This window comes from Dermacentor andersoni, chromosome 7, assembly GCF_023375885.2.
Source record: "Dermacentor andersoni chromosome 7, qqDerAnde1_hic_scaffold, whole genome shotgun sequence".
In the NCBI taxonomy this organism is placed as follows: domain Eukaryota; kingdom Metazoa; phylum Arthropoda; class Arachnida; order Ixodida; family Ixodidae; genus Dermacentor; species Dermacentor andersoni.
The window spans coordinates 21945251-22521966 of record NC_092820.1 but is presented as its reverse complement, the minus strand read 5'-3'; the positions used below and the strand labels follow the sequence as shown (position 1 = coordinate 22521966).

At 48.0% G+C, this 576716-nt stretch overlaps 2 protein-coding genes and 2 pseudogenes across 4 annotated transcripts; 3 read left to right on the top strand and 1 right to left on the bottom strand.

Moving 5' to 3' along the window:
- The first annotated feature begins 147454 nt into the window (after nucleotides 1-147454).
- On the top strand, nucleotides 147455-528618 carry LOC126535619 (uncharacterized). Of its 3 annotated transcripts, XM_055073168.2 has the most exons (15): nucleotides 147455-148339; nucleotides 242094-242292; nucleotides 254846-254970; nucleotides 293324-293755; nucleotides 298131-298318; nucleotides 305211-305407; nucleotides 337132-337256; nucleotides 346682-346942; nucleotides 356910-356970; nucleotides 406010-406179; nucleotides 418269-418314; nucleotides 435976-436046; nucleotides 505128-505194; nucleotides 513129-513184; nucleotides 528196-528286. In XM_055073168.2, exons 2-14 carry the CDS (start codon nucleotides 242185-242187, stop codon nucleotides 513150-513152), a joined length of 1875 nt encoding a protein of 624 aa, XP_054929143.2. In that variant the 5' UTR covers nucleotides 147455-148339; nucleotides 242094-242184; the 3' UTR covers nucleotides 513153-513184; nucleotides 528196-528286. The 3 variants fall into 3 exon arrangements, with proteins under 3 accessions (XP_054929143.2, XP_054929141.2, XP_054929140.2); XM_055073166.2 differs by lacking the exon at nucleotides 513129-513184 and having other exon boundaries at nucleotides 346733-346942; nucleotides 528196-528618; XM_055073165.2 differs by lacking the exon at nucleotides 513129-513184 and having other exon boundaries at nucleotides 528196-528618.
- Nucleotides 175095-182401, bottom strand: LOC129385983 (uncharacterized). The gene is made up of 3 exons (XM_055073152.2): nucleotides 182213-182401; nucleotides 176291-176460; nucleotides 175095-175524 (listed from the first exon to the last, which is right to left on the bottom strand). The coding sequence occupies exons 1-3, from the start codon at nucleotides 182399-182401 to the stop codon at nucleotides 175095-175097; spliced, it is 789 nt and encodes a 262-aa protein (XP_054929127.2).
- Nucleotides 243395-244661, top strand: LOC140219454 (uncharacterized; annotated as a pseudogene).
- Nucleotides 383161-387946, top strand: LOC140219453 (uncharacterized; annotated as a pseudogene).
- Nucleotides 528619-576716: the final 48098 nt, after the last annotated feature.

The window sequence follows — 576716 nt, the reverse complement described above, 5'->3', positions numbered from 1 at the left end:
TCCTATGAATCAATATACGTCCTAAAGATATACCGCCGGCCTGCGGACTGACACCATACGTTTGCGCACGTCATCCGCAAGGCCAAATCTATGGTAGCACGAGCTCCTCGATAGTGGTGAGCGACTTCAAGGTCAAACATGTGAACTGGGGCTACGTCATTGCCGACATCAAAAGGCAAGGCGTAAATTACATGCCCTGATGGTGCTTGGAGGGCTCACGCTACTCCCGGACGCGGACCATCCCACGCGGCTTGGCAACAGCGTATCACTAGGCACGTGTCCGGATCTCACCACGACTCTTAATATTTGCAACCAAAATAGCTAAACTCCCAGAAAGCGCTGGGCAGCGATCACATCATCCACGCCATCATAATATATGGTTGGCATAAAATCCGCAATAAATCGATACGACTGGTTGATTGGCAAGCCTTTCGCAAAACGGAAAACTATCCGTTTCACCAACCGCGCCATTCTTATTACGAATGCGCACGTACCCTTATACAACTCAGGCGGGAATTTGCCAAAACAATCGAAACTGACCAAGAAACACCAGCAATCGATCAGCAGCTGCTCCATCTTTGGGACGCAAGGCATCAACTGACCAGATTAAGGAAGCACCTGATGCTCAACCCGAAGCTCTGAGTGCGCATCGCGGAGGTCACGGCACAAGCAGAGGAATATGCCGTAGAACTCGCAAAAGAAAATTGGTTCGCCAGGTTTGACGCACTTACGGGTGCTTTACACACTAAGGCAGCCTGGCACCTACTCAGGTATCCAATAGACCGGGATCAATCACGTGGAGCCACCCGTCACACTATTCGGCGGGGAATCCATGCTAATGCAGGGGACATGGCTCAACTATTTCGACATTTGGAGGACAAACACATCAATATCTCCGTGAGCGTCAACCACATTTTGGAATGCTACGGAACCGCAAACCCGGAAATGGACTGAGACTTCATGACTGTGGAGGTCAGGGCGGCTATTGACAAGATCCATCGTGAAACGGCTCCGGTCTAGACCAAATTACTATCACCTCTATGTCCGACTTAAGTGAGGACATGCTTAAACTCTTTACTGACCCAATTAATAAGTATTGGAAAGAAGGCATCCTTCCTCACGAGCGGAAGTCGGCCGAAATTGTCTTTATTCCCAAACCCAGAAAGACCATCAATATTGACATCCTTTGTCCCATTTACTTCACCTCCTGTGCCGGCAAGGTCTTGGAGAAGGCACTCCAAATGAGGCTCAGTGAATACATGGAAGCTAACCACCTCTTCCCAAATACAATGTTTGGCTTTACAGCTCATTTATCGGCACATGTTCTATTGCAACAAAAGTACGACATAATCGCTCCAGCGTTGCCCCGCAACAGGAGCGCACCATTCTGGCGATATACTTTTGGGAGCCTTTTATAATGTACGGCACTCAGTCATCATGGCAAGTTGGCTAGAATCGGAATCGGACATACGACTACGTGCGCGACTTCATGAGCAACCGCCACCTGACCTTACCAGCTGGTGTCGCGAAATGCAAGGGGCAGTACCCTCGCCATTACTGTGCAATATAGCACCGCTGGACCTTCCTAGGGCACTCACCGAAATACCCGAAATCAAGCACGCTCTATACGCAGATGATATTACTTTATGGACTATCACCAGCAGCATGGGACAGACGGAAGAAGCACTCCAATAGGCAGTGGATACTGTAGAGCGCATCGGCCGCATTTGCGGACTTCGCTGCTCCCCTGCTAAATCAGAAGTCGTATTTAGGAAACGTGGCAACCAAATTCCTTTGAATATCTAGCTCGATCAATCCCCTGTCAAGGTAGTTGACACCATCCGCGTCCTGGGGGAACACATTAGTAATCAGGGCAAGATTCGCGAGACCAATGTCTCGCGAATGATATCCAGAGTTGCCAATCGACACCGTGGCATTAAAGAAGCGGACATACTGCGTCTCGTGCAGGCCTTTGTGATCAGTCGTGCCACTTACAGCTTGCCGTGCATGCGCATTATCAAAAGCGATGAACTAAAACTGGATCGCTTACTCCGCCTTACATACCAGAAAACCCTGAATCTGCCACCATGGGCCATGAATGACAGGCTGCTTGGGATGGGCATCTAAAATACAGCGTCAGGGCTCTTCCAGTCTTATTACCTGAACGAAGTAGTTCGGCTCACACGCACCAAAATAGGTTGCGCCACGCTAGAAGCAGTGGGCACCAATACACCCACGCAGGTCGTCAGCAAACGATCACTGCCACCAGAATGGCAAAATGAAGTCATCACCCGCCGGTTACCACGCGATATACACCTCCTCCACCATGAAAACAGGAGAGCTGCCAGAGTCAAAGCCTACAACATCTATTCGGATTAAGCAGGCGCCTTCTTTGTAGATGCCGCCGTGCCCATGCACAACGGCTCCACGGCAGCCATTGTACACAGGGCACAGGTGGTAGACTGCGTCTCGGCCACTGGAATACACAGCCATGAAAAGACCGATAAAGCCTTAGCCTTGCGTAACACAAGAGTCACATTTCTCCTCACGGATACCCAGACGGCCTATCGTAACTTCGCATGAGGTCAATTCGGCCTCCTCGCACATTCAATACTGCAAGAGGCTGCGGCCAGTCGTCAAGAGGGCCGGTGGAGACAGCTCATATGGGTACCAGGGCACGTGGGAGTTCAAGGCAATGAGATTGCTCAAGCATCCACCCGAGAACCTTTGCGCCGCGACTCCACCGATTCGTCAAAAGAGCAACTCCTTGCTGACCAGGACACCCCCAGCCCCTCCTTTCATATTTTGAGATCCTGCAACAAATCTGGCTGAGTAGGCGCACTCTACCACCGCCTTATCCCAAATTAGAGGCGGCAACTCAAGTAGCACGGGGACGACTACAAACATTTTTCTTTCCTAATCCTTATGTTGTGTTAAGATAGATCGTACGGCGTAAAATCCCTAGTGTAAATTCCGTCTCCAGACGGCCACGTTATACCACATGGTCTGGGCGTGCCAACAGACTAACAATATCGGCCAAACATCATCAGACGATAGTCTAGTGGGAGGCGACACTGTCCAGTTCGGACGCAGAACCGCAACAAACCCTAGTCAGCCGATCCCGGACTGCGATAAAAGCCAATGGCCTTCCGGACTAGGAAGTCCAACATCAAAAACGACTCTTAAGTTTTGACTAATAAATGTCAAACTCTTCTTTTCTCTCTTCGTCTGGTGTAAAAATTAGGCCACAATTCGCAAGTCAATTCGAAAGAATATACCAGGACTTCGTAGACACCTCATTTTCAGGTGGAACACTCCAGTTTCCTGTGCTACGAACATTTTTGTGAATCGCCCACGTCACCGCCGCGTGTGCACGCCAGGTGCACCGGCTGCGTGGCGCGCACTCGCGCGAGCTCCGTATCGCCGATCAAGTTTTCTGCCCCTGCAACGAGCATGGCTCTCGAATTGACCGCCGAGATGGGCTGGCGAACAACTCCCTTTCGCCAACCGGCGAAGCTGAGTGACGACTCTTCACTCCAAACTGACTCCACCCAAACATCAAGCACTCGTTCTCGCTCCAAGACCAGGCCACCAGTCAAAGCACAAGTTCTAAAGGCTCGACGCATGACTCCGCTACCTTCCAACCAAATCAAGACTATCAGTCGCCCCAGGGGAGCCCTCAACATCACGAAAATTGGTAGTCCTACCCTGACTACAGCCGTATTCTAAGCCGCACAGCTCATCTCAGCAGATATTAAACAAGACACCGTGTGCCGCAACAGCCAACGAAGCATTGTCGTTGTGAGTACGCCAACTCTGGAGGACGCCGACCGGTGGTCTGCATAAAATCCATTCAAGTCAATGGGGTTACGCACAATATTAACGCGTATGAGACGGCCGCCGAAAACACCACGAAGGGAGTTATCCGCGGAATCCCCCTCTCTGATACTCCAAATCAAATCAATGCCAATATCGTCAATACCCGCAACTTCGTCGCACTAGCCGCGAAACACATTGGAATGGCAACCACCGTTGTTATCGCCTTCAGCGGCCCCGACGTGCGATATCTGGTCCGTTACGGAGCCACCTTAATCCTATGCTTATTATACCGTTATACCGCAAGCAAATAGAAATTTGCTACCAATGCGGCCACCTCGGACACTGCATGGATGTCTGCCCTTTTCCCAATAACAAGGTCTGCCTAGGTTGCGGAGTCCCAATCCACCTCCCTATCACACGGGTTATACGTGTTCGCGATCCCGATTACACGTGCACCGTTCCCGATTCGGATCCACCTCTACTCCACGCGCCAAGTCTCCTACTAACAAGGTGAGCTTCGCAGGAGCACTTACGGGCGCTTCGCGAGCGGGTTGCAATACACCTTCCCCACAGCCCACGAACACCAATGATGACGCAGAAATAGCTCACCTCAAAAACGAAAATGCCATTATGCTCGACCTAATTCACACGCTCTCGCAAGAGGTTCGCGATCTGAAACACACACGCTCCTACACCACCCGCCGAAGCGTCCCCCTCCTCTAGCCACGACGCTCCGCTGACACCGGCCGCCAAAAAGCGAGCCCTCAAGAGGGAGCCGCGGGCCAAGTGCGCTCAGAGGTTAAGGACATACTAGTCTGACTTCAAAGCACGATGGACACACTCCAGAACGCAGTCGAAACCATACAACACGCCCTTCTCGCCTGGCACAGCGCGTCACAAACATTGAAACCCACCTACAAACTCTCCCCATGCCCGCTCCTTTTGCTCACGAAACCCCGGCACTGCCCATGATGGCATCCCCTAATCCCCATCATGGCCCACACTAACAGCGATACACTTATCTGGCAGAGGAACTGTCGAGGCTATCTCCACAAACAACCAGTCATCCACCAACACCATCGTAACCTCACCCGGCAACCGGACGTCATCATGATTCAGGAAACCCATATCGATTCGGTCACGCTCCCAGGTCACCAACCTTTCATTCGGCCACATGCTTCTCGCAGCCTCTGCACCTTCGTCCGCAAGCGAATCTCCGCCATTTAACACAATCTCCACGACCGAAACATCGAACACCTTCTCGTTGAACTTATACCCACCAGGAAACCTAAGGAAAGTATTTTTCTCCTTAACGTGTACAGCCATCCCTCTGCGAAAGTTCGAAGCCGTTTTCTCACCCTCTACAAGAAGGCCCTTAAGGTAGCTGGCTCCAACCCCCTCGTTATCAATTGAGACTTCAACCTCCCCCACACGCTATGGGGATATGGCTACTCGACGATGGCGGCTCAAAACCTCTGGAAAGACTCACAGGACCTCGACCTCACTTTCATTACAGACCCTACGTTTTCCACACGCTTCGGTAACTCCCCTTTCCGCGACACGACTCCCGACCTGACCTGCTGACCAACACAGTGTTGGTCAGCAGAAGAACGAAAGAGATGTTAACCCATATCACACCAGACGCAAGACGCTTTATTCATGCGAGCACTCATATATATCCGGGCAACAGTGGTGCCATCTCTTTATGGGCTTTGATAGTTACGCAACTAAGGGCACCTACTGTCGCCCTACGATACTACATCTACCCTTTCCTTATTACAGACATATTCACAAGCAAGTCAATGTTTATCTCCAAGCACATAGTCCTGAAACCTTGCCGGTGGTCTTCTGCCTCTTGTGGACCGACGAAACGCTGGCGGCTCGCCAGCAGTTTCGATGACAACGGAAGCACTGTGACCATCTTCTGAAGCAAGGCTTGCATGTACTGGACCCTGTGGCTGTGAAAGATCTGAAGATATTGACGGGGATAGCTCCAACTGCCCAGAGGTTCTGCCACTTGGCAGCGAAGAGGCTTGTGCTCGTAGTTGGCGTAGTTTTCAAATTCAAAATTCAAATTCAAAATCACTTTATTTCAGGGTATTTCCTGCGGAGACAAACACTAAAGGCTGAAATAGCCTGACTGGGCCCCTGCCCCCGTTCAGTTCATACAGCATTTATGCGTACAATAACATATAGACGCGTGTACTTATCTTTATCGGGCGACCACGCTTCGCCGCCTAACAAATCTAATGGCACAGCGCGGGATGCGCCTGCATGTATCCGAAGTTTCTGGAAAGTTATCGATGCTTCTATCCGGCGGTCTGTTGCCGCCGAACCCTGTTTTATCTGATTTGATCGCGTGACGCGAATGGTGTAGAACTTTGTGGAAGGCACGCGGGTCCGAATGATTAGTCTGGAACATTCGACGACTGCAGTATAAAAGCCGACGCGCTTGACCCGCTGATCAGATTTTCGACGATCGCCGACTGTGTTCGCCGCTATCGTTGTGCTTCAAGTGTAGCCGGTTTTGTGGGCACAGGTTCGCCCAATAAAAGCTAGTTTTGTCTTTCACAGTACTGCTACTGTGTTCTTTAATGTCACTACCACGTGACATCTGGTGGAGGTGCTTTTGGTCCATGTACCGGACGCCCCCGACAAGCCGTGATCCAAGCCCGGACCGTAAAGAGAGCACCAACGTAGTCACAGGCCATCGAGTAAGCCGTCGTCTACCACAGCTGCCCCCGGAGCACAGACTTCTACCTGAGAAGACTAAGAAGATTGTTGCCAAGGCAACCACCATGGCTGCCCCAGACTCACCCATCGCACTTCAACAACCCAGAGAGCCCCCTACCTTCCGAGGAGCTACGTCGGAAGATCCCGAAACCTGTCTCGAAACCTTCGAAAGGATCTCGACCTTCAATAACTGGACCTCTGAAGATAAGCTACGACACGTGTACTTCTCTTTGGAAGATGCCGCGAGGACTTGGTTCGAGAACTGGGAGTCCACCCTAGCAACATGGGACCTGCTCCGCAGTAACTTCCTGAGGACGTTCACGAGCGTTGTCCGAAAAGAAAGGGCCGAAGTTCTGCTGGAAACCCGAGGCCAACCACCCAATGATACCATCGCTATCTTCACAGAAGAGATGACCAGTTTTTTCCGGCACGCCGACCCGGAAATGTCCGAAGAGAAAAAAGTGCGTTTCTTGATGCGAGGCGTAAAGCAAGAACTTTTCGCAGGACTAATCCGAAACCCACCGAAGACCGTAGCTGAGTTCCTGACAGAGGCTACGACGATTGAGAAAACGTTAGAAATGCTACTAGGCAATATAACCGCCAAGTGCTCACGCCTCAGTGCGCCATCTAAGCGCTGGGCTCCGTTGATCTCCAAGAGACCATAGGGGCCGTTGTGCGCGAAGAACTCCGCAAGGTCTTGAATTCGTCGCAATCTCAAGTAGCCTCGATCGCTGACATCGCGAAAGATGAGGTTCAGCGATCGCTGGGAGCTCCTGAGGTGCAAGCTCAATTACCGCAGCCCCAGCCAGAAGCGATGACCTACGCCGCCGTCGCACGCCGTCAAGGTCCCCCGCCGCGACCGCGCCAAGGCCCTGTCACGCCGCAGTTCCGTCGTCCGCCGCCGCCGCCGCCAGCACGACCACCCGTCGCCCAGCGCACCTACGCGAGGAAGACGAACATTTGGCGCACCCCCGACCACCGCCCGCTCTGCTACCACTGCTGCGAAGCCGGCCACGTCTACCGACGATGCCCATACCGGGAGATGGGACCGCGAGGTTTCGCCGTCAACGCTCCGCGCCCGCAGCAAGGTGAACGCCCTCGCGATATCGCCGACTACCTCGCCGCTACTCAGTGGAGCTCTCGACGACCATCGCGTTCACCATCACCAGGCCGCTACCTGTCGCCGCAGCGCCGAGCATACACTGGCCCAGCACGGGGCTGATCCGTGAGTCCATATCCGGAAAACTAAAAGCAGCAACCGATGGAGGTGCGGTTGCTGTTCGTCGAACTGACGAAGATCCTCCGCCGCCGACGAAGACGCCGAAGAAACTACCTCGACGACATACCGACACGCCGCAGTCCCGACGAAGTGTGAAAGCAAAGAATACGACGACAAAAGACGACCTGACGACGTCCCATACCAGCCACAGGTCAACGCGACACAGCCGTGATCCGACGCCACGACCTAACTGTAACGCAAGACAAAGAACCACCGACCTCGACGTGCTTCTCGACGGCCACGCAGTGACAGCCTTAGTGGACGCAGGGGCTGATTACTCCGTCATGAGTGGACACATTGCCGCCCAGTTGAAGAAGGTTAAGACTGCATGGGAAGGCCCTCAAATTCGGACCGCTGGAGGACACCTGATTACGCCGACTGGAATCTGCACGGCAAGAATTACCGTTCATGACCTGACTTACCCTGCCACCTTCGTTATCCTCCAACAGTGTTCACGCGACGTCATTCTCGGCATGGACTTCCTAAACCAACACGGCGTAGTCATCGACCTGAAGTCGAAGTCGATAACCCTGTCTGAAGATCAAGCGATACCGCCGGAGAGCTCTCGTAGTCATCATGCCTTAAGCGCGCTCGAAAGTCAAGTCAGCATCGCTCAGTCAGTTATCGCTCCCAGTATTCTCATTTCCGTCGGCACAAAAACACCTGCCGACGTAGAAGGCGTCATCGAGGGTGACCAACGTCTACTGCTACACCGTGAAATTTGCGTCGCAAGAGGGATCGCTCGACTCCACGGAGGGAAAACGGAAGTGATGCTAACCAACTTCAGCCAAGAGTTCAAGCACATCAGCAAGGGCACGACAATCGCGTACATCGAGGAAATTGTGGAAACGAGCAATGCCTTAGTCCTCTCAGATTCTGCCGCATCTACCCCATCCGACCATAGTCCTCGAACCAGACTTCGACGTAAATCCAAGTCTCCCCATAAGCAAGCAGCAAGAGCTCAGAAGTCTTCTCCGACGATACAAGGACTGCTTTTCGACTTCATCGAAGATTCGACAAACACCAGTTGCAAAGCATCGCATAATAACCGAAGAGTGCGCTCATCCACTCCGCCAGAGCCCTTACCGAGTTTCGACGCGAGAACGTGAAGCTATTATGCAACAAGTCAACGAAATGCTCCGCGACGACATCATCCAGCCGTCGAAAAGCCCGTGGGCATCTCCTGCTGTCCTGGTGAAGAAAAAAAAGGACGGAACCTTACGTTTCTGCGTCGATTATCGTCGTCTGAACAAGATCACGAAGAAGGACGTATACCCCGTCCCACGAATAGACAACGCATTGGATCGGCTCTGCAACGCTAAATACTTCTCGTCGATGGACCTCAAGTCTGGCTACTGGCAAATAGAAGTTGACTAAAGAGATCGCGAAAAGACCGCCTTCATCACCCCAGACGGCCTCTACGAGTTCAAGGCTATGCCATTCGGACTGTGCTCGGCGTCTGAAACGTTCCTTCGCGTCATGGACACGGTTTTAGCAGGATTGAAGTGGCAGACCTGTCTCGTTTACTTGGATGACCTCGTCGTCTTCGCCGGAAATTTCGACGATCACCTTAGGCGGCTTGCAACAGTACTAGAGGCCATCAAATCATCACGGCTCACTCTGAAGCCAGAAAAGTGCCGCTTCGCTTACGACGAGCTTCTGTTCCTAGGCCACGTCATCAGCAAATCCGGAGTACGCCCCGACCCGCAGAAAACAGTTGCCATCGCAAAGTTCCCGCAGCCCATCGACAAGAAGGCAGTGCGTAGATTCCTTGACATGTGTGCCTACTACAGGCGCTTTGTCAAGGACTTTTCACGCATCGCTGAGCCGCTAACGCATCAAACCAAATCTGATGAGTTCGAATGGCAAATGCCGGAGGCCGACGCATTTCAAGAACTAAAACGACGCATGCAGTCACCGCCGGTACTCGCACATTTCGACGAAGACGCCGATACCGAAATCCACACTGACGCCAGTAGCCTAGGCCTCGGTGCCATCCTAGTCCAGAAGAAAGACGGACATGAACGGGTGATATCTTATGCTAGCCGGGAGCTGTCAAAAGCGGAAGGCAATTATTCTACGACTGAAAAGGAATGCCTCGCCATCATTTGGGCTACAGCAAAATTCCGCCCTTACCTATATGGCAGGCCATTCAAAGTCGTCAGCGATCATCACGCGTTGTGTTGGCTAGCTAACTTAAAGGACCCTTCAGGACCGCTCTCGAGGTGGAGCCTCAGACTGCAAGAATATGACGTCACGGTGATCTACAAGGCCGGACGAAAACACTCAGACGCCGACTGCCTATCACGCGCCCCCATCGATCCCCCGCCGGAAGAAGACGAGGATGACGACGCCTTCCTCGGAATAATAAGCGCAGAAGACTTCACTAAACAGCAACGAGCAGACCCGGAGCTAAAAGGCCTCGTCGAGTATTTGGAAGGGAACACCGACGTAGTGCCAAGGGCATTTAAGCGCGGATTGTCTTCGTTCACATTACAAAACAACTTGCTCGTAAAGAAGAACTTCTCACCAGTCGGCGCCAGCTACCTTCTTGTTGTTCCGTCAGCGCTGCGTCCAGAAGTACTGTACGTTCTACATGATGATCCAACCGCTGGGCACCTCGGATTCTCCCGAACGCTGTCGAGGATACAGGAAAGGTTTTACTGGCCGCGTCTGACCGCCGACGTCGCTCGTTACGTCAAGACATGTCGAGACTGTCAGCGACGCAAGACACCACCGACAAGGCCAGCAGGATTACCACAGCCGATCAAACCTCCTTACCGACCATTTCAGCAGATCGGGATGGATTTGTTGGGACCGTTTCAGGCGTCAACATCCGGAAATAAGTGGATCGTCGTGGCGACGGACTATCTCACCCGCTTTGCTGAAACCAAAGCTCTACTGAAGGGCAGCACTGCCGAAGTGGCGAAATTTTTCGTCGAGAACATTCTGCTGCGACATGGTGCCCCAGAAGTCCTCATCACCGACAGAGGAACAGCGTTTACAGCAGAGCTCACCCAAGCAATTCTGCAGTACAGCCATACAAGCCACAGGAGGACAACTGCCTATCACCCGCAGACGAATGGTCTCACGGAGCGCCTGAACAAGACCCTAGCCGACATGCTAGCAATGTACGTCGACGTCGAGCACAAGACGTGGGACGCGGTCCTGGCGTACGTAACCTTTGCTTACAACACGGCGGTGCAAGAGACAACACAGATCACGCCGTTTAAGCTGGTTTACGGCAGGAACCCGACGACGACGCTCGACGCCATGCTGCCGCATGTCACCGACGAAGAGAATCTTGACGTCGCGACCTTCCTCCAGCACGCCGAAGCCCGACAACTCGCCCGCCTACGGATCAAGAACCAGCAGCGTACCGACAGCCGACACTACAACCTCCGACGACGCTTCGTCGAGTACCAGCCCGGTGACCGTGTTTGGGTTTAACCCCTATACGCCGACGAGGACTGAGCGAGAAGCTTTTGCGTCGCTATTTCAGACCGTACAAGATCATCCGACGTGTTGGGGCCCTGGACAATGAGGTCGTGCCAGACGGCATTTCGCTATTACAGCGGCGCCGCTCACGACGTGAAATAGTCCACGTTGTGCGACTCAAGCCGTACTACCAGTGATAATGAACTTTGGGACTTCGCGTAACTGACCTTTGGACTTTGTTTCTTTTCGTTGTTTTTTTACTTATGTTTAATAAGTGTCCTCTTGTGTTTCGCTCTTATATTTGTAGCATCGGGACAATGCTTTTTAAGAGGGGGGTATTGACGCGTGTACTTATCTTTATCGGGCGACCACGTTTCGCCGCCTAACAAATGTAATCGCAGAGGGCGGGATGCGCCTGCATGTATCCGAAGTTTCTGGAAAGTTATCGATGCTTCTATCCGCTGTCTGTTGTCGCCGAGACTTGTTATCTGATTTCATCACCTGACGCGAATGGTGTAGAACTTTGTGGAAGGCACGCGGGTCCGAACGATTAGTCTGGAACATTCGACGACTGCAGTATAAAAGCCGACGCGCTTGACCCGCTGATCAGATTTTCGACGATCGCCGACTGTGTTCGCCGCTATCGTTGTGCTTTAAGTGTAGCCTGTTTTGTGGGCACAGCTTCGCCCAATAAAAGCTAGTTTTGTCTTTCACAGTACTGCTACTGTGTTCTTTAACGTCACTACCACGTGACAATATACAGTAAGGTGCACATTATATTAAAATTACAGTTGCACTCAATGTACAGCCGATGAAGGAAAGAAAGTTACTTCTAATACATCAGATAAGAAGTATGAAATGCATACATGTGTACATAGATCACGCAGATATACATATAGAAAAGGTCACACAGGATTCATGTGTTAGATAGCTAGTAGACCCTTTACCACGTTACAGATATGTAGAGAACGATTATGTACCAGTACATTGTGCTTACAAAACAGAAGAAAAAGAAAATCAGGAATGTCATGGACATAGTAGAAAGTAATGTAAAACAGTCTACAATACAGATGCTGTTCTGACAAGGAACGTTTTGTACATTCTTTTAAGTTTACCACGGCTGTCTGCCCAATTTATTATGTCTTTCTGTTTATTTAGAATCTGTATAGCTTGATACGTTACCGATTGTTTCCCGTAATTTGTTCTAATCTTCGGAAGTGTCCTCCTATGCTGCCTAAACCCGCACCTATGTTCAACTGCCATATCACTTTGTATATGTTTGTGGTGTGCATATGTTGCACTAATTTATAGAAATAAATTTGATTGGCCATAAGCATGTTGTGTTTCAGAAATAACTCCCTGGCAGGTGAGTCACGCACATCTCCTGCATCATTTTCAAAAATACGTAGCACGCGCTTTTGTAGTACCGTTAATCTATTATAGTTGCGCTGAGTGGTGGTGCCCCATACTACCGAACAGTAGGCAATCTTAGAATATACTAGAGTGTAATAAAGAGTTTTTTTCAGCCGAAGAGGTATTAATGTAGAAATATTTCTAATACATCCTATTGATCGAGCTTTATCTACTACCAAATGGTCGACGTGACATGACCATACCAAAGACTCTTGGAACCAAACGCCTAGGAATTTTCGCTCAGGTGTTTGCTGAATAATCTCGGTTCTATACGCAATATGCATGTCATGTTGGTCGCGTTTATTTGGAGGAGAAAAAATGATGTATTTAGTTTTAGTCATTTAATTGTAGACAATTATCATTTAGCCATTTGGATAGGTTTTGTAGATAATGATTAGTCTTTTCTTGAAGTTCACGTTTCGTCCGTGAAGCAAAAAATACGTTAGCATCGCCCGCAAACATTGCTATATCAAGGGTGTTGTCAATCTGAGTTATGTCATTAATGTATAACAAAAACAGGGTAGGACCTAATACTGATCCTTGGGGTACTCCATTTGTTACATTTAACGACGTCGAGGAATAATTATTAACATCTGTAAATTGGAAGCGTTTCTCAAGGTAGCTGGTTATTAATTTCAATGACATGGCACGTATTCCATAACACTGCAGTTTTAGAAGCAGAATATCATGATTCACCGAATCAAATGCTTTCTGCAAATCTAGAAAGAGACCTAAAGTGAAATCCTTATTTTCAATACCTTGAATAATTTTCTCCTTTGCACGAAGTAGTGCCTGTTTAGTTGACTTGTGTTTTTGAAATCCGAATTGCGAACTAGATATGATATTATATTTCTCTAAGAACTTTGTTATGCGATCATTAATCGCCCACTCAAAGACTTTTGATAAAACAGGTAATACCGATATTGGCCGATAATTTGTAAGGGCGTTTTTCTCTCCGGATTTGTGTATCGGAACAACCCTTGCTATTTTCAGTTGGTCAGGGAAGATACCAGTATCGAACATTAAGTTAATAATATAGGTGAGAACGTTTTTTAGTAACTTGGCAACATACTTTACTGGCTCAGCCCTAAATTTGTCATAACCAGCGGCGACATTCTTTATTCTATTAAGTAACTATTCAGTCTCTTGCGGGGAGACGTGATACAAAACAAACGAATTTGGTAAAGAACTGATGTGTCTTGTTGGTTGTTTATTGCCTACAATTGCGCTATCTGCCTTTCGAGACTGTATAAAGTACCCATTGAATGTGTTAGCCAAACACTGGCCTGTTATCGCATTTCCATTGATCTCAATCTCTTGTACGCTGGTTATGGCATTGTTTCTGCTTGTCAATCTGTTTACTGTTTCCCATATCTTTTTTACATTAGTTTGATGGCGAAGAAACAAACTTTCATTATAATTTTCTTTTGGTTTTTTTAGATCTGAAGTTAGTTTATTTCGAAGCTTCTTGAACTCTTTAAATTGGTTTACTTCGCGCGTACTATTAAAAGTGTGATACATCTTGTTTTTTTTCTCTTATTCTTCTGTATAGTGCAGGGTTAATCCAAGGTTTTCTTATTGCTTTTTTATTCTTTCGGCCACACTGTAAAGGAAACGCATCATCATAAGTTACTTTTAACTTCTTGTAAAATTCCTTGTAAGCATCATTAGGATCACTGCAGTCATACACGCTAGTCCAATTTATGGCCTCCACTAACGAAAAAAATTTTTCTAGCGATTTGTTATTTATCACTCGATATTTGCTTACTTCAATATGTCTGCATATGAAGTGATCAGTAACGCAAAACACGGGTAGATGATCACTTATATCGCTAACTATCACTCCACCTATTAGTTCTGATACACTGATATTCGTAACACAGATGTCTATGGCTGTAGCTGTTTTAGGGCCAATGCGTGTGGGAACCGAAATCAAATTTTGACATCCGTATGACATAATCAGGCTTTTGTAATTCATCGCGTACTGGTCATTACTAACTGTATATATATTTATGTCACCAACAACAAGAAAGGTAAATTGTTTGTCTGAAAAACCTGCATCAATTGCTCAAGAAAATCTAAGAACTCGCGTTTAGAACCAGCTGGTTGCCTATATATGGCAGCAAGCTGAAATTGAGATGTTTTTACAACTAAGCATTCAACATTTGCATTTGTAATTGTTGTCTCCTCAATAATGGTGTAAGCATAGCTATGACTGATATATACCGCCACACCCCCTCCTCTCTTCCCTACGCGGTCCAAGCGTATGCAGGTGTAATTATTAGAGAGTTTTAGCAGAGCGTTTATGGTCCGCTCCGCTCAGACCGGCCTATCACAACAATTGGCACGCAGCCGCTCAGCAAAACGCTACTGGGAACGCTGACGCGCGTGCGCACAGCACACATAGCGGCAGCGGAACGTGGGACGCTGACCACGTTCCGCTAGGAACCTGATTTAGCGGCGCGTCAGGGAGCGTGTAGTTGCTTTCGTAATCGTTTTACCGCCAAGCTCAGAGCACGTCAGTGGCATCTCTGGGAGACGCGCTTGTTAGATAAGCGAAATCAATGCATTCTGTGCAGCCACCGGTGCGCGTGATACGTGTGCGGAGCGGGGCGCAAGCAAACGCTCTGCTAAAACTGTCTATTAATGACAGGTGTATCATCGGTAATCGTCAGCCAAGTCTCCGTAAGAACAATGACTTCAAATCTCAGAACGAGAGACTCCAAAAAAATTTGTAGGCTGTCAAGCTTGTTTTTTATGCTTCTAATGTTGAAATGAATCAGAGAGAAGTTACTTTGCTTGGTCTTAAATGCGTTGTTAAATACTTCTGCTGTGTAGACATCACACGTGCTCATCTACAGTAAAAAGAAAGCAAGCTTATAATTAGCTGATACAACCTTTAGTTCATTTTGGCAAGGTCATCGGAAGAAGTGATTCGCAGGACAGGACTATCTTCGTCTTTCCTTGCTAGGATCTTGCCACCTGCTGTCCACACAAACTTCCATTTGAGCTCTTTCTTCTTTGCCACTGTTGCTCCAAGCAACTGCTTGTTGTGGCGTGTCAAATGTTCATTGACAAAAATCGCATTGTTAACACCAACCAGGCCAACGTCTTTTGCGTGAATTCTCATTTTCTTAGCCTTGGCTAATATCGAGTCTCTCTTAGCACGCCTCACAAAACGAACAACAATGTTCTTGGTTGTTGAGTTCGCAGTTGGAACTCTATGGCATATATCAATGTCCCTTTTGTCGACTGCCTCTCTGACTATTTCACAGATTTTTCAAACGGCTACTAAAGAGTCGCACTCGTCCGGAACACCCTTTATCTCAAGGTTGTTACTTCTTTGATATTGTTCCAACTCGTGTAATTTCAGAGTTAATTGCTTGTTTTCAGTTTTTAGTTCTCGATTCTCAGATACCAAGCTCTTTAATTCATCTCTTAGCGCCTTTAGATCCCGGGTCACGTCTTTGACATCGTCACACGTGTCACTGCAGTGCTGAACAGACTTTCTCAGGTCCCCGAGTTCAGCACGCATTTCCCGCTTAAATTCTGCAAACAAGGCTGCTACATCACTTTCCCCCTCTTTCCCTTTCCCCGGCTTCATTGTACGATAGCACAGGTATCAATCCAATCACTTTCATACAAAAAAAAATCGACAACGACAACAGGCGTGTTCGGCAGCAGCGCAGAGTTGCAAAGACGATTTCAAAGCAAATCGAGACTATTTCTCACCTGCAAAGGATGCAGAATTGTCTTTAGCGTGTGCACACTTCAATGCGCTGCCGCCGAACTGCGCGCCTGGGCTCAGGGGGACCGTGTTTAAGCCGTCCGCCGTCGGGAAGGTCCAGCGACGCCCCCAGCTATCTTCGTCACGTGGTAGAGCCTTGACGGTCGCAGATCTTGCCTGTAGCGCTGATTATCTCCGCTGCTTCTTGAGACGGCTGCAAAGGATGTAGAATTGTCTTTAGCGTGTGCACATTTCAATGCGCTGCCGCCGAACCGGACGCCTGGGCTCAGGGGGACCGTATGTAAGCCGTCCGCCGTCGGGAAGGTACAGCGACGCCCCCAGCCGTCATCCCACCGGTAGTCGTCATCCCACCGTACCGCATGTTGAGGCGATGCTCCCTTTGGGACAGCAGTCAGCTGTGAGGCATTCCAAGTTCGACCGTCTTCCAGGCAGAAGGACCAACGCTCGATGCGCGTAAGGATCTTCATTGGAGGTCCAAAGCTGGGAGCACCTTTCGGACCAGGAATTGGTTTCTTAACGCGCACATACTTCCCAACATGGAACTGGGGTACTCGGATTGCTCTTCGTCGGTCAGCGTACACTTTGTTTTTGCGCTGGTGCTTTTTCACCCTCTTCCGAAGTGAGGACATCTCCGGAGCGGGGTCCGTGAAGAAGTTAGAGGTGGGATGTCCGATGACGTCCAAGGATGTCCTGATGTGCCGGCCATGCAGAAGCACTGCAGGAGAAAGGCCAGTGGTACTGTGAGGAGTAACTCTGAAGATCCCCCAAGTACTCTGTAACCGTGTTCTTCACTGGTCGCTGCTCTAGCAAGGCCAACTGAATATAAGATTTGAGCACACGGTTGAACCTTTCCACCTGTCCATTTGCCTGTGGGTGATACACAGCGGAGGAGCTTTGCTTGATACCCCTGTCTTGAAGAAAGGTCTCGAATTCTCGGGATGTAAATTGCGGTCCATGATCTGAGACCAGTTCGTCGAGGTAGCCTTCCCGTGCAAATATCGACAGGAGGAAGTCCACCACTTTAGTGGAAGACACATCCCTACAGAAAGCAACTTCTGGCCATATGGAAAAATAATCAACAACCGATATAAGGAAACAGCAGTCTACTGGTGCACGCTCAAATGAGCCCACAATATCAACAGCTATCTTGCTCCAAGGTTTATCTGGAAGGGCCACTGGCTGTAGTGGAGTGGGATAGCTCTTAGCACTTTTGTCTGCCGACTGACAGACCGTGCAGCTTCGGATGGCAGTCTCTACTTGTTTGTCCAGACCTGGCCACCAGTATTTTTCATGAAGACGTTGCTTGGTCTTCGCAATTCCCGGGTGCGATTCATGGGCAAGCTGAATAAACGTAGCAGTGAGCTTGGCTGGAACCACAATACGCTTCGAGCGCATAAGCAGACCATCTGCTACTGATAATTCCTCCCGGACCTCATAATAAGAAGTCAGTTCAGCTGTCACACATTTCTTCGCTGGCCATGATGTCTGAACAAAATGAGCAACCTTCTGGAGTTTGCAATCCTCGGCTGTAGCAAGTCGAAGGTCATTGACATGAACTGAAGATGTGACCAGAGACACAACTTCCTCTTCAATCTGGAGGCCATCTTCTGTGTCTGGAACAGGTAGCCGGGACAAAGCGTCTGCTACTTTGTTGTATTCTCTACGTCTGTACTGAACTGTGAAATTGTAACGAAGCAAACGAGCGGTACACCTTGTGATGCGAAGTGGTCGCTGTCCTGTGCTTTGTGTAGAAAGTAGAGATGCTAGGGCCTGATCGTCCGTTACCAACGTGAATGGTCGTCCCCAGAGATAAATGTGCAATTTCTCGCACGCCCGCAGACACGCCAGGGCCTCCCGCCCTCCTGCTGAGTACTTCCGCTCCGTTTCTGTCAGAGTTCGGGATGCGAATGCAACAGTCCGAGTGTGTGGGCCGTGAGCCTGTTTTAGTACTGCTCTCAGGCCATAAGCACACGCATCTGTGGCCACAATACCAGGGAGCGTCGGGTCGAACATTTGCAATATCTTCTGCGATGCTAGGAGCTTCTTTACCCTTGCAAAGCTCTTTTCGGCAGCATCATCCCATTCAAAATGTACATTCTTACGAAGCAACCTACGCATAGGTTCTACCTCTTCAGCAAGGTGCGGAATAAAGTTAGCATAGTACTCAACCAAGCCCAAAAATGAACCCAGCATGATTCTGTCTGTGGGGGTGGCAGCGTGAACAATGGCATCAACCTTGGCTTGAAGGGAAGCTATTCCTTCCGAGCTGACGCGATGCCCAAGAAATGGTAACTCCGATGCAATAAACAGGCATTTCTCATTTCTCAGTTCAGCTTCAGAGATTTGTTGAAGAACTTGCTCCAGATTTCTCAAGTGCTCTTTTTCAGTCCTGCCAAAGATAATGACGTCGTCTAGGTAGCACAGTACCCCTTTGCAGCCTCGCAGGACCGTTGTCATGAGATGTGGAAACGTAGCTGGGGCTGATGCCAGTCCGACGCACAGCCTTTTGAAACGAAAAAGGCCATCGTGCGTAGTGAAAGCAGTGAGGTCTCTGCTATCTGGGTGAAGCAGCACCTGGTAATAAGCAGAAGCTAAATCGAGCTTTGAAAAGTGGCGTGCTCCATTCGGAGAGTGTAGCAGCTCTTCCGTATGGGGCAAGGGAAAGCTGTCAACTACAATCGCTTTGTTAGGCTGTTTTAAGTCAACGCAGAGGCGGATACTGTCGTCCTTCTTGCGGACTACAACGATAGGAGAAACCCACTCGGAAGCGTTAACCCTTTCAATGACATCATCAGAAATAAGACGCTCAAGCTGGTCGCTAACCGGCTTGCGCAGAGAAAGTGGCAAACGTCTGAACTTCTGCACGACTGGAGAGGCTGACCACATTATCTTGACCTTGTGCTGAATGCCCTTGGCAAGTCCAAGGCCTGGCGAGAACAAATGGCAAAATTTTGCCCAAAGCAAAGCTGGCATACCGAACTTTGGTAAACTTAGCGGACTGTGCTGTTCCTGTGCCGTTTTAGCTGCTCCTTCCAGCATGGCATCTGAACCTTCTTCGGCAGCCGTTTGCAGGCAACGCAGCTGCGCACCCACAATATGTAGTTCTAGAGCTTGCACAGCGTCCAGACCAAGAAGAAAAGTCCCTCCGGGTGCGACACGAATTGCTATAACGGTCGTTTTTTCCTTGTACGAGATTCCGGCTTTAAATCGTCCCAGCACAGGAATCTTCCGGAGTTGGAAGTCCAACAAAGTAAGTTTAGAGCTGGTCAATTGTATGCTGTCTTCGAACACGCTTCGGAATTCTTGTTCCCGTATAATTGACACAGTGGATCCAGTGTCGACCGAGAACTTCACAACGCGCGGTTGCGATTTGGAGTTGATTGGCGTGACTGCCACTTCAATGCAGACACCTGTGGGCTTATCTTCGTGAACAGTGACAATGCTGATGAGTCCGACGTGTCCTGTTCAGAAACTACTTCGCGGACGCGAGCCGGGCGTCGTCCTCATGCGCTGCGGCCGCTACGGCAGACTTACATGAAGTGACCTCGGCGGCCACATGCGAAGCAGGTCTTACCGCGAGCGGGGCACCCAGACGGCTCGCAACCTACTCTGCCGCAATTACCGCAGACACCTGAAATTCCGCTGTACGGAATAACGGCGGTGGCCATGTCTGAAGTTGGCGGAAGAGCATGACGAACGCGGGCTTGACTAAGGACGCGCGTGTCATTGTCGCTGAAACGCCGGTTATCTTGCCTAATCATTCCGAAGGCGTCACGTTGGCGTGGCTGTTGTATGACGCGCTGAATGGGGTTAGCAAAGGCTTCAGACTGGAGCTGAGCTCGCTCACGAAGTGGCGCAATTTTGACGGCACGGTCGAAAGTCAGTGCGTCTCCTTCCAGTAACAACCGTGAACGTAACTGCGGAGATGCAACGCCAGTGATGAACTGTTCGCACCCGCCGTGGTTGCTCAGTGGCTATGGTGTTAGGCTGCTGAGCACGAGGTCGCGGGATCGAATCCCGGCCACGGCGGCCGCATTTCGATGGGGGCGAAATGCGAAAACACCCGTGTACTTAGATTTAGGTGCACGTTAAAGAACCCCAGGTGGTCAAAATTTCCGGAGTCCTCCACTACGGCGTGCCTCATAATCAGAAAGTGGTTTTTGCACGTAAAACCCCATAATTTAAAAACTGTTCGCACATGTTTTCGTTTGCTTGCTCGCCGAAATTGCAAGAGGCAGCCAGTTCTCGCAGCGCGAGGGCGAAGTCAGAGATAGACCCACCGTGTAGCTGACGGAAGTGGTTGCGTTCCAGCCGAACGTTGCGCGTGTCGGCCAAATGTCGAGCCAGCGTCTCGCGAGCCACGTCGTATGCGTCTGGGGAACTCGTCGCTGTGGCTTCTTGCTCGGAGAGCGCGGTTGAAGCAGCTTCGTTCGGCGCAGTTGGCGATGGGAGTGCATCGAAAATGCGTTGTCCTTCCGGCCCCAAGCAGTGTAGCAAAAGAGCTCGGCGGCGGGGCGCAGGCAGGTCGGCAGCTCCAGACGCGAGAAGAAAATCTCGAAGAGGCGTATCCAGCGGCGCCATGGAATGGCTGGAGTGCCCGGGGTGGCGAGGAATAGCGGCGGCGGCGAAAGTGCAGCGGATCCCATCCTCGTCGCCAAATTGTAGTGTTGGTCAGCAGAAGAACGAGACAGATGTTAACCCATATCACACCAGACGCAAGACGCTTTATTAGTGCGAGCACTCATATATATCCGGGCAATAGTGGTGCCATGTCTTTATGGGATTTGATAGTTATGCAACTAAGGGCACCTAGTGTCGCCCTACGACACTACAGTCACCAATGCCCAATGGAGCAACACACATGACCTCAGTAGTAACCATTCCATGATTGCCATACTTTTCCCTCGGATAGCTGCAGTTACTGCCAAACCCCGTGAGTTCACCTGGATTGACTGGGATGGATTTCGTAAGCATCGATCCGCTTACCAGCACGCGGAACGCATAGCGGACATTGATGCGTGGGCCCGAAATCTCCACTCCGATACCAAAGCATCCACGCATCCCGTTACCACCAATGCCACCGTCGAGCGCATGGACAGCAGACTGGCCCATCTTCTCGCGGCTAACACATCCATCCTATCTCGATGGAAAGGAGAACGCCTCAACAGGCGCCTCCGTGCTAAAATATCCCTCCTCAACAAGGAAATCAAAGCCCACTGCCACACTCGGAGCCGTCAATAGTGGACTGAACTTTGCAATACTACTGACGGACCGATCAACTGTCCCTCTTCCTGGAAGCTTCTCAAACACCTCCTCGATAGTCAAATCTATCTTGTTGGGAAGAGCGGGTCTCTTGCTAACAAGATCGCCCCACTAAACTTCTCTATACAGAAACGAAGAAACAGGGCCGCGCCCAAGTCTTAGACTACCTCAATAAAGTATCTCCCCGTGGACCGAGTGCAACCTCACGGCTCCTACACCGGGACGCCCAACGCTCCACTGGACGAAGACTTCAGAGTCGCCGAGATCCAAGCCACCCTGCATAAATTAAAGAGGCGCTCTGCCCCTGGCCCCGATGGGGTCACTAACAAAGCGCTCCAAAAACCTCGATGATGCCTCCTACACCCACCTCACAGATAATATCAATGACTGCTGGTGTAATGGTGCCATTCCCCCGGCCTGGAAAACAGCAAAGGTCACCCTTACTCCCAAACCTGGCAAACCTTCTAGCCTCGATCACCCTCACCCCATCTCACTAGCCTATTGTGTGGGAAAGGTTATGGAGCACGCCTTCCTCACCCGAATCAACACCCTTCTCGAAGACACTGCAGCGTATCCTCACCCTGTCATTGGCTTCCGGGCACACCTGTCGACCCAAGACATCATGCTACAACTTAAGCACCATATACTAGAAGGTAGAACATGTACTACTAAAGCTATACGCAGCCTCGACCTCAAAAAAAGGCTTTGGCAGCATAGCCCATTCCATCATTCTTCGCCGCATCTCACGCCTTAATCTCGGTGCGCGCGCTTATAGTTACGTCACAGATGTTCTCTCTAATCGCACGGCCTTCCTTCCGGTGGGGGAACTCCGCTCCGACGCCCAGACTCTGGGCAGCGCGGGAACCTTCCAAGGCTCCGTTATCTCCCTAATGGTTTTTAATATCGTCATGATCGATCTTGCCAAGGAGTTACAGCAAGTCGACGGTGCAAGGAATCTGCAATTTGCAAGGAATATGGCTGTAAGATCAATTGGGAGAAAACTGTAGGTTTCTGGCATGGAGAGTAGAGCGATGAGCCTGAAATATTCGCTGGTATCCAATGGACAGCAATGCGAACAACGTACTTAGGTGTCCCATTACAATGTTATGAAGACACCGAACGATATTGGAACAAGGAAATAGAACGCTTGAAAGAGAAGATACAGGGATGGCAAGGTCGAAATTTGTCAATGTTTGCCCGTGCAACTACTTGCAATCTATTCTTAGTTGCCAAGTTAAGGTATGTTATGCGAGTATTGCTCATGTCGCGTACTAACCTACAAAAAATTCATAGAGTCATTGCAGTGTTTATTTGGGGAGGAACTTGGGAGCGAACTAGTCGAACTAACCTGTTTTTGTCCGTCAGAAAAGGTGGTCTTGGTTTGTCGCAATTGTTTATCAGAGAAATTGTGTCGCGTTTTATATTTTTAAGAGATCAGTGTGACCCATTATTGCGTACAGTTATGCAAGCTTATTTACACAATGCACTACCAGAATTCATCGTTTCTACAAGTAAGACTGCGATGCATCGTATAAAAGGTTATTGGTTCGAGGTTGTTGTCGCCTTTCGCATGCTTAAGGTAAGATTTTCGTTAGAATACTTGAGTACGGTAAAAAAGAAACAAGCACTACAAGGATTTACTTGTAAGGCTTTACTTGTAGGGCGATGGTGTGGGTGACACCCACACCATCGCAGCGTATATTGTGTTGGTGTCACCCACACCATATACGCTGCGATCTAACAATCTGGGCCCACCAAGGTAGTGAAGTCGAGACCTCTCCCAGGCACGGGGCTTCGCTCGCTGCTCCCCTGCGAAGTCTGAACTTCGCCTCTACAGGCCTACTCTCCGTGGCGGCCTTGCGAAATATTCCACCGCTAAAAACCATTACGATGACATCACGCTTCATCTCGCGGATGGCAGCCCCACACCCCTCGTCACCAATATCCGTGTGATCGGCATGCTAATAGAGGCGAACGGAGCGAATGGCATGGCCCTCGCCAAAACAAGCTGAATAAATAAGCCAACATCATGATACTTTTGAAGCGGGTCTCCATCCACCATTTGGGTATGAAAGAGGAGCATCTCCGATTAATCCAGTCATTCGTAATTTGTCACATAACCTAGGTTGCTGCCTATCTAAACTAGTACGAGGCTGCACAAACCAAGGTCAACATCCTCCTACGCGCCGTCTATAAACAACCCCTTGGCCTCCCCGGTTGCACGAGCACTGACCTCCTGCTTCCACTAGACGTCCATAACACACTGGACGAGCTCATCGAGGCCCAACGCCGCTCTAAGCTGGAAAGACTCGACGGCCCGGCCCACCAGACTCGACGGTCCGGCCCGGCACAGCGACGGCCCGCCATATCCTCACCTCCCTCGGTATCACTTACCACCATCAACACGGCCATAAACACCGGATCCCCTCCACCATACGAGCCTGGATTCACGCCGACCCTATCCCCAGAACATGCCCCCCGAATACAACCGTGCACGCCGCACAGCACGTGCCACGCCTCTCACCAAATCCCTTGCTCGCTACGAGGGTGTGAGTTTTGTCGGCGCCGCCAAATATGCCACGGTACCCGCTTTGCAGCCGTCACCACTCGTGAAGGCTCTCTCCACCATGCTACCAGCCTAGTTACCCCATACGCTGAGGAAGCTGAAGAAGGAGCCATCGCGCTAGCCACACTAGACCTAACATGCCATACCATCGCCTCTGAGTCCCGCTCCGCCGTTACCGTACAACGGCCGTATTTCACACCAGGCCTTGCGCATCTTGCAATAAGCACCCCGCTTAACCGACCATCAGGTTACACTCGTCTGGTTCCCAGCTCATGTAGGTACCTTCCACCGGCACCTCCCCAACCTCAACGAGGTTACCCACTCCCTAGCATGAGGCCTAGTTAACCGCGCGGGAGACGGGGATGCCACCCCACCGGTAGTAATCGCCTGACACACTACAATGATCTTGTGAAGTCCTTCTACTTAGAGCGTCGAACGTTCCCCGGCCCACACAGCAAGCTATCCCGAGCGTAGCTACAACTGTCCACCTGCTACAAACCAATACTTACCCCTCGTCACAACGTTACAACAAGATCTACCCAGACATTTACCCCAATCCCACGTGCCATATCTGCAAGACACAGCCAGCCACACTTCCACACATGCTTTGGGACTGTACACAACAATACCCCGACACTAACCCACGACCCTCTCGTCGAGATGGCACGCTGCCCTGCGTAGCACCAGCCTTGACGACCTACTCTGGGCGACCCAGCAAGCCTGAGAGGCGGAGAAAAGCAACACCCCGACGTCCCCACGTGGGAGGCCTAGGCCCAACCACCACCTCTTGCTGGTTTCAATAATGTTTATTCAGTCAGCCAGTTCTCTCTTCGTTTATGTATACGCCGAAGTATTTATACTGCTTGACTACACGTACGATTTTCTGCTGCATTGACACCACGTAATTACTCGTCTTTTCACTAAAGATAATTCCCAATTCCTCTGTGCTAAATTTAAGGCCTAGGTCGGTCGCTCTATTGCGACAGATATTTGTAAGTATCTGTAAGTCGCTTGTATATTTTGCTGGTAGCACTATGTTCTCCGCATACATCAGTCCGGGGACTTTCTGTTGCGTCATTTGGCCATTACACATGCAGAATAAATTAAACACTTAATGTTTTCTAGATACATTTTCTATGCCCTTAAGATAAAGCATGATCAACGATGGAAATAGACGAAGATGGGCAGAACGAGAATAAGGTGAAATTAGGAGCCAACGTTTCGACAAGTGGACTTCTGTTCTTGAAGGGGCAGTAACCTTGCCACTACTGTTTAATATAGCCACTAAGTCCACTTGTCGAAACGTTGGCTCCGGCTTTCACCTTGCTCTCGTTTTGCTCATCGTCTTGAACTTCCATCTCCCGCCTTCCCGTTGTTTTCAATGGAAATAAAGGACATTCTTGCTTCAGTCCTTGGTGAATTTTCACCAGTCCATTGGGTGTTCTGCCTACCCAGACAATGTGCATTCGGTTGTCTCAATATATATCCTTCAGCAGCTTCACGAAATTGTTATCTATGCCTTCGTGCGTGAGAATACCCATTACAATTCCCAGTCTACGTGGACATAGGCACGTTCAATAACTAGGAATGCTATCTATAAAGGTCTATTCGGAGCTAGCAAATTTTCTATGCACTGAATTTTTAAAAACGTAGTGTGTGTTCCAATTCTGCCCAGCATCGGATACAGTCTACGTAGACAGCTAAGGAGACAGCCGAGACAGCTTCGAGGCCGTGTAATGGAAGGCTTTTCTAGTCGTCTGGACGACGTGCGGAAGACGCTTCTGCGATGTGACGGCCCCTCAAGGCGACAAGAAAAAGTTCAGAAATACCCCCATAATATTTTAGATATTTGCCCCTGTAAACCAATGAAAAACACGATATAGCTGACATCAAAGGCGTATGATAGCGTGTCGACGTTTTCTTGCACGCAGATAACCTTCCTGTCGGATTTCCAAGCCTCCGGCTTAGCCACCATCTTGTTCGGACAGAAAAGTAGCCTGCTTCGTTTTTAATTTCGATGCTGTCTTCGCGAAACTGTCTACTTTGACGTCTTCATGAGAATCGGAACGACACTTAAGACGGCCGCTGTCCGCATAGCCGTCTACTTTGCCGTCTACGGCGAGTATTGTAACACAGCCATATTATCCTATAATCTTCGGCCAGATCTCAACCACCTGTGTAGTTGCCCGATTACATAATACCTGCTGTTACGAAGAGTTGCGAAGAAACTGTTTTATTTACAGGAGAATTGGACGATGATCGTAGCGTGATCGTAGCGCAGCCCGGCCTCTCTAACTCCTCGTTCTCTTCGTCTTCTATTCTCTCTTCTTGTCCGCGCCTTTCGTATCCGTTACATTTCCCCGCAAGCAGACGAAGCCCGTGGGGCGAGTCAGGATGTACAAGCAGGGTAGAAAGGCTTCAGGCGAGCAATATGAGTCAGCTGAGTTCTGCTTGATCGCCGACCATTGCACAGGAGGCGAGCTATGACGTAAGAGAGTTCGCTCAGGTGGTCCACAACTACAAATGGGCCTGAATATTGTGACAAGAACTTTTGGCACAATCCACGCTTGCATTGCGATGTCCAAAAAAGAACCAAGTCACCTTTTTCCAACGATACTTGTACGTGACGGTCGTCGTATCGCTCTTTCGAACGACTTTGCGAGGTCAGAGTACGAAGACGAGCTATTCGACGGGCTTCTTCGGCGAGACACAAAGTCTTCGATACAGAATCGTCACTGTGCAGAACAAAGGGTAAGAAAGTGTCGAGAGGGCTTCGCGGTAACCTTGCATACAGGAGATAAAATGGGCTGTAGTTCGTGGTTTCGTGTTTCGCCGTGCTGTAGGCGTAAGTGATGAACGGAAGCACGTCATCCCAGTTCTTATGATTGGAGCAGACGTACATGGCAAGCATGTTGGTCAGCGTTCTGTTCGTCCTTTCAACGAGGCCATTGGTCTGTGGATGATACGGCGTGGAATGACGGAACTGTGAAGTGCACAAACGAAGTAACTCTTCAATGACATCAGCAGTGAACTGGCTACCACGGCACCTGATGATGACACGTGGTGGGCCATGACGAAGGACCACGGAACGCAGCAGGAAGACCACCACGCATGCAGCGGTGGAAGACGGTATGGCTGCAGTTTCTGCATACCGTGTAAGATGGTCCACGCAGACAATTATCCAACGGTTCTCGTTGTTAGATAACGGGAATGGACCCAAAAGTTCAATGCTTACTTGCTCGAACGGCGTACTGGGCGGTGTCAATGGCCGAAGGGGACCCGGCGCTGCAGTGGTTGGTCTCTTGTGACGTTGGCATATTTCACAACTAGCGACATAGCGTTTGGTTGTTTCCTACATCTTGGGCCAGTAAAAGCGTTCCTGCGTGCGGTGCAGCGTTCGTACGAAGCCGAAATAGCCAGATGTCACATCGTCATGCATAGCACGTAGGACGTCGGAGCGGAGACTCTCGGGGACAACAAGCAGAAAACGCGCTCCATGCCCGGAGTAATTAGTTTTGTAGAGCAATTTATCACGGGCAGTAAAGCGACCGCTGCCTTTAGAAGTACGGGCGGTGACAAAAAGCGGATCGAGGGTAACATCATTCCGTTGTTCTCGCTGAAAGTCTGCCGCGTCAGGGAACGCAGAAGTAACAGCAGCGAGACAGTCGTCAAAATTCTCAGCATCGCAGTCGGTAGTCGCAAGAGGAATCCGAGAGAGGCAGTCTGCGTCAGCATGACGACGGCCACTCTTGTACGAGACCAGAAAGTCGTATTCCTGGAGCCGTCATCCTGGCCTGAGTTCCAGCGCAAGCTCCTGGAGACTTACTCCAGTCCCGATCGCCGAGAAAAAGCGGAACGGGCCCTTCAATCACGCGTCCAAAAGCCCAACGAGAGCGTCATGATGTACGTGGAGGACATGACGCGTCTCTTGCAGCGTGCCGATCCGAGCATGTCGGAAGAGAAGAAGGTGCGTCATCTGATGAGAGGCGTAAAGGAGCAGCTCTTTGGTGGTCTTGTTCGGAATACGCCCAAGACTGTTGCCGAGTTCCTCACCGAAGCCACCGCGATGGAGAAGACCCTTCAGCAACGGTCGAAGTTGTACAACCGACAAGTAAATTCCGCCTGCACTCCGGGTACGCCGGTAGGCTCAGGGTGCGACGTCGCCTTGCTTTGCGAGCTGATTCGCTCAGTGGTTCGCGAGGAGCTGCAGAAGCACCACGGCACGTCGCCACCTCCAGTCAGCTCCCTCACCAGCGTCGTACGCAACGAAGTACAGCAGGCACTGCAGGCATCTCTTTCGAGCATTGAAGCACCACCTCTGCCAAGCGAATCCCGGCGCAAGACGCACGCAGAAACATTACTGAGCCCCGTCCAAGCTTTCGCACCTACTTATGTGGCGCCGCCAGTCGCGTTGCAATCAGCGAAAGCCGCTCCGACAACTCCGCCACCGTATTTCGACGATCGCCGAACACCCGCGAGGAAATCAGAGGTTTGGCGAGCACCCGATCGACGACCGCTGTGTTACCACTGCGGCGAAGCTGGTCATGTGTATCGGGAGTGCCCCTACCGACGACTCGGGCTGCGGGGTTTTTCTATCGATTCACCACAACCTAGGTTCGGCCAAATGCCACCCCACATCGCAGAATTCCTCGTACAGCAGCGCAGACCGGGCCCATCGCAGCGGCAGTCACTCTCACCTTCACCGCGGCGATATTTCACTGCTCGCGATACCACCTCGAGGACGACGCAAGGGCGATCACCAAGTCCACGCCGGGAAAACTGACGTCAGCGACCTTCCGAGGCGGGGCCGCTGATACTCGATGCGCTCAAAACCTCGTATCGTGCCGACCGCAGAATAACGAAAACACGATGACGCCAGAACCAGTTTCCGCGAACAAGATTTCACTGGACATACCTGTGTTGATCGACGGCAAAACAGTGAGTGCACTTGTGGATACCGGCGCCAATTACTCTATTCTTAGTGGAAAACTGGCGAGCGTTCTGAAAAAAGTTACGTTGCCCTGGAACGGGGCACCAGTTCGTACGGCAGGTGGCCACGTCATCACACCGCTTGGCCTATGCACGGCCAGAGTAGAAATTCGCGGTGCTGCTTTTCTCGCCAGTTGTCTGGTTCTACGCGAGTGTTCCCGCGATTTAATCCTTGGGATGGACTTTCTCCGGGAATATGGCGCCATTATTGACTTCCGCGAGCGCTGCATCACTTTGTCGACACAAAGGGCAACACAGACCGACGCCATTGGACACAGATCCGCACTTCGCGTTTCGGACGAAAGCATCACGATACCGCCGCGTACGAGTGTTATGGTTCCGGTCAAGTCCGATTAACTACAAGACCGTGAAGTCATTGTCGAAGGCAACATTTCTATGTTGCTGGCACAAGGTATTTGTGTAGCGCGAAGCCTTGTGGAACTTCGTCAAAGCCAGACAACGGTCCTCGTTACCAACTTTACCTTTGAGCATCGGCACATTTTTCGTGGCACTGCCATTGCCTACGCTGAACCATCAACGGACATCGTCGAGTGCTTTGCTTCTGAAGTGGACACAGACGACGGTTGGCTCAGAGACATCGATGTAAGCTCCGAGCTTACGGACGACCAAAAGAGCGCACTGCAGGAACTCTTGAACGAATTCAGCGCGTGCTTACCTCGGGCTACTAAGGTGGGCCAAACGCCAATCACGACGCACCGAATAACTATATCCGCCGACGCACGTCCCAACAAACAACAGCCTTATCGTGTCTCGCCGAAAGATCGTGAGGCAATTCAAGCCCAAGTCAAGGAGATGCTAGATGATGGTGTCATTCAGCCTTCGCACAGTCCGTGGTCCTCCCCGGTCGTTCCAGTCAAGAAAAAAGACGGAACGCTTCGTTTCTGTGTTGATTATCGACGCCTCAACGATGTTACCAAGAAGGACGTGTACCCACTACCACGTATCGATGACTCTTTAGACAGGTTGCGGCGAGCTAAGTATTTTTTGTACCTCGATCTAAAGAGCGGTTACTGAGAAATTGAGGTCGATGAACGAGACCGCGAAAAAACTGCTTTCGTCACTCCAGATGGCCTTTACGAATTCAGAGTACTTCCTTTCGGTCTCTATTCGGCACCAGCAACTTTCCAGCGAATGATGGACACCGTTCTCGCTGGTCTGAAGTGGCCAAGCTGCCTCGTCTACCTTGACGACGTGATTGTTTTTTTTTGGCGACATTTGACGACCACCTGAAACGAGTGCGGCAAGTTTTCGAAGCCATCCGATCAGCTAACCTCTCCCTTAAGCCTCAGAAGTGTCATTTCGGCTACAAGGAGCTGATGTTTCTCGGACACGTGGTCAGCGCGAAAGGCGTTAGCACCGATCCCGCGAAAACTGCCGCTGTAGCCTCGTTTCCAACACCTACCGACAAGAAAGGTGTCCGACGCTTCCTGGGCCTTTGCGCATACTACCGGCGTGTCATCGAACATTTTTCGAAGATTGTGGAGCCGCTGACTCGCCTCACGAGGGACGATGTATCGTTCGTCTGGTCCTCAGAGCAAGAGACTGCTTTCACTGAGCTTAGACAGCGTCTGGTGTCAGCCCCAGTTTTGGCCCACTTTGACGAGGAGGCGGACACGGAAGTTCATACAGACGCCAGTAATGTTGGTCTTGGGGTGGTACTTGTACAACGGCAAGAAGGTATTGAAAGTGATCGCCTACGCAAGTCGTACACTATCGCGTGCAGAGACCAACTACACCACCACGGAGAAAGAATGTCTTGCCGTCGTATGGGCGCTGGCCAAATTTCGACCTTACCTTTACGGCCGCCCATTCAAAGTTGTAACTGATCACCACTCGTTATGCTGGCTTGCAAATCTCCGGGACCCTTCTGGACGATTGGCACGGTGGAGTCTACGTTTGCAGGAGTACGACGTGATCATCGTTTACAAGTCAGGCCGCATACACGAAGATGCTAACGCACTCTCGCGCGCCCCTATCGACACTACCGACCACGACATTGAGGACGACGGCGCTTTCCTTGGGGCCGTAAGCGTTACTGATTTGTCCACACGGCAGCGCGCAGACGACGCACTACGGCCTATATTCGAACATCTGGAAGGACGAAACCCAACCATACCCCGGCATATCGCTCGAGGATTGTCGTCTTTTTGTTTACGACATGGCGTCTTATACAAGAAGAACTCCGCTGCCACTAACAAGACCTACCTTTTGGTCGTTCCAGCAGACCTCCGTGCCGAAGTTTTGTTCGCCTGTCATGACGAGCCTCCGTCTGGCCATTTGCGTTTTACGCGAACGCTTGATAGAGTGCGCAAATCCTACTACTGGCCAAGACTTGCCGAGTTTGTTAAGCGGTACGTCCAAGCCTGCCGTGAATGCCAGCGCCGAAAGTCGCCAGCTGTGAAGCCTGCGGGATTGCTGAATCCGATTGACCCACCTGGCAAACCTTTCGACCAGGTCGGCATGGACCTTCTGGGCCCGTTTCCATTGTCATCTTCTGGCAACAGGTGGATAATCGTCGCCACGGACTATTTAACGCGATATGCTGAGACAAAGGCGCTGCCTCGAGGCACCGCTTCCGAGGTTGCCCAGTTTTTCATACAGAGCATCGTCCTACGTCATGGCGCCCCTTCGCACGTCATCACAGACCGAGGCAAAGCCTTTACAGCACAGCTCATTGAAGACGTTTTTAAACTCAGCTGCACGACCCATAGAAGGACAACTGCCTATCATCCGCAGACAAATGGCTTGACCGAACGAAGGAACAAAACGATGACTGACATGCTGTCTATGTACGTAGACGTACAGCACAAGACGTGGGACGAGATACTCTCTTACGTAACGTTTGCCTATAATACTGCTACGCAAGAAACAACACGCTTCACGCCGTTTTACCTCGTTTACGGCCGTGAAGTGCAGACTATGTTAGAAGCAATGCTGCCGTGCGACAACATCGATCATCTCGACCTCGCCCAAGATGCCGAACTTTTCGTGCAACGCGCGGAAGAAGCCCTTCAGCTTGCCCGAGTGCACATGAAGCAACAACAGAGCATCCATGCGCACCGTTACAATCTCCGCCATCGACATGTTGAGTTGCAACCTGGTGATCAAGTTTTCGTCTGGACTCCCGTGCGCCGCAAAGGACTACCCGAGAAGCTTTTGAGTCGCTACTTCGGACCTTACAGAGTGTTGCAGCGAATTAGTGACGTGAACTACGAAGTTATTCCTCACGGAAGTCAGCCTCCCCGACGTCGACAACCGCAATCTGAGATTGTGCACGTTGTGCGATTGAAACCGTACTATAGCCCCTAACACTGGACGTTTTCAGCCGCTTCGGTTAGTTTTGTGGTTGCTCGTCCATCAGTGCCTTGTGACTATATCGCACACCGCAGTGATTGTGACTATAGCCTATGTGTTCCTCCTAGACCATCTGGGCGCTCTCAGGTCAAGCCTATGCATGCTTTCCTTTTTTATCTTTTTTTGAAGAGGGGGTAATGCCACATGGTGTGGCGCAAAAAGAGACAGAAGAGGAGAACGAGGTTCGTCTCGGCATTGTGCGTCGCCGCTTGCTTTTTCGTAAAGTGCAACCGCCTGTCTCATCATTCAGCTCGTATACTCCAGCAGGGCATACGCGACAATATCTCCCACTTTAGACCACGTAGTACTGTGTCCATGAATCTTTCAAAGGTGACAGCAGCATTGCAAAGGCCAAAAGGCATAACATTAAATTCGAATAGGCCATCTGGAGTCACGAAAGCAGTCTTTTCCTTGTCGGCAGGGTCCATAGGTATTTGCCAATACTCCGATCGCAAATCAAGTGTTGAGAAATAAGAAGCAGCGCGGAAGCAATCAATGACGTCATCGATTCGCGGTAGTGGATAGACATCCTTCTTCGTAACTGCGTTTATATGTCTGTAATCCACGCAGAATCTCCAGGAGCCATCTTTTTTTCGGACCAGGATTACTGGGGCTGCCCATGGACTAGACGACTCTTGAACGACACCTTTGTTCATCATCTCCTTGACTTGCTCTGCAATAACTTTGCGCTCGGACGATGACACTTGGTAGGGCTTCTGGTGCATGGGGTGTGCTGAGCCGGTATCTATTCTGTGACGAGCGCGGGACGACGGTAAATGAAGGGGTGCATCTCCATGCGTGAAGTCAAATGCAGTCTCATGCCTGGCAAGGACCTGTACTAGTGCTTGCCGTTCCGATGTACCGAGAGCCTTGCTGATCATGCCAAGCATTAGCTCTTCAGAATGGCGATTATCGCAAGGAGAGCAAGCTTTAGAGACGTCCGTAGTTAGTGCCGCTATTGAACTACATGCGGCGTTATCGAAGAGAGCGATTTTCATACCGCAAGGAAGGACAACCGGCGTGGCGGAACAGTTCACCGCCCACAATGTGGCGACTCCTTTCGTCACGCACACGACAGAGCAGGGCACAAGTATATCTTTTTTTGCACAGTTTATGCGGAGAGGTCTAACTACAAGGTCAACACAATCAGCATCAACAGTAGTTGCCGAAACACGAACAGGCGTCACGCACCACGATGGTGCAATCACTTCATCAAGAACACTGAGTGTGTCTGTGTCCCTGTCTTCACCACCCGAGCTTCGTTCAGAATGTGCTGATATTAATAACTTGTTCAATAATATTTCGCCACAACCACAGTCCACGGAAGCGCCACACTGTTTAAGAAAATCGATACGAAGAATAACATCGTGCGAACAACGAGAAAGAACAAGGGATTCCGACACAAACACTTTCCCAGCCAACAAAACACTCACAGCACAAACACCAAGGGGATGAAGCCACTCGCTGCCTACTCCATGAAAGGTAATACCGTCGTTCCAAGAAAACATAACTTTGTGGCCTAGACGGTTTTTGAAAGCGAGGCTCATCACCGACACAGTCGCCCCAGTATCAACTAACGCTATGGTCGGTATTTCGTCAATCGAGACATTTACTTTGTTTATGTACAGCACAACAGGCAGACGTATTTCTTGCAAAGAACGTCCGGCGACCACACCTCCATTGGCCGCGGATGCTAGTTTCCCGGCGGCGGTGAGGAAGAACGGCGCCGAGGGGACGGAGAGCGACGGGGACGTCTATTTGGTGGCGTCAAACTCCGCTCAGATGCTGGCGAATCGCTGCGTCTGGTCTCGTGTGAGAAGTGATCCCTTGGAAGCAAATCGGTCGTCCGCAGGTCATATGAAGTACGGGTTCTGGGTGGCGAGAACATCGATGGTGTCCTACGTAATTGACGGGCTTGGCGACAATACCGAGCTATATGGCCTGTGGAACCGCAACTGTAGCACATGGGAGGGTCGTGGTTCACAGCGTCTTCCTCGAAACGAATGGTACACGGCTGCGGGCGGCGAGAAAGTTCGTTGTCATGTGGATCACGTGTCTCTGCTGGTTGCTGAAATCCGTTATATCTTTCATAAGTCGCGTCGTGGTAGTAGGGTCAGTGCTGTTCTTGTCGCGGCCTGACAGAAGTCGCAGGACCTCGGCGGTAAAAACGCGGCTGCTCTCATTGTGGCCGAGCGTCATAAGCAGGGCGTCTGTCGTAGAGACGTGGCTGCTGTCGGGGCGCGAGTTCATAATCCTCAGTGCCTCTCGCCGCAGGATACGGGGAGAAGGATGCCACGTTTGGCTCAAAATCTGGTGGTAGGCGGAAGCTATGAGTGCCTGGATGTGTCACTTGCGCCTGCAGGCTGAGCTCTTACCGAACTATTTGTCGGATCGTTGATGCAAGATCAAGGGGCTGGTTGCTGTCCACGCTTGCAACTGTCGTCACATTGGCTAGCCTGCCAAACGTCGGCGTTATGCGCCTCGTCTTTAGTTGCTCGAAAGTGCGACATTGCCGAATGATGTCAGCGACGGAAGCCAGGCTGTCTTTTGCGATGAGGAAATTGTAAACATCCTCGGCAATTGCTTTTAGGATGTGCCCGACTTTGTCTTCCTCGGACATTCCAGAGTCCACCATCATACACAGTTTTATTACTGCCTCGATGTAGGTCGTGCAGGTTTCGCCTGGTGCTTGCGCACGTTGCAGTAGCGTCTGTTCTGCCCTTTTCTTTTTCGTCGCGGAGTCGCCGAATCGCTCTTTGATTTCCGAAACAAATCTTCCCAATGTTGTGAACGTTTCCTAGTGGTTGTCGAACCACAACAACGCAGTATCCGTTAGAAGGAACACGACGTTAGAAAGCTGAGAAGCGCTGTTCCACCTGTTGGCGGCACTCACCCGGTGATAATGGATGAGCCATTCCTTGACGTCTTCGTCCGATCTTCCGGCGAAGGGACGCACATCTCTCAGTTGCAGAACAGAACTTGTCGGGGTAGCAGTTGGAATGGGCCGTTGTTCGTCTGCGTCGTGGGACATGTTCAGCTCTGGTGAATTCGGTGGGAGTCCAGCAAGGCGACGGCTCCGTCGAAGAACTTGTGGTTCAGCCTCCGTCTTCGGGTGTCGATTACCTCGCACCTTCCACCACAACTGTTACAAAGAGATGCGAAGAAATGGTTTTATTTACAGGAGAATTGGACGATGATCGTAGCGTGATCGTAGCGCAGTCGGCCTCTCTAACTCCTCGTTCTCTTCGTCTTCTCTCTTCTTGTCCGCGCCTTTCGTATCCGTTACACCTTCCACCCACTTCAACAGTTTTGATTTCATGGCTTGCGTTGTCATTGTATATACAGGTTGTCACACATAACTTGAGACAAAGTTTTAAAAATGAAAGACGTTCCGGACATGAGTTGAACCGAATGCATAATGTTGGCACTGGCCTAGAGTTCCTCAAGCTATTTTTTTTTTATTTTCCCCTTAACTAATGGATTAGTTATGTTTAATTAATCAACTTTTTTAAGCATTGGCTGCAGAACCGAAGTGTGATACACAGCGTTGTAGAGCAGCGTGAGGAACCTCCCAATAAATTGTTTCCAACACGATATATCTCACGTGAACATTTTCCGCGTTCCAAGGAACCCCTGGAAATATAAAAAAAAAATACCACGTGAGGGGGCGATTGCACACTCTTATTGTGCTGCTCTCAAGCATGCGATGGATGAACAAGGTCGGCTGCAGTGAGACTGGACCGCGACAGGGCGTTATGCCTGGTGTAGGTATCTCGGCATGCGGCTCTTATCACATGATGGTGCAAATGCTTGCTGCTGGCTGAGCGTTGCTGAAGCGATAAAGCGTCCAAGGCCACGAAAAACAAAAGACGCAACCAGCATTTTGATTCTGCTTGAATGAAGCGAAGCGCGAAGCGCGTGGGAACGATGGGAGGTGATGACGGCTGCTGCAGTTTTGCCTTTGTATACAAATTACCCTGTAGTAGTTCTCGAATGGAACGATGATGCTGCAACTTTAAACCTTAGGGCTCGAATAACGGCGTATAAACCAAACGGGGACAAAACTAATTAATGTTAAAAATACTTTGGCTATATTTGAGGAAGATTACACATGTCTTCTTCAGACGATTACTCTTTGCGCACTGGCCCCATCTGCTCTCCTTCTCACACTTACTGTCTACCGGACGTTCTTTTTTGATCTCACACCCCGCACGTGCAAATCACTTCGTGGTCGCAGTATCGGGTGGCCGCGTATGGCTTCACACTTCTGTACCGTGGCTGGCGCGTCAGTCCCTGAGAGAATGCGCCCACAGGCTGTTCCAGTTTACCAGTTGTAGATCATACGTTATGTACCTTGTTTGAAGCAATCCCACCAAACTGCAACATATCCAGTGCTCCTCAGGCGCCCGTATCCCTGTGTGTTCTCCACAGCAACGCTATTTGGCTGTGGCCAACGTTGAGCAGCAGAGATGATTTACTCTAATGAGGAAACAGCGAATATGGTTTTGGCTCTAGGTGCGTCAAGTGGACATAGAAGGCGCGCAGTGGAGCTATTTCAGTGCTGGCATCCAGGTACACGTCCGAGCTCAATGATGATTGCGCGTGCATATGAAACGCTGAGACAGATTGGGACTTTTACGAAGAAACGACACAAATCTTCAATACTGGGCGAGGATGTGGCGACATATATTCTGTCAAAATTTTCTTCAGAACCCCTTGCAAGTGTTCGTAGTGTGGGTGCCGAAGCTGGAGTGTCCAAGTCTCTAGTGTAGAGAGTACTTAAGAAGAGGCAACTTCATCCGTACCACGTCCTGTTGCACCATAAGTTGAAGCCCCGCGATTTCCAAAATCGAAAGGACTTTGCAAACTGGATTATAATCAAGACGGAAGGGGACCCAGGCTTTGTCAACAAACTACTGTGGACCGTTGAAGCTACATTCTCACGTAATGCCCAAGTGAATATCCGCAACACTCGCTATTGGAGCGACGAAAAGCCTCACTCGGTTTTCATGACACAGACCAATATCAGTGGTCGGTTAATGTGTGGCGTGGAATTTATGATGGCACTATCATTGGCCCGGTGGTTTTTGATAACACGCTTACAGGAGGAAGATACATCAACGACATCCTTGATGGGGCGCTTGAGGATTTTCTTTGCGAAATTCCATTGGTTAGGATCAACGATATTTGGTATCAGCATGATGGCGCTCCGGCGCGCGGCCACAGCAGAGCTTGCAAATGGATTCATGAAGTATTCCCGCAGCAGTGGATTGTAAGGCATGGGCCCATTCTTTGGCCGGCCGGGTCGCCAGGTTTAACTACCCTCGATTTCTTTCTCTCGGGCTACGTCAAGGATCAAGTATACCGGACACCATACACAACGTCAGAGAACCTAAAACAAACAAAAAATAAAACAATTCTGCAATTCCATCCCTAATAGCATGATCAAGAACACCTCGGGAAATGTGCCTATGAGATGACAAATGTGCACTGCAGCAGAAGGTGACCTCTTCGAACACGCCTTATAATCAAAGGGCGCTTTTTAGATTGAAGGTCACTGAAAATCATTCCGGCCCTAACGCCGCCTCCCAACCCAACCTCATTACACTCGGTCGGCAAGCTGCTTACCCATTTCAAGCATAAAAAATAAAGCTATGGTCTTGTTCTCTTTCGTCTCCTCAGACGCTTTAGCGTTTCAGCACCGCTCGGCCAGCAGCACGCATTTGCCCCGTCATGCAATAAAAGCCGCATGACCAGATACCTAAACCAGACATAACGCCCTGTCGCGGGCCAGTCTCACTGCAGCCAACCTTGTTCATCCATCGCATGCTTGAGAGCAGCAAAATAACAGTGCGGAATCGCCCCGTCAAGGGGTACTTTTCATATTTCGCGGGCTTTCTACGGAACACAGAAAAAGGATCACGTCTGATATATCGTATTCGAAACAATTTCTTTAGAGGTTTCTCAAAGTTCTCTGCAACTTTGCGTATCACACTTGAGGTCTGCAGCCAATTCATAAAAAGTGGCATAATTAAACATAAGTAATCCGTTGTTTAGGGGAAAATTTAAAAAAAAAAATTGGCACTGGCCTGAGTGACTCTAGGCCAGTGCCAACATTATTCATTCGGTTCAGCTCTCGTACGGAGTGCCTTTCATTTTTAAAACTTTTGCTCAAGTTATGTGGGACAATCTCCATAACCGACGGTACCGTATTGGGCTTGAACGAGTTCGTCTGATTCTCTATGGCATTAACCAGCAGTGTCTTGCACTTTGGTCCGAGGTTTTTGATTAACTGTATTGGGATTTCATCGGATGCTGATGCCGTGTTATTAGGGACATTTCCTTCTGCTTTCTTTCACGCGGAAGTTTTCTGTGCTAAATTTTATTCGTTCAGGCTTCTCTGTTGCTGCTGGATCTGTTTGAATCTGATCTACGCTTTCTTTTGTGCCGAAGTTGTCCACAAACATGTCTATGTTATCCCACAGCCCACCGTCTCGTTCGAAGATGTTACCGTCGTCATGGCATATAGCCATTTGCGAATTTTTAGTTGGAGCTCCGAGTGCTCTTATATGGTTCCAGACACTTTTTCGTGTGCCTTTGTCTCTTTTGCGAAAGTTATGCACCCAATGGTTCACTTGTCCGAATAATTTTCTCTTGTGCGAGCTCGCTCGCCACCCTTTGCTCGATATGTGTTACATCTAAACAGGAGCTCTTCGTGTAATCCCTACTTTTTGGTTTCTCGATGATCCCTTGACGCCTCCTTGTGCTCTTCTCTAGCTTGCTTTATTTTCTTGTTCCACTCTTTTCATGGTTTTATATTGGTTGAAGTTTTGGATCAGAATTTCTTCCAAATATTAACGTTAAACGTGTGTGATCGCTAGCCAGGCTATTCCATGTTCCATTTGTCTGAGGGTGATACGGGGCGCGTGGCGAAACTGGAAAGCACAGAGACGCAACAGCTCTTCAACTACGTCGGCCACAAACTCGCGACCACGACCGCTCAAAATAATACGAGGGAGTCTATGACGTAGTATAACGGAGGAGAGGAGGAAGCTCGAAATGTCGATAGCTGTGGCGGTTGGCATCGCTGTGGATCCAGCATAACGCGTCATGCTGAACGGTTGTCGTCTGTTGAGCGCGGGCATGGGTCGAGAAGATCTACTGCAACCATTTCGAAGGGAGATGATGGTGGTGTCACAGGGTGAATGAGTCTCACTGTAGTAGTATTAAGACGCTTGAATTGCTGGCACTTGTCACAACTGGCCACATACGCTTCTATATTCCATCGCATACTAGGCCAGTAGAATTGGCCCTCGATGTGGTAGCAAGACCTTGTGAAACCCATCTGCCCAGCGGTCGCGTCATTGTGCATAACACGGAGCAGGTGGTTTCTCAAATTCTTAGGGACCACTAAGAGAGGCGGGTGCCATGAGTCGTGTAATTCATTTTGTGAAGAGGGAATCCAGGTAGCGGTCATTGCGGTGTTCATCCCGGAAGGTGGCCAGGTGGGGAGAAAGAATGTCTTCGGGGGTAGCCAGATACTCATCGAAATTGTCGGCATCACATGTTGTTGGTAGAGGGAGTCTCGAAAGACAGTCCGCGTCCGCATGATGGCGGCCACTCTTTCAGCCCATTGGAACGTCAAATTTTTTAAACGTGGAGCCCGTTGACCAAGGCGGTCAGACGGGTGGCAGAGATGATGATGATGATATGTAGCGTCTAATGGCGCAAGAGCCGGGTGGCGGAGACTAACCAACCAACATAGTAAACGGTGATGAGTAATGATCGTAAAGCGGTGACCGTAAATATATGGGCGGTACGTATAGACTGCAAAAATCAAAGCCAGGCACTCTTACTCAGTGATGGTGTAGTTCTGTCCTGCATTGCTCAATTAACGGCTGGCGTAGGCAGTGACCGAAACGCGTGGCGAGGACGGCGCCGAGGCCAATTCAACTCGCATCGGTATGCAATTCTGTCGTGGCAGAGGTGTCAAAATGGCGAAGTGTGGGTCCAGAAGAAAGCAGGAATTTCAGTTGACGAAACGAGGAATCGCAGTCTGCTTCCCTGGTCAAATGCTGCCCTGGTGCAGCAATGAAATCAGAGGATTATCGGCAAAGTTGGGCACTAAATCTCCGAAGCACAGCCAATGACCGAAGAAAATTCTCCGGTCGCGTTGTCAATGCGGTTGTTTAAAGCCACTAAGTGCAGTGACCTTTTATGGGTCTGGTGGCACACCGTGCTTGTACGCTAGATTCCCTGCGGCAGAGACGTGAGAAGTCGTACCAGTGATGTAGACCAGCGCTGGCGCGAAGGCAGCGATTTCAAGCTCGATATGGATATCCGGGAGGTCGCACGTGCGGCGCATCGGCTCCGCCGATTATCGACAGGAACGTCGGATCAACACACTGCACGCCAAAAATTTGGATTTCATCCGACGCCGAACATTGAAAGGATCCTGCAGACACCGACCTGAGGCAGGTGGGCCAATTTTCGCCACTCTAACGCTAATCTGAAGCCCTTGCCATTCCGCGGTCGAGCTAACCCTACACTCTAAAAAAAAAAGAGAGTAAATAGTGGGTCACGGCAACTTGACTCTCTTTTTTCTTCCGAAGACCCACTTTTGCGCGAGTAGAGTCCGAAAACAAGAGTCAACATTTGCGCATGGGTCGTTTGACTCTCAATAGCGCGCGAAGAGTCGTGGTGGAAGATCGCGATTCCTCTGATATTCGAGATGAGTCTGGCGAGAGAAAGATTTTAATGCAGGAGAAAAAATGCCAGATAACCTCTTCTGTGTTAGGCAGGCCCTGGGGTTTTTCTCTTGGTTGTTATGCGGTGTATCATTCTTTCATCCTTGTCATGTTCTGCAATTACTTCGAACTCTATATATTGATTTTCTTTGACCATGTTTGTTGATACCTCACAGGCTTAGGCGATAGCTGGTTTCCTATGCTAAGGAAGACCTGGATTTGTTACACTGGATTCTGACAATAAGTAAATCTAAAAAAAAGTATTGGCTACTAAAGAGAGCACAACACCGAGATAAGTTCAGTAGGCGCACTCAACAGTGTCGACTGTAAATGTAATTCCGTGACTTAAAATTAAATTTTGAAGATTTAAGTTCCAAAATCAAGATCTTGTTATGAGGCGCACGGTAATGGAAAGCTGCAGATTTATTTTCAGCAGCTTGGGTTATTTAACGTGTACGGAATGCACGGTATACGCACGTTTTCGCATTCTGACCCCGTTGGAATGCGACTGCCGCGGTTCTGATTGAACCCGTCACCTCGAGCTCAGCAGCGCAACACCAAAGCCATTGGGCTACCGCAGTGCGTTGCGTTCCGGGACCAGAAACAAATATTAGCGTATGCAACACTGCTTTTGAACCCCCTAGAAATATAAAAACAAAAATATAGCAGTTTCACCCCAATGCTGCATGAACCACTGCACGAACTATTGCACGAACCAAGGTTCGTAGTTTCATCGGCTGAATAAACTGCAGTAAACATTCGCTTACTCCTTAAATTACCAAGCAGTGGGTCACGCGCGCACGTGCAAACATCAACAGATCTCGCACAATGACCGCGAACACTGGCTGTCACAGCGTCGGCGTGATGAAGGGCGCGAACAGAGCGGACCGAACGCTTCTGCTGCCTCTTCCTGCAAAGCATCTCCGAAAAATTGCGCTAGATTATTCAGTAACGCTAGATTATTCAGTGCACTAGATTATTCAGTAACGTCAGCGGCTTTGTAGTTCTACCCTACATCAGAGCAAACTGCACTCGACAGAGATCAAGGGCAGCCGCACCGTTATAGCTAAGCAAATTAAGCACAATTACGCCACGTCTTCCCACTTCAAGTTTGCTCCGACAGCCCAACGATAGATATTTTAAACGTAACTACACTCGGACGAGCAAATTTTGCTTCTGCGAAGTGAACGTAGCGGGTATTTCGAGACGCGTGTTAAATTCATGGCTGTTTCATTCGTGAAAATTACTTACGTGACGTAAGATTATCAGTGAGCAAAACAATTTTTATTTCAACGCGAGGAAAGAAAACCGAAACTAGCGCAACTGTTTTGCTCAGTTGTGCGGATACAAATGATCCAAAGCCGAAGCCGTCAATAGCATGACGCCATTTTGCAGTTGCGTTGCATCTCGCGCGAGTACGTTGTCGTCGAGTGGTGGTTCTTTATTCTATGGAGTGGTTCTGAAAGCGTTGCGTTAGGGGCGACTACAACCAGGCGTTGCGGCAAGTTACGGGGGGAACTTCTTTCCGTGCTGTGTGATTGTGACGAGGAGGACCACCGCCAGCAGTGGCGTGTCGCCGATTTCGTCTTTGCCGACATCGAGCAAGTGCAGCTCGCCGGACCGTCACAAGCGCCGGAAGTGTTGCGTTTTGCACTGCGTTTTCCTTGTGATATGGGAGATCGCAACGCAGAGACAACCAGATGCGTACGAAAGACTACCAGCGGAGAGTGGCCTGTGCCACATTTCTCTTAACGTCTCAGGTAAGCATATCAGCTTTTGTTCCGAGTTTACAAACGGCGCGTATTCGGCCCTTCCGGTACGGCTACATTTTGCGCCACGTTTCTCATGGCAGTTCACAGACGTTTCATAGGCATGCGTGCGCGTATGTATGCGAAAATACTACTGGCAGACGGAAGCCTGAGGAGAGCACCTGAAATTATAGCAAAGCTGTACTGCCATAGATAAACACCGTTCTTAACGACTCCAATGACGAGTGGCCTGTCGCATCGAAAAATCCGTAGAATACCAAGTACTGCGTAACTTGAAGTGTAGATACAATACTAGCACCAGTGTGAATTTCGCTGGCGAAGACAGGTTGTCGAAAAAAGAGCTTGTGTATTCTGAAGATTTACTAGCGCTTTAGGTATATTACCGCGAATAATAAAAACACTACAACACTGTATGGCAGTGTCGGGCGATGTGGCAGCACAGATATTTTCGTACCGGTAAGGCGACTGCACGCACGAGCGAACAGACAGAACGCTTTAAAAGCGCTGAAACAGATCAAATTTAATGTGCATTTGGCTGCAAGTCGGAAACACGTTGGCTCACAATATAAGCCGATGTATAATGTTATTATTTTTTATGTAATCTTTATCTTCACGGTTGTAATTATGTAAAAGCATGAATTTGCTGCAACCTTTATATAGTAAATCCTGCTAGGCTAACAAAACCTGGCTGTGTTATGTAGAGAACTTGTGGTATTCCTACTGGATTTTCTATTTTGAGTCCGTTGTTTTATGAAAAAGAGGGTCTTTTTATTTGTAGTCTTATGTTAGTGCAGATATTTGGCAAGCCGAAATGAGTTGATTGCAAAGTTGTACCTCCCGGTGAGCTGCATATGAACCCAAGTTTATCCTGCCTTGGCTATTGTAATGTGCATATAACAATTTTAAGTATATTTTACTGGATAATTTTACTGTTTTCATGCAGAAATACCTTTTTTTCTTCTACCAAGAAACGTTCACAGCATTGAATGAAATGAAGTGTAGCGTATTTTTCTACTAATCTAATAAAGGAAATTTCGTCTGCGGTGTATCAGAGATTAGTTTACTTTCTTTTACTAAACAATGCGTTATCTCCTCTGCTACTACTGTTGTTCTGTGTATTTTTGTAATTTTGAAATGTACTTTATTTTACGTATTCATGAAATGGCAACATCCAGAAGAAGACGCCATCTTATCCAGCATGTTATGGGTGAGACAGATCGTAGCAGGTAGTACTTTCGCATATCTCATTAGCATATGATGCTATTTGTTGTAATTTTCGTGTCCACTTTCCTGGCCTTTATTCATTTCAGCATTATTGTGCAAAGGGTAATACTTTTACATCGAGATAAAGTAATTGTCCAAAGGAGAGACATCGCTGGAGGAGCCGACACACATAAGCCTCCTTTGTCCGTATCTCAATGTTGCACAGTTACTCTGTCGTTATCTAGCAACAAGCCCAAGTTCTTCATCAGCTACATCTACTAATTCTCCGTTATTACAATTTCATTGATACGACATTGAAAGTACAGCGGTACACAGGAAGACAGAGACTTGAAATGATGAAGAGCCGTAGAACAAGGAGCATCGCTGGAGCCAATGTTTCGACAAAGAGAAGGAGATAAGTTTTCTTGTCAAAACATTGGCTCCAGTAAAATTTCTTGTTCCATCACTATTTACGATTAAAAGACAGCATTATTGCTCTTGCTGAAGAATTATGCATTATGGAATAAAAATTAGCAGGGTAAAATGTCAGGAATGTGAAATTGCTTGTGTATTTTAATGCTACAGCGAAAGCCAGAAAAACAAGATGTAGAGAACCACATTGTTATTTGTCACTACCCAGTTTGGCCAGCTTCACTCAGAGCTTGCACTTTGTTGTATTAACGACCACTGGAATTCATTCATTGAATTGCTTCGTGATTTACTTACTTTTAGAGATGTTGAACTTGCTTTAATGCATCTTAACATATTGCGTGTAAGAAATATACAATGAGATTTTAAGAGGCTTGTGGTTGACTAGCAGATCACTTGATGGTATGAGCTCAGGTTTCCACTGAGCTTCCATGTACAAATCGGATGCACATTCTTTTTTTTTCATTGCATGGATTTTCATAAACATAAGTACTATTTCTTCTTTGTCGACGTTCTAGTTGTGTTGTAGGACCTAACTGTTTACATTTATTTGTATTGGTATCCATGTTACACAGACAGCTGAATTTTTCTTGTAAATTGTGACATGGTAGGACTAAGAGCATTTGTGCAAATTTACTGCATTCTGGTGGCTCCCGCCCCTGCATCCCACCACCACCGTGTCCTGACTACGTCCACTAGGGAGTTGGCAGCCTTCGTAATGATGCCAAGCAGGCTGGAAGCTGCCAGAAAGATTAAGGTAAATACATGTAATTAAGTGGCAACTTTTTGAGTGAAGTGGCTTGTAGCCACTCAGCAATGAAAGAATTAACTTCAAAACAGTTTAGACTCCCTGCTATCGGTGCAGGAATGCTCAAGTCCATGCATATTGCCTTAGCCGCCAAGAGGCTATGTGGATTAGACGAAACGCGATGCAAATTTTGAAACTAGTAGGAAACCACTTGTACAATTTTTTTTCTTGCTTAACGCAAAACTGCTTTGATAAAGCTTTAGCAATTTAAAAACAATACAGTGTACTCTCATACATGGTATTGGGCATAAATTTACTAGGACTGCCTCAATAGTAAGTATGCCGATAAACTTACACCAAAACTGACTTTTTTTTGCTAGTTCCTCCTCATCTCGGTGCACTGCTGCATAATTTATCGTCCTGAAACCAGTTTTTGCATGCAGCACAAGTTCTAAATATCTGGATTACATAAATTTGCAGCTTTTGCTGTAAGCCAGTTCTATGAAAATAAACTTAATGGGCCATTTTGTCCATTTTTAATGACACATAATGAACTGAGCAGTGGCTAATAAGCAGTTCAATTTTTGGTGCAAGGCCTCTTTATTGTCCTGAAAAATTTGGCCCCCTTAATGAAGGAACCAATTTTTGGTTATGCCTTTTATGATGCAGTTTGGTGCGTTACACAAAATCTCACTTAGTGCTTGCGCCAGTAAAAGACTTTTTAAGTTAAGTATTTCTTGAAATTAACATTTGTCCTTTGGTAGAACACACTGACAGCCACTCATTAAGGGGAAATACTCTTCGAAACAACTTTTTTATATATTTGTACTAGAGATTTGAATATACTGTTATTCATAAAGTGTTTTATTAGATTTGAATTTTCATTGATTTTTGTGTAGCTGCTGCTTTTTAGTTATGTCCTACACAGTGGCAAAATATTTTTGTGGGCACTTTCATGTGTATAAAATTTTCAGAAATAGCTTCATGCTGTATTTTATTTAGCTAGTTGTATACTGCAAAGTGGTGATACCGATCCAAACGGCTTGTACAATTACTGGACCTATGCAAAAAAATATTAGGCCACTTTAGGTAATTTTATAGATTGCAATTTCAATTAGATATCAGCATTCTGCATATCTTGAAGAGTATGTATGCCAAATTCTGTTAATATAGGACAATTATAAGTGCATAAGGTTATTCTCACGCTATTGTGAGAAAAAGGTTTTGAAGTATATTCAATATTTTTCACAATAGCATGAGAAGTATGCAAGATTAGTAGGCAGGCCTGTCTGCCTGCCTACTAATCTTGACATAGGGCACGGCAGCTGGCCGCAGGGGCACATGGATAACTCTTTTGTATTCATCGTGCAGATAGCCGCAACCCTGCTGCTGATAGCCGCAGGTCATGGCCCCGATGAAACACCAAGCCTCCAGATGGACAACACGCCGGCTGCGCATCCGCTTCTCGACCGCTACACCACCGAGCCAGTCCCGCTGGCATTGCACAGCAACAGCCCGCACTATCAACATACTTCTTCGACCACTCCGAGCGCCAATCCAGGGTTCAACTCGACGTTGGTGGCGCATCAATCGCTTCGTGCTATAAGAAGGGACGACACATTTCCGCGGGCCATAGGGCACGGCAACTGGCCCCAGGGGCACATGGATAACCCTTTTGTAATCATCGTGCAGGTAAGAAAGCACTTTAAAGATTGCATGCATTCGAACGAGCTTTGTTTACTTGTGCTGCCGTGCCCTGGGCTGCTGTGTGAACTAATCTTTGACATAGTGGATCTCGTCAAATTATTGCTACTAGCTGGAGATATAGAAACAAACCCGGGTCCTGATACACCCGATATATCGCGGCAACTACAACAAATCCTGAAGGATTTAAAAGAAATTAAGGAACAGCGTTTAACCGCAATAGACAAGAAACTAGAGCAACTCACAACCCTGGACAAAAAGATTTCGTCTTGCGCGGAGAAGGTAACTAAACTAGAGAAAGTCGTTTCAACGCTGGAACTAAGACTAGACGACCTTGAAAACCGCTCCAGACGATCCAATCTAATTGTGTATGGTGTGCCAGACGAGGACAAGGAAAATGAAGACACATTACAACTTACAGTATATGAAAAAAATTGTCAAAGATGTCCAGAAACTCGAAGCTGTAAGTATCGAACGTATTCATAGATTAAGCAGGCCGGATACCACTAAAACAAGACCAATAATTTTTAAACTTCTCGGCTTTAGAGACAAAACTAAAATCTTGAGAAATGGTTTCAAGCTAAAGGGGTCAAGTTTTTTGATCTCCGAAGATTTTTCGCCTCGCGTACGAGACTTACAAAGGAAGTTATGGAATGCTGCCAAACCAAGGAAAGAATCCGGAGATAAAATTAATCTAATTTATGACAAATTACGAATCAATGGCGAAATGTTCTACTGGGACGAAGAAAATAATAATGTAGCTCCTTTGAAACCAGGTTCCGTCAATCCTGATCCAAAAAACCAGCAACACGGCCCTCGAAGCTTACGTTCACGCCGAACTTGATATCCGAGTTATCCTTCTTGAACATAAATGCCCGCAGCATATTAAAAAAAACGGATTCCCTTGAAGCCTTGATTCTTGCATATGAACTTGACTTTCTAACACTAACAGAAACCTGGCTAACAGCTGATATTAAAGATGTTGAGATAGCCCCTGCCAACTAGGCTATCATCCTGAAAGACCGGACAACACGAGGCGGTGGCGTGGCCATTCTAGTAAAGAAAGAAATCCCGTTTTTAATGTTACCAGATGTTGCGGGCGTTGAGGCTATCTTTTGTAAACTGCGCTTCGCATCTTACAATGTTGTCGTAGGCTGCGTCTATCGCAGTCCTTCTTCCGGCCTCGACAATGTGCGCCGATTGCATGAATATACTGAGCAATATGCATCAGGGTCCATATGAATAATCGCAGGTGATTTTAACGTTCCTGAAGTGAATAGGGAAACAATGCAGCATCATTCACCCTGTGCGGATGTGTTACTTGACTTTATGTTATCGTTCAACCTTACACAAATTGTAACTGAACCTACACGTGTACAGGGATCCAGCTGTTCCATACTAGATCGAATATTCCTCAGCAATCACTTCATAAATGACGAAACAAGATTAGGCCTACTAGATGGTATTTCGAATCACAAAATTACCCATTGCACTATACCCCTTCATGACAGCATTACCCCTCAGCAAATCATCGCTTACCTCGACTATAGTAAAGCTAACGACACTAGTATACTTGATTACCTGATTAATGAATACCACACGTTTTTGCAACTTTCCCATAACAGCACTACAGACATCGATACATTGTGGCTCGCATTTTCCGTCATTATATCTCATTGTATAACCAATTACATACCAACTAGAAAAAAGAAACTTACTAGGCGTAATCGATGCATAACGCGTGACGTTATACATGCGAAACGTGAAGTAAACCGAATGCGAAAATCGCTAAATACTAACCCATTAAAATTTACGCATGAAATTCTCAGCGCAGCTATCCAACTTATGAAATCAAAAATTAAGACAGCCAAACAGTTCTACTTTACTAATACACTCACAAACGTTTTGAAAACTGCTCCCACAAAGTTCTGGAGCTACATTAACCAAAAGAATCGTAACGCCAACGAAGCCTCAAATGAAGATAACAGGAACTCTGCTAACTTGCTTAACGACTACTTCTGCTCGGTTTTCATTGAGGACAACAGCACACTACCACAAGCACGCTTCTCTAGAAATAAGCCACTAGAGCCGCTCACACTAACCGAAACAGGCATACTTAACCTACTGCTTAACTTAGACCCAAGGAAATCACCAGGATCTGATAATATTCCAAATGCATTCCTTCGCAGACACGCTGAGTGGATGGCCAAGTACTTATTAATAATTTTTAACAAATCAATCTCCTCAGGTACCCTCCCTAAGGATTGGAAAACAGCTAAAGTGAAACCAATTCATAAATCGGGAAGTAAAACAGAACCCGCTAATTACAGACCAATCTCACTAACATGCACTGTTTGTAAACTACTAGAGCACATTATCTTAAAGCACATAACCAAACACCTTGAACAGGAAGAAATACTAACGGATTGTCAGCATGGTTTTCGCAAAAGAGTTTCCACAGTCACACAACTAATTGAGCTTGTGCACGATGTATCATTAAGTATTGACCAACAGAAACAAGTCGATCTAATCTTCCTAGATTTTTCAAAAGCTTTCGATCGCGTAGCACATAAGAAATTAATTTATAAACTCGTACTTACCTTGGGAAAGGGCCCTATTCTGAACTGGATCAAAGACTACCCTAGTAACCGCACTCAATTTGTGGAAGTTAACCAGCAATATTCCATGAAATCTAGCGTAAGATCCGGAGTTCCACAAGGAAGTGTTCTGGCTCCAGTTTTATTTCTCATATACATTAATGATCTGCCTTCTAGTATTCCAGTCAATGTTAGACTTTTTGCTGACGATTGTGTTCTGTATCAGGTAATCAATTCTTATAATGACCATATGGCCTTGAACGACGCTTAGTCACTTGTGTACAAATGGTGTAACGAATGGCAAATGACTTTAAATATTAAAAAATCTGCTATTGTATCAATTACTAGAAAAAGCTCGCATCAGAATTTAACTACACTATAAATAACGCCACACTTAACAAAGTGAAGGAGTACAAGTACCTTGGCTTAACATTAACACACGATTTCAGATGGGAGCGCCATGTTAACAACGTTGCCTCGACCGTACAAAAAAAATTGTTTTTCCTGAACAGACGTCTTAAACACAAAGCTACTAGCATATAACACATTTGTCAGATCTGTATTAGAGTATGCTAAAGTTGTTTGGTTTCCTTTCACCGAAGAACTCATTAACAAACTAGAAGCAATTCAAAGGAAGGCACTAAGATATATTTACAACAAACATAGGTTAACAGACTCACTCACAGAATTGCTAAAACAGGCCGGTATACTGACCTTACAAAAACGAGCCAAGCTTGCACGATTAAAATTTATGTATCAACTTATTCATAATGAATTGAAAATAGACAGTTCCAAATACTTATCTTTAGCACAAACACGACTCACCCGACATAAACATTCACTTTCATTAAACGAACACCCATTTCATGCGGAAAGCCATAAGCATTCGTTTTTCCTTTTAATGACACGTGAATGGAATAAGCTGGACCCTAGTATTACAGACAGCCCATCGTTAACTACTTTTTTGACATTAGCCGAAAATGAATTGCGTGCTTCACAATTATGATGTACCTGTGTCACCATCTATTTTTGTGCCATTTTATTTCATTAGATTGTGTACATAATCACAATTTCTTTAACGACACCTTAAACGTATCTTATGGATTACTACCTCTTGTGTATACCTCACTTTTATAACTTGTATTACTTGCCATTACTGAGTACTATTGTTTATTTATGCAAATTGTTTACTTCTTTTCCTGTTGTAATTATTGCTTACCACCATTGATATTTGACAGACTACCTCATTACCCCTTGTTACTCTTAAATTTAATGCTATGTATTTTTGTATAATTTATGCCTACCATTTTGTTCACCTTTGTAAATTTTCTACCTTTGATTACCTGATGTTATTTTTTTTCTCGTAACATTATTACAGTCTGTAACGTTACTTTTCTGCCTACTACATTGTCTGCCTCTGCTAACTGCATGTCTAATATGTCTAATCTTATTATTGCGCTAATTATTATTGTTACACTGCAAGATAACCATGTATGCCCTTCCCGTTATGATCCCTGATGGGATCGACAGTATGAATAAATAAAATAAATAAATAATCTTGCATACTTCTAGTAACTTGACATGCTGTTTGAATAGATATCGGCACTTTGCAGTCTACAAAGAGCTGAGTTAGCTACAGCACACTGCTTTTTGTGAAAATTTAGTACACAAGAAAGTGCCCGCAAAGATCACTGTATTTTCCCATTGTGTAGGACATAACTCAAGAAGCAGCTAAAAAAATACTAATGACATATCTGAAATCTGCATGAAGAACTCTACAATTTGCTCTCTTTTCAAACCTCTAGTACAAATAATAAAACTGTTTTCAGTAATATTCAATCAGCAAAACATGCCCCTTGCTATAGTGACCTACAACATAGCGACGCAAATTGAAGGCAAGTCCTTTTGTCGAAGCGACTCTGGGCTGTCTTCCCAAGGGCTTCTGTTAAACACTGAAATTTCATGCATGTGCCAGAAGTGCAATACGAAAATGTTTGTGAATGTGCAATTGGTATTGGCACACTAACAGAAAAAAGGCAGTTCTGTGAAATGCAGAATCGACTATAAGTTTGTTCGACATCTACATTTTGACTCCATATCTTTGTTTTGTGTTTTGTACTGAGTGTTTCAGCAGTGACTGCCGCTAAAAATTGAACATAACTGCTTCATGACAATGCGGCAATTTTCGCTAACAGAAATTTATAACAGTGGCAGGCATTATAATTACAGTACTCAATAACGTCTAGTTTGTAAGAACTCAGACTAGCACCAGTTCTGAGATACACAACCCAAAAAGACATGATCAAATAGGTTTATCTTCTACAGAGAATTGTCCCACAAGGCTTACAAAATGTTTTGTGGCAAAGTAATATCTGCAACAGCAAAGCATGTTCCACCAAGTATGGCGATAAATATTTCAGAGCTGTTAGTCTGAGGACTCCTACAAACTAACAATACCTTCAGCACTAACTAGCCTCAAAAATGGGATGTCAGCCATTTTGCTGCAATTAGTAAAACTTCAATTATTGTGATCTTGTTTAAGAAGAAATTTGCCATTATAATGCAGTTCTAGTCTATGTCACTTTTGTAGATATTTTCCAAATATTTTTTCAGACTACAGTTTTTGGTAATAGAGGTATTCATTGCAGAAAGAGCTAGTACATGGTATTTAATAATAAAGGTACTGGTCATTGTAATTTTCTGTCTTCAGCATCTCTCCTGTTGCACAGCTGTTTCTTGAAATCTGAAATGATGTACCCATCTCTTTGTTAGCGATAAACAGGGAAATCTCTCAGTACGTTTTGTTTAAAATACAGCTGATCAAACCAATAGATAGGCTGCTTGCTCATTATAAGTTATAATGATAATAGTGCAGGACCATAAAAACAGAGTGATGCTGACTCACAACTATGCCCAGCTACATATACGCAGCTGTGCCATACAATGTGCATGTGTTCAGAAGAGCCAAATGCCCCAGAGAGAAAGCAACAGTAACTCATTGTTCGTAATCTTGTACAAGCAGATTATGCGCTAGGTGCAGTTAATGCTCAGTAAATACATAAATAAATCATGTCAGGTGTCTTACTTTAGGTTGCAAGTTCGAAGTTTCTGTAATCTTGCTTGTTTTTATTTTGTTTCCTTTGTGAGCATGAGTGACTTGGTCGCCTTCGCACATATTCTCAAAACTGTTTCATCATTGGGAATCACGAAATTTAATTTACATATAAAATTCCCAGTTACTAATATGGTAGGTTTCGCGCTTAATTCTCTTATCTTTTATATGTTTATCTACCAAGTAGTCTTCTCGTTCATTGAAACATATCCACGCAATGCAGAGTGGGCACTCAAATTATAAATATCTCTTCTTGCTTTCTACCCTGCTCTGGTGTTTTCAAAACATAGCATCGGTGCGATGGCCTGTCTGCACCTGCAGAAAAGTAGTTAAGTGGCTAAAGTTAAAGGTGAACAACATAATTAGGATACAAAGCAAAAATATAAGTTTGCAATTGTCCCCCATAACCAGAGTTTCGCTTAGAATTAAAAAAAATTGACATCCTGCTGTGGTGTCAGAGTTGCTTTGGACACCAAGGGGACTGACTACGTAGCACCTGTGCTAGTGTACACAACAAAGCAAAAAAAATATCACTCCAGATTGGAGTGGCAGTGGAAAGTTAAGCACAGATGTCTTATTTGACGTACCATTAATGTGGCTTATCATCTGCTCCTGTTGTATGGGAACGTATACATTGGGAAGACAATCCTTTGCGCCATTGTTACCTTAGCGGGACACCAGAGAAAGGTGGAAATCGAGAACAGGTATTCACACTTGGTTGCCCACAGTGTATTATCTGGATGTTTTTCACTCTACAAAAGGCCACTGTGGTAGATAATCATAATGACAAAGACAAAAGAATTAAAAGAGGTATGTGTCAGTAATCCGTACGTGACCTCCAGTGTTTATAGAAACACTTCTTTCTGTATATGTGCTAAGCCGTAGGGAGGCTTTACGTAACTCAGTCATGCTTGCTAAGTTAAAGATTGGAATAAGGAAAATCAAAAGAACATTGTATGAGTGATTTGTGAATGTGGCACCTAATGTAACTTATTCATGTATGGGCTGAGGATAGATTACAGTCAGTGCATAATGTGCTCTTACAGGATGACTTGTGAGGAGTAAAAGAAGCCTTCCTCACATCTTCCTCTTTGTTTCTTTTGGATCTTTCTGCACTATGTGTATTGTTACAGCTGCGTGCATGCAGCTGCGTATAGTTTGTTTGTGTTCTGCTTCCTCCCTTGTCCTCATCATTCGTGCGCTATCTTTGCCGTAACAAAATACAGCTACCTGTGCTACTTGTTTTGTCAACGTGTTTGCATTATGGAAAGTTTTGTATTCGCGGTTATTTCTACCTGTGAAATTGTCTGTGTCAGCTATTGTACTTAGTCTTGCAAAAGTATGTTTCTCAACCTAAATAAATGATCAGTATAAATGTTGCTGTATTTATTTTTGTAATTTTGTCAGTTATGAAGTTTTTATACACTGTTGCATGTTGTATGACAGAATAAAATTGATGCACAACTTTTTAATGTGGTGTTTTTCAGATCAATTTTCATCTCACGCTAACATGCACAAATTGTGTGGGAAAAAGTGCCAACAAGAGTACCATAAGGTAAGACAGCTGCTTTTACTGTTAGATCAGATTATCAATTGCCAACCAGTTGTTTTCAGCAAGCATAATATAATGCATAGATAGTGTAATTTAAGTTGGAATATTATTTTTGTGCACTTCATTATATGGGTCTCCTTTGTACATAAGTGCTGCCTTTCTTATTTGTTATGTGTAGCTTACTTGCTTAGAATGTTAAGTCGTAAGTTAAGTCTTGTAGAACAGGGAAATAGGTTGAACTTATAAATCTTTTGATATATTATAAGAGACTTGTGCGGTGGTGAATTGAACTTCTACATGAGTTACATATTATTTTGGGGTCTCAATATGGTTCTGAGTGGCATTGCAGTGTCATGCATATGCAGCTGCAGGCTACATATTGGATATTTATTTAAGACTGCTTTGCTTGGTTGGCTATTGATTCCAGTTTAATAGTAATGAGAACGGTCTTGGTTTCATAGTGATTCTGTGCTGATTGATACATTTGAATTTTCCAGAAGATAATAACAAAGATTGATGAAATATTAACTTTTTCTTGCTAACCTGCCATGTGCTTTTTGGCAAGTTTACTGTGGATTCTTTGTTATGCTATGTTGTATTTTCACAGTAGTCTTCTTGAGAACTAGCCGTAGTCGTGTGTACTTACAGCAAGAGTTGTTGACACATATGGCATAAAGCGGCTCGACACTGCCTTCCAAGAGTGAAACGACTTACATGGATTAGTTACTTTACTTTATTTGCAAGAGACCGGCACCGCGCACTAAGGGTAACTTGACACACACTGCTGGAGTCATCAGACTGATCTAGAATAGTTACCTGAATCATTCTTGCAGTGTTCATGTGACGCTTTATCTTGAGTCGTCTGACTCGTATAGAATTGTTAACGGACTCCCTCAGCACTAGTCTTGTAACCCTTTTGAGAGGGTATAGGCGACTACTACAACAGAGTATGCATGACTATTGTGTGCGGAGTCATGTAAACACCTTGTATTGAGCACAGATAGTCTCGGGACTCTCTACCAAAAGAGAGTCCGGGTGTCTCCCACAAAGTGTGCCGTATACGTGACGAGCCCAGACTCTTCGAAAAGAGTAAGGGATACTCTTTTTTTCTTAGTGTGTATATAACGAGGGCTAAGCTCGGCGCAGCCCGCGTCGGCAATTCACTGAACATGCCGAAGCAGAAGATCACGGGGTACGAATCGACTCGGCCGAACTGATTTTCGCTAACTCCGTGACAAGGCCGGGGGCGGCAGTGTGTCTCAAAATATTCCAAAAAGTACCCACAATATTTTATATAAGGGTGGCCACAGAACGAGCGCCAGAAACTTGACTTGTTAAAACTGAGTACTCGCGAGACTAATTACACCAGGTGGTCGAGCTGCTTTTCGTTAACTGCGTCAAAAAGCCCAGTGCAAAGACAACGTGCCTCAAGAGTACCACAAAAAGTACTAACATTACTTTATATAATGATCGCCGTCAGAAAAAGCACCACAAACTTGTGTTAGATTCAGTAAACGCGTAAAAAACTGCACTCCATGGCCGAGCTACTTTTCTGCAACTACGTCACATTGTCGCGTGCGGACAACGTGCTTGAAAAGTACCCCTTAAGTACAAACATTATTTTATGCATTGATGGCCGTGAGGAAAAAAGCCCCACAATCTGATTTTGGTCAGGTTACTGCGCGACTCGGACGAACTACTTTTCGCTAAGTGCATCAAAAAGCCGCGTGCCGATAACGTGCCCCAAAATAATCGCAAAAGTACACAAATTATTTTTGTAATGACAACCGCCAGAAAAAGCGCCACAAGCTTGTCTTGGCAAGACTCAGGACACGCGAGACTGAGCGCGCCATATGGCCAAGCTGCTCTTTCGCTAGCTGCTTCAAAAAGTCGGGTGCGGACAACGCGCTTAAAAAGTACCCCCAAAAGTACCAAAATTTATTTTTAATTCTTGAGGTTCATCAGAAAAAGCACCACATGGTTGTGTTGGTAAGATTTAGTACACGCAAAACTAACTGCGCCACTCGGCCGAGCAGCTTTTCGCTAACTCCATGGCAAGGCCTGGTGCGGCAATGTGCCTCAAAATGCTCCAAAAAGTACCGACAATATTTTACATAATAATGGCCATAGAACCAGCGCCAGAAACTTGTCTTGGTAAGATTAAATACGCACAAGACTAACTGCACCAGACGGCCAAGCTGCTTTTCGCTAACTGCGTCACAAGGGCGGATGTGAACAATGTGCTTCAATAGTATCCCAAAAAGTACTGAAATTGTTTTTCAATTCTTGAGGGCCGTCAGAAGAAGCGCCACAAGCTTGTGTTGGTAAGATTCAGTGCACGCGAAACTAATTGTGCCACTAGGCCGAGCTGCTTTTCGCTAACTGCGTGAAAAAGCTGCATGCAGACATCTTCCCCAAAAGTATCGCAAGAAGCGCCGCAATTATTTTCTATAATGATGGGCGTCAAAAATGCGCCACAATCTTGTCTTGGTAAGTTTGAGTACACACGAAATTAACTGCGCTACTAGGCCGAACTGCTTTCCGCTAACTCCGCCAAAAAGTCTGGTGCGGACAACATGCCCCAAAAATATCGCAAAAGTGCCGACATTATTTTCTGTAATGAGCACCGACAGAAAAATCAGCGCAAACTTGTCTTGGTAAGGTTCAGTGTACGCGAGACTAACTTTACTAGACAGACGAGCTGCTTTTCGCTAACTGCGTCACAAGGCGGGTTTGGACAGTGTGCTTCAAAAGTACCGAAATTAGGTGTCAATAACGATGGCCGTCAGAAAAGCGCTACAAACTTGTCTTGGTAAGATTCAGTGAATGCGAAATTAACTACGCCAGACGGCAGAGCTCTTTTTGATAACTGCATCACAACGCCGGTTGCGCACAACGTGCCTTATGATTACCCCAAAATGTACCGACATTACTTTATATAACGATGGCCGTCAGAAAAAGCCCCACAAACTAGTCTTGGTAAAATTCAGTAAACGCGAACCTAACTGCACCAGACGACATATCTATTTTCGCTAACTGCGTCAAAAGGCAGGGTGAGGACAACGTGCTTCAAAAGTGCCACAATAAGTCCCAAAATATTGTTACGTGAAGCTGAAGCCGAATACTATTTACAATTTATTTACAGGGAAGCTCACGGAGGCCAAAATGGCGACGCTATATCAAGCCGGCACACAAGTCGTCTTCGTCCTTCTCAGTGCAGCCACACTGTGGCGGCTGTTCCGAAGCATCACCCCCGGCTGTAGAAGCACCGTCCCGGTGCTTAATCTACACATCCGCGGTGAAAGGTGTGTAGTATGGTTTTAGTCTTGCCACGTGAACGATCTCACTTGCAGCTGATGATGACGCTGAGAGATCGGCGGGGATGATTTCATACGTGACATCGGTCACTTGTTGTACTACACGGTAAGGGCCAGTGTAGCGCGATAGCAGCTTTTCGGAAAGGCCCACACGTCGAACGGGTGACCAGAGAAGCACCAGAGAACCCGGAGAAAAGTGCACGTCACGATGGTGGCAATCATAGAGGCATCTCTGATGCTCCTGTGAGGCCTCGAGATGGGTGCGGGCGAGCTGGCGCGCGTGGTCGGCGTGTGCGATCGCGTCGCGGGCGTATTCAGTGGCGGAACGTGTGGCCGAGGGCAGCAAAGTGTCCAACGGCAACATGGGTTCTCGGCCATATAGCAGATAGAATGGTGAATAGCCGGCGGTGTCGTGACGCGATGAATTATACGCGTACGTTGTGGGCACCCATTTCCAGCAGCTTCTGCGTTGACGAGTAGACTGGGATGCCCATGGCGAGTTTGACTGCTTTCCTTATCGTCGTATTCAGCGTCTCGCGGTTCACCTTCGCAAGCTGGAGGTACGGGGCGGAGTACGTTACGCGTGACACGACGAATGCCTGCACCAGGCGCAGTGCATCTTCTTTGATTCCTCTGTTCCGGTTGGTGACTCTCCGGATCATGCTCAGGACTTGCTCTGATGTGGTCTTGATTTTGTTGACGGCTGCGTGCGCCTTGCCGTCGCTGCGCAACAGCAGGCCCAGTATCCGGATCTCCTGCGTTGGCTTGATCTCTGTGCCGTCGATGGTGATGATTATGTTCGGTGGAAGAGAGCGTGGTGATCAGTGATGACACAGAAGGAGCGTCCGTACAAGTATGGACGAAATTTAGCAACAGCCCACACAAGAGCGAGGCACTCGCACTCTGTGATTGAATAATTGCGCTCAGCGGGTGATAGAAGTCGGCTGTCATAGGCTATAACGCGATCCATGTCCCCGCTGGCGCTGTGCTAACACTGCTCCTATGCCGCGACCACTGGCATCAGTTCGAACTTCCGTTGAGGTAGACGGGTTAAAGTGGGCCAAAATGGGAGGCGTGGTAAGGGGAGTAGTCAGCTGCGAAAAAGATGCGGCATGATCGGGACCCCAAGAAAAAGGGGCGTCTTTCTTCAAGAGGTCGGTAAGGGGACGTGCGATGGTCGCAAAATCCTTCACAAAGCGTCCGAAATAAGAGCACAGCCCTACGAAACTACGAACGTCCTTCGTAGACTTCGGAACAGGAAAATTCGTAACGGCGCGAATTTTGCCCGGATCGGGTTGCACGCCTCAGGCGTTTACGAGGTGTCCAAGGACGGCGATTTGGCGGCGAGCGAAATGACATTTTGACGAGTTCAACTGGAGACCGGCGTGGCGGAGCACGTCAAGAATCGCTGAAAGACGGTCTAGGTGCGTGTCGAATGTGGGCGAATAAATGATAACGTCGTCCAGATAGCATAAAAAGGTGGACCACTTGAACCCCTGAAGCAAAGAGTCCATCATTCGTTCGAAGGTGGCGGGCGCGTTACAGAGACCGAAAGGCATCACCTTGAACTGATAAAGGCCGTCAGGGGTAAGAAATGCAGTCTCCTCTCGGTCCATGTCATCGACGGATATCTGCCAGTAGCCGGACCGTAAGTCGATAGAAGAAAAATAAGTGGCACCGTACAGGCAGTCCAGAGCGTCATCAATACGTGGCAAAGGGTACACGTCCTTTTTTGTGATTTTGTTCAGGTGGCGATAATCTACACAACAGCGCCACGTTCCATCCTTCTTTTTGACAAGTGCGACGGGAGATGCCCAGGGACTACAGGAAGGCTCGAAAATGTCCTTTGCAAGCATCTTTTTGACTTCCTGTTGGATAACAGCTCGTTCCGACGCAGAAACACGATATGGACGTCGGTGAATTGGGTTCGCATCGCCAGTATTTATGCGATGGGTCACGACGGGCGTTTGACCTAAGGGTCTATTGTCAAACTCAACACTGTCGCGATAGACTTCAAGAACGCGGCAAAAAGCTTCAGCTTGAGCAGGTGTAAGGTCAGAGGAAACCATCTTCTTAATGTCGACGTCAGTACCGTGCGATGACGTCACGGTATGGGCTGAGCTGTAACGATCTTCCACTGTGAATGTCTCGACCTCATCATCCTGCAAAGCGCTAATTATAGCCAAGGAGAACCCCTCAGGCAGAACTTGCGCGGTTAGCGCGAAATTGACAAGTGGACGGCAGGTGCGGCTGCCAGTAATTTTCAGCACAGTGTGTCGCACGGTAACACCATGTGTAAGCATAACGGCCGCAATTGGTGCGGCCACGTAATTGCCGTCAGGTACAGCTGGTGAGGACAACAAGTCGACGTGTGTCACAGAGTGAGGCAGTAGGCGACTAAAATCCATGCAGCTCAGATGGCTGGGAGGCGGGTCCACAGGGTCGGCAAGAAGAGGCAAGTCAAGGCGAAGTGAGCCGGCCGGACAGTCAATGAGAGCAGAATGATGGGCAAGAAAATCCAGACCGAGAATGAGTTCGTGAGGGCAATGCTCGATGACGGTGAAGAGAACGACGGTGTGTCTCTCAGCAATAGTGATTCGGGCAGAACACATGCCAACAATAGCGACAGTCCCTCCGTCGGCGATTTGTACAACTCGGTTCGGGGCAGGCGTAAGAACTTTCTTGGGCCGACGGCGAAGAGCAGTACTCATAATGGACATATGCGCCCCGGTGTCAATCAACGCGCACACAGGAACATTGTCGACGAGAACGTCCAAAAGATTCTTGTTCGTGGGTAAGGTGAAGCGAGGATTTCGTGCCAATGTCGTCAATGCAGCTTCACCTCCAGAAGCTGCACTGTCTAGTTTTCCGGTCGGGGGTGCGGCGAGTAGGTCGGAGAAGGAGCACGGCGTGACGGGGGCGAGCGAGATTGGCGGCGGGAGGGAGAAGGCCAGCGGGAGTAGCGGGGTCGTGTCAAAGGTGTCGCAGGCTCAGATGATGGAGCGGGCAGAGAACGGGCGAAGGAAAAGGTTGCGCTAGAGGGGCGAGGGGGGTAATCAGGATAATAGCGCGTCAGAGAAGTCCAGCGGCTGCGGCAGTGGTGAGCGACATGTCCAATGCGTCGGCAGTTAAAACAGATCGGCTTCTCGTCCACGGTTCGCCATTCGAGGGGTTGCGCTGTCCATAAGAGGAGCAAGAAGAGCGCGGTGGGGACGTGCGTGGAGACAAAGTTTCCGAGCGTACGGAACGAATGGATTGCAGGCCGACGTTGGACAACTCTTGACGGACGACGGCCTGGATCAAGGAGATTGTCACCGGAGAATGATCAGGTAACGAGAATGAAGGGGCCGCCGGTTGTGCCGCTTCGACATCACGACGAATGATGCGGGTCAAGTTGTCACATCGCGACGGCTGGTGGAAGAGGTCGTCACAGGATGACGTAGCAGCTGTGTTGGGAAGTCGCGTGATGTGCCGGCATACCCGGCGGCTTTTAGCATGCTCGAGACGGCGGCACTCCTTGAGTATGGTATCGATGCTGGTGATGTTCGTAAACACCAGTAAATTGAAGGCGTCGTCAGCAATGCCTTTGAGGACGTGATTAACCTTATCGTCCTCAGTCATGTTCGGGTCAGCCTTGGCACAAAGGGCCAAGACGTCGAGAATGTACGATACGTAGGACTCGGTCGACGTCTGCACACGTGTGGCAGGGGCTTTCTTGGCATTGACTTGTCGACCAAACGGATTGCCAAAAAGGTCGCGTAGCTTGTCTTTGAAGAGATCCCAGCTCGACATCTTCTCTTCGTGAGTCTGGAACCACGCCAATGGAGCTCCGTTGAGGTAGAAAAGTACGTTGGCAAGCATAATAGTCGGATCCCACCTGTGACTGGTGCTGACAGGTTCGTATAAGCGGAGCCAGTCGTCAACATCAGGACTGCCGACTCCGTTGAAAACACCAGGATCCCGAGGTGGGGAAACGGTGACGTAGGTCGGGGCTGCAGGCGGAGACGCTTGCGTAGATGAAGTGCCGCCAGCAGGAGACGAAGTTGCATTGTCGCCAATGCGACCGCTGCGAAGCTCCATGACGGGCACGGGGAACGTCCACCTCCACCAAATTAATGTTACGTGAAGCTGAAGCCGAATACTATTTACAATTTTTTCACAGGGAAGATCACGCAGGCCTAATTCGCGACGCTATATCAAGCCGGCACACACGTCGTCCTCCTCAGTGCAGCCACACTGTGGCGGCTGTTCCGTAGCAATATTTTCAATAAAGATGGCCGTCATTTTTAAAAGCACCACAAACTTCTCTTGCTAAGATTCAGTAAACGCGAACCTAACTGCACCAGACGACAGAGCTCTTTTCGCTAACTGCATCACAAGGCCGGGTGTAAAGAACGTGCCTCAAAATTACTCCAACATGTGTCGACATTATATAGTCATTGACGTCACAAAAAGCGCCACAATGTTGTGTTGCTAAGTTTGAGTACACACGACATAACTGCGCCCCTCGGCCGAACTACTTTTCGCCAACTGCGTCAGAAAGCCGGGTGTGGACAACGTGCTTCAAAAGTACCTAAAAAGTACTGAAAAAAATTTTCAACAATGACGGCCGTCAGAAAAAGCGCCACTAAGTTGTCTTGGTAATATTCAGTACACACGAGACTAACTGCACTAGATGGCAGAGCTGCTTTTCACTAACTGCGTCCGAAAGCCAGGTGTAGAGAACGTGCCTCAAACGTATCACCAAAAAAGTACCGACATTATTTTATATAATGATCGCCGTCTGAAAAACCGCCACAAACTTGTCTTGGCAATAATCAGTACACGCGAAACTAACTGCGTCACACGCCCAAGTTGCTCTTCGCTATCCGCGTCACAAGTCTCAGATCAGTGCCTTAAGCCTTAATTGCTTGGAATGCGAAGCAGACTGTGAAACTAAAGTTCGCACCTTGCTATGAGTCAGGATATGCCAAACGTGCAGCGGTGCAGTGTCCAATAGCAAAACGAGTGCAAGAATACACCGGGAGCCAAACAAAGCAGGCTACATCTAAAAAGGACAGACGGGTCGCCGAACAGGCGACCGCCCACACGCGCAGCCAGCCGCGCTAGCCTTGGTGGCGTGTCTGGCTCATGCATCCGTCGTTTCATTGGCCTGTCACTAGGTAACGCAGGAAAAATATATAGGCAAGGCTTTTCAGTTCTCGCGGCAAAGAATGAAAAATATTTATGGGCCATTCTGCTTTGTTTTGGTGGTTTACTAGCTAAGCTGTTTCGCGCACGACGCGGAGCTGACATATAATTTGGAACACAGGTGCGAACTAATTTATTGTCTTGATGGGGGTCATCGTGACGAAAGGTCCGCACACTGGTTTGTTATTTGATCTGTGCTCATTATTTTACTCACAAGTGCAGCCACATTGTTTGATAATGTGAAATCGATGCACCTACGCTTCTGGGTGGTCGGTTGGGCTGGATCACTGTGGCACCGCAATGGATATGTCTTCAACACCGAAAGCACAAACTGCTCCCTTCTCTGTACCGACACATCCATATTAAATCACCGTCATTGACAACCGGGGTAGTGTCATCGTAGCTAATTCACGCAAAGTGAGTAGCCATGAACCTTACAGCCAATGATCAGTGGCGTAGCCAGGAGGGGAGGGGGGTTCATGACAGCTCAGCCTCCTCCTTAAAAAAATTGTCGAGGAATGAAATACATGAATAACTGCACTGCCACTGCCAAAGATGCTGCAAACGAATTCTTGAACGCTGCACACTGTCAAGACAAGTAAAATCTGTATTTTCTCATAAAAGAATACATTCGTATATTCCAAAAATTGTGCCCGAAATATTTTATTTCAGTGGTTTCATGCTGTTTGTCTATTTAATATCTGTAGGAAGTATCACACCAGCTTTACAACCATATTAGTTCGAAACCAGCAAAGCAGTGTATGCCGCTGATATGAAAAATGTGCCCACCGTGGTTGCTCAGTGTTGATGGTGTTGCGCTGCTAAGCACGAGGCTGTGGGATCGAATCCCGGCTACGGCGGCCGCATTTTAATGGGGGGCGAAATGCGAACGCACCCGCGTACTTAGATTTAGGTGCACGTTAAAGAACCCCAGGTGGTCCAAATTTCCGGAGACCCCTACTACGGCGTGCCTCATAATCAAAAATTGGTTTTATCACGGTAAAAAACGAAATAAGTAAAGGCCATGAAATGAACTAGTTGAGGACGGATATATTAATGAAATGTCATTCAAGAACTTTGTTTACATATTTCTACATATACAACGGCCAGAAAAAATTCTGAGTGACGCTGTCCTTTGTTTCAATGTATTGTGCAGAAGTAGCTGTCAACGGTCGTGCATTGTGAGTAATCGCACTGAAATTATAGTCGCAACAGAGAGGCCTGCAAAATATATGAGGGCGAGTCAAATGAAAGTGAGAAAAAGCGAATATACGACAAACGGTGTGCTTTACTTAGAAGCAGTCTCCAATGGCATTTAGACATTTGTCTCAGTTACTTATAAGTCGCGCGATTCCCGTCTCATAAACCTTCTTGGGTTGCTGCTTCGAAGAGTGGGTAACTGACTCTTTCACGTCATCGTCCGACACGAACCTGGTTCCCTAGGCCTGGTTATTCAATTGCCCCAAAATGTGGAAGTCGCAAGGCAACAGGCCCAGGCTGTATGACGGATGTAGCAGCGTTTCCCACCTCAAGTTTGCCAGTTTAGTTAACCACATTTGCCAGTTAACCAGTTTGCCAGTTAACCACATCAGCCACGTGGGGACGGGCATTGTCATGTGGCACGATGACCCCATTCGTCTATTTTCCGCGCCGTTTGTTTTTGATTGCGACACGCAGCCGATCCGGCATTTCACAATATCGGAAGCGATTAATAGTCTCTCCAGGTTTAGCAAAATCGATCAGTAATGGCCCATGACGATTTTTAAAAAATTAACACTTTTCCGGCAGGAATGACTGACTTTGCTCTTTTGGGGGGTGGGGAGTTTGAATGTTTTCACTGTGCGCATTGCCGCCATGTTTCAGGCTCATAATGATGGCACCATCATTCGTCCGCGCTGACAATGGAGACAAAAACTCGTCACCCTCCTTGTGACACCGGATCAGATGAGTCAAGGCAGAGCTGAACCGGCGGTTGTTTCTATTATCTTTGCACCCAATGCGCACACAAGAGCCGATAATCGAGTTGTTCATGAATTATGACGCTCACACGCTCTGCCATTTCATTGATGCTTATCCTCCCTTCTTGTCTAATCAGCTCATCAACCTTTGCAATTGTGTTGGGGTGATTGCACGGAGACCTTGGCCCGGTCTTGGATCGTCTTTGCAACTTTCACGTCCTTCTTTGAACCGTTTGCTCCAACGCTTCACAGTGGCCAATGAAATGCAATGTTCAACGTACATGGCAGGGAAACTCCTTTAGCAGTGGCACACCTCACAACACCATGCTGTTCAACTTTTGGAGTGTCCATTACTTCACGCAACCATGTTCAACCCAGTGTATGAGAGCATTAAGAAACCTTCATCCTCACACCTGCGCGTCACTTTTGCGAATGATAGATGCATGTGCACTACGCGCATGCCTCGCACATAATGAACCAAGCCATTATTGCGCAATGTGGGTAGGCTCGCCTTCATTTAACTCGCCCTCATACATGCGAAGATACAATGGAATATAGAAGTGCGAAGATACAGCTTGACAAAGGGCAAAAAAAAGTGCCACTGGAAACAAAGTTCACTGCACGTATACACAAAACCTCGCAACAAGATATTTAAATATACGTATGTTTCCATGAAATCTACGTATGTAAGGAAAACTCACCGCATATAATGCGCCAAACAAGGCAAATAAACATGTTGCGCAATCAAAGATTCACACACCAGAGAATCCTCAGCCCCCCCCCCCCCCCCCCTTCATTCACTTCCCCTAATGTATCGCGCGCGACCGAAGGCAGCGCGCTTCCACCCAACTTTTCTCCCTTGCGCACACAAGACTGAGCCACCGTCGTCGGTTCACGCATAACCACGCGCATACTGCTCGGTATCCTACACCAGCGAGACAAGACTTTCCGGAGGGGTTGCGCTCATGCGAACACGTTGCAATCCGTCGAGTCTGCACAGTGATGGCAGCGAGTGACCATTGTTTCTTTTTCTCGTCTGCTAGTCAGAAAACGTCCAAAACTCTGCCAGGCGAAAATCCTCTCAGCCGGAGAAAAACGAACGCGCCCTCAAGTCAGCCACGGGGTGGTCGAAGCAACACGAGAAAGATGCATGCGAGAAAAACGCAAGCTGGCTCTGGCAGCCGCGGGTAGCGAGGACAAGAAAATTCAAGAGGCTAAATGTGTCCTCGCGAACAAAGGTCAAAGTAGGAAAATAAATAAGAACGTAGTTACCTTCGCTGACTTTACTGTCTTAAAATGGATGCTTTGGCGCAGGTGAAAAAGATGTCGATATTCCTTTCTGTGACACGACGGCACAAATGAACCACCAGAACGTTTCGTCTCATCGGACTTTGCTGCATGCTTTGTGAACTTGTCTGATAGCGTGCTGATTTGGCTTGTCTCGTTGTATGGTGCGATGTACGACTGTAGAAAAAGTCAATGCACCTTTGGCGTCAAATGTTTATTAGAACATTAAACCCTAAAAATTCAAGAATTGAAAATCCAAATCATGGAAATTTCAATGCACATTTCGCATCATAAGTTTATGAGAAGTTTCTGCCGTATGGTTTCCGAATTGAAATCCATGCGCTCCGTAGGTTCCGCGGCCTCCGCGAGATGCCGCAACAAGCTCGCTCGCCATCAAAAGACTCTTGAAACTTTGCGCTCGGATGAGGCTCCTTGCGTTATGTGACTCCCAGTGTATTGGCGTCGCCGCAAAATCCAGCCCGAGTTCGCAATGTTCGTTCCGAAATGTCTGTTCGAGCGCATTCTAAACAAAATCCAGAATGATTTCCGGCGCCGGAGGTTGTTTGGGTCGGCGGTACATAACAACACGCAAATATTTCGGTGAGGGGGGGGGGGGCTGAAGCCCCATAAACCCACCACCTGGCTACGCCCCTGCCATTGACGACAGTTTTCGACATGCTGTTCTGTATTTTGTGTGCGTGATTAGAAATAATTTAGGCACTTTGCTTCCCTTTGCTCAGTGCTTGTAGCCTCTGCCTTACGGGGCTATCAGCCATTGCGTTTTTTGCTTGCTTATGGGGGTATGAATGCTTACGGGGGTATGAGCCAACGATGATAATACGTTTTGTTCACGGAGAACGAAAATACAGGGAACCCTATCCATATACAGCTTCTCAGTGAAAATAAACAATGAGTGTTAACTGCATTTCCCATTCTTCTTTTTTCCTATGCTGGCGACAGCTAACGGACGGCATTAATGCTGTTGTGACGTATTTCTTGTTGCCAGTTTTCGCTGAGTCTGCCCTCTTGTGGAATTTTTCGCTATATGCACGGGGATCTTCCGGTGATTCACTTGGCTGCCGCCATCCGGTGTACATCAGTCCCGACACGGGACTGGTGTAGTTAAACATGTTAGTTAAAGTGGCTATATCAGTCTGGCAAGCCTCGCATATTTGTCGGGTATGTACTGAGGTGGAGTCTGTGGTATTATCCCGGGGTAAAATAATTATGGGGTTTACGTGCTAAAACAACTTTCCCATTATGAGGCACGCCGTAGTGGAAGACTCCGGAAATTTCGACCACCTGGGGTTTTTCAACGTGCACCTAAATCTAAGTAAACGGGTGTTTTCGCATTTCGCCCCCATCTAAATGCGGCCGCCGTGGCCGGGATTCGATCCCACGACCTATTGCTCAGCAGCCCAACACCATAGCCACTGAGGAACTACGGCGGGTGATATGCCGTGCTAGGGTACGAGAACGTCGTGCATCAAATTTACCTCATTAACACCATTGAAGCAGTCCAAAGCAGCACACACGATTTATATGTTTTATTTTGGCTACAAGCTCAGCATCAGTAAAATAAAGAACTCCACCAGTCTCTCTTTTCTAGCATACCGACGTCGAATTGCGCTACTCTGTTTATTTCACAGAATATGCTAGACATTTCCGCATTTACATGGAACGCTCCTTCTCCCGCCGATCCGCACTTCTCTTCGTCTTTTCAATTCGTTCAGCGTTTAGGGTTTTCACGGTTGTAGTGACGCCTTCAACGATTCGTTCTTACCTACTGCTTAAACAGAATGGAATAAGCTTCCCGAATCGATCGTCCTCGAACGTGATCATGTAAAATTTCATGATTTATTATCCACGCAACCTATGTAATCTTTGTATAACTACAATAAGTTTTCATTTTCATTTGTTTCGATCACGATTTTGTTTTTCAGTTTTGGTTCTCTGTAGCAAGCGTTCTTGAAATGTCTTTCACTCCGCCGTTTTATACTGTGTAATACTGGGCCACTTCAGGTCTTTGTGGAGCTCACCTCACAAGCCATGTGTGACTAAGGGTCTCAAAAGAAACCAAGCCACTTTACTGCTCCGCATTCGCGCGGGCTCTGCTCGTACCCCTTCGTCGATGTGTGAGACTGGCCTGGCGTTGTCTCCATTATGTTCAACGTGTGGTGTGTGCGGTGACATAGAACATTACCTTATGTGCTGTACTCTGTATAACGCGGAAAGAAGTGTGTTATTCGGGTCCCTCAAGAAGGCAGGAATTCCCCACAGTTCTCTTCAGGACATTGTTTTCCCGCGCGGGAACCAGTTAGATAGGAAGAAGGTTTCTCGCCTTCTTTTAAATTACCTGCAGGACACGGATTTGGCCTCCACATTGTGACCTTAGGAGTGACTATGTGTAGTTGTGAGGTCTGTGTCTGATTTATATGATTAATGTATTTTAAATGTCGCTACGGTGGAGCAATTGCCGGCAGCTACTGCAAGGCTAATCCCACCAGTAGCCTACAACCACAAAACTCAACTCAACTGTGTAATATTCTTTTCCTAGTATGTCTTAGCGATGCCTGTTCGACCATGTGTAGCCTCTTCTTGTTTGACTGATTTTTATTCAATCAATGACCTTTCAAGTTTTTCCCCACTTTTTATGACTGACCAATTTTACTGTATTCTGCAAATGTACTGTTCCCCCCCCCCCCCCCCCCCGTTATGTAATACCTCAAGCAGGGTCTCTTAAGAGAGTAATAACTGTTGACGATGGTAGTCTCAGAAGTGGGATTGTGATGATCGTGATACCGGACAAGCGGCCTCGCTATTGGGATTAGGCAGCGCTCAAGTGTCGGGAGGCTAAAGCTTTGGTCGCTGCCCCGAAACATGGAGAGGCACCAACGCTACCACGGTATTACACGGTAAAACGCAACCACTCCGCCATATTCGGCCGGGCCCACGCTGCTTCGTCCACCGCCCCCCTTCGACACTGAAAACCCGGTATCCTGGCCATCGTGGCATCTGCAGTATGAAGACTATAGGGGACTCTAGTGTCTGGGGATTATGTGCCGCGGAACAGCAGGTGCAGATGCGTCTTACACTCTATTGCACGGGCGCTCAAACAAGAGTTGAACGGGCGTCAACATCACATGGAGACGCCGCTCTTCAGGACTTGTCAGCTCTAAACAATTGGCTACGGCTTGCCTCAGCTAACCCTGCATATGCAAAGCGTAAACTTGGTTTAGTCTGGTTAAGTCTTGGTTTTACTTGGTTAGCCTTTGATTTTGCTGTAATTATTATACTTAGGTATGCAATCATCGTTAACACAGGTATGACGGCTGTGTCTAGGTCGGTGTCTAGACTTGACTGGGATTAGGCTTAGACACGCTTCGGGATTAGACACGCATTGTTCGACAGTGCCACGCCTCTTGCGCCACAGGGAAAGCGCAAGTGCGAGACATGCAAAGAGACGCCACGAACACGCGAACCGTCGAAGCACAAACAGACAGGGCGCGAACGCGGCCGCTACATTGATCCCAATGGTGCCACGCCTGTTGAATTCCGGACCCTCTCCAGTGAAGCAGCTACCCGAGCAATATCAGCGGGGTAGTGAGACGGCGCTTGGCGACGATGGCTCGAAGCCTCCCGTTCCCGCGCAACGCTCAAGGATGCCTCGCTCGCATCCATGGCCAAGCTCGCACTGACGAGGCGAGCTTCGGGCGACACACGGTCCGATCTGGCGTCCAACGCGCCGGAACGGCAGCTGGAATCGAGGTGTTTTGCCGTGCCGCAACGCCGGATCGGACGTCCGGCCTGCGACAAACCGGGCAGATTTTCATCCTCCGACGCGTCTGACAACCGCACCGTCGTTTGGCCGCAGCCAATGACAGCGTGGCTGGCATGTGATGTTCTCTGACGTTCCCTCCACGGAGGCGGCGCTAGTTGGCCGGTTTCTTGCAGTCTTTCTTTTTTTCCTTGCCTGCTGCAGTTTGTTTCTGACACGAAATAGTTACCAGTGCAGTAAAGTTATCTCGAACGCGTGCCTGTTATGTAAAGCAGCGCCTAGTACACTAGCACCAAGCTACTGGCGAGATCGGGTGCTGCGACACGAGGGCATTTCGCGGGCAGACAGCACGCATCGACCGTCTGAGTGAGGCTGCTCGCTTCGCTTGCACGTTTGCCCTTCGCAACGACTGCGTCGAGTAAACCAATTGTATTGAATTACGGGCGACCTAAGTGTACAGTGTTAATTGTTTTGGCAAAAATAAGCGCTCTTTCACGAGCTCGCGTTGGATCGCCAGCGCCGTCGGCCGCAGCGTCCGCCAAGCTAGGCCTACCGGCCCTATCACTGGTTGTTGGCGGAGCCGTCAGTGGACAACGCGCCGTCGTGAAGTGTTCCGTCACTCTCAGGGGCATAATTTTATTGACAGTGTTCGCGTAAAGCGAAACAGTGTTGTGCAGAGTTGTTTCCATTGCGTTTCTCGACGTGGATATGAAGTCAAGCTGGGGGGCTGTATCTGGGCGGAGCTTACGCGCCATTCGATCTATCGGATGCACGCACCGTGTGCCCTGAATCGTCGTATGCCGCATGCCGGAGCATTCGGCACCGCACGTCGGATCAGACGCCGAATCGTACCGTGTGTCTCCTCCTTTAGCCAGGCGCGCGGCAAGTCGCGTGGTCAGGCGGCGGCCCACCTGCGGAAAGCGCATGCGCCCAGCCGGCGGCGGAACTAGGTTATGGTGCTGCGAGTCACGGGATGCGTTGCGAAGGCAACAGCACAGCTACGGTCAAATGAAGGTCAACTTGCTTTTAACGGGGAAACTCGGCTCTACGCGGTTAGTAAACGTTTCGCACGAAAAGGCCTTCGATGACCACTTCGTTCATCCGCCTAACGAACTTTATCAATCTGCATGGTACCATCACCGCATTCAAGAGCCCGGTGAGTCGGTCAACGTCTTTTTTTTAGGCGCTCTACGTACTGCGGTAAGATGCTGCAATTACAGCTCAAGTGGAGTGGAAGAAATGCTTCTTGGTGTCCGTGTTATTGTCAGTCTGTGAAATCGGAAGCTATCGAACCAGCTTTGCCACAACCCGAAGCTGCATAAAGCGCTTACTCAAGCTCGCCAAGACGAACACACCGAGAAGGGACGCGAAAGGCGTATGAGGAAAGGCGCACCTCAGCTGGCCCTTCACGCCGCGCGCGTTCAGTGATGCAACAGCAACAAGGCAGAACAATACCTGTGATTTTCGCGGTCACACTTCACACCCGCGTTCCGATTGTCCGGCTCGTCGGGCAATTTGCAATTACTGTCGCAAATGCGGTCAGTACGAATTTGTTTCTCAGAAGAAGAGACAACTCGTCGGCAGGTAGGAGTGGCAGCCCTGTGCCAGTTGCATCCAACTTCATGTCGTCCCTTAAACGCGCCCGAACGCCAAGTTCGTCGATGGGCTTGTGAATCGGCGGAAATGGTGTGGATGTCAGGGGCTTGAGGGAACTGAATAAACCGGAGACACACGGGAGTTCACCGGTGCGATTCGACTGATGATTCCACCGATGAGGAACTGGTACACCTACTCAGTGATCCCTTTTAGAAGATGGCCAACTTTGTCGTCTTTATCATGTGAGAATCCAAGGCCTTGCACAACTTGAGTACTTCCTCCATGTACAGCCGTCAGCACGCTTAACACAAACGCTCCGCAGCGTGGCCCGTAGAATAAAGAACAACTTTAGAGAAGGGAAACTGTACCTTCCGCAGTGGTTCGAAAATAAGCAGCGGCAGCGCATGGAACTTACTTTGGTGGACGCCAGATGGCGCTGCTAAAACAGGAAGCGGAAATGCGAACTTTTTTTTTAGCATTATCCAATATGGCCGCTTTTCACCGGTCGTGTACGCTTGTATCCGCTCGCACGCGCCGTACTCGCCCTGCCGGCTATGCGGCATGCCTCGATGCCTCGGCTGGCGCGTAGCCGGTGCGTTCTAATTGCCAGGAGACCAAAGAGCCTCTACTGACGCCCATACAAACAAGCCACAAGTGAGTGAACAGAATGTGCGACTTTATTGGCAGAAGACAAGGAGTGTACATTCTCGTGCGATAGCAGAAATAAAATTTGTATGTCGGAGATACGCTGGAATCTTTGACGCGAGCTCGTAAACGGCTCACCGTCGTCGTCGCACATGGCGGTCTAGTAACGAGCGACAACCAGCGGCGCAAGCAGATTGGACAGAGTGTCCCCCCTGTTTGCAGCGGCAGTCGCCGTTAAAGATGAGCAACTTGCATTGCGAAGCAATCGGGTGAACCAGGCCTCTGCTGCCGCAGCCAACACAGCGACATGGACTACCCGGCATTTTAGCGTTTACTCCTTTGCAACCTGCATGTTCCTTTTCTTTCGGGGGCCGCTAATGTGTGGTTCGCACTGTGTGTCCCACATTGTCAATATGGACAAGTAGCTTTCGTGGGCATCACCTTCATCAGGCACTTTTGCGGGCCTTTGCACCCAACTTCACCCACGTCGGACCATGTAAGCACGTGTGCCGTTCTCCGTTCGTGCTTAATTGCGGCCGAGAAAGGCAACAGGCACAATTTGCCCATGGCTGCAGCAGGAAAGGCTGAACGGGGAGCACGAATCACGGTGTGTAAATTGGGAGTCTATGTCGCTGTGCAGATTGAAGGAGCAAATGCTTGCTTCGAGAGACTGCTTTCCAGTGCAACTGACGAGGCCGCCACATCCGATAAGCATAACACGGCGACCGTAACCAAGTGAGATAACAGCAAAAATAAACGGCAATCATTCACCACATAGTGCTCAGACAATACATTATACATTGGCTACGAACCATATTGCAACAGTGAGCCTTCACATACACGGGTCTCTTAGGATACATTCAGCCGCCTACTTACATGCATAATGCTTGCCTTCGTCGCATGTGGTGCAGTGGCGTAGCCAGAAATTTCTTTTGGGGGGGGGGGGGGGGGCTCACATGCAGCTTGGCCTCCTCCTTAGAGGAAGCTTCAGCTCGGGTGCTCCTATCCAAATACATGTAGAAGGTGAATTCGTTTTTCTCGGCAACCATTGCACAAAATTTGACGAGGTTTGTTCACTTAAAAGAAAAACCTAAATTGTAGTGACTGTTTGTTCCGAATTTTTCAGTTCGGTTGTCAATTCTTTATTAAAAATTGGCAATAATTTCACATTTCCAGAAAGCGAAACTATGAAGTTTAAAACTCTAATTCAACAATAAAAAATGATACCACAAATCTGTGAGGTGCATCTAATAGTGCATCTACAGCGGACAAAATTGATATGTTGCAAATGAATATAAAAAAAATTAGTATTATGGAAATACGGCTTTCGCAGAACCCGTGTACACAACGTAGCCAATTCACGTAAGATATAAACTGACATACCAAATTTGTCCGCTTTGACTGTTATAGTAGATGCCGTTTACATAACGGCGATATCTGTTCTTGATGCAAACCTATTAGTTTGTAAACATCGTGCTTCTATCTTTTCAAACTTTAGAATTTTTCAAAATATTTTAAGCAAAATTCAGGCTCTAAATCGAAATTCCGCTTCCAACGTGCACTAGAATTGAACTTTCTCTCTCAAATGCAAAAAAATTTCATTAGAAGCGATCCAGGGGTTATATCAGAAAAGCGTTTCTGCGTTTTACAGGTATCTGGAAAGATTGCGTCGAAGTTGGGCCCGAGCTAAAGCTTCCTCTTGAACAATTTGTCGAAGGATCAAATACATTAATAATAATTGCATTGCCATTTCCAAAGATGCTGCAAACGATTTCTTGAACACTACGCACTGTCAAAACAAGTAATATATGTATTTTTTTCATAAAAAGTTATACTCGTATGTGCCAAAAATTGTGCCCAAAGTAACTGATATCAATGCTTCCATGTTTTTGCCTATTTAATAAGTAAAGAAAATATCACCCAATCTTTAGAACTATATCAGTTCGAAACAAGCAAAGCAGTTCATGCTGCTGATATGAAAAACATAAAGGTCATGAAATGAACAAGTTGAGGACAAATATGTTAATGAAACTTTCAAGAACATTGTTTCAAGCCTTGATTCAAGAACCTTGTTTACATTTTTGTACACATGCAACGGCCAGGGAAAAATCTCTATGACGCTGTCATTTATTCCAATGTATTACGCAGTAGCAGCTGCCACCGGTCATGTATCGTGAGTAATTGCATCGAAATTATTGTTCCAACAAAGAGCGCGTATATAAAGCCGTTCTGCAACATATACGAGGGCGAGTCAAATGAAAGTAAGCCAACGCGAATATATGACAAACGGGGTACCTTATTTAAAAGTAGTCTCCATGAGCATTGAGACATTTGTCCCATTCACTAACGAGTCGGGTGATTCCCGTCTCATAAAACTCCTTAGGTTGCTGCTTCAAAAACTCTGCAACTGACTCTTTCACGGCATCGTTTGACACGAATCTGTTTCGCTTGAGTTGTTTTTCATTTGTGCCAAAATGTGGAAGTCGCAAGGTGACAGGTCTCAGCTGTATGGGGCATGTTGCAGCGTTTCCCACTTGAACTTTGCCAGTTTTGTATTAACCACATCAGCGACGTGGGGACAAGCATTGCAGTGAAACAATTAAAAATTAATTATGGGGTTTTACGTGCCAAAACAACTTTTTGATTATGAGGCACGCCGTAGTGGAGGACTCCGGAAATTTCGACCACATGGGGTTCTTTAACGTGCACCTAAATCTAAGTACACGGGTGTTTTCGCCTTTCGCCCCCATCGAAATCCAGCCGCCATGGCCGGGATTCGATTCCGCGACCTCGTGCTCAACAGCCCAACACCATAGCGACTGTGCAACCACAGCGGGTAGTGCTTATCATCAAGATGACCCCATTCGACTCTTTTCAACGTCGTTTGTTCTTGATTGCGACACGCAGGAGATCCAGCGTTTCATAATATCGGAAACGATTGATAGTCTCTCCGGCTTCAGCAAATTGTATCAGTAATGGCCCCTGACGATCGAAAAAAAAAGAAAGTCAACAACACCTTTCCGGCGCAAATGACAGTTTTGCTTTCTTTGGAGCTGGTGAATTCGAATATTTCCACTGTAAGCTTTGCCATCGTGTTTCGGGCTCGTAGTAGTGACACTATGGTTCATCCCCGATCCCAATTGCATATAAGAGCTCGTCACCCTCATTGTGATACCGGATCAGATGAGTCAAGGCAGCGCACAACCTTCTTCTGGTGGTGGTTCAAAATCTTGGGCATCCATTGCGCACACTAGAGCCGATAACCGAGATGTTCATGAATTGTGGTGTGAGCAGAAGCGTAGCTGATGTACGCTCTGCCAGTTCACCGATGCTTATCATCCGTTCTTGTCTAATCAGCTCATCAACCTTTGCGATTGTGTTGGGGGTGATTGCACGGTGGCTTTGGCCCGGTCGTGGATCGTCTTTGCAACTTTCACGTTCTTTGTTGAACCGTTTGCTCCAATGCTTCACAGTGGCCAATGAAATGCAATGTTCAACGTACACAGCAGCCCTACGGCAACTAATTTCTTTTAAGGAAACACCTTCAGCTGTCAAAAACCTTACAGCACCACTCTTCTCAACTTCTGCAGCGTTCATTACGTCACACAACCATGTTCAACCAAGTGTATGAGAGCATTAAAGAACAATTATCCTCACACCTGCATGTCGCTTTTGTAGATGAGAGATGCTTGTGTGCTTCGCGCATCGCTCGCAGATAATCCACCGAATCATTATTGCGCGAGGTGGGTTGGCTCACTTTCATTTGACTCGCCCTCGTACATTAGAAATGTGAAGATACAATGGAATATACAAATGCGAAGATATAGCTTGATAAAGGGCAAAAAAGTGTCACTGGAAACAAAGCTCACTGCACGTATACACAAAACCTCGCAACAAGATATTTAAATATACGTATAAGTATCCAATAAATCTACGTATCTAAGCAAAAAGCCGCTGTTATAATGTGTCAAACAAGGCAAATAAACATGTTGCGCAATCACAGATTCACAGATCACAGAATCCTAAGGCCTGCTCACCCTTCTTCCACTTCCCCCGATGTATAGCGCGCGACGGAAGGCGGCGCGCTTGTTCCCCGCTTTTCTCTTTTGCGCACATAAGAGTGAGCCAACATCGTCGGCCCACCCATTCCAACCCCCCCCCCCCCCCCCCCACACGCTTTCCCTCGCAGATACACCATGTGGTGCGATGTCACGATATTATCCCCGTTGGACTTTATCCGAAACATGAGAGCGACGGCGACGGCAGAAATGCGCCTGGATTGTCCATATAATTAATTGTTATCGCAATAATATAAGAGTATCCGGCAACTGAAGCGTCCCGTGGCCCATTACTTTCCGCAAAAGAAGAAGTAACAAAATCGAACTTTCACCATGCGACAATGCGCTGCGCCGCAACAATGTGTTTTTTTTTCCTTTTGAGGGGCGGGGCCACCGAAATGAACAAACGCATAGTATGTTGGCCACAATCGAATGCCTACTTTGTGCACCTAATGTGGCTACCTTGGGAATATCGAAGAAAACGTGAAATGCTTGGTCCACCGAGAGCCCATACGCATACTTCTCGGTATCCTACACCGGCGAGACAGGACTTTCCGGAGAGGTTGCGCTCAAGCGAACGCAGTACAATCCGTCGAGTACCCACAGTGATGGCGGCGAGCGACCATTGTTTCTTTTTCTAGTCTGCTAGCCAGAAAGCCTTCAAAACTCTGGAAAGCCAAAATCCACTCGGCCAGAGAAAACCGAACGCGCACCGAAGTGCGCCGCGGAGTGGCCGGGCAACACCAGAAAAACGCTTGCGCTCTGGCTGGCTCTGGCAGCCCGCGCGGGTAGGGTTGCGAGAACACAAAAAAAAAAGAAATTTGAAGAAGCTCAATGTGTCCTCGCAAATAAAAGTCAAAGTAGAAAAAATAAATAATAATGTAGTTACCTTGGCTGGCTTTAGTGTCTTGACATGGATGCTTTGGCGTAGGTGAAAAAAAAGGATTTTTTATTACATGACATGACGGCACAAATGAACCACCACAACGTTTTGTTTCATTGAACCTCGCTGCGTGCTTTGTCAACTTGTCTGATAGTGGGCTCATTTGCCTTGTCTCGTTGCATGTTCCGATGTAAGATTTTAGAAAGGTCAATGAACCTTTGCTGTCAAATGTTTAAAACAACATTAAACCCACAAAGTTCCGCAATTGAATATCTAAAGCCCAACTTTGGAAATGTCAATGCACCTTTCACATTAAAAGTTTATGACGGCATATCACGGCATATCGCGGCCTCCGCGATATGCCGTGACGAGCCTGCTCGCCATCAAAACGCCCTTGAAACTTTGTGCTCGGATGGGAATGTTTGTGTTATGTTACTCCTGGTGCATGGGCGTTGCCGCGAAATCCAGCCCGAGTTCGCAATGTTTGCGGTGAAATGTCTTTTCGAGAGTGAAAAAGACACTCTAGACAAAATCCAGAATGATTTCCGGCGCCGGGGGTTGCTTTGGTCGGCGGGGCATGGACAGCACGAAAAAATTTCGGGGGGGGGGTGCTGAAGCCCCATAAGCACCCCCCCCCCTGGCTATGCCCCTGATGTGGTGGTCTGGTAACGAGCGACAACCAGCAGTACAAACAGATTGGACAGAGCGTCGCAACTGAGCCGTCAGTTGCCGTTGAAGATGTGCAACTTCCATTGCGAAGCAATGAGGTGACGCAGGCATCTGCTGCCGCAACCAACACAGCGAAATGGACTATCCGGCATTTTAGCGCTCACTCCTTATCAACCTGCACGTTTCTTTTCTTTCGGAGGCCGCTAATGTGTGGCTCATACTTGGTGTCCCACATTGTCTCAATATGGACAAGTCGCTTTCGCGGGCATCACCTTCATCAGCCACTTTTGCGGGCTTCTCCACCCAACTTCATACACATCGGACCATGTATACACTCTAAGAAAAATCCCGGGGAAAACGGGAGTAACTGGGCCGTTAGTCCTAAAAAGGGCGCTTTCGTGCCTCAAAGGACTAACTGCATGAATGTGCGTGCCGTGTGAAAATTTCGGAGAGTAAATGTTTAGTACCTGGTCTCAAAGAGAGCAACGGGAGGACGAACGACAACAGTTACTCCCACTGCACGTCCATGTTTCCCTCCACATCATCGAGTGAAGCGACGCGGAAACGCAAACCTAAATAATTTGAAGTATATATGCCTGGTATGTTGAACTACATACCTTGGAAGCACTATATATAGGCCTATTCGTGACAAAATTCCGCGATATTAATAGGCGGCATATATATGACGAGCCATGTATTGAAATAAATGAACGATATCCATTAAACGCGCAAGTAATTACTCGACTGGCAGAACTCTTTGTCCGTGGTGCCTAAGACAACGCTGGAGTACCATCATGTACCATCATGTACAGCAAAGCTTGCAAACACAAACCCACTCACCCTGTAAATTGCTTCTCAGGAAAAAAGAAAAAAAAACTCCGATTGCATTTGTACGCACAACGCATGCTGTGCTCTATCTGGTGCTCCATTCTGGAGATGTCAGTGACGTGCGCTGACACACACGCACATGCGGCATACGGCGTGTCACCGTACAGAGGATGGGATCGGGAACCATTTGTGCAGCAGCCGTAGAGCAACGTGGCCAATCAGTTTTCGAGTCACGATGACAACGCCGGCGCTGATCGGCGGCGCCGATATCGTGGCTAAGCCTTCTCCGGTTCACTTCATAGCCAATAACGGCACTTCTACGCTCACAAGCCGCAATATTTTGCTGCCGTTATTGTCGCTCCTCGAAATACGCTGTAGCGGCGCCGTCGGCTGCGATGCGAGCACAGCTGATCCGGTTGTTCGCCGGCGGTATAGACGCGTGCACTGCAGCTGAGCTCGACAACTATCGGAGCTTTCGCTTGTGTTTGTTGTTCTTTTTTTCTCTTTAAGACGTATTATGACGCTCCCTTTATGGCGCCGATCTACATGCACCAGATGTAAGCCAGCGCCTTTGCTGTGCAGGGACATACGCTAAGTACGTAGGCTGATTGCAAGCACGTAAATTCCAACGCAAAGCAACATACAGAAAGTGAAAAATACAAAAAATGGCACTGAAAATAAACGGACTCCATCTCGTCTCGTGCGGCGTAGCCAAGACGTACTGCGGGGAGGCGCGGTGGGGAGAGTGTATACGCACAGCCGACCAATGTCTCCTCCCCCTTTCTGAAATTTTGGTGTACCAGCACACCTGGCATAAAACGGCCTGCCGCAACACCCGCCTCCGCGGTCTACTCTGCCGTTGAATGCATACCCCCCCCCCCCCCGCACCCCACTTTTTCCTTTAAAAAAATATTCCGTGCAATGCCACTGACTCTGCATGGTTACACGCCGTTTTCACTGCTCCTGAGCGGTGGAGACCTGTGGTGGTGTGAGCTGGTGGAGCTCCACATTTTGGTGCAGCGAGGGAAGCGCGAGGAGCGGACAATATTTGTTTGTGTGCCTGAAACGACTGTCATATAGCACATCTACGTTAACCTGTACTTCTAAATTATTAAATAGAGCAAAGAGGAAAACAATAAATGGACATGTATCAATCACCGCACAACAATTTAATAGCATCACAACCAGGGCTGGGTGAAGATACTTTGCATTTGCATACTAATACGATACAAGATACTCGGGCCACAAGTATTTAAGTATAGATACAAAATACTACTGCAATTACTGTATCTTGAGGTACTTCGATGCATTCGCAAATTTCTTATTATAGATCTATATAATTTAGCAGCAAACATCTATGCTCATCAATGTTTGCTTGGAAATTTCTTAACTTCGACAAACCTTGTTTCATTTGAACGAAATGTCTGTTAGTATCTCAAAAGTTTTGTCTTTCTTGCTCAAAGTATAATATCTTCATTCCGAAACAGTTTATTGGGGTTGCTTTAGCTGCTTAACATGAAAGCTCTTATACGCTGCGCTCTCAGGTTTTGGTTGTTGCTTTTGTGATGCTTGCCGACCAGCTTGCGGGTCACCATTTAATTAAAAGAATGCCAATGAGAAGCCTCTGCACGATGGCACAAATACCGCTCTGGAGTTTTACCTTGTCCGTAAACATATTACTGTTACCGTTTACGTAATACCGGATGATCGGACAGGTGTACAGCAGCAACAGCGCTAGATCCAAGGCAACACCATTCTTGCATTCTTCAGACTTCATAACAAAACCTCATCCAAGAGAAACTTTGATAACGACACTATAGAGGCATAACAATTTGTATGAGAGATGCCGCATGCATTGGCGTAGGCAGCACCGTACGGTGGCCACAAGCAAATGTCATAGCACCGACCCAACTAAAAACCAGAAACCAAGAAAACAAAAAGTAGGCTATTCGCTTGTTTTTGTTGAGACGGCACGAGCGCCGCCACATGTCTGCTCCACGAATAGGGACACGCATACCTCATTGCCGGCCTTCACTGGAGAGCCCTGGCGGAAAGATAAAGGAATGTCACTGCCTTACCCAAACTGACTGACTGACTTACCCAAATAACGCACATGATAAAGCGCATTACAAACCGCCGACAAGGACTGAAAGAAAAAGACGTACTCCGAATTGTGCAAGCCCTCATAATTTGCCGATTAACCTACCACCTCCCGTATCATAATCTGACTCAGACTGAGATGCACCAGATGGACACCCTCCTCCGTACGGCACCAAAGGCAGCGCTGGGACTACCCCAACATGCGTCTACGCAGCTCCTACTACGACTGGGGGTGCACAACACCATCCGCGAACTAGTTGAAGGTCATTTTAACAGCCAATTGCAACGTCTGCAACGAACAATGCAAGGGTGCCACATTCTATCCCGACTAGGATACCAAACACCAAGAAAACCACAACAGGAAAACCGCACACTTCTTCCACTTAGTATTCGCAAAAAAATTCACGTGGCCCCAATTCCCCGGAATATGCACCCTGACCGTCATAAAGGTCGAAGAAAGGCAAGAGCACAAGCCCGGGCTCGACTCTTTGGCGATGACACATCAAACACCAGTCCTATACACCGACGTGGCCCGCTACTCACAGAAACGTGCCCTATGTCTAGTTGTACTAGATAGTGCAGACATACTGAGGGCTTCGGCCACGCTCAACACTGTGGACAGTGGCACGGCAGAAGAGGCTGCTATCACCCTAGAGATCGTACACGCTTCAACCATGCCGGCACCGGATGGACCTATCCAGTGGTCACTGATTCTCAGACCGCCTGCAGGACTTTGGCACAAGGGACGGTGACACCCGACACACACCGCATCCTTACATCATTACACCCCACAGCGTTACACAGGGTGCCTATCGTCTGGACACCTGGACACGCCTCTCTCCGTGGTAATGAACGCGCTAATGCGGTAGCCCGAGAGCTCGCTAACCGGGCGCCATTGGTAGAGATGTCTAACCCATGCCGACGCACCGACAGAACCACTGAACTACACTGAAACAACAATATTACAGAGATACCAGGAGACACTTCCCTCCACCACATAATTCCCTTAATCGAGAGAAGATGCTGTCGCATGGCGACAGCTTCAAACTAATTCATTTCCCTGCCTCTTTTATCTTCACCTCTTCCACCCCACACAATATCCCTCATACTGTATCTATTGTGGACCAATGCCCACAGTATGTCATTGCACCTGGGAGTGCCCACACCCTCCGGGCTACTCCCCCATTCCCTCACCTTCACCTTCCTCCTGGCAGACTGCGCTGACCAGCTCAGACCCGCAAGAGCAGCGACGGCTGATTCGGCGGGCATGCAGAGTGGCGCGAGCCAATGGGGCCCTGAACTAAGGGCTCCACCCTGCGAGGAAGTCGCCCAATCTCATGACAAATAAATGTTCTCTCTCTCTCTCTTCAGTTTTATTCAGGTGACTCAGTGGCAGCAGCATCAGTTTGAGAAGTGCAATTAAACCAACGTTTATAGTTTCATGCAGTGATCTTGCGATAGCCAGTATCTTGTATTTTAATATACACAATACATTCTTTCATGTATTGGAAATACAGATATAGATATCGGCACTTTTCCACATCTTTATGCAGTGTGTCACACTGTCAACATCGCCACCTTGTTCTTGTTTCTTGTTTTTAGTTGTGTCGGTTCCATGACATTTGCTCGTACCCACCATACGGCGCTGCCTATGTCAATGCGTGCGCCACTCTCGCACAAATTCTTATGCCTCTATAGGGTCGTTATCGAACTTTCTCTTGCATGGTGTCATCTACATTTTCGATGGCTTGGATGTCAAGCAAACATTCCTGCATAAAACATTGCCAGGGTCTGCAACCACCGTGATTCTCCTGCAGACGAAATTGCGGGTAGAGATAGAAGGCATGAAGAAAAAATGCGACATGCTTTCCTTGGTCTAGCTTGTTCTGCTTCAACATCACTAGAAGATTTCAGGCAGGAAAAAGATATTCACACATGGAGCCTATATGCGGTATTTCTCAGTGTGCCCCACTGTCATTCCAGCCTTGGATGAACAGCATCTATTTAGACTATTCTCGCTTGACATCCAGCACAGCAGATTTATGTGCCACACTAGAAGCAGCAAAGTTCATTGCCAGAAGTGATGCACCTGAAAACTGGATGGTCTTCTTGTACTCAAAGCTGGCATTAGAGCTCCTATATATGTATAACATCCACGCGAAATCATCATACAATGAGGTGACTGTTTCAGCTATGGAACATACACATAGCCCAGCATGTTGTGGACATGCATGGTGCTACATTTCAGTGAGTGCCCAGTCACACTGAATTATCCAGGAATGACCAGACAGGCAAAATGGGCCCGTGAATATGGTGACACATGTATTATTGCGCTCTTCAGCCTTGGCATAGAAGACGCATTGTGAACAGCGCTTCCATAGAATAGCCTTTGACAACATGGTTCGACAATACAGTGAAAAGACCTGTTCTGTATGCAGTAAACTCTGAAGTTCACTTTCTGGAAACTGTTGCAACTTTGCTATGTGTGGCCTTTACCAACTGCCTTCCACATGAAATAGGCTGTGCTGAATAATCATCATGTGCCTCGTGGTAAACCAGATACCTCGCATGTGCTGCTAACTTATCCATTAAAAAAATAAGGTAATGCTAGGCAAGATGGTATGTTATAACGAATTGGCAGCAAATTACAGTGCATGTGATATTTGTCACTACTTTCCTTGTCTCTTGATTGGATTGTCATGATGCTGATTCTTTGTAAGTTGCTTGTTTTGTGCCGAGCCGAGGTGATAACTCTGTATCAAGCTTAGAGGAACAAGGGAACAGACATTCTCTTTAGCGATTCCTCTCAAACCGTGGCCTTCTCCAGTTATTGTGAGAAGGACATTATGTGCTGCGCAGTTTTTCCTTTTGTGGAACCTAGCCCAAAATTACTGACAGCGTGCATTTCTTAAAGCTATTCTATTTTCAACCTTGTGTTTAAGTATAATATAATGTTCCCCACTATTTATTATTTATTCTTTTACCAATTTTTACATGTCAATCAGCATTTCTTCTTAAAGTAATTTTGGTCCCTTCTTTTATAGCACCTTAGCCAAAACAATATTAAGTCAAAAGTCTGTCTTTATGCCAACGACTGCGTCCTATACCAGGTAATTTCTTCTCCTAGTGATCACGCCTTACTTCACGGTTCCTTCAACCTATTTTGCGCCTAGTGTATGGACTGGCAGATGCGCATTAACTTTCAAAAAACCGTAGTAGTGTCATTTACAAACAGCTATTTTCCTTCACAGCATGCGTACGTTTTCAATAACACAATAGTTTCCCAGGCACAGGTGTACAAATACCTTGGAGTTATCTTGATGCACAACATGAAGTGGTTCCAGCATATTGATCACATTACATCTATAGCACGAAGAAAATTAGGTTACATGAGACGAAAACTATGCAAATTGCCAAAGCACACTAAATTATTAATGTATAAAACACTCATTCGTCCTGTATTAGAGAACGCTTCATGCGTCTGGAACCTGTATAAAGTGTGCGACATAAACAAAGTTGAATCTGTACAAAGGAAGGCTGTTCATTTCATTTGCCATCGCTATGATCGTGATTTGTCGGCCTTATCCACATTGAATTCCTTGATTTTATCTCTTCTATGCACGAGGTGGCAGATAGATTCCATGAAGCTATCACATTCAATTATTGACTCATGTTGTCGGCTATCCGCTGATGATTACATCGTGTATGCCAGTGCTCTTTCAACTAGACGTTGTCGTATCCTCTACCTAAAGCCTTTCTTTGCATGCACTAACATGTTCAAACACAGTTATTTTCTGAGAGTTGCTGATTGCTGGAGCGAGTTACCCGGTTCTCTGCGTGAATTGGCACTGTCTGATTTTCTCGAAGCACTAATGTGATAAGACTTCTGTCCTTTTTTTTATTTATCTATTATGTTCAACTGCCTTTTTTCTGTTTCTTGTGTTTGTTGTACCTGCACTCCTGCAATAGCCCTGAATAGGGCTGCAATATTTGAAAATAAAAAATAAATAGATGAGTGGAATAGAATAGCCGTAATGTCTCAGAATAAAGCAGCAAGCTCTCCACTTAATCCCTCATCTATATCCAATCTAGTCTAAGAAAATTACGAGACATTTTTGGGCTTTAATCCAAAACTTTAGACCATTCTCCAGCTCATCCCACAATCACAACTTTTATCCGTGTCGTGTCACTGTATTCTTTTCTCCAGAACCGTACAGGAATCACTGCTTAAATGTGTTAATGTATGTGTGCTTGTTCATGCACACAATGACACAAATCCTGATGTGTACATATATATGCACATCCCTACAGGTGCTGAGGATCAGAACTCCTCTCATATATGTCTCATATACTTAACACCTCATTTTATGTATTGCCCTGGGAGGCACCTTTCAGGTGACCACAAATAATGCCATGATTGACTTGACAGGCCATATTTGCACCACAGCTTTGTCTCCATCGCCTCCGAGTCTGTCATGCCTTCATTATCCATCATGCTCAGATCCTTGTGTTGATAACTGCTGCTCAATATGTGTCACTGAACACTGGTATGGTCCCCCATCTGCCTGGTGTCTAGTGTGCACCCCCCTGGCTACATCCCCGGCGATAATCTAACCTGAATATCAAGCTATTTAGTTATATTATATAGTGATCTAAGAATGAAAAAAAAATAACTCATTGTATCAGCCTGCACACATGCCCTTACCAAAGTGAGTCTGTGTACAGCTTCATGAAGAAGAAAATAAAGTTAGCCTTGCACTGAGCTCCATTGTTCACCATGCAGACATTGTAACTTTCGCTGCATTGTACATTTTTCGACGTTTGTAAGTTACCGAAGATGATTGTTCTCATTCAGTCGATCCTTATCATTGAAAGGGCAACACATGTCAGTGATTGATATCATTCACGCACACCTTATTCGCTGTTCTCAGAAGTTAAAGCAACTAAAATGCCATAAGTAATTTTGGGGATAGCATAATGATTTACAGAGACTTTCACCAGCATATGTTGAAATGGGGTTGATTAGTAATGGGACAGAAGGGAGCTTTTTTGCAGCATGCAAATGAGAGAGAGGGTATGAAAGGACATGACAGAGTGCTAACCAACTGCCAGCTGAAATTTATCACTTAGAATAACAATATGGAGAGACAAGAAAGTAAAATGCTGCATATTTATATTATTACAGGATAACAGAAAGGGGCTTTCACAGCATTTTCTGATCAGCATTTATCAGGCCCTTCAGCTGTCATATCTAAATACAATCTTGCATTTTCAAACATACATGTTCATGTGCGTTGGTATTCAACAGCACTTTGTTCTATCCATTGTTTAGACACAGTGAAAAATTTCCCTACCTTCGGTGTTTAGTTATTCTCTGTAAAGTCTGCAGGCCAAGGCTGGCATTGTGTAAATAAATTTTGGATTGCCCGCAGAGTTGGATACAACAAGCTCTTTCTCTCGCCCTCTCGCTATGTGTGTGTGTGCCCTCAGTGTTACAGAGCATTACAGAGGAAGGAGGCAATACACAACATCATATTAGATGTACAAAGAATACAGTGCTTGAGTCCTAATTGCTGTTATGCAACAAAACTGTTTCTAATTATACAATATATGCTACAATATGCTTAGAAATTGCACCTACATAAAAAAAAGTCATGTGCTACATGTGCACCGATTATCTACTTCGGCTGCACTTGCTACTGAACGTAGAAGACTATGTAGAAATTCTGTGATATTGCTGCTAGACCAGCAGAATTGCAAAAATGGGCTCCTATTTGACATCTTTGCTGCTGGTTAAGCTTATGTGCAAAAGCAAAACAAACTCATTTTAATTATGTGACATCATGTCATGACAGTTTTAAAACTGGCTCTCGAAGTCATTTTTTTTCATTTATTTCAGCATTCTTTTTTTACAGCAGAAAAAGAACACTAGGGCAAGAACAAAAAGCTGCAAAGCAGCAGCTTGACTAGGTCCTTGCCCCTTTTCTTGGCAACAGGCATAGATTGATACATACATTCAGAGTACATATATGCATATACACACACTCATACCAAAAAACTTCCTGTTAATTTGTCAATAAGAGAGAGAGAGAGAGAGAAAAAGAATGAAGTGCGCACATATTCACCAATAAAAAAAAAGACAAGTACATTTATAGCATTTTCTTGAAACATTGTTCTTTAAACATTGTTACAACATTGATTTTTCGAAAACATGCCATTGTAACTCATACAGCCACTTATAAGGGTATAATTTAGTACAGCATCATGCTTTCGTACAACGGATACTCAAGAAATATAAGCAAAATATCGTTATATAAGTCATGTGAATCATTACTCAACCGTTTGCGTCACCGGTTCCACGCAAATGCGCCGTATTCTGAAAGTTGTGCTGTCAACGTTCGCCTAGAAATATCATTTAGGGTTATATCAACACTCTGTAAGGCGTTTAGTAACTTCGGTACGCGATATTCTAATCTAGTAAAGCCATAATTTGTTCTTGAAAATGGCAGTAGCCAAGCATTCTTTTGCCTCATATTGTACGGTACATGTGTGGGGAAAGTTAATTTGCATATATCTAAGAAAAATGTGTTGTTGTATAGAAGACTCTTTTGCACTTTAAAACAAGGTTTGTTTCGTACGAGTGCTGTACGGGAATCAGATTAAGGAAGCGAAATATTGCAGCTGTATTAGCATCGTAAGAGGCATTCACAATATTGCGAACGGCTTTTTTCTGCAGGACTAGTAGTCTCTGAAGATTCGTTTGGGAAGTGGTTTCCCATACGAGATTGCAATAATTTATATGAGGAGCAAGAAGGCTGTTGTAGATTAAAAGTTTAATTTTAGGGGGTAAAACATGTCTGAATTTGCATAGTATGCCACAAGTCCTGGCCAAAGACGTTGAAACTCGGGCGACGTGATCATCCCACAATAAATGCTCATTAAAAACTACTCCTAGAGTCTTTACTGTTTTTACAAGCTCTATCCTTTCCGCACCAAGCATTAACATTATGTTTCTATAAATTTTTTTCTGTGGTGGAGCAAACAGAATAGCTTTTGTTTTCGTACTGTTTATTTCCAACGAGTTAGTTTTACTCCAATTAAGTAAACAACTCAGGGTGTTATTTGCCAGGTTCGAAAGGTCAGCCAGACTAGTTGACTGGAAAAACAAGCTGCTGTCGTCGGCATAAATTATGAAGTGTGTTTTTTTGCTTATATGAACGATGTCATTTATGTAGATGTTGAACAATGTTGGCCCAAGAACGCTGCCTTGCGGAACTCCTTGCAAAATTTTTTGAAGTGTTGATTGGTGGGATTTAATTGAGGCGCACTGCTTTGTATGTCTTAAATAGGACTGTATAAGTGCTAATGGAGTGCCGCGAAACCCATAATGTCGTAATTTATCAAATAAAATTAAATGATTAATCCGGTCGAACGCTTATAAAAACTCCTATTGTTGTCTTTTTATCTTCAAAACCGTTAAGAATGAATTTTTTGTTACAGTAAAGCAAGCTCTGTCGACATTCCTTTTCGAAAACCAAATTGTTGCTGGGATATGATAGAATGTTTTTCGCAAAATGATGTAACCCTTTTACAGACAATTTTTTCTAATGCTTTTGAAATTACAGGTAATACTGAAACTGGTCTGTAATTTGAAAATTCGTTTTTGTTCCCAGATTTAAACAGTACAGTAACTTTGGCATGTTGCATTGCTTCGGGAAAGACTCCAGTAGATAAGGCAATATTGAATATATGAGTGAGGACAGGTGACAGAAGATCGAGCACAAATTTAATGGGTGTTATTTGCAGCCCATCAATATCGCGCGCTTTGCTGTTTTTCAGGGACATGAAAACTAAGAAAACATCTTCCGGAGACGTTGGCTCAAAAAAGGCTGAATGTTTATTGGGTAGTACACCTAAAAACTCAATTGCTGTTGTGTTGTAATTGCTTGAGGCTAGAGAAGTAAAGTAGTCATTAAAGCTGTTTGCTAGCTCTTCGTCCCTTAACGATTTGCCACCCACAGTAACTTCCAACTCATCGTCATGGTCTGGTCTTAAAAGCTTGTTAAGTTCACGCCAGACTGTTTCGCTTCGACCATTTGCTTAATTAAACCGATGTTCAAAGTATGCACGTTTTTGTCTAAGCGCAATTCAGCAGCATATTAAAGCTGATTGGATAAGAATATGGCTCTGATAGCAAGATTGCTATCTGAATGTAGGTTGACTTTTATTTCTGCAATACTGGATTTGAATTTCAACAAGAGGAATTGTGCATGTTTCTTCATCCCATCACCTAATCAAAGACCATGGGCTGAAACGTGATGCAATAGTTTAAAGCTGTAGTAAGCTTAAAAAATTTGAAATTAAATTATGCAGCATCAATAAGTAAACACCATTTATTAGTCGAACAGCTATTAGAGTAAGCAATGCATCAGCGGTGCGTAAGAGAGTTTGCATGCCAGTGACTTCTCAACTCCCTTCTTTGTCGGCCGTGGGGACAAGGTCAAGAAGACGCACATCATCTTGCTATTTATAGATTACCTGCTTGCCCTAAAGCATTACAGCATATTTATAGCTTCATTGCATTTTATCAGTCGATGCTTAGCTCTCATAATCAGACAAGTTATCATATTTAAGTATGTGCTGCATGCTAATAGCATGCGATATTGAGGCCAGTTGGTGTAGCAAAACCCTGATCAAACATGTGAAGTGCAAACTCGCAACAATCGCTTTAATTATTTTATCCTTCTGCCTTATCTTCGTTAACAGTTGGCTACTGCTCAAATAGCATTGCACTTAGCCACATGCTGTGCCATATGGCACATTGTGTCTTACGTTCTTACATTACCTTCTACATACGGCAACCACAAAGATGAGATGAAAAAATAATGTGGCTGTGCACGTGCCACATTTTTTGTGTGTCTCATCCTTGTGTGCACTGTACATGAAGATTAGGGACCACCAACTCATCCAAGCCTTCACCCAAGCAAGCTGGGCCTTGTGCGATAGCCTGGTATCCTGTAGTCAGGAGAGTTCGTGTTAAATCGTGCAGGGAAATGCTCTTGTTTATGTTTACCTGCTTTCCCCGGTTGATATGCTAGCTTGTTTGTTTGCTAAGAGCTGTTGTTTTCATTTTCGACTTGGAGTTATGTCAATGCATATGTGAGAGGAATCACCCTGGATGTCTAAAAAATACTTTCGTACAAGCCATACAAACATTTCATGTTTGAAGGAATGTTACAGATGCATTAATGACACAACTTCTTGTTAGGTGTGTCAAAACATTTTTTTCATATAGGAACAGCAACTGTGCATTGTCTTCCATGGACAGCAGTGAGGCTATCAAGATCTCCTACAAATGATTTTAGGAGTTGTTTGCTATATGTACAATGGACCTGACACGCTGGAGTTTTGAACATACCATGCTGCAACGTGGTGGTGAACAACAAGGTAGGCTTGGTAGTAGAAGTCACAGTTCTCTGCATTGGGTTGCGCTATCACCGGGCTGTACAGCCGCTCTCGCTTGCTTTGTTCGCGTGTTCAGGCTGCATTTCTTGGTTTATTCGGAAGTTCAGGTACCAGAAAAGGCACCTGCATTCCCTGAGAGGCCTTTGTCTCATCTTGTGAAGAGAGCACCCCATTTTTCGCTTACCCTTGCAAAAAGCTGGTGCAAAAATGTAGTCGAGCCTTTCTAAAACTGTGGGTGTTGTCTAATTTAAAAGCAGCCATGCACAGAAATTTACAAGATTTAAGGGGTCTTCTGATGGTAAAATGGCCCACATAAGTAAGCGAAAGTTCATAGAGTGGTAGAAACTAATGCAGAACACATTGCAGAGAAGAGAGGCAAAAAAAAGATCAGTCAACTGATGTGGTAGAGACAGCCACTTATAGCATGAAGCTAGGGAGCTGTAGATAAGAAGTGTTTAAACATCCGTTTTCACATTTTGCATTGCTGTAAACAAATTATTCCCAACAAATGAAATTACTACTGACAAATCGTTACTTCTATAAAAGCAAAATTACTGCGCATCAATGCAAAGGCTCCAGGCACTCAGTCACGCTATTTACCGATAGTCATGTCTGGAAATGTGCTTTTGCTGCATAATAATATTCTTGGTGGGCACTCTCACTGTAAACACGTACCAGAACTGCTGAAGCTCAGCCATAATGCTAATGCCATCAGCTCATTTACTCTTTTATTTGTTTGATTAGTTCATTACATTATTGTTCTGAGGCCATGCTTCAGAGTGGATGCCTGTTAAGCGAGTAGACACACAGTGCAACACCCTACCGTAGCAGCTCAACATTGTGCAACTTCAGTACATATGGACCAAAGCAGCAGTGCAGTAAAACTGTCTACAACTTCTGGCATGCAGTGTATGCATATGGCATAACACTTTGCTTCCTTGGCGAAGGAAGGCATGCTATGTACAAAGCCTCGCATGCACAAAATTATGCACAATTCCCGTCGTGGCATAGCTCAGACGAGCAGATACTTTTGTTCACCAGCAGGGCATCACATTTCGTACTGCCCGAAATCAATAAGCACAGCATGGAAAGCTCTACTGATGGCATTTCTGCAGCATCGCCTCGGCTGCGCATCACGCCCATGATTCAGTACTTCTCAGCTAATGCGGCATTTTTCTTTTTTCAATTTCGCCTGGGTTGCCATGTGCATGCCTGCCACGTTTCCCACTTTGTGACTTATTCAGCCATTTCAATGCAAGTCCAGCAGATAATGTTCAAACAGATTTTGCTAGTAGTCTGACTTGCAGACACAGAAGCAATAGCTATGCCAGTCAAAGTACTCTACCACCAATGATAAAGAATTTCAGAATCTCTATGGTACTTGGCACAGTAGCAAGAGTGTAATCTTTATGTTTGCTGCACAGTTGTGATTGTGATTCCTTCATAGTTTCAACTCACCCATTTTTGTTTGTATATTTGTTAACATTCCTTACCAGAAAAAATTGGTTGCGAGTGGAGCACATGTCCTGCCCTCACTTTCATCAGTCCTTGTTCGAGTAGCGCTGTTGTTATACAATGAAATTGTGAGCCTTCACTACCCCTCCCATCACTCCCCTGGTCATCTTGCATCACGGCAAGTATTATGCAGGGCAATTCACCGTAAGCACATGTTTTCTTATGCAACACTGAACACTTGTCCTGCCGATATTTTTTTATTTGTGCACATGTTGTTCGCACAAACTAGCATTTCCCATAGTTTCCATTGAATTCACATTATTTCAACACCACTAATGTTTAGGACCGACAGCTAGCAAAATTACATTGCCTTCTTTTTGGCATTAAGGCTTTGAACATTTCTATATTGGGTTATGTTGTGGAAGAGCATGCCATAGCTATGAATAATGTGATATAGTCACACAAACATTTTTTTTGTGGGAGAAGCAAATAAGGCAGGACAAGCAAATTTATTAGACATATTGGCGGCACTGTCTTAAGTTGTAAGCATTAAAAATATAAAGCATTTAAAAAATTAATACAATGCAAAACAGGAACACTTCCTGTGCACACCACTCATAGGTAATAGAAATATGCATTGTTGCATATGCATTTCACCAAGTTTCCCATCGAGGAACTAGTCTAGAACCTTGATACAAGTCCAGCAGGTTGTGTTCGAACTTTTCATCTGGCTGGTATATCTTCTGATCACTTGATCTCTTGACGCAATAGCAATACTTGTGACGGTCAAAGCATTCCACTAGTAAAGTTCTTGTGAGGAGGTAGAGCCTTCCACTTGCTACAATTAACGACTCAATGAAACTCAGGGCCTTCCTCCGAAGTCGCAACAAGAACACTCCCACACCTGTATGACCGTTGATCAAGCGTTGCACTGTTTACTTCATAGACCCTCAGTGGCAAGACTTCCTTGGCACAGCCTGGAAGTGTGTTCCAATCGACAGGCTTACTTCTAGATGTTTGAAGCCCCTGGTAAAGTTGAAATGTATGCAGTTGGTAACACTGTTTCAGCTGGTGTCGATTTGCTAGTGTATACGTCAAATTTCTGAAATTCTTGATTGTTCTTGCCAGTTTCTTGAAGTTTTGGTGCTTTGCTTCAAATCTCATTGACCAAAAATGTCTCAGAGGGCCAACTTCACGTACAAACCTTGCATAATGCACCATGTAGTGCAGTTTGGGGATGAGTGCAAGAGGGCCATATCTGCCTGCAAATTCAATTAAGAAGGTCTGCACAATTACATACAAATAAGAAAGGCGTGCAGATGAGATTCCAGATGCAAATGTGATGTCTAAAATTTCACGGAACTTCAAAAAGATCTCCCAATCTTCATTTCCTTCTGGAACTTTCGATCCTAGTATCAATGGAAAATCCTAAAGAAACACCATTTGTTTGATGCAGTGCCTGCCAAGACAGAGTGGCTGTCTAAAAATGCCATGCTTAACGGTGGGGGTTTGTTCTTTGCATCACTCGGACCATAGTCATATGATGACACTGCTTCAAGGTCTTTTTTTGAGATCAAGTGACTAGATATTAGAGATTTTAGAACATGCCGCAGAACACATTCTCCTCCCCCTTCCAAGATGTCGTGCATTAGATCTGGAGGCAACTGCCGGGTCACATCAAAATACTGCAACTGCAGAAGAGGCGATACCTCATTCACGCCATACAAGGACTTGTTGACTGCGCTCACTGCAACTGCTTGAAGATGCAACTGGTGCCTATTTAACGTACGGGCCTTGCACATCGTTTCACTAGTTTTTACGGCCAAATGCTTTACTGATACCATGCAGTACCTGCAAACTCGTCCTTTGCTGAAACAACAAGAAAATCCACCCAAGCGGTTTAGGGAAAGATTATCACCGCAAAAGGCAAGCACAACAACAGTGGCACATATCTTCTCTCCCCTGATTCTAATGGTGAGGCCGTCCTTGTACATGTGCTCTAAGTCGTCCAGCATTGATCGCAATATTTTGTCTAAACGATGAGTCTTCACATCGGCATAGCGCACGAGCATGACTAAATAGATGTTGTCAACCTGTGACCTGTGCTTGGCGTGAAGGTTTAACAAGGCACAGTACACAGCAAGGAGCTTGTGCTTGCCTCGTTTGGCACCCAATGGATTTACCACTTCAATCTCATCAGTATAGAACAAAGTGATGATGGTGTGTGTGCTACCCTCAGAGATTAGAGCTCGAAGGTGTTCCCTGTACACAAGACCATCAGTGTAGTCTCTGTACATACTGGGTGCATGATTCACAATGTCAGGCGTCAATGAGCGGCAATGTCAGGAATTTCACAAACTGCAGTGAGAAGCTTGGGCAATGGAATGTAGTGGTACCTTGCAGCCTGGCCCAAATACTGTTCATCGGGTGCTACGAAACGAAACATTTTCACAGCATATTCATCTCACTGATGTTTGCTGTCAAGACCACGGAAAAGCTCAGGCACAAATGAGCAGTCGAGCAGACGTTGTACATCAGGAGTTGTTGCCGATGTTTTCATGGCATCTGCAATCTCATTTTTGTAAGCCTTTAGCACTAATTCGAACATCACATGCAATTCAGCAAACACATTCACAGCTGCTGTATGTGGCAGACAATGTTTCTGTGTGACACAGAAAAAGAAATTCCATACAGTTGACTTTGCCTGCTTGAGAAAGCACTCGAAGCGATCAAGTGGAGCCGTTGTAGGCTCTGACGACAAATCATCTGTGGAAGGTCGTTCACTGGAAACGTTCGCGCTGGCGTCAGTACAGTCCATTGCTTGTGGAAACTGTTCGCCGTCCTGCACATCTGAATTTCCTCCACCAGCAGGCTGTTCAGTGTGTCGCTGTTGCAAAGTGCTGCTGTTTTCTTCAAGTAAGTTACGATGCCGACGATACAGATGCGATCTGTATGAAGAGAAATTTGTATACGTGCTCGCACAGCCTTCGATGCCACAGTATACACTGAAGTTGGGCTCCGCACTGTGCACTAGGCCTATGTGCGTGACGACTCGTGTAAATTGGCATGAGTTGAATGGGCACCTTGGACAATACTTCACATTCATTGTTAGTGTCACAAGTCACCAAAGTCTCAGAAGTACGCTAGTTCATTTTCTAACCGTTCCGGAAACGAAATGTTCACATTTCAGGAGTATCGCGGACTTGCCAATGACACGCACGACAGATCGCACACGCACCAAAACGACACAACTTTCACTCAACCAGTTCGCGCGCGCAAACGTCGCTGGCACAGTATACTAGCATGTACTGTCTTCTAGTTCGTACCACTATACGGACTATACCATTTGCGCGTAGCGAAGCATAGACGAAACGCGCGGAGTGATACATTTTGGTGACCGTACTTCTCGCGTAGATGATAAGAAAGTGAACGCTGCGAGCCGCTATCAACCATGCTAGTTCAATGAACGCATGTGACGTCTGACTATAGAGTTCTATAGCCACTGCATAGCATATATATAGACTGTAGCCTGACATCCATCCTGTCGGAGCCGAAGCCGCATTGTCAGCGACAGCATTCGAAGAGTCGCGCCATTGCACGGGCCCGTCAAACTGCCATCGCTGTTTTTTTCTATCTATCCCGTATTGTGCAATATTTGGTGTTTGCCTAGTCGAGGGTTCCGTGATTGCGGTCGGCGCATCTTTTCGTGAGCGATGGCATCGAAGTGCCTGGTTATGTACGGCGACAGTAATGTCGTCGTGACTTTCGACGAGCCTTGCAGCCTGCAGGACCTCCTGAGTCAACTTTCAAAGAATGGAATGTTCAAGGATGTCGACGTCTGCGCCCTTGGATTAACGGTGGGTGTTCTTGAATTAGCCTCATAATTGTTGCACTCTAAACCGGCTTTTTTTTTTCTCCTTTGTGTTAGTCATGCGTGTGTTAATCATGCGTGTGTTGCAGTAGCGGTGCAGGCATGGTTAGCGTTTAGAGAAGTTAATATCAACGTAGCTTGGCGTTTGTCTTCTCTTACTCCAGCATTGCGTTTTAATGCACGAACCTAAGTATTCGTACGATAACTTTTGCATTCGGCACTATGAACCAAACTTCTGCTGTCGTGCTTTCACTGCACACGTGCACTGAAAATCGCGTACGTGCTTTGTGATGGCTTCACAGGCAGATGTGTAAGTGAATATCGGGCGTTTTGCATTCAGAAAGCGGTGGACAAGTGAATAGCCAGCGGTAAAATAATTGATAGTGAACGCGGTATCTTGTGCAGATCGTACACTGTGCACACTGCGCACAGAGGGCTGCGCAATGCTGATTTGTGCCTCATGACGGAAAAGCAGGGTGAGAATACGGAAAAACAAAAGACAGTGTGCTGTCCTGGATTTGTGCATTGGATAAATTTATTATAGGGGGGGATCAGTAAAACGCATTATAATTTAACTGTTTGTGTATTCATTCCTGACCCCCCCCTCTTTTTTTATTAGGCCTAAGTCTTAATTGGAAGGTTCGCTAACCGGCTGAATAGTTTTCGTTTCATGTAGCGTATATTCTGGCAGCTCAACTTGCTCTTCGGCGCCTGTTGACAATATGCCACAGAAGCACAGCTTTTTTTACTCTTGGACCCTGGGATCTAATACCGACCATGCCGAGGTGTGAACATTTCCTTTGTTGTCATGAGGCACATTGGAGGTAGCAGTGTTCCTTGTAAAACTGCTGACTGAGCAGTAATTTAAACATCGGTTTTCCAAAAGCCAGACACACTACCAACTGTGCCTAAGGTATGACCAAGGAATACCAGTCTGTTTGCTTTAGTTGAAATGTGCTCAGAAACTTAGCGCAGCACTGAGGCCAAACTTCCTCATCGACCCTAAAGCAGTCATTTTAACCTGATGACATTTTCGCAGATCTTTGACGAGGACTTTGACACCTTTGTTGAAATAACAGAGGACTCTGCTATCCACAATAAGGCTAGAATTAAAGTCAAGGAGACGAACCAAGTAAGGTGAGTGTTGCATCAATGCAGATATTTGGTATTTAAGTCTTCATTTTAGATTGTGTCAAAGAAGCTTTTTATTTCATTCGGTTGTCACATATAAAATTTAGAAAGTTATCCAAAAGCACTGCACAATGTCTTTCCTTTTTTCTCCCATCAACTGTACTGCAGGATAGCAGATGTCCTCGAAAAAGGCCCACCACAACAGGCACGCCCCGGTCATGTATACATGCTGCCAACTGTGCCACAAGATATAGCCATGAGCATTGAGAGACAGAGGGCTGGGCTGTACTTCAAAAACAGGCGGCGGGTGCTACAATGGTTATACCACGATTTGTGTCTGCAAACAATGTAAGTCATTAACACAAACTTTTAGAAACCAACTTCGACACATCTTGGCTTGTGGCTGTCTTGCTGAGCTATGTTGAAAGGAGCCTGCCATTAAAGCCATGTTGACTAAATCAGCTTATTGTGGAAGATTTCAGGTGCTAGAAGCAAAACATAATAATTATTGTATTGACTAGCAATTTTCCCCCTGGACGTTATTTCCAAAGCTGCTCTGATTTAATATGTAACTACAGTGATTTCATTATCTGAAGTATCAATTAGGTATGTAAAGAATTGTATTCCTTCAGCACAAACCACCTTTACAGCATTAAATGTCTGGCAGAAATCTTATAGCATTGCCATTTTTAAACTTAGTTATGTAATCTGACTTCTTTTGGCTTCTAGTTTCCTCTTTGTTGCTTTTATTAGGGGTGTGCAAATAGTAATTTTTACAATAGAATCGCATACGGTCGAACCCACTTATAACAATATTCAAGTGCCACGAAAATTCCATTGTTACAACCAATAATTGTTATAACCGAGTTGCATGAAAAAATAAAAAAGGGGGATGGCAGAGCCTGATATGAGAAAACTATATAGGCGGGGAGGCCAGTGCCCCTCCGCACCACCTTCCTCCGCCCGGCTGCTGATTGTATTCACTCGTTTAACTGCTTCCTGGACGCTCTGATTGCGTGTATAAGCTGCGGCTGTCGGCGTTAAACAGTAGTACTGCTTTAACAACTGCAAAGAAGTGTCACAGGTGGCAAGCGATGTGTGAGCACCGCCTCTAGTTTTTACGTTCCCTCTGTACTTTAACATTTCTCCAATATGGTCCAAAAAAAACTGACATATTTAGTTTATTTTGTACCTATTGCTTCATTGCAATGGTAGTTCGAATTTGTAAGCAGCTGTTAGCCTCGTAAATCAACAGGCACTGCTTTTTCACCTCGCCCTAATTACCCAGGTTGCTGTTTGGATTAGCCAAAAATGTTCCAAAGTGTAGCACTTCAGTACTGTTGGCAAATTACTGCCTACCTCTGTTTCCTTAGTATTACTGCTTGAAGATCAATTTTTCATCATGCCACCTAAGTTCTTTTCCTCTCTAAATCTGCTAGGTATTCTGGGAAACTGTATGCAGAGGCAGCCCAAGCCCTCATAGCCAAGTTTCCAAACTTGGCTGACAGTACAGGGACTGGCTATGTAAGTTTTTCATTGTTTTGTTTGCAAACTGTACCAAGGTGTGGCTTCAGTTGGTTTTCAACCTTCTGATAAGGTGACTCGTTATCTTTAAGGTGAAATGGCAGAATCGTAGTCCAGGTTGGTGTAGCTGTAGCCTTTGCAGGCTTCACTGCCTTACTAGGAAGACCAAAGATTCCAAAGGGTAGAAAAAGAGTGCCAGGTTGAAATGTGTTAAGGGTAGTTTTAGTTTACTTTGAATTTGTGTGCATAAGCATTTCCGCAGGCATCTATATATAAACCGTGGCATGTTTGTTATGACATGTTTGACGATGCAGCGGTGACATAGAGGTAGAGTATCTGCCTTGCGTGCAAGAGGACCGCGGTTCAAATCCCGGTGCCGTGTAATTTTCTACCGGATTTTTAAAGAAAAACTGCGTCTTGATAAAATTGCATAAACAGGCCTGGAGTGCGGCCTGTGATCCCGGTGACCAGAACCGGTAACGCACTCCCTCACCAGAGCAGGATTGACCACCCTAGTGCAGTACTTGGCCACAACCTCCTATATGAATACAACAATCAAACCCTGGCCCTCAGTCCCCAGCAGCTGCGAAGCAACTGACCACGGCGGCTGTCAGACCTGTGACGCAGCAGAGGGTGCTAAGAATACCTGGGCCACCATTACAGGCCGCCATTAGAATCTGAATCTGACAACGTCTAACGCTAGAACGTTATCTACTGAGGCGAGTCTAGCAGTGCTATTGGAGGAATTAGCGGGCAATAAATGGGATATAATAGGGATCAGTGAGGTTAAGAGGACAAGTGAAGCCGATACAGTGCTAAAAAACGGGCACGTCCTGTGCTACCAGGGCTTAGCAGAGAGATGAGAACTAGGAGTCGGATTCCTAATTAATAAGGATATAGCTGGCAACCTACAGGAATTCTATAGCTTACGAAAAGGGTTCTACTTAAATCGAGGAGGATGCAAGGAGCTATGGAAAGAAGAATGATGGGTGTAACATTAAAAGGATAAGAAAAGAGAGGGTTGGGTGTGCGAACAAACGCGAGTTAATGACATCTTAGTTGAAATCAAGAAAAAGAAATGGCATGTTCAGGACAGGTTATGAAGAGGGAAGATAACCAATGGTCATTAAGGGTTACGGACTGGATTCCAAGGGGAGTGAAGCGTAGCAAGGGTCAGAAAGTTAGGTGTGTGGATTAATTAGTACATGACCAGCGTGGTTGAAGTATGGGAAAGGCCTTTGCCCTGCAGTAGGCGTAACCAGGCTGATGATGATGATGTTTGCCATTCTGTGACATGCATATGTATATTACATACTGGATTTTTCATGTAACGTGAACCAAACCTGAAAAATAAGTAGTGCATGTAAGTGAATGAGACAGTGAGAGGTAGTCATCTTAAAGGAAACGTTAAACTATTGTGACAAATGTCCATAAACTGAGTCATTAGGGTAGGCTCTCTGATCATTGACACATTTGATTGATTGATTCTTTATTGGTTTATCATAATAAATGTGATGGGAGGTGAATGGAAAAGCCATTTAAGGATAGCTTGAGAGGGTCCTCTGCCCCCATATACTTTTTTAAGAGCTCCACGTAAAGTGTGTAGTTTATTACAGGGCTATGAATATGTGCATCGCTACCGACTGCAGTGTTGCTGCTCCCCCGAGTTTTCAGCCGCCCTTTCATCTGCTACATAGCAAGTGCGCGCTAAAGCCCCTCCATATAATTATGTTTTCGCCGACCAGGTTAAGTACCGCAACCTACCCTCCTCCTCCGCGCTTCTCCCCCTCAGCTTCCGGCAGCAAGCGGAACTTGTCCAGCTTCTGGTTTTAGGCAGAAACGACGTCACTGCTGTATTGAGGTGCGAGCGTGCAACAAGCAAAAATTCAGAAACCGGAAATCCCGGAAGCAGAATGACTAGAAACTGAAATTGCGGAAGCGGAACTGGTATGAGCGACGAATCGGAGAACAGCGGCACGCATCAAAGGTTGGCGCTACTTAGCCCAAGCGGTGCTGGCGCATGGATTTAGGGGCTTTAGTGCAATCGATGTCAGTCGGGTAAGCTATCTGATTAGCTACCCATGTTGCATCCTCGGGAATTCTTGAAACATGCTGCTGCATTAAGCCTAGCTTTAATAACATACATATGCATAGCAATTTCTCTACACAAATGTAATAAATGTAGACTTTTCTTTAAACCACTGGCCCCCATCCATCTGAGAATGGGGATTGTCTGCTACTGCTCTGGACTGAGGCAGCTGATGGGATGCGGAGTAGTTGCATGAAAATAAAGGCAGCAATGTATGCATGTAGGTAGCAGTGTATGCATGCTTGATTGTTTCGCCTCGACTTCACAGGTTCGTGCACAGTTTCCCCTATCTATATATTGGTATTAATTTAGTTCATAATTTAGTGCCACTGCTGCTGCTGCTTCCGGTGTTATCATTTAACCATGCCAACTGTCGCCGAACTGTCCAAACGCGTGGAAGAGCTAGAAAATACCTTTAAAGAGAGACTTGATAACCTCCTTGACAAGATAACGACAACTGTAGTATCCAAGCAAGATTCCCAGCCTTCCTTGATCATTAAAGGCCTAAAGGACCAGATAGAGGGACTAACAAGCAGTCTTGATTTTCTGAACAGAACTGTTGAATCCCTCAAATCAGAAAAGGCAGATCTAACTGCAATGAACAAATCCCTGATTGCGCATAACCAATCTTTGGAAAGACGAATTGGTGATCTGGAACAATACTCGCGAAAAAACAACTTGGAAATCAAAGGCGTTCCGGTTACCCAGGGTGAAGACTGCATGACGATTCTTCAAACTATTGCCTCTAAAATAGAATGCCCTATCTCTGTTAAAGATATTGACGTCATTCATCGTGTTCCGTCCGCTTCTGAGACAAAGCACTTGCTTGTCCGATTCCACTCTCGAGCCTTTAAAACCGAGTTCATCAGCAAAGCGCAAAAGGCACGCCTTAACACTAGTGACATTGGATTCGGCAAAGCACGAGGTAAAGCTTTTTTCGTAAATGACCACCTCACTCCACAGAATAAGCAATTATTCAGCAAGGCCTTGCAACTGAAGAAAGAAAAAAAGTGGCTTTTTTGTGGACCGATGACTGCGTCATCAAGGCGAGGCAATCTACTGACAGCAAAGTGTTTCGCATAAGGACTGACGCGGACCTTGCGATATTCAGTTAAACTGACAAAGCTTTTTCTTTTTTTTCTCGATTCCTCTTATCCTGATCTGATTGCATGTCGTACATTCCGGTTAGCGATATTCAATCCTATTTTTCGGATAACTATCATTCAGCGATCCATTTTAATTCACGTAGTCTTCGCAAACATTTCTGCGATTTTCAGAGTCTATTGTCTTCTTGTCTTCATTCTTTCTCAATTATATGTGTTTCTGAGGCATGGCTGAGTGATTTTGACAAAAATCTTTATGGTTTTCCATCATACAATTCAGAATATTGCAATCGCATTTCATCACAACATGGTGGCTCAGCTATGTTTATTCGGTCCGACATTAGATACAAGCGTAGGCTTGAACTTCACTTAAATATCTGTGATTGTGAGTCCGCGTGGATTGAGGTTGATCATTCTGTAATAGGCAGTGATAGTCTAATTGTCTTTGGTACCATCTATCGATCACCACATTCGCCGATTCCTGCTTTTTGTGAAGCACTTGACACTATTCTTGACATTCGTTCAAAAGAAAAAAAGTCCGTTGTCATCTTGGGTGACATTAACAATTATTTACTTGATGCTTCCTCCTCTTATCTAACTCAGTATATCAGCTGTTTCCAAGGTTATGGTCTTGATTCTCTACTCTCCCTTCCCACCCGTTGCATTAATAATGGTTTAGGAACACTTATTGATCATGCTCTTTCAAACCTTCCTCATCCTCCCTCCGCATTCATTCTTCAATGCAATATTACAGATCATTTCCCAGTTGCACTTTTCTTTGAGAACAGACCTCGCACAAATAGTGTAAGCTTTGTTAAAAATAAGTTTGATCGCGACAAATTCATAGAAATGGTATCTAATTCTGATTGGTCTTGTGTCACTTCAATGAATAATGTTGAATCAGCATACACCGCTTTCATTTCTACAATATCCAATTGCGTGTCTTCATCGACAACATGTGTAAAGTGCCATAAACGGTATTCTTCCCCTAAAAACCCATGGTTAACAGAGGGATTACTTAATAGCCTGCGTAAGAAAGGTAATCGATATAAAAAAACAAAGAGACAGCCATTTAATGTGCATCTACTTGACCGTTACAAGTAATATTGCAACACACTTAATACTCTAATGAAGAATGCCAAAAAGCGCTATTATCAAAACGAAATTAATTGTACTGGTTCAGATATAAAAAAACAATGGCGCTTGATCAATTCCTATCTCAATAAAACCATTAACCCGCCTATAGCCAACATTCATCATGAAGGATCTGTTATATCTAACCCACTAGATATCGCCAATGCATTTAGTGACTACTACTCCTCTCCCATAGCCGTTCCAGCCAGTACGCATGACGAGCTTGATCATTGTGGTCACTAATTTTTTCTTTTTCCTGTTACCCCCGGATGAGGTAAGAAGAACAATTATTAGTATAAAGTCTTCTAGCGCAGGTATCGATAATATTTCTGCTAACCACGTGAAAATGATTGTTGATCATATTGCGGATGTGCTCACCTACATAATCAATCTAATTTTTGAAACCGGCGTATTTCCTCATGAGTTAAAGATGAGTAGGGTTATCCCGGTATTTAAAAAAGGTGACCGATACTTAATTTCTAATTATAGGCCGATATCAGTTCTCCCCTTTTTTAGCAAAGTAATTGAAAAAATAATAAATGTTCGCCTGTCTAGCTACCTGACGAAATTTAACCTACTTCATCCGAAACAATTTGGGTTTAGACAAGGGTATTCGACTAACCTAGCCCTCATTTACTTCACAGAAAAATGTAAACTAGAAATTGACAATGGTAACTTCGTTGGTTCTGTTTTTCTAGATTTTACTAAAGCTTTTGATACACTAGATCATGACATTCTTCTTTCTAAACTTGCATCTTATGGCATTGTTGGCAACTCTCTCAATCTTTTCCGTAGTTACTTATCTGATCGTGAGCAATTAGTATCCATCTCCGGTATCTATTCCACTAAAAAAAATATTAACATCGGCGTTCCGCAAGGCTCAATTCTAGGCCCGCTTTTATTTCTACTATTCATTAATGACCTTCCACTGTGTCTAACCACACTACCAGAATGCATCTTATATGCTGACGACACGCCTGTCTTATGTTCGAGTAATTCTCTAAGCAACATTTCAACAACCCTTAACGCTGAACTTATTAATGTTAGCGCATGGTGTGCTAGAAATAAGCTTTTGATAAATCCTTCGAAAAGTAAGTTCTTAATTTTCTATTCCAGGTCAATAAATAACGCGCAAGTTAGGCCCCTCTTTATAAACACACATCCTATTCATCTATCAGATCAATCTTCGTTCCTTGGTATCAAACTTGATTCCCGCTTAAAATTTAATTCGCATATTAATGAGCTACAGCGGAAAGCTTCCTATGGTATTAGGGTATTACTAAAAGCTAGATGTTACTTTGACTTGACTACTTTGGTCACCTTATATTATGCATTCATTCACAGTCATCTAAATTATTGTGTTGCTTCCAGGGGTCAAACATATAATTGCCACCTTTCTTCCCTCCAACATGTACAGAATCAAGCCATTCTCACCTGGAGCAACCGACGTTCACATGTTACTGATATGTACCGGGAACTGCACATACTGAATATTGACAATCTAACCAAATTTAATATCTGCACATTTGCTTACCAAGCAGTTAAAGACCATAACCTTCTCAAATTTGTTCTTATCCGACACCTTACTAACTCAAATATTACGCGCTTTTCCTCCAATAACAATTTTATACTCCCTAAGGTACGAACTAACTATGGTTCACAAAGAGTAGCATTTGTTTTAATCAAACTTTGGAATTCACTGCCTTTTAACATTAAATGTGCCTTTTCTATATCTTCATTCAAGCATCAGCTTCGCAATTTCATGTTTAACCTATAGCTCCATTGATTGAATATGTCTTTTAAAACACAACTTCAGTTCTGTCGTTTCTAATACTGTTTGCCTCGTTTCTTACTTCTGCTTAAGCCTTATCCCTACCGTTTTATATTTTCCATTGTATTATTCTTTTGCATCATTTTGTATTTGCATTTGTATTTGCATTTTCGTATATTTTTAACTCGCTGCCTTTTTGTTGTCAAGTAGTATTAGTTTTTTTAACATTATAAAAGGTCCCCCTACAATGTTTACACTATGGGACCTTTTTCTGTACTAAATATCAATATTTTTGTATCTGCACTAAGTATTCAATAAACTTCAAACTTCAACTTCAACTTCAAAACATGAATGCTGGACTTGGTAAACAAGCGGTCGCCTGCAGTTCCGAAAAGAAGGGGGCTTTGCAGCAGTTGCCACCAGTTCTGCATTTGTCAAAGTGAAAAAATTTATGTAATATTTCCAGAATAGCAGAAAGTTATCCTAACAAGCCGAGATCCAGGAAGAAAAGCATTGCGAAGGAAATTGAACGTGCTTTACAACATGTCATATGTCCGTCATAACACCACCAGCATATTTGTGCTCAAGTATGCAGAACTTAAAATAATTGTTTTAGGACTTAAGTTTTACGTGAAGAGTTGCAGAGCATGCTCAAACCCCAAATTAAGTTGTTTCTGTAAAATTTTTGTGGTTCTTTCCTTTTGCAAGCTGTGAAAAAACCCAGGAAATATTGAAAAATTATCCCTCCTATCTCTTAGGACTGGCAGATTTCAATCTCCATATTAAAGGTGCTGACGTACCCTGGATGCTGTGTCCGATTCATTTTTTTTCTTTGGCAATAAGCATGCAGGCTTTCTCCTTTCAAAGCGCGCTAGAGAGCTGTGACAACTTTGGGTTTGTATATCGTAGAGCCCAGAAAAGATAACCATATAAGAGATACTGCCATTCAAAGAACTTCATTTGGTGGTTCTGAGCATGCTCTAAAACTTTTCGAATATTTCTTATGCTCTAAAACAGTATTTTACACATATAGATGTTACCTATTACGTAACTCATCAAACCTTATGAATATCCGACAACTTTGAGCTATTTGTGTCATTCGTCTTAAGTGTACCACTCTATTTTGAGACTCTGGTTCAAGCTATGTAAACACTGGCTGTAGGGTGCCCCAGTTAAATTTAGCCAAGATTTTTAACATATCACTTCTAATCTTTTAAGCATCATCACTTCTAATCCTCAATCCCCTTGGTATAACTCTTATATAAAGCGCCTATCTAACAGAAAAAAACGTCTCTATCGCTTAGCTAAATCATCTGCAAGTAAAACAACTTGGAAAACCTATAACGTTGCCAATCATCTGTGCCTAACTGCACTAAAAAATGCTAAAGACAATTACTTATCCCATACATTACTTGACGTGCTTACGACAGATATCCGAATGTTTTGGCGCGTCATTAACACATCTTCTGATAGCTCGATCACCTTGAAAGATGAGTCTGGTGAAGTTATTCCAAGTGAAGCTTGCGCAAACATTCTCTGTTAATCATTTGCAAATAATTTTTCCACTTCATCGAACATTGATCTACCACACACAGAACACTACAACTATCTCATTATGCAACCCATAGCTCTTGACTTTGCAGGTATTGCTAGGCTGATTGATGATTTGCCTTTAAACTCAGCTCCCGGTTATGATACCATTAATAGTAAATTTTTGAGAAACACTAACACATACTGTTCTGCAATACTTGCTAATATTTTCCAGCAATCAATAAACACTTGTACTCTGCCTGCTCAATGGAAAATAGGGAAGGTGGTTCCGTTGCATAAGTCTGGTAACAAAAGCTCACCCCTGAATTACCGCCCGATTTCGCTTGCCAGCACCTGTTGCAAACTTCTTGAACATGTTATATTTACTAATCTCGTTAACTTTCTTGACTCGAACACATTTTTCACCTCTGCTCAACATGGTTTTCGCAAAACATTCTCATGTGAAACCCAACTAATATCTTTCACTCATAGATTACAATGTATTTTAGACCGCGCCTCCTGTGCCGACTGTATATTTTTAGACTTTAGCAAAGCATTCGACAAGGTTTGCCACAAACTGCTCCTATTCAAGCTGAGTCTTTTAAACCTTGACAGTAACCTGCTGAAATGCATTGAGTGTTTTCTTACTAACCGTCATCAATTTGTTACTGCGAATAATGATGATTCATCATTGACTGAGGTTCATTCTGGTGTGCCTCAGGGATCAGTACTAGGGCCCCTACTTTTCCTGATTTATATTAATGACCTACTTTCTTCATTGACATCTCCATTCACTTGCTTGCTGACGATTGCGTGATATATCGTGAAATAATTACGAACGACGACACAAATGCTCTTCAGTCTGACTTGGACTATGTGATTGATTGGTGTAACACTTGGCTCAAGGAACTTAATATTAATAAATGTAAAGTTATGCGCGTGCAGAGGAACACCAGTACTTTTCCTACTTACTATCTAAATAATATTCCTCTAGAACCCGTTAACTCATAGAAATACTTAGGAGTTCATATAACAGCAAAACTAACCTGGAACATTCACACTCAGTACATAATAAGTAAAGCTAATAGCATGCTCGGTTACTTGCGCCACAAGTTTTCCAAGGCTCCATCATCCTTAAAATTACTACTTTACCAGTCATTAGTGCGTCCTAAATCAGAATACGCTGCAGCTGTGTGGGACCCATACCATGAAAACCTTATTTCTTCACTCAAGCTTGTCCAAAATAACTCAGTCCGATTCATGTTTTCAAATTATAACCGTACCGCTAGCGTAACATCAATGAAGGACAATCTATCTCTTCCATCACTTGCATCTCGTAGAACAATAGCACGTTTGACACTGTTTCACAAATTTTATTACCATTCCTCCCTTCACAGTAACTTCATTTCTCAGCCTCATTACCTATCGAGCCGCATCGATCATCACCATAAGGTCGGACTTCAAACAGGCAACACTAACACTTTCAGTCAATCTGTCTTTCCCAGATCATCACGGCATGGAACCACCTTCCCTGTGAAATTGTATCTATTGTCGACAACAAACTGTTTCGTAAGGCTTTAGCTAACATTGTATAATTAGGAATTATTAACATGTTATTTCATTTACTTGCCGTACTTACAAGCGACTAAGGACGACACTGGTTAACATTGTAATAACAGGAATTATCAAGATGCTACTTTGTTTACATTGTCTGTCGTACTTACAAATTTTGGGCAAGATATTACATAGTATTGTATAATTAGTAATTACTAACACACTGCATTGTTTATTTTCCGTACTTTATTGTTATACTTCCCGTTTTCCCACTCCCCTCTTTAATGCCTTCAGGCCTTGAGGGTACCATAAATAAATAAATAAATATGCTGATGCGTTATATGAGGGTGCAACTTGATGTTAATTGCTCAGTGGAGCATGTTGCACTTATTCTTCTATTCCTTCAGTTTCATAATTAGACAAGATAATCCTCTATGCAAGTTTTAGAGGAATACATTAACTGCACAGTTATAGCGCGGGATTAAAGACCACATTTGTAACTATCACACAACTATTTTCTGTGTTGTACAGCCTACAGAATACGAAGATTCACCTAAGTAGCTGTTGGCAAGCTGTGTTTGCAGTGCTATTAAAGGTGCTATGCATTAATGAATAGTGTTTTTAAAGAAACCTAGTGTGATGCTTGCAGAGTGACAGTAGCCACAATATCATGTTCCATCTCTTTACTGCTGTAATCAACTCCCGTACTTGTTCGTTTTGGCTGTGCAAGTAAAACCAATTGCTGCATTAATTTTGAAGCGTACTGCATCAAGGCTGTATCACTGTATGTTAGCGACAGCATGCTCTGCTCTTTTTCACGCCTAGTAGGCAACACTATGAAATCAACTAAAATTATGCACTTATACATGTCTCACTCTTTCCATTTTGCAGTGCAGTTGTTAGGGATGTGCAATTTTTACAGAATAACCACTTCTTATTGTACATCTCTAGTTTGTGGTTGTGAGTTAAAGGAGGGATATGGGGTTGACAAAAAATATTGGTCGTTGACTATAGAAATTTGAAATTTTCAACAAATATTCAATTTTAATAAAGGGAAAATCAGGCATCCACCCGTTTCGTAGCAATTGCTATAAAGGAAACCCATACGAGGAACCCGTATGGGTTTCCTTTGTAGCAATTGCTACGAAACGGGTGGATGTCTGATTTTCCCTTTATTAATTGCTTCTCTTTACCTTGCAGGTTTCCGCAGAACTACTACGTCAAATATTCAATCTTGTTGCCGATTCATCATCATCATCATCATCATCAGCCTGATTACGCCCACTGCAGGGCAAAGGCCTCTCCCATACTTCTCCAACTACCCCGGTCATGTACTAATTGTGGCCATGTTGACCCTCCAAACTTCCTAATCTCATCTGCCCACCTAACTTTCTGTCGCCCCCTGCTACGCTTCCCTTCCCTCGGAATCCAGTCCGTAACCCTTAATGACCATCGGTTATCTTCCCTCCTCATTACATGTCCTGCCCATGCCCATTTCTTTTTCTTGATTTCAACTAAGATGTCATTAACGCGCGTTTGTTCCCTCACCCAATCTGCTCTTTTCTTATCCCTTAACGTTACACCTATCATTTTTCTTTCCATAGCTCGTTGCGTCGTCCTCAATTTAAGTAGAACCCTTTTCGTAAGCCTCCAGGTTTCTGCCCCGTACGTGAGTACTGGTAAGACACAGCTGTTATACACTTTTCTCTTGAGGGATAATGGCAACCTGCTGTTCATGATCTGCGAATGCCTGCCAAACGCACCCCAGCCCATTCTTATTCTTCTGATTATTTCACTCTCATGATCTGGATCAGCAGTCACTACCTGTCCTAAGTAGATGTATTCTCTTACCACTTCCAGTGCCTCGCTACCTATCGTAAACTGCTGTTCCCTTCCGAGACTGTTAAACATTACTTTAGTTTTCTGCAGATTCATTTTTAGTCCCACCCTTCTGCTCTGCCTCTCCAGATCAGTGAGCATGCATTGCAGTTGGTCCCCTGAGTTACTAAGCAAGGCAATATCATCAGCGAAGCGCAAGTTACTAAGGTATTCTCCATTTACTCTTATCCCCAATTCTTCCCAATCCAGGTCTCTGAATACCTCCATATGCAATTTGTTCTTTTTTTTGCTAAGTAAAGAAAAAACTTTTCCATGTTTAAATTGGGTCTTAAGCTTCAAAAAATGTGCTTTGGCAAGAGAGCTAAAATTAATCCAGTATGTTGTTAAATGTCAAGGAGTGAAAGTTCGTATTGTAATGTTTGTATCTATAGTTCAGGCAAAGTTGCGAAATTCTAAATTTGCAACATTGCCAGTGTGAACTGATTTCTATATTTCAACATGCTTCCATGTACTAAAACACTGTCACAGTGGTTCTGCACTGCATGTATCTCTAGCATATAGGCAAAAAAGGATTGAGTAGCAAAGAGACAGTATCACTTCCAAAGTTTTTGACTTGCAAAAAGTGTGTAAGGAAAACAGACAAAAAAAAACTAAGAGAGCAAAATGTGCCTTTCATGCTAGGCTCGTTCTGGCAGGATAGCAAGCCGAAAAGGTGCTCATTCTAATAAGACCAAGATGGCTTGGCTATTAAGCGGCTTTGCAATGGCAAAAACACAAGAAGGGTCATTTTCAGTGCTTTTATGGGCATACTGAACATTTTGTAATACTAATACAGTGTTTTTTCTTTCTCAGCTACACGTTGTTTTGAGCTCGTTTCTTGCCACCAGGTGTGGAATGTACGCAGATTTGAAAAAATAGGACAATCTATGTTTTAGTGTGTGTGTGTGTGTGTGTGTGTATACACAAACACATACACACACAGACCCTAAAGACCTATACTCCTTTAAGCGAAATCACTTAGTTTCGTCGAGAGCACAAAGAGTTGGCTGCAGTTGCTGGTTGCGAGAAATGTGCTGCTCCAATGGTTCAAATCAGTACCCTCCTGGTAATGTTTGCAGCATTTATGATGTAAAACTATGAGACAAATTTACATGTAATTGCATGATGCATGTATATACCTCTCTTTAATATGTGGTGTGCTATCCTTTGGTTACAAATGAGAGCAGCAACAGAAGTCTCTTGAACCCTCACCGCATTGGAGTGTAGATTTAAAGCACTGCATTCGTGCGTGGCACAAGTGAGAGCACTGCAGTCACGGAGCCTACCCCCCTCCTTATTTCAAAGGGCGTTCTTCATAATGCAAGATACAATATTGCCCCATCAGAAAGTGGTGATATTGAAGCTTCCTAGCACATTCTACAACTTTCTCATTCAAAATTACCTATGAAGTGTTTTCCAATTGCAGAATAAGGCTTGTGAAGTTGAATAATTACCAACCTTTGCTAGTTATACTAGAACATTGAAAGCATTGTCTTGGTTTGTAAAGCGGCCACACATGGCTTTAGTTGTATCGTGTGGCATCTCTCTAAAACCTTGGCTTACAGTTGCCTGTGTACACATGGGCTTTGTACACCAAGAGAAGGTAATGTAATGCAAACTGATGATGACCTAATTTACCCTCATTAACCTCATTTGCAGCATTGGCTACCGGTTGACACCCAGGTTTTGTTCAGCTTTTATCCTTAGTTAACTGCAATGTATGATACTTTTGACTGTTAATGCTGAAAAAGTAGATGCATTAAAATTGCCTAGTTATAGCCAGTTCATGTATATACATAAAAACATAACATTGAGATCGGTGAGCACTTAGCAGAAGCATTGGGCAGTGTGCCAAAAACTCCTGCCAGTCAGCTGTGTCCTTCTTGAGTAAGATAGTTATTGCGTTCGCTGGCAGAGTGGCATCTTCCTCTCACAATAAGCACTGATCACAACTGGTTGAAGGTGCTCCAAAAATGCAGTGGTGGTTACCATGGATCGCATGCCAACCAAAGCAGACAATGAAGCGAACGACGCTCAGAGAACTGTATTGATGTATGACATATCTAATGCATCAGTTTTGTAAAAGCTGAAGTTTGCATGTATGAAGAACTGATAAGGTTGCTATCATCAGGCTTCTGTGCCAGGGGACATAGTTTCAAAACCCACCATCAGGCACGATTTAAAAAATAATGGAGGCTGCATTTGAAGCTATCTGGTTTGATGTATGAAGAAAACTTATGGATCAGTGATAGTATTGCATTGTAATAAAAAGTTTAGCATGTTGCGCTCCTGTAACACATGAAGGCAAAAGCTTGCTGCACACATAGTAATGCATTAATTTGTACAATCAGAGGCGTCAGACTTCTTGCATGACATGACGAGCTGAAGTGTGATGTAAACGTATGGCGCTGTAGGTCGACCTCCTCGACGACACGTGCCAGCACCTAATGTACTACCTAACCGTTCTTTCATTCTTTCTTGAGTATCTTGATTCATATTCAGCCATTCCTGATGATGATATTTTTTGCATCACCAGACCTAGACTACGCTTTTTGCAGGTATAAGCCATAGCAACGAGCCACTTAAGGCTTTTTCTTTTTCCTTTGTCCCTTTGTTCATTCCTCCTTTCATTTCTTCATTCATATTCAGCCATTGCATCTTTGCTTGCTTGTGGGGGTATAAGCCATTCCTGATGATATTTTTTGCACCACTGGATGTGACACCGCTTGTTTTTTTGTATGAGCCATTGCAACGAGCCACTCAAGGCTTTCGTCTTAGAATAGAATCTGCCACAGGCTATTCATGATATAGTTTTGCTGAACTGGGTATTTGGCTCTAGGACAGCTGTACTAGTGAATATAGACCAGCGCTACTAGCGTTGTATACATTTATGTGACCTGTGCAATATTGTAGTTGCTGTTTATTGCTATCGGGCATGCGACAAATTTTACTTTTGTTTGCCATCGTATATGGGTTTGCTTCACCTAGTAATAGTTTGTGATGCTTTTTACCTAGGACTCGTGGCGAGAAGCTTTAAGGTTTAAAGCTAAATATGAGCGAAGAAAGCTCAGACTGCAAGAAGACACAGATGATGGCCCACCACCTAAAAGATCAGTAGTTGTCAACAATGACAGTCTTGCCTCCAAAAGGATCACAAGACCATTTTTAGTATGTACAATAATTTTAGTGTAAATCTACAAGTTGCCAGCCTACTATAGTGGTAAATGATTAACATGGTTTCTTTTCAGGCTGCTGCCATGGAAGATGGAGAGGACGATGAAACCATTGATGCTCATGTTGTAGCCATGGCTAAAGAAGTGTCAAAGGCCCGGCCTGATGTCGCTTACATTTCTGACTGCATGGCAAGAACATTTGCTATTAGAAGAAAATGGATTGGCGAAAACCCATCAGTGGGAGACATCGTGAAGATGTATCCCGCTTTTTCCCTGAGCACAATGGTAAGTTCTTGAAGGAAAAGTATTTGGCTATCACTGAACCCAGGAAAATGCATAGGCAAACTTTTTGTTGCAATATGCCAGAAAAAGACCTTGTGTATTTTCTTGTTTTCACTTATTGCAGTCCTTTGCTTGCAATTGTCATTCAAAAGGACCAATTGGGCTCAAGCCGATTTTTCTGAATTTCATTTGGGATGCTAAACTTGGAAATTATCAGGTTTTACCCTGAAAACTAATTACCTGTGTGCACATGAGTGAGTGCATGTGTTGTGCACACATTGATGCATTCTAAATGCGCTGTACTGATGCATATAAAGAAACATTCACGTGGCCAATGCCACTAATGGTTCAAGAAAGCTTTACCTTGGGGCCAACTCTCATCTCCACACAAACACATGTGAAACACAGAAATGCTCTCATTAGACTACTACTGAAACGACTTGTATGAACATTATTCCACATAAGAGAGAAACTGGAATTCTACCATCTTTAAGGAGCACTTTTGAATTAAGGCCTCGAATTCATTAGTAAATCTTCTGAAAATTGGTAAATGGGGGAGCACAAAGGTTTACTAATCTGTAACTTTCTACCAAATACAGTTATTGTTTAGTAAAGTGCCTCTATTAGAGCATCTGAAGTAGAGAAATATGCACATATGTATTTAGCTTACATATTATTGTTAAAATAGTTGTGAGGCTTTTGCGAAATTCCTATTTACAAATTAGTTTGCCTATTTCAGTTTCACTTTCCCTTTTTGTCACAAGTATTCATTTAACACTCATTTGGAACAAACGAAAATGTTACAAAGGAAAACGAAAGCAAGGCAAACCAGGGATTAAAGGTGTTTATCTGCACCTGACTAGGTCATTGTCCTGAATATACCAGGTGTTTCAGCAAACACTTCCAAAAATTTTCAAAGGTTGCCTGTGGCAGATTGCACAATTCTACACTCTTGAGCAAATTACACCGTTTTGCCACGCAATAATAGTAATCTGTCTTGTCCGCATTCCATTTCTTTAACGCTGCAAGCCCCATACTTCCCAATAACGAACAGCATGCTCGTTGTCAGCATGACATAGCATTCCTGACAGGAAAGTAGCAGGTGCGGCGCTTTTGAGAAAGGAAACGCGAGCAAGGCAGATGACGATTGTTGTGTGGCAGATATACATTCCAAAGGGTGTACCTTTGTCTAAGGCTGTATAGTTCAGGAGCCGGTCTACTCGAAGAGGCGGAAGAGTAGACGAATTACCATATGGCCCATTGAGATTTACAAATTTTATCCATGGAGTTCGCAACGTACATCCATTTGGAACAGATTCTCAGGATGACTCCAGTTTCTAGATGTTAATGGCAAAGAAATGTATTGGTGTTCCTGTTTCAAAATGTTTGAGTGTTTGCTGAAACACCCTGTAATGTGCACTCAAGCCACAGTGGTAACATCTCAATGAGCCACAGATTGAGAAAGAAAAAGCACAGAAAGGAAGAGGAATTTTGATGCCTATTGAAAATGAACCTAAAGGTCTCGGCAACAAGTATTTACACAAATGAAAAATGCCTTTACCCAGACATCTCATAACTAAAAAGCGTTCTACAAGCAATTAGGCAAAGAACACCCACTATCTATTTTTGGGTAAAATAAGTAAAATAGAGATTGACATTAAAATGAAAAAACCGCTGGGCCAAGTGTTGTATTACCTAAGTCTTCAGACAAAGAATTAACAGGAGGAGGCTTGGTCCATTAAGGTTTCTGTAAACTAGCTTTCTGTAGTTTTTTGGGGACATTGCCTTGGTAATTTCACCTTCAATACATTTGTGTGTAACACATCAATGTTCTCTGCTTTAGATGTTTCAATAGGTTAGATTTACAGAATTGCTGTCTTTTTGTCTGTTTTTTATTATTGCACAGTTAATTGTCTTCAGATTTTATAATGTTCTGATTGCATGAATTTTTCTTAAAATTTCAACCTCCTTAAAGGGAAGCTGAAGAGTCTGTCGAATTCAATAAGATGCTCATATACGGATGCGGGATCTTTATAAACCATGCACGTAAAATTTTGGGCGGGATTTTTCACTTAGGAACGACGTAATCGCCGGTTAAAAGTGCGCTGTCGCTCTGCCCCCCCCCCGTCGAGTGCCGCGCGCTGCTGCTGACGATGCGAGCGGAGACCGGAAACCGCGGCGTAGTGCCATCAGCAGTGGTGTTCCGCTCCTTCAGTCTCCGCGACCGTGGCTGACTGCGTTTGGTTCTGCGTGCGTGCCATCATAATCAGCCTCACTCGAGTCTGCATCCCTTTGTTTGTGTGTATGTAGAGTGGTAGTTGACGTGCGCAGCATCAATTGAAGTGGTGGGCCGATCATGCCGGCATTCTGTGCAGCCTACGGTTGCACGAACACCAGCGGCCGCCACGTTGTTCCATTACTCCTCGCAAGACAAGAAGCTTGCAGCTAAGTGGGAGGCTGATGTGAATCGAAAGAATTTCAAGCACTCAAGAACAACAGTGCTGTGCTCTAACCACTTCCGTGACGACGATTACTACCAGAGTTTATCAATAAGGCGTGAATGAGTGAGAGTACGACTTCCTGCTAGCAGGCTTTCTAAACGCAGCGTGAAAAGGTCGGGGCACCGAACGCAGAAAGGCGGGATGGGTGCGGGCGGACGGCTGGTTACTGGTCTTGGAAGACCTTATGAATACACGAACTCGTCCAAACCTGGATTTTGATTAATTGCTAGCTCCTTCGTATTAGCACGCTAAACGGAAGGTACATGTTCATCTCCCACCCTTAACGCAGCTTTGGTCGCAAACCGCCGTTAATTTCCTATTCGCAGGTGTGTTGTCAAACAGCCAACATGCAGCTACCATAATGTAGTGCAAGTGTAAAGTTTTCATGTGTCTGAAAGCCGGCGTATGCCAGGACGCTGCACTCCCCCTCGCGCACAGACAGAAACCGGATGTCTCATGTAGCCGATGGAATTCGCCGCCTTTACGGCTCCGGTTACAGTTAGCGTGCGGATGGCGCGCTGATGAAGGCTACTACACGTGCTACAAAAGCCGGAAAACTTTTCCCCCATGTAAACCGTCTGTGTGGATTGCCGACAACTTTGGGGCAGCGCACAAATGCCGACGATTGCATCCCTCCTTACGTTGCATGAGGAGGCATGCAGGAACATAACAGTATAGTTGTTTGCCCGGAAACGAACTCACTGGATCGCTGAATACAGCTTTGCAAAAAACATAGTCACCAAAGAACATTTCTAACACGAGGAGATGCTAACACATCGCTTTCGTTCGCGTCGAAAGTACTGCTTGCTACCAGCATCTTTTGCTTCTTGGAGAGGCCGGCTACATATTCATGTAGGGAGCAAAGCCGAACTCCTCAGAGAAACGCAAGCTCTCGAAATTTACCATTACCGTCTCACCAAACCACCTTGCACCGTGCTTCATGTGTGGCGGCAGCGGCCGGTCCGGACGATCACCAATGTTGACCTCACGAGGCGCCCGACCGATCACAGGCGGAAACAAGGTGCGCAAGCTGCTCGAGTCTACTGCTGCGCTTTGCGTCGAAATAAAATCTGTTTGCGCTTTCTTGCGCTCAATTTCAATGCGATATTCGGATTCGAAGGGTTGAAAACCATTACGTACAGCTCTTCACTCATTTTTTTCTGGAAAACTCTTCAGCTTCCCTTTAAAGGGCCCTTCACCAGGCCATGTGGCGAGTTTTAATTATATGCTGGAAGCTGTTACGTGTTCTTAGGGAGCACCGTTCTACCGCCACAATGTTCAAGTTGGTTCCTCAATAGATAGAAAAATTTGTGAGTGCTCCAAACCGATCATTTCAGGAGATGAGCATCACAGCCAACATAGACGCTCTCTCCACTTGCTCTGTCTAGCCTCCCCAAGCGAAATTCCATCCCTGTGTTCTCCCCTACTCCAGCTGAAGATCGCATGATGCATGCGTCACGGGCCCTGCCTTTCTTTTTTTTTTTGCTCACATCACTACTGCACAGCGCTCTTCCGCTGACAGTCCTGCGTGTGAGCACTTGCACTTGTCTTCCTTTGCACAGCAAACAATTTGCATGCTTAACAAGTGGTATAAGTCAGTGCAACACAAATGCTGCGGCAGACGCAAGTGGATCACAGAGCATGATCGTGCGCTAGTACATGGTAGACAATGACAGTGTCAATCTGCGCATGCGAGTGTATGACCTGGGTACAAGCAGATGAAATGAAAGTACATCTCTCTTGCTATACGGTACGAAGTAAAACAGACATGTGGACATTCTGTTTGTAGGTTTTATAATTTCTCTAAACTTTAATTTGTCTATTGCAGCAAAAGGTCAAATAGCTTGTTGCCTTGAATAATTCTCAAATTCACATGCCACTTTGAATGACATTGCAGCCCTGGCATGCATGTAGTGCACTTATGCGATATATGTCGACCCTCCGGCTGGGAGTGCGGCCCCCGCAAGGAGAAGGGCAAACAGCGTCTCCTTTGACATTTAACTTGTTTTTTTCGGTGCGTAGGGATGCAATACTTGGCAGACATGGTCACTAGCTGCATTGTATGCACTACACTTGTCAGCTCAAGATGGCCAGACCTGGTGAAGGGGCCCTCTAAAAACGGTGCTTTCTACAGTTGGTACATATAATCTGTTACTTTAAATGCAACAAACCTAATCAAAATTAGTGCCTTGTATTTCGAGAAAAAGTTTCTATAAAATGTACTACACATTGCGTGTTGCAATGCCTAAAATGCTGTGAAAAGCTTTTTAATCTGCACTTTCCTTGTTTTAACAAGTACCGGCGAGAACGTATATTTTTTGGGGGGACCTTGGTTCCACTTTTGCAGTGCAGGAGATGGAAGGAATGCAAGAATGAAAGCTGATGCCATGAGCATGATTTTGCGTTCTTTTGTCCTTTATTTTTCATGTGTGCCAACCAACTATCCAATTAACATGTGTGCAGCTAATTTAATGCGTCCATCAATATGACAAAGCATAACTCGGAGCTGCTGTTAGCCAATGCTGTTGCTTAACAACTTCAATCTGGCCAAAACCTGTGATGTGATCTGCCTTGTTATTCATTTTCTTTAGGCTCGCTGGAGTTTCAGCGAATGACAACAGTTGCAGTTATGGATAAATTGGAAGAAATTCTAGGAAAAGCTGCACAAAAAATCATTATGGCATCTAAGAACAAGCGACACCTTCAGAGCTTCCTCTAAAGATACGAGGAAACCATGAGCGGCATCTCAGAGGCCTCACACTATGGTACTTATCACGATATCAGCGAGCCACAACTAATATTTTATCATGTGAAAGTCTCTCCATAAACTATATGGGAGTGAACACCTTGTGATTGGAAAGGGTACACTGCAATAAGTTCTTTAGCATAAATAGTAACAATAATTATAAATGGGCAGTCAACCAGAGCAGTGGGCGGCATTTCCCCCGCCACCCATTGTGGGGAGTTTGGTTTGGCAGTAGGGTTCTCCTGACATCCCATTTGCATGTAATTGGACATGCGAGATAGTATTTTCTAGGGTAATTTTTAACGTGCTCTTTACTCAGTATGCTTCAGTGCAGCTTAGACCCTGCCCTCAACTAGAAGACCACTGTTTGCTGGCAGTTGTGAGGAATTTAGTCCATGGTCGGTACTCTCTTGTGAAAACTATTTTACTCGCTTTGCTTTTATATGGGGCTGATATGTTGCAGGATGCCTTGGCTATGTTAGCACTAGCACATTCAAGAGTATGTAGGACACAATTTCTGTTATAGTGACTCACTTCAAGGGCTCCATGACGAACACGGAGTCGTCTGCACATTAGAAAATTCCTTAGGTGCAGTATACTACTACCGAGTTTCCTACATAGTTTCACGTAGCATTTACTGCAGCATATGATGGCTAAGTGTTGAGTCTGAATTTATGATGATCCAGTAAACCATTCCTGCGCAAGTATAGAGCTACTTTTGCTGCCCCACATAGGCCCATTATCTATGATTCCCAATCGAGGCCTTTCAAAATGACGCATGCAAACGAAAGTGAGCAAACTTGATGTGTGGTGAAGCAGTGTGTCTAATGCTCCTGCATAACTTTTTCAGAGATGACACTTACAGCAGCAATTTGCCTTCTGCCCAGCATGGTGAAGGAGCGAATGGAAACGTTCATTTGCTTTTCTGTAAGTAATTCCCTTTTCAGAAGTTTTTGGAAATCGCAGACTGCTTTGCATCTGGCTGCAATGTTGAGTTTATGTATTTCAGTTATAAATGCTTAGAAAGTATTGTACATAATATTGTGGGCAAATAAAACAAACAGGAAAGCATTAAGTAAAAAACGCCTGACCTGTAGGCAACAACTGTCAAAATCACTGTGTATGCTGCTGCAAAAATTGTGCGGGTCCCGAGGCAAGTGTACAAGCCTAAATGATGCTGAGATCACATGGAGGGACAAATGTAGAAGCAAAAGAATGCATTCTAGTCAGCCCTAGTTTCCTGTTCGTTTGCACCATTGTAGACATCTGCGAACTATGTATTCTTAAAATCTAGGCAGCTACTTTTGGCCACGAGAGTGGCTTAAAAGGTAGAGATCGGCAAGTTGTTGATATGAAACCTGCAAACTGACGAGGACCAAGGCAAAAGGTGATAGAACAAATGCTGGGCTCACAATTGTTACTTTTCTCTGAGGTAACTAACGTATGAAAGCACCACATCACTGTAAATATGCCTTAAAGTTCGGCCATTGCTTTTGATCACCGAGAATGACACAGTTCACTCGCACCATATTCCTGCAATTTTTTAAAAAGTAAGATATGCTTCTGCGAAGTTGCATCACATGTTTTCTCACCATTCACACATAATTACACATTTACAACATGAGAGGGTAATTGGCCATTTACGGTTCTGGATGATGTGTCAGAGCGCTGTCCTGATATGCTCATTGATGAAAATTGCAGTTATGAGGAGCAGGCCTGAATGCTAATAGAAAGCTTCAGCATAAGGGCTGATATAGTTGCACTGGTCTGGTGCATGCATAAAATGTTAGCTTGTGGTATCTTTTGAATAAACCGAAAAATGAAAGTCCGGCATCTGTCCTATTTCCATGTTTGTCTCTGTTCTCATCTCTTTCGGCTAGTTTCATATATTCATGGCTTATCATTTTGGAAGCACTGCAGTCACCGTCCCAACTAAAATTCTTGCGCTAGTGTGTCGCTTTGTGGCACCCTGCTGTAGACTTAATATTGGCTGATGATGGTGTAGCTTGGTAATATGAAATCATAGATATAATTCTTACATATTTGTTTCCTGAGTTCTTGTATTGTCAGTGCAAATATTCTTTTATTGCAGGTAGCATTCTTGGTATTGTCATACCAGTTTTCTTTCCATGTGTCTGCGCATTTTCGTGAAGCACCGAGATGGAAGTGGCGATGCTCTAGCAAAACTGCGTACTGATATCTAAGTGCTGAAGAAATTTTAAATAAGGGATACATACATAAAAATTACTCGTATTATTTGGATTAAATAACTTCATTTATATATAGGTCATAAATGATTTACGTAAGAAAAACTGCTAACCAAGTGATAGTATGAGGGCTCCCTCGAGCGCAGTTCCACTGTGTGTGGGTTGCTTCCAGAATGCTATAAAGATGCACATTCTACACGCTCTGCCCTAGGCAGTTGAGGATTTTTAAAAATGTGCGTCGTTCTCATGGTTATATGCTCTTGGAACCAGTAGGTATGTGCTTATTTTATGTTTCAGGTATATTTCCTTACAGAGTATGTTGCAAAGTATTAGCAATAGAATACTGTTTGAAAACAATGTAGGTCTCTTTAACGCCATACCGTAATGTCCTTTCTTTAAATTATAATTTGCATTGAATTTCTTGCAGGACTCCACAGTGGTGCACTATGTGCCCACTGTTACATATGAAGGTGATCTGTTGGAAGCAAGATCATTTGCTGTGTGCCTTGAAGGGCTGAAAATTGCAGAAGGAAGTTTGCTGGCTGCAGTAGCCACGCTGCTGGCTCTGTACAGGGCTTTTAATATTGTGTTCATGAAAAAAGGCCAGAAGACACTAGATTTATTGTGCCGCTTAATTCAAGTGGATAGTGATGTCCCAGCGACACCACTCGTCCGTGTATCACACAGTATTTTGGTGCAATAAATAGTTCCAGTGAAACGCTTGTGGTTTTGTACAACCCCATAAAGGCGCTAACAGATCCACTGCCATGGCTGAGTTGTCCCAAGTCTGTTGAAAGCTTGTCAAAAGTGAGCCTAAAGGACAAGTGGAGCAACGGTTAATCTCCTGGATGAAACACTATTGGATGAACATTTGTGGCAAGTGGAGAACTTGTGGGGTTCAAAAGTTTGCCTTTGTGGCAGCATTGGAAGGAGAATCCGTTAGACCCTTCAGGAGTACCTGAAAAGATTAATAGTTACGCCTTTTGGGAGCATCTGTTAGGCCCTTTGGGAGTAGCATGAAGGATAAACTATTACTCCATTTAGGTCCATTCGTTCGGCCCTTCAGGAGTATCTGAAAAGATTAAATGTTAGTCCTTTTGGTCCCCTTGGGAGTAACATAAAGGATGAAGTGGTAGTCTCTTTAGGTGCATCCGTTGGTCTCTCTGGAAGTAACTCACAGGATGAACGGTTGGGCCCTTCGGGTGCATCCTTTACACCCTTTGGGAGTAACTGAAAGGACGAACTGTTGGGCCCTTTGGGTGCATCCGTTAGTCTCTCTGGGAGTAACTGAAAGGATGAGCTGTTGGGCCCTTCGGGTGCATCCTTTAGGCCCTTTGGGAGTAACTGAAAAGATGAACTGTTGGGCCCTTCGGGAGTAACTGGAAGGATAAACTGTTAGTCCCATGAAGACTAAATGCAAGGGGACTAACAGTTCATCCCATGTCAGTTAGTCCATGTGTCTGGATTAATGGACTAACCAAAAGACCATTAGACCCAAAAGCACTAATGGTTGTGGCAAATCAGTTAGTCCACAAAAGGACTAACCTCTCTACCCCTTTTAGTCCTTTTTTTTTCTTGAGTGTAAGCACGTGTGCTGGTCTCCGTTCGTGCTTAATCGCAGCCGGGAAAGGCCACAGGCACATTTTGTCATTGGCTGCAGCAGGAAAGGCTGAACGGGGAGCACGAATCACGGTGTGTGTAAATTGGGAGCCACTGTCGCTGTGTAGACTGGAGGAGCAAATGCTTACTTCGAGAGACTGCTTCCCAATGCAACTGCCGTGGCCGTCATATTCGAAAAACATAACACGGCGACCGTAACCAAGTAAATAACAGCGAAATTAAACCGCAATCAATCAATGCATGAGGTTCAGACAATACATTAAACACTGACTACGAACCATGTGGCAACAGTGAGCATTCACATACACGGGTCTCTTACGATACATTCAGCCGCCTACTTACAGGCATAATGCTTGCCGTCGTCGCATGTGGTGGTCTGGTAACGAGCGACAATCAGCAGTACAAACAGATTGGACAGAGCGTCGCACCTGTTTCAAACGACAGTTGCCGTTGAAGAGGAGGAACTTCCATTGCGAAGCAATCAGGTGACGCAGGCATCTGCTGCCGCAACCAACACAGCGAAATGGACTATCACACATTTTAGCGTTAACTCCTTTCCAACCTGCACGTTTTTTTTTCTGTCGAGGGCCGGTAATGCGTGGCTCACATTTGGTGTCCCGCTTTGTCTCAATATGGACAAGACGATTTCGTGGGCATCACCTTCGGCAGCCATTTTTGCGGGCCTTTCCACCCATGTGGCTATCAACTTCAAACACTTCGGACCATGTAAGCACGTGTGCCGGTTTCCGTTCGTGCTTAATTGCGGCCGAGAAAGGCAACCGGCACAATTTGCCCATGGCTGCAGCAGGAAAGGCTGAACGGGGAGCACGAATCACGGTGTGTAAATTGGGAGTCTATATCGCTGTGCGGACTGCAGGAGCAAATGCTTACCTCGAGAGACTGCTTACCAATGCAACTGACCAGGCCCCCACATCCAAGAAACCTAACACGGCGACCACAAACAAGTGCGGCAGCAAAACCAGATTCTGCAATCAATCATTTAGTGTAGCTTGCGCAAAGACCCAGGCTATCGAGGAAGAAGAGCAATCATCAACAAGACTAGGAATATGGAAAATGAGAAAGCTTGCATTCAAGAGAGAAGCCACTCTGCTCTGCAAGCATTGAAGGCCAAGAACATCAAGAAAAGTAAAATGGTGCATAGCAAACGGTGCTTAGGTTAATGCAAGACACATGTCGATGTTGCATCAGCTATTTCAGGAGAGGAATTGTGCATGACAACATACACTAAAAGGTACTGCTACAGATATGTTATGCTACTAGACAGTGACTGGTATTAAGTATCAGCGAAGGATCGGTTGACCTTTATGTTTGGATGAGGATGAATGATCTCTAACGAGTCTGGGCAATGGAAAAGCTTGCATTTATAGAAGAAAAATTATACTTGGCACAAATGGAACTGACATGGCCGGGAAGCTGATTAAGGGCAAACTGATGGAACTCTTTTGGCCAGCGTCGTCCGTGCTTTATGAGAAGTTGCAGATGCATCTGAAGACGAAGAATTTCTATAAAGTCCTTCTTGAGTTACCTGGATGACTCAGCCAATTTGTCCGTGCTGGTGGAATGGTGGCTGAAGCTCTTTTCAGTCTTGACACAGTGCTCTGCAGATTTGATATCTCATGCAAATTCTGCATGCGCTTCTTTCTTCGTGGTGTAAAAGCCTTGCAAATTCGGCTCCATGCCCCTTTCTGTTGGTGTGGATAGGGGCTCCTGTGATGACCAAGATTTGCTTGGCATGGACTCTGCCGGGGCAGAACGGTGACACATGAGATACAGCACAGATTAGCCAAATTCATGTGTGTTTTCTTTTACGTTCGAACCATTTATACTGAACCATCAACATGAACAAACATTCATTTCTGCTGCAAACAAATGACATGTATCTCAAGACTAGCAAGCCAATAGAGCATATATGAGGCAAATTTATTTCTGAACCACATGTTGTTTACCTTGTAGTAGCAGCCAATGTCCACACAAGGGCCTTGTTGTAGCAGGCAGCAGCTTCTGTTTAGTGTGTGGAGTGTGTTGCTTTATACTGGTGCCATCCTCATTACTGCATATCTGCAACAGAAATTTTGACTGAATCAGAAATTGGAAAAGCACAATTTTGCAATATGAAATGCAAAAAGGTGTGACATATATATTGTAATGGTTTGCGACTACAGGGCACATGCAAATGTACCCTGTCTGTTGTACGGTGCTTAAGCAGCACGTAAATAAATATTGCTTTTGTCCATAAATTTTTGTCTGCCTAACTATACAATGCATGTAAACAGCTTAAGTATTATTAAGATCACAAATGAGAACATATGTGCGTTCATTTATACACTGGAAGAGATCACATTGCTGGTTCCACAAGCAAATGCATGAAAGTCATGAAGCTATTAGAACTGATGCATTATTTTTCTGCACGAACGTGATGCACTGCTTAACTAATGCAAAAATAAATGCCCTACGGTAAACCAAACTGAACAAGCAAGAACAATTCGAACCAACAAATACAAGATATGAGTGAATTATCACGCTTGCAACTGTTTAATACATTAAATTCTGTACTTTCACTTCATTTTACCAAAGGATTATTCGGTTTTGGGGACGAAAGAAGTTGCCGGCGGACTCGAAAAAAAAGTTTTATATGTATATTGTTAAGGCTACCCAGTCACCTATGGCCGCGGCTACAATGAGATGAAAAATGCGACGCGCGTTCCGATATCACTCTCTCTTTCTTTCCTGATTGTGTGTGTATAACGACAGCCTCGCAAGTAACTGTTTATTTAGGAAACAGCAACGGAGGATCCCGACTGCCATATGTTGTGCAGGATTTAGTTCGTTAACTTGTCTCCGCCCGTAAGCTAATGAGACGAATATTATATAAAGATTGAAGCAGCGGTGTTAAACGACTCACCGTTATTGCCGTTGTCAGCCGCACCAGAATCCAGCTCCCGTTTCGATGCAGACGTGTTCCAAATGGCTCACTACCGATGCCCAACTTTCGGGCTTACATGTCCGCTTGCAAACACGTCACTTCACCCCACGTTAAATAGCGCGACATCGAATCGCAATAAACTAGTTTTAGCAAAAAAGAAGCAACCAGTCTGAGTGCACTAACGAATGAATCCGTGCCGCCATGCACTCGAATCCGTGCCGCCATGCACTCGGTGGGCACGCCACCGCAACGACAGTGGTCACAAAAATCCCCTTCTTGACGCAGGTTCTCGTCCTGTGGTTCGTATTGTCGCTTCGGCTGAGCTTCCACGGCAACAACACGTTTCTGGCTTATCACCGAAGCGCACCCGCCCAGATGCTACCCATGGCCCTGAACGATTCTTCGCAAGTCACCTCACACAGGCCGTTCCTTGCCACAGTCCGGTTTTTCGTCTGGCAACATCGAGCAACTATGCACGAGGGACAGCCGCATCGACTACATATTGCACCACCGGACTGGGGCCAGTTGGGGCACGCCACCGCAACGACAGTGGTCACAAAAATCCCCTTCTTGACGCAGGTTCTCGTCTTGTGGTTCGTATTGTCGCTTCGGCTGAGCTTCCACGGCAACAACACGTTTCTGGCTTATCACCGAAGCGCACCCGCCCAGATGCTACCCATGGCCCTGAACGATTCTTCGCAAGTCACCTCACACAGGCCGTTCCTTGCCACAGTCTGGTTTTTCGTCTGGCAACATCGAGCAACTATGCACGAGGGACAGCCGTATCGACTACATATTGCACCACCGGACTGGGGCCAGTTGGGGCACGCCACCGCAACGACAGTGGTCACAAAAATCCCCTTCTTGACGCAGGTCAGTTACCTTCCGAACGCGGCTTGTGTCCGCTCTGGAAATCGCTGTTTTCTTGCGGTGTCGTGCCCCCCTTGTGTTATTGGAACTTTTTGTGGGCTGTTGTGTGAAATGTTATCTCTATATATCAATGCTAACACAATTACTCTGCTCCTGTTGCTGTCGGGCGACGTAGAATTAAACCCAGGACCAAATGACGTTTCACCGCCGTCCATTGAAACTATTGCAAAGGCCATATCTCGCATAGAAACATCACAAAGCTCTGTTCTGTCCGAACTTTCTCTCCTCCGAGCACCACAGAATAGCATCGAGACCCTCGTGAACAGCCTTTCGGCTCGCGTTGATGCCCTGGAGAAAATTGTCCAGTCGACTCAGTCAAACGAAATAGGTTTAAAGGCGGACGTGAATGGTAGCCTTGCAAAACTTTCCACTGAAATCAAAGTTCTTACCGAAAAATGCGATGATGTAGAAAATCGCCTGCGTCGTTCAAACTTACTTTTTTGTGGAATTCAAGACGCAAAGGGTGAGACTTGGCTTGAGTCTCAGACAAAAATAGTATCATTCTGCTCCGAGCAACTCAGTTTATCCGTTAGTACAGACGACCTAGAGCGTGCACACCGACTTGGTCGTTACCAGCAAGACAAAACTAGGCCTATTATTGTAAAATGTGCAAGATTTAAAGAAAAATCACGAATTCTCGCAGTGGCTTCTAAGCTCAAGGGCACGAATTATTCGATTCGCGAGGACTACTCAGCCAGAGTTCGACAGGCGCGAAGGAAACTTTATCTTCATGGACAACAGAGCGGCAGATCATTTAAACTTCGCTTTGACAAGCTGCTGCTGATGGCAAACAATTCACGTACAACGCTGAATCTGATTGTATAGTTGAACTGAGGGCATAGCGGTCACTGCGTCTCTCCAGGCATGCGCGTCCCTCTTTTCCCCCCCAGACCTGCCTCGCCTCGATTACTGTCCCCGTTTATCAGAATATGTCGGTCTTGCTCGCAAACATGCGTAGTTACCTGCCTAAGAAAGACGCCTTAGAATCTATCTTGAAAGACAACAATACTGACCTTGCCATACTTACGGAATCTTGGCTGCATCCAAATATTGCTGACCACGAGCTACTAAATGATAGCCAAACATACGCTGTTCATAGGCTTGACAGGTTGGGGCGCAGGGGAGGCGGCATTTTGATTTTTGTGAAAGAAAGTGTTCCTTCATATGTCACCAAACTGAACTGTCAACATGAAATATTGTGTGTAAATATATCACTTCGGTCAAGTATGACTGTGATTATTGCTTGTTATCGCGCTCCTGACTGTGATCTTTCTTTCAACCATGAACTAAATTCTGTACTAGCGAATCTTTACTCACGCTTCCCGTCTGCGAATTTTATGCTCTGTGGCGATTTTAATTTTCCGGACATTAACTGGGCAAATCTAGACGCACATAACCGGCAATCCAAAGATTTTCTTGACACAATCCTTACATTCAACTTTACTCAGATGGTTAATGTGGCAACCCGTGGGGAGGACATTCTAGACATTGTCCTTGTTTCTAACCCCAAAATAATAACATCGCTATCATCCGTAGCTGGTCTAAGCGACCATAATTTACTGCTATTTAATCTTTGCATCCCAGTTCCTTTCAGACAGCCCTCGACAAAATACATTAGGGACTACAACAAAGCAGATTTTATCAAAATTAACACTGAACTGAACACTTTTTCAATTTTTTTTCGTGAGACTGCTCCTTCTCGTACAGTAGATGAAAACTGGTTGTTATTTAAGAATAAATTATTATGGCTTGTTGAGAGGCATGTACCTCTCGTTCGCATTCGCGGTGGTTTAGGAAAACTCTGGTTTTCTAACACACTTCGGAGGCTGTCGGGAAGGAAAAAACGTCTGTTGCGTGATGCGAAATGCTCTAAATCTTGTTCAAAGTGGGACAAGTACTTCAAATGACTGCGCAAATATACTAGCACTTTGAGACAATCCAAAAAGAAGTTCTTCCACCACGATTTGTCTAACATCATGCGTGTCAACCCCAAAAAATTTTGGAATATTCTGAAACCAAACAATAGCTCCAATAACATTTCCTTGACCTATCCTGACCGTTCAAACGTGCCGCATGATCAGCGGTCAGACGTAATGAACTCATATTTTTCTTCTGTTTTCACTCGTGAGCCTGCACTGAAGGACTTTGATTTGCCCAGCCACAGTTTTCCCCTCATGTTTCCCATTACAATTACTTCTCAAGGCATTATGAAACTTATTGATAACCTAAAGATTTCTAGTGCCCCCGGGCAAGATAACATCACTGCTAAGATACTAAAAGGTACGAAAGCAATTTCCAGTCTAATATTACAAATAATTTTTACCCAGTCCATTACTGATAGTTCACTTCCAAATGACTGGAAGATTAGTAAAGTGGTACCGGTATATAAGTCAGGCAGCCACTCTGATCCTTCCAACTATCGCCCCATTTCCCTAACGAGTATTCCCTGTAAACTCCTAGAACATATAATATATTCGCAAATAGCATGTCACCTGGGTGATCATTCCTTCTTTTTTCACAATCAGCATGGTTTCCGGCCTGGTTTGTCATGCGATACACAGCTTTTTGAATTTATTACTGAACTTCACCTGAATTTAGACTCATCACTTCAAACTGACGTCATATATCTAGACTTCGCCAAAGCATTTGACTGTGTTCCCCATCAGCGGCTTTTGGCCAAACTTTCATGCCTCGGTCTCGACCCTCCCGCACTGTCATGGATCCGTTGCTTTCTTACTAATCGATTACAGTACACAGCTATCGGAAATCATTGCTCAACCACTGCTAGCGTCATCTCCGGAGTACCACAGGGGTCCGTCCTCGGCCCCCTACTCTTTCTCATCTTCATAAACGACCTTCCCAACGGCATATCATCCAATATCCGACTTTTTGCAGATAACTGCGTAATCTACCGTCGCATTACAGACCCAGCCGACCATGCAACGCTCCAAAAAGACTTACATTCGTTAGAAACCTGGTGTTCCAACTCTTTAATGAAACTTAACATCTCCAAATGTAAAGTTATGCAGGTATCCCGTAAACACTCTAACAAGAATCACTCGTACTTTTTAAACTCTACAGCCCTATCCACCGTTGAATCGTATCGTTATCTCGGTATTACTATTAATAGCAAGTTGACCTGGTCCGACCATATAACAAAATTGGCTACTGACACTAATAAATCACTTGGTTACGTCAGACGTACCCTTGCGCTGTGTCCCTCATCCACAAGAAAACTAGCTTATGAAACTTTTATTCGAAGTAAACTTGAATACGCCTCAGCTATTTGGAGCCCGCACCAAGCTTACTTAATTAATATGTTAGAATCAATACAAAATCGTGCCGCTAGATTCATCACTTCCAGGTACAGCCGTGAAGAAAGTGTCAGTGCGATTAAATCATCTCTAGGACTCGAACCATTGGTGTTGCGTCGGAAAATTGCGAAACTGTGCCTTTTGCAGCGACTTTATTATAACTTCCCCGAACTGCATGGAAGGCTTCTAATCCCACCAACCCGTACATCTCGTCGCCTTTTTAACTCTTGCAGCATCCAGCGCTTGCATGGTTCAACATTTTCCTTTAATCAATCGTTTTTGCCTAGCGCCATTATAGAGTGGAACAATTTACCAGATAGAGTTGTCAATGAGCGCAACCCCATTATCTTCAAGCAGCTGCTTACTGATCACCTTGAACCCTAACCTTATAATGACCGTACTGTGCCTTCATTCTTTTGCGATTGCCGTCTCGCATTGTGACTGTTTTGCTGATTTGCTCTTGCATTCTATTCAGTGTGCCTCTTGGCTTTTTTGCTGTTGTTTGTTTGTTTTAATGTGAATCCACAGGCTGAATCTTGTAAGAAATTGTAACCATATCTTTGTTTCTATCCTTATCTTCTGTAACCCCCCCTTATGTAATACCCCGACAGGGGTCCTTAAGGAAAATAAATTATGATGATGAAAATACCAGTAAAAATTTTAAATCCAGGCCAGAGGTCACGTGAAAGATCGATGATGCTGAACGCTATTTGCGTTTATAGTGACAAGGAAACAATAAATTTACTTCGAAAGAGTAAAATATCTAATTAGCAATGATAATTTCGCCCTCTTTTTTATGTAATAAAAATTCTTCGGTTATTGTAAGAGAAAGTTTGTAAGATAAAATTGCGCTTATTACGGCGCCTCTAGCGGAAAATGTTGAAACCAACGTAAGCATCCCGAAGTGATTCTACTAAGCTGGTTTTGTTAGCAGCAGCGCGCGGTCGATTTTTTTGCCCTCTGTGGCCATTTGTTGAACTTGAGAGTATGCGGGGCCTGGCGTGGCCTGCGCCAGCTCGGACTGACGCCAGCGCCGCGAAGTGTTGTGCTCTGCTATCTCGGTATGTTTGCGGTGGCTTACGATAGCTGGAGCGCAGCTGGATTGGGCTGCTCGTCTTGTCTTTCACTTGTGCTCGACCGGCGGGGAGAGTGCGCTCACTCGACATGTCCGTTCCGCCACGTTTCGCTCGTGGCTGCAGTCTCACGAACGTCCAGAAAACACGTTGTAGGTTGCTTATATCGGCAAAGCGAAATGGCGGGTGACAGCTCGCACGCCTTTCGGGTTTGGCCTCAAAGCTGGCCTTCTAAGGAAATGATAAATAGGAAAAGGAGAGCAAATGCCGGTTTGTGGCTTTTGTAAAGGTTGGACAATACATAAATCTGCAAATCCAGTGGCATAGTTGTTCATGTTCTTGATTTCTTATATTTTCTGACAACGCGCATGGGAGTGTTCTCGCAGGTTAGTGTCTGGCTTCCTGTTTAGTCCACGATGCATTGAAGATCCATGGTCGGGCCGTAAGAGCTGCGCGTGCCCTGAGAAAGAAAAACGCGTGGATGCGATTCAAACTAAGCTTTTAATGTCAAAGTTATTGGCGAAAAGCGCCAAGCAGCATCTTGTCGGATAAGAACCTGGCTTTTTAGGTAACTAGAAATACTCGGGCCATAGATGCAATGTATTGAAAGGTAGCATCTTATAGCTTATAAGTGCACATAAGGTAACTTGACGCCCCCGTCTCATCTTGGTGACTTACACAGCGAGTTCCCTATCCTATTCACAGTGTCATGCTTGACACTTTGCAATGCGCGTTTCCTGTATGGTTTTTCGCTAGTTTTCAATGAGGCAAACTGCAGTTCATATTTTAAATGGCTGTATGTTCCTATGGAAAAAGATTCGGCAGAGACACTCAAGGCTACCTACGTATAGGAATGCGAAAACATGTCATTTAGGGAAGACATAGAGGTTTGGTTGCGCTTTGCGAATTGAGTTTATTAAATGCGATGCATTTCTTGGCGAAAATTTGCCGCTTTGACATTATCTATATATCTATCTAGCCGCCTACATCTTGGTGCTCTCACGGTCGTTTCGTAAACTTGGTAGGGTCCCCGCGCACTATGTCGCATAACATCGATTCCCATGGGGCATGGGATATGCCTGCATTTTCAGGCGGTCAGTCTTTACTTTTTCGAATCTTAGGCACTACGCACACACACAGACACGCGTGTATGACATCACCCGGAATGTTGTACGACGAACGGTTGCGTCACAATATTGGTGCGAATGGCACCTGCGAGAGCACTCCGCGAGAGCATCCGATGCGCGCTGTCAGAGAATATAAGAAATGAAGAACATGGACTATGCCACTGGATTAGCAGATTTATTTATGGTCGAACTTTTACAACGCCACAAACCGGCATTTGCTCTCCTTTTTCTATTTATAATTTCCTTAAAAGGCCAGCTTTGAGGCCAAACCCGAAAGGAGCGCGAGCTGTCGCCCGCCATTTCGCTTTGCCGATATAAGCAAACCATAACGTGTTTTCTGGACGCGCCTGAGACGACCGCAGCCACGAGCGAAACGTGGCGGAACGGACATGTCGAGTGAGCGCACTCTCCCCGCTGGTCGGGCACAAGTGAAAGACGAGCAGCCAAATCGAGCTGCGCTCCGGCTATCGTAAGCCGCCGCAAACATGCCGAGATAACAGAGCAGAACACTTCGTGGCGCTGGTGTCAGTGCAAGCCGGTCTAGGCCACGCTGAAGTTTCGCCGTAAGCATTGCATGAGTTTCCTCGGCACACTTATTTTTGGCTGTGGGATCATCGAAGCACTGCTTTATTACATCTACGAACTTCTCCCACATTGTCAAGCTTTTTCCATGGTTTTCAAGCCACATAGACGCGCTTCCCTTGAAGAAGAAGACAACGTTGTTAAGCTTGGCGGTGGCATTCCAGCAATTGAACCGATTTTCTCGTCGGTAGAAGCTGAGCCATCCGTTCGTCTTCCCCGGTTTTTCGGGCGAAGGCTCATGGCTCGATGTAGTGCTGCCATTGTGTGCTGAAAGAAGTTGGCGGGTTGTCGCCGTCGGAAGTCATCTCTGAGGGCAGACCGGCAATTCGGTGATTTCGGCGAAGCACCACGAATTGCGCCTTTGTGGTCGGTTCGTCGTTGTTCTTCAGGGGCGCCGTTGTTTTGCCCACCACTTCCACCAAAACTTGTGATGGGAGGCATTTATTTAGATGAATCGAAGAAAAGGGGAGAAGGGTTGCCGCACAGACACCGAGCCGCTCCAAGGACAAGCACTCTTCTTCCTGCTCTTCCATCCTTGTGACGTTTCGTTGCTAACAACTTTATTTAAAGTCCTTCGGAGCTTCCGCCGATGGGGCCTAAGATCTCCCACGTGGGAACGGGGGGATGTTGCCTCGCCGCTGACTTCGCCGGCCTGCTGGACAGCCCAGAATTGGTCGCCGAGGATGCGGCTGGGCAAGGCAGCGGCCACCCGCGGTGCAAGAGTTCCGTAGTTAGCACCGTGCGGGTTTTCGTTAGAATCCCCCAGCATGTTAGTTAATATGGCTATATCAGTGTGGCAGACCTTGTATATATTTGTCGGCTATGTACAATGGTAGAGTCTATGGTACTGTGCCGGGTTAGGGTACGTGAGCGTCTGCAGTTGTCTGAGGGCCGCCGCCTGCGCCCTGTCCAGCCTGTCGCTGGGCGGAGGGAAGGTTCGGCGGGCCAGGTAGAGGGCCTTGGTAATTTAGTTGTAGCTCGCCAAGAAGCCTTTGGTGCTGTCCCATAGACGATGGTCGCCGGCGTGGTTCGCGAGCTCGCGCGACTTGGCCTGTGCCGTCTCGTTTTGGTTGCGATGTGTATCCGATACTTCTCCCATGCGGGCGCGTTTGGTGTAACAATATCATAAGCAACAGCTAATAGCCATGCTCGCCCTGCACTACTCCTTTCTGATACATGTTCCAAGCAACCAGAATATAGATGTCCTCGGCGGAAAAGAAAGAAGCTGTTAAAAAACACTGGCCCGTATTCACTCTGGTAAACCACATCGTATATATAGCTGCTACAGACGATGTTAGGCTAAGACCTCGTACTTAAATCAATTTCTGATTGAACCAACTAGCAACAGTTGTACATTCGCGAAGCCACGCATAAAATCGATCCAAAAGCATGACGTGCTTGACAGCTGATGCAATCACTCACGGAGCCGCATAGAAGCAACAAATCCAGTGCTTGCAAGTCGCAGCAACTTTAAGCACAGAATGATGTAATCATCCAGTCGTGCACCCTAGCTAGAGCATCCCGTCAAACATGCGCAAACGGTGCAAGAGGTAAGAGGCATTCAGAACCCAAGCGAAATGTATTTAACCCGCACGCTGCACTGCGTACAAACCAAACCGAAATATGTGTAGGCCATCATCATCTCATCCTTTATCCATGTAAACATCATCGAGTGCAACAAACACCCAGATGACAGATACAGCACGTGCGAACAAGTTTCCCGCCAAATGGCGGCGACCCATTGCTGCAGTTGCTCCCGCTCATAACATCGTGCGGAGAATGAGAATCGTGTCGGCGGCAAGTTTTTGTAAGTGTTTGAGCACCCCACGAAAAAGCAATGGTTCTATGCCATCTATTGAAGCTTCATCCCACTTGCCGTGGTGCCGTAGTAGTTTTGGTGTTGCACTGCTAAGAGTCAGTTTGTGGGATCAAATACTAGCAGCCGCAACCAAATTTTAATGAAGTTAAATGTGAAAGCGCCCGCGTACCGTGCATTTGGTGCACGTTAAGGAAACCCGGGTGGTCAAAATTAATTGATAGTCCCCCACTACGGCGTGCCTCATAATCAGATCAGGGTTCTGGCACGTAAAACCTCGGAAGCTTCGGCCTCCATACACATATCACGGGTGTTGCGTATTCCACTCTGTGTCTCAATCTAGCCATTTTCACGCCAACTTGGGCCAACGGGAAGTCTGGTCTAATGGGTAGAGCATGGTGATGCTGTATGAAGGAAACGGGGCTCGAAACCAATCACTGAACAATCATGGATGGCTAGCTATGTGACACGGGGTAAGTGCCGCCAATCAGTCAATCCGTTACTGGGCACGTTGCACGGACTATGGGCCGATGGCCTTCTTCAATGGCCTTCTTTGCTGCCAACTTGGGTCACTCGGTACGTAGCGCTTTTGAGTGTACCCGTTTGACGCCAACTTGGCACATTATGTGCCACTTAGTATGCAACCTTTTTCAATGGCAGAAAAAAAAAATATTTATGATTTCTCCCGTGCTTGGGTGGAATTGAACCCGCGTCATTTAAATTCAGATAAACTTCTTGGAATATATATTTGCACAACCACCAAGCGCGGACGTCGCGGTGGCGCCGCTGATTGACCCAGCGTCTCCAGAGGAAAGCGCTAGAGTGGAGCCCGGCTCCACTCTCTCTGTGTCTTGTGCCTGCCGTAAAGTGAGAACAAGGTAAAAGCGGCAGCCAATGTTTCGACAATTAGACTTCTCTTTTTCAAGACGACATATGCTTTCTTCGGCACAGTATATATAGGGAGGGTTCTTCTAAAGGGGAGAGGGGGTAAGGCATGTGGGTGAGGTAACGGCCGAGGCTGTGTTAGCGAGAGTGTAGAACTGAAAAGAAAAATGTGCCATTCGACTACGGTGTAGAAATACGCGGTAGCGCCATGTGTCAGCTGTTTTACGTGTCACTGTGGGTTCCTTTGTTTCGTGGAAGGGGCCTGGACTTCGGAGCAGGGGTGGGGAGATTATCTGCTCCGCTCGAGTTCAGTGAACTATCGTCTCTCTGCACGAGAGAATAAAAAAAGCGCCAGAAAATGGTGCTCGTGGAAGAGAAATAATGAAGTGGAATAAATATACAAATAAAAGAAATAATGAGAGGGATGAAAAGAAAGAACCAATACACTAAGCAGCCCAAGAAAAATAGCGAAGTTCTGTTGAATATAACTTGAAATTTAGCCTAGAAAATTGATTCTATAGCTCCCTTTGAAGCTTTTAGGCCTCTTGGTTGCCCTCTCTTGAACTTATGGGTGAGGTAGATTGTCTGTATTTTCTGTCTCGTGCAGAACGGCAACTTCGCGGTAGAATGTAGATTTTAAGTTCGTCACATTTATGGCCTTATTGGTTAAAATGCTCGGCGACGGCTTTCCGAAGCTCTTTAGCTGTGTTCGCAAATGTCCGTTTAACCTGACGTTCACTGATTGTCTCGTTTAACCGATATATTGCATCTTGAATTTCCATCTCCCGCCTTCCCCGTCTTTTCCATGTATACCTCTGGTATTAGGCACAAAGACGCCTCATAGGTAACGCGTCTCTATGGTAACAAACAGCGTGTCGATACCTTTCTTCTTTGCCAACGACTTTATTATCGACCTTCATCGTGAGATAGGTTCCCACGCATTTTTGTTTTCTAAAACTAGCCCTACGCATCATCTATTTTAATACTCTTCCTTGCACGTTCTTTACTGACCTATTCTGCTGTAGCACTTTTACTCAGTGATATATTAGGCCATGTAAGATATAGCCATAAGTAAACAAATAAGTAGGCGAACAAATATCAGTGAGGTGGCGCTTTGCGGACGTAGCCGGATTATACGGGTGGCAGTAAATTATGTTCAGTTTGCAACGGGAGTTGAACCTATTTTGTCGACGTTAGGTTCAAACGTTAATTTCATTGCTTTGTTTGTTTAGTGAGCCTGCGATTATTGCTTACCGGTCATTTCTATTGATAAATACTGCTTGAAAGGTTTTTAACTGGAGGGGTCATAGTCCTAGAGCTCGGTCATAAGAATGATACGAAATCAATAACAGGGGTTTTGAAGCCACAATCTTTAAGATTTTATAAAAGGTAGAAGATGTCGATTTATGATCAGCTCTGCAATTTCCTTAGCTGCTAGAGGAACATGCTATATCTAGAATCTTCCAAGCATCGGAAAATCAAAATCAAAGGACAAACAAATAAAAGCAAGTCCTCACGTTCATGAGCAGATCCTGAGAGCTTTTCTTCTTCTTTCTTCTCTCAAGAAGCAACGGAGCACATAGGGTTGATTAAAACCTGAGAAGGCGCGCATCATGTATGAATTCACAAAACTACGTGGTAATAAGCAATTATTATATGACTGAAACATAAATCATGTCTACTGCCTTAGACGAACACAACGCACTAACGCAGCAGAAAAGGGGACGTGGTAAAAGGAATCATGCAGGCAGCTCGTAGTGTTAGAATCAACGTAAGCGAAGCATTCGTGAGCCGGCGAGACGGAACGGGGTGTCCGTTTCAGTGACGCGCAGCGGATTTCGGAGATGGACGGCGTCCCGACATCAGCCACGGTGGTGGACACGCGCCACGGTGAGCACACAAACACTGAAGGTAAGTTTAAAGTTGAGCTAAATAACGTATTTGGCTTCACTAATGACGAATTCGTCATTTGTTGCAAGAACAGACCTTTTCCAAGCGAGGAAATGAGAAAAATACTGAATCGGAGCGTCCCCTCCATTTATTTATTGATTTATTTATCGATTTATTTATTTATTTATTTATGGTACCCTCAAGGCCCGAAGGCATTACAGAGGGGAGTGGGAAAACGGGAAGTATAACAATAAAGTACGGAAAATAAACAATGCAGCCTGTTAGTAATTCCTAATTATACAATACTATGTAATATCTTGCTCAATATTTGTAAGTACGACAGACAATGTAAACAAAGTAGCATCTTGATGATTCCTGTTAGTACAATGTTAACCAGTGTCGTCTTTAGTCGCTTGTAAGTACGGCAAGTAAATGAAATAACATGTTAATAATTCCTAATTATACGATGTTAGCTCATGCCTTACGAAACAGATTGTTGTCGACAATAGATACAATTTCACCGGGAAGGTGGTTCCACTACCGTGATGATCTGGGAAAAAAAGATAGACTGAAAGTGTTAGTGTTGCCTGTTTGAAGTACGACATTATGGTGATGATCGACGCGGCTCGATAGGTAATGAGGCTGAGAAATGAAGTTACTGTGAAGGGAGGAATGGTAATAAAAGATGTGAAACAGTGTCAAACGTGCTATTGTTCTACGAGATGCAAGTGATGGAAGAGATAGATTGTCCTTCATTGATGTTACGCTAGTGGTACGGTTGTAATTTGAACCTGGACTAGAGCTATGAGGTCTATGGGCTATTGTACTTCTCGTGTGACGTCACCAACGGCTGATTCACAAAAAGCACCACATAAGGAAATTAAGTGACGACTACGCCAACTCGTCCAGTCTCATCCAAATTGAGCAGCAGTAGTGGGACCATAAGCGGCAATTTTTTTCCCAAGAAAGTGACATATTGCCACACAGAAAACATTGGTAGACTGCTCAACGAATATTCTATCGCGCTAGCTCGACTGCAAATTGATCTAACGTCCCATTCCATTGTGTAAACCCCCGCAGTCGCACAGAAAGCACAGGTAAGAAGATGACCTTTCAAGCGCAGCCTGATGGAGTCGCAGGGCAGCTTCCACTTCGCCTACTTGTACTACGGCCGGACTTCTACTTCAGGCGTAGAACATATCTTGATTGTCAGCTAGAAGAGCGCTTGCTCAACGGACGGATTCCGGAATGTGGAGGCTCGGGGGTGCCTTCTCTCCTCCGTCCTCGTAGAGGCATCCATTAACAAATTAAGCACTTCTCCACAACTAGCGAGGAAAGAAACGTTCGATGAACCCGTCGCAATGAGACCGTCTAAATAAACCTAAGTTAAGGGATTGAATTCTTTCTTCTCAAAACAAGTTAAAAACTACTGGTGTCTCGGTAAGCGAATATTTTTGTAGGGCAACTGTAGCTGCTAGAACTAAACTGTACGAACTTGGCAAGGAAAACGGTCAACGTTTGACTCTAAGGTACAACAACCTCTATATCAACCGAAATGTTATGTACATGCCCCTGATACCGACAGTGTCTGTGAAGTGCAATTGTGCAATATGTCCTGTACTGCTGAATTATCGTCTGCCTCTACAGAGAGAGAGAGAGAGAGAGAGTAAACACTTTTGTTTAAAAAAGAGTAAGAGTGTGGGAGGGACCCCTAGTCCGGAGTCCCTAGAACGATCTCAGCAACAGCACGGGCCCGTTGAACTAGAGCCCGGCCGACATCGGGAAGCCCGTAGCCGAGGAAATCTTCCCACAGCTCTTTGGTGCGGATGGCGTGCAGGATAACTGGCAGTGGAGGGAATAATTTTGCGGCACACTCCACCGTGACATGGAACACCGTTGGGGAGCTGCCACAGCCCGGGCAATAGTCTGCGTAGCGGTTAGGGTAATATTTATGTAGGGAGAGGAGGTTCGGAAATGTGTTTGGAGTTGGCGGAGTGCCACCGCTTCCTCTCGCGAGAACGACAGCGGCAGCGGGCCCATGTTGCGTCTAGCTCGTGTGCAGTATCTTAATATGTCTCTGTGTGACTAGAGGGCCCACCTGGTCTGCACTCCCTTTTTCGCCGTGCCGGCCATCTCGGAGGGTAATTTTTTGAGCAACCGCGTGTGCGTGGTCATTACCCGACACTGAGGCATGGCTAGGTGTCCAGACCAAGTGAATGCGTCGCGGGGCAGATGTTTCTGTGTTTGGTGACTGGTTCAGGATCTGGAGAGCCGCCTTGGAGAAGCGGCTTCCCGACAAAAAGGCGCGGCAAGCTAGCTGGGAATCGGTTAGGATATACACCTCACCAGGAATGCGGACAGCGTGTCGCACAGCAAGTGGTACTCCAAGGAGTTCTCCGTGTGTAGGTTTAGAACCGCGCAAGGAGGCGGCCGTAAGAAATGTTTCAGCGCCATCCAATACTACCGCGGAATACCCGTTGCGGCACCGAGTGGCATCCGTATATAGGGTCTGAGGGATATCACCGAGCATGCGCAGCAAGTATCGTACACGGGCGCGTCGTCGTCGCGCATAATGTTCAGGATGCATGTTTCGTGGTAGTGGGTGCGCCTCTCAGGCTGTATGGACCCAAGTTGGAAGAGTGATGGCGATGTCATCATGGCCATTATAGGGAACGGGGTATCTCGAGAGCACGTGCCGCACAGTGGGTGTGAGCAAAAGATGTTGTCTTTGACTGGCCCAATGAGCTTCCAACAACTCGTCGGGAGTGTTATGCGTCCCAAGGGCTAGCAGACGTTTCGTGGCGGCGTAGTGTGGGAGGCCGTGGGCAAGCTTGGTCGCCTTTTGCAGCATCGCGTCGACCCGTACCTTCTCCGACTTGGCAAGTCTGTGGATGGGAAGGTGGTAAGTAATGCGACTGATCATGCAGGCCTGCACCAGGTGCAGTAGGTTCCGTTAGACCTGAGCACCTCTTGGAGACTCGCCGAATGATGGCCAGAGTATGTTCGGTCTGTCGGGACAAGAGAGAGGCAGTGTAGTTCGTCTTCCCGGTCACTTGAGCGTGTAGTCCAAGAATGCTAGCACGGTGCACCAGGGGCACAGGAACGCCATCCACGTACACCGTGATCTCGAGTGGAGGTGTGATGCTACACGCGTATGACAACAAGCTCGGACTTTTGTAGAGCTCAAGACAAGCTGCCCTGCCGTAGGTAAACGGTGACGATGTGGACGGCCTGTTGCAGCCGATCCTGAATGGCGCCGTCTGACCCTCGGGTCGCCCAGATCGTGATGTCGTCGGCGTAAATCGCATGTGCACCATTGGGGATCTTGTTGAGCTGGTCAGGTAGTCTTGCGAGGGCAATATTAAATAGAGTGAGGGACAGAACTGATCCTTGTGAGATGCCGCGAGCTGTGAGACGAATCGTGTCTGACCTGTGTGGCCCTATACCAATGGTGGATGTTGTGTAGCGCAGAGAGGAACGAATGTAATAATACATACGGCCACTGCAATGTGATTAAGCAAGATATCGAAGAATGAAATCGTGTGCCACGTTATCAAATGCACATTTTGTATGAGGGGCCAGGATGGCCCTCGTATGGGCATGGGACGGGGGTCCGACAACCTCTTCGTTGAGCTGTAGAAGCACGTCCTGAGTGGAGAGATGTTCCCGAAAGCCCAACTGTGAGTGCGATGACTGTCGTTCGAGGAAAGATTCTAGACGCCGCATAAGCAAGTATTTCACTAGCTTTACGATGCACCAAGTAAGGATTATCGGCCGTAAGTTTTCTGTCTATGGGCTTGCCTGGTTTGGGTATTAGCGAAATGTCAGCATGACGCCATGCCTGTGCGATCATGCCTTGATGCCAATTATCATTGAATAGGTTTGTAGATGATATAGATCTGAATCACTGAGGTTTCTATGGGTGGAAAATCTGATATAATCTGCCCCTGAGCCCGAGCTTCGCATGGTACTTCTCCGTGGAGATCGACGGAGAAGTACCACGCTAACCTCGTCGATTGGGATGTCCGCGTTGAGCTCCTCGTTAGGTTCTTCTGCGTACGGTTATGGGGATACCGTGGTGGTGGGCCGGTAGGGATGAAACGTTTTTCTACCTCTTTAGCAAGAGCAGACGGATCGTCTCGGTACTTATGTATTCAGCTGTGTAGGCGTTGAAATGTTTGTGCTTTTTTGGAGTGCATGGATTCATGAGTGCGCGAAGAATCGACCATGTTTGCGCAGTGTTCAGGGTGCCTGAGAGACGCTCGTAGAAACTTGTCCAGGTGTTCTGTACGAGAGTCTGAGCATATTCTTGTGCCTCCAGCGAAATTTGGTCGATACGCCGGCGAAGCTTGCGATTGAGGCGTTGACATTTGCAGCGCCGCGTGTGCCTCCTACGTGCCTCCCACAGATGCAGTAGGTGCGGGTCCACGTCCGGGGTCGCAGGTGTGGTTAGCATTGTGCGCGCACACACGTCTAGGTCAGTAGAAAGGGACTCGAGCTGTTGCTCGTATACTACTTCTTGAGGTGTCTATCAACGCTCCCTGAGCCGCGTCCAGTCCTTGACCCGCACCTTGTGCTCTGGACAGTGTGCATTGTGTACTGGTAGGGTAGTTGCCACTATGTAATGGTCATTGCCTAGATGTTCGTCGAGAGGACAATGTGATATCACTGGTCCTGTATTTTTGGAAAATGTAAGGTCAGGGCATGCGTCACGTGAGACGCTGTTACCTAAACGTGTTGGATGCCCTGGGTCTGTATGCAAGGTGTATCTCAAGTTACATATGTCATGCTCGAGCCGAGTTCCTTTGGTTTCATATTTGCGGTACCCCCAAAGTAAACGCTTAGCGTTGAAGTCACCGCACACGAAAAGGCTGTGCTCAAGGCGTCCAAATTCTATTAAGAGGCGATGAAATTAGTGTGTGCGTGAGCGCGGAGAACTGTCTACATTGAGTATGTAGAGACTGTGACTGTCCTTGCCCTGTGTATTGATTTCGAGAATTTGGTATGGGATGCCAATGTTTATAAGTATGGGAGTTGCACGTCAACGTTTTACAGCGAAGCAGTATACCTCTTTCGTCCAAGGAAATTTTCGTCTCACTGTAAGCAAAAAAACTCCCCATACGCGGGCCGATTCCTGAGATGGTGGAATACCGGATTGACTATCAGCGGAGGAAGCAGGCGTTAAGCACTCCCCGCACGTGTGCCGAACCATCATCATCAACATCAACAACATCAGCCTATATTATGTCCACTGCAGGGCGAAGGCATCTCCCTGCTATCTCCAATTACCCCTGTCCTGCGCCAACCTATTCTAACTAGCACCAGCAAACTTCCTAATATTGTCGCACCGCCTAGTCTTCTGCGGTCCTCTACTGCGCTTCCCTTCTCTTGGTAAACGTTCTGTCACCCTAACCATCCAACGGTTATCTAATCTACGCATTAGATGACCTGCCCAGCTCTATTTCTTTCTCCTAATGTCTTTTAGAATATCGTCTATACCCGTTTGCTCTCTGATCCAAACCGCTCTCTTCTTGTCACTGAAGGTTATGCCTAGCATTCTTCCTTCCATCGCTCTTTGAGCTGTCCTTAACTTCTTCTCAAGCTTCTTCGTGAATATCCAAGTCTCTGCCGCATATATCAGTACCAGTAAAATGTACTGATTGTATACCTTCCTTTATAATGATAACGGTAAGCTCCCAGTCAGGAGCTCATGATGTCTGACGTATGCAATCCAACCCATTTTTATTCTCCTCTGAATTTCCTTCTCATGGTCAGGGTTCCCTGTGATTAGTTGACCAAGATAAACGTACTTCTTCACAGACGCTAGAGGCTGGCTTTTGATCTTGAACTCTTCTCCCCTTGCCCGGTTATTTATCATTATCTTTGTCTTGTGCATATTAATCTTCATCCCAACCCTTACATTCTCACTGTTAAAGTCCTCAATCATTTCTTGTAGCTCGTCCGCAGTGTTGCTGAATAGAACAATGTCATCGGCAAACCGAAGGTTGCTGAGGTATTAACCGTCGATCCTTACTCCTAAGCCTTCCCACTTTAATAGCTTGAATACTTCTTCCAAGCACGCAGTGAATAGCATTGGAGAGATTGTGTGTCCTTGTCTGATCCCTTTCTTTATAGGTATCTTCCTACCTTACTTGTGTAGAATAGAGGTAGCTGTGAAATCTCTGTAGATAATTTGCAGGTTATTTACGCAAGCCGTCTGTACTCCTTGATTGCGTAATGCGTCTATGACTGCTGGTATCTCTACTGAATCAAATGCTTTTTCGTAATCTATGAAATCAATTACAGAGGCTTATTGTACTCAGTGGATTTCTCGATAACCTGATTAATCACATTCATATGATCCATTCTAGAGTATCGCTTCCTGAAGCCAGCCTGTTCCCTTGGTTGATTAATGTCTAGTGTTACCCTTATTCTATTGGAGATATTTTGGTAAATATTTTATATAATACTGATAGTAAGCTAATCGGCTGATAATTTTTCAGTTCTTTGACGGCTACCTTTTTGTGGATTAGTATAATGTTTGCATTCTTCCAGTTGTCTGGGACCCTTGCAGTCGATGTACATTTCGTATACAGAGCCGTCAGTTTTCCTAGTATTATGTCTCCTCCATCCTTGATTAAATCGACTGTTATTCCATCCTCTCCTGCCGCTTTACCCAGTTTCATCCCTTGCAAGGCCCTTCTGACCTCATCTCCAGTTATAGGAGGAGTTTCTGTGTACTGTTCATTATTGTTTCGAATAGAATACTCCCGAGTACTCTGGGTACTGTACAGGTCAGTATAGAATTCTTCCGCTGCTTTCATTATACCTTCGAGATTGCTGATGATATTACCCTGCTTATCTTTCAGTGCATACATCTTGGTTTGTCCTATACCAAGTTTCCTTCTCAATGATTTCCGGCTGCGTCCATTTTTTACGGCTTCTTCAGGCTTTCTGACGTTATAATCCCTAATATCGTCGGGCCGGTATTGCACGATCCCTAAGATCGTGCAATACCGGCCCGACCCGCGGCGGAGGTGAAGCAGGCGTTAAGCACTCCCCATACGTGGACCGATCCCGAAGACAGTGCAATGTCGGGCCGACCCGCGGAGGAGGTGTTGCAGGCGTTAACCCTCCTTATACGTGGGCCGATTCCGAAGACAGTGCAATGTCGGGCCGACCCGCGGAGGAGGTGATGCAGGCGTTAAGCGCTCACCATACATGGGCCGATACCGAAGGCAGTGCAATGGCGGGCCGACCCGCGGTGGAGGTGATGCAGGCGTTAAGCACTCCCCATACGTGGACCGATCCCGAAGACAGTGCAATGTCGGGCCGACCCGCGGAGGAGGTGTTGCAGGCGTTAACCCTCCTTATACGTGGGCCGATTCCGAAGACAGTGCAATGTCGGGCCGACCCGCGGAGGAGGTGATGCAGGCGTTAACCCTCCTTATACGTGGGCCGATTCCGAAGACAGTGCAATGTCGGGCCGACCCGCGGAGGAGGTGTTGCAGGCGTTAAGAGCGCTCACCATACATGGGCCGATACCGAAAGCAGTGCAATGGCGGGCCGACCCGCGGTGGAGGTGATGCAGGCGTTAAGCACTCCCCATACGTGGACCGATCCCGAAGACAGTGCAATGTCGGGCCGACCCGCGGAGGAGGTGTTGCAGGCGTTAACCCTCCTTATACGTGGGCCGATTCCGAAGACAGTGCAATGTCGGGCCGACCCGCGGAGGAGGTGATGCAGGCGTTAAGCGCTCACCATACATGGGCCGATACCGAAGGCAGTGCAATGGCGGGCCGACCCGCGGTGGAGGTGATGCAGGCGTTAAGCACTCCCCATACGTGGACCGATCCCGAAGACAGTGCAATGTCGGGCCGACCCGCGGAGGAGGTGTTGCAGGCGTTAACCCTCCTTATACGTGGGCCGATTCCGAAGACAGTGCAATGTCGGGCCGACCCGCGGAGGAGGTGATGCAGGCGTTAACCCTCCTTATACGTGGGCTGATTCCGAAGACAGTGCAATGTCGGGCCGACCCGCGGAGGAGGTGATGCAGGCGTTAAGCGCTCACCATACATGGGCCGATACCGAAGGCAGTGCAATGGCGGGCCGACCCGCGGTGGAGGTGAAGCAGGCGTTAAGCACTCCCCATACGTGGACCGATCCCGAAGACAGTGCAATGTCGGGCCGACCCGCGGAGGAGATGTTGCAGGCGTTAACCCTCCTTATACGTGGGCCGATTCCGAAGACAGTGCAATGTCGGGCCGACCCGCGGAGGAGGTGATGCAGGCGTTAACCACTCCCCATACGTGGGCCGATCCCGGAGATAGTGCAATGCCGGCTCACCCGCGGCGGAAGTGAAGCAGGCGTTAACCACTCCCCATACGTGGGCCGATCCCGGAGATTGCGCAATGCCGGCTCACCCGCGGCGGAAGTGAAGCAGGCGTTAACCACTCCCCATACGTGGGCCGATCCCGGAGATAGTGCAATGCCGGCTCACCCGCGGCGGAATTGAAGCAGGCGTTAACCACTCCCCATAGGTGGGCCGATCCCGAAGATAGCGCAATGCCGGCTTACCCGCGGCGGAAGTGAAGCAGGCGTTAACCACTCCCCATACGTGGGCAGATCCCGGAGATAGTGCAATGCCGGCTCACCCGCGGCGGAAGTGAAGCAGGCGTTGAGCACTCCCCATACGTGGGCCGATCCCGAATATACGCAATGCCGGCTCACCCACGGCGGAAGTGAAGCAGGCGTTAACCACTCCCCATAGGTGGGCCGATCCCGAAGATAGCGCAATGCCGGCTCACCCGCGGCGGAAGTGAAGCAGGCGTTAACCACTCCCCATACGTGGGCCGATCCCGGAGATAGTGCAGTGCCGGCTCACCCGCGGCGGAAGTGAAGCAGGCGTTGAGCACTCCCCATACGTGGGCCGATCCCGAAGATACGCAATGCCGGCTCACCCACGGCGGAAGTGAAGCAGGCGTTAACCACTCCCCATACGTGGGCCGATCCCGGAGATTGCGCAATGCCGGCTCACCCGCGGCGGAAGTGAAGCAGGCGTTAACCACTCCCCATACGTGGGCCGATCCCGGAGATAGTGCAATGCCGGCTCACCCGCGGCGGAATTGAAGCAGGCGTTAACCACTCCCCATAGGTGGGCCGATCCCGAAGATAGCGCAATGCCGGCTCACCCGCGGCGGAAGTGAAGCAGGCGTTAACCACTCCCCATACGTGGGCAGATCCCGGAGATAGTGCAATGCCGGCTCACCCGCGGCGGAAGTGAAGCAGGCGTTAACCACTCCCCATACGTGGGCCGATCCCGGAGATTGCGCAATGCCGGCTCACCCGCGGCGGAAGTGAAGCAGGCGTTGAGCACTCCACATACGTGACCCGATCTCGAAGACAGTGCAATGTCGGGCAGACCCGCGGCGGAGGTGCAGTTCGCCATTAAGAGGCCCACTTACACAGTTTCGCTGGTCATCCTTATTCACAGAGTGGAAGAGCACCGAGTTTTTTATCCTAACATTTTGTTTAGATCTCCTGAACATTTTTTTTTTCTTTTCTGAAAGCTTCTTATCCACCGTGCACCATTACCTATTCCTGTAACGGAACCGGTCGTATGAAAATTTCCCTACTATTTTCCCACCAATTCTATAAACGGCTGTTGCTGATCTCACTGCTGACCGGTTTATGCTTTCACTCATTTTCAATCCCAGCGCTTTCACTTCATTTGATTTTATTTCATTTTATTACCTTCAAGACCCCTTGATAGGGGTATTACATAATGGGTGGGAATACATTAGTACATAATTTGCATAATACATAACTAACAACGCAAACAACAACAAAAGACTGCATGTGCTAAAGTGTTACATACGTCAGCGTAAATACATAGATCTAAGTAACACAAACTAAAGTTGCAGGAGCATATAAGTCTGGTAACACAAGTAATTTTCATTGTAAAAAGTGCGCAGTGACACTCTCCATGAACGTAGAAGGGCAAATGATAGCAGAGATTTGGTGGGGCAGATCGTTCCAATCTGTAGCGGCATGGCACAAGAATGAGGCGGAAAAGGTAACAGTGCGCATGCGAGGGCGGCCCACTTGAAAAGTGTGGCGTGTACGATGAGATGTTCGAGCTGCGGGGAGGATGTAGGGTGGTTGATTAAGCGAGCTGTGATAAAACTTATGGAAAAGTGAAAAGGTTCCAGTGCGCCGGCGCGTACAAAGGGGAAGTAAATTCAATTCTTTCTTTAAGTAAGATATGCTCACGTCATATGAATAATTACAATGGATGAACCGTGCGGCGCGGTTTTGAACGGCTTCGAGTGCGTTAATGAGATATGTTTGGTGCGGATTCCATATGGCGGATGCATATTCCAGTTTCGGTCGGACTATTGACTGGTAGGCCAGTAGTTTAACAGATTTGGGGGCGCGTTTTAAATGACGCTCGAGAAAACCCAGCGATTTGTTGGCAGATGAAATGATGTTACTGACGTGTGTTCGCCAGGATAAGTCGTTAGATATAGTAACACCTAGGTACTTGTAAGACTGCGCAGCACACACGGGAATGTTATTAATTGTGTATTGGTAAGGAAATGGGTCGCGCCGACGAGAAAATACCATCAAGTTGCGTTGGAAAGTGTGCTTTACCTACGGGTCCCACTAGGGGAATGCCTTCGCATTCCATTTAAGTGTGCTGATATTTCTCTAGCTTTTTGATGAAACACACATATGCCTTACCATGTTGCGAATATTTCCCGCAGTATGTTTTTCTCATTAGGCAACCAGCTAGAGCCTGAAATAACAATGCACTGCCCTTTGTGTTATCGTACAGGCTTTGGTTTTCTCATTTCTTTCTTGCCATTCTTCTAAATTTTCATGGGTTTTTTGTTTAAATTCTTTGCACCAAATTCGTTGTCTGTGTCTCTCTCAGTTGCTTTTCAATGAGCTTTGGTTGTTTGCTTACAGTTTCAATTACTCGCTACTTGGTTGCCAACTGCGCGACTGGGACGTGCCAGGAGGCGCGCGCTCATAGGCGCCGTGGTCGGTAACCGGGCACTGATCTCCACAGCCCACAGTTGCTCCTGCTTTCACGAGGACCGCAAGCATGCCTCGATCAAAGAAAGTGAGCTCGATTTTATGTCATACGTCAGAACAGTCAGGGATAGGCCGCGCTACCGCGATTTATGGGGAAGAAGCAGAACGTTTAGCTCGCGCGTGCGTAAATAAGGAGCCACTACACGGGGTGCCTCAGCTAACTTGAGCCAAATTAAAGATATGCGAATGCCACGTAGCTGGACAGAACCAAGCTAATGTTATTTGCCGTCGCTTGGAGATAATCCGATTACATCTTTCATTCCGCCTATTTAGATAATTATTCTCAATTAATTAATCAACTTCATCAATAGCAAGAAACGCTCGGCAAGACCGAGGAGGCACAAAACAACACACGGGTGGTGACGCCGCCTTGGACTCCCCCACCAGCGTGAGGGCACAGATTTGCGGAAGCTAGGAAAGGAACCAAGGCAGAAACAAAAAAAAAAAAACGCGCGAACAAGCGAAGAGCGCAGCCTCCGTATCGTCCGTTGAAAACGCTGGCCCGTTACGCGGCTCGTCGTTCATTTCAAGTGTGACGCGAGTCACAGCGAGCGCGAGTAAGCGCGACGCACGCCCGGGTCTTCCCCACCGGCGAGAGGTTTCCTTACTAGGCTTGAGCGTCCGCGTGCAAGACGGAAGCCAGTGGAACGCCGAGAGCGACAACGGTCGCGGAAGCGAGTGTTGACGCGTCGTCCGCACTCTGTGGTTTTCTACTTTGCGAGCCATTCGGTGCGTTTCTGCTCTTTCTGCTCCCGTCGCGCCAGCCCCTCTGGGTCAAGGCCGACAGCAGCACACTTCACAACGCCGTCCGCCACGATTGGGCTCTGCTCATTGCTCGTCTCGTCGCTGAAGGTAAGTCTTGCTCGTTCACGCTGAATTTGAAAGCAGTACCACTATTAACGCGGGCGCAGTAGGCCTCGCAACGTTATTTCCGCAACGTTATCACCGAGTGCCCTTAGTGGAAGGTTAGTTGCGCAACTGAGGCTGTTGCTCCCGGTCTCATGACGGGGTCTCGAGTGGCTACTTGTGAGGTTCGTTTGATTGAACGGTGTAGGTGACGCGCTGTGGCAACGCTGAACCCTTGCATAAAACAGCCCTCCGTATTCTGTACTACGCAAAGCGCCTTGACATTCTTGAGAGGCGTAGAAAAGTACAGTGTGCCGCGACAAACGCGAACTTGGCGACTTCATCAGCCGCGATCATCAGTGATCGAATAAGGCCCGTCTCTAACTGTTGTACTGCAGAAGAACAATGCCCTAGTAGAACTGTTGGCTCTCGTACGACATTACGTGATCGTCCGTTGTGGATCACTTCGTCTCCATCTCACTGTGATCGTCTGTCTTGTTATCTAGCGACATCATTTTAGTCGGCACAACACGAAGGCGCTACGGTGTTTCTCGGCGTTTGATGGATGCAATTTAAGTAATAACGCTTAACATCTTGATTATATGAGCCCTCCTTAACATGTCGGCATCCTGCAAACGTAATGGCAACCCCGCAGCCGACTCTTGGATCGCTGTGGCGGCGACTGGGAAAACAATTTTTTTTTTTTTGCCTTTCGTTCAAGCGAAGCTTACACAGCGAACCCTCCCACGCTTTGCTGACCGAGTGGCTGCTGCTGCTGATGCTGCTGTGTTGCCGAATCGCGCATGCACGGGACAGCACTCGTAGAACGAATAGGTTTATATTTAGCCCCGTTTGTCCTGCCACTCACAGATGTGCCGGTGGCCGGCTCCGTCTTATGCGGAGTTGCGCAATTCAACGACAAACGGCACCCAAATATCCTCACTCCAACGTATATGAGGGGCGAGCTCCGCCACTGGAAAAGCTGGCGCCGCCGTCGGCCTGACGTGGACCGAGGAATCACGTGCACACAGCGGCCGCGTCGGCTGCTTCAGAAGCGCCAAAGTGAACTGACAACGAAAGTTTTAAGTCCCACCTGCGCTGCGGTTCTCATTAAGTGGTAATCTTTTCCCGCCTTGGTCTTCTGCTTAAAAAATTAAATTATGGGGCTTCACGTGCCAAAACGACTTTCTGATTATGGGGCACGCCGTAGTGGAGGACTCCGGAAATTTTGACCACCTGGGGTTCTTTGACGTGCGCCTAAATCTAAGTACACGGGCGTTTTCGCATTTCGCCCCCATCGAAACGCGGCCGCCGTGGCCGGGATTCCATCCCGCGACTTCGTGCTCAGCAGCCCAACACCACAGCCACTGAGCAACCGCGGCGGGTAAAGGCTATCTGCTTGACAGCATTTGAAAACACTAGAATAAGTAGTGGCTGCTTTTGGAGGCGTGCAGCATGGTAGGTGACGCTCGGTGCCGCAGTGCCGGACGTACGCAACGGAGCCTGGTGTCAGCCTTATTCACACGTAGCCGCAGGACAAGAAGCTGCGTGATGCTTTGCTCGCGAAGCCTAATACCGGGAAACAGCCATCGACTACATCTCTGGTATGCAGCAAGCACAGACGCAAGGAAGATTTCTGCTACGGCGTAGCAACTGTGATGTTCGGTGACAGCAGGAAAGGCGCACTGAGACGCTCGCCCGCGCCCGCTGCCCAGTTAATTTTATGACGCTTCATTTGGTCTATAACCTTGTTGATGCTAGATTCTCGCAAGATCACTGCAATGGAAAGGGAGTGGTAAAAAGCACATTTAAAAAAAGGCATGGCAATGGTCAAGTATGCATTAAATGTACTACGAAAAAGAAGCAACAGCAAATCGCAGGCTGACAAAACCGATAACCATACAGTGCGGTGCAACTTAAGAAGTAATATTGAAACGTCCAAGAATCTAGAAGAAAAAAAGTTTGCATCGTCGCGACGGCACATCACGGTCGAAGTAGGCATCGAAGTCTCTATAACGAAATTCTTTTGGAACAGCTCTCATAGCGTCCACGCAACAATGGCTGCTCGTGTACGGTCAGATGCTCATATGCTGCCGCTTAAAGCTCATGGCATGGTGCGCAAACGCACGCAGCGAGATCGAAACATTGTGCGCGGATGTACATTCAGAGGCGTCGGTCGCGGCGAACCCGTGCGATCGCTGCATTGAGGTTCCATTCCATTCGCCTACTATAACATATTTCACACAGTTTGCTCTCAGCGTTTGCCTACCTTTCACGCAAGAAGCGCGTTCGAGAGGCTCCATCGCGGCGACCGCGCGCAGTGGCGTTCACTGTACGTATTCGGTAAAAATATACCGTTTGTAAACGATTCTGTGTTTTCAGTTTGCCCAAGATTATTATTTCGACTGTAAGAAACTTCTCTCGTTTTGAGAGTACTTAAAGGAATGTCCAGGAGGGCTTCCGCGTGGTATTTTAATTAAGCGTTGTAAGCCAAACCTATGAGGAGCGTTCCGCGTGATCCCCCACACTACGCAAGGGAGGCGCTTTCGAAAGATGGCGACTCCTTAAGTCCTCACCCCAATACGCCTTCACGTGCATTGAGTGCTTTACTACAGGAAAAGCTTCGACGCTTTTCCCTGGCTTTGGCGTGACTGCTCGGTCGGTTTCTCGCTGAGCTGAAGTGAGCCGATCCTGAGAATTGTGTAATAATAACATAGGATGGCCCTTCGCACAAGTTTAATCCACCGTCGTGTGGGTCACGTGGCGTGGGTCCACGTACTGCCATCTTGCTTGGCAGGCACGTAATCTTTATGGTGCAGAACACTGTGCAGAAGATTAGTAGTTGCAAAGCACTGAATAACTACCTCGCGGAAGCTTCGCTTCACTTAGCTTCTAGTGTGCGTATTCCATCTGTATAGATAGGTTGTTTTACGAAATGTCGCAGAAGGACACACCCGTTTTGCCACGAGAATGCAAAACCAATTTGGGTTTGATTTTTCGTTACTTATTTATTAGAGTATAGGTCGAACTTTCTTATGTAAGGAAATGCTACCTAAAAGGAGCTATATCGACTGATATTCGTGAAGAAAGGTAGCAAAAGTACTGAGCTTACGGAGTTCATCTGCAGCCGGGCCCCGCCGCTAAATTATGGGGTTTTACCTACGAAAAATACGATCTGATGTGGGAAACACCGCAGTGGGGGACTCTGGAAAATTGGACCACCTAGACCACCTTTAACATGCACCTAAATGCAAATAAACGGGTGTTTTCGCATTTCGCCCCCATCGAAATGCGGTCGTCGTGGCCGGGATTCGATTCCGCAACCTCGTGCTTAGCAGCCCAACTGGTACCATATATAGCCACTAAGCAACCACGGCGGGTCGCCCCCGCCGCTCTTCAAGCAGTACGGGTGCCGGCTTCACATAGTACTGTACATATGTGGTAAATAAACACGCAAAGAAAAAGTAAAAGAAAATACCATTAGGAAAACTAAAACAACATCACTTGGGGACCACCGTTCGGATACGAGCAAAGTCCCGACGGGGGTTAAGGATGCGTGGGAGGACATGCCAGTGAAGATTATCCAGCGTGGCTCAACAAAAAAAAATTCTGCACATCCAACGCACTCGACGACACTCAGCACGACGTCGTTCTGAGTGCCGAGGACCCCATCTGACGAAGATGATTACTCTCGGATGACGAGGATGCAGCTTGTGGCACCGACGAGGGAGAAATAGTAGCCGAGCGTGTGCTAAAGTGTGTCGTGCTGAAAGCATTCGTTTTTTTTTTTCTTAGCAGATATTGATGGACTTATATTTGAATTGTACTGTAACGTCGAACAGCCCGTTCCCGCACGGCGCTCTCAGCCGAACGACACAATCATCTGACGTTGTGCCCTTTCTCGTCCTCTTTCTCCAGAATCACGTGGCAGTCAGTCCGCCCTTTTCAAAGGGCGCTACTTGACCCGCTACATTCGCCACCTACCTTTCCCCTAAAGTGTGCGGTTCGTTGCCAAGAGAAGTCAACGTCGAAACCACGAGGGACGTAGTTTCAGTTGGCTCGCGTGAGCGGGAAAAACACGGTCTTTTGGCGCCAAGGTCGGGTATAGACGCCAGACGGAAGGTAACAGGGCCTAGAGCACATACTATGTGAAATGGACCGGCAAACCGGGGCAACAACGTGTGGCAACGTCGCGGTACACGCTGGACGCGTCGAATCAGTGCTAGGTCTCCTGGTTGAAATGAGCTGCTTTGCTGGGAAGATGAACGCAGTTTTGCCTGTTGGTGCACTGTGTCAAGACCGAGCTTTGAAGCGAGTCTTTCGAGGGAGTTTGGAGGCGCTGGCGCCAGCTCGACGGTGTAGCAGCGTTGCGTCCCAACCAGAGCAACTTTCTTTCCGAAGCGTCGGCCTCCTTCCATAGAGGAGCTTGAATAGCGATTCCAGTGTGATCTCTTGCTAGGACGTATTCAGTGCGAACACTGCGGTGGCGAAGGATTCGTCCGACTCGTTACGAGTTGGACTCACGCATGACGACAAGATGCCCTTAATGGTGCGGCTTGTACGCTACACCAGTTCGTTCGTTTGTGGATGCTGAGGGGTCGCTGCGGCATGACGAATTCCTTGTTCACCTAATGGGTTTTTAAATGCGCGCAACATGAATCCGTGCCGCGATCGGTGATGTGCAAGCGTGCCGTGGCAATAAACGACGCACTCGTTAAGGAAAGTGAGGGCGCGATGTGCCGAAAAGTCTAGGACGGCTTTGACTTCGGTCCACTTTGTCAGGTAGTCTGCGGCCACGATTCGGAACCTGTTGCCGCGCGGCGTACGTGGAAACGGTCCCAAGCGATCGAGTCCCACGACTTCAAAATGAGTTTCAGGAGGAGAGATAGGTTGCGTGGAGTCGGTGACGGATTTGTTAAGGTCTTTCGTGCGCGGCAGACCGTGCACGACGAAACGTAGAGGGAGACATCAGTGTGCACCTCTGGCCACTGCGTCTCCGGCAGGTGCGTGCTTGCCAACAATTTCTACGTCTTGTAGCTGTGTTGCACGTAAATCAAGGACTGCCAGGGCTGGTGAGGTGTCGCTTAGAGCCGCCGAGTTACGAGAGAGATAGTCGGCTTCTCGGTGTTGAGTGGCGCTGCGATGGAGTATTACAAAGTTGTAATCTTGCCACTTGCGAGCCCACCTGGCGAACTTAGCGTTGTGATCTTTTTTGTTTGAAGCCAGCGAAGGGCGATATTGTCGGTAACCACAGTGAACCTTTTACCATAAAGGTACGGGCGAAACTTTCCGGCCGCCCAGACTCCCGCCAAGCAGTCAAGTTCGGAAGGCATGGTACCTACTCTCCGATTCGCTGAGTCGGCGGCTAGCATAAGCGACCACCCTCTCCTGTCCGTCCGAGCTGAATCGTAGAACGACGGCACCGAGGCCACTTGCGCCGGTGGGAATCAGTCGTCATTCTTGTCGTAGTGTGCGAGCGTCGGTCGTGTCTCTAGGGAAGTCCTGACGTCACGGAAGGCAAAGTCTTGGTCAGGACCCCATTTCCAGCGGACGTCTTTTTTTAGTAGCCGGTTGAGAGGTGTTGCGCGAGAAGCAAATTCAGTTTTAGTTATTTTTATTTATTACAAATACCTACAGCGCCCGAGTTGGGCATTATCGTAGGGGGGTAATTACAAACATAGGCCCTTCAGCCTTTATAGCCTTCAGTTATAAAGTGGCGGAAATAGGAAGCTGTGAAACAGAAAGGCTAGGAAAGGAATGACAAGCCACGTCTTTCGGATTAATTCCGGAGCTGATCTGAAGATATTTGACGTGCGAAGGCTATTGTAAGGTTGATATATAAATTACCATATCGACCATGGACGTTATTTCACCGAGTGAACTTGCTAATGGCTTACCTAATCATGACAATTTTTCCGCCGTTCTCTTTGATGCACGCAGCCTTAAAAATAATTGTGATGAAATTGACGCACTTCTTCATTAAGCATCATCTATCCATTTTATGTTTTTCTGAGACGTGAATTTCCACTGACGATCGGAATTTATACAATTTCCATGATTACCATTGTGAACTCGCTTACCGCACCAGCAACGCTCATGGAGGCTCTGCAAACTTCGTATCAAAACTCTCATACACCAGGCACAACATTGTAATCAATGTTGCGATATGCGAATCCGTTTGGATTAAACTTGAGCCGGTCAGTTGTACTAATAACACGAAATCCATATTTCCCTCCATTTACTGTTCCCCGTCTTCTGACGCCGCTGATTTTTTGTAACGCTTATGATGGGGTGCTTGATAAATTAACCTTCGAGAACAAGAACATATTTATGATGGCCGGTATTTATATTAACCTACTTTACACTTCAAACCACGTATGTATTGATTATATCAGCTGTTTTTGTAGCTTTCGTTTGCAGTCTTTAATAAATGAGCCTGCTCGCTGCGTTAACGATTCGATTTCGATTTTGTTACTTGATCACCCACCCTCAAATTTCAATCAATATGTCTATTCTGGTGCACCCGATTGCGACATCAGCGATCACCTAGCAGTGTCTTTATCTGACTGAATCTGCAGCTCCCGTTCATCTGCCTCACCTTCGTACATACTTGGATAGTGATTAATTTGTTCGTATAATTTCGAACACTAACTTGACATATTTCCTTAACTGCACAGATACTGAGGCTGCGTTGTCTGAATTTTATTCTGTCATTACTGATGCGATACAGAGCTGTACAAGAACTATACTTTCCAATAGACAACTTCGGTCTCCACGCGCCCCTTGGATTACTAAATGTCTTCTTTCTTCTTCACTGAAGGAGGATAATTTATAAAAAAAAACGACAGCCATTCAACTGCAACGTGAGATCACCTATAAAAAGTATTCAGCTTTATTATTTAGGAAGCGAAGTGGTACTATTAGACAGCAGCTTGCGGATGGTGGAAATAACTTCAAAAGAAAATGGAGACTGCTTAATAAATTTTCCATCAAAGCAAAACCACGTAAGCAAGTGACTTAGGTTGTTCAGGATAGCTTATGTTTTACTGATGCTTCAGTTATTGCAAATGATTTTTCTAAACACTTCTCGTCTGCCTGCTTCGATACTTTTGCCTGTCCTTACTCCTGTACTATTGCCCCTTATCATCATTCTTTCTTTGACATCATACTTTCCCTGATAAAGCGCAATCGCTTATTACCAGTTTTCGTGCCCCAGGTTCAGGTTTAGATAACATTAATGGTGCGATCATAAAATTAACCGATCCTTCAATCGCTCCTGTGCTTTCACACATCTTTAACTTGTTATTTAAGACTGGAGTGTTTCCGCAACACTTCAAAGAGGCAAAGGTGTTGCCTTTCTTTAAAAAAGGTGACTGTAAGTCTGTCGAAAATTACAGGCCAATTTCCGTGCTTCCTTTCCTAGACAAGGTTTTAGAAAAAACTAATTGAAATACGCCTTAGCAAATATCTCACAATGTTTCGTTTTCTCCTCAATTGTCAGTTTGGTTATCGTGAGTGGCTTTGCACGAATATCGCTATTGCAAACTTCACTCACTGTCATAATTAAAAGATGTATTGATAATGTATCTTATGCTGGAACTCTTTTTGTTGACTTTGCAAGAACTTTTGACTGTATTGACGGCAACATACTTCTTATAAAACTGGAGCGTTACGGCATAACTGGACCACCCACAAACTTCTTACGGAGTTTTCTTAAGAATAGGAAACAGCGCATCTCTAACAATGGTGTTTGCTCGAATCCTATTATTATGAAACGTCGTGTTCTTCAAGGCTCTATCTTGAGCCCCATTCTCTACTTCACCTTCATTTATGACCTCCTCACGTGTTTAGCTTCTTCGCAATGCATATTATATGCGGATGATATCACAATTATTTTGTCCCATACCGACCTTGACCATCTAATGTTTAACATTCAAACAGATTTAAGCTCTCTTAAGAATTAGTCCACTATAAATAAGCTAAAATTTACGTAAACACGTACTTTATAATTATCACGTCTCCTCAGAAAAAAAAATTTCATTTCTCGTTCTCTATACATTAAAGCTTAAGAAATTAAAACTGCCTCGTAATTCCAATTGTAACCTTTCAATTTTAAACCTCAATGCTAGGAGCATAACTAACAAGTTCGGAGACTTTTTGTCTTTAACTTCTGCACACTCCCCTCATGTGGTTGGTATCACAGAAACTTGGCTGCATGATGACATACTAGACTCCGAGTTCACTCCTCCTGGCTACGTTGCGGTTCGCGCAGATCGGCGACATTCTAAAGGTGGCGGCGTTGCGCTGCTTTTTCGGTCGGATCTTAAGTTTTCACGATTGTCACCACCAGGTGACATAGAATCCGTCTGGTGTAAACTTTATCTAGACAAAGCACATGTCGTGATAGGTGTCGTTTACCGTCCACCAAGTTCCTCTGTCGACCACATTCTAACTCTTAGTCGCTATATTAACGAGCAGCAGCTATCTACGGGTAACCTCATTTGCATGGGTGATTTTAATGCCCCCGGCATTCATTGGCCTACTTCAACACTTGTGAATGAGACTGCCATAAATAGAGAACTAGTTGCTTTTTCTCTTTTATTCGACCTTGTCCAGATTACCGATAAACCTACACGATGCGGTGCTCTGCTCGACTTGGTTTTCGTTAGTTCTAACATTGTTGCAAAGGGTTACAGAAGTGATGTCATCAAGGGAATTTCTGATCACCAGGCCGTTCTTGTCTCTCCAAACTTCTCGGTCACTAAGCAAAATTTTGTTTTCTCTACATTTCCTGATTTTAATCGCGCTGATGATGTTTCAATAATAGTCTGATAGTTTTGAAGAATTTGCTGCACTGAGTACTACTTGTGATGTTAACGCATTGGTCACTTATTTCGAATGCTTGGTTAAAAAAAGTATTCAGCGTTTTATTCCTTTCAAAACAAAGAAGAAAAATGTGAAAATTCCCTGGATGACGCGAGATATATTACATCTGACACGTCGTGTAAATAGACTAAGGTGTAAGAGGCGCTTTACCAATCAGGCAGCCATGACGAGTTTCATTAAAGCAAAAGAGGAGCTTAGGCTGAAAATTAACTGCGCTAAAGATTTCTTCTTCGGTGTGCAGCTGCAGGGCCTACTAAAAACCAACCCGCGTAAATTTTGGTCGTCTGTTTTGCCACGTGATTCGACGGCTACTTTTATGGTGATTAACAATGATTCTACCAATGATCCAGTTCATATCACAAACGCATTTAATGACTATTTCAAGTCCGTTTTCACTCGCGACAACAACGTCATCCTTCCAGACATCATTGCTCGTAGTGACGTACCCATCAATGACATTAACATTACCGAAGAAGGTGTGTTGAACTTAATATTGAAACTCGATACCAAGAAGTCTGCTGGGCCAGATGGCATTCCGAACTTGTTTTTGGTACGGTACTCATTATGGACCTGTCGCTACCTCACTGTCATATTTCGTAAGTCGCTGGCATCCTCTACAGTACCCTCATCCTGGAAAATGGCTCAAGTTCTTCCTTTATTCAAGGCCGGTGACAAACACGTCTTATCTAATTATCGACCAATTTCTATAACCTCTCATTCGTGTAAAATGTTAGAGCATATTATTTACAAACACATTATGGAATACCTCGAGTCACATAAATTACTAATTTCCAGCACGGCTTCAGACGTGGGTTCAGCACACTAACACAGTTAAGTGAATTTACACATGACATTTGTATTAACCTCGACACGGGCAACCAAATTGACGCAATCTTCATTGACTTTTCAAAGGCATTTGATACAGTGATTCATTCGAAATTAATGTATAAACTTGACGCCATCCTTAATAATCGCCACATTCTCAGCTGGATTTCTAGTTTTCTTTCCGATCGATCTCAATTTGTGTCCTTTAACGGAGCTAATTCCAGGTTGACAGAGGTGCCTTCAGGAGTACCACAAGGTTCCGTGCTGGGTCCGTTGCTTTTCTTGATCTTTATAAACGATTTGCCTCATCACATAACCTCAAATATACGTTTGTATGCTGATGACTGTGTATTGTATCATAAAATTTCCTCCTTTGATGACCATTTACAGCTTCAAGAATCATTTTCTAATTTTAGCTCTTGGTGCGATACCTGGCAAATGACAATTAACGTCCGTAAAACCGTTGTTATGACTTTCACTAATAAAACGACCCCTTCCGCTTTTACTTACAAAGTTAATAATACTCCAATTCAGAGCATTAATGAATATAAATACCTTGGTCTTGTTTTCACACCTAGTATGTGTTGGTCGAAGCACATTGATTTAATAACCTCAAAAACACTGAAAAAGTTAGGCTATCTGCGCCGCACATTGACCACAGCCTCAAGAGATACTAAACTACTCATGTATAAATCGCTAATCCGGCCTATACTCGATTATGCTTCTCCCGTCTGGAATCCACACAAACAGTGCCACATTAATCAAATTGAGGCCATCCAAAAGAAAGCGATCCGCTTCATATGCCATAGGTACGATAGGGATTTTTCGCCGTATACAGCGCTTTCATCCCTAGGGTTAGAACCGCTCTCAGATCGCCGACGCACGGAATCATTGAAGTTCTTGCATTGCGTTATTAACTCTTCTTGCCGGATATCTTCGGAGAACTACCTAACTCCTGCGAAACCATCTAATACTAGAAGTCACCATCACCTAAACATCGCACCTTATTTCGCCCGTACGGACACATTTAAATACAGTTTATTTCCCCGTGTAATCGAGCACTGGAATTCTTTGCCTGGTGCTACTCGTTCTCTTCCTTTAAACTTATTCTTGGCGGCCATTGAATAGTTTTGACTTGTGTTTATTTGTATTTTTCGTATTGGCCTGTATTACTTACTATTCTTATTTCTCTGCCTTTCACACCCACTCCTGCAATAGCCCGATCGGGCTGCAGTATGTACAAATAAAAATAAAATAAATAAAAATAAAACAGTAGCATTAACTTTTCAGGTGTTGTTATTGACACGAAGCTCAAATTCCGCGACTATATTTTGTCGGTTATTAGGAAAATCGCACCAGGACTTCGGGAACTCATTCGCGCTCGAGCTTTTTTTGGTATCACAATACTTGTCACTTTATATTACGCATTTATTCACAGTCATATCAATTATTGTATTTAATCTTGGGGCACCACTTATAATATCCATCTATCACCTCTCCTAACCCTTCAAAAACAAGCAATTCGCATTATTTATTTTGCCCATCGACAATCGCACTCACTCCCATTCTTTATTAACAATGGTGTACTGCCTTTACCCAATCTTGTTGCTATAATCTTGGTCAATTATTTTCAAAGTCTTTCATCGCTTTCTCTACCTTGGTATAATTCCATCATACATATTGGTCAACGCTAACTGCACCCGTTTCTCTGTTAAGGGTAATCTTCTTTTGCCTAAGGTACATATTTCTTATGGAAAACAAACTATTCTTTCTTCTGCTCTATCACTATGGAATTCCCTGCCTACCGGCTTAACACAATTTAATTGCCTTTGCATCTTTGAATCTCTATTAAAGTCTATTTGAATAAATAAATGTGTGTACTAATAAATTTGCATAGTCTTCGATTGCCCCCCTTCGCCTACTTAGTTAAATTTATTTTGAAGACATCTTATACCAATGTATTAGTTTCTTTTTTGTTTTCTGTCGGTTTTCTTTTGTATTTCTTGTACTCCTTTTACTTTTGTATCTTCGTTTATTATATGATTATGCATCACAGCAGTGTGCTTATTTCGTCTTTCATCTGCTTATTAATTGTTCGCCTATGCATTGTTAGTTTCGCTTTATTTCTCGATTTAAAATTCATGGTAACGGGTCGCACCTGCAGTTTTTACTTTGGATACATGATTACTTACATACATACTTTGGATCGGCATACAAAATGATTTTTATTAATTTACTTGTAAATAAAACTGAAATTGATTTGAATTGAAATCCCAGAAAGCTTTTAAGCTGATTTGCCGTGATGGGAGTTGGAGTATAAATAATGGCTTGAAGCGTTATAGGATTGGAGTTGACGCATCTAGCACTGACCCCGTGACCCGAGTAGATGACTTTGGAGAAACCGAAGAAACACATGGAAGGATCATTGCGGAAGTGGGCGTCTTGGGGAGCCGTCAAGACTATCTCCAAGAGTCTGACGTGTTCAGGAAAAGTAGGGGCATAGGCAGTAATGCCGCACAAGTAGGCCAAAACCATTGTCCATTTCAGATGTGCAATTACGGGGTCCATTAGTCACTGAACTGTAGCAGGAGCGTCGGAGAGACCAAGTGGCAAACGGTTAAACTGGTATGGTCCGTTATATGCAGTTTTTTCTGCGTCATTTGGCTCTAGTTGTACTTGCCATAACCAGAACGAAGATCCAGCATCGCGAAAAAACGGCCCCCACATGCGGGCGGTCAAGGGCGCCATCAAGACGAAGCAGCGGATATGCGTCAGGTTTTGCCACACAGGCGTCGATCGTCAACGCAGACGCGGCTCGTGCCGCCCTTCTTCTTCGCGAGGACCGCGGGCTCAACGAGCGGGATATAACGCCCCGCTTAAGCATGTCTTGACTGGCGATGCCTGCGCGTTCGGAGGCAGATGTTCGACTCGGGTGGTGCCGTACTTGAGAGCCGCTATCGATCCTGTGCCTCCGAACACAAATGTAACCAAGTTCATTCGGCGCCGTGGCCACACAGTCACGGTATTTTCAAAGCAGCGCTTGAATCTCGGACTTCTGTGACAGAGTTAAGTCGGCACCGAAGTTCAATTCGTTCCAGTCTAGCACTTTGCGCCGAAAGGGCTGCAGGCTGCACTAGTGCTACGAAAGACGGCTTCTCTAAATACAAGTGCTGCAAAGGTGCTGCCTGAAGAGCGAAGCAAGGCATGTGGCATTGCAAATTCTCGTCCTAGTTTGGAACAAATCACGCTTTCAACAAGAATGTCTGCGATGGATATTGATGCTATGCCGCAGTGCACGCACACGCGAGTAGCAGATGCAAAAGATATCGTATTTGTGGATGCCGTAGTCAAAGGTTGCAAAAATGAGGAGAATTCTCCAACTTCAGGTCGGGCCGGCGTGTTTCGTTTAGCGCACAAGGCTGGCTGGCAAGCTTGACGCACATACCCTCGTTGTTAGCATGCCAAATTACGAAGAAAATTTCATCGATAAGGCTTTGAACCTGTGGTACTTGTTAGGCACCATAGCCCGCACCAAGCTGAAAGCCCTGGAGATAAACTCACGCACTTGCGTGTACGACAACCAAACGTGAGCTTTATTGGAAGCGTTGGCGATGGCAGGAGACGGTGTCGAAGTGGAAGAGGAGAGCTCAATGGCGCAATCAGCTTAGCTAAAGTCCATACGGACCCCAAACGCGGTGCACCAATCACATGCTAAAATCACTGGCACACACAGATTTCGGAAGACAAGGAACCGCTCCTTAGCTGTTTTCCCGAACGCACCTATATTTAGCCAGATTTTGCCGAGGCTTTGTATAGAGCCGTCCCATCACACAGGACGAGGTGGGGTCGGTCGATTGGAACAGGCTTGAACGAAACTCTGCCAGGCAACATACTCAACGCGAGGAAGCTGAAAGGCGCTCCTGCGTCCACAAGTGCTTCTACCTGCTGAGGCGCCTCCCCATGCTTCACCGGCACAGTTGGCATCTCTGCGAAGGGGCCTAGTGAAAGGAAAAGAGCTTCAGACGTTACCTGGGGTCCTGCCCTCGACGGCCCGCACTGTAGTTTCCCGAGGGAAATTCTGGAGCCGTAGCCAAGTTTGTCGGAGGCTCGAACGTTCGTGGGGAGTCCCGAGCGAAATGTTGGGCGCCGTCGCATTGGTAGCGCCTGAAAACTGGCGAAACCTGGCGGAGCCGTCCAGGAGGAGCATTATGTCGGGCCATTGACGCCGGTTCCATGAAGGCTTGTCTGCATACCCGGTCAGATGATTGCGAGTGCTCTACTGTCTCCACCGTAAGGGCAATGGCAAGAGCTGATGACACATCTGTCGGGCGAGCAAGTAGAGCAAACCGCTGGACGTGGTTGTCACCGATGGCGTCAGCAAAGTCGTTAGCGGCAATAAGGACCATGAGGGTGGTAGGGCAGCCTGACAGTACCTTTCGCAAAGTTCTGTCGACGTAAGCCACGAGCCCTTGAAGGTCAGGTTGAAGTTGTCGGGCGTGTTTCAGCTGTGAGAGGTAGAGCGGATGAAGGTGGTGGTCGCCATATCTAGTTCCGAGCGTCGAGACCAAAGCTTCATAGTTGGAACGGGTGACTCGCCGGATGCATTCGAGGTATTCAGTCGCGGCGCCGCAGAGTTGTGCCACAAGTACGCGAGCCTCGTCTCCAACTGTCCAGGCATTAAGAGCAGTAACGGACTCGAATTGCACACGAAATACTCCCCATGACGAGGTGCCATCAAATGTAGGTGGATTAAGTTGCGCTCCAAGGAAGTGAGACTGAGATGAAGTGGAAACTTCTTGGACGGCTGAGGGCGACACAGAAGGCTGAGGACTCGACTGTATCTCAATGACAGATATTCGAACAGCGAGGTCTGCGACGACGTCATCAGCAGTCGACGTACGTTGAGGGAACGCGGTCTCGAGGAAGAGCAGGTGGGTCGCAAAGCGAGTGAAAATCTTGCATAAGCACTCTGCGGTCAGCTACAGGTAATAAACCAAGTGCGTGGAGGGAGTCGGTCAGTGGCGGTGGCTCATCGGTAATTGTTTGATAAGGTGGAGTGGGCGCAGGCTCGACAGAAGGCTGCGGTTGAGGTAGGTCGTAAGGCACGTTTGGCGTGTTTGCAGCTGCAGGAACTGCGGCGGCTTCTGCTATGGATTCCACCGTTGCAAGGACGGGAGGCTCAAGGAGTGTCGGCGACGCGTCACCCTCTACCGCCTGAGCCTGTAGGCCGTCCGCTGGGCGTCAAGGGCCCCCGGGAGCGCACGCGTGCCACGACTCCGTAAAACCAACGCTGCCGCTTTAGTAAATCATCAACTAGTGTCATCACTCTTGCCGTACAGCTACCGGCAGGTGCGTGGAGGCTACTCTGCAGGTTTGGTCAGCCTATTGCCGAGCAAACGCGACTTACGAGCCAGAGAAGGCCGACACGCCGTACAGGCCGCGCCAAGCGAGGTGCGAAACCTGTATCACGACAAAACACCGGGAGCCCAGAATGATGGAAGTAGAAGTCGAAGGAACTACCCTCCACGAAGAGGACTACAACCCAGTAGACTGTACCACTTTCATCGGAACCTATCAAGGCAAGGCCCAATCGAAATACCCAAGGGAGGAAATGAACGACGTACGCGGAAGATAGAACGCCTATGAGGAACGCACTTTTTTCTGACTGTACAAGGCATGTGAACTTGCGTATCTTCGGACAGACATAGCTGAGATTTATGCTACCTATTTGTTTTTACGTATGATAAGTGTACTTATAGGCGCGTATATATATATATTTATATATATATATATATATATATATATATATATATATATATATATATATTGTTATGGGAAGGAAGAAGCTTGCGTCTATTTACAGATGGCTTTTAATACCTGAGCCAGCAAGCGTAGAGCAGCGGTTATGCTACATTCTTCTTCGTCGTCTCCAAGACCACCATCATCGCCCTCCTTTTCCCACATTACAGACTGTGACATCACCCCCGTCGGAAGAAGCACCTTATTGGTGTGGCTAGTCGGTCTCAGAAAGGTAGGATTTGAGGCGGCTGACGTCGATGATGTCAGAGAGAGGTGAAGGCACCGTGGCATCCAGCGGAGACACTTCATATGTCACAGGGGTCACATGGCGAAGGATGCGGTAAAGGCCATAGTACCGCGAGAGGAATTTCTCCGAAAGACCAACATGCTGAGTTGGATACCAAACTGGTACAAGAGAACCTGGTTCGCAGTGCAAGTCGTGATGGCGCTGGTCGTAACGGCACTACTGGCGTGTCTGTGAAGCAGAAAGACAAATGTGGGCAATTTGGCGTGCTTGGGTCGCTGTGACTATAACATCCCGAGTGTACTCTGTCGGCAAGTCGAGTGTGGTCGAAAGGAGAGTATCGAAAGGCAAAGTCGGCTCACGGCCGAAGAGGAAATAGAAGGGTGAATATCCAGCTGTGTCGTGGCGCGAGGAATTGTAGGCGAACGTGACAAATGGTAGTGCAATGTCCCAGTCGCGATGATCGGAGGAAACATACACTGCTAACATTTCAGTTAATGTGCGATTCAGGCGTTCGGTAAGACTGTTAGTTTCAGGATGGTAAGCGGTAGTAAGTATGGGTTTAGTAGCCCATGATTGAAGTAGGTCGTCTATGACTTTGGCAAGAAAGTGTCTGCCGCGATCGGTGAGAAGTTGACGAGGTGCACCGTGGTACAAGATAACGTCGTGAAGCAAGAAATCAGCGACGTCTGCGTCACAGCTGGTTGGTAGGGCTCTAGTAATGGCATAGCGAGTTGTATAGTCCGTAGCGACGGCAATCCACCTATTTCCGTCATTAGATATAGGGAATGGTCCGAGAAGACTAACGCCAACGCAAAAGAAAGGGTCGGCCGGTATATCCAAAGGCTGCAGCAGTCCGGCGGAAGGCACAGCTGGTGTTTTCCGGCGTTGACACGACTCACACGCGGCAACATAGCGCCGGACGGAGCGGTTGAGACGGGGCCAGAAAAAACGTCGCCGAATTCGGTCATAGGTCCGCGTGACGCCAAGGTGTCCAGCGGTGGGAACGTCGTGCAGTTGCTGCAGTACAATCTGTCGCAGATGAGACAGAATGACGGTTAGGAGCTCGGGCCCGTCGTGGCGCGTGTTGCGGCGATACAGGATGCCACTTAGTAGCACGAACATGTGAAGGGAATGGTCAGACGGATCACAAAGCAGGCGTTCGATAATGGGGCGTAACAACTCATCGCGTCGTTGTTCAGCGCCAATGTCTTGCAAGGCAGAGAGCGAAAGAACTAGATCGGTGCTACATCCAATAAGCCGTCTGGTACATCGACGGGATGACGACACAGGCAGTCGGCGTCCTGATGTAGACGACCCGACTTGTAGACCACAGTGTATATGTATTCCTGTAGCCGTAGGGCCCAGCGACCGAGGCGTCAGGTGGGACCCTTGAGGGAGCAAAGCCAACAAAAGGCCTGGTGGTCGGTTGTAACTGTAAATGGTCGACCATATATGTAGGGTCGGAACTTGCCCACCGCCCAAATGAGGGCGAGACACTCGCGCTCAGTAATCGAGTAATTGCGCTCTGCGGGAGAGAGGAGGCGGTTGGCGTAGGCGATGACGTGGTCGTGCCCACGTTGGCGTTGAGCTAAAACTGCGCCGATGCTGTAGCCACTGGCGTCAGTGCGGATTTCTGTCGAAGCGGAGGCGTCAAAATGGGCGAGAACAGGAGGTGTGGTGAGCAGCATGATGAGCTGCGAGAAAGTAGACGCCTGTTCAGAGCCCCAACAAAAAGGAACGCCTTTCTTCAGGAGGTCAGTCAGGGGACGGGCAACATGGGGGAAATTTTCCACAAACCTGCGGAAGTACGAGCAAAGGCCAATAAAGTTGCGAACATCTTTGGCACAAGTTGGTACGGGGAAATTCTGCACAGCATGAACTTTAGCGGGGTCGGGGCGAATGCCTGATGAATCGACGAGGTGTCCGAGCATGGTTATTTGGCGGTGACCGCAGTGGCACTTGGACGAGTTGAGCTGTAAGCCAGCGGTGCGAAAAACAGACACAACAGATGAAAGTCTTTCATGATGCGTCGCAACAGTTGAAGAGAATACAATGACGTCATCCAAGTAGCACAAACAGATGGACCATTTCAAACCACATAAGAGCATGTCCACCATCCGTTCAGAGGTAGCCGGGCCATTCCACAAGAGAAAAAGGCATTACCCGGAACTGATATAGGTCGTCTGGTGTGACGAATGCGGTCTTTCCACGGTTCATTTCATCCACAGCAATTTGTCAATGTCCAGAGCGAAGGTCTATAGATGAAAAATATGTGGCACCGTGGAGACAATCCAGAGCATCGTCAATGCGGGGAAGTAGATACACATCTTTCTTGGTAATCGTGTTTAGATGACGATAGTCAACGCAGAATCGCCAGCTGTTATCCTTATTTTTGACGAGAACAACAGGGAACGCCCACGGGCTGGAAGAGTGTTCAATAATCCCTTTGGCAAGCATCTTGTCAACCTTGCTCTGGATAACTTGTCGCTCAGAAGGCGACACCCGGTATGGGCGTCGGCGAACAGGTGCTGCATCGCCGGTATTTATACGATGCTTCACGACCGTAATTTGACACAACGGGCGATCGTTCAGGTCGAAAATGTCGGAGTAGGACTCGAGGAGGCCACGGAGCTCTGCGGGCTGTTTGGTTGAGAGGTCCGGTGCAATCATCTTTGTAAAGTCGTCGGTCGGAGCTGATGCAGAAGGCGCAGAATCAGCATTGGTCGAAGACGGCGCAACAGATAGAGCGGAAATGTGGCACTCGTGCGTCGGTGACCACGTGGCTAGACACATGCCTCGAGGAAGTACTTGTGGGCACTGTCCGAAATTTAGGATGGGAAGACATGCCTGATTGTCCGCAACAGAAACGATAGTGTGCGGGAAGGAGACATTGTGAGAAAGCAGGACTGAAATCGCGGGAGTAAGGACATAGTCTCCGTCAGGTACCGGTGGGCAGGCTAAGACAGGGATACAGGTTGCTGCAAGAGATGACAGGCGTATAAAATCTGCGGAACAAAGCTGAGTTGGAGCTTGAGCAGGAAAGTCAATGGAAACAGGTAGGGGTAGGTCAAGTTGTACAACGCCGGCGGAACAGTCAATCACAACAGAATGGGCGGCCAAAAAGTCGAGTCCAAGGATAACATTGTGAGGGCAACGTTCGAGCACACTAAACAAAACGGACGTGTGGCGACCGGCGACACTGACACGAGCAGTACACATTACAAGCACAGCCGGAGCCCCACCGTAGGCGACCTGGAGCAGTGGATTCGGAGCAGGAGTCAGTACTTTCTTCAAGCGCGTTCGAGCTCCGCACACATGATGGAAATTTGGGCTCCAGTGTCGATGAGTGCGGTAACGGACAAACCATCCACGTCAACGTCCAGAAGGTTCCGATTAGTAGGCAGGGTCAGGAGAGGAACTTCAGGCCGGGGTTCTAGAGCAGCGTCACCTCCAGGAGCTGCCCCAGTTAGTTTCCCGTCGGAGAGCGGCGACGGTAAGCTGGGGATGGAGAGCGACGCAGCTGGGGCGAACGGGAGCGGCGACTATGTGGTGAGGGCGTTGTCAGGAGCGTCTTCAACCTCGGTGGACAGTGATGGCGGGCGAGGATTCTGTGGGGCGCGGCGGTAGGCGGGAAAGCTTGGTCGAGAGTGGGATGGCCAGGAACTTCGACAGTGGCGAGAGATGTGGCCCACACGTCCACAGTAAAAGCAGATGGGTCTATCGTCATGTGCGCGCCATTCGGCCGGGTTGCGATAGCTCGCATATGGACCGTATTGGCTACAGTGAACAGGGACAGAGGCAGCAGACGAAGCAAAGTCAGGACGGCTGGCGGAGCAGATGGACTTAAGACCCGCATTGGCCAGTTCTTGGCGAATTACCGACTGAATGAGAGACACAAGCGGTCTGGAATCATCAAAGCTCCGCGTCACTGGCGTGGCAGGAGACGCTGCTTCGAGTTCTCGCCGAACGATACGTACGACGTTCTCGCAGGAGGTGGGCTCACACGGTGGACAAACGTCTTCGCACGTCGATGAAGCTGCGGTATTAGGTGGACGCGTAAACTGTTGAACTATGCGGCGACTTTACGCGTCTTCAAAGCGGCGACATTCGTTAATAATTTCATTGACCGTTGTTACGTTCTTGAAAACAATCAGGTTGAACGCGTCGTCCGCGATGCCTTTTAAAACGTGGCTGAACGTGTCTGCCTCTGGCATATTGTTATCCACTTTACGGCAAAGGGCGAGGACGTCCTGGATATACGCCACGTAAGACTCTGTGAACGTCTGTACACGGGTCCCAAGGTCCTTCTTTGAAGCACGTTGGCGGCCGACGGGCTTGCCGAACAAATCTGTACGCTTCTGCTTGCACTGGTCCCAACTCGTAATCTCTTCGTCGTGTGTTTCGAACCATACCCGTGCCGTTTTCTTGAGGTAGAATATTATACTGGCCAGCATAAGCGTGTTATCCCACCTGTTGTGTGCGCTGACCCGTTCATAATTCTGCAACCAGTCAGCGACGTCAACGTTGTCGATCCCGGAAAACACGCCAGGGTCGCGAGGCTGGGCCAGGATGACCGTCGGTGGCGACGACGGGGCCGTGGTAGAACTCTCTCCTTCGGATGACATGGCGGCCAGGTTACGTCCGCTGCGGAGCTCCGTCTTGCGCAAGTGATTACCCCGCACGTCCACCAAAGATGTTACGGGAAGGAGGAAGCGTGCGTCTGTTTACAAATGGCTTTTAATGGCTGAGCCAGCAAGCGTAAAGCAGCGATAATGCTACACTCGTCTTCCTCGTCACCAAGGCCACCATCATCGTCCTCCTTTTTCCACATTCCCGACCGTGACAATATATATATATATATATATATATATATATATATATATATATATATATATATATATGAATGTATATGTTCTTTTGTCTCTTTCGGATGCTTCTTTATTCTCTAGCTGACCTGTGCATATTTGTTGTATATTGCACTGAGCTAGCCACTAGCCATTTTAGGGTATCAGTCTAAATATTCTTTGTAACTGTATTTTCTGATGTTCTTGAAACATAAAGTTCCAGTTTCAGTAAAAAAAAAAACGCTCGCCGCGTCGACGTGGCGTCCGAGGCACCGTCCGGATCGGGCGTAGATGCGTGTAACGTACCAAGTCACGTGAAGAAATCAGGCAATGGCTCCTCTGCTACAGCATGCGTTTAAGGTAGTTTTCCGCTCGCAGGGAGGCCTCTTCTTACCCAAGATACAGCCGCATCTCTGCTCCACTGCCTCTGCGAAAAAGCAAAGATACCGGTAGGAGCAGAAGTGCAACTACGTGTGCACCCAAGAAACAACACGTGCACCGTGTCCACCAATAACCAGGAAGTAGCCCTTAACCTGTTTAAAATCAGTAGCATTATCCTAAACACAAAAGCATACGGGGTGGCAGCGTACATAGTCCCTGCAGCGGACACAGTATGAGGCGTGATATTTAATGCTTTTTGGGATGAAACGGGATATGTTCTACAACATCTGGAGGCGAGAAATCCAGATGCAGGCATCCTACTAGCAAAGCGCATGGGCAAGTCTAAGCCCATCCTTATAACTATTGCTGAGAGACCCATTCGCCGTAGAATTATTTACTATGGGGGAGTGCACCTGTGTACGCCTATAGGGCGCGACCATAACCTGCACGAACTGTCACACCCCAGGACAGAGACATGATGTGTGCCCACATGAGAAAATACCGAGATGTCTGAGAGGCGGCGAAGATCATGGCGAAGACAGAAGACGTCAGTGCATGCCCCCTGTGCGGTGGGGAGCACCTCACAGGAACAGGATGGTGCAAAGGTGCACAGCGACAACAAACAACGAAGCCTTCAGTTAACAAGGGCATAACCGGAAGACCCACCGGCAGCTACACCCAGCAGATTTCTCAAAGTGGAATTCATCGGCCCCTTTGAAGACCCCCGAGGAGCTCACATGGGCAGAACGAATCACCCGCACTTCAGACCCCCGGGACGACGAGTTGGCCCGCCTTCTAGAGGACGTAAGAGGCTTGCGAGAGGCCATCACCCAACCCAAACGCTCACCCATCACCCAAACCATCACCCAGCGCTCACATCCACTTCCTGGTCACCCTGTACCGCTAGACACTCAGAATTCATGTCCCGCATAAATCTCAACGTCCACCCCACCTACAAAAAGGAAAAGAAGTTCTCCGTTGTCACACAAAACAGATGAGCATGAACCATAAGACAAAACAGCTGAGATGGAGGCTCAGTTTGAAGCCCAACTTTAGACACAATAGACAGCAAAACTAGCAGACAACTAACAGCAGACGCGCGATCACTTTCAGCAATTCCTAGCAAATCGTCTCCAGACACTCGAGGCTCGGTTTCCAACACTCAAAACTGGCATCGACTGCCTCGTTGACGAACACTTCAAAGATTTAGAGAACAAATTAGATACCTTCTGTACCCAGCTCCGCACACAAATGAGCCTAATGGTGGCGGAGGCAACCAACCATAAGGCGACGCCCCTACCCCGAATCACCCACCCTCCTCCACTTCCAAAACTTCTGGCCAGCAAAATGGCAGGTAATTCATCTTAATCGAAGACAACTCCTCCCCTTTTAAAACTCTGGCATTGGAACTGTCGCAGCATACGTCGTAAACGAGAAGCGCTAATCCAACTCATACTAAATGAGGAACACCCACAAGACGTAATTCTGCTACAGGACCCTAAATTAAGTATATCGCTCCCAGGATATATTGCTTATCACTCACCAAATTATAGTGTTCCAGTTGTGCCCTCCTTTATCAAGCGATTCATAAGGCGCACACAACTTGCATTCCCACACAAAGTCCAAGACGTAGTACTTGAATTTATGCCAGTCGACATTCAACAGCATTCCTTACTCATCGCCAATATCTATATTTCCAGCGAATATGCCAGCAACGCGTTACGCTAACGTAATAGCGCAAATAACCGCAGCGGCAAGTAAAACACGAATCACAGTTGCCGGAGGCTTCAACTGCGCACGCATCGACTGGGGATACCAGCAAATTTCCGGCAGAAAGGAGGTTCTTATGACACAACCTCAACAGTCTCAGCTCATGGTGTACACTGATTTTGATTGCCCCACACGACAAGGTGCAACAACAGGAATGATGGACACAAGTCCGGGTCTCACGATGGGCAGACGAATCAACAATCTGGATTGCAATAGAACAACACATACTTTAGGCAGTGAGCATTATATTGTCGAAGTTCAAGTCTCAGGTACTCAAGCGTTTCAAACGAGAATAAAGCATAACCTAATCAACTGGGATAAATTTACCAAAAAACAGGAAATAAACCAACAAAGTGGGCCGGTGGATGCGCGAACCGGGACAGCACAGGTTCTTGAGGACCAAGCGGCTTGTACTAAGGAATATAGCCCAGAACAACAAGTTCCATTTATGGACTCGAAATCGGCCCAAATGATAGAAGCACATGAAAGTCTCATGAAACGATATGATAAGCAAAAATGCAATAAGAAGCTCCAACAAAATATATCTGGGACCCTATAACGTAAAACTATACCAATATGTTTTTATTCCAATCTCCTGTCGTCAAATTTGCGTAACCGCCGACGCAACCATCGGGCGGGGACCCGCGGAGTTGTCTGAATAGGCCAATCAAATGCTCTCCTCGTTTATAGGAGGTCACATTTGTTTGCTTTAAGAGCGGATACCATTGCCTACAGTGAGCGGCTTGTCTTATCTTCAAGGGGAGTACGGTAGCGCGATTAAAAAAACAGGACGAAAGAAGACACATAGGGACACACACAGCGCTGTGTGTGTCCCTATGTGTCTTCTTTTGTCCCGTCTTTTAATCGCGCTACCGTACTCCCCTTGAAGATGCATTACCAACACGCCCACATTGCAACCCTCGTTGTCTTATCTAATTGGCTGACAAGAGGCAAGGAGCACGCTCAAGTGGCGAGGGATTCGATGAGACCGAGCCACTGCACTGAAAGTCGATAACCGATCAAGAGGATGGTGCTGGCATCTGCGATTGGTACCCTTTCCCTCCCTTAGCTTGCGGTGGCTGGTCGAAAATCACGGCGGTATGCAACAGAAGCTTAAGAATGACGCTGAAACGGATCCTCAGCAAACAGGAGTTCGCAGAACGAGGTCGTAAATGTGCCTAAAGTGTTCGTTCGAAAACGTTACACGGCCACGCAAGAAGTTTTATTATACGCAACTAAAGCCATGCTCTCCGGCAGGTGCGAGTCGCCAGTGCCTCAGCGATTGGCGGCAGCCATCTTTTATTCCCTTCAGAACGGGGCAGTCTGCAGCTATTCAGAAGAAAGTTCAGTTTTGTTCGGCATATTAATGCAACTTTAACGGGTACACGTCACTTTGACGCGGTGAGTTCTTGCGGTTTTGTGAGGCCGCGTGACAGGCAGGAGAAGTGGGTGCAGCCCAAAAACTTTTGACCAATAGGCGAGGGCGAATGGTGAAAAGGGGTCGAATCAGAAATAACTATTTTTCTTTTGTTCGGTCAAATCATGTATGACAAATGAAGTGGGAGTAGTCCAAAAAAGTTTTGAACGAGTCACAGAGGGCTGATTGCAGAATCGGAATGGAAAAGTAGAAAAAGAAATACAGCGATAGAAAAGGAATATAACCAATAACTGTGTAGGCAGAATTGGAAGCATATATGCGAAGGTCTCAGAGGCAATCTCAGTACCGCTCGAGCATGGCGTCTTCTAGAACATCTAAGTGATCCTATGAAAAGTAAACAACATACTAGAAATATCGTCGCTCGACTAGCACACAACCATAAATACGACACGCAGACGCTACTGCAGACACTCAAGAGCTTCCACAGCTTGCCGGGCCCTTCAAATCCCTTACCGGAGTACGCCAACCCACCAAATACTGAGCTGGACAGGGACATAACTATACAAGAAATCCAAGCCGCACATCATAGACTCCGCAACACCATGCCAAGCGAAGATCGCATAACAAACGCCGCTATTAGGAACCTCGATTGCGATTGCCTGCGTGATTTAACCAGTATCTACAACAAGCATTGGCAGAGCCAACTTCTTGATCTCATCTATCCACCTTACTTTCTGTCGCCCCCTGCTACGCTTCCATTCTCTTGGAATCCAGTCAATAATCCTCAATGACCGCCCGTTATCTTCTATCCTCATTATATGCCCTGCCCATATGCCCCAATTCGTTTTCTTGATTTCAACTAAGATATCATTAACTCGCGTTTGTTCCCTCACCAAATCTGATCTCTTCTTATCCTTTAACGTTACACCTATCATTCTTCTTTCCATAGCTCGTTACGTCGTCCTCAATTTAAGCAGAACCATTTTCGTAAGCCTCCAGGTTTCTGTCCCGTAGGTGAGTACCGCTAAGACATAGCTGTTACACACTTTTCTCTTGAGGAATAATAAAAACCTGCTGTTCATGATCCGAGAATGCCTCCCAAATGCACCCCAGCCCATTCTTATTCTTCTGATTATTTGAGTCTCATGATCCGGATCCGCGGCCACTACCAGTCCTAAGTAGATGTATTTATTACCTTACCACTTCCAGTGCCCCGCTACCTATCGTAAACTGCTGCTCTCTTCCGAGGCTGTTAAACATTGCTTTAGTTTTCTGAAGATTAATTTTTAGACCCACCCTTCTGCTTTGCCTGTCCAGGTCAGTAAGCATGCATTGCAATTGGTCCCCTGAGTTACTAAGCAAGGCAATATCATCAGCGAATCGCAAGTTAATAAGGTATTCTCTATTAACTCTTATTCCCAATTCTTCCCATTCTAGGTGCCTGAATACATCCCGTAAACACGCTGTGAATAGCATCGGAGAGATCGTATCTCCCTGTCGGACGCCTTTTTTTAGTGGGATTTTGTTGCTTTCTTTAAGGAGGACTACTGCGGCTGTGGAGCCGCTATAGATATCTGTCAATATTTTTATATACGGCTCGTCTACACCATGATTCCGTAATGCCTGCATGACTGCTGAACTTTCGACACAATCAAACGCTTTCTCGTAGTCAATGAAAGCTATATTTAAGGGTTGGTTATATTCCACACATTTCACTATCACCTGATTGATAATGTGAATATGGTCTCTTGCTGAGTAGCCTTTACGGAATCCTGCCTGGTCCTTTGGTTGACAGAAGTCTAAGGTGTTCCTGATTATAATTGCGATTACGTTAGTAAATATTTTGCAGGCAACGGACAGTAAGCTGGTCGGTCTATAATTTTTCAAGTCTTTGGCGTCCCCCTTCTTATGGATTAAGATTATGTTGGCGTTCTTCCAAGAATCCGGCACGCTCGAGGTCATGAGGCATTGCGTATACAGGGTGGCCAGTTCTAGAACAATCTGCCCACCATCCTTGAACAAATATGCTGTAACCTGATCCTCCCCAGCTGCGTTCTCCCTTCGCATAACTCCCAAGGCTTTCTTTACTTCTTCCGGCGTTACTTGTGGGATGTCAAATTCGTACAGACTATTCTTACTTCCATTATCCTCGCGGGTGCCACTGGTACCATATAAATCTATAGAACTCCTCAGCGACTTGAACAATCTTATCCATTTTAGTTATGCCGGCTTTGTCTCTTAACGCATACATCTGATTCTTGCCTATTCCTCATTTCTTCTTCACTGCTTTCCTGAGAGCATGCTTCCTACCCTCCGTTCCTGAGAACATGCTCAATTCTATTCATATTATACTTCCTTATATCAGCTATGTTACGCTTGTTGATTAACTTGGAAAGTTCTGCCACTTATATCCTAGCTGTAGAGTTAGAGGCTTTCATACTGAAGTGACCAGGTACTCCCAAGAAGATCAACCGAGCAAAGAACGTTTATCACGGGTATCGCGTGCTATATATATCACACAGCAAGAAAGAGGGGAAGGGACAAATAGAGAGTAAGGGAAGAAAGTGATTACAGCAGATGCGCCCAGCTTTATAGGCACGTGCGGTGCCATGACGATACAACAGTCTCCTCTTATGGAGAGAACCTGTCAGGGGGACGTCTCGAACGCGTCGACCTTCGTAGTTCCAGGGTTGTGGTCTCATCCGTCGTATTCACACTAGCGGTCTTGTCGACGACTCTGTCGCCTCTGGCTGAGAGACGTGGCTGCACGTGCTCCGAGTCCTGCACCACCACACGCGGTTGCACTTGGTCCAAGTGTCGTCGCATTAGTTCACCCTCCGGTCCCTCGGCAGTCACCATACAAGACCCCTCTGTTGTTTGGACACGTGCTTCACTCCATAGGTCTCCGAGGCAACCGTAGTTTCGCACCCAAATTGGTTTATCCTTCTGCAAGAAATCACTGGCAAAAGGGTAACTGTAACGCTCTGTTTCTGACGGCAACAAGTTATCTAAGCGGGAGCGTAGCTCACGCACCATCAGGAGTATAGCCGGCGTTTGTCCGCCCGACAGCGGCATTCGTCGGTAGTTGTGCAAGATGCTGGCCAGCTGCGTTTGCATTGATCCTTGCCTGTTTTTCTGCAGGCTTTGTTTTATCGTACGCACCGCTCGTTCCGCCAACCCAATCGATTGAGGGTGATATGGTGCATTGCGCATGTGTTTTATTCCATTCACCGTAGTGAAAGTCTGGAATTCCCGGCTTGCAAACTGCGGCCCATTATCTGTGATGATTGTGTGCGGCAACCCAAAAGTGCTAAAGAGGGTGCGCAGGGCATCTACGTTTGTCCCAGTTGTGGAAGTTCGCAAAGGCACCGCTTCCGTCCGGCTGCCTGGTTTCCGGCCACGGGGCTGGTACCTGGCGTGGAGGCATCGGTGCAGCTTGAACACATATGTGGCACGTGTTACCGAGCTGCTCAATCTGTTTATCAATGCCGGGATACCAAAGCAGCCAGCTAGCTAGTCTCTTCATCGCGGTGATTCCTTGATGTGTCTCATGAATCAGCTGCAACACTGCGTTCCTGGCTGCTTTAGGCACGACGACTCGGTGTCCCCAGAACACCAGGCCTTCTCTCACAGTTAGCTCGTCCCTCCGGACTAGGTACGGCTTCAGAGTGATTTGCTTCGCGTCTAAATGCCGAGGCCTGCCTTCCTGCACCCACTTCCGCACCACAAGTAACTCCTCATCTTCGGCAGTATAGCAGGCCAATTGTTTGGCTGACAGCACTCTACTGTCCAAACAGGCTGTGAGAAGTACGTACTCACAGTCATCAGCGCCGTCCTCGTCTCCGGACACTTCCTCGGAAGGCGCTGCCCGTGGCAGGCGGCTGAGTGCATCAGCCGGAACATTCGCCTTGGCGTCCTTGAACTTCACGATGTAGGAGTAGGTGCTCAACTGGAGGGCCCACCGTTGTATGCGGGCGGCAGCCATGGCTGGAACTGGCTTATCTGGATCGAAAATACTGACTAATGGCTTATGGCCAGTCAGAAGTGAATTTCCTACCCAACAAATATCAGAATTCATCATGTAACCGCACAAAAACAAGGGAAAAAGAAGGAACACTCAAGACAGGCGCGGACCTTCAACTAACATTTACTCCGGGAAATCCCACATTTATACATGTATCATAAACACACTTGCTAATCATCAGACAACCATCACTCGACGTTGGCATGCGGGCGTGAGTGCCACAAATTTGCATGTAAATATTTGAACTCTTTATCGCTCAATGACACTGAAGAGCTGCTTACGCAGCTGCCAGATTGCATTTTTATACAGTAAGCTTCATAGATTTCTCGGCTCAGTTGCGACGCTAACATCTTCAAGACTTCAGTGTCGCGGAACTTAGGCGTACAATTGCGACAGTGGCGACAATGGTCAGCCAGTTTGCCACCCTCCCGCCAATCCTACTCCTGCGCGGTGCTCCTGCAGTCTGACGTTTAGACACCGTCCCGTCTGCCCTATGTAGCTGTTGCCACAAGCGAGAGGTATCTGGTACACTACCCCTATTCTGCATGGGACGAACCTGTCGACGCGCTTGATACCACATTCATTTTTTTGTTCTTTCCTTGCACCATGTTGCACATGCCCGCCAGATTTTTTGACGCCGTGAAAACCACCGGTACTTCACATTTTTCAGCCACCTTTTTGAGGCGGTGGGAGATTTGGTGGTACCACGGGATGGCAACAGGTCTACGACGTTGCGGCTCTACCCTTGGGCGGAGCTCTGATGGGCCCCGCGCTTCCTTGTCAAGGGTTTCTAGCACCGAGGTGACCATCTCATACTGAAATCCTGCGCTGTGCAGTCTTTGCAACTGTAAGAACACGCTATGTTGCATTTCATGCTGGCAGGACTTATCAAGAGCAGCACGCAGGCAGTTTTTCGCAATTCCCCTTTTTACAAGCTTCGAATGAGCAGACTGGTAGTTTAAAATACCTTTTTTTGATCGAGGCTGATACCTCCAGCACGCATGGGATCCAGCAATAATAATGAAAATGTCTAGGAACTGCAGGCATCCATGTGAAGGCAACTCAAAGGTGAAACTCAACCCAAACGCGCTCTCTCGGAAAATTTCAAGAACACGATTTACTGCACTTGAACCGCCTTCCTCCCCAACCCCTTTAAAAAAAATGGCATAATCGTCAACACATCTAAAAATCTTAGCCGAGTAGGCTGTGTCAAGGCGTTCAGCAATTGGCTTGTCACAATAAGATAAATATATGTCAATTAATAAAGGGGCAATACAGGAGCCAATGCACACTCCGCGCTTTCGGACGAAGTTCTTTCCTTCGAAATTAACGATGGTCGATGCCAGATAAAAATGAAGAATTTCTAAAAAGTCGTCCACACTTACGCCACATGCGTTCGGAAAGGCCACTGGGGCGTAGTCATCAATGGAATCTTTAATGGCGCATAGCAATTTATCTTGTGGAATGGAATAAAATAGGTCAATGACATCAGTGGAAAACGAAAACAACGGTTCCCTCGAGCCTTCATGATCACGAAGAAATGCGATAAGCTCCTCAGAATTCCTAATCATGAACGGGTCCTCAAATCTGAGCAAGCGCAAGTGTTTCTGCAGAAACTTAGAGACCATCCCCTGCCACGTGTTCTGTTCCGATACGATGGCTCGGAAAGGAATGCCTTCTTTATGCGTTTGCACGCAGAATAAAATGCTGAGCGCTCCGCTCTTCGCACTCTTGATAACCAAACAAAGATTTTTCAGGTTACACCTATAACGGAGACCCAACGCTAGCTTTTTTAGCTTAGCGACAGTGCACGTCTTGATGGAAAAATTTTTTGCGACAGCTTCCCTCGCTTTCTCACGAAATAACGAATTAGGTAGAACGGTAAGACTACCTTCTTTATCAGAAATCATTAAAGCCAGATCATTCTGCTTGAGGTACTCGACAGTTCGCTTAACATCTCGCTGCTGGTTCTGCTTGGACCGCTTCACCACTAGCGATTTTACCCCTACTGAAATACACAAGCCTTTTTCATCCTCGGGCGCGCGTCTTGCAATGTTCTTGACAATGGATAGCAGATCGACCAGGGACTCTTGGGGTTGAATACAGAACTTAGGTCCTTTAGATAAGACCGAATCAACACTTTTTTGCACATCGCAGTGTCCAATATAGGAAACCTTTCCTGGTGACACATTTACCGTTTTTCGAAACCTTGCCCAATCGAGGTGCGCTGGAAGGCACAGGGAAAGAACTTCGTCCAAAAGCGCGGAGTGCGCATTGGTTCCTGTATTGCCCCTTTATTAAGTGACGTATATTTATCATATTGTGACAAGCGAATTGCTGAACGCCTTGACACAGCCCACTCGGCTAAGATTTTTAGATGTGTTGACGATTATGCAATTTTTTTGAAAGGAGTTGGGGAGGGAGGCGGTTCAAGTGCAGTAAATCGTGTTCTTGAAATTTTCTGAGAGCGCGCGTCTGGGTTGAGTTTCACCTTTGAGTTGCCTTCACACGGATGCCAGCAGTTCCTGGACATTTGCATTATTATTGCTGGATCGCATGCGTGCTGGAGGTATCAGCCTCGATCAGAAAAAGGTATTTTAAACTACCAGTCTGCTCATTCGAAGCTTGTAAAAAGGGGAATTGAGAAAAACTGCCTGCGTGCTGCTCTTGATAAGTCCTGCCAGCAGGAAATGCAACATAGCGCGTTCTTACAGTTGCAAAGACTGCACAGCGCAGGATTTCAGTATGAGATGGTCACCTCGGTGCTAGAAACCCTTGACAAGGAAGCGCGGGGCCCATCAGAGCTCCGCCCAAGCGTAGAGCCGCCACGTCGTAGACCTGTTGCCATCCCGTGCTACCACCAAATCTCCCACCGCCTCAAAAAGGTGCCTGAAAAATGTGAAGTACCGGTGGTTTTCGCAGCGCCCAAAAAACTGGCGGGCATGTGCAACATGGCGCAGGGAAAGAACAAAAGAACTGAATGTGGTATCAAGCTCGTCGACAGGTTCGCCCCATCCAGAATAGGGGTAGTGTACCAGATACCTCTCTCTTGTGGCAACAGCTACATAGGGCAGACGTCAGACTGCAGAAGCACCGCGCAGGAGTAGAAGGATTGGCGGGGGGTGGCAAACTGGCTGACCATTGTCGCCACTGTCATGATTTACGCCTAGGTTCCGCGACACTAAAGTCTTGAAGATGTTAGCGTCACAACTGAGCCGAGAAATCTATGAAGCTTACTGTATAAAAATGCAATCTGGCAGTTGCGTAAGCAGCTCTTCAGTGTCATTGAGCGATAAAGAGCTCAAATATTTACATGCAAATTTGTGGCACTCACGCCCGCATGCCAACGTCGAGTGATGGTTGTCTGATGATTAGCAAGTGTGATTAGGATTCATGTATAAATGTGGGATTTCCCGGAGTAAATATTAGTTGAAGTTCCGCACCTGTCTTGTGTGTTGCTTCTTTGTCCCTTGTTTTTGTGCGGTTACATGATGCATTCCAACATCGATGACCAGCTTGCCCGCCTATTCCTGTTAAAGAAACCAACAAATATGGCCGGAATTTCGCCACTCCAAACACTAATGCCAGGGCTTCCTTTTCAAGCTGCGAATACTTCCGCTCTGCTTCTGTGAGTATGCGGGAGCCAATGGGTTGCCTTATCCCCTCAGCTGTGCCGTGAGAAAGGACGACTCCAATGCCGACTGATGAAGCGTCACATTCTAGTACCAACGGTTTGTCCGGGTCGTAATGGGCAAGAAATTTTGCTTTACTTATCTGTGCTTTGACCTCTTGGAACGCCTGCTGCTGAGCAATGCCCCACTTCCACTCCGTCCTGGTGCGCAATAGTTCGTACAGAGGTGCAAGGATCGCGGCTGCCTGCGGTAGAAACTTTTGGTAATACGTGACCAGACCCAAAAATGACCTTAACTCGGGCACACCCGTGGGTGTGCCGACGTGCAGAATAGCCTCAAGATTTTCCCTTTTAGCATGCACGCACTTATCGTTGATTTTGTAAGCCAAAAAATCAACCTCATTCTTTCGAAATCTTGACTTCTCCCGATTCAGCCGCACCCCGAACTCGCGGAACCTTCCCAGAACTCGGCGTAAGGTGGCGGCGTCATTCCGATTTTCTGCAATGATTACGTCGTCCAAATAGACCTGTACTCCGGGCAGTCTATGCAAAATTTTTCCATGCGTTACTAAAATTGCGCTGGCGCAGAGGCTACTCCGAACGGAAGGCGTGTGAAGCAAAAAAGGCCGTTCTGTGTATTCACCGTCGTGAGCAGTTGCGATTCTTCGTTTAACGCAATTTGATTGTAGGCGTCCCGGAGATCGATAGTTGTAAAAACTTCACCGCCGTTTAACGTCGCCATGGTGTCCTCTATGTACGGGAGAGGATACTGGATCGTATGGCAGGCTTGGGTGACAGTAGTTTTGAAATCGCCGCATAAGCGAATGTTTCCGTTACGCTTTACCACCGCCACCACGGGTGCCGCCCACTCCGAGTGTGCGACCGGGGCAAGAATTCCATTTTCAACTAACTGATCAATTTCGGCCTCCACTTTTGAGCGCAACGCGTACGGCACACACAGAACCGAGGAACAGCATCATCCCGCAATGGCAAACGGGCGGGCGGTCCCTTTATGAGCCCTAACTCGGGTCGAAACACGCCGGAAAATTCTTCTAACAAGACTTGAACGCCATTGGCAACTTCACGAATCGCTGCACTCTCCCCTTCCCTAGTTGCGCTGAGCACCGGCTCCCTAAGAAGGTCCAGCGCTGTCATGACGTCTCGGCCACACAGGTTCGGCCCGGAACAACTCAGCGCCGCTACTGTGGCTTTCGTAGTCTTTGAACCCAAGGAAACGTCGAGCTGTAACTGGCCACGTGCCAGCAGTGGTCGAAGGCAGCATGACAACTTGAGCGGCGATTCTTGCAGTTTCGGCCAGGCATCTTGATGCTGTACGTATGTGGGCCAAGTGATGATAGAAACCGCGGACCCTGTGTCCAGCTGCATTTTGATCGCTATTCCATTCCAAAGTAGAGTGCACATTATTGCCTTTACGGTGTGAATGTTTCCAACGAAATTATCTGCCGTTTCAACGAGGAACAGAGCTTCTGATCCCGGATCGTAGCAGTTTCCTGCTGACGGATACACGGCATTAATTTGCTGGTGTGGCCACGTGAATGGTTCCCTTGTTCTTTTGTCGGCTTGTCCGGGACACATCTTCCGAACATGACCGCGCTGCTGGCACCGGTAGCACTTTGCCGAGCGGAACCGGCAGGTTCTGGGGTCGTGCCCTGTTTTTCCACACCTGAAGCATGGTGGCCGACTTTCACGTCGTGCATAGATGTTTCTTAACATGTGTGCGCCTTCGTCCTCAGGCGCAGTCTTCAACGTCTTCACGTTTTTTTCCGCCATTTTCACTGCTAAGGCGGTTTCCTCTGCTTCGCTTCTTGTTAAGGATGCCTTCGAAAGCAGCTGACGACGTACCGAGTTGTCTTGCAAGCCACAAACTATACGGTGCCGGAGCATCCTGTCAAGTGAAGTACCGAAGTTGCAGGTATCCGCCAATTGCCGAATGGCTACAAGAAAATCCCTGACTGGCTCTCCTGGCATCTGGTTGCGTGAGAAAAATTTGTAGGATTCGGCTATTTCATTCGGGCTGGGCGAAAAATGCTTCTGCGGTATGTCGAGGGCTTCATTGTACGACAGCTCGTTCACCTTTGTTGGCGCGTAGCGTCCACTAACGACGGCCACTGTGTGAGTGCTCAGCCCTGCTACGAGCAATGCTCGCTTCTTTTTTTCTTCCGTGGTGCCGTTGCCTTCGAACAAAGCTTCTAGCCCCACTAGATATGCCGGCCAGTGGTCCGTAGCTTCCTCGAACTGCGGTGGGCTTGCGTATCCGGTCATGGCTACCGGGATGTTGCTGGTGGGGCGGCAGGCTCATCCCACCCTCGTCGCCACTGAAGTAACCACGTACTCCCAAGACGATCAACCGTGCAAAGAACGTTTATTACGGGTATCGCGTGCAATATATATCACACAGCAAGAAAGAGGGGAAGGGACAAATAGAGAGTAAGGGAAGAAAGTGATTACAGCAGGTGCGCCCAGCTTCATAGGCACGTGCGGTGCCATGGCGATACAACACATACATTGGCGTTTCTTAATCAGTTCTTTCGTCTCCTGTGATAGCTTACCGGTATCCTGTCTAACGAAGTTACCACCGACTTCTATTGCACATACCTTAGTGATGCCCGTAAGATTGTCGTTCAATGCTTCAACACTAAGGTCCTCTTCTGGAGTTAAAGCCGAATACCTGTTCTGTGGGTTCATCCGTAATTCCTCTATTTTCCCTCTTACCGCTAACTCATTGATCGGCTTCTTATGTACCAGTTTCTTCCGTTCCCTCCTCAAGTTTAGGCTAATAAAGATCTTACCATCCTGTGGTCACTGCAGCGCACCTAGCCGAGAACGTCCACATCTTGTATGATGCCAGGGTTAGCGCAGAGTATGAAGTCTATTTCATTTCTAGTCTGGTCATTCGGGCTCCTCCACGTCCACTTTCGGTTCGCTTGCGGAAGAAGGTAATCATTATGGGAACATTATTCAGTTCTGCAAACTCAACTAATAACTCTCCCCTGCTATTCTTATTACCTATGTCATATTCCCCCACTGACTTGTCTCCAGCCTGCTTTTTGCCTACCCTGGCATTGAAGTCGCCCATCAGTATATCAGCATAGTGTAATCTGTTTTGACTTTACCCATCGCCGATTACACGTCTTCATATAAGCTTTCGACTTCCTGGGTCATCATAACTGGATGTCGGGGCGTGGATCTGTACGACCTTCAGTTCGTACCTCTTAATAAGTTTCACAACAAGACCTGCCACCCTCTTATTAATGCTATAGAATTCCTGTCTATTACCAGCTATATTCTTATTAATCAGGAATGCGACTCCTTGTTCTCGTCTCTCCGCTACGCCCCGGTAGTACAGGACATACCCGCTTTTTAGCACTGTATATGCTTCTTTTGTCCTCCTAACCTCACTGAGCCCTATTATTATTAGCCTACATTATCTGGCGTCCACGACAGGAATAAACTCTCGTAACACCTTTGATAGTCTCAATTTGTTCACGCGTGGTGGTTAAGGATGGATGCCGTAAAACTGATAGGCATCGGTAAAGAGTTGTGACTCACAGGAAAGGTACTGCAGCAGTGGATGGATGAGGAGCGTAGCAGAGAAAGTGTGTGCCGCGCACAACAGCGTGAGGCTGCCAGAGGATCATGCACGAGAGTGGGAGCGGCAAGCCTGGTGAACGCTAGTTGTTAGAACTATGGGTGTGCGTGCGAGAATTGCAACAGCCAAGTAAAGCAGATGTAGCCGAGTCAATTAGTGATCAAGAAATATGTAATCAAGGTTTCCGAAGCCCCCACAAGCTCGGTGTGAGCTGAACGCATATATTCAGAGGTACGAGCGAGTGCCCATAGTTCAAGGGTGTCGTAGCGATAAGTGGGCCCTGTCTAAAAGTTTTTGTTTACCAGGGGAGGCTATCACTGTCGTAGGACGTATGTCCGCTGAAGACACAACGAACTTTGCAAAGCTTCAGACAACACTGCTCCACAGGTTCCCGTATACTGAAGATGGCTATCGAATCAAGTTTCGAAAGGCTAAGCCTGGCATTCGCGAACCAGGCCGCCAGTTTGTAGGCAGGCTGCAGCAGAAAGCCCCAAAAATTTGGATCGATACTTGGCCCAACTGCTATTAGCATAAAGAGAAGTTGCACAGACAAGCTTGGGCTTCTTGCCTTTCGATCTTTTACGCACAATTTCCCTCACCGATGCATCAGGTGAAACTATCTGTGAATCCGAATGCGCCAACATTTTTAACCCAGCTTTCTCATGCGTGTTTACTAATGAAACCGATCCCGCTGTTTCTCCAAACCCCGCAATTATTCAGGAGACAGTGCCTTCTCTTGTATTTTCTTCAGAAGGGATTTTGACCCTAATAGAAAACTTAAAGCTTTCATCCTCTGCTGGCATTGACAACATCAACGCTAAGATACTGCAGAACACCAAAGATACATGTTCATCTCTGTTGTGCTTGTTATTCGCTCAGTCACTCCTCACAGGCCAACTGCCCAAACATTGGAAACAAGGGAAGGTCATTCCAGTCCACAAATCAGGTAACAAGAACTCGCCTTTAAATTATCGTCCCATTTCTCTAACTAGTATTTCCTGTAAAATCATGGAACATGTCATCTATACTCACATCATGGCATTTCTCGACTCGAATAACTTTTTCAATCCTGCCCAGCATGTGTTTCGCCGTGGTTACTTCTGCGAGACTCAGCTTGCCGCTTTCTTACACGATCTGCACTCTAACCTTGATTGTAATCTTTAGTCTGACGTAATATTTTTAGATTTTGCTAAAGCCTTTGATAAAGTGCCCCATAAACGGCTTTTCCGCTTAAATTTTGACCCTAATATACTGAAGTGGATTGAAGAATTCTTGACTAATCGTTCACAAATCGTCACCATTATTAATAGGAATTCTAATTCAGTCTCTGTAACATCAGGCGGCCCGCAGGGATCCGTGCTCGTCCCGCTACTTTTCCTAATATACATAAATGATTTACCATTAAACGCAACATCTAGCGTACCAATGTTCGCGGACGATTGTGTGATAAATCATGCTATTACTTCCACTGCTGACCAATCTTCTCTTCAAAGTGATCCTAATGCTGCCCAGGACTGGTTTAACGAGTGGCCAATGGAACTCAACCTGCGTAAGTGCAAATATTTGTCCATTCACCGTCGCCGTAATTCTCTCGTATTTCCTTACGTAATCTCTGAAGTTCCGGCAGAACTAGTTCATTCGAACAAGTATTTAGGAGTAACACTTTCGAGCGATCTTTCCTGGAATTCTCATGTTACAAACCTAATACGTTCCGCGAACAGGACGTTAGGATTTCTAAAACGCCATATACATCATGCTCCTCAACATGTAAAATTGTTAGCCTACAAATCATTTGTCAGGTCAAAACTAGAATTTGGATCGCCTATTTGGAATCCTCATCAGGCATATCTAATTAATGATCTTGAATCTACAAAATCGCGCCGCTCGTTTCATCCACTCGTCATATTCCTTTGACATCAGCGTTTCCTCCTTAAAAACTGCATCCGCCTTATCCCCTTTATCGTTCCGTCGTCGCCTTGCCAGCCTGTCTTTATTTCACAAATTCTTTCATAGCCCTATGCGCATCGCACCTTACATCCTTCCTCCTACACGCATATCTCACCGCACCAGCCATCAGCTACAGGTTGCTCGCCCACGCTCACGCACTGTCGCGTTTTCAAATTCCTTTTTTCCTCGCACAGCTGCAGACTGGAACGGCCTTGCTAACGACGTTGCTGTCATTATGTGCCCATTGAAGTTCATCGAAAATGTAAAAAAGTACCGGTTATTGTGACTATGTATTTTTATTCTTGCCACCCCTTATGTTTATTGGAGCCTTTAAGGTAATAAAATGAAATGAAAAATGAAATGGCCGTTACATACGTGGACCTGTGACCATCCTCAAGGAGCTTTGGTGAAGGAAACCTCTGGACGAAGGGACCAAAACAATGTACGGCTACGTAGTAGAGCTGCACGAACGGCTGTAACAGACATGTCAACTCGCCCACGAGGAGCTTCGAAAAGCGAAAGTTACACAAGAACAATATTGTTATCGCAAAACAAAGGCGCGCCACATTGCCGTTAGAGACAAAGTATTACTGTTGCTACCATCCGAGAACAACAAGTTAACTCTAACGTGGAAGGGACTATTCACCCTCCTTGAAGAAAGAAGCGACCTTGATTATGTCGTTGACTTGGGCACGCGAATAAGTGCTTTTCATATAAACTCGCTTAAAAAATGTAAGGAAAGACGTCCCTTTCCGTTGACTGATCACCAAGCCGCTGCAGCTGTTAACAGCCGTGAAGATGAAGGGAACGACCCGCCATTTATTCTACTGAAGCAGAAAGAAACTTTTCAGGACGTAAAAATTGCCACTTAATCGCTGTGCCAGCCTGAGAAGCAAAGGAAACATTGTCTACGTTCCACGACATATTCTCGGACGTACCTGGAAAAACCCACCTCGTAGAATGTCACTTAAGAGTGACAACGGACACGCCGGTGCATATGCGGCAATATCCGGTAGCATTTGCAGTCGAAAATGCTGTCGAAGATGAAGTGCAAGAAATGCTAAAGCAAGGGATCATTGACCCGTAGAACACTGCCCACCATCGCCGGTGGTGGCAGTGAAGGGAAAACACGGCAATATGTGCTTGTGCATTGATTTTAGACAACTAAATCGAGCGGTCATAATGGACAACGAACCAATACTACGACTAGACATGATGTTCGCCAATCTGGGCAAGAGTGGGTGCTTTTCTAAGTTTTACTTCACGAAAGGGTAAGGGCAAATACCAATGCATTCCGATCGCAAGCACATGACAGCCTTTCAATCTTTGTCGGAGCTCTGTCAGTTCCGATTTATGCCATTTAGTATTAAGGCAGCCCCAGCTGTTTTCACAAGGCTTAGGAGAAGAGTAGTGCACGGTATCCCCAATATCTACCACTACTTCTACCACTATCTACCACTACCACTACCACTACGACGTCTTTATTGTCACCGAAACATGGGAACAACATGTTCACACTCTTCGGCGTTTCTTTCAGCAAGTCAAAAACGCATGTCTAACCATCAAGCCTTCCAAAAGTGAAGTTCGCTTTACCTTCGTGAAATTTTTAGGGCATATTGTAGGCCACACTGCCCTGCGCCTGCAGATCGAAACCCTTGAGAAAATCGAAGCTGCGAATCACCCAGCTACTAAATAGAAGTTCGTTAATTTTTGGGCCTTGCTGGATACTACCGAGACTTCTTGCATTATTCAAAAGTATCAGTGTCCCTCAGAGAACTGACCTGCAAGCGTGCGCCCAATAAACTAGTCTGGGAGCCACTTCACCAGGAAGCCTTCGACAAATTACGGCGCTTACTCTCTGATCAACCTATTCTACGTTCTCCAGATTTAGAACAGCCGCTTGTCCTACATACAGATGAGTCATCGACAAGTCTCGGACCTGCCGTTTACAACACCAGGGTGGTGTTCTGCACCCGGTTGCGTACCCAAGTAGGATATAGCTGCCTAGAGAAGCACGTTACTCTACCATAGAACGGTAAGGTCTCGCCCTTGTCTGGGCCACCGAAAAGCTTCATGTTTTTTACTATGGACCGTAAACCACTCTCATACATTACCTCCACCAAACATGTAAACAACCCAGTCTTGCGCTGGAGTTTATTGATTATAATATTGCTACGGCATGAGCCGGGCGAGCAGAAGAGAAAGAAGACGTTAGCTGGTGCAGCCTTGGGACGCCATCTTGACTTCACCATCAATCTCGTCCCTTAAATAAAGCCGGTTTAACATTAACCGTAACAGTTTTGTGGTGGAGGTGCTAGGTACTTCGACCAAGACGACGGAGCTGCTGCAGCAAGTGCCACGCCGGAGCCGACGCCTCGCTCGACTGCCTCCAACACCACTTGAGATCCCGATGTCCCACAGCGGCGACCAACAGCGTTCTCTCGCTACTCCAGTGCGAACCACCGGCCCCTGGATGCGTCAAATGGAGCCCCGCCCTTTCTCAGGAAAATTCGGCGAGGACGTGGAGGAATGGCTAACCCACTACAAGCGTGTGAGCAAGTACAACGGCTGGAACTCCACGGCTCAGCTCGACAATGTGGTTCTGTTCCTCACAGACACTGCGCTAGTGCGATTCGAGAACCGTGAAGATACCTGCACAACGTGGGACAGCTTCATTACTCACCTCACAGAGTGCTTCGGCGATTCCACCACGAAAAGGAAGCGGGCGGAGCAGACATTGCTGCAGCGCGCTCAAGTCCCAGGTGAGACCTGTACTACGTACATAGAGGCAATCCTGAAGCTTTGCAGAACGGTCAATCCTCGAATGTCCGAAAGAGGACAAGGTTGGACACCTTCTCAAAGGCATAGCCGAGGATGTTTACAATTATTTAATCGGAAAGGAGAGTCTCGCCTCGGTCGCCGACCTCATCAAGCATTGCCACACAATTGAGGCCTTGAAGCTGCGCCGTATCACGCCAAAGTTCGGCAGGTTAGCAAATGTCACAACGGTGGCAAGCGTTGACGAAAATGACCACTACAGTTTTCACTTTGACCTTGCGGCAATTATAAGGCAAATTGTCCGCGAAGAACTTGAACGACACACCAAAGGGGCGGATGTCGAACGGCTTGGCTGCGCGTCCAACCAACCTCAAGAACGTGCATCTGCTGTGTCCGCATTGTCTGCCATGCCAGGCGTTGCAGAGTGTCGAGTCGATCAGCTGCGACAGCACCGACGTACCTTTCCCGGGGACATGACGCACGATCAACGAACTCATCGAGCTACCACCACGAATCTGAATTCGGAAGATCGCGTTTCTTATTCGCAGCGTCCCAGGGTTGACCCCGAGGCTTACAACGTCGGTCGCGCATCGCCTGTGTGTTACAGCTGTGGCGCCTTCAGGACACATTGCCCGTTTTGTCGCCGGCGCCGACAGACGACAACATATGGCCCACCACCAACTTGGCCTAATTCTGAACGTGACAGTTATGACGACCGTTGGCCGACAGATCCTGATACCGCAAACACCACAGGCGCGCCACCCCGGAATACCTTCCGTCAATATAGTAGAAGGAGTGGCGCGCCAGCTTCAGACCGCAGCCTGACGCCCCCAACCAGTCGCCAACGCCATTCACCGTCACAACGGCGACGTGCTACGTCACCACCTCCGTCGGGAAACTAGCCGGCGCGGCCGATGGAGGTAAGTTCGACGGACAGTCTGCGCCTCTGCGAAATACTCCTCTGCCTATTATGACGGTGAAGAACAAAGTGCGTGTGTTAATTGATAGTATACCTGCAACAGCATTAGTGGATACTAGTGCTACCGTTTCCGTCATGAGTGTGACTTTCAAAGAGAGGCTGGGTCGGAAAGTTATGTTCCCGTGGAATGGTGATGTGACGTTTCGTGGTGTCAGTGGAGAGTGCCTAGTTCCCCTTGGTATTTGTGTTGCAAGTGTTTTGTTCGGAGGAGAAGATCATAAAACAGAATTTCTCGTACTACCGCCGTGCACTCATGATGTGATTCTCGGGATTGACTTTCTTCAGGATTGTGGTGCATCCGTTAATTGTGGCACAGGCGAAATTACTTTGAATAGCGCGCTTCTCGCCACCCTTGCTGACACATCCTTACCAGTGAAAAACTATTGTGTTGTTTCGAGCGATTTGCTGCTACCGCCTTGGTCGCTGTCACGTATCCCTGTCAACGTCGCTGCTGCCGACCTTTCATCGTTGGACGCGAAAGTCCAGCCGCTTACGTCGAGCTGCTCAAAGAAAGATGTACTTGTACCGCGCTCTGTCGTGAGAGTAGTGAATGGCGCCTCAAATTTGTGGGCTTTCAATTGTTCTTGCGTCCCTGCTGTTCTTCCGCGTGATATGAAGCTGGCTGAATTTGACGAGATTACTTACAGCTCCATTACAGTTCTAAGCGAGGAGGAGCAGTCTCATACTAGCGATCCTTACCAAAGCACTTCTGAAGAGCAGATCCTATGGATGATCAACAAGGCGCTGCCCTCACATGAGCACCACGCTCTCGCACAAGTTTTGTGGGCACATCTTTCCGTATTCGATTTCACACAAGGCGACAAGCAGGCTTCACTTCCGCGTTCTCGTGCTCGACACAGAATTTACACCGGATCTGCGCACCCCATTCGGCAAAAGCCTTACCGCGTTTCTTCAACAGAGAGGACAGTTATTGCTGAACAGGTGAAGACATGCTGCGGAAAAGTGTTGTTCAAGAGTCCTCTAGTCCGTGGGCAGCACCAGTGATCTTAGTAAAGAAAAAGGATGGATCATGGCGGTTATGCGTTCATTACTGGAAACTGAATGCGGTCACCAAAAAGGATGTGTAGCCACTTCCTAGAATTGATGATGTCATCGATTGTTTACACTCCGCTGCCGAATTTTCATTACTAGGTTTGCGATCAGGGTATTGGCAGATGCCCATGCACCCAGACGATAAGGAGAAAACGGCCTCCGTGACACCAGACGGTCTTTATGAATTTAACGTTGTGCCGTTCGACCTTTGTAACGCGCCAGCAACATTCGAACGATTCATGGATACTATCCTCTGAGGACTTAAATGGGAAATTTGTTTGTGCTACCTCGACGATGTGGTGATTTTTGGCAGCACATTGAGAGAGCATAACAGCCGTCTTAGCCTTGTTCTGGATTGTGTCAAACAAGCTGGCTTGATCCTAAATTCCAAGAAATGTCGTTTCGGGGAAACCGAGACGTTAGTACTTGGGCATCTCGTCGACAAAAATGGTGTGAGGCCAGAACCACGGAAGATTGAGGCAGTCAGCTCCTTCGAAGCACCGAATTCAGTGCGGGAGTTTCTTGGGCCTGTGCTCGTATTTTCCTCGCTTCGTCCCAAGATTCGCCGACGTGGTGTACCCCCAACATGTCTTCTCCAAAAAGCCGTCCCTTTCAACTGGACATCGGCTTGCGACGAGGCGTTCCGCCAGCTAATGTTTCTGCTGACGTCAGGGCCCATATTGCGTCCCTTCGATGCATCCGCACCTACGGAAGTGCACGCTGATGCCAGTGGCATCGGTGCCGTACTAGTGCAACGTCATCAAGGAGCTGAACACGTTGTGGCTTATGCTAGTCGCTCTTTGACTAAGGCGGAACGCAATTACACTCTGACCGAGCAAGAATGCTTGGAAGCTGTTTTCGGTGTCCACAAAATTCGGCCCTATATGTAGGAAGGCCGTTCACTATCGTTACTGACCACCACGCGTTATGCTGGTTAATGAATCTCCGTGACCCAGGTGGACGACTGGCACGTTGGGCTCTTCGACTGCAGGAGTACGACTTGGTTATTTACTACAAGTCCGGGCGTCGCCACGCAGATGTGGACTGTCTCTCCCGCCTTCCTCTGACGACGACGGAGTGTGACGAAGACAGTTTTGATGACTGTTTTGCTTCCATTTCTTCTACATTCCCAGACTCGATGACTTTCAAAGCAGAGCAGGAAAATGTTATTAGTTTGGAACCTCTATTTGTAGCCGCATGGCGTCCTGGAGCCACCGGTCGATTTTGTGTCCGTGACGGCCTGCTTTACAAGACCAATTATTCGGCTAAAGGCGCACGCTTCTTTCAGGTGGTGCCGCGGAGTCTGCGAACGGACATACTGAGAGCCATGCACGACGATGTGACCTCTGGCCATCTAGGATTCAGCAGAACTTTGAACCGGACACAGGAGCGTTTTTACTGGCCCAGAATGCGAGACGCAGTCAAGCACTACGTCGCCAATTGCGAACAATGTCAACGCTACAAGGGCCCTACGACCGCTCCGCCAGGTCTTCTCCAACCTCTGCCGCCGCCTCGCCTGCCAGTTGAACAAGTGGGTCCCGATCTTCTGGGCCCATTTCCCCGATCATCTAACGACAACCGATGGGTGATCGTATGTGTCGACCATTGTAGCAAGTATGTGACGCCCCCTCGGACATGGTCTTGGTTAGCCCGCCAAGCTCGGTGGCCTGCTAAAGCTCGGCAGGCAACAGTGGTCACCCGCACCACAATAAACACCGACGAGCACGGCAGCTCGCCGGTCAGTAATCTTTCAGCACCACCACGCTGAGAAGCCCTCCCTTGTTCACGACCCGGGGTGGATTGTGACACTGGCGACGAAGATGGGATCCTCGTGACTCTGGCGAAGAAGCTGGCGACAAGTACCTACGGAGCGTCCCACGCCGCCGCGAGCGGCGAAACACCGCCCCCCGTTGCTGTCGCCATGCCGCTGTACGGAAGGCTCGAGCCGTTCGAGGGAGATGGGTCCGCCTGGCAAATTTACGAGGAGCAAGTCCACGTGTTCTTCCGGGCAAACGACACACCCGAGGCCAAACAGCGGGACATTTTCCTGGCCAGCTGCGGGACCCGCGTCTTCAGCCTCTTGCTCGACCTTCTGAAGCCAGCCACGCCGCACGTTAAGACGCTGGGTGAGCTGCTTGCCATACTGCGCTCGCATTTTAACCCAGCACCGTCCACGCTAATGGAGCGTTTCCGCTTCAACAACCGGAGCCGCCGGGAAGGAGAGACCCTCGGGCAATTCGTTGCTGAGCTACGAGGGTTAGCGAGTGCCTGCGCCTTCGGGGACCAACTGGACTCGCTGCTCCGGGACCGTTTCGTCTGCGGTATCAACAACCCCGCCATGCAGACGCGACTCCTGGAGCTTCCCGACCCGTCGCTGGACGACGCCGTGAAGGCAGCGCTGGCAATGGAAGCTGCCGCCAAGGACGCCGGCGAGATTTCCCGTGCGACTGGCTCACCGTCGGCGGAAGCGGCGGTCAACAAGTTTGCGACAAAGGGCAGTACCTGCGGTCGCTGTGGTGGTGCCCACTCCCTTTCACAGTGCCAGTTCTCTCAAGCACAATGCTTTACGTGCGGGAAAACTGGGCACCTGGCACGTGTATGCCGAAGTGGGAGGACGAACAGCAAGCAGCAGCCGCATTCAAGCCCAGGTACAACACAAGCCCGCGGCCAGGGTAGCCGTCGCAGGGGTACGCGGCGGAGGCATGCGGCAGCAAGCTCAAGCTCTTCCGCGGCCAGGCTCCACGTCGTGGCCGAGGACCCGCCGATTTTCGACATGTGGCACACAGGCTTTGTACCGTCGTCTGTGCCGCCATACATGCTGACCGTCGAAATCTGCGGGCACCCCATTTCCATGGAGCTGGACACGGGGGCCAGCGTGTCTGTAATGGCCGGGAAGCTCTTCAAGCGGACTTTCCCCGGCGTGTCCGTCGAGGCTTCGGGCGTGATGCTGCGCAGCTCCTCCGGGCAACTCTCCCAGGTCCAGGGTCAGGCACAGGTCAGCGTTCGTTTTGGCGACAGGGAGGCAACCCTTCCCCTTTACTTAACGAAGGGGTCGTCGCCGACGCTGCTGGGCCGAAACTGGATTCATGTACTGGGCATTCGTCTGCCAGAGTACCCGGAAGCCAGCTTGCATGTGATGCAGAGCTGCCAAATCTGCCAGGAGCATCAGCGAGCCTCGTGTAATGTGGAAAGCACCCCCTCGCCGTTCCCACAGAGACCCTGGTCCCGCCTACATGTGGATTTTGGGGGCTGTGGCGGTGGTCGCGGAGCAGCCTCCCTGCGCTTGGAGGACCTGCAGAGCCAGCTCGAGGAACAGCGGGAGCTGGCATCGGCACGGCTGCTGGAGCTGGAGCAGCTTCAGCTTGACCACAAGGAGGCCCTGAAGACGGTGGAGAGGCTGCGGATAGAGCTGCGGTCGCTGCCCGAGAGCCTGGTGGTGAGCACGGCAGAGTGCAAGTGCCTGCAGAGCCAGTTCTCCGTGCTGTACAACGAGAGCATGCAACTCAAGACTCAGCTGGACGAGTGTCGCTCCTTGCTGTCGACAGCCAAAAACTCGCACCTTCGCCACATTGAGCTCTTGGAAAGCGAGGAGCTGGTTGTCCAGAAGAAGCTTCGCTCGGAGGTCATCCGCCTCGAGGACAACATCGCGCAGGTTCGTCGAGAGTACGAGAATCTACGCACTGAGTTTGAGGCGTCGTCGGTGTCCAGCGAGCAGGCTCAGCCGATCAACCGGGAGATGCGGCACATAATAACGAGCCTGCAGAGCCGCAACAGGCAGCTCAAGAGCGAGGTCTCCCGCAGCAAGCGCAAGCTGCACAAGGCTCAATCAGAGACGCAGAAGCTGAAGCAGAAGCTGGCTGCTGACCAAGGGTGCCGTCCCGGGCATTTGCCAGAGCCGGGAGCTCCAGTTGTCGCCAGGAACTTCCGTCCTGGCCCACCCTGGTCTGCCGGACAGGTGGTGTCTCCTGCCAGCGCCTCATCGCTGCTTGTCCGCATGCCAGATGGGGCCATGTGGCACAGACACGCCCACCATATCAGACCTCGCCTCGGGACCTGGCCAGCACCCTCGACTGCCACTGAGTTCCAGCCCGCAGGAGGACTAGCGGCAGCACCAGTCGCTTCTAGCGGAGTACCACCTACCTCGGAGGCGGCAACCGTAGCCAGTGGTGCGGCACGCGTTGGACCGGTGTCGAGCTCGGCACCACTCACGAGGCCGACCACTACGGACCCCCCGGATGGAGCGGGGCTGGCCCAGGCAGCACCCGGCGTTGCCACACCCGACCCGACCCGCCGACACCGGTGCCCAGGCGGAGTACTCGACGGCGGAGGCCACCAGACCGTTACTCGCCTGGGTAGCAGGCACCGTCGACCCAGCTAGGGTGGAGGCAGAGCCTCGTAGTGTGAACTTGGACGTTTGTTTTTTATTTAACAAACAAACTGGGGGTGAGGGGTTGTAGCAAGTATGTGACGCCCCCTCGGACATGGTCTTGGTTAGCCCGCCAAGCTCGGTGGCCTGCTAAAGCTCGGCAGGCAACAGTGGTCACCCGCACCACAATAAACACCGACGAGCACGGCAGCTCGCCGGTCAGTAATCTTTCAGCACCACCACGCTGAGAAGCCCTCCCTTGTTCACGACCCGGGGTGGATTGTGACAACCATGTGACCCGTTACGCGAAAATGGCGGCCGTACCATCTTCAACAGCTGCGTCTGTTGCGACGTTTTTGCTTCGATTCATTATTCTTCGACATGGTCCCCCCCCCCCCCCCCCCCGTGTCATGATTAGCGATCGCGGTCTTCAGTTCGTTGCGGACACCGTAGAAGAACTGCTTCGTCTCTGTAGTTCGCAGTTCCGTCATTCAACGCCTTACCACCCTCAGACAAATGGGCTTGTAGAACGTACGAACAGAACTCTAACTAACATGCTGGCCATGTACGTATCTTCCGATCACAAGGACTGGGATGACGTACTCCCCTTCATCACCTATGCTTATAATACTCCAAAGCATGAGACGACCGATTATAGTCCTTTTTATTTCCTTTACATGCGTTCACCGCTAAGCTGCATTGACACTATACTACCGTTTGACTTTCACAGCGAGTACTCTGTTGCCAAGACGCTTTGTCTTGCCGAAGAAGCGCGGCGTATCGCTCGTCTTCGTAATGTGGCATCGTAAAACCGATCGAAAGAGCGCTATGACAGCCGACACCAGTCTGTCTCGTACGCTAAAGGAGACTGTGTGGTTGTGGACTCCGGAACGTAAACGTGGCTCATGCGAAAAGTTTTTACCCAAGTACACGGGCCCATTCGTAATTGTAGATCGCTTGAGTGACTTGAGTGACGCAATGCCTCATGACCTCGAGCGTACCGGAATCTTGGAAAAACGGTAGCATAATCCTAATCCATAAGAAAGGGGACGCCAAAGATTTGAAAAATTATAGACCGATCAGCTTACTGTCCGTTGCGTACAAAGTATTTACTAAGGTAATCGCAATTATAATCAGGAACACCTCAGACTTCCGTCAACCAAAGGACCAGGCAGGATTTCGTAAAAACTACTCAACAAAAGACCATCCTCACACTATCAATTAGGTGATAGAAAAATGTGCGGAATATAACCAACCTTTATATATAGCTGTCATTGATTACGAGAAAGCGTTTGATTCAGTCGAAACCTCTGCAGTCACGGAGGCAATGCGCAATCAGGGTGTAGACGAGCGGTATGTAAAAATACTGAAAGATATCTATAGCGGCTCCACAGCCACCGTAGTCCTCCATAAAAAAAGCAACAAAATCCCAATAAAGAAAGGCGTCAGGCAGGGAGATACGATCTCTCCAATGCTATTCACAGCGTGTTTACAGGAGGTAGTCAGAGACCTGGATTGGGAAGAATTGGGGATAAGAGTTAATGGAGAATACCTTAGTAACTTGCGATTCGCTGATGATATTCCCTTGCTTAGTAACTCAGGGGACCAACTGCAATGCATGCTCACTGACCTGGAGAGGCAAAGCCGGAGGGTAGGTCTAAAAATTAATCTGCAGAAAACTAAAGTAATGTTTAACAGTCTCGGAAGAGAACAGCAGTTTACGATAGGTAGTAAGGCACTGGAAGTGGTAAGGGAATACATCTACTTAGGACAGGTAGTGACCGCGGATCCGGATCATGATACTGAAATCATCAGAAGAATAAGAATGGGCTGGGGTGCGTTTGGCAGGCATTCTCAGATCATGAACAGCAGGTTACCATTATCCCTCAAGAGAAGTTTATAACAGCTGTGTCTTACCAGTACTCACCTACGGAGCAGAAACTTGAAGGCTTACGAAAACGGTTCTACTTAAATTGCGGACGACGCAACGAGCTATCGGAAGAAGAATGATGGGTGTAACATTAAGGGATAAGAAAAGAGCAGATTGGGTGAGGGAACAAACGCGAGTTAATGATATCTTAGTTGAAATCAAGAAAAAGAAATGGGCATGGGTAGGACACGTAATGAGGAGGGAAGATAACCGATGGTCATTAAGAGTTACGGAATGGATTCCAAGGGAAGGAAAGCGTAGCAGAGGGCGGCAGAAAGTTAGGTGGGCGGATGAGATTAAGAAGTTTGCAGGGACAACATGGCCACAATTAGTGCATGACCGGGGTAGTTGGAGAAGTATGGGAGAAGCCTTTGCCCTGCAGTGGGCGTAACCAGGCTGATGATGATGATGATGATTATGATGATGAATGACTTGACGTACGTGGTGGCACGCTTGACGTCCGCTGGTCGTCGGTCTAGCCGGACCCAGTTAGTACATGTTGTCCGTCTTAAGCGGTTTCACCCTACGCTTTCCGAGTGATTTGGACTTGCCCAGCGGGCTTCGTCTGGCAACCGGGGATTGCTACGGCATGAGCCGGGCGAGCAGAAGAGAACAAAGACGTTAGCTGGTGCAGCCTAGGGACGCCATCTTAACTTCACCATAAATCTCGTCCCTTAAATAGAGCCGGTTTAACATTAACCGTAACGATATATGACTTGACTGCTGAATACATCAAAGACAGTGACAATATTAGGGCAGACTACCTAAGCAGAGTCTCTTAGTTCTTCAAACTAATGTGTGTGTGTACCTATCCTTTGTTACTGCATATGTACAAATGCGTGTTTTTCTGTTTCTTACCGCGTGAACTGTGTGTGGAGTGTGAACTGCCTACTGGGAACCTATGAACTGTGTGCGTTATGCGTCAGTGCAACAAGTCCTCCTCCTGCAAGCTCACTCAGCATGGCAAAGTTGTTTAAACTGAAACAACTTTCTTCTGTGAGGGCTAATGTGGTGAAAGATGACGACGGCAGACGCGGCGCGACGCTAAAAATAAGAGAGCAGGCTCGAGGGTTGGCGGAAGAGAAAGAGGAAGCGGACGACACGAAGAATCTCTCCAGTGGCGCCAATTCCCCTCGTGGGTACCAGCCATGTTTTGGGGCAACAAGAAGAAGCTGCGGGGACGAAGGCGGATCAAACGAGCCCAGGATGTTCGAGCAACGAGTCCCGAGAGGGCAACCGGGGTATGCTGCTTGGCAGCCACGTGACGGGCCATCGAGCCACGGTCCTGCCGTGTCCTGTGCCTGGCCGGTTCCGGTGCTCTTAGGGTTCCTGTGTGCTCGGAGCTCCGGCACTACGAGGGATCCTGATCCACTACCTCAGCGACTTGTCGCCGTGTCACCGTCACCACCTACACAACCCAAGCGTATCCGCCGCCTGCGGCGGGCCAGCGACGAGTACAAGCACACGTTAGAGAACTCAGTGGACGGTATGCCGCGACGCCCGGACTTCGCGCGTGAGCGGGCGAAGTACGGGAACTGTACAGTGTGCCGTGTCGTGGTAGCCCGCGCCGTATTAGAAAAGTCTTAATTCGTGCTACGTTTTGTAGCTTTTTGTCAGTGCAGTGTTGTTAACAGTATGTCCACCTGTGCAACCTGTCCGACTATCACCTTCGTGTCCTTCCTCACCGCACCTCACGTCAACAAACGTGACGGCCCATAGTGTTACCCTATAGTGATGTTACAGTTGTGCTGTCAACACGTCGCCTATCCAAAGAGCTTGCACTAGCACACAGCCTTGTTGACTTCACCAAGGGTACGGCCACTTTGGCTGGCCTGAACGCAACCAGTGAGCCCGTACTGCTTCCCAGAGCCAGTTTTCTCACGTGCGTCGTCGACACTCAGCCTGCCTTAAATACTAAAGTTGGACAACCACCTAGAGCTATAGATGCGGTTCCTGCTTCCGTTCTCGCTAGTTGCATCTGCACTGATTTGACGCCACAAGAGACGTAGAAGTTAATGGCGTTGTTGTCCAAGCATACAGCCTCCTTCAACGTGCACTCTCCGCTTCTGGGACAGACTTCTCTGACAGCCCGTCGCATGCACACAGATGGAACTTCTATCGCGCATCGTCGACCACATCGAGTCTCTTCTTCCTTACACCAAATCAACAACCACGTTGCCGACATGCTGAAACGACGCACCATCCGTACCTACTACAGCTCTTGGTCGTCACTTGTCGTTTTCGTGCGTAAGAAAGACAGACCGGTGCGCTTTGGTGTAGACTACCCTGCTTTGAACAAAATAACCCGAGCAGCTGTATATTCATCGCCCCGAATCGATGATGCGCTGGATTCCTTACAAGGCTCGGATTATATTTCCAGCCCTGATTTACGCTCCGGTTACTGGCAGATCTCCGTGCACGAAACCGACAAGGAAAGGAACCGCCTTCGCCACACCTGATGGGCTTTACGAATTTAACGCAATGCCTTTCGGCCTATATGTAACCCTACCGCAACATTTGAGTGAATGATTGGTGCTGTACTACGGGGCCTAAAGTGAAAAACTTCCCTATGTTACCTGGATGGCATAGTCATGTTTTCGTCTTCTTCGATGAGCGCCTGCAGCGCCTAAAGGAAGACCTGACCTATCTCTCAGCTGCTGACTTCCAGGTGAATACAAAAATATTGACATTTCGCCGGTAAAACCATTAAAGTACTAGGACACCTTGTCAGCAAGGAGGGCATTCGACCTGATCCCAATAAGATTATCGTTGTTCTCCCCTTCCCCAGACCTCAACGAGCCAAGAATTTGCGGTGTTTCTTTAGTCTAGGTTCTAATTTTCGGCGCTTAATACTTAACTTTGCCATCATGATGGTGCCGCTTCATTAAGTCCTCCCTTCTGGAGCTCCCTACGTAAGGTCGGACGAATGACAAACTGCTTTTCACAACCTCAAGCGTGCATTCACGTCCGTACCTGTGCTTTGTCATATCGACTGCACCGCGCCAGCTCTTTTGCATAATGGCACCAGTGGACGCGGTATCGGCGCTGTTCTTCTGCAACGTCAGGAAAATTCTGAAAAACGTGTGGTCGCATATGCAAGTCGCACGCTGAGAGCAGCACAGAAAAATTATACGACCACAGCACTAGAGTGTCTTACCGTTGCTTGGTTCATCTAAAAATTCCGGCTTCATCTGCACAGCCGCCACTTTATGGTTGTTACTGTTCAGCACGACTTGTGCTGGTTGGCGACGCTTAGGAATTTATTGGGACGTCTTGACCGTTGGATACTCCACTTACAAGAATACGACTTCGACGTCACCTACAAATGTCCTTTTGAGCGACCGTGGCAAGGCCTTTCTGTCGACGCTCCTCGACAATGTGCTCCGTGCCTCCAACGCCATCCACAAGACGACTTCCAGCCTCACAGAGCGCTTTCATCGCACGCTATCCGACACGGTATCAATAACACCGACCGCACCAACTGGGATGCCATTTTGCCATTTGTCACCTTCGCAAACAATACCGCCGGGCGATGCACTGCGGGGTACTCGCCATTTTTACTCCTTTACGACCTTCAAGCGATCCCTCTCCTCTTTGGCGTCCCGGTGCGCTCGTCTTCAGTGTGTGAGCAGTTCGTTTCGCGCGTAGCCCAAGCGTCACCACCGTGCCCGCCTTAACACCGACGCCAGTCAACAAGATGGAAAGACTCACTGTGATGTATTCAACCGTGTAGTTTCCTTCCACCCTGGAGACACGAAGTGCTGCCGTGTACCCCTGTTCGCGCTCCTGGATTGGGGGAAAAGTTTGATCGGGCATTTGAGCCCGTGGCCTGCGGAATAATGCGTTCAGGTTTAACAGTTGGCTCGCAGTATACCGTTCGAGAAATCACTGTCAACTGGTAGACTGCCAAAAAAAATGGAATAGAGCTAGAATAACTCCCACACACAAATCGGGAAGCAAGTCAGATGTAACTAAGTTCAGGCCTATTTCAACAACGCGTGCGCTTTCTAAAATGCTCAGGCACATCATTTTCTAACATATAACATCTTACCTTACAGCTTAATCCATTCTTGCTTACGCCTTTTCAGCAAGGTTTTCGATGTGAATTATGAAAAGTGACGCCACTTTTAGAACTGATTGACGACCTGTGTCGGCATCGACTGTAAAAAGCAGATTGCTCTTATTTTTCTAGACTTTTCGAAGGCCTTCAACCGAGTATCCCACAAGAAATTAATTTGCAAGCTTGAATCAATGCTAGGTAAGGGCGCTATAATTAGCTGGATAAGTCTGTAGTTAAAAGATAACACTCAATTCGGAGAAATTGATAATCAGTCATATGACACAGCAGAAGTGGTGTCTGGCGTTCCTCAGGGCAGCACTCTGGCTCCTGTCCTGTTTCTAATCTTTATTAACGATCTGCTTACTAATATACGCGTTAACATTAAATTGTTCGCAGATGATTGTAATATTTATACCACAATTTGCATGAAGATCGTCTAGCCCTTGACTACGTTTAACAAACAGTGAGAGAGTGGTGCTCCGACGGGAAATGTCTCTAAATGCTAAAAAATCGGCCTTACTCATAATTCCGAGGAAGAAGAATAAATCATTATTTCCGTATAAAATTATACCATGAGATTAACTGCAACCACTCAACATAAGTCCCTTCGATTGACAATAACTAAGGACCTCAGATCGAGCACTCATATAATTACCTCATCACTTCGTCCGCACACAAATAATTCTTCATTCGACGCCGTCTCTGATTAGCCCCCATAGGTACTAAACTGTTGGCTTACAATGTATTTGCTAGACTGATATTAGAGTACGCAACATTATGTGGTTCCCATTTACTAAGCATGACATTAATGAATTTGAGGGTATACTGAGACAGGCAGTAAGGCTTTATTTTTAACCGGTGCAGACCATATTATTTACCTACCACGCTGATGGAAACTTTTTTCTAGAATACAAACATTGCAACATAGGGCTAAGATAGCTCGCTTAAAATTCATGTACTTATGCATAATCAAGCCAATATTCACGCAACTGACTACATAGCCAGCTTCAGACAAATCCAACCAGACAAGAATTCATAAATGTTTACTGAACACTCTTTCCGTACCGACTGTTTCAAGAAATTATTTTTCCCTCTAAATACAGGCGAATGGATTAAGGTTCTTGTAAGTGCGTCACTTAAGCAGTATTTATCTGCCATTAAAAGCGAAATGCTAAACATATAAGATTGTGTTGTTATCTTTACAGCTGATTGATTTCCGGAAATATGCTTGTCGATTTCATGTCTTTCTTTTTCTAGCCTCACAAACTTAAACTATGATAGTACATTTTTTTTGGTCGTCTAGGATTTTCTCATGTTAATCTTTTTTCTTCTTCTCTGCTGAACTTGCTAGTTCAGTAAAATTACAGAACGATTTTCTTTTCTGTACCTGTCTGTCTATAATACTCACACATGTAATTGTCATTTATTGTACATTCAGTGCAATGATACTATTATTGTATTTGGAATAGTATTGTATTATAATTTGTGGTATTCTTAACTGCATTTACCCGCATTGTATGCCCACCTGCTATGGTCACATTAGGATTGGCTGTACATTCAAATAAATAAACAGATAAATAAATTAATATTCGCCCGGATGCAGTATTGATGATGACGCGCTATTAGGCTCGAATGAGCTCCAATGGTGGAGTCTCCTGAAGATTGACGTTTCCAGAAGTAATGCTGTGCTGTGCGCGACACGACTGAGCTCTGCTGTGAGAGACTTTGCAGACCCGACTTCGGACCTGGTCGCGGAGAACAAGTAATTTAGGAGGCGCGACTCGGCTTCTACCCACGCCGTCATGTAACCCTGGAGCGCGGCGTCGTGACAGCGCCCCCTACCGAATGCAGGACACCTGACTTGTGGACACGTGATGGTTTGCCGAAGCCGTTGAAGCGATCCATCCAGCGCGGGAAGCGCTGTTGTCGTCTGCTCACGCGCGGCTGCTTGATGCCAGTGCATTGCCCTTGCATTAGATTCAAAGTGCATGTATTTCTCAGGTGTGGCTATAGCTCGAGTAGACTAGCTCAACATGATCTCTATCGCTAAACGAGGTGGGAGCTATTAGAACGTGCTCTCGGTAAGCTGGCTAGAGCGCCACGACACAGGGATCGACCACGGACCCCAAGGAGCAGCAATTACTTTTTCGGCCGGCCAAGAAGGACTGCGCCTCCCAAGGTCAGCGTAGTATTTACGCCTGCTGACCATTCCGCCGCGGAAATGCTTTTAGCAGACGCAGTCGCTTGTTGTCAGTTCTTAATCCTCGCTTTCTATAGCTTTCGCCCATTCTTGCAAGCGTTCGATGACATTCGGAGCTTCGAAAGTTCGGGCGTATTGAGCACAGGACTTATTTTCGATGTTACAGTTTGGGACGATTCATCGGCGCCCCGTTTTCGATAATCAGTGAACGCACACACAGTGAACACCTACATCGTAGAGGAGCAGTTGAGGAACTGCTGAACTTATGAAGGGATTCCTGACTGCTCGAAGCGAGCGGCAGACCTTGCTCTACTCTGCTGCTCCGGTTGTCCACGTCTGCCCAAACCTGCAGCAGAAATATAATGAAATTTTGTTTTGCCGCAATATAGCTATGTATCGCATACTCTGATCGGCACTTCTTATGGTGCGTAATATTAAAGTTGAGCAAATTCTTGTTTTTCATAACGTCAAAAAATTTGCAAAAACCACCAAGTGCACTTTTCTCTACGCGCAATGTTATGGTTGTCAATCGTCTGCTCTTTCTATACGCGCCTGGCTACAACTGCAGATTGGCTGATCATTGAAGTGCGCTTGTTTCTTGGTCTTATTACCAGATAAACACCATGTGACCGTAAATATAAATCTCGAAAGTATTGTTTGCACGAAAATGGTCTACAGCTCTTCTATTCTTTGAGTGCAAAGGGCGCGGGCGCAAAACGTTTATGGCGGCATCGCGCAACCGAGCGCGAGCGGCCAGAAGCAGACGACGCCGGGCGCCGTGGAAGACAGCGGCCAAGCGCGCTCCGATCCGACCGCGAGGGACAAAACAAGTACTTTGCAGCGCCGTGAGGGGCGCAGTGAGGGGCGCCGCGCCAATGTTCCCCAAGTTCGCCAACTCGCGATAGCACGTCTGAAGTATTCTGAAGCGGGGCGTCTCCTCCTCACCCAGCGTGACATTGTCACGACTCGCGCTAGCGCTGGCGCCGGCCGATAGTCTCGGCTCCTGCTGTTATTGCTCCGTGAACCTGGTGCTGCGAAGCCGTATTAGAGCAAAAGCTCTACTAGTGGCTGGCGTTTCTGCGGGAAGCGCGTATTTAGCGCATGGCGAACTACCCCAGGAGGTAGTGCCATCTTAACGTCATTCACCGCGTCGCATCAACCTTATCGCTATCGATCCAATTTTTACGTGCTCGGCAAGGTGCGCTGCAGTGACCATAGGATGGTAAGAACTCGAATTAGTTTAGACTTGAGGAGGGAACGGAAGAAACTGGTATATAAGAAGCCGATCAATGAGTTAGGGGTAAGAGGGAAAGTAGGGGAATTCAGGATCAAGCTACAGAACAGGTATTCGGCTTTAGCTCAGGAAGAGGGCCTTAGTGTTGAAGCAATGAACGACAATCTTATGGGCATCCTCAAGGAGTGTGCACTAGAAGTCGATGGTAAATTCGTTCGACAGGATACCAGTAAGCCATCGTAGGAGACGAAAGATCTGATTAAGAAACGCCAATGCATGAAAGCCTCTAACCCTACAGCTAGAATAGAACTGGCAGAATTTTCGAAGTTAATGAACAAGCGTAAGACAGCTGACATAAGGAAGTATAATGTGGATAGAACTGAAAATGCTCTCAAGAATGGAGGAAGCCTAAAAGCAGTGAAGAAGAAACTAGCAATACGCGAGAATCAGATGTATGAGTTAAGCGACAAAGCCGGCAATATCATTACTAATATGGATGAGATAGTTCAAGTGAGATGGAATAGCACACTGTGGTATAAAGTTTGTAAAGAAGGATATGGTGCCTCAGAAAGGCAGGCCAACGTTTCGGTAGGAGGACCTATTTTCGTCAAAGGCAGCCTCGTCATCCTCGCATGTTAGTTTTAAAGGGTTAGTGCAGTGACGTCACGTGTGGGTGTTGTCGGTGGTGGTTGGTTATGAAGGGAGAGACTTCAGAGGGAAGGAGCGCTGTCGTCTGACGTCTGTGACGTTCCCAAGACGAGGGGACAAGAGCGAGTGAGTGGGAAGGCGGGGAGAAAAGAAAAGAAAGAAAAGGAGAAAAAAAACGGGGGCACACCAAGAGGAAAAACAGAGCAAGAACAAGAAAAAAAGAAAGAAGGGGGCATGGGAGGGCGTTGGGGAAGCGAGAGGTTAGGGAGCACTCAGATGTGTCGTTGGCGGCATGTTATTGTGGCATTAGAACAGCCGGTCAGGCGGTCAGTGCGCGACTAACACAAAAGACCAAAAAAGAAAGAAACCTGAGTTGAAAGAGCAACTTGAGAAGCATAGCATCAATGCGTCCAGTAATATTGAAGTAGTTAATCTGGCGAAGAGGAGTCTGCGGTGCAAGGTATGGGGTGACAGGGAGGCAGCGGCATGGTGTTCAAAGGACATTAGCCTCCGTCGCTCAACGTAGGTGTCATTACGGCGGTATACAGAAATGGCGATACCCTGTGTGGCTGAGGCGCCGAAAGACGGATACTGACGTCTGGGACTTCGGAATGCATTGGTGAGGGTGTTTCAAAAAAACATATCAAAAAAGAAAAGAGAGGGGCGGGGGACCGAAACCGGAATAACAAATAGGAGGGTGACGTGTGCAGAAGCGGGCGGGGACAAGTGTACATGGGAGAAGGGGGTCGTACAGTATATCCATGGTAATCCTTTGTATTCCATTGCACCAAACCGCCCTCCCACTATATACCCGCCTTCGGCAACACAGAAACTTCGTCCTTAAAACGAGGACAAATTACGGCAAACATAAGCTCGATTACCAGATTCCAGTCGTTCTCAATAACCCATCTTTAAGTGTCATGTTTGATCTCCCTAAGAACAAATTTAAAAAAAGACGTCACAAAGTTAGTAATCAGCACTGACTCACTATAATCCCAATTTTTACTTAGCGAAGGATCTCTTGTTTTCGTGTCAAGTTGTGTGTGTTTTCTTTAGCGATCTCATGCCACGGCCGCCTCGATGACGCGCGCACGGCGGCGCAAGCCCCGCCGTGCGCGCGTGATTGAGGCGGCCGTGCTCATGCCACAGAGTTTCTCACTACATTACCTAGAGAGAAATCTGGCGCTGCTGCGCTGTGGTATGCATGGAAATGCCGGTATATTCTGACTTTGGATTGGCATCGTTCTCGGAGAGACAGGACACCTTGAAGACGCGCTTGGCAAGCACCGTTCCGTCTGTCACAACGATTCATTTTCTGCTAAAACAGCACATGAAAAGCTGTGTTGGCTTTATTATTACGCAAAAACATGCTCTGTTTAACTATGAGAACTTGTTATTGCGTGTACGAATATATTGTCACGGGTATCAACTATTTACACGATGTATTTACACGATGCGTATATATACAGGAGCACAGAACCCCGAGAGGCCTATTTGTCGTCTTTACCATCGACGACTTTGTCCTCTTTTCCACCGTAACACGACCCCCGGCAAAAAAAGCACCGTCCCGGTGCTTCAGACAGGGCCGTTGGTAAGGGCATAGTACGGCTTAAGCCGAGAGACGTGTGCGACGTCAGGTGATGTGGAACCAGGTGCCATGACGGAGGTTTTGGGGATTATCTCGTAAGTTACATTGGTCACTTGACGTAGAACACGGTAATGGCCTTTGTAGCACGGGAGGAGTTTCTCGGAGAGCCCCACTCGGTGGCAAGGGGACCAAAGTAGGACGAGAGAGCCTGGTGAAATATATGTGTCACGATGGCGGCGGTTGTAAGCCTGTCGTTGAGATTCCTGCGATGCCAACAGACGAGTACGGGCAAGCTGGCGCGCATGGTCAGCGTGGGCAATGGCGTCGCGGGCATACTCGGTCCTCGGATCCTGTATCAAAGGGAGGGAAGCGTCCAATGGTAATACTGGGTCACGACCGAAGAGTAGGTAAAAGAGGGAATACACAGCAGTATCGTGGCGTGATGAACTATAGGCGAACGTGACGTAGGACAGCGCCACATCCAATAGTTGTGGTCGGGTGAAACGTATTTCGATAGCATGTCAGTAATAGTCCGATTAAGTCGCTCAGTAAAGCCGTTGGTCTGGGAATGATAGGAGGTGGTCAGTTTGTGCTTGGTAGAGCATGATCGTAGGATATCGGCGATGACTTGGGAGAGGAAAGTGCGGCCGCGGTCAATAAGAAGCTGTCGCGGGGCGCCATGTACTAAAATTATGTCCCGGAGTAGGAAATCTGCGACGTCGGTTGCGCAGCTCGTGGGAAGTGCCGGAGTGATGGCAAAGCGCGTCGCGTAATCAGTCGCCACAGCGATCCACCTGTTGCCGGAACTGGACTCGGGGAAAGGGCCAAGGAGATCCAAACCCACGCGAAAGAACGGCTCAGGTGGAATGTCGATCGGCTGTAAGTACCCGGCAGGAAGCATTGCTGGCTTTTTGCGATGTTGACAGGGCTTGCAAGCAGCTACATAGCACCGTACGGAGCGTGCGAGGCCGGGCCAGTACAAGCGGCGGCGCACGCGGTCGTAAGTGCGAGCAAAGCTAAGGTGTCTGGCAGTTGGGGCGTCATGAAGCTCCTGAAGCACGGTTGAGCGGAGGTGTTGAGGAACGACAAGGAGAAGGGGAGGACCGTCAGGATGAAAACTGCGTCGGTACAATATCCCGTCGTTGAGAACGAACCACCTTAACGATAGATCACTAGGAACAGATTCCATTCTTTCAATGAGGGCCCTCAAAGTAGTGTCATGGCGTTGCTAGTTGGCCATGTCCAAAAGCTGGGAAATGGAAAGAAGAGTTGCGGCAACGTCCATGTCGCGTTGGCGGGCGTGTGTACAGGGTAACGGGACAAACAGTCGGCGTCCTTGTGTAGGCGACCAGACCTATACACCACCGAATAGGAATACTCTTGTAGCCGCAAAGCCCATCATCCAAGCCTCCCTGTGGGATCTTGAAAGAACGAAAGCCAACAGAGGGCCTGGGGATCCGTTACAATAGAAAAGGGCCTGCGGTATAAATAGGGGCGAAATTTCGCCACTGCCCACACAACGGCCAAACATTCGCGCTCGGTAATAAAGTAGTTCCACTCCGCAGGTGACAAAAGACGGCTAGCTTACGCGATGACACGTTCATGGCCGTGTTGAGCTTGTGCCAAGACGGCACCGATTCCGTGGCCACTGGCATCGGTGCACACCTCTGTAGGGGCTGAAGTAACGAAATGTCCAAGAATCGGTGGGGTGGTGAGCATGGTGGTAAGGTGAGAAAAGGCGGTGGCCTGGGAGGAGCCCCATAAAAACGGCACACTTTTCTTCAGGAGATCTGGGAGAGAACGTGCTGTCGTGGCAAAATCTTTAACAAAGCAGCGGAAGTAAGAGCAAAGGCCCACGAAACTTCGGACATCTTTTGCGGACCATGGGACAGGGAACTCTTTCACGGCGCGAATTTTCTCTGGGTCCGGTCGGATTCCAGTCGCATTGACGACATGTCCGAGAACAGTAATCTCACGGTGGCCGAAGTTACATTTCTTGGAGTTGAGCGGTAGGCCGGCCTTGCGAAAAACGGCAAGTACAGCTGAAAGGCGCTCAATGTGTGTGCTGAATGAGGACGAGAACACAATAACATCATCTAGGTAGCAGAGACAAGTCGACCACTTGAATCCTTGGAGTAATGAGTCCACCATGCGCTCAAAGGTAGCCGGAGCGTTGCATAGCTTAAAGGGCATAACTTTGAATTGGTAAAGACCATCAGGCGTTATAAAGGCGGTCTTTTCACGATCTAGATCATCGACAGCGATTTGCCAATATCCGGACCGCAGGTCGATGGACGAAAAATACTGTGCCCCGTATAGGCAATCGAGGGCGTCATAGATACGAGGTAGCGGGTATACGTCCTTCTTCTTTATGCGGTTGACGTGGCGGTAACCGACGCAAAATCACCATGAACCGTCCTTTTTGACCAGCACGACAGGGGATGCCCAGGGACTTGACGATGGCTCAATGATGTCTTTCGCTAGCATCTTGTCAACTTCCGTTTTGATGACGTGACGCTCCGAAGCTGACACTCGGTAGGGTCGCCGATTGATGGGTGCATTATTGCCTGTATGTATACGATGTTTGACAAGTGAGGTCTGGCCTAAGGGTCGGTCGTTCAGGTCGAATATATCCTTATAGAAAAGCAATAGACTGCAGAGCTGTTCAGCCTCTGCAGGAGTGAGATCTGGGGCGATCATTTTTCTAATGTCGTTGTCAGTACATTTAGCAGACAGGAAAGGCTCACAGGCAGCTTCGACGGCGAAGGTCTCAACGCAACTAACTTCGAAAAGAGTGATTGTAGCCAGGGTGATATCTTTCGGCAGAATTTGCTTAGTGAGCCCGAAATTCACCACAGGGATATACGTGCGATTGTCTGTGACCCTCACTATTGTAGGCGGAACGGTAACGTTGTGGGTGAGAACGATGGCGGTTATGGGAGCGGAGATGTAATCACCATCGGGTACTGGCGTAGAAGACGACATTTCGATGTATGTGAAGACCTGTGGTGGAACGTGAACAAAATCAGTCGGTCTTAGGCGAATTTCGTGTGGTGTCGGAGGAACGTCCAACAGAGGCAGGTCAAGACGAACAGTACTTGAGGAACAATCGATGGGCTCTGAATGGGCGGAGAGGACGTCTAGGCCTAGTATGAAGTCATGGGGGCATCGGTTAAGCACGCTGAAAAGGATGACAGTATGGCGGCCGGAAATGCTCACATGTGCAGTACATGTTCCGACCACGGTCACCGTGCTACCATCGGCGATTCGTACGAAGCGAGTAACGGCAGCCGTAACAATGTTCTTTAAATGGTGGCGTAGGCGGCTGGTCATAATCGATATGTGTGCACCGGTATCTATGATTGCTGTGACGGGTGTGCCATCAAATTGGACGTCAAGAGGGTAATTTCCCCTAAACAGCGTCAAAGGAGGACTTTGCGGCGAATGCGACATTGCAGCACCACCTCGAGGTGCCGCATTGCCTAGTTTTCCTGCCTGGGACGGTTCCGGGTAGGTCGGTGATGGCGAGCGGTGAAGCTGGGGCGGACTTGACTGACGACGTTGAGGCGAGGGCGAGCGAGCATAGCGGCGAGTCGACGTAGTGGCGTCGGAAGCGTCATAGAAGCGACGAGGTGAGGAACGTCGGGGCGAACTTGCATTCCGGATGGTGGTTCGAAGAGGGGACGGCGAACGGCTCCAGCAGTGATGAGAAACGTGACTGATTCGGATACAGCTGAAACAGATCGGTCTGTCGTCAGGTGTAGGTCAGTCCGATGGATTTCTGGTAGTATAGGGATAACGGACACTGTGACGTGGACTGCGATAGGACTGAGGCATAGGAGCAGGGGGGGGGGTGTCAGGGCGACTCAAGGAGCAGGCGCTGGGAAGACCCACATTAGCGATTTCCTGGCGGATCACGGATTGGATCAGCGATATCGTATGAGCAGTGTTGTTCCAAGACGTCTCTTGAGGCGAGGTAGGAAACGCTGCTTCGAGTTCGCGGCGTACAATTCGGGTGACGTTTTCGCTTGGTGGTGGCGAGCTAGATTGGTCGGTGGGGTCGGTACAGGAAGAGGTCGCTGCAGTATTTGGAAGCCGTGTAAGCTTATTGTATATACGGGGACTCTTCGCCTGCTCGAAACGGCGACATCCCTTCACGATGGCGTCGACAGTCGATAAGTTTCTAAAGACCGGAAGGTTGAATGCGTCGTCCGCGATGCCTTTGATAATGCGTCCAACCTTGTCAGCCTCTGGCATGGACGTGTCGATTTTATGACAGAGGGCTAGGACATCCTGAATTAGGAGACAAAGAACTCGTTAGCAGCTTGGGCTCGCGTGGCGAGTTTTTGCTTGGCAGCTAGTTGTCGACCGCTCGGATTGCCAAAAACGTCCGACAGCTTCTCTTTGAACAAGTCCCAGCTGATTGGCTCCTCTTCGCATGTGTAAAACCACGTACGCGGTGCTCTGTCGAGATAGAACACGACATTGGCCAGCATTATGGTCGGATCCCACCTGCTCATACGCGCTCATACATCTTCAACCATTCTTCTACGTCAACACCTTCGAGGCCGGTGAACTTGCCGGGGTTTTGTGGCTGAGGTAGAGCAACGTACTGGGTATGTGTAGTCGGCATTATAGCTGCAGACGCGGTGCCTTCCACTGGAAGCACGTTCCCAGGCTGGGTGAGACGTCCGCTGCGAAGCTGCGTGGCGAAGACGCGTACCCCGCACGTCCACCAAAATGTCACGGGCATCAACTATTTACACGATGTATTTACACGATGCGTATATATACAGCAGCACAGAACCCCGAGAGTATGGTATGGTATGGTATTCCTTATGCGATGGGGCACACCCACTGTGGCAGATTGGCCAAGGTTTGGGTGAAGTTAGGCAATCTTTATTAAATACTAAAATTGGTGAAGCTCACTGGTGGAAATGAACAAAAACAAAATGTTTAATAATTCAAGACAATCTCTTTGTAGCAATTATAACTTCCTCCACGGTTGAGCAAATATCCCTGTGGCACTTTCCAAGAGCGGAGGCTCTTAGAGAAAGGATATTTATAATTGAAAAGTTTTAACCAAGCTGTGTAAATCTTGATTCTAGAATATTTTTTCTTAAAGAAGTAAAACGGCGGCCGAATATGAAAAAAATGATCTATTGTTTCATCTTCTCAACAGACTGGGCACAGAGGGGAGGGCACCAGACCAGCCCTGCGACGATAGAAGATTAATTTTGGTATTCGACAACGTAATCAGGTAAAGATGACTTTAAGTTTTTCTGGTGTGAAAGGAATTTTTGGGCCAAGGGAATAGGAGGTGTCGATATGCTGAAAAATTAGCTACAGCTGCGTTAAAAAATTATTGAAAAATTGTATATCTCCTGAATCTAGTAGTCGTTAGGTAAGCTATTGTAGGAAGTAATTGTAATACAGGGCCACTGAGGGCCGCTCTCGCGAGACTGTCAGCCATTTCGTTCATGACTAATCCTTTATGTCCAGGCACCCAAAGCAATCCAATGAAATTTATGTGGGCAGGCACTAGAAATTGAAATGTACGTAAAAGGTTAGTGACACCATTTTCGGTGAGCGAGGAACATAAGGATAAAGAATCTGTTATTATTACTACCGCCGATATTGACGAATTTAGTTTGCGTAAGGCTAGAACTACAGCTAGAAATTTAGCCAAAAATACGGAAAAGAAGTCCGGAATCCTGATTGCAAATGACCAGTCTAGAGTGGGAGAGAAAATGCCAATTTCAGATTTTTCTTCACACTGTGAGGCGTCTGTCGCAATGACCGTAGGTATAGATAAACTCCATAAATGGTCCTCTAATAAGCCGTTTAGTATATTATAAGAAAGAAGTTTTGCATTATTGGGGTAGATGTCATCAAATATAATTTGTAGGTTCTCTCGCAAATCACAAATAGTCGGTACCTTCCAGAGACGTACATTTAAGGGATTGATCAATGTTTGTACGAAGAAATGTTTGTACGTTTGTACGTGTATGAAAACGATGCCAGTGTACTCCGAAGAATAGTGCAGGCTGGGAAATGAATATGTATTCCAATCTTGTAATAGGGGATTCATACAATTGTAAGGCTGTTTGCACCGTCAGTAAACGAAATCTTCACAATATTGAGGGCAACCTGACTTCTTGGTGTAGTATGTTATTGGCAAAACATTTCGGTAATCCGCAACACAGTCGTAGGGCTTCCCGCTCAAGTAGAACAAGGAGACGTAACTTATAAGCTGAAGCACCAGAAAATAAAACACATCCAAATTCTAAAATAGGCCGCACATACATTTTGTATATCATTAAAAGTGGATCCCTCCGCATTCCGGACCAACTGTTGCACAGCTTGCGTAGCATACCAACTGCTCGCACTCCTTTCTTTAACTATATGGTCAATATGACCGAGCCAGCTGAGGGAACCGTCATATACTACACCTAAATATTTCGCCGACTCCACTTGAGGTATAGTCTCGAGGCGATAGGATATCGATATGTTAACGGTATTGTTAAGAGGGAAAACGAATATCGAGCATTTTCTAACGTTAGGTGAAAGGCGAATTTTGTTTAACCAGGTTTCTATGGCGTTGAGGTAGTTCTGTAGTCGATAATGTAGAGTGAATATCACTGTCTGATGCGAAGAAAGCAATGTCCTCCGCGTATACGTATGCTTGTACAGATTGAGGAAGAGGAATGGAACACATCAGAATATTAAATAGTAATGGTGAAGTGACAGCTCCTTGAGGAACACCTCGTGATTGATTATATATACTCGAGGAAACACCTCTTAGACAGCAGTAAAATGTTCTTCCATTTAAATATTCACCAATCCAGTCTGAAAAATAATTTGGAATCTGTAGATTTCGCAATATATCTAATAAAATGAAGTGTTCTACACTATCGTACGCTTTGGAAATGTATAATGTCACAAGAGCATCTATTTGCCTCTGTCGCCGTGCTAATTTTATTCTACTTTCTAAGACCACGTGAGCATGCCAAATTGAACGTGATGGTCGTAATCCAATTTGGCAGGGGCTAAGCAAGTCTTTGTTCTGTATAAATTTAGTCATATGGGCATATAGAATTCTTTCAATTAATTTAACCTAATTTGAAGTTAGCGCAATTGGCGTAATGTTATGGTTGTATATCCTTCCCCATGATTTTTAAGAATAGGAATGACTTTAGCAATTTTCCACGCAGACGGAATCCATGAAAAGCGGATTGAGTAATTTACAATAGCTAAAAGGTCATGAGAAGCTTCCTTAAACAAAATTCTGATCATAGTAGATGTTACTCCATCCACGCCGGGAGCTGAATCTGGAAGTCGCTCCACGATTTCAATCGCCAATTCTAACATAGAGATTTCTGTAAAATCATCTTATGCCCTTCGTAAGCGAGAACAACTTGGCAAGACAGAAGAAAATCTAATTTTTAATCCCTTCGCGATTTCTTCTAGTGATTGTTTCATTTCATCACTACTTAAGATTATAGAGTCAATATTAATTTGACGCGGAAGAACTTTTCTACCGCGGAGAAAACGGAATAATACACGCTTATTTTTATTGTGAGACAAGAAATCAACATGCTTGCAGTCGAATTCATCTTTGGCTATAGAAACTGTACGTTTAACGACAGCTCGAAAAAAATTATACTCACTCCAATTTTTGGGACTCTGGTTATGCAATAATTTTTTTTCCAAGCAGCTTTTCTCTTTCTGTAGTCTCGAGTGCATTCTTCATTCCACAAGGACTGTAAGAATTTCTTTTATTCAATCTAATCTCAAATTGAGCCATTTTTTGAGAACTTTCCAAAGCGGAACAGATAATCGTGGTTTTTTGTTCTGTAGGCGCATCAGACAGAGATGAAAGAACATTTCGTAAAATGTTGTAATTTATGAAAGTTCGAACCTGGTCACTTATAGATGTTACAGGACGTGCAACGTGAAATACTATTGAAAGGTGATCACTGCTTGTCGAACAATCAATAGTCGACCCAGAAGTTACGAAGAGACTCGGGCCACAGTATGTAAGATCTACTGAAGAGTAAGATCGGCCTCTCACAAACGTAATAGATCCGGAGTTTACACACGTTAGTCGATTGTCCAACGACCAGTTCCACAATCGGGTGCCGCACAAATCTGTTCTTAAACCCCACGAAATATGGTGAGAATTGAAATCACCTGTGATTACAATGTCACGTCCACAAGAGTTATAACACTATCCAGTGTGCTAGTGTCCTGTACGCCAGATGGAAAATATGCATTAACTACGGTAACAGGACAACATCCCGGGAGAACCAGCTCTATCGCTAGGATTTCACACTCTGGAGTAGAAAGTTGAAATGAAATTTTAGCCTTAGGCAAATTTTAGATGAGATAAATGTAATTAATCAACCACCTCTTATAGTACGGTCTAATCGAAAATTTGTAGAATTTCATTTGAAAAGATTTCTCAGGATTTAGCCACGTTTCTTGTAGCATAATTAAATCAGGATTAAGTTGAGAAGTTATACAAGTTAAATCTACTGAAGCAGAATATAAAGAGCGGCAGTTCCAATGAAGCACTTTTAGTGATCCTATATTTTGGAAAGTGCCGCAGTCGAAACTGCCTTCTGTAGAATGTTTTCCTTTAGCGCAACACTGGACTGACTTTTCTTAGCTTTTGAGTGAGGACCGGGGGAGGAGTCTTCATTAATAGAAGACATGGTTCTTTTATATGCTCGAGCATTTTGTTCCACCTCTGTCATCTCCAAATCTGTAGTAATCATATTACAAGTTGTAGGGCCCGCGGAAGAGGGAGTTGAAAGTTCAATAACATTATTGCAAGGATTGACATCTGATCTTTTATGCTTAGTTTGGTGCTCAGGACCGACTGTTTGCGTTGTTACAGGAGCTGGGCAGGTAGTTTGCATCAAATGAGATAAATGGGTAGAAAGGTCGGCAATCACCAAGGCTCATTGCCGACCTTTCCATAGCTTTTGTAACTACCTTTTCCACAGCGGCCTCTATAGTTGCAGTAAGTGATAGGTCCGTGGTAAGATTTTGCCTGCCTATTGTATGTGAGATTTCGCAAGCTAATATGTAAGATTTTGCATGCATTGTAGGTGGGTAGAGATGCGATTTGTGTGAATGGAAACATTTTATTAAGATTTTAGTTTAGAAATGCATTATTTGTGTGGTCATATCCTCGTTTTTGACGAAGCCTCTTACAACACCAGCCAACACGAGCCTCGCAGACACATATACCGTCATTCCCATGATGGCACGGTGCCCCCTTAAGAAACTCCCATAGACGGTGGCGCTAGATTTCCCTCTAGGTGTTATTGTGAGAAACTCTATGCCTCATGCATCATCATCATCATCATCATCATCATCATCATCATCAGGTAATATTCCCTTAAGGACCCTTATGGGAGATTACCTAAGGGGGGGGGGGGGAGACAGCGATGGGAAAGTGCCATACATCAATTAAAAAAACAAAGGTAACTGAAAAATAAAGAATAAACTGTATAGAAAACATCAGGTATAAAGAGAATAATGAAAATATCTCAAGCTGAGTAGCAATAAATTAAAAGAAAACTGTACACATAAATATAAAAAACGCTAAACATAAGTGGCAAAAAAGAAGAGAAGAAAAAATAGGCACAATGACACAAGCAAGTCGGATTGTACTGAGAGGAAACGTGAGGAAAAGTGGCTATTTTGGGTTGAAATGGTCTGATAGTAACTGTCTAAATTTGGAGGGATTTGACTCGAAAACCACGGCTTCGGGAAGATTGTTTGATTCTTTTATGGCGATGCACTCTGAAACGTGAATAACATCCTCATTAAATACTTCTCAATTCTCAACAGCAACCAGAAACTTAATATGATTTTCCCGACCCGCACAGAGTAGCCTACCAGACGCAACACTAATTTTAAATATAGTCTTGTGCATGCCAAACTAAGGACAAAGAGGAAGTTGGGAACCGGTCCCTCTGACCACCGCAGGTGCTCTACATGCAAACATATTCAATCTACTGCTACAATAAAAAGTACAGCGTCGGATTACGCAGGTAATGTAACTTCGGCTTTGACCTACACATCAAGCAACGTAGTCTACTGTCTAAAATGTGCCGCTTATAGCAAACAATACATTGGTGAAACTGGACAACAAATTCATACAAGACTCAACGGTCACCGCGCGGACGCAAAACACAATTTACCTTAAGCAGTAGCCAGCCACAATAATGAACATGGTCATATATTTGACAAAGCAAGGCTCTATATGTACAAACAAATTTGCGCTCCCCTCGCGAATGGAAATATACGGAATCGTACCTCATACACAAGTTTCATTGCCTGCACCCGACGGACGGAAATTAATTTGGCACGTGGAAACTTGGAATCTTGAAAAGCGGTAACTTAAATTTGAAATTGTCATATCATGAACCAAGACACAAAGCACATTATGCCACCAGCTAACCTTAATTCTTAACTTCACCTATTCCTCCATTTCGAAAATTTTCTCCTGTCTACTGCTCAGTTTAATATACTGTTTCAAGTTTTTACGTTTATATCAACTGCACGACCCCTTTTTTCCATGTACACTTGCCCCCGCCCGCTTCTGCGCACGTCACCCTCCTAACTGTTCTTTATTCTTTATTTCTTGTTCATCAATTACCCCACAGCGCCGAAAGGCGTTACAGCAGGGGTTTACAACATGGAATAAAATACATCTTCGTTCACACAATGCACTTGCTTTTCAGTCAGCCTATTCCACTGTTTAATTGTCCGAACAAAAAATGAATTGGCATACATGTTCGTCTTGGCAGGGTACTCAAGGATTTTGCAATTATGATTAGTTCGTTTTGAGATGTAATGAGGTTTCTGTAGGTAAATTTGCCTATTAATTCCAGTTTTAGTATAGTAAATCAAATATAGAAATTTTAATCCCAATTTATTGCGGCAGGCAGAAAGAGATTCCCATTCTAGCTCAGCCTTCATTGCAGTGCAGCTCTCCCTCCTTCCGTACCGTCCCAAGACGAACCTGGCAGCACGGTTTTGTATTTTTCTAGAGCGGCAATGAAGGTTACCTCGCGGGGATCCCACACAACATAGCCATATTCTAAGAGTGGTCGAACACAAGTTGTATATGCCATACGCTTTAAATTCGCATGTGAACATCGCAGGTTTCTCTGCATGAAATTCAAAGCTTTACCAGCTTTGGCTATGATACCGTCTATTTGAGATTTCCACGAACATTCAGAGGACAGTAGCACACCTAAATACTTATACGTACTGCCTTGCTTCAATAGTACATTGCTCAGACGATACCGCGACTGAATTGGTTTCTTCTTTTTAGTAAATGAGAGATGTTCATGCTTTGTTATGTTCAAAGTCATTTTCCATTTAGTACACCAATCATGAATAAGTGATAAGTTGTTCTGAAGTTCAATTGTATCACTGTGATGGGCATTTTTTTTGTACACAACACAGTCATCCGCAAACAACCGTATAGAAGATGAAATTCCGGCAGAAATATCATTAATCTACATCAAAAATAATAGTGGACCCAGAACGGAGCCCTGTGGGACTCCTGACGTAACATCTGCATATTCGGAGCATTTTCCATTCAGTATTACACATTGTCTTCTTTGGGAAAGGTAACATTCAATCCATTTAAAAACAGTTGCATCAATGTCTAAGGTATTAAGCTTAAACAATAAGAGTGAATGCGATACCGTGTCGAAGGCTTTCCAAAAATTCAGGAACACACCGTCTACCTGTCCTGCATCTACGCTGGATATTATGTCATGATAAAACTCGACTAGTTGTGTTGTGCAAGATAGTCCCCTACGAAATCCATGCTGCTCGTTAATTAGTACATTATGCTTACTTAAATGATTTAGTATTTGTTTATATAAACTATGTTCAACTATTTTACACGGGATAGACGTAAGTGATATTGGCCTGTAGTTGCCAACGTCTTTTTTAGACCCACCTTTATGTATCGGAACAACGTGTGTAATTTTCCAGTCATGTGGTAAAATACCTGTCGATAAAGATTTTTCAAAAATTAAATAAAGGTACATAGAAATTGGCCCCGTGCAACGTTTGAGCACACGTGGGGAAATTTCATCCGGACCACTAGATTTACTCTCATTAATATCCTTCAATAGTTTTTCAATTCCATTAACACTAAGCTCAACAGGAAGCATAGGCGAAATATTCGTTGTAGGTGGGTGAATATGACAGGTTTGGTTGGTAAGAATACCGAATGAAAAAAGTTATTTAGACAAGCAGCTTTATCGCTGTCTTCCATAATTACCTTACCATTAAGATTTAACTCCTGTATTCCGAAGGAATCTGAGCCACACTATATTGAGTACTTCCAAAACATTTCAGGGTTCGATTTCATTTTGTTGCTCAGCTGGGTGAAGTAGTCATCTTTAGCTTTTCCTATTTTTACCTTATATTCGCGTGTAATCGTATGCAATTTCGAAGAATGAGCAGCTGATTTTGCTTTTCTTGAATGCTTTAAATGCCCTCATCCTTTTCTTGATAAGGTTACTATATGTGTTGTTACCCTTGGCTGTTTGTGCTTTTTAAGCCGTGAAGAATCAACATTGGGCATATGTACGCTTACCAGCTCGAGTAACATATTCTTAAAATTGTCCCACATATCATGCACATTACGCTCCTCAGATAAGCACTCGAAAACAGAAAAGAAATTACGAAGTTTCCCAGAAATTCCATCGTAGTCACCCTTCTCATAAAAGTAGACCCTTCTGCTAGTAGACAACTTCGCACGGTTTTTTCTTTATGGATACCGGCAACAACAGCCAGATGGTCGCTAATTCCCGAAATGACGGTCACATTTCTTACGAAATCCAGCGAGTTACAATAGAGCAAGTCAAACACAGCGTGATTGCGAGTAGGATCGGTAACGTACTGCGCCAGGCCAAACGTGTCTACGATATTTTTCATCGCAAGGTTCACGCGCACGCCAGAACTTATACACGTATCATTGCACCAGGGTAACACAGGCAGATTACAATTCCCCCAAGAAGTATCGTCTGAGCTGACGCCTCAGTGAGAATTTCATATAATGTTTGCACTGTGCTGATATCTCAGCTGGGCGAGCGATAAACCACTCCAACAGCGAACGTGAAATTATCAGTAATCAATTGCTGAAGGCTGTAGTAATGAACGAACAAGCAAAAAGCCACCCCCACCTGCAGTGGGCCTATCTTTGCGATAGACGACGTAGTTTTCTGGAAACACCTCACTATCAGCAATTGAAGGTTTTAACCAAGATTCGGTGCCGAAGACTATGTCAGCGCCAACACTTTCTATCAACCCAGAAAGCTCGGCTCTTTTGTTAACTACGCTTCGGCAGTTTACGAGGACAGCAACGAGTCGTCGACATTGGTACTTCTGCTTTTTTCTGGTGTGTCACTGCCTACGCAATGGGATTACCTCTTTTTTGTCTTCATCCCACCTGAAAGCCCTGCCGTTGATAATCAGTTTGTTGAAATTCAGTTTCACTTTATCTTTCTTATCCTCTCTTTTTGCCTTAGCATATTCCCATAACTTATTCCTAGTACTTCTTGTTTTGAGGTGAGTAATCTTCGCCTACGCTGTACTGCGAATTCTTAAATTTTTTAGCATTAAGAAGCACTGCCTGACGCTCTTTGTACATGGAAAATGTAACAATAATAGTTTTTTTTCTATTTTCTTTAGAGCGTCCTAAGCGGTATGCCCTTTCCAGAGACCCGAGTCCATTTCCAAGGCTCGTTTTGCAAATATTCTTTACCATAGCTTCGGATTCATCCCATGATTCTGGGGGTTTATCTTCAGCGCCATAGAAAACAAGATTTTTCCGGCGACTTCTGTTCTCTAGGTCGTTTGTTTTCTTCTGCAAATCTTTTACCTGTTGCATGAGATGCCGTATTATAGCTGCCTGTTCTGTAGCAGTCATACTGATGTCCCTTATCTGGTTCCGAGTTTGGCTAGGATTATTTTTCACTTCCATCAGCATATTCTCATTCCTTTCAAACCTAGCTTCGATGCCATTTAACTTTGAAATTAAAGTTTCCTGCCCACTGCGCAAACATTGCAGCAGTTTCATCTCTGGTGTGTCAGTAGGCCCTGGACTTAGTTCAACGTCCCCCGCGAGTATTACCAACAGAATCAAGTAGAGCACTCTCTTGTAAAATAAACGGAATCCCTTCGGATACAATCTGTGCATGCTGCATCCGCGATTTTCGTTACAAACACTTGCTATCGTGGGAGGAGCTGGCAACGCACACTAGCTTCTGCTATTCAGATGGATAGTAATGACTAACATGCACCAGCAACAGCGGCATTAGCGTCATGATCGCTAGTGTGCCGGCTCCAAATCCCACGAAGCCATCGTGTCGAGTGTCTATATAGTCTTCATCGGCATCACGTGGGTCCTGTTGGTCGAAGTCGATTGGTTGGTCCTCGCTTATCCATCCACCGTTCGCACCACGCATGCTGCCAACGATAGATGATGATTCATGCACACGGGTGGACGATAGCCGAGATATTGCAGACGTTATCCAGGGCTCGGACGAAAAAGGCCATGCCCCGTGTTCCGCTGCTTCGAGACGAACCGCCGAGACAAGGACCAAAGGTACCTACACTAGCAACAGCGGCATTATCGTCACTTCGGCAAGTGTGCAGGCTCGAAATCCCGGTTTCGGTTGTTCTCGTTTGGTTCCCCCTCTCCTTTCCTTTTGTTTTTTGAAACACCCTCACCAATACATTCCGAAGTCTCAGATGTCAGTATGCCTTTTTCGGTGCCTCAGCCACACAGGGTATCGCCATTTCTGTATACCGCAGTAACGACACCTACGTTGAGTGACTGGGGCTAATGTCCCTTGAAAGACCATGCCGCTGCCTTCCAGTCACCCTATGCATTGCACTGCCGACCCCTTGTCGACATCTTAACTACTTCAAAATTATTCGACGCATTGCTGCTATGCTTCTCAAGTCGCTCTTTCAACGCATTTTTTTTTCTTTTTTGGTCTTTTGTGTTACTTGCGCACTGACCGTCTGACCGGCTCTTCTAATGCCACAAAAACATGCCGCCAACGACGCCCGTGAGTGCTCCCTAACCTCTCTCTTCCCCAACGCCCTCCTATGCCACCTTCTTTCTTTTTTTCTTGTTCTTTCTCTTTCTTTCGTCTTGGTGTCCACCCGTTTTTTCTCCCCTTTTCTTTCTTTCCTTTTCTCACCGCCTTCCCACTCTCCCGCTCTTGTGCCCTCGTCTTGGGAACGAAGCTCACAGACGCCAGGCGACAGCGCTCATTACCTCTGAAGTCTCTCCCTTTATAACCAACCGCCACCGACAACACCCGCACCCGACCTCACTGCACTAACCCTTCAAGCTAATATGCCGAAGATGACGAGGAGGTCTACAGAGATTTATACAATACCAGTGGCACCCAAGACAATAATGGAAGATGGAATAGTCTAGAGGAATTTCACATCCCACAAGTAATGCCGCAACAAGGAAAGAAAGCCTTCGAAGCTATGCAAAGGCGTAAGGCAGCTGGGGAGGATCAGGAAACAGCAGATTTGTTGAAAGATGGTGGGCAGATTGTTCTAGAAAAAAGTGGCCACCCTTTATACGGAATGCCTCATGAGCTCGAGAGTACCAGAATCTTGGAATAATGCCAACATAATCTTAATCCATAAGAAAGGAGACGCCAAAGACTTGAAAAATTATAGACCGATCAGCTTGCTGTACGTTGCTTACAAAGTATTTACTAAGGTAATCGCAAATAGAATCAAAAACACCTGAGACTTCCGTCAACCAAAGGAACAGGCAGGATTTCGTAAAGGCTGTTCAGCAATAGACCATATTCACACTATCAATCAGGTGATAAAGAAATGGGCGGAATATAACGAACCCTTATGTATAGCTTTCATTGATTACGAGAAAGCGTTTGATTCAGTCGAAACCTCAGCAGTCATGCAGGCATTACGGAATCAGGGTGTAGACGAGCCATATGTAAAAATACTGAAAGATATTGTCACGGCTCACTTGAGACAAGAGCGGAGAGCGGTATTTAATCTAGACAATTAGAACAAGCGTTCAGTTTAGGCTTCTTCTCTAGCCCCCTCGCTTGCACACGCAAGGTCTTCGTCTTCGTCGTCAGCGTGGTTGGGCACAGATGGCGTCGCGGCATTTGCCCCCCCTTCAGAAGGAGCATCGTCCCGATGCTCGGCGGGTAGCACCCGGTGTCCAGCCGACCAGCCGAGTGTCCATGTCATTCAGCAAAATAAGGTTTCATGCGCACCACGTGCACAGTCTCAGGCAGGTCCTGACGGCGCCTCGAGCAGGATTGGCTGTCAAGAACGACTTCATAGTTGACGTCGCTAAGGCGTCGTAGAAGCTTGTACGGTCCGAAGTATTGGCGCAGAAGTTTCTCCGCGAGGCCTCGGCGGCGTACTGGAGCCCAAACCCAGACTCTATGGCCGGGCTGGTAGACGACGCATCGATGGCGTTGATTCTAACGTCGTGCATCATGGTTTTGCTGGCTAGTTATGCGAATGCGCGCGAGCTTTCTTGCTTCTTCGGTACGCTCTGTAAAATCTGCGGCGTCAGTCTCGGAAACGCTGGAATCACGAAGAAGCATAGCATCCAGCACTGTAGCCACTTCTCGACCGTGGAGGAGACTGAATGGCGTCATTCTTGTTGTTTCTTGCCGAGCCGTATTATAAGCAAACGTTACGTAGGATAATATCTGCTCCCAGTTCTTGTGTTCCACATCGACATACATGCACAGCATGTCTGCGAGAGTCTTGTTGAGGCGCTCCGTAAGTCCATTGCTTTGCGGGTGATAAGCTGTCGTCCTTCTGTGTGCCGTGCCACTGAGCGTGGGTACAGTTCGCAAAAGTTCAGCCGTGAAAGCGGTTCCCCTGTCGGTTACGATGACCACTGGAGCACCGTGCCTCAGGACAACGTTTTCGATGAAGAACTGTGCGACTTCGGCTGCTGTGCTGCTCGGAAGTGCCTTGGTTTCTGCATAACGCGTAAGGTTCTCTGTCGCAACTATGATCCCCTTATTTCCGGCAGTTGATATTGGGAATGGGCCCAAAAGGTCCATCCCAATTTGTGCAAACGGCGTTTCCGGCACTTGAACGGGATGTAATAGTCCGGCAGGTTTCGTAGGTGGAACTTTTCGTTGCTGACAGTCAAGGCACGTTTCAACATAGTGCTTCACCTGTGTCTCGAGCCGTGACCAGTAGTACTTCTCTTTGATCCGTTCTAATGTTCTTGTGGCCTAGGTGGCCCGAGGTAGCTTCATTGTGACAAGCCTGCAAGATTTCATTGCGGAGAGTTTTAGGGACGACCAGTAGATATCTCTTCCCTGTTGAAGAGACGTTCCTCCTAAAAAGAACACTGTTGCGTATGCAGAACGATGATAAGTTCTTTGAGAACAATCTGGGCTTGTTTGTTGTACGGCCGTCTAAGAAATCATTTATTGAAGCGACCTCCTGGTCCTCTTGCTGTTCTTGAGAGATGGTGGCCGCACCAACAACCCCTAAAAATCCTGCGGATTCGTCATCATCTCGGCCTGACGACCCGATCGGCGATCTGGAAAGGCTGTCAGCGTCTAAGTGCCGCCTTCCCGATTTATAGACAACTGTCATGTCCTACTCTTGAAGCCGTAGGCTCCAGCGTGCCAACCGTGCCGATGGATCTTTCATGTTGGTCAGCCAACAGAGATTGGTGGTCACTTATGACTTGAAATGGGCAGCCATATATGTACGGGCGGAACCTGGTAACGGCCCATACTACAGCCAAGCATTCCTTCTCTGTGGTGGAGTAGTTCGACTCGGCACGTGACAGTGTTCTACTCGCGTAAGCGATGACTCGCTCAGCGCCGTCTTGCCGCTGAACAAGGACGGCGCCTAGACCCACGTTGCTGGCGTCGGTGTGGATCATTATCGGCGTATCCATGTCAAAGTGGGCAAGAACAGGCGCAGCTTGTAGATGGTGCCGCAACTCGTGAAATGCCGCCTCCTGCTCCTCGCCCCACACAAACGTGACATCTTCTCTGGTTAGGCAGGTGAGCGGTGAGGCGATGCGTGCAAAACCCGCAATAAATCGCCGATAATGTGCGCATAGGCCCAGGAAGCGTCTGACTGCTTTCTTGTCCGTAGGCCTTGAAAACTTTGCGACGGCTGCGATTTTCTCAGGATCACGTCTGACAGCTGTGTGACTTACAACGTGACCCAAAAACTGTAGGCCTTCATAGCCAAAGTAGCACTTTTCAGGTTTTATGGTAAGCCCAGCGGACCGTATGGCTTGAAGAACTGGCCGTAGCCGACTGAGATGTGCATCAAATGTGGCCGAATAAAGAATCACGTCGTCTAGGTTACTAACAAGTCTTCCACTTAAGGTCTGAAAGAACAGTATCCATTAGCCTTTGGAACGTGGCTGGGGCGGAGCACAAACCAAAAGGGAGAACTTTGAATTCATAGAGCCCATCCGGCGTCACAAACGCAGTCTTTTCGCGATCCCGATCATCGACCGCTATTTGCCAGTATCCACTTTTTAAGTCCATTGATGAGAAGTAATGTGCATGCCGTAGCCTGTCGAGGGAATCGTCGATGCGTGGTAACGGATACACATCTTTTTTCGTAACCCGATGGAGCTTGCGATGATCGATACAAAACCTCAGGCTACCATCCTTCTTCTTAACGAGTACCACGGGCGATGCCCAAGGGCTTTTCGACGGCTGGATGACATCATTTTGTAGCATTTTCTTGACTTACTGCTGTATTGCTTCACGCTCTTGCTGTTTCCTCCGTAATGATGTGGTGTTTCGTCAGTGGTGTTTGGCGCACTCGGGACGTTGTAGAGAAGCAGTCCTTAATATGGTCAATCAGATCTCTGATCCTTTGTTTCTGTTGTGGCGCTAAGCCTGGGTCAACGTTGACCATGGGTGTAGGTGGCAGTGTATCCGTGGTTGATTCCTCTTTTACAGCAAAGCTGTGTTGGACGTGGTCAATTTCGTCAAGGTATGCCACATCGGTCCCTTTACTGATGTGCCGGCGTTCATGGGTAAAATTTGTCAGTAGTGCCTCTGTGCGACCGCCGATTAGGCTGACGATACCCCGAGCCTTGGCAACACCTTGATGGAGCAGAAGTGCAGTTAGTTGGTCGGCTACACCGTCCTTGTTAAACTGTTCTCCACAACTGATGGAGACAAGACTGCATGATAGTGGTGGTATGCGGACGTCGTCGCCGGCGACACGTAATGATGCACGTCGGTGCTCTTCATCTTGGCTCGTGTCTGTACTAAATGGCAAGGTTATCTCGCCGTCCCGAATGTTAACCACGGCGCCGTACTCCCGCAAGAAGTCCATTCCAAGGATGAGTGATCTGCAGCACTCTTTTAAAATCATAAAGCGGCGACAAAAGCTGTATTTCCTATCGGGAGCCGTGCAGTACATTTTCCTGTAGTTATCATTATCTGGCCCCCGGCATTTCGAATATAAGGGCTCGTCCATTGCATTTTGACTTTCTTAAGCCGGTCTGCCAACTGCTCACTCATTATCGAAAAGTCTGCGCCAATATCAACTAAAGCTGTCACGTCGTGCCCATCAGTCGTTAAGAGTAGATCGGCACTTACAAATTCGTCGGCGTCCCGTTTCTCCGGGTTGCTCTGCTCGTGTCTCAGTAATATTGAGAGATTTTGGGCAGTTCGACGACTTGCAACCTTCCCCCCGGAGGTCGCTGATTTCAGTTTCCTCGCCGTGGGTTTGGAGAGCGGCCTTGTACTACGTCGGCGAAACTGCGACGATTTGGCGAAGGATAACGTAATGGAGACGGCGAGCGCGACCGAAGATTAGCTGAGCTGCCTTCTTCCCGAGTGACACTGTCGTCGAAGCGTGGATGTCTCTCTGGAAACTCGTGCGGAGTGGCAGGGGACATTTCCTGGATGCCACCCTGACGATGAGGGCAAAAGCGATAAATGTGCCCATGTTCGCCACAGTGAAAACACAATGGTCGGCAATCTGCAGTGCGCCATACGCCGGTCCTGCGAAGCTGGGGTCGCCTGAAATGCTCCCTCTGTATCCAGGCAGCAATAGGTGGCCGCTGGTGGTGCTGCTGTACCGGCACGGTAGAAAGCGGCCCACGGGCAGCGTCTGCGCAGCTATATGCGCGTGGCTCGAAGCGCGGCTCGGGACACAGTTCAGGGAGTGGCTCAGGAGATGCCAATGCATGCTGAATTTCTTGGCAAACAACTTCAGCGACCGAAGCAACAGTAAACTCCTTCGGTGTCACAGTTTGCTTCGCAATCTCCTCGCGCTCAATCTCTCTTATCAGTTGACGTAGCGAGGTCTCTTCTGTCACTGTGAGTACTGCGGCTCCTGCAGGCGCATCGTTAGTCAGGCGTTCGTATTGCCGGCAACCCTGCTGGAGCGCCCACTCAATTGCTGTGGCTTCCTTAATGAATTGTTCCACTGTGGTAGGCGGGTAACGCACGAGACCAGCGAATAGCTGTTCTTTGACGCCGCGCATGAGATGGCTCAGCTTCTTCGAATCCGGCATGTTGGGATCCGCGCGGCGAAACAAACGAGACATGTCCTCGGCAAATATGGAGACACTTTCGTTGGGCTTCTGAATGCGCAACTCGAGGAGGCGTTGTGCATTATCTCGGTGATCAGTGCTTCCGAAGGTGTCAAGTAGCCGACGGCAAAATTCGTCCCACGTTGTTCAAATGTGCCTCGCGGTTTAGGAACCACGTCCTTGCGCTACCTTCAAGAGCCAAGTAGACATTGAAAAGCTTCTGGTCCGCGACGCGACGTGAATGCCGCGACGCCACTGATTGACCTTAGCTACGCGTTCGTACTGGTCCAGCCATTCTTCGGCGTCTTCGTACGTGTCACCGTGGAAGCTTGTGGGGACTAGATTGTTTTGGACAGTCACCTGTGTTGGACTTGCAAGCGCCATTTCCTGAGTCGGTGTGGTCTCTGACGAAGTTCGTTGCAAGAGACCGAATTCTGGGCACAGACCTTGCAGACGGCGGCTTGCGCGGTGCACAGGTGACTCGACGCGTGGATAATGTCTTGAAGGGCTGGATGCAGGGCTACTCGCAGGAGTCGTCCCTATCATTAGGCGATGATGCGATATCCAGCACCACCACCAGCGTCACGGCTCACTTGAGACAAGAGCGGAGAGCGGTATTTAATCTAGACAATTAGAACAAGCGTTCAGTTTACGTTTCTTCTTCTCCAGCACCCCGCTTGCACACACAATGTCATCGTCGTCGTCGTCAACGTGGTTGGGCACAGATGGCGTCGCGGCAATATTTATAGCGGCTCCACGACCACCGTAGTCCTCCATGAAGAAAACAACAAAATCCCAATAAAGAAGGGCGTCAGGCAGGGAGGTACGATCTCTCCGATGCTATTCACAGCGGGTTTACAGGAGGTATTCAGAGACCTGGATCAGGAAAAATTGGGGATAAGAGTTACCTTGCCATTCACTGATGATATAGGCTTGCTTAGTAACTCAGGAGACTAACTACAATGCATGCGCACTGACCTGCACAGGCAAAGCAGAAGGGTGGGTCTAAAAATTAATCTGCAGAAAACTAAAGTAATCTTTGACAATCTCAGAAGAGAACAGCAGTTTACGATAGGCAGCGAAGCACTGGAAGTGGTGGGGGAATACATCTACTTAGGGCAGGTAGTGAAAGCGGATTCGAATCATGAGATTGAAATAATCAGAATAAGAATGAGCTGGGGTGCGTTTGGCAGGCATTCTCAGATCATGAACAGGAGTTTGTCATTATGCCTCAAAAGAAAAGTCTATAACGGCTGTCTTTTACCAGTACTCACCTACGGGGCAGAAACCTGGAGGCTTACGAAAAGGGTTCTACTTAAATTGCGGACGACGCAGCGAGCTATCGGAAGAAGAATGATGGGTGTAACATTAAGGGATAAGAAAAGAGCAGATTCGGTAAGGGAACAAACGCGAGGTAAGGACATCTTAGTTTAAATCAAGAAAAATAAATGGGCATGGGCAGGACATGTAATGAGGAGGGAAGATAACCGATGGTCATTAAGGGTTACGGACTGAATTCCAAAAGAAGGGAAACGTAGCAGGGGGCAGCAGATAGTTAGGTGGGTGGATGAAATTAAGAAGTTTTAAGGGACAACATGGCCGCAATTTGCATATGATCGGGGTAGTTGGAGAAGCATGATGGGAGATGCCTTTGCCCTGCAGGAGGTGTAGCCAGGCTGATGATAATGATGATGATGAGGATATGTCCTTGTAAACAATATAGGACGTGATCCAACTCATACCGGTTCTCATTAACCTTATCAGGCTTGATCCGACCCTTATCGGTGCTTAAATTGAGGATGAAATTGTCTGGTTTGCGTGCCGTAACCCCGATCTAATTATAAGACACGCCACAATGGGGGACTCCGGGACTTTGGACGGAAATTTTGACCACCTGTCGTTCTCTAACGTGCACCTAAATCTAAGTCCGCGCGGGCTTTCGCATTTTGCGCCCCCCCCCCCCCCCCCGAAATGCGACCGTCATCGCCGGGATTAGATCCCGCGACCTCGTGCTTAGCAGCTCAACACCATAGTCACTAAGCAACCACAGCGGCTTTTATCAGTGCTTATTAATCTTATGAGAACTGCTGCGACCATTATAAGCCCTTATCACTCTTTATCACTTTATCCATCCGCTTCGAGCCATTATCAACCGCGATAAGATCCATACAACCCCTCATCAATCGTAATCATCCTTATCATCTCACTGACTGCTTATCTGTGTGTGTTGCGCGAAATGAAGAGCTTGGGCCCTCGGAGATGGTTTGCATTTCGTTAGGTGAAGGAACACCCCAATGGAAGGCACATCCCGCGACCGCCCAAACGGATCAGGGATGTGGCGTGTTTGGCATTAAATTTTCGCTGAGGCGGTATTTTCCTGATATCTACGATGCTCCAAGTCGGCTATACATGTCGCATTTGGTGATAGCGGCTATTATTCCGCTATCACCAAATGTTTCAAGAATGCCTTGACAGAAACTGTTCTAGTTTGACGTTTGTTTTGTAGCGCCGGTACAACACATTCATATCGTCACGTAATAGTGACGGTGAAGAATGCAGAAAAACTGTGATCAACGAAACTAGCGTTTCATTGGGCTAACTTACGCCCTCAAAAGCAGGCTACACTCAATGAACAACGATAGCTGCGAACACATTCGGCGATCGTCGAAAATCTAATCAGCGGCTCAAGCGCGTTGGCTTTTATACATCAGTCATCGAAGGTTCCAGAGTTATCGCTGGGACCCGCGTGTCTTCCAGAAAGTTCTACATCAATTTACACAAGGTTCGGTGACAACAGACAGCGGGTAAGACCATCGATAACTTTCGAGAAACTTGCGATACATGCAAGCGCGTCCTGCGCTGTGCGATAACATTTGTTAGGCGGTGAAACGCGGTCACCCGATAAAGATAAAGAAGTACACGTGTCAATGTGGTTCGCATATACTAATCTTGTGCAAGCGTGGCTGCTTTAGTTCATTTTGGAGGAGCCGAACGATAGACGCACATGCCAAGCCACCTCCCTCGACAAGGTTTGTCTTTCGAGAAGAGGCTGCTCAAGTGGGTACTGTGGTTGCAACTATTGATCCCGTTCCTGAATGGATCTCGAATTTGGACGTTTGTGTCTCTTTACCTGAATTTTTCAGCTTTCATTTGACTGCGTAGCATGTATGCATCTGTCTGTGATGTCTCTAAACGTAATGCAACTTATTGTGACACTACACACATTGCCACACAATAACAAAACTAAAAAGTGGGTGTTTAACCCAGTGGGAGACACTTGCCTTGCGAGAGTGGGCCCATAGGTTCGAAACCCGTGAAAGTTGGTCCGTCTGACCGTCGTATATATATATATATATATATATATATATATATATATATATTTATTACAAAGGAGGTTTATTGGGGTTCGTAGCGACCGCCGGTTCAACGATGCACCGCGCACAGTCCCTGAGCTCGAGCCTCTGCTGCGCGCTTGATGCAGCCGATGCTGCTCACTGTGTGCGCAAGTTCATTATCTTCCTTACAATGGCCCCGCGGAAACAAAGGAGCCATCCTGGCGACTTAGTTGTCTGGAAGGACGGTAGAATCGTGATACGGCTTGAGACGCTGAACATGAACGACTTCGCGGTTACGACGTCGCATGTCGGACGGCGGCGTTAGCGGCTCAACCAGGTAATTAACGGGTGATGTTTTCTCGAGAACGCGGTATGGACCGTCGTACTTCGGAAGGAGTTTTGAAGCGAGCCCAGGCGTGCGGTGTGGCACTAACAACCAGACGAGAGCGCCAGGGAGAAAAGTGGGAGTCGAGTTCTGGCCATCGTGAACGGCTTTTTGGCGGTTCTGGTCGTCCGAGGTGAATCGGCGGGCAAGCTGGCGACATTCCTCTGCTTGTCTGGCGGCTTCCGAGATCGGCAGGCATTCGGATGGGTCCGGCCGGTAGGGCAGAATGGTGTCGATGGTGTGCGAAGGATGACGGCCGTAAAGAAGGTAAAGGGGTGAGAATCCGGTAGTGGCCTGAGTCGCGGTGTTGTAGGCGTAGGTGACAAACGGAAGAACTAGGTCCCAATTAGAGTGATCAGGTGAGACATACATGGCGAGCATATCACCAAGAGTTCGATTAAAGCGTTCCGTGGTACTGTTAGTCTGTGGCTGATAAGTAGTGCATTTACGATGAACAATAGCGCATTCAGCAAGCAGTTGTTCGATGACTTCAGATAAGAAGGCGCGGCCTCTATCGCTTAAAAGTTCACGTGGACCTTCATGACGAAGGAGAAAACGGCGAAGTAGGAAATCGGCGACCTCCTGCGCTGTAGCATTTGGTAGAGCAGCAGTCTCCGAATAACGGGTTAAGTGGTCTACCGCAACGATTATCCACCTGTTGCTGGCAGGAGTCAACGGAAGTGGCCCGTAGAGATCTATGCCCACGCAATCAAAGGGTCGGGATGGGCATTGTAAAGGCTGGAGTTCACCGCCGGAGTTGTGCGGTGGCGCTTTCCAGCGTTGGCACTCATGACAAGAGCGGACGAACTTTCTAATGAAATTATACATTCCCCGCCAGTAATAGCGGTGTCGAAGTCTTTTGTAGGTCTTGAAGACTCCCGCATGACCACACTGAGGGTCGACGTGGAACGAGGAGCAGAGCACTGATCGCAAGATTCTCGGAATGACGAGTAACCAGGTGCGTCCCTCTGGGGCATAGTTGCGTCGATATAGTAGCTGGTCGCGAATCGCAAAATGAGGCACTTGGCGCCGAAGCGTACGTGACGCTGGAACTTTTGACGTATCCGAGAGAAGGTCGAGCAGAGATGCAGTCCAGGGATCATTACGCTGTGCAGCAGCGATAGTGTCAACGTCCAGAGAGGATAATGTGGACTCGCAGGGGGAGTCATGACTGGCCTTCGGGGGAAGCGGTGATCGGTATAGCGCGTCAGCGTCGGAGTGCTTTGGCCCGGAACGGTACACCACGCGGATGTCGTTTTCTTGGATTCGCAATGTCCAGCGGGCAAGGCGGCCCGATGGATCTTTGAGCGTCGACAGCCAACATAGTGCGTGGTGGCCGGTCACTGCGTCAAAAGATCGGCCGTATAAATATGGGCGAAACTTGCCAAGCGCCCACACAATGGCCAAACACTCCTTTTCTGTAACGCTGTAATTGGTCTCCGCCTTGGTTAACGTGCGACTCGCGTATGCGACGACGTATTCTGGGTGGCCAGGTTGACGCTGTGCCAACACAGTGCCAAGGCCTACACCGCTTGCATCGGTATGGATTTCGCTTGGCGCTTGTGGGTCAAAATGGCGAAGAATGGGTGGCGTCGTGACAAGACGGCGCAAGGTTGCGAAGGCGTCGTCACACTCTGGAGACCATGATGAGAGATCTCTAGCGCCACCAAGGATCTGCGTGAGAGGCGATATAATTGACGCAAAGTTTCGAAGGAATCGTCGGAACTAAGAGCAAAAGCCGATAAAACTGCGTAGCTCTTTCACAGTAGTAGGTTTTGGGAACGCAGTAACACCACGTAGCTTCTCGGGATCCGGGTGAATGCCCTCCTTTGACATGACATGGCCTAAAATTGTTAGCTGACGAATAGAAAATCGACACTTCTTCAAGTTAAGTTGCAACACGGCGTTGGTCAAGCAAGTGAGTACGTGCTGGAGGCGGAGCACGTGTGCTGCGAAATCAGGGGCGAACACCACAATATCGTCAAGATAGCAAAGACATATTTTCCATTTGATGCCACGCACAACATTATCCGTCATTCTTTCGAACGCAGCAGGTGCGATGCGAAGTCCGAAAGGCATGACGGTGAATTGATACAAGCCGTCTGGTGTAACAAAGGCAGTTTTCGGGCGATCGGCCTCTGCCATCGGAACGTGCCAGTAGCCTGACCGCAAATCCAGCGAAGAAAAGAACTCGGCTCCCTGCAAACAGTCCAGAGCATCATCGATGCGTGGTAATGGGTAGACGTCCTTCAGCGTGATCTTGTTCAACCGTAGAAAGTCAACACAGAAGCGGATGGAATCATCTTTCTTTGTGACGAGGACCACGGAAGAGGCCCATGGGCTTTGGGAAGGTTGAATGACGCTTTGACGGAGCATGTCATCGACCTGGTCTGCAGTGACGCGACGTTCCGTAGCGGACACGAGATATGGTCTTTGTCGCAGGGGTGAGTGAGTGCCAGTGTCGATGTAATGCTTGACTGTCGATGCACGGCCAAGAGAGGTTTGCGCAACGTCGAAAGAAAGGCGGAAGTGCTGAAGGATTGCCACACGTTGAGATCGCTGCGAATGCGTCAGATCTTCGGCGATGAATGGGCTGAACACACCAGTCGATGTTGAGTCTGGTACGGAGAGGCCACTCAGTTCATGGGCAGCAGTAGAAGACACTTCGTCGTGGACGGAGACAATTCGTGTTGAATCGACCGACTCGACGTAACCAAGGCATTCGCGGCGGAGCAGTGATAGCGGCGATGAAAGATGATTGTAAATGGGCATCGTGCTCACACTGGCGGCAAGCTCAAGAGCTGCAAAGGGCAAAGGAAGCATTTTTCGGGTAACAAAGTGATGAGAGGGCATGAAGAAGACCGTCCCATCGGATATGGTACTACAGAAGACTGGTACGAATGCTGAAGAGCACGGGGGGATACAGGTGTCTTCTTTCACGACAATTTTAGCGGCAGGATAAGCATCGACCGAGGCCAGGTCACCAAGGTGGAAAAGTTCAATCTCAGCCCGAGCGCAATTGATGATGGCATTGTGGCGTGAGAGAAAATCCCATCCTAGAATAACTGTGTGGGAGCACGATGAAAGAACTATGAGTTCAATCGTGTACAAAACGTTCTGTATGATAACACGGGCAGTACAAGCAGCGGTAGGGCGAATGGGTTGAGCACTCGCCGTTCGGAGCGACAATCCAGACAGAGACGTCGTCACTTTACGAAGCGAACGGCAAAACCTGGCATCCATAACTGAAATAGCGGCACCGGTATCGACTAAGGCGACTGTAACGACATCTTCGATAAACACATCAATTACATTGGCAGGTAAAGGAGGAGGACTTCGGCATGTGGACACTTGCGCAGTTCTTGCCTCCGGAACTGCGTCGTCTAGTTTCCCTCTTCGTTAGAGACGGGTCGTCGACGCATAGGGGAAAGCGATCGGCGACGTGGGGAGGGTGACCGGAGGCGTTCGAAGCGAGGATGGCGATGAGTCTGGGAGCGAGCTGGTGATGGGTCGAAGGGTTCGTAAGGCGCATTTGCATCAGGCGGCACATAGGGCGCTCGGCGATTGTCATCGAACGCCTGCGATCGGCGGCGGCAGAACCTTGCGACATGACCGGGATACCTACATGCGAAGCATCTAGGGCGATTGTCCGGCGTACGCCACGGGTTAGCGACGGCAGTGGTGATCCAGGGGATGGGAGGGGGAGGGTGGTGCACAGGCTGCTGGAAGCGACGCACGGGCACACTGCGAGAGGCCATTGCAGCAACCGTAGCATAAGTGACTGGTGTAGTCACGACATCCTGCTGGTGAACAGCCGGCAGCGCTTCCGCGACCTCTTCATGGATCACGTTACGGATATGAGACGGTAAAGTGCTGGCAGACTCCTGAGTGGCGGACACCAGAGATAGCTGTCGTGCGACTTCTTCGCGGACGAAATCCTTGATTTGCGTTATCAGGGAGGCTTGTTCTGGGCGGGTGGTAAGGCTGCAGAGGGAATCTAGGGATGCCGCATTTGGTGTGGGATGTCGCCTTGTCAGAGCTCGCTGCTTACGCAATTCATCATAGTTCTGGCACAAGCTGATGACGTCGCCAACAGTGCGCGGGTCCTTAGCCAGAAGCATTTGGAACGCGTCATCGTCGTTTCCCTTCATGATGTGCTTGATCTTTTCCGCTTCCGTCATTGCAGCGTTCACGCGCCTGCACAAATCGAGAACGTCTTCTATATATCTGGTGATGTCTCACCCGTGTCCTGTGCCCGTGTACGCAAACGCTGCTCGGCTCGGAGTTTCCTGACGGCGGGTTGATCAAATACTTCTGTAATCGACGTCTTGAGCGCCGACCACCTTCGGATACCCCTTTCATCATTTCTGAACCAGAGACTGGCCACGCCCACGAGGTAGAATGATACGTAAGCCAGCTTGTCCGAGTCATTCCATTTGTTGTGAACGCACACCCGTTCGTAGGACGACAGCCACTCTTCAATGTCGTTGTCGTCGGTTCCGCTGAAGGTGGGAGGCTCCCGCTGGCGAACGGTGCCAGCGCAAGGCACTGGTGGCGATGGAAGAGTCTGCTGGTCGGCGTCCGGCATGGCAGAGGGTAGCGTCCGAGAACGGAGTTCCAGGATGGTAGAGTGGAACGTTACCCCGCACGGCTCCACCACTTATAAAGGAGGTTTATTGGGATTCGTAGCGACCGCCGGTTCTACGATGCACCGAGCACAGTCCCCGAGCTCGAGCCTCTGTGCGCACTTGATGCTGCCGATGCTGCTGCGGCGCGCACGTTCGTAATCTTCCTTACAATATATATATATATATATATATATATATATATATGTTGTCGCGACGCGCTTTGAGCAGTAAGCGTTCGCGACTAGAGCGTCGGAGCAGCGAGAGGTAGTGTAGCCGATCGAGCACCGAAACAAGGTTGTTCTTTCTCGTCATCGTTGTCTCTCTCCTAGCCGCAGCCACACTGCTCCTTATTTTACAGCACAGTTATCCCTCCCGCAGAAAAGGAAGCCGTCCCGGCGACCTACGGGTAGGACAACACAGGAGGATCATAGTTGGGCTTGAGACGCTGGGCATGCACAATATCGCGTCCTCGACGGCGATGATCCAAAGGTAGCTCGAGGGGTTCCACAATATAGTTGACTGGTGACGTTTGGTTGATCGACGCGAGTTTCGGTGACAGTCCAGGGGTATGGGCTGGAACCCAAAGCCACACTAGCGAGCCGGGAGCATAGGATAGAGGAGCATTGGAAGTTTTTCGATGGTGCTTCTGGCGTTGCTAGTCTTCTGACGTAAATATACGGGAAAGCTTGCGACACTCTTCTGCGTGTGCAGCAGCTTCGGATAGGGTAGTTGTTTCCGTGGAGTCAGGGCGGTACGGAAGGATAGTATCCATTGTGGAAAAAGGTTCGCGTCCGTACAGGAGAAAGAAGGGCGAAAATCCCGCGGTAGTCTGCGTGGCGGTGTTGTAAGCGTAGGTCAGAAAAGGTAGAACATGGTGCCGTTTGGTTTGGTCGGCATGTCCCAGCATGGCCAGCATGTCACCAAGATTGTGATTAAAGCGCTCGATCATGCCATTAGTCTGTGGATGACACGCAGTACTGGTGCGATGAATGATGCGGCATTCTTTGAGGAGAGCCTCGATGACGTCGGAGAGGAAGACACGGCCTCTGTCACTGAGTAATTCCCTGGGGGCTCCATGGCGAAGGATGATGTGGTGCAGGAGAAACCAGGCGACGTCACGTGCAGAAGCGCTGGACAAAGGAGAAGTTTCCGCATATCGCGTAATATGGTCGATGGCCACGATTACCCAGCGATTTCCGTCTGATGTGGTTGGCAGAGGTCCATAAATGTCGATGCCTACTCGATCAAAAGCACGTGCTGGGCAAGGCAAAGGCTGCAATGTAGCGGTTGAACGACGAGAGGGATCTTTACGGCGTTGGCAAACGAGACAGGAGCGGACATAATGACGGATGAATTGATACATCCCCCGCCAGTAGTAACGAAGGCGTAGACGCGCGTATGTCTTCACTACACCTGCATGCGCGCACTGGGGATCGTCGTGGAACGCTGCACAAATACCAGGACGCAGTTGCCGCGGGATGACAAGCAACCCCTTTCGGCCGTCCGGAAGATAGTTACGACGGTACAAGAGCCCGTGGCGAATGGAGAAGTGATGTGCTTGGCGGCGTAATGCGCGATTGGTAGTGGGTGTCGATGGGCTGGACAAGAAACACAGCATGGACACAATCCATGGGTCTTTCTTCTGCTCCGGAAGAATGTCCGTGGCAGCAAGGGAAGACTCGGACTATGAGGCCTTCGGGGAGCTAGCCTCGTCTGTTAGTGGCGAACGAGACAAGGCATCCGCATCCGAGTGTTTTCGGCCAGAACGGTACAGCACGCGAATGTCATACTCCTGCTGTCGAAGAGCCCATCGAGGAAGACGACACGACGGTTCTTTTAAGGACGACAGCCATCACAGAGAACGGTGATCAGTTATCACGCCAAATGGACGGCAATAAAGATACGGACGGAATTTGGTTATAGCCCAAATTATAGCCAGGCATTCCTTTTCTGTGACAGAATAGTTCGATTCAGGTATAGTGAGTGCACGACTGCCAAAGGCAACGACGTACTCGTCGAAGCCAGCCTTTCTCTGAGCGAGAACGGCCCCAAGACCAGCGCCACTGGCATCCGTATGTATTTCAGTTGGAGCACTTGGGTCGAAATGGCGCAGGATTGGTGGTGACGTCAAGAGACGACGCACCTTCGTGAAGGCGGCATCGCAATCCGGTGACCAGGTTGGGGCCACTACGAAGAACCTGCGTTAAAGGTGCTATTATGGTGGCAAAATTGCGGATGAAACGGCGAAAGTATGACGCTAACCCAATGAAGCTGCACAGTTCCTTCGAGGTCATTGGTCGGGGAAATTGGGCAACAGCTTGTAGTTTCGCCGGATCAGGGAGTACACCTTCTTTCGACATGACATGGCCGAGGATGAGCAGCTGCCGGGCAGTGAAGTGACACTTCTTCAAGTTAAGCTGGTGGCCACCATCGGCGATGCCCTTTAGGACGCGTTCAAGTCGAAGTAAGTGGGTAGGAAAGTCCGGTGAAAAGATAACGATGTCGTCCAGATAACACAGGCATATCTGCCATTTGAGGCCGCGCAAGATGTTGTCCATCATTCTTTCAAATGTGGCAGGCGCGTTACACAGGCCAAATGGCATCACGGTGAAATAAAATAAACCGTCAGGCGTGATGAAGGCCGTTTTCGAACGGTCTCACTCAGCTACTGGCACTTGCCAGTACCCGGATCGTAAGTCTAACGAAGAGTAGAATTCGGCGCCTTGGAGGCAGTCTAGCGCGTCGTCAATACGGGGTAACGGATAAGCGTGTGATCTTATTAAGTCGCCGGTGGTCCTCGCAAAAGCGAATTGTGCCATCTTTCTTTTTTTACCAGCACTACAGGAGAAGCCCAGGGACCGTGTGAAGGCTGTATGACACCGCGTTGGAGCATGTCTGCAACTTGCTCAGCGATCACGCTACGCTCCGTGGCGGATACACGATACGGCCTGTGGCGTAAAGGTGCATGGTTGCCGGTGTCATTGTGATGGACAACAGTGGAAGTACGGCATAAGCGAGATTTTTGTAGGTCGAATGACGTGCGAAAGCGGTCTAGAAGATGGACGATCTGGGTGTGCTGCGCTGGAGTGAGGTTGCGATCCATACACTGGTAAAACGTTGGGTCACACGGCGGCGTGGGAGGAGAAACTTGAAGGGCCAGAGCGTCAACCGGAGGAGAAGCCGGGTCGTCAGGCACATCGTAAAAGAAGCTTGGTTCGATTTCGTCGACATAACCAAGACACTCATAGTGGAGCAGGCTAGCAGGGCAAGGAAACAGTTTCGATACATAAAGTGCGCTGGAACCTTGACGAATGGCAAGAAGGGCAAAAGGAAGCAAGAAAGGTTGACGGCGAGCAACAAGCTTAGACGGCGTGAAAAGAACTGTGGAGACGGAAAACCCAACGCAGGAAGCGGGTACAAGTGTGGCAGAGTATGGAGGAATCTCGGTGTCGGCAGCGACGCACACGACCGGAAGCGTCATCAGTATCTTCGAAAACGTTGGTGCCGAATGACGACAGTGCGAGTTCAGCACGGGCACAATCTATAACGGCATGATGAGAGGACAGAAAGTCCCATCCTAAAATCATGCCATGGGAGCAGCGAGACAGAACAACGAACTCAACATGGTATAAAGCGCCGCTTATAACAACACGCACGGTACACTTCCCTAAGGGTTCAATCGGCGCAGCGCTTCCTGTGCGTAAAGAAATGGCTGAGTATATCGCCGCGACTTTTCTAACGGTAAGACGAAGCTGGTTCGAAATCACTGATATTGCTGCTCCCGTGTCTACAAGCGCATGAACGGCAATGTCTTCTGCATAAATTTCAAGGATGTTCGCAGGAAATAAATGAGGTCTTGAGGAGTTCGCTGAGATCGCAATTCTTGCCTCCGGAACTACGGTCCTTAGTTTTCCTCTCGGATAGCTTCAGGGCGACGGGTAAGCGGCGACAGAGAACGCCGACGGGGAGACGGAGACCGACGGGTATGGAAGGGTCGCGAAGGAGGAGGCTAGGTTTCGAAGGGCGGAGCGGCAGTAGCGGAACGGGACGGAGAGTCGAAACCGTTGCTTTGTGCCCTCAGAGAATCGGAAAGATACCATCCACGCCGGCGGCGCAGCCGTGCTACATGCCCAGTAGGCCGCACGAATAACAGATAGGCCGATTGTCATGGGTGCGCCATGAATTGAGAACAGCGGGCGGAGGCTGGTGGAAATATTGGCAAGGTGGGCGCACGGGCTGCTGTGGCGGCCAGTAGCTGCTTGGCGGGCGGCGCATATGTTGCAGCTGCTTGCGGAGGTGGGGTAAAGGCGCTCGTAAGTCTGGATTGAATACCTGCAGACGGAGGCCTTGGATTCGCGACAACGGCAGCGTACTTAAGTGGCACAGGCGTAGGAGGCGGTTGATGAGCAAGTGGTACTGTGTTAGCGACTTCTTGTATCACCTGACGGAGATCGGGAGACAAGCGCGGCTCTGAGGTTGGACTGACTGGTAGAAGAGAGAGTTGGCGTGCCACTTCTTCTCATTCAAATTGCTTGATTTTGTCGAAAATTTCCGAACTGCAAGGAGTAGAAGTGACACCATCACTCAGAGCTGAAAGCGCGACGTCCGGACCGACAGCTCGGCGCGTAGAAATCCGTTATTTGCGCAGCTCCTCATAGCTCTGGCAAAGCGTTATGAGGTCGTTGACCGTCTGAGGATTGCTTGCCAAGAGCATTTGGAAGGCGTCATCTTCTATGCCTTTCAAGATGTTCTTGACCTTGTCATCTTAGGTAATATCTGGGTTGATACGCCGGCAAATGTCAGCTACATCTTCAATGTAGCTCGTAAAAGTTTCGGCCTTTTGTTGGGCACGACAGCGAAGCTGTTGTTCAACCCAAAGTTTGCGCACAGCAGGGCGACCGAAGACTTCTTGAAGTGCCGTTCGGAATGCTGTCCAGTTGGAAAAGTCAGCCTCATGGTTGCGGAACCAAAGATGGGCGACCCCGGAAAGATAGAATGGTACGTAACCAAGCTTGTCAGCTTCAGACCATTTGTTTTGGGCACTCACTCGGTTGCACGATGACAGCCAGTCCTCTGTGTCATGATCGTCAGTTCCATTTGATATGGGAGGATCCCGTTGGCGTGGCGCACCAGGACAGACGACCAGAGGCGGTGCCATGGGTGGCGCGGTAGGACTAGTCTCCTCAGGCATGGGAGATGCGACAAGGATCGTCCGGCTTCGGAGTTCCAGGTTTGCAAAAGGTCCAGCACCTTCCACCAAATGTCGCGAAGCACGTTGAGCAGTAAGCGTTCGCGACTAGAACGTCGGAGCAGCGAGAGGTAGTGTAGCCGATCGAGCACCGAAACAAGGCTGTTCTGTCTCGTCGTCGTTGCCTCTCTCCTAGCCACAGCCCCACTGCTCCTTATTTTGCAGTACAATATATATATATTCTTTGTGGAGTCAAAGGAAAGTTGCAATCTTTTCGAAGACAAGTGCCCTTGCCGCAATGCTGGTTTTAGAGACATCTTCGACCACGGTGGGCCACTCACCAGATCTGGCCATATTTAGCTGACAAGCGCAGCACATACAATACGCGATAACGATCGTATCTGCAAAGTATTACATCGCTACGCGCCGCAGAAAAATCTGAAATTTCAAAACGAACGCTGTTTTCCCTTCTCCTCGCGGCCGCTGCGCTCGAAGCCTAAGGATGACGTACACGTGCTAGTGCGCCTACGCACACGTGTTCGCGCTGTGACGTCGCTCGTGGTGACACGTGACTTCGAGAATTATTCCAGCCAACATCTGTTATTTGTGTATTAGGTTGCTAGAATAGACGAAATAAATCTTAAAGAAATAATAAAACACAAAAACCAAATGTCTGCATGTTTTTGTTTGACTATGCATCGCACCAAGAGAGTTGTACTTACATTTCGTCTGCTTGTTCCCACATTGTGCATTTGCGCGCGCAGACTCCGAAACTTTCATTTTCTACCGCGTTGCAGCGCACGATCATGCTCTGTGATCCGCTTGGGCCTGCCTCAGTATTCGTGTAGCACAGACTTATACCACTAGTCAAGTGTCCTCGTGCACAGCGCGCAAAATCGAGCCCTGCACGAAACGAGACAATCACAACAGCTCGCGCGCGAAGACTTCAGCTGAAGTTTACAACGCCGAAAAAAAGGGAGTAGAAAAAAATGAAGACGGTGCCCGTGTTGTATGCATCACGCGATCCTCGAGGTCCGGTATGGGAGAACGCCAGGAAGGAATTTCGCTTGCAGAGGTTAGACGGGGCAAGTGAAGGGGGTGTCTGACTTGGTAGTCGAGCTCGCCTCATGGAAGCATGGGTTCGCGACACTGAAATATTTCTATCGGCTATTAATAAGGCGATTTAAAAAATTTTGCGCTATAACGCTCCCTAAAGGTCACGTAACAACTTCCAGCGTATAAGCAAAATTAGCTTTCGGGCCAGGTGAGGTGCCCTTTACAGATTTGGTCATAGTATGATCCATCTACCATCTTTGTGCGGCTCCAGTCAGCTTAGCAAGGCTGCCCCCAGGAAATGTCTGTGTGCGTTTGGACACTAACTTTGGGTAAGTCATTCTTAAAGCTCCCTCGAAATATTTTGCATTCCTCGTTGCAGGCGCGCTCTGGCGTACCGGTTTGGTGACGCGGCCACACTGCTGGACGACGAGGCGGGCGGGCTGGAAGCAGCGGAGTCGCCAAGCGGTGCGATGGCGGCCGCCTCGCTGCCCCACCGTCTACTGGCTGGCCGACCCGCGGTTCCCCGTCCAAGGCCTTGGTGCACAGAGAAGATTCGCGCCGGTGGAGGCTTCGGGTTGGTGCGTATGCAGCTTGCCTCATCCACCTAATAGCATTTATAGGCGGACCTGAAAATGCAGGCTTCCTTTCGGTGTCGCTCTCACGTCATGAAGTGTGCAAACTTTAGCTTTATAGTGGGCCGTGACAGTAGGTACAGCACTAGGCAGACAAGAAGGCTAGGATAGTTGGGTGAATGAATGCTATCCGCGACTCCTTTGAAACGGGCCTGTGGGTTTCGCCACCAGCTCTTGGTCTTCTTATTTTGCCTATCTTCTTTTTAAAGAACACACACACAGAATTCCCAGCGTCAAACATTCTCAATTACCGTTGGGAACATTGTTTCTGTACGCATCAGATGTCTGTGGTCTCCATAGATTTCTGCCACCAAACCTCCGATCGCCTGTTACTATTCTCTATTGCGGATATGTTTACATCCCCTTGGTATCCCTGAACCTAATGCTTCGAAGAGGCCAGATCAGCCTAAACCTACACCTAGGTAGATATTTTTACGAAGCCAACACAATCCGAGAGAGACAGAATTGTCTGCCTGTAGCAGACGACAAAGAAGACGGGTATGTTTGGTGGAAAGAAGAATGATAGGTGTAACATTAAGGGATAAGAAAAGAGCAGATTGAGTGAGGGGACAAACGCGAGTTACTGACGTCTTAGCTGAAATCAAGAAAAAGAAATGGTCATGGGCAGGACATGACAAGGAAGATAACTGACAATGAGGAGGGAAGATAACCGATGGTCATTAAGGGTTACGGACTCGATTCCAACAGAAGGGAAGTGTTGCAGGGGGTGGCAGAAAGTTAGGTGGGCGGATGAGATTAAGAAGTTTTCAGGGACAACATGGGCACAATTAGCACGTGACCGGGGTAGTTGGAGAAGTATGGGAGAGGCCTTTCCCCTGCAGTGGGCGTAGCCAGGCTGAAGGTGATGATGTCTGGTGCGCAGGCTGTCCACCATCTTGGTTGCTGCTGTGTACTTCACTGTAAATACATTGTAAATAGTCACTCCTCGTGTAGTTTCACGTAAAAACTTTGTGGTCGAGGTGGTGGTTGTTCCCTGTACCCATCACGGAGCTCCGGAACGGCTGCTTCATTCACTACGGTTCCGACCATGTCACTCGCTACCGGAACATCGTGTGAGGTGTCAGCCATCCCGCACTGCCTATCTCCTGTGTCTCTAGACAGATGGCAGTACCCGCAGCTGCTCCGTTTACTATTTCGCCTGGTGAGACGCCAGCAGAGACTGCAGAGAACGGGGCGCGTTGCCTGTGAAATGACCGTTTTGTGTGCGTGTGCGAGCGTCGCACTGTCGCGCCGCAGTGTTTTCCGTTACTGTCGTTATTAAACATGTAATTGCCAACAGACAGTGCCCGTGTGCTTTGAGTCGTTCGCCCTCGAGCCTCACATCTGGCGCAGTCGACGACGAGCCTCAGCAACTGCACGTCTGCATCTTGGCATCTCATCAAGCCCGCCTTTGTCCAACGATAATCGAGTAACCAAAGCCTCCAAACCCATTAGCGAATAATCTAAACCTTCCAAGCCATTTAACATCGTCATGAACAGTCTTCTAAGCCTTTGCCCCGTTCGACGCGTTCTTTTAAGCCAAACCTAGAGCGCCGTTCCAACTTCTGAAACAGAGCTAAGCCTGCTCAGCCTCCAACGCCGACCAAACTTCTGAAACAAAGCTAAGCCTACTCCGGCGTTCGACTCAAGCTAGCTGTCGCCACAACCATACTTAATTGTGCCTGGAATTTATTGGCATGAATTGGACACGGCGACCATGTCTCGCCTGAGTGTAGAGGTTCTCAGAGAAGAACTCAAAAGACGCAACTTGAACACGTCCGGTACGAAAGAGGATCTTATTCAGCGCTTGCACGCCGATATCCAAGCAATCCGTCAACCGAGTCCGATGCCGGACCAAACGCCGTCGGTCGCAAGCTTTTCATTTGATCCTGCCACTATTCAAGTCCTCGCGGCTTTGATGGAGCACTTGCCCCGGCCTTCGACAGTTGTAACGACATTGCCCAACCTTTCAGTATCGATTCCACACTTTCACGAATCCCCCAGACAAAATGTCAACGCATGGCTTGACGAAGTACGTCGAGTACAACAACTCGCCTCTTGGGATGACGCCACTACTCGCCTCATCGTTTCTAGCAAATTGAAGGGTAGAGCTCACAATTGGCACTTGACATTCAGCAACCAGTATGTGACATGGCAGGAATGGAGCAACGCGCTCAAGAAGACTTTATCCTCTGAGCTTTCCCTCATTTGAGTGGAAGGAGCGCGTCCTCAAGTTAAACCAATACGCCTTTGCGAAATTGCGACTGGTGGAACAATGCCCTGTCCAGCTTTCCGAGGGGCAGAAGATAGACTAACTTCTTCAAGGCTTACGTGAGCAGCACGTTATTGCCACCATCGCTGCCAGCCAACCCACTACCGTAAGCGATTTTATGGCGACGTGCATCGCAGATGCGCTCAGTACGCCTGAATGCAGCCCTACTCCAGCCCATTGCCTGCCGAGCCCCAGTGCAAGTCGCAGCATGATTACCCGCCTAGATCTTCAGCGTTGAAGAATCCAGACCAGCCGCCTCCACACTCCAGGCAACAGCCCGCCACTCCACCGCCTTCCCGCCCGCGCCAGTGCATTGCCGACATGCCCGTGCACGAGCGGGAAGCCAAGGTTGCGGCCACCTACGCTCAGTATGGTGCACCAGCATACCGTAGTGGCCAAGATGCCAGAACAGCCACGTGTTTCAATTGCCGACAGTTAGACCACCTGACTTCCAGATGGCCTGCACCCCGAGCTACACGCCAGAGACTCCCAGACAACAGCCATCCCCATACTGCGGCCATTTCTTGTCTACAGGGATCACTCGTGCAGAGCGCTGTATGGAAGCTCATGTAACATGTGTTGGAACTGTATACGCCTTCGCAGACAGTGGCTCTAAGATAACCATATTGACGAAAGACCTTGTCCCATCATCTGCCTTGTTACCTTGGACAAAGCCTCCTATCTATGTCGCGGGCGGAGGTACAGTGATGCCCGCAGGTATAATGTCGATTTGCATTTCACTTTGAACCATCTCTGCGATTGTAAATCTGACAGTGCTTCCCCGTAACCCCCTACCCTTGATCCTCGGAGAAGACTGGTTTAAAGCTGCTCGGGCAGAACTCGTTGTGAAGCCACCAAAACTCACAGAACTTCACCATCCACGCACAAAGACCGTTCTATTCTGTCATAAAAAAGTTTTACCAAGAATGTCTAATGCCGTATTTCTCCACACCCAGCCCTTGTTGGCTTCAACGCACTTTACCACTGGAGGCCTGCAGCTCGAACCCCTTGCAGATAACAACCAACCGCCATAGCTGTCCCTGGCATGTCGTGAACCAATACTTGAGAACAACAGTGTCGGCGAGTCCCACCACTTTCCAGGCAACTCCACAACAAACGAGACAAGCTGTATCCTGCGTGGGGCAAAAGTCGGTAGACAGCTCACCACAGGAGAGGCAGCTGTCATCCGGGAAATGCTTGGGCAACATATGGGGCTCTTCGCTACTGACGACAGTGACCTGGGTCTTTTTGAGGGAGCTGAACATTCCATTGATATTGTCCCTGGAGCCCTGCCGTATAGCCGACAACCATACCGTTATGCTGCTGATCGTAGAGCAGTTATTGAGGAACAAACCAATGAGCTCTTAAAAAATATCATCATGCTATCTTCAAGCCCATGGGCCTTTCCTGCAGTTGGCGTTTCAAGAGGCAACAAAAAGCGCCTCTGTGTAAACTACATTCCTCTCAATAAGCAGACCATCAGCGTAGCCCAGCCGCTTACCCGTGCTGTGGATAATATGGACGACATCGCTGGATGTTCCCTCTTCGGATCCTTAGACCTGAAATTTGCCTACTGGCAAATTCGAGTACACAAGGAAGATCAGCCTAAGACATCGTTCATCACACACCATGGCACCTTTCAGTGGACTAGGATGCCCTTTGGTCTAAAGAATGCCCCTGAAACCTTTCAGAAAGTCATGCAAAGTATCTTTCGACTACTGAAGCCGCGACATGCGAACTGTGGCATTCGCGTATACCTTGCTGATATCCTTCTGTTTGCCACCAACTTCCTCAAGGACTTGCTACAGGAAGTTCTTAGTCTCCTTCTGAAATGTGGCTTCAAGGTCACACTCGCCAATTGCCAGATTGCAGTCCCATCCTTGACATGCCTGGGATATGTGCTCTCCCAAGAAGGCAAGCAACCAAACCCGACGAAAGTTGAAGCAATCTTGAAGGTACCCGTGCCAACGAATGCTAAGTCAGTGCTATCCTGGCTACAGACGGCAAAATTTTATAGGAGATTCATCCCCAACTTTGCCAAGATTTCAGCGCCTCTTCAGGGAATTGTCAGAAGTGGGATCTACAAGTGGACTCCAGCTTGTGAATCTGCCTTCGAAGCCCGTCGAACAACATTAACTTCAGCTCCCATCCTTGGTCATTTTGACCCTTTTGCCCCTACTACTGTGACAACGATGCCTCTGCCGTGGTGCTTGGTGCTGTGCTAGCTCAACGTCAGTGCGCTCATGAAGATGTCATCGAACATGCCAGCCGAGGGCTCTCAGCTACTGAAAAGAACTTGCACAGCAATGTTTGGGAATGTGTGGCAGTTCATATCCAATCTGTTTGAAGTTCCGTCCATACCTCATAAACAGGAAGTTTTTCCTCCAGACGGATAATTGGACTGTGGCCTGCCTCACCACAAATATGAAGACCTCCCTCCGGTTTACGGGCATGCTGATGGACCTGGTCGAATCTGACTTTACAGTTCAACACAAGCCAGGGAATCAGAATGTTGTTGCCGACATGCTGTCCCGCCTTTCATGCACCAAATTTGATTCCATGACAACGCTGCATCAGCTTCAACAAGACGACCAAGAATGTTCATCCATACGACAACAGCTGTTAATCAGCAGTGAGGGAGGTGCTGACTTCCTCATTGTGGATGACATCCTGTATAATTGCAGGCCGTCCGGTCTGAACACCATTGTTGCGCCCTCTAAGCTATGCCAGCCCATTCTTGAAATGGCTCACGACGACAATGGACATATGAGTGCAAAGCATGCAGTTAAGAAGCAGCAAGATCGCTATTGGTGGCCACACATGACCTCTACGGTTACTCAATATGTGCAAGGCTGTCAAATTTGTCAAGCTTACAACCGCCCTACCACAAGAAACGTGGGAAAATGTGCTTTATGCCAACGACTGAAGTGCCATTTAATGCGGTTGCCATGGACCACATTGCAATGCCTATCGGCGATAGCAGTAAGTACATCCTGAACGTCACCGACTTTGCTACCCACATCATAGTACCTGCTGCTATGTCCACAACGAACACTAATGAAGCAATTCAGCAGTTGTATTCTGTATTCTATCGCTATGGCGTCTATGATGACTGTTTGTCAGATCACGGTCGTGCCTTCGATTTCCATGAATTTAAATGCTTCCTCAGACTTCATGGCATTCAAAAGCATTTCTCTGTTCTCTACCGTGCGTCAAGTAATGGCCTTGTTGAGCGCAGCGATGCAACTCTCGTCTCAGTGCTCAAGAGAATATCTAGCGCGGAACCTGCACTTTTGGAAACAAAACTGGTTGCAGATGCCTTCGCCGTCAACACCACGATAAATACAAACTTAGGATTTTCACCCTTTCAACTATTGCACGGGTATGTTCCCACATTGGCTAAGGAGAAATTCTGCCGTCCAGCCACAGCTAGCTTTGAAACAAGGTTACTGAATCTAACGGTTCGTCGTGCAGAAGCTCAGGACAACCCGGTACGTGGTCAACGACAACGAAAACGTCACTACTATGAGTCGCATCGTGATGCCACGTTTCACATTGAACAATACGTCTCGCTTAAGCGCCATAAACCTATTACAGACGGCACAGCCAAGCTCGCCTCCGCGTTCAAAGGCTTCTATAAGATTGTCATTCAAAAGACTCCCGTCACTTTCGTGGTACGTCGAGCTACTGCCCACGCTGCCAGTACATCTTCAAGAAACGAGAGAATCGTACACTCAAGCCAAATCAAGCCATTTCGGCCGCCCTACTTCCACCAAGCCTTTGCGAACCTACAAGCAACTCCGCTTGCTTTGTCACCTGATTTTGCTGACAGTGAAAATGAAGCAGAACTGTCTTCTACGCAATTCACGCTGCCCGTCCAAGCTGCCCGTCCGCAAGCTCCTCCTATAGCCGCCAACTGTGTTCAAGACCCTACTATAGCAGCAGAGCGTCATATTCTGAGTCGGCCGCTTCGTCATATTCGTCAACCACGATCGATGGCTTCGCCACCTGCCGGTTTCGTGGCTACCACCTACATAGTTATCCCTCCTGCTCGTGACCCTGGCGTGTTTTTCGATGAGGATGGGGTTGACTTCGACAGATGGCTCAACCTTCACGAACGGATCAGCGCCAACTAGAGGTGGCACCCGAGCCTTATACTCGCCAACGTACTTTTTTACCTCGATGGCGCACTACGGGTGTGGTTCGAGACGCACGATGCTGACATTACAAGCTGGGACTCTCTCAAAGAAGATCCGCGACCATTTCGGTGACCGCATTTCTCGGCAGCTTCCTGCGCGGAAGGGGCTGGCGACTCGTGCACAGACATCTACCGAGTCATACGTCGCTTATATTCAGGGCGTTATCGCTCTTTGCCGCCAGGTTCACGAGCCTGAGTCTGAGAATGGTTCTCATGAGTTGAAAGGTATTGCCGACGATGCTTTTAACATGCTAGCTTATAGTAACATTGATACCGTCGACACAATCATCAAAGAGTGCCTTCTGCGCTGGATTGTGTTGGTTTCGTAAAAATATCTAGCCAGCTGTCGCTTTAGGCTCCACTGACCTCCTTGAAGCCTTAGGTTCAGGAATAGCAGGGGGAAGTAAACATGTGCGTAATAGAGATTAGTAACAGGCGATTGGAGGTTTGGTGGCAGAAATCTATGCAGATCATAAACATCGGACGAATACAGAAACAATTTTCCCAATAGTAGCTAAGACAGTTTCATGCTGGGAACATGCAAAGAGCCGCTTTATATGCTATTCACACAGTTGCAGAATACAACCGCAACTTCATCGTATGAAGTACGTGCATTGTTTGTCGCGAAACTGAAGCTGCCTTTTATGCAACTTTTCAACCTCGCGCATTTACAACGTCCGCCAGTGACCCGTCTCCGCCATCGGTGTCCCTCATCGAGGCGTTAATCAGGCAGGAGTTTGCGAAACTCGGCCTTCCATCAGCGTGCCCACTGACTCGTCCTGATCCTCAGCCTTGTTCCACGTGCACCACTCGACGATCCTACACCTCTCCTTTGCCCTTCCGCAATCCTATGCAATGGAGAACGCCCGGCGATCAGCCTGTATGCTTCTTCTGGCCTCAGACCGGGTACATTGCTCGTTATTGCCTTCGCCGTTGGACCTGCACACCTCGCCAGACGATCTCCATGCGCCCTACCCCTTCGACCCGTTGAGCTGCTGCTGCTTCCTCTACTTGCTATTGCTCGACCTCCCGCGCGCCTCTGACGCCACTCCTGCTGTTCGCCGCTTCTCCCCGTCACCGCAACGCCGCCAATCCCACTCACCGCAGCCTCGCCACTCTTCCTCGCCGAGCTTCTCTGGACGCTCGCAGCCGAAAAAGTAGATCGGGCAGCTTATAGAGGTGAAACTGCAATGTCATTGTCCCCTCTGAATCGTCTACTGATGCTACCGACTCGCCATAGCCTCCTAGAAGTAATAACCTAACTGTTCCTGTAACCACTCTCATTGATACTGGCGCACACCTGCTATGAGAGCCTATTTACGCCGCCGCCTGCAGAAGATTAGGACGCTGTGTGCAACAAAGACAATACGTGTGGCCGATGGTGGGGCTGTTCAAGTAAAAGAATGTGTTCTTTTTGCCGTCCTTGCTCGCTGCCCACGTGACTTTATATTTGGCCTTGACTTTCTTTCGGCCCACTCGACCTTAATTGATTGTTCTTCTGATACACTCTGCCTCGATCTTCTTCTTCTGTCAGATGCTTGTGGCACGCCCGTCAGCCACTTAAGCCCCACAGCTTTTGTGACCGCCTCCAGCCGTCACGTACGCGTGTTTCTCGCAGACCCCTCTCGCTGCAGACAGCGGGTATATCTCTCCGATTAGTCACTAACGGCTGACGCGTAATATTCCTGTGCCCCGTGCCATCGCCACAATAGGAGATAGCTGTGTGTTCTTCCCCTCCTAAATTATAGTCTGATCCGTCAAGTGTTGCCCCACAAGATGTGTGCCCAAGTCAACACTGTAACAGGCAAGGACGTGAAGGTCGTCGCAATACCTGATGTTGATTAAGTTGAAGTTTTCCGGTAAACAGGTTCTGACGACACAATTTTTCGACGAATTATTGGATCAGACCTTTCGCCTGACCAGACCGACACTCTCTCCTGGGTTTTGGCCTCATATACCGACATTTTGGACATCCGTGATCGACCCCTTGGCCAGACTGAGATTGTCACTCAGCGTATCAACATTTATAATTTTTTGCCCATTTTCCGTCGGCCTTTCCGTGTGTCTGCATCAGAGCGCGAAGTGATTCACAAACAAGTGGCCAAAATGCTTGCTGACCAACGAGGCACTGATCGTGTTATTGCATAAAGCAGTCGTGTCTTTTCGCTATCTAAACGCGACTACTCTATTACAGAACGAGAGTGCCTTGGCCTTGTCTGGGTGGTTTCCAAGTTCCTTCCATATATGGCCAACCTTTCCGTGTTGTCACTGACCATCACGCTCTCTGTTGGCTTCATTGAAGGACCCTACTGCACGACTTTGTCGTTGGGAGATGCGCCTTTAGGAGTAGTTTTAATCAGTTGCCTAAAAGTCTGGCCACCTCCATCCTTACACAGACTGCTTGTCCCGTTACCCTGTTGGCCAACCAGACGTTGAGCCTAGCCCCTGTATCATGCATATGTCTAAGTTTCTCCAGATTGGTAGCGAACAACGTCGTGATGCTTCCTTGAGATCGCTCATTGACCGTCTGGAATCTACACCTAACAGCGCGTCACTGCGCATGTTCGTCCTCTTCAAGAGCACATTGTGTCGTCGTAACGTCCAGCCAGATGGCCCCGAGCTGCTTCTCGTTTTACCTAAGCATCTTCGTTCCGCGGTCCTGCATGAGCTTTACGACGAACCGACTGCTGGTGACCTTCGCGTACAGCGGTACATTTTTTGGCGTGCTCTCACCTGGTCTGTCCGGCGTAACGTGCCACCTGCGAGAAATGCCAACTCCACAAACGAGCTGCCGCACTGCCTGCTGGATTGTTCATCCACTCTCCATCCCGACCAACCCAGTCTTCCGTGTTGATTTAGACCCTCTCGATAATTTTCCTGAGTCAAAATCCGGTAACAAGTGGGTCGCTACTGCTGTATGTTATGCGACCAGGTATGCAATCACTCGCGCGCTCCCCAACAGCACTGCTACTAACGTTGCCCAGTTTTTTTACTTCACGATGTCATTCTACGCCACGGCGCTCCTCGCCAGTTGCTCGCAGATCTAGGCCGTGCATTCTTGTCTCGCGTAATTGACGATCTTTTGCGCTCCTCCTCACTGCAGCACAAGTTGACCACTTCCTACCATCCCCAAGCAAACGGCCTCACCGAGCGCCTAAATTGCACCCTCACGGACATCTCTCAATGTACGCTTCATTTGGCCACTGTAACTGGGACCTGGCGTTGCCTTACGTGACCTTCGTCTACAATTCATCGCGCCACGACACCACCGGTTATTCGCCCCTTTTCGCCATTGCTAATTTTTATTCGCCATTTCTAATTGCATTACACGGAACATAGAGCTCTTCATAGAAGCCTTGTATAATATTTCACTTAACGTCACAGCAAGCTTCGTTTTGTTACGTTGGACAGTTTTGCAAAAACGGCAATAGCACCGTTTTCTGCTCACACTTTTTTTATTGCCGTCATTGCATAGCGCAGAAAGTAAGCTTTCCGATGCAATGTAGTTAACATCGCTCCAATGAGCGCCGAAAGCACGGCGCAAAGAGCGACTGAAATGCGGGGCACGTGCCGCCGCCGGAAGAGTGGACTGCGTAGGCGTCACGCAGCCGTCGTGATCCCGCCATTCTCATCGGCGGCCTTGGCAATCGAGTGCCGTAGCAAAGGGGGACAGACAATAGCAGAGTATGCCGCATGTAGGCGAAACGACGGAAATCTCAGAATGACCACTGCAGATTCTAAAATAAGCATTATTTCATCAATACGGTGTGTTGCTACACAGACGAGTGCTAATCGCATTACTGTCGACAGCCATTGTGAGATGAGTTCTGCCGTAGTTTTCCTGCGCATCATGGATCGTATGCTCAAGAATGTGTAACCGCGGACTCTGCGTAGATTATGATGGTTCAAATGAACGCTGTCCAGTCGCCGTCTTTCTCTTCATCCCCTTCCGATCACCGCGTCTCTTTTTCACCCTTGGACGCAGCAAAATTCTGTTGAAGAATTTATCGCTTTACGATTTTTATTCGGTATTTACGGCATCATTTTTTTTTGCCCGAGAACGTCGTGTTTCTATGTACCGTGTGTCCCAGTTCACGTTAGTCAAGCTGCTTCGCAAAAAACAAAAGAATAAGAACACGGATGTGAGATACAGTTATCAGACCTACGGTGTTCGTTCTTCAAAGGTCTGACAACCGAACTCTGTAGAACTTAAAATCGCATCTTGTGCTCTTTTTTATATCTTTTTTTCGTTGAACAGCTTGGCTAACGTCAACTGGGATACACTAAAAACGGGTTTTTGGACCGAGTCAAGCTGCGAAAAGTGGTTTTCAGTCACGAAAGCTACCTCTCAAAGGACAATAAAATTGAATTGTAATTGGATTGAAATTCAAAATGCTTGCTCGTGAACGACTTAGAATCCGAAGCAACGTGCTCCTCATTGTCAGATTCGGCACAAGACTGTGTTTTTGTGCACACAACGGCCGACGAGGTGGTCGAGTTGAGTCCAACACCCGCGGCTGTGATCAGTTTGTGCGCCATGACATCTCGCTGCCGAGCATGAGGTCGAGGCTTCGACTGTCGCCGCCGGAGGCCGCGCATTTGATGACGGCGGACGGCAAAAAAAATGCAATCTGCTAAAGTCCTTTTGCGTGCACGCTAAAGAACCTCAGGTGGCCAAAATAAACTGGAACAGTCCTTTACGGCATTCATAGAGACGTGTAGCCCCATCATCCAAATATTAAGGGGGCACTAAAGAAAATGTCAGTTCGAGGCTATGGCGATGGCATATTCGTCTAGAAGTCTATCATCGCTTCCTGCGTGCCAATAAATCATTGTTGCTTAGAAAATTGCCGCCTAAGGTTCTGATGCTACTTCTAGATATCAACCACCCGCGCAGACGGTACGAGTGGACGTAATCTCCTCGTCACCTCCCTCTCTGCCACTCTCTGTGAATGAGCTACCACTTGTGTCATATGAGAGGTCATGTAGTCCAAAGCAGGTGGTGCCATTCCTATCTTTAATTATGGCCATTTTCTCACTGACAAAAAGCTGCGTTCTCGCTACGATTAACGAAGTCATTATTACATAAGCTAAATATTTACATCTAGATGGACCTAATATTTTCCTTTAATGTAACTTTAACTTTGAGTTAACTCATAGGCGTCATCGTGTTAGCGTAAAGTCACTTTGCTTGGTAAACGCGCTGTTGGGCCGTCGAAAGACAAACCCCGTTTGAGTTCGGGCGGTAACCGGAAAAGAAATCAGATTTAGTGAACCGCTATGGGGCTACAAGGGAACCACATTCAAGCCTTTATACACATAATTTAGCAGGGAATGGTTGGGAACAGTAATATTCGTAAAATATTACCGCGTGCGTTGCAGTATGTACACGGAAAATAGGTCACAATAAAATGAAGCGAAAAGACAAAGAAACCAAGGGAGGCAAGGAATAAATTGCTGTTTCTTTTTAATTCAAATGTATAAATAACAAAAGAACACTGCACGTGTAATGCGAACTTGTAGGTTCGGTTTTCACCTGCGGCAATTAGTATTTTTTTTCTTTCACTTGATCATTTGTACGTTTCAAGTAAAGAAGCAAGTAATTTATTCCCCCTTTCCTTGCAGTCATTGTCTATTGGCTTTATATGACTGGGACGCGTGAAAATCCTTTCTCTCGGTTCCCCTTCTTGTGGAGCGCATACGAGGGTAGCGATTGCACACAACGGGCATGTGTTTGGCTGCGAAACGCGGCCTACGCGATGCTTGTTTCCACCCGCCTCTCTCCAACACCTTCGAGTTCCCTAGTGATACTGATCTAAATGAGACGCCTTAGCCGCGTGTTCGGTGGTCTATTTTGTGCTTTTTGCGTACCTGTGACGTGCGCTATACGTCTATGGTGCACACCATCGTACTTTTCATCGTGACAATGTGGAGTAGCATGCCGTACGCGCCAAAGGCAGAACTCTCCGTGATTCATTTAAATAAACAGCCTCTTTTTCTCGCTCTCCCGCCGGCCACACTATTCGCAGGTGTACCGCAGCCCTGCCCGCGAGACCGGTGTGACCACGTTCATGCCGCTCATCGCGAGCAACTGCCTGTGCAACTCAGACGACGGCAACGTCACCTGGAGCGGACCGCAGTCGATGCTGCAGACGTGAGTGGGCTCCTCGTGCGCATATATATATATATATATATATATATATATATATATATATATATATATATATATATATATATATATATATATATATATATATATATGTGTGTGTGTGTGTGTGCAGGAAAGATACGGCGAACCTTTGGGAAGTAAGCCGTGTTTACTGACGTTTCCGGCTGCCCGACCAGACTCCGTCAGAGTGTGTATATATATATATTCCCTTGGGACTTGATGGCTTTTTGGTGTAGCACAACTAGTACAGGGACTCACGGGAAGAAGACACATGCGGTGCCAAACTAATGTCGGTCGTTCCAGGAAATACAATGTATCTTGAAAGTTAGTGCTGTGGTGCGCCTTGTTCTCCTTATTTGTTCATCCAGTAGTTGCGCTACACCGCCAAGCCATCATGACGTAGCAAAAAGTCGAAATATTTACATTAATCGACCCTCGATCGGCGGTCCCAAATTACTTAATATGTATCATTAGACAATTTCAGAAACGCTTTGGCAACCAAACGCTAACGAGCGTGAAGAAATAGCGTTGTCTTCACTGCGCATTCCCCGTAACATATTCAAGCGCTAGCATTAGGAGTCCCAAAATGGAAAAGAAGTGTAGTGTGTGAAGCCGATCACGCGGCAGAGGTAGAGAGGGGATGGGAGGGCTTAGAAAAAGGTGGTGTCTGTGTGTGTGTGTGTGTGTGTGTGTGTGTGTGTGTGTGTGTGTGTGTGTGTGTGTGTGTGTGTGTGTGTGTGTGTGTGTGTGTGTGTGTGTGTGTGTGTGTGTATGTATGTATGTATGTATGTATGTATGTATGTATGTATGTATGTATGTATGTATGTATGTATGTATGTTCGCGCTTAAGTATCGCCGGAAACGAAGAGGCCGATGCAGTGTCTTCCTCCTGTGCTCACAACGAATGTGACTGTCCGAAAATTTCGTGTAGGCTTGAAGATGCTCCTCTGTTCTCTCGGAGGAACCTACTCAAGGAGCACCTAGACCATGTTACGATATGGCCTTGTCCTCCCCGTGTTCACGGTCGAAACTTGCCTCGTTCTGCTAGAGCTCTATTGCTCAAGTCAAGGTTTGGCTATGTCCTGGTGCCTCAACGTTTATACCGGCAAGGTCGTGCTGACAGTCCGTCGTGTGCTTCCTTGCGGTTCCTGCAAGACACTGGAGCACCTTGTGTTGGAGTGCCCTGCTTTCTTTTCGCAGCGAACTAAAGGATTATAGTCTACTTGGCCTGCAGTGCACTATATCCTTGATCGTTGCCTGCACTCGAGTGGCTGTGCTTCTGTGCGCTACCAGGCTCGCCGCACACTCCTTATTTTTCTACAAGAAACTGGTTTGCCTTCCCGTTTGTGAAATAGTTCGCAAGTGACGAAGTATTGCTTGCCAACTTTGTCTTTGTACATCCTTCTGTGATTACTGTGACTTGCGTCTCTTTTTTCGGTTCCTGCGTGTATGTTCTTGGTTATTTTCGTCTTTGGGGCCCCTCAGCTTGCTGTTTCTTTATTCTTTACTTCCCTTCTTCTTCAACTTCATTTTCTATCTCTTCCTTCCTAAAGAGTACGCACGCATTGTGGTCCTCTCGACAGCAGTTGCTAGCCTGCTGCTTCCCTATTTCCCTCGCTGTTTGTGTATATGTGTTGCTATGAGATTGATTAGCAACGGGCGCGAAGGGGTAGCTGTCACAAGCGTCCGGCGAAAGACAGCAACCACGAGCTCATGCCGGTGGCGATGGTGCTGTGGCGCAGGCGGCTACTCTTCTTCGTTACAATCGCCCTCCGCAGAAAAAGGCGCCATCCTGGCGGCTTAAGGCGAAGAGACTACTATTGGGTCGTAGTACGGCTTAATGCGAGAGACGTGGACAAGTTCGCGGCCGCGATGGCGTAGGTCCGTCGATGGCGTGAGGGGCTCTACGATGTAATTGATGGAGGACGTTTGCTCGAGAACGCGGTAGGGTCCTAGGTACTTTGCGACAAGTTTTGAGGAGAGGCCGGGTGTAGTAGCGGGTACCCGAAGCCATACGAGAGAGCCAGGCAAAAAAGTTGGTGCAGAACGGCCGGCAGGTTGACGAGATTGCTGCTGCCACTGGTCCTCGGTGGAAAAAGAGCGGGCAAGCTGGCGGCATTCCTCGGCATGACGAGCAGCTTCAGATAGCGGAGTACTTTCGGAGGCGTCAGGTGTATATGACAGAATGGTATCGAGAGTAGTAGAAGGTTCTCGTCCGTATAGGAGAAAGTAAGGGGAAAAACCAGTAGTTGCTTGGGTCGCAGTATTGTACGCATACGTCACGAAAGGGAGAACTTGGTCCCAATTTGAATGATCAGAGGCGACGTACATGGAGAGCATATCACCAAGAGTACGGTTGAAGCGCTCGGTCATGCCGTTAGTTTGCGGATGGTACGCTGTAATGGTCCGGTGAACGATTCGGCATTCGTCGAGTAGTGCCTTCAAAGCCTCGGAAAGAAAAGCGCGGCCTCTATCGCTCAGAAGTTCGCGAGGGGCACCGTGGCGAAGAACGAAATGTCGTAACAGAAACGATGCAACGTCGCGGGCGGTGGCAGTCGGCAGAGCAGCTGTTTCAGCATAGCGGGTCAAGTGATCCACTGCAACAATAATCCAGCGGTTGCCTGCTGGAGTGGAGGGTAGCGGTCCGTAGATGTCTATACCAACACGATCAAAGGGCCGACGAGGGCAGGGAAGGGGTTGTGACGGGTAGACTTGTGCGGGAGGTAATTTTCGGCGTTGGCACTGAGCACAGGAGCGAATGAACTTTCTGACGTAGTTATACATGCCGCGCCAATAAAATCGGATGCGTAGCCGAGCATAGGTCTTGAAGAGGCCGGCATGTGCGCACTGAGGGTCTGTGTGGAAAGCGTCGCAGATAAGGTCACGGAGATGGCGGGGTATCACGAGAAGCCACTTGCGACCGTCAGAGAGGTAATTACGACGATAAAGAAGGCCGTCGCGAATGCAGAAGTGGGTAGCCTGGCGGCGAAGAGCGCGAGATGGTGAAGAGGTGGATGGATCAGAAAGGATGCTGATGAGAGCACTGATCCAGGGATCCTTGCGCTGCTCCGACGGCATGTTGCGCAGTGCATGAGATGGAACTGTGGGCTCAAGGGCGGATAGGCAAGCGCAGTCAGCGGAGACCGGTGAGCGAGAAAGGGCGTCAGCGTCCGTGTGTTTGCGGCCGGAACGGTAGAGGACGCGGATGTCGTACTCCTGTAGCTTAAGGGCCCAGCGAGCAAGTCGGCCAGATGGGTCTTTAAGGGTAGACAGCCAACAAAGGGCGTGATGGTCAGTGACGACATCGAAAGCATGGCCATACATATAAGGACGGAATTTTCCAAGGGCCCAAATAATGGCTAAACACTCTTTCTCTGTAACAGAGTAATTAGCCTCGGCCTTTGTCAGAGTTCGGCTCGCGTAGGCAACGACATATTCATCAAAGCCCGCTTTTCGTTGTGCGAGTACGGCGCCAAGTCCGACGCCGCTGGCATCGGTGTGGACCTCTGTGGGCGCTGCAGGATCGAAATGGCGGAGGATAGGTGGCGAGGTTAGCAGGTGGCGTAATTTCGTGAAGGCGTCATCACAGGCGGGTGACCAAGCGGAAAGTTCTTTGTCGCCACTTAGAAGGGCTGTCAGGGGTGCACTTATGGAAGCGAAATTTCGAATGAAACGTCGGAAGTATGAGCATAAACCAAGGAAGCTTTGAAGCTCCTTTAACTTCTTTGGTTGCGGAAAGTCGGTGACAGCGCGGAGCTTGGCTGGATCCGGAAGGACGCCGTCTCGTGATACAACATGGCCAAGAATAGTGAGCTTTCGGGCGCCGAAACGACATTTTTTTAAGTTAAGTTGAAGTCCCGCGTCAGTGAGGCATTTGAGAACTTGCTCGAGACGGCTGAGATGGGTTCGGAAATCAGCAGAAAAGACAACTACGTCATCCAGGTAGCATAAACATGTGTTCCATTTGAGGCCGCGTAAAATATTATCCATCATTCTCTCAAAAGTGGCTGGGGCGTTGCACAGGCCGAAAGGCATTACGATGAATTCGTACAATCCATCAGGTGTTACAAATGCTGTTTTAGGTCGATCAGATGGTGCCAAGGGGACTTGCCAGTATCCGGAACGTAAATCCAGCGAAGAAAAGAACTCAGCTCCCTGCAAACAGTCGAGGGCGTCGTCGATGCGCGGTAACGGGTAAACGTCCTTGCGCGTTATCTTGTTCAGACGTCGGTAGTCGACGCAGAATCGAATAGAGCCATCCTTTTTCTTAACGAGGACGACCGGTGATGCCCAGGGACTGTTGGAAGGCTGCACAACGCCACGCTTGAGCATGTCAGCAACCTGGTGGTCAATGACACGGCGCTCAGAGGCGGAAACTCGGTAAGGGCGCTGCCGTAAAGGTGCATGACTGCCGGTATCTATCTGGTGAAAAACGGTCGATGTGCGGCCCAAACCGGAAGCATGGCTGTCGAAAGAAGCGCTGAACCTCTGCAGGAGAGCAATAAGCTGGCTTCGTTCTGAAGATGACGTGCCATCGTCGATGGAGCAGTGGAAAGCGTCGAGGAGTGACTGATCAATCGCAGAGTCACAAGTAAGTGCGCCAATGCCCGCAGAAGTAGAAACGGCAGGAGTGTCAAAGATGCAAAAGGTGTCGACCGGTTGAACAAGGCCTAGGCATTCACCATGAGATAAAGCTAAAGGGCAGGCTGTGGGATTGTCGACGACCATTTTCGTGACGCCATTGCGAAGAGTAAGGAGAGCAAAGGGCAGCGGAGAACATCGGCGGCGAATGAACAGCTCAGAGGGCGTAAAGAGAACAGTGGCATCAGAAATAGCGGCGCACGACACAGGCACAAGCAGGGAAGAGCGTGGAGGGACGGAATTGTCTTCGGACACAAACAGTTTAACACTGGAAGGGTCGTTTTCGATAGGCTCGACGTCGGGAAGTGCAGAAAGTTCGAGTTCGGCGTGACAACAGTCAATAACGGCGTTATTATTTGCAAGGAAGTCCCAGCCTAATATGATGTCATGGGAACAAGTGGGCAGCATGACGAATTCGACGGTATACAGTAGACCTTGAATGAAGACGCGAGCAGTACAGGCAGCGAGAGGCGTTATATTTTGAGCGTTCGCGGTTCGAAGGGAGAAGTCGGAGAGAGGCGTCAAAACCTTTCGTAGTGTGCGGCAGAGTTCGGCGGAAATTACGGATACGGCGGCTCCTGTATCTACAAGTGCCAGGACGGCGATTCCTTCGACAGAGACTTCAATGACGTTGGCTGGAGAGGGACGAGGACTTGGGCATTGCGACGTGGACGCAGTTCGTGCCTCGGGAACTGCGGCCATCAGTTTTCCTGCTCGGTGGACACGGGACGACGCCGCATCGGAGAAAGCGAGCGACGACGGGGAGATGGTGAGCGGCGAGTAGAGGCGGTTGGGCGGTCAGGGGAAAAGGAAGAGGTAGGAAGGCTGGAAGGCGAAGAGGAAAACGGAGCGGGGAAAGGTGGCGCTCGCCGGATGTTCTGAAGAGGAAGCATGCCACGACGACAATGGCGCGCCACGTGACCAGCACCACCGCAAGCAAAACATATTGGGCGGTCATCGAAGGTGCGCCACTGGTGGGGGTAAGGTCCGAGTCGCGGTTGAGGATTCGGAAAATGCTGTCGGTCGGGAAGCGGCATAGGAGGAAAATGCCGGCGGTCGTGAAGCGGCATAGATGGCGGCAAAAATGTCGGTGGTCGATGCATAGAGGGCGGCAGGGGCGTTTGTGGACGAGATCGGGAAACTGCTTCAGCGTAAGTGAGAGGAGCCGTGACTGGTGTCTGCTCAACGGCTGGAGGAACGGCCTGAGAGACTTGTTCTTGAATGAAGTCGCGGATCGTAGGATGCAAAGCAGGGGGTGGTTCCTGGACAGAAGATATCAAAGATAGCTGGCGGGCGACCTCTGCGCGAACGAATTCCTGGATTTTTACGAAGAGAGCAGCATGGTTGTCGTCGACTCCAAGGCTTGATAGAGAGTCGGCGGGTGGGGTGGGACGTCGGGTGTGAAGCCGTTGCCTGCGTAACTCGTCGTAACTCTGGCACAATTCTATCACTTCAGCGACAGTGTGCGGACTCTTCGATAATAACATTTGAAATGCGTCGTCCTGAATACCCTTCATTATATGTTTTATCTTCTCCTCCTCTGACATCGACGCATTCACCCGTTTGCAAAGGTCGACAATGTCCTCAATGTAGCTTGTGAAGTTTTCTCCGGCCTCTTGGGCTCGTGTGCGCAAACGTTGTTCTGCACGAAGCTTTCTTACTGCAGGCCGACCGAAAACTTGGGTAAAGTTGGTCTTGAAGACCAACCACGAAGTGAGGTCGGCTTCATGGTTTAGAAACCATAGTTTCGCAACGTCCGTAAGATAAAATGCGACGTTTCTCAACTTGGTAACGTCGTCCCACTGGTTATGGGCACTCACTCGCTCATAAGACGAGATCCAATCTTCAACGTCTTTGTCATCTGTGCCGGAGAAGATAGGGGGATCTCGCTGACGCAAGGCACCGGCACAAACCAAGGTGGCCGGCGCCGTTGGAGGAGCTGGAGGAGTGCGTGCGTCGTCGGGCATGATGGGGGGTAGAGTGCGACTCCGAAGTTCCAGGGTGGTCGAAACCCAGCACCTCCACCACTTGCTATGAGATTGATTAGCAACGGGCGCGAAGGGGTAGCTGTCACAAGCGTCCGGCGAAAGACAGCAACCACGAGCTCATGCCGGTGGCGATGGTGCTGTGGCGCAGGCGGCTACTCTTCTTCGTTACAGTGTTTTCATACCTTATAGTAATAATCGCAAGATGAGGACCCGCCTCCGTCCAGCAGCATCGCCAACGCTCAGCACCGTCTGCTCGCGCTGCTGGTCGCTGGTGTTATTTTGAGACGGTACCTCACGCTGCCTCGCCGTTCCTTGAACTCGTAGCGTCCTTGAAGGACACCGCCAATAAACCTCTTATCAATTGGTGGAGGTCGCTGGGATTCACCCGTCGCTCGCATCCAGGATCTTCGAACTCGAACGCTTCCACACGTCAAGACCGCCAGCACAGACTCACCGGAACCTTCGCCCCAGCCCGTCATCTGCACCGGGCTGCCTCAGTAACGGGATCCAAATGTCTTCAGCGGTACAGATGACACTGACTGGGAGGAATTGCTTACGTCCTATGAACGGCTGACCGACCATACAAAGTGGCATGCCGCCGCGAGCTTGACTAACGTCATATTGCTTCTTGCCGAACTCCCGGGCTTTCCTCGAAACTCGTCCCTAAGCAGGAAGGCCAATACTGCGGCTTGGAGCGAAAGTCTTCGGATAATTTTCTCATGGAGCCAATTTCTCCATCTGACAAAATGCGCCGACGTGGACGTGATCTTGTCCACGTGGCTCGCCTCAAGCCCTACCATGACCGTCTGCCTCCAACCTTTTAGGTCGCCAGGATGGCCTTTTCCTGCGGGGGCAATTGTGAGGAAGACGAGCTTCCGTCCAGCAGCATAGCCAAGGCTCAGCACGGTCTGCTTGGAGTGCTGGTCGCTGGTGTCTTTTCAAGACGGTGCCTCACGCTGCCTCGCCGTTTCTTGAATCCACCGCGTCCTTGAAGGACCCCGCCCATAAACCTCTTATCAGTAATAATTATAGGAATAATATATACATATATATATATATATATATATATATATATATATATATAGCAGGCAAAGAGGGATTCTTCAGGCTACCTTTCAAACGTAAGAACTTGAGTGGTGCTGCAAGGTAAACAGAACAAGTATTTAATTTCGACAGTTTCGATCGGTGGACCGATCTTCATCAGGGTTTACAAAAAAATGGCAGTTCGGCCCTGGTAGTGAAGACACCAGACCGGGTGCCCGGTCGTTCTTACGTACATCAAACCGAGAGGAACAGTTGTGACAGTGATTGATTTTCGGCGCCTTGGCAGATTTACAGCGGCCTTTGGCAGCTATGCAGGGCAAGAGGAAGGCGGAGTCACATGTATGTAGACCAAGGAGGTCAGTGAGGAAAAAAAAGGGAAAAGAAAGAAAAAGGAAAGAAAAAGAAAAAAAGGGAAAAAGCACACAGGAGGGGGGAGACGTAAGTCGGAGAGTGAGGGGGGCGGGAAGTAGCGGCAGCTAGGTTTCCGTGCACCCGAGGCAAGGAGGGAAAAAACGGTCGCTCCCCAGCACCAGTGCGTGGGCTGCCGTTGTAGCGGGAGAGAGGGCAAGTTGAATCGGGTGGCGGGGGGCACAATAGAGAAGGGGCCCAGAAGGAAGACAGAAGAGAGGTAACTTGTGGAAAGAAACACAGTGTCACAGTACACATATACAAGGCACGGCCCGTTCCGGCAACTCTGTGGTCCAGCTACGGTGCGAAAAAAAGATATATATATAGTTCCAAAAAAGAATATATGCGTGGGATTCGCAAAGCAAGTGCGCCCATGGGCTTAGATTTAGGGAGCCGAGTTAAATAGCCTCCTTGTGGTCCAATTTTTGAACGTTTAACAGACAACTGCCATCAAGTCAGCACGTGCGTATTTCAAGAAGGGCAATAGGTCACTCAGAATGACCACTTCAGTGGCAGGGTCCAGGAAACGGAATTTATTGGTTTTCCGCTCACGCCCTTGAAGCGCATGCGGAGGGGTGAGCAAGCAGTGAATAGCCAGCGTCTCAATTTTAGAGTACAGAACATGTATTCGCGTTTCCCATGCACTTTCACGGCACATCCCGGAGGCACGTCAGCCGCCCCGGACTCTCATTAATTCCTTTAGTGTACGTTGCAAATTTATGGATGAAAAAAGATTCTCTCTGCTCGCGTGCACGGGTGTGTTGGAAACCAGATTGCAAGAGCACAACGCTCACGCGTTCAAAGGAGTGATCTGGCAGCCGAACGTGCCTGGAGAAGGGTCAATTGGGGAGACTTTTCACATGCGCGCGGTGATTGTTAAGCCGCAGGCGAAAGAAGTCTCTGTTTGGCCGATATATTCCTGCCTACACACCTCGCATCGAATTTTGTACACGACGTTACTGGAATCACAGTCAAGATTTTCGGTAATATTATATACGAAGGGCGAGTTCGATGCTTCAGCCGTGTCTGCTGTTGTCATGTGACGGCATACCTTGCAACGAGGTTTCCCACACAGTCGACAGCCCTTGGGCGTGTTTGACTTCTGTGTCCTCGCCCTGACTAACAAATCCCTTAAATTTTTGTTTCTTCTATACACAACCCGAGGCGGCTACTTGAAGATAGTAGCGAGTCGGATGCTTTGTTTCATGATATTAAAATGGCGGGTGAGAATGGCATTGACCCGCGGAGCACCGGTGGTGTATGTGAGGGCCAAGTTTGGATCTGATTGTGTATTGCTATTGCTAACCTTTTCTCCCATTATCTGTGCTCGATCTAAGCTGCGGGCGCGTTCAATGGCATCGTCTACTATTTTTGGAGGATATTTTTGGCGTATGAGAGCAGATTTCAGTTCCTCCGCGTGTCGCTCAAATTGAGCAGATTCGGAACAGACTCTTCTGTATCTGTGGGCCTGGGAGTAGGGAATGCCTGTTTTGCAGTGATGGGGGTGGCTACTATAAAAATGTAGATATTGCTGACGATCTGTCGGCTTTTTGTATAGGGACATGGAAATGCGACCGCCACACAGTGACAGAGTGACGTCGAGGAAGTGAATACTATCTTGGGAGGAGTTGTGCGTAAAGCAGATTGACGGGTGCAGAGAATTGAAATTGGAAATGAAGTCTAAGAGACTTTGTTCATTGTCGGCCCACGCAAAGAAAATGTCATCCAGGAATCGCTTATAAAATATTGGTTTTACGGCCGAGTTTGCGAGGAAGGGTATTTCTAAAGATGCCATAACGATACTTGCATAATTTGGCGCCATCTTCGTTCCCATGGCGGTTCCACTGATTTGCAAATAATGCTTGTCCTCGAACTCAAAGTGATTATATTTCAGTACTAGATTTAAAAGAGTCTCAACTGTATCTTTATCTAATTGCCTAGGTTGGCTGGAGCCAGCGTAAGCTGAAACTGCGGAAGCTATGCCCTCGGCGTGAGGCATGTTGGTGTACAAAGATGCGACATCCTAGTGACCAAGTAACCCCCCGCCGGTGCCGTCAGGTTTGATACCTTCCGAAGGAAATGATTTGTGTCTTTAATGTACGAGGGGAATGAAGATGGGATGTCCTTAATGAGACTATCAATAAAGCTGGATATTTTCTCAGTCACTGTTCCATTACTGGAAATGATAGGCCGACCGGGATTGTTTATTTTGTGGATTTTGGGTAGTAGGTAGAAACGGCCGGGGCCAGAGTTTCTTGGTATCAATGCTTTAAACGTCTTATCGGTTATCTGCCCTGCCTTGCGCAGAGTGGTTAGGGCGTCCTTTATTTCGCTTTCAAATTTGTCAGTAGGGTTGCTTGGGAGTTCTCTGTAAAATTTAGAGTTTCCCAGTTGACGGAAATATTCGGCTATGTAAACACTGCGGTCAAGTACTACCACTGCACCACCCTTGTCCGCTGGCTTAATGACAATTGTCTGATCATCACGTAGAGTTCGCAGTGCCTGCTCTTCCTCTTTTGAGAGGTTACTGCGGATGGGACGATGCCTCTCGTACTCTTTTATAATGTCTTTTTGAACCACACAAAAATATATGTCCAAGTATTTGTCGCGTGCCTCGCCAGGTGTCCATGATTTTTCGGAGAGTTCAGGTAGCTGATCAAGACGCCCTTCTGTAGTTTTTCGATCACAAAAGTACTCCCGTAGTCGCAAATTTCTCGCGAAGTCATCCAAATCTTGAAGCAATTGAAACTCGTTCATCCTTCCTGACGCCGGACAAAAAGTTAGACCTTTCGAAAGGAGATTTAGTTGTGCACTCGACAATGGGCTACTCGACAAGTTTAGGACATTTGAGGCATTGCCCACTGTCTCGTGCTTTTTTCCACTGATTACTTCAGAACAATCGCCCGCCTCGGATTCAAGGTATTGGCTTTGAGAATCAGCTCTGATGGCCGTTGGGATATTGTCACGCTCCCGTTTCTTTCTTTGTTGTTCTTGGATATTTACATTTTTATTTCCCTCGTACTTTACCAGTTCCAGCGCTTCCAATTCAGTGAGCTTTGACTGACACAACAGAAGCTGCTCCTCGTTTTTCGCAGCTTAAAAACGAGGAGCAGCTTCTGTTGCTTAAAAACGAGGAGCAGCCAAAACCTTGAATCCGAGGCGGGCGATTGTTCTGAAGTAATCAGTGGAAAAAAGCACGAGACAGCGGGCAATGCCTCAAATGTCCTAAACTTGTCGAGTAGCCCATTGTCGAGTGCACAACTAAATCTCCTTTCGAAAGGTCTAACTTTTTGTCCGGCGTCAGGAAAGATGAACGAGTTTCAATTGTTTCAAGATTTGGATGACTTCGCGAGAAATTTGCGACTACGGGAGTACTTTTGTGATCGAAAAACTACAGAAGGGCGTCTTGATCAGCTGCCTGAACTCTCCGAAAAATCATGGACACCTGGCGAGGCACGCGACAAATACTTGGACATGTATATTTGTGCGGTTCAAAAAGACATTATAAAAGAGTACGAGAGGCATCGTCCCATCCGTAGTAACCTCTCAAAAGAGGAAGAGCAGGCACTGCGAAATCTACGTGATGATCAGACAATTGTTATTAAGCCAGCGGACAAGGGTGGTGCAGTGGTGGTACTTGACCGGAGCGTTTACATAGCCGAAGGTTTCCGTCAACTGGGAAACTAAATTTTACAGAGAACTCCCAAGCAACCCTACCGACAAATTTGAAAGCGAAATAAAGGACGCCCTAACCACTCTGCGCAAGGCAGGGCAGATAACCGATAAGACGTTTAAAGCATTGATACCAAGAAACTCTGGCCCCGGCCGTTTCTACCTACTACCCAAAATTCACAAAATAAACAATCCCGGTCGGCCTATCGTTTCCAGTAATGGAACAGTGACTGAGAAAATATCCAGCTTTATTGACAGTCTCATTAAGGACATCCCATCTTCATTCCCATCGTACATTAAAGACACAAATCATTTCCTTCGGGAGGTATCAAACCTGACGGTACCGGCGGGGGGTTACTTGGTCACTATGGATGTCGCATCTTTGTACACCAACATACCTCACGCCGAGGGCATAGCTTCCGCAGTTTCAGCTTACGTTGGCTCCAGCCAACCTAGGCAATTAGATAAAGATACAGTTGAGACTCTTTTAAATCTAGTACTGAAATATAATCACTTTGAGTTCGAGGACAAGCATTATTTGCAAATCAGTGGAACCGCCATGGGAACGAAGATGGCGCCAAATTATGCAAATATATTTATGGCATCTTTAGAAATACCCTTCCTCGCAAACTCGGCCGTAAAACCAATATTTTATAAGCGATTCCTGGATGACATTTTCTTTGTGTGGGCCGACAATGAACAAAGTCTCTTAGACTTCATTTCCAATTTCAATTCTCTGCACCCGTCAATCTGCTTTACGCACAACTTCTCCCAAGACAGTATTCACTTTCTGGACGTCACTCTGTCACTGAGTGGCGGTCACATTTCCACGTCCCTATACAAAAAGCCGACAGATCGTCAGCAATATCTACATTTTTGTAGTAGCCACCTCCATCACTGCAAAACAGGCATTCTCTACTCCCAGGCCCACAGATACAGAAGAGTCTGTTCCGAATCTGCGCAATTTGAGCTACACGCGGAGGAACTGAAATCTGCTCTCATACGCCAAAAATATCCTCCAAAAATAGTAGACGATGCCATTGAAAGCGCCCGCAGCTTAGATCGAGCACAGATAATGGGAGAAAAGGTTAGCAATACCAATACACAATCAGATCCAAACTTGGTCCTCACATACACCACCGGTGCTCCGCGGGTCAATGCCATTCTCACCCGCCATTTTAATATCATGAAACAGAGCATCCGACTCGCTACTATCTTCAAGCACCCGCCGTGGTTGCTCAGTGGCTATGGTGTTAGGCTGCTGAGCACGAGGTCGCGGGATCGAATCCCGGCCATGGCGGCCGCATTTCGATGGAGGCGAAATGCGAAAACACCCGTGTACTTAGATTTAAGTGCACGTTAAAGATCCCCAGGTGGTCGAAATTTCCGGAGTCCTCCACTACGGCGTGCCTCATAATCAGAGAGTGGTTTTGGCACGTTAAACCCCATAATTTAATTTTTTTTAACTATCTTCAAGCAGCCGCCTCGGTTTGTGTATAGAAGAAACAAAAATTTAAGGGATTTGTTAGTCAGGGCGAGGACACAGAAGTCAAACACGCCCAAGGGCTGTCGACCGTGTGGGAAGCCTCGTTGCAAGGTATGCCGTCACATGACAACAGCAGACACGGCTGAAGCATCGAACTCGCCCTTCGTATATAAAATTACCGAAAATCTTGACTGTGATTCCAGTAACGTCGTGTACAAAATTCGATGCGAGGTGTGTAGGCAGGAATATATCGGCCAAACAGAGACCCCTTTTCGCCTGCGGTTTAACAATCACCGCGCGCATGTGAAAAGTCTCCCCAATTGACCCTTCTCCAGGCACGTTCGGCTGCCAGATCACTCCTTTGAACGCGTGAGCGTTGTGCTCTTGCAATCTGGTTTCCAACACACCCGTGCACTCAATGCTTGCTCACCCCTCCGCATGCGCTTCAAGGGCGCGAGCGGAAAACCAATAAATTCCGTTTCCTGGACCCTGCCACTGAAGTGGTCATTCTGAGTGACCTATTGCCCTTCTTGAAATACGCACGTGCTGACTTGATGGCAGTTGTCTGTTAAACGTTCAAAAATTAGACCACAAGGAGGCTATTTAACTGGGCTCCCTAAATCTAAGCCCATGGGCGCACTTGCTTTGTGAATCCCACGCATATATTCTTTTTTGGAACTATATATATATTTTTTTTTCGCACCGTAGCTGGACCACAGAGTTGCCGGAACGGGCCGTGCCTTGTATATGTTTACTGTGACACTGTGTTTCTTTCCACAAGTTGCCGCTCTTTTGTCTTCCTTCTGGGCCCCTTCACTATTGTGCCCCCCGCCGCCCGATTCAACTTGCCCTCTCTCCCGCTACAACGGCAGCCCACGCACTGGTGCTGCGGAGCGACCGTTTTCTCCCTCCTTGCCTCGGGTGCACGGAAACCTAGGTGCCGCTACTTCCCGCCCCCCTCACTCTCCGACTTACGTCTCCCTCCTCCTGTGTGCTTTTTCCCTTTTTTTCTTTTTCTTTCCTTTTTTTTCCTTTTCCCTTTTTTTCCTCACTGACCTCCTTGCTCTACATACATGTGACTCCGCCTTCCTCTTGCCCTGCATAGCTGCCAAAGGCCGCTGTAAATCTGCCAAGGTGCCGAAAATCAATCGCTGTCTCAACTGTTCCTCTTGGTTTGATGTATATAAGAACGACCGGGCACCCGGTCTGGTGTCTTCACTACCAGGGCCGAACTGCCATTTTTTTGTAAACCCTGATGAAGGTCGGTCCACCGATCGAAACTGTCGAAATTAAATACTTGTTCTGTTTACCTTGTAGCACCACTCAAGTTCTTTACATATATATATATATATATATATACTGCAAGGAAGAAGAAGTGCGACCTGCAGAGCTCCGCAGTCGTATGGCCAGTGCTAATAAAATGGGGCTTGGGCTAGACACTGCTCTGGTGTGACTGGCTAAGCCTACGCTGTTGCATCTTCCTGTCGGCGTCCTTCGTGTCTTCCACAGCCTTGTCGGACTTTTTGCCATAATTGCTGGAGGTTTGCTGGGTATCCTGTAATGTAATCCTGGAATTGCGTACCCGGACTCTCCCTGCCATCATGACCACCAAAAGCGTCACGTGCTTACCACCACCTGCTCCCGAGTTCTCCGTATGCGCCGGCACACTCCGTCAGCGGAACCCTCCCATCTTCAGCGGCACTGATGACCATGATGTTGATAACTGGCTCTCATCATATGAACGCGACAGTCTGAACAACAAAGGGCATGACATCACGAAATTGACCACCGTCCCTTTTTACCTCACCAGAATTGCCCACTTGTGGTTTCGGAACCACGAAAGTGAATCCCAAGCTGCACAGTGTTCAAGACAAACTTCAGCGAGGTCATCGGCCACGCTGCTGTTCAAAAGCTTCGTGCTGAACATCGTCTGCAGTCGCGCACTCAGCAGCCTGGTGAGAACTTTACAAACTATATCGAAGATGTCATCGATCTCTGTAAACACGTCAATGCACCCATGACTGAGGGCAATAAAATCAAGCATATAATGAAGGGTATCGACAAGGACACGTTTCAGATGCTCATTTCAAAGAGTCCCTCTGCTGTTGCCCAAGTTATTGAACTGTGCCAAAGCTATGACGACCTCCACCGTCAACGCCACCTTACCCGCCGTCCTGTTTCCCATCAGGAGTCGTTGTCCGGCTTGACCTCTCCTTTTCAAGATTCCACCCTCCTCTCGCAGATCAAGGCTTTCGTCCGGGAAGAAGTTGGTCGCCAGCTCTCCCTCATCTCCAACCCGCCGGAGCCAAGCTCTTCGCTTAGTCCGACCCTACGACACGTTATAGAAGAACAAGTGTCCGAGGTCCTTCCTCTTGAATGGGCGCCTCAACTCACCGCCCCATTGACTTACGCCGACGCTGTCGCACAACCACGACCACCGTCCTCCCTGCCTCCGCCTCCGATGCCTAGCCATGTTTTTACCTCCACGCCGGCACGATCTCCAAACCATCGAGTAATTAATACCTGGCGCACAGCGGACAATCGGCCCATCTCCTATTGGAGCGGTATTCCCGGACACGTTGCACGACTGTGCCGCCGCCATCCAGTTCATCCACGTGGCGACCCACGCATAGCCACGTACGACCATCCGTTGTCTCCAGACCGCGACTTACCCATTCCCCGCCCAAGCCTTTGCCCAGTTTCTAACCGCCGTTGTCCTTCCCCTCGTCGTCGCTTGCTCTCCCCGATGCGTCGACGTCCCTCTACCGCTGACACGGAAAACTAAGTGACGCAGTTCCTGAAGCAAGAACTGCGTCATCGACGCAAAGCTCAGGCCCTCTTTTTTCGCCGCCCAACGTTACTGATGTCGCTGTTCAAGGTGTATCTGTACTTGCCCTCATTGACACAGGTGCCACCATATCTGTGATTGCCGAAAAACTACGCCGCTCAATACGAAAAGTCACGACGCGTTTCTTCGGTCCTTTACTCCACACGGCCACATCACAGAACGTCCAGCCGGTGGCTGCGTGCTCCGCCAGACTTGAAATGCAAGGAGTGCTCTACACAGTCGAGTTCGTCGTTCTTCCCCACTGTTCCCATGATATTATTTTAGGTTGGGATTTTCTTACCCGTCACCAAGCTGTCATTGATGGCTCCCATGCAGAAGCCGCCTTCTATTCGCTTGGCAATGCCATATCTGATGACGTTTCGCTTTCCTTCACCAAGTTGTCCCTCACTGACGACATCCAAATACCTCCGCACGCATCCGTTCTGGCTCCTGTATCCTGCTTCGGTGCCTCCGGCTCTACCGTACTCTTCACACCTTCCACTGCTTTCGTTCATCACCATCTCTCACCACTCCAAACTGCTCTGCGTGGCCTTCAAGCTGGGGCGACTCACCTTCCTTTATACAACCACTTCCCATTCCCCATCACGTTGCTTCGCCGTGAATCTCTCGGCACTGTGGAGCCTTACGACACCATTACCACGTTGGAACTTTCTATTGGATCGTCAGAGGTCAACACCTAATGTAGTCCCGTAACTGCCATATCGCATGAAGACGTTTTCAGCCACGTAATCGATAACGCATTAAACCCCAAGCAACGCAATGACCTTCTCCCTCTCTTCGAGAAATTTCGCCCTGCTTTTGACAGCCATAACACTTCTCTCGGCCGAACGACGACTGTATGTCAGCGGATTGACACCGGTTCTCACTCACCGCTACGGCTGCGACCATACCGCGTATCGTCGACAGAACGACGCGTCATTGATGAGCAAGTAGCTGACATGCTAAAGCGTGGTGTCATTGAACCGTCCGACAGCCCATGGGTATTGCCAGTTGTTTTAGTTAAAAAGAAGGATGGCTCGATCCACTTTTGTGTGGATTACCGTCGCCTAAACAAAATAACCCGAAAGGATGTTTATCCATTGCCACGGATCGACGACGCCCTAAACTGCTTACAAGGTGCAGAGTTCTTTTCCTCCCTCGATCTACGCTCTGCTTATTGGCAGGTGCCTATGGCTGCAGATGATAAGCCTAAAACTGCTTTCATCACACCAGATAGCTTATACGAATTTCGTGTGATGCCATTCGGGTTTTGCAAGGCGCCCGCGAGTTTTGCGCGGATGATGAACACTATTCTTCGAGGCCTCAAATGGAACACGTGCTTGTGTTATTTGGACGATGTAGTAGTGTTTGCACCAGATTTTCCTACTCACCTTCATCGCTTGGAGCAGGTTTTACGCTGTCTCAGTGACGCTGGCCTCCAACTAAATCTGAAAAAAAAAAGTCACTTTCCGGAACGCAAGCTGACAATTCTCGGACATGTCGTGTCGAAGGACGGCGTTCTCCCTGATGCCGCTAAGCTCCGTGCTGTTAAATAATTCCCGAGGCCAACGTCTATAAAAGACTTGCGCAGTTTCATTGGCTTCTGCGCGTACTTCCGCCGCTTCAATAGAAATTTCGCTTCGGTTATGGCACCTCTACCAGAGCTTCTTCGGGGAGACCCCAATCTTTCCGCGTAGTCCCTCCCCGACTTGCGATGATGCCTTCGCGACGCTCACAACACAATTATGTCTTCGCGACAGTGGTGCTCACAACACCACCAATACTGCGCAATTTCGATCCAACTGCTCCCATGGAAATCCATACGGATGGTAGCGGTGTTGGTCTTGGCGCTGTGCTCGCCCAGCAAAAGCCCGGCTGCAAAGATTTTGTTGCTTACGCGAGCCGCACTCTCACGAAAGCTGAAGTGAACTATTCAGTCACGCAAAAAGAATGTCTAGCGATCATCTGGGCCATAACAAAATTTCGTCAATACCTGTACGGCCGGTCCTTCGATGTTGTTACCGATCACCATGCACTTTGCTGGTTGTCGTCTCTCAAGGATCCCTGCGGCCGCTTAGCCCGGTGGGCACTGAGGCTCCAAGAGTACGATATCCGTGTTGTCTACCGCTCAGGCAAGAAGCACGCCGATGCCGATGCTCTTTCGCTCACGCCTGTTCACGCCGACATTGTAAGTGTCTCCGTCCTAGACGACCCAATTCTCCCATTCGCTTCTGTCGACATGACTTTGGAGCAGCGCAAGGACTCCTGGATTTAACCTTTGATAGATTACATCTCTGATTCATCTGTACGCCCACTATCCCGAGCGTTACGCCGACAAGCTTCGCACTTCGCCATCCGCGACGGAATCGTCTATCGCCGTAACTACAGTTCCGACGGCCGCAAATAGCTGCTTGTAATGCCCGGGCAGTTCCGCACTGATGTATACGCGCCGCTTTCCACGCCGACCCTCAGTGCGCACACGCTGGTCTCTTCAAGACCTACACCGGACTACGTTATATGTTTTATTGGCGCGGTATGTAGACATTTGTGCAAAAGTACATCCGCTTTTGCACAGAATGTCAACGCCGCAAGCCTGATCCTTCCTGCCCTTCTAGACCAATGCAACCTTTGCCGTGCCCTTCGCGACCCTTTTACCGGGTTGGGATAGACATATGCGGACCTCTGCCATACACAGCTGCTGGCTATCGCTGTGTCATTGTAGCAATAGACCACCTCACGAGGTATGCAGAAACGGCCGCTCTACCGATCGAGACGGCTCGTGACATTGCCTCCTTCCTGCTTCAACACTTTGTTTTACGTCACGGCGCTCGTCGCGAACTCCTGAGCGGTCGAGACCACGTCTGTCTCGCCGATGTCATTCAAGAACTTCTCGCTGAATGCCGCGTTATTCATCGCTGTACCACCGCGTTTCACCCGCATACAAACAGATTGACAGAGCGCTTTAACCGAACTCTTTGCGACATGCTTTCGATGTATGTCGACTCCAACCACACCAACTGGGACCTCATCCTTCCCTGTATCACGTACGCCTGCAATACGGCAACCCAGCCAACGACGGGCTTTTCTCCCTTCTTTCTTCTATATGGCCGCTAACCATCATTCCCCATTGACACTATTCGTCCTTACCGTCCCGACTTATCAGAGGGTACAACGGTTTCCAAAGCCGCCCGGTATGCAGAAGAATGTCGGCAACTAGCTTGCTCCCTTACAACGCAAGAACAAGCACTACAGAAATTTCGTCATGACGACAGGCGCCCCCACCACCAGTTTTCGCCTGATGCTCTCGTTTGGTTATGGGTGCCTCCTACTTCGACACCAGGTGTCTCCTCCAAGTTTGTATCCCGATACCATGGACCCTACCAGGTTCTACAGCAAACTTCTCCGGTGAACTACGTCATTGAACCTCTGACACCCCCTACGGACCTGCGGCGCCCAGACCGCGAAACTGTGCACGTAGACCGGTTCAAGCCGTATCACGAGCCCTTCGTCCTCACGACGCCTTAGTCCTCCTGTGCGGCTCCGTCTTCCGCGAGGGGAGATGTTGAAAGGAAGTGCACCGTGCAGAGCTCTGCAGCCGGATTGCCAGCGCTACTGAAGTGGGGCTCGGGCTAGGCGCTGTTCCTGGCTTGACTGGCTAAGCCTACGCTGTTGCGTCTTCTTGTCCGCGTCCATCGTGCCGTCCACAGCCGTGTCAGACTTACATTATATATATATATATATATATATATATATATATATATATATATATATATATATATATATATTGAAATACCACGGTCGAGACGACGATTTATTCCAAAAAGGAAAAATGGCGCCGATGCAAAAACGAACAGGAGCCGATGATTGATGATGACTTTGTACAGATGAAGATGAAGTCCGCATAAATGCTTACACTAATTTCCCCGTGGACGGAAGCGTGGACGGAATACATTGCCCATGTGCAATGTATTCATTTGATTTGGGTGCCTGGTCATAAAGGTTTGTTTTTTTAATGAAACTGCTGATTCACTGGCACATGCATCACTATCCGGCCCTGTTCTTCCCATTCAACCAGTGACAGCACAGATCACGGCGGCAAGATTTCGGATGAGATCAATTAGATTAGCCTTATCAAACCCACATTTGACAGCTTCTCCAGAGTATAAACACCTGGCATTTCCCTGGCATAGCGAATCTTGTTACACAAAGATGCTTGAGGTCTGCCTCACCAAATTACGCTGCCGCATTCCCTCCCTAAATTTCTATTTACACAGGTCGGGTTTGGTTCCCTCTGCCCTCTGTTCTTTTTGTGAAGAGGAGGAGACGATACAGCACTTTCTTCTATCTTGTCGCCGCTTTGCTGCGTTAAGAAAAAGATTGTTGGAGATACCTTTTCGAAGAATTGGCCTGGACTTGACAGAACCTGCAATTCTTTCGTTCGGGGCGTCCACTTTGGGATTCAGCCACAGGGATGCATGCTTCGCTGTCCAAACATTCCTTACAGAATCTAAACGAATGCCCTGCTAAATTCTATTTTTTTATTACTTTTAAATTAATTATTACTCATTCAACAGCACCTTCCTGATTTTATTTTAGTCGGTAATTCAACCCCATTCAATGCTATTCCCATAGATATTAGGAAATTTATGCTCTATATAATTTTGGAATAATCCACCCATTTCTTGGCCAATCCCCCATCGTGGGTAGGAGCCACACGTGCCACAGGCTACAACAACAACAACAACAACAACGGAAGCGGCCGGCCTGGCCGCACATTAGACAGTGGAACGGAGATGAAAGGGCTTCAGGCGAGAAACGTGCACGATCTCCGTTCCGCGGCAGCGTCGGTTATTTGGGGCCTCAACAGGTGTAACGCTATAGTTCACCGGCGAGGTCTGCTCTACGACTTTGTAGGGGCCAATATATCGCGACTCAAGCTTCTCACATAAACCGGGTGTTCGTGCAGGTGTCCATAGGAGCACATCGTCACCAGGGCGGTAGGAAACGACGCGATGAGAGGCATCGTACCGATGTTTGCGATCGTCTTGGCTGGCTACAGTGTTCATACGGGCGCGACGACGACATTGGGCAAGACGAGACACAAACTGGTCGCAAATGAATGGTGAAGCGTTGACGGGGCCAGAGAAGAAAGAAACGTCGAGTGATGAGGTTGGGTGGCGGCCGTATACTAAGAAAGACGGAGAGTATCTGGTGGTCCGTTGAACACACGTGTTGTACGCAAATGTTACAAAGGGGAGAATCGCATCCCAGTTACGATGATCAGGTTGAATATACATGGATAGCATGTCACACAGCGTGCGATGAAATCGCCCTGTTAGGCCGTTCGTTTGAGGGTGGCAGCTAGACGTTGTCTTGTGCACGGTGTTGGACGCTTGCAGAACTTGATTAAGAGTGCTTGATAGAAATGCCTTGCCTCGGTCGCTCAAAAGAACGTGAGGCGCCCCGTGACGTAAGTAGACAGCCTGCAAGAAGGCCGCTACTTCTGAGGCAGCTCCTGAGCGTATTGAGGCTGTTTCAGCGTACCGGGTCAAATGGTCAACAGCAGTGACGATCCATCTGTTGCCGTCTGGAGTAGGTGGGAAAGGCCCGAAAAGGTCAATGCCGACGACAGAGAAGGGTTGTGCTGGACAAGGAAGTGGTGGTAGGGTCCCGACCGGAGCAGTAGTAGGTCGCTTACGGTGTTGGCAAAGCTTGCACGAGGCAACATATCTAGCTATGCTCGTGGAAAGGCCTGGCCAATAGAATCGGCTGCGTATGCGCTCGTGTGTTTTGTGGTAACCCAAGTGGCCTGACGTAGGGTCATCGTGTAAGGCCTGCAGAACTGCAGCGCGAAGAGTGCGTGGTAGAACGGGAACCCATCGATGGCCTTCCGGGTGAAAAATGTACCGGTAGAGCACGTCGTCTTCAAACTTGAACAGTTTGAGCTGTTTCCGTAGCCTGGCATTGGGTTGACATGAAACACCACTAAGGCTATTGATGATACCATGGCAATAGGAATCGGCGCGCTGGTGAGTGGAAAGCACTGAAGGGCGGTTTGGTGGAGTCAAGGAAGAAATCGGTGTAATAGACGAAGCGTCCTCCGTGCGGCCAATTCGACACGGTGATGTGATGTGCTCCGATGATGGTGGTAATGGGCATCGTGAAAGAGCATCGGCATCTTGGTGCTTCCGTCCGGACTTATATATGATATCGAAATCATATGATTGTAATCGGAGGATCCAGCGGCCAAGACGCCCAGACAAGTTTTTGATCGTCGACAATCAACATAGGGCATGGTGGTCGGTCACAACCGTGAAATGTCGACCGTGGAGATATGGACGAAATTTCTGAATTGACCAGACAACAGCCAAACACTCTTGTTCGGTTATCGAGTACTTCTTTTCCGCAGAAGTGAGAGTGCGGCTTGCATATGCAACAACCTTTTCGCATTATTCGTGGTCGCGCTGCAGCAGTACGGCACCAATTCCTTGACCGCTGGCGTCAGTATGCAGTAATGTGGGCGCCTTGTCATCAAAATGACAAAGAACAGGTGGGGATGTTAGTGCGCGCTTGAGTTCTTGGAACGCGGCTTCACATTGATCGTCCCAGTCGAAGGAACTGGAACTAGCAAGGAGCTTGTGAAGGGGCGAGGCAATGCTGACAAAGTTCCGAATAAAACGTCGAAAGTGTGAGGCGAGACCACTGAAGCTGCGCAGTTCTTTTGCACGAAGTGGGCGTGGAAACTTGAGCACCTCGGCAGTTTTATCCGGATCGGGCTGGATGCCGTCTTTGCTAACGAGATGACCCAGGACTTTAATCATTGTGCTAGCGAAACGGCACTTCTTCGTGTTTAGTTGAAGTCCAGCATTAGAAAGGCATGTGAGCACTTCGTCTAAGCGTTGCAGATGGTCAGTGAAGGTCGAGGAAAACACGACAATGTCGTCGAGGTAACATAGACAAGTTTTCCACTTGAGGCCGCGAAGAACAGTGTCGATCATTCTTTCAAATGTGGCGGGAGCATTGCATAGACCGAAAGGCATTACATTAAACTCATAAAGACCATCCGGAGTAGAAAAGGCGGTCTTTTCTTTGTCCGCTTCGTGCATTGGAATTTGCCAATATCCGGAGCGAAGATCAAGGGCGTCATCGCCCTTGATCTTCGCCATCGCCTTGCAACGAATCAAGGGCGTCATCGATACGGGGCATGGGATATACATCCTTACGGGTGATCTTGTTTAGCGCACGGTAGTCGACACAAAATCGTACCGATCCATCCTTCTTCTGCACTAAAACGACGGGTGATGACCAAGCACTGGCGGAGGGACGTATGACGTTTCGTTTCAGCATATCGGCGACGTTCTCCTCGTGCGTTCGGCCAAAGAGGCTCGGTAGGGACGACGGCGTACAATAGTCTGGCCATCGGTGTCGATACGATGGAAGGCAACGGATGTCTGTCCGAGTGACGAAGTATCCATATCAAAGGAGGCCTGGTGCTTCGTAAGCAATTTTAGCAACGCTTCATGTTGAGCACCAGTAAGGTCAGGACTTATCACGGAAGCAAGGGCAGATGAAGCAGATTTGTCCTGTTGAGGAAGACCTTGCGAGGCGGCAAGAGGAAGCAGGAAGACTGGTTGAGTATCCACATAACAGGTCACTGCGGAGCCTTGATAGGAGGATTATCTCAGTGGTCGCGTTTAAAGCGATGATTAACGCAGAGCTTTCTTCGAACCGCACCAGGCAGGAAGCGAAGACAATCCCACGGCCAAGACAGCGACCGTAAGGAGTGATGAACACGTCGCCATTGGTGCTGTCTGTAGAAAAGACACTTATGACTTGCTCGTCGCCAGGAGGCAGTACAGAATCGGCAGCTGAGAAAACTCAGTCGTGGCTCATCGGCACTCCCGCTGCAATGAACTGTCTCGGTCATATGGACTGCACGTTGACGGCAAAAGGTAAAAGCGGACGCTGAGGAGAGAAAGTCCCAACCTAAAATTAATTCATGAGCGCACGGGAATAAAATCGCGAACCTAATGTGATAATGGATACCATCAATGAAGACGCGTGCTGTACATTGGGCTGATGGTCGAATGATTGCTCCATTAGCCCCAATCAGGGATGATCCAATATAAGGCGTCTTCACTTTCCGCAGACGAGAGCACAGGTCCGCACGCATAACAGATATAGTAGCTCCCGTGTCAATCAGAGCTAACAAAGGCACACCCTCCACAGACCCCAGTAACATGTTCGAAGGACGTTCAGAAGGACTTGGAGCACTTCGCGGTGATGCAGTTTTCCCTCCAAAAACTGCACTGGTTAGTTTTCTGGTCGCTGGACATGCAGTTGGGAGACAGGGCGAAGTGGCGAAACAGAACGTCGGAGCGGCGATGGGGTGCGGCGTCTCGAGGCACGTGTGTTGAGTGCGGTGTTGGAGAAGTCAGCCGGAGACGGAGATCGGCGAACGGGGGGATTGTCGTCATAAGTGCGGTAAACGCGGGATGGTGGCTCATCGCGTTCAAAGGCCGCGTAACCACGACGTTCGTCTTGTTGGCGGCGTCGGCAAGACCGGGAGATATGTCCTCGAAAGCCGCAGTAGTAGCAGGTAGGTCGCGACGAACGCCAGGCAAAGTAGTAGGGCGGGTTCGGAGCTCGGGTGACTAAAGGTGCCAGGTGATCGTGAACAGGCGCAGGTGGTGTGATTGGAGACGGCGCGGCTGGCATTGCAGCAATCTGGGCGTAAGAAGCCGGTTGTGGGCAAGGAGAAGCGTTGGTATGCTGGGCGTTCTGCAGGGAGGCCAATTCTTCCTTAATAATACCGCGCAGGTCAGTAGAAGCAGGTTGGACGTGAGCGCTGCAGCAAGAGGGTGAGCCATGCGCTTGCAATTCCTCAGGAATTATTGCTCGAATAATAGACCGGAGCTCAATACTGTTTGCCTGGGGGTTGTCGGAAAAGTCCGGTTGGAAGTGGATTGATTGCAGGGCGTCTAGGCGCTGACAGACGGAGCCGACGTCCGACACCGTCGAAGGGTTTTGAGCGGCGAGTGCGTTGAAGGCAGTAGATCCGATACCCTTAAGAAGGTGTCGCACGCGATCAGGTTCTGGCATGGCACTGTCGACACGGCGGCAAAGCGCGAGGATGTCGTCAATATACGAGGTATACGAGTCGCCATAATGCTGGACGCGCTCAGACAGCCTCTTTTTCGCAACTTCCGAACGAACCGTGGGTGTTCCGAAAATCCGCCGTAGCTGCTCCCTGAAAGACGACCAATCACGGAAGTCTCTCTCATGATTCAGGAACCATGTCTTGGCTACTTGAGAGACGTAAAATGGCACGTTGTTTAACCTCGATGTCTCGTTCCAGTTGTATTCGCTGTCACGATCGTAGTTGTCGAGCCAGTCTTCAACGTCCTCACCAGGCAAGCCAGAGAAGATTTCAGGATCGCGATACCGGTTGTTGGCAGGGCTCGGAGTGGGGGTGGTTGGCACTTGAACCGAGATGGTGGACGCTGCGGTCTCGTCTTGCGACATGGCGGCGTCTTGGCGTAAGCGGCGTCCCGAACGTAGCTCCAGGAGAGATCTTGAAGTAGATTGAGTCGAAGGGATCTTAAAGCACCTCCACCACTTGAAATAACACGGTCGAGACGACGCTTTATTCCAAAAAGGGAAAATGGCGCCGATGCAAAAACGAACACGAGCCGATGATTGATGATGACTTTATGCAGATGAAGATGAAGTCCGCATAAATGCTTACAATATATATATATATATATATATATATATATATATATATATATATATATATATATATATATATATATATATATATATTGAAGGCCCCTCGCCTTCGCTCAGGGGGTCCGCGAGCCGCGACCAGCACGACAAAGGACGAAAGGCGCAAGGAACAAGAACCGCTTTAATTTACGATAGAATGTAACACTCAAAATTACCGCAGCTTCGCGGCCAATAGCAGAAAAGAACAAGGCAAAGAAGCAAGCAGTAAATAAGCAAAGCAGCAAAAAGCAGCAAAAGCAAAGAAGCAAGCAGCAAAACAGCGAAGCAACAGAATATACAAGCCAAAGGGAGCGACGAAAGAACGGCCGCTACAAACCATCAACCAACACAGTCTTTCGGGCGATAACAGAATGCATAAAGCGCAGAAAGCGAGCAAGCACCGAACCAGGCGCGCAAATAGTCCCAAAAGCGAACAACAAGAGCACTCTTTCATGCAGACACAATACAAAGACGCTTTTCCCCCTGCTCTGTCGCACACTCGGACAGAAACCTAGACGGGCCACGCCCCACCAGCGCCTCCCCAGGCCCGCGCCACGCAAAAAGCCCCGAGTGCCGTCTTCGCTGCCTTCTTATCGGGCAGCTCCCTTCCCGGCAGTCCCCCCGCGCGAGTTCTTAAGGCACATTCACACCGAAAGCGGAGCGTCCAAGCGGCCAAGCGGATTTTCAACGCGGCGAAGCGGTGAGCGCGCGCGCCTGTTCAGACCGGACGGTTTGCCTGGCGGCCCGCGTCGCAGGAAAGGCGGAGCATCGAGCATGTTCGTGGCACACGTGTCGCCATCTCTTGGCACCGGTCGTCCGTCCTCAACGCGCGCGCGCGAGCATCGTCACCGCGCCACCGTCTTCTGGCCAGCCGCTCTCGCTTGCTAACCACTTGTGAAGAATGATCAGCTCGGACGAAGAAGACGATATAGTTGGTATTCTACTCGCCGCTTCTTTAGCAACTTTTCAAGACGAGAAGCAGAAAGCTCGAAGGAAAACAGCCCGCCAACGCCACTGGTGGGTTCGCCCCGCCTTGCAAGAACGAGAGAGAATGGGTCATGCCAGTGCTTTGATTCTTGTGTTCAGTGTCCTTGTATACGTCGTGTCTCTTGTCATGTAGCATCGGGCAACATTTGATTGTGTCGAGCTGTCGAGATTGTGTCGAGCTGTCGAGATTGTGTCGATCCAGCTGTCTCGGTGGATGCCATGTTGAGTCGGCTTGTCTCCTCGAACCCTGGTTGGCTGCGGGAAAGCGGGAAGCTCCGGCGGGGCGGAAAAAATCGGTCCGAGAGCAATCGGGCTGCCCGCCGCGTTTTCCGCCTCTTTTGCCCGCTCGGCGAGGAGGTTTTCGCCGCTTTCCGCTTTCCGCCTGCCCGCTTTGCCCGCCCCGCCTTCGGTGTGAATGCGCCCTTACGATAACGCGATCGGTGCGCATGCTCCATGCGACGAGTGCCGTTGTGGCGCGCGTTTCAAAGGCTTCCCCCGTGCGCGCTACAGAGAGGGCCTAAGGGCCCGACAATATATATATTTGAAGGAACGAAGGCGCACACTTACGAATATTACATTGTTAATGTGTTAACATTTCGACCGTGGCATGGCCTTCGTCAGAATAATTTTATTGTGACGAAGCCCGTGCCACGGCCGACACGTTAAAACATTAAAAATGCAATTTTCATAAGTGTGCGCCTTCGTTCCTTCAACTACCTATTCACCGAACATGCAGAACGTTTCCTTGAATTATACATATTGTAACGAAGCAGGCGCGTCTCGTGTTTCGGATAGCAGCTCAGAGACGACGACCACGACCCGTGCTGTGATTTGCGAGAGCGCTAGGGTTGTTTGCTTTGGCTAGGCTGCTGCCTATCTGCTGTTTCTCGCCTTCAATTAAATATTATTACATTTGGTAGAGATTGCTGCGATCCCACAAGTCACCCTGGAGCTTCGCACTCGTACGTTGTCTACCGTCACCATGGATGATGCGACCTACGCACCGACTGTGCCCATGGCTACCCCTGTCACTTGCCCCGGCGTTCTCCATCAGCGCGACCCGGCCATCTTTTGCGGGACCAGAGAACATGACGTCGAAGACTGGCTGTGATCCTATGAACGTGTAAGCGCTCACAATAAGTGGGACGACCAGTCTAAACTGAATAACGTCATATTTTACCTTGCTGATGTCGCAAATCTCTGGTTTAAGAACCACGAATCTGACATTTCGAGTTGGTCCGCATTGAAGACACATTTCGCCGAAGTGTTTGGCCGCCCCGCTGTCTGCAAGCTACGAGCCGAACAGCGTCTACGCCAGCGCGCACAGCAACTGGGCGAGAGCTTCCCCAGCTATATTGAGGATGTCATGGACCTCTGCAGCCGTGTTAATCCAACGATGGCGGAGGACGAGAAGATTAACCATATTGTGAAGGGTACTGAGGACGACGCGTTTCAGATGCTGCTGGCCAAGAGACCAAGCAACGTCGCCAGACTCTTCAACCCGTGTCAGAGTTTCGACTAATTGCGCTGCCAACGTAACATCGCTCGCCAAAACGTCCCACACGCTGACTCGTACTCAGCCATTGCAGCTTTCGTGGGCCATACCGATCCTTCTGCTCTCTTCCTCCAGCTAGAGAATTTCATACGCGAGGAAGTGGCCCGCCAGCTGTCGCTACTCCCTCACAGTCAGGAGCCTGCCCCAACACTGACTCCGGCCGTGCAACAAGCCATCCGAGCCCAAATATCTGACGCACTTACCCCCGTTCGCCCGCCAGCGCCTGTGACGGCGCCGGTCTCCTATGTTGACAACCCGCCACTATTCGCGTCTCCGACGGCACCGCTATCTTATGCCGACTACCCGTCGCGGGTCACTCCTCCGCCGCTCAGCTATGCTGTCGCTGTCGCACGGCCACCCCCACCGTCGTAATGTGTTCCACCTCCAACGCACCGGGTTCCCCCTGCTCCCATTCCACGACAGTCACCACGGCCTCTTCGTCGAGCCGACATGTGGCGTACGTCAAACAGGCTTATTTGCTTCGCCTGTGGCATTCCTGGTCACCTTGCGCGCTTTTGTCGTCGTAACATGTCCTCGCACCGTGATGCCTTTGACCAGTTTCCCTCCTCGCCACAACATCCTGCCGACGTAGGCTGCCAAGACGCCGCTGACTCGCCGCTGAGACCCTTCGATCGCGACCGCCGTTCAGACAGTCGCCGTTCTCCTCCACGTCGACGGTCGCTGTCACCTATGCGTCGTCGGCCACCTACTGCCGAGGGAAACTGACTAGCGCAGTTCCGGAGGCAATAGCTGCAAGCTCATCGAACTTTCTAAGGCCTCAATTTTTACCACAGAATGTCATTGACGTCCATCTCGAGGGAGCATCAGCCCAAGCGCTTATCGATACCGGGGCCGCCGTTTCCGTCATCCACGAAAATCTTTGTTGCAAGCTGAAAAAATCACGACCTCTCCATCTGGCATGGCGCTCTGCACTGCTAGCGCTCAACACATTCATCCTACAGCTGTATGCACAGCCCATGTAGTCATCCAAGACGTTTTGTACACCATCGAGTTTTTTGTGTTGCCATCCTGTTCTCACGATCTCATCCTCGGGTGCGACTTCCTGTCACGTCATAGTGCCATCATCGATTGCTCTCGCGCGGAAGTGGCATTTTCGCAACTATGTGGCTCCCCATTGGTCGGCGCCGACCTCAGTGTTCACAAGGTCTTCGTTGATGACGATACTGATCTACTTCCGGAGACGTCAGTGCTTGTGACCTTGTCGTGTACTGCCGTGCCAGACTCAACTGTGGCGTTTACGCCCTCTGACATGCTTGCTCGCCACAAGAACCCATTTCTCCCGTTCACCGTACTCACGGTTAGGTCTGAATCCGCGTTGATATACTCATCTGTAATCCGCACCGGTATCCAGTGACCATACTGCGTGGAGAGACCTTAGCATCTGTGCAAGCTGTCACGTGTGTTGAAGACCTTGACGTTCACGATCGCGCCAACCGTTTACATCTGGACGCCATAACTTCCGCCTCCTCAACACCGCCCTTAGCAGTTTTCGACAGCGCCATCGCTGCAGAATTTTCGCCGTCTAATCGCACTAAACTTCTTGCTCTGCTGATCGACTTCGCTTCTTCGTTCGACTGCAATAAACCATCCTTGGGTCGCACGGCAAGGTTCCCATGCCCCCTTGCGACAGCGTGCGTATCGCGTTTTCGCAGAACAGCGCTGAGTTATCACAGAAAAAGTGGACGACATGCTGCAGCGCGGCGTCATTCAGCCTTCTCAAAGCCCTTGGTCGTCACCTGTCGTTGTAGTGCGGAAAAAAGATGGCACCATTCGGTTTTGTATCGATTATCACCGCCTAAACAGGATCAGAAGAAAAGATGTCTACCCACTGCCTCGTATCGAGATGCTCTTAACTGTCTGCAAGCTGCCGAATACTTCTCGTCTATAGATCTCCGCTCCGGTTATTGGCTGGTTCCCATGGCTGAGGCTGACCGCCCGAAGACAGCTTTCATCACTCCCGATGACCTGTATGAGTTTAACGTTATGCCTTTCGGGCTCTGCAATGGTCTCGCTACCTTCGAGCGCATGATTGATGCCATCCTTCGCGGACACAAGTGGAAGACTTGTTTATGTTACCTGGATAACATAGTTGTTTTCTCACAGGAGTTTCCGACACAGCTCGTCCGTCTGCATGACATCCTGACCTGTCTCACTTCAGCTGGCCTACAGCTCAACCTCAAGAAGCGCCGTTTCGCTGCCCGAAAATGAACTGTTTTGGGTCATGTTGTCTCGAAAGACAGCATCCTTCCTTTTCCCGACAAGCTTCGCGCAGTCGCCGAGTTTCCGAAGCCCACATCTATAAAGGCCCTACGAAGTTTCATAGACCTGTGCTTTTATTTTCGACGCTTCGTGCGGTACTTCGCCTTTATTATCGCACCCTTGACGAAGCTGCTTATTGCATTTCCGCGTGGGCATCAGCATGCGACGAAGCATTTGACAAGTTACGCGAATTGCTGACTTCCCCGCCGATTCCTCACCATTACGACCCAGCTGTGGCGACAGAGGTTCACACCGATGCCAGTGGTGTCGGCCTTGGTGTGGTCATGGCGCAACGGAAGCCACAAACGAAGAATACGTCGTGGTTTATGCCAACCGTACCCTTAAAAAAGCTGAGATGATTTACTCCGTTACAGAGAAGGAATGCTTAGCCATCATTTTGGCATTGGCCAAGTTTCGTCCTTATCTCTACGGCCGTCCTTTCAGCATCATCACTGACCATCACGCTCTTTGTAGGCTCTCTTCCTTCAAAGACCCGTCGGGCTGCCACGGACGTTGGGCGTTTCGCCTACAGGAATACGACATCCGTGTCGTATACCGCTCTGGTCGAAAACGTTCCGACGCTGACGCGCCCTCCCGCTCGCCGATGACGCCTGATGTGGCTTCTCTTTCCGTTCTTTCTCCGATCTCAGACCCGTCACTACTGACCGCTATTGACGTGCCTTCCGAGCAACGCAAGGACCCATCGCTCGCCCTGCTGCTCGACTACCTTGCCGCTCCATCGGTCGTTCCTTCAACGCGGACGTTACGCCGTCAAGCAGCCCACTTTGCGTGCTAGACAACACCCTCTACCGCCGCAACTATATGCCTGACGGTCGGAAATGGCTTCTGGCTATCCCTCGTCACATACGCTCCGATATGTGCGCGTGTTTCCATGCTGACCCTCAAAGCGCCCACGCCGGCGTCTTAAAAAGCTTCACAAGGCTACGTCAACGATATTATTGGCGTGGAATGTATCGGTTTGTGCAGCAGTGCGTTCGATCATGCACCGCCTGCCAGCAAAGCAAAACTCCCCCACTTGCGCCCTACTGGCCCACTACAGCCGCTACCGTGACCTGCTCGATCGTTCGACCGCATAGGCATCGACCTGTATGGCCCGCTCCCATCCAGCGGATGTGGAAACCACTGGATTATTGTTGGCGTCGATCACCTGACGCGCTACGCCGAGACCGCGGCTTTCCCAGCCGCGACCGCGCGCGAAGTTGCGGTGTTCATTCTTCGCAACTTCGTCCTTCGCCACGGTGCTCCTAGTGAACTACTCAGCGATAGGGGTCGTGTCTTCTCGTCAGAAGCGATACAATCCGTCCTTCGCGAGCGCCCGATCATTCACCAGAAGTCGACCGCGTATCACACCCAAACGAACGGTCTCACGGAGTGCTTCAACCGAACACTGGGCGACATGTTGAGGATGTACGTCTCGTCCAACCACACGAATTGGGACACCGTACTCCCGTTCGTTACTTTCGCTTATAATACCGCGACACAAGGGAGCACCGGATTTTTAGCTTTTTTTCTCTTGTATGGGCGTGAGCCTACGTGTCCTTTGGATACTATCCTGCCCTACCGACCTGACGCTTCCAAGTGCACAACTATTTCAGAAGTCGCCCAATACGCTGAAGATTGCCGCCAGCTGGCTCGTTCGTTGATCAACGAAGATCAGGGGCGTCAGGAGACAAAACGCGACAGTCATCAAGCCACGCCCACGTTCCCTGCTGGTTCCTTTGTTTGCTTATGGATACCGCCTCACACGCCTGGCCTTTCTTCTAAGCTACTTGCGCGGTACCACGGTCCGTGCCGGATCATCGACGCCTCCTCCCCTGTGAACTATATAGTTGAGCCCGTCACACCATCGCCAGACCTTCGTCGTCGAGGTCGCGAGACAGTGCATGTCAGCCGGCTGAAGCCTTATTTCGATCCCCTCATCCTCTCTGCTCCCTGAGTCACCAGGATGGCTCCGTTTCAAACCCGGAGCCAGTGTGATGAAGCAGACGCGCCTCGTGTTTCGGATAGCAGCTCGGAGACGACGACGACGACCCGTGCAGTGATTTGCGAGAGCGCTCGGGTTGTTCGCTTCAGCTAGGCTGCTGCATATCTGCTGTTTCTCGCCTTCAATTAAACATCATTACAATACGTCACGTCCCGGACCAGGACGATTTTTTCTTCAACTGTGAGGCTTTTCTTTCGAGGAGCCCGTATGGGTTTCCTTTGTAGCAATTGCTACGAACGGGTGGATGTCTGATTTTCCATTAATTAATCATTACAATATATATAGTTCGGCAGGACTTCTGTCCAGTGAGCTCCTGAACACTTTGTATTGTTTTGAAGGCGGTTTCAATCGTGGATCAGTGCCCTCAAAAAGATGCAAGTAATGCTAAGGCATCTCTCGCATTTACCAATAAATCGCCATTGACTTTAATAGGCTTATGTAGTTTACGCACACTATTTTTACGTACGTGATTTGAGAAGTTTAGTGTTCCTAATGTTTATATACATACGCTAGCAAATAGTGCTGTCCAACATAGCGACAATCATGGCTGACGGTTCAGTGTGAACTCTCCTGATGGCTACGCTCTTTCTATTCTTTATCGCCAGGAACGGTTGAAGGGACCTTTCGCTTCCTCTAAACTCGCCTGAAACTTTAGTTATGAGTGCATGGCGCGTCCTACCTCGTGAGATCGTTCGGGAAATTCTACCCACTCGGGTTTGACGCGACGCATCGGCGTAGGAATGGCAGTGTGTTCGCTAATGAATTATCAGGATTGACTATGTTTTGAACGAGGTACCAGATGGCGCGCAGCCTTTTACGTTTTTCCTATGCTTTGTTAGCGTATGTTAAAATTTAATTCTTGACGCACATTGTAAGTACCGCAAGAAGTGCTTGCATATAACGCGCGTAAGTTGCCGAACGCTTTGATAAGATGCTCTATTAAGAACTGTATTTTATATTAGACTCCAATGGCTTTCAATTATCTCTCGTACGTACGAACCATGCGAGTCGTAAGTGCCAAAGCTGCTTCGATGGTCGGGGGTGAAAGTGCAGCTGCCGATGTGACAAAGCTTCTCTTTCCTAAGTGTTTTTGCCATTTTGCAACCACTTTCGCTAATTGTATTTCCAGCATCAGAATTGGGAGATGTTTTTTTTACGAATAATTCAAGTGTAAAAGGTTTTTGTGAATACCCGTACAGTGGCTCCTGGAAGACAGAGAGGTGTTACCATCACTTATGTGATGTGATACGTGATATTCCTAAGCGCTTCGGCACTCGGATACTCCGTTGACGTTATAGTACGTACGTAATACGTCAAATATTTTCATCACTACCTACGCGCGAAGGTGCAAAAACTGCCCCTTTGGTTCTGTGCGAATTTGCAACATTGAAATACTCTTTTTCTCAATCATTGTGATCTAAAACATTGGGCGAGGGTACCAACTGATATGTTAGCATTTGAGCTAATGTGATCAAAGCATTGGGAATGGCGTACGATGACTGAGAAGAACGGAAACCGAGATGGTGGTGTTTGTTGTTCGTCGCAACAATAGTAATTCAATCGGCAATGAGGCCATGGACAGTATAGGAGAAGTTAACTGTGGTCCTAGTCGGAATGATAAAGGCGAAGTGAAGTGACAGGGGTGCTGCCGGTGGGAAGAGCACCATCAACCTGTGCAGTACACGTACGGTGCATTGCCAATTGAGCAATGTCTATGGCTGTCACCACGTCTACAGTCTTGAGTATTTGTGTGTGAGTACTGGATGTGGCCGTGGAAATGCTGACTGGCACCACGCGGAGCCATGGTTGCGGAATTGTCACATCAGTTTAACCAAAGGTGTCCCGCACTAGGTTAACAGTAGGAGCAGGCTGCTGGGCAGTAGCTCTCCGTATGCTTTGTAAATGCATTGCCGCTTCCAACTGGGCAGATCATTTTTGTTTGTCGCAACCACATGGGGCCAACCGGGAATAAAGCCAAGGAAAGAAAAGGGAACCGAAGTCTGGTCCCAATTAAAATGTAGAAGTAATGAAGAAGCGTTAATTGGCCTTGGAATTGCTGCATACCATTCAAAGCAACAGGTTGTTCCCTTTATGCTTTCCGTGGCTTCCCCGTCGGATGTCCATCTGCGAATTACACACTGCACACAGAGGCTACGAATAATTGACAACATAGAAAACATAGCTATGCATTGGCCACAATACTCATCACAAAATTCAAAACACACCGTCACCAATTACACAGCCATTGTTGCTAATAAAGAGTTCAAAGCCTACATTTCATGAAGTGTGCAGAGCCCTACGAGCATTAATAACAAATATAATAACCATAATTTATAATTCGATGCAAATACAGAATACAAAATAGAAGTCTGCCAAAACCACATTGGGCTTGACTGGCAGAACCTGCGATACAGCTTTCAACCATATATCTTTAAAACGGAACGCGACAGAAAAAAACTAACAAACACACTCCAAAGTACTAAACCGAGCTGCAAGAAACACTGACTTTCTACAGGAGATAATCAGCGTATAAATTTGACACACAGTAATGGCAAGTGATCAACGGTAACGACGACATATATCAAGCATAAATGCGAGATGCTGTGCAAAGATGAGAGAATACGTACATTTTACAATGTTTTAGATTTTAACAATAAAAGATGAAAAAATAAAGGTATACTTGAACCGATTGCATAGTTTAAAACGCATTGTTTGATGTCAGACGTTAGTTTCTTTAGCGCTCTTTAAGCATATGTTTAGTTGTGGGCACTAATATGCTGTGCGGTAATTAGGGCTACATATTAGGCACAAACAACTCGCCCCTTTTGTCAAGGTATCTGGTCACCCAGTGTCGTATTTTCGGTACGGCTACTTGCGTCTGAGGCAGCTAAATACCATGTAGGGAATTCTGCATTGATTGTTCCAGAAATGTGTAATCATGATGACTTTAATCAATGTAGACTTAAACCTCCGCATGGCCAATATTTCGAAACTGTCGGCGGACTCATGAAGCAGCAAAACATAAGATATAACTTCTAGTACACAGTGTCAGAAAGCTTTGATTCTGTATTCACGTTGAATGGCGCATGCCGTAGCTCTGCATGTACAACGCAAGCTATTGCATGCAAAATTGCTTTTCTGATCGATAATGGCTTGAAGTAACCTCTTTCACATAACAAGAATGGCGCCGCTCGTAGTCTACCAGATGTAGTTCAGTAGCGTGCTCCACGTTAGATCACTTCAAATTATGTGCCAAGTACTTTTAGAGACGTGCAACCAATGGGATCACAGGCAAATCTGGAAGAACAGTATGTATGAAGTAGCATTCCATAATTCAACGGTGCGTTATTTAAAGTGGTATGGAAGCAGATTTATTTTAGAGACATTAGTACTCGTCAAATTCGGCGCAAACGGGTCCATTGCTTTAATTTGTAGGCCAGAATACGAGTTCGTCTGTTTCATTGCCCAAGATAGAAGAGCAGTATCGACAGCATACTGAAATACGCGAACAGGAATTGCATTAGGAAGATAATTGACATGGATGGAACAGTAGTGGGTAAAGTATTCACCCCTAGGGCACACCTGCTTTGAGTGGCACGTTACTGCTCTGAAAACGGCCTGTAGAAACCTACCGAAACTGATCTGCAAGAAAGTTTCCGAGAGATAAAAAAGAACCCCGAAACCTTGCTTGAGAAAGCTTTTCCAATGAGAGCTGCTTTGCTTATATCTAAGAAAAAAATTACCGACGATTACGTTACTTCCTAATGCGAAATTTGAGCGCAGCAAATAAGCTGTTTCACCTTTTCGATAGATTGAGGCAAAGAAATCGAGCAACACATGTATGCGCTATCACAGAATTTTTTTTTTATTTTTCACACGTATTCCTTTAACAAAGACTCCACTAACAGTTCTTGACAGTCATGAAGGAAGCTTTGTGGTCGGAGAAATAGACTGATATATGTTCGACTTGGTACACCGATGCTTGATTCTCAAAGACGAGATCTATACAAGTGCCTCGCGAGGTTGTCACAGCCGTGGGACGCGTTACGAGCGAGAGGAACGGGATGTTCTCCCGCATAAGTGTTAGGAAATTGCTGTTTGTCTTTATGTCAACATTAAAGTCCCCCACTACTAACATCGGTGTGGATCGATGGACGGTTAATGCGAGTTGCAGGAAGTGCACGACGTCTTTCGTGAGTGCGGTAGGGGCGAAGTAGGCAGCTACTACCAGCAAGATAATTTCGCAGTGGCGAACGGCAGCGGTAATTTCGGCTCGGGCGGTGCACATATACAGATCCGCCGCCACCGATCTGGCTCTCTGATTGCCACCGCACAGGGCGAACGGCAGCGGCAATTTCGGCTCGGGCGGTGCACATATACACATCCGCCGCCACCGATCTGGCTCTCTGATTGCCACCGCACAGGGGTTGCATTGGAGGAGGAGCGAAGAAAGGAATTAAGTTCGAGCCGGCGCTTTGACAACCGGAGACTCGCAGGAAGAGGGGGGAGGGGGGCGGCGTGTACACCCAGCGGCAAACGATGGGGGCAGAAGCGCGCGCAGCAAGCGGACAACACGATAAAGGGAGGAGGGAAGAGATAGCAGCGACTGACTGATGCCGCTGACGCCGATAGTGAGTCAACCCCAGCTGCGGAGTTGGTTTCAGGGACAACGCCGCCGATGCCGACACAAACAATATGATACCCTCGCTTCCGCAGCGCTAAGAACTAGGTCTAGCCGTGGGAAGGTGGTCACGTATTCGTCGACGTGCCGGGGCCTACGTGAAATAACCGGCGCGTCGGCAACTGAAGAGCACCCTATCCGCCACACAAGAACAGGGGGGGGGGACCCTTTCCTCCTCTTTCTGCATGGCGGCGACGGTGTTCTATGCAGTCACGTTATCTTGACTCTCTAGCGGCGTCAGCGGCATCCAGCGGTATCAGTCGGTCGCTGCTAGCGCTGGGGGGATGAAAGGGGGGCGGAGCTGGTTACGAGGCCGACGACAACGCCGACGACGACGCGAAACCCAGGAACGGACGCCAAAGAGCTGCGCTCTAAAACGCGCATGTAACCTAGCTTCAGTCAATGCGAACGTAAAGAGTGTCCCAAAAATTCGCTGCCAAAAGAAGCGCGCCTACCAGAAGAAGCGCGCTACTCTGGTGTCGTGTCATAGCTATCGTCGCCGCACTATAGTTCTCATACTATCGCCATACCGTCCTCCGCCACTTTCCACCTCATAGCTCCGCTGCACCCTCCTCTCCGCTTTCCTCCTCGCGCCTTTCAACCCTAGCTGTGCTCGGCGTTCGTTTTCTTCTTTCGCTGTGCTCGTTCGCTCGGTTACGTCACCGAAACCTTGCTTGAGAAAGCTTTTCCAGTGAGAGCTGCTTTGCTTATATCTAAGAATAACGCGCATGTAACCTAGCCTCAGCCAATGCGAAGGTACAGCGTGTCCCAAAAGATTTGACGAAATCTTTGCATTAATGCACAATAAATCTATTTTTGCCTCTAAAGAATGCTATTTTCATATTTGGATAGTCATGATAGTGTACAAGCGAGGAGGGCCTGTCTCTTCAATTATTCAGCTCCGGTCAAGTTCTGCCCGAATGTTCTTCAAATAATCGCCAGTGTTATACAAAGTCAGCGTCCCTCTCTCTCTCTCTCTCTCTTTTTCTGGCGCAGCATGTACTGGGATAAGATGAAAGTTTCGGTGAAGAAATCGTCGCCAGCTGGCGGCAGCTACAACCGCGCCTCGGACGTGCTGATCGCCGAGTTGGAGAAAGTGCGTCGTCTGACCTTCCACCCTTACCTGCTGTGGCCGTTGGCCGTGAGCCCCGTTCACAACATGGACGATGTGCTGCTGGTCTTCGAGTGCGTGCACCTGGGCAGCCTTTACGACGTCCTACATGGCGGCGGGGGAGGGCGTCGCCTGCAGGCTCAGGGCCCCGCTGTCGTCAGCCGAGGCTGTCTGCTGCTGGTGATGCAGCAGGTTTGCGAAGCGCTGCTGTTCCTGCACAACAGGCGATGGGTGCACGGCTGCGTGTCGTCGCATTGCGTCTACCTGGTGGCGCCCTGCCTAGGAAAGCTCGGTAACTTGGAGTTCCTGCAGAGAAGGTACGTGCGAGGCGCGATGTTATTCGCGAAAAGTTGAGCAGATTGTTCATTTTTTGAAGGGGCACTATAACGTGAACGGCTGCATTAGTAAATCGCCAGTCAGTATATGGCATACTAAGTTGTGGGATGGCTCAGTTTATGTGAGTGCTACCAAGCGCAGGACGATATTTTCGCTGCTCCATGACCAATCGCCGTTAGATTGGTCCCGTCTTATAGGCTCCTCCTAAATGTAGAACGCAGGCTGTTTTCCTCGGAGAGTCAACGCGGGTGGCTTTTTGGCGAGACAACCCTGAAAAGCGGGTATACGCGTGTCGCCGCCGAAAACGCGCCCTCGCTGAGACTGTTCAAGCTAGATGGGAAGCATGCGAGAAGATGGGCGTCAGAAAAATCTACCGACGATTACGATAATCCCTAATGCGAAAGTTGAGAGCAGCTCAATATGTGTTTTCATTTCTGGATGTATTGGCTGGCGTGGACAATCTGTCTCGTGCGGCACATTGCAAACGGGGCGAAGTGTGCGGTGACAGCATCGCTAATCTGGAGATCGCGAGAGCCAGCGCGTAGGTGACGCATGGGCAGGTTCATAGCAGCAGCCGCCGAGAGACCTACCAGAAGAAGCGCGCTGCTCTGGCGTCATGTCATAGCTATCGTCGCCGCACTATGGTTCTCACACTATCGCCATACCGTCCTCCGCCGCTTTCCACCTCATGGTTCCGCTGCACCCTCCTCTCCGCTTTCCTCCTCGCGCCTTTCAACCCTAGCTGTGCTCCGCGTTCGTTTACTTCTTTCGCTGCGCTCGTTCGCTCGGTTACGCCGCCGACGCCGACGCTCGCCGCAGAAACGGGCCCACGAAAATGGCAAGGTATGGTAGCGCGCTGGAAAGTAACTGGACTAGAAGGAGAATGCTTCGCAATAAAAACTGTAAACAAGGAAGTGTTTCACAGGAAGGAAGAGACATCATGTGATGAACAATGGTCCAATAAGAGCTGTCTAAAGCTAGCGTTTCGACAAGCGATTGGTTTGAGACACTGTTTTGTTTACTCTTTTTATTGCGATAACAACTATACGGACACTCCAGGCGCATTTTTGCCGCACCGTGATGTTCCATATAATGTCCAAGGGCGATGACACCGTCGCTGCGCGTCATGTGCTGTATGTGCGAATTAAAGCACGCGAGGGAAGCCGATGATCGAGGCTCAATCTGGCGCCAGAGTTGCCAGATTTGGCTATTAATAGCCAAATTGGTCTACTTTTTGTCCGAGTTGGATTCAGAATGTTCCTTTTCGCTATGTGGCTCTTCTTGGGCTACATCTTCTTCCTGTGTAAAAAAAAGTAAAGAAAGTGAAGCAGAAATAAAAAGCACGCTGGAATCAAAATGCAGACGACAGTAGGTTAAAGAAATGGAGCGCGTCTGCTACAAAATCAAAATTTGCTAGTTCTCTGTGAGAGAACACATATGCATGTCAAAATGTCAAGGATCGCGTCCTTCTGATAATTTTAATTATGAAAGCTGCCTCATGAAACACGTCTCCATCCCCGAACTAACGCTACCCGCGCGCGCGCGCCAGCGAACATAGACTGTTGCTGTCTCCAGATGTGAGCTTTCGGTGTCCTACGTTTCAAGCATGACATGCTTTTTGCTCCCGTTGACGGTGCACCGCGGGTGACCTCGGCGCCAGAACAGAGGGAAAACACTGAGCTAAACCTAACCGAAATTTGCCGAATTTTCTGCCTGCCGCATGGCGCCTACGTGCACTCTTAGACAAGATATACGCCCTTTGAGGCGTATATCTGCCGCCCAACAACAATCGTCATCTCCCTTGCTTGCGTTTCCTTTCTGGAAAAGGCCCCGCCCCCTACTTTCATGTCTGGCATGCTATGTCATGCTGATAATGCGCATGCAGTTCGTTACTGGGAAGTAACGGCCTCGCAGCGTTAAAGAAAGGAAATGCGGACAAGAGAGATGACGTTTATTGTTGTGGAGCAAGATGCAACCCAATGAGTGTCATTTTGTTTTAGAGTGTGGCAATTCGCTCGGACCCTTCCTGCCCAAATTGCAGCTGCTCCAATGCCAATGCAGAACATATCCTCTTCCGTTGCCCCATAGCCACCACAGCCATTCGTTCCCTAGACAACTCCAAACCCTCCTTCTATCTTTGCAATCACTACCCGTATCAATTGCCGCCGTCGAACGAGTGTTCAGCCAGCTCTCGCTCATTAAAACCGACCTTCGAAATAGAATGTCGAGCAGGATATTGGCGGCGCTCCGCCACGTGAAGTTTGGCTGGCCTGGAACGGAGGCTGCTGCAAAAATTTTAAACCGGGTCAAGAATTTTTGTCCCGTTTCAGATATGACATTTTGCATGGACCAAGTAGTTCCACTTCGCAATAAGCTCGGCATGCTTAATCATAGCACACTTTTTACGTCTATATATCGTAGTAGATTTTGTACGAACCGCCATGTATTGTGTTAGACTTTGTCTTTCATTTTTTTGTAGTTTTTCGTTTAGTGCATTGTGTGGTGTTAAGGGAAATTTTATGAGCTGTAGGTAATAATACTGAACGCCTGAATGCATGCCATTGCTTAGCGTGTTCAGTGCGCGTTGCTATTTGTGTGTTGTTTTTTGTTATATTTTCGTGCTCTGGGAAAAATAAAACAGTGCATTCGCAATGAAGAGCGTATTTGCCTTATGGATTTGCCGGCACGCCAGCCTTTCTGCACTTCTTGAGCTTGTGCACCATCTGTTTTCATGCTGTTTTCTGTGCCGCATGGCCTCCGTGACGATGCGCGCGGAGGTCATAAGCTTGGTCAAGCGTGGAAAAACTAATATGTAGGTATTCTTGCCCCAAATTAATTCAATATGCTTAAGAAATGACTTCACAAAAAGACAAAGCCTTTTGGCTACTTTTGGGCCACCCAAAGGTTTCGCGTTTGGCTACATTTTGGCTACCGCGGAGGCCAATTTGGCTAGGTGTGGTTGGAGCGATCTGGCAACCCTGTCTGGCGCGCGCAAAGGAGAAAGCACGGAGGAAGGAAACTAAGGACAGGCCCTGACGTCACTCTTTGTGAAGCTAAAGTGAAGCCGGAAGTTGGCGTTGCTCATGGCGTTGTTCCGCCTATCGGGCCAGCTCTCCTCTCTTGTTTACATTTCTCGCGAAACCACACCGCGCTGCGCGCAACCGTGCTGCTCGAACCCGCGCGCTCCGCAGCAATTCCACGCAATCGTTAGCACGTTAGCATGATTTCGCGAAAAAGGGCGAAATTTCCCGCGGATATTCCTTCGTCCGTAGCCATTGCCGTGGCGTGGTACATTGCGTACAGCGTTGCATGCGCGTTCATTTCACGAAGTTTAGTTCCTCCTGTCCCACCTGGCCACAGCAACATCCGGGAGAGCACGGTCCACGCAACAAAAACACGAAGACCAACGCAAACCTGCCCGCACGGCGCCTTTGCCACGGTACGAAACCTACGGAGCTACACGTGTGAGCGCGCAGAACCAAAACAAAGCCGCCATTGTAGCTCGAAAGGCGTGGCCGCTACGACAAAGAAATAAAATATCAGCAAAAAGAGGAGAACGTACTAGGTCACTTCCTCCACATTTTTCTCCTAGCGCGCGGAGGGGGTAGGGCCTCTCCTCAGTTTCCTTCCTTCATGGGAGAAAGCGGAGAGAAAACTCGCCGTTTTCCGTCGCGAGAAAGGCCGAAGGGGGAAGGAATCGAGGGAGGGGGGGGGGGGGGCATTGTGCTAGAGAACACTGCGGTTGCGCTCCAGCAGCAACTGCGCATTTCGCGACCGGGCGCGAGGACAACTAACCATCGCGGCTCGATCTCACGCGCCTTATATGGAGGAAAGCGGGGTGGCAGCGCGGGAGGAAGGGGGGCGGCGGCTTCAACTTCGCCAACAAGTGCGTACTTTGCACGGTCGCGCTCGCCATATCTTGAAAGCGATCTGCTGATGGCTCATACCATTGTGCGCACTGTCTTTTCACCGCTCTTGCGTTGAAGCGATAGGCCGCACGAAGGTCACTTCGCTCGCTGCTGCCAGCCACACCGCACACGGGCCTTTGGACGAGTGTCCGCGCTCATCGAGTGTGATGCGTTCATGTTTGCTTGTGCACGCTGACACCATGCTTGGTAATTGAGTTAGCAAGCGAATGTTTCCAAGTTTATACGACCGATAATACTACTATCCTAACTTCGTATATCTTCGTATTCTTCGCCTTTCGGGCGAAACTGCGTCTTTTTTAAGAATCACGTACATATCTTACACTCACCACAGTTACGTCCCACACTATTGCAGTGTTGACTCTCTTGTCCACAGCACTCTTTCTCGCGCTAATCTGGCGTGTATTCTTCCATTTTCCAACCACCGCAGTGAGCAGGCAGGAGGAGGAGCAAGGCGTGCTTCTTCTTCGTCGGCGGACGTGCTGTACCTCCCTCCGGACGAGGAGTTCCTCGACTACTACTACCCTTGGCTCGCCCCCGAGGTGCTGATGGGCCGCCGGCCCACCATGCTGGCCGACTTGTACCAGTTCGTCGCTGTGCTCTGGGAAGTCTGCACAGGTGAGCGGGCGAAGTCCTCCATATTCGTGCGCGCGCCCTTTCACCTCGATGCTTGGGTTTGTCTACGACTTGTGCGGTGGAGCACGGCAACGTCGCTGAGAAATATTTCGCAGCCGTGTACAACGACCAGTTTCGCTTTTGACTGCTGCCTTACTGGAACACAAACAGCACCTGCTAGGCGAGATGCCCGTTACTTCACACGTCCCCTAAGGCCACCACTACAAGGTGCGTATGTATAGTGCAACAAGTCGCTCTTTTGGAAATGCTTCATTTGCACTTTATCATAGTCATCCCTGCAGCCCCTGCATTTCCGACTTTACTATCCGAAATGATTCTGCTTTGTACAGAGTGCGAAGAGGCAAGTCCACACGAGATCGCACAGTGCAGCAATAACGGTGACCCGCTGCTTTTCTTCGTATACCAATCTGCGGAGGTGAAGTAGGCTGCGATGCATTTTCGCACGTTTTAGCACTCTCTTTCGTAAATAGTAGGCAGCGCTACCGCAGTCTAAAAATATGTCTGTCACTATTCACATTCGCGATCGAGTACGTGCAGCACATAAGAAAGAAAGATGTAGGTATGCGTTATGTATTTCTATGCATCCTTACATTTTAACAACTTCACGTCGCAAAAAAATGACATGCCTCTCAAATGGAAGACCTCACAGGCGTCAATCGATTAGCACACTATGAGAGGAGCAACACGTTTCTGTGACTAGCAGCCACAGTGCACCACACTTGCTTGTGCAACTGAAACGTAGTATTTCACATCCTGTGTGCGAGGCGTAGCACCCCCCGGCCCCCCCCCCAAAAAAAAAATTGCTGCACACCCATTTCACGATGACTGTCGACGGTAATGCATTAGAATTGAACCAATATTGCGACCGTCGAAACGACCTATGTATGAGGCGTGTACTGCAGCGGGACTCCTGTTTGGGCTTCCCTAAGGACACCCGGTGCCATCTAGCGCCGCTACCGCGGAGCCCGTACGTGACCTCCGATACGTATCGCGCCTGCGAAACACGTCATGTAGCAACCGGGATCCTCCGTCGCGCTTCTTTCTTAAAGCCCCTCAATTTTTCAAAAGTACCGCCATTCTTAGATCTTTCCGCCACCCTGCTCACACTGGCGCTTCCTCCTCCACGATCCTGTCTCCCCAGCCTCCTCTGCTCCCCCATTGACCAATCTGTGTCACGTGGAAGCAGGCGCTGCGCTTTTGTATATTTCTTTCTTTCCAGAGCGGAGCAGGCGCCGCGCGTTTGTATATTTTTCTTTCCAGCGCGCTCCGACCTCCATTGTTGGGCCTGCGCGACGAAAGTACGGCAGGCGGACTGACGGAATACGTTAGCGTAATAGAATGTCTTAGGGACGGGAACTTAATTGCGATGCCATGCTGCTGCGCCTTCGGTTGCCACAACAGACACAGCGAGGGCAAAAAGCTTTTTGCTTTGCCATCCGGCGGGCGCTACGCAAAAAGAAAAGTGTGGATTCACAGGATTGGGCGGGTTGACTTCGAGGAAGTGGCAAAGAACGCACGGCTTCGGGAAGTAAGGGCCACGGCTCCATACAACCTCTTCTTTTGAGCCTAGTTGACACCTTCCGCTTCGAAAAAGTGTATGTGTTCATGCTCTGCGTGGTTTTTAGCGCGTTGAAGTTGGCTTTTTTTTCGAATGGGCTCTCTTTGTTTCACGTAGTTTCGTCTTGCGGTGAAAGAGCACGCATCTGCAGCTGGCCTGTGACAGAAGCTACTTCATACTGGGTGTGTTTTGAGCTCCACCAGAAGTTAGCACATTCTCGATGCTTTTGCAAGGCTCACTATGACTTATGGATGCAGTCTTTTAGCATCCAATGTACGCCCGCATGTATTGATTTGGTGCGTGGTGATTAACGTTTTTAACGTCCCGAAGCGACTAAAGCTCTGATGGAGGTCGTTGTGCATGGCTCCGGATAACTTTGTCTAGCTCGCCTGGGGATGTTTAACGTGCACTTTGATCGTAGAGTCGTACGTCGGCCGGTAAATTCCTCGTTGGCGTTTCATAATTCTCGCGCGGGCGCACTAGCGCTGCTTTAGAAGTTGGCGCCTCAGCGCGATTGTGTTTCTTCAATATATTTTTTTACTAGTTGTAATGACGTGTAATTATTTTGTACTATTGACGGCGCCTCCAGGGCACCAAAGCTGCAACGGGAGCACCAAAGCTAGAACCAGGGCTGAATGGCGCTCGCCGAAGCCTGTGCATGCCAAGGGGGTATAATATCGCGGACAGCCAATTTTGTATGCGAACACTCCCTGCTCCGCCTGCTTTATTGTAACGTCACGTGCTCTTCAGAGCCCTCCGTTAGCCGTTACATGGTCCCTCCTGGAGCAGTACTTGTAAAAAAAAACAATGTATCGTCACGATTACCAAAGCACCCCGCAATGAAAAAAGCGGCCCTGTTGCCAGGCATCGCTGACCTCAGGCAGTCGCAATCGCTCACGCGCCGCAGAACAAAAGTATCCTGCAGGTACGTAAATGAACCTACGAAACCACGTACAAATATTTTCACTCTGTCAAAACCTGAAACTTTGGTAATTACTCGCGTGTTTCAGCACACCGCGTGCTTGCGTCGTGTTTCAGCAACACGAACTCTCAACGTGCGCGCACTTTACGCCTTAAATACGCCTTGAATAATAGTCCTTTTCTCTATTTCTTCCACAATTCCAACACGACATTTTTAAGGCCAGTTACCGACTGACGAAGCAACATCTGTATTAAACAAACTGCTGCGCAGGGCTCGAACCAGCTTTTCCGCGGATTTCTTCCCGTAGCATGTTAGCCGTCGTCTGCTACGGCAGGCCCACAACCGGCGGCGCCACCGTCGAGGCCGCACCGAGCGGAGGAGGAGGGAAGTGAATGGCGCTACTTTGGGAGATTAAGGGGCTTTATGCTTTCTGGACATGCTGCGCCGTCTGGTAGCACTGCCAAGAAGTCCGCTTGTGGCCTCCGAGACGAGAAGCGTGACGTCTCGGTGCCTTGGTGAATTGTAACTCAGTGATACACAATCGGTAATGAAAGCTGACGAGAGGTTCGTTGAAGAGCTGCACTCGCCAAGTGCATTCATGGCGCAACGCGCCAAAGCGCGGTGAGAAATGCGTTCATTGAAAATCGGCACGTAACCAGTGCATTCGTGGCGCAGCCTGCTGACGCGTAGAGTTGCTGTCGTTCAGGAACCCTTGCGACGTTAGTTCGATTCCACTGAGCATCGGATCAATTTAAGGAACCTTATTCGTCAATGTAGAGCAGCACGTTCCAAGTGGAAAGTACCTATTGTCAGGATTGGGGGCTCATTATCATCGCTCGTGATCCGTTGTCAAGATGGGAGTCCGGCATGAATTCGAAGGTAGCTGGCCCATGCCGTCGTTGAACTTATGCACGCTGAGGACGTTGATGAAGGGAAAGACTGCTTCTCATCGAGAACGAGGAATATGGGTTTATTTACAGTATATATATCAGTCTAACATGACTGCTTGAGAAAGTACATCAGTCTGACATGACTGCTTGAGAGAGAGTCTCAGTCCAACATGACTGCTTAAAAAAAATGAGTCGAGCATCCGCACAACAGCAGTTTTTAAACACTCGGTCCTCCCGCGATACAAGGTGATGCGAACGTTCGTTTAGTCATCGCAAACTAGCCGCCTCTCTGCAAGATGGTTTACACACACACATGCACACACACACGTGTTTACGGTCCGAAACCGACACAACACGGATTTCATAGAACTCGGAGCCGTTCCGAGTAGCGCGTTGTCTTGCGTCTTGGTCGGTGCGTGAGAAGGAGCGCAAAACGGCGTTCCCGCGGCAACTCGCGCGCCCGTAGCAGATCAGGTCAGCGTTGGGGGAGTTTGGTAACAATAGTTGGCCCGCCGAACTCATTCCGTCACAACGGCGATGAGGCTAGAGGTTGGCGGCGGTTTCAGCACAAAGCCTGCTTCATCGAACGCATCCTAGCTGAAGCGACGGAGAGTGGAGGATGCGCGTATTGTTCCCCGACACAAAGTCGATTTAGTCACTCTGTGGCTAGAGGTTGGCGGCGACGCTCCCGGAATGATGCCACCATAGTCGTAACTGGGTGGCAAACATACACTGCAGTTGGCCGTTCTTAACACTAGTTACCCAGGTTGTCATCAGATACTTTCAATGAAGAGCAGCGTTCACTTACTGGCACATACTCAGTAACCCATGGTGGCATCAAAGAGGTCCATTGGATACTGGCTCGGACCGAGTGGAATGTACCCAGCACTCCAACTTGGTTTCAAATAATTTCTTGCAGCAGTGGCAGCTTCCCAGCCCAGCGCCTACGATGATTCATGTCGGCGTGAAATAGGTTCATTGAAGAGAGGCACGCATGTATACATTGCCACATACTCAGCGACCAAAGTAGGTCTGACGGTTGGTTACTAACCATGTTACTTCAGAACAGTTGCTCGATGTGCCAGTCATTCTACCACTGACTTCCCAGTGACCCAGGTAGGCGGGAAAACAGTCATATACAAACGTAGATAAACAGACACATAGGTATAATCGTAGATAGAAACACACATAGATAAATAGATAGCCCCCCAGAAGGTGCGTGGAGTATCCTAAGAATGCGAACGCATTAATAATGCTCAACTTGACGTAACTTAACGTCAACAAATTGTAGGTGTAAGATAAAAAGTGCATAACTTAGTACGTGATGTCACGGACGTAGCTTTTCACCGTGCCAGTACTCCAATATTGCGGCTACACTGACGTTTGTGCACCGTACCACCACATCATCACGCGTGCGTCGTTTTCCTATTTAATGGTGAGTTTCTCACCGCATTAGCACAGTTATCGATTCGTCCCTCGGCACAGACGTGTCTGCCGTTCTGTCACGTTTCTTGTTCAGGACGATGAGCGACCACCCGCCCTTCACCTGTCTATCACACGACGTCACGAAAACCGGTATAGCTCAACATCTGATATGACATGTACACATTGTTAAGCATGATTGGACCAAAGAAAAGAAAAACAGTTATTTCTGATTCGACGCATTTTAGCCATTAGCCCTCGGCTATTGGTCAAAAGCTTTCGGGCGGCACCCGCTTCACCTGCCTGTCACGCGACGTCACAAAAGTGCAACACTCACCACGTCAAAGTGACGTGTACGCGTTAAAGATGTATTAATATGCCGAACAAAACTACCTTTCTATCTGAATAGCCGCAGGCTGCCCCGTTCTGAAACGAATAAAAGATGGCTGCCGCCGATTGCTCAGGCACTGTCTACTCGCACCTGCCGGAGAGCATGGGTTTATTTGCCTATAATAAAAGTTGTTGCGTGGCCGTGTAACGTTTTCGAGCACTTTCGGCACGTTTACATCTCGTTCTGCCAACTCTTCTTTGCTGAGGATTTGTTTTAGCGTTACTCTTAAGCTTCCGTTGCATGCTGCCGCGATTTTCGACAAGCCACCGCAAGCTACTTAACGGAAAGCGGGCTAATCGCAGACGCCCGCGCCACCCTCTTCATCCGGTTATATATTTTCAGTGCGCTCGCTCGGCCCCATCGACACCCTCTCCACTTGAACGTGCTCCTTGCCTCCTGGCAGCCAATTACAAACGAAAAACCGCTCAATGTAGGCAATGTTATTCGTTCTCGAAGCAAAAAAAAAAAAAAGGTAACTGCCCGTAAACTAAGTGAGCCTTTCATTAGTCTGTTCTCACACCCCTGTGGGTGACCGCCTTATGCTTGCGTCGGCGGTTACGCAAATTTGACGTCAGGAGATTGGAATAAAACATATTCGAATAGTTTTACGTTATCCGGCCCCAGTTCTGCGGAAATACGCAAGGTGGTGGAAAGTTTATAAAACCAAATTTTTTCTGTACCAGGACGTATTTTTCTTTATATCTAAAGCTTGATTTTTGAGAAACCTGTATGGGCTTTTTTTTAGCTTCGTGCGACCATTGGGTGTTTGGCCATTTTTTTCCTTTCTCGAACGAAGCCTGAATCACACATTAACAATGGGAAGCCACAGGTTAGTAGAAGCATAAGCGTGGGACACAAAAGCAAATAAGAACAACAGCAAACCAGCATACCAGTATGAATTTATGGTGTAATCGTATTTTGACCCAGACTATATATAGAGAGGTGTATAAGAGAGAACCAAAGAGCGTTTTGTTGTCGTAGTAGCAGTCGTCGAGGCGCCATTTTAACGGAACTGGTACAGCCAGTCAAGTGGCCCGAATGACGGAAATATGGAATTTGGAAATGAACTGGGAGGAGTCTGTAACATGTCTTGTAGCGCTGATTTGGCATCCTGATCCATATAGTTTTTTGTCAATAGGGGGGGGGGGAGGGCATGTGTTCCACCCCTTGGCTGTACGCCCCGGCTCTGGGCGCGGGGGAGAAGGGGAGGGGCATTAGATTCACTGGTCAACATCGAGCGATCAGACCACATTCGCCTAGATCAGTCAGAGCACCGTGTTGCAGCTCAGAGTGCTCGGAGGCGCTCTCACCTTCTAGCTAGAAGCACGACGAGATCCCACAGAACCTCGATCATATATTGATTGCTCTGGGAGCGCCCAGCGTTTTCAGCTGGGACAGGCTTTCTCTGGCTCTCATGTGAAGAAGGATTCGCATCGCTGCAAAACCAAGGTGGAACATGGTAGGATGGAACCAGTCTAATGTATCACAATTGTGCTCGTTTCCTGTCCCCGTCTTCTTCAAGGTAATCTAGAAATTCAAGGTTGTCATTTTCTATTGCGATAACTTTGACCCTGTATCGAAGGTTTATGTTGTGCGGTTTTATTACTCGTTACGTTGAATAAGCCAAGTCACGTGAGCCAAGTCATCTGAGCTGGTAAGGGGCAGAGCCGATATTGCGCTCATACGTGCAGGAGAAGTTCCGTGGGGCTCCGCGGATCGCGCTGCGGTTGAGAGCGCCCTGACACAGGAGCACCGTGGACTGTGCCGCCGGCCTGAGATTCCTCCGTCACTGGACACGCTGGTGGACGCCGCCCTGTCGCTGGACCCCGCCGACAGGGAAGTCAGCTTGGGAGACGTCTACCAAGCACTGGCAGCTGTCGTCAAGGAGGTAGGGTATAGACGGGCGCTTCTACATAAGGCCCACACATTGATGATTGTGGAAGCAAAAGTCGTTGTAATTGGCCTTGGTTACTTACAGATGCTTTTATCGTGTGTCCGCAGACGCCTTACCTTTTGCTCCTTGCCGGATTGCCGAGGAAATGTGTTGCAGCAGCAACACCGGTAGCGACATCTTGTGGCACCATGTTTAGCTAGAAAGCACAGTGCTAATGCTGCAGGGAAGTTCCATGTTCACCATGACTGGTTGAAAGCACTGGTAGGGCCATCGTCATAAACATTGCATTCCTCTTAAGGTATTTACTTGATAACTTGCGCAACACAGAAAATATTCAGACATTGTAGTTGGACGAAGCGTTCACAGTAAACTTATTACACGCAATTAACGCTGCAGTTAATGTTAGAATTCGGCACCAATTTTCAAACCAATGCCAACTAGCCCGACTAACCGTTCCTTTCTGAATAATTTTTAGCAAAGCGGGCTCTTTATTGTGCTGTCCGTTGTCTTCCTGTCCCGCTGCTGTTAATAGTAAATCTTCATTCTACACTGAACGTACATGTCCGTGATAATATAGAGAGACGCTGTAAAGGAAATGGTAAAAATATATACTGGGGTTTTATACCAAACACAATAAAGTTCGGCGATGTTACTAAAATTTACCATGTCTCTGCAACTGCATCTTTAATTTTACATGACATGAATGGAAGGCAAGAAATGGAATAACTGCTGACCACAGCGCAACTGTCCAGCTACATCTGCTCATACCTTAACAGAGGTTAGCAGGTGGGGGGGCGGTAGGGTTATGTTGGTGTTTTGAGCAAACCACAAAGTATCTGACAGCCAAGCGAGTAATTTGGAGATGACAAGCTCATCTTGACGCGATGGACGCTGCGGAGCTGGATCACCAGCATGGAGACCGCGTACTTCTACAGAACTTTGCAACTTTAGTGCATGATATATATTAGGTTGTGCCTAAACTGACAAGTCGCAGCGCCTGCTAGGATTGCCAACTTCGGGATTGCCGGAATAAATGCAAACCTAGATTGCAGGTCTACAGGCAGCTACGCCGTTGCTATGCATCTGCAGAGCAAAATATATAGCATCGATTAAATCGCGAAAAAGATCAGTCAAGTAGTTATAATTCACCTGTAGCGAGGAAGAGGAACACTATAGTGGGCCATCCTCTCCATCGCTTTCTAGTGGCTCAAGCTCTCCAGCGCTGTTCTTGAGGAACGCCGCTCATGCTGAGAGTCCGTGCCCTGCGATGATGGTCGGCGTAGCCGATGCTGTCTAATAAACGACTTTACAAGTAGTAGAAGTTGCTTCGGCCTACAACCTCAACCCTGGAACTTCGATCCCGTTCTGTACGCTCAACCATGCCTGAAGGCGCATCCCAGCCAACGCCGCCTATTCCATCCCAGCAAGCGCCTCCTCCGTTAGTCCTGTGCTCTGGCGTGCTTCGCCACAGGGACCCTGCCATTTTCAGCAACGCGGACCACATCGACGTCGAGGACGGGCTGACCACATATGAAACGCTAAGCGCCCGAAACAGATTCGACGATCCCGCCAAACTGAGCAACGCGCTCTTCTATCTCGCGGGCGTCGCCAGTCTCTGGTACAACAACCATGAGGCCGACTTACCGACGTGGTCCTCGTTGAGGACCTCTTTAGTGGCTGTGCTTGGTCGGCATGCTGTGAGCAAGCTGCGAGCGGAATCGCGTTTTCTAGAACGTGCAGAGCAGCCGGGTGAATCATTCACCAGCTACAAGAAGATGTGTGGGACTCGTGTAAGAAAGTCGATGCGACGATGTCGGAGTCTCACAAAATCATAAATGTCTCAAAAGGGATAGAGGAGGATACTTTCAACATGCTTCTTGCCAAGAATCCTCAGTCCGTGACACACATAATCACACCATGCCAAAACTACGAGGAGCTACACAGGCAGCGCTCGTTGACACGTCGCCCTTCCTCGCTCGATGATCTCATTAGCTTGTTTGGCTAACATATCCGACCAGTCAGCGTTGCTTGCTGAAATGAAAACGTTCGTTCGGGAGGAAGTTGCACGCCAGCTCTCCTTGAGATCCTTCGCTAAGAACCTGTGTCGAATTTGACGCCTCCGCTCCTTCGCACGATTGAGCCAACATCTCCTTGCAGCTGCACCACTGACGCTGAAGTCATCACGAGGACCCAGGCACTCTCTTCAAGTATACCTCTCCGTTCTGCCGACTTCCTGCATAGACCCCGACTGCCGCCCGCCGTGCAGTCCTGTCAGCAGCCGCCCCGTACAACGCGTCCTGTGACATGGATGGGAGCTGCCCCGCCGAGCCGCTGGCGTACTCCCTACAACCGACCAATACGCTTTGCGTGCGCCTACGCCGGTCACGTCGCATGCTTTTTGTAATCATGTGCAGCCGCCTAACGCCGCACCACACGTGACAAGCCAGTGAAACCGTCCGTATTACGGCCCTCTGTCGGCTCTGGCGCTGACATTGCTCCCGACTGCAACTACCCGCCGTTCACCTTCTCCACGCTGCCGCTCACTGTCGCCGATGCGAGCTCGCTCCGTATTTTGGGACGAGCAAAAGTAATCGTCGCAGTCCGAGAGGCAAGGGCTTCGACAACGTTGAAATGTGAAAGCCCTCATCGCAGTCATTCGAACGTAATCGAAACGTTTGTTGACGGTGTTCGCAGATCTGCGCTCATGGACACTGGAGCCGCCGTTGGTGCTGTGAAAGCAAAGCTTCCCCGCTTACTTCGTAAAGTCACGACACCCCTTTCTGGACTGTCCCTCCGCACAGCCAGTGCTCGTCATGCTCACCCCTTGGCGGCTTGCACTGCTCGTGTTATCACTGCCGACGTTCTATACGCCATGTAATTCGTTGTCTTGTCCTCGTGCTCTCATGACGTTATCCGCGGCTGGGATTTTCTCTCGCGCCACAATGCCGTTATTCATTGCGCATGGGCCGAAATATAACTGTCACCGCTGTCAGATTTGCCGCTCACCGACAATGCTTCACTTTCGAAGAAATTACTTGCCGAAGCTGACATCCACATTCCTCCGAACGCCTCAATGGTCGTGCCGACATCCTGCAGCGGAATCTCAGACGATGTTGTGCTACTCTCTCCATCAGACCGCTTTCTCACTCGGAAATATCTGCAGCTACATTTGCGTCAGTGGAGATCACTGACGTTTCGCTGACCGTGACAATGACAGGATGTCAATGACATCACTGACATCCGTTTCCATACTCTGTGTTGCTACTCCGAGCGGCATGTCTTGGCAATGTAGAAGCGATCGAAGACGTACGAGTTATGGACGTGCCCAATGACGATTACTGTGCTAGATCCAGTGAATTATGTGCTGTTTTTACGTGTCACCTATCACCCAGGGATGTGTTCGGTTCTTCTATTGGCGATGCACTTACACCGGTAAAGCGGTCTCAGATTTTGTGCCTTCTAGAAGAATTTCGTTCTTCTTTCGATGTAGAGCAATCTTCCCTGTGCCGGACGCCATCTGTTACACATCGCATGGATACTGACCGATAACCACCATTGCGGCAACTTCCGTATCTTTTACCGCCTGCAGAACGTCGTGTAATCAACGAACAACTTGACGACTTGCTTCGCCGCGAGGTGATGCGACCTTCGAGCAGTCTATGGGCATCCCCTGTCGTCCTTGTTAGGAAGAAAGATGATTCTGCGCGGTGTTGTGTGGACTACCGCCGCCTAAAGAAGATTACTCTCAAGTACGTTTACCCTATCTCGCACATAGACGACGCGATTGAGAGTCTACAAGGCGCCAAATTCTTTTCATCTCTAGATTTGCGTTCAGATACTGGCAAGTGCCCCTAGCAGACACCGATCGGCCGAAGACAGCTTTTGTCACAGCCGACGGCTTATACAAATTTAACGTAATGCCTTTTGGACTTTGGAATGCACTCGCAATGTTTGAGTGCGTGGTGAACACAGTTCTGCGCGGCTTGAAGTTGCACATGTGCTTGTGCTAACGTGACGACGCTGTTAGTTTTGCTCCCGACTTCACCACGCACCTTCCATAGCTTCGGTCTGTTTTAATGTGTTTAAGAAACGCAGGGCTACAACTAAAGCTGAAGAAGTGCCGATTTCCGGCTCGGCAGCTGACAATTCTAGATTACGTCGTATCCAAGGATAGAATTCTTCCCGATCCAGCCAAGCTTTGAGCCGCTGACGAATTTCCTAAGCCAACGTCCGTCAATGAATTGCCCAGTTCCATCGGTTCGTGTCCATACTTCATACGCTTCGTTCGCGATTTCGCCGTCATCATATTGCCCCTGACGAAGCTCCTTGGAAGCAGCGGGCCCCTCACTTCGTGTTCGTCCCAGTGCGACGAGGCCTTCACAATCCTGTGCCGTTTGCTGAAGTCACCTCCCATTTTGCATCACTACCACCCGACGTCCCCTACCGAGGTGCACACCGATGCCAGCGGTGTTGGCCTCGGCGCTCTTCTTGCCCAGTGCATACTGGGTTTTCCTGAATATGTCGTGGCCTATGCAAGTTGTACACATGCCAAAGCTGAGGCCAATTACATTGTGACAGAAAAAGAATGCCTGGCCATTTGGGCTCTCAGCATGTTCAAGCCCTATTCATATGGCCATCCATTGGATTTAGTCACGGATCACCATGCACTATGTTGCCTACCGTTCTTGAAAAATCCCTGAGGCCGTTTTTCCTTATGGCATTTCGCCTGCAGGAATACGATATCGGCATGCTGTACCGCAGCGGACGCCAGCATTCTTACGCCGACGCCCTCTCGCGTTCTCCCTTACCTGTGACAATGCCTGCCGCTCACTATCCCAGTTTACTGTTTCTTCGCTCAACCTTAACACTATCGCGTCTGAGCAGCGCAAGGACGCTTGGATTAGCTCTTTTACAGACTTGCTTTCCCGTTTATCAGCACCACCAACCATTCGCACGTTGCGTCGTCAATGTCACGATTTCGCCATTCGCGACAACCTGCTTCACTGACGCAGTTATAACCCCGACGGGCGCCAGTGGCTGTTAGTAGTACATCGTAGTCTCCGTTCTGACATATATGCGCAGCTTTCCACACCGATACACAGCGTGTGGACCCGCGATTATTCAAAACTTAACCAGTGCGTTCGACAGCGGTAAAAATGGCGAGGGATGTACAGCTACGTTCAGAAATCCGTCTGCTCTTTCCCGTGTTGTCAGTGCCGGAAATCTCCACCCCTCCTCTCTTCAGCTGGTGTGCAACATTTGCCCTACACGCCCGTTTGGGCGTGTCTGCATCAACATGCATGGGCTCCTTCTCCTGACATCACCTGGAAACCGCTGGGCCATTGTGGCTGTTGACAACCTAACAGCGCGCGATGTTGCCTCCTTCATGCTTCATCAATTCATGCTGCGTCATGGACCGCCTGAGGATCTATTTATTGATCGCGGACGTGTCTTGCTATCCGAAGTAGTTCAAGCCATCCTTAAGAAGTGCCAGATTGTTTATCGTACAACTACGGCCTACCATCCTCAAACCAATGGCCTTACGGAACGCTTCAACCGTACGCTCGGCGACACGCTTGCTATGTACGTCACCTCCGACCTCACAGATTAGGACGTCACTCTGCCCTTTGTGACCTACACGTACTGGCTTTTCACCCTTTTTCTTACTGTACCGTCGGCACCCGTCGCACACAAACGACACAATTCTACCATACCGGCCGGATGCATCTGAATGTGCTCCCATTTCTGTCACAGCAAAACATGCTGAAGAGTGCCGAAATCTCGCAGTGGCCTTTACCTCCAATGACCGATAGCGGCAGAAGAGCACTCGCGGTGACGCCACCTCTGCACCCACTTTCCGTCCTGTTGCGCTTGTATGGCTTTTCGTTCCTTCTGCTGCACCTGGGCTCTCTTAAAAACTACTGCCCAAGTATAAAGGGCCATACCGCATCGTTGAGCGCGCGTCCCTGGTCAACTATGTGATCGAACCCATTGAACAATGTTCGGACATGCGCCGTCATGAAAGAGGCATTGTCAACGTCGAACGCCTCAAGCAGTACTATGATCCACTCATAGTGAGGAGTTCTTAGGTCGTAGAACGGCTCCATTTTCGTTCCTGGGTGTAAATGTAGCGCTTTCTAGTGCGTCAAGCTTTCCAGCGCTGTTCTCGGCGAACGTCGCTCGGCGAACGTCGCTCCTGCTTAGAGTCCGTGGCCTGCACTGGCGGTTGGCCCAACCGCTGCTGTCTAACAAACAACTCTACGCACTTTACATTAGCTTATACGCCCAGTAATTGTGAACACCGTTGTATGTGACTACAGGCTAAAAAAAAGTGTACACTCTTTGGGGTGTATATCTGGCACACAACGATAATCGTCATCAGCCTTGCTTGCGTTTCCTTTCTTGAAAACGCCGTGCCTGCAACTTTCCTGTCGGTAATGCTATGTCATGCTGATAACGTGCATGCCGTTCGTTATTGGGAAGTACCGGGCTCGCTGCGTTAAAGAAAGGAAATGCGGACAAGACAGATGCCGTTTGCTGTTGTGTGGCAAGATACGACTCACAGGGTGTAAACTTTTCTTGAAGTGTATACGGCAGCTACAGGTCTTCGAGGCAAGACCGGGACCAAGCAATGCGAGCGTAACGGCTGTGACTATAGGTACTCAAAAGAAGAAAAACATTTATCCTTTTATCACACAGCGACGCAATCACAACGTAGAAAGTTTCGTAGAAGCAGGGGCCACACCGGCCGTGTAGGAAAAAAGAACCAACCAGAAAGCTCACTTTCGCGCACAGCATTCGCCGCAAGCATTTCCCGCTAAAGATTGCGCTTCCATAAGTTGTAATAGCCGGGAAGCTGCAACTGTGTGGGTGGGCTATTTATAGCGCCGCGAGTCGCGGCTCTGCCAGTCGGTGCAGTGATCGGCGCTGTGCCTGAATGTATAGGGAAATGGAAACACGTGCTCAAATTTTGCATTAGGGAGTATCGCAATCGTGGGTGGTTTGTATTCGCGTGTGTTCCTTCCGTGCTGCAAATTGGAGTGCGCGCGTTAAATCAGTGACTATCATTGAGTCCTGCATTCGATTGACGTGTATAGGAGCACTTGTTGCCCCCAGCATTCTTCTTTATGCGCGCGGGAATACGAGTGCGACATTACACTGCACCACCCGCATAAAGCAATAGATCCTTCTTGTTGCCTTCTCGTTAATAGTTCCATTTTTCTTGCTTCATTTTGGTGTATGGCTCAACTGCACTCTCATAAATGGTACTGGAGAAAAACGAGCAGTAGGCACTACTTCGAAGAAGACGACGACGACGAGTTTGAAGCCGTGTGCCACGATCACCTGAGCTTTGTGACCTCTCGCTGTGTCACTCTCTGAGATCTTCAATAATTACCCCAGAATACCTCTCGACAATTTGGTGGAGGTGCCGGGACCCCTTACCCACCTGGAACTCCGCAGCCGGACGCTCCCTCCCGTCTCTGCCATGCCTGAGGACGCTGCGCAGCACGCTCCTCCCCAGGCATCGCCGATCGCCTGGTCTGGTTATCTCCTCTCTTCAGCGGCACCGATGATCACGACGTAGAGAATTGGCTCTTGTCGCACGGCCGCGTGAGTGCTCATAACAGATGGGATGACACAGCTAAACTAACGTCATCTTCCATCTTTCTGGATTCACTAATATCTGGTTCCGGAATCATGAATCCGCCCTTTCCACCTGGACATTTACGCATTTTTTCAAAGAAGTCTTCGGTCGCCCTGCCCTTCGCAAGCTTTGCGCGGGACAATGCTTGCGTGGTCGCGCTCAGCAAAAGCGACAAAACTTCCCCAGCTACACTGAAGGTGTAGTTGACCTTTGCCGGCTCATTAATCCCGCTATACCCGAAGCTTAAGAGATAAAGAATGTACTGAAAGGCATAGAGGTGGACTCCTTCTAAATGCTCTTGGTGAAAAAATCCTAAATCGGTTGACGACGTCATTACGCTGGGCCAGAGCTACGACGAGCTCCACAAACAACGCCTTACTACGCGCCGACCTGTCTCGCCCGACGACAAGACTGTCGGCCCTAACCGACAGTCTCGTTGCTCCTGCTGCCCACTGCTCGATCCTCTACCAAATCAAAAAATTTGTTCGCGAGGAAATCGCGCGCCAAATGTCCCTTATGCCTGCTACCCAGTCCGGAACTCCGACGAATCATACCAACACCTCCTAAAAACTTCAGGCCTGCGCGCTATGCGAGTGACGTAAAATCCGGTAGGCGGATGGCCGCGTCGCTCGCTTCCACCGTCGCGCTCGTTGTTGCTTTTTTAGGATGGCTTAGTCCCTTTCTATCAACCGCTGTATTTAGCGCGAGTGTGAGCGCTATACAAGCGGGAAAAAAACATAAGCATGCGCTCATTTATAAAGAAAGGCAGAACTTGCTGTGAAAGAACTAGGGGCCTGGTCAGCTGCAGTTCACTTTTTTTAAAGAAGTTTGTAAGGTCAACGAAGTACTCTAGGTGAGTGAATAACTGTGATACAAAACGCGGGGCGACTTCTGCAGTGCAGTTCTTTGGCCGGCTTCTTCTTCATCGGCGCGCGATGCGTGAGTTCGCGATGATGGAGACAAAACCAGCAGGTCATCACATTCATGCAAAATGTATACTAGTACCAACTGCAGCTTTCTAAGATTGTTGCTCCCACGGGGCTGTTTATTGTGTGCTCAAAATTCCAGAATGAAGCAAAGTTTAAAGTCGTCAACGAAAAGACAAATTTCTCTTTATTGATCAAGGGTATTCAAAGGCACCATAAAAAACGCAATATTAAAATACAGACAGTGAAAGAACTAATAAAGCATCAGGGCAACAAAATTGAACTGCAAGGTAGCAACCACAGACATGTAGAACAAGCATGCCCAATAAATATGAGGACATAAATATTTGGAGCGTGTCACATATAGGGGAAGAACAGGTCACTGCAACAAAGATCTTCAAGGTAATGAAGCAACGCGCAGCTGTGGGCAATGCAAGCTATCCTCTGTGTGTACGTGATTCGTCAAGGAGTAAAGAAATCATGGTTCGCAGTAAAAAAAATACAAAAAATTTCGAGCAATATGCACAATAAGCACAAAACATATTTGTTGAAAAGAATTACAAGCGACTAGAATTAGGAAATTGAATCCTTTCGATAATATGGCACTGCGAAAGCAAATCAAAGCAATAAACACTCCACATGCAAGCATGCATATGGAAATACAAGCAACACACTAACTGGCGATGTATTAAATTGAAATTATAAAATTATCCAAAAAAACACTGGAACCACAGCAAATTACCCAGGAAAAGGTGAAGAAAAGAGCACAAGACAGACATATTAGAGGTTGGATTGCGCAACATTTTGACGAGCATCCAACCTAATATCCCAACTTCCAACCTACAACATCCAACCTCTAATACGCTATGCAAACACGCCCAGTCTTCAACCTTGAGAGTTAGATAGTTTGGAGAGGACAGTCAGCTTCCTTTTTTTTAATTCCGCGTTATGAGATGACGCTGAAAGAAGGTGGTTTTTCCTTTTGCACATGTTGTTTAGAAGCACGTTTGCTGCTGAATGCAGCAATAGGTCCATGAGTTGTTCAAGTCTATGGCCATTCAGGCATGTGTCAGTCTTCAAATTCTGGTAAGACCTCTGTTGTTCAGCACATCAGATCAGTTCGCTGGCCTTCTAACTTCAAGAACCTAAGGCGGTGTTCCTTAGATAGAAGTTGCTCTATTACTGCAAGCGCATACATCACAGCATCTACAACAACTGGTGCTAGAAAACAAAGACCACCCCTATTAATGGCTTCGACGAAGCTATTCATGGGATTCCTCCACTTTCCTAGCCGCCACAAGGTTTCTTTTACATTCTTCACATTTCTGTGCCTTATAAGTAGCATGAGCAAAATAGTCAGGTACAGTCTTGGTCAAAAAACGTGAACCCGCTGTGAACGGCCGGGGAGCAGCTGCGCTCCGCTATCGCCGGCGCGCACCGCTGCTCGCTTGCGCCGAGGATAAAGAGGGCGAGGGAAGCATGTCTCTTGCTATCAAGCACGCTTTGATAACAGCTAGCGCTCGCGAAAAACTGGGGCAGTGGTAGTTCTGCCAGCTGCGAGGTCGTCTTGCCGCCGCCGTGGTACGGCGTTTCCTGAAAGTAAATGCGCTTGTCTGGGAAAAACTGCCCGGCTTCCATGCAGCGCGTTATACTATAAAAACTGTCCTAATCATCGAAATTACCTATTACAGTTTTATGCTACACGTTCAAAGGCGAGAGCCTTCGCATTGTGCTTTTAGATAAACATTTTGAGTGTTTCTGAGTGCGATGAAAACAAAGGAAAGAAATTACAAACTAGCATGTATCAGTGCTGCCTAGCATTGTTCCAGGTTTTATTGTAATATGCGGGCGATTCAATCATCGTTCATTTAGAAAAGACCAGAGGCAGTAATTTCAACTAGAAAAGCTCTGTTCGGAAAGGGCCTGTTACCACCATTAAAATATTTCAAATATGTTGACCGCACTTCTCCACTAAGGAAGGACCACACGGGGGCGTTCGGTGTTGAAGTTCTTTAAGTAAACCCACAGTGAGATTATAAAAAATTTGCGGGACTACAAGACGTTTGCCCTGCCTGAGTAGCCGATTGAGTTAGACCCTTTCCCTAGGCATTTCGGAAAGTGCCCACTACCTCGCTTTTCTTTATATCTTCCTGCATACTGCATCATTGTCGTTAGGGCCCACTTTCATGCACACATGAGGCCAGTGTAAGTTGATCCCGTTTGCATAGGGCATCACGCGTTTGAATCGCATAAAGTAGACTCGGGCCACGAAATTATAGGATACTCGTATAGTGAACGCGTCACACCGGCGGTGCTGTGACGGGCTCACTGGAAAAGGTATTTTGGATATAGTTTACTGAGGTATCGTTCCTCTTTACGAGAAAGGGCTTCACATGCAGTTTTTTAAAAAAATGGGTTATACGTAGCGTCCTTTAAACCAGAGATCTTGGCTAGTTTACAGTCAAACACATGGACAAGCTGCAATTGTTCGGGGCAACCACAGACCAAGCCACATTCAATGCCTTGAGGGCGTGTTCCCCCCTTTGATTTCGTCGAGAGATGCAGGTGCCACCCTGAAGCTTATGCTATCTTGATTAATTTGCTGCTTGTGACATTCAGGATTACAAAAACGACATGCCATTGTGACACATTATTTAATATATAATTCAGCTGCTGAAGTCAGATCTTAGCTACGATCCTCGCAAAGTACCCGTGTTCGAGCATGCGCAGGACTATTCATAGCGTTGTTCCTTTAATTTGGTCCCAGAAAACATTAACTGACGATTCCGATACTCGGAATTGCGAAATTTGTGCGTATCGCGTTTGACAGCGGCCGCCAGAGACCCTGGCCCGCTCATCAAGCATACGCTGTAAACGGCATGCTAGCCGGTCGGGTGGCTTCCACTTCGCCACCGTCGCATTGACGCCGCGCTGGCCGCACTAGTTTTTCACGAGTGTTGTTACCAAACGAGGCTTGAGAGCAAGAGACATGCTTCCCTCGCCCTCTTTATCCTCGGCGCAAGCGAGCAGCGGCGCGCGCCGGCGGTGGCAGCGCCGCGATAGCGGAGCGGTGCTGCTCCCCGGCAGTTCACAGCGGGTTCAAGTTTTATTGCGAAAGCAATACTGCTCGCACTTTCGGCCCATCGGTGGTCGTGGCGCCTCCTTACACAGCTGCGCGTCACGTGACCGTGTTACGTCACGCCAGACCGAGACGGGGCCCCAGCTCACGGCATCGATGGTGGAGGCGAAGCCTTGCGCACCGCTGCTGCGGCGCTACCGAGAGAGGGCGCTCGCTGGTGTGACGTCACGCTAGGATGATAAGTGGGGCTACAGCTCGGCTCCTCGCGGTGGTCGGCGCGCTGCCTTGCGCTATGTCGGATGATGTATAGCCATAAGTTTAAAAAAGGGCAACCATGTCCACACCATCAGCCGAACCAAGGCGCAGCCAAGGGTATTCCTTTCGCAATCTTCCAGGCTTAACCAAGCTAAGCCTTCAGCCAATTGTTTGGCCGAGACTGTACATATGTGTTCGCTGGGAGTTTTGAAGATGAAGGTTCAGGTCAGAATCTGTGACCTCAATGCTGAAAGCTTTATCAAAGTTGTGTTGTTGTCACGTGCTCGGTTGAGGAAGCCTGAATTCTTCAGTTGGTAGAATTGGCAGGGAATTTTGCAAACGAAGTTTTTCCTCACACTCGTACACTTGTCGAATAGAAACATGGTACTGGCCGCCCGCAAGTTGTCTTTATTGACCGAACTTCGCCTGAAGTGGATGGGTCTGAACTTCTCCCAGAAGCAGGTAGCGCATCTTAAGTTCCTCAAAGCAGTAGCGAGAGAATTCTATTAGGCCACAGGACGTAAGACGCAAGGCACTGACCGTTTCACCGAATGAAAACACCATTGTCAAAACTTAGTGCAATCCATATGTCTAGCCAAGTCGCAATCTTCTCAAGAAATTGGATTCTTTCGTCATTTGCCATTGCTTTCCCTGGCTCTTGAAAAGGGTCACGTTTTCGTTAGCCCTTCGAAGAGGTTTTGACATTTACCACTTACCACCAGCGAACGATAATGCGGATAAAGTTCGCAGTTTATGATGTTCTGTCAATGCTATTGGCATTCGCCAGAAACCCTTCTGCAGTAAATTGATTGAATACTTGTAGTGCAATCTTCACATTTTGCCGCTGTAAATTTGACGAATTCAAAGTTTTTGAGGTTAGCTGGTGGCCATACTTTAGCCAACACCCTTCTTCCAGTTTCTGTTGTCTGCGCAGTGCTTCATACGAAGACCACATGATATGACTACTGTCAATTGTATAAACAGCCATCTCAAACTTCGGGTAATAGAAATCGGTGCCATGATTTTTTTTTGGCCTATCCAATTATTCCACACACATTTCAAGAGGTGGACAGTTTCAACAAGGAAAAACAGGGGTCTCGCCGGGTCGCAGGGATGTGGATACACAAACTGCAGCTTTGGAAGACTGCAAAAGCTTGACATTGTCTTTCCATTAATAGCATTGTTGTTAGTAGCAATACATACTACTTTGTACCCGTGCTACTCCGAACCAGTCACCACTTTTATGGCGACGTTATGCAACATAGCAGTGTCAAGGGTTTTAACAAGAAGGATGTGAGCGACCTCTTTAAAAGATGAAACCAAACTTTGTAGCATAAAGACATGGGCCGTCGTGGCAGCGTCAGAGGAGTTAAAGGCAGCTGCACAAACATTGCCACCCTTGTCATCCAAGAATGGTTTCAAGCTAATTTCATCAAGCATCAATGTCAGTATGCGCTAGTGAGGCTGGAGACACTTCACGCGCTTCTTCATGTAAGACAAAAAAACTTTCATCCATCTTTCCTTGCGGTGACAGCTCACATGATGCACAAAACTTTCTGCTGGTTGCTAGGTGAGGAAGTGTAGTAACACCTGCGTGTCGCAGGACTTTGTAAGCGTGGTGCGATATTGTAAAGAGAAGACTAGCAATAACCATCAAATGTTGTGAATATCTGGGCATTTTTATTGTGAATATTTCCAGCTTTTCTTTCAGCGCTTTAAGGACATTTCTAGTTTCCACTGGTAGCTGCTATTTCGAAACGTGGAGCAGGGTATCGACAGCTTTAACCACATTCTCAGGAATAATAGATTGTGTTTCAAACTTAGCCAGTCTCGAGAACTTCTAGGCTGCCTCTCATATCCTGAACTTTGTTGCGGACAGGATAGTCATTTCCTTTGGTAAGTTTGACCTTTAGATGGCATACAGTTATGTCCATACTGTCACTGATCGCAGCAGAAGCTTCAATGTTTGGCATGGTGCTTCCAGTTGGCAAAATGAACATTATACTCGACGAAGTATACGGTAGTGACCACTCCTCTGGCAACGAGGATCCCTGCTTACATGTCATTAGCTCTGTTATTGTCTGGAACTGACACCTGCCAACTTCCGTCCTATATGACGACAACGAATGCACCAATTGCTTTGCAAGGTGGGAGGACTCCAGTCGCTGCAGTCGATCTTGTTGCTCCTCTGTTGTTGTGTAACACTGTGGTGTGGACAAGTATGATGGGCAGTCCTTCAATATTGAATGTACAGCACTAAGGTCCAGTCGTGGTACCGCCTAAGTGGTCTCGATAACCTTTCTAGTCCTTTCGTCATGATAGACAGACTTCTTTATAATAAAGCTCTCATGGAAGCGCAGCGCACAGACCTTCAAAACCGAAAGCAGGGGATTGTATGACAAAACGATGTCATTGTGTCTCCGAAAGGATAGTACTCATATTATGTATATGTGCTCAAGGTAGTTTTTCTAGTACTGGCAGATTAGATTCTTTCGAGATGCAAGCACAGGCTGAACGAACACATTTCACAGAAAACACATGTGCTCCTCAGTTAGCGTGTGCTAAAAGATCTAAAGGCATGCTTCTATTTGAGAATTATTCTTGTCGTTAAGCTCGGCAAGATCATTCCGCGAAAATCATAGCGGCTGAAGAGCATGGAAGAACGTACAACAGGCAGGTTAAGCACATGAACTATGAGAGCGAATCTAAATGTTACGGCTTGCCAACATAACACCAAATTGATGACATGACGGGAGCCGAAAGCATCGCAATGAAGCTTAGCGTCACCAACTGCGTAAATCAATGGCTATATGTCTGGTTTCAAGAAATAAAGCTTTGATTCCGCTTCCGTGACAAAGTTACTTTTCCTGCAGATAGCAGAAACATTTGGGCCGCTCAAAACCACTGGTATGACTAGCTGGTTCATGCTTGCGCGGATCATTGCAGAGAACGTAGTACATAGTGGTCAGCCTTTTTATTACTGCAAGCTGACAGCGTACTTGCATCAGATAATAGATCGGAGATGGCACCGTCTACGGAGATGTTTGACTGAAAAATAACTTCCCTACTGCTCCAGCCACAGTGCTATTTCTTCCCAACTGCAGAAGAAGGAACGTCGAGAGCTCTTGACTGCACTCAACGGGGAGAGCTGGCGTTACGTAGAGACCTCTTCTTTGCAAGACATCCTTCATATTTGATTATTAATCTCACACAATTTGGCAAATATACGACGTAAAACTAGCAAAAACCAACTCTGGCTGCTTTACGCCACCTCTGCGCGAAATATGAATGCGAAAATTTTCGTCGGTCAGCCGTGGAAGCATTCCAGGAGTCTTTCCAACGCCTCGTCCCTCTCAATGATGCAACAGATTGTAGGCCTAACGCTCAATGTGTTCGCACTGACAGTGAACTTTGCGCACCGTAAAAGCGCGCATGAAGGTACACAAGCTAATTAAAGCAATCCTTACCCTTGAAGAAGCTGTAACTTGGTGGTCCTTGCAGGGCATGGCACGCAGCCACTTGTTTCGCTGGGCCTCGTCCTTTGGAAATTAGAAGACTTGAATTTTCGAGTCTTCGTCGCAGTTTCTCCGGCATTTCGGCACGCAGCACTTGTACGGCATGCTGATAGCCACAATTCATGGCTTATGCATCACCACGCACGTTGATCACGCGCAGGGACGCACACCCAGTACAGAAACACAAAACCACGCCAGAACGATGCATACAACGTCGGGCTGATTGCTGCTGGTCCAGTGCGGGCACTGCTGCGCCGACTATGGGGTTCGCTTTGTTCGCTATCTAACGCGCGCCTACCGGAGGCGATTGCCTACCGGATATAACGTTGCACACGTGAGATCTGGCAGCGCGCAGGCCTGAAGTATTTAGGAGGTGTTGGTCATACACGAACAAGTCAGCAACGCACTACCCCTCACTACTCGGCCATGGACCTCCAGCGCCCGTTCAGCTTACGTACGCTGCCGTCGTCGCCAGTCCAAGACCTCCGCCTGCTGTTGGGCACTACACGACCACAAGCGGCTTCTACGCGGCGCGTTCTGCAGCCGTGAGCTACAAGCCCCGAAGCGGCTTAAGCGCACTTCCACAACCCCTACGCCCGGCTCAATTTTGTGCACCCCAACCTGGGCCCCCTGTTCACAATCCGTGGCGTGCCCTAGACAACCGGCCCATTTGCATAGCGTGTGGCCTTGCTGGCCACGTGGCACGGTCCTGCCGCCGGCAAAGTTGGTACTCTTCCAATACTGCGAGACCACAAGGGAATGCTCCTGACTGCCAGTCCCGCTATTCTCCACCAGTACCGCCTTTCGCTTCCGCTTCTCTTCCCCGAAGCTTCAGCACTCGTCGGTCTCCATCTCTCAGTCGATGTTCACGTTCTCCTATTATCCGCCGCCTTTCTGCTGCTAAGGAACTCTGCCAGGCGCCGTTCCAGAGGCAAGACTGTGATGGCTTTAAGCTGTCAAGCGCTTGTTTATTCACTGCGAACGTTATTAAAGTCTACGCCAAAGGTGTCGCCGTTCACGTGCTTGTCGATGCTGCTGCCGCAGTGTCAAGATGACTAGCCGCCCGGCAGCTAGTCATCCTTGGCCACGTTGCTTCGAAAGATATGTGCTGCCAGATCCAACCAAACTCCAAGCCATCACCAAATTCCCACGATCGAAGACCACAAATGAACTCCGCAGCTTAATCGGATTGTGCTCATACTTTCGTTGTTCCATCCGCAACTTCAATACTATAATCGTCACTATTTCAGCACAACATTGCCCGACTTTATTACCAACAATCCACACAGGTTTCGGAAATAATTTCGCCCGTGTTGAGGTGTGTCACCCGAACGGTCTCTAGAAGAGAAAATGGCTCGAGCGAACACATTCAACAACTTTTTCTTTTCGGTTTTCACTTCAGATATGGTTTACTTCCCTCCCTACCCTGCCCACCTAAAACCATCGATTCATTAAGCATTACCAATTGCCAGAGTTCTTGATCTATTGCTTAATCTCGACATCAAGAAAGCTAACGGGCCAGATAATATCCCGAATGAATTTTTAAAAACTTATGCAGAATGGTGTAGCCAATATCTAGCCATTATATACCGCAAATCACTCACGTCTGCACAACTACCAGATGACTGGAAAAAAGCGAAGGAGATTCCTATACATAAATCCGGTAACAGCAACGAACCTTCTAACTACAGGCCAATCTCACTTATCAGCACATCTTGTAAAATATTGAAACATATTATCTTCAAACACATTACTATATTTCTCGAGCAAGAACATATATTAATAGCGCAACAACACGGCTTTAGAAGTGGCCTCTAATCGGTGACACAACTAACCGAAGTGGTGAATGACCTTGCGCTCAGTCTAAACAACCGAAGCGAGACAGACATGATCCTCCTCGACTTCAGTAAAGCATTTGATTGTGTAAGCCATGTAAAATTAGTTGCAAAACTAGAGTCAGCAATCAGAGGTGGTCAGAATACTGCATGGATAAAAAACTTCTCACATCGAACACGGTATGTTATTGTAGATGACACCCCTTCCAAGTCTGTAGCTCTCACCTCCGGTCTTCCCCAAGGGTCAGTATTGGGCCAATTGCTATTTTTGATCTTTATTAACGACATTGCTGCTTACATTGAATGTGGCATTAAGCTCTTCGCGGATGATTGTATTGTTTACAAAGAAATTGTCAGTTGCGCCGACCGCTTATTAATAAACAGAGCACTGGATTTGGTGTCCAGTTCGTGTAAAGAATGGCAAATGTCAATTAACACCACTAAATCTGTATGCATGTCCCTTACAACAACAAAAAAAGAAGCCTTCGGAATGTTCTGATGCCCTCGCTGGCACTTGCCTAAATAAAGTAAATAACCACAAATACCTAGGTTTGACATTCTCTTCTGACCTTTCATGGAACTTACATATTGATAATATGACCTCAGCTGCATTACGCAAGCTTATGATTTTTACGCCTTGCACCGAAACACAGCAGATTACTAGCCTATACAACTTTTGTTCGCCCCGTCTTAGAATACGCAACATCGTCTGGTTTCCGCACACATCAACTAACATATCCAAACTAGAAAAGGTGCAGAGAAAAGCTGTGACGTTCATTTTTGACAAATACAGGCCCTATGACTCCCCTAGAAACCTCTTAGCTGATGCAGGTTTCAAAACACTACCTCTTAGGGCCAGACCAGCCCGCTTAAAATTCATCTACCCACGCCAGTTATAAGATAGACCGAACTAAGTACGCTACTTTGTCTACGTCACGCCTATCGCGAAAAAATCACGCGATTTCACTAAACCAGTACAGTGTTCGCAATGACACGCTTAACTTTTCACTTTTCTTCACGTGCGATCAGAGAATGGAATCTCATCCACTCAGACATAGTTTCCTCTCCGTCACTTTCATCGTTCATCAACCTACTAGAGACATCAAACAGAGAAGACACCACTTAACACACCCACATATCTTAGACTGTAATACTTATTTCTGTGCGTAGAATTTTTGGATTTCAACCCCCAAACTGGCCGCTTTTGCGCGGTTATCTGTTAGCTGTATAAGTTCTCTAATCTTCATTCATTCACTCATTCATTCGCAATTTTTTATGTAACTTCTAGTAATACAATATTGTTATATTGCTATACCAACTACATTGTTATGTTGTTAAAGCCATAATGTTATACCAACCAAAAGTATTGTATCATTGGTGATTTGTGCAGTAGTTAAGGAACCTTTTTCCTTTCTTTCTTTTACTGTACCATGCAACATGACCTGTTTGTTTCTTTCTGTAAAACTGTGCCCCCCCCCCCCCTGCTTTGGTCTCACTGAGACTGGCAATATTGCAAATAAAGAAAAAAATAATAGCGCATTTGACACAACCTCTCGCGGGTAACCACGACCGCTCGGCGTGGCCGCCAGTTGGCGATACCGCATTCATGACGCTGCGCCGCCTTCTAGCATCACCGCCCATCCTCCGACATTTCGACCCAGGTGCTCGGACAGAAATACACACGGACGCCAGTGGCGTCGGCACTCGCGTTGTTCTTGCGCAGCGAATGACTGGCTTCGATGAATACGTCGTTGCCAGCCGAGCATTCACTAAAGCGGAAACCAACTATTCCGTTATGGAAAAAAGAATGCTTGGCTGTCATTTGGGCCATAAATAAATTCCTCCCTTACCTCGACGGCCGCCCGTTGGACGTCATAAGTGGCCACCATGCTCTCTGCTGGCTGTCGTCCCTGAAAGATATTTCAGGTCGCCTCGCACGATGGGCGCTGCGCCTCCAAGAGTACGATATTCGAGTCCCGTACCGCTCTGGCCGTGAACATTCGGACGCGGATGCCCTGTATCGCTCCCCTGTGTCGGACCAGCCCAATTCTCCGAACGTATCGATATGCGAGTCCTCCCTAACCGCCACGAACATGCTTTCGGAGAGCAGCAGAAGGATCCCTGGATTGTTTCTATGCGGGCTTTTTTTTCTGTCACCTCCATCAGCGCCTTCTTCTGGCCGTGCATTGCGTCGCCTAGCACATCACGTTTCTGTTCGTGACGGGCTCCTATAACGCCGCAGCTACCTCTAGGACGGCCGCGAATGGTCACTCGCTGTCCCTCGGCACCTACGTTCGGACAGGTGCGTAACCTTTCACGATGACCCGCAATGTGCCCGTGCAGGAGTACTAAAAAACATACGCGCGCCTGTGACTCCGTTATTACTGGCGCGGGATGTACCGGTTCGTCCGCTAAAATGTCCGCTCCTGCCTCGCTTACCAACGCCGAAATAATACCCCTCGTCCCTAAGCTGCTCCGCTGCAACCATTGCCTTGTCCAGGCCGCGCCTTTGACTGCGCCGGAGTTCTTCTCTGCGTGCCCGTTCCGTGTAATTCAGACGGCAACTGCAGGGTGATTCTGGCGATAGACGATCTTACAAGCTACGCGGAAACTTCGCCTCTGCCCAACGCATCTGCGCGTGAGGTTGCCTGTTTCCTTCTGCGTAACATCACGCATCCCCGTGGAGCCCCCAGATAATTGCTGAGCGACAGAGGCCGCATCTTTCTCTCTCACGTTACAGAAGCCCTACTCGAGGAATGCCACGTATTTCACCGTACCACTACTGCATACCACCCACAAAATAATGGGATGACTGAGCGCTTTAAACGCACTGTTGGCGACATGTTAGCCAGATACGCCGCATCTGACCAGACCAATTGGGACCATATTCTACAATTCCTGACGTGTGCTTATAATACCGCCCCACCGACCACTACGGGATTTTCCCCATTGTTTCTTCTTTACAGACGCAAGCCTTCCTTCACAACGGATACCATCCTTCTGTATCACCCTGACACAACGGAGGCTACTATCCAGTCCGAATATGCTGCACACGCGGAAGAGTGCTGAAAGTTCGCACGCATATTTACCTGGGAAAATCTGCAGTGACAGAAGCACTGTCGGGATATCACTGTCTCTCCTGCACTCACTAATCTGGCTTTGAGTTCCTGCTGCCAGCCCTGGTCTTACACCAAAACTCGTTCGCTAGTACCAGGGTCCCTACTGTGTGGTCAGGCAAATATCTCCGGTGAACTATTTCGTAGAGCCCCTTGAGCCACCTTCGGATAAGCGCCGCCGAGGCCACGGGATTGTGCACGTTCAGTGGCTAAAGCCTTACTTCGGTCCACTTGTGCTATCTTGCCCGTATGTCGCCGGGACGGCTCCTCTTTCCCGGGGAGATAATTGTACAGGAGAACGAGCCGTAGGTACTGCTTCGAGGACGACGACAAGTTTGGTTGAAGCCGTGTGCATGGATCGCCTGAGCTGTGCGACCGCTCGCTGCGACCTGTGTGACTATCTGAGCGCTTCTTTGATTATCCCAGAGCACCTCTCGAGAAATATTTATTTCACACAGCCTCTGTCACGAAACCCATGAATGAAGAGGTAAGTGATATGGGCGCCTTTCGAGTACAGGACCTCTTAGAATGAGCGGTGTAACCGGTCGCTGGTCAAGCTGCACTTGCAGCTTGTCTTCTCTGTCTCCCCCAATCTGTTGGAAATAAAGACATATTCAATATTCAAAAATGCTTGCTTTCCCGATGCTGCTAAACGAGCTGCCTAAGCAGAGGCTCAGCGCCGCCACCGAGAGGACCCTCAGAACGACAGAAAGCTTAGCTAGTTGGTAAGGATTCATTATGCAAATAAGAGGTGAGGCGTGCAGACAGGACACAAGAGTAGAGAAGTGCACAACACGAACGGCGTTCGCGTTGTCCACTTCTCTACTCTTGTGTCCTGTCTGCACACCTCACCTCTTTTTTCCATAATGAGAGGACGCTGTCGTTCAGAATCAAATTCTATGCCACAATATATCGGGAATTCGAAACTCCTAGACGGCTGCGCTCAAATTTTGTATTTGGAAGTATCGTAATCGCCGGTGCATTTTTTCACGGCAACCGTGGCACCTAATTTGATGAGGTTTGTTACGTATAAAAGAAGAGAGTATAATGCAGAGACTGTTTGAAGCGAATTTCTTATTTAGGTTGCTCAATTTTTACAAACTGTGAAGAAGAAGACGCGCCTCGCGACACAGCCGCATCGCCAACGCGCGGCTCGGCTCGTGCTGTTGATTGCTGGCGTCCTTTTTGGACAGTGCTTCGAGCTGCCTCGAATAGGGGCTTGTTGGTACGGCATATCTTATTTTGTTATAGCGCAAGCTTGACACGGACAACAGAAGGCACATATAACACACACAGCTGGCGCTGTGTGTGTCAGGTATCAACAGCCGCAATCAACAGCGCGAGCTGAGCCGAGCCGCGCGTTGGCGATGCCGCTGTGCCGCGAGGCGCGTCTTCTTCTTCACAAAACATTATTTATAATTGCAAGACTTCCAAGAACTGGGCTATCAAGTTTCTGGAACTCAGTAATCACAATAAAGCGCTCGAAATTCATGTAGTATGCACCATTCTGAAGTATGTTTCTAATTTGGGAATGAGACTTTTGCAAAACTCTTCCGAATAGTGTAACAAATATACGTAGGCTATAAATTAGAAAATTTGCCTATTTCGACGCTCTAACAAATGCGGTTTACAGCATTGCGATATATTTTTTTCGGTGCAGTGCTATGAATTCCTAAAATTCGTGCTTTCATATTTTTCAAGCACACCAATCTTCGGCAAAAAAATGGTAGGCGACCCGAACCTTTCACTTAGGTGTCTCTTAGTCGCACTCGCACTTCGGCGTTGATCGTCTTTAGGTTAAGCGAGCGAATGTCTCTCCCCTGGCGCGATATGCGGGCGAGGAGGGAGGAAAGGCGAGGAGGAAGCGCCACCTGAAGGCGTAGCTCCCTAGGGAGCGGCGCACGAAGCGCACCTTACGCGCCCCCTCTGGTGCTGACGTCAGAGCATGTAATGCGCGCGCGCACCCAGCTGTAGCGAGTGAGCGAGCAGTCTGTCAGGCAACGGTTTCCCATTAATCAGCCGGTTAAGTATCATGCCACGTTCCTGTTTGTGAAGTCATTGGTGGCGTCATTACTGCTGCTTTCTACTTCTGAGCTTCCAGCAATTTCGCCAAAGTCGTGCTCACGTGGCGGCTATCCAAAGTCTACAATTCCGTATTTTGGTGTGCAGTAATCGGTGATTTCTTATTAAATTTATATATCCTAGAGACTTCAGTAACTCAACTTGTAACTAAACTTATGCTCTTATATCGTATCTGTAATGTAACCCTTAAATTTTGTACTGTACTATTTTTTTCAATTTTTTTTCTCGTTTATATGGAATTTCGTCCCGAATCTTCTCGGTAGGTGAACTGGAAGTGCTGCTCAAGAAACAAGAGGGTCACTCGATGCTGGTGGCACTAAAATTCCGCTTGTTACCGTCATTGGTATTTAGCGTTCTCTTTGAAATGAAGGAAATTTAATTGAATTGATTCAAAGGTTATTTTAAAAAATCATTTCTGCGTTTTACATCTATTTAAATTGGCGGCGCGGTAGATGGGCCTCAGCACCAATTGACGGTTCCACACCGAGTCGGGTAATGAGTAGAAATCGCGTGCGGCACAATCGAGGTGCTTAGAAGCGTTAGCGCACTGTGTGGGCTGTCTTTTTTTTTACTGGCGATGTGCGGATGGCAGCCTTGCGCCATTTATATATCTCTGCTGGTGATTCGCGCCATAACTAGGCCATTTTTCGATACCAGCTTTCTACTTCTGAGCTTCCAGCAACTTCGCCAAAGTCGTGCTCACGTGGCGGCTATCCAAAGTCTACGTCCCATCGCCATCGCCTCAGCCTGTTTGCTGTTCGCTTCGCTCATCCCTGTTTCGGCAAAGGTCGGTCTTTCCCTCCTTCGCCGCACACTCTGTCGCTGGTGGACCTTCATAAGTGTCTCGTGCACCCGACCGAGGTCGTTTATTGTGCTGCGAGGACATATTTTTGACTGGATCAGTGTGTGCTGGCGTGTCATCGGACGGCGGCCGGGCTGATGGCTCATACCCACTAGTGGGATATCGCTGCTGTTCAGCCTACCGCCGCTGGACCTTCCACCGGGGGCAACCCCACTTCAGCCGGTTCTTCTCCGCGATCGGGCGGCTCTGTCTTCTCGGCGGACGGGGATGGCGCGATTCGTGAGGTCAACCTCGAGTCCTGCGAAGGAGGCCCCACTGCTGCCAACGCGGGTCGTGGTGTGCTACCAGGCGAGGCCAACCCGGCATCTACTGCCCAAAGCCGAGTGGATGGCGCGCTGACGGCGTCATTTCATCGCGCCGTCTCGCTCCAGAAGGAAATTATGGACATCTTATTCGATTCACAATGTAAAGTGAAGAACGCCCATCGCTCACAAATCCTTGGGCATCTGCGGCAAATCCTACAGGAGTGCGCTGATATGAGAGCGGTGGCGGCGCGGCAGTGCGGCCGCGCAGATGAACTACGTGAGCAGTTGGCCCAGACACGGTTGGGTGCAGCGGTGTGTCCCGGGACGGACGTCCGGGCCGGGGCTATGCCATCCTATGCTACCGTAGTCCGAGAGGGTGCGCCTACAGTCCTAAGGGCGCCTGTTGGACCCGCTGCTGCCGCGACGACCTCGGCGTCCACCCTGACCGAGGGAGCCACCGACACCCACTTCAGGCGAGACCATGCACACATTATGTTCTTAACACCTCTAGTCCCCACATCCTCTGCCACTCAGGACCTTCATTCTGTACTCAAAGCAAACATTGATCTAGTCAAAGAACAAATAGGAGCCATTACCGTTCGAAAGACTTCACACGGGCTGACAATCCTTTCAAATGAAAAGACATCGATGGACCGGCTTAAGGCTGCCCTCGAAAGAACTCATGTGACGAACACCTCCATGTCAATCCGCTTACCACAAAAACGGAAGCCTCACATTAAGTTAACGGGGGTTGATCCTGATATCCCTGCCACTAATTTAGTTGCGCAAATGAACGCCCGCAATCCGGGTTTGGACTTAGATATATCGTTATGCTCGGTACGCGTATCCATTAAGGAGCGCTCGGGCAACTTTTCCCACATGCTAGAAGTTAACCCTTCGGCGTTCCGCTCCCTCCTGAGCCGCGGGCAGGTTATGGTGGGTTGGACAACGGCAGCGGTGGTAGAAGACCTACACGTCCCCACCTGTACGTTTTGTGCGACCTATGGCCACCCTCGCCGCGCTTGCCCTGTGCGACAGCAGGAGGCTATGGCCGTCTGCACGCGCTGCGCGGGCCCGCATCTCAACACACAGTGCACTGTCCGCTTGGGAGACGCGGCGGTGTGTTGTAACGAATGCCACAAGGCTGGATTAGCAAGCACGCACCCCACTGGGGACCGCCTCTGCCCTCTCTTAGCCAGCAGGGTGGCCCGATTGAGGGCTAGAACTGATTATGGATGACGCCCCCCACCCTGCTCCTGGAGCGGCGCGCGATGGCCTCAGTGCAGCGGATGGTAGGTCCCACGCTCACGCACAGTGGTGGACGTGTCCACTGTGCTCGAGTGTGCAACTGGGGCTGCCGCGCGCCGTCCTCCCTCTTCTGCGAGTTCATTTGTTCTTTCCTCACGATTTTTCATTTACGGTCTTGTGTGGTGATTGCTCTCTCCCCAATAGCTTCTACTCATTCATTTCTCCTTCCTCTTCTATTGCTACAACCGTGCTCAACGCCTCTCCGTGCTTCCTACCCGCCTATCCTTCCTTGACATTCTACCGGCATTTATGCGACCTCCTCCATGAGGTGTATGCGTGCGACGCAACACGCACATGGTTGTTTACCGTGACCCACTGGCTCTCGGGCATGTGCTTCCGACGGATATACTGGCGGCCAGACTGTCCGTCCCGGCATCAATGGGTTTTCATCAATCATGGCTAATACGCTTACCCTTAAGTTCGTGCAAGCGAACATTGACCACAACAGGGACGCGATGAAGCTGCTGGTTGACCACATGGATCGGGGTGGTTTTTCATTTGCCATTGTCTCGGAGCCGCACATCCGAGATGGCAAAATTGCCAATGTATCATCTACCTTAACTGCTTTCAATGCCCCAGAGAATCCGCGCGTAATGCTGCTGACACGAGCCCCTGGATTTGATTTGTTTCCGATATATATACCGCAGCACGTAGTTGCGGTCAGCTGTGCATGCCCGGGGCAGGATTTCATCCTAGTAGCAACATACGCCCCGCCACATCGCCCTCTAGATCCTATCCTAGATGAGCTATGGCAATGTTTTTCACGGCAATCCGCTCAGAACTTTGTTCTGGCCGGAGGCTTTAATGCCAAGCACCAACTTTGGGGTCCTGCAGCTGGTGACATGCGGGGCGTCCAGCTGGCAAGCTTTGCCAGCGGCAATGGTCTGCACATACTGAACGACCCCACTTCTGCCCCTACCTTCGACACACCTTATGCCAGCTCGTGGATCGATGTTACGATGCTGTCCATACCTTTAGCCCGCAAGGGGTACACCTGGAGAGTATCGGACGTGGACACGCTTTCGGGCCACAGGTGTATTGAATTCTCTCTTTGTGCGATTCCAGGTATTACCGTGAAGCGTCTGACCGCCTACGCGCAATGTGAGATGCTGAACGTCCTGTAGAGCTCCAACTGGTTCGCACGAGTGATTCGTTGCACCTTTTTCACGTCCCTTTCGTTGGACATGGTGTTAGCGCAATTCTATCGTATATACGATGTGCTCTCCCGCAAGTACATGCGAATAATTCGACAACGGGGTGAGCGGGCCAACGCGTGGTAGACCCCGCAGTTGGGGGAGGAGCGGGCGAGGGTACGCGGGATGCGACGCCGAGCTAAGCGGACACGGGACCCTGCGCTACGTACGATTTTCAGGCAGCAATATGCCAATGCATTTGCGGTCTATAAACATCACATCCGAATAGCTAAAGACAGTTTCGAAAAGACAGTCTGTCGAGATCTCACCGCAAAACCTCTATTTGGCAAACCGTTTAAACTGGCTTTTGGAAAACACATCGCACCGACGCCCCTTCCCCCGCTAGCTGTCTCTCCGGAAGGATCAATGGTCTCCATTCTTGACTCCGCCGCGTTGCTCTTGCGTGAGCATGTGGCGACTGACGATCCGACCTCTGACGGCGGGTTCCGCCAACGCCTTCGACGGCTCACCACTTCCCCCTATCCTTAGTACTGTAAGGACCGCCTGTTCAGCATGGCAGAGATTGAACATGCCATCTCACTAGGAAACCCTCGTGCGGCGCCGGGGCCCGACGGCCTCACAGGCATGTTTGTCCGCCAGCTTTTTTGATTGCACCCTCATTTCTTTATGGCAGTATTTAACAGTGCCCTTAAACTAGGACACTTCCCCTCCTGTTGGAAAATCGGGAGGATAATTTTCACCCTGAAGCCTGGTCGTCCCCCGCACCTTCCATCCGCATACCGGCCCCTTGTCATGAATTCGCTTTTCGGCAAGGTCCTCGAACGCCTACTAAATTCCCGGCTGTACCATTTCCTGCACTCTAACAATCTCCTTCACCCCCACCAATTCGGATTTACGCATGCTCGTGGTGCCCTTCAGGCACTTTACGCGTTACGTCAGAGGCTGTCCGCCCTGAAATCCACCAAAACTCCAGCCGTCCTCATCTCAATAGACTTTACTGGAGCCTTCGACAGCGTGTGGCACGACGCAGTTCTTTTCTTTTTCCGAAAGCACCGCTGCCCAGTCAACCTCTACAACCTGCTCCAGTCCTTTTTGACGGGGCGAACGGTTGTGTTTCGATCGAACGCAGGCGAAGTGACTACACGCACATCGATTGGCACCCCTCAGGGATCTCCAGTAAGCCCTCTCTTATGGAACGTCATCTATTCGCTTCTAGACCTCGACCTCCCCGAAGGAGTACATGTGCAGGCCTATGCGGACGACACCATTCTCCTCATTACTGGCACGTCGCGTTTGCAACTGCAGGCCTTGGCGGAATCTATCCTTACCTTGGTCTGTAATTGGTCTCGGCAGAACAAGGTACAAATCAGTCATTCAAAATCATTCTTTGTATTTTTTAACAACGGCCACATTGGCACATCAAAGCGACGACCGTCCATCCGCTTGGATGGCGCTTTCTTGCAGTGCAAAGACCGCATCAAGCTCCTTGGTGTGGTCTTTGACGACAAACTTAACTTCTTTGCCCACGTCGACTATATTAAATCCAAATCAGAGGTATTGACTGCTCGATTACTAAACTTTATCGGCTTACATCGCGCGCTTCCCCCGGCAATTATTCGCCGCCTCTACCGACAGGTCCTGCTGCCTGCGGTTGCATACGCGTCCCCAGTTTGGTGGCCTCCCTTTCCCTCCACCCACCTTACCACGCGGGTGCTCTCTGCCCAGCGGTCCCTTCTAGTAGCCATGACGGGCGCGTACCATACGACGCGCACGTCGGCACTCCATGTTCTAGCTAACAGTCCCCCCCCTTACGGTGGAACTAGATCGATTGGCGGCACAGTTTTCCCTGTTTACACTCCGACAGGTGCCCTATAATGGGGTTGAAACATTTCATCCACACTTAATTGACTTCCCCTGCGACCCGTGGAAGGAACACCATAGTGAGCGCGTTCGGTTCCTCTTCACGCGCCTCACCCCAGAACAGGCGAATAAGCTTTCTCAGGCTCCGGTCTACCATGTTTACACGGACGGTGCCTTCACCACTACTGCGGCAGGCGCCGCGTTTGTAGCCTTCGATCGGGGTGGTCATGTCGTCCGTGTAGGCAAGTACCGGGTGGTTGGCGCTTCTAGTGCATTCGGCACGGAGCTTCGTGCATTTGAGGAGGCGCTGACGTATATAGCAACCCTGCGCCACACGGTCTATTTGTACACTGACTGCCTTTCCCTTTTAGTGGCCCTGTCACGATTGCGCTGTGAGGGGGAGCAGTTAAGACGAGTTAGAACTGTGCTGCGTCTCCTGGCACGCAACGGACCTGGTGTCCTGTTATTTCACGTACCAGGGCACCGGGGCGTACTGGGGAACGAACTTGCCGACACTGCCGCTTCATCTGCGTGCACTACTGGTGCAGTGCGCACGAGCGCTATCTCCATACGCTCGATCAGAAAGCGCTTATTTGGGATCGCAGCGAATCAGTGGCACGAATACTGGCAACGGGAGGGACGAGGCACCAGCCTCGTATGATTGGGTGCCCAGTGTCCATTCGATTCCTAATTGGTTCCCTCCCAACCGCCTACTTGTTCACCTTTTCACGGGACATGGGCACTTTCCCTATTACCTGCATCGCTTTCACCTAAGTACCACAAATCTGTGTATCTGTGGAGCGGAATGTGAGGGAGTGGAACACTATTTTACCGAGTGCCCGCGTACTGCGCCGATAGTAGCACAAATGTGCGCTCACTCGTGGTTCGAACAGGTGACGCCAGCAGTGTACTCTGCGTTGCTACATACTAAACGACAACGCGCTTTGTTACTACAGTTAACTCTTGCCATTGTGCGCTCTGTGCCAGCACATCCTGTCACTATTCCCTTTCCGGATGCCTCATGACTCCCCTTCCTCCCTAATGGCTTCTATCTCTCTCCTCGCTCTGTCACGCCTTCATGTTACTTTCGCATGTCTGTTCGTGCCATTAGCACTGTACATGCCTACCGTGGTGGGGTCTTTACCCCGTTGCCTATGGTACTAACTGCATGCTTCATCTCCAGTACCTCCCTTTGTATCCACTTCTACACATTTCTTTCCTCTCTCTGCTGCCGAGTAATATTGTATCTTCTAACAAATACTACCACGCCTGATGTATCTTTGCCTGCTCCCTGTCCATCCCGGGCATGTATGATGTAGCTCCTCCAGGTCATCACCAGTTGTTGCTGCTCTCGGCCTACTCCAGACCCAGCCTTCTATCAGGCCGAGCTGCGATGTGCCGGGACCCCTGCAGCCGGACAGATGCACATAGTTCTGTCCCCTGGCACAACCGCCGGAAGACACACAACCACCGGAGACGCCTGGCCTCTTTTGCATTGATATACAATAAAGATGCAGCATCGCAATGATAGCGCATCACTGCCGGAGCCTTAGGCTCATTACAACCTAAAGGAGCATGACCCCTGGTAGACTTGTGCTGCTCATCTTGATGACCTACTTCTTCCTTCAATACCTCCTCAATTATATTAGTGGCTTCAGCACCGATCTTTTTTTTTTAATTATTGGCTTTTGTATCCAAATTTATTATGGATCATCTTTCGTGATGATCCCTCATTTTTTATATCTTGATTGGCGTTAAGCCCGTTATACCGAATGGTGGTGCGGGCCTCCCCCCCTTTCGTTTTCTGTTTTTCTTGCTCTGGGGGAAGCACTTAGGCTGTATATATACAGCTAAGCACACAGCGTCCATATTAAGCCTAATTTTATTTCTGACGAAGCCGGCAAGGGAGAGTGCTTCACGAAGACGCCATCGAAGGCAGAAACGGTGCAGGCCAGTTTGTGTTTCACAGAAAATGGCGGCTGCGGAGAAGGCTTGGAAACCGGATCAGGAAGGTAGTCTGCTAACAGGAAACGTAGACACGATTTCATGTGCGCCTAATGTAACTGATATTATGTTTTGGAAAGATTGGCTTATGAAAAAGGTAAACGTACGGCGATAATATCTGCTTTTCTTAGCTTTTTGTAGTTGACGCGAGGTGGTCTCTGGTCTCAGGTCAGAGAAAAAGATTCCCGATCGTTCTTGCTAGCAATCGTCGTAGGCGTCAATGTAGACTGTCTACACTGCTAGCTATCATTAGTTAAAGACCCACAGATTTTTTTATGTCTCTTCTGTGAATGGAAGTAAAGTGTACAGCTAGCTTTCTGCATCGTACGCTGTTCGGCTATGCCTAATTAAACGTGCGGTTATTCGTGAGAGAACGTACAAGAAGTTCTCGTAAGCTCTTCTGTGTTTCACCAGGTTAGGTGCGAATTGAGACCAAACGTGAATTGCATTGATCATCACTTCTTTGTGTATATAGCGAAGTTTCTTTAGCGATGGGGTAACACGTCATCATAGCGATCTGCTATGAAAGCTTCAATAACTTTTCTTATCGAAAGAGGCATTGGGCATATATAATTACTACGTAGAGTCCTTTTATGTGTGTGAATTAACACGTAGAATTCCATTTTGTGTCTGCGACCTTTTTATTTATTTTGTTTTAGTTTATGGACTTGACTATATTTAATAGCAGAAACTGCAGCATGTGCCGTTATGTTTTCTTTTGTACTATTTCCTTCTGTTGCTGTTTTTCTATGGCATGTTGCGTTTATCTGCCAGGGTGAAACGGCCTCACAAGTGGACCCAAATGCTCAGTGGTGGAGCCAGAATTCGTTTTTGGGGGCTACACACACTTGACCGCTGACCGCAAGGAGGAGGGGGAGTGATAGCGTTCTGAGCAAGCCCTACACTAACACAAGACATTCGAGGGCGGAGGGGGGGGGGGGGTGCTGCTCGTGCCCGTCTTGTCACCCCCTAGCTACGCCACTGCTATTCATAGCGCCAGCTTATTATGTACGCCGTAGCTGAGGGGATATGCGGCGTAGCACTGGGGAGCTGGAGGCTTAGATCCCGGCAGTGGCGACTGCATCCACGGTGGCGACAGAGTGCAAGAACGCTCGCGTACTGCATTCGACTGGTTATCTTACGTGCACACAGAGAACCCCCGATGGTCGAAATATCTCCGGAGTCCCTCACTACGTTACGATGTTCCGCACAATCAGATTCTGGTTCCGGAACGTAAAACCCCCGAATTAAATTTGATAAGCCTAGGCACACCGGTCAGATATGCGAGAACTGTATCATTGCCTCCCGATGCGCACGATTTCAACGTGAATAAGTGCACTTATATGTTGTTGTTGTTTTGCACTTTGTGGGGCCTTAGTCATCTTTTCTGCATCTCTGTTAACCTTTTTGCGCTATGCCGTTTCAAATTGCCCCCTAGCTACTTCAATCTCTTCGCTTTCCCTCGCCTGTACGCCAGCCAATGAACGCTACCCTCTCTCAGCAGACTGTCTTCAACTGGCCAGTTGGCGTCCTCATGCGTAAAAATACCGCACTCGCTTTAAAATAAAAAAAAAGTTTTGGGCATTTACGCGCTTAAATGACGACCTGAATATGAGGCATGCCGCATAGTGAGGCAATTCGGGATAATTCATCACTAACAATAATGCGATAAAGCCGAGTCTGCGAGCTTTCGTGCTTCGGCGCCCCACCGACGTGGGACCGCCGCTGCCGGGATCGGACACTTTGATCTCGAGCACAGCGTTGCAGCTACCAAGCTGCCGCGGTCGGTACTGTCATGGCCATGTCTCCAAGGCAGTGCAATAAACACGCAGGGTCAGAGCACAGTGGGACTCGTGGTGAGCCGACTGCAGCAAGCGAGCAACGCGCCCAGCGTCCGGTTGACCAGGACGTCGCGACGGACGTCGGCCACCGTGGCCCACAGGCCAGCTCCGCAGAGGTGGGTGCTTCCTGCTGGGGTCGGCGGGCTCATAGGTAACGCCTTTGGTTTTCCGCTGTACCGGCAAAACGCGCTCTTCTGCATAGAAGACCAGAAACGATTTCTAGGAGGCACGGAACACTTCAAACTACGAATACAATGATGTGCAACTGAAAACAAATTGCCACGGGCCCGAGCCCCCTCCGGAGATTTCCGGAAGGGGGGGGGGGGGGACAGCGGCCTCTCGGTGATGCCGTAGCCTACCGCCCCCCCCCCCCACCTTCTTTATAGTGTGGTTCTGGTTCTGTTACCCACATCATTTGAGGTTTCTTTTAAGTTGTCTCTGCCTTTTTCACTCAAATTTTTGCTGTGACTACATCCTTACTCCATTATTCTTGGCGCGGACGTGCACAGTTTTAATTCATACTTTCAATATTTTGTGCATCCCGACAAGAGGAGAAGCGAATTACAAGGACCAGTGGCGGCTCCTCATTCTTTTTTTTTTTTACTTCAACATTTCTTTTGAAATTTTCGCTGTGAGCATGCACCACCCACAAAAAGCAATAAATTTTTTTTAATTATGGAGTTTTACTTGCCAAAACCACTTTCTAATTATGAGGCACGCCGTAGTGAATGGCTCTGGAAATTTTGACCACCTGGGGTTCTTTAACGTGCGCCTAAATCTAAGTACACGGGTGTTTTCGCATTTCGCCCCCATCGAAATGCGGCCGCCGTGGCCGGGATTCAATCCCGTGACCTCGTGCTCAGCAGCCTAACACCATAGCCACTGAGCAACCACGGCGGGTACAATACATTTAAATATATACGAGGGACAAAGTTTGGTATAATTTTTAAAGAGAAGTAGCTAGCCAACCAACAAATGTTTACAATGGTACAGATAGCATATGCCTAGAGAATGGATATGTTGCTCTATATTCCAATCGTTTCAAATTGCATTGCGTGCTTTTTTGACCATAAAAAAACCTGTAGACTTCAGCGACCGCTCCTGCAGTCATTTATCAACGGCGTGTGAAATTCATGTGAATGACATGTGTCTCAGCATTGGTTCTTTGTCCAGTAGGCGGTGCTAACAACGCATTCAAAAAACTTCTAATAATTTAAAACATTTATTAAGGATGGAAACATCGCCACTTGGATGCAGAGGTCATAAATGTACAGTGCGTTCGTAAAGTGATGGTTTACCTTTGACCGGTCACAGGAAAGCAACGAAACAAGATAGAAATTCCAAATTTCCATCAAATAAAAGAAAAGCTTTGCAAGTTTCCGTTATGATGTGCAAAGGTGTCCGCATACAGGCGATGACGCAGCACCACGAACTGCACAGCAGCGCACCAGCCCACGCCGGTCAAGATGTGGACGGTGCAGAGGAACATTTGTGTGATCTGTGGCTTGCTAAATTCAAATGAGTCACCAAAGTGCGACGCGAGCAACGTCGTGTGTACAACGAAGAGCTACCTCATATGGGAAAGATCTCAGATTTCTGTCTTGGTTCGTTGATTTCGTGTGACCGGTCAAAAGGGCACCATGACTTTACGGACGCACTGTATATATATTTCGCTCAGTAACCAAAATGTGACCCGCCGTGGTTGCTCGATGGCTGTGATGTTGGGCTGCTGAGCACGAGGTCACGGGATCGACTCCCTGCCACGGCGGCCGCATTTCGATAGATGCGAAAAAACCCGTGTACTTAAATTTAGGTGCACGTTAAACAATCCCAGGGGGTCGAAATTTCTGGAGTCCTGCACTACGGCGTGCCTCATAATCAGAAAGTGGTTTTTGCACGTAAAACCCCATAATTAAAAAAGAACTGAAATGAGGCAAAGCCGGATTCGCTTGAAATCAAAATCAATAGTAGGCATGCGCCGCGGCGCTTTACTCGGACTCGCAGCAAAAAAGAAAAGCAGAGAGAAAGAGAGAAAGGCCGCACATTGGCCGGAAAGGCGAAGCAGAATTACTGATACCGAAGTAAAAGACAATTACACGAAGGAAAATTCTTACCGTATAAATCCGTGTAAGGGTCGCACCCCCAACGTTACAGCCAATATTAAAAAGAACTGGTAAGCAATCGCGTGCGGCGCGCTGATTCCGACCACGCTCAACAGCGCATTCTCGCGCGCAGGGTCCTCTGGCGCGCCTTTACTGGATGTGGAGAGGAGGCGATCGCCGAGGTTTACGGCATGTTTCATACACGTAGCTGAATAAATTAGGTCAGATGGTGCTGTCCAATGTAAGGCTCGTTAAAATCGTGACACAAAAGTGCGGCCCTTACACGAGTGTATGCTTTAGTTATATCGGCCATATAAATTGTAGTAAACATTCACTTAACAAGCATAATGTAATCCACGGACCATATAAATCTCTAACTATCTCACTGGATCACTACGAGCACTCTCTGTCACAACGCTAGCGTCACGAAGAACGCCGGCAGCGGGGGCAACGGTTCGTACAGCCGTTCATTCATCATCATCCGCCTATTTTATGTTCACTACCAGGGCGGACTCTGTCAGCCATCTCCAATTACCAATCTATGAACTTAGACTACTCGATGTGCAACACTAGGGGCGCGCAATGACAGCCCGCAAAGGAAGACAGCGCGCATCAAGTTAGCAGCCATCACTGATCGACCTTGATCATTGCACCCAGCAATGATTGCCAACAATTAGATACGGCCCGCGGGGCGCGTAAGCGTCAGCCGCGCACATTCATTCGCGCCTAGGGTAGGGATAGAGGATAAGAGAGAAGACGGGGGGGCACTCGCCTTCCCAAGCACGCGTTCGATCACGTGACCTCCAGCTAGCCCGAATATTGAGCGCGTGGGGAGATAATCCCCATGAAAAAGCCGCCGTACTGTTTGGCTCACTATTACATGCTTTTCCTCGGACTCCCGATGTATGGGTCGCTCATTCATGTTTTTTGCACTTCGTACGGAACATCATAGCGACGACGACAAACAAAACGAGAAATAGAAAACATGCCTCGAGCTCACTTCTACCGTGCCTGCGGACGTGGCAATGTTCACCGCCTACAGGCAGAGCACAAAGCCAGCAGTGGGAAGGTCGCTTATCGGTACTCCGCCACAATCCGTCTGATGCCTAGAAGGAAACGTATTTCCCACCGTAGAAGCACCAGCGGAAAGACTGGGCGCGCGGAGACACAGCGCACGCAAAGGGACCAGGCACCTCGGATTGCAAGCTTGAACACAGCGCAGATTACCTCCAAGATAAAGCGTGCCACCCACGTATGTAGAACCCTTGGGGCGCACGGACAGCCAAGCGCAGTCGCTACAAACGAGGAGCTTAACTGTCCGATTAGGCGTAACCGACTGATTCGGAAAATTGTTCGCTCTCGTTCTAATGGAGGCGTGCGCCTTCGTGAACATTTCGTGGCGATAGGTCTCGGCGGAAGAAGTTGGGAGCTATCGCATAGCTCTGACCCGTTCTGTACTAGCTATAGGTCGCCAGTTTTACAGTGCTGTAAGGCATACTAGAAGTATTGAGTTCGCAAAATTTATCAGGCGCTAATGTGATGCGAGGAGGAAGTGAGGGAAGCTTCAGGGCATGGGGCAAGCTTCAAGCAAACCACCTGGCCTAGAGAACGATGCAAAATGTTGTACAAAGGAACGAAAATGGGGTGCCGAACAGCGCAAGCAGGGTGAGGCCTTTCGGTTACGCAAGAACATTTGGTTGCGCTATTTTATGAAACACCCTAGTGAATGCTGTGCATGTTGCTTATTTTCATTCGTCACATACTTTGCCAGCTGCTCAATAACGCAATCCACGCTGGTTCTACTTGTTGTCGTGTCCTTCGCGCTTTTGATATGCCGCTATGTCTCATTATATTTTCATTTATCTGTAATGTGGTTGTTTAATTGTACGCCTGATGATTTATTCCCCTATAATCCTTTATTCCGCCGCCGTGAAATAAGTGAAACCAGTGGCATAATGTCTGCTTTCGCAAGTAATTAAACTATGGCGTTATATTGCGCTGTATGCTGATAATTCTACTAAGCAGTTGTGTTCAGAAATTGTATTATTGTGTAATTTTTATATATCATATATCTTATCTTCTCAAATGGCCTTTCCTCACGAAAATATTTCTTGGTTGTATCTATGAGTATTAAAACTTTCGGAAGGCCTTACATGGCTTCTACCATTGATCTGTATTTATGCAATGAAATACGTACTAAACGCACATATCTTCCTAACGTGTTTCACTAAATCCACTTGTCATATGGCTCGTCCGAGAGACGCCATTCCTGTTGGTGAGCCGTGTAGACTCGTGCTGTGCAATTTAACTCTCTCCTCCTAAGTGGTCTTGTAACTACTGATATAAGGCCGTCACTACAGGAAACAATTATCCGAGGCCATACGAAGTTTCCTCAAGCGCAGCTGTTATTAAAGTTAATATATATGAGGACTTCTTGGGCACCATGCCGCAGCAGGATGTTCTCGACGAAGAATTTCGCCACTTCGGCGGCGCTACCTTTCGCTAGACCTTTCGTTTTAGCGAAGCGAGTGAGGTAATCCGTGGCCACGACGATCCAATCATTTCCGGATGTTGACGTCGGAAAGGGTCCGAACAAATCCATTCCGTTATGCTGAAACCGTCGGCAAGGAGGTTTGATCGGCTGTAGTAATCCCCTGCTCTTGTCGGCGGTGTCTTGCGTCGCTGACAGTCTCGGCGTGTCTTGACCTAAAGGGTGACAATAAAATTCAAACAGCGCTAGACGACAGGATCAGAAAGAGGCGTCGTCGGAGGTCAGGTGCGACGTCGAAAGAGAGCGACGTCGGAGGTCAGGCGCGGCCAGTAATACTTCTGCATCCTCGATAGCGCCCGGGTGAATCCAAGGTGCAGTTGTGTTCAGAAATCGTCATGCATATAGGGCGTACAGTATTTCTGGACACCATGTTGAGGGACCAACCAGAAGCTAGTTGGTGCGGACTGGTGAGAACTTCTTTACCAGTAGATAGTTTTGGAGCGATGATGAAGACAATCCTCGCCTAAATGCCCTAGGGATAGCGTCGGTTAGGTCCAGATCTGCTCGTTGCTGTTCAGCTAAGTCTCCCGCGCTTACTATTCCACGGAAGGCGTCGCCACCCTCATTATCTTGCGGCATCGAATCAATGGGGGTGCTTGCTAGACAATTGGCATCAGAGTGTTTTCGTCCGTAATTGTAAGGTACAATGATGTCATATTTTTGCAGTCTAAAGCTTCCCCGCGCCAGCCACCCTGAAGGGTCCTTTAAATTTACTAGGCAACACATGGTCGCTGACGACTTTGAACGGCCTGCCATATAGGTAAGAGTGAAATTTCGTTGAAGCCATAATAATGGTGGGGCATTCCTTTTCACTTGTAGAATAATTGCCCTCTGCTTTTGACAGCGCCCGTCTAGCGTAAGCTTTCATCCGTTCAAGCTCGTCTTTCTTGTGGACTAGGACGGCAGCGAGGCCTAGGCTACTGGCGTCAGTGTGGATTTTGGTATCGGCGTCCTCGTCGAAGTGCGTAAATACCGTCGCCGATTGCATGCGTCGTTTGAGTTCTTGAAAGGCGTCGGCCGGCGGCGTTCCCCACTTAAACTCGACACCACATTTAGTTAGATGTGTCAGCGGCTCAGCGATGCGTGAAAAGTCTGACAAAGCGCCTGTAGTAGGCACACATTCCAAGGGATGAAATCGAGGATTCGACGGAAGCCCGTTTGGTCGGGATGAAGCATGAAGCAATGAAACGACGGACACCGACCAAAGCTGAAATGACTAAATCTAAAAGACGTTTCGGCTTCCCTACGGAAGCCTTGTTCACAATGGGATCCCCTAACCCATTGTGAACAAGGCTTCCGTAGGGAAGCCGAAACGTATTTTAGATTTAATCATTTTTAGTACTTCTTTTTGTCGGTGTCCGTCGTGTTATTGCTTCATGTCAAGGAATCTACGCACTGCCTTCTTGTCGATGGGCTGCTGGAACTTTGCGATGGCTGCTGTCTTCTGCTGGTCGGGGCGGACTCCAGACTTTCTGATGAAGTGGCCCGGGAACATAAGCTCATCGTAAGCGAAGCGGCACTTTTCTGGCTTCCCAGTAAGTCCTGATGATTTGATGACCTCTAGTACTGTCGCAAGCCGCATAAGGTGGTCGTCGAAATTTCCGGCGACGACGACGACGTGACCGAAGTAGACAAGACAGGTCTGCCACTTCAACCTTGCTAACACCGTGTCCATCACGCTCTAGAACGTTGCAGGCGCCGAGCACGGACCAAATGGGATGACCTTGAACTCGTAGTGGCCGTCTGTCATGATGCAGGCGGCCTTTTCGTGATCTCCCTCGTTGAATTCTCTTTCCCCGTAGCCAGACTTGAGATCCATCGAGGACAAGTATTTAGCATTGCAGAGACGATCTAACTCGTCATCTATCCCTGGGAGGAGGTATACGTCCTTCGTGGTCTTGTTGAGTCGACGATAATCGTCGCAGAAATGTAGAGTTCCGTCCTTTTTCTTCACCAAGACTACAGGGGATGCCCACGGGCTTTTCGATGGCTGGATGATGTCGTCGCAGAGTATTTCGTCGACTTGTTGCCTTATAGCTTCACGTTCTCGCGCCGAAACTAGGCAAGGGCTCTGGCGGAGTGCTCAAAGAACAAGACACTTTATTAAAGAATGGTCCGGCAGTTTTTGTTGTGGTGCCGTCAGATGGAGGCTCAAAGTCCTTAGACTCGGGCGGCATCTTCGGCTTGCCGGACGGCCCAGAGCAAGTCTGCCTACTCTGAACTTTTGAGAGCCACCTCCCAGCGGCGGCGACGCCGATGGAGAAGGTCAACGGCGGCTCCTGCAGCCGGGGTGGCGACGGGAAGAAGCGAGCTCGAGGCTTCCTATACTCTGTCAACGGCTGCGATTATGGACGCGTCACGAACGGACTTGAGTTATTACGGAATGCTTCGCGACTGCTGTTTGTCGAATCCTCGATGACGTCGAAAACCAGTCTTTGTTTCGTCGGATAAGACTTATGAGCTGTCGGTGCTTATTCATGGGGGGACTCGAATTTATGTCGAAGTCTGGTTCAGGAACATTGGTCGTCGTGGTAGATGCGGCAGAATCTGAGAGGACAAGCGCATTGTTAGTTTCTTCAATTACTTTCGATGTATGCGACCGTCGGGCTCTTGTTGACGTGCTTGAACTGATTGTTGAAGTTGGTGAGCATCACTTTTGCTTTCCCTCCGTGCTGTCGAGCGATCCCTCTTGCGATGCTAATTTCAAGATTGAGCAGTTAAGATTGATCACGCTCGATGACGCCTTCTACGTCTGCGTATGTTTCGGTGCCGACGGAAATAACAATGGTGGAGCGAGGTGGAATCCTCCCTTTATCTAGCACATTCAAGGTCTGGTGACTATGAGAGCTCTCCGGCGTATCGCTTAATCTTCCGATAGCGTTCTTGACATCGACTTCACGCCGATGATTGCGCCGTGTTGGTTCGGGAAGTTCATGCCGAGAATGACATCTCGTGAATAATTTTAGGATAACGAATATTATAGGGTAGGTTCGGTAATGAATGGTAATTCTCGCCATTGCAGATTGCAGTCGGCCTTATTAGGTGTCCTCCAGCTGTGTGGATACGAGTGTCATCGCATGCAGTCTTAACCTTCTTCAACAGGGCGGCAAGGTGTCCACTCATCAGGGAGTAGTCGGCACCTGTGTCCACTAAGGCGGTGACTGCGTAGCCATCTTGGAGGAAGGAAAGCGTAGGAGGGGCCCAGGCTAGCACAGACGTGTTGGAGAAAATGTGGCTGAAGTCACGTGCTGTTTTTCGCAAACCAGCACTGGAAATGGTACTCCAAACGTAAACGTTGCCATAGTGTAGCGCTGCCATAGCGTTGCCATAAAAGCTCTCGCTGCTGCTCTAGGCCTCTGAAAAGTGAGATAAGTGTTTTCGGCCCGTGTCTTTCTGGCAGCACATTCTGTTCATGAGACAAGCTCACTTCGTAGCGTGGTATGTAAGCTTGAAAGATGTTCTGGGTCTGTAACTGCGCGTGTCAGTCAGCAACTGACACACTCAAGTAATAACGACACGCGTCTTCGTCATCTTCTTAAGCGTACCACGGAAAAGCACAAAAGCGCGTCTGCTTCACTAAAACTGGTATAGAAGTTTCCCAGGCATTCTTCTGACGGGCGTCAGCAGCACGCACTTCCGGCAGCTCGTAGCAATGCAAGTTCAAAGCTCGCGCCTAACTGCTCCAGCGAGCTGATTGGAGGCGCAAATGCAGATGACATACCAAGATTGCTGCATTTCCGCCTTCAAAAACGCGACGTCAAAGCCTCTCCTATTTTGTTTCTTTCCTCCATTGTGGCAATCGAGAAGCACGTCGATGTCGGTGCTTCTTTGTCTTTGGTTGCAGTTATGTCTCGGTGTCGGATCACGGCTGCATCGTGTTTACGTGCGACTGGAACGTGGCGTTGTTTTAAGACGCATTTATGAGTGCGGGGGTATAGAGTCGTTCAACAAGATCACCTAAACCATAACGCTCTTAGCATCCTTGTGCACTGTACTTGAACATAGGAGCTTCAGTCGCATGTTTGTCTCCTTTCTGCAGTACTGCCATATTCGCCAAGATCGTCTGCTCGCATACCGGCCGGTAGTTGAGGCGTTCTACTGCGATGGCGAGGGATCATCCCCGCGTGCTCTAGCGAAGACACTAGCAATGCATGTGTTCGGGCAATCCTTTGCTGCTGCAATCGCCAAACGTAGCAATGTTTCCTGAAGTTTAGGAAGGAAGCGGAATACAGTGCTCTCGAAAGTATTTGAATGTGCAAATCAGAGAAAAACACTGCATACACAGGCGAGATGACTGGTGCGAGATTGATTCCAGATAAAATCACAGAATAAAATGACACCCATGAAAGCCTACTTTTTGGTTCTGTACGTAGTGTTCATCGCTGGTTTTCACCTGCCATTGCTTATTAACCGCCGCAAGATACGTCTTGCTCGGTTTCACAAAATAATCTGCCCCCTAAATCACGCCATGAGCGCAATGAGCTCCCACATATTATTTCGAGCATCACGGATAAGTTCCATTGTCAACAAACTATAACTAACGTCGTTGCGTCTAAATAAGTTTAAGTGAACACATGTAACGAGGTAATGTAATAGGCATTGCATCTGGTTTTCTTCACTGCTTTACACTTGTCATATTGCTGCTATCATTATTGCCTTACACTTGTAATAGTATTGTGTTTATTATTCTTGTGCGATATTATTATCGTTAATATTGTAGCGCCGTACTTGTGTTATTGTGCTTATTTTCTCGCACTGCGATTGTAAACAGATGTTTTCTACCATATTTATGTGCATTTGTATCGAGTTGCTGACACTACCGCCCCCTCTGTAATGCAGAATGGTGGTAAGGGCGAAAGAAATGAAAGTCGCGTACCAATTTGCCCAGCTCTCGACCTCGTTATTGCTCTCGTGATTGTGTGGCCGACCGTGATCCCAGAGGGCGTGTTGCGTCGACCGTGGTGGACGACCAGTCGGAGGCCACGAATGAGCCCGTCACGCTGACCGACGAGGCCGCCATGTACCGATCGCCGCCTCCACGGCGGGTGAGGCCATCGCTGCTGCCACGAGGGAGCCTGAACGTGGCCCTGCTGGGAAGCAAGTTCGACCAGGTGTCGCTCTCCTCGAGCATTGACCCCATGGACTTCACGTGAGTTATGCATATATACGCGCCCCACAAGACCTATCCACACGAAATGTATGCCCTCCCAAAGTGTTCTGTGAGGAGACTAAATTTTGAAATGAAGAAGAGATGTTGCGCCACACTCTCGCCTTTAACTTTCCAGCAGCGGGCTGCAAAGCGAAAACAAAAATTAATTCATCCCAAGTGCATGACAGTCTCCATGAGCGCCTTGTCACGCTCCTCGGATGTGCGATTGGGTCTGTTGGCTGGCTCGTGTCCTCACTCGGGTGCAGCTGCTGTTGCATTCCGACGTGGCTGGCTCTTGTCGACGGCTTGCTGGCAGGCTGCGTTTGTTTTACGGCGACGTCTTTGACGCTTCTTTCACTGCCACAGCCGTATGGACCTGACCTTCAATGTGGCAGCTGTGTAAGGCGAATAAGGCTACTGGAAAAACAAAACCGTTAATTTTGGTTGAAAAACAAAAGAAAACGCCCTCATTAGCTGTGTTTTTGAATGAGATATACGCGAGGTAACCATTGTTTCGTAATCATTAATCAATACATTTCAAAGCCAATTAGGGTCTGCCAGACACGCTGCGTTCCCTTTTCATTTGATAATGTACACGTCATCAAACACTGGCTTTCACTGCATAAAAATCGTTCTGGAACTTCCAGTTAACTGCTTCGCTGTCTAAGAGTCACGCCAAAGCGGCTGCTAGGTTCAGGATACACAATGCAAAAAAAAAAAAAAAACATGTGTAACTTACGGTATGCGTCTGTGTGGTTGCAGTCGCTCGCAAGCATTGTGACTCAAAGCAAGCAGCAATGCAAGAATACCGCTGTCTCCACGTCGCAGTACACTATTCAATATGTCTAGGCAAGCTTATGGTGGAACCCCCTCGGACCAGCGCAGAAATCCGGAAGTTGAATTGAGATGAAACAAAAAGAGGCACTTTTTTTTAAAAACCGAAGCATTGTCCGTTGTTTGCAAATGTTCCGCCATACAAATTCTGTTGGAAATGCAATTGGGTCTGGCGCTTGGCCGATCACGTTATGACAATATTATATTTAGTCAGCGTGGCTTGTAGATTCGTACAAATAAGAGACACTGTTCAAAGTCCGACCATTTATCAAACCGGTCAGGCGCAGCGGGTTTAGAGTCAACGTACATGCGATAATTCCATATACACTACGCAATAAGATGACTGACACAAAGTTTACAATGGATCTTTGCTGTTGCTCATGTCTTTGTAGCTCATGTGTTTGACGCAGCATGACTTCTTTAATGTTTCGTTAAGCCAGTAATAGACTCCATGACCGTGCTCGAGATACCTTATTTCAGGTGTATCTCGAGTAACTCGAGATACACCTGATTCGGAGCTTCCAGCATTCTTCATTCAGAATATTCCATCGAAGCATACCTACCGTATGGAATCACGGCAGGTAGGAAAGCCGGTGGTGAAATGACACAGAGACTGTTTCTGTTTTTATGATAACGTATGATACACGCGCATGAGGGCGCCATGACTCTTCGTGGTCGTAAGAAGCACATCGGTAGGACAACATCTGGTCTGCATGCAGCATGTCTCTTAATTAGACAAATCGATCAGTCACGATCCAAGAACATCTATTCGAAATGAACACAACGTTCTGGAGTCCTACGGACTCCTCCATCAGGGGTGCCTTCGAGAAGTTGCAGCAGCTTTCTATGTGCGGTGTTTTTTGTACTTCCGATCACACAGTTTTCTTTTTATATATAGTTGCCTCTGGCAGATAGCGCAGTTCGATTCGTTGAGCTGCGATTCTCGAAGAGAACGGACATAACTTTCGCGCTGGATGAAAATGCATAATCAACTAATGAGATATTTGCATGCTAAGTTGATGATTTTTGACAGCACAAATTGTAATTTACAAATTGTAGCGGATGATTTCACAAGGCGTATCCGCTTGGAACGAATTTTCAAGATGATGCCAGATCCGATATATTCACGCTCAAAGTGTGCGACGAAATGCATTGGCAGTCTAGTTCATATTGCGCTTCAATGCCTTGATGAGCTTGCCTTAAAAAAGTAAGTGGGACAGCAGTGCGTTTCCGACGCAGGTTGCACGGCGCATTTCTTGAGACTGGTGCCATCCTGAAAATTTGTTCCACGTCGATGAGCCTTGCAAACTCACCAGTTAACATTCGTAAATAGCAATATGTGCCGTAAAACAATCAGTAAATAATTAACTCGTCATTATCATCAGCCTACTTTATGTCCACTGCAGGACGAAGGCCTCTTCCCGAGATCTCCAATTATCCCTGTCCTCGCCAGCCGTTTCCAACTAGCACCCGCAAATTTCCTAAGTTCGTCGCACCACCTAGTCTTCTGTCGTCCTCTACTACGCCTCCTTTCTCGTGGTACCCATTCTGTCACTCCAATGGTCCAACTTTTGTCTACTATACGCATTACATGACCTGCCCAGCGCCATTTTTTCTCTTCATGTCAATTAGAATGTCGTCTATATATCCATTTGATCTCTAATCCAAACCACTTTCTTTCTGTCTTTCTACCTAGCGTTCTTCGTTCCATCGCTCTTTGCGCAGTCCTTAACTTGCTCTGAAGCTTCTTTGTCAGTCTCCAAGTCTCTGCCCCATATGTTATCACCGGTGAAATGCACTGATTGTATACCTTCCTTTTCAATGATAACGGTAAGCTTCCAGTCAGGAGCTCACGATGTCTGCCGTATGTGATCCAACCCATTTTTATTCTTCTGTGAATTTCCTTCTCAGGGTCAGGGTTTCCTGTGATTAGTTGACCTAGGTAAACGTGATCCTTCACAGACTCAAGGACAAGTCAGTAAGTAGAGCAACTACTTACAGGTTATATTTACAACTGTGGTTGCAGCACTAACCGGATAGATTCACAGCGCGAGCCCAATTCGTTCTTCCTCCTCTCTTCTCGAGTGATGGCGCCCACGCGCCTCGTTCAAACGACCAAATACCACACGCGTATACCATAATCCCCCGACGACAGAAGCGACGTCCCGGAGCGTCTAAATGTCATCACTGGGAGGGTGATACTGCTTCAGTCATGTAACGTGCACGATATCACTGGACTGGGAAACACATGGGGCGTCAGGGGCAATCTCGTAGGTGACGGGAGTCACGGCACGGAGCACTCGGTATGGGCCTGTGTAACGAGACAGCAGTTTTTCTGGCAGGCGGACCTGACGCGACGGTGACCATAGAAGCACCAAAGAACCAGGCGAGAAGTCCACGTCTCGGTGTCGCCGGTCGTACGTACGCCTTTGACTCTCTTGGGATTTCAGAAGGCGGTCACGGGCAATTTCCCTTGCGTGGGCACAGCGGGCGATGGCGTCAAGCGCATATTCACTGGTCGGTGCCGCCTGAAAAGGGAGGGTAGTGTCGAGTGACAGCGCTGGTTCTCGGCCGTACAGAAGGAAAAGTGGGGAATAACCGGCTGTGTCGGTGGCGCGAGGAATTATAAGCAAATTTGACAATCGGTAGAGCGAGGTCCCAATCAGTGTGGTCTGAAAAGATATTTCGCGAGCATGTCTGTGAGAGTGTGATTGAGACGCTCCGTGAGGCCATTTGTTTGCGGATGCTACCACGTGGATAGCTTGTACCTCGTGGCACGGGACTGCAGTATGTCCGCGATAACTTTTTAAAGGAGTGTCCTGCCACGGTCTATGAGAAGTTGTCGCGGAGCTCCATGTAATAAAATCACGTCGCGTAGAAGAAAATCGGCGACATCTGTGGCACAGCTTGCAGGAAGCGCTCGGGTGAAGGCGTAGCGCGTGGCGTAATCCGTGGCCACAGCGATCCACCTGTTCCCAGAGGTAGAAGAGGAAAATGGCCAAGTAAGTCCAAACCAACCCGGAAGAATGGTTCCGCGGGAGTGTCGAGTGGTTGAAGGTACCCAGCATGGGGGCGCCGTGGTGTCTTGCGTCGCTAGCATTTCTCACACGCAGCTACGTATCTTCGAACGGAGCGAGCAAGCCCTAGCCAAAATAGCGTCGGCAGATCCAGTCGTAGGTACGTGACAAACCCAGGTCACCGGCAGTGGGGAGGCCGTGAAGTTCATGGAGAACAGAGCGAAGGTGTTTAGCGATCACAAGGAGTTATGCAGGGCCGTCGGGGTGAACGTTGTGGCGGTAGAGTATGCCATCTTGAAGTGTGAATAAGCGAAGGGAACTGTCAGCAAGTGACGATTCCAGGCGGTCAATGATGATACGAAAGGACGGGTCACGACGCTGCTCGTCGGCGACATGGAGCAGTGCAAAAACAGAGAGAACACAGGCGTCGGTGTCAGTTTCAGACGTAGAGGTCGCGTCTGCGATTGGGCAGGGAGAGAGGCAATCTGTGTCGTGGTGTTGGTGTCCCAACTTGTAACTTACTGTGTAGGGATATTCTTGTAGTCGGAGGGCCCAACGACCAAGCCGGCCAGTAGGATCCTTGAGCGACGAAAGCCAACCGACCGCATGATGGTGTGTGATTCGCGAGAAGGGCTTGGCATACAAATGTGGGCGGAACTTTGAAACAGCCAAGACGAGAGCAAGACATTCACGCTCGGTAATCCAGTAGCTGCAGTGTGTAGCTGTCAGGAACCGGCTAGCATAGGCTATAACGCGGTTGCGTCCGTGTTGGCGTTGCGTTAAGACGGCGCCGATTCTATAACCACTGGCATCGGTGGGGCCTCTGTAAGTGCGGACGGGTCAAAGTGGGCCAAGACCGGTGGATTGGTGAGAACCATGATAAGGCGTGAAAATGCGGCAGCCTGAGGGGAACCCCACGTAAAAGGCACGTCTTTCTTCAGAAGTTCAGTGAGTGGTCGAGCGATTGCTGCGAAATCTTTCACAAACCGTCGGAAATAAGAAGAGAGCCCCACAAATCTCCGGACGTCTTTAACAGACTGAAGTACAGGAAAAGCAGCTACTGCTCGAACCTCCTCCGGGTCGGGTTTTACTGAGGAAGCTCGACGAGATGGCTTAGCACTGTAATTTGTCAGCGCCCGAAGTGGCACTTCGATAAGTTTAATTGGAGCCCAGCCTTACGGAAGACGTCGAGGATAGCTGCGACGCGCTCAAGGTGCGTCTCAAATGTAGGAGAAAACCCAAGGACGTCGCCCAGATAACAAAGGCAAGTTGACGATTTGAAACCTCGAAGCAGAGAGTGTATCATCCGTTCGAACGCGGTGGGAGCATTGCATAGACTGAATGGCATAACCTTGAATTTATAGGGGCCATCTGGAGTGATGAAAGCGGTCTTTTCTTGGTCTTGCTCATCGACGGAAATCTGCCGATGACCAGATCGAAGGCCGATGGACGAAAAGTATTTGGCACCGTGAAGACAATGGAGAGTGTCGTCGACTCGTGTTAAAGGGTAAACGTCCCTTTTAGTAATTCGGTTTAGGTGGCGGTAATCAACGCAGAAACGCCACGTGCCATCTTGCTTTTTGACGAGCACGACCGGCGACGCCCAAGGACTCGACTAGGGCTCAACAATGCTACTGGCGAGCATCTTGTTTACTTCCTGCTGAATAAATTGCCGCTCTCCCGTGCACACGCGATACGGCCGGTGGTGAATGGGAACAGCATCACCAGTTTTTATTCGATGCTTAACAAGGGAGGTCTGACGGAGGGGTCGATTGTCAGTGTCAAATATGTCGCGATAGGAAAGCAAAAGGCGATATAGGGTGGCGGCTTGGTCAGGTGCGAAGTCCGGAGCGACCATGAGACTTAATGGGCCGTCGAGGTTCAAGGCATCCTGCGGGTAATCAGGAGGGTAATCAGGAGGAGACGCGTCCGTTGCAAAAGCATTGACGTTGTCGTCTGTCACTCACCGGAGCGTGGCCACCGCTATGCCTTCAGTTAACATTTGCTTCGTCAAGCCATAATTGATAACGGGGAGGCACATCCGATTAGCGGGAAGGGTTACGGCGGAGTGTGGCACAGAGATGTAGCGTGCCAGGAGGACATCACGGAAAGGCGCGACGACATAGTCGCCATCAGGCGCGGTTGCCGTTGAGGCCGATTCGACGAAGGTTACGGCTTTTGGAGGTAAGCCAACAAACGCTGTAGTGCTCAGAGTGTTCGGTTGTTTGGGCCGAACGTCTGAAAAAAGTGGAAGCTCGAGGCACAGCGTACCGGTGGCACATTCGATAAGGGCAGAATGCGTCGTCAGAAAGTCGAGCCCGAAGATTATGTCATGAGGGCAACTGGTCAGCACGGTGAACATGACTGGAACTTGGTGGCCAGCAATTCCTATGCGAGCAGTGAACATACCCCTGACGGCAACAGAGGCGCCATCGGCGACGCATACGGCTCGAGTGATTGCAGGCGTAAGAACTTTTTTGAGGCGACGACATAGGTTATAGCTCATTATGAAAACTCGGGCTCCAGTATCATTTAATGCCGTCTCAACTGAAGACTATCTACGTCTACTTCAATTAGGTTCGTGTTGGTGAGGAGTGTCAACGGAGGATTTGTACAGGACGGACGTGATGCAGCACTACCTCCAAGAGCTGCACGGCCTAGTTTTCCGTCCGTCGGTTTGGCGAGGGAAAGCGGTGAGTTGGCTGACGGGGAGCGACGGCGTTGAAGCGAAGGCGATCGCACGGAGGAGCGGCTGTCGGGGGCATCAGAAGTATGGTACAGACGGCGAAGTGAATAACGGCGAGCGTCGGTGTATAGCTGAGGAGCAGGGAATGAGCTCCAGTACGGCGGCATCCAGGTGCTGCGGCAGTGGCGGTATACATGACCAACGCGATGCCAGCAGAAGCAGATCGGTTTGTCGTCTAGGGTTCGCCATTCAGCAGGATTGCGTGGTCTGGGAGCGAAATACTGGTCACAACAGGTTGTGTGCAAAGGAACGGGTGCCGAATCAGGTCGCGAGACAGAGAAGGCGGTAGGGATGCCAATATATGCAATTTATTGCCTCACAAATGCTTGAATAACGGAAACAGTTGGGGCCACATGGCCAAAGGTACCGTCAGGGGGTCGTGGATGAAAGGGCGCCGGACTCGTCGCTTCAATCTCACGGCGAACGATACGTGTGACGTTCTCATGAAATGGTCGTGTGGCAGTAACAGCGGAGCAAGAGGACGTGGCAGGGGTGTTTGGGAGCCGGGAAAACTGTGGGACGACGCGCGGCTTTTGGCTACCTCGAAGCGGCGGCATTTTTGACGATGGCTTCGATGGTAGAAACGTCGTTATAGACGAGCAAATTGAAGGCGCCGACCGCGATGCCTTTTAGGATATGGCCCACCTTGTCAACCTCGGTCATGTGCTCGTCGAATTTCCGGCAAAGCGCCAGCACTTCCTCTATGTAGGAGATATACGATTCGGTCGGCGACTGGACACGGGTGGCACTCTTTTCGCGCAGCCTGTAGGCGACCTGACGAGTTGCCAAATAGGTCGCGACGCCGCTCTTTCAAAATGTCCTAGCTGGAGAGTTCAATCTCATGGTTGCGAAACCAGACATGCGGTGTCCCGTCTAGATAAAAGATCACATTGGCAAGCATGATGGTAGGGTCCCAGTGGCTTTGGTGGCTCGGGCTAACACGCTCATACATGCTTAGCCAGTCGTAGACGTCAACGTCATTTTGGGCCGAGAATGTCCCATGACCACTGAGACCAGGAACCGTAACGTACGTTGTGTTTGGCGCCGCAGGTGTAGGTGGCAACGTGGTGGCTCCATCGGAAGCCATGGCTGAGAAGACGACGGTGCGGCCGCTTCGGAGCTCCATGGCGAGGAGGGGGAACGCTCCACCTCCACGACAATGTTACGCGAAGGACAAGTCAGTAAGACGAGCAACTATATAGATTACATTTACAACAACGGTTGTAGCGCTGACCGGTTATATCACAGTGCGAGCCCAGTTCGTTCTTCCTTCTCTTTTCTTGAGTGATGGCGCCCCCCGCTTCGTTCAAACAATCAAATACCACACTCGTGTAGCAATATTTCCGCGAATTCTGTCTGATCTGTTCAGTTGGACACTTTCGTTCTTTGTCGTTTCTTTATTAGGTCCTGTGTTACTTGGGGGAGCTTGCCTACTGGTTGCCTTGGTGCCTTACCTCCCACCTAAATTGCTGCCTCTGAAGACAGCCTGGTTACGGTTTCAGTCATTGCATCTATGTCATCTTCATCTGTCTGTTCTAAGGCTGCATATTTCTTTGCAAATACCAACCTGAATTTGTCTACTTTTGCCCTTACTGCGTCTAGGTTGGCCTGTTTTTTCTTGTCCAATTTTACTCTTTCTTTCCTCAAATTGAGGTGGATCCTAGCCCTCCCTAACCTATGATCACTGCACATTAAGGTCCCTAACACTTCTGTATCCTGCACTATGCTGGCATCGGCCGAAATTAGGAATCAATTTCATTTCTTGTTTCACCGTTAGGCCTTTTCCAGGTCCACTTTTTGTTCTAACGCTTCCTGAATAAGGTGTCCATTATTCGCAGCTTATTTCTCTCCGCGAATTCTACCAACATCTCGAGTGCTCTTAGAATCCACGCCATAGTTGCCAATTCCGTGTTCACCAGCCTGATTTTCCCACTTCTGCATTGAAGTCGCCGGTGACTACAGTATATTGAGTTTGCACTTTTCACATCGCTAATTCAACATCTTCATAAAACTCTTCTATTGCTTCATCATCGTGACTGGGGGTTCGGGCGTAGGTTTCTACTACCTTTATTCCATACCTCCTATTTAGCTTTATCATAACTACTGCTACTCTCTCATTAATGCTGTACAATTCGTCAATGTTGCCCGCTATATCCTTAAGCGTTAGGAATCCTACTCTGAACTGCTTCTTATCCCGTAATCCTCTATAGTCGCGGACATGGCCATTTGTCGGCACTGTATAAACCTCACCCGTTCTTCTAACCTCACTAAGGCCAATGATACCCCAAACAGTGCCTGATAGTTCCTCAAAAAGTCCTGCTAGGGTAGCTTCACTCGAGAGGGTTCGGTGTTAAACATTGCAACGTTTCCATTCGCGGCCTGTCCGGGTACACATATTCTGAGCACCCTCTGCTGCGTTACAGGTCTGACCGCCGCCTTGGTCAGGTACTCCGCAGCTGCTGGGGACTGAGGTCCATTGGGTAATTGAATAAGTCATTTGGGAGAGAGTGTCGGAATACTGCACCAGGGAGGTCAATTCTTGTTCTGGTGAGGGGGTGTGTTGCTGAAGCTTAGTGGGTCTTCCTAATTTGGTTGCACTTGGATCAGTATAACCCCACTTGCTCTCGGCCTTTTGGCCGGTGTTACACGCCACTCCAAGCGTGGAGTGTTATTACTTGGTCGATTACCGATTTTGATTTTTGGTGGATGTAAGCTCTGCCTGTTGGAGCAGTGCAGTTCAAGGATTGAAATTGTGCTATCTGCCACACGCAAATTAAAACATTCTATGTGGTCTCAAAAAAAGCACTCAATATATGCCACTTGCGGCCCCGGCGTTGGTTCCCTGGGGAGGTGGCCTTACGTACCCTGTATTTTTGTTTGGGGAAACGTTTTTCAACGAGCGGTTCGTTAGGGCAAGGAACCGCTCGTTCAACAACCATAGTGCGGAGGCAAATGTTGCGTACTCCGTTAATCTGTCAAAATCCGCTGAAAAAGCATTCTCTTGTGAGGTCGTGCCAAGTGTGTTCCGCCAGTTGTTCTAACCTCTTCCGCAACGTGCTGCGTTTTTGCCAGAATAAGTAGTGTGTTCATTCATAAATTCATTAAATAGTTCATTCTATTTTCTTAAGTACCCTCGAGAGGTTACACAAGGGGTAGGTTTGTACAAAAAGGCATAATGGTCAATTTTTCAATGTGAAATATTGACTGTTTCACCTTGCGAAAAACTGAATGGCCAGTTCCGTTCCTGTCTGGCTGCTCTGAGAAAAAACGAAATTTTTCTGCCTTAGTACGCTGCCATCGGGAACAAAGATGCGTTTGCGCTCAGTGCGGGTCGAGTGCACACTCGAAGTGCCCTGATGTCCTCTTGCAGCAGGGACACACCCCGGGCACCCGCCTTCTCGGCCTGGACAGCAGAGAAGCCGTCGTTCGAGGTGCGTCTGCTTCCGCCGCATGTCGCTGTTGCCTCTTGTTTGATCTTATGGTGCTCTGTGCTGCAGTGAATGATATACATATAAACTTATTATTTTAGACTTTGCGTATATCATGCTTTAGAACGTAAAAGATAATTGATTCTCCAGTCTTCTGCTTGCCAAATGCACGGTCTGATTACCAAGAATGCCGTGGCGGTTGGGAGGGGCGGGGGGACTCCGGAATAATATTGACCGGCTCGGGTTCTTTAACGCGTGCTTTCACCTTCAAATAATCCCCCGCCGCGCTACGTCACTGTCAGAAGAAGCAGTGTGCTTATTAGTAATAATTTATTCATTCATTCATTTCCGCTATTTCTTTAAGAACCCCTCAGAGGTTCATAGGGCATGGATTTCTACAGAAAAAGATGTAATTCTAACAGTCCCAGACGACGACGAATTTTCTTCAACTGCGACGCTTTCTTTCTGAGAAACCCGTACGGGTTTCCTTTGAAGCTTCGTTCTAGAACTCAGGTGGATGACAATTTTCCTCTTTTCACGTGCTTGCCTCTATCTCGCGGTCTTCCGCAGAATTGATTTGACATGTCGGCATCAAAATACACGAGTGTTTTTGCATCCCGCTCCCATCGAAATGCGGCTGCCGCGGATGGCATTCGAAACCGCGACATAAGCAGCGCAATGCGACAGCCACTGGGCTACCGTGACTACTAATATGTAGGAGGGACTAGTACTACGAAGTAAACTTCACATCAAAATATCAAACGGAGAAAATACATTGATAACGTAATATGCACAATGATTGTACTGGCACATTTATTTTTCTTGTGCATGTGGAAACTAACTTTTCCACCTCTTGAGCAATAAAAACAGCACTAAACAATAGGTCGAGTGAAGGGTCTCAGACAACAGCGTTGACTAACAACCAAAGTGTCTTTTTTCTTTCAGTCAGCAAATATATATATATATATATATATATATATATATATATATGTGTGTGTGTGTGTGTGTGTGTGTGTGTGTGTGTGTGTGTGTGTGTGTGTGTGTGTGTGTGTGTGTGTGTACTCCGCCGCTATCTCAAACGACAGAATAACAGAATTGAGCACGCGCAGGGGGGGAATTGCAAAGAATGCGATAGGAAGGCAATCTCCTTCGGAAGGAGAGAAATTTCATGAACCAACCAGCCCAAATGCGTACTCTTCTGCATTTTCCACATCGTTGTGCATATCAATTTGATATTACCAACAGCACTGGTCTTGTGCTCTTTCTTGTCCGTGTGTTTTTTGGCGCAGTTTAACATGAATGACCCATCCGAACCAGCTCCCACCCAAACCCTTCTATGCCTTCACTACTGATGACTTTCTGCCCTACGCGTAAGCACTACGTATTGCCCATCGTTTAGTTCTCTATGATACGCCTACCTCTATATAAACACGCTGTGATAGTGTGCGGGCTCAGTAATGTTACAAGTTATTGTTTCAAATCATCAGCCTATATTTTTTTTCCAAAGCCAGGACCTAGGTCTCCTTTCAGCTGCCTCCAGTAGCCCATATCTTGCGGGATGTGTGTTCTTACGTAAGCATGCGTTTTATAAGTTCATACGTATTCGTACGTCTTGTACGTAATCAAATTTGCTAATCTCATTCCAAAGCACCTTATTATTGCTCACGCTCGCGCGCCCGTTTCTTACTTTAACACCCACGTGGTCGACCTCAAAAGTTCAGCCACCGCCTACCACGCTGCCTCGATTAATCAAGAGACGCCACGTCCAAAACGCACACTGTTCGTTTAGAAAGTGAAGAAAAAGCAGCTGCGTGCCCTTGAGCGAGAGGAGCTCGTGAGGAGCGAAACGATGATGATGATGGATTGTCTGCTAGACGGATGACCGACCAAGTTCCAACATGTTCCCACACCCAGAAGATGGCGTTATTAAATTTTCAATGGTTAAAGTAGCTGAAAAAGGCGCTGTAACTTCTGATCTGCCCTGCAAACGGAGAGAGCAGCAGCGGAATTTTCCATCACGTCCGTTATGTAGTTTTTATTCTTGCCATCCCTCAAACATTCCGAGGACATTGTTTGTCCTCGATGAAAATTAAATTTCTTTCCTTCAGCAAGTCGGTCCATTTCGCTTTGTTACCGGTAGTTTCTCAATTCACCAAGGTAATCTTTCGGCCAGCGATCCCAAAAGGTTTTCAGCTGGTCTTCGCGTTTTTGCAAGAGCCTGATAAGCGGGACTTCACTGTTAGCATCCACCAATATTACGTAAGGTGGTAGATTTGTTGGGCAATGTTTGCTCCACCTGCATCAGGCAGCATTCAGCCTATTGAAGTTCTTCAGTAGAAAGCTCCTGCAATGACTTCTGTTCCTTTTTCAGCTTCTTCGTGTATTCACACCCAAGCTGTGACTCTTGGCAGTTTAATGCAAGAACTGAACCGCTCTGTTTCAGTTATTCTCTCCAAGGGTGGCTTCGTGCTGACAGCGTGGATGCATGTCTAGTTTATACGTTCTGGTATTGCTATTTGCGTGTCTTGATAAAAGTCTTCTGGCGACATTAAAGGACCGCCCTTTCTTTCGATGCATGTCACCACAGCTTTGTCTGTTATAATCTGTCAACTGAGAGTCTTGTCGTCAGTAAGTCTGCCGGATTTTCTTTGCATGTGCATAAGCGCCGAAAAGAAGAACCCATTAGCTTGCTTGTGGATTTCGGCCACCCGGTTTCTGACGAAGGTTTACCATGTCGTCGGTTTAATTGAAATCCAGCAGAGCGTAATTTGCAAGTCAGGCCGACTTGTTACTTTTTTGAAGACTAGGTCACAGCTCCTTGAAAGGTAACGGTACGTGCGTGGTGCTAGCAAAGCAGACATTAGCTCATGTCAAGCCAGTGCCATTGTTTTTCTTGGCGCAACTGTTGTCTTTGCGAGCAGAATTGTACTACAAGCGTCGCCTGTAGAATCAAACATGGATTCATAAGGAAACGCCCCTTGTGCTGATTCGCTTGCGTAGGAAAAGATGGGCAGATTCGTTTCGAAGATCGGACTTCTCATACCGGCGCCCGGAAATCTAGGAATGCCAAAGTCTTGATGACCAGCTACGCCTAGACTTCATTTTGCCCATGCGTCCGCTAGATGGGATGCGATGGACTAAAGAAAAGATTGTGACAGTGCATCCTAATTTAGCGTGCACAGCTTCTAGTCGCTTCCATTTCTACCACACGGTTGCCACGTTGCCGGTCACATGTTGCCAGCAATAGTCTGAAGGATCGCTACAGAATTCCCCTGTCTCCATATAAAGAAAGGGCTCATGTATCCAATCGAGTTTCTTTAATCTTCTATATAACTTATCCAGCTGTAATGGGAATGAGCTCGCTACAGATGGCCTCCACTTCTAGAGCTTCGAGTTCCGTAGGTTTATCAGTGTTTTTAGGTAAGACGGTCCCGCGGACTCTCCTAATTGTTTTCAGAATGTTAATTCTGTCTTCCGAGAACTCCTATAGTCACCTTTTCCTCTTGTAGAAACTGACAGCCGAATGTGCATGATGCATCCATGGTAATGAAGCTGCGCTGACTTCCACCTTTGAAAAGTATGCTTTAATGCGTTGAAGATGTCGTGCCTGCTGCTCTCTCCGTCAAGGACTGCAATAATACAACAGGCTCGCTTGTTGAGAAAGGAAGTTTGCTGCTGTCGTAGACGCCTCATTCTCTTTCTTCTTGAACTCAGGGTCACACATAGAAGTGACATGTCGTAGAAAACATCTATCGCACCTTCGTCTTCCTCGGCAGTCTCTTACCATGCGACCTTGATTCAGACATCAAAAACAGCGCCTGCCCTTGGTGAGAATCCGTTTTTTTTATATCAAACTCACTTATTTGTTGACGCAGGCTTAGATTATTTGCAAGACAGGCACAAGTCAGGCTTCTCTAGCACACTTCGTAAACCCATTGCTGATGCCACGTTGCGACGCTGTACAGACCGCGATGTTCCTCTATATTTTTTTACGACTTCTGGCGTTTTCGGAGACTCATATGCTGGCACAGCTTCCCAGCACTGATGTTCTTCATCGAACTACTCCAGAAGACCTTGTAATTCCTTTTTTTTTTTTGCTTTCGTCATCCGGTTCTCTGAGTCGATTTCCACTTGAATCTTTGATACTGCTGTGGACGCCGTCGTCGCCTTGTAAATCTCATGAAATTTCACCGCTAAGTTTGATGGCCAGGCTCGAAAACCTTGAATCTCCGGTAACATAGAAGAGTAAGTGGAGGGGCTCGTGCCAAGAGCTTTGAGAGTGTTGTGGTGACGGCACCTCCTATAACCTACAGGGCGCGATAAAGGATGACATACAAACAACCGCGCATTCGCTTTCGAAGAGTTCTTCCCGCACCGATTTCGACATCGAACTAGCGAAGCTTCGAGCAATTCGCCGTCGCGCGGAGCGAAGATATAGACGCACGAAGTCCAATTATGATTTGAGATTGGCTAGACGAACACAAAAGAAAATACAGCGTCACGTGAACAAGCTGGCTTCGCGACAATGGGTATCCTTTTGCGAGTCCCTTGATCCGCGAAAACCTTTGTCGCTTATATGGAGGACTGTTCGTGGCCTTCGCACAACCTCTGATCAGCGCCACCCGTTTAAATCTGTGGCACTCCATCTACAACGTAGAGATATTGGCGTCGCTGAATCTTTCTGCAGAAAGATTGCTGGCGAAGCAAATTCCGAAAGAACGGGTACGGGAACGCTCGACCACCCACTGTTGTGCCGCGATCCCCGCATGGAATGCCCTTTTTCTATGGAAGAACTAGAAGCTCCGCTGGCCTTGTGCAGGCGTTCTTCAGAGCCAGGACCCGACGGCATTACATACCGTGCCCTGTGTAACCTAGGAGACCAAACTCGGAAGGCACTCTTGCTCCTGTACAACGACTCCTGGCAGATGGGTACGGTTCCGCAAGAATGGAAGTCAACTCTCCTTATTCCACTTCTCAAAGCCGGCAAGTCGCCGTTGGACATTTCCTCATACTGTCCGATCGCACTTGCCAGCTGTGTCGGAAAAACAATGGAAAGAATGATTTTAACACGTCTGGAATGGTACTTAGAGTACTATGAAATCTACCCAGATGCTATGGCCGGATTCAGACGTGGCCGTTCATCAACAGACAACGTTGTTGACTTGATAACATTTGTGCAACACCAAAAGGCCTGTAAGCGACTATCTGCTGCTCTGTTTCTAGACGTTAAAGGGGCTTATGATAATGTCACCCATGAAGCCATCCTTAGCACGTTAGAAGCCGTCGGACTTGGTGGTAAGATATATATGTGGGTATCCAGCTACTTACAGAGGAGACCATTCTACGTGCACACAGAAAATGGCCCGACATCCGAGCATTACAGTAGCCGACGAGTCCCTCAAGGCGGAGTGCTTACCCCGACTCTTTTCAATCTCACCCTCTGTGGATTAGTTGACAACCTGCCAAGCACCGTACGACTTACGACTTTCCATCTATGCGGACGACATCTGCATTTGGGCATCAGGTGTGACACGACTTCAGCTTCGCGCTCGGCTTCAGAAGGCAGCCACAATGACATCTTGCTACCTTTGTGAACAAGGACTTGAAATTTCATGCGGTAAGTGCGCAATGGTGTCATTCACGAGGAAGCGAATGTCTGCTTACGGCGTATCTATTAACGGGAAACTTATACCATACAGAAGAAGTCACAGATTCTTGGGAGTCGTAATCGACAGAGACCTATCTTCGACTCCGCACGTGAATTACGTGAAAAAGCGGCTGACTGCTATCTGTCACCTGTTCAGATTCCTTGCAGGAAAAAGTTGGTGAGTATCTATACACGCTATGTTACAGCTGTACATGGTGTTGTTCGTTGGTTTCCTGCGATACAGCCTGCCTGCAATATCCAACTCCTGCAAGACTAACATGCGTACGATTCAGAGTATTCAAGCCCAAGTCCTTAAGATATGTCTTGGCTTACCACGCAGTGCATCAACGGCTGAAACCATTGCCCTTGCGCAGGATTACCCAATCACGACGCACATTAGCGTTGAGACAATGCGTATGCATCTCAGGCATTATGCTAGGACTCCTTCCCACCACTTGGCGAGCCTCACTGTTGCAAGGCCCTGCTCGACACTCAGCGGTATTGTCAGTGCACATCGTGCGTCATTTACTTCAGGGTACGCACCTGCGGCCAAGCCAGCGTTTTCTCCGGGGTGTTTGAGCCGTTTACAAGTACATATAATGATTCCAGGACTACAGAAGAAGACATATATACCGGCCCCTGCTCTAAAACAGCTCAGCTTACTTTTGCATGAGAAGTACAGCAACCACGTGCACATCTATACCAATGGATCGACTACGTCGTGCAGTTCTGCTGGCGCCGGGGTTACACCAACGCGAGGAATGACACTGCGGTTCAAGACATCGCATCTCACGACCTCAACGGCGGCAGAACTAGCGGCCCTGCGTCGAGCACTGTAATTAATTGATTCTAAAAGACCTACAAAATGGGCTGTGGTCTGTGATTCAAAATTGGCATTACAGTGCAGGCAGTCAGTTCTCCGACACGAGTGCCATGACCAATTGACATATGAAGTCGCGAAACCTTACCATCACGTCCAACAAAAAGGTCACGAGGTCGTTTTTCAATATGTACCCGGCCATTGTGGAACCAGTGGCAATGATTCCCCCGATAACGCTGCTCGCACAGCACATCAGGAAGAGCACAGCGTTCCAATTCCGCTTTCGAGGACAGACGCCGCAAGGCAGCTTCGACATCTGGCACGCAGTCTCACACTGACCGAGTGGAACTCGCCAAACTTACGACTTACACGATTGCATTGAATAAACCCCGCCCTGCAACTCCGACCTCCACTCGGACTTCCTCGACGTGAAGCTACGCTTCTCTGTCGCCTTTGGTTAGGAGTTGCCTTCACAAAGGCATACTCTACATTAATTGGAATGACTGACAGTGCAGCATGCGAGGTATGTGGCACCGAAGAAAACATTGACCACCTGCTGTACCACTGTCCACGATACACCCCAGAGAGACAAGAACTTGCCAAAGCTTTAAAAAAAACTGGACAATCGTCCGCTTTCTGTGCAGGTGCTGCTGGAACACCGTCCCCATCGCCCGTCGGCCCATAAAGCGATGAAGGCGCTTTTGTGCTTCTTAAGGACGACGGGCTTGTGCGACCACCTGTGACTATAATTGCAATTTCTGTAAGACCACACACGTCAGCGAACTCACCGCAATTTCCTTCTTTCCTTCCCCCCTCTGTCTCTCCCTGTTATCTTTGTTTCCCCCTTCCCTATTCGCCCGGTGTAGGGTAGCCAACCGGACGTTATTCTGGTTAACCTCCCTGCCTTCTGCTTTTCTCTTTCATTCCTCCCTCCTCACATGCACGGTGATGCAACTGTACTTTTGGCCATAGACGCCTCGAAGCTGCGTGAGGTTTGAAGAGCACGAGATCGGTCCCAGATGTAAAAGACTTCGAAGGCGCTCTTGAATTATTGCACTGTCATCTGCGAAGCGTTTCTTGTGAATATCTATGGTGTCCTGGTAGCGCTCTTCAGTAGTTTGGAATCCCTGTGTGTCCGAAGCGGCTGCTCCACTGAGTAGAGTGCTCATGTTATTAAACTTTCCAGCAGTGCTGAGCTCTTCCCCATTGTGTGTTCAAAAATGGTGACAATGTCCAAATAATGGTGAAAAATGTTCAAAGCTGTATTCAAAAATGGTGACATTGCATTCGGCTACCATCTAATTTCATGAGTTCCAATGCATCGTTCTAGACTTGACCTTGATGGAAGACTTCGCTGCTCGTGTAACGCGACACCTGGGACGCACAGCTGGTTTGAAGCTCGAAACGACGTTTTGACGTCATTGTAGCAATCTTGCCTCCATATTTGCAGTTGTGTAACGTATCACTCTCGCTTAGATCGTTAAGTGTCTGTTTTAGATTGTTCTCATCAACGTTCGTTATCTGCAGGTAGAGTGCGCCAATTCGGTCATGTAAAATGCTGAGCTGTGATGTTTATAACTCTTTCTGTACTCCTAGAATGCCTTCCGCTTCTTCTACGATGTCGTCCAATCGCGAACATAGGCACTGTCGTCATCGGAGCTGCCGTTCCACGAGTCAGTTGGCAGCTGGGAACTATTCGCCAAAGGCACAGGTTTCGCAGCGTGATACCGTCAATCGATGAGCTTGACAACGTTCAGAAGATCTCGGGGGCTCTCGGCACCATGTGGTGGACCTCAAGACCTGCCGGCTACCCCGCCTTCTCAATTGAATAGATACGGCACGTCCGAAACACGTGCTCTTCTTTTAATGGAACAGCGAATAGAAAAATAGCATGATGCTTTAGCGAGCGGAGCTCGTGATGAGCAAAACGATGATGATGAACGATCATCGACAAGACGGATCAAATATGAAGTTCCAACAACACATTTTGCTAATCTAACCGGTCGTATTTCTTATACATTACCTCTCCAATTGAACTCCATTTTTTCAACACCACATACAAGTGTTAATACTCTCTAATTCATAGCTACCGCATTCGTGACACTTAAATGACCTCTACACCACCCTCGAATAATTACGAAAAATTCGCGCCTCTTTTTCTGAGCTTTTCGGGTCCGTCTTCTCTAATCGTGACGCGCCGAAAGGCCAAACGACGTCACCCGCTTAACAACTGTCGATTCGTTCATATACAAGAGAAATCTGCTCTGAAATCTGCGCTCTCCACCCGCCCTCTCCGGCCTCCAGCTCCTTCTGCCCCTCGTCGTTCCATAGCGTAGCTGGGCCGCTCTCTTCGGCTACGTGTTTCTTTTCCCGTTGGCAACGTAGCACCACGTGCAATTTTGCAGTTCTTTCATATAGCGTATTCTTTTTATTCGGACGCTCTTGCTCTCTAACTTTTTTGCACCGACTGCTCGTGCTTTCTTCTCCTCTTCTTCTGCTTTTCCTTCATCTTTCTTTCTTTATTGACTCATGACAGCTAGCTAGGACGCTTGTCGCCTCCTACGAGTATGCTTCATTAAATTTTATATGGACGTACCGCTTCTGAAGAGGCCGCCAGCAGCTGTTTTGGCGTGGCTTAGCACTTACCCTTTTGCGACAGCAGACTACAGCCAGGAAGCAGCAGCCTTTCCTACCACAAGTAAGTTTGTGTTCTCAAAGCCCTAAAACGCACATTTCAATGAGCATATAAACGAGCACAGCGTAATGAAGCCCTCAATAACACTTGATTGTCAAGCCACTCGAAGTACAACTGTCTATGTCTTGTATCAGCAGTGCCTTCTTTTTCCTATTCTGAAGGTTTATGAAGCACGTAACGCTACAGCGCCAACCTAACACACTTAACAGACCAAGATCCAAACGGTCAAAACACGTTCTTTCAACGTTTACGATGCCGTCACTTTCATGTCAGGGCTTCGATACCTCACCGTTACACAAATATCGGCCCAGCCGCTGACCCAGCGCGCTATCGCCACTTCCAGCAACAGAACTAAGGCAGAGAGCTTTGCGTCGCACCGTCCCACTGCGAGTTATAGCGATGGCACTTGGAGCGAAACCAAAACTGCCAAAAAAATACGTGTAGACTAGTTCGTCAGTCAACAGAATACCAGTCCGTGGCCTGTACTTCCCATCATTCCCATGACTGTTGAACGATCGCAACGCCAGGTTTCCCTCTAGTTATAGTAATATGAAACCCTACGGATGGCAGCGAGCGCTTCTCCTGCCTCTCCCTTGAACGCTGTCTCTAAATTTGAGTTTACGCGACCTCCACCACTTGGCGCGAGCAAAGACAGCGCAAATGGGAGCCACCAGCCATCTCGGCTTGCCCAGTTTTTGGCCCCACCGGAGATTTCTTCCGAGGTAAGGCACTGGCGGCGCACGCTCAGCCGCCGCCCCCGACCCCCCTCAGTGCAGGACGGGTGAGACTACAGCGCTCGCTCTCCCCCGCCTTCTCGCTTGCGCGTGTGAGGAGGAGATGGCGCACATCGAGCCACCACCTTTGTCGGCCCGTGGCGATGAACCGTGTTCTCGCAAGGGCTGCAGAAGATAGCGTCAACTTTTCCCCTCTCCCACAACGAACCACTTCTCTCGCTCGGCTCACGCTGACATGCTTCATCTCGCAACCAATAGCATACAGCGTGCAGGTTGGGAGCATTAAGATCTTATCGCACTTGGACTTTATCTGAAATATCACGACGACGATGAAAATTTCCCTGGAGTGCCCATACATTGGCTATCCCAATAAATTGTTAGGCGTCACGTTAAGACACAGCAAGACAGCAGTGTGGATGAGGCCATGGCGGCCGCATTTCGATGGGGGCGAAATGCGAAAACACCCGTGTACTTAGATTTAGGTGCACGTTAAAGAACCCCAGGTGGTCGAAATTTCCGGAGTCCTCCACTACGGCGAAAGTGGTTTCAGAAAGTGGTTTTGCCACGTAAAACCCCATAATTAAAAAATTAAAGTGTGGATGAGAGCAAATGTTGCTGGTCGATATTCTAGTTGACATTGAAAGGAGGGAAATGGAGTAAGTAGTGCAGCTTACATAATGCATAGGACGCATGACCAGTGGTCTATTAGGTTTACAGAATGAGTACCAAACGGAGTGAAGTGCTGCGGAGGACGACAGAGAATTGGATAGTATAATGAAATTAGGAAATAATGGGTATAATTTGGTATCAGCTAGCGCAAATGGATCATAGTTATAGATATCACTTGGAGATGCCTTCGTTCTGCAGTAGACGTAAAAATAGGCTAATGATGAATTTAAAACATGGTCCTTTTGCCTCACTTCAGATCGATTTAGGGTTCGTGGAATCTAGGTATCTGGCTGCTAATTTGTGACCGATTCCGTCAAACTAAGACGATGTGAGGTTATCTAGTGCACGTAGGACAACGAAAAAGACGTCATTAAAGCTGCAACAGAAATACGCCCAAAGATGCTTAAAGCGAAATGTGGAGCAGTAATAACGCGTAATTAGCTCTAAAAGGCCGGAATTAAGGCCAGATGTGGTGGTTTAAACTGCTCGCTTAAAACCGGAACTGCAAGTGCGACTTGACTGAACGAAAAATATGGGCCGATTGCGGATAGTGCAGTCTGTAAAAGCGGACCAATCCGAAGCAGTGCAGTCTAAACGAAGCACATGCTACGCTGTTACGTCGAAGAAGACTTTTTTTAGCTTCAGCCGTTGTTACATCGTCTTTCTTGATAAAGGGAAAATCAAAATCAGACATCCACTCGTTCGTAGCAATTGCTACAAAGGAAACCCATACGGATTCCTCGAAATTCGCTGAACTACTACGTGAAATACTTACCTTTGCTTCGTCTGTTGTCGACAAATTCGACTTCGCCCTGCCATCTGCTAGCCGCCTGGTTAGCTCAGATGGTTGAGCGGCTGCCCCGGAAAGGCGCTGGTCCCGGGTTCGACTCCCGGACCAGCACGAATTTTTCTTCAACTCTGAGGCTTTTCTTTCGACGAACCCGTATGGGTTTCCTTTGTAGCAATTGCTACGAACGGGTGGATGTCTGATTTTCCCTTCATAAATTACTTGTCTCCATCTTGCGGGTTCCCGTTGAGCTACTACGTCATCGTCTTTCTTATGTGTATTACCTACACAATAGAATTTTATTTTTCAAAGAAGGAAAGAGCGACAACATGACTGGTTTCTGACCACGCGTCTTCTACCGAAAGCGAGGAGGAGGCGAGTGCCCTTAAGGAGCTAGAGTAGTGAAAGCGAGGTAAAAGCCACTCGCTCACTTAGAGCTTCACGTGGTTTAGGCGCACTTTGACGTGACAGCTATACAAAAGAGACACTACTATACACATCCTACAAAATATTAGAAATAGGTGCGTGCTAGAAGCGCACCTGGTATGTTTTGGATTATCGCTTGATGATACGATGACAAAACAGGAATATACAACACGAGCGCTTGTCAAGACGAGAGCGTCCTCGTTTGTCCAAGCGCTTTATGCCACTTAGTATGCTATATCGACTAGGTTGAACATCGATCTTCGTCAAGTTTTTTTTAGCTTTACCATGTACGGCCAATCACATGTGAGGTCATAGCTGAAAGGACACACACTCACGTACGCATTATGAAGCCATAAAGAAGAAATGGCATTTAGACTTCGCATTGATCAGGTATAAGATGCTGCAATACAGAAGACAATTCTATAAAAGCATTGCTGTAACATCAGTTGATGCAAGCTAGTTAGTCAAAGTACATCGATGGCTACATCTTTTAAGCTCAAATGCAAACAAAAGAAATCTATAACATCAATCAAGTACATTAACAACTAACAATTAGCGGTAGCCAATCCCGAATAGTGAGTTTCCAATCGAATATTGAATCTAATAAAAAAACTTGGCTGTGGCTTATCTCAACGAAAGCTTAGTTTAGCTTGGTTAAGTCATGGTTTCACTTGGTTATAACCTTTCGTTTAGCTTAATTATTATACTTAGGTATACAATCATCGTTAAGCCAGGTATGACGGCTGTGCTTAGGTCGGTGGCTAGACATGACTGGGATTAGGCTTGGGTAGACACGCATCGTTCGACGGTGCGACGCCTGTTGTACCACAGGGAAAGCGCGAGTGCTGGACATCCAAAGAGACGCTGCCAGCATGCGCAGCGTCGAAGTACAAACGGACAGGGCGCGAACGCAGTCGCTGCATTGATCTCGACTGTGCGACGCCTGTTACATCCCGGACCCTCGCCAGTGAAGCAGGTCGCCGAACGATATCCGTGCGGTGGCCAGACGCCGCTTGGCGACGGCGGCTCAAAGCCTCCCGCCAACGCTCAGAAGACGGCCCGGCCTCATCCATGGCCAAGCTCGCACTGACTAGGCGAGCGCGGCGCTCGTCTTAGCCAGGCGCTGGCGAGATTTTGTGGCGAATGGACGTGCTTTTCGGGGCTCTGTGGCGGCGACGAAATCATAAGTTGTTGGGCATGCTTTGAGCTTGCTTCTGTTCTTGATTTGTCAGTTCTTTTGCCTTCAAATAATAATTGGGTGGATTTCTTTGTCATTTTTTTTTGTCTCTCGTATTTAGTGCGCGCGGGTGTTTCGTGTATATTTGGTTTAGCAGGATGGTTAGAGCGCCCTTTCGCGCTGCGTGCTTCAACACGTGCAGCCGGGTGGAACGTTTAGTTATTAGAGAGACTAATAGCTATTAGTAATAGTCGAGACTACTAATAGTTGAGTTGAATACTAATAGACTACTAATTGTTGACTAACAGTTGAGACTAATAGCTGTTAGTGGTTTTACTGTGGGTGTCTTGGTAGGAAAGTGAGAGCGTGGGCGCGTGGTTGAACGCGTGCGAGAGCGTGTCAATATCTTCGGTCTCCGCATGGATGGATGGATGCAGAACTTTAATAAGGTCCTGAGGTACGCGACTCAGCGCGCTGCGGGCCGCTCCCACGTTGGGACAGTCAGGCCTTGCCCGACCGCCGCATCGTGGGCCCTCTGGACAGCCCATAGTTGCGCCCCGGCATCGGGGCTCTTGATAGCGGAGAGCCACTTGTCTTCATTGATTCGGTCTCCGCAGCATTGATTGCTTTTAAAACAGAGGTGAGAATTGCTGTGCGACATTTTCATGATTTGGATCCTGTGCGTATCGGTTTTTGCTAAAAGGCACGTCCTCTGCATTATTATATTATTATTATATTTGCATCACAAAAAGCGGTGCAATACATGGCAAGAAAGCCGGGAAAGCAGGCAGTGCGCGGGGGGTCCCTCAAGGCAGGTGAGGGCACGGATGAGAATGGAGAGGGAATCGAGTAAACCGGTACACACTGTGATGTAGATACTAGGCTGCAGAAAATGGAGGCCTTCCAGGAAGAGCTTGTCAAACAGGTGGAACATCTCAAAAATGAGCTAAGCAGATAGGGTCATGCACGGAGGGTAGTTGAAGAAAGACTTGAAGCAGTGGAGGAAAAACTGAACAGGGCCGCCATTGTGAACGAGAATATGCGTGACAATGGAACGCAGTCCCCTGACGTGACAGGACAGGAAATGCCAGCAAAGTACGTGGAATACGTTTAACGTGTTGAAGGGTTACGTAGAAAGAGCGGCACCTACCTGGAGGCCGCCACGAGGAAAAAGCAGGAGCACAGCGGACAATGCCCCTTATCGAGTCCGAATCACGCGGAAAAGGACAAAGGGGAGCAGGGAGCGGAAGGAGAGAGTGAAAGGGTGATTACCGCCGGCGACTCAAACCTGGCTGGGTGCTCAGAAGCAATTGTGGAGAGGGTGACAGGCGATAAAAGATCCGGGGCAGGGACATTTCCAGTGCGGACACTGGGTTCTGTCATGGAGCGAGCAAAAGAGAAGCGCCCGGAAAATGCCCACGTGCGCAACTTTGTCATAATAGCAGGTGGGCTAAATGACGTACTAAACAGGAAAGGGACATAACTAGCCCAGCGCTTGGTGAAGGGGCTGGACTACTTGCGCGAGCTGTCCCCTCAGGTGCAGATCGTGGTGTGCACAGTGCCGGAGGAACAGACAATCACGTACAAAGAGCCGTGGTGGCTGCTATTGAGGCGATACGAAAAATGAGCCGAGAGAAAGGCTTCGAGGTTGTCGAAGTAAACAGAGAAGTGAGAAGGTGTGGAGGTTTTCAAAGAGACTGGATCCACTTCAATTACAGGCTGGCACGAGAAGTGGGCTGGCGACTTGGTGGTCGCACTGTTGCTTTTTTAGGGGGCCCACGGGCGCTCAGGAGGCCAGAGTAGGTAGTAATGAAGAAGGTCCCCTAGGGCAACCTCAGAAGAGCATCTGCATCGATAACAGAAAAAGGAGGAAAGCAAGAAAGAGAGCTCGCCATGCAACAGGCTACATAAACATGCAAGGCGGCAGAAGAAAGGAAAAGTGGGCAGAGATTGAGGAGCAGTTAAATAGAGAACAAATAGGCGTGTATGCGGTTACAGAAACGCACCTTAGAGACTCAGAAGAGCCGCCAGTTATTGAGAATTATGTTTGGGAAGGGTGCAACAGAACTAAGTCGGAACGAAATGGAGGGGGAGTCGGAATGCTCATCCATCAGGGAGCCAAATGGAAAAGAGTAAATTCAAGATGTCAAGAGCGTCTTCGGTTATCAGGTACAATGAGTGGGAAAACGATTGGCTGGGTGTTACGTACTTGTGGACCAGAAATAATTGCACAGAGAAGAATAAAGAGTTAGTGGAATTCAAAAGCGCTGATTTTAAGGGTTTCGGGTATGTTGCTGAAATTGTCCTATTAGGTGACATGAATGCCCACATACAGGATTTAGATGGCGATACTGAGAACGAGAAGTCAATGCTAGACCTTTGTGAGCAACATAACGTCGTTATCGTGTATACAGGGCCTAAGTGTGAAGGGCAGACCACGTGGGAAGTGGGAAACCGGCAATCAACCATTGATTACTGTCTGATGGCAGAAGGAATTCATAATAAGTTGAGAGAAATGGTCATTGATGAGGAAGGGTATAGCAGCATAGGCAGAGACCATAAACGCATCATTTAGAAAATGGGATATGTAGTTCAGAAGGAGAGCAAGGAGTGCAAAATGGCCAATCCAAATTTGACCGCGAACAAATAATAAATGTAGTCACTAGAGTCGAGGAAGAACTTGACAAATGGCCAAATAAAGAGCGGGAATGTAGTGAGCTTCTAAGTGTATTAACGACAGAAATACTGAAAGAGAAACAACATATTCGTTGAAAAAGAAAAAGAAACCGAAAATATGGTGGAACAGGGAGATACGAGAAGCGATCGCCGAACGACAGGAAGCATCCCAAGAGCACAGGCAGACAAAGAAGGCGCAGTTGCCGCAGGATGAAGTAACCAGTAAATACAAGATGTACCGGGAGAAAAACGCTATGGTACAAATACTGGTGCAAGAAAAGATAAAAGATAACTGTGAACGTTGGTTGTCAGAAATACGTGAGAAAACGAAAGCCGCACCTAGAATATATTGAAATCACAAAATTATTAGCCAGGAAGTCAACAAAAATGCAACAACATATCCTAGACGAAGACGGAAACAAACTGGAAGAGGAAGCGGCAATAAACTGAATCCGAAAAATAACAGCCGAATCTTTCCAAAGCAACGACGAGGTTGTATTGAAAGAAAAAAAAGAGCATGAAAGAGACCCAGGTGGCAAAGAAGCTGGTACTGATAAATTTCAACTCGAAGAAAGCCGAAGAGAAAATTCCTAAGCCCACAGCCACAGAGCTAGACGAGCTTCCCGTTACGCTGATTAATAACCTAGCACCAAAAAGTAAGGAAGCTCTGGTGATAGCAGTTGAAAAAAACTTTAAAAGATAGACAAATGCCAGACAGTTGGCGACAAAGTAGAATGAATTTAAATAATAAAGGTAAGGGAGGAGAAAGATAGAATTCACTCGTATAGACCGTTGACCGTTACATCGGTAATATACAGGCTAGCAATGCAGGCAATCCAATTAAAGCTTCAAGAATGGGTAGAGAATAACGGCATTTTAGGAGAACTTCAGAACGGCTTCAGAATAGGTAGGCGTTTCGATGGGAACTTATTTGTTCTTACTCAGTGCATTGAAATATCAAAAGTAGAAAGTAGACCGTTATATGTGGCATTTTTAGACATTACAGGAGCCTATGACAACGTAGACCGCGTCATTTCGTGGGATATTCTGGAAGGGGAAGGCTTAGGTGATGGTTGTCTACAGCTTTTGAGAGAGAATTACCTAGAAAATACCGTTTGCGTTGAATAGGAAGGGGTGAGGAGCGAGGAGAAAGTTGATATCAACAAGGGACTGAGGCAGGAGTGCCCTTTATCCGCACTGCTGTTTATGATTTACATAGTGAGGACGGAGAGGGCGCTAGAAGGAAGTAATATCGGGTTTAATCTCATACCAACAGGCAGGTACAGTAATAGAGCAGCAGGTTCCAGGTTTATTTTATGCGGACGACACTGTGTTGCTGTCTAAGAAGCAAAGTTATTTGCAAAGTCTGGGTAATATCTGTGGACAGGACGGCAACAATTTAGGTTTTAAATTTAGTGTTAGAAAATCAGGTGTTATGGTATTCAGTGAAAGCAGTGAACAGACAGTGGCAATACAGGGCCAGGAAATACCTCGGGTAAGAGAATATAAATACCTTGGTATATGGATAAACGAAGGCAATAGATATATGGAAAAACAGAAAAAAAAACACAGTCAAGGGGAAGAGAATTTCAGCCATAATGAAGCACAGAGCGCTATGTGGATACACTAGGTACGAGGTCGTCCGAGGGATGTGGAGAGGTGTAGTGGTTCCAGGACTTACTTTTGGAAATGCGGTTGTTTGTTTTAAATCATGGGTACAATCAGGGCTCGATGGGAACCAAAGGTCAGTGAGTCGCCTCGCATTGGGCGCTCACGGGAAGACTACAAATGAAGCTGTGCAGGCTGATATGGGCTGGACTAGTTTTGAAATGACGGAAGCTCGCAGTAAAATTGACTATGAAGAACGGCTGAGGAATATGGAAGAAAGTGAATGTGCTGGGAGAGTGTTCAGGTATCTGTAGAGGAAAAAGATTGATTGACAGTGGAACAAGGAAGCTTACCAGTAAGTATGCGGCCTGTAGGGTGGGCAACACAGCAACAAAGAACGTCGAGCGGAAAGTTAGAGAGGCCAAAATAATCTCATGGGTGGCGGCAATGGAAAAGAAACCTGCCAAGGGTAACTACTTAAGAGGAAGAAACGAAATCAGGAAAGAAACAATTTGTGACGACTCAAAGGGAGCCTCATTACTTTTCGAAGCGAGATCGGGATGCCTTCGAACACGCACCTATAACGCGAGATATAAGAAGGAAGGAGAAGCATGTGCTTGCTGCGGTAAAGCTAGGGAAACTATGGAGCAGGTTTCATTAGAATGCGAATACTTAGCGGTCAATTTAGGCACCACTGGCCTCCTTGAAGCGCTTGGGTTCAGCGAGGGCGGTGGAAAAGTAAACATGTCTGCAATAGGGATTAGTAAGAGGCGATTGGAGGACTGGTGGAATAAAAGTAGGGAAACGACAAAAATCGGGGATGCGCAAAAGCACATTTCGCAATAGGGGTCAAAGAGTTTGGTTACGGGAGTTCATAGTGCTTTTTTTATTATCTTTTAACCTAGGTAGGACATTTTGTAGTATAATAGCAAGAGCTTGGTGGCGCAACCCACCGCCCCGTTGCAAAGGGGACGGTAATAACATCCATCCATCCATCCGCTCAGCGAGTCACGTGGTCAGACGGCGGCTAGCGCCCGCGGGCCAGCTGCGTTCAAATGAGGTCAAATTTGCGGCGACGGCGAAACACGATTCGACGAGGAAGGAAAGCTTACGCTTTAAAATTCATGAGCTATTCCGCTCTGTGAAGGTGAATGACCAGCGAAGCTATTAGCGCAAAACACAGAAGGGACGTAGTCAAATAAGTTATCTGAAGTAACACAGGAGTATAAGTTTGCTATAAAGGATACGAAGGAAGAGTACTTTGAGACACTCAACGACAGAATGAAAACTAATTCTAAACATTTTCGGAGGTTTTTAAGAGGATGCGGATCAGACTTTGTAGGAATAAGTGAAATTGTTTGTAATCAACAAATAATTACAGACGATACTGAAAAGGCAACGCGTTTGAATACATATTTTCAATCTCTCTTCCTACCTAAATGCAATCATAGCTCTACACCAGATGAAAGCACACTTCCTTTAATGGAACAAGTTGAATTAAGCGTTATGAGGCATCGAGGCACTCCTAAAGGTCATAGATAAAACCAAAGCAAACGGTCTGGATGGTATATCTCCACGTATACTAAAGCGGTGTGCTACACCCATCTTGATGTACCTTTATTTAATCTATGTGAAATCGCTATCCACAGGACTCTTACCTAATGATTGGAAAACCGCTCAAGTTGCACTTACTCATAAAGGGAGTTCGAAAAGAGATGTCGCGAATTACAGGCCTATCTCACTAACATCCATCTCGTGCAAAATCATTGAGCATATTATATATACCGAGATAATGCGTCATATAAGAAATAATAATATACTAATCAAAGAACAACATGGGTTTCGGAAACGTCTATCTTGCATAACATATTTAATTGAATTTTATCATGAATTGGCATTCGATGTCGAGGAGGGAGGACAAAGAGATTGTGTCTTTTTAGACTTTCGCAAGGCATTCGGCACAGTGTCACATCCCCTTCTTATTAAACTTAAAATGTTAAATATTCACTCAAGCGTACTCGCTTGGATTGAAAATTATCTGTCTCAGCGCCGACAATGTGTTGTTTTGAACGGCAAAAGCTCGGCATACGCTGATATGACATCAGGAGTCCCACAGGGCTCAGTCTTAGGGCCACTTTTGTTTTTACTTTATATAAATGATATTTATGTTGGTATTTCTTCATCTATACGGTTGTTTGCCGACGATTGTGTTGTTTATAGGAAAATTAAGAGTGAACAAGGTGCTGCCATGTTACAATTTGACTTACATTGTATTAATACTTGGTGTTCCACGTGGAAGATGAATTTGAATTTAAAGAAGTGTGTCTTGTATGTTTTACAAAAAAGAAGAAACGGATTGTAAGTCTTTACCAGATAAATATTACCCTGATGAAAAACGAACCTATATACAAGTATCTTGGTGTGACGCTATCATCCGACTGCTCATGGTCTGCTCATGTGGATGAAGTCATTGTAAAAGCTGGTAGGGCACTAAATTTTATTCAAAGGAACTTCAAATGTTCACAGCCGAACCTAAAAAAAACTGCTTACTTAACATGTGTGAGACCAATTTTAGAATACGCCTGTGCCGTCTGGGACGCCGCGCAAGAAACTTCATTGATAAACCGGACAGAATTCAAAATCCTAGCTGCTAGGTTCGTCCTGGGGCGCTATGGGCGGAGAGAAAGTTGTACTGAAATGAAACTCGAATTGAATTGGGAACAGCTTTCCACTCGGCGGAAAAAATTGAGACTGATGTTTTTATACCTCATATTTAATATCAAGACTGGAATTAGCAGTAAAAGCTACTTGAAAGAACCACAATATATTTCTAAGCGTAATGACCATTCACTTAAAATCTGCGAGTACCGTGCCAGGACGTACTTGTGTGCGGATTCCTTTTTTGTCAAAACTATTGTGGAGTGGAACCAGCTGTGTGAAGACAAGTGTGCTGTACGAACGAAGATTTGTTTTTTTTCCTTCCTGCAACTCCCCTGCTACAACGCCTTCGGGCAATGCAGGGTAATTCCTGAATAAAGAATAAAGAATACTGAGCAAAGGTACGAACATATCTAACTTGTGGTCACAGTGGCGATGTAGGTGCCCACACACATTCGCGTATCACCTCTGTTATTAAATGTTTCCGTGACGTAAATCAATGAATGGCGCATAACCCCATTAACGCGGCCTCCGCATTACGACAACAGAAGAGAAGTTCAACGCTGGAATGATGGGCCGCAACGGAGCCACCCGTGGAAGGCGACGATGAGCGCGTTCCCGCGGTTGCGCCGACGGGCGCTGTTAGAGTCGGCGGTCGTAGTTGTAGGGAGGACCTTGACTCTTCGTCGGCACTTAGGCGAGCAGGATTTATTTACAGTAATATGCATTTTGAACAAGAGATACATTTACACAGTCTATGCGTGACTCCCAAATGGTGCCCGCAAGACGAACATACAGCACACAGCTTACGAGCACACAGCTCACGAGTACATTTCGAGCGCAGAGCACGACGACGAGCACACTCTAGCAGCCCACAATCGCTGCTTATAAGCGCTCCGTTCGACGTCATCGTTCGACGTCATCGCAGACTACACGCCTTCTTGGAGGAGGAGGGCTCACACACACGCGCCGCACAGGTTTCAGTGCTCTCTCGAGGGCAGACGACCTTTGCAGCGCAGTCATCGTGGTATCCATTGTCCTGCGTCCCCGTAGTCATGTGGTCACGCCCCACCCCAGCCGGCGCCTCTAAACGCCAGAGCGGACGTAGTCCGCAGTTCTCCAAAGGGAGTTAACGGTTGGTTAGCGCTGTCCTCGCTGGTTCTTTGAAGGGCGCCACCACCCCGGATTGATCGACGCACCTGCAGCGGGCTGAAATAGCTGCAGGCCGATCCTAACAGCGCCAACGAAAGGCTGCGACGATCGAGCCATTGCTCACGGTGATTATTTCCGCTCGCAGGCGCCACGAAACCCCGAATATGATGCATATGCAGCTTCACTGTAAAAAAAAAATCCGCCTATCGGATCGCCTATCGAGTACCAGAAGAAATTTTTGACACAATTAAATGCTTACAATATTGGGGGGCCAGAAAACACGGTGCAGTAATGCTCGGTAGGTTCCTAGCATTGCTTAACAAGTAGCAGCAAGGTCTCAGTAACGGAAATCTAGAAATAAAGGTATTCACCACGGTCTAATCTTACTAAACGCAACTCTAAATTAGTATACCAGCACTACTAGCAGCTTGGTTACTTTAATAACTTTACTAATGATTCGTTAATAGCGTCTCCGAAGTATGTGTTTATTTTTCAATTTAAGGTATGTTAAATGGAAATAAGTACTGTTTTTCCCACCGTGTTGCTAAGAAATTAGTAACATTATGATGAGCAGATCACGAATAAGATTCTCACAATATTACGGGCCCTGTGTTTTCCGGCAATATTTTTTTTTAATTGAATAGCACTCTACTTACTTCAGCTCTCTCGAGCCTATCTGGCTGTCTCCTGGTCGGGTGGTCATTCAATTGCCGTCATTACAGCCTTGTGAACCTGACTCTCGTCATGCCGTCGTCGTCACGTCTTCTACGCCAACCCTGACGCCCAAGTTCTCTAATAGCCGCTATGTATGGGCTCGTGTTCATGATGTCGTCGTTGTTGCACTGAAGTGATTTCAGCTTTATCATCGGGCACTACTCATGCTGTCTTCATCACGCCGTCGTATGCATACTGTTGTCATGCATTGCTTCCCACACCGCCATAGTCATGCTGTTAAGGTGGTTCAATCGTCGTGATTCCAGCTTCGTTGTCTGGCTCTTGTCATGTTGTCGTCGTCAATATTTGTATATAGTCGGACCCCGTGGTCCAAGTTTTCTAATAGCTTTGGCCACTAAGCATGTCATCGGAGGGGTGGGGGAGAAGAAGTGATGTCATTGCGGTTTTTGCATTGTCGTAATTCCGGATTTTCCATCTGACTCTCGCTAAACTGTCATCACTCAAACGGCGTCGCACAGTTGTCATGGCATAGTCGTTACGCTGAAGCTATCACTTCTGTAACGTTATCCTATTGTCGTCGTGGAGTCGTCATCATACCGCTTTCGTCGTCCCATCGACGTCAATGTTTCTTCCTCACTGTGTTGTAATCATGCTGTCGTGAAGAAATCGTGATTTTGCTGCCCTAGTCATGCCGTGGTCGTCAGACAGTCGCTTCGACGCCTTCGTTGTCAGACTTTCGTCGTAATGCTGTCATAGTCGTGCTGTTATCGTCACTCCAGCTTTGCCATCCGACCCTCGTTATGCAGTTATCGTCACACCATCCTCGTCATACAGGATTCGTGTCTAAGTCATTGTCACGTCATTATCATCACACAGTCGTCATCGTCTGATTGCCCTTATGCCGTTGTCACGCTAAAGTCCTCACTGCATCGTTGTCATACAGTCGTCTTCATGCATTCGTTGTCATTACGTCATCGTGTTTGTTCTATTGTCATCACTGTAACTTTGATTTCCCACCCTTATAATGCCGTGGTCGTCTTACATTTGTCGTCATGCCATCCTCGTCCGGCCGTCATTTCACCATATTTATCACTACAGTATTGTCATGTCATCATAGAACCTTCGTCGACCCATCAATGTCATTACTTGTTCGCCAATCCATCGTTATCCTGCTGTCGTCATTCAATCGCGATTATGCCAATGATGTCAACTGTCCTCATTGTGTCCTGTCACATGGACGCTAGCTATCATGCCTCGGTTTTCATATCATCGTCGTCATGCTGTCTTGGTCGTGTCATCGTCGTCATCTCATTGTTCTTATATCGTCGTCGTCATGCCATTGTCGTCATACGCATTTCTCATTCGATTGCTGTCATTCCTTCGTGGTTATTCCATCGTCACTGTGTCGTTGCCATACAGGTCATACAGTCACCGTCATGCCTCCATGCTTGTATGCGACCTTTGCAAGCACATTCCATAGCAAAGTGGCACGATATCGGAAGCAACAAAATTCACAGAATTACCGCTACACCTGTGGAATAAACGTCACTTCAGGAATATGGCGTTTTCGGTACATTGTTATTCGCATTACCCATAGTCTTACGAGATGAGTCCTGCCGTAATTTTATTACCGAGAAATGTTTGCTTTTTATTTTCTCAAGAAAAGGGAAGGGCTATGCCACCTCAATGACAATTGGGCTATTCTAAGGTTCATCTGCGCCAAAAACGAGAGCGTGGCCCCCTCATCACGCGACTTGCTCACTGATTAGCTGAGCAGGTCGACAGCGTTTGGTGCCGACAGTAAAGAGGAGGCGCCATGTTATTATAGCTAGGACAGCAGACACCTGGGCGAGTTGGTACTGATTCATATGAACTGCGCAACAAAGCTGCGGGGAGGGGGGGGGGGGGGGGCTCAGACATATCAGACGACACAAGAGCTTGTGTGCAACAGAACTGCTTGTTGGCCGAGTATGTGCTTGCGAAAAGACATTTTTTTGCCGCAAGTTAAAACACACACGAAAGGAATACCCATAAAGACAGCACGTGTGATCATTTGTGTGGTCTGTTCTTTTCGTGTCCCCGTGTTATTGAGCAAATATGCCCCTTGTGAATGTCAGGTTCGGCGTGACTTGCCACCTGTCAAAGATTCGGAAATCAGGAGGGTAATGAAAAGTTCATGTGAGGCCCGGCCCCCGCCCCCCCCCCCCCCCGTTCAGTCTATCTGCCGTCTACGCAAATCTGTGCAGATGTGTGGTCACTAAACTATGGTCACATGGTGATTTCCGTGTAAATCCAATGCTAATCTTATGACAGTTTCCTTGAAGCTAAAAGAAACCAGACAGTGTTAAGAACGGCCCAGCTGAGCTGCAAGTTTTGCCACCCAGTTGCGACGGCAACGTCAACTTTCTTGGAACGCCACCTTTACGCTCTAGCATCGTCGCCGTTGTGACTGAATGCGATCGGCGCACCAACTATTGTTACCGAACGCACTAACGCCGATTGTTCTGCTATGAGCAGGTGAGTTGCCGCGGGAACGTCTACGAAGGCCCCTTCCCACGCGCTGTCAAAGACGCAAGGTGATGTTCACCCGGCCGCACTGCGGGGGTCAGCTCGGGGAATAAAAGGCACCTTTCCTGACACAAGCCCCGAGTTCTACGAAGTCCGTCTGACGTCGGCTCCGGACCGTGAACCTCGCGCAAAGAAGTGTGTGTGTGTGAGTGTGTGTGTGTAAACCATCCCGCAGAGAGATGACTTGTTTACGATGATTGGACGAACGTTTCCGTCACCTTGGGATCGAGGGGGGGACCGAGTGTTTATAAACCGATGTTGTGCGGCTGCTCAGTGCACTTTCTCAAGCAGTCATATTAGACTGATGTACTTTCTCTCGCAGTCATGCTAGACTGATGAACTGCATGTAAATACTGTAAATAAACCCATATTCCTCGTTCTCCATGAGAAGCGGTCCTTCCCTTCATCAACGTCCTCAGTGTGGATAAGTTGGACGACGGCATGGGCCAGCTGCCTTCTAATTCATGCCCGACTCCAATCTTGACAACGGGTTAATAACGAGCGATGGGATTGAGCCCCAATCCTGACAACTGGCTGACAGCGGTGATATGGACTTTGCGACGTGGTGCTGTGTCTGTGGTGAGTGCTTGGTTCTTGCTTTGACTCTCTAGGCTTCATTTTGTGGTTGTTCTGTTTAGAACAGTATGGAAGCTAGATTTTGAAGTGCTAGCTAGGTTGTGTTTTTCTAGGTAGATTGAGCCAGCAGGACCAAGGCAGTAAAGCAGCAATCATGGAGTTAAGGACACTGCTGAGAGACGAGTTGTTGATTGTTAGTGAGAAACTGGGCCTAGATGTACGCAAGGAAATGCTATAATCGAAATAATTGGAGAACAGGCGAGTGAGGAAATTGAAATGGGGTTGGAAATTCTGAAAAAGAGAGAAGAACGAGAGAGAAAAGAACAAGAGAGAGAGGAACGCGATAAAGATCGCGAGTTCAGAAAAATGCAACTTGAACTTGAAAGCAAACGTTTGGAGTTGTCTCAAGGAAGTGAAGGGGCTCTGGGACGATCAAGTGAGGCAGAATCATACCGCGTGGACAGGCTATTAAAGCCATTTGAGGTCGGGACCGACATAGGCTTGTTCCTAAACAATTTTGAAAGGACTTGCGAGAATATGAACTTCGGTCCGATACATGGCCACAGCGGTTGCTGTCTATGTTGCCGTGTGAGGCTGCAGAAGTAATCGCCAGGCTCAGTGCGAAAGATGCATATGATTGTGCGAAGGTCAAGGCCAGTCTTCTGAAGAAATACCGCCTTTCAGCCGAAGCTTTTCGGCAAAGGTTTAGGAGCACAGGCAAGAAAGATAGCGAGGGGTATCCGGAGTTTGCATACAGCTTAAAGGCCAACCTATTCGAGTGGCTGAAAAGCGCCGAAACGTACGATCGCAGAGATGTGATCATTGAATGCATGTGTCTAGAGCAGTTTTACAAAAGCATCCCACAAGCTGTGAAACTGTGGGTGCAAGACAGACGGAATGTAAACGCTGTGGAAAGGGCGGCTGAATGAGCCGAAGAGTACGCAACGCGTAGAAAGTTGAACGCCGAGGACGGAAATTGGGATGGTCGAAATGGACCGCGGAAACCATTTCCGTTCAAAAAGGGTTCGCAGACAAGACGATCGGAGCCTGTAGACGTGGAGGAAAATCCCGCAGAAAAGAGCGAGGAGAAACTTAATGGAGAAACCGCACAAAAGGAACAGAAAAGAAAATTGGAATCTTTTAGGCCGATCCGCTGTTATAAGTGTCACAAACTGGGACATATCGCTGTGAACTGTGGAAAGCGTAGCGTACTTTTCCCCTACGTGGAGGAAAAAGACGAGAATAAGGAACTTTTAAGCCCATATCTTCACGACCTGCAAGTTAATGGCAAACCATGCCGAGTGCTAAGAGATAGTGCCGGCACGATGGGCATTGTCCATCCGTCTTACGTGACGGTAGATGACTTCACCGGAGAGGTAGCATGGATCAAACAGGTTGTAGAAGAACACAGCGTGTGTCTGCCCATGGCAAAAGTAAAAATCAGTGGACGATTCGGGGAGCTAGTGACCGAGGCTGCAGTTTCCAGATTTTAGTCACTACAGTACCCTTACATTTTTTCGAATTGTTCAAATCAGTTACTGCGTGACAAATGACTTAAATTGGGAGAGGGCGTAGTATAGGCATTGACGCGAGGCTAAGCTCGTATGATCGCGACGTTTTCGGCTGAAACTGCACAAGCTACTGCAGCGGAAGCAGCAAAAGGGATGACTTCAATGCCCGAATCCGAGCTAGGCCCGAGGGAAAAAAAAAACACAGTTGAGGAGAGCCGGCCAGCTGACCAGCTCAATGAGGGCGTAGCGCTTGAGTGTCAAAGTTCAAGCATGCAGGAAGACCAAACTGGCGCAATCGCAAGCGAGACAGGGTCGTTAATATCAACGGCCTCAAAGAACTTTGATAAGCGCTTACGTGTGGACAGAGAGTCACTGGCAGCGGAGCAAAAGAAGGACAGCTTAGCTAAATTATACCACACAGCTAAAGAAGGAATGGCTAGGCGCAACGTCACGAAACACGAGAGAGGATGATTGTTGTATCGGAACTACAAAGATCGAAAGGGTACGATTTTAGATCAGTTAGCCGTACCTACTAAGTATAGGGAGGACCTTTTGAGTCTATGTCATGGAAATGGGTGGTCCGGCCAACTAAGCATAAACAAATCAAAGGAAAGATTGCTTATGGAATACTTTTGGCCTGGTTGTTTCAAGGACGTCGAAAACTTTGTAAGATCATGCGACGCCTGCCAGCGCTCGGGTAAACCAGGAGAGACATGGAAAGCTCCACTAAAGGTAGTGTTCTTAATAACAGAACCTTCCAGACGACTTGTGATAGACACGGTAGGGCCTTTACCAAAAACAAAATCGGGTTAAAGGTACTTGTTTACCATGCTGTGTCCGGCTACAAAGTTTCCAGAAGCAATCCCTCTGAAAGAGCTCAGCTCCACCGAAGTAGTAGACGCGCTTTTGACAGCGTTTGCACGAGTTGCGTTTCCAGCCGAAATTCAGGTGGATCAAGGGTCAGTATTCACCAGCGCACTGACTTCCACATTCTTTCAAAAGTGCGGGGTAAAGTTAATACACAGTTCCGTCTATCACCCTCGTCAAACAGTGTAGAGAGGCGGCATTCGGTGCTTAAGCGAGTTTTGCGTGCGCTCTGTTACGAGCACAAAGAGGACTGGGAGAACTTTCTGCCGGCAACTTTGTTTGCTTTGCGAACGGTTCCACATGAAGCGACAGGGTTCTCGCCAGCAGAACTAGTGTATGGAAGGACACTCCGTTCTCCACTGAGAATGTTAAGAGAGATGTGGGAAGAAAGAAGAGAGAGTCCTACCGTGGTTGAATACGTGCTATATATGCTGGAACGGCTACGCGCAACCCAAGAACTAGTCGGAAAGAACATGGGAGTAGCTCAAAAGAACGCCAAATTCTATTACGACAAGAATGCGAGGCTTCGTACGTTTAACGCCGGAGACCAGGTAATGATCCTCAAATCTTCAAGAAAGAACAAGCTTGAAGTTCACTGGGACGAGCCCGTTAAAGTGTTGCACCAACTTTCAGATACTAACTATGTTCTGAAAATGCCAGGTCGCAGGAAGGAGGCGAGGATATATCACTGCAATTTGATGAAGCCGTATGTAGAGCGGCGCGGAGTCGTTAACTATACCATCAAAGAGCAGGATGGCACTAGTACCAAGTTTAAGGAGTATAGGGCGACCTCCAACTCTGAAATCGGCCTAGAAGAAGTAGTAAAACATTCGGTAAGCTCGCACGCTCTAAGACACGAGCAGCTAGATGAGCTAAAAGGGGTGTTAGGTGAATATCTCGACAGATTGAGCGATCCGCCAGGTAGAACCGAACTATTCACGCATGAAATAGAGCTGACATCAACCGAACCCGTAAGATCAAAACCTTACAGGGTGTGTCCAAGACAGAGAGAGATTATGGAGGCAGAGATACAGCGCATGCTAGAGTTGGGAGTTATTGAGCCCGCTGAGAGTGACTACACGTCACCGCTAATACTGGTAGAAACCCCTAACAAGGACCCTCGTCCGTGTGTTGACTACACGAAGTTAAATACCATCACTAGGGATGAGCCGTACTCGATACCCAACATTGAGGAACGAATTGAAAGAGTTAGCGCTGCTAAATACATTTGAACTATAGATCTCGTGCGGGAGTACTGGCAAGTTCCCCTTTCAGAAAGTGCCAGCCGCTATGCCACATTCATCTCACCTGTAGGCACTTTTCGCCCTCTCGCACTCAGCTTCGGGCTGAAGAACGCGCCGTTTAGCTTCTCTAAGTTAATTAATATTGTCCTAAAAGACTTGCAGGAGTTCGCCTTGACATATCTGGAAGATGTAGCAATTTTTTTTTTCGGACAGCTGGGAACAACACGTACCGCACCTCAAACAGGTGTTGTCATGGTGGAGGGAAGCCGGCTTAACGATGAAAGCGGAAAAGTGTAGATTTGGTTGTTCACAGGTTACTTATCTGGGCCATGTTGTCAGCCAAGGCACGAGACGGCCGGCCGAGCTGAAAATAGCTACGATTGGACAATTTTCTCAGCCGCGCGCGAAAACAGACCTTCGTTCATTTTTGGGACTTGAGGGGTACTATCAACGGTACATTCCGAATTACTCGCAAATGGCAAGTCCATTAACGGACGCCCTCCGAAAGAGAGCACCGAGTAACGTACACTGGGATAAGGACAAAGAGAACGGTTTCCAAAGTTTGAAAACGCTATTGGTTTCTCGTCCTGTGCTTCGCGCGGCAGACTACACGAAGGAATTCATAGTTCAATGCGACGCAAGCGACAGAGGTATGGGCGTGGTACTTAGGTCGGCGACCATAACGAGGAGCATCCTATCCTCTATTCCAGCCGTAAACTAGCTGTAAGAGAGGAAGCCTGCAGCGCTTCAGAGAAGGAATGCGCTTGTTTAGTTTGGGCCGCCCAGAAGTTGTCGTGTTACTTGGATGGAGCGAAGTTCACTTTGAGACCGACCACTATCCTCTGAAGTGGCTAAATCAAATGTCATACAAAAATGGCCGCTTGCTCCGATGGAGCCTCACTCTCCAAGAGTACAGCTTGTCCGTTAGAAATAAGAAGAGAAAGTTGCATAGCAATGCGGATGGTTTGAGCATGCAGGCTAATTTGATTTCTGCGTTTGAGGGTCCTGCCTAAATTTTATGGTTACTAGTGTTAATTTTCTTAAGCTAAGAAGATCCCCTCTCATTTAGCAGGATTCCCTCCATGATTGCTGAATTTGTGAGCACGAAATTGCTTCCAAAATTGGCATAGCTAAATGCAGCATTTTTTGTTTCTGCACTTATGTTTTCTTTCAAGCCTAGCGGGCCTAAGTTAGAGCCCAGGTACGTCATCTCGGCGCAGAGCCGTGTTGTGGGGTTCGTTTTGCAGTTGTCTGTCCTTGTGGAATGTTTTATGGCGGTGACATCGTTACACAAGTGGTTGATGCGACCCAAGACCTCACCGCCTGGCCACCAGCCGTTCTCTTCCTGCCCAGCGGTTGTCACCGCTGGACAGTCGAGATTTTCCGGGCTACGGAGGCGCTATTAAGAACGGCCCAGCAGAGGTGCAAATTTTGTCAGCCAGTTGCGACGGCGACGTCAACTTTCTTGGAACGCCACTGCTACGCTCTAGCCTCGTCGCCGTTGTGACTGAATGCGATCGGCGCACCAACTATTGTTACCGAACGCACTAACGCCGACTTGTTCGGCTATGAGCAGGTGAGTTGCCGCGGGAACGTCTACGAAGGCCCCTTCCCACGCGCTGTCAAAGACGCAAGACGATGTTCACCCGGCCGCACTGCGGGGGTCAGCTCGGGGAATAAAAGGCACCTTTCCTGACACAAGCCCCGAGCTCTACGAAGTCCGTCTGACGTCGGCTCCGGACCGTGAACCTCGCGCAAAGAAGTGTGTGTGTGTGAGTGTGTGTGTGTAAACCGTCCCGCAGAGAGATTACTTGTTTACGATGACTGGACGAACGTTTCCGTCACCTTGGGATCGAGTGGGGGACCGAGTGTTTATAAACCGCTGTTGTGCGGCGGCTCAGTGCACCTTCTCAAGCAGTCATATTAGACTGATGTACTTTCTCTCGCAACCATGCTAGACTGATGAACTGCATGTAGATACTATATATAAACCCATATTCTTCATCCTCGATTAGCAGAAGTCCTTCCTTCATCAACGTCCTCAGCGTGGATAAGTTGGACGACGGCATCGGCCAGCTACCTTCTAATTCATGCCCGACTCTAATCTTGACAACGGGTTACGAGCGATAGGATTGAGCCCCCAATCCTGACAACAGATGTGTCTCTGCGAACGGCATCTGGAATGAGAGTAAGGTGTGTCGCAAAGCTTGATGTTATCCCTTAAACTCGCTTTCCTTGGCGAGGCGGTTTACGTGTTTCCCGAGTGTCGCACCAAACCCTAATTTAGGTCGCCGACGCCCAATGACGCAGCACTGATAAGGACTATTTGCCTAGGTAGCGTGGCCGCGACGAAAACTAGCCGCTGGCCTATGTGGCAACGGGCCGCAAGTGGTCGTGGAATGCTTGCCGATAATACGCTCGCAGGTACAGGTGGCCCATTAGTGATCCGTGCCGATATCAAGCGCACGAGTTGGACGGACGACGATTGAAGTGGCGTTAAGTTCGCTGCCGCGTTCGTGTCCGACACGACCCGCCGTAGAAGCCTAGTGGCTATGCTGTTGGGCCTGCTACAAGGACGCGGGATCGAATCCCGGCCACGGCGGCCGCATTTCGATGGGGGCGATAGCACCCGTGTACATAAATTTAGGTGCACGTTGAAGAACTTCTGGTGGTTCATATTATTCTGGAGTCCCTCACTACGATGTGCCTCATAATCAAATAGTGCGTTGGGTCCGTAAAACGCGATAATTTTGTTTTCCAACACATACTATCTGGGTGCCTTCCGACGGCTAATCGGCTCGACTTTCAAAAATGCTTTCGCACTTTCCAATATACACGGTCCTTTTGTTGCCGTTCTGTGTCCGCGTCGCGTTATGCTTTCCATCCGCACCGTCGACATAGAGAAGCCTTTCGAAGCCATATTCGAACTTGCCTACTAACACTACAGCAAAGATGCAAATCATGAATGCAATTTAGATCATAAGGGAAAGAAAAAACAACTACAATACAAGCACCACGCATGCAGTTTATTGATATGGTTACGCATACATTCACGCATACAGTTATCCATGCAGCTACATCCATTGAACCGGGATCTGGGCACATTTTTAGACCGCACTATGTCCGGGATCGGCCCACGAAACTTACGCTATACAGAAAACTACACTCTTAGCACGGTAACGTTTAGGTTTACCTTTATTTCCAAGTAACCTATTACATAAAGGTTACGAGGTTACTAAACCAACTTGATATTTATGTTTTTGTTAATTTCAGTTGTGGCTAGAAGTTACGTGTCGAAGTATGCTATTTTAGATGTTACTTCAACGCCAAATGTCTCGTAACCTTTAGATTGTAACTTATATAAAGAAAGTTGTAATTCGTGGCTCAGGGGACCTATTGTATGGACTGGAAGTTTGCCGATTATTGTGTCACATTGGCAATTCTGATATCATATTTTCAGCCAGGACTAAGGTGTAAAATATGGTGTGCGGCCGCGAGACGGAGGCAGGTTCGGCTAAATTAAGATGTTATGTTTCCAGTCGGAATGTTTGTTTTCGCAATATAAAACAAAAGCTTAAATCTTGCACGAGCGCATGCTCAAGTCAACCAGCAACAATTCCGTGACCAAATTTATATACTGCATACGTGCTATTAAAACGTAAAAGCAAGCCATAGAAACATGAAACATACATCGGAGAATATTGTGGCGAACGATGCTGCGGCATAAATTATAACTACGGTTCAGTGTGGTGGAAAGCCTACCGCTATCTCTGCCTGCATTTTATGCTGTGCTATAAAACGTGCCTGCAGAAAAACTAAACGCATATGCATTATGGTGATTGAATATACATTTGTACCCAATATTCTTTTTTTTTATTTGAGCATCAACGCTTCCTTTAGTCGCGCTTGGAATCTTCAGAAACACGGCACCATTTGACAGCAGGACGCACACTGAAGGGTTCATGCGGGTGCACGCTGGAATACCGTAAAAGCTCGACAACCGACAGAATGAAAGCGCCGAGCAGGCCCAAGAACTATTCCGTAGGGGAGAAAAATGTTTTGTACACTGCAGCAGAACGTAATACGCCTCTGTGTTTCTTGTATTTTTTCCTTTCTAACGCATAATAGGAGGTGGTTCCTAAACTGTAGCAAATGTCGGGTTCCTTATATAGAACGCCAGACACGCACCGCTTTTGCTCGCTCGCTAACACGCGATAATAACGCCGCTACATTCACATGACAGCGGGCGACAGCTGCTCCAGTAAGGTCTCGTAGAGAGATGAACGGTGTATGATTTGAGGAGGTCGATCCCACCGCTGGCATCCAGATGTCGGAGTTTGTCGGACAATCTCGCCGCTGCCACCAGTTGAAGGAGTTGTAGGTCGTAGAGAGGAACTTGGGAGGAACTAGGCCTACATGGTTTATTTACAGGATTTAAATTTTAAACAAGAGATACATCGACAGTCTAGCGTGGCTCCCAAATGGAGCACGCAAGAAGAACACACAGCAAACGAGCACACAGCTCACGAGCACTAACACGAGCACAGAGCACGACGACGAGCACTGACTACCAGCCGACATTGGCCGCTTATTAGCACTCCATTGGTCCCTAGTCCCCTAGGTGAGAGAATCGTTCGACCAGTCATTGAAGTTGACCCGCCGGTTGTCCATTATCTTAAGTCTTGAAAGGCGCGTCGGTTCCCTGAGCTGACCCCCGCAGCGCGGCTGCCAGTTGCCCATTGTCCTGCGCCTCTAAATTTCAGAGCTGCCTTTCTCCTGTAGTCGCCACGAGTGTCAGCAGACTGTGACGAATCCTGGGGGCCCCGAACCGCAAAGCACCCTTTTGTTAGGGCAACCTCTTCTTGCTGCAGATAGAGACCACGACGACCCGGCAAATCACCCAACAATACACGGGGCGCCATACATGGCCCACCCTGCTGCCGTCACCGATTCTCCGAACGAGGCGCATGGTCGGTTAGCGCTGTCGTCCTCGCTGGTTCTCCGAAGGGCGCCAGCACCGCGGGTCAACCGAAGCACGTGCAGCGGGCTGAAATAGCTTTGCAGAGCAGTATTCCTGCAGGCCGATCCACAGCTCCTCCATGGCCCGGAAGATCTCGCCTGGCCAGTGCTGACAACCGCTGGGCAGGAAGAGAATGGCTGGCGAGCAAGAAAATGGCTTTGCTCTCTTCAACCCCTGCGCACTTGGAATGCCTTCAACCATCTCACAACAACTGGCACAGAAGAGTCGATCCCGGCAACACACTACCACTCAGCGTGCGAACGCCCGGAATCAGCTGTTAACCCACCAGGCTTCCTGTCAAAATTTCCATGCAAGCCACTCAACTGGGAACCCAAAATTTCGCCCCAAAATTTCGTGCCGCCAAAGCGAGCGTTCACGTTCCTCTTGATTTCGACCAAACCTGACCGTCGCCCTGCATAAGAGTAAAGGTTTACGCATAACTAACCGAAGGCCCTCAACCACCAATACCCGAACATAAGCAGCCTAACTTCACGAACAGCCTGTTCTTACCCTATCGCAGTGGCGTATTTATCGCACGTACTGGTGCCACTGAACAGTCTGGTGAACTCCACAGGTACGTAATTACAATCGCGCTAGCTTTGTGGTCCCTATTCCGAACGCGTACTTGCGTCGTACGAAAGCATTTCATCACGCTTACTCACATTTGTACCTTTAGTCCATACAGGACACGTACTTTAATCGAACAACTAAATTTGCGTAACTCCTGCACTCCGCAGAACCCTTAAAAATGTGTCTGCTAATAACTCGTTCCACGGACGCTTATTAGAGAAGTCGGAATACGGCCGCCCTCAACACACACGAGCAACCCAGTCATAATATACCTTCTGCTTCCTTCCGTCCGCACAGGACACGCGCTAATGGAACTACGAACGCTTCTCAGTGCAAATGATGCACCAACTGAAAATGTACGCGCTTAACCTTAGAAAATACAAAAGCACTTATAAAAAAAAGAAGGTTAACTAATACACAAACGCGTTACCATAGGTCTCTCACTGATAACCTTGACACTGAGGTTACTCACGCACACGCAAAAAAAGAGCCTATCTACTCATTAATGAACACCTCGTGAAACTACAGGTTTTCATAAAACGCATCTTTCAAATCACGAGCTTCTCAAACAAAACATAAACAAAGCTCATATCCTACATATTGAAATAAACCTTAGTCTTAAATCGCGAAAATTTTCCATTGCTAAAGAAGAAAGAACATGTTTTACTTCTACGGAAGCTCTCTTAGCCTCCCGTTCCCAGCATTTTCGACTGACTCATAAATTTTGAGCCGTACTCGAGGTGGCCGCGGTTCGAAAGCTACTCTGGCTACCGAGGAACAACAAAAGGGCTGACACACTATCAGCTCCTCCAAGACGCTACAGTGTCCTACCAATTTGCGTCCTGGCGCCCCGCTTTCATTACGAACCCGACTGACCGCGTCGTGACTCCTTATCACCTCGTCTCGTCCTGCCACCTTGCGCTTCTTCGTACTACACGCTGAACTTTGAAAAGAACGACGGAACGACGAGGAACGTAACTGCTCCGTGCCCTTTGTCCACGTTCGTGCAGAACATGCTTCTCGGTCTCTTTTTGACCGGTGGCTCGAACGTGCTTAATGCGCCAACATCGTCAACGACGACCGCACCTTTCTTTTCCTCGCGACCTGCCTTTTTGCGCCTGTCGCCGTCTATGGCTGCGCTACTTTATTTGCCGCTTTCCTATCATTACGGCGCTTCTCTCTGCGGCGCTTTCTCTTTGAATTCCCTTTCATGCCGCCCTCTCGCGCCTCGTGCTGGCCGGTACACATCTCGTCGGCCCGGATCGGTCTCCTACCCGCATAGTCTGTGTGATTATCATTTAAATCTACTCTCTCCTTGCCTCGACTGGCGGACAGCTCAACCGACTCTGGAACAATGCAGCAGTCTTTACTCGAGCTATGCAACTCGCACTCCTGCGAACTGCCCTCTACTGCATTGCCCAGCTCGCGCTACGCATCGGCACACAGCCCGTCGATCTCGATCGCTGTCTCACCCGCACATTCCGAATGATTCTTAACTAAATCATCCCTCTCTTGGCTACCTAGATGGGCGGAGAGCTGCACCAATCCCTGAACAATGCAGTTATCTTCCCTTGAGCTACGCAGCTCGCAATCCTGAAAACTACCCTCAACTACATCGTCCAGCTTTCACTTCTCTTCGGCACGCAGATCTGACTCGACATGGGTGGTCGCGTCTGTCGGGTCAGCAGTACTCTGTACTTCGTTAGCAACCTCGCTAACATTACAAGCGACGCACACGCGCTGTAACTGTGCCAATTCATTCGCAGCTGGCCTAGCTGCCTGTAGAGTGCTCTGTTGGCACAGCACCTCGTCGCTCTCACTACGGCCTTTAACGGCCTCTGTTGCCATTATGGCATCGTTAGCTGCTAACACTTCGAGTTCACCTACGAACGTGCTGCTAATCTCGCAGCTGCTACTACTTCTCCCGGCTTTCAACTGAAATATACTATCAACTTCCTGCCACTTTCGCTGCGTCCAGCCTACAGGTTTCTCAAGCCGTTGTTGATTTCGTGCGTTTAACTGCTGCAAATCCTGTATCTCTTTGTTCACTGCTGCCATTTCCTGTTCACGCTCTGGGCATTTTCGCTCGCGCTCTTGGCGTTCTTGGCTAATTGATTCATGTTCCTGTCTTTCGCTTAGAATTCATTTACCAATTTGTTCTATGAATTTCAAATCATTGCCACTTTGCAGAATGGTTTTACGAATGTCTGATTCCGTCAAGTCCTCCTCTACGACTACCTCGAGCTCTTCACACAACCACAACAGGTCAGCTCCCGACAAACACAATAGGACCATGGTCGCTACTTTAAGCTTTGGCTCTGCTGTCACACAATGCTTGCTGCGATACCCACGCAAATCAGAATACATGTAAAAGATCCCAGCGAAGCAAATCTACACACACAGAGAAATTGAAGCCTGGTAAATCTTACAGCCAAAAACAAAAGCTTACCCACTGAAGCAGCACCATATTACCAGTCCTTCTCCGCCGTATTCAGTCAGTTGCGAGAGGTGGTCAATCTCAAAGTCACCTCCAACTTGATCAGGATACCGGTCAATCACCATGTGCCAAAGTCTGTGAGCTGTCGTTGCTGTCTCCGAGTCGTAGGCCGATCTCACCGCTGCCATCCACATGTAAGATTTGAGGAGGTCGACCCCATCGCTGGCATCCAGATGTCGGAGTTTGTCGGACGGTCTCGCCGCTGCCACCAGTTGAAGGAATTGTAGGTCGTAGAGAGGAACTTGGGAGGAACTAGGCGTACAGGGTTTATTTGCAGTATTTACATTTTAAAAAAGAGATACATCGACAGTTTAGCGTGGCTCCCAAATGGCGCACGCAAGACGAACATACAGCAAACGAGCACACAACTCACGCGCACGAACACGAGCACAGAGCACGACGACGAGCACTGACTAGGAGCCGACAACAGCCGCTTATAAGCACTCCACTGGTCCCTAGTTCCCTAGGTGAGAGAACCGTTCGACCAGTCATCGAAGTTAACCGACTGGTTGTCCATTATCTTGAGTCTTGAAAGGCGCGTCGGTTCCCCGAGCTGACCCCCGCAGCGTGGCTGCCGGTTGCCCATTGTCTTGCGCCTCTAGAGAGAGAGAGAGAAGGGAAGGCGGAAAGGCAGGGAGGTTAAACAGGCTGAGTCCAGTTTGCTACCCTACACGTGGGGAGGAAAATGGGGAGTGAAAGAGAGAGAGAGAGAGAACTTAGGTGTAGGATGTCTATAGTCGGACACTCAAGTCTGTTGCCCTCAGGTAGCGAAAAAGCGCTCGAACTGCTTTCTGAGCTAATGAACTGTGAGGCCAGGCGCCCAAGATCTTCGCTTCCGTAAATGGCTGTCATCCAGTCTATTTAAGGCACACTGGAGAGTCTCACGTTGATTATCGAAGCGAGAACAGTGGCACAGAAGGTGACTGATGGTCTCTTCACACTTGCACTTAGCGCACATTGGTGAATCCGCCATTCCAATACGATAGCTGTAGGAGTTGGTGAATGCTCTTGCGCCTCTAAATTCCAGAGCTGCCTTTCTCCTGTAGTCGCCACGAGTGTCAGCAGACTGTGACGACTCCTGGGGCCCCCGTACCGCAAAGTACCCTTTTGTTAGGGAAAGCTCTTCTTGCTGCAGAGAGAGACCATGACGACCCGGCGAATCAATCAGCAATACACGAGGCGCCAAACGTGGCCCGCCCTGCTGCCGTCACCGATTCTCCGAACGAGGCGCATGGTCGGTTAGCGCTGTCGTCCTCGCTGGTTCTCCGAAGGGCGCCAGCACCGCGGGTCGATCGAAGCACGTGCAGCGGGCCGAAATAGCTTTGCAGAGCAGTACCCCTGCAGGCCAATCCTAACAACGGGCACTCACGGTGTGAGGCCACAATGGCGGCCGGCCAAATGAGCAGAGAGAAAATATACAAATACAAATGAACAGCAACATCTTTAAACTAGATTATTAGAATCTTGATATGCTGTTATGTGACACTTTGGCGGGACTGTAGCTTGATTATTGTTTTTATTTGCGCTCGATAGATAGACGCCATAATCGAACGTTCTTCAGCTTCAGCCAAACGCGAGCGCAGTCGTATTTCTTCTACCTTGTGTAGCTCTCAAGGAGCATGCCGGGAAGAGCATCGCCGATGCGGTCTTTTTGGAACGGTCGGGTCGCGAGTTGTTTCATCGCTTTAACCACGTTTAAACGCTCTCCGATTTCGTGGTGTGCGCTTACCAAGTGTGTTGTGTGTCTTAGTCGCTCTTGACGCATGGTACAGTTACCAAAAAGACTCCTAAAGGTGCGCGAGCCGCTGAAAAGAAGCACTGCCGCCGTAAAGCTGCGACATATTGGCGGGCTGCGTGGCGCTAGCCGCTGCAAGGACCCGAATTGGCGATGGAACATGGTAAAAGTTCTTCGCTTACGCGAGAGTGGTGAACATCGCTTATGATGTGACTGCTGTAAGAGATACTGAAGGCAGCAATAAATGTGACCCAGGTAAGCAATGCTATTTGTTAAATTATTTATTTGCTGGTGTGTGTGTGTCGTATATTTCACCGTCAATTCATGCTCATGCTTACGCTACTGAGTTTTATTGAAGCGCACTACTCTCTCGCTTCCTAAACACGTTTTGTTTTCATCTGTATGAGTCACCGTGTTGGTTATTCTTAAAGCTCGAGTACATGTTGCACTTTTGTGCGTACGCACAGCATTAGACCTCACGCACGGAACTGGTGTTTTGTACTGACAAGGTAATATGTTTACCAATGAATTGTAAACTATTCTTAATTAAAGAATAATAATTGCAGTAGTTCATTTCGTAATCACTTGATATCGCGTTTTTACTGTTAAACCGTCACATTCTTCCGGTGTTGTTATTTGTACTGAAGAGGAGTACTAACTGTCTTGGAAATTAATTTGGATGATTAGTTTGAATTAATCAATGTTTTTTTAAATATTTAACCTTGAATGTTTATTGTTACCGAAATGTCCTTGATAGAACATACTTAAATTTTGCTTGTTTAATTATATGTTCAGTGGTAATATTTTGCCTGTTCGTGAGCAATTTATGCCTCTTTCATTACATGTTGATAGCTGTTTGCAGTGCGACTTAAACAAATAAATGTAAGAGTTTAAGACTACTATTCTATTCTTGTAGGCTCCACTGGAGATCGGGGAATTAACAGCTGACATACTGGCCGCAAACAGACACGATTGTGCTGTCAACAGGGCTGAGATCGTCTTCCTTATTATAGTATAAAACTTATATGTATTTCTATTTAGACATATTGTACACGAATCTTCAACATTTATGTCTATTTGCATCATTCCTGGTGCTTCTGTAGCAATAAATGTGCTCTGCCACGTAGCGCTGTGCTCGAAGGTTTTTTTCATTATTGCTTCATGGCCGTGAAGAAAAAAAAGAGAGCAACCTTGAGTTCCCAAACTGTCCGCGTACAAACGAACATTGCATGTATAGATGCCATAGGTGTCCTGTTAGTGTCACATGGCCTTCTGTGATCCTGATACATTATCGCAGCAAAACACGGCGAAAAGCTTCTATCATGCTTAGACGATAGCCTGTTTAACAAGATCAGCGTGCTTTAAAGTTGACTTTGAGAGTGAAAACTTGTGGTGCCAGCAATAGAAATGTATGTGACAACGTGATCAAACTCAGTAGGCTTGATTTTCTATTTGAAATATGAGCATTTACTTTGAATACCTACAAATGTTAACTAGTGAGCTATACTTTATTTAAGGTAATACTTGATACTTGTGGTGGCGTGTGTGTTGTGTCATACAAGTGCCACAATTCAAGTGTGATGATCTTACTATTTTACATTGCTACATATTAGTCAGCACGTTTTGCATATTCGTCTAGTGCATTTGCTAAGATTTTAGTATTAGTTCACATGCATGCAAGCATTGCTTGTACTACTGGCATGAACACGTATAGAAGTGTAATTTCAACATCCGTTCTTAATTTTATTCTCGCTCAATTACAGCATGAAAGGCTGATTTTTTGTATCCCTCCCGCTTTCCATATAATATTGGCTTGGAAGCGTTGTACATGGCTCTATGGTAGTGTTTATTTTCCAGATGTTACCCATAATCAAACATTTATAATCTTTCATTTTTGCATTTGCTATATTGCATTTGGAGTGTCTTTGGAACCATATTCTTAATGTACACCAGGGTGTGCAACAATACTTGTGTGGTCTTGAAAGGTGATATAATAACAATTGTCCCATTCATGTTGTGCCTGTAACATCATGGTGCATTTGCTATATTGCATTTGGAGTGTCTTTGGAACCATATTCTTAATGTACACCAGGGTGTGCAACAATACTTGTGTGGTCTTGAAAGGTGATACAATAACAACTGTCCCATTCCTGTTGTTGTGCCTGTAACATCATGGTGCAGTTCAAATTTTCCTGGTTTTCTTGTTTGCTAACCGCAGTGCAAACTAATACAGACGGTTAACAGTATTTCACTGATGTCATGTATAGCTCATAGTGTATTATGATGCAAATGTTACCACTTTTGAGAGATTCTTATTGCTCACATGCACAGAGAAAATGCTTCCTTCAGTGCTTACGTGGACATGTATAGAGCTTTAACTTCAAAATTTGTTTTTTATGTTATCTTTGTTGAGACGTAGGCCGAAAGACTAGTTTTTAGTCTTGATGCCAATTTACATTTATATTGGCTTGGAAGCATGCATGACCTTATGGCCCCGTCTTCTTTTTTAGATGTCGCCATAGCCGAAACTCTGTATATTTTTTTGCATTGACTACATTGCATTGGGAGCGTCTTTATTGTCCTGCTCTAAAGCTGCACAGGATGTGTAAAGCTTTTTTTTTTTTTTCTGGCACTGTCCAAGCTGGATCTGAACACAAGTGTACAATTCATGCTTTAGTGCCTTCAATCTCATATACTTAACCTTTGCCTTGTTTTCTTGGTTCCTGACTGCAGTACAAACTTTTACATAGACAGTTAACACGGTTTTAATGATGACATGCATGGCTAAAGCACCGCGTTATGACACAAGTGATTTCCTGTGATATTATGCGACTGATACTATTCTTTTGAAGGTTCAAATCTAGTCATGTGCCAGCAAGGCCTGGTGTATTTGTGGTGTATCCAATGTTGTATTTTCAAATAAGAATATTGCATTCTAAACAACCCTGTACTATAGTTGTGGAACTGTCAGTTTATGCTCAAAATATTTATACAAGCTAACTGTACCTTCTCGTCAGGCCTTGATATTGTGTTTTGAACTGTCTTGTTGGGAACATTACCGTTACATATTTGCTCAAATGTTGAGCAATAGACTATCTCACGGGGAGTTTCATTTCGTCAGAAATCTGAAAGGATACTAGCAGTAGCCCTTTGCTGGTTGATATACAACGATTTAAGTGATTTAAATGGCATTAACCTTTTTTACCCCATTCAGCTGAGCCGTTTTTTGCAGATAATGTTATATGGGCCCCGCTCTTTATATGGTCCGCCGAGCCGTTTGCAGCTTAGCTACGGGGACGCGCCACCTCTTGGGTTTGTACCAGAAAGGCCAAATCCGCGCATGGTACACCCAGCCAGCTTTCGCCAAACAACATAGGTGCGTCATTTCCTTCTTTCGCGCTTCTCTTTGCGTGTGCCTCTTCTTGCTTGCATGCTTCTTTCCGTGGCCGGAATAAGCAGACTACATCCGTGCACGGAGAAATGTTAGCCCTTGCGGAGGACGCCACTCAGCCAGTCCTTTATGGACACTGTCTCTTCACGCGCTCGCGCTTCGAAATAGTTCACCTGTCCACCTCGTGTGGTTTCCACACCGAAGGGTGTCCCTGTGTCTCTCAGCCTAAGCAAAAAAAAAAAAAAAAATACTGCGTTTTGTTGGCAAATTAGAATTTACACAAACCGTAGCATCTCCTATTGGACCGCAAGGATATATAGTGAAAAAAAAATGTTCTCTACCCCTCAAAAAGCACAACAAAGGTGAGCGCGGGAGAACAGATCTTTACTTACGAATGGCATAGTAAGTGACAGACGCCTAATCTTTTTGGGTACAATATTGCAGCTGTTAAGCAACTAATAAAGGAAATTTTTGTTTTGCCCGTGAACAACATCAAGCGTTCAGACCCTTGACTCGGGCTGTTGATGTTTTTCTCCTCTTGCGTATGCATTTGCGTTTACTGTGTGGATTGTTCCAAAGGTATCATTCCGCATGCAAAAATTAAAAAAGAAAATCAGTCAGCTGTGATTAATTTTTTCTTTTCATTTTCGCATGCTAAATAATACCTTAGGAGCAATCCACCGAGTAAACACACATGCATGTGCAAGAGAAGAAAAACAGCAACAGCGCGAGCCAATGGTCGGAACACTTGACGTTGGCAAAGCGAAAATTTGCGTCATTTATTGATTAGCAGCTGCACAATAGTAACCCAAAAGAATATGGGTCTGTCACTTACAATATACCATACGAAAGTAAAGAAATATCTGTAGCTCCCGCGCTCACCTTTGTTGCGCCTTTTAGGGGAGTAGGTGGCATTAATGTATTCATATGCTGGAGGTCGAACAGGAGATGTTGCGGTACGCGTAAGGTCTCAGTTGCCTGCAGAATGCAATGGTTCTTTTTTCTTAAGCTGAGAGGAACACAGGGACACACTTTGCCCTGGAAACCGCACGAGGTGGACACGTGAACTATTCTGAAGCGCAAGCGCGTGTAAAGGCAGCGTCTCAAAAGAAGAGCGTCCGAAAAGGGGCGCCCTCCCCGAGGGCGCACATTTCTCCGCGCATGGTTGTAGGCTTCCTAAGGGTTCATTCACACCGGCGACTGACAGTGGTCGCCCGACCAAGTTGTTCGCAAAGCGACCAGCCGCAAGTGGTCGCGAACGGTCGCTTTTTTCGAAAAGCGACCGTTTTTTGCCAGTCGCCGTCTGCGTGAATTTGCAGTCGCGCGACCGTGGTCGCAAAACTGATAAACCAATAATGACGCACCGGAAGTGATCTTTCATATGTCTAAATCCGGCCTCCTCCCGCGTCGCGGCAAATTCCGCGTAGATTTCGAGAGTTCTCGCTGAGAACGACAATCTCCGGGATTGCGACTTGCGGTTCGCGCTCAGCCGGGCTTGCTGGAGTGAACATCAGTCGCCTTCGGTCGCTTTTTGATCGCGAGTCGCAAATGGGCGCGCCATCTCCTCAAGTCGCCGGTGTGAATGAGCCCTAATATGGCCGCAGAAAGAAGCGCGTAAGAAAGAACAGGCGCGAGCAGAAAGAAGCCTGGAAGAAAGAAGAGCCGCGTCCCCGTTGCTAGGCGACACCAGCTATACAGAGCATGCGCAGCGCGGTGGCAATCTGGGACCTCCAGCAAGCCGCTTTGTGTAAACATTTTAATGGTTCAACCGGTATACTGTAGCAAGTAACCTCTATATTTAGGCAAAGGCGCTCAATACTGTATGCCTATACTAGCGGTTAGTGTTGTAACCTCTAGTTTAGGTGCACGCCTACTTACCTTTAACAGAAGTTAAATTTGTAAAAGTTGATGTTTAACTTATAGATTAAAAGTGCACAAATCTGATTCAATAAACGTTACCGTGCTAAGAGTGCATGAGCGAGTCACGAAGCAACGAATCGTTCTCAACATTTTAGTCCCAACATAAGCGTGTCATTTCATTCCACATGCACGTTGTGACACGCCGCGCTAGCCCAGCTCGACGTCGTGGGCGCGGCGTCGGTGTTTCGATGGGCCTGGAATGCAGAAACGCACGGCTATCGAAATGTAGGTGCACGATAAATAAACCCGAGTGACCTAAAGTAATCCTACGGCATGGCTCATAATCAGATCGCTGTTGTGGCACGTGAAACTTGGGGAAATTAAGGGACTGCGAAGGAAATTAATACGCCCATTTTGCTCAATATGTGTTTCATCTAGAAATGTATCGTCTTTTTTTTCTCGTGATGCCATATATGGCTTTCTTTATCTAGCAGACAGCCACCGAAAGAGGTCCCATTGCCCGAGCCAAAAGGGACGAGATGACGTAACGTTTACGTGACCTCCTCTGCCGTCACACGAGAGGTATCCTAGTGAAAGATACGTGGCGGCACCTCTATTGCCATGATTGCCATGTTCTCGTTCACTTCTATTTTGCATAATGAATCCTTACCAAATAGCTCAGCTCTCTGTCGTTCTTGTTACCGAAGCCTTCTCTTTTAATCTAGATCTACATAAGGGTTTCCTTTAGTGTCAAATCAATTTTTTTTATTGCGCGATGTGTGTTCCCTTTTTCCTGTCCTTGTTTCATTTGTCAAAATTCAAGGTATATTGTGGTGTTTCAGCGTTCGTGTAATGAAAGAGCTCTGTGGAACTGCTTGACAAAAAAAAAATTTGGGATTTTGACGATCGAATGACAATCTCATTTTGAGGCACGCCGTGGTTGGGGAGCGAGGAATATTTAGCAGCACCTGAGGTTCTTTTCGGGCACACAAAGCTCGCCGCCATGGCCGCGAATGAAGCCCGCGACCTCGTTCTCGGCAGCACAACGCCACAGCGAATGAGCCAGCGCGGCCGAAGAAACTGTGCGGTACAAACTGCACCTCGACGCCGGCGTCACACTTGCGGCGTTCCGCTGTGGCCGAGCGTGGTGTCGTTGCGCCGCGCAGGCTTGCACGCAGACGGACCCGGAGTCGCCGGCCCCAGTGCTGCGACCCCGCACCTTTGTTCCGCACGCGGCCGGCAGCGTTGGCCAGGGGTCGCGCGTGACGGACAACCTGCTGCTCCGAGAGGCGCCCGTCAAGGGGGGGGGGGGAGCCCAATCTGCCTGCGGTGTTGTTTCGAACAGTGTGGAGGGGCTTTCTGGGCTGGTCTGCAGTTTGACATACGCAGTGAAACCGGACACAAAACAGGGCTTCGCATCACGGCGCACATCGTGCCCAAATGTGATGAACACCTGCCGTCAGACTTAGTACGGGCATGGAAGACAAATTTCTAGTGGTTTAACTTGGACAACCACTGTAAAGAGCAGATATTCAGTGTGTTTTAGAAAGAATACGCCTTAAGATAGGAAACTTGAGGCAGCCCATCGAGCAATAACTTGCACTCCTCGCAGTAGAATCAAAAAGGCGCTTAAAAGGCATGTTCGGGCTAAGTATGACAACGGCTGTGCATGATATTATCACATTGTAACGATGGTACCACACTGGAACTTGAATCAGTACCGTTTGGCCAGTTTATTATCGTTCCTTGTCTGTCACTTGTACTGACTCTCACGGAGTGGGTCAAGTGGATTTTTGTTATTATGCGATCATTAGAATTTGATGCTACTGTATCTTAGAAAATGTGCACGATGGCCATGGCCGCCGCCCGGCTGGGGAAAGTATGGCCGCCGCCGCCTCTCCCCGCTTCCACCCCCTTGACCCCAGCAAGGACACTTAGTAAACTTTTCTCTCTCTATCTCTATCTGGCGCCCTGAATCGCTTGCAATAGGTGGCAGGCACAGAGGCTAGGCGAGCCGAAATGCCGAGTGTTTCGCGCACTCCTAGTGTTGGAGGTCGCGCCATCTCAAATTTCGGAGACGCATTGAAGCAAAAAGCAACACAAATCGTTCGCGCCGCTGTTCCCGCCATCGTGGCGACAGCGAGTGTTGATGTTGATCGAGTGAGACCTGCTCGTGTCCTCCTACGCGCGTCCGCGTTTGTTAATTTAATTAGTGAACGAGCGTTTACTGCAACTCATACAGCTCATAAATGTAAAACCTTTCTTCGTGCAGCTGTCTAGTACTTTTCTATGCTTATCAATACTTTGCCTCTAGGGCAAGACGAAGTCATTTGTTTGTTAGAATTGTGCATACTAATGACCGCCAGTGAATGGAACCACTTCCCCGCCTATGACATTGCATTCACCACTCCCTTCTCTTACGCCTTCGTGCATTGACGGCTTGATGGTATTGAAATAAATAATTAGGTAGTCTCAATGTAGGAGTGGGCAAGTGTGAGAATCGCCCAAGTGCTATCGGTATCTGACCGGAAGGCTTAAGCAGCTGCAGTACGCCCCCTCCCGGTAACAATGCTACGTGGGTGGTGACGACCGACTCGTCACGTGATGTTCTGCGTATCTTGATGCAAGCGGGGCCATGGTTTTCTAGGTCGACCCAATGCAGGCTCTCGGGGAGGCTGCTTCAGGACAATTACAGCAAGCCCTTGTGTGTCAGGCGTGCGTCCCTCCAGGGTCAGCGATGAACGCAGGAAGGCTGGAAAGTTTGTCTAGAGTGGTGCACTCGGCTTTTTGTGCGCGCAGTCTGTTGCAGTCGGTTAAGTTCGTCTTGTGCCTAGTTTCACTTTTTCTGCAACCGTTGCCTCTTCCTGGTGAAGACTACATTGGACTCCGCAGGATGAAAAGGGGAGAAGGCAATCGGAAGGGGCGTTTATGCGAAAAAACTTCCACACGAAAAACGTTCCCCGCGACGACTCACATGGCACTTCTCGCGTGATTTGGCGGCCTTTCTTCAGGCTTAAGAAATATATGTTGCACGTATAGAGCAACAGAAACATGGATGATAATTTTCTCATGATGGCCAAAAATTGTTCATTGAAGATTTTTCTCTCAATATAATATTTGAAAAGTTAATTATTAATACTAAGTACATAATTAAGTGAAAGACGAAGAATGGGCTTACTTGCCTCAAGCGACAGAAAGTACCATGACTTTGGTCCTGTCCAGCTACGTGGCACTCGGGTCTTTTTAAATTTTGGCACAAGTTACTTAGGACACCGTATATACGCTTGAAGACGGTCTTAGATCGCGCGTCGCGTAGCACCGCCGTCGTCATTGTCGTTGTTCTGTATCTGTGTTTTGCTGCGAAGCTGTATGCGGCTAGCCGATTTTCAGTCCGTCCGTCTGTCACCTGTACGCCGAAAACTCCAGGGCAACACCATGCGCATGCATGAAAAAAAATACAGGCGTGCGATTGGCTGTGCCAGTAGTGACGTCGTTGTTCTCCCTCGCAGCCGAGCGCACGCGCAGCAGTTTCTCCCTCCCTCCGAGATGTGTAGGCGACGCATCATACCTACTCCTGAAGAGCAGGCAGCCTTTGATCAGCAATGCCGCGAGCAGAGCCGGGGAAAATCTCGTCTACGCCGTGCCCGTGCCGCAGCCGGAAGACAAGAACAGGCCCGTGCAGCCGAGTGTAAGCAGCAACTGCGTACCGAGGATCCGGCAGCCTACCAAGCCGTCATTTGATGAACCGTCGGGATTAACCCAGAAATAAACGCCGGCGCACTCATTTCAGTTTCGCGGGTTAACCATCTGTACGGAGTGCTCGGGCGATGACTTTTTGTTGAGCGTTGCTTGATGCTGTTATGTAGTACATTGCTACCCGGAGTAATTGTGCCCTAATATCCTTGACAAGCATTACGTAAACCAATAAGTGACTCCCAATATATAGCGAAGGAATGCGGTTCTCTTTTTCTTATATATATTAGTTTACCTTGTTATGCTTCTACTTCAGTCATTCTTATATTTTTATTCCTTATGTATCGTAAGCGATTCGTAGCTCTCAGTTTTAGGCCTCTCTACAGCCACGTCACATCAGCCATTAGTCAACTGTGTAGTCATCATCACTGCCTTGACGCTTTTTGGCAACACTTGGTCCTTGCGCCATTAAAAACTACATATCATCATCACCTTATGTTTTTACAATCCCCTTCGACTTACGTGCAAGAGGGACTTAGAAATCGAATAGGCCCCACTGTATCGTTGGCAATATTACACTTGGAGTTGTAATGGCGGTACCGATGTAGTAAATATTACGACAGAGGATTATTAACATGGATGTAGTACTTAGTACTATGTTAGTATTATTTGCTAGTCCCAGCAGATAGTGAAAAGTACTATCACTTTACAACCTTCACTCACTAAGCGGCTAGTGCTTTTTGTGACATATAGCGTGTTAGTATTTATTAGTTAATATAACATTTTTTAGTTTGGCTTGGTTGGAGGAGCTATACAGCACTGTGGATACTAGCGCCTATGTGTCCACCACGCCTTCTTTTTGATTCTCGTGTTTCTCTGCGCCTGACATTTTGTCAAAATGTATCAGCAGGCCCATTTCACTGCTTGAATCCGAATAATATAGCCATCCTTCTTTTTCTAGGTTGATTATTAGCGGAAAAAGGAAGGCAACACTTCCCTGCTTCCTTTTTCTTTCACCGCTAGGACTACGACGCCAATTACGTCACTGGGATAAAACAAGTTGGTACTTTTGCGCACCTGTGTCAGACTGTTTATTGTTTTCTTTTACATTCCAGGAATGCTCATGAAAAAATCGTGGGTACATTCATCATTTCTTGGAACGCACATCTATTATAAGTTGCAGTCAAAGAAACAAGTAGATATGTATCAACTACGTAAATAAAAAAGGTCATTGAACAGTGATTCACATCGAAGAAAGACAAGCCCCTCCGGGGCGCATTAGTGTAATGTGTGCGTTGTTGAGACAGCAATACCTTCGGAATGCGCGCACATTTTTAGATTGCACTACCTCTGTTGTCGGCCTATCGGGGCCATCTTGGTTCAATTTCGTCATTTTCGCGCCAAATACGTAATATTTACTGCTCTGTACTAGCTCTAGAGTAACTTGTCTTTTTCTTTCCAGTTGACATCTTCACGTTCTGTTTATTGTCCTACATGCACTCAATACATCGAATAGTCAAAATTACGAGACTAACTTCGCCAATAACTTTTATTCCACGAATATCAAATAGATCTGACGTCGCCAAGGAGGATCTTGCTTTCAAAACACGATGCTCAGCAGCTCCAGTAGTCAGATAAATAGATATTCGGATCGAATCCAGCCTCTCGTTGTTTTTCTCTTTTCATCATTTATGGCCCCACTCTGCCTTGAATAGGATGACGCTCTCCATTTTATGTTTCAAGAGTGTAATCCACCAAACTCGTCTCCCCAAATCTTCATGAGCAGACTGCCGCCTCTGGGCTCGATCGCCAGGTGGCCGTGCATCAGCACCAGAGCGCACATGGCAGCGTACGGCACGCCGTCCGACTCTGCAAGCCGGCCAGCCACTCGTACGGAGTGTCCCTGTTTGCGCAGCGAAGCCGACTCAACGCAACCACCAGCAAGCATCAGCAGTGGTGAGTCTCGCGTCGCTTCAGCATTCATTCATTCACTTCTCCTTGAGATACAGTTTACTACTTCGTCAGCATTGGGACAGCTGCGCCAAATTATGGCTAGAGCAGTGCACTGCGACATCCCGCTCTAAAAGGGCATTTTGGTGGAACATTACACCGAGCGTGTGCCAAAGCAGCATAAGAAAGCCTTGTTCAGTTCATGCTGCCTCGCTCGCAAAACTGGAGTCGGAACCTGAAGCACGCTATCATATTCATCATGTAGATTAACAAAGTGGCCATAGCCAAGGATGTCACAGACGCTATTGGTCCTGCAAGGCTGTTTTCGGCCTTAAGTGCGATTTCTGCCCAGCGGAGGTTCCAGTGTAACGCCCTAGCTCCGTCCTGTCTGGGCTGCAGTGTCTATTGCTCGTACTTGTGAGCCGCGAAGTTCGCCACGGAGGCTCTCGGGTTAAAAAGAAGCCTCGGATAATGTCCCATGCGACATTGTTCGGCATCTAATTGTTGACAGCCCACCTTTGGTGGGAATTCTTTAAATGCGTGTACACAACCGCGGGCACTTAATTTGATATTGTTGGGGACCGTTCTTGCAACGCTGCACAATCGAACAACAAATCCTGTGGTGGCAATAAACGTTTCTCTTGCACTCGAGTGTCGCCAGTGGCCGCGCTTATGGGAAATCTTCGTGCGTCGCAGAGACGGGCGTAACGTTTTGCTTTCGTGCTACTGCCCACGAGTACGTGCCAGCTGTAGTACTTCACACCAATCTGGCAAGTTGGCGCATGTTACGCCTAATTAAAACAGTCGCAGTTTCGCCTGAAGGGTTAAGTATTGATTGTGATAGCAAATTATTAGACAGCTATGTGTAGGAAGGTTACTTCTTTAATCGACTGAATAAACTGCTGTAAACATTAGCTTATAAGTTAGCACTCATGCTGTCACGGGCGCCCAGACATACATGAACGCATGCCACTCGATGACCGCGGACACTCGTTTTCAGGACGCTGACATGATGAAGAGCGGCAGCCGTGGCGAGCCAATTGCCCTTCTTGTGGCCTCCAGCTTAAACGCCAACCACGCGCTCGAGAACACAGCGCACATTTAGTTGTCAGCTATGCCGGGTCACCAAGCCTTCTAACCCACGATCCAAAACCGGGCGCGCGCCGCCAAAGTAGAAGAGGATATGCGTGCTAACCTGCCCCATTCGCCCCTCCTAGCCCGCGCACATCCCCCCCTTGCGCGCGCAAGGAGATGCCATCGCATCAAGCCACCATCTGCCTCGGCTATCCCTCGCCAGCATTCCCTCGAACCAAGACCATAGTACGTGCGTCCGTGATCTTGTGGGGCCCTGGACGGAGTGGAGCGTAGAGAAGGGACGTCAAGCCCAAAGGAAAACTATATTATCACTGCGCCAGCAGGTGTCCGGAGTTCAGGCGGACACCAACGCGAGTGCATGCAGCGTGAGCCTGCGCGTCTCTGCTGCTGCGGTAATGCCGCGGCCTTGACGGAGGTGTAGCCGCTACAGTGGACTGTGCTCCCAGAGGGGAGGTGTTACCGACGAGCGGTGGAGCACACGAGACGCGTCGTGGTGCCACAAGTGGATGTGCTGTGGCATGCGCCACTTGTACAGGATAGTCGATGGAATGGACGGGGTCGTAGCTTGGGCAATATGGTTGTACCGACTGGTCGTCAGTAACGGCTCTCTTGAAGAGTTCAAGCACTATAGTGTCCGGTCGTCCATCGATGGAAATAACAAATGTGTTGCTGCGGCGTTCGGACATGGGGTAAGGGCCCCGGAAGCGCAGTTCAAGGGGCTTACGATCGGTAGGCTGTCCCACAAAGACATGTGTTTCTGCCCGAAGATCCGGAGAAACGTAAGACAATAGAAGTGCAAATGCTCTGGTAGGAACTGGGCAGACGGAATGGAACATGATGTGCAAATGCGTAACATCCGTGGTTGAGGGCACTGCAGCTGTGGCTTCGAAGTTGCATAGAAGACGAAAGGTGGTGTAACAAGCAAGCTCGACACTTGAATAGCCTATGTCAGCTTTCAACACCGTGTGTGCCAAGAAAGGTAAGGGGAACGTGTTGAACCCACTCTGAAGGCGAGTCTTGAGCTGTGTGCACTTTCTTCAGGTGACGGTGAACTCAACGAAGCTGTTGTATTGTGGGTGCTAGGCTGTGGTACGTAGTCTTGCGGTGCTAAGAAGACGCAGCAGGTCACTGAATAGGCTGGCCTCAAATTGTTGACCTCCATCTGTTATTATGGAAAATGGGCGACCGGAGCACAAAACCTTAGTGGACAAGGAAGCTGCAGCAATGGTAGTTGCTGTTAGATAGGGCCAGCCGGGCGCCTGCTGCCGCGGCTTCTTGCTATTATGCCTGGTGGTACTTCTAAAGAAAGGGTGCTTCACTGGGGAGAGTGTTGCTATGGAATGCCATCCATGCTTTATCGTTTGTCGGCGCGAAAGAGCTGGCGATGAAACCAGAGTCACCTGAAATAATTAACAATCGATTATGTGTCGCATCTTCGTCTATTCGACGACCCAGAGCTGAAGAATGAAAAGTTCTTGAGCCCCAAACTGCAATTGGTCATCGGCCACGCGTGTCCCTAAAAGGCAGCACTCGTCTCTGTGTGCTTCACTCGAAGCACCTGCGCCCGTCTGTGCCACGACGGGGCCCGGCGCAGACTGTTGGCAGGTGGACAAAAAAACATCCCCTCCAGGGTGACCACAACCGCCGCACTCTTTCGACAAGGGTGGCGACACTAAAGCCTACAAAGAGCCAACACTGACTATTTCCGTGTAACAGCCTCGACCCTGGTTTCAACTGAAATTACCTCTGCATAGCATTGAGGGCGGGTCGAAAGTTGCACACGAGAGGCGGAGTCTGGAGAGGTGGTACAACATCACGGGTGGGATTTTGCGGACTGTGCTGCGATTCCAATTGGCCGAGAAAAGGGCACTGAATTCGCTCATCGAGCGAATTCAGTGGAAGGCCTGCTGGATGTGGAAGGCCTCCAAACGCGACGTCTCGATCAGTGCAGGAACGGGCAATGTGGTCGGCGATAGAGGGGGAGTACGGCGAACAACATCAGCACAGCTCAACGGGCGTGTTTAGGGTATGGCGCGGGTGGTGGAAAGGCTTGCAGCAGCTCATGGCGGTCGACTTATGCAGCAGAAGCGACTGCTGGCTCGCTTGAAGAGGCAACCAGGATTTGTAGTTTCTCACGCAGTATTCTGCCAATCAGTTCTCACGGAGAGATTTCGCTGGTGGTGGTATTCTGAATGGCGCTGCTAATTGGTGTGTTATTTGGCAGGTGGTCAATGTGCAGGCACCGCTAGATTACAGCGGCCTCCATGAAGAATTCGTCTAACGTCATTGGTGGGTTTTGCACCAGGCCTGCAAACAATTGTTCTTTAATTCCTTGCATGAAATGGAGCACTTTCTTAGTCTCGGGCATATCGGGGTCAGCTCGGCGAAATAAACTGGCCATGTCCTCAGCGTTCATGGTGACGCTTTCGTTGAGTTTCTGACGGCGGGCTTCGATAAGTGATTGTGCATGATCCAGATGGCCGGAACTGGAGGATGTATCTTGGAGCTGGCGTCAAAAGTCGTTGCACGTGTGGAAGCACACTTCGGTGTTTTAGAACCACGTACGAGAGCTGCCTTTTAGTGCGCAATAAGCGTGCAAATATTTTTGTTCAGCGCTGCAGTCGTTGGCCTTAGCAATCCTTTCATACTTATCAAGCCAGTCCTCAGCGTCTTCAAATGCAAGGCCACCAAAAATGTCCCGAACGCGAGGATGCTGAAAGGTCACTTGCGAAAGGCTGGCCATCTGTGAAAGAGGGAGATTCGTCGGTGTAGGAATTGCCATGCTGGTTGGTGCTGGGACGGCGGTGAATTAATGGCTCAGGCCTAGCAGGCGGTGGCTGAACCAGCACACTGGAGTACTGAGGAGAGGTTGATTCTGTGGACTGCGTGTACGGGTCCTAGCAGAAGTTCCGAACATCAGGTCGTAGTACCCAGCACCTCCATCACTGTCGCGGCGTCGGAAACTCGAGGGACAAACACCCTATTTAGCAGGAACAAGAACGGTCTGTTTAATACCACGCGCTAGTCACTGCTTCGTCATCGTCTTGATCGTATTTTGCCTTTAAATGCCTATAAATATTATTTTCGTCGTCCTTGCCGCAGTATAGACGCGGCAATCTCGTCGCTGTACTTTAACGCTTTGCGTGGGCGAATCTGAAAAACACAGCGTCGCTTACATTAGGCACATAGGAAGAGTGAGTACGATTTCCAATGAGCAGACGAATTTCGCGTCGAGTCTTCAAGCCTTCTGCTCGGCCACCATCTTGTTGGGACAAGAAAAGTACTTTGAATTGTTTTTTACTTCGACGCAGTCTTCGCGAAGCTTGTTTGTGCGCGCTTGACCTTGGCCGGCTTTCTTAGTATTTCAACCAGACTTGAGACGGCTGCTGTCGAATGAGCTGTCTATTTAGCAATCTACGGCGAGTATTGGAACACAGCCATGGTTGCAAAATCTCCTTAGCGGAAATTCAGAACAGTGGTTTGGTTGGAGAGAACCTGAGTGTCATATCTTGCCTGCAATAGTGCACTACAGATGTGTTGCTTATTTTGTGAGGCTGTAAAAAGGCACGTGCTTTAAGGACATCGTAAGCGCCTCGCGACGACTAACTACACTCTATCGAGTGTACTGGTTTCAGCCGAGCCTGAGATATGTGCGCACTGCAATAATCTCTGTTTTATTAGGTTGAGGTGCTGTTTCTTCACATAACACCTCCGCCCCCCCCCCCCCCAAGAACCGTGGAACACTGTAAATATTTATTTATTTATTTATTTATTTATTATCAGAATTACGCTTCATTCTCCCAATATTTGTTGTGACATAAGACAAAAACCTATAACAAGTAGCTTGACTGGGTCCTGGTTGCATGGGTACATATTGTACGACGGCGCAAATCCAGGAAGAACAAAAGTGCATAATTGCAAAGAACAGTAAAATGAAGCCAAAAACGTGTGAAATAACAAGTTAAATAACGTATTGCGTGTAGTAAGTCCGCTCGCATTAGTCTTAAACATGGTACAAATACGAGCATGCATGTACAATGTGGCGCTTATTTTCTGCATTTTTGCATCGTTTCTTCCGTCCTGCCAGTCAGCGACGCGTCACGAGTCGAGCCCAAATCGAATAGCGCCACGCATCCGCTGGTCTGACTGGCCTACGCTTCCAGATCAACGCTAGCTGCGCAGTGTGTTCGGTAATCGGAGTAGCAACTACTTGCGTTTCGTGGTCGAATAGCGTCGTCGCTCACGCATGCTCGCGCGAGCCTGCACATGTAATGACAGCTGCACGACAGTTCTGTTCATATTGAATAAGTTTTTAAGGCGAAGCTATCTTTTCGAACCCTCCCATATTACCCTGGTCGGGGTTGCTGGGTTCTGCTGCAGTCTTGCCGAATAGCTCATACATAAAAAAAAATGTCAGTGTCACGTGCCCAAAATTTGGCCACACAGCACAGCCTACCCTTTGCCCTAACCATTCGGCCATAATGGCTCGTGTGTGTGCCAACGCCATCTAGCTGTTTGAGATGATCGCCGTTTTTGCCACAGTGTATACTATGGATGTGGGAGGACAATATGCGTGCGCTTAAGTTTTCTTTACCCCCAAAGACGGGGGAACGAAAAAGGGACCATCTCGTTTACCGCTTCAGGTAGATTCCAAGGTGTTCGTTGGATCAGCTTATACATATACATGACGCAGTAGTTCTGCAGGAACCCGCAAGGTGGAGAGAAGTAATGAATAAAGGGAAAATCAGACATCCACCCTGGATGTCTGATGGATGTCTGATTTTTCCTTTATTCATTACTTCTCTCCACCTTGTGGGTTTCCGCAGAACTACTACGTCAGACACTTGCATTTGCTTCGTGTTGTCGACAAATTCGAATTCGCCCTGCCATCTGCTAGCCGCCTGGTTAGCTCAGATGGTAGAGTGGCTGCACCGGAAAGGCGGTGATACCGGGTTCGAGTGCCGGGCCAAGACGAATTTTGCTTCAACTCTGAGGCTTTTCTTTCGAGGAATCCGTATGGGCTGCCTTAGTAGGAATTGCTACGAACGGGTAGATGTCTGATTTCCTCTTTTTTCATATCGATATAGTCATATCATAAGAAGCCAACAAACACTGACACCAAGGACAACATAGGGGAAATTACTTGTGCTTAATAAATGAATTAATGAAACGATAAATTAATGGAAATTAAACTGAATGAAAAAAACAACTTGCCGCAGGTGGAAACCGAACCCACAACCTTCGCATTTCGCGTGCGATGCTCTACCAACTGAGCTACCGCGGCGCTGTTTCCCCATCCACTTTCTTGGGTATTTATGTGTCCTAGTAGAACCCTGGGAGTGTTAGCCAGCGCCACCACTCACAGACCTTGACGGCGGACGTGGAACGTCCAATTTTCGGTTCTGTGCCCACGTGCGGCAAGTTGTTTTTTCATCCACTTTATTTTACATTAATTTACCGTTTCATTATTTCATTTATTAAGCACAGGCAATTTCCCCTATGTTGTCCTTGGTGTCACTGTTTGTTGGCTGCTTATGATATGACTAATAAAAATCTGGCCAGTCGGTTAACTCCCTTTCTTCTCGTTTATATATATATATATATATATATATATATATATATATATATATATATATATATATATATATATATATATATATATATATTGTAAGGAAGATAACGAACGAGCGCACTCAGTCAGCAGCATCTGCAGCATCAAGCGCGCAGCAGAAGCTCGAGCTCGGGGACTGCTCGGTGCATCGTAGAACCGGCGGTCGCTACGAACCCCAATAAATCTCCTTTACAAGTGGTGGAGCCGTGCTGGGTAACGTTCCGCTCTACCACCCTGGAACTCCGTTCTCGGACGCTACCCTCTGCCATGCCGGACGCCGACCAACAGACTCTTCCACCACCACCCGTCCCTTGCCCTGGTACCGTTCGCCAGCGGGAGCCTCCTGTCTTCAGCGGAACCGACGACAACGACGTTGAAGAGTGGCTGTCGTCCTACGAGCGGGTTTGCGTTCATAACAAATGGAATGACTCAGATAAACTGGCTCTCGTATCATTCTATCTCGCGGGCGTGGCCAGTCTCTGGTTCAGAAATCATAAGAGGGATATCCGAACGTGGTCGGTGTTCAAGACTTCGATTACCGAAGTATTTGACCGACCCGCCGTCAGGAAACTCCGAGCCGAGTAGCGTTTGCGTACACGCGCACAGGACACGGGTGAGACATTCACCAGCTATATAGAAGACGTTCTAGATTTGTGCAGGCGCGTGAACGCTGCCATGACGGAAGCGGAAAAGATCAAGCACGTCATGAAGGGAATCGATGATGACGCGTTCCAGATGCTTCTCGCCAAGGACCCACGCACTGTTGGCGACGTCATCAGCTTGTGCCAGAGCTATGATGAGTTGCGTAAGCAGCGAGCTCTGACAAGGCGACATCGCACACCAAATGCGACGTCACTCTGCAGCCTGACCACCGGCCCAGAACAAGCCTCCCTGATAACCCAAATCAAGGATTTCGTCCGCGAAGAAGTTGCACGACAGCTATCTCTGGTGTCCGTTACTCAGGAGTCTGCCAGCACTTTGCCGTCTCATCTCCGTAACGTGATCCATGAAGAGGTCGCGGAAGCGCTGCCGGCTGTTCACCAGCAAGATGTCGTGACTACACCACTCACTTATGCTACGGTTGCTGCAATGGCCCCTAGCACTGTGCCCGTGCGTCGCTTCCAGCAGCCTGTGCACCGCCCTCCCCCTCCCGTCCCCTGGACCACCACTGCCGTCACGAACCCGTGGCGTACGCCGGACAATCGCCCTATATGCTTCGCCTGTAGGTATCCCGGTCATGTCGCAAGGTTCTGCCGCCGCCGATCGCAGGCGTTCGATGGCGGTCGCCGCGCGCCCTATGTGCCGCCTGATCCACCTGCGCCTTACGGATCCTTCGACCCATCACCAGCTCGCTCCCAGACTGATCGCCGTCCTCGCTTCGAACGCCTCCGGTCACCCTCCCCACGTCGCCGATCGCTTTCCCCTATGCGTCGACGACCCGTCTCTAACGAAGAGGGAAACTAGACGACGCAGTTCCTGAGGCAAGGACTGCGCAAGTGTCGACATGCCGAAGTCCTCCTCCTTTACCTGCTAATGTCATTGATGTGTTTATCGAAGATGTCGCTACAGTCGCCCTCGTCGATACCGGTGCTGCTATTTCAGTTATGGATGCAAGATTTTGCCGTTCGCTTCGTAAAGTGACGACGTCTCTGTCTGGATTGTCGCTCCGAACGGCGAGTGCTCAACCCATTCGCCCTACCGCTGCTTGTACTGCCCGTGTGACCATACAGGACGTTTTGTACACGATTGAATTCATAGTTCTTTCATCGTGCTCCCACGCCGTTATTCTAGGATGGGATTTTCTCTCACGCCACAACGCAATCATCAATTGCGTTCAGGCTGAGATTGAAGTTTTCCACCTTGGTGACCTGGCCTCCGTCGATGCTCATCCTGCCGCTAAAATTGTCGTGAAAGAAGACACCTTTATTCCTTCGCGCTCTTCAGCATTCGTACCAGTCTTCTGTAGTATCATATCCGACGGGACGGTCTTCTTCATGCCCTCTCATCACTTTGTTACCCGAAAAGCGCTTCCTTTGCCCTTTGCAGCTCTTGACCTTGCCGCCGGTGGGAGCACGATGCCCATTTACAATCATCTTTCATCGCTGCTATCACTGCTCCACCGCGAATGCCTTGGTTACGTCGAGTCGGTCGATTCAACACGAATTGTCTCCGTCCTCGACGAAGCGCCTGCTACTGCCGTCCATGAACTGAGTGCCCTCTCAGTACCCGACTCAACATGCACTGGTGTGTTCAGCCCATTCATCGCCGAAGATCTGCCGCATTCGCAGCGATCTCAACTTCTCGCACTCCTTCACCACTTCCGCCGTTCTTTCGACGTTGCGCAACCATCTCTTGGCCGCGCATCGACGGTCGAGCATTACATCGACACTGGCTCTCACTCACCGCTGCGACAAAGACCATATCGCGTGTCCGCTACGGAACGTCGCGTCATTGCAGACCAGGTCGATGACATGCTCCGTCGAGGCGTCATTCAACCTTCCCAAAGCCCATGGGCCTCTCCCGTGGTCCTCGTCCCAAAAAAAGACGGTTCCATCCGCTTCCGTGTTGATTTTCAACGCTTGAACAAGATCACGCTGAAGGGCGTCCACCCATTACCACGCATCGATGATGCTCTGGACTGTTTACAGGGAGCCGAGTTCTTTTCTTCGTTGGATTTGCGGTCAGGCTACTGGCAGGTTCCGACGGCAGAGGCCGATCGCCCGAAAACTGCCTTTGTTACGCCAGACGGCTTGTATGAATTCACCATCATGCCTTTCGGACTTTGTAACGCTCCTGCTACGTTCGAAAGGATGATGGATAATGTTCTACGTGGCCTCAAATGGAAAATCTGTGTTTGCTATCTTGACGATATCGTGGTGTTCGCCCCTGATTTCGCAACGCATCTGCTCCGTCTCCTGCACGTACTCACTTGCTTGACCAACGCCGGGTTGCAACTTAACCTGAAGAAGTGTAGATTTGCTGTTCGTCAGCTCACAATTTTAGGCCATGTCGTGTCAAAGGAGGGCATTCGCCCCGATCCCGAGAAGCTACGTGCTCTTGCTGCGTTCCCAAAACCTACCACTATGAAAGAGCTACGCAGTTTTATCGGCCTCTGCTCTTAGTTCCGACGATTCGTTCGAAACTTTGCGTCAATTATATCGCCTCTCACGCAGATCCTTGGTGGCGCTAGAGATCTCTCATCATGGTCTCCAGAGTGTGACGACGCCTTCGCAACCTTGCGCCGTCTTCTCACGACGCCACCCATTCTTCGCCATTTTGACCCTCAAGCGCCAACCGAAATCTATACCGATGCAAGCGGTGTAGGCCTTGGCGCTGTGTTGGCACAGCGTCAACCTGGCTACACAGAATACGTCGTCGCACACGCGAGTCGCACGTTAACCAAGGCGGGAACCAATTACAGCGTTACAGAAAAGGAGTGTTTGGCCATTGTGTGGGCGCTTGGCAAGTTTCGCCCATATTTATACGGCCGATTGTTTGACGTAGTGACCGACCACCACGCACTATGTTGGCTGTCGACGCTCAAAGATCCACCCGGCCGCCTTGCCCGCTGGGCTTTGCGAATCCAAGAATATGACATCCGCGTGGTTTACCGTTCCGGGCGAAAGCAGTCCGATGCTGACGCGCTATCCCGATCGCCGCTTCCCCCGAAGGCCCGTGACGACTCCGCCTGCGAGTGTACATTATCCTCTCTGGACGTTGACACTATCGCTGCGGCACAGCGTAATGGTCCCTGGACTGCATCTCTGCTCGACCTTCTCTCGGATACGTCGAAAGTTCCAGCGTCACGTACGCTTCGGCGCCAAGTTCCTCATTTTGCGATTCGAGACCAGCTACTATATCGACGCAACTATGCCCCAGAGGGACGCGCCTGGTTACTCGTCATTCCGAGAACTTTGCGATCAGAGCTCTGCTCCTCGTTACACGTTGACCCTCAGTGTGGCCACGCGGGAGTCTTCAAAACCTACGAAAGACTTCGACACCGCTATTACTGGCGGGGAATGTACAATTTCGTTCGAACGTTCATCCGCTCTTGTCGTGAGTGCCTACGCCGTAAAGCGCCACCACACAACTCTGCCGGTGAACTCCAGCCTCTGCAATGCCCATCCCGACCCTTTGATCGCGTGGGCATAGACCTCTACGGGCCACTTCCGTTGACTCCTACCGGCAACAGGTGGATAATCGTTGCGGTAGACCACTTAACCCGTTATGCGGAGACCGCTGCTCTACCAAATGCTACAGCGCAAGAGGTCGCCAATTTCATACTTCGCCGTTTTCTCCTTCGTCATGGAGGTCCACGTGAACTTTTAAGCGACAGAGGCCGCGCCTTCTTATCTGAAGTCATCGAACAACTGCTTGCTAAATGCGCTATAGTTCATCGTAAATGCACTGCTTATCACCCACAGACTAACGGTACCACGGAACGCTTTAATCGAACTCTTGGTGACATGCTCGCCATGTATGTTTCACCTCATCACTCTAACTGGGACCTCGTTCTTCCGTTTGTCACCTATGCCTACAACACCGCGACTCAGGCCACTACCGGATTCTTACCCTTTTACCTTCTTTACGGCCGTCATCCTTCGCACACAATCGACACCATTCTGCCCTAGCGGCCAGACCCATCCGAATGCCTGCCGATCTCGGAAGCCGCCAGACACGCCGAGGAATGTCGCCAGCTGGCCCGCCGATTCACCTCGGACGACCAGAACCGTCAAAAAGCCGTTCACGACGCCCAGAACTCGACTCCCACTTTTCTCCCTGGCGCTCTCGTCTGGTTGTTAGTGCCGCACCGCACGCCTGGGCTCGCTTCAAAACTCCTTCCGAAGTACGACGGGCCATACCGTGTTCTCGAGAGAACATCACCCGTGAATTACCTGATTGAGCCGCTAACGCCGCCGTCCGACATGCGACGTCGTAACCGCGAAGTCGTTCACGTTCAGCGTCTCAAGCCGTATCACGATTCTACCGTCCTTCCAGAAACCTAAGTCGCCAGGATGGCTCCTTTATTTCCGCGGGGCCATTGTAAGGAAGATAACGATCGTGCGCACTGGGTCAGCAGCATCGGCAGCATCAAGCGTGCAGCAGAAGCTCGAGCTCGGGGACTGCTCGGTGCATCGTAGAACCGGCGGTCGCTACGAACCCCAATAAATCTCCTTTACAATATATATTACGGAGGGTAAGTAAAGAGTAATTTCTTGGTGGCAATAAAAGCTCCCAACATGTGCTACCAATGCTACTGCAAGAAGTATTGCTTGCCTCCACATCGTTGTGCGTTATGCATGAAACGGAGTACATACGCGAGTTGGCATTGCAAGTGTGACAAATGGGTTCCTTTATTTCGTTTTGCGTCTTTGCTCGTCATTTGCAGTACCGTGACGGACTCATCGGGCACTGACACCGCCAGGGTCATCAAGGTGAGTGGAGGCGTCCATGTTCCGTGTCCAGTTAAGCTGTCGCTTACCGTGGCGCTTGCTCACTGAATGCTTAGCACATCTGGCGACGTTTTCCTCATGCAGAAACAAGAATTTTTTGGGTCTTGTCCGTTCACATACTGAAACACCCCGCAAAATTTGGTGAATTGGCGGCCAATAGCAGTCTGTACCGCGACACCGTCAACCGAAGCTGCGCAATTTAGCGCAGGTAAAGTGGGCAAAAGTGTTGTTTCTGTGCCTCGTTTTGTCCACGTTCCGTTGCGCTGTTTCATTTGAGGCTGATATATATTGACACGCGCATAAGTTTGTTTTTCTGTGAACATTTTTCATCGGCCAACCGCGCTACATGCTTATCGCTCGGCGCAAGAAGCGCATTCGTGCATTGAAAGTGTCTCGAATGTTTTTGCCGAATGTACAGCCTCGCGCACTTTTAACTATATCGTGCGAGAACACCACAACATTGCCCTGCGTCGTCCTGAATCGACGCTTGCGCACAAGAGGAGTACCTCTGCCGGTCTCGCTGTTTATCGCCGCTTGTAGGCGCTAAAAGGACGCGTGATGGACGCTCGCGCGACAGGGTTAACAAAGCGGCAGGCTGCACCATCTTGAGCAGTATGAGCACGCGAACGCGTGCCAAATAGCCTCGAAACCGAGTCAGAGCGATGCGCGAATGGCGTTGTTGAAAACAAGAGGGCGAAGGCTCCTTGTTGGCAGCGCGCCTGCGCTTGTCTAAAACGGCACCAACTCACGTAATTTCACCGGCCGCCTACAGTCGATAAGAGGGTTATGCGTCGCAGTGAGTTGCAGTGAGCCATTTTTAAAGCGAAAGCTTTAGGGCCCGTACATGGTCGATCCGCCCGTCCGTTCCCCCCTAGCCCGCCCGCGTTCGGACGCCCAAAAGGCGGATGTGTCGCAAAATTCGATGCACGCTCAATCCGCACGAGCGGATCGCACGCACACTCCTATTGGGCGACGCGGCCTGTTGACAGCTGGCAACCGTTCGGCGGAGCAAAGGTGTTCAAGGTTGGCAACTACCTGTTACAGCAGACAGCTGCAGCAGACGACACTGGCATATTTTTGAAGATATGATTTCAAGTTTCCGCGTCACGGTGAAAATGCGACTCTAGGCTGCCACACTCTGTTCTGAAACCGAATTTGTTGCATTGGCACCGTTATCCTTCTTCGAAACACTGCACAGTCATCTTATATGTGCCACCTGTTAAAGATCTATTGCAATCGCATCATGTCGCAACATGCGACGTATACTCGGACGATTACTTTAAGTGCGCGCTGTCTTGGCTGGTTGAGCAAAATCTCTCGAGTTACCCAACCTGCTGCGTTCAACGTCACGCAAAAGTGATAGTGTCGCCGGAAGCGATTCGTCAGCCTCTGTGCCAAATGTCAAATTGTTCCAGAAGAAAACATGCATACTGGTGAATTGGGTAGGCATTCACATCTACTATTCGAATCCACACATCACAAATAATCTTTCATTCCTTGGCACATTGCTCACCGTTGTACCGACTTTGTTTCAGCGCTGTGTGTGTGCAGTAATATACTTGGTAAATCAAAGCGGTGGTTATTCAGTGCACTGAAAGCAACTTTGCGTGTGGGTTAGATAACATAATGCTCCTACATATGGGTCAGCTTAGTATTATCAGCCGCTTTGTTTGCTAGTTCACTGTTACGCCTGAACTATACGGTGTCACTGGACAATGCTGTATTCCTGCAGGCAGGCTAGAACAGCTTGGCTATACACAAACAACCGTTTACATCGCACTTAAATTAAGGTGGTGTAGATTTGCTGTCACAGTGTGCTTATGAGCATAACTGCCGAGCATTCAAAAAAGTGTTTGATATGTAAGGGTGGCTCAGGTTTGCAGGTGTGACGTTTTGCATTTCTAGTGCAAGGACACTTTGATGGACAGGAAGGATACCACAGAAATCCTCGTGTCGTGACCTCGCAGTCACAATTCTGTGGTTTTTACCTATAAACATGTGAAGCAATCTGTAAATTCAAAACTGTATTAAGTAAACTCAGACGCCATGAAAAGCAACATAACACTAAGGTGTACACATTTCTTTGTCACATCGGCTCTTTGTAGTGCAGGTCATATATGTACACGCTATTTGTAGCTGAAAACAGCATGCATTTCACATTTAGAGCTCAGAATGTTCAATGGAAAAGATTTTTAATGTGTCAGACATACATATGGTACCTTGTCCAATGCTTTGTACACAGATAGCTATGTTTGGCACAACTTGAGTTGCACATTCATAAGGGACTACTACATGCAAAATTCGTTTTGCACCTCTCCTTCGATATTCTACCGTCCGACACAGAAGAACAGACTGGAATTTTTCTTTATGTCAATATTTAAAAGGCAAACAGATTTTTGGCATTCCAGGTCTCAATCTTCCCCACAGGGCACTTATTGCTTGTTCTGAATGTGCATTAATTGCTGATGGTATATCTTCCAACGTGAAAATAGTTTGTTTGACATAGTTTTACCTGCATATCTTTGACTTTACCCATAAGTTCTCTGCCCTGCTTGTATATACCTCTTTCAGTACTGGTATCTGTGCTGTGCCTTCATTAGCGTAGTAAATGTTGTGAAAGCTGTTAATTCATAATGTAGGAAGCCTATCCAATATAAACAAGAAACTTGCAGACAAGGTAATCACGACAAACCAGCTGAGATGGTGGTACTATTCTACTTGTTTTCGCTTGTGATAGCACAAGTGTTCCCACTTGTGCTGTTGGATGGTTGTGACCTATATACTCGTGAAGGTTTGGGTCATTCACATTTCAAGAGATGAGTAACTGTTACATACGTGCAACATCTTTTTCTGCCTATATCAATGACTTAGCTATATGTGGCAGGTTTAGCTGTGTACTTATTGGTGTAGCTGAAGTGATGTATCACACATAGTTTCCGCACACTACCTGATTGGCGAAAAGCATGCAGGAATTTGTCTTTGAGCTATTGGTTCAGTGGTGGCTTTCCACTAAACTGACTGCCGAAGAGGCAGATTTTACTTCGAAAGGCCCATGTGAAAATTAGCCTAGAACTCATGACGCCAAATACTGTCGCCATGTGTGACTAAAGAACAACACATGACAGAACAATGAGCAGTGGAATTAATTTCACTAGTATACAATGAATTGCAGCTGCATTCAGTATTTCACTGCTGGTATACTAAACACAAACCTTTACATGAGTTGTTTGGATGGCATAATCAACAAGATCCCTCTAATAAGCTATGGCAAAAGCTAAATAAAAAGCTGCTACCTCAGGTACTGCATTGGCATAAAATATGCATTCTCACATGCAGTGGATACAGTTCCTAAATTGGTTTACATACAGGTATGAAATGTTGTAACTGCACCATGCGATAAAATTTCAATAAGATCAGCTGAATACCACATAGAACATCTTTAATGGGTATAGTTGGTGCAACGTGCCTTGATATTAGAAGTTGTGCTGTTTTATTCACACACACATACACGTAAATGCAAGGTACACATACATTTGTGTTTACGTGTTACTGTGTGCATCAAATGAACAGCACCACTTATACAACAAGCCATAAAGACAAATAATTTGTTCGTACCAGTCTAATTCCTTTTTTTTCTCACATGCAGCAACTCTTTTGTTTTCACATGCAGCAACTCAACTCCATGCATAAGTTAAACTGATGTTACTAATCTAAGCTAGACATGGATGTCATGTCCAGAATATTATAAAATAAAGAAGTGACCGTATGTATAGGCCTAAAATTGATGGTTTGACAATATCTTATCTGGCTGGGTAGTAAATTTCTGTCAAAAAAGAAACATTCAGCACACTGACAAAGCAGTGTGGCTAACATGATATAGGGACCAGACACTCTGCCGGCAGAGTCACTTGAAAATTTTGCCAGGAGTTCGTCCTCATTGGCTGGCTTCGATCACATAACTAATGCTGACATAACTGTGAAAATTTGTGTTCAGGATAAACTCATAGCAGCCAGTCGGCACGTTTTATATTGTGATAGCAGCTGACTTCTCAGGGGCAATGCACTGTGGCCATGAACATGCTAAACAATGACAAGAGGCGAGGTCCCCCTTTCTATAGTCTGGCAGCGCAGGTGAAAACGGTTCAGTTAATGAGTGGAACCGTGGCCTGTGCAAAATAAAGATCAGTCAGATAGCCACTTATAGCGTCCAACATCCCACACCCACGAATGATGGGTAGCAGTAAACTTACTGGCAGATGAAAGTGCACCGGAAGAACATTTAATGGACATACTTTACAGGCCCAAGTCAGTTTAATGCACATAATTGGCAGAATGCACTATTGGCAGAACGAACACAAGGAAAGAAAATAAAGCACTTATCAGGCATATAATGCTGGTACTAGTGCTATTGTTCGCTTTAAACTGAAGGCCCGTGCCAAAACAGGCGACACGAACCAGATAATCAAATAGGGTGGATAAACAAAGTAACCACAAACTTTCGCTTACCCAATTCTGCCTGCATTAGTAACGTGACCATGGCTGGCCAGTGAGGAAGAACTCTGGGCAAAATTTAATTCACGCAGTTCTGCTGGCTGCTAGTAGGATATTATATAACACCATACCTGTGACATTTACTTACTTGTTACTACTCGTCCTACGTGTTCATTTTTACATTCATATTGTTTTTTGTCAGCAAACGTAAAATTTTTACATAATAAGGTGGAGGTATCCAATTCTTACCTATAACATATTCATCTGCCATGCCACTGGTGTTTTCACAAACAGACTCTGTGCTTAGTCACTAGTCAAAAACAAGCAGCTCGGATTTTTGGCTATGTAAGCCGCTTGCATTACAAGATATAAAGCAGTTTACTTCGTGAAATCTAGAAATTCTTGCTCTTCGCATTAATGTCCACATTATGAAAATCAAGGCTGCCAGAAATCTGCATTCATGACATTAGTACTCTCAGGCGCGTCCACATTTCATGACAGCGCTGAACGTCTTGACGTATGCAATTATTATGATGTTCCCTAATTTCCCCCCACCGATAGAAGCATCTTCAACTGGGCAGTAACAACTTTTGAAACAAACGATAGATGTACTAAGCAGAAAAGGCCGGTGTGATAGGGCTTCTCTATCGGGGTACTACATAAGAAAATGCAATAGGCAACACTTATGCTCAGTTCACTTCTGAGCACACGAACATCGCGTATAGGTCGACCACTTCTACACCCAGTAACGCTACAACACATCGCACATATACATCAGGATTTGTAGCTTGCAAACGCACTTCATAACAGCAAGAACATAGCTCGAACGTCGTGGTCACCATTGCGCATCGCAGCCGGCAAAACGACTGGCACGTTGAATGGCAGCATAACGAGGCAATAAGAACTTATCGCTACTGATCGTATCATTACTTCTGAAAGTTGCGAGGGCTGGTGTTCACCACTTCGCGGCAACGATCCGCATAAGCAGAACAGAAATTAGTCGTGTTCGCTGGGTGCGCTAATCGGACGCTACTTATTTCGCTACGCCTTGAACATGTATGCTGCTCAGAATGCACGTGTATGTGATGGAGTTCTCGTCTGCGACGCACACGCGAAGCATGGCACAAGAAATCACGAAGTCGACGGCTTCAAATATATCTTCCGACGCTCTCGTAAACACAACACACACTTCCTGCGCTCCGTCTGTTTCTGTTGGCGATCGCACGCACTGATGAGGCCTGGAAGGGTACACCGGCTTGCTGCTTTCGATGACTATCTCCGTGGGTGCCAGATAACTCTAGTAAAAATCACAAAAAAGAGAAAAAATAGACTGTTTCTGACGCGGCCGTAGCTTAGGCCTTACGTCCCCGCTTCACTTCGCTTCGAGCACGCGCCATGTTTGCTGTGACGACAGCCGAACCGTCCGCATCGGACCAGCCAATGAGAGACGAGCAGGCGTGCGGACGGGAAAGTGGCGAGCGCTCCTCGCTCTCCACTAGAGAGCCATCAGCACACGTGCGGACGAGGGCGGGGCGGACGGGCGGATTGACCATGTACGGGCCCTTACAGGCCGCGAACTTGCGATTTCGCCGTGGCCGTGCTCCGAGGAGGCACATGACGTCACACCGCGTTTTTCGTCGTTGCGCTCGCCTACGCTCGCTTCGCCAGCTGCGTCGCATGCCTGATAACATGACGGAGGATTGAAAAGGAGAGCTCGCGTGCGTTGCAACCACAGTTGAGGCGGGGCAGTATGGACGGCGACAATTGTGGCAAGCAGGAGCAGGCCTGCAATCGACATCGGAACGAAGAACAGCGCGCCGGACGACTGGCTAAACGCCGCAACGTAGCTAGACAACCAGACTAACCTGGACTTGCAATCAAGATTAACCAAGGCTAACCATGCTATGCCTTAGCTTTCGCTACGTATATCCTGGCATAGCTGAGCTAAGCCACTGCGAATTCCTTTTTATTTCATGCTTTTTCTTCATGTTTAGAGCGGAGCTCTTAGGCGGCCGTTACGGCTTTTAGCGTAAGGTATTTTCGTTCGTGGACGAAAATACGTTCGTTATGGAGCGCAGCGTATCACGCAGTACAGACAGACGGACAAATTTCCCAGGGAAGCAGCTCTCGAATTTTTACGCTTCAAGACACTGGTGCTGTTAGCCATGCTTCGGTGCACAAAATTACCAGTGTGAGCTGGCGATGTGAAGTTGCGCACTTAGCATAAAGAGACGCATGGTGGGAGTGCCAGCTGCTATTAGAACAACGTCCCCCTTTCCACTCTGTTCCCGGTGGCTGGCCCCGCGCATCGCTCATGGCTGGGTTCCAGGCCATCTGACAGGCCCTCCTGCGTGCCCGCTCATATTGCTCACGATAGTACAGCCTTGCGTGATGGGACTGCGTGCGGGACCCGTATACACCAGAACACCGTGAATTCTAAGCGCGCCGCCATATTGATGAGCGCCGGTCGCGCCATCTATCCTAAGCGCCGCGAAGTAGCAGGCCTGGGCTGCCACGCTGGGAGATGCGACCCGGCGCGAAAGCGAAACTTGGGCTTTTAAGCTGGGCGGAAGGCGTGTTCCGCGTTTTTTCTAACCTGTCATTTTCGCTGTCGCGATTCAATCAAACTTCAACACCTCATGCAAGTCCGCAATGGTCACACTGAGTGCTGTGCAGACTGCAAAAGCGAATATATCGGGTAAGTACGCTATTACGTTTGTACAAACCGCGCGCTATATGCCAGAACACGTGTGAGCTTTTTGGCACGTAACCTGTGAAGGATTTTACAGCACTGTGTTGGTGCCACATTTTATTAAAGCACGCAGAACATTGTCCTCTGCACTTTCAGTTTGGTCTGTTTGTCATGGTCACTACTGGGTTGGCCGCGTTTGGCAACCAACTGGCGAGGTCGTTTGACTGCCTGATTAGCAGACGCCTGCCCTTCACCACCTGCACATTGAAAACAAAATAGATGTTATAGTAAGAAGGGCTGTAGTTCTTTCCCATGCCATCACTGTTTCGAAGATATAAAGTCCTCTCAAAATGAAATAGAAAATACACCAGGCCAATTGTATCGTACAACCACTTAAGAGTACAACATTCAGAACACAAGCCTACAGCACTCGAACAAGTAGCATATGATGCTAAACCTGCACTCATTGCAAAATGAGGAACTACAGTAGTTATAATGTTCAACTACATGTGCAGTCAAAGCCCGTTTAACAGGGCGAGCATGACAGATGCAGGTGTTGTACAGTTGCACAAACCATGACAGGGCACATAAAATTACCATCCCTACTTAAAGCTGCATCATCAGGGACCCGTTTGGTACAAGACAACAACCGCACCTGCGTTCCAATAAATTAGCCCCACCAACTGCAGCTACCTGGTATCAGACCTGTTTCGCTTGCGCGAGGCCATATCGGATTGTTGGCGTTCCCTTAGAAAAACCAGTAAAAAAAAAAACTAGTGAGAACGACCAAAATTTTGTTACAAAAAACAACAATGATTAAGCACCTTATTTTCCTCGCCAAGCAGCCCGCACGCAGTTTAGAGCTCAGAAGGCTCAAATGAATTCGTTACGAATGACACCTGCAACACTGCAGCTCGTATAGACAGGCGCGCTGCAAGAACACCTTCGGCTACGAGCAGTCGTCGTTTACGTTTTTGTGGACGCATGCTACGTAACGAGCGGACTTCGGTTTACTTTCATTAGCAATAACGCTCACCAGCAGGGCAACATACTATTGCCTACAACTTGTCGTTCACGCTTAATGGTCATGCCGTGCACCAGCTGCAAGTATCGCTAACCGAAAACTCATCTGTTCCGCTTAACCGTCGGGAGCTCTGCCTGAATGAAAACACGAAAAGGCTTGCCTTCTTGTGCCAAGCGAAGCACCAGCCAAGGCGAAGCAACGGCGCGGGATTCTGCTCTGTAGGCTTGTTGTCCAGAAAGTGCTCGGAGCAAACCTGCGTGTTACACATATTACGTTCGTAGGGCGCAAAGTTGAACGTGGCACCAAAACATACACAGATCGAATACTCACTCGTGCATTTTCACTGGGTTGGTAGTTCTTCCTATTCACTGCAGCTATCCACCGGTGGCGCAGCTTGTCAATCTTCGTTGCGGATGGAAATCGGTGCAGGCTGAAAACACCGCACCGGCACGATTCCCTACGTGTATTGTGCTCTTCGCAAACAGCGCTAAGCAACGTGCTCCTTTTCCGATGGTTATTTTGGCATCCAAACACGACGCAATGATGCCCAGATGACTTCTTGTACTTTGGATCCACGTGAACAGGCACATTTCCGCACTTTGGAGTCCTAGAGCTGGCGCTTGCCATGTCTACTGGTCGCCGGCGAACACACTTTGGCAGCCCAGTACAATATGGCGCTGGTCGACCGGGCAATCCGGGTGCGAGAGTATGCGTTCGGTTAATCTGGGTGCGAGGCTAGCGTATTCTGGTCTATACTCTTGCACGCTCTCGAACGAACGCGAGCGCCAGCGATTACGCTGGAATCTGGTGTAACTAGCCGACGCGCTTTACTCGTGTGTTACATTTCCAGCGACTGTGCTCGTCGTTCCCGTCCTGCTATGAGTGTCACCTCTGTTTATGCGGCAGAAGTGCGCCAAATACAGAGTTGGTTTTTATGACTCACAGTTGCCATTGCCTAGCATTTCGCCGCCACTACAAAGTCACAACGTGCACCGAATATCCCGATGCCATGTTTTATTCCTGCATACATTATAGTCCATTGATAAAGGACACCTAACCTGCCATCCCTTCAGAAGTAATACATGGGATAATTGTAAAATAAATGGCATACCAATATGCAGCGCAGTTAGGTAATATGTAATAGAGGATGGGCGAGGCCTAAAGCATGTTTTTGTAATTAAATCCCGGAAGGAAAGCCTCTTCACAATTAAGCATGACCGCAAACGCACGTTATTTATGCGCACAAACTGACCGCGCCTAAATCTGACCGCGCCTAAAGACGCTCCTGACAACGCTCGAGCCACCGCGACCAACCGCTCGCCATCACCACATAGTCGCCGCTCCCGTTCGCCCCAGCTGCGTTGCTCTCCATCCCCAGCTTGCCGTCGCCGCTCTCCGAGGGGAAACTAACCGGGGCACCTCCTGGAGGTGACGCTACTCTAGAACCCCGGCCTGAAATTCCTCTGCTGACCCTGCCTACTAATCGGAACCTTCTGGACGTGGACGTGGAGGGTTTGCCCGTTACAGCACTCATCGACACTGGAGCCCAAATTTCCATCATGAGTACGGAGCTTCGACCGCGCTTGAAGAAAGTACTGACTCCTGCTCCGACTCGACTGCTCCAGCTCGCTGACGGTGGAACTCCGGCTGTGCTTGGAATGTGTACTGCTCGTGTCAGTGTCGCCGGTAGCCACACGTCCGTTTTGTTTAGCGTGCTCGAACGTTGCCCTCACAATATTATCCTCGGACTCGACTTTTTGGCCGCCCATTCTGCTCTGATTGACTGTTCCGCCGGCGTTGTACAACTTGACCTACCACTACCTGTCCAAGTTGATCTTCCTGCTCAAGCTCCAACTCAGCTTTGTTCCGCGGATTTTATACGTCTGCCATCTCTTGCAGCAACCTGCATCCCTGTCTTAGCCTACCCACCTGTACCTGACGGAGACTATGTCCTTACTCCCGCGACTTCAGTCCTGCTTTCTCACAATGTCTCCTTCCCGCACACTATCGTTTCTGTTGCGGACAATCAGGCATGTCTTCCCATCCTAAATTTCGGACAGCACCCACAAGTACTTCCTCGAGGCATGTGTCTAGCCACGTGGTCACCGACGCACGAGTGCCACATTTCCGCTCTATCTGTTGCGCCATCTTCGACCAATGCTGATTCTGCGCCTTCTGCATCAGCTCCGACCGACGACTTTACAAAGATGATTGCACCGGATCTCTCCACCCAACAAGCCGCAGAGCTCCGTGGCCTCCTCGAGTCCAACTCTGACATTTTCGACCTGAACGATCGCCCTTTGAGTCAAACTACGGTCGTGAAGCATCGTATAAATACCGGCGATGCAGCACCTGTTCGCCGACGCCCATACCGGGTGTCGCCTTCTGAGCGACAAGTTATCCAGAGCGAGGTTGACAAGATGCTTGCCAAAGGGATTATTGAACACTCTTCCAGCCCGTGGGCGTCCCCTGTTGTTCTCGTCAAAAAGAAGGATAACAGCTGGCGATTCTGCGTTGACTATCGTCATCTAAACACGATCACCAAGAAAGATGTACATCCGCTTCCCCGCATTGACGATGCTCTTGATTGTCTCCACGGTGCCACTTATTTTTCATCTATAGACCTTGCTCTGGATATTGGCAAATTGCCGTGGATGAAATGGATCTTGAAAAGGCCGCATTCGTCACACAAGACGGCCTATATAAGTTCCGGGTAATGTCTTTTGGCTTGTGCAATGCCCCGGCGACCTTTGAACGGATGATGGACATGCTCTTGCGTGGTTTGAAATGGTCCGTCTGTTTGTGCTACTTGGATGACGTCATCGTATTCTCTTCAACTTTTGCGACGCATCTTGAAAGACTTTCATCTGTTCTTTCTGTTTTTCGCAGCGCTGGCTTGCAGCTAAACTCATCCAAGTGCCACTTCGGTCACCGCCAAATAACCATGCTCGGACACCTCGTCGATTCGTCAGGCATTCGCCCCGACCCCGCTAAAGTTCATGCTGTGCAGAATTTCCCCGTACCAACTTGTGCCAAAGATGTTCGCAGCTTTATTGGCCTTTGCTCGTACTTCCGCAGGTTTGTGGAAAATTTCACCCATGTTGCCCGTCCCCTGACTGACCTCCTGGAGAAAGACGTTCCTTTCTGTTGGGGCTCTGAACAGGTGTCTGCTTTCTCGCACCTCATCAGGCTGCTCACCACACCTCCTGTTCTCGCCCATTTTGACGCCTCCGCTCCGACAGAAATCCGCACTTACGCCAGTGGCTACGGCATCGGCGCAGTTTTAGCTCAACGCCAATGTGGGCACGACCGCGTCATCGCCTACGCCAGCCGCCTCCTCTCTCCCGCAGAGCGCAATTACTCGATTTCTGAGCGCGAGTGTCTCGCCCTCATTTGGGCGGTAGGCAAGTTCCGACCCTACATATATGGTCTACCATTTACAGTTACAACTGACCACCGCGCTTTGTTGGCTTTCCTCCCTCAAGGATCCTACCGGTCGCTGGGCCCTACGGCTACAGGAATACACATACACTGTGGTCTACAAGTCGGGTCGTCTTCATCAAGGACGCCGACTGCCTGTCTCGTTATCCCGTCAATGTACCGGACGGTTTAGTGGATGTCGCACCGATCTGCGTTCTTTCGCTCTCTGCCTTGCAAGACATTGGCGCTGAACAACATCGCGATGAGTCGTTACGCCCCATTATCGAACGCCTGCTCTCTGATCCGTCTGACCCATCGCTTCACATGTTCGTACTACACAATGGCATCCTGTATTGCCGCAACATGCACCCCGACGGGCCCGAGCTCCTAACCGTCATTCCGTCTCATCTGCGACAGATTGTACTGCAGCAAATGCACGACGTTCCCACCACTGGACACCTTGGCGTCACGCGGACCTATGACTGAATTCGGTGACGGTTCTTCTGGCCCCATCTCAACCGCTCCGTCCGGCGCTATGTTGCCGCGTGTGAGTCGTGTCAACGCCGGGAAAGACCAGCTGTGCCTCCCGCCGGACGGCTGCAGCCTTTGGATATTCCGGCTGACCCTTTCTTTCGCGTTGGCGTTGATCTTCTCGGACCATTCCCTATATCAAATGACGGAAATAGGTGGATTGCCGTGGCTACGCACTATACAACTCGCTATGCCATTACTAGAGTCCTACCGACCAGCTGTTCCACAGACGTCGCTGATTTCTTGCTTCACGACGTTATCTTGCATCACGGTGCACCTCGTCAACTTCTCACCGATCGTGGCAGATATTTTCTTGCCAAAGTCATAGACGACCTACTTCGATCATGTCCTACTAAACACAAACTTACTACGGCTTACCATCCTCAAGCTAACGGTCTTACCGAACGCCTTAACCGCACATTAACTGACATGTTAGCAATGTATGTTTCCTCCGATCATCGCGACTGGGACATTGCTCTACCATTTGTCACGTTCGCCTACAATTACTCGCGCCACGACACAGCTGGATATTCACCCTTCTATCTCCTCTTCGGCCGTGAGCCGACTTTGCCTTTCGAGACTCTCCTTTCGACCACACTCGACTCGCGGACAGAGTACACTCGGGATGTCATTGTCACAGCGACCCAAGCACGCCAGTTTGCCCGCATTCGTCTTTCTGCTTCACAGACACGCAAGAAGTGCCGTTACGACCAGCGCCATCACGACGTGCACTACGCACCAGGTGCTCTTTTGCTAGTTTGGTATCCAACTCGGCGTGTTGGTCTTTCGGAGAAATTCCTCTCGCGGTACTATGGCCCTTACCGCATCCTTCGCCAGGTGACCCCTGTCACATATGAAGTGTCTCCGCTGGATGCCACGGTGCCTTCACCTCTCTCTCACATCATCCACGTCAGCCGCCTGAAGCCCTACCTTTCTCAGACCGAAGAGCCGCACCAATAAGGTGCTTTTTCCGACGGGGGTGATGTCACAGTCGGGAATGTGGGAAAAGGAGGACGATGATGGTGGCCTTGGAGACGACGAAGACGAGTGTCGCTGCTCTACGCTTGCTGGCTCCGCCATTAAAAGCCATTTGTAAATAGACGCACGCTTCTTCCTTCCCGTATCAATATATATATATATATATATATATATATATATATATATATATATATATATATATATATATATATATATATATATATGTACATTGGTCATTCTCTCTTGCCTAGTCTATCCGGCCTATTATGCCAACCCAGCGGCCCAAATTATCTGATCGCTTGGGCCGCTGTGCTCTTTGTCCTGACGCCTATCCTTGTCATTCCTGCTTTTTAATCCGACAGTCGTGATGCCAACGTCGTGATACCGCCTTCGTCTTTCCAAATACGTCCGTTTTTCGTCATTCTATCATAATTATGATCTCTTTATCAGCGGGGAGTATGTCGCCGTTGTGTTTCCATTGTAACCATAGCGTCGTCGGCAGACGTTCCAGCACACTATAGGTGTCGTGGAAGATAGGCAAACCGAGCTTCGAGCTTCTACCTGGTGTCGCCATGATCTACGGATAAGCGGGATCTTTTTATTGTTACGGCCTCGTGTGATAAGCGCTGGTGGAACAAGAACGCTGGAGCGAACGTTTCGACAAAGGTGCTTGTCTTCATCGGGCAGCTACTACTTTCTTTGCAGCTTTTCTATGTACGTGCAGCTCGCTGTTTCTCAATTGGGGCGCAGGGAATCAAACCGGAATGCGGGGTAGGGCAAGAGAAGCCCAAGTGTTAAAGAAGTAACGGCAAAACTAATCTCTCGATGACTGTGGACGGTAATGCGATTAGCATTTGAGCAATGTGGCGACACACCATATTCATAAGGTCACGTTTGTCTATTTTCGGAGACATCCGTTGCTTGCACTATATGTGACGTGTTACGTTATCGTAGCACTCTGCTATGGCCCTCGCTTGCCAGGGTCGCCCAAGAGCATGGCGCCATGACGCCGACGCAGGGAGGATGATTCAATGACGAAGAAGGAATGACGTTGATGGAGCGACAAACGCGCTATGACGACGAGGCAATAATGACATTGAAATAACGATTGCTAAATGATTACAACCGGAAGACGAAGCTGGAATGACGATGGCATAACCATGACGACATAATATAGGGTGTATGATGGCGACTGTCGACGACTGTGCAATGACGACAATGACATGACAACGGCGTGATATTCATGATTGAGTGACGGCAGGATAATTACGATGGCGCCGAAAAAAGGAAAGGCTTCAACAGAACGACGAAGGAGGTGCGACTGCGACGGCATGGCCACAAGGGTCTGGCGACGACACTGTGACGCCGGTGGCGTGACGAGGGCGGCATCACGAGTGTCGGATGACAAAGCTGGAATGACGATGCAGTGACCACGGCGGCATCGCGACCGCCAGCACATCCTTAGTGGCCCAAGCTATTGGACAACTTTGGCTTCTGGGACGGCGTAGAAGGCGGGAGAACGACGGTATGACGATGACGAAGTTAGGTTGGCGACGATAGAACGGCCACGAGCCACTTGGGCAACTGGGCCGGCATGACAGGCAAACTGCAGGGTGTTCCGGCGAGACACTTTCAAAGATTTCGAAAAGTTGCATGTGGCAGAGAGCACAATTGTAGTCCATGAGCTGGTCTGCTCGGAGGTGGACATTACTTGCACAACAAAAAGAAATGCATAATCAAGTAATGAACAAAATTGAGCTAACAATATTCTAGCTAATTACCTAATGGCACATATTGTAATTTACAAATTCTAGCCGGGGCTTTCGCATGGCGGATCCACTTGGTACGAGTTCTCAGGATGACACCAGTTTCGAGATATTAATACCCGGACATAGCAGAGAAATGAATTGGTGTTCCAGTTACTTCCTTAACAATGCGTCGCCGTATGCACTGAAGCACAACGTAACTGGAACGCCAATGCGTTTCTATGCAAACTTTGGAAATTGATACCTCGAAACTGGTGTCATCCGATGAAATCGTACTAAGTAGATCCGCCTTGAGAACTCCTCGGCGGGAATTCGTAGATTGCAAAAGGTGCCATTAGGTGATTAGTTAAAAACTCAATTAGTGAATTTTTGTTGTTTGGTCGGTTATGCATTTAAATTTATGAGCAAGTAATGTCCGGCTCTTCGATTAGACCAGCTCATGGGCTAGAATTGTGCTATCGGCGCCAGGCAATCTATAAAAGAAATGGTGGAAGTGTTCGCTGAAACACGCGATATACAACCTGCTTCATGTAACTTGTGCTACCCGCCGTGGTTGTTCAGTGGTTATGGTGTTGGGCTGCTGAGCACGAGGTCGCGAGATCGAATCCCGGCCACGGCGGCCGCATTTCGATGGAGGCGAAATGCGAAAACACCCGTGTACTTAGATTTAGGTGCACGTTAAAGAACCCCAGTTGGTCAAAATTTCCGGAGTCCCCCACTACGGCGTGCCTCCTAATCAGAAAGCGGTTTTAGCACGTAAAACCCCATAACTTAAATTTCGCTGTTTGCAAACATCGAGTGTGAATGCTTCCCACCACTGGTATAGACCGCTAAGTTGAGCGGGCAAAAATGGACAACGAGTACATTGTTCTAGCATTGTGTTACAATAGAAGCTAAAAAGAAACTCAGAACTTTACCTGTTGACGCAGTCACGGTTCTATAAAGATTGCCGCAAGTTATGCGACAAGTCATAGCAGTGTTGTGCTATTATTCGAGTTTTTTTTTCCTGAAAATGTAAAAAGACACTTTCCGTACATCTCAACAACTGAAAGACCCACTTTTATTTCGAACTTCGTATACTGACAAGGCACGTGGCCAAACGTTTATTGGGGCTCACTGCTGTTACCGAATCGCCCATTGAGCAGCAACTTCCGTCGGAAAGTTGGGCGCGACCTACCGAGAGGCTCCGGCGGAAGGAGCGATGCCGAGTTTATGTTTCCGGAATGGCAGCCTGGGAGAAGCCAGTGCTTGCACCTATTTTGACCCGTAAAGACCAGTCGAACTAAACTGAGATTAAACTGATCTTTCTCTGTCAATATTAGAAAATAAAAGCTGGCTCTTTCCGGCAATACTATTGTCATTGTCTGAGTGTGGACATCATAATCTACCACAAAGTTACCAAGGCGTTAAAGTTTCATCGTGAAATTCGTGGCAAGAAGAGACATCAAAAGAAACTTCTCTGCGGCAAAATTGCCTGCATGACTGGAAGTGGGAAAAAGAACAATTCCTCTTCTCCGCCACATGCTAACGTTATTCGATTGCTCTAGCAAGACCACGGTGGCCGGCTTCACCTTTAGGACGTCATCTCTACACAGAAGTGCTGTTTTTAAAATCTCCTTTTTTTATTAAGTAAATTACTGTTTTGTGAACCATCCCGAATTTAGCAGGGCACTGCTGACCTTTCCTCGGTATATGCCTGCCGACCTTATTCGCGCTACTTATTTATTTATTTCAGACACTGTCAATCCCAGTGGGATTTTTACAGGTTGGGCATACATTATATACTCAAAAATAGCGATAAAACAGGTTTACATAATTTCAACAATGATATTTGCAATCGACACGAAGCAGATATACACATATGGTAGGAAATAAAACATGAATGGTACATTGCATTTGACAAAAAAAAAGGGTGAAATTGCATAGGCAAATACAATGCTCACACAGATATTATTTTATACAACGACGTGAGTGGTGTGTTATTTCCGGTTAACATAATCTAATTATTGCGCAGCAGTTCTTCTACAAGGGATACAAATTTCGGCAACGATGTGTTAGTCGTTATGCAGGGGTCCAGGCTATTCCATTCTCTTATTGCAAGAGGAAAGAACGAATATCTAAAACAGTCATTGCGAAATGCATATTCTTTAAGTGTCAGTGAATGCTTATGGCGGGAAGGTCTGGTGTCAGCTAGGGACATATACAACGAATTATTTACTCGTAATGCACTGTGTATTAATTGGAACAATAATTTTAGTCTTGCTAGTTTGGCGCGGTTTCGCAGAGTAGGAATACAGGCTTGTTATAGCAGTTGGGTAGGTGAATCGCTATTTTTGTATTTGTTAAAGATGAATCTAATTGCCTTTCGCTGCACTCCTTCTAGCTTGTTCTAGGTGTTTGTTCTAGTTCGTTTTAGTCTTCTCGGTGCATCACGACTAAGGGCTGGGCGAGTTAATACATGGTCGACTAGGATTAAAACCGGCGAAAGAAACGCACGCAAAAGAAAAAAAAAGAGGAGTGCACAGGACGGTGCTGTAATCTTGGCATCGTCCTTCGTACTACTATAGTTTCTTGTTTATACGCTTGTTTTTCGCTGATCTTCATCTTAGTTGGCTTCTGGTCACATTGACGTCATACTTGTGAAACAAACAGGGAAGTGCGGCCATTTTCTGAAAGAGTACATGCAAGCGAATTTACTCAGCTGCTCATGTGTGTGGCCCTCTTACACCGCCCCCCTGCAGCTCTCCGGCCAGCAGCACCAGACGTGGCACGCACCGCGCGGTGACGTCGTGGATCGACACCACAGCTCCAGGTGAGAGTGTACGCAAGGCACGTGCGACACGCTCAGTCTGTCCGTGGTTCTGTGTGTGGATTGCCCATCACTAACATTCTTCTTTATTTGGTCTCACAATATTAGCCTTTAAGTAATTTATCAATGGTGTCGTCTGGGCAACTTATTTATAGACACGTAATGAAGGTAGGGTAGCCAACCGTCTCAAGTTCAGAGGGAAAGTCCTGACACTTTTTTTTCTACTGCATAGTAGTCGGTTAACCATACTGGTTTAGATTCTCTGACCGCTCGTTTCCTCGGTACCTTTATTGTCTTCTGAAGGGCTGTCGTTAACGTAAATGCTGTTGAATTTTTGCCGTCATTCTAGTTGTATTGCAGGCCCCAACCGTTCACAGTGCTTCAGACTCTATAGGTAATCGTGTTAGCTAGGCAAGGACTGAACGTTTCCGAATGTAAATGGTGCCACTGTAGAACCGAGAAGAATTTTACAACTGTCTTTCACGTACAGACTGGCCGCTGACAAGGGTAACAAATACCTACAGGCCCCGTCCTAATTTCGTCCACTCCCCCCCCCCTGAAAGTTGGCAACCCCACACATATATTCCTAGGGGTGGGCAGCGCAACCCGGACGAATGACAAAAGGAAGTACACGATATGAGTGCACACTAACACCTGGTTTATTTTTCAAACGAATGATTAAATATAAAGAGAATGTGATCACGTGATCAAGTGACGCGTACAAAAAGTGAAAGGATGTCAGCCTATCTTGCCATTCAAGAACTCCGTTTATTTATCATGCAGAGAAATAGCAGTCTGGCTGACGCATGCGGCTCAGTTGACATGCCTGAAGTAGGCTTCCACAATCTCGCGGTTGATTTGATTTCCATTTTTAAACAATATTTCGTTCTTTTCGAACAAAGGTTTGCATGGGAAATTTCAACATTGCGCGGGCATATTCGAGCCTGTTGCATTCCTGATCGCACCTTGGTGCTCCCTAAGGCGGACGTTAAAGCAGCGTCCCGTCTGCACTGTTAAGAACGGCCAGCTGCAGTGCATGTTTGCCCGCCATTTACGCCAGCGGTGGCAACCTCATCTTGGAACGCCGCCGCCAACCTCTAGCCGCGGCGTGACTAAGTCGACTTTGTGTCGGGAACAAAACGCACGTCCTCCACTCTCCGTCGCTTCAGCTAGGATGCGTTTCACGAAGCACGATTTGTGCTGAAACCGCCACCGTTACGCTTTAGCCTCGTCGCCGTTGTGGCGGAATGAGCTCGGCGGACCAACTATTGTTACTGAACTCCCCAACGCGGACCTGATCTGCTACGGGTGGAGGAGTTGCCGCGGGAACGTCGTCGTAGGCTCCTTTCCACGCGCCGACCAAGACGCAAGACAATGTGCTACCCGGGCAAGCTACGCGGATCGGCTCCGAGTTCTACGAAGCCCCTCTGACGTCGGCTCCGGACCATGCTGCTTGTGTGTGTGTGTGTGTGTGTGTGTGTGTGCGTGCGTGTGTGTGTGTGTGTGTGTGTGTGTGTGTGTGTGTGTGTGTGTGTGTGTGTGTGTGTGTGTGGGTGCATAGTACCATGTGCTGTGGTTTTCGGGCTTTATCACGTAGTTTCTTCTCATGTTCTTACTACATATATTTTCTCTTATTGGGGGCGAGCTCCACCACTGGAAAAGCTGGCGCCACTGTAAGCGGGACGTGGCATGAGGGATCAAGTGGACACAGCGGTCGCGTCGGCTGCTTCAGAAGCGCTGAAGCGAGCTGAAAACGAAAGTTTAAAGTCCCCCCTGTGCCGCGGTTCTGATTAAGTGGCGAGGCTTTACCGCCTTGGGGGTGTCTGCTAGACAACATTTGAAACTAGCATAATACGTAGTGGCTGCCTTTGAAGGCGTCCAGCATACTAGGCTACTGTTCGGTGCTGCAACGGAGCCCGGTGCCAGCCTTATTCACACGTAGCCGCAGGGCAAGGAGCTTCGTGAAGCTTGGCTGGTGAAACTTAGATCCGGCAGACAGCCATCGGCTACAATTCGTGTATGCAGCAAGCACAGACGCGAGGAACATTTCTGCTACGGCGCCGGGACTGCGTGATGTTCGGTGAGTAGCGGAGAACGCGCACTGAGCCGCTCGCCTGCGCTCGCTGCCCGGCTAATGTCATGACGCTTTATTAGGTCTATGAACTTGTTGGTACTACATTCTGGCAAGTTCACTGGAATGGAAAGGGAGCGGTAGAAGCGCATTAAAAAAGGCATGGCATATGGTCATGTTTGTGCTGTGAATTAACGCACTGGATTACGTAACAGAAGCTGACGAAAATCGCTTGCTGAGAAGACCGATAAACATGCAGTGCGACGCAACTTGAGAAATAATATTGAAGTGTCCAAGAATTAAGAAGACAAAAAAAAAGATTGAATCGTCGCGACGGCACATCACAGGCTCCGTAGGCGTCGAAGTCTCTATACAGAAATTTTTTTTGAACAGTTCTGATAGCGTCCACGCAACAATGGTAGCGAGTGTACTGTAAAATGCTCATATGGTGCGGCCTAATTAAAACTCGCGTCACGGTGCCAAACCACGCTCACAGCGAAAGCAAAGCATTGTGCGCGGACATGCATGCAGACGCGCAGTCGGTCGCTGCGAACCCGTGCGATCTGCGATCACTGCAGTGAGGCCTTATTCGGTTATGCCCCATTTGGGTATACAGACAGCCCACTATAAGAACATATTTCGCATAGTTTGCTCTCAGCGCTTGCCTACCTTTGTAGGGAAAAATAAAAGATAAGCACGTGTCGACAGACTGTGCAATAGGTCATGCATCTCCGCGCTCTTCGCTTTTCGGTAGGCAGCCCAAAATATGCACGCAGTTCTCCGCATGCTGACAAGTTCCTCAAGAAAACGAGGCACCTGGTCCAGCACCAGCGAAGACACAGAGATCTGCTCAATCACGGGCGACGATTCATTCGATGACATCTTCGTGTCGGTGAGGAGCCGAAGGGCTAAAATGAGGCTTGTCAAGGCGTCATCACCAGCGAGTGCGTCAACCATGCAGGCAGGAAGTGAACGTTGGCCACCCACCATCTTCTTCATGTCAGTGGATTCTTTCAGCAACCTTCGAGTATTGAACAGACAAGCTCTCTTTCTGTTTTTCTTGAGCGAAAGGCGCCAAACGACATCAAGGAAGTCCGGCTGAACATACGAAAGATTGTTCTAGCTGTCGACACAGCCCGTGGAAGCACGCTGTAGACGCTGCGGCGGATAACGGATTTGGGCAACATAAAAGTACGACTGGTCCTACCTATGGGTGGGGCCTGCACTGCAGGTGTGATCTACGATATTGACTTGGCAATTTCAAACTCTGACCTGCCAATTCTGATAAAAGCGGCATACGAAGCAATGGTCGATATATATCTACCCGCGCTGCTCATCCAAATATTTAACACTAGGTAGCGCCTGTGGCCGCCCGATTCTAAGGCCTATATTTGTATTTGCCTATTCCTGAAATCCCTGTGTTGCTGTGCTACTGCTAGGGTACAGTGAACTAAAGCTTACTGTAACTAAGGTTTATGCTAGCGTGTGATGCTAGCGCCAGGTTTCAACGCACGTATAGTTATAAGAAGTTTACACAGATGGCACCGGCTGTTCTAGCGGAGGAATGAATTTACCGTGGGAAGCGCGGGAAGAGCAACGCCGGGCCACCGGCAACGCGTCAAGTGGCCAGCCAACACACGTGCGGACGCTCCGCTCGTTTCGCTGTCACAAAACGCTGTTGGGCAGTATAAAGGCGTTTAGCCTTCATGAAATCGGTAGCCTAAGGTCCACCCGGGACTTCGCAGGCAAACCACATCGCGATTTGGTAAGTTTGGCGGTAATTGTTTACTTGTGTTGCTTTTTCGTAGCGTTTGCCACAAATGCCCTGATTCTTTTTCTAGACTCAGCCGCTTCACGCTGTCGCAATGAGCAGTCAAAGCAAGTCGACTCCGAAGAGAGATGGTGATCCAGACTGCACCAAGGCAGTAAAAAGAGCCCGTAAGTCCTATGAATACAACAGGAAGTACCTCGAATTCTGGGAAAAAGAATTCCCACGGCTGACAAGTGCGACATCACAAGGTACCAAGCTTCTATTCTGCAAGTTATGTCGAAAATTTATTCGACCACACCACGGCACACTAACCTAACATGTACAGGGAGCTCAGCACAAAGGAGCTGTCAAGTCTGCATCAGTTTCTCAGATGCTGAATTTCCCAAAGAATCCGAACCTATCGGATGAACTGTAACGTGCTTACTTGAAGTTAGCGCTTACAACCTGCTGCCACTGCCCTACCTTGGCGATTGACCATTTAGGGGAAGTGATAAAAAAATTGCAAAGGAAGCTTTCTTGAGCACCTACGTCTTCACCGTACCAAGTGCACTGCTTTAATTAACTCTGTCTTGTCCCCCTCTCTTCGAGACGAAGTTATGGCTCATGTCAAAGGCAAGAAGTTCTCTCTGATGCTGGATGAGACCACGGATGTCACGGTGGAAAAGTTGCTCGCAATCTGCATCTGGTATTTTAGCGAAAAAACCGGCGAAGTTGTGACTGCATTCCTGAGGCTTTATCCAGTGATTCATGCTACTGGTGAGACACTTTTTCAGATTGTCAGAGATTGCCTTTATGAGTATGGGATGTGCCTTTGGGATTGTGTCGGCATTGCCTGTGATGGAGCTGCTGTAATGGTAAATGAACACAACAGTGTTTGGTCACGGATCAAGAAAGAGTCGCCTAATTGCTTCCTGAACAAGTGTGTATGCCATTCATTGGCCCTCTGCGTGCAAAAGGCTTTTGAAACGTTACCTTCTAGTCTAGGCTATCTCCTAACTGAAATCCCAGCATAGATTTCAAACAGTACACTCCGACGCCATGCTTACAAGGAACTTTTTGAAAGCATGAAAGAACAAGAAGTAGAAGCACAAAGTGACAAGAAGTGGTGCCACATGCCATTATTGAATCTATCTGGCACACGATGGCTTCTTAGAGGTCGCGTCATCAAGAGATTTATCGAACATTGGAATGAGCTGAAGGCTTACTTTACATTAGCCATGCAAGAAGGTGCTCAAGAAGTAAGGCACAAAGCTCGATTGATCCATGACATGCTCCATGATGATGCGAACTACATTTACGTCATATTTTTGTCTCCTATCGTCCAAGAATTTTAAAAGGTCAATGCCTTTTTCCAGTCAGTGAACATTATACCAGACAAGAAGTTCAAAGAGCTTGATCTGCTTCACCGAACGCTGAAGTCAAGAATTATTTAATTCTTAAATCAATTATTAGAATTATTAGAAGCAAGGGCACATACTTCCTTTGGAAATGACAGACTTTTGACCTCACTTTGTCAGTGAACTCCTCCGTTGCAAGCACCAGGAGACCAACCTCAACGAAGCTGCTGTGCAAGGGGTGAAGCAACGCTGCCAAGATTTTCTCAGTGACTTGCTGAAGGAAGTGGAAATGTGTCTTCCCACCAATCAAGCCATTTTTCAAGGCATGAGTGGACTTCACCCTGCAAGGGTCTTGTCTCAAGCTGCACGGCTTTCTGTTTTGCAACTTCCCCTTCAACATCTGGTTTAAAAAACAATGACATGATTGAAATGGAATACAGGAGAATTGTTATGCATCTTTCCAGTGAGGAGGCCGTCTGCGACGGGAAACATCCGGAGGATTCTTCAACATTCTCGGCTGGAATTTTCAAATTTAAAGATGACATGGGGGAAAGCCCTACCAGGAACTTGCATTGTATGCACTGGCATGTCTTTCTTTGCCCAGTGTCCAATGCAGTGCTGGAGCGTGTCTTCAGTCAGGTCAAGTGCGTGAAGACGAAGTACAGGAAGAAGTTGTCACTGAAAACTTTGCATTCCATTGTACGAATTCGCACAACGTTGGCCTCTAGAGAGGGCTGTTGCGTGAAGTTCACTATCACAGACGATATGCTACGCAGGTTTCGTTCAGACATCTACGATGCTCAAAGCGATGATTAAAGGTTCCTCATCATCACAGACGGTATCCTATGCTGCAATAAAACTTAATGCTGGGCTAGTTGGTCATGCATTCTTTAAAACTGATGGTAGCGCTAAAAGGACGGACACACGATGAAAAGACGACACGACGACGAGGAAACGCTACTGACAACTGGTTTATTTTTCTAAAAAGTTCTATATTTAAAAGAATCACAACACATGCGCACACCCGAACTGTACCAGCCTTCTTTATCGCAATATCAGCACGTTTGGAGGAGTTTACTGGCTCCAACTGGGCATCGTGGTTCGGCCTGCTACAATTCTTCTTCGAGGCCAACGATGTGACTCACCCTGTCAAGCAACGAGCACACTTGCTTACAATGTGTCGTGCTCAAATTTACGACGTGGTTTGTGCGCTGCTTCAACCGAAGACGCCCGGCCAAGTAAGCTATGCCGAGATCGTGGCCGCACTTCAGGCACACTACGACCCTCGCCCGTGCGAAGTCTACAGTCGTGCGATGTTCCAAAGGCGAGATCAGCTCCCAGGCGAGTCGGTAAACGACTACGTTGCCACTCTACGCAAGTTGGCTACGAACTGCAATTTTGGCAGGCAGCCGACGGCAAAAATAGCTACGGCGACTTCAGTTGAGGGAACGGCATCACCAACACAGCAGGCAGCTACGGGCTGCAATCCAACGCTTCTGCCATTAGATGTGATGTGTGATCGCTTCGTGTGTGGTCTCCGCGACCAGAATCTTCAACAGCGACTGTTTGCAGCGAAGGATCTGACCTTTTGCGAGGCTTATGATTTCGCCATTCGAGCGGAAAGCGCCATCCAGCAGCAACGACAGATAAAAGCTGATCACGCGGAAGTCTACAAGGCGGCAACGCGTGCCGGCGACAGCGCTTCGATCTCCAAGACGCATTCTGACCAAGGGCAACGCTGCTGGCGTTGCGATGGTTCGCACAGTCCCAAGACGTGTAAGTTCAGCACAACTATTTGCAATTACTGCCGGAAACAAGGGCACCTTGCCAAGGCTTGTATTTTCAGGAAGAAGGCTGAGAAAAAGGCATACCAGCGTAGCATCTCCGTAGAAACTTCACGGACTGCGGAAGTGACTAACGAAACCAAACATGAGGTTTCAACGTTGCATGACCTCTGTGCAGTGGCAGACGGATTCAGCGCCCCGAAGTTTACTCTGACGCTTACAGTGCACGACAAACCTGTGACTTCTAAGCTCGACTCCGGTGCAGTGTGCACCATGGTTAGCAGACACATTTCAAACCGTATGGCATGCACACCCACTCTCTCCGAGGCAGGACAACATACATCTGCGCACCTGGTGAGGTCAGCAACTACAGGTTGTCGGAACCGCGACAGTAATGGTTCGTCACAACAACACAGCTTGCAAGCTACCACTTCTGGTTGTCGAGGGCACTGGATGCAGCTTGTTGGGACGCAATTGGTTTGACAGGCTGGGCATCGAGCTTCACGGCATTCACCAGACCACGGAGGAAGGCAGTTTGACCGAGTTGCTACAGAAGCATGAAGACATTTTTCGTGAAGACACCACAGGACACACGGGTGTGCCAGTGAATCTGGAACTGAAGGAGGGGGCAAGCCCCAAGTTTTTGAAGGCATGGCGTGTACTCTGTCATGCGCGCATCATCAGAGGCGCAGACTGACAAGTACGTAGAGAGGGTATTTGGGAGCCAGTCCAACACTCACACTGGGCTACACCGCTAGTATGGGTGCAGAAAAAAGACGGAAGCATGCCCGCCTGCGGTGACTACCGCTGTATAGTGAATGAGGCTGCGAAAAAGGCTTCATACCCCCTGCCCACAACGGAGGAAGTGTTTAGCACTTTGAAAGGCGGCCGGGTTTTCAGCACATTGGACTTGGCTCAAACTTACACTCAACTTCATGTGACTCCAGCGACAGCACAGATTCTCACAGTAAACACTACAAAAGGGCTGTACAAGGTAAGCAGGCTTCCATTTGGTGTTTCAGCCACCCTAGCAGTTTTCCAGTGCTTTATGGAGACCACCTTGAGCGGCTTGCCTGGAGTTTGTGTTTATTTAGACGATATCATCGTGAGTGGAGCAACAGCAAACGAGCACAAGGACCGCCTAGCGTCAGTTCTCCAGCGGCTGGCTCAGGCAAACCTACGATTGTGCAAATCCAAGTGTCAGTTTGGTGTGGCGGTGGTTAAATTCCTGGGTCACAACATTGATGCAGCAGGGATTCACACATCTGAGGAAAAAGTGGCAGCTATCGTGAAGGCACCAGCGCCCACAAGTAAGCAGACACTGCAGTCATTTTTAGACATGTTGGTCTTCTATGATCGCTTTCTAGAGCACCGTGCTACAGTGGCAGCGACCCTGTATGAACTTCTGGCAAAGGGCAAGACTTGGAAGTGGGAGCAAAGACATCAAAAAGCGTTTGATGAGCTCGAACAGTGCTTGTTGTCGAGGACTGTCCTGTCATACTATGACGAAAACAAGCCTCTTGATTTCATGTGGTGCTTCACCTTATGGTGTAGGTGTCGTGCTTGCTCAGCTGGACAGCCAGGCAGAGAGGCACCGATTGCGTTTGCATCCCGGACATAGGGTGCTGCCGAACGTAATTATGCACAACTTGACCGTGAAGGACTCGCTGTAGTTTTTGCAAACACCCACTTCCACAAGTACATTGTGGGTCGAGAAGTCACGTTCGTGACTGACCGCCAGCCGTTACTGGGGCTTCTCGGACCACGGAAGCCGGTACCGAAATGCTTTCACCCCGAATGAAAAGGTGGTGCCTTAAACTTTCAGCATACAACTACGACCTCCAGTATCATGCCGGTAGTCGTCATCAAAATGCTGATGCGCTGAGTAGAGTGCCTCTGCCAGACCGCATTAAAGAGCCTAACCCACCTGGAGACGTCCTCATGTTCGAGGCGTTACCACGACCGCTGTTGACAGCTGAGGTTGTGGCCACACTAACGCAAGAGGATCCAATTCTAGCAGATGTCTTTTCAGCAGTACAGAATGGCACCGAGCAGCCTCTGCAGGGAGACAGTTTCACCCCGTACCGCAGAAGAGCCACCGAACTTGCTATCCATAGAGGATGCATCAGCTGGGGCTCAAGAATTGTCATACTGGCAGGAGCGCGAGAACAGGTCATTTCATTGCTGCACGCAGGCCATCGTGGAATTGTAGCCATGAAAGCTTGTGCGCGCAGTTATCTTTGGTAGCCTGGCTTGGACGCCGAGATCGAAACAACTGTCAAATCATGCGACCAGTGCCAGCGCACCCAGAACGATCCAAAATAGGCTCCAGTTCCAAATTGGACGCAGCCAACGACACCATGGCACACATTGCACGTAGACTTCGCAGGTCCGGTAGAGGGACATACATTTTTGGATGTTGCCTACGCTTTCACCAAGTGGGTGACAGCCTGACGTCAACAGCAGTCATTAATTAGTGTGCTGCGCTCTTTGTTCGCCACATTTGGCATGCCACGCAAGGTTGTGTCGGACAATGGGGCTGCATTTGTGTCTTTCGAGACACAAGACTTCTACCAGAGAAGTGGCACTCGAAGCGTAACGTCAGCCCATTACCGCCCTGCTACAAATGGGCAAGCAGAACGTTATGTAGGAGAGCTGAAGAGGGTACTGGCCAGAGAACCGTCCGGTTCGCTCAGTGTTCGCTTGTCACGTTTTCTGTTTCGGCAGCATACCACTGTGCATCAATCAACCGGGCAAACACCGGCTAAAGCCATGTTCGGGCGGGAGCTGCCAAACCAGTTGGGCCTCATCATTGCATCGGAAGGACAGGAGGCTGCACAAGCTTACCTACCCAAGAGTCGTCAACTCATGCAAGGAGAAGCTGTATGGGTAAAACAATTCAGCAAGAGGCCAGACTGGACAGAAGGAACTCTGGTTAAGAGGATGGGCCACAGATATTGGCTTGTGAAATGCACAGGAAGAATTGTGAGACGCCATCTAAACCAGCTCAGGAAGCGTACCGGCGAAGTTAAGCTGGCAGACAAGCCTCAGCAACGCTCACGTGGGGCATGGACAGTCATCCAGCGGAAAGCACACCAGCTGTGCCATCTTCACGTCCACTCGAATCCGAATCAAGCATAGCGAAACGACCAGCACGGATCAGACGGTAGCCTACTTGGTACAAGGCATCCTTCTAAGGGGGAAAAGTGTTGTGTCTGTGAATAGTTCGGCTTTTGGTCTTCAGATGTGGACGGGTGCAGACACGTAGTGGGAGTGTCTAGAACTACGCATGAACGTTTCCCACTGTTTCGATGGGTGCGCCACATCCCTGGCAAGCCCTGGTGGGGGGCAGTCACGTGGACAGTGTGTTCGTGCCAAGTGGTATTGTGTGGTCGCCAACTCTGGCAACGCTACGTTCATTATGTAGACTACGTGCGCAATAAAGTAATTACAAGTACATAACAGACGTCGTCATCGGCGGGAACGCACAAGCCAGGGTGAAGTTCCTGCACCACTTGTGCCAATGCCATCATCTTCAAATAGAACTCCCGAGAGCACAAGGAGACCTCAGACGGAAAAGGCTTCCCCAGTGGAAGAGTGGCCGGTGCTCGCAAGCTCTCAGTCTTCTAAAGAGCATCCACGCTTGATGCTCCCATCGAAGCCATCTTCTGTTGGTGAGGCTTCAACAATGGACTGCCAAATGATTCCGGTGTTGCAATCCCTTGTGAATGTCAACGGGGCTATGCTGACAATCATTGATACCCCATCTGATCGAAGTGTGCTACAAGTGCTCGACGCACTGAGCCCCGTCCTAGCAAGCCTTGAGTGAAGCCATGACTAACAATCACCAGTCATTTCGTAAGGAAGTCCGAGAAGCGTTGATCCTTAAGTGGAAAGCGAAGGGTCTAAGATCATGCATCACTTATTTTCGTCAATTTGTTCTCACTAACCGATTTCCAGTCATTCTCATCTGTGAACCAAGATTATCACATCCAATAGGACTATCCAGTTACGACACAATATTCTCATCAAGCGAAAGCAAAAGTAGCAAGGTCGTCGTGTTTATTCGCCGTGAGCTCATGTCGTCCAGCCAGTGCAACCTCATGACGAGAATCAGTATGTGTGCATGACTGTTAAAAATAGAAAAGTCACCTTTGCACTCTTGGGGGTGTATCTGTCTCCATCACGTCGATTTGACACTAAAAGACTAGAAGACATTTTAAGAACACAGCCAGGTCCGTGGATTATCACCGTGGACTTCAACGCACACCATACCATTTGGGGAAGCTCAAAGGTTAACGCGACGGGACGACGACTAGCTTTATTAGTTTCTAACAATAGTCTCTACGTGCTGAATGACGCGAGTCCAACGTTTCTGTGGGTAATAACGTACCAGCAGCTGCCTTGATTTGACTTTCGTCTTCTACGGCCTCGCTACACGTGTTAAGCGGTTTTTGGACATTCAAGCGCAAGGAAGCGACCACATCCCCACTTACCTCCAGATCAAGGGGATGTCTAACGCTTATACGTCCACCATGGCACGAATAATAGATTGGACTATCGTTAAATCCCATATTGAAGACACTTGTGACAAAGGCCTCTCTTGTGGACTTCAACAAGCTATCAAGAAAATGGCACAGACATGCACGCGCACACTCACATGTTCTCCAAGGTATTATGAATTCGACCTGGAATTGGAGCGGCTTGGTGCTATACGTCGTCGTGCTGAAAGAATATATCGACGCACTAAGTCAATTCAGGATCTAAGGATAGCCCGGCGAATGCAAAAGAAGATAAGCCGCATGGAGAAACTAGAGGCACAGCGGTGGTCGAAATTTTTGCGTCGCTAGATCCCCGCAAACTGCTATCTCAAATATGGAAAACTGTGCGACGTGTAGGTTCTGTTCCGGAACCGTGTTTTCCGTTTAAGGCCTTAGCACTATTCCAGCGCCGACAAGACATTGATGTGGCGGAAGACTTCTGTGCTATGACTGCGGGCCCGCTAGCCTTGCACAGGTTCGCTTACATTGAAACGTATTCCAGATTCACGAGATTCACGCATGGCTCTGCCTTTCACGGCGCAAGAGCTTGACGCGGCGCTCGCCCTATGTAATCGGTTGTCGTCACCTAGTACGGATCACATATCTTACCGTAAGCTATGTCACCTTAGTGAGCGGGCACTGTTACGTTTCGCCTACGACGCGCGGTATAGCCGGCGCGGATGCAACGGACGCCGGGGCTTCGTTCAAAGCGGCGGACATTTTGGCCCGTTCAGCGCCGCCGATACGCCTCCCCGCCAAGCGCGTCCAGGCGTGTTTCAGTGCCACGTGTCTTCGTGTGTGCGTGTGTGTGTGTGTGCCCACGCTTGTCAAAGCGCGGCAGCCGGGGAGAGGAGCTCCCCAAGAGTGAAGCGAGGAGGTCTGACCACGGCGCCGGCCTGGCGATGCGTCACTACACTCGTCTCAACCTGTCTCTCAGCGTGTCCGTGGCGCCGTCACGTGCGCCAGTGACGAGGCGTTCCTTCTCGCCCTCAACTCCGAGACTATAAGAGCAGCTGCCCCCGGACGCCGAGAGAGAGGCTCCGATTTCTTCTGTCGAGTTACGTGCTCTCCCGTCTCTCACTTCGGTCGACCTGACCGCCCGCTCTTTTGCGATGTTAGAATAAACCAGTTGTTCTGTTACCAGTCGACTCATGCTTTGCCGAGACCTTCGGATGCTTCCAGTGCCCCAGGCCGCCAGGCCAACGCTACCCTTGGGGCTTGCGACCCGATTGCAACAACGGGCGTCAGCACTGAGATTCCAACAGCTCGTGCCAGCGCTGAGATTCTAACAACTGGCTGGTAGCGGTGAGATCGCGACAACGGAGGCCAGCAGCGAAGATATGCGGTTGACTGTATGCTGAGCAGCACAACGACCATCCGGGAGCAGTGCAACGAGCCCTGTGTGATGACTGGTTGCCTGCAGCGGAACGACTGCGCTGAATTCTTGGCTGCGAGGTTTGGTGAGTGCGGGACTTTCTTCTTCTGAGTTTTGCCAGGCTTTTGTTAGTGTCAGAAACAGAGCTGGTAATTGTGGTTGTCCTTGCTGCCGGGTTACATTGCGGCAAGACAATAGTAGGCAGTAGAGAAAGCAGCATTCAGAGCAGCCATGGATTTGAAGTCGTTGCGCAAACCGATATTGCTGGAGCTTGCAAGAGAGTTGGGTCTGGATGTCTCAGACAAACTCAGAAAACCAGAACTGCTAAGGGCTATTCTCGAGTTAGAAGCTGAGGATGACGAGCTGTCGGAATGCCTTGAGACCATTGAGGAGCGGGCAAAAAGACAGGAGCGTGAACGTAAAGAACAGATAGAGCGAGAGCAACAAGAAAAAGAGCGCGACCGTCAACACGCTTTGGAAATGAAGCGTCTCGAGGTAGAGATGGAACGCGCTCGTAATGGAAGTCAGGCACACGGTGCAGGAGAACGAGTATCGTTCAAAATGACTGACCTGATGCGGCCGTTTAAGCTTGGAGAGGACATTGGTTTGTTCCTGGTTAACTTTGAGCGAACGTGCGAGAAGCAGGGGTTCTCTCGGGAAACGTGGCCACAGCGCTTGCTCACTTTGTTACCCGGCGAGGCGGCCGACGTAGTCGCTCGCTTGAAGAGAGAGGAGGCAGAGGATTTCGACCAAGTGAAATCGAGTCTGCTAAAAAAGTACAGGCTGTCCGCGGAGGCGTTCCGTCGGAAGTTTCGGGAAAATGAGAAAGGCAAAAGTGAGTCATATACAGAGTTTGCCTACAGGCTTATGTCAAACATGCAGGAGTGGCTCAAAGAAGAGAAAGCGTTTGGTGACCACGAGAAAGTTCTGCAGTGTTTCGGGCTAGAACAGTTTTATAGTCGGTTACCTGAGAACGTGCGGTACTGGGTCTTGGATAGGCCAGACGTTAGTACGGTGGCTCGAGCCGCTGAGCTAGCCGAGGAGTTTGTGACGCGTCGGGCTCGCGGAGCTAAGGACGGTCAAAAGGGTGAATTTGGCTCCAAGTTTGAGAGGCCAAAGTTCACGCCCATGAGAGCAAAGGGGGACACACGTAATGCGGATGCGAGTGAAAGCAGTCCGACCGAACGTAAGGAGACGGCGGCAACCGAAGCCGAACGCAGAAAGCGGTTCGAGACGAGGCAAGCGCGCGTTTGTTATACGTGCCAGAAGCCGGGTCACTTTTCGGCGCAGTGTCCAGAAACTAAAGCAAAAGTCGTGTTTTTGTCTTTATGCAGCACTGACGAGAACATGAAGCTTCTCGAGCCTTACATGCGAGACCTCCTCGTGAACGGGAAAGAGTGCCGAGTGCTTCGCGATTCCGCAGCTACAATGGATGTAGTTCACCCCTCTTACGTAGAACCCGATATGTTCACGGGCGAGTGCGCATGGATCAAGCAAGCCGTGGAAGCTCACAGCGTGTGTCTGCCCGTAGCAAAAGTGCTGATTGAAGGACCTTTCGGAGCGCTTGAGACGGAGGCGGCAGTGTCATCTATGCTGCCCCCCCAGTACCCGTACCTATTTTCGAACAGGTCCGATCACCTCCTGCGCGAGAAGGGGCTTTTGTTTGGTGAGGCTAGCGTTCAGGCCTTAACCAGATCGAAGGTTCGGGAGCTCGCTGCAAAGGCAGTAGTTGCGGGGCCGACGTTGTCGAACAATGAGAAAGAGTCAGAAGCGCAGCAAGCTGGTATTCAGAGCACGCCCGAACTGAATAAAATTGAGCCTGTAGCGTTAAAGGCACCAGATACTGGAGAGGAAAATCCCGATGCGGGAAAGTAGAAGAGCTATCTGCAGATTTGCTCATCGCGCCTACGTCAGATGGACTTAATAGGTTGCTAAAAGTCAGCCGGTCGGCTTTGATAGCCGAGCAAAAGAAGGATGGCAGCCTAGAAAACATCCGCTGCATTGTCAAGGAAGGTATCACCAAGACAAATGCTCGCTTTGTGGAAAGAGGTGGGGTCCTGTACCGGAAGTATCTAGACCGCAGGGGAGTGGAGTTCGATCAGCTGATCGTGCCTCAGTGCTACCGTCAGGATCTGTTGCGCTTGTCGCATGGGGGTTCGTGGTCCGGACACCTAGGAGTTAAGAAAACTAAGGACCGTTTCTTGCAAGAGTACTATTGGCCAGGGTGTTTTCGGGACGCAGACCACTTTGTGAGGACATGTGACACCTGTCAGCGGGTAGGCAAACCAGGGGACAAATCGAGGGCGCCGTTGAAGTTGGTGCCTATCATTACGGAGCCTTTTAGACGGCTCGTTATTGATACAGTGGGACCTCTGCCGGTAACAACCACGGGGTACAGACACATTTTGACTGTGATCTGCCCAGCGACAAAGTTCCCTGAAGCAGTGCCGCTTAAAGAACTCAGCTCAGTTGAGATAGTCAATGCACTACTGTCCATATTTGCGCGAGTTGGTTTTCCTGCGGAAATCCAATCAGATCAGGGCACAGTGTTTACTAGCGCTTTGACGACAGCCTTTCTCGAAAGGTGCGGGGTAAAGCTGTTACACAGCTCAGTGCACCACCCCCAGTCGAATTCCGTTGAGAAGCTCCACTCCGTCATGAAGCGCGTGTTGAGAGCATTGTGTTTTGAACATCAAACTGACTGGGAGCTGTGTCTGCCTGGGGTGATGTTTGCATTACGGACCGCGCCGCATGCGGCTACGGGGTTTTCGCCAGCTGAGCTAGTGTACGGTCGCTCGCTGCGATCTCCGCTTCGCATGCTTCGATACGGATCACTGCCCTCTCCAATGGCTGCAGACCATCTCTTTCACAAATGGCCGCCTCCTGCGCTGGAGCCTCGCTTTGCAACAATATTCCTTTGAGGTGCGTTACAAAAAGGGGAGTCTCAACGGTAACGCCGATGGCTTAAGTCGAAGCCCCTAACGTGGGAATCAGCCTCAAAATTGTTTGTTACTGATGTTTTTCTTCCTGAGGCAGGATTTTTTTATCATATTGCTTTTGTGTAGTGTTTCAAAGTGATGATGTGCTTTCTCGTGCAATTTTCCAATTTGTGGACGCGTTCTGAGTGCTGCTAAACTACTGTAAGGAACTAGGCAGTAGTATAAAAGGGGAAAGAGCCTGGCAGGGCTTAGTGAGGGTTGTGCCGTGCTTGCTGACTGAGCGGTTGACTTTCGGCGTAGTTCTAACGCTTGCCGGGAACGAGAACAAAAATGTCAACTCTCCCGAAGTCACATTGCAGTGTCCTGTGTGAACCTGAACGATAGAACGAGGCCTTCTCCATGCGCTGCGCTCAAGAAACGCCGACGGACGCCCGACTTCGGTTATGTGCATCATCGAGCGACATCCCTCCGGACAGCGGATGCAGTCCCCTGACCATCGGGATCTCCTTCCCCCGGCGGGGCGGTCTGTTACGTTTCGCCTACGACGCGCGGTATAGCCGGCGCGGATGCAACGGACGCCGGGGCTTCGTTCAAAGCGGCGGACATTTTGGCCCGTTCAGCGCCGCCGATACGCCTCCCCGCCAAGCGCGTCCAGGCGTGTTTCAGTGCCACGTGTCTTCGTGTGTGCGTGTGTGTGTGTGTGTGCCCACGCTTGTCAAAGCGCGGCAGCCGGGGAGAGGAGCTCCCCAAGAGTGAAGCGAGGAGGTCTGACCGCGGCGCCGGCCTGGCGATGCGTCACTACAATCGTCTCAACCTGTCTCTCAGCGTGTCCGTGGCGCCGTCACGTGCGCCAGTGACGAGGCGTTCCTTCTCGCCCTCAACTCCGAGTCTATAAGAGCAGCTGCCCCCGGACGCCGAGAGAGAGGCTCCGATTTCTTCTGTCGAGTTACGTGCTCTCCCGTCTCTCACTTCGGTCGACCTGACCGCCCGCTCTTTTGCGATGTTAGAATAAACCAGTTGTTCTGTTACCAGTCGACTCATGCTTTGCCGAGACCTTCGGATGCTTCCAGTGCCCCAGGCCGCCAGGCCAACGCTACCCTTGGGGCTTGCGACCCGATTGCAACAACGGGTGTCAGCGCTGAGTTTGCAACAACTCGTGCCAGCGGTGCGATCCCAACAGCACGAATGGCGCTCTTCAATATCTATAACGAGTCCTGGCAGGACAGCAAAGATCCTCGAGTTTGAAGATCAGCCGCCTGGTACCGCTTCTTGAGCCTGGTAAGTCTCCCTAACAGATTACTCATACCTACCAATTTGCCCGCTGGCAAGTTGTGTTAGGAAGGGAATGGAGTGAATTATCCTCGCCATACTTGAGTGATACTTTGAACATTGACGGTCACTAATCGGTTTGTTTTCATCGTGCAGCTCTCCATCGGTCTTTTCGTATCCCTGGATGGCATACGCATGCTATCGGCGGCATCGTTCAGGGAAGCAAGCGACACAAGCTTCGTCACGTTTCACGGGGCGAAGATAACGTGTTCAGAACCTTGGAACTGTTTGCCCCCATCCGCGACTTGGCCCACGTGTGACGAACTACGTCACCAGCAGCCAGCGCCGCTTCACAGCGCGCCTATAAGTAGCCTGCCTCCTCGCATCGCGTCCACTGGGCACGGTGGCACTGGCGGAATGACGGTCACTAATCCATTTGTTTTCATCGTACAGGTAAGAAGACAACACGACTACTGTATCCGTTCTAGTGATCCGTTCTTGCTGTTGCTGCCGTGTCCGCAGCTTTGTTGTATGCTTGTGAACGTAGAGAAATGGTTAAAAGAGCTGCTTTTGCTAGCGGGACACATTGAGAGCAATCTAGGCCCTGATCTAGCGCAAATCGTAAAGCAGTTGAAGGAAGTTGCAGCCGATATCAAGGAAATTAAAGAAGGACGGCTTGCCAGTATATATAAAAAAACTAGATGCTCTGTCATGCCTGGAGTCGACGATGACCTGATGCGTAAGCCAAATACAAGACTTTCACGAGAGTGCAAGGAAAATGGAAAAACGAATGGACGACTTGGAAAACCAGAGTAGACGGTCAAACCTAATAGTATACGGCCTGACGGAAACAGAAGGCGAAAACAGTGAAAAGCTAGAACAAACTGTAAATAAGACCATTATCCAGGACACGCTTGGCTTGCAGCCTATTGCTATAGAGCGAATTCATCGTCTCGGTAAACCAGCGCATAACAAGACAAGACCAGTAATCTTTCGGCTTCTGGATTCTAGAGAGAAATCTATAATATTAGCAAAGGGGCGCAAGCTAAAGAACACAGGTTTGTCTATCGGGGAAGACTTCTGTAAAAGAACTCGAGAAATCAGGAAAGTGCTGTGGAATAGCGCCAAGGAAAACCGAGAAAACCATGACAGGGTTCCTTTGTCATTAGATAAGCTTTACACTAATGACCAAGTTTTCGCTTGGGACGAGGACAAGGGGCAGAGAGTTTTACATAAAAAAAACGTAGGAGCAAAGCGTCCAATCACGCGAAGCCAAGCGCAGTCAAAGAACTAACGTTATTGAATGTAGACGCGAGAAGCATTTTAAATAAGACTGACGCGCTTGAAAATCTACTCTTTGAAAATAATCCTGACATAGTAGCGATAACTTAACCGTGGCTTCCCTCAGCCGTCTTAAATCACGAATTTGTGCTTCCCGATTACTCCGCCATTCGAAAAGACAGACAGACACGTGGTGGTGGCGTGGCACTCCTAATAAAGAAATCCCTCCCATACGAACCGTTCCCAAATGTGAGGGATGCTGAGGCCGTGTTCTGCAGAATTACCTGCAACAACACTGCCATAATTGTAGGCTGCGTTTGCCGAAGTCTTGACTCGGTCGAAAGCTTCATAAAGAACATACATGTGTTTCTGCAGTGCCACGTTCACAGCCTAAGAATTATAATCATGGGGGACTTTAACCTTCCAGAAATTAACTGGAAGAAAATGCAATACTCATCACGCACTTCAGAAGCGCTAATTGATGTAATGCTCAACTTCAACCTACAACAAGTAGTTGATCAACCAACACGCTCACATGGTACTGCAAGTGATATACTCGATCTAATACTACTCTCTGATCACTTCTTTGGAAATAAAATACATACTAGTATTGTTGAAGGTATATCCCACCACGATATTCCAATATGTCACCTACCTCTGTCGTTTAGCATACAAAAAAAGTCTTTAGAAAGCACCTGCATCGACTTTGCGAAGTCGTACGACGCCAATGTTTTGACGTACAGGGCACATGGATTCACGGATTTTGCGGAAATGGCTTGCAATCCTTCGGCAGGCGCAAATTCCCTCTAGATTAAGTTTAAGACAGTAATACATGACTGCATTGAACAATTTATACCGTTAAAAACAAGAAAATCGCAGAAATACAACCCATGGGAAACGCGTGAGGTAATTCATGCCAAACGAAAAGTGAAAAGGTTACGTCGGTCTTTGAAGAAGACTAAAAATCAATCACTCCAGACATCAAAATTGGTTACCGCCAAGGCAGAACTTAAAATCAGAATAAGCCACTCCAGAAAAGAATATTTTAATACTACCCTGCCTAACTTCGTAAAAAGTAATCCACACAGATTTTGGAATGACTTTCGTGCACGCAAAGTAATCACGCCAGAACGCCCCCACGATGAAAAAGTTTCTCAAGCTAATGCATACAAGTACTTCCAATCGGTATTTACTGCAGATAACGGGTTTGTCCCCCCAATAATTCCTACAGGTTTCACCATCGACTCACTAAACATAACTGGCTCGGGAATCTTTAACCTCCTACTCTGATTAGACACGAAAAAGTCTAGTGGCCCTGACGACGTCCTGAACGAATTCTTACAGCGATACGCAGAATGGTGCAGCAGGTATCTTGGCATTATCTATCGCATATCACTTTCAACCGGACATGTGCCAGATGACTAGAAAAAAGCAAAGATAATACCAATCCATAAATCAGGTGACACAAACTCTCCTTCCAACTACAGACCGATATCACTAACTAGTACATCGTGCAAGATACTAGAGCATATAATTTTAAAACACCTAACAACATATTTTGAAGAGAATGGCATACTAACAGCCAATTAGCATGGATTTCGGCACGGGATGTCAACAGTAACACAGTTGACTGAAGTTTTACATGACTTAGCACAGACTATTGACAACCGCGGTCAAACAGATATAATATTTCTCGATTTTAGCAAAGCATTCGACTGTGTGTGTCACAACAAGATAATTGAAAAATTTGAGTCAATTTTTGGAAATGGAAGCATTACAGCCTGGACTAGGGATTTTTTATCACAACGTTCACAGTTCGTTTTCCACGATGACGCATCATCTGATACAGTTCCTGTCACATCTGGCGTTCCGCGTTCCCCAGGGCTCGGTCTTGGGGCCCTTACTATTTTTAATTTACACCAATGATACCGTCAATAACATAGCATGCAGCATAAAGCTTTTTGCAGATGATTGCATTATATATAAAGAAATAAGAAGTTATGAAGATCACTTTACTTTGAACAGGTGCCTTAACGAGATAAATGCCTGGTGTGAACAATGGCAAATGGCTATTAACATCAAGAAATCAGTGACAATGGTAGTAACAACAAAGAAGATTAAGTCAGGATTCACCTACCTTCTCAATAATACACCCCTAACTAATGTTCAGCAACACAAATATCTAGGACTGACTCTAGCATGTGACTTGAAGTGGAACAAGCACTTTGCCAACATCACTTCAGCAGCCACCCGTAAGCTTTTCTTCCTTAAAAGGTCCCTGAAATCTGCTCCCAGTCATATCAAACTGCTATGCTATAAAACCATTGTGCGGCCGGTACTCGTATACGCCAACACGGTTTGGTTTCCTCACACAAATACAAACATAGCCGAAGTGGAAAAAGCTCAAAGAAAGCAATACGATTTATGCACAAGTACAAATCCACTGACTCGCCCACAGAACTCCTGGCTTCATCCGGAATGGACACACTGGTAAACAGTGCAAAGCAAGCTCGGCTAAAATTCATACACAACCTGTTGCACAACCGCTTTAACATAAATTCTTCAAAATGCATTACTTTCTCTACGCCCCGTATTTCACGCCATAAGCATAATAAAGTGTAAAACGGACACATTTAGAACTCTTCTTTCCCTACTGTTGTGAGGGAGTGGAACCACCTTGACTCAGCAATAGCTGATATAGACTCGCCTTCAATTTTTAGTAACATGATAGAAAAGAGTAAGGAATAACTGCTAGAAATATTTTAGTCTTATGCTAATTTGTTTTTTACATTGTTTAGGTCTATCTCTTATGTTATGTTAGACTGTATGAAGTTATGCACTGTTAGGTTGTAAATGGTTCTCTTGCATTTATATTTCCCGAGATATTATTGAATGATAATTTATTGTATTTATAACATATGTTCTATCGTTATAGTTGACTTCACTAATTATATGCATGAAACGATGTCTTTTTTTGCATTTTGTATTTTTCCAGGCTGTACTGTGTAGCTACATGTAGCGTATCTTGTTTATTGTAGTTTGTATGCACGTGTTCTATGTATAATGTTGTATCAACGCTTACATTGTAACAATATGCACACCTGCTATGGTCTCGATAAAGAGACTGGCAGTATTGAAAATAAATAAATAAATTATGAAATCTAGCCAGAAGCTATGGCTGGCTTTCGACGTCACTGATGTTCTATTGACAATGTGATCGATCGGGTAACCTATGTTCAACAGCAAAAGACGTATAATATTACTACGGAATAGTATTACCGATGACGAAGAGGCGAGCAGTAAGAAGACGATGACGACGATTGGCGGCTAGCGCGGGTTGTTGCCTCTTGGCCAAGTGCGGCGTATTACGTTATAAATATATTTGTATATAGCTTTTCATCTGCGTCTTCTTACGTAACATATCTGGTGGAGGTGGACGTTCCCTGTACCTCGTCATGGAGCTTCGCAGTGGGCGGTACGTCGAGCCTAGCTTCATGGCTCCCGGCGATGACAACTCGACTCAGCCGCCTCCGACACCTGCTGCCACTTCGACGACCTACATCACTCTCCCTGCTCCTCGTGATCCTGGCGTATTCTCGGGCAAAGATGGGGAAGACGTCGAGGACTGGATCAGCCTGTACGAACACGTCAGCCGCAATAACCGGTGGGACCCTACTATCATGCTCGCCAACGTAGTCTTTTACCTCGGTGGCACACCGCGACTTTGGTTTGGGACGCACGAAGATGAGCTCAGCAGTTGGGATTCGCTCAAGCAAAAGCTCCAAAACTTGTTCGGCAACCCCTACGGTCACAAACTTGCCGCGCAGAAGGCGCTTTCCGGCCGTGTGCAGACGTTAACAGAGCCCTATGTCACGTACACTCAGGACGTCTTGGCTCTGTGCCGCAAAGTTGATGCACACATGACTGAGTCAGACAAGGTTGCCCACATCCTTAAAGGCATAGCTAATGACGCCTTCAACTTGCTCGTATTCAACAACGTTGCGACGGTGGATGCTGTTTTAAAAGAGTGCCGCCACCTGGAACTCGCTAAAAGCCGACGAATCGACCAGCAGTTTGCCCGTTTGCCCAACACCCCAGCGACATCTTCCTGTGCCGACGCTCCTCGTCCCAACAACACTGGCGATATTACCAAGATCGTCCGGCGGGAGATTGAGGCCGCCTATCCGGCTGCCTTCGACTCCAGCCCCACCAACGCACCTGCAGTCACGGTTTCCCTGATCCAGGCAGTTGTCCGCCAGGAGTTCGAAAACATGGGCCATCACACCATCTGCTCGGCCCATCGCCCTGATATCCATCCGGCTTCTTCGATTCCGCCCCGTCCCGCATCTTCTTACCCACCACGTTTCCGCAACCCATCTGAATGGCGCACTGCTGACGACAAGCCCATTTGTTTTCACTGCCGTCGCATCGGGCACATTTCTCGGCACTGTCGAAGTCGCTGGACTTCCCGGACCCGGTCTGCTTATACTACCTACTCTCGCCCCTCATGTGGCCCTTCTCGACCCTATGCCGCACGCTCCGATATTGCCGCCACTGACTCTCCTGCGCCGAAGCGCCCCTATTCTCGTTCACCTTCGCCCCAACGACGACAATCTCGCTCTCCCCAGCCCCGTCGCTCCTTTTCGCCGACTTCTTTCGGACGCCGCTCCCAGCCGGAAAACTAGATGATGCAGCGCCTCGAGGTGGCGCGCATTGCTCCCTACGCCGCCAAATCCTCTACTGACGTTGCCCACTCATCTGAACCTTCTTGACGTGCAAGTCGACGGTGTTCCTGTATCTGCTCTTATAGACACTGGGGCGCATTTGTCGGTAATGACCGCTGACCTTCGTACCCACCTGAAAAAAATAATCACGCCCGCCACGACGCATGTTGTCCGTGTCGCCCATGGCGGAACAGCCCCCGTAATTGGTATGTGTGCCGCCCGTGTCTCCTTCGCCGACCGCTTCACAATTGTGCTATTCACAGTCATTGCTCACTGTCCCCACGGCATTATACTCGGCTTAGACTTCCTCTCCGCACATTCTGCTCTCATCGATTGTTCCGCCAGTACTCTCCACCTTGACCTGCCTGTTCTGGATCCCGCTGAACCACACCCCAGTCGCCTCAGTTCAGTCGAATTCGTTCGCTTGCCACCTTCGGCACTGACTTACGTTGACCTAGTGTCATCCCCACCAGTGCCCGATGGTCACTTTATCGCGGCTCCTATGCAAGACGTCCTCCTTACACACGGGATCACGGTACCTCATACCGTTTTATCTATTACGGCTAATTGCGTCTGCCTGCCAGTGGTCAATTTTGGCTTGACGACAGAAGTGCTGCCACGCTGGATGTCTCTGGCCCAGCTTTGCTCATTCGAGGATCACTCAGTAGCATCTATTGAGGTAGACGACATTTTAGCCGATCCTCCTCTACCATCGCAGTCGACAACTTGTACCATCGCCGGCTTACAGAAAATGATTGCGTCCGACATGCCGTCCGAGCATGCTCGTGAGCTCTACCGCATTCTGTTTTACTGCAACGATATTTTTGACTTTAACGATCTTCCTTTGGCCCAAACTACAACTGTTAAACATCGCATTATTACCGGCGATGGCCCTCCTATTCATCGCCGCCCGTACGAGCGTCTCCGGCTGAACGTCAAGTTATTCACGCAGAAGTTCGCAAAATGCTTGCCAAGAACATCATAGAACCGTCATGTAGTCCATGGGCGTCACCTGTTGTACTGGTAAAAAAGAAGGATGGCTCATGGCGCTTTTGCGTGGATTATCGGCACCTTAACAGGGTTACCCAAAAGGACGTGTGTCCCCTACCTCGGATCGATGACGCCCTTCACAGCCTCCATGGTGCTCGCTACTTCTCCTCTATTGACCTCCGCTCCGGCTACTGGCAGATTGCCGTGGACGATCTAGACCGCGAGAAGACTGCTTTTGTAACTCCGGACGGTCTTTATCAATTCAATGTGATGCCGTTCGGTCTATGTAACGCTCCTGCCACTTTTGAACGCATGATGGACTCCCTTCTTCACGGTTTCAAATGGTCCACATGCCTGTGCTACTTGGACGACGTTATAGTATTCTCCCCAACGTTCGCTACGCACCTCGAGCGCCTCTCGGCAGTCCTGGACGTTTTTCATCGCGCCGGTCTGCTACTGAACGCATCGAAGTGCCAATTCGGCCGTCGCCAGATTACCGCCCTTGGCATCTCGTTGACGCGAACGGAGTGCAACCGGACCCAGGCAAGATCCATGCTGTTACGCACTTCCCTGTTCCGATGTGTGTAAAGGATGTGCGCAGCTTCATCAGCCTTTGTGCCTACTTCCGCCGTATCGTAAAAAATTTCGCGGCCATAGCACGACCACTAACCGAGCTTTTGAACAAAGACGCCCCTTTCCAGTGGGGCGATAACGAGGCCTCTGCATTCTCGCATCTAATCGACGTTCTCACAACGCCTCCCGTTCTGGCCCATTTCGATCCTTCTGCGCCTACCGAAGTCCGTACTGATGCCAGCGGTCACGGAATCGGCGCAGTACTGGCACGCCAGCGCGGCAACGACCGTGTTATCGCTTACGCCAGCAGGCTCCTCTCATCCTCCGAGCGCAACTATTCCATCACTGAGCGTGAATGTCTGGCCCTAGTTTGGGCGGTTGCGAAGTTCCGCCCATACTTATATGGCCGACCCTTTTCCGTTGTCACAGACCATCACACGCTTTGCTGGTTATGATCACTGAAAGATCCTACAGGAAGACTTGGTCGCTGGGCCTTACGCCTCCAAGAATATTCATATACTGTCACCTACAAATCTGGCCGACTACACAAGGACGCTGACTGCCTGTCTCGTTACTCGGTAGACGAGCCTGACGACGCCGACAGTAGTACCGCCAACGGCATTTTCTCTGTGTCTGCCTTCGCTAACATCGCCGATGAGCAGTACCGAGACCTACCGCTGCGAGCACTGATCGAGCATCTGCGCCCTACACCTACCGACGCGTCCGTTCGCCGATATGTCCTCCAGGACGGCATTCTGTACCGAAGGAACTTCCTCCCTGACGGATCTGATCTTCTTGTCGTGCCAAAACATCTACGACAGACTGTGCTCTTTGACATGCATGACTCACCTACTGCAGGACATCTTGGCGTAACCCGCACGTACGACCGCGTCCGCCGCCGCTTCTATTGGCCTGGTCTCACTCGCTCCGTCCGACGCTATGCTGCGGCCTGTGATACCTGCCAGCGTCGGAAAACACCTCAGGTGGTACCTGCCGGTCATCTCCAGCCGATCACTGTCCCTGTGGAACCGTTCTTTCGTGTTGGATTAGACCTCCTCGGTCCCTTTCCAACGTCATCCTCTGGGAACAAACGGGTAGCCGTCGCAACTGATTACGCCACCCGATACGCAATCACGCGGGCTCTCCCTACCAGTTGCGCCGCTGACGTAGCGGACTTTCGCTTGCGTGACATTATCTTACTTCATGGCGCCCCGCGACAGCTGCTCACTCACCGTGGTCGTAACTTCCTCTCGAAAGTTATCGCCGACATTGTACGTTCCTGCGCCACTCAACGCAAGCTGACTACCTCATACCATCCTCAAACCAATGGCCTGACAGAGCGGCTAAACCGTACTCTTACCTATATGCTGTCCAAGTACGTTTCCAAGGACCACCACGACTGGGACATTGCCCTTCCTTACGTCACATTTGTTTATAATTCTTCCCGGCATGACACCGCCCGATTTTCTCCCTTTTATCTACTCTACCGTCGCGAACCGACCTTGCCCCTGGACACGGCACTTCCTCCTGCTTCGATCTCAACAAGCGAATATGCGCGCGACGCCATCGCCCTCGCCGACCATGCACGCCAGCTCGCCCGTGCTCGACTGACGGACTCGCAAGCCACTCAGCAGCGTCAGTACAACGCCCGCCACCGTGACGTACACTTTTGCGCTCGTGCTCTTGTGGTCGCCCTCTCGTCACGTCGGACTTTCAGAAAAGCTCCTTTCGCGATACACAGGGCCTTACCGGGTGCTGCGCCAGGTGACGCCTGTGACGTACGAAATTGCTCCTGTGAGCTCAACCTCGTCATCTACTCTGGCATCTAGTGATGTCGTGCACGTCAGTAGGCTGAAGGCCTACTACACTGCTTCCGAGTCCGGCCTTTAGTCGCTCCGGGACGGCGCTTTTGCCGCCGGGGGTAGTGCTACGGAATAGTATTACCAATGGCGAAGAGGCGAGCAGTAAGAAGACGACGACGACGATTGGAGGCTAGCGCGGGTTGTTGCCTCTTGGCCAAGTGCGGCGTATTACGTTGTAAATATACTTGCATATAGCTTTTCATCTGCGTCTTCTTACGTAACAATATGTTATCTGTCGCAATGTTCTTAGATTTAAAGGGAGCCTATGACAACGTTCTTCATGGCACCTTTCTTGAAGCATTGGAATCAGTGGGCCTAGGCATTCTGTTATATCGTTGGAGATACAGTTATTTGCATAGGCGAAGTCTATTAACACTGAAGCTGGCCCAACCTTGCAATATTACACGCACCATGTAGTTGCACAAGGTGGTGTCTTGAGTTCCACGATTTTTAACCTTGTACTCAGTGGTATCGTGGAACGACTTCCGAACACAGTTTAAATATCAATGTATGCCGACGACATCTGCGTCTGGGAATCTGTCGTGACACGGCCGCAGGGACGCGCAAGGCTTCAAAAAGCTGCGACGTCAACATCGACGTACCTAAATGAACAAGGCCCCAAGATCTCGCCAGGAAAATGCCCATTGGTCGCGTTTAGCCGAAAGTCAATAAGATCATACGATGTGTCTATCGACGGTCAAAGCATAACTGATGTCAGGATGCACCGATTCTTAGGCGTAATCATTGATCGTGACCTCTGATGGAGTCCTCATATGGCCCACATAAAGAAGTGCCTGACGGATGTTTGTAATGTGTTCAAGTTTCTTGGAGCAAAAGCCTGGGGTACGTCGGTGCATGAAATGATGCAACTATACAGGACGCTCTTTCTTGGGTGTTTGCAATACAGCTTGTCTGTGCGGACTAACACCTGCAGAACTAATATCCGTACACTCGAAAGCGTCCATGCCCAGGCACTTAGAGAATGCCTTCGATTGCCGCGGTACTCGTCAACAGCTGAAACAATTGCGATTGCATACGATTTCCCAGCCAAGACCCATATAGTCATGGAAGCGCTGAGAGCACACGTAAGACACCTTGCTCGAGCCCTTGCCCATCATCTATCTCACTGCCAGAGGATCGACCACGTGCCTCCATTTGTGAAACAGTGCTGCCCTATCGCGCCTAGCTTCCATCAAGTTATATAGCTACAGCGAGAGTTCCGTTTCCCCCATAGCGCTTGGCTCAAGCAAAAGTTCCGCGAGTGATACCAGGAATAAGAACAAAAGCCCAACTCTCGTCTCCAATACTCAAGCAGCTTTCATTGCTCTTGCTGTACGAGACATACAACGAGCATCATCATCTATATACTGACGCTTCAACCACGGTGAATGGGTCTGCAGGATTGGGGATCTTTCCTGCAAAAACCTCTACCATAAAGATTCAACTATCTCACCAGACTACGTCGACTGCCGCGGAGCTCGCTGCGGTTCGTTGTGCACTTCGTGTAATTTCTGATGGACTACCCAAGAAATGGAGCGTGTTCAGCGACCCCAAGGCTGCTCGTCATTGTTTGGTTTCTGCCTTACGCCGCGGACCCACGAACAACTAGTTCTAGAAATCAGACTGCTGCTTCTCCACCTCGTCGACCAAGGACACGACATAACATTACAGTGGATTCCAAGCCACTGTGGCGTAATCGGCAATGAACATGCCAACGCCGCAGCACTATCTGCACATGGGGAAGGCTTCCAAGACTCCATTCCATTCTCAAGAACAGACGCTACAATGAAAATTCGTTGCTTGCAAATGAAGCCATCAGAACTTTAGGGAACACAACAAGCTTGATGCATACACGTCTACACCGACTGGACCCGTCCCTTCGACTTCGACCCCCATGTAGACTCTCTCGACTCAAGACAGCAGTACTTTGCCGACGGTGGATTGGCGTTGCTTACCTCCACCGCGGGTCGGCCCGGCATTGCAGTATCTTCTGGATCGGCCCACGTATGGGGGGTGCTTAAGCCTGCTTCACCTCTGCCGCGGGTCGGCCCGGTATTGCAAAATCTTCAGAATTGGCCCACGTATGGGGAGTGCTTAACGCCTGCTGCACCTCCGCCGCGGGTCGTGCCGCTATTGCACTGTCTTCGGTATCGGCCCACGTATGGGGAGTGCTTAAGGCCTGCTTCATCTCCGCCGCGGGTCGGGCCACTATTGCACTATCTTCGGGATCGGTCCGCGTATGGGGAGTGCTTAACGCCTGCTTCACCGCCGCCACGGGTCGGGCCGCTATTGCACTATCTTCGGCATCGGCCCACGTATGGGGAGTGCTTAACGCCTGCTTCACCGCCGCCACGGGTCGGGCCGCTATTGCACTATCTTCGGCATCGGCCCACGGATGGGGAGTTCTTTTTTTTTTTTTTTGGCTTACAACGACAGGAAAATTTCCTTGAACGGTAGAGGTAAACGTTTTCGCTGTAAGAAAGATTGAAGTTGTTCAGATGAAAAATGAGAAGACACTACTGAACGCAACAAATTAGGTTAGCATATTTAGCGCCAGCAAACAAGGACGGAAGGGAGACGACACCACAATGCGCTAACTTCAACAACTTGATTTTCAGGAAATACACCTATATAACCCATGCACAGTGACGCCACCTTATCCAAATCTTACCCATCCAAAAAAGCCGTCTCCTTATCTAACAAGTCGACTGAAGGGGCACTAACACACGTGTCACTATTCCGCCAGATAGCCTGAGCCTTAATAATATCTCGCACGGCTATCTTTGTGCTTCGCAAGAACCCGGCAGGATCCATACACCGGCGCACAGCCGCATTCCTGACAGTGGGTTGACAGATGACCGTATTGCTTATTTTTCACATTTTGACAATGTTCCCGTAATCGGTCATTAAGACATCTGCCTGTCTGTCCGATGTATTTTTTCCCACACACCAGCGGAAGCTCATATACAACAGCTTCTACGCTTCCCACTGGCGCTTTTCGATGATTCGTAGAGCATCCGGCAGCTGGCTTACGGTACGGGTCCGTTAATCGACATATTTTTGCCAGTTTTCTGGTGTGGAAAAGATCACTTTTGTGTCCACCCGGCTAGCCATTTTCTTAAGTTTATGTGCCGTTCTATGCAGGTAGGGCACTACCGCTACCTTCCTTCTACGTTCCGTCCCTTGATTTGCCGTGCCCCCGTTGTGCTATCTGACCTGCACCTTTTTAGCAGCCCCTGGACGAGCGAAACTTGCACTGATTCCGGAAACCCTGCTGCTGATAACCTTCCCGATTGATCCATAAGACTCGTATAGGTCTTATGGTGGCAAGACTTCTTTAGAGCATTTCCAAAGCATAAGTTGGCAATGCTCCTCTTGACGAGCTTCGAGTGAGCTGACCGATACGATAACAGGCACTTATTAGCTCTCGGTTTATACTAACAACACGTGTGCCGCTCCATAAACTCGAGCTGAATATCTAGGAAACGCAGCACGTTACTGGTGGTCCCTGTTATCGTATCGGTCAGCCCACTCGAAGCTCGTCAAGAGGAGCATTGCCAACTTATGCTTTGGAAATGCTCTAAAAATACCCGCCGTGGTTGCTCAGTGGCTATGGTGTTGGGCTGCTGAGCACAAGGTCGCGGGATCGAATCCCGGCCACGGCGGCCGCATTTCGATGGGGGCGAAATGCGAAAACACCCGTGTACTTAGATTTAGGTGCACGTTAAAGAACCCCAGGTGGTCGAAATTTCCGGAGTCCTCCACTACGGCGTGCCTCATAATCAGAAAGTGGTTTTGGCACGTAAAACCCCATAATCTAATCGAAATGCTCTAAAGAAGTCTTGCCACCATAAGACCTATACGAGTCTTATGGATCAATTGGGAAGGTTATCAGCAGCAGGGTTTCCGGAATCAGTGCAAGTTTCGGTCGTCGAGGGGCTGCTAAAAAGGTGCAGGTCAGATAGCACAACTCGGGACACGGCAAATCAAGGGACGAAACGTAGAAGGAAGGTAGCGGTAGTGCCCTACCTGCATAGAACGGCACATAAACTTAAGAAAATGGCTAGCCGGGTGGACACCAAAGTGATATTTTCCGCACCAGAGAAGCTGGCAAAAATATGTCGATTAACGGACCCCTACCGTAAGCCAGCTGCCGGATGCTCTACGAATCATCGAAAAGCGCCAGTGGGATGCGTAGAAGCTGTTGTATATGAGCTTCCGCTGTCCCGTGGGAAAAATACATCGGACAGACAGGCAGATGTCTTAATGACCGATTACGGGAACATTGTCAAAATGTGAAAAATAAGCAATACGGTCATCTGTCCACCCACTGTCAGGAATGCGGCTGTGCGCCGGTGTATGGATCCAGCCGGGTTCTTGCGAAGCACAAAGACGTGCGAGATATTATTGAGGCTCAGGCTATCTGGCGGAATAGTGACACGTGTGTTAGTGCCCTTCAGTCGACTTGTTAGATAAGGAGACGGCTTTATTGGATGGGTAAGATTTGGATAAGGTGGCCCCACTGTGCATGGGTTATATAGGTGTATTTCCTGAAAATCAAGTTGTTGAAGTTAGCGCATTGTGGTGTCCTCTCCCTTCCGTCCTTGTTTGCTGGCGCTAAATATGCTTTCAGTTTACGAACACGCCCAACAAATCGCAATGCTGAAATTAGGTTAGTTCCTTGACCCTTCCACAACTACCGGAAGACCGATAAATCATCCTCGGACAAGATACGAAGGACTCGACTGTCGCACGTTTTTCTTGCCTTAATTTGGCAATTCTCGGTCCATATAAATTGCTATCCTTTGTCCCTTTTCATTGATTGACTAATCATTAATATAAATGGGAACATGATTTGCACCTGCAAAGCCGAGTTGTTTAGAATTTAGGCGAGCCTTTTGTGCCTTATTAACAAAATCCTGCTTCTTTGTCCTTGAACGGAACCGAGCAATAATGTTTTTATTGCCCGTGCCTGACCTAGTTCGGACGTGGTGTACAACCCCGACGTCGTCGTCAGAAATTGGACAGCATATCTTTTCATCAACAGCTTTCATGATCTCAAGACAGTTCTCGCCCTGTGCACATGCTATTTACTTCCTTGATGTCCACGTTGTTTATTCTTGAGTGCTGTTCAAGTTCTGATAGTCGTTTGCCGAGTGCTTCATTCTCGTTTTAGTTTTTTGTTAGCTATGGTCAAAGTAACGTATTGAGCTCGAGCTTCTTCAGCCATTCAGTTGAGCATGTCGACACTTTTTATCAGAGATAACATGTCACGTTTCAGTTCAACAATGTCTAATTCTGTTGATAGCTTCAACGAACACTTTTTTACGAGATCAGCGACTGCCTCGTCATATCGACCCTTGAACATGGCTTCTAACTGATCAATTCGTTTCGCGAGCTCCGCACAAGTAGCCATAGTGATGTCTTTGCGGTCTGGGCTTGGATCATGGCTCGCCGGGGGCGTCCGGTACATGAACGTACTAACCCCTCCATCAGATGTCACGTGGTAGTGACGAACATAGTAGCAAAACTGTAAATGGTGAAACTACATCTTTATTGGGCGAACTTGCGACCTCAAAAACTGGCTACACTCAAAGAATAGCGACAGCGGCGAACACAGCTGGTGGTCCTCGAAAATCTGATCAGCTGGTCAAGCGTGCCGGCTTTTATACATCAGTCAGCGAAGGTTCCAGAGTAATCGCTGGTGCTCGCGTGCCTTCCAGAAATCCTACACCATTCGCGTCGCGCGATGAAATCAGATTACACAAGGTTCGGTGACAACAGATAGCGAATAAAACCATCGATAACTGTAGGCGCGTCCTGCGCTGTGCGATAACATTTGTTATGCGGTGAAACGTGGTCACCGGGTAAATATAAACAAGTACATGCGTCAATATCATCATCATAATCAGTCTATCGTTATGTCCAGTGTGGAATGAAGGCATCTCCCAAGGGATCGTCATTACCCCTCACTTGCGCCAACTGTTCCAACGTGCCCCTGCGAATTTCCTAAATTCTAAACACCGCCTTATCCTCTGTCGTCCGTGACTGCGTTTCGCTTCCCTTGGCATGCACTCAGTAACTCTAATGATCCACCGGTTATCTGGGCTACAGATTATAATCATGGCATGCGCGGCTCCATTTCTTTCTCTTAATGTCAAATAGAATATCGGCTATCCCCGTTTCCTCTCCGATCCACGCCACGCTCTTCCTGTCCCTTAACGTTACGCCTAACGATTTTCATTCCATCGCCCTTTGCGTGGTCCTTAACCTGTTCTCGTGCTCCTTTGTTGACCTCCATGTTTATGCCTCATATGTTGGCACCAGTAGAATGCAATGATTGTACACTTTTTTTTCCAACAACAGTGGTAATCTCCCAGTTTAGAATTGGTAAAACCTACCGTATGCGCTCCAACCCATTTTTATTTTGTTATAAACCTCCATATGATTAGGTGTAGTTGTGAATAATTCACCTAGATAAACATGCTCGTGCACAGACTCTACATGCAGACAGGTGATCATGAATTCCTGTTCCCTTGCCAGGCTATTCAACTCATCTTTGTGTTCTGCAGAATTATCTTCAACTGTACTTTTAGATTTTTGGTTATTTAAGGTCCTCAATCATTTGTCGCAAATCATACAAGTATATTGAAAGAATGAAAAAATTCTGTAACATTACTATACGCCAAAGAGCGTGAATGCGATAGCTTGTGCGCTCAATTGAAAGATTGATTAAATTGCTTCAGATTATCATTCGAATACGTTAGTTATTATTACTTGCTTTCTCCCAGCGAAGGTCGTGGCTTCGAGTGCCTTAATTGAGGCTACTTTACCTGGGCCATAATTAACGCCAAAGGTGGTGAGGCTTGAGTGCCCTATAATTACCTATAATTATTAACTGTGCCTTAATTAACTCTCTCCTTAACACCAAAGGTCGTTGGTTCGAGTACCTGGATTAACTCTACAATAATTAACCTTGCCTTCTTTCTGGGGTGGGGGTCTCATGGTGACCGGCATCGGAGCCAGCTGTGGCACAAGCGCGTGTCTGTGCGAGACGAGCTCACTTGACTTTCTGTACCGCACGCCGCAGTTTTCGGACCATCGTGTGTATATGCTCCATGGCCAAAAGGCAACAGCCCGCGCCAACCTACAATCGTCGTATTCACGTCACTGGCTTGTTCATCATCGTAAATGCTGGTCCGCTGCAATATAAACAATAAATAAACAAGTAAGATACCGCGACATCTCAAAAGCGCGAAAAGACACGAGAGCAAGTAGGTGCAGCTTGGATTACGTTATTCAGTAGGTAATACATCATACGACGAATAAAAATTTACAGTGACATTCACTTTGTGAACACGGGTAACTCGCAAGCGTATGAGTCCTACAGCGCACACGACGCTATCGGCCCTCGGTGCGCCTTGACGGCTGCACTGTCCGCGTAGCAGATCGTGTTCGAGATGGGGCCGTGGGGCGCTGCCATATGCAGTAGCCGCTGGAGTAGAACGCGCCCCTGTAAACATTCGCTTACTAACGTAAGTTCACTAGCATGGTGTCAGTGCGCACAGCCAACATGAACATTTCACCCTCGAAGACCGCGAACACTCGCTGTCAAAACGCAGCCGTGAGGAATCGCGGCAGCGACTGAAGTGACCTTCCTGATGTCTACCGCCTCAACGCAACCTGAGAGGTGAGTACATTGGGCACGCAAAAGTGAGATTCGTAGGCCCACCTTGACTGGGCCCCCAAAATAGATGGCTTTCAAGATAATGCCTCTGCGACCGCGCGCGGCCGAAGTACAACGCGCCGCCTCTATCCCCCGGTATCATGAGCGCGACTGAATACGGTGCGCTTCCACCCTCGCGCACGCGACATCGAACCGCCGTCGTCGGCTCACCGTTGCACAATTTCACACGCACAGGCAGCATACGGCGCGCGAGGACGATGTTATCGCAGTACGTCTGTTATCAAAATAAAAATATTTGGAGCACGCTTAAGCTTCGCCTTTAAGAGTGGAACGCGATAGCATTGAAAGATCCCTGACCGCTTCTCACGCTTCCTAGCAATTGAAGCGTACGTAAGCGTAATGTTTACTGGGAAACGCTGGCGGCGAACTATGCGGCGAACGCTATGCACGAAGGCGGGCTTTTTGGTAGATGTGCGGCCTCATGCGTGGGCCGCGATGAATGGATGGATGGATTCTATGAACGTCCTGTCTGAAACGGGCTGCGGGGGTCGCCCCACGAAGCTCTTGATATTATATTGCATAAAGTAGCAGTATTAAGAAATAAGTAGAGAGAGAATAAACATTTTTATTCGGTGAATGAAGCTTCGGAGAGGCGTCCTCATTCCAGAATGCCTTGAGCTCGGGCCGCGTCCTGGGCCCTCGCAATCAGCCGTTGCTGATCCTCGAGGTCGGAGCTGGCCAAGGCTCTCTCCCAAAGCTCGTTAGTGGGGTAAGGGTTCGGAGGATTTAATGGTGCCGCTCTGCAACCCCCTACTGTGTGCCAGAGGGACCCGGGCTCTGCGCAGAAGCGGCATTGCGGAGAGAATTTTGTAGGGTCTATGAGGTGATTTCTGGTTGGGTGGGGGAATGTATTAACCTGTAGAGCTCGGAGGAATCGCTCCTGCTCTCTAGGTAGTGACTTGTGTGGGGGTGCATATTGACACGTGTGCTTATCTTTATCGGCCGACCACGTTTCGCCGCTTAACAACTGTAATCGCACAGCGAGGAACGCGCCTGCATGTATCCGACGTTTCTGGAAAGTTATCGATGCTTCTACCCGGCTGTCTGTTGTCGCCGAACCTTGTGTTATCTGATTTCATCGCGTGACTCGAATGTTGTAGAACTTTGTGGAAGGCACGCGGGTCCCAACGATTAGTCTGGAACATTCGACGACTGTTGTATAAAAGCCGACGCGCTTGACCCGCTGATCAGATTTTCGACGATCGCCGACTGTGTTCGCCGCTCTCGTTGTGCTTTAAGTGTAGCCTGTTTTGTGGGCACAGGTTCGCCCAATAAAAGCTCGTTTTGCCTTTCACAGTATTGCTACTGTGTTCTTTGCCGTCACGACCACGTGACATCTGGTGGAGCTGCTTTTGGTCCATGTACCGGACGCCCCCGACAAGCCGTGATCCAAGCCCGGACCGTAAAGAGAGCACCAACGTAGTCACGGACCATCGAGTAAGCCGTCGTCTACAACAGCTGCCCCCGGAACACGGACTTCTACCTGAGAAGACCAAGAAGATCGTGGCCAAGACAACCCCAATGGCTGCCCCAGCGACCCCCGTTGTCCTGCAACAACCTCGGGACCCACCGACCTTCCATGGAGCAGCAACTGAAGACCCGGAATCCTGGCTGGAGACGTACGAGCGAATCGCGACTTTCAACAACTGGGACTCCGACGACAAGTTGCGGCATGTATACTTCGCCCTAGAAGACGCCGCCAGAACGTGGTTCGAGAACAGGGAGTCGACATTGACAACATGGGACCTGTTCCGTACCGGCTTCCTGCGCACCTTTACAAGCGTCGTGCGCAAGGAAAGGGCCGAAGCTATGCTGGAAGCCCGAGTGCAGCTACCTAACGAGAACGTCGCCATATTTACGGAAGAAATGAACCGCCTGTTCCGCCACGCCGACCCGGATATGCCCGAAGAGAAGAAAGTCCGCATTCTCATGCGTGGCGTGAAGGAAGAACTTTTCGGCGCAATGACACGAAGTCCACCGAAGACCGTAGAAGAGTTTCTTCACGAGGCCACCAGCATCGAGAAGACACTCGAAATCCGGAAACGGCAATTCAACCGCCGCACGAACTCTACCAACTACACAGGAATTCAGTCACTGGCCACCGACGACCTGCGCGGTCGTGCGGGAGGAACTACAAAAGCTGTTCCCGTCACCGCAGCCTCAAGTGGCTTCGATTGCCGACGCCGTACGTGAGGAGCTCCAACAACAACTCGGAGTAGCCCCTGAATAGCCGCAGCCTCAGTCGCAAGCGATGACATACGCCGCTGTAGCCCGCCGTCGAAGTCGAAGTCTATAACGCTGTCGGAAGATAAAGCGACACCGCCGGAGAGCCCTCGTAGTCGCCACGCCTTGAGTGTGCTCGAAGATCAAGTGAGCATCCCGCCTCGCTCCAGCATTGTTATTTCGGTCGGCACAGAAACACCCGCTGACGTAGAAGGCGTCATCGAAGGCCACCAACGTCTATTGCTAGACCGTGAAATTTGCGTCGCAAGAGGGATCGCTCGAATGCATGGAGGGAAAACTGAAGTGTTGCTGACAAACTTCAGCCAGGAGTTCAAGCACATCAACAAGGGCACGACGATCGGGTACATTGAGGAAATTCTGGAAACCAGTAATGCGTTTGTCCTCTCGGATTCCGCCGCATCTGCCCCGACGACCATGGTTCCCGAACCAAACTACGACATTAATCCAAGTCTCCCCATGGGCAAGCAGCAACAGCTCAGAAGTCTGCTCCGACGATACAAAGCCTGCTTTTCGACATCATCGAGGATTCGACAAACACCAGTCGCCAAGCATCGCATAATCACCGAGGAGTGCACTCGACCACTCCGCCAGAGCCCTTACCGAGTTTCGCCGCGAGAACGTGAAGCTATAAGAGAACAAGTCGACGAAATGCTGCGCGACGACATCATCCAGCCGTCGAAAAGCCCGTGGGCGTCCCCTGTTGTCCTGGTGAAGAAGAAGGACGGAACCCTACGTTTCTGCGTCGATTATCGTCGTCTGAACAAGATCACGAAGAAGGACGTATACCCCCTCCCACGGATAGACGACGCATTGGATCGGCTTTGCAACGCTAAATACTTCTCGTCGATGGACCTCAAGTCTGGCTATTGGCAAATAGAAGTCGACGAAAGAGATCGCGAAAAGATCGCCTTCATCACCCCGGACGGCCTCTACGAGTTCAAGGTTATGCCATTTGGACTGTGCTCGGCGCCCGCAACGTTCCAACGGGTGATGGACACGGTTTTAGCAGGATTGAAGTGGCAGACCTGTCTCGTTTACTTGGATGACGTCGTTGTCTTCGCCGGCAATTTCGACGATCACCTTAGGCGGCTTGCAACAGTACTAGAGGCCATCATGTCATCAGGACTTACTTTGAAGCCGGAAAAGTGCCACTTCGCTTACCAGGAGCTTCTATTTTTAGGCCACGTCATCAGCAAATCTGGAGTCCGCCCCGACCCGCAGAAGACAGCTGCCATCGCAAAGTTCCCGCAGCCCATCGACAAGAAGGCAGTGCGTAGATTTCTTGGCATGTGTGCCTACTACAGGCGCTTTGTCAAGGGCTTTTCACGCATCGCGGAGCCGCTAACCCATCTAACCAAATGTGATGTCGAGTTCAAGTGGGAAACGCCGCAGGCCGACGCATTTCAAGAACTCAAACGACGCATGCAGTCGCCGCCCGTACTTGCGCACTTCGATGAGCACGCCGATACCGAAATTCACACTGACGCCAGTAGCCTAGGCCTCGGTGCCGTCCTAGTCCAGAGAAAAGATGGACATGAACACGTGATAGCTTACGCTAGCCGGTCATTGTCAAAAGCGGAAGGCAATTATTCTACAACCGAAAAGGAATGCCTCGCCATCGTTTGGGCTACAGCGAAATTTCGCCCTTACCTATATGGCAGGCCATTCAAAGTGGTCAGCGACCATCACGCGTTGTGTTGGCTCGCTAACTTGAAGGACCCTTCAGGACGGCTGGCACGGTGGAGCCTCAGACTACAAGAATATGACATCACTGTAACATACAAGTCCGGACGAAAACACTCAGATGCCGATTGCCTATCACGCGCCCCCATTGACCCGCCGCCGCAAGATGACGAGGATGACGACGCCTTCCTTGGCATAATAAGCCCGGAAGATTTCGCCGAACAACAACGAGGGGACCCGGAGCTAAAAGCCCTAGTCGAGTATTTGGAAGGGCAAACCGACGTTGTCCCTAGGGCATTTAAGCGTGGATTATCTTCGTTCACGCTTCAAAACAACCTACTCGTGAAGAAGAACTTCTCACCAGTCCGCGCCAACTACCTTCTTGTTGTACCGTCAGCGCTGCGTCCAGAAATACCGCACGCCCTACATGACGATCCGACCGCCGGGCACCTCGGTTTCTCCCGAACGCTATCGAGGATACAAGAAAAGTATTACTGGCCGCACCTAACCGCCGATGTCGCCCGTTACGTCAAGACATGCCGAGACTGTCAGCGACGCAAGACACCACCGACAAGGCCAGCGGGATTACTACAGCCGATCAAGCCTCCTCACCGACCTTTTCAACAGATCGGGATGGACTTGTTGGGACCGTTTCCGACATCAACCTCCGGAAATAAGTGGATCGTCGTAGCGACGGACTATCTCACCCGCTTCGCTGAAACTAAAGCTCTACCGAAAGGCAGCGCAGCCGAAGTGGCGAAATTTTTCGTCGAGAACATCCTGCTGCGACATGGTGCCCCAGAAGTCCTCATCACCGACAGAGGAACGGCTTTTACAGCAGAGCTCACCCAAGCCATTCTGCAGTACAGCCAGACAAGCCACAGGAGGACAACTGCCTACCATCCGCAGACGAATGGTCTCACGGAGCGCCTGAACAAGACCCTCGCCGACATGCTAGCAATGTACGTCGACGTCGAACACAAGACGTGGGACGCGATCCTGCCGTACGTAACCTTTGCGTACAACACGGCGGTGCAAGAAACAACACAGATCACGCCGTTCAAGCTGGTTTACGGCAGGAACCCGACGACGACGCTTGACGCCGTGCTGCCGCACGTAACTGACGAAGAGAATGTTGACGTCGCTAGCTATCTCCAGCGCGCCGAAGAAGCCCGACAGCTCGCCCGCCTGCGAATCAAGAGCCAGCAGAGGACCGACAGCCGACACTACAACCTCCGACGACGCTTCGTCGAGTACCAGCCTGGCGACCGTGTTTGGGTCTGGACCCCGATACGCCGACGAGGACTCAGTGAGAAACTACTCCGACGCTATTTCGGACCCTACGAGGTCATCCGACGTATTGGCGCTCTGGACTATGAGGTCGTGCCAAACGGCATTTCGCAATCACAGCGGCGCCGCGCACGATCTGAAGTGGTCCACGTGGTGCGCCTTAAACCCTTTTACGGACGCTGACGAACTTCGTTATTTTTGTTCTTTTCTTTGCTACGAGTGCTTTTGTTTATTAACTTCGTTTGTTTGCAGCATCGGGTCGATGCTTTTTAAGAGGGGGGTATTGACACGTGTGCTTATCTTTATCGGCCGACCACGTTTCGCCGCTTAACAACTGTAATCGCACAGCGAGGAACGCGCCTGCATGTATCCGACGTTTCTGGAAAGTTATCGATGCTTCTACCCGGCTGTCTGTTGTCGCCGAACCTTGTGTTATCTGATTTCATCGCGTGACTCGAATGTTGTAGAACTTTGTGGAAGGCATGCGGGTCCCAACGATTAGTCTGGAACATTCGACGACTGTTGTATAAAAGCCGACGCGCTTGACCCGCTGATCAGATTTTCGACGATCGCCGACTGTGTTCGCCGCTCTCGTTGTGCTTTAAGTGTAGCCTGTTTTGTGGGCACAGGTTCGCCCAATAAAAGCTAGTTTTGTTTTTCACAGTATTGCTACTGTGTTCTTTGCCGTCACGACCACGTGACAATATGCTCTGCGGATTAGCTTGTAGTGTTGTGTGATGTCTTGGTAAGAGACTAGAGGGTGCATGCGCTCGGGCCCAGATCCTCGGCGTCGGCTCGGTGGGTCAGATCTCGAGCCACGTGGTTGGCGACCTCGTTGCCAGGAATGCCTTGATGAGCTGGCGCCCAGATGATCATGACTGATCTCGTTGGCGGCTTTTGATTGATGATCCGGAGCGTAGTGCTATGAATTCTGCCACTAGCAAAGTTGCGGCACGCCTGTTGGGAGTCGGTCACTATGACTTCAACCTCTGTTTGGGAGAGCGCGAGGGCTATGGCCGCTTTCTCGGCTTGGAGGGGATTGTTTCGTGTGAGCGAAATGCTGCTCCGATGTTCTGTGTTGACGACTACGGTGGCTGTTGTGGCTGCGCGTCTGGAGTAAGAAGCCGCGTCCGTGTAGGCTGTAGAGGGTAAAGTTCCGTATCGCTTGTGTATGGCCAGGGCGCGGGCCTCCCTTCGCTCTGCGTGGTGCACTGGGTGCATATTGCGAGGTAGAGGACGTACGGTGATGTTTCTCCGGATGGCATGGGGTAAGCTCACAGTCGGAGGCGGCGGATGGCTCAGAGGGGCAGAGAGCCCCAGGCGTAAGAGAATGGACCTCCCTGCTTCCGTAACCGCCAGCCTTGTTCGCTGACTGGATAAATGTGCCTCGATCAGCTCCTCGGCCGTGTTGTGCACACCTAGTCGTAGTAGGCGTTCTGTGGACGTACTGGTTGGCAGGCCCATCGCCTCTTATATGCCTTTCTGATCATTGTGTTGATTTTCTTCAGTTCCGTCTCGTTGAGTAGTGCGTATGGAATAGCGTAAGTTATTCGAGACACGATGAAGGCTTGGACAAGCCGAAGCGTGTCCGCCTCCCCCATGCCTCTTGTCTTGGTTGTTATTCGCCGGATCATGTGCGTAACTTGGGCTGTTGTATTTTTAAGCTTTTGAATTAATATTGTATTGGTGCGATCCGACTGGAAAACCATTCCCAATATCTTTACGCTCTGAGACGGAATGATATTGTGTCCCTCTAGTTGTATGTTGATAGTGGGCGAGTCGGATGTGTGCTTCCTTCGCGGTGAGACCAGGAGTAGCTCCGACTTTTGGGGGGCGCAGCTAAGCCCGCATGACTTAGCATAGTCGCTCACCACGTCTGCAGCTTCCTGCAAGCGGTTCTCAATTTCCCCGATGGACCCTGTGGATGACCAGATGGTAATGTCGTCCACAGTAATACAAAGCGATATATGAAAAGCGCGAAAAGACATGAGAACAAGTAGGAACAGCTTGGATTGCGTTATCAAGCGGCTAATACAGCATACGTCGAAAAAATTCACAGCGATGCGGTGGAGGCGACCGCCATCTGGAGGTGTTGCAAGAAACCTGGCGCGCCGCTTCGTGGCCTCCAAGATATTCGCGCGCAGGCGCGCGCAATTCGCGGACGCCATGGCTAGTCTATGTAAGGTATAAACGCTGGAAAAGGGGTTTGTTTGAATTTTCACGCAACAGAATTGTTTTCTCGTATATTTAAATTACATTCCGACGCTATCTTGTCTCTAGGTTGTCTGTAAATCGTACTTTACGATTTTCTACATATCTTGGCTTGACAAATTCAACTAGTTCAGTAGCTTCTTAAGTCGCATGGAGTGCCTGGATATGGGTGGTGCGAAAATCTTTTTGCCAAAACGACGTTCGGCGCATGACGCCGGATGCCGTCGCTGGATTTTCTGCTACACGGGACCGTTAACCCTCTCGCGTTAATACCTTTAACAAGTGCCATAGGAGGTCAACGCCCCGCGCCTCCGCCTACTGTCGTCCTCTGTGACGCTTCGCCTCGTTTGTCATTCCCGCCTTCGCTCAACGTTCCCTACACTTTCCTTTCGGTGGCCTTAATTTGCCGCGCGCTCGCGCTCCGAACTTTCCCGGTGGCGTGTTTCTATTTACGCCCAAGCCCAGTCAGTGCTCGACCAGTGCGCCGCTATGCGCCGCTCGCGTGTACCTCGTTTCTGAGTACTTTTTGCCCCAAAGCGCCACGGCGAGCGCCCTAGATCCTTCCAGGTATTTGGTGGAACTAGGGAGACGTTATGTCTGGGCGCACAATCTGCTCAGCCAGCTGTCGCTAAGAGAAAATACGTTTTTGAAGCACGCCGCCTAGGTTATTTCGTAATAAATGTTGCGTCCGGAAGCTGAAGTAATACTGGGCGAAATTGTTCATTTTTGATAAGAGGATAAAGGGACGTGATATGAAGTTGGCTATGGTGTGTGAGGCGCTTCGATCTAGAAAAGCTGGGATAATCGTGGGGCACGAAGGGTTTCTCGCCCCATGAGCCTTATCATCGCTGCAATCAAGTCTCCTTTCCTTCTTTAGATCACTATCACTCTTCTAGACGATACAATTAAAGATCATGGGGTTTTACGTGCCAAAACCACTTTCTGATTATGAGGCCCGCCGTAGTAGGAGACTCCGTAAATTTTGACCACCTGGAGTTCTTTAACGCGCACCTAAATCTAAGTACACGGGGGTTTTCGCATTTTGCCCCCATCGAAATGCGGCCGCCGTGAGCGGGATTCGATCCCGCGAACTCGTGCTCAGCAGCCTAACACCATAGCCACTGAGCAACCACGGCGGGTCAGACGAAACAATAGCAAGGCGAATATGGTGGTTAATTTGGCTATAGTTGGTGATATACAGCGCAGTGTGTATCGTCCCTCGCAGTCCTCGTCCTTCTCGCTGTACGTCGTTTTTATCAGTAGCAAGGCGCCAGCGCTACGCACGACGCATATTAGACAAACTATCGTGTGACATAGAGGAACAAAAAAAAAATTACGCAGAAATTCCTCTGGGAGTTGTTTAAGTATGCGTAAACACTGTGCGACTTGCTCATCTCCACGCACCCGGGTGTCATTACCAATCTTATATAACTTTGTTAGGCAGGTACTAACGACATCGCAGTGACGACACGAACTGGTGCCGACGGCGGCGGAAAAGCAATTCATGACGCAAGCAATGTACTGCAGGGGGAGGCACCAGGCGCACTGATGAAGTTCCGATCGTTAAAAGCCGTTATCGCTCTTACGCGCCTTATCCATCCGCGTGGAACAACTATGAACCCTGAACGTACTCGGGCGGCCGCTTGGTATGGCACCGCCGCGCGGGCCACACCTCGACCTGCGATGGCCGCAAGGAGCATCGCGTGTTGTGCTCTCGCCGCTTACTCGGCGCTGAAGAGATGCGCGCGCCCGCAACACGAAAGCGATCTGCGAGAGAGTGCGCTGAGAGAGAGCTGTGTTCTCGCCGCTTCGTTCGGGTTGAAGCGAGAGGCAGCGTAAATGCGAATTCTCTCGCTCCTGCGGGCACGAAACGCTCGTCTTATTACAGGACTGACGGGGGGACCGTTTTATCTATTTATTTTATTTACAAAATACTGCAGGCCCATGCGGGCCCAAGCAGGAGTGGTAAAATTACAGAAACTAATCATACATGCAGTCAAAAGAAAACAAACCGCTCACGTTGCTGTTAACAGATCAAAAATTAATCAGATCAAATGAGTCAGTGCTCTTTAAGAATGATAATGGTAGCGTGTTTCATTATTCAACAGTGCGGGAGAAAAAGGAAAATTTGAATGCATTGGTTCTTGTTTGATAGGGAGTTATGGATTCAGATTGGTGATGTCTAATTTGTCTAGTGGTTAATGGTGGGCACATGGAGCAGGAAGGATCTAGAGTTTGTTATTGTTGAGTAGGAAAAGAAATTTATTACTTGGAATTTTCCGCCCTAATTGTAATGCCCGTATACCATGATCGTGCATGATGGTTGTTGGTGAGTCAGTTATGCGGTACTTGGAAAAAATAAACCTGACGGCTTTCCGCTCAATCATTTCCTCCGCATTAATATGGTGTTTATTATGTGGATCCCAGACGGTGCATGCGTATTCTATTTTCGGCCTAATGAGGGATTTGTATGCATGAAGTTTAGTTTCTCGGGCTGCTTGTTTTAGTTTATGACGCAGAATACACAGTTTGCGAAATGATGCAGCACATAGATTTGAGACATGAGAATTCCAACTTACGTTGCTAGTTATTGTCACACCCAAATATTTATATTCAGTTACTTCAACAAGAGGATCAGTAGGAAGACTATAGGGAAACGGCCGCCTACGTCTTTTTTTTTTTTTGTTATCTGCATGCATAAATTTTTTTTCCTTCAGCTTCATGTTCTATTCTTTACACCACGAATAAATGTTATGAAGCTTAGTAATCAAAAGTTCCTGATCCTCTTGCGAGCAATCTCGTCAAGCAAAATTCATTCGTCTGCGAACAAACGTATTTGTACTGGTTCAGTAACGGCACTAACAATATCATTAATCAAAATGAAAAATAACAGTGGTCCCAGTAAGCTAACTTATGGTACCCCGGAAGTAAGTTTGCGAAGTAGACGGAAATCTAGTTTATTATGAAGGAGGGCAGGTCAATGTATTTTAGCTTGAAGATTAACAAGGTCGAACGCTTTTTGAAAGTCTAAAAATGACGTCAGTTTGACCAGACTTTTCAATAACGCTTGCAAAATTGTGAATTACTGTGCTTAGTTGGGTGACCATAAAGAAAGCTCTGCCTAAAACCATATTGAAGACAGGAGAGAATGACGTTACCTGTTAAAAAACTATGTAATTAGCGACAATACGTTCAAGCATCTTACAGTTCGAAGAAGTCAAAGATATAGGACGATAATTTGAAATCAGTGGTGTGTCACCTTTCTTGTGCACCACATGCGCCGTTCGCCAGTCAGCTGGTAGATTCGCTGATGACATCGAGGCGCGAAAAATGCATGCAAGGAATGCAAGTTTTCTTTTTAGATACAAGACGTGTCTCGTTATCCAGGGATTCGATTTTGTTTATTTTATTAATTTTGTATGGCACGAAATTACCGAGAGAGTAAACGCATATCTGTTTAAATTGATTCCAAAGCATATGAACATCTGTGTCTTGAAAGCTGCTGAATTTTAGTTCAAGGTAATCTAGGACACTCTCATCCCTTTTCTCGTTGGGTAAGCACAGAAATGCTCACGAATTTAAAATTAAAGCTTACCTGAACTCTGCGAGCGCCGGCTGGGCTGAGCAGATTGCGCACCCAGGCACAGCCAGGGACGTCAAACCAAACACCGGAAAGGTTCTAGGGCGCGTGCCGGGGCGCTTCGGCGAAAAAGTGCCTAGAAGCGTCGTACGTGCGGGCGGCGCACGGTGGCGCAACGGTCGAGGTTTGGGCGTAAATAGGAGCGCGCTCCCCCCCCGGCGCGCGATTTTCTTGACTACAGGGCGCTTTCCCCGTTCGCTTGCTTCGCGGCTTCAGAAAGGCACCCTCGATTGGAAGAGCTGGACAATTGGCTTGTGCGTAAAATTACTAAGGAACATTCACACCGTAGACTGTGCAGTTTTGCAAATAGCGCAACCAAGCACCCTTCCCTACCCAAACGGTAAGAACCTTTTTTCGTGTAATTGACTTCGCTATCACTGTTTCGCCTTGCTTGCTTGCGCGCTTGGGTATCTATACCACGGCGCTTATTCACTGCGGGGGATTGGCCAAGAAGCCGGCGGATAAATGGAAAAAGCTTACAGAAAAACGTGTGTTTTACAGCGAAGCTGTTTATGCGGTCCCTGTGCCGCCGTCGTCGGACTTGGCTAAAACTGTCATCATCAGCAATGGATCGAGCGTCGTCGTCTTCTGCAGCTGGCTCCGTCACCGCTCGTCGTACCAGCGTATAATTTCATTTCTGTTCTGTCGTCGTAATGGGGAGGCCGCGTTTACCGGAGTATGACCCGTTACTTAAGGGGGTACGAGGAATTCGCTGCGTTGCGAGACGGACAGATTTAATTTTGAACCATACTGCAGATATTGTCAGCTGCTGACTGGAAGCTTACCATTATCATTAAAAAGGAAGGTGTACAATCAGTGCATTTTACTGGTGCTGACATATGACGCAGAGACTTGGAGATTGACAAAGAAGCTTGAGACCAAGTTAACGACCGCGCAAAGAGCGATGGAACGAAGAATGCTAGGCATAACGTTAGGAGATAGAAAGAGAGTGGTTTGGATCAGAGAGCAAACGGGTGTAGATGATATTCTAATTGACATTAAGAGAAAAACAGGGAGCTGGGCAGGTTACGTAAGGTGGAGGTTAGACAACTGTTGGACCATTAGGGTGACAGAATGGGTATCAAACGAAGGAAAGCGCAGTCGAGGATGGCAGAAGGCTAGGTGCAGCGATGAACTCAGGAAATTCACGGGCGCTAGTTAGAATGTGTTGGCGCAGGACAGGGGTAATTGGAGATCGCAGGGAGAGCCCTTCGTCCTGCAGTGGACATTAGACATAAAATAAGCTGATGATGATAGCGGTGATGAATTCAGTTTTGAAGAATCGCAAGCGGCAATGCCGAGCGGATGCTGCTAAGCACGCCGCCCAGCAAACTCAAGACTCTGAGCGCAAGCGACAACGGCGGACTGCAGGCATACCGTCAATCACGTCGTTCTCTCCCTCATATCCGAACGTGAGTGTAACCTCATTAAGAAAAACAAAGATGTAACCGACAATAATTGAGAAAGTCTTTATTGAATCGTCGGGATTTACCCAGTCAAACACCGGGGCCGCACATTTCAGATTCGCTGGTTAACCATCTGTACGGAATGTTAAACAAATTCATTGTAATTTTGTAAAATAATAAATAAATCAGTAAGTCAACATGAATTCCAGCTTTGAAATGTAATAAATAGTCGTTGCTTAAATTAACTAGGTATTCTGTCACCAAGGAACTCGCATACGGTCATGCATATGTTCCTGTGGATAAAACCACATGTAGCTGCCCCAAAGGAGAGAATATTTTCAGTGTTTATAGCAATGCCTAATTTTTGGAGTTTCAAAATATTTCTTCTTCTGCATTCTGAAAAGATGACAGGGTTATAAAAATGATCGATCGTTTCAGGTTCTTTGAAGAAATCGCATCGAGGAGACAGCGCCGGACGAGGCCTGTGTGGACAAAGCTTTAGTGGTGGAATACGGCATCGTAATATTGTGAGGGAGATTTCTAATTTATGTGTGGGACACCATTGATGTTCCCAAGGGTACAGCAAATGGTTTAAATGTTTTATTTGGAATGTCTGTCTTGCACGGTATATTAAGAGACAATTTTCTCAATCTAACCCCATTAATATTAAGCAGAAGTCGGCAGAACATACATGACTGGTCCATCTAGGGATGTACGTGCGTGTGTGGCGGTCATTTCATTTTCAAAAAATTACGGCGACCTGGTACCAATATCAAGCGCACCAGACGTAAGGTCGAAGGGATGAATGCTTTTAGTCCATTCAAAGAAGTACTGCCTGAGTATGAGGTGAGTGCTGTGCAAAGTGACAACAAATAGGCCACTATTACAGCTGACAGAGAATTTACAGGAAGTTTTTCGAAGGGCTAAACGCATTGCTTTTAATTCTGCTTGAAATATAGGCGTAAAATCAGCAAGTCGCATTGAATACGACCAGGATAGCGCCTCCGAAAAAATGCTACACCCACTTTCTTTTGACGCGAGGATACATCCCTCGCTATTGCATGATCAATTTTCAATTGCACTAAATTGTTATAGTAATAAGCCGCTTAAATATCTAGTTGGCAGAAGTTTAGCGTTGGAAGGATATATGTCAATATTGTTTAGCACCAAGAAACGCACGACACCAGAGAAGGCACACCGGACACAGCGCTGTGTCCTGCGTGCCTTCTCTCGTGTCGTGCGTTTCTTTGCGCTAAAAATATTAACATACGTTACCAACTAGCCCACAAGTCTGTTTTGTTGAGGATATATGTCGTTAAATTCAATATTAATATAGTATTTACGGCTTTCTTGAGGGGAATAATCTCCCGTATCTGAACTTTTAATGGTTCTAGTTGTGCTTGCACAAAAAGAACATGCGGATTGTATAGACGGGACCACGTTTTTCAAAGAACACAGATAATTCCTTAATAAATACATACTGCGATCGTCTCAATCGAGAGAGAGAGAAGAATACAGGAAGGCAGGGATGTTAACCAGTCAATAGTCTGGTTGGCTATCGAGATACGTGAATGTTCAAGAAGGTTGTTATCGTAAGAATGCAGAATCTGCAAATAAGTTTGGGAATTCTGGCTGCTGATGTAAAACATTATCAGCAACAAATTTTGGCAAACCAAGACAAATCCATAGAGCCTCTCGCTCTAGAAGAACGAGGGGACTAATCTTTTACGCTGGCCCAACAGCGAATAAAAATCGCCCAGATTACAATATGGGTCGAACGTACATAAGACAAATCGTAATGAGCGTCCCTGCGTAGCCCAGAGCGGCGGTGACCCAGTTTGCCAATCATGCGAAGCTCTCCGGCGAAACTGGAGCCCCTTGTGTTTTTGTTTATTTATTGTGAGTCCGAGAGTAAGCGCTGCTCCCCGTGACTGCCGTTGAATCTGATTTCGAGTGAATCCTGCTTGGCCCGTTTCGGTTATTGAGTGAATTATATATATTCTTGACCTCTGCATGCAATTGGCGATCTTTCCATCCTTAATAAATGTTGTAACTCATTAGGTGAGTTCTTCTTTCATGTGTCCTTGGCATTTCCCACTGGAAAGAGAAGAAATACTGATACATATAATTCACGTGCATTTCACGGGCCGTGGATAAATATCTCAGCCGAAGGGGTAGCTGAAGTCTGCAGGTTTCTTTTTTCTTTCATGGTCAAAAAGGCATGCAAACCCATTTGAAGCGAGGTGAACATAGAGCAACATATTCAATCTCCAGACATAAGTTATCCATACCTAAGTAGGCGGCTACCTACTTCTCTCTAAAAACATAATAAACTTTGTCCTGAGTACACATTTAAATCTATTATGTTTCCGCATTCTTTTCACAGAGGAAATTTAAAAAAAAAATGTTAAAGTGAAAAAATGCGCGTGAGGTAGCCGCCGCTGTTGCTTCTAATGCGCTTGTCCTCCTATTGTCAGGATTTGCAGAAATACAGCGAAAGTATGAATTAAATGGTGTTAACGTCCGCGTCGATAATGATGCACTACGCTATTAGCGGCAATAAAGTCTTAAGTGAAAAGGTGGAGGCAATCCGTGCCTCACGGGTACAGAAAATAGGATTCAGTAGTTAAGGCCTTAAGTTTCTAAATGAATTTTTTTCTCACCGGAGCTGCCACACGTCGAAGTTTAATGACGTTTCATCCAATACCGTTTTCTGAAGCGAGCAATTTTAGGGTGCAGAGAAGGATTGGAACGACGTAGTGGGTCGTCCTCTCCGGCGCTTTCTCGTGGGTCGTCCGTTTCAGGCCTTTTGTTCGTGAATGCTGCTCGTGCTGGGAATCCGTGCCCTGCTCTAACGGTCGGACCCAAACGCCGGTGACTAATAAACGCCTTTACAATTGGTGGAGGGTGCTTCGGCTTACACCTTCAACCCTGGAACTTCGATGCCGTACCCTACGTTGAACCATGCCTGAAGACGCATTCCAGCAAACGCTGCCTATTCCATCCCAGCACCTCCACCGTAGCTCCTGTGATGTGGTGTGTCTCACCACAGCGACCCTGCCATTTTCAGCGATGCGGACCACATCGACGTCGAGGACGGGCTGACCACATATGAAAGGGTAAGCGCCCACAACAAATACGACGAGCCCGCCAAACTGAGCAACGTGCTCTTCATCTCGCGGGTGTCGCCAGTCTCTGGTACAACAACCATGAGACCGACTTACCGACGTGGTCCTGGTTCAGGACCTCTTTAGTGGCTGTGCATTTGGTCGCCCTGCAGTGCGCAAGCCGCCAGCGGAATCGCGTTTTTGAGAACGTGCACAGCAGCAGGGTGAATCATTCCCCAGCTACGTTGAGGATGTTCTGAACTTGTGTAGGGAAGTCCATGCGACGATGTCGGAGTCCTACAAAATCATAAATATCTTTACAGAGATGCTAAATGTCTCAAAAGGACGATGCTTTCAACATGATATTTGCTAAGAATCCAGTCCGTAACAGACATCATCACTCTGTGCCAAAACTAGGAGTAGCTACACAGGCAGTGCTCGTCGACACGTCGCCCTTCCTTTTGCGACGACCTGATTGCTGGTTTGGCTATAATCTCCGACCAGTCAGCGTTGCTTACTGAAATGAAAGCGTTCGTTCGGCAGGAAGTTGCCCGCTAGCTCTCCTTGACATCCTTCGCTCAGCCGCCGCATGTCCAACAGCCTGCATGGAATTTTATGCCTCCACTCCGCAGCGCGATCGAGCAGGAAATCCCCAATCTTGCCAAACCAGAGCCAACGCCTTCTCGCAGTTGCACCACTGATGCTGAAGTCCGTCGCGAGGAGCCAGCCACTCTCTCCAAGTATGCCTCTCCGTTCTGCAGACTACCTGCGTGGACCCCGACTGCCGCCCGCCGTGCAGTCTTGTCAACAGCCGCCCCATTCAACGCGTCCTGTGACGTGGATGGGAGCTGACCCAGCGAGCCGGTGGCGTACTCCCTACAACCGGCCAATGTGCTTTGTGTGCGGTTACGCCGGTTAAGTCACGCGTTTTTGTAATCGTGTGCAGCCGCCTAGCACCGCGCCGCCCGTGACAAGCCAGTCCAACCGTCCATATTACGGCCCCCCGTCGGCTATGTCGCCCGCATTGTGCCCGGCCGAAACTACCCGCCGTACACCTTCTCCACGCCGTTGCTCATTGCCGCCGACTCGACGTCGCCTCGTAACTCAGGACGAACAAAACTAATAATCGGAGTCAAAGAGGCAAGGGCTGCGACAACGTCGAAATGTGAAAGTCTTTAACGCAGTCAATGGAACGTAATCGAAATGTTTGTTGACGGTGTTCGCGCATCTGCGCTCGTGGACATTGTGTGTGTGAAGTGATTTTGAAGGGAGATGGAAGAGATAAGCGCAGGGCCGTAACTGTCTCTCACAGGAGGACACTTCAACAGCACTGCACGGGGAAAGGGGGGGGGGAGAAAAATATGAAGAAGCGTAAGACAGCAAGAAGGTGGCAAGGAAAAAAAAGAAGAAGCGAGTGCGGGGCTCAGAGCCGCACTCTCAAGTGCATCGCATTACAGAAGTCGAGCAACGCCGAGAGAGCTTGCTTTACGATGGATGAGTGGGCTGCAGGAAAAAAGAGCGCGGTCGTCGTATCGAAAGGCAGTCCAAGCCGCCGATAGGATGTACAAGTCCGTGCGCTCCACACCGAAAGCAGGGCAGTGAAGTAGGAGGTGCTCCAGTGTCTCCAAATCGGCGCAGTTGCTGCACGCGGCGCTGCCACTGAAGCTGCCGTTTGTGTTGTTAACGCAGATCTTTGCCGCTTCGTAAAGTCATGACGCCCCATTCTGGACAGTCCCTCCGCACAGCCAGTGCTCGTCATGCTCACCTCTTGGTGGCTTCCACTGCTTGTGTTGGTATTGCCGACGTTCTATACGCCATAGAATTCATCATCCTGTCCTCGTGCTCTCATGACGTTAACCGCGGCTGGGATTTTCTCTCGCGCCACAATGCCGTTATTCATTGCGCACGGGCCGAAATAGAACTCTCGCAGCTGTTAGATTTGCCGCTCACCGACACTTCTGCGCTTTGGAGGAAACTACTTGTCCAAGCCGACATCCACAGTCCTCCGAACGCCTCAACGGTCGTGCCGATATTCTGCAGCGGAATCTCAGACGCCGTTGCACTACTCTCTTCATCTGACCGCTTTCTCTCTCGGAAAGGTCCACTGCTGCCTTTTGCGACTGTGAACCTCACACAGAGCTGCAGCACCATTTTCGATACAACCCGTATCCATGCCCTATGTTGCTGCTCCGAGGGGAATGTCTTGGCAATGAAGAAGCGATCGAAGACATACAAGTTATTGACGTGCCAAATGGCAATTGCTGTGCTAGTTCCAGTGCGCTCAATGCTGCTTCTGCGTGGGGCCTATCGCCCAGTGATGTGTTCGGTTCTTGTATTGCCGATGTCCTTACACCGGTTCTGTGGTCTCAGCTTTTGTGCCCTGTATAACAATTTTGTTCTTCTTTCGATGTAGGGCAATCTTCCCTGTTACACATAGCATTGATACTCGCCCGCAACCGCAATTCCGGCAACGTCCGTATCCTGTATCTCCTGCAGAGCGTGATGTAATCGACGAACAAGTCGACGACATGCTTCGCTGCAAGGGGATACGACCTTCGAACAGTCCATAGTCATCCCCTGTCGTCCTAGTTAGGAAGAGTTATGAGTTCTGTGCGGTTTTATGTGAGCTACCGCCACCTGAACAAGATCACTCGCAAGGACGTCTACTCTATCCTAGGCATTGGCGATGCGATTGATAGCCTACAAGGCCCAGAATGCTTTTCATCTCTAGATTTGCGCTTACGCTGTTGGCAAGTACCCATTGCAGACGCCGATCGGCCGAAGACAGCTTTTGTCACAGCCGACGGCTTCTACAACTTTGACGTCATGCCTTTTGGACTTAGTAACGCGCCCCCAAGGTTTGAGCGCCTAATGGACACAGTTCCGCGCGGCTTGAAGTGGCACACGTGCTTGTGCTATCTTGACCACGTTGTTGGTGTTGCTCCTGACTTCACCAGGCACCTTCAACGGCTTCGGTCTTTTTTAACCTGTTTAATAAACGCAGGGCTACAACTAAACCTGAAGAATTGCCGATTTTCGGCTCGGCAGCTGACAATTATAAGTTACGTCGTATCCAAGGATAGAATTCGTCCCGATCCAGCCAAATTTCGGGCAGTCACCGAATTCCCTAAGCCGTGAAAAAATTGCGCAGTTTCATCGGTCTGTGTTCCTACTTTAGACGCTTCATTCGCAATTTCGCCGTCATAATATCGCCCCTGATAAACTACTTAGAAGCAAAGGGTCGTGGTCGTCCGAGTGCTGCGAGACCTTCACAAACCTCCGTCGTTTGCTTTCGTCTCCGCCAATTTTGCGCCATTACGTCCCGACAGCACCTACCGAGGTGCACACAGATGTCAGCGGTGTTGGCCTCGGTGCAGTTCTTGCCCAGCGCAAACAGAGGTTTCCTGAATATGTCGTGGCTCATGCAAGTTGTACGCTTACAAAAAATCAGACCAATTACACTGTGACAGAGAAAGAATGCCTTGCCATCATCAGGGCTTATCCAAGTTCAGGCCTAATTTGTACGGCCGTCCATTTGATGTAGTCGCCGACCACCCTGCACTATGTTGGCCGTCGTGCTTTAATGATCTGCCAGGCCATCTTGCCCGATGGGCACTTCGCCTGCAAGAATACGATATCCGCGTGTTCTATCGCAGTGGCCGCCAGCACTCTGAGGCCGACACCCTCTCGCACTCTCCCTTGACGACAATACCTGCTCCTCCATATCCCAGCTTGCCGTTTCTTTCATCGACCTTCGCACCATCGCTTCCGAACAGCGCAACGACCACGCGATTGCCTCGCTGATAGACTTGCTCTCTAGCCAATGGCACAACCAACCACTCTCGCGTTACGTCGCCAAGCCCACCATTTCGCCATTTGCGACGACCTACCCTACCGACGTAATTACACCACCAATGGCCGCCCGTGGTTGCTAAAAGTCCCCACAGTCTGCGTTCTGAAATATGCATGTCATTGCGCTCTGGCCCCCGGTGTGCACATTAAGGATTATTGAAAACTTACCAGCGCATTCCACAGGTGTACTACTGGCACGGTATGTATAGCTACGTTCAGAAGCTCGTTCGCTCATGCCCCGATTGTCAGCGTCGGAAATCTTCACTGCACCTTCGCCAGCCGGTCTGCAACCGTTCCCTTGCCCTACACTCTAAGAAAAAAGAGAGTAAAAAGTGAGTCACGGCAACTTGACTCTCTTTTTTCTTACGAAGACCCATTTTCGCGCGGGTAGAGTCACAAAACAAGAGTCAACATTTGTGTATGGGTCGTTTGACTCTTAATAGCACGCGAAGAGTCGTCGTGGAAGATCGCGACTCCTCTGATATTCGAGATGAGTCTGGCGAGAGAAAGATTAAAATGCAGGAGAAGAAATACCAGATAACGTCTTCTGTTTTAGGCAGGCCCTCGGGTTCCTGTCCTGGTTGTAATGCGGTGTATCATTCTTTCGTCCTTGTCATGTTCTGCAATTACATCGAACTCCAAATATCGATTTTCCTTGAACATGTTTGTTAATATCTCACACACTTAAGTGATAGCTGGCTTCTATACTAAGGAAGACCCGGATTTGTCACACTGAATTCTGACCATAAGTAAATCTAAAAAAATTATTGGCTACTAAAGAGAGCACTGCAACGAGATAACAAGTTCAGTAGGCGCACTCAACAGTGTCAATTGTAAATGTAATTGCGCTACGTAAAATTAAATTTTGAGGATTTAGGTTCCAAAATCAAGATCTTGTTATGAGGCGCACGGTAATGGAAAACTGCAGATTTATTTTCAGCAGCTCGGGTTACTTAAAGTGCACGGAATGCACTTTTCGCATTCTGCCTCCATTGGAATGCGACTGCTGCGGTTTGATTGGACCCGTGACCTCGCGCTCAGCAACGCAACACCAAAGCCACTGGGCTACCGCAGTGCGCTGCGTTCCGCGACCAGAAACAAACATTAGCGTACGCAGCACTGCTTTTGAACCCCCTAGAAATGTAAAAAACAGAAATGCAGCAGTTTCCCCCCAATGCTGCATGAACCACTGCACGAACAACTGCACGAACCAAGGTTCGTAGTTTCATCGCCTGAATAAAGTGCAGTAAACACTCGCTTACTCCGTAAATCAGCAAGCACGGGGTCACGCGCGCACGTGCAAACATGAACAAATCTCACTCAATGACCGCGAACACTCGCTGTCACAGCGTCGGCGTGATGAAGGGCGCGAACACAGCGGACAGAACGCTTCTGCTGCCTCGTCCTTCAAAGCGTCTCCGAAACTTGAAATGGCGCTTTAAAAGAGCCTTCCCCCTCTCTCCCCCCTCCCCCCGCTTTGCGCCCATCGGAAATTATCGCCAAGACAGAGCGAGAGTGGCGCTAGACCGGGCTAGAGCAACGGCCAGAGGAGGAGCGTGCTAAACCAGCGCCTCCTTTCCCCGGCTTGCGCGCGTTTTATCACGTGACCACCTATAGAGACTTGCGACACCCATCCACGCACTATACGTCTCGGCTCACCCTCGTACACTTCCTTTAACGCGCACAGCCAACGGCGCAGGATAGGATCTTATCGCACTTGACTATATACGTAAGCTCACGGCAACACCGACAGATATATTTCGGCGGTTGTGTCCATATAATTGCTATCGCAAAATTCGCAATAAATAGAAAATGTTACTAAGGACCAACCACGCTGCTTCTCCATGTCGTCATAGAGCGGTGAACTATAGTTTTAGAAAATGTGTTGCTAAATCTCCGCCAAATGAATACGCTCGCATTTGGTGACAGCGGCACACAGTCGCAAGAACTTGTGGAGGGAATACCGGAGTTCTGGCAGCTTCAAGTGCACTAGATCATTCAGTAACATGGGCGGCTTTGTAGTTCTACCTTACATCAGAGCAAACTGCACTCGACAGAAATCAAGGGCAGCCGCACCGTTATAGCTAAGTAAATTAAGGACAATTACGCCGCGTCTTCACACTTCGAGCACGCTCCGACAGCCCAACGATAGATATTTCAAACGCAACCACACTCGGACGAGCAAATTTTGCTTCTGCCAAGTGAACGTAGCGGGTATTTCAAGACGCGTGTTAAATTCATGGCTGTTTCATTCATGAACATTACTTAAGTGACGTAAAATTATCAGTGAGCAAAACAGTTTTTATCTCAACGCGAGGAAACAAAACCGAAACTAGCGCAACTGTTTTGCTCAGTTGTGCAGATAGAAAATGATCCAAAGCCGAAGCCGTCAATAGCATGACGCCGTTTTACAGTTGCGCTGCATCACGCGCGAGTACGTAGTCGTGGAGTGGTTCTGACATCGCTGCGTTAGGGGCGACTGCAACCAGGCGTTGCGGCAAGTTACGGTGGGAGCTTCTGTCCGTGCTGTGTGGTTGCGACGAGGGGGACCGCCGCCAGCAGCAGCGTGTCGCCGATTTCGTCTTTGCCGACATCGAGCAAGTGCAGCTCGCCGGCCCGTCACAAGCGCCCGAAGTGCTGCGGTTTGCACTGAATCTTTCATTGTGATATGGGAGATCGCAACGGACAGAGACGACCAGATGCATACGAACGACTACCAGCGGGGAGTGACCTGTGCCATATTTCTCTTAACGTCTCAGGTAAGCATATCAGCTTTTGTTCCGAGTTTACAAACGGCGCGCACTCGGCCCTTCCGGTATGGCTACGTTTTGCGCCACGTTTCTCTTGGCAGTTCGCAGACGTTTCTTAGGCATGCGTGCGCGTATGTATGCGAAAATACTACTGGCAGACGGAAGCCTCAGGAGAGCATCTGAAAGTATTGCAAAGCTGTACTGCCAGGAGAAACACCGTTCTTAACGACTCTAGTGACGAGTGGCCTGTCGCATCGAAAAATCCGTAGAATATCAAGTACTGCGTAACTTGAAGTGTAGATACAATATTCGCACCAATGTGACTCTCGCTGGCGAAGACAGGTAGTCGAAAAGACAGCTTGTGTATTCTGAAGATTTACTAGCGCTTTGGGTATATTACGGCAAATAATGAAAGCGCAACAACGCTGTATGGCAGTGTCGGGCGATGTGGGAGCACAGATATTTTAAGAGCGGTAAAGCTCAAGCGAACAGACACAGCGCTTTAAAAGCGCTGAAACTGAACAAATTTTATGTGCATTTGGCTGTAAGTAGAAAACACATTAGCTTACAATTTAAGCCTATATATATAATGTATTATTTTTACGGAATCTTTATTTTCACAGTTGTAAATATTTAAAAGCATGAACTTGCTGCAGCATTTATATAGTAAATCCTACTAGGCTTACAAAACCTGGCTGTGTTATGTGGTGAAATTGTAATATTGCTACTGGGTTATTTTATATTGAGTCCGGCGTTTTATGAAAAAAAGGATCCTCTTATTTGTAGTTGTATGTTAGTGCATATATTTGCCAAGCAGAAATGAGTTGATTGCAAAGTTGTACCTTCCAGTGAGCTGCATATGAACCCAAGTTTATCCTGTCTTGGCTATTGTAATGTGCATACAACAATTTTAAGTATATACAGCTGTATTTGGCTTAGTCGCTGCAGCATATTTTGTAAAAGTAGAAGGCCATTTATTATTTTGCTGCTTCCATGCAGAAATACCTTTTTTCTTGTACCAAAAAATGCTGACAGTATTGAATGAAATGAAGTGTGGTATATTTTTCTACTAACTTAATAAAGGAAATTTCGTCTGCCGTGTATCAGAGATTAGTTTACCTTCTTGTACTAAACAATGCGTTATGTCCTCGGCTACTGCTGTTGTCCTGTGTATTTTTATAATTTTTATATGTATTTTATTTTAGGTATTCAAGAAATGGCAACAGCCAGAAGTCGCCATCTTATCCAGCACGTTATGGGTGAGACAAATTGTAGCAGGCACTTTTGCAATTCTCATTAGCATATGATGCTATCTGTTGTAATTTTTGTGTCCGCTTTCCTGTCTTTATGCATTTTAGTATTATTGTGCAAAGGGTAATAGTTTTACATTGAGACAGAGTAATCGCCCAAAGGGGAGACATGGCTGGAGAAGACAACACACACAAGCCTCCTTTGTCCGTATCTCTATGTTGCGCAGTTACTCTGTCGTTATCTACCAACAAGCCCAAATTCCTCATCAGCTACATTTACTAATGATCTGTTATTACAATTTCATTGACATAACATTGAAAGTACAGAGGTACACAGGAAGAGAGACTTGACGTGATGAAGAGCCATAGAACAAGGAGCATCGCTGGAGCCAATGTTTTGACAGAGATTTTTCTCAAAACGTTGGGTCCAGTGAATTTTCTTGTTCTATCGCTATTTACAGTTGAAAGAAAGCAGTATTGCTCTTGCTCAAATATTATGCATTATAGAATAGAAATTAGCAGGGTGAAATATCAGGAATGTAAAAATTCTTGTATATTCCAACGCTAGAGTGAAAGCCAGAAAAACAAGATGTAGAGAACCACATTGTTATTTTTCACTACCCAGTTTGGCCAGCTTCATTCCGAGCTTGCACTTTGTTTATTTATTTATTTTATTTGATACATACTGCCGGCCTGAGTGTCAGGCCTTGGGCAGGAGTGGGTATATATGAAACAATACAGAATAAAGGAATACATTGGTACAAAAATTGCTTATCAGCACCATGCTAACATTGCGCGTAACAGCACTTGAGACTGCGCATAACAAAGTGAGCATTCGATATCACAGCTCACATATATAAAGCAAGAAAGAATACAAGTGAAACAATACAAAAAAAATTCCGCGTAAACAGCATCCCAACGTCGCGCATGACAGCACTCGGCACTGCGCATAACAAAGTATACGATGTTGCAGCTCAGAACGAACGCACATAAAAAAACGCATGAACAAAAGATGCTTGATAAACAATGCAATTACTTATCGCAATTGGTCAAGCGCGCACATGAAAGACGAGATAGTGGGGCTTTCGACCACCTCAGCGGGCAGGTCGTTCCAATTACGGATTGTACGCGGAAAGAACGAGTATTTGAAAGCATTCGTTTTGGCAAAATATTCACAGACTTTCCTGGAGTGAAACGATCGAGTTTGCCGTCGCTGTAATGGTTGAAAGTATAAATTCTTATCTATTCCTAATTTATCATGATACAGTAAATAGAAGAGTTTTAGTCTATCACGATACCGCCTTGCCTCCAAGCTCTCCAAATTGGCTGTCTGTAAGAGGGCTGTAGGGGATGTTGTCCAACTATAAGAGTTATAAATAAATCTGACCGATTTCCTCTGTACTTTCTCGAGTTTGTGAATGTTAGTTTTTGTATGCATTAACGACCACTGGAATTCGTTAATTGAATTAGCTTGGTGATTTACTTATGTTAAGAGATTTTGTACTTGTATTAATGCAGCTTACATAATGCATGTAAAGAAATTTACAATAACGTTTTAAGGTGGCAGGCTTGCAGTTGACTAGCAGATCACTTGATGGTATGAGCTCAGGTTTCAACCGAGCTTCCATGCACAAATCGGTTGCACATTTTTTTTTCATTGTTTGTATTTTCATAAACTTAAAGGGACGCTAAAGTGAAAAATGATTTCTGCTGCATCAGTGAATTACCATTCTACAACACCAAAAACACCAATCTTACAAGGATAAGCCGTTTGGCAAGCCACGAAAAGCGCAGGAACTAAATACGGGTGTAGACGCCTACTTAAGTTCCCGCACCTGGGGGCTGTGATGTCTTGGATTTTGATGGCATCTTCTAGGGCCTACTAATTATATATAGCGGTACAGATTGACTACATTGTTTTCTAGAGGAACCAAATAACAAACATGGGAAGTTTCGGGAACCTTTATTCAGCCAACACAGCCCAAATGCGAAAACATACTTTAGAATCCCTGACGTCACGCTTACGTACCGGCGCTGGGGTTTCGGCACGAAATTCAAATACTGATACTTGGGCCTTCATTTTCTCATCTAATAATCAAACTATTTTTTTGAAATGACTGCCTGCAGGGTTCTCAAACAATGCTTCATTAGTCTAAATTGATTTATTGTTTCACTTTAGTGTCCCTTTAAGTACCGTTTCTTTTTTGGCGGGGTTCTAGTTGTGTAGTAGGACCTAACTGTTTGCCTTTATTTGTATTGGTAGCCATGTTACACAGACAGCTAAATTTTTATTGCAAATCGTGACGTGGTTGAACTAAGAAAATTTGTGCAAATTTGTTGCAGGTACACTCTGGCGGCTCTTACCCCTGCGTCCTACCACCACCCTGTCCCAACTACGTCCACTAGGGAGTTGGAAGCCTTTGGCGGCTTCTGCCACTGCATCCTGCCACCACCATGTCCCGACCACCTCCACTAGGGAGTTGGCAGCCTTAGTGATGATGCCAAGCAGGCTGACAGCAGACAGAAATATTCAGGTAAATACCTGTAATTAAGCGGCGTCTTTTTGAGTGAAGTGGCTTGTAGCCACTCAGCAATGAAAGAAGTAACTTCGAAGCAGTTTAGACTCCCTTCTGTCTGTGCAGGGATGCTCAAGTCTATGCATTTTGTCTTAGCTTCCAAGAGGCTGTGTGTATTAGACGAAATGCGATGCAAATTTTGAAACTACAAGAGACCAATGTAAAATTGTTTTCTTGTGTAACACAAAAACTACTTTGATAAAGCTTTACCAATTTAAAAACAATACAGTGTACTCTCATACATGGTATTTGGCATAAATTTACTAGGGCTGCCTGAATGGTAAGTTGGCCGATAAACGTACACCAAAACTGACTTCTTTTCCAAGTTCATCCTCCTCTCTCTGCTCTGCTGCATATTTTATCTTTCTGAAACCAGTTCTTGCACACAGCGCAAGTCCTAAACACATGGATTACATAAATTTACTGCTTTTGCTGTAGGTCACTTCTGTGAAAATAAAGTTAAAAAGGCATTTGGTCCATTTTTAATCGGCCATAATAAAATGAGCAGTGGCTAATAAGCAGTTAAGTTTTTGGTGTAAGGCCTCTCTTCATTGTCGTTAAAAATTTGGCCCTCTTAACGAAGGAACTAATTTTTTTGGCTATGCCATTTTATGATGCATATTTGGTGCGTTACACAAAATGTGACATAGTGTTTACGCCAGTGAATTTTTTTTTTCCTTTAAGTATTGTGTGAAATTGAGATTTGTTCTATATTGAAGGGCCCCCAGTTTTCAAAAAGAAATTCCAAGTGGTCATATGCCAGGTTGGAACAGCTGGCATGGAATAGCCTACTGACACAAATAGGGAGGGTCGTGTACACTTGATTTTATGTTAAGATACTATTATTGATCTAGAAAAGACAAAATGAAGGATTTCATCCTACAAGCAGCTTTTCACATTCATTTACACTTTTGCACATTTATATACCTTGAGTCTGGTGACTTGTGTCTGTTTTCATCATCTGCTATGTGCAGATGGTAAACTTCAGATTTGCCCTATGGTGCAGAATATTTTAGTGCTTATATATTTGGATCTGTGTTTTTCAGGTTGCCTTGAAATTTTACCCAAGCCATGCCACATACTCGGGCCAGGCCTCTTGTGAACTACGTATAACCAGGCTCACCGCATCACTGTCGAGTGAGTCCGGAGATCAAGGAAACCTGCTGTGCAACCATCGCGCAACACTTGGTGACCCCTCTACGTGTTCCATCTATCCAAACAGCATCACCAGCTGTTTCTTATCTTATCGATCACTTATCGAACCATGGATGAATGTTGGGGTGGAGTGATTTGAACAGACATTCTATTTGTATATTCAAATTCTTTGCAAATATTTCTATTATTATAATTCATATGTTTCTTCAGTACCTAGTTTTTAATAGTTCCTTTCTCGTAGAGTTCTGACCACCAACTCCTGCTATTATAATGTATACCTGTCTTTATGCCGCGTTTCTCATAGTTCTTTTGTACTTGTGGATGTAATTGATAGGTTCTTAATTCTTGTTGTACAGAAGGCCAAAATGCCAACTTAAGGCATTTTTTCTTCCTTTTATAATCTACAGCACTGCAATGTGTTCAAGAAATGTAACATAACACAGGCTCTGGTGCAGGATAAATTTAAGAGCAATATAGAGTACTTATCTCAAGCACCCGTTATTTTTGAAAAACTCAAGGATATAGGAGCACAAGAAAGAAAATATTGATCTAGAGAAACATGGCTTCCCCTCATAAGTCTGGTAATAATGTGACTTCCCTTCACTGCAAAGATACTGGTACTCGCATGCAAGGTTTGAGACATGAAAGCTATGATACCCTTGGCATTTCTCAGTGCTTATTTGCCACACTGACGAATGTCAAAGGCAGCATAAGTTATATGCACTCATTGGTTGTATTACACCTTTTGAGTATTGCATTTCTCAAACACACAGGTTTACAGCAGTGTTTTAAATAGCAGATGTATTTCCTAATTTTCAGAATTTGTTAATGCAAGATTAATGCTACAGATCATGTATAAATAATTTTACGGACTATATGTCCATGGATGCATGCTTCTTCTGATGACGAAGCAGTGCCATGTGGTCGGGGAATGAATGTCTTTATTTCAGATTTAAACATTGGCTTCCAGGTCTGGGTTAGTCTCCTACACTGAGTATTCTAGGTCAGAGCCCATTTACTAGAGGAAAGTGAATTAAACTAGGAATTGTAAACACCAAAAGATCTTGTTCGGGACAATAATGTGACAATCAGCAAGGTTCTTTGTGCATTAATTTCCAAATTTGTGAGATTATATTTTGACTGGTTTCACTAACGCGAGAACAAATATTTGTTTGTTCTCACACTAGAGTTGGCTGCCCCCATTGCCACACAACCCCTCTACAGGCTAAAAATTCAGTGTATTAATAGGCTGTTTTTTTTGGTTTTGCGCACTCAGTGTTAAGGGATCCAAACGATGACATACAACAGAATGCAGAAAAATGAATAAGGAATACAAGCAGGGCGTGGGTCTTTTTAGGCAGATGCGTGCATGTGCTATTTATAAAACTCCCTATGGTATGCCTGAAGGCATTTTCTAACCCTTTTGTAGAAACACTAACACCCACTTATTAAGGGGAAATGCTTCTCGAAACAACTTTTTTAATTATTTGTACTAGAGGTTTGAATATACTGCCATTCATAGGGAGTTTTATGTAAATTTGAATTTTCATTGGTTTTTGTATAGCTGGTGTTTTTTAGTTATGTCCTACATAGTGGCAAAATATTTTTATGCGCACTTTCTTGTAAATATTTCCCAATTATTTTTTCAGGCTACAATTTCTGGTAATAATGGTATTCATTGCAGAAAGGGCTAGTACATGGCATTTAATAAAAAAGGTATTGGTCTGTAGATTTTCTGTCTTCAGCATTTGTTCTGTTCCACAGCTGTTTCTCGGAATCTGAAATGATGTACCCATCTCTTTGTTAGCGATAAACAGGGAAATCTGTCAGTATGTTTTGTTTAAAATGGAGCTGATCGACCCAATAGTTTGGCTATTTGCTAATTATAAATTACAACAATAATAGTACAGGACCATAAAAACAGATTGATGCTGAATAATAACTGTGCCCAGCTACATCCACACAGCTGTGCCACACAATGTGCAGGTGTTCAGAAGAGCCAAATGCCCCAGAGAGAAAGCAAGAGTAACTTATTGTTTGTCATCTTGTAAAAGCAGATTATGCGCCAGATGTAATTTATGCTCGGTAAATGCATAAATCAGTCATGTGAGGTGTCTCACCTCAGGTTGCAAGTTCGAACTTCTTGTAATCTTGCTTGTTTTTATTTTGTTTCCTTTGTGAGCATGAGTGACTTAGTTGCCTTGGCACATATTGTCAAAACTGTTTCTTCACTGGGAATCGCAAAATTTCAATTACACATAATATTCCCAGTTACTAATATGGTAGACTTCGAGCTTAAATCTCTTATCTTTCATATGTTTATCTACCAAATAGTTTTATCATTCATTGAAATATATCCATGCAATGCACAGTGGGAACGCAAATTATAAATATCTGTTCTTGCTTTCCACCCAGCTCTACATCATAATGAAGATACAAAGCAAAACTATAAGTTTGAAATTGTCCTCCATAACCAGAGTTTCGCTTAGAATTTGAAAAACAAAATTGACATCCTGCTATGGTGTGAGAGTTGCTATGGGCACCAAGTGAACTGCGTAGCACCTGTGCTAGAGTACACAACAAAGCAGAAAATCGCACAAGATTGGAATGGCAGCGGTAAGTTAAGAACAGATGTTTTATTTCGCGCACCATTAATGTGGCTTATCATCTGCTCCTGTTTTATTTTGTTGGAACGCATACATTGGGAAGACAATTTTTTGTACCAATCTTACCTTAGCGGGACACCAGAGAAAGGTAGAAATCAAGAACAGGTATTCACACTTTGTTGCCCACAGTGTATTATCTGGATGTGTTTCACTCTACAAAAGACTACTGTGGTAGATAATCATAAAGACAAAGACAAAAGAATTAAAAGTGGTATGTGTCAGTCATCTTTCCTTGACCTCCAGTGTTTATAGAAACACTTCTTTCTGTATATGTGCCAAGCCGTTGGGAGGCTTTACGTAACTCAGTCATGCTTTCCAAGTTAAAAATCGGAATAAGGACAATCACAAGAACATCATATGAGGGATTTGTAAATGTGGCACCTAATGTAACTTATTTATGTATGTGCTGAGGGTAGATTACAGCCAGTGCATAATATGCTCTTACAGGATAACTTGTGATGAGTAAAAAAAGCCTTCCTCACATCTTCCTCCTTGTTTCTTTTGGATCTTGGTGCACCATGTGTATTGTTACAGCTGCGTGCATGCAGCTGGGTATGGTTTGTTTATGTGTTCTGCTTCCTCCCTTGTCCTCATTATTCATGTGCTATCTTTGCCGTAACAAAATACAGCTACCTGTGCTACATATTTTGTCATCGTGTTTGCATTATGGCAAGCTTTGTATTAGTGGTTATTGCAATCTGTGAAATTGTCTGTGTCAGCTATCATGCTTCGTCTTGGAAAAGTATGTTTGTCAACATAAATAAACAATTAGTATAAATGTTGCTGTATTTATTTTTGTAATATTATCTGTTGTGAAGCTTTTATACACTGTTGCATGTTGTATGACAGAATAAAATTGATGCACAACTTTTTAATGTGGTATTTTTCAGATCAATTTTCAACTCATGCTAACATGCACAAGTTGTGGGGGAAAAGTGCCAACAAGAGTACCATAAGGTAAGACAGCTGTTTTTACTGTTAGATTGGATTATCAATTGCCAACCAGTTGTTTTTAGCAAGCATAGTATAACGCATAAATTATGTAATATAAGTTGGAATATTGTTTTTATTGCACTTGATTATCGGGGTCTCCTCTGTACATAAGTGCAGCCTTTTTATTTGTTATGTGTAGCTTACTTGCTTAAAATGTTAAATCGTAAGTTCTAGATAAAAACATGTCTCGAAGAACAGTGAAATAGGTTTAACTGATAAATGTTTTGACATTAGAGACTTGTGCAGTGCGGAATTAAACTTCTACATGAGTTACATAATATTTTGGGGTCTCATTATGGTTCTGAGTTGCATTGGAGTGTCATGCACATGCACCTGCAGGCTACATATTGGATGTTTAAGACTGTTTTGCATGGTTGGCTATTGATTCCAGTTTAATAGTAATGAGAACTGTCTTGCTTTCATGGTGATTCTGTGCTGACTAATGCATTTGAATTTTCCAGAAGACGACAAAGGGTGATGAAATGTGAACTTTTTGTTGCTAACCTGCCATGTCCTTTTTGGCAAGTTTGCTATGGGTTCTTTCTTATATGTTGTCTTTTTACAGTAGTCATCTTGAGAACTAGCCGTAGTCGTGTGTACTTACAGCAAAAGTTGGCGACACATTTTTAAAAGCGGCTCGACACTGCCATCCGAGAGTCAAACGACTTACATGGATTAGTTATTTTACTCTATCTGCAAGAGTCCTGCACCGCGCACTAAGGGTAACTTGACACACACTGCTGGAGTCATCAGACTCATCAAGAATAGTTACTCGAATCCTTCAGCAGTGGTCATGTGACCCTTTATCTTGAGTCGTCTGACTCATGCAGAATAGTTAACGGACTCCCTCAGCACTAGTCGTGTAACCCTTTTGAGAGGGTTAGGAGACTACTACAAGAGAGTGCGCATGACTATTGGGTGTGGAGTCACGCAACCACCTTGTATCGAGCACAGATAGTCTCGGGACTCTCTTCCGAAAGAGAGTTCGGGTGTCTCCCACAAAGTGTGTCGTATACGTGGCGAGTCCAGACTCTCCGAAAAGAGTAAGCGGTACTCCTTTTTTTCTTAGTGTGTACCCGGCCGTTCAGGTGCGTCGGCTTTGAATTCTATGTGCCACTTCCCCTGACATCTGCTTAGTAACCGCTGGGCCACCGTGGCTGTTTAACAACTCATGCGATACGCCGAAACTGCCTCTCTCCTGGCAGCTACAGCGCGCGATGTCGCCTCCTTTCTGCTTCACCGATTGATACTGTGTCATCGTCCACCCCAGTAGTTGCTCAGAGATCGCGGACGTGTCTTCTTGTCGAAAGTCGTCGAAGCCATCCTCGAAGAGTGCCACGTTGTGCACCGCACAACTACTGCGTAGCATCCGCAGACCAATGGCCTCACAGAACGCTTTAACTGTACTCTTGGCGACATGCTCGCAATGTACGTAGCCTCCGACCACGCACATTGGGATGCCACTCAGACCTTCGCAACCTACGCCTACAATACGGCCACCAAGAGCACCACTGGCTTTTCACCCTTTTTCTTATTGTACGGCCGGTGCCCATCGCGCACAATCAACACAATCCTTCCGCACAAACCGGGTGTATCTCAGTGTGCGCTATTATGATTGGGGGTTGAATCCCATCGCTCGTGATCCGTTGGCAAAATTGGAGTCGGGCATGAATTAGAAGGTAGCTGGCCCATGCCGCCGTCCAACTTATCCACGCTGAGGACGTTGATGAAGGGAAGGATTGCTTCTCATCGAGAACGAGGAATAAGGGTTTATTTACAGTGTTTATATCAGTCTAACATGACTGTTTGAGAAAGTACATCAGTCTAACATGACTGCTTGAGAGAGAGTGACCTGAGCAGCCACACAGCAGCGGTTTTTAAACACTCGGTCCTCTCCCGATACAAGGTGACGCGTACGTTCGTTCAGTAATCTTAAACAGGCCGCGTCTCTCCGGGACGGGTTACACACACACACGCATACACACCGGTGCGATGGTCCGGAGCCGACGTCAGAGGGGCTTCGTAGAACTCGGAGCCGTTCCGAGTAGCCGTTGTCTTGCGTCTTGGTCGGTGCATGGGAAGGAGCCTGCGTCGGCGCCCCCGCGTCAACTCCCCCAACCGTAGCAGATCAGGTCGGCGTTGTGCTGTTGCGCACAAAGCCTGCTTCGTCGAACGCCTTCAGTCACAATGGCGATGAGGCTACAGCGTAACGGTGACGGTTTCAGCACAAAGCCTGCTTCGTCGAACGCATCCTAGCTGAAGTGACGGAGAGTGGAGGATGCGTGTATTGTTCATGACACAAAGTCGACTTAGTCACGCCGTGGCTAGAGGTTGGCGGTGACGCTCCCGGAATGTTGCCTCCACAGTCGCAACTGGGTGGCAAAACTTGCACTGCAGCTGGCCGTTTTAACAGCGCCTATTTCTGCCAGAGCGAGACACGCCGAACAGTGTCGCGATATCGCGCGGGCCTTTACTTCAAATGGCCAAGAGCGCCAGAAGGTCGTTCACGGTGACACCACTTCTTCACCCACGTTCCTCCCCCGAGCACTTGTGTGCCTCTTGTTCCCTTCCACTGCACCTCGGCTCACGTCAAAACTGCTTCCCAAGTATGAAGGGCCCTACCGGGTCGTCGAATGCACATCTGTGGTCAACTACTTCATCGAGCCCGCTTAACCGTCCTCAGATGTGCGCCGTCATGGACGAGACATTGTCAACGTCGACCGCCTCAAGACGTACTATGACTTGCCCATAGTGACAAGCTGTTTGGTCGCCGGATTAGGTCGCCCTTTCCGTTCCCGGAAGTAATTGTAGAGGATTGGAACGATATAGTGGGTCGTCCTCTTCAGCGCTTTTGATTGTGAATGCTGCTGGTGCTGGGAGTCCCTGCCCTCCTCTAAGGGTCGGTCCCAAACGCCGGTGAGTAATAAACAGTTTCAGAAGAGTAATCTTCAAAATATAAACATGCATTTACAAGTTGAACCTGCTTTCAAGTCTAGTGACATGTAGAGATAAGCACACTATGGCTTAAACACCTGAGAATTTTGTTTCTAGCTAAGTAGGATATCGTTTCAAATAATTTACGTAAACGGCACTGAGCAAGCAATGGTGCCGAGAGTACGTATTTGTCAGTCGAATGAGTTCTGGCGAGCACCTTCCGTGATGAATGGCCTTAAGGCGAATGCCATTTGATTTGCCCGTGTGGCAACACGCAAATGACATTAAATCCTAAAGCATTAGGAAGTTAATACCATTTCTATTGCCCGTGTGGTACCGGTATCAAAATAAACCTGAAATGAAGTGGGTAACAGGACTTTGACAATGACACTTCTGGGGGGGAGCCACAAGGCTTTGGCATTGCCTCCCTCCCCGGAAAACCCCGGAGGGGGCTCGGGCGACGGAGTTCCCCGTTGTCGGCGTCTGAGTCCCAGCACATTGCCTGCGATATTTTTCCGTGCGCCCCGTGCAGCCGTTGGTTCTTCAGAGCCTTTTTGGAGGCATTACCGCAGAATCCTACGTTGTGAGTTAGGCGTCACTCCCAGTGAGTGGTGATTGCGTTTTGTCTTCTTATTTGTGTGTGTATGTGTGTGTGGGTGGGGCGGGGGGGTATTTTCAGTTTCGGTATCAAGGACATCTAATTTTGCTAGCTCTCCATGAGCCATCTCCTAGCATCCACACGAACAATTTTGAGAGGAGGCTATTTTCTGCCTACATTAACTACAGGCTTTTTATGCGGCTGAAAATATTGTTGCAGTTGGCGTTGAACACTTTCACTGTAAAAAAAAAGAAAAAGAAAAATCACTTGTAAGTATTGTAGTGCATGCTGAGTAAGCGCAATAGGCGGTGTTCAATTCAGCGCCCCAGCAACGCCCCTCTGTTGAAAAGCAAAACATATTTCGAAGGCTAAGTTTCGCTTACAGCATGCGCCGTAAGCAAAGCGGCAATGAAACACGTCACAGACGTCATGTTTTAGACAATCGACGTGACTTTGTTTTCCCAGGGGCACTAGCGTCTGCCGCACGGATGCTGCCATTCTGGAGGACCTCGGACAGGGCGAGCAGTACTACGTGAGCCGGCAGTTCTTACGCATTGTTCGCATGTCCGCTTTCACATACGCACGGCTACCTGAGTTTCCACGTAGGGGGAAGCGTTTTCGTGATGCGCATTGTACGCCAGCTTTCATCTGGGCCGATGACCGCCACCTTGTTTACGTAGCCTGGGACTTTTTGTTGCCACCACCAAAGCCTTGCGCACTCTGAAAGTAGTCTTCGTTATTCCAAAAAACGTTATCGATTTGAAGGACTGATGCTTCACAGTCATTACTGTAGGTCTTTCATGGCTTGAACTCTTCGAAATACAGGTGTTCAGCAGTATTGACCCATTTATTCAGATAAGCAGTTAACTTTACGTTATATTCATAAATTGTGTACAGTGCATGACTCTGATTCGTTGGCTCTTATCTACATAACTCTGATTGCCGCCAGCTCCGTGGAGGTGCGATCCCAGCAGCGAAATGCGAAGAGGGCGCAACTTTCGCACCAGCAGTACGGATTCGGTTTAGTTGGCTAAACATTGTTGGACACGGGGCCTTTTCCCGGCATCCTTCGAGTTCAACAACATGTACATGATGAGCGAACAAGCGCAGGTACGCCGGATTACCAGCATGGACACTGGCAATGAGCGGGTGGTCTTATTCAATGGATCGGAAATATATGCACTGTCGAAAAGGCGGGAGGCAGGCCATCGTCAAAAAAGCACAATAAATAAAAACAGCTAGTCATTCAGCGATAAGTGAGGCAAGAGCTACGGCCGGCCGGCAACCACCACAATTTGCATCACGCGGGTAAACTAAAGGCACTTGTGAACACAGCAAAACAATACGAGAGAAAATAAAAAGGCGAGGTGCAATTAACAGACAACACCTGTACACAAAGCCAATCGTTTTTTCATTCGTTTGCCCGGTGCGTGGCTTTGAGCTTCTTCTCGCGCAACTTTGTTTGCCTCCGTATTTCTGACGGATGTGTTAAATGAGCAGAGTGAAACTATTCGGTCTGTATTAGAAGCACACCGAAATGCCAGGATGCCCACGCAACGAGGAAGGCAAGACGGGCGGCAAGCTCGCGAAGTTTCCGCACCAGCTCACGTCGTGGATGGCGCCTGCAAGGGCCTGGCTTATCGCTAAGCTACGCTCGGCTCCACAAGGCCGTACGTGGCAGGTTTCAAGAACTTTTGTTGCGCCGCGGTAAACCGTCTGAATACTAGAAAATAAATTGGAATCCGTGGCACCACACTGACGTACCATCGCTTCGGCTCCTGCACGAAATTAAAATAAACTTAGTTAGACATTCATTTTGTTTTCTCATATTGAGCACATTATTCCTCAATTAACGAAAAAAAAACACATTTGAAAGAATACTTTATCAGTCGAAATTATTTAGCGTCCCTCTATTACCTGGAGAAAGGCGTGATTGTAAAATTTTCTATTTGAGAATAGGTGCCTGTCCTAAGCTCTGCTATGCTATGATCTATGCTAATCTCTGCCGTATACGCTCCGACCAATTTCATAGAATTTGTTCTCATTATCGGAGTCACCTGTGAATTAATGGGCCCACACCACCTGTCGGTTCCCTTTACGCAGTGAATCAGTATACGCAATTTTCTTGCCTATAATTCTTCCCCTCCTTTATCTCACTTCACGTTCGTGCCCTTGCCCCCAATATCTCCGCTGACGATCCTTGTCCCCCGCTAGCGGCGACCGGTGTGGCGCTTGGTTTCACGAAGGGTCCGCAAGGTCGACTGGCGCACACACTGCTACGACGATCTGTTCCCGCCTGCGAATCAGGTATGACAATGAGTGAGGTTCGACACACTGCACGTCACTTGCCCTCGAGTTTTGCATGCACCTTTCGTGTCACCGGGGAGAGGCGTAATTGCTCTCTGTGTGATACCGGTGTCGGCCTTTTGTTGTGGTTTTGGCATGCTCTGTTTAATGACAAATTCACTGACATACCAGAGCCTAAGCCGAAGGAGAATATGACTGCCGGCCTTAGCCAATGTGCATCGCATTTAACGAGTATGCACGCAATATCTGCCAGATGAGTCCTTTAATCCGTCTTTGGGAAACTTTCAAGTGTTACTATATATGGCGCAAGAAGTTACAAAAGAGCAGCACACATACAGCACCGCAAAAATAGCGAAGCGAAGGTGATTTGCCGACATTCTACAATTAAGGTTCTTGAACTCGTCTTTTGTGGTCATAAAACACTGCAGCCAAGTGGATCCTATACTGAGAAATTTGTTTTTGTGCATAATTTCGAAAACACAGATCAAGTTGATTGTCTCAGTTTACCAAGTATGAGGCAGTTTTCTCAACGATCGCCGATATTTCCTAGGTGACTCGGTAACTACCATACATCCGCAGCCTTTAAGCTTGAATCGTCATTGAAATCACCTTTTAGCAGCGATCGATACCCGCGGATTTTGTTTCTGACCAAACTTTCCCTGCGACGTAAATGTTGTTTTACCATCGACGTAAAGGTTTCCGATGTTTAACACAAAGCCGAGATAGCAGCATCAGCCATGTCGGCAAGTAATCCCTTGAAAAGTGCACCGATCGCAGTGGTTGTCAGAAAACCCCAACACTCAACATGGATGCATGCTGGCTTTGAGGTCCACAATACAAATTTCAAGCGTTGAATTTCTTACAATAAAACCTGGAGGTAAATCTGGCGGTACCGCCTATGCGAGTTTCAAATACAGTGCATGTGAAACACCGCGGGTATGGTTGAGCTTGTCTCGGAAGCTGCTTGGCCCAAAAAGGTCATTACGGTCTAACAAGCAAGAGTATAAAAATAATGATTATATTGATGTTTTGCTTTACTACTATGTGATATTTCTCTTCATTGTGAACTAAAAGATAGTTGCGAAACAAGTTGCGAAAGAAATTAGAAACGCACTCTTTAAACATTTTCACAGGGAGTACGGGCTTTCTCTCCTTTCCTCTAGCCTGGGCTATCTGCTGGTACCGTTCACATTCGGTACGTTTTCACAGTCAACGGCGTGGGCTTATTTTTTGTGCAGAACTGTGCAGAATCCGAGGCTGTTTTATTAGAGATTGTCATTTTATCAGACGGTACATTGCCATTCAAGCTCTTATTGGAGAAGTCTCTCCGATAAAGTTGCCAGTTCTATGCACATTTTCCGGTGTGCTTGTGCATAAAGTGCATCACAGTGCCATTTTTATTTCCTTTTAATTGTACAAAAACGCTACGGCTACAACTACGCGGGTGTCCTCCACGCGCGCTCCCATATCTCTTAGCTTCGCTTGCGTGAACCCGACGCGAGAAGGTCACACGCACTCAGCCTGACGTTTAAGTGCATACTGCCAAGCGGGTTGGGTGAGTTAACCAGGACCTTGCAGGCGCGTTGACCGCACTAGGCTCCCTGGACGAGACCAGCTATCGCTCGTTTACACGATAACCGGTTTTCATCCCGGTAAGCAGACTCTACCTGCTTTTGCAGGGATCACGTAGATTCGGCTACTGCGCAACATAACGCGGATAGAAAGCTTCACGCTAGGGACACCTCAAACTTGCGAACACGCCCCAGGGTAGGGTCGTACTGGGAAGGTTTCCTAGCTTCACGCTCATGACTGGCGCCCTCTGCCCATAACGTGGAAACGGCCACGAGTGCGGCCCAAGAAATTCGTTGACCTGCGCCCTTCCTTGATTGTCTCGGTGGCGGTGCATGCGCGGCTGCGGGAGGTGCTGGCGGGCCGGTCCGCGTTCGCCGAGGCTTCGGCGTTAAAGCGAGAGGACGACGTCACCAGCAACGCGGCGCTGGCCGACTACTGTGAGGAGACTCTGTCACTGCGTCCAGGCACAGCTCCTAAATGAAATAAAGGTAGCGCCATCTCCTCCTCCCGCAGCGGCGTTGGCTCCCCCTACGCGGGGCTGAACTAGCAGACACTGTGCAAAGACGCTCTCCGCGTTGTCCCAGCGTCTCGCTTCAACGCTAACTAAGCGACGAGAACACATAGCGTGAAGCTATCTCAGCAGTCGGCATCGTTCGACGCTGAGCGCACCGCGCTCTGTACATCCTATCGTCGTGTGGGTCTACCCTGCAACACGGAGACAGAACTACTATTTCCCGCAGCCCACGCCTCCATCGCCAAGAGAGCGTTTGCTGCCCTTCTCGACTTTTTTGTCGAAACTCAACTGAGAGCGCGGCTATAAGCCCCGCATTGCTTCTTCTTTTTCAACCCTCTTGCCTTTTTTTTTCTTTTTTTTCTCCGCTCTCTTTCATTCTCTCTTAATCTTTTCCTTCCCACTTCCCCTACCCTGTGCAGTGCTGTTGAGGTGTCCTCCTTTGAGAGACAGTTACGGCATTGCACTTCTCTCTTCCCTTCACCCTTATAATCACTACACACACACACATTGTGTCGGCATCGCATATCCCTTTCAAGGTACGGTCCGCGGGGCGGTGCCGCCGCCCGAGTACGTTTGGTCACGGTTCATAACGGCTCGACGTAGATTATTAAGGCACTAAAGAGCGATAACGGCTTACGATGATCGGGAGGTCATCAGCGCACCTGTTTGCCTACGTACAATAATCGCTTCGTAACGTATGGCGATGCACTCAAAAGGTGCTGTTCGCACACAAGAGGTGCTGTTCGCACATCGTAGACCAAGTCGACAAAACGCACGTGCGTTTGAAGACGACTTAATTGAAGTCGGGCACGAAAGTTGCAAATAAACGCAGCGTGAACATGCAGCACTTCCGAGAGCGAAAATCTAACGAAGCCATATACAAGTGGCAGCATCTGAGATTAGTGATGAGTGAAGAATCGCTCGCTTACCTCAGACAGCCGGGACCATTGCGGTGGGTTGAAAGCAGACGCCTGACTCTGCGAGGTCAGACCTTCCTCCGTTCCGCATCGCGTTTGGCAGACGGAATACGGAATAGTCGCTTGCCGTCCCTGTCGCTCGTGCTGCTCCCGGAGGCGCAGCATGGCGAACACGGAATTGCGTTAAACAAGCACAAAGCAGGCGCGAAACGTGGTGCCTGCGTATGCCGCTCGCAAAGCTTGGCACCGCGATGGAAGGGGAAGCTAAAAAACAAGTGAACGCGCACGAGAACACACGGCGGCGTTCGGCCAATGGGAGGGCCGAGCGTCGAGAGAAAGCGCAGGGGAGGAGGAGGGCGACAATATTCAAAGGATGGCACTACTTTAGATATTTATTGAGGAGTTTTATGTGGATGGATGGATGGATGGATGTTATGAACGTCCCCTTTGGAACGGGGCGGTGGGTTGCGCCACCAAGCTCTTGCTACTATGCTGCCTAACATCCTACCTAGGTTAACCAATGAAAAAAGAAAAAAAAAACACTATGAACTACCGCGTCCAAACTTTCTGATCCCCTATTGCGAATTGTGCTTTTGTAAGTCTCCGTCTTTTGTCGTTTCCCTACTTTTCTTCCACCAATCCTCCTATCGCCTCTTACTAATGTCTATTGCGGACCTGTTTGCTTTACCACTGCTCCCGCTGAACCCAAGGGCTTCAAGGAGGCCAGTGGTGCCTAAATCGACCGCTGGGTAGACGTCTTCACATTCTAATAAAATATGCTCCGTCGTTTCCCTAGCTTTACCGCAGCAAGCACATGTCTAGGGATATATGTCTAGGGAGATATGCGCGCCACCTACGGGGCCTTCCAGGAAAAATGCTCCTCACCTATTTTGTCGCTGCCTAGCAAAAAAAGAAAGAAGTCGTTCGGAATACGAGAATATTAAACATAACATTGAAGTTGTATACGCAGGCTAAAGAACAAAAAAGCAGACAGGCAGGCGGAGACTGCGAAGCCATTCAGATAATTTGGCAGTGTGTTCCGGTACGTAGGCGCTACCTGCACTCAACTGTAATCAATCTGGCACTAAGAAAAGTTCACTCGTGCGCTGCGCGAATCCAAGGAAGAGGAAATGATGCGATCAACTGTACTGGCTTTCCCGTTTGATGAATGCACATATGTTTGCTTATACATCATGCAGCGTTTCCCCCGGCAAGCCCTGGCACTGGCGGGACACCCGGTTGCTCCGAATAACCAACTCGCATAAAATTGACCCTTCTTACTCTGTGCTATGCATGCATCCTAACTGTGGGAGTCTCCTGCGTTTTTCTGTCGTGAAATTCCTGCACTGTGTAACTTTCTCTTTCCTGCGCAAATACTAGATGCCAAACTATAGGCACATAGTGAACGGCACACTAAGTTTTGCTGCTTTTACTACTTTTACAATTTGCCTACGCTTAGGTGGGCGCTGTTACGTAATATATGTAAGGTTGCTTCTTCGTAATCTTCGCCTAACCTATTGTACCGAGTAGAAGGGAGAAATATGAACGCCGACTTCTCGCAGACATTCGAAAAACGGCGAAGGCTCAAGCCAAGGCCACGATGCCCTGCTTAACATAGATCCCCCACCTCAGTGGCACAGCCATTCGCCAAGATCTGAGTAACAACAACATGCGGTCCCTCCGAGAGAACACACATACAGCCCGGGATCGATCGCCACTGGGTCCCGTGTTAGAAAGAGGGTTGCTTTCTGTGACTGTGGATGCCTCTTCTAACATGAACTCTTAATAAAATATAGATCGCCTTGACAAACCTGCAGTAATATCGTCTTGTTGCCGGCATTCAATTAGGTGATTAAAATAATTCTCCTACTCGGTATTTGCTGCCCTTATTTACACTTCGTCAATCAGAATGTAACATGCAATTATCGGAATCGTCCAACTTTATCGGAAAACGTCGAACCAAAATTATGGCCCTTCTGAAAAACAAAAGCCCTGATATCACGCGGTTATGCACCCACCTGCGCTATGTAGTTACTGTATGTGGCTCCTGCATATAGAGTGACTATAACCTGCACTCGAAAGCACCGCCGTCAAGCAGACTTTGTTGGAAATCGCTAAAAAAAGTATGTGGTAGAGTTATCGCTTTATCTACTGTGCCGCGCCCTATTCAACGCGTCGCATCAGTGTTGGTACGAAACGAACATCAATAACACATGGAGGTTTGTGGGAAGAATGCATGCGCATGTTATCTTTTGTTCCCGCGTCTCCTTCGAGCCTACTTGAGGGTGCTGCTTTCCGGCGCAGGTGGTTGAGTAATCACGTGACATTATTAATATTCTGCGGCCGTTTTCTTTCCTCAGTTAGAAAAACTAAGTTGGCTAACTTTATCTTATTGAGAATATCCCAGCTTATTTTGATAATTGCCTGCAACTTCTTCATGAACGGCTTATTAAAGAGAACAGTAAACAATGACTTAGATAATTACCTGTAATAACTAATTCTATATTCCAAATAGAAAAATACTGGTGGTTTGTCAACTCGACCGCGAACAACATGTACTAAGTTTACTTAGTGCGATGTGATTCATATAAAAAAAATTGCGCCATGCTATCTGGGACACCATGCATTGAGAACCTATATCTCGCGGGAAGGATGAAGCTGGTGCTGCACCCAAGGTCAACCCAATTTTTCCCAACCATGGCAGTTGAGGAAGAAATATTCGATGTGCGGTAGAGCTCGCTTGAAAGTTTAAAGTAAGGGCTCAATAATATCTAGCGGGATCACACACGCATAAGCAAGTTACGCTGTAATCGTGACAAGCGGACTAGTGTTTTTGAAAGAGTGATCATATTACCTCACCTAATATGGTGCTTGCTTTCTGTGGTAACTGATCCTATTTTTATAGTTTTTCGTGCATGACGCATGTACGCACTAACAATTTAGGATTCACAACAGTAACTCATCATCATCGAGGCATTGCTCTTTCTTTATTAAAGGCCATAACGCATATTGAAGTGCGCAGTGCAGCCTGCTGGGGAGATTGAACGAGGCGTTGTTATCGAACAATATTGCCATACAGTTCTGAGCGTGTTGCAGGCGCTAACGTATCTGTTCCCTCGTTCCCTGTCTGGCAACACGTGAACGATCCACACGCAGCCCTACCACGTAACCTGGCGATGATTGAAGAAGACGGAGACGTCACCGACAGCGAGGTGAGATCTTCTTCAGGCAACGTCATTAGCAGCAGAAGCTTGATGTGGGCGAGTTGGTTGAGCATACTTGTTGAAAAAAGTGCGCTACGAAGACGAGGACGAAAGAACAACATGTACGACAGACAAGGCGCTACTTCCAACTAAATGTTTTTTGAAGAAACAGAACTTTAAATAGATGCAACCAAGGATGGCCCATCGTGACATCACGACCTCCCTATCTCTTCAGAAAAGCTATCTCCTTTTCGGTAAGCGTCACTGAAGGCCAACTACGGCCTTTGCAACGTAAAAAGCTTCCAATATCTCCCGTTTTAGTCTATCTCTAGACCATGCCAGAAACCTGGTGTCGCGAAGATACGGACGGCAATTTTGACGTTTACAGTGTTCTGCCAGATGGCCCCCCGCATTGTTATTTACGGCCCAATTGTGCTCACGCGCTCTTTCATTAAAACACCGTCCGGTTTGACCGATATAAACCTGTTGGCAACTTAGGGGTATCTCGTATACGACATTACTTTTGCAAGCAGTGTACTGCGCTGCATGTTTCTTAGAGCATGGTTCGGGTTTGCTTTTGTCATCATAGGGCATATCTTGGCCAGCTTACATGGTGCACTGAAGAGAAGATTGATACTGTGCCTTTGTGCCACATTCTTGAGGTTGTGGGATACCCTGTGCCAATAAGGAATCACATGTAATCTCTTCCTATCAAATGTCCTTTTTGTGTTAGTGCCCTCTCTTGCCTGTTTGATCTTTTGAAGAAGCTTGTCGCAAACGCTAGAGATCAGTAGTGAAGGGAAACCGGCTAGGCGTAGCCTTGAAACTTGGATATTGAAACTGATTTCTATTTTGTGGCTGCAAGATTTGTTTAGCGCTTCTTTTAGACAAGTCATTGCAACTCCTCGTTTTACTAGCTTGGAATGCGCAGTGTCGTATGAGATTAGCTGCTTGTTCAACCTCGGCTGGTATTCGAAACAGACATGCGTGTTCATCAGCGTGAGATTGAGGTCCAGAAAGCGAATGCTGTTATTACAAGGCCTTTCGCACGTGAAGTTTAGAGCCTCCGATGCATTTCCAAATCTGTTAATTATCGATTCTACAGTGTCATCTAGCCTAGACCCTGGAACGTCGTTAACAACCACGAGGTAGTCATCGACATACCTCATTATAGAAGGAGCACATGACTGATTCAGAATGCTGTTTACACACTTGTCAAAGGCGCTGAGAAAGATGTCTGAAAGAATGGGAGCGAGCGACGATCCAATGCGCCTTGTCTGTCGTACATGTTGTTCTTTCGTCCTCGTCTTCGTAGCGCTCTTTTTTCATCAAGCGTCATTAGCGGATGGGCTGGAATGGGAATGCCAGGGGCTCTTTCAAAATAAAATTGAATGCTGGGGTTTAACATTCTGGAACCAGGGTCGCCATCTATTACGCCTTCGAAAAGCCGACGTTCGGTTTCGCCTCGCGCGATTCGCCTAGCTTGGTCGTGATAGCAGCGCGGCCTGGACAATCGCGTGAAGCGAAACTGAACGTCGGCTTTTCGAAGGCGTAGAAGATAGCTGTCATGACTTTATTATGAGGCACGCTGTAGTGGGAGATTCCGGATTCATTTCGACCACCTTTGGTTCGCATGTCCGCATAAGTGTAAGCGCACGAGTGTTTTTGATGCGTCAAATGGCACATTGGGCGTGAAAGCCGGCGTCGGTCGTCTGTAGCAGCAAAACGGCAGGAAAATTCCCACGACGCCTCATCACGCGCACGCCTCGACGGAGCCGAAAGGAAGCACTGATAGCGATCCAGGCGTTGCGTGAGGGCATCGCCGCGACGCCGCCTCACAACTCGCTCGCTCTCCAGCGCGCAGTCCGTCTCTCTCTGGCCCCGACTGGGATTAGCTGCGGCTGCCGACCTCGGTCTCTCGTCACAAAGCACGTTGGTGGCATGCGGCGTTGCTGATTCCGGCAGCACGTACCGATATGGCACGTTACTCGTATCGCAAAACTCGCCGAAAGACCGCTGAACGGTGTTCAAGTGGGTATTATTGCTTTGTCATTCACAGCTCATAAGAAGTGCTTAGGTGTCCTCGGATATTTTGCACCTTGCGCCCAACGAAATGCGACTACAGCGAACCAACGACATCGAATTTAAGGGCCCATTGGCGCAGCCACTAACTCTTTTCAAATGAATATCTTGGTAACATACTGTCGAAGCGTGCAATCTAGGCATGGTCGACTGACACGGAGGCGATAGCGAGACACCTTGCCTGTTCTCAACGTTCAGGCTTCTGCGTCATTTACGGTGAGTGGTAATGACGGCACATCGTGTTTTGAGTTTCGATATAGAGAGCTTTTACCTCTGCCAGCATTTATGACTTACCCCCTCGTACATGAAACGCACATATTTGCGCGAACGCTGTTCAACATCTACCCTACCTGAAAGTGAGCACTTTGGGCCCTTCCGAGTTTTCTTGCAGTTTAACTGAAAATGCGGAAATATGGTGTCGTGGGCCCCTCGAATAAAGCGTACCATGCGACTTCAAAACCAGAAGAGATCGGTGGTAACCTCTCTTGTTGGCAGAACCAAACGCATCTGCACAACGCTAAGAAGCCGGGTTGCTGACCTACAAGAAGTGCACCGAAATCTCTCGGCATGTGGCTACCCGATGTCGTTTTGAACTCAGTGGAATGCCATCTGTATCAGCCCCCAAGGCCGGACTGTGCGGTCCCAAGAAAACACGCCCCCATACCGTATGTGCAAGGTGTGAGCGAAGGCTTAGCCCTCGTTCTACGCGGCTATGACGTCCAGGTAGCTCACGTGCGATCCCGAAAATTGCACCATCGGCTGGTAAACGTAAAAGACAAGCTTCTCAAGACAAAGTTTCCTTGCATCGTCTACGGGATTCCATGCGAAGACTGCGACTTCGTATATATCGGCGAGACACGCAATTACGAACAGCGGTTGAAGCAGCATCCCAACGATGTGAAAAACGAAAAAGTCGCATATCAGACGCCTTGGCAGAACATGCTGGTGATTTGGGCCACAGGATTGATTGAGACAACGCCAAGATATTAAAAAAAGAAATAAATTTGACTTCAAGACACCACTTGGAATCCCTCCTAACCTAAATGACAGATAGCACTCTCAACCGGAATGACGGACCCCTCCCCCCCCCACCTACACGCGCTGCTTACGTCATATTTTAAGCAATATAAACATTGTATTGCACGTCCTTGGTTTTATTGTCAACAAGGCTCCCGTCAGAGGGGCCTAAACGTCTTTTCTTGTATTCTTTTAGTGGTCGGTGTCCTTCTTATTACCCTTCTTCATGAGGCCTCCCGACTAGACGGGCTTCCGTCAAAACCTCGACTTCATTAACCTTCGCCGGGCGTACGGCCAACCAGTCATCACCAAGGTTCGCCAGTACATTTCAGTGACAAGCAGAGCTTCTGCATTAAAAAATCATCCTATCTTCACCCTGACCTGCAAGTCCTGAGGACTTATTCCACGCTCGCTACGTCTCAACAGGCCTGTACGCTCAAGTTTTGGTTTCAGCGTGGTTGCCGAGGCGGAAAAACTTCTTTTACAAGCCAGGATCTTGGAATGCAGACTTTCCCCGAGGAACCCAGAAAATTAAGCTTTCTTCGCGCGCCGTCGCATTTTGCACCGGGTCCCAGACGAGTTCGCAAGCATTCAAACACACGCAAATTTGAAGGCCAGGCTACAATCCCATCATATGCAGGAGACACACGAAATAAAACTTGCTAGACTGTCGCCACCTGGTGATGCCTTGCACAAAAACGTTGCCGCGTCCGCCGTGCACAACCTCTCGTCGCACAAGCCTAACTCTGCAGACCTCGCTGTCCTGAGCCTTGGCTTGAACTTCAACCTCGGACTGCAGAAAGATGCAAAAAGATCGGTCTATGCTGTAGAAAATGCTAGCAGCCAAATTGAACCTTCAAAGCGCGAGGTGGCACGAACCCGCACTATAGGCATTCTCTCGCGGCTTCGTGCACACCCCTCCGTCTCCCCACTTTCTACCGAAGAAGGCTATCAAAGACTTTCGCTCAAACCAAAACCTCGTCATCCCCCCGGCTGACAAGGGCAACGCCACGGTGCTACCCAACAGGACTGACTGCGGTGAGAAGATGTCACTGCTTGCGGACAAGGCGACGTACAGTTGTCTGAAGAAGAATGCTATGCTCAATGTACAGAGGGAGCTCTAGAAGCTTCTTACGGATGTGTTTCGTTTTATAGACCCAAGGCACAGAGGGCTGTACTTCTCTCTTCTGTGTACTAACGGTTCGGCACCGGCGCTCTATGGTTTGCCAAAAATACATAAGCCTAACATCCCGATGCGACCAATTGTTGACTTTACTCATTGTCTGCTTCATAAACTGTCCAAATACCTTCATAAGGTCCTTTCCCCTCTCGTTGGTTGAGGCACCACTCACGTTCGCCATTCTGAAGACTTCATAAGCAAGATTCGTCATTTTACTCCCGACGATCAGGAAGTGCTTGTCTCGTTCGACGTCGTGTCGCTTTTTACAAGCGTTCCTATTCGACTCGCCGCGGAAACATGCACCGCCGCTCTGGGCGATGACATTACCCTACCATAAAGGATACCCATCGACGTTCCTGACTTGAAGAGGCTCCTTCTGTTCTGCCTGGTGAACACCTACTTCCCTTTTGAAGGCACCTTCTACGGGCAAGTGCACGGGACACCGATGGGTGAATCTATTTCGGTAACTGCTGCAAATTTAACAATGGAATGGCTTGAACGTCGAGCACTCGCCTTTTTCAAGTCGCCGCCCAGAGTCTTCCGAGGTTACGTAGACGATGTGTTTTGCCTAATTCAGCGAGAAGAAATTTCTTTATTTTTGTCACATATGAACAATATTGAACCTTCTATGCAATTCACAGTCGAGGAAGAAAAAGACGGCGAGCTTCCATTTCTGGACGCCCTCGTGAAACGTGACCGGCACAGTCTGGCATTTCCCGTGTACAGAAAGAGCACACACACAGGTAGGTATCTGCATTTTAATTCAGTGCACCCGATGTACCAGGCGAGATCGGTAGTAGCCTGCCTTGTCGGCAGAACCAAACGTATCTGCACAACGCCACAAAACCGGGCTGCTGACCTACAAGAAGTGCACCGAAATCCCTCAGCATATGGCTAGCCGAGGTCGTTTGTGAACTCGGTTGAACGCGATCTGTCTCAGCTCCCAAGACATGACTGTGTGCTCCCAAGAAAATGCTCCCCCATACCGTATGTGCCCCGTGTGAGCGAGGGCTTAGCCCGCGTTCTACCCGGCTATGACGCCCAGGTAGTTCACGTGCCATCCCGAAAATTGCGCCATCGGCTGGTAAACGTGAAAGACAAGCTTTCGAAGACAAAGTTTCCTGGCATCGTCCACGGGATTCTATGAGAAGGCTGGGGTGCGTTTGGCAGGCATTCGCAGATCATGAACAGCAGGTTCCCATTATCCCTCAAGAGAAAAGTGTATAACGGCTGTGTCTTACCAGTCAGTACTCACGTACGGGGCAGAAACTTGGAGGCTTACGAAAAGGGTTCTACTTAAATTGAGGACGACGCAACGAGCTATGGAAAGAAGAATGATAGGTGTTACGTTAAGGGATAAGAAAAGAGCAGATTGGGTGAGGGAACAGACGCGTGTTAATGACATATTAGTTGAAATCAAGAAAAAGAAATGGGCATGGGCAGGACATGTAATGAGGAGGGAAGATAACCGATGGTCATTAAGGGTTACGGACTGGATTCCGAGGGAAGGGAAGCGTAGCAGGGGGCGACAGAAAGTTAGGTGGGCAGATGAGATTAGGAAGTTTGGAGGGTCAACATGGCAACAATTAGTACATGACCGGGGTAGTTGGAGAAGTATGGGAGAGACCTTTGCCCTGCAGTGGGCGAAACCAGGCTGATGATGATGATGGTGATGATACAGATTTATACAGTACGTGTGGCACCCACGACGATAATGGAAGAGATAATAGTCTACAGGAATTTCATATCCCACAGGTAACGCCGGAAGAAGTGTAGAAAGCCTTGCGAGCTATGCAAAGGGGGAAGACAGCTGGGCAGAATCAGGTAACACCAGATTTCTTGAAGGATGGTGGACAGATTCTTTTAGAAAACTGGCCACCCTGTACACGCAATGCCTCATGCCCTCCAGCGTACCGGAATGTTGGAAGAACTCCAACATAACCTTAATCCATAAGAAAGGGGACGCCAAAGGCTTGAAAAAGAATAGACCGATCAGCTTACTGTTCGTTGCCTACAAAGTCTTTGCTAAGGTAATTGCAAATAGACTCAGGGACACCTTAGACTTCGGTTAACCAAAGGATCAGGCAGGATTTCGTAAAGGCTACTAAACAATAGCCCATATTGTCACGTGGTCGTGACGTCAAATAACACAGTAGCAATACTGTGAAAGGCAAAACTAGCTTTTATTAGGCGAACCTGTGCCCACAAAACAGGCTGCACTTAAAGCACAACAAGAGCGGCGAACACAGTCGGCGATCGTCGAAAATCTGGTCAACGGGTCAAGCGCGTCGGCTTTTATACATCAATCGTCGAATGTTCCAGACTAATCGCTGGGACCCGCGCACCTTCCACAAAGCTCTATATTATTCGCGTCGCGCACACATGCAATCAGATTACACAAGTTTCGGTCACAGACAGTGGATGGAACCATCGATAACATTCCAGAAACTTCCCACACATGCAAGCGCGTCCTGCGCTGTGCGATAACATTTGTTAGGTGTTGAAACGTGTCGCCCGATAAAGACAAAAAGCATTGACCCGATGCTGCAAACAAACGAAAGTAATAAAGAAAAGCACTCGTAGCAAAGAAAAAAAAAGATAAGGAAGTTCGTCAGCGTGCGTAAAAGGGCTTCAGACGCACTACGTGGACCACTTGAGATCGTACCTGGCGCCGCTGTGACTGCGAAATGCCGTCTGGCACGACCTCATAGTCCAGTTCGCCAACACGTCGGATGATCTTGTAGGGTCCGAAATAATGTCGCAATAATTTCTCACTAAGTCCTCGTCGACGTATTGGGGTCCAAACCCAAACACGGTCACCGGGCTGGTACTCGACCAAGCGTCGTCGGAGGTTGTAGTGTCGGCAGTCGGTACGTTGCTGGTTCTTGATCCGTAGGCGGGCGAGCTGTCGGGCTTCTTCGGCTCGCTGGAGATAGCTAGCGACGTCAACATTCTCTTCGTCAGTGACGTGGGGCAGCATGGCGTCGAGCGTCGTCGTCGGTTTCCTGTCGTAAACCAGCTTAAACGCCGTGATCTGTGTTGTTTCTTGCACCGCCGTGTTGTAAGCGAATGTTACGTACGGCAGGACGGCATCCCAGGTCTTGTGTTCGACGTCGACGTACATTGCTAGCATGTCGGCGAGGGTTTTATTCAGGTGCTCCGTAAGACTATTCGTCTGTGGGTGGTAGGCAGTTGTCCTCCTGTGCCTTGTCTGACTGTACTGAAGAATGGCTTGGGTGAGCTCCGCTGTAAAGGCCGTTCCTCTGTCGGTGATGAGGACTTCTGTGGCGCCATGTCGCAGCAGAATGCTTTCGACGAAAAATTTTGCCACTTCGGCTGCACTGCCTTTCGGCAGAGCTTCAGTTTCAGCGAAGCAGTTGAGGTAGTCCGTCGCCACGATGATCCACTTATTTCCGGACGTTGACGTCGTAAACGGTCCCAACAAGTCCATCCCGATCTGCTGAAAAGGTCGGCAAGAAGGCTTGATCGGCTGTAGTAATCCGGCTGGCCTTGAGGGTGGTGTCTTTCGTCGCTGACACTCTCAGCATGTCTTGACGTAACGGACAACGTCGGCGGTTAGGTGCGGCCAGTAATACATTTCTTGTATCCTCGATAGCGTCCGGGAGAAGCCGAGGTGCCCAGTGGTTGGATCGTCATGTAGGGCGCGCAGTACTTCTGGACGCAGCGCCGACGGAACAAGAAGGTAGTTGGCGCGGACTGGTGAAAAGTTCTTAACGAGTAGATTGTTTTGAAGCGTCCCTGGGAACAACGTCGGTGTGCCCTTCCAAATATTCGACGAGGCCGTTTAGCTCCGGGTCTGCCCGTTGCTGCTCAGCGAAGTGTTCCGCGCTTATCATTCCAATGAAGGCGTCGTCATCCTCGTCATCTTGCGGCAGCGGGTCAATGGGGGCGCGCTATAGGCGCTATATGCTTGCGGCATCGGAGTGGTTTCGTCCGTACTTGTAGATTACAGGGATGTCGTATTCTTGTAGTCTGAGGCTCCACTGCGCCAGTCGTCCTGAAGGATCCTTTATATTCGCTAGCCAACACAACGCGTAATGGTAGCTGATGAATTTGAATGGCCTGCCATAAAGATAAGCGCGAAATTTAGCTGTAGCCCAAACGATGGCAAGGCGTTCCTTTTCGGTCGTAGAATAGTTGCCTTCCGCTTTTGACAGCGACCGGCTAGCGTAAGCTATCACCTGTTCGACTCCGTTTCTCCTCTGGACTAGAACGGCACCGAGGCCTAGGCTACTGGCGTCAGTATGGATTTCTGTATCGGCGTACTCGCCGAAGTGCGCAAGTACCGGCGGCGACTGCATGCGTCGTTTGAGTTCTTCAAATGCGTCGGCGTGCGGCGTTTCCCACTTGAACTCAACATCACATTTAGTTAGACGTGTCAACGGCTCAGTGATGCGTGAGAAGTCCTTGACAAAGCGCCTGTAGTAGGCACACATTCCAAGGAATCTACGCACTGCCTTCTTGTTGATGGGTTGCGGGAACTGTGCAATGGCAGCTGTCTTTTGCGGGTCTGGACGGACACCAGATTTGCTGATTGCGTGGCCTAGTAACAGAAGCTCATCGTAAGCGAAGCGGCACTTTTCCGGCTTCAGAGTAAGTCCTGATGACATCTAGTACTGTCGCAAGCCGCCTGACGTGACCTTTCAAATTTTCGGCGAAAACGACGACGTCATCCAAGTAAACGAGACAGGTCTGCCACGTCAATCCTGCTAAAAGCGTGTCCATCACGCGCTCGAACGTTGCAGGCGCCGAACACAGACCGAATGGCATAACCTTGAACTCGTAGAGGCCGTCTGCGGTGATGAAGGCCGTGTTTTCGCGATCTCATTCGTCGACTTCTATTTGCCAATATCCAGACTTGAGGTCCATCGACGAGAAGTATTTAGCGTTGCAGATCTGATCCAATGCGTCGTCTATTCGTGGGAGGGGGTATACGTCCTTCTTCGTTATCTCGTTCAGACGACGATAATCGACGCAAAAACGCAGGGTTCTGTCCTCTTTCTTCACCAAGACTACAGGAGATGCCCACTGGCTTTTGGACGGTTGGATGATGTCGCGCAGCATTTCATTGACTTGGGGTCTTATAGCCTCACGTTCTCGTGTAGAAACTCGATAAGGGCTCTGGCGGAGTGGTAGAGCACACTCTTCGGTTATTATGCGACGCTTTGCGACTGGCGTTTGTCGAATCCTTGATGACGTCGAAAAGCACTCTTTGTATCGTCGAAGTAAGCTTCTCAGCTGTTGTTCCTTAATCATGGGGAGACTTGGATTTATGCGGAAGTCTGGTTCGCGAACTACGGTCGTCGGGGTACATGCGGCAGAATCCGAGAGGACAAACGCATTGCTGGTTTCCAGAATTTCCTCGATGTATGCGATCTTCGTGCCCTTGTTGATGTGTTTAAACTCCTGGCTGAAGTTTGTCTGGAACACTTTCGTGTTTCCTCCATGCAGTCGAGAGATTCCTCTAGCGACGCAAATTTCACGGTCGAGCAGTAGACGTTGGTCGCTTTCGATGACGCCTTCTACGTCAGCGGGTATTTCGGTGCCGACCGAACTAACAATGCTCGAGCGAGGCGGGATGCTCACTTGATCTTCGAGAACACGCAAGGCGTGGAGACTTCGAGAGCTCTCCGGCGGTAGCGCTCGATCTACCGACAACGTTTTCGATTTGGACTTCAGGTCTATGATTGCGCCGTGTTGGTTCGGGAAGTCCATAACGAGAATGACGTCTCGTGAACACTGCTGGAGGATAACGAAGGTGGCAGGGTAAGTCCGGTCATGAGCGGTAATTCTTGCCGTCCAGATTCCACTCGGCGTAATGAGGTGTCCTCTAGCGGTTCGAATTTGAGGGCCTTCCAATGCAGTTTTTACTTTCTTCAACTGGGCGGCGATGTGTCCACTCATTACGGAGTAATCGGCCCATCTGTCCACTAAGGCGATAACTGCGTGGCAGTCCAGAAGCACGTCGAGGTCGGTGGTTCTTTGTCTGGCGTTGCAGTTAGGTCTCGGCGTCGGATCACGGCTGCGTCGTGTTGAAGTGAGGCTAGAACGTCGCGTCGTCAGGTCGTCTTTCGTCGTCATATTCTTTGCTTCCAGACTTCGTCGGGACGGCGGCGTGTCGTTATGTCGTCGAGGTAGTTTCTTCGGTGTCTTCGTCGACGGCGGAGGATCTTCGTCAGTTCGACGAACAGCAACCACACCTCCATCGGTTGCTGCTTTTAGTTTTCCGGATATGGGCTCGCTGACCGGCCCCGGGCTGGGCCAGTGTATGGTCGGCGCTGCGGCGACAGCTAGCGGCCTGGTGATGGCGAACGCAACGGTCGTCGATAGCTCCACTGAGTAGCGGTGAGGTAGTCGGCGATATCGCGAGGGCGTTCACCTTGCTGCGGGCGCGGAGTGTTGACGGCGAAGCCTCGCAGTCCCATCTCCCGGTATGGGCATCGTCGGTAAACGTGACCCGCTTCTCCGCAGTGGTAGCAGAGCGGGCGGTGGTCAGGAGCGCGCCCAACGTCTGTCTTCCTCGGGTAGCTGCGCTGGGCGACGGGTGGGCGTGCTGGCGGCGGCGGTGGTGGTGGACGGAATTGTGGCGTTATGGGGCCCTGGCGCGGTCGTGGAGGGGGACCTTGATGGCGGGCGACGGCGGTATAGGTCATCGCTTACGGCTGAGGCTGCGGCAATTCAGGGGCTACTCCGAGTTGTTGTTGGAGCTTCTCGCGTACGGCTTCGGCAATCGAAGCCACTTGAGGCTGTGATGATGGGAACAGCTTCTGTAGCTCTGCGCGCACGACCACTCGGATAGTCTCGCGTAGGTCGTCGGTGGCGAGTCACTGAACTCCGGCGTAGTTTGTCGAGTTCGTGCGGCTGTCGAATGGCCGGTTTCGCATCTCGAGTGTCTTCTCAATGCTGGTGGCCTCGCGAAGAAACTCGTCGAAGGTCTTCGGTGGTCTTCGTACCATTCCGCCATAAAGTTCCTACTTCACACCACGCATCAGTAGGTGGACTTTGTTCTCCTCGGGCATTTCAGGCTCGGCGTAGCGGAATAGACGGCCCATTTCCTCCGTGAAGATCGTGGTTGTCTCATTAGGTAGGTGCACCCGGGTTTCTAATAGCGCTTGGGCTCGTTCTGGGCGCAGGACGCTTGCGAATGTCTGCAGGAAGCCGCTTCGGAACAGTTCCCAGGTCGTTAAGGTGGCTTCTCCGTTCTCGAACCACGTCCTGGCCGCGTCGTCCAATGCGAAGAAGACATGGCGCAGTTTGTCGTCACTGTTCCAGTTGTTAAATGTAGCGACTTTCTCATACGTCTCAAGCCAGCTTTCCGCGTCCTCGAACGTTGCACCGCGGAACGTTGGAGGCTCCCTGGGCTGCTGCAGCACGACGGGGGACGCTGGGGCTGCCATTGGGGTGGACTTGGTGGCGATCTTCCTAGTCGTCTCAGGCAAAAGTCCGTGCTCCGGGGGCAGTCCTTGCAGCCTGCGGCTACCTCGCTGGTTCTTGGCGACGTTGGTGTTGTCTTCCGCGTGAGGGCTTGGGTCACGGCTTTGTGGGGGCGTCCGGTACATGAACGCAAAGCACCTTCACCAGAAGTCACGTGGTCGTGACGTCAAAGTACACAGTAGCAATACTGTGAAAGGGAAAACTAGCTTTTTTGGGCGAACCTGTGCCCACAAAATAGGCTACACTTAAAGCACAACGAGAGCGGCGAACACAGTCGGCGATCGTCGGAAATCTGATCAACGGGTCAAGCGCATCGGCTTTTATACATCAATCGTCGAATGTTCCAGACTAATCGCTGGGACCCGCGCGCCTTCCACAAAGCTCTACATTATTCGCGGCGCGCACATATGCAATCAGATTACACGAGTTTCGGTCACAGACAGTGGATGGAACCATCGATAACATTCCAGAAACTTCCCACACATGCAAGCGCGTCCTGTGCTGTGCGATAACATTTGTTAGGCGGTGAAACGTGTCGCCCGATAAAGACAAGTACACGTGTCAAAATTAACACTATCAATCAGGTGATAGAGAAATCCGCGGGGTAAACCAACTCTTATATATAGCTTTCATTGATTACGAGAAAGCGATTGATTCAGTCGAAACATCAGCAGTCATGCAGGCATTACGGAATGAGGGTGTAGATGAGCCGTATGTAAAAATACTGAAAGATATCAATAGCGGCTTTACAGCCACCGTAGTCCTCCATAAAGAAAGCAACGAAATCCCAATAAAGAAGGGCGTCAGGCAGGGTGATAGGATCTCTCCAATGCTATTCACAGCATCTTTACAGGAGGTATTCAGAGACCTGGATTGAGAGAATTGGGGATAAGAGTTTAAGGAGAACACTTTAGTAACTTGCGATTCGCTGATGATATTGTCTTGCTTAGTAACTCAAGGGACTAATTTCAATGCATGCTCTCTGACCTGGAGAGGCAAAGCAGAAGGGTGGGCCTAAAAATTTATCTGCAGAAAACAAAAGTAATGTTTAACAGTCTCGGAAGAGAACAACAGTTTACGATAGGTTAAAAGGCACTGTAAGTGGTAAGAGAATACATCTATTTAGGGCAGGTAGTGACCGGGGATACGGATCACGAGACTGAAATAATCAGAATAATAAGAATGGGCTGGGGTGCGTTTGGCAGGCATTCTCAGATCACGAGCAGCAGGTTGCCACTATCCCTCAAGAGAAAGGTGTATAATAGCTCTGTCTTACCAGTACTCACCTACGGGGCAGAAACCGGGAGGCTTACAAAAAGGGTTCTACTTAAATTGAGGATGACGCAACGAGCTATGGAAAGAATGGTCGGTGTAACTTTAAATGGGGGCATAAGAACAGAGCAAATAGGGTGAGGGGAAGAAACGCGAGTTAGTGACATCTTAGTTGAAATCAAGAAAAAGAAATGGGTATGGGCAGGGCATATAATGAGGGTCATTAAGGGTTACGGACTGGATTCCAAGAGAAGGGAAGCTAAGCAGGGGGCGCCAGAATGTTAGGTGGATATATGAGATTAAGAAGTTTGCAGAGACAACATGGCCACGATTATCACACGGCCGGGGTAGTTGGAGAAGTAGGGGAGAAGCCTTTGCCCTGCAGTCGACGTAGCCAGGCTGCTGCTGCTGCTGCTGCTGCTGATGATGATGATGATAATGAAGCTTTGTATCGTACGTCCTGGATTTCATTGTGAACAAGGCTCTCGTCAAGGGAGCCGAAACGTCTTTTCTTGTATTCTTTCAGTGATCGGTCTCCTTCTCTTTACCCTTCTTCATGATGCCGCCCGACCAGACGGGCTTCCGTCAAAACCTCGACTTCATTAACGTCTGCTATTCGATGTATTATATAATGCTTGTGTGAGTGATTTGTAGGTGTATGTGTATTGATTTAGCCCTGTAAAAATTACTTCAGAGGTGAGCCTGATTTTTGCAGGTTTACCATTTTTATTCAAGCAGTTCCCTGACCTGTGTCAATGGACATCGGCAAACCCTTTGGACGTAGCTTTTCTGCAAATGAGTAGATGGGCACTTATTTTTGTTAGAAAATGATTCAACGAAGAAGTTTTTTTTATTGATTATTATGCTCAGGGCCGAAGGCATTATGAGGGAACTAGGTTAGAGGAAACAGGAAAATAAACAATTATGTGCAGGTGTAACGTTTAAGTGCAACGGCTTCCGATTACGCAGTTTTATGTAAGGGTAACAACGTCCTGATAAATTGATATGAAACTGAAATAGTAAAGCGGTAAATACAAACGCAATTAGGTTACAACCATACAGTGACCATAAAAAATAGTTCAATTACACAATGTTAGCTAGAGCTGCTCGAAATCGTTAGTTATTGCAAATGGATACGGCTTTTCCAGGAAGATGGTTCCATCCCGTGGGTGACCGCAGAAGAAATGACTGCAAAAAAGTTTTAGTGGGACATGATTCGTTACCAACTTTGTAATGGTGTTGAATTCGAGGCAATACGTATTGTTGCTGAAAAAGGAAATCGTTGCCGAATGTGGAATAATGGTATAATTTATGAAAAGGACTGAACGTGCGATTTTACGACGAGAACAAAGTGGGGCAAGAGCAAGGTTGGCTTTCATGGCAGACACACTTGCATTTCTGTTGTAATTACGTAATATGAAGCGAACCGAAATATCTTGCACGAGTTCCAATGAATTAATTAGTTTGTCAATGGCAGGATCTGAAACAGCGCATGTATATTCTAGTTTAGGACGTATAAGCTAGTATAAAGAAGCATTTTTAGGGATGAAGGGGCGCTTGAAAAGTTACGGCGTAGATAGCGAAGCATGTGGTTAGCATAGTGGATTACGTAGTCCGTATGAACATTCCAAGATAAATTAGCAGAGATATGCGCACCTGTGTATATATAAGGGTGAACAAATGCCAAGGGAACATTAGTTAACTAATATGTATGCATGCTGTTAGTTATTCGATATAAACGCATCACTTTACATTTGCCAACGTTTAGTTCCATTAGCCAATTTTTGCATCAGTTAGCTACACTAATTAAATCAGGTCGTTAGCATCCTCTGCATTAGTTATTTCACGAAAGATAACACAATCATCAGCAAAGTGAATGTTAGATGATAGGGAGGAAGGGAGGCCGGTAATATAAATGAGAAACAAAAACAGACCCGAATACTGAACCGTGAGGTTCAGTGCTCGGTTCAGTACTAAATTAATTAATTATTGAGTGAATTCTCCCACTGCGCAGGTGAAGTCTGTGCAGACGAAGCCGAACCACTCGTACGAGGTCGAGGTTGTGACCCATACGTGCCCGATGATCCAGCACACGCTCACGCTGACCAGCACCAACCTGCTAACTGGTCAGACCACCGTCACCGAGGAGTGCACCAGTGCCGAGGCGGTGCAGCTCCAGTGTAATCCCAACCAGATCAGCATCACCAGTCCCAACACCAGCCTCAACTCTATGGCGGGTGCCGCCTCTTTCACGACCGCTGCTCCACCGGCGCCGAAAGACTATCCTGCATGTGCCTCGTGCTTTGACAATAAACCAGCCGCTTCCGTGCCTTCGAACTCGGAGTCGTCTTCTTGAAGGCAGGCTTACAAATTCTGAAGCTGTGTGCCGATGGGAATTGAATGGAAGAACGCTCGCGTTCCGTCCTGCATTGAGCGCACTTTAGTTGTAGGGCCAATAAAAAACACATTAGGCCGAGTTAGGTTGATAAATTATTTGTGAAGAAGTGTATCATGGTTTATTTTTTGGGCCAATATATCACTCCTTTGCGAAAAAAGCTATTGCCGAAGTAACGCTTCTGCTCCCCAAAGTGAACCGCCTCTGCCCGAAACGACGAGTTGACGTAATATATATGTGACCTCGTTCTATGGCTTCGTCTGCGAATCTGACAGTGCCAACGTCATGGGAGAGGTACGACAGTGTAAAATAAGCAAAGCCAGTCCGCTTTTCTATTTTCGTTATTTTCTCGCTTACAAAAAAAAAACTGTTCTTGCTACGAGTGACTAATTCGTTCGTAGAAAAGCCTGACCATTCTATCTAGTACGATCTATTTTTTTATATTTTTTTTACTGTCCCCTAGCTAGAGAGCAAGAGAGATTCCTCCTAGCTCTAAATGTCAATACTTTCCCCTACCCACCCAGAAATATCCTCATGGCCCGTACACAAGTTCCCCCGCAATGCCGCTTCGGCGGAGAACCCGGGACCCTTCGGCATATAGTAGCGGGTTGCAGACAGGCACCGTTGAAAACTCCATCACAAGAGTATGTAAGCGCGACTGAACGTGGACGTTGAAAGAAACAGATACACCGGGACAGCGCTAACTTTCAACTGCAGATTTTATTTTCGCTCGCATCGATCGCATCGCATCGACGCCCGAGGCTGGCGCACGGGGCCTGCGAGGCTCGCAAGAACCATCGGTTGATAACGCTGCCACATGATGGTCGCCGAGACAATCAACGTTGGCAAGGCAAATACCATGCGGTAGAATTCGCTTTGCGAATCCAAAGTGAAAGATAGGTATGCGAATGCGGTTCGCAGTAATAGTAAGTATAGTGTGAGGCACGGTAACGTCATAATGTAGTGGAATGTCGGGCAGAGGAGTGACGAGGTACTCGCCATCAGGAACTGGTGGGGGAGACAACAGTTCAATAAAGGCTATTGATTTTGGTGGCAGGCGAAGAAAGCCGGTGGGGCGTAAGTGGCACTGATGTGCGTCAGAAGGTTCTGCGAGGATCGACAACTCAAGGCGAAGGGTACTGGCAGAGCAGTCAATAAGGGCATAATGCGCGGAGAGAAAGTCGAGGCCGAGAATTAGGTCGTGGGGGCAATGAGTAATCACGCTGAAGAAGACAGGAGTGCGGCGGCCGGCGATGCTGACACGTGCCGTACACATGCCGACGATAGGCGCAGTACCGCCATCCGCAACGCGGATGACGCGTGCCGATGCTGGGAATAGGAGCTTTTTGATTCGTCGTCGGAAGGCAGCACTCACGATAGAAAGATGTGCGCCTGTATCGATGAGTGCAGTGACAGGATAGCCATCAACGTCAACGTCAAGAAGGTTTTGGTTAGTAATTAACGTGAGCAGACGATTTGAGGGCCGGGTAGACAACGCAGCTTCACCTCCAGAAGCTGCAGTGCCTAGTTTTCTGGCTGGGTCCGGGAGGCGATAGGCGGCGAAGAGAAGCGGTGGGGTTGGGGCGAACGAGACTGATGGCGTCGAGGTGAGGGCGAGCGGCTGTAGCGAAGGTTCTTAGCAGGTGCATCAGCGGCAGCGGGTTCATGGCGGGTGGCATAGGGAACAGAAGGTCCAAAGGTGCGGGAATAAGTGGCGGCGTATGTCCGAGGAGGTAGTGGCCATCGGTTGTGGCACTGACGAGTGACGTGGCCGATGCGACAGCAGTGGAAGCAGATCGGCCTGTCATTAGGGGTATGCCATTCGGAAGGGTTGCGGCGAGATATGGCAGAAATGGACTGCCGGGGACGAGGAGGGCCGGTAGAGAACTGGAGAACGTTGGGTTGAGACGTTGGACACACGGAGTTCAGACCCATGTTCTCAAATTCCTGTCTCACTATGGCCTGAATCATCGCAATCGTGGTTGCTGGCGGATCGGGAGGCGTCGTGGCGAAAGCTGGCGAACAGGCGGCCTCGAGCTCGCGGCGAACAATACGGGTGACGTCATCACAGGTAGTGGCCCCCACCACGTCAGGCCACCACCTGTGATGACGTCACCCGTATTGTTCGCCCTCACATGTCGACGTAGCAGCAGTGTTGGGTAGCCGCGTGATGTGGTGTGTGATACGGCGGCTCTTAGCTTGTTCAAGGCGACAGCATTCTTTAATGATGGCGTCGATTGTCCAGACGTTGCTGAAAACAATCAAATTGAAAGCGTAGTCGGCGATGCCTTTTAGAACATGTGACACTTTATCTACTTCAGACATAGCATCGTCAGCTTTGCGGCATAGAGTCAACACGTCGAGGATGCATGAAACGTACGGCTCCGTAGACGTCTGAACACGAGACGCAAGAGCCTTTCTCGCGGTGACCTTGCGGCCAATGGGGTCGCCGAACAGTTCCCGTATTTGTTCTTTGAAACTGTCCCAACTGGTTATCTCGTCGTCATGCATCTGGTGCCACACGCGTGGGGTGCCGCCGAGATAAAAGATGACATTGGCGAGCACAATGGTTGGGTCCCACCTGTTATTAGCGCTGGCATGTTCATATAGCTTGATCCATTCGTCAACGTAATGTCCCTCCAGGCCAGAGAACAGACCAGGGTCGCGATGTTGGGCAACCGTGACGATTTGAGCAGTCGAACAAGCCGAAGCCGTTGCAGAGGCGGTCTCGTCACCGGGAAGCAGGGTGACAAGCTCGATGTACCGACCACTCCGGAGTTCCGTGGCGAGGACGGGGACCTCTTACCTCCACCAGAATGTTACGTGTAGGAATACACAGACGGAAGAGGCTATTTACAGGCTATTTACACTGGACTGGAGCCAGAGCGCCAGGCCGACATTCGCTCGCGCCAAGGGCACAGACCCACTTCGTCGTCGTTCTCGCGGCGGCTTGTCTGTTGAGTATCTCCAAATAATATTGTATTAATATACACCGTATGAGCGGAAACAAAGTAGGCAGCAAAAACGAACATTCAGCAGTGCATATCGATGACCCGTACACGTGTACAAGGCATCGTCGCAACATACACTGCAACGGTTACAACGATAAACCGCGAAATCATATCTCCTTTTCAGATAGCGACATAGATGCCTTAATCACGCACCTTTTCTCTAATTTTGCTATTTCATAGGCCTCCACAATCTCCGTTGTCATCCTGCTGTAAGCCCTATAAGAATCGAAGTAGTTTCAAGCACGGGTTTGCAGGGACAATCTCGGTAATGAATGCCCAGATGCCCTATACTCGCGGACAACTTTCTGTGGCAATGATGGGAAAGCTACGGAGGCAACGCGCGAAAAGTGACAGCACTTCTGAAGAGCGCCGTGTTTTCATCCACGTTATTTTAAGCTGGGGAAGAGAAAACATAGACCTTAGCAACAGTTAAATGCGATAACCACTGAATGGGAAAGTTTACTTATTTTGCGACTTTTCCCTTCCCCGTCAGGGCAGACGCGAAACCATCTTATAACGATAGAAAGCTCAGCTAGCTGGTAAGGATCCATAACGCAAAGAAGGGGTAAGGCGTGCAGACACAGACATGCTCTACTCCTCCGCAACAGAGGTGAGCATACGGATCGGGTATGCTCACCTCTGTATGCTCACCTCTGTCTCTGTCTCGGCGTCGGGTATGCTCACCAACTAGTTTTAGAGATCAAGCTAAGCGCCTGACAGATACTGGTTACCCGATGCATATGCTCACCTCTGTAGCGGAGGGCTTGAGCAGGAAGGGTAAAAACGCGTCGAAGGGAAGCAGTACCGCTGGTAGAGCAAATAAAGTTGATGTGGTACCATGCATTCATTGCATTTCACGTAAGTTCAGAAGAATACCAGCAAATCAGGCATGGATGTGGTTTTCTCTGCTCCTGAGCGTCTACAGAACCTATGCAAACACGTTAATTCAGAGAATAAAAAATGGAACGCATGTTCAACTGAACATCGCAGGGTGCATGAATTTTGCTATTTTGTAACCTGCACTCATAGCGTTGTCTGTGCGATTCCGCCTTCGTGCGGGAGAACGTACATTGGTTAAACTGGCAGATGCGTCCATGAGAGACTAAAAAAATCATCGATATAACGTCACTAAGGTAATCTCGCCCATCTGGGCATTCATTGCCGAGATCTTGCCTGCGAACCCGTGTTTTAAAGTACTTCTATTTTTCATAAGGCTCAAAGCAGAATGACAAGGGAGATTGTGGAGGCCTATGAAATTGCAAAATTAGAGTAAAGGTGCGTGAGCAAGCCATCAATTGCGCTATCTGAAAAAGAGAAACGATTCCACGGTTTATCGTTGTAATCACTACAGGATTTTTTGATAATGCCTTGAACACGGTACGTGCATCGACATGCACCACAGAACGTTCTTTTTTTGTGTGCCTCCTTAGTGTCTGCTCGTACGGTATATATTTATTGATGTGAGCCAAAATAATATCTACAGTATAAAATTTTAGCGCAGTCTCTGTATCTGTTTCCTTCTACGTCCTCGTTCAGTCGCGCTTACACACACTAGCATGGAATCAAACCATCTAGCCTGCCAACGTCTTTTAAGCACGTTTATCACACCATGCAAGGAAATTTGGGAGAGAGCGTTGGCTACCTCCGACCTCGAGGATCAGCAACGGCTGACCGCGAGGGCCCACGACGCGGCCCAGGCTGCAGTCATTTTGGAATGAGGATGCCTCTGCAAGGCTGCATTCAGAAAATAATGAGCAACACGAAACCTAGGTAAAAGTGGGAGCCAGCGCTTCGACAATTGGGCTTGTCTATGCCAAGGCGGCATATACTTTCCTCAGCATAGCATATATATATAAATATATTGAATAAAGGGAAAATCAGACATCCACCCGTTCGTAGCAATTGCTACAAAGGAAACCCATACGGGTTCCTCGGAAGGAAAGCCTCAAAGTTGAAGAAAAATTCGTCCTGGTCCGGGACTCGAACCCGGGACCACCGCCTTTCCGGGGCAGCCGGACCGGATCATCAGCCGGATCATCACCATCATCGGGCTATTTTATTTACACTGCAGGACAAAGGCTGCTCCCTGCCATCTCCAATTACCCCTGTGCTGCGCCAACCGATTCCAGCTAGCGCCTGCGCATTTCTTAATTTCATCACCCCACCTAGTGTTCAGCCGTCCTCGACTACGCTCTCCTTCTCTTGGCAACCATTCTGTAACCCTAATGGTCCAACTGTTATCTATTCTAGGCATTACATTACCTGCGCAGCTCCATTTTTTTCTCCTAATGGCAGTCAGAATATCGGCTATGCTCGTTTGCAAACTGGTCCACACGGCTCTCATCCTGCCTCTTTACGTTATGCCTAAAATGCTTTGTTCCATCGCTCCTTACGCGGTCCTTAACTTCTTTTCGAGCTTCTTTGTCAGTCTCCAAGTTTCTGCCCCAAATGTCAGCACCGGTTGAATGCATTGATTGTACACCTTTCCTTTGAACGGTAATGGTAAGCTTCCAGTCAGGGTCTGACAATGTCTGCCGAATGCTTTCCAACCCATTTTTATTCTTCTGTAATTTTCCTTCTCGTGATCAGGGTGCCCTGTGAGTAATTGACCTAGGTATACGTGCTCTTTCACTGACTCTAGAGCGTGACGGGTGATCCTGACTCTCGTTCCATTGCCTGCCTGTTGAACATTATCTTTTGCATATAACTCTTGCACCCCAATCTTATACTTTCTCTGTTAAGGTCCTCAATCATTTGTCGTAACTCGTCCGTAGTGTTACAATATCACCTGGAAATAGAAGGTAGCTTAGATATTCGCCATGGATCCTTACTCCTAAGCCTTCCGAGTTTAATAGCTGGAATACTTCTTCCAAGCGCACAGTGAATAGCATTGGAGAGTTTCTGTCTCCTTGTCTGATCCCTTTCTTTAAAGGTGTCTTCCTACTTTTCTTGTGGAGAATTAAGGTAGCTCTGGAATCTCTGCAGATACTTTCCAAGATATTCACATAAGCGTCCTCTACTCCTTGATTGCGTAATGCATCTATGACTGCTGGTATCTCGACTGAATGAAATGCCTTTTCGTAATCTATGAAAGCCACATATAGAGTCTGATTGTACTCTGCGGATTTCTCGATTACCTGACTGATGACATGGATGTGATCCATTGTAGAGTATCCCTTCCTGAAACCTGTCTGTTCCCTTGGTTGACTAAAGTCCAGTGTTGCCCTTATTGGAGATCATCTTGGTGAATATTTTACATAATAATGGAGTAAGCTAACGGGCCTATCATTTTTCAGGTCTTTAACGTCTCCCTTTTCGTGGAATAGTATAGTCTGCCATTCTTCCAGTTCTCTGGGATCTTTGAAGTTCATAAAGAGTTTGTATAAAAGGGTGCTAGTTTTTCAAGCATTATGTCTCCACCATCTTTGATTAAATCGACTGCTAGTCCGTCTGCTCCTGTCGCATTTCCCCGTTTCATGTCTTGCAAGGCCCTTCTAACTTCATCGCTAGTTATAGAAGGAGCCTCTAACCTGTTCATTACTACTGCGAAGGGAGTAATCGTGGCTGCTTTCGGTACTGTACAGGTCAATATAGAATTATCCCGCTGCTATTACTATATCTTTGAGATTGCTGAAAATATTACCATGCCCAGCTTTCAGTGCAAACGTCTTGGTTTGTCCGATCAATGTCTAGTTTTCTTCTCACTGTTTTCAGGCTCCGTCCATGTTTCACTACTTCCTTTGTCTTTCTCACGTTCTAATTTTGAATATCCCTCATTTTCTCTTTGTTGATTAGTTTTGACAGTTGCGGGAATTTGATCTGATATTTCGCGTTGGACACTTTCATTCTATGTCGTTTCTTTGTTAGATTCTGTGTTACTTGGGAGCGCTTACTTACTAGTTGCCTTAGTGCCTTACCTCCCACTTCAATTACTGCTTCTGAAGCCAGTCTAGTTGCGGTTTCATTCATTGCCTCTATGTCATCTTCATCTGCCTCTTCTAAGGCTTCTTTGTTTGCAAGTACCAGCCTAAATTTGTTTGCTTTTACCCTTAATGCATCTAAGTTGAGCTGTTTCTTCTTGACCAGTTTTACTTTTTTCTGTTCAAAACGAGGTGAATCTTAGCCCGCCCTAACCTATGATCATTGCACTTTAACCTACCTAACACTTCTGCATCCTGCACTATGCTGGGATCGGCGGAAATTATGAAATCAATTTCGTTTCTTCTTTTTCCATTAGGTCTTTTCCAGGTCCACATTTTCTTCTAACGCTTCCTGAAGAAGGTGTTCCTTATTCGCACCTTATTCCTCTCCGCTAATTCTACCAACATCTCGAGTGTTCTTAGAATCCACACCATACTTGCCAATTCCTTGTTCACCGGCCTGTTTTTTCCCGCTCTTGCATTCAAGTCGCCGGTGACTACAGTGTACCAAGTTTGCACTTTTCGCATCGATAATTTAGCATCTTCATAAAACTCTTCTATTTTTTTATCATCGTGAGTGTGGATTGGCGCGTAGGTTGGTACTAGCTTTATTCTGTACCTCCTATCTAGCTTTATTACGACTACTCCTACCCTCTCATTAATGCTGTAGAATTCGTCAATGTTGCCCGCTATGTCCTTATGGATTGTGAATCCTACTCCACACTGCTTCTTATATGGTATTCCTTTATAGCTGCGTAAGTGGCCATTTGTCAGCACTGTATAAGCCTCACCCGTTCTTCTAACCTCACTAAGGCAAACGATGTCCCAAACAGTGCCTGAGGATTCCACGAAAAGTCCTGCTAGGCGAGCTTCACTCGAGAGGGTTCGGCTATTAAAAGTTGCAAGGGTCAGTTTCTCTTGACGGCCTGTGCGGGTCCACAGATTCCTGGCATCCTCTGGGACATTACAGTTCTGACTGCCACCTTGGTCAGGTGGTCCACAGCTGCTGGGCACTAAGGGCCATTGGGTAAATGTATGAGTCATTTGGGAGGGAGTGGCTGAATACTGCACCAGGGAGGCCAATTCATGTTCTGGTGAAGGAGGGCCTTGGTAAGCCTTACTGGGTCTTCCTAATTTGCTTGTACCTGGATCACTATAGCCCTACTTTACCTCGGCGCTTTTGCCGGTGTCAGGTGCCACTCCAAGCTTGAAGAAGTAGTGTACTGGTGGAGGTGAGTTCGATTTTCCCACCCTCGGGAAAATAAAACTGGTAAGCACGCACTCGGGCACACGCGCTTTGAAACAGCGAAGCTGGTCGATTACGGGCTATTTCAGCTACCCCTTATGAAAATATGAGATGAGTTTCATATGAAAGTCTGACGAGTTTTGACATCACAGTCATCCGACTTTCTAATGAGTTTCTTTGGAATTTTCTGATGTATTCCTAATGTCATTCTAAAACATATTGGCCACCGTCTTTCTGTAGAATACTTGAAGAGTGTTTTTCTTGCGAGCATGAAATGTCTTCCTAATGTGCACTCCAGAGTAGCTTTCTAGCGACTTTGTAACGTCTTCCTAATGAACTTCTAATGAGCTTATGCATTATTTTACTGGCGTTTATAGCATTGCTATAAAAAAATTAGGCACCATGTGGTAACGTTTTTCCGTGTGTCCTGATGCACAGATATTATTTAAAGAGTATGCACGTGCCTGACTGCCATTGGTGCTTGATATATGAAGCCTACATATATGTGTATATCTCAAGCAAAGGTGCAGCACATTTTACAACATGTATGTGGCCCATACATATGCTGCACATAAGACGAATCTCAACAAAAAGAAGTTAAAAACATTTAATAAATACATACATGCTTTTTACACTGTAGAGGGAGGTTAAATGAATGGAAAAAAATAGCATAAGTCTTGTATATGCTAGTAGTTCCCTTTCATTTAATCTCCCTGCTAATCATAGAAGACAGGCTGCTCTTGATGTGGAGCGTGGTTGTTTGAAAATGGGTGCACGTGTACCCTGCATGGAAGAAAAAAGACAAAATTAACAAAACTTGGCAATCAGCCTGTGAAATACACTGTATTTACCCAAATCATAGACCACACATAGTTGATGTGTATCGTGTAAAACACCAAAACTGCCTCCACAGCTTTTGCAACCGCCCACTTCCAGAGCTAGTGTCATCATCACAATGTGTGAGAGAACACATTCCACATACACTAGTGATAATGTGCCAGGTGAACTACTAAAGCGAAATGAAAATATTTGATGTGCTAAGTTATAGCCACAGCACACCACACGTCAAACTGGTAAAGTGGTTAGTTGAGGCATGCATAATCATCCTGCTCATGGCTTTCACAGTCAAATATCAAATGCAATGGGATCCACGGGGAGCAACATGTACCGTATTTACGCGCATAATGATCGCACTTCTCTTGTCAGAAAAATGGACGCAAAATCAGGGGTGCAATCATTACGCAGGTTAAATTTCCGCAAAAAGAAAAACAATTTTTTCGTCCTGCGTTTGCTGCGGGACACCAAAACAAAAATGGCGGCAGGTGGAGCAAGCCGAACGCGATTTCTTCTTCTCACGAGTACATTACGTGCATTGAAACAGTTCCTTCCGTATCAGTAATGAATAATATTGTTAATATCGGCAAGTTTGCGGCAATAACGTAGCCATGTCCACTTTCAGGGGACAGAAACAGATGGGTGCGCTTAGCTGCCAGTGACATAGAAAAAGCTGCCTGATAGCTCGGGAATAAATTTTCATCCTGTGAAAGTAAATCTGCATCTTTCTTGATTGCAAGATGCAATTCTTGTGTTAAAAATTCTGTGGGCTTTAATTGTGTGGCCCACGCTATGGTGGGGGGCTCAGGATTAATTTTGATCCACCGGGATTCTAACATGCTCTGAATGCATGGCACGAGTGTTTTTGTATTCCATCCCCATCAGAATGCGGCCACTGCAGCCTTGATAGAACCCACAACTAGATTAGCGCATCGATGTGCTACAGCCTAAAGGTACACAATGCTACAAACAAGGATCATCTTTCTATGTACTGCATCTTTGTGGTTTAAGCTACTACTACAGCATTCAGCTTTAACGGGCAAAGCCCTTCTTTCACTGGGCCCTCTTTGTTGGAGTTCGAGCCCTTCCCGTACAGGGATTTTCCTCGGAGGCCTTCATCTCCAAAGACATGTCGCAACAAGTTGCGGGCAAATTTCGTGGGCAGGCCACCGCAGTGTGCATGGAGGCGGCTGAGCACTGTTTTTTCCACCAGAATGCCACCTCCAATGTCCACCTGCATAAAGAAGGTAAAAAAAAGACACATTGATATTTCCTTAGTTAAGGGCTATGTACACACAAAGCAGGCATTACAATGCTTTAAATGTAAAAAGAGCTTGCACTTGATCTAATAAAACAACGAATTTAGTTTGTTATAATCTTTTCTGTATATATAACAATCCAAGGTCAAATGCCCTCCTGCATTCCAGCAAAACCATTTTCGATACCATGACTTGCAACACTAGCTGTAGTTGAAAAATAGTACAGTAGTCAGACAATAATATTTGGCGAAATATACTAAAAAATCATTCCATTGTTCAAGATGCCTATATTTCATTTGAGGACTTCTGAAAGTGTTCTGTAGACAAGCATTTCGATCTATAGGCACAAGAATTATCTGCACCAGAGAAAAATAAAAATGCTTATGTTTACTCATGAATCATTCATGTAATGGCGGCCGATATTTTGGTTTCCATCACATTAATAAATGGATGGTGTTAGTATCTGAAAGCCCAATTAATCCTGCAGGTCCCAAAAATCGGGCTGAAATATTCGTCAGAGGCTGTTTTTTTTTCTTTCTTAAATATAAATTTGGCCCTAAAACCGGCCCCAAATCAAACATAGTAAATTTACTAGTGTCTATACCACATTCACAAATGAGCTTTAAGCATATGGCATTTTACGACTGAGTACTGAGTATTGACAAACCATAAATGCTGTCTGCATTACCTGTGCGAAGCTCTACCAATTGAGCTACCGTGGCGCCGCCTTCCCATCCACTTTCTGGGGTATTTATGTTTTACTAATAGAACTGACCCTGGGAATGTTAGCCAGTGCCGCCACTCGCAAACCTCGCTAGTGGATGTCGGACATCCTTTCTGCCGCAGGCGTCACGAGTACGTGATCTTTCTGGGTGAAGGTATCTGGTCAATAAACCCGCACATGCTACCTGAAGGCATCAATGTTGCTGGATTCGAGACCCTCATTATGTAAGGACGAGAAGAAAGGGGGTTAACTGACGGGCCCGATTTTTATTAATCGTATCATGAGAAGCCAACAAACGAAAACACCAAGGACAACACAGGGGAGATTAATTGTACTTACTAATTGAAATAAATTAATGGAACGGAAAGTGGATGAAAAAACAACCTGTCACAGGTGGGGAATGATCCCACGCCTTCGCAATACATGTGCGATGCTCTATCAATTAAACTACCGTGGCACCACCTTCCCATCCACTTTATGGGGTATTTATGTGTTACTATGTACTAAAACTAACCCTGAGAATGTTAGCCAGCACCACCACTTGCAAACCTTGGCGGCGGATGTGGAACATCCTTTCTGCCACAGGCGTCATGAGTATGTGGTCTTTTTCGGCGAAGGCAACTGGTTGTTCCACATCCACTGCCAAAGTTTGCGAGTGGTGGCACTGGCTAACACTCCCAGGGTTAGTTTTAGTAGCAACATATAAATACCCCAGGAAGTGGATGGGAAGACGGTGCTGTGGTAGCTCAATGCGTAATGCGAAGACGTGGGTTCGTTCCCAACCTGCAGCAAGTTGTTTTTTCATCCCTTTCAAGTACATTAATTTATAATTTATTTATTTCAATTAGTAAGTACAAGCAATCTCCCCTATGTTATCTTTGTTGGCTTCTTAAAATACGAGCATAAATGCTTCAATTTTAGGAGTTGTAGTGCCTCTGGGGAGATTTGACCGTTGGCGAAGTTTCGTATGGCCGTCGGGGAATCACTGATGATTATGCCCGCTTGCGTTTGTGCTATGGCAAGTGCGATAGCTATTTCCCCTGCAGTTTCTGCGGCACAACTCCTAAAAATAGCTAATAACAACCACAACAAAGTGTCGATCTTATCTGGACACCCACTCACCCAGTACCAGACAGTAGCCATGAGGCAGCGCACCACATGGCTCGAGAGCTTACGGACCGACCCTCAGTTAGCCCCGCCTCACCGACTACAGATGAGCAGGAAGATAGAAGGACCAGACTTCACGGAATTACACAACACCATAGATTTCAGAGTCGTACGTTCCCGCTGACGCACCCAAAATTAAGGAAAAAAATCAGTCTGTCGAATGGCGGCAGTTACAGACCAGATCCTATCTGAGCCCAGCTACTATGCATCTAATACACCCAGATTTATACACGACGGACAAGTGCAGACGTTGCGACTCTAGAGCCACCCTGGAGCATATACTATGGGAAAGTACGGCTGTAATACAGGATAACGGTGACGCAGCCTCGAACAGCGACAGCCTCTGTGTGCGCTGGGAGTCTGCGTTGCACAGCTCGGATGTGCAGCACCAACTCTGGGCTGTCCAGCGAGGCAAGGAAGCCACCAAGGGCCAACAAGCCTTTGTCGAAACCTAGGCGAGGTCCAGGCCCACCCCACCAAATCGCAGGGCACTGAATAAATGAATTAATAAATGTTTCAAGGAACAGGTATCTTACTTGCTCGGCCTGCACCACTTGTGTGGCCTTCTGCACGTCTGCCAGGCCCTCTAGCTTCCTCACTAGCTTGTTGGCTTTCTTCAGCATTGCGAAGTACTCTAGAGCAGACACAGAATAGGAAAGAAACATGGCATCATTTCATACATAACTGCACTGAACTCCAGTTACATGTCATGCACCTGTTAGGTCTGTGTAATGGTTGATGTACCATTCTGGTCTTGTGAAAGTGGTGAAGTCCCTTTTGGAATTTGTGAATACAGTTAATAGATATGATGCTAAATTACTAGCAGTCAACTGTTAACAGGTGTACCAGCTAACAAGAAACAAGTTCTAAAGAAAATAAAAGCTTTATGTGCACATGTAAAACAATTCAAATAGAAAGTCTGTTAATCAGTGATAAAGAAACTATTAAGAGGAAGCTTTAGCTCATTGCCAACTCCTAATTTCCCATTCAAATATATGTAAAATGCACAAATGCTTTTATGAGGCAACACTAGACCAATCTAAAAGAAGCCTGTCACAATTGAAAGAAAAATTCTAGCAGCTCAAGGAAGCAGAATTCTGTTATAAGGCCTGGAATCTTTCACAAAAATTTGCAAAACAGGCATGCTTCAAAAAAATAATGCAAAAGTTTACAACTCCGTAACTCTGCACCAAAAAGCAATATCGTGCTTCTGTAAACTGCATTTGCTACAGCTACAGCCAACAAATTTGACACATGAATTTATATATAATGTGGAATTGCTGCAATTTTTTATGAGGGTTTAGCAAAGGTCGTACTCACAAATTAATGGTATATATTACGGCAATTTCGCATGTTCACAGATTTATTACTAGGAGTAAGTATCAGAATTCTGATACCCTTTTTTATTGCATAGTTGTACATTCGACAGGCGAGTTTTTTTAATTTTCAATTTTTAAGAATCTTCTAAAAAATATTGATGGCCTAAATAAAATTTTGGCTTCCTGCAGTCAGTAGGTTTTAACTTTTCTTTTTAAGTGCAACAAAGTCAAACAAAATCAGTGTAGTGGTTGCTGAGAAAAAGTTGTATTTAGATAGGTGCTCCGGAGATAAAGCAACCTCTTAAGAAAAATCTGTATGTTGTTAGCATCGCTTCTCCAGTGTTGCTAACAACATACAGATAGATGATTTCATCTGCACAGAAGGCTTGTTTTTACTTTTTGTGTGTGTTAGCAGGGATGCCCTTCATATTTAGAACTTTTCAGTAAAATAATGACTACATGATAATGAAGATTTGTCCTCAAAAAGAAGCATGAATCTAAAATATTCCAATGAAACAGTGATGGCCTTAGTTTGTGCTACGCCACCTAAACAGAATAACGAACATTGCGAGATATATTGCTAGCCCGTTTTCTACTGACCTAACCTGCAAAGCACCTTTAACTTCATTTAAAAAAACATTAGGCTGATATTTTTTTTGGTGCTTATTAAACCTACCTGCCTCAATGTTCCGGCTACTTTATGATTTATTATACAACTGTTGCATAATGCACTGTAAAAAAGGCACCGACTGAATATATTTAGGAATTATTCCTGTGGCAGAATTCGTGGAACCATCCTGCATCTATTAAGCTAGTGTATGGCAGAATAGGTTCCAGTGAAATAGCAGAAATGAATTTTTTTATTCATACCAGGCATTTCATGAAACAATGAGTAATTTGCAAATAAAGAGCCTATAAGAGAAAGACAGGCAAATTTTTTAAGCATTATTTGTGGTGGCAGACATTACACCTATACACTAATCACTAAAGCAATCATTAATAAAACACTTGCAATGCAGGTGGCGATACTTGTTACAATTTTTCTAATAGCCATGTCAGGCTCATACATAAATAAAGCATATGCAGGTATCTGGATCGGAAATATGCGACAAATAAGGGAAAAAATCCGAGACGTGTGGAAAAAAATATCTCACCAAGGTTGTTGTTTGCCGCTTCTAGCTTCTCTTTTAGCTCCCGCACCTGGCCCTCCAAGACGACGACCTTTCTCGAGGCCTCGCAGTCACACCATTCACACTATGCCCATAAATATTGCATGAGTCAAGATGACAGTTTAATCAAGCATCAAGTGCATAGGGTGAAAAAAATCCAATGGCTTCCTTTTTAGTAAACAGTGCTTCACCAAATTTATTTGACCTTGTGTGAAAGTCACAAAAAGCAATGACAATTTTTAATATGAGTGCATGAATATTTCAAGTGCATGAGTAAGGCACTAAAAATAAAAAATTAACGAAATAATTTAATTATTTTTAGAATAATGGATTTCACTCTGCGTCGTTTGAAGTATATTCTACTTTTTCAACTTGCAACAGCTACATTTGCATGTTTGGCAGGCTTCAAGCAAGCAACAAAAAAAATATAGATTGCAGAACAAGAGTGTGATAAATACCACAACCTAGGAGTTGTGCAACTAAACCAATGCAGTAGTGATGGCATCCAGATGCCGCTTCACTTTTAATGCACCCTATCTTAAGCATAACTGTGCTTTGTTCAAGAGAAAGCTGTTTTAACTACAACTATGGAATCTATTCTTCAGATCATGGAGGGTTGCAAGGAAGTTTCCATAATTTAATGCACGATTTAAGGAGCATTTCTGAAGTGGGGCTATCAAGATCTGTTCTAGACAATGTACAACTCCATATTATACAACACTTTTTTGATCCAACAACCTCCTTGAGCGAGCTAGCTCGTGAGCATTGAAGGTGCAAGGAATGCAGAACTCCAGGACAAACAGCACAAATAACAAAACAGCACAGTGATACTACATATGAACTTCCCCTGGAGAGAAATGCAACAAAAGAACAGAAACAGGAAATGGTGGACCAACAACATTGGCTATATCCATGGCTACGTATAGCCACTCCATTGACTTCTACGATGATGATAACGCATTTTAAATTTTTGCTTCAGTTTTACTAGCAAGGCAGCATGTTCGAAATGACGCTCTTGTTCCTATGCTTTCTTGGCACAGGATTGGTGCAATTTTCTGCTAAAATGTCAGAGCAGAATGGCAGAGGACTGTTCTCGGCATAATTTGGCACAAGTGTACCACCACTGAACACGTGTGCATAGCCTGTAGCCCCTGATAGAGGTGAGCTAATGATTTATTTGACAGTGTGATAGATAGATGATGCATTCTCACAACCATCACCTTCTCTTTGAGCACATTATGCTTGATTTTGTCAACAGAAGATGAAAAGAATACCAATTTAACTGACCCGTTGTCTTCAACACAATCAAAGCTCACTGTGACAATTTATTTCACTGGTTGTGTGCATGTGTGCTTGCCACGATAAAGGTCTAAACTGCCTGTGAATGACCTACATTAAAATACAGTGACTACCAGCTGGCAGATACAGTACAGTGCAAGAGGTTGATATAATAGTTCTGTGGAAACCCGCAAGGTGGAAAGATGTAATTGATAAAGGGAAAATGGAGATGTTCGCCCAATCGTAGCAATTGCTGCAAAGAAAAGCCTCGCAGTCCCGGACCAGGATGAATTTTTCTTCAACTGCGAGGCTTTTCTTTCGAGGAACCCACATGGGTTTTCTGTGTGGCAGTTGCTATGAATGGGTGGATGTCTCATTTTCCCTTTATTACCAGTGCAAGAAGGGTGAGCTTCCTGCAAGAAATTGCTGCCTCAGTTTTAGCCTCAATAAAGCAACACGCAGTAGATGAACTAACAGCCGCGCTTCCACTTGGGCAGAAATGAGCCCAGTTATGGTGTCCTATGTGCTCTAAATTTTTCCATTAAGACAGCTGGGAAATGTGCTCTATTAAAGTGGAAAGTTGGACCAGTTGGTATACGCTCATAATGACAACGTGTGTGTAGTGACTTTTGAAGGAGAGGAAGAGAGAAGTGCAGTGCCGTAACTGTCTCTCAGAGGAAGACACCTCAACAGCACTGCACAGGGAAAGGGGAGTGGGGAGAAAAAGATCAGGGAGAGAAGAAAAAGAAGGCAGGAAAAAAAATAAGAAGGGTGAAGAAGCAATGCAGGGCTTAGAGCCGCGCTCTCAGCTGCGTGTCACAGCAAAAGTCAAGTAGGGCAGGAAGCACTTTCTTGACAATGGAAGGGTGGGCTGCCGGAAAGAGAAGTGCTCCTTCCGAGTCACAGGGAGTGAATGGACACAGGACAAGCGCTGTCCTGTGTCCATTCTGTCGTCATTTTGTTCAAGCTGTTACCATTACAAATGTGCTCCGTTGTGTCAGTGCCGAATAAACCGGCACATACGTGCTGAGCGGTGCATAACAGAAAAGTTGCTGTCAGTGCAAGAAAGAAACTGCACACTTTGTAACATGAACAAAAATAGTTTACGGTACAACTCTGTTGTACAACTATTGTAATGTTGGTCCAACAGGGCACTGCAGTGACGCAAGAGTCCCGTGTGCAGGGGCAAGCTCTAATGGGGCTGAAATCCCTTGAAAATCATATTTGCAGGTATGCACATTTCTTTGAAAGTCCATATGTTCTGGTGAAGCATCAAGGTACAAAAGAGACAAGATGAAGCATGGTGTGTAAAAAGAAAAAAGTGCTGGTTGCATGAGCAACTTTTTCATCATGCTGTCAAACTAAAGGTGATCTAATCTGTGCATATCATATTGACCGCAAATAAAGACGGGGACAGTGGAAGAGAACACAAACGACACGAGCGGTAACTTTCAACTGGTTTATTCACGGCAGCCCGTGGGCATATGTGGACAAATAGATCATGCGCAGAACGCAGCAAACAAGAACACTCATCAGCCTAGCGGGGCAAGCAATTACCAAAAAAATCTATTTCCGATTTAAACAACCGAATGGAAGTGTCACTAACACAGTCTTGGCCTTTCTTTTTTATGTGATAAGCCTCCATCGGTTCGCGTGCAGTCTGGTCCTGGCTTCTCCCCAGAATCTTTATCTCCTTAAAAAGAGGTGCACAGTGAGAGGAATTGCAGTGCACAGGCAAGTGCGCGAATTCATCTTTCGTTAACTTTTGTTCGTGTTCCCTGGCTCGATCATTCAGGTACCGTCCTGTCTGCCCTATGTAGGCTTTGCCACACGCCAGGGGGATCTTGTACACAACTCCTTCATTGCATTTTGCATGCGGCTTGGTATGGTTCTTGCCACAGCCTTGCCTTCCTCTAGGCGCGGCTCTGTCCCCGCACCTGTCGTGATCCTAAAGGAAGGCAAGGCTGTGGCAAGAACCATATCAAGTCGCATGCAAAATGCAATGAAGGAGTTGTGTACAAGATCTCCCTGGCGTGTGGCAAGTCCTACATAGGGCAGACAGGACGGTACCTGAATGATCGAGCCAGGGAACACGAACAAAAGTTAACGAAAGATGAATTCGCGCATTTGCCTGTGCACTGCAATGCCTCTCACTGTGCACCTCTTTTTAAGGAGATAAAGATTCTGGGGAGAAGCCAGGACCAGACTGCCCGCGAACCGATGGAGGCTTATCACATAAAAAAGAAAGGCCAAGACTGTGTTATTGACACTTCCATTCGGTTGTTTAAATCCGAAATAGATTTTTTTGATAATTGGTTGCCCCGCTAGGCTGATGAGTGTTCTTGTTTGCTGCGTTCTGCGCATGTTCTATTTGTCCACATATGCCCACGGGCTGCCGTGGATAAACCAGTTGAAAGTTACCGCCCGTGTCATTTATGTGTTCTCTTCCACTGTCCCAGTCTTTATTTGCAGTTAATACGATATGCAATAAACACTAACTAGGCCAACCTGAAGTTCTTCTGAAGGATGTAATCTTTGTGAGGGGGCTACGTGATATGCACACATATTGACAAGCCGATGTTGTGAAAGCGCCTTTCACTGCAGTCAACATACTCTGCAATGGAATGCATTTTTTTCAACTCAAGTCAGCTGCATACCAACATGTTTGCACTATTGTGTCATTATTCCTGAAAAATGCTGGAGATATCCAGCCCTTTATGCAATATCTACTTGTCTTTAGAAATTAGTGCTAACACTGATAGTGTGCTATATTTATTATGACTATAGTTGCACAGGTGTAGATGAGCTTTAGAAGAAAGTGCGTTTAGCATAATCGCCATTATTTGCCTCTTAAGCCGACGTGATATCAGAACAAATAACTACAAAATAATTGTTTGTGCTGTTACCACCACCTAAAATTGCATATTCAGAAAGTATTTTACTCATTGTATTTTGCCTGTTTATCCTGCTCTACTCACTCCCCTCTGTAATGCCTTTGGAGCCTGAGGGTATAAAGAAATAAAACTTCTATCTCCTCTCGCACACGGTTCACCAGTGCAAGACTGTTTGCTACTGCAAGAACACACGCCTTGCACCGCACTCGGAAAGAGTACGGCGCAAGGGCCACCCCGCGGCCATACGCAATAAGCACAGCTTTGGCAACAGCAAATTAATAGCAAAATGAAGAAAACATTTGCAGGTGTACCTTTCTTTTTGACGCCACCTGCCCCACTGGCTGTTCGCCCCTCCGCTGCAGGACCGCTTTCACAAGCTGCGTTCTTTTTTTCTCCAGTGCTTTGTGCACGCCTGCGTATTTGATGCGTACAACACATTCGCGATTAGAAAATTTACAACGATTGTGCCATTCTGCACTCACCAAAATCGAGTAATTGTGCCTCCGCTGGCGCCGAGTCATCGGTCCACTTTATCGACACAGTGCTGCCCCGGACCTGGTCGATAAAACCTTCTTCCGTCAGCAGCCGGAATCCCAGCTGAGCGTCGACGATGGCGCGTACAGAATACACGTCCCAGGACTCTTCTGTTAGCCATTTCACCAGCACATGAGTCATGCTCTAGAATTCAAGCTGGCCGCTCCGCTCCAAAAAAGATATATATACACAACTAAATGCGCACGTGGGAAACGTCACCGCTAGGCCTGCCTCGATATGTATATCAAGCCCGGCTGAACGAGCAATGGCGCTGCTGTCTAGACAACCTTACATGGTAGAGATACACACACGCAAGCATAGTCCGAAAGGTAAAATTCGTAAATTTATTAAAAAATTATGTAATTGTATTTAAACGGACATATAACAAGGGTAATGTCGTACTAAGTTACCTATGGTAGTGCGGAAAAATCACGAAATGAACTAAAATAAATAAAACAAACATTCATGCCTCTCGTAGCCTAGCCGCCTAGCCTAGCCACAGCCGCCGCCACAGCCATTCGCTGGTGTTCGTCGTTGTACAACGTGCGTATGACCGCGGGTTTTTGTTGTTGCCTTTGGTTTGTTTGTGCTCTGTAGGTGTCATTTCGTTCTTTGCGTTTTCATCCTTCCAACCAAACGCGTGGGCATGGCACCAAAACGAAAGTATATCGAGTACCTTTGGAACTCTAAAGTTGAAGTGCCGGTTCGCACAAAACATCGTGTCAAGACGCCAGCCGCTGCCGACAGTGATGCCCGAGCTGCTGGACACCACTCTGCGGACTCCGTGGAACATCTGCAACCGCGCTCCCACGTAGAGACGGCCCGTGAGAGCTGTGGAATCAATGATTTTGCACGTGCGCCATCGCCCGTCCCGACACTTCACATGCTAATAGCGCCCCACCTTGGGATTCTGATGATTCACGTCAACTGCATTTGGACACACTTCAGACTCGCTGCAGTACTGACGAATTCGGCAGCTCCAGCGAAAGTGATTTTGACGAAGCCGCAGAAGGCGAAGAACCAGATAGCGCACCGTCGGAGACAAACGCTGAGCTGGTAAGATTTTAGGGCATCTAAATGAACGGTACCCACACGGATAGCCGAAGTTTTGCTTTATGAAGTTAAACTCCATAGGCTATATTAAGTTAGTGAAATTAGGTTCTTATTTCATCTCCAATTTTATATAACTCATTGTCGGGTACTTTACAGAAATATTAAGCACCAGAGTGTCAGAATTACCGTGACTTGAGCTTACATTGACGATGAAATGAAACACACATTATAATGTAAACTAGAGAAAAAAATTCCAAAGTGAAGGAGAGAAGCTTCATGTTCATTTTTAACGATTAGCTGAACTCTCAGTGGTAATAAATCACTCTATTCGATGTAGGTAGCAAACAGTCGGTCACCGTTTGCAACGGTCAGTTTGTTATAGGCTGTAGTAGCCTCACATACAAATGCATAGGCTAGAAATAACTGTTATAAGCTATATAGGTAACAAAGAAGTGCCGGTCAGCCAGGCGCATCTCCAGCTTATTCAATGAAGAATTGCCGGTTCTGGCTACTTGCAAGGAAAAACCTCCACATCGAGTTCAACCTCTAGCTTCTTGCGTACCCTGTCAATAAACTCCTTGACAAGGAATATAAAATTATGAGAAAACAGTGTATTTAAGACCTATTAAAGCTTGTTTCCACAACCCTATTTGGGCAAGCTATTCTGTTTTGTTTTAAGCATTGTGTAAGTGAGACAGATTGAAACTATTCTTAACATGAATCTTTTTCTGTACCTATGACAGGACCAGCCATTGTACCCAGGCTCAAAAGTCACTGTGGCCGAAAGCCTTCTACTTATTATGGGGCACAGCATTCGCCACGACGCTTCAAGAGAAGCAACTGAAAGTCTCCTGAAGCTCCTCCATGCACATGTACCCGAAGGAACGCTGCTGCCAACGTCAAAGTATACTTTCTTCCAACATTTTAATGGGGTCGACATGAAGAAAGCCAGGCACTTTTATTGCAATAGTTGTTCCTCGTACCTTGGCCCTCTTGAACAGCTTGCACAGGTTACATGTGATAAATGCAAGGCTCAGCTTCAGGTGCCTGACCTTGTAAAAACAGCTTCATTCTTTTTTGTGTTAGACATTGAAGGGCAAGTAAGAGATATAATGAAAGCAGGGCGCACCATACCTGTTCAGCAGTCTGCTTCGCTTGACATCACTGACATTACTAACAGCGTGGGTTATAGGAAGCTTCCGCTTTCCGCAAGTGATATTACTTTGACGTTCAATACAGATGGCGTTTCACTCTTTGAGAGTAGCAGCTATGGAATTTGGCCACTTCTTGCCCAAGTAAATGAATTACCATTTAAAGAGCGGTCTAATAATCTTATTCTAGCTGGCTTATGGTTCGGTAACCACAAACCGGCTATGAACACTTTTCTTTTGCCTTTTGTGCTCAAGATGAATGAGCTTTCTTCGACTGGTGTAAAGTGGCAGGATTTTGAAGGTTGTGAGAGAACAACGAAAGTGTATCCTGGTCCTTGCACTGTTGATAGTGTAGCCAGAAGTGAAGTTATGGGCATGACCCAATTTAATGGGAAACATGGCTGCGGTTGGTGTGCATCCCCAGGGCAGGTGGTTGCCCGAGGCAATGGCCACTGCCGTGTCTACTCTGCACCAAAATCTGTGCCCAAGCTGCGCACAAATGATTCTTTCATTCAGCATGCCCACAAAGCCAGAGCACTAAGACAGAAAGCAAGTTGTGGAGTCAAAGGCACAAGCGTTCTCACACTTCTGGCTTCATTCACTTTTTGTTCTGGCTTTGTGGTTGATTATATGCATGCAGTGTGCTCCGGCTTTGTTAAAGCGACCACATTAATATGGCTGAAGTCAAGAGCATCCCAGGGCTTTCACCTTCGTGATCGGTTTGAAGAGATTGATGAAAGGTTGTTGGGCATACGTCCTGTCTGGGAAATGTCTAGGCTGCCTAGGTCCCTGAAGGAAGTGAAATATTGGAAAGCTGCTGACTGGCGAAACTGGTTACTGTTATACTCACCTGTTGTTCTCTCTGGGTATATACCTTCAAGACATTTTAAGCATTGGCTGTCTTTTGTGGACATGATGCATTGCATGTTGAGTGACCGGATCGCACTTGAGAAATTGCATGCTATAAAGATTAGAATGTTAAAGTTTCTGCGGGAATATGAGGAGCTCTATGGCCTTAGTAACATGACCTTTAATTCGCATTTACTTTTGCACCTCGCTGACACTGTAAAAGAATGGGGCCCCCTGTGGGCTTACTCCATGTTCCCATTTGAATCGATGAATGGCAAGCTTATAAAGATGGTTAGGGGTACCAGACACCCTGAAAGGCAGATTGTCGAAAAGTTTTGTTTAATGCAGGCTCTTCCAGTATTATGGCATCATGTTACAAAAAGGAGCGCTGATGTTGACGACATTTTCCGAATGCTAGTAAAGGGCTACAAGCTGAGAAAGAAATGTGTGAAAAATGGGGAGGTCATGTTCTATGGCAAGGGTGTGCACAGGACTGATGGCATTCACTATAAGAAGATGGCAATAGGCTCCTTCACATTTTGCACTGCCGAACTTGATAAATCAAGGAGAGTAAATTATTTTGTTTTTGTGGATAGTAACTTTGGCCGTCTAATTGACATAATTGCTGTTTGTTTTGAGGGGCATGCGAAATGCACATGTCTGAGACGCATTGTGCTCCGCATAGAAGTGTTCAGGGTATGCGGCGATGTATTGGGAACATTTTGCAGAAACAGTTTCTCTCAGTTTGTCCTCGCCAAATGCACTGGAGAACACATCACAGTGCCAATGGCTGATGTACAAAAATGTGTTGCTGTAGTTTGCAATAACAAGACATACTTGTGCATACTGAATGATAAATTCGGTCTTGAGGCCATTTAAAGAGTTGCTAAAGAGAAAATTGTTTTGAGTAGTGTTAGTACATTGCGTTTCCGCAATGCCAAAACAGCCACTCTTAGATGCTTGGTAAGCCAGAAAAGATGTAAAAATGGAAGTCTGGTGGTGACACTTCCTTGAAGTTCCTGCACCGTCTCACTGTAACATCATGGATTCCTACTTTGTCCCTTCTGGTCTAGATATATTTTCATTGGTCAGAATGAATTACATTGAATTCTAAAAGAGCCAAATTCTTAACTTAGGAAGTTTCAAAAACATTACATGAACCACAACAACTTATATGCAAGAAGAATATTGTGGCATCCGTGATGTCACACTGGTGTACCTACCCTGGGATATCAGCACAAAATTCACAAATGGTACTTTGACCATCATTTTCTCTTCTAATATATCAACTTATTGCATTTAAATCAATGAAACTAGCGTTCTTACAGAGTACCTTATCAGTCCAACAGATTCAGTGTTTCTCTTTAGTGCCCCTTTAAGTACTCCTCAAAGCAAGCTGTAAAAAGAATTAGTCTTATAATACGACCATGGTCTGTAATACTCAAAGACCAATTTATTTTATTCCATAGAAGAGATTCTCAAAGCATGTTTGTGCATGTGTGTAGTACGGTATTTTGGGACTAAGCTGTGGTATAAGGTGTAAGCCAAAAGTTCCCAGACTGGTGTCATTATGTGGGATAAAAGAAAAGCATGTGCTTCAAATGAGTAAATGTATCGAGTGGTGAGGTGATAGTGTTCCAAGGCTGGCAAATGCACTGGGACAGATGCAGTCGATCCCACGGAGACTGCTTCAAAAGGTGTTAAGCTTAAATCGACGTATGATAACAATAAACCGTTCTGTACACCCAATCCAGGAACTTTCGTATACCACCTCATATCTGTCCACATTTGCATAAACTATGGCAGCTGCTAGATGGCATTACATGGTGGAAAAAGTCTGTTGCCACTAGTCTTTGGCACATTATAGTGTATACTGTGAGTGACTATCCGGAGATGGATGTTCACCCTGAACAATGTGTAAAGGTAAAAATTAAATTAGAGTTTTACGTGCAAAAACCACCATCTGATTACGTGGCACGCCATAGTAGGGTCTCCAGAAATTCGGACCACCTGGGGTACTTTAATGTGCACCTAAATCTAAGCACACGGGTGTTTTCGCATTTTGTCCGCATCGAAATGTGGCTGCCGCGACCTCTTGCTTAGCAGCCCAACACCATGGCCACTAAGCAACCGTGGTGGGTAGTGTGCAAAGATAAAACTCTGTGAAGTTTGGCAAAACAGCCATACAGACATAGGAGCTTGTTCCTGACGCATATGGCAGCGAAACATAATTGGTATTGGAAGTATTTTTGTGGCAAAAGAACTTTGTAGGAGAACATTGGCAGATAACACAAGGCAAGGCCACCCTTCAACCTCACAGAAGGACTGCAATGTGGCTTAGATCAGGAAAATCATACAGCAAAACAGTCCACACGCTATCATATGCCGTCGACATCACTATGACTATATGATACCAGATTTTGCATGAGAATTTAAACGAAAGCTAAATGTCAGACTAGTGCCACAGGCGCTTAAAGGGACACTAAAGGTTGCTATGAAGTCAAGTTAAAGTGATAAAGCAATGCTCTAGAATGTCTAAGGCGTCAATCCAGAACAAGAATGAGACGACTGCTATGCTCACTCAATGTGCTCCCAAAAATCACCACATCATCAAGGTAGCACAAACAAATTTCCCATTTAAGTCCTCGGAGGATAGTATCCATGAATCGTTCGAATGTTGCTGGCACGTTACAAAAGCTGAACGGCATAACATTAAATTCATAAAGACCATCTGGTGTCACGAAGGCCGTTTTCTCCTTATCTTCTGGGTGCATGGGTATCTGCCAATACCCCGATCGCAAATCTAGTGATGAAAAGTAGGCAGCGGAATGTAGACAATCGATGACATCATCAATTCTAGGAAGCGGATACACATCCTTTTTGGTGACCGCATTCAGTTTCCTGTAATCAACGCAGAACCGCCACGATCCGTCCTTCTTCTTTACTAAGGTTACTGGTGCTGCCCACGAATTAGAGGACTCTTGAACAACACATTTCCGCAGCGTGTCTTTCACCTGCTCAGCGATAACAGTCCTCTCCGTTGAAGAAAAGCGGTAAAGCTTTTGCTGAATGGGGTGCGCAGATCCGGTGTCAATTCTGTGGCGAGCACGAGAACGCGGGAGTGAAGTGTGCTGGTCGCCTTGTGTGAAATCGAACACAGAAAGATGTGCCCACAAAACTTGTGTGAGAGCGTGGTGCTCATGTCAGGGCAGCGCCTTGTTGATCATCCGTAGGATCTGCTCTTCAGAAGTGCTTCAGTGAGGATCGCTAGTATAAGGATGCTCTTCCTCGCTTAGAACTGTAATGGAGCTGTAAGTAATCTCGTCAAATTCAGCGAGCTTCATATCACGCGGGAAAACAGCAGGGACGCAAGAACAATTGAAAGCCCACAAATTTGAGGCGCCATTCACTACTCTCACGAGAGAGCATGGTACAAATGCATCTTTCTTCGCGCAGCTCGACGTAAGTGGCTGGACTTGCGCGTCAAATGATGAAAGGTCGGCAGCAGTGAAATTGACAGGGATACGTGACGGCGACCAAGGCAGTAGCAGCAAATCGTTCGAAACAACATAATAGTTTTTCTCTGGTAAGGGTGTTCCGGCAAGGGTGGCGAGAAGCGCGCTATTCAAAGTAATTTCGCCTGTGCCACAGTTAAAGGATGCACGACATTCCTGAAGAAAGTCAATCCCGAGAATCACATCATGAGTGCACCGCGGTAGTATGAGAAATTCTGTTTTAAGATCTTCTCCGAATAAAACACTTGAAACACAAATACCAAGGGGAACTAGGCACTCTCCACTGACACCACAAAACATCACACCATCATTCCACGGGAACATAACTTTCCGACCCAGCCTCTCTTTGAAAATCGCACTCATGATGGAAACGGTAGCACCAGTATCCACTAATGCTATTGCAGGTATACTATCAATTAATACACGCACTTTGTTCTTCACCATCATAATAGGCAGAGGAGTATTTCGCAGAAACGCAGACTGTCCGGCGACCTTACCTCCATCGGCCGCGCCGGCTAGTTTCCCCACGGCGATGGTGAGGTAGCACGTCGTCGTGGTGATGGTGAACGGCGTTGGCGACTGGTTGGGGGAGTCAGGCTGCGGTCTGAAGCTGGCGAGCCACTCCTTCTACTATATTGACGGAAGGTATTCGGGGGTGGCGCGCCTGTGGTGTTTGCAGTATCAGAATCTGTCGACCAACGGTCGTCATAACTGTCACATTCAAAATTAGGCCAAGTTGGTGGTGGGCCATATGTTGTCTGTTGGTGCCTGTGACAAAAACGAGCAATGTGTCCTGAGGCGCCTCAGCTGTAACAGACAGACGATGCGTGACCAACGCTGTAAGCCTTGGGGTCAACCCCGGAACGCTGCGAATAATAAACGCGATCTTCCGAATTCCGATCCGTGGTGGTAGCTTGACGAGGGCGTTGATTGTGCGTCATGTTGTCGGGAAAGGAACGTAGGTGCTGTCGCAGCTGATTGACTTGGCAGATTGCAACGCCTGGCATGGCAGACAATGCAGACACAGCAGATGCATGTTCTTGAGGTTAGTTGGAAGCGGAAACAAGCTGTTTGACATCCGCCCCTTTGGTGTGTCGTTCAAGTTCTTCACGGACAATTTGCCTTATAGTTGCCGCAAGGTCAAATTGAAAACTGTAGTTGTTGTCGTCAACGCTTGCCACCGTTGTGACATTCGCTAACCTGCTGAACTTTGGCGTGATATGGCGCAGCTTCAAGGCCTCAAATGTGCAGCAATGCTTGATGAGGTCGGCGCCCGAAGCGAGAGTCTCCTTTCTGATTAAATAATTGTAAACATCCTCGCCTATGTCTTTGAGAAGGTGTCCAACTTTGTCCTTTTCGGACATTCGAGGATTGACAGTTTCGCAAAGCTTCAGGATCGCCTCTATGCCTGTAGTACAGGTCTCACCTGGGACTTGAGTGCGCTGAAGCAATGTCTGCTCCTCCCGCTTCCTTTTCGTGGTGGAATCACCAAAGCACTCTGTTTGGTCAGTAACGAAGCTTTCCCATGTCGTGAAGGTATCCTCATGGTTCTCGAACCACATTGTCGAGCTGAGCCGTGGAGCTCCAGCTGTTGTACTTGCTCACACACTTGTAGTGGGTGAGCCATTCCTCCACGTCCTCACCGAATTTTCCTGAGAAAGGGCGGGGCTCCATCTGATGCATCCAGGCGCCGGTTGTTTGCACTGGAGCAGCCAGAGAAGGCTGTTGGTCGCCGCTGTCAGACATCGGGATCTCAAGTGGTGTCGGAGGCAGTCGAGCGAGGCGTTGGCTCCGGCGTAGCACTTGCTGCGGCAGCTCCGTCGTCTTGGTCGAAGTGCCCAACACCTCCACCACAAAACTGTTACGGTTAATGTTGAACCGGCTTTATTTAAGGGACGAGGTTGGTAGTGAAGTCAAGATGGCGTCCCAAGTCTGCGCCAGCTAACGTCTTCCTCCTCTTCTCCTCGCCCGGCTCATGCCGTAGCAATATAATCGAGAACAGAGCTTTAGTAACCGAGAAATTGAGGTAAATGCTCTGACGATTTGAGACCCTCCAGCGACATTCCGGTACTAGCCCGATGACAAAGGCACTCCTCATAATTTATGTCACTAGTACTCAACTACTCGTATTAAAAAGATTATTTCATTAGGTTATAAGACAGAAGGAAATGCTGCTTGTCTACTTCTGTTCGATTCTAAGAAAAAATAAAATTTTGACGTTACCCTTCAGTAGTATGGGTGGTCGAATGGTTTCGTTTTCGCTCGACTCTGCGCACTCGGCTCTGTGCCGCGCACGCTTTGAAGTTTCAGTTTCGTTATCGCGTCGTGCTGCGCTGGTTCTGCTGGCGCGCGAAACTTGCATTTGGAACAAGCAGCAAGAATGTCACGTCCATGTGATGTCGTGGGATGCGCGAACGGTCCGCAGAACTTGGCCAAGGGCAGTTGTAGCGGCGAATCCAACGTTACTTATCACTATGTGCCAACGAGTGCCGTCTGAAGTGGTTAAGTGCCGTACCTCTGCCACAGTGCGTTGGCAAAAAGCCGAAAAATCGCGTAGTGTGCTCGCTGCACTTTCGTCCAGAGAATGACGAGTTCAACGCTGATTTACTGAAGTCGTGTGGAGTGCCTTTCAAAGCAGTGCTTTCCCGTAGAGCTGTTCCGTCGGTCTTTCCTGCATTCTCCGAAGCGCAAAAAAAACTGCAGGTTGAAGAGGGGTTGTGAGTACGGCATTTGGTTTTCACGAAGGAAAAGCTACAATGTGCGGATATGTAGAGCCATGACATACAGTTGCCGTCGTAGTAGAACGCAACGACGCCGGCAGCGCGAGCCCTCAGCAACAGGTCACGTTCATTAGTGCTTAAATCGCTAAAGTGGAGCGCAGCATCGCGAGCCAATGTGTCGTTGTCAGGGTCGTCCATTGCAACGAGCGTCAAAGTTGGCATGATAAAATAAAGAACCAGCTTATCGTCGCGCGCTTTCCCTTCCGCTATCCACCATTGTTCCGCTTTCGCGCTGCTGTCTTGGCTCTGTTTCTGGCCTAATTGATCGCAATGTGAATTGCACTACAGCACCAATGTTGCAGTGCATGCCAGTAGTTGTAGTCTTCTAGCTGCACCAGCATATGAAGCGTGCAGATGTGCCAGGCCTTTTTGATAGTTTTATGTTTTGTCAATGCACTATGACAGTATTGCGAGGTTCGTTTCCTGTGTGCTTTGGTGCTGAACACTAAGAAGCCTTGGGTTTTAATTTCTTTCCAAACAACAACAGGTGGCGACCAAATTAGTTTGGGGGATTACTCTATTGTTAACTTGCACTAAGAGTAAGATTTCTGTGTTATGTTTTTCTGATCGATTTGATGTACCCCCCGCAGTGCCTGTAAAGGCAAAGCATGTATCAAAAAAAGGTATAGCACCTTTTGTCGTAATTGGCTCTGCTTTCAGTTTTCGTGCCTGTTATCTGACAGGTTGTCTTAAAGACATTTTTAGTTCTCATTGCAAGCATAGACCTTTTCATGGGGTGCAATGGCAACGAGCGCGGCGAGCCTTTCCTCCACACTAGCTTGCGCAAGATGATGTGGTCCTGCTCAGATGTACTGCCATCACTTGCTGCAGAACTATTTGGAGGTGTTTTAGCTTGTCCTACGCAAAATGTATGTGATGTTGGTTTACACGAAGTCATTAGGAACCAGTGTGTAGCCTCTGGGTGCCGCAGTAATTACAGTATGCTGAGATTTCCCTTGCCTGTACAAACATGCGACATGAATCAACTGTGGTGTGTACATGTGCTGTATCGGTTGCCACTCTGCAAAGAGCAGCAGTGTCTGTGGATTGCTAGCGTGAATTGTAAAATCTTCTATCTTATCATTTGGCATGGAAACATGCATAGGAGTGCTTGTATGCAATGCAGCCCATTGCAACCCCTAGACATCTAAGTGCCAGTTGCTATAGAATATTTGCATCAGCTACCAGCATAGTTCTCATACATTTCAAGTCTACTATGTCATGCCTATGTTGGCCTCCTGTGTGATGGCATGGCTCAGCATTCAGTGTATTTCTTAAACCAACATGATACGTAAGCTTTGTGCTTTGACATTATTTCTTTGCCCTGTAAAAGCAGTAATATCCAAAGGGTTTGCATAAAAAGAATGTGACAGCAATTTGTGAGGGCACAATTTCTGTAAAATAAGCAAGTGCATTGTAGAGGATGGGCCGAACAAGACCAAGCAATAGTATCAGTTTCCCTAATTTTTGCAGCTTATACAGTTTCAATCATGCATATCTAGAGTGGTCATTCGGCCGATTTGGTCGCCATCTCTTACAAGAAGTCCTCTAATGCTGCAGTAAGACCACAGATAGTCCTGCTGCATGCTTGACCCAAGCGCTGCTGTTGGTACTATCCAAACCTATTTTGCTAGTGCACAAAAATCCGTCCAACAAAAGAGGTGGTTGTGCAATGTGTACGAATAACACTTGTCAAACTAAAGAGAATGTATTCTGTAGCAGAACAGTACTCATCCTGCTACATTTGTCACATATATTTCTTAAATGCACATTTCTGATGAACCAAAGCCTTTAACCACAGGGAGAATGTTGCGGTAAGGGCACATTCATGAAATGAATTTTTAGAAATACACACTGTCTCTGACGCTGATTTCAGGTTCAAAAACATGCACCCACATCATGCTGGGCACTCTGTCCACCTCACTGGCAGCAGAACCTTCTTCCTTGCTAAGTTCAATCACTTCAGCTAATCTCGCAGAACTGTTTTCAATGTAGATTCCAGGTCATACTAAGCAGGTCATGTGAGCCTGAAAACACACTAGAAAGTGCCGCCGAGCATATATACCGGTCACAATACGCAGCATTCACCCAACCAATCAAGCAGACAGCATATAGATATCACCACTGCCTACGCAATATGGCGATGCCCATGAAAAAAAGGTCTATAACAAACCACAAGGAGTAAACAACACTTTGTGCCATTTTCCATCTCATGCATAGTCTATGGAATTAATATTTTACAACATGACACTGGGTCAGCATTCACTGCATATCCACTTAGTATGCATACTCCTAATGCAAGCAGCCTTTCCAAGGGGTTGTACTTGTGTACCATAGTGGTTTTATTTTTCGTATGTTGTGTCGTGATTTCTTAGCAAGAATTAATTTTGAGCTCTGTTCATTTATTGTTTGACATGTTATTGTGAGACATCTTCTGTAAGGTATAAATAGTTTTGCACATGCTTCACTTCTGGTCTTTTCTGCAAGTGTGTCTGCCATTGCCATTGCTCACGCTGCTCTATTGTTGATCCGAGGTTCCTTGTTGTGTCCTGATCATTTCAGTCTGTACAATTGTTGGTTGTCACTTGAAAAGAAGTAATACTGCCACGAAGCCAAACTACACAGAACCAGGCATACACTATAGGTCTGCACCGTTTACCAAATGTGATAATATGGCAGCGAAAACTTGCAGTGCTGTAAAAAAAAAAGTTGGTGCCTTGTTGCTAGCCCGAACAAATCTGCATCATTTATAAAGCATGTATCATCTCTTTTATTTATTTAAGCGATAGATTCATGGTTGTGGAATGCACAAGGGACAAAGAAAGTGAGACTAAAAACACATTCTGTTTGTTATATCGCTTACATTTCTTTCACTTAGACTGCCCCCAACCATGAGTCAGACCAGTTTACCCAATTTGCTGCTCTTGTCAACACAAAGATTGTAAACTAAAGCTAATTAGTGTGGATCTAATTACTTATGTCCAACCGCTGCAGTTATGCCCGAATGCAAGTAAGCATGAAAGATTGCAGTAAACTTAAAGTTTTGTGGCAGCTTAGGCTTCACGACACTATACTCACTTCATAAAGACAGAGTGTACCTCCCATCTAGTAAGCCAGAACTCACGGAAAGGAGTGAACACATGATTTAAAGCTTGTGTTCTGCACACACACGCACAAAAAATAAAACTGCACGCATGTTTGAATCTGTAACAGGCGAGACTTGTGTGAGCCAAGAAAGTTTTCACTGCTGCATGCAGAAGAACATGTTTTAATTTTCTCGTCTCACTGAGCAAGGTAATAAGGTGTACCTGATGGCAGGTGCTGTGCTGCTAGGTTTTTAACCAAAATTGATAGCCTACTGTGATTTATAGACTTTAATTTTTTGTAGAACCGATGTTATTTGTAGAGAGCACCAGGTAATTATAATTATATTTGCACATATCATGGCTGATATCACCTCTGTATCACCTCTGTCTGAGGCTCGTGTCAGCTGCACAAGCCTATCTTTGTACGAAGGGCAAAATTCAGGACTTCTAATTGTTCCATTGCACAGCTCCTAGGCCAATAATCACCTGGCATGTATGCATTGAAGTGAGCGACAAACACAGAGCGTAATACAAGGAAGGTACCTAGCAAAGGCGGATGGTCAGGAGAGACGATGAATGTGAGGTCACATGCGCACTATGTATACAATTTGATGAAAGGAAAATGAAGCATAAGAGAGTGAACATGTAATTAGTGAGTCCTCTCTTTGAATGACTGTAATTTGGGCAACCTTTGTCTTTTTGTTTAATCTATGTCCATGTTAAACTTCCCTCTATGTACCATTTCACCCTTGTATATTACTTTATTTACCTGAATAAGATCACGACATTATTCTTTTATAATGTTGTTACCACATGTTTTATGCTCACCTGCAGTGCTGTGATTTCCCAGACCAACTGTATTAATAACTGCATGAGACAAATTATGTAGGACTGTACAAAGGTAATAATTGACAGCTTGCATGTTTGCACCTAATCTAGCCTGGCACAATGTTTTCTAGAAAGTTATGCTTTGTAGTTTGCTGTATGTTTTCATTGTATTTTGTTCAATGCCTCAAAATGGTGCGAAAGTGCCTAAGCATGGCGATCAGGCTTTTATATGTTAAGTGCTTGTTTGTACTTTTGTGTGTTGTGAGTTTGGTCATTTCTTTTACTGTTAGTTGACTCATGCCTTGTGTGAATTCTTTGTCAAACTAATGAATAATGTGTGCACAAGTGTAAATGTGGGAAAAAATAAATTTTGCATGGTTTTCTGAATGAGTGTTTTTAATAGCTTTTTTTAAATATACCACCGCGTGGTAGCACTGCTCCATCGCTCCATAGGACTTCATCCAAATTTACTGTTGCAGCCCATTCCGAACATCACATCTTAACCTACCAAAGATGTTTTCGTGAACAAAAATGTTTATTCTTTTTTTTTTGGGGGGGGGGGGGTAGATGAAAGAGCAACTACACGTATACTTGTGTCTACTAAATTGAAAATCAAGTTTGTATCTGTGTGTATGATACTAAGGTTTTTATAAGAATTTTAAGCATAGTTTGTGTGACTAGGTGTAATATAGGTAAACATATCCTGATCACATGATAGGATCATATCCTGATCAGTAAACGTTTCTGAAATCAGTATGTGATAGCTCTCTGCAGCTTAACATACTATTGATAGTACTTAACTGGTTAAAAATGTAGGCACGTGCCACATAGTAGATTCTACTAGTTCTCTTATGAAGCACTCATTCCAATTTCACTTGTTAATATATCTGGCAACTTTCTCTTCATCAGGAAAGCTTATTCACCACCCGACATATTCAGGGCGTATGTATGCTTTGACAAGAATAAGAATGCAAAAATTACCATATTTTAATGCTATTAGCCTGCTTGGGCAATTCACCGAGTGTGTGCATGTCTGCACCTAAACTCTTTCCCACCATCTTGGGTCAGTTTGTAGTCAAATAGGTAGAGCATCCAGTTGTAATGACGTAACTTGCTCGAAAACCATCCTTTGGACTGACTTGGCTCACTGCCTATGTAACTCTTGGTGTTTGCTGGTCTTCAATGATCCCCTTTTATGTCAACATGGGCCATTAGGTATCTACCACTGTTGCGCGCTGCTCTCCAACAAACCTTTTCATGCCAACTTGGATCACTGGGTACGTGCCGCTCTTTAATAAACCTCTGATGCCAACTTCGGTAACTGGGTGTGTGCTGCCTTCCATCATAATCATTATATAAAGCATATCAACAATTACCCACAACCATAACATGCATTGCTAATAGCGTTAAAGATGCCAATCATCTCGATGCACCGCCTTATTTTTTTTTACGCTCATGTCTCCTGTTGTTTTCCCCACTTTATCCCGAAAAGATTGTAAGAGTGTTCACTTTTCTAATGATTGTTCGCTTCTCAATTTAATTAGCTCCCAATTTTTAGCAGTTCTTTCATATGTCAACAAGAATAACTCCTTTACTACTAAAGATTTTCAAGTGAAATGTGGTACACTCATTTCTTATATAGTTGAATGAATTATCACAAAGAATTATTGTACTATTTCTAATATGGCTTCATTTTATAGTATTGCATACCTATCAGAAGAGCATTTTCTTTTTCAGTTAATTCATTGTGTTCCAAGGACCTTTCAGATATTTAATAGATTTAATTGTTTCATTGCACAGATCAATGTCTCCTCTATGTGACTGCCAAAGATATATTATGGTTAGCTAAAATTATAACTGCTGGCATGAGAGTTGCCTTTGTTAACATAAGTAATGAAATAAAATGTGTTGGGTGCATGCTAAAGAACTTGGTGAAAATTAATCTGAAGCCTCCCCCTTAACCCCCACCCCCCACTGCACTGTGCCTCGATTGTGGCTTTCGCATAAACCCCAGAATTGGTTTTAAATCAATATTTTTGGCAAAATATGTAACACTGGGATTTGCATAAAAATGTGCTCTATATGATAGAATAATCTGTATTATTAATGCTGAAGCATTATATGGCTCATGAGGTGGGAAATCTGGCATTGGCAGGACCAAACGATGGACCAATAAGTCGTGAGCCAATTGAGGCAGTTAATGATGTCAATTAAGGCAAAGTTAAGTAAAGCTGGTTTAATTAAGAGAAAGTTCATTATGACACTCTAACCCATGTTCTTTGATGTTAAAGTGAAGCTAGTTAAGAGACAGTTGAGGTATAGTTAAGGCACTCAGACTCATGACATTTGGTGTTAGTGCGTAGTTCATTACGGCACTCAATCCCACAAACTATGTGGCTGATTAAGGCGAAGCTAATTACATAGTTAATTAAGGTAGCCGAACCCACAACCTTTGATGAGAGTCGTACCGACGACCTTTGGTGTTAATTAAGACATGATAATTAAGACAGTTAAGATAATTGAACCCGCGACCTTTAGTGTTGAGGTAAACTTAGTTAAGATATAGTTAAGGCACTCGAAGCGATGACATATGGTGTTAATTAAGCCGACGTTAATTAAGGCACTAGAACCGACGACTTTTGGTGTTAAGTCGAAGTTAATTTGCGGCACTCGTACCGACGACTTTTGGTGTTAATTAAGGTGAGGGTAATTAAGGCACTAGAGCAGATTGTTATTGTTAATTAAGGCACTCGAACCGACGAAATTTGGTGTTAATTAAGGTGAAGTGAATTAAGGCACTCGGACTGACGACTTTTCGTTTTAAGGTGAAGTTATAAGGCACTCGAACCGACAACTTTTGGTTTTATAATTAAGGGGAAGTTAAGGCTAAGGTTAAGTTTTGGTGTTAAGACGAAGTTGAAGTTAAAGCACTCTAACCCACGACATTTGGTGTTAAGACAAAGTTAATTAAGGCACTTGAACGCACGAACTTAGGTTTTTAATTAGGGCGGAATTAAGACGACTGAAAGAGCATTGGCATCTCCCTGTGGTCGCAATGCTTTCGCATTCACCACGTAGAGATAAGTGCCTCTTGAAATTTTTTCCTCCCCCCAACCCCCCCCCCAAAAAAAGAAAGTTCATGACTCAATTGACGTCATATACTATGTTATGTGATGTGCTTTGACATTAGCAATAACAAAGAAAGTCTGTGTACTCCTCTCATCAGAAATCCTATGGTGTATTGTCATTGGAGTTTCTGGTGTACTTCTGATGCTAAAAAACATTAGACGATGCATTTCTGATGCTTTTCTGGTGACACATTAGGAATGCATCACGTCCTCTAAAGAAACTCATGGTTCATTTTCATAAGGGACTGCTAGGTTGTAACTTGGCTGCTGCTAGATTTAAACTTGGCTTCAGATAGTTTTCACCAATTATTAGGCCCTATGATCGACCAGCTCGCGTGACCGAGTGAGAGCTTGCCCGTTTATTGAGCGATGTAGACTCATCAGCGTGAATGCCAGAAGCCTTTTATTCAACCAAACCAGACCAGAAGTGCCTAGTAGAAGTCGTCATCACACCCCACTTCGTCTTCGTCTTGCCAGCCACGTAGCCACAGAAAATCTTCCGGAATATTGTCCTCGCCATGAAAGACTTGGACCATCTCTTCTCGACTCTGTGTCTGTACAGTCACATGGCGATTGCCCTGACAAGGTGTAGCGCAAATGAAGCCCTGTTGCCAATTCTCTATGATAGCATCTAGCCCAAGCTTCTCGAACAAGCTTCTTGCAGTGTATGTTTAGGTTTTCGAATTTGTGTAGCGGAGTCTCGATTAGAAACTCCAACCAGGTGTAAATCTTACAAACCAGGCCAGACTTGTAGACTGGCTTGGCGATCAACCTCCTCTTGAAGTGAACGTCGACTGCGGCATATTTGGTTAGACTCCTAGGCAGCAACTTCAGTGTTTCTTGGACGTCGATGGGAACGTTTGTTGCCTGTACCCGTATGCCGTATTTACCATAGCCATGCGTAAGTCGTCGTTTTTCATGAACGGTATTTGAGCGGGTAACACTCTTTCCTCCACCTCGTTCAAACGTGGTGGCCCTGCTGGCTAGGGTAGATTCTTGAAACCATTTGTCACGCTGAACTGCGGCACCTTCCCGCGTAAGACCGTTTCTCGACAGGTCCTACACAGCCGCATCTTGTCGTGGTCGCTGACCTCCGCGAAGATGTCTCGCTGCACACACATGCCTTGTACACGTTTCTCGACAGAGCGAACCGTGTTGAGCGTCAATAGGTTCGAGTAAAAGCACAGACGATCCCACAGACGGCAGGAATGTCCAAACTCCAACGAGAGGAACTCACATTGAAACCGAATGTTGGCACCCCGGTTGAAGCACGAGCTCGGCGTCGCTCGTACTCGGCCATCCGCACTGCAGGGTTTTGGCGTAATCGTCGATGCTTCGCAGAGATCCTGGTTCTCTCTCGACTGGTGTATTCTGGGTCTTTGCGTAATCGCCCCCTCTTGGCTTTGTCCTCTCTGTCCAAGTAAATCACATCGGCCCGTCGTTGCCGTTGTTTCTCCCGCATCGCAGCAAGTCTAGCTTCGCGATGCTCAGCCTCTTCTTCGGCAGTATGAACTTTCCTAGGCTGCCCCATGGCGTTAACTGACCGAGCGCCGGGGAGCACATGCTTTCATATCTTTTTCAAGGTCAAGCGCATGTGCAGATCTAGGCGCGGCGGCGATACCGGCTGCGCGCAGTGTCTCCGTCGGTGAGCGTTAGTGGTGTTTTGTGATACGCGGTTCATTTCACGGCGAGCAAGAACAGCTTCGATGTTAATAAAAACCCCGAGGATTCGAACTTCTGACTGTCGAAACCGAGGATTAAAGCTAGCTCAGTCGATAACCCTGCGGGCTGTCAGGCCACCTTGCTTCGGAGAATTCCATCCCAGACGATCCAACGTGCCTGAAAACATGCTTGATTTATCCGCGCTATACGGCTTTTGCTGATCGCGGCAGGTGGAGCGACAGCATTTCTCAATGCTTCTACCATCGTGGTTTTGGAGTCTCCCGTGCGCGTACGGCCATGAACGCGGCTAGATACACAATATATTTTCGGCGAACTTGAACGTCACTTAAATGTAGTACGGAAGAAAAGAAAACAAAAAAAAAAGAAAAACACTTTCAGCGCTTACCGCGACTTCACTAGTCGCGTATGCAAGGAAGTACACCAAGCAGCTCACATTGTCGTGTGCCTGCCTCAGGCATCGGAACAGTCTCTCCGAACGAGACGGAATTGATATGATGCGCCGCCCAAGGTTGAGGCGTCGGGTGGGAGGAGGGTGCATTGGCAGACTGTCGCTCAAAGGGCAAATCCTCAGAGCAGCGAGACGGGCCGCAAGAACAATATGGTTCTGAGCCCCGCGTAAAATAGGCGACTTCGGAAGCGGCCGTACTCTATGCTTGGAGAGCGCTTACACGATGCCTTCTTTAGACTACGACGAATGCCTCTGCGATCAGTAAGGTATTGTTTGTAAACTTCGCGCGGGAAAGCTATTGACGTCCCTCTATCCGCCGCACTTGCGATACTTGCAATTTAGGGTTTCGGAATGCCTGCTCGGGAACTACGGGCATATATATTATAACGATATCATCGAGCGATGCTCGAGGGACGAGCCGCCGGGAGAACGACGACGAAGTGGGTCTGTGCCCTTGGCGCGAGCGAGTGTCGGTCTGGCGGTCTGGCTCAAGTGTAAATAGCCTGTATACAGCCTCTTTAATCTGTGTATTTCCACACGTAACATTCTGGTGGAGGTCAGCGATCCCCGTCCTCACCACGGAACTTCGGAGTAGTCGGTACATCAAGCTTGTCACCATGCCTTCCGGTGACGAGACCGCCTCTGCAACGGCTTCGGCTTGTCCGACTGCTCCAATCATCACGCTGCCCAACATCGCGACCCTGGCGTGTTCTCTGGCCGGGAGGGAGAGGACGTTGACGAATGGATCAAACTCTACGAAAACGCCAGTGCTAATAACAGGTGGGACCCAACAATCATGCTCGCCAATGTCATCTTTTATCTCGGCGGCGCCGCACGCGTGTGGCACCAAACGCATGACGACAAGATAAACAGTTGGAACGGCTTCAAAGAAAAGCCAGGGAACTGTTCGGCGACCCCATCGGGCGCAAGGCTGCCGCGAAAAAGGCTCTTGCGTCTGGTGTTCAGACATCTATAGAGCCGTACGTTTCATACATCGTCGACGTCTTGGCTCTCTGCCGCAAAGCGGACGATGCTATGTCTGAAGCAGATAAAGTGTTCATTAAAACTTCTTTCTGGGCGAGTTGGTGCATACTTGACATGAAAACTGTTTACAGCGCAAACACATGCAACCACAAAGTATAAGGGACAGGACACAGTAGACCTGTCTACTGCGCAGGCTGAAGACCTTTACCAAGTATTATCGCCCTACAGAGATATTTTTGACTTCGACGATCGCCCTTTAAGGCAGACGCTCGCGGTGAAACATCGGATTCTTACTGGCGATGCTACTCCTATTCACCGACGACCGTATCGAGTTTCTGCGTCAAAACGCCGGGTAATTCAAAGTGAAATGAACAAAATGCTAGACAAAAACATCATTGAGCGTTCTTCGAGTCCCTGGGCGTCACCTGTAGTGCTGGTTAAGAAAAAGGATGGCACGTGGCGCTTCTGTGTAGACTACCGTCATCTGAACAACATTACTAAGAATGACGTCTACCCACTCCCACGTATAGATGACGCCCTTGACTGCCTCCACGCTTCCAGCTATTTCTCTTCTATCGATCTTCGTTCTGGATACTGGCAGAATGCTGTTGACGATATGGACAGAGAAGAAACCGCGTTCATCACACCTGATGGCCTATACAAATTTAAAGTAATGCCGTTTCGATTATGCAACGCCCCTGCCACATTTGAGCGTATGATGGACTCCTTGCTCCGAGGTTTCAAATGCTTCACATGTCTCTGCTACCTCGACGACGTCATCGTCTTCTCGCCCACGTTCGACACTCACCTTGAGCGTCTCAAAGCTATACTTGATGTATTTCGAAAGGCGAAGCTGCAACTTAACTCATCCAAATGTCGTTTCGGCCGCCGCCAAATTACTGTTCTGGGCCACCTCGTTGACGCTTCCAGAGCACAGCCTGATCCCGACCGAACTCGCGCTGTCCGAGACTTTCCGGTTCCGAAGACAGCCGCAGACGTTCGAAGTTTTGTAGGGCCATGCTCGTACTTTCGTCGTTTTGTTCAAGATTTTGCAGCAATTGCTAGACCCTTTACTAATCTGTTAAAGAAAGGCGTGTAATTCTCCTGGGGTACTGCAGAAGCCGCCGCCTTCTCTCGTCTCGTCACTCTTCTCTCGTGACCACCCATTCTCGGTCACTTCGACCCTGATGTCCCTACAGAATTGCGTACAGATGCCAGCGGTCATGGCGTAGGTGCTGTCTAAGCCCAGCGTCAGCGTGGCCAGGATCGCGTTGTTGCTTATGCGAGCCGTCTTCTCAAACCATCGGAGCGCAACTATTCTATTAAGGAACGAGAATGCCTTGCTGTTGTGTGGGCGGTTGCAAAGATCCGTCCTTACCTTTACGGTCGCCCTTTTTCAGTAGTCACTGACCATCATGCTCTCAGCTGGCTCTCATCGCTAAAAGATCCTACAGGTCGGCTTGGTCGATGGGCTTTGAGGCTACAAGAATCTTCATATTCCGTGGTCTACAAGTCTGACCGCCTGCACCAAGACGCTGACAGCTTGTCGCGTTACTCTGTTGAAGACCCTGGCTCCTCCAATATTACCAGTGCTGCTTGTGTATTCTCTGTGCCGCAGCTGCTTCATTTCGCCGACGAGCAACGTTGTGACGCCTACATCAGAGCACTCATCGACCGTTTTGAAAACTCTCCGGCCGACGCCACTGTACGCCTCTTGGTCCTCCGCGCCTGTACTCTGTGCCGTCGTAACCTTCATCCGGACGGCTCTGAGTTCCTACTTGTCATACCTAAACACCTCCGCTCAACCGTTCTAGAAGAGCTTCACGATGCACCAACGGCAGGACACCTCGGCGTATCTCGAACCTATGACCGTGTACGTCCCCGTTTTTTCTGGCCGGGCATTGCCCGTTCCGTACGACGTTACGTCGCCGCTTGTGAACTTTGCCAACGACGCAAGAAGCCTTCCCAGCTCCCCGCTAGTTACCTATAGCCGCTCGACAACCCTGCCGAGCCCTTCCATCGTGTCAGCTTAGACCATCTCGGCCGATTTCCGGAATCTACATCAGGAAACAAGTGGGTTGCAGTCGCGCCGGACTACGCGACCCGCTACGCCGTAACCCGCGCTCTTCCGACCAGTTGCGCAACTGATGTTGCGGACTTCCTCCTGCATGATATCATTTCGATTCATGGTGCTCCGCGTCAATTGCTAACAGACCGTGGCCGTACGTTCTTAGCCAAAGTCATTGACGACATCATGCGTGCCTGCTCAATACAGCATAAATTTACCACCTCCTACCACCCTCAAACGAACGGCCTCACTGAGCGATTGAACCACACCCTTACAGACATGCTATCCAAATACGTTTCAGACGACCACCGTGACAGGGACCAAGCTTTACCTTACGTTACCTTTGCGTACAACTCTTCCCGTCTCGAAACTGCTGGCTTTTCGCCTTTTTACCTCTTGTATGGCCGTGAACCGATGCTGCCACTGGACACTGTGCTTCCGTCCACCACAGCTTCAGCTAGCGCTTATGCCCGTGATGCTATCGCCCATGCTGACCATGCTCACCAACTTGCGCGCGCTCGTCTGCTACTCTGTCAAGGCAAACAAAAGCAACGCTACAACCTCCGTCACCGTGATGTCCATTTTGCGCCCGGCACCCTCGTGTTGCTTTGGTCACTATCGCGTAAGGTTGACCTTTGTGAAAAACTGCTTGCCTGCTACACAGGCCCATATCGCGTGCTTCGCCAAGTGACCGATGTCACCTACGATATTGTTCTAGCCACGCCCACTACGTCCTCCGCTGTGACAACCAGTGACATTGTCCACGTCGCCCGACTCAAACCCTATAACTCTCCCCGCGCCTTGGATGTTTAACAACACCGTGACGGCAATTTTGATGTTTAACAGCACCGTGACGCCGCCGGGGGGTAGTATTACGATATCATCGAGCGATGCTCGAGCGACGAGCCACCGCGAGAACGACGACGAAGTGGGTCTGTGCCCATGGCGCGAGCGAGTGTCGGCCTGGCGGTCTGGCTCAAGTGTAAATAGCCTGTATATAGCCTCTTTCATCTGTTTATTTCCACACGGAACAATATATATATATATATTGTTACGGCAAGGACGAAGCGTGCCTCTATTTACAGATGGCTTCTAATGGCTGGGCCAACAAGCGTAGAGCAGCGATACAAACTGCCCTCTTCCTCGTCGTCTCTCAGGCCACCACCATAGTACCCTTCTTCTCACATTACCGGCCGTGACATCACCCCCGTGGGAAAAAGCACTTTATTGGTGCGGCTCATCTGTCCGAGAAAGGTCAGGTTTGAGAAGGCTGACGTGGATGACGTCAGAGAGAGGTGAAGGCACCGTGGCATCCAGCGGAGACACTTCATATGTGACAGGGGTCACCTGGCGAAGGATGCGGTAAGGGCCATAGTATCGCGAGAGGAATTTCTCCGAAAGACCAACACGCCGAGTTGGATACCAGACTAGCACAAGAGCACCTGGTTCGTAATGCACGTCGTGATGGCGCTGGTCGTAACGGCACTTCTGGCGTGTCTGTGAAGCACAAAGACGAATGCGGGCAATCTGGCGTGCTTGGGTCGATGTTGTTATGACATCCCGAGTGTACTCTGTCGGCGAGTCGAGCGTGGTCGAGAGGAGAGTGTCGAAAGGCAAATTCGGCTCACGCCCGAAGAGGAGATAGAAGGGGGAATATCCAGCTGTGTCGTACCGCGAGGAATTGTAGGCGAACGTGACAAATGGTAGAGCATTCTCCCAGTAGCGATGATCGGAGGAAACATACATTGCTAGCATGTCAGTTAATGTGCGGTTAAGGCGTTCGGTAAGACCGTTAGTTTGAGGATGGTAAGCCGTAGTAAGTTTGTGTTTAGTAGCACGTGATCGAAGTATACATATATATAGGTCGTCTATGACTTTGGCAAGAAAGTATCTGCCATGATCGGTGAGAAGTTGACGAGGTGCACCATGATGCAAGATAACGTCGTGAAGCAAGAAATCAGCAACGTCTGTGGAACAGCTGGTCGGTAGGGCTCGAGTAATGGCATAGCGAGTTGTATAGTCCGCAGCCACGGTAATGCACCTATTTCCGTCATTTGGTATAGGGAATGGTCCGAGAAAATCAACGCCAACGCGAAAAAAAGGGTCGGCCGGTATATCCAAAGGCTGCAGCAGTCCGGCGGGAGGCACAGCTGGTCTTTTCCGGCGTTGACATGACTCACACGCGGCAACATAGCGCCGGACGGAGCGGTTGAGACGGGGCCAGAAGAACCGTCGCCGAATTCGGTCATAGGTCCGCGTGACGCCAAGGTGTCCAGCGGTGGGAACGTCGTGCAGTTGCTGCAGTACAATCTGTCGCAGATGAGACGGAATGACGGTTAGGAGCTCGGGCCCGTCGGGGTGCATGTTGCGGCGATACAGGATGCCATTTTAGTACGAACATGTGAAGGGATGGGTCAGACGGATCAGAGAGCAGGCGTTCAATAATGGGGCGTAACGACTCATCGCTTCGTTGTTCAGCGCCAATGTCTTGCAAGGCAGAGAGCGAAAGAACGCAGATCGGTGCGACATCCACTAAGCCGTCCGGTACATCGACGGGATGACGAGACAGGCAGTCGGCGTCCTGATGTACACGACCCGACTTGTAGACCACAGTGTATGTGTATTCCTGTAGCCGTAGGGCCCTGCGACCGAGGCGTCCGGTGGGATCCTTGAGGGAGGAAAGCCAACAAAGGGCGCGGTGGTCGCTTGTAACTGTAAATGGCCGACCATATATATAGGGTCGGAACTTGCCTCCCGCCCGAATGAGGGCAAGACACTCGCGCTCAGTAATCGTGTAATTGCGCTCTGCGGGAGAGAGGAGGCGGCTGGCGTAGGCGATGACGCGGTCGTGCCCACATTGGCGTTGAGCTAAAACTGCGCCGATGCCGTAGCCACTGTCGTCAGTGCGGATTTCTGTCGGAGCGGAGGCGTCAAAATGGGTGAGAACAGGAGGTGTGGTGAGCAGCGTGATGAGCTGCGAGAAAGCAGACGCCTGTTCAGAGCCCCAACAGAAAGGAACGTCTTTCTTCAGGAGGTCAGTCAGGGGACGGGCAACATGGGTGAAATTTTCCACAAACCTGCGGAAGTACGAGCAAAGGCCAATAAAGCTGCGAACATCTTTGGCACAAGTTGGCATGGGGAAATTCTGCACAGCATGAACTTTAGCGGGGTTGGGGCGAATGCCTGACGAATCGACGAGGTGTCCGAGCATGGTTATTTGGCGGTGACCGAAGTGGCACTTGGATGAGTTTAGCTGCAAGCCAGCGCTGCGAAAAACAGAAAGAACAGATGAAAGTCTTTCAAGATGAGTCGCAAAAGTTGAAGAGAATACGATGACGTCATCCAAGTAGCGCAAACAGATGGACCATTTGAAACCACGCAAGAGCATGTCCATCATCCGTTCAAAGGTCGCCGGGGCATTGCACAAGCCAAAAGGTATTACCCGGAACTGATATAGGTCGTCTGGTGTGACGAATGCGATCTTTTCACGGTCCGTTTCATCCACGGCAATTAGGCAATATCCAGAGCGAAGGTCTATAGATGAAAAATAAGTGGCACCATGGAGACAATCCAGAGCATCGTCAATGCGGGGAAGTGGATATACATCTTTCTTGGTGATCGTGTTTAGATGGCCGTAGTCAACGCAGAATCGCCAGCTGTTATCCTTCTTTTTGACGAGAACAACAGGGGACGCCCATGGGCTAGAAGAGTGTTCAATAATCCCTTTGGCAAGCATCTTGTCAACCTCGCTCTGGATAACGTTTCGCTCAGAAGGCGACACCCGGTATGGGCGTCGGCGAACAGGTGCTGCATCGCCGGTATTTATATGATGCTTCACGACCGCAATTTGACACAACGGGAGATCGTTCAGGTCGAAAATGTCAGAGTAGGACTCGAGGAGGTAACGGAGCTCTGCGGCTTGTTGGGTTGAGAGGTCCGATGCAATCATCTTTGTAAAGTCATCGGTCGGGGCTGATGTAGAAGGCGCAGAATGAGCATTGGTCGAAGACGGCGCAACAGATAGAGCGGAAATGTGGCACTCGTGCGTCGGTGACATGTGGCAAGAGACATGCCTCGAGGAACTACTTGTGGGCACTGTCCGAAATTTTGAATGGGAGGACATGTCTGATTGTCCGCAACAGAAACCATGGTGTGCGGAAAGGAGACATTGTGAGAAAGCAGGACTGAAGTCGCGGGAGTAAAGACGTAGTCTCCGTCAGGTACAGGTGGGCAGGCTAAGACAGGGATGCAGGTTGCTGCAAGAGATGGCAGGCGTATAAAATCCGCGGAACAAAGCTGAGTTGGAGCTTGAGCAGAATGGTCAACGTGAACAGGTAGGGGTTGGTCAAGTTGTACAACGCCGGCGGAACAGTCAATCAGAGCAGAATGGGCGGCCAGAAAGTCGAGTCCGAGGATGACATTGTGAGGGCAACGTTCGAGCACACTAAACAAAACGGACGTGTGGCGACCGGCGACACTGACACGAGCTGTACACATTCCAAGCACAACCGGAGTTCCACCGTCGGCGACTTGGAGCAGTCGAGTCGGAGCAGGAGTCAGTACTTTCTTCAAGTGCATTCGAAGCTCCACACTTATGATGGAAATTTGGGCTCCAGTGTCGATGAGTGCTGTAACGGGCAAACCATCCACGTCCACGTCCAGGAGGTTCCGATTAGTAGGCAGGGTCAACAGAGGAATTTCAGGCCGGGGTTCTAGAGCAGCGTCACCTCCAGGAGCTGCCCCAGTTAGTTTCCCGTCGGAGAGCGGCGACGGTAAGCTGGGAATGGAGAGCGACGATGCTGGGACGAACGGGAGCGGCGACTATGTGGTGATGGCGAGCGGCTGGTCACGGTGGCTCGAGCGTTGTCAGGAGCGTCTTCAACCTCGGTGGAGAGTGATGGGGGGCGAGGATTCAGTGGGGAGCAGTGGTAGGCGGGAAAGCTTGGTCGAGAGTGGGCTGGCCAGGAACTTCGACAGTGGCGAGAGATGTGTCCCACACGTCCACAGAAAAAGCAGATGGGTCCATCGTCATGTGTGCGCCATTCGGCCGGGTTGCGATAGCCCGGATATGGACCGTATTGGCTCCGGTGAACAGGGGCAGAGTCAGCAGACGAAGCAAAGTCAGGACGGGTAGCGGAGCAGATGGACTTAAGACCCACATTGGCCAGTTCTTGGCGAATTACCGACTGAATGAGAGACACAAGCGGCCTGGAATCATCAAAGCTCCGCGTCACTGGCGTGGCAGGAGACGCTGCTTCGATTTCTCGCCGAACGATACGCGCGACATTCTCGCAGGAGGTGGGCTCACGCGGTGGACAAATGTCTTCGCACGTCGATGAAGCTGCGGTATTGGGTAGCCGCGTAAACTGTTGAACTATGCGGCGACTCTTCGCGTCTTCAAAGCGGTGACATTCGTTAATGATCTCATTGACCGTTGTTACGTTCTTGTAAACAAGCAGGTTAAACGCGTCGTCCACGAAGCCTTTTAAAACGTGGCTGACCCTGTCTGCCTCTGCCATATTGTTATCCACTTTCCGGCAAAGGGCGAGGACGTCCTGGATATACGCAACGTAAGATTCAGTGGACGCCTGTACACGGGTTCCGAGGTCCTTCTTCGCAGCACGTTGGCGGCCGACGGGCTTGCCGAACAAATCTCTAAGCTTCTGCTTGCACTGGTCCCAACTCGTAATCTCCTCTTCGTGTGTTTCGAACCAGACCCGTGCCGTTTTCTTGAGGTAGAATATTATATCGGCCAGCATGAGCGTGTTGTCCCACCTGTTGTGTGCGCTGACCCGTTCGTAATTCTGCAACCAGTCATCGACGTCAACGTTGTCGATCCCGGAAAACATGCCAGGGTCGCGAGGCTGGGCCAGGATGACCGTCGGTGGCGACGACGGGGCCGTGGTCGAACTCTCTCCTTCGGATGACATGGTGGCCAGGTTACATCCGCTGCGGAGCTCCGTCTTGCGCAAGTGATTAGCCCGCATGCCCACCAATGATGTCACGGGAAGGAAGAAGCGTGCGTCTATTTACAGATGGCTTTTAATGGCTGGGCCAACAAGCGTAGAGCAGCGATAAAAACTACCCTCTTCCTCGTCGTCTCTCAGGCCACCATCATAGTCCTCTTCTTCACACATTACCGACTGTGACTATATATATATATATATATATATATATATATGCAGAGCCCTGGTGCAGTATGCATGATCTCAAGATCATTGGCGCTCGGAAGACAATCGTCAGATTTGTTTTTATTGTGGCCGTGCTGGACACGCAGCACGTCACTGTCGCCTTCTTACATCGAACGTCCCCAACAGTGTGCGTCCATATGCGCCACGTTTACAACAGCGCCGCAACTATTCGGACACCTTTGAATCGCCTGCCGTCGAGCCGTATTCTCCGCTCGCCGTTCACCTTCTCCTCGCCGCCGCACCCTTTCCCCCATGCACCGTCGGCAGAGCCCTCTGCGCCAGGAAAACTAAAGATCGCAGTTCAGGATGCGAGAACTGTGGTGGCTGCGAAATGTATAAGGCCTCACACTTCCCCGAAAAACTTTATTAAGTCGCAATAGAAGGAGAATTGACGCTAGCACTTGTCGACACCGGCGCTGCACTTTCAGCGACAGATGCCCGTATTTGCCGCAAGATAGGAAAAGTGACGACGCCGCTTTCTGGACTGTCTCTTCGGACTGCCAACGCGCAGCACGTCGAGCCATCCGGCGCCTGCGCCGCTCGTGTCGTCATTCAGGAGGTCCTCTATATCATAGAATTCATCGTGTTGCCATCTTGTTCACACGACCGTCACGTTAGGTTGGAACTTTTTCTCCACACATCATGCGATCATTGACTGAGCCCGCGCCGAAATCGAGCTGTTTCAGTTTTCGGGCGATATTATCACTGACCAGAGGGACCCCCGTCACAAGATCGCCGTTTCTGAAGACACCGTTATACCTGCCCGGTCTTCCGCCCTTGTCAGCATCTCTTGTGACTCTGTAGATAACGGAACAGTACTCTTCGCTCCGTCTGAGCTTTTAGTCCGCCGCCGTTCACTACCAATGCCGTTCGCCGTCCTCGAGTTCAAAACTGGCGCCTCTCTCATGTGCGTGTCAAACCCATCGGCCGAAACAGTTACTTTACGCCGCCGTGAAAGCATTGGCAGAGCAGAACCTCTGGCCTCATCTTCAATATTTAACACGACGGACGACTCCACTTA

What these genes read in the sequence shown, in the direction of transcription:
- LOC129385983 (XM_055073152.2), bottom strand. Translation starts at nt 182,401, where the DNA reads ATGACCGGATACGCAAGCCCACCGCAGTTCGAGGAAGCTACGGACCAC. An exon ending in GACGCTACGCGCCAACAAAG is followed by an intron (nt 176,461 to 182,212) that starts GTGAACGAGCTG and finishes GATCCAGATAAG; the next exon opens with CCAGTTCCAGCCATGGCTGC. An exon ending in TCCGGAGACGAGGACGGCGC is followed by an intron (nt 175,525 to 176,290) that starts TGATGACTGTGA and finishes GCCGCTGTCGGG; the next exon opens with CGGACAAACGCCGGCTATAC.
- LOC126535619 (XM_055073165.2), top strand. Translation starts at nt 242,185, where the DNA reads ATGGCGGCCGCCTCGCTGCCCCACCGTCTACTGGCTGGCCGACCCGCG. An exon ending in GCTCTGGGAAGTCTGCACAG is followed by an intron (nt 298,319 to 305,210) that starts GTGAGCGGGCGA and finishes TCATACGTGCAG; the next exon opens with GAGAAGTTCCGTGGGGCTCC. An exon ending in TGGCAGCTGTCGTCAAGGAG is followed by an intron (nt 305,408 to 337,131) that starts GTAGGGTATAGA and finishes ATAAACACGCAG; the next exon opens with GGTCAGAGCACAGTGGGACT.